General features: G+C 44.1%; 2 protein-coding genes across 6 annotated transcripts in view; both read right to left on the reverse strand.

Annotated features, from left to right (window-relative positions):
* Positions 1–205: 205 nt before the first annotated feature.
* PCDH15 (protocadherin related 15) lies at positions 206–266,252 on the reverse strand. 5 transcript variants are annotated; one of them, XM_066555109.1, is made up of 36 exons: positions 266,140–266,252; positions 240,516–240,581; positions 203,367–203,527; positions 199,395–199,550; positions 190,685–190,804; positions 189,094–189,204; positions 186,565–186,735; positions 168,238–168,346; positions 163,318–163,430; positions 149,292–149,498; positions 142,646–142,780; positions 140,366–140,515; positions 131,535–131,728; positions 125,679–125,811; positions 118,869–118,948; positions 117,889–117,982; positions 107,451–107,579; positions 95,043–95,348; positions 93,095–93,319; positions 85,122–85,238; positions 76,810–76,950; positions 74,539–74,651; positions 62,807–62,916; positions 61,451–61,591; positions 53,586–53,713; positions 42,900–43,115; positions 38,952–39,040; positions 30,151–30,327; positions 24,070–24,288; positions 19,991–20,101; positions 9,306–9,327; positions 7,965–8,003; positions 7,191–7,264; positions 5,531–5,663; positions 3,030–4,448; positions 206–1,225 (listed from the first exon to the last, which is right to left on the reverse strand). In XM_066555109.1, exons 1-36 carry the CDS (start codon positions 266,228–266,230, stop codon positions 674–676), a joined length of 6,552 nt encoding a protein of 2,183 aa, XP_066411206.1. In that variant the 5' UTR covers positions 266,231–266,252; the 3' UTR covers positions 206–673. The 5 variants fall into 5 exon arrangements, with proteins under 5 accessions (XP_066411206.1, XP_066411203.1, XP_066411205.1 ...); XM_066555106.1 differs by lacking the exon at positions 3,030–4,448 and adding an exon at positions 241,412–241,426 and having other exon boundaries at positions 266,140–266,247; XM_066555110.1 differs by having other exon boundaries at positions 802–1,225; positions 2,969–4,448.
* A 21,827-nt stretch (positions 266,253–288,079) lies between these two features.
* The window catches only part of LOC136559720 (protocadherin-15-like), a 767,555-nt gene continuing 478,918 nt past the window's right edge, over positions 288,080–576,716 (reverse strand). The window contains exons 17-52 of the mRNA XM_066555080.1: positions 560,246–560,364; positions 534,630–534,695; positions 493,119–493,279; positions 489,148–489,303; positions 480,425–480,544; positions 478,834–478,944; positions 476,300–476,470; positions 457,923–458,031; positions 452,976–453,088; positions 438,924–439,130; positions 432,287–432,421; positions 430,003–430,152; positions 421,265–421,458; positions 415,407–415,539; positions 408,597–408,676; positions 407,617–407,710; positions 397,179–397,307; positions 384,687–384,992; positions 382,564–382,788; positions 374,592–374,708; positions 366,279–366,419; positions 364,011–364,123; positions 352,133–352,242; positions 350,776–350,916; positions 342,912–343,039; positions 332,232–332,447; positions 328,280–328,368; positions 319,479–319,655; positions 313,453–313,671; positions 309,374–309,484; positions 298,691–298,712; positions 297,352–297,390; positions 296,579–296,652; positions 294,920–295,052; positions 292,419–293,837; positions 288,080–290,614 (exon numbers count right to left, since the gene is read on the reverse strand). Coding sequence (XP_066411177.1) covers positions 290,063–290,614; positions 292,419–293,837; positions 294,920–295,052; positions 296,579–296,652; positions 297,352–297,390; positions 298,691–298,712; positions 309,374–309,484; positions 313,453–313,671; positions 319,479–319,655; positions 328,280–328,368; positions 332,232–332,447; positions 342,912–343,039; positions 350,776–350,916; positions 352,133–352,242; positions 364,011–364,123; positions 366,279–366,419; positions 374,592–374,708; positions 382,564–382,788; positions 384,687–384,992; positions 397,179–397,307; positions 407,617–407,710; positions 408,597–408,676; positions 415,407–415,539; positions 421,265–421,458; positions 430,003–430,152; positions 432,287–432,421; positions 438,924–439,130; positions 452,976–453,088; positions 457,923–458,031; positions 476,300–476,470; positions 478,834–478,944; positions 480,425–480,544; positions 489,148–489,303; positions 493,119–493,279; positions 534,630–534,695; positions 560,246–560,336 — 6,552 coding nt within the window. The 5' untranslated portion in view covers positions 560,337–560,364 and the 3' untranslated portion in view covers positions 288,080–290,062. The remainder of the gene's footprint in view (positions 290,615–292,418; positions 293,838–294,919; positions 295,053–296,578; positions 296,653–297,351; positions 297,391–298,690; positions 298,713–309,373; positions 309,485–313,452; positions 313,672–319,478; positions 319,656–328,279; positions 328,369–332,231; positions 332,448–342,911; positions 343,040–350,775; positions 350,917–352,132; positions 352,243–364,010; positions 364,124–366,278; positions 366,420–374,591; positions 374,709–382,563; positions 382,789–384,686; positions 384,993–397,178; positions 397,308–407,616; positions 407,711–408,596; positions 408,677–415,406; positions 415,540–421,264; positions 421,459–430,002; positions 430,153–432,286; positions 432,422–438,923; positions 439,131–452,975; positions 453,089–457,922; positions 458,032–476,299; positions 476,471–478,833; positions 478,945–480,424; positions 480,545–489,147; positions 489,304–493,118; positions 493,280–534,629; positions 534,696–560,245; positions 560,365–576,716) is intronic.

A 576,716-nucleotide genomic window follows, 5' to 3' on the forward strand; every position in this document is an offset into this window, starting at 1 on the left:
ATTAATTGCTATACATTGCCTTCCTCTTTTGCAATTTTTATCTTATTTCAGCTTCTCTTGCACTTTTCTAAGTGGCAGTGCTATAATCTCAGGAACTTGGATTCCATAACTTTGCCAGCTGGGCGTTGTTTGCATAAATTGCTCTGACTTTGGAACTGGGACTCAAATTCCAGCAGCAGCCGAGGATTTGCTCCATTGACTCGGATGGGTTTATTTTTAATTTATTACTCTGAGGTCAGAAGGCAGAGCTCCGGATATCAATCTTGAACATAAATAGACAATTCCCAAATCTAGACAGTAGAGCCACAAGTACCATACAGAAAAACAAAGCCAGGCAGGTGTAGAACTGTCTGGAGGGTTAAACCAATGGGGGCTGTGCATTTATTAGTAGTTTACTGTTTATTAAACAAGAACTCCAGATCCAAAAAGAACTCATTAATTGAACCCAAGTAGTGTTTAGTGAAATGGGAGCCTGTCAAAACTGGGGAGGACAATGGATCGGTCCAAATGTGAGTGCAAATTTTGTCTGGGAATTTTAAAGCGTGCCGTTTGTCATGGACAACGGATGTGCACCATACAAACTCCGTACGTCTGCCCCTGGGTGACAATAAAAAGCGCAGTTTATTATAAACCGAAGTAAAAACCAAAATTAAAAAAAAAAAATCAACTAAAATCACAGTTTTGTCATTGGTATGTGGAGGTTGTTCCAAGGGCCCATCCAGAGCTCCTCCTCGTCGGACTGTGTGTGTTCACTGTGCGACTCCAAGGGCTCCTTGGCTTCCTCGTGGTCAACAACCGATTCCTGCTCGTCTGTGCTTTTCAGTTTGGCCGCCCCGGCCTTTGTCACTACATTTTCAGCCCCTATAGTAGAGGAAAAGGACACACTGCACGGCCTGGAGTTCATTTTGTCACCGGGGGATGGTCCCTTGGACAACGTGTTCAGCGGGACGCTCTCCTCGTGCGTCACCGCCAGCTTGTCCAGTTTCTTGAACTGCTTCCCCAGCCTCACTGGGGAGGTGACTTTTAAATTGTTGCCCAGGCAGGCGCGGCGGGTGCGCACCACGGAGCCGTTCTGGGCCACGTAGATGTTGCTGCTGCCGTTGGCTTGGAAGCCGGGGTTGCTCAGCCGGTTCCTCTGGCTGGAGTCGGGAGCGCTCTCCTCGCCCGTGGAGCTGGTCTCGTACTCCGGGTCCACCACCAACTTGATCCTCTTCTTCTTGGCCCACTGTTGGACAACAAAAAGAAATATCAGGGCAACCCAGCAGTTCATTTCCCTGCCCTTTCTGTTCTTGGATTAATGACTCTCATAGGTTTCTATTAATTTTGCACCTTTCCCCTTGGATGTGCGCAGAAACGGGAGGGCCCTGAGGAGGAAGCTGCTGTGTGAGGGATACCTTAAGAAACTACTCCAGGGTGTAAATTCTAGAAAGGTCTTGGAAGTTTTCTTCACTTGCATTGTGAATTCTGTGCACTGGCCAGCTCTGCTTTGTGTGCATCACACATCCAGCAGAGAAAATCCCGGGACATACACCAGGGAAAATCTCAGGCGTGGCGCTGGCAAAACCGGCTGGTTACAAAAAAAGAGCAGCTCCATGTAAGGCTTTGTGACTGTTCCAGACAGGTGGCATCAGTGGAAATGCTCAGGAAGATGGTGGAGAAACCAGGCTTTAGGTTTATATAACTTAAATATTTTTTCAAAGAATTAATGCACACAATTTCCACGCTGCTGTGACTCTGTAGTAGCAGTGATTGCTCTATGGTGAGCACACAACCCCCACTAGTTATTATAATTTATAATTGATCTTTTAAAAATAAATGACTCCTTGCACCACAATGAAAAGAGCTATTACTCTTCCTGAATGAATAATCCAAGCACTAAGATGCCATCACAGTTCACCCCCACTGCAAAACATACACAGGAACACAAGAAAAGCCAGTTTTTAGAGAAAAAATCATGCAAGGTACAAATAAGTGATTACTCTCAGCTTTTGAGAAGTTAAACTTGCTAAAAATTACTTGGATGCCTGTTTTATTGTTCCTCAAAAAGACAGACAATGTTCTTCACATGGATATATTCCAATGGATCTATTCCTGCTTAGTTTAAGTGAGATTTACATGAAAACATTTTGTGCAGATACAATGTTGTGCTGTGCGGGGACACAAAGGGGCAGGTAAGTGACCATGGATTGAGTTTAAAGAGATGATAAAATTAAAAAAAACAAAAACAAAACAAAACAAAAAAAAAAAAAAAAAAAAACCAAACAAAAAAAACCACTGTACTGTGATAGGCAGGAAAGGCAGAAGTAATCCATTTCCTTTCCTGACCCAGCTCACTTGGACCTCCTGCCTCAGCATTCCTGGCTTGTGCATCACTGGTGTTTGCAACCTGAATCCTGTGATGCAGAAACAGCCCAATGCCAGGTCTCCCAGTTATCCCCTGCAGTTTTGGGAATGTTGTTTTGCTGCAATTCCACTTGTCCTCCCTGAAAACAGAGCTGACCTTGACAGCAGACAACTCACCTGAAGATTAGCAAATGTGTTAATACAATATTAACATATAGGATGAAAACATGGAGGATTTTTAGATCTTTACATCCTCCTCCTCATCATTTGCATCCTTCCCTAAATCCCATGTTTCACTGCTCCATGAAAACAAAACTTTCTGTATTTATGACTGAGTATATCTATAGTGTGTGTATATATATGTATGTATATTTATAGATATATATCCACAGGGCTGGAAACTGTTTGGTTTTCCACAGTTTTCTCCCAAGAACAGTGAAATGCTGGATCAATACACTCTGCCCTTTCCTTTTGGCTGTCTCCAGCCTGTCAGCATTGCTTAGGAAAGACCACACAGAAGGCACAGCAAACAAAGCCACTCCTCACTGCAAACCATCACCTACTGTCACTCCTCTTTAAAAGGAGGTGGAATCACCCGTGGCCTCCGATTCTGTAACTCCAGTACCCGTGGCCTCATCTGACTGGGTCTGGCTGCTTTCCTGGGACACCTTTTTCCTTGTTTTCACTCCTTTCCTGTTGGTGTCAGAGCTCTGAGTCTCAGTCTCAGGGGACGTGGCAGTTTTCCCGGATGTGGCGCTACCTGAGCTTTTTGTCCCTGTGGTACCTTTGGAAGTCGCACTGATTTCACTGTCTAGGCAAGAAGATTCATTCTTACTGGCAGTGTCCTCCCTGTCACTGTCCTCTGGATCAGCCTCTTCTTCACTTTCCTCCTCACTGTCCTCACCAGGAGCAGCTGATACCCCTCCTTTGCTCCCTCCAGCAACAGCAGCAGCAGCTTTTGCGTTGGCAGTTTTAGAAACCACCTTGTTTGAGCTACCTGCTGTCTCCTCTGCCTCTTCCTCTTCTTCTGACACCTCTTCTATGGTGTCCTCTATTTCCACACTGGCAGAGGAGGTTTTGCTCTTGTAGCTGGATCCCGAGGTTTTCTTGTAGCTCGTGTCCCTGTCGCTACCCGAGGCAGTGGAGCTCACGGATTTCTGGCTGGAGCTTTTGCCACGGGAGCTGCCTGCCCTGCTTTTCACACTGGACATTTCCGTGCTTCGCCTGCTGCTGGACTCACTGGTCCCTGACCTGCTGTAGGAGCTCCGTGTGGATGAGCTCTTGGACAGGCTGCCATCCTCATCACTCTCAGACTCTTCCTCATCATCATCCTCTTCTGATGAGTCCTCCTCCGACCCGCTGCTGGAGCTGGATTCAGAGTCCTCATCCGAATCCCCCACATCTCCAGTTTCCTCATCCGAGTCCACGGTGCTTTCCGTGGCCTCATCCTGATCCAGGGTTATTTTCAAGTAGTCTTTGTCTTCTGACTCAGAGCTGCTGCTCTTCTCAGAGGACTCATCTGAGGTGCGCCTCCTCCTCCTCTTCCTCCTCCTCTCGTGGTCACTGTCCTCCTGCTCGCTTTCTGCCGTGATGCTGATTGAAACTCCCGACTTGGCTTCATCCCTTTCAGACCCTTCCTCTCCACGTGCCAAATCCTTGCCGAGGCCCTCCTGGAATTTCTTGGAGACGCTGATGCGCTTCAACACGTGGTTTAGTTTCCTCATGGAGGGCCTAGCATCTGTGGATTTCTGGAAGTAGCTTCCCCTGATCATCATGGGTTTGTCCCCATCTGCTTGGCGAGCCGACAGCAGCTTGGCATAGCTGGAATCTTTCCTACCTTTCACTTTCTGCATGATCATTGGGAATATCTTTGCTTTCTTCCACCGGGAATGGGCAGACTCAGCTCTTCCTGGTTTGTGGGCACTGACTGCCACACGACTTATATGCATCACTCCCCTTAGCCTCCTTTTTCCCTGGCTGCTCCTAAATCCTCTTCCAGGACCACGGCTGAGGTCCATCCCAACACCTACAGGTCTCCCTTCCATTTGAGGCCCTGCTGCCTGGCTTATACCTCTGCTGGGAGGGCCTCTGACTGGACTCAAGCCCTGAAAATTATGAAAATTAATTGATTACCACTTGAAAGAGAGTTATTGTGAAAACCTGTACCTTAAAATAGGGTAGGAGAAGGTGAAACATTTATTTCCCAGCATCAAAATAAACTTACCTGTTTTAGAACAGTTTTCTTACCAGAATTATGGGAAATGGTTGGGAATTTTAGAGTTTAGAAAGTTCTAGAATAGGCTGGAAATGCACAACTACCTTACTCTGCAATGGGGAAAACACTGAAATGTTCTGTCTTCTCATTTAATAATGGATTAAGATCTGGCAGTCAGGACAATTGGACTTTTTCTCAAAATAAACATTTACATTGACTTTCTTCTGATTGCCACTGACATTTAATTTTTTTATTTTAGATTTCACTGTGAACTCTATGACAAAGGAGTTTAGGTACTGCTTTTCTCAGTGCAAAGTCATAATTTGTAGGAAGAATATTAGTAATAGACTTTAAGAGTCCAGGAGTGCTTTTAGCTGGAAGGGACCTTGAAGCCCATCCAGTGCCACCCTCTTCCATGGACCCAGACACTTTCCAATATCCCCAAGGCTTGGTTCCTCCAAGCCCTGTCCAACATGGCCTTGGACACTCCAGGGATCCAGGGGCAGCCCCAGCTGCTCTGGGCACCCTGTGCCAGGGCCTGCCCACCCTGCCAGGGAACAATTTCTTCCCAATATCCAAGCTAAATTTTCCCTTTTTCAATCTTTAGCCATTCTTCTTGTCCTGTCACCACAGTTCCTGCTGAAGAGTCCTCCTCCAGCTTCCTTGTAGGCCCCCACAAATACTGGAATGTTTCTTTATTTGGTACTGATATAAAATGGAATTACCTAAGTCTAAGTGGATTTTTCTTTGAACTAAAACCAGATGTGGATACTAACAGAAACTCAGCAATTCTTTTCTGTGCCTAGAAAACAAAAGGAATTTAATGCTGACAAACTTTACAGGGCCAACAACGCTTAACACTGATCTACACAAAACCTAATTCCAATCAATTCCAGCGTACAACTGGTGAGGTTTGGTGGCCCTTCAAGCTGTTAAAGGGACAGAATGATCCCTCCAGAGCTGGTTCCTTACCTCCTCGGCTGCTGGCCCGTGGGGACTGTAGTAGTAGCCACCGTCGCTCTCCACCACCACCTCGCCGTACTCGTCGTACATCCCCGACGGGGACAGCAGGCGCCGGCGGCTCCCGTACTGCGGCAGCTCGTACCTGCCAGGGACACCAGAGCTCCTCAGGACAGCCCAAATGTGCTCACACCTCTCACCACACTGCCAGCACTGCACTTGTTCACATCCACAGCGATGGGAACGGCTTTCCTTGTTTTACTCCCTCCTTTTTTCCCTCAGTGGCAACCAAATCCCAGATATCCTGCTGCTCCAACAGCCACAAGGCCCTCAGGGTAACCTGAATTTTGGGGTCTGCTGGATCAGTCAAAACCTCTCTAAGGACATCAAGCTTCCTTCAATCCACCTGTTTTTTAGGGGGATCTTTCTTAATGATCATGGCATGAAAGAGCAGCGTCCATGGGATCAGTTCTGGGGAACGTCAGCAGGAATTCCTGAAGAGCTGCAGTCCAATGGGATTTATCAGAACAAGGCAGGATGGGGTTTCTTGATGGAAATTTAAATGCCAAAAGACAGGATGGAGTTTTCTGAGGGAAATTTAAAAAGGTCACAGGGCAGGATGGGGTTTTTTGAGGGAAATTCAAAAGGCCACCAGGCAGGATGGGTTTTTTGAGGAAAATTTAAAAGGACAAAAGACAGGATGGGTTTTTGAGGGAAACTTAAAAGGCCACAAGGAAGTGTGGGGTTTTTTCTGAGGGAAATTTAAAAGGCCACCAGGCAGGATAGGGTTTTCTGAGGGAAATTCAAAAGGCTACCAGGCAGGATGGGTTTTTTGAGGAAAATTTAAAAGGCCACAAGGTAGGATGGGTTTTTTGAGGGAAATTTAAAAGGCCACAAGGTAGGATGGGTTTTTTGAGGGAAATTTAAAAGGCCACAAGGAAGTGTGGGGTTTTTTTTGAGGGAAATTTAAAAGGCCACAAGGAAGTGTGGGGTTTTTTTTGAGGGAAATTTAAAAGGCCACAAGGAAGTGTGGGGTTTTTTTTTGAGGGAAATTTAAAAGGCCACAAGGTAGGATGGGTTTTTTGAGAGGAAATTTAAAAGGCCACAAGGAAGTGTGGGGTTTTTTTTGAGGGAAATTTAAAAGGCCACAAGGAAGTGTGGGGTTTTTTTTGAGGGAAATTTAAAAGGCCACCAGGCAGGATGGGGTTTTCTGAGGGAAATTTAAATGCCTAAAGGCAGGATGGGGTTTCTTGAGAGAAAATTTAAAAGGCCACCAGGCAGGATGGGTTTTTCTGAGGGAAATTTAAAAGGCCAGCAGCTGGCTGGAAACTGGGAGAAGAAAGAATTAATCCCTGAACACAGAAGAGAAGGAAGTGATAGAAATTAATCTTCCAGGACCAGAAATACAGACACTAAGGGTATAAACCCAGCATGAGGGAAGGGATGTGCACTCTCTAAGTGGAATAATGACATCCCTGAAGAAGCAGGGAGTTATCACACACCCCCTTAACCTCTGAAAAGAGTTTTGTTGTTGGTTCACGCCTTTGTGGACACAAAGATTAAAGTAATCCTTAGGTGAAGGGAAGTCCCACGATTAACTGCTGGAATAATAAACATCACCAGCCTGGAAAAGCAGCACTTTCAGAAATAAAGAGGAAAAATGGAACTATACCCGTGCTCATAACTGTAGTAATCCTGGCCATAGTATTCCTGCCCTGGATCAATGCCAGACTCCATACTCAACTCCTGGAAAAGAGAAACACTGATTGAATGCAAACAGTGTGAAAAAGGCCCAAATGTAATTACTGATTTTATTATTCTTTATTATGTAATTACTTCTTCTGACTGCAGAAATGATCCCCATCCTGTAGCACAAAAATACCAACGTCTCACATTTGCTCTTATTGCTTATTCTGGAAATAATTTTGGGCCTAAAAGATTGGAAATAGAAAGATTTGCAACTGCACTGCACAGCAAGGTGCTAAAGCTTCCAGCACCAACTGCTCAGCTCAGCTCCAGCTGCAGTAATCCATCAGCAGCTGACTGACACCAGCAAAAAATCACCAGTTGGAGAGCAATGGAATCATTCTGCTGGGAAATCTGAAACTGTGGGATGAAGCCAGTGGGAGCCACTGAAAGATGCTCATGGGGAAAATCACAGATCCCAGAGTGGTTTGGAAGAGACCTTAAAGCCCATCCATTCCCACCTTTCACTCTCCCAGGCTGCTCCAAGCCCCACCCAACCTGACCTTGGAAGAGCCAAGATGCAGTAAATTTAAGGTATTTAATTAAAATAACATAACTGGGCTCACAATGCCAGAACTTTGCTGTTTATCTAAGAGCCAGGAGGAAAAAATTACCTGAGACAGACAAGTTCTTATTAGAAAATGATGTAAAAACCATTTCAAAACTTACAGAACAATTAAGAAATGAAAAATGATTGTACCTCTGGTCTGAGAAGAGAAGGTCTCAGCAACTGCTGTTGCTACAAAAGAAAATGAGAAAGTGGTTAATTAGGCAGCAACAATTAAAGTGCAGATGATTGGTGTCTAAGATTAGTAAAAAATCCTGAAACCATAGGTCCTTTGGAACTTTTTTATGGCAGGCAGCTGGAGACTTCCATCCCCTGTGAGAACACAGAGCTCCTGATGCAGTAAAATCCTTTCACAGTCCACCATTTATTTTGCCTAAATACAAAACCAACTTCCCAGTTTTTGTGGTGATTGCCTGACATATTTAACTCAAGACCTTCTGTCAGAGGACAAGAGAACTAAGTTCTATATTTAAATTAAGAGACACAAACCAGCTGTGCAAAGAGAGGAAAAAAAAAATCAGCAAATATCAATCTTTGTGATAGAAATGTATTTTGGAGAACTTTCCAATTATCAAATGAGATTGTACTGAAGGAAACCCTTCTCCCTGTTATTCATTTCTGGAGAAAATGATACTGCAGGAGCAGCAGACCTCACAGAGCTGCAGGGAGGTCCTTGGAGCCCCATCCCTGCCTGGCAGGTGATTGGGTGTGACACTGGAAAACACATCAGGGTGGAGGGAATTCCCTGGGAAGCTCCTTCTGGCAGCTCCTTCAGCAGCAATCTCTGAGTCTGGAGGTCACACTCCTGCCACAGTGGATCTCAGCCCCCAGGGGATCTACAGCTCATGAACTTCTTGAAGCACTTTCAATTTCTGGTCTCTAAAGCACTCAGGAGTTCCCCACACACAATCCCAGACTGGGTTAGGTTGGGAGGGAATTTTAAACTCAGCTCATCCCACCCCTGCCACGGGCAGGGACACCTTCCACATTCCCAGGCTGCTCCAAGCCCCAGTGTCCAGCCTGGCCTTGGGCACTGCCAGGGATCGAGGGGCAGCCCCAGCTGTGCCAGGGCCTGCCCACTCTGCCAGGGAACAATTCTTTCAAATATCCCACCTATATTTCCCCTCTGTCAATCTGAACCCATTCCCTGTGTCCTGTCCCTGCAGTTCCTGTTGCAGGGTCCCTCTCCAGATCCCCTGTGTCCCTTCAGGCCCTGGAAGGAGCTGTGAGGTCTCCCCACACCCTTCCCTTCTCCAGGCTGAGCATTCCCAGCTCTCCCAGCCTGGCTCCAGACCCCTCAGCATCTCCATGGCCTCCTCTGCAGAACAGTGCACAGAATTCCAGGTGGGGTCTCACAAGAGCAGAATAGAAGGGGAGACTCCCCCAGTCCCCTGCTGCCCACACTCTTGGGCTACATGGGAAAAGCACACTGGTATAATCAATATTTGAAAGGTAATTGGGCTCTGGCCTTACCTCTTGCTGTGCATATCCTCGCCTAGAAGTCAGAAAAAGACAAGAAATAAATTAGTATAATGCTGTGAGCCTGCACAAAGATGCCCATTACCATTCTCACTGGAGAGGGGTGAAAGAGAATGTAATTAGAAATATAATTAGCATGGAAAGAAATACATATCTCTAATACCAAATATGTTTTCCTTTGGGTTTGCTCTGGACACAGGGATTGTTGCATGAGAAAGGTTGGAGATGCTTTGGGATCTTTCCCTGCTTTAGATTGTGAATGGATGAGGAGAAATCCCCAATCCCCATGAGCCAGAGCATCCAGAGGAACTCAGCACAGGGAAAGGGGGATTGGGAGAGGCCCTGTCCTTTCCCCTCCCTGCTGTGCCACCATCCACAGAGGGACTCTGTTCCCTCACACGTCTGCTCAAGCAGTGAAACAACTTCTCCTTCTCCAGGACTTTCTGTATCCATCAGGAATTACCCTGGAGCGTGTATTACTAATTTCTTGTACCAACATTATCATTCCAATTACACCTTTCCTAACATTTGCTCAGTGTGGGGGAGGTAGAACCCCCTTTTTTTTCTTTTTGCTATCTGCTGTTATTTTGCCGCAGACTTTGTGCTTCTGATCTTATGGGGAATTTATTGTTGGTTTAATTAATTTTCTTGGAGCCATTCCTGGGCATGACCAATGCATTTATGTCTGTCAAGTTCTCTATTTTCACATTTTGTGCCTGAAAATTGAAATGGTTTCGGCAAAACAAAAATTTAGGCCTTGGAATTTTTCTTTAGGATAAATCTGGATTGTTTTTATGATGGTTTTTAAGAAGGAAAGGGTAAATGCTCAAAATTATGTTAGGCTTAACCTAGGACACAGCCAGCAGTCATGGGGAAGTCTTTAATTACACTAAAAAAATAATAAAGACCAGAGAAATCCTTTTAATTCTTTAATATCCCCATCTCTAAATCTTCCTATTAATATTCAGCAGATGGAATTGATTATCAGCATTGAATTAATGCTGTCGCCTATATAATATAAACCTCATGGCCAGCTGAAATGAAGATTTATCATCCAAAGATGATCTGTGACTCTTCAAAGCCCACTTGAGGGGGGCTGGATTTAGTTCCCATATCGCCTACAACAATCTTCAGACAAAGGAGGTCTGAGGAGAAGGAAGTCTATTACTCTTAATTGCACTATATTGCAGATTAAAGGCATAATATGAGTAATTCTAATTAAATTTGGAATTCAACTTTCATAAAAATAGCACCATGCTGAGTTTTGCTGATATTTCTTGAAAGTTTTGTGTAGCTATGATTAGAAGGAACAAAAAGTCCCCAAAAGGCATAAAACACCCATTTCATTCACTACAGCACAAGGATCAATTCTGGCACAGAGACAAAGGTCAGGACAACATCATTTGTTTCCAGGAAGGAATGAAAGCTCTCCATAGAGGGAGGGATTGCTTCTGGGAAATGCTCTCAGCCAGACTTCACTGCAGTCTGGGAATCTTCTGTGTGGAATGGGAAGTAAGGCCATGGAGCCTGTGAACATGTGGGGTAACAGGACAGCCAGAACACATAGCTGGTACTCAAGGGGAGAGACAAAGCCAGAATGAACTCATGTGGACAAGATGTCCCAACATTTCCCTGCTAAAAGAGGTTAGAGGAACTGGGATTTGCCTAAAGCAGCATTTCCCTAATTCCTGGCACCCCAGCAGGCATCTGCTCTTCCACAACTTCAATCTCTTTTCATATCAAAAGCAAAATCATCATAAATCCCAAATACTACAGATACTCCTCAGAGGGAACAACTACTTATCAGTTTTGCCCTGGGTCCTCAAATGGAGATTTTCCTGCAGTTCAGAGCTGGAACTGAGGACAAATTGGGAAGGAGGATGAGTAATGATAACACTGTGGTTCAATTCCAGCTCAGGACTTGGCCCCATCAAGGTGATGATGGAAGGATGAGAGATACAGACAGGGTCACAGAGGACCCCAGCTGACCAAATCAGGCAACCTGGGAGGGCTAAATTATATATAAATATAAATTATTACAGATGTTCAACTTGCTACCAATTCCTATCCTGGATCTAATCCTTTGTAGCACTGCAGCACCATGGAATTGTGGAATGGTTTGGGTTGGAAAGGACCTTTATGCTCATCCTCTTCCACCTCCACCCACTTTCCACCATCCCAGGCTGCTCCAAGCCCCATCCAACCTGTCCTTGGACACTTCCAGGGATCCAGGGGCAGCCCCAGCTGCTCTGGGCACCCTGTGCCAGGGCCTGCCCACCCTGCCAGGGAACAATTCCTTCTCAATATCCCATCTAAATCTCTCCTCTTGTGGTTTAAAACAATTTCCCCTGCACCACTGAGACATCTCAATGGACAGAATTTCCCTGGTACAGCTTCTTTCCCAGTCTAACAGAGTAATTTTTTAAACAAAGGCTATGAAAAAATGCAACAAAGGTTGCATTATATCCAGAAAAATTAATCCAGTTTTGTAAAGTTTTAAATTTCATGAAGATTTCCAGAATGAGAAAGTAAATGCACCCCATCAGTGAAGAGCTGATTGCCAAGACCCCCTCCCCATTTCAGACTGTTCTGAAATGATGAAATTAAATATTCAAACTGGAGTTTCTGTGTGATGTCCACCCTTTCTTAAGGAACATCCCAATTAATTGTACCCAAACTGAACCATTGGAGTTTATGCTGTGAATGACTAAACACCTCCACTTTTGCTATGTGACCTTACACACCCCAAAATCGGTCCCTATTTGTGTCATAGCTCACTGGGGATGTAAAGATTTGCATGACAGCCACTGTTTATAAGCTCTAACATGGGACTTGGGTACTTAAATCTGAATTTCTGTCTTTGGGGTTGAACCAGTCTGAACATGAGCAGCCCAATAATTTTTCATGCCCATCTCTACCCTCTTCCCACTGTCCCCTCACCAGGAGCATGGCTGGGACACAGAAGGGAACATTTAAGCCATATTCCCACTCTGGCTCTTCAATCCTAAAAATTTTCTACCTAATAGATGCTGAGCTTTGGGGATATGATTAAAACATTGCAGTCGTGCCACCTTTGGAGAACTGAGCATTAAAAATGTGCACATCTCATAAATGACACAGATTCTGTTACAGCAAAAATAGGACCATAGGATAATCCCTCCCCTCACACATTTAGCTACTCCTACACCTACCTTGATCCTACAACCTATCCCAACAAGGGTTTTAAGTAAAGGAAAATCCTAATGGATCAGCAGAACTTGTGTGATGGTGTTCATGGAGTTTGGCACTGGGACAAAGAGAAACTACCTTGAGCAGCTTTTGACTGAAGCATCCAGACATGTCCTAACTGCAGACTTCAAAAACAAAACAAAAAAACAACCCAAAAAAACCAAACAGGAGAAGAGAGAAAAAGCCAAGCACCATGAAAATGTTGAGTCTGATAAACAGTCTGATAAAGAAGTAATTACCTTTTTGCTCAGAATGACAACGTTGATACTGAACTGGAGTTTTAGTTTTGCTTCATTAGGTAATATCTGCCTTTCCCAAGATGGTTTTTCAAAGTTGTCATATTAAACTTTTTAGATTTTGGCAAAGGACTGAAAGGAAACTTGCAAGCTGAACCAAACATTTAAATGCCCAAACTGCTGTTACTTACCATTTTTTCAAGGGACAAGCTAATTTACCTTATATATAAATTTATAACTGACATACTTTTGTAAATGTAAACATCTGATTTAGACCACGGCGAGCAAAAAAGCTGGTAAGTAAATCCGCATTATGTGGATTTTTACAAGTACTTGGAAACCCTTCACCTGGTGACACTAATCAGAGTGACTTTATTACAATTTAAGTGAGATGTTTCAGCTCATGACAGACCAGCATGGAAATTAAAGAGAGACAGCAACAACATGCACATGCAAAATCATAAAAAACAAACAACAAATGCTTTGTACATGAAAGAAATTTAGAAAATATAAATTTTTCACATGCAGTTACAATATAAAAAAAATGCAATGGAAGGCAGAAGATGGAGAACAGGAGTGGGGACACAGCTGAATTTGCTGAGAAACCAAGAGCAAACCCTTCTTCTGACTGCAGACTGGAACTGAGCTGCCAGAAAATGTCAGCAGAGCAGAGCCCAAGGAGCAGGGAGATGCAGTATGGAATTATGGAATGCCTGGGTTGGAAGGCACCTTAAAGCTCATCCCATGGGCAGGGCCACCATCCCAGGCTGCTCAAGGCCCATCCAATAACCCGGCTCACCAAAGCTGAGCCTGCTACCCCCAGGCCTTCCTTGCTTTGATGCCCAATGTGTGGCAGAAGATTCCTTCCAGGTGGGGAAAAATTCCTTCCTTTTTATGGGCAAAGCAAGAGATTCCAATCACAGCTGCAGGAAAATCTGACTGACGTTACCTACAGTGAAGGCTGCTTAAAGAAGTATGGAGCCTGCTGCCGTCTATGCCACATCCTTGGGTAAAAATGGACAGTTTCCCCCAAGAATTTCCAGGAGACAAAGAACCAGCAAGATGCAGTTCTGAGAAAACAACTTGGAGAATTGTATTTTACATCACAAATTTCTGAGCGAACGGGAAGGACAGCGTCTCTCCATTTGGGATCGGGAGTGGGTAAAGTCGTGTACAGCAGAGAAAAGGGGGAAAGTCAGGATTTCTGGAGAGTCTGAGGCAGATACTATGTGCTGCATTAGAGTCTTCCCACTCAAAAAAAAAAAGCAGGGAACATCCACCTGTGAGCATTACAGAGCTGTTGACTGGGAGGGGAAGCGTTTCTCCAGCTCCTCCACTACACAGCTCAAGTTCCCATTCTGCTGGTTGTGCTCGGCTGCGGCTTCTGGAGTTGGGAGCTCCGGGGTCGCAGCTGGCTTGAGCTTAGGGACGTGCTTGGGCAGCAGATGGTTCTTGTCTATTTGGCTGTACATGTTGGCCACTGACTTCTCGATGGCGGCCAGATTCTGAATGTTTTTAAGAATTCCTTTGAGCTCCCGGCGGGGAGGAGGCTCTGGCACTGCGGCCGGGGCGGGGACAGCTGGCTGTTTGGCAGGGGATTTGGAATGCTTGGCAGGGGACAGGAGCTGTGTGCTAAGAGGAGATGGAGAGGAAGAAGAGGAAGAAGAAGAAGAAGGAAGAGAAACTGCGGGTGGAGGCGGAGGATGAGGTGGCAACATAGGAGGGGATGGAGGTGGTGGTGGCAGTGGAGGTGGCAGCTGTGGAGGAGGGGGTGGGGGCATTTTAGGCGGATCTGGAATGCTTTCTACATTTTCTTTGGTCTGAGGAGCTAGAAAACTTTGGCAAAGTGGTTTCTTTATCCTAGAAGACGGAGGAGTTGGTTTGCGAGTCGGTGGAGGAGAATGTTCCTGAGGGTCGTCGTGGTGAGTGACGATTACAGCGGGGACCACGGTGGCCTCTGCTTCAACTCCTTCAGCACAGGGTGTTGGAGAGGACAGAGGGGAGGAGCGAAGGTGGGGAGAAGCCACCATGCTTTTGGGAGACTGCTCTGGCGCACTCTCTCCCTCCTGGACGCTGGCGCCGTGCGTGGGCGACCGTGCGGATTTCACCTCGGGAGACCTCACTTGCTTCATCTCCTGCAGCGCCTCAAACTGCCTCGCCTTCTCCTTCACAGTCAGCTTGGGGCCACTGATCTTTTGGAAGAGTGGACTGCTGACATCGTCACGGCTATCGGGGTTTTCAGCTCCTTCCTCCTTGCCCGTGAGTCTCTGCTGCTGCTGCCACTGGATGGGGTCCATGATCACCGGCCTAGCCAGGGACCCTGACATGTGTCGCCTGGTCAGGTGAGTGGGCACTGTCCACGCCCGGTGGCTGCCCCCAAAAGAGGCCTCTCTCCAGGCCAGTCTTGAAGGAGAAAGAGTATCTAAAGTATCATTCCTTTTCCGTAGGAACCCAGAGGCAGCGGGGCTTTGAGGGAGACCTTCCACGTACAACGGGTTTCGGGTCGTTAGCGGGTTCTCATCGGACAAAAAAGTGATGTTACTCGAGGATTTGGGGAGGTTATTGTTCAGGGATCCATTGATATTGGATTGCTTGTGAGCCTCTATAGCACGGGAAGCAAAGCTGCTTATAACTCTCTGTCGGTCTCCTTCTTCTAAGACTGACTTTTTTCCCCTGCTTTGTTGGAAATGGTAGAGAAGAAAAAGACTTGAAAGAAAAGAAGATAATCACGTGTGAGGAAACATGCATGGACATAGGTACTTATGAGAGAGAGAAAAAAAGAACTTATGACATGAATCAATCAGAGCCATTAAATCACTTCTAGCAAATTACAACCCAACAGCAGGAGCACATCTACTACTGGCAAGACATTTACTTTTGCATCTTCTTTAAGGGGGAAGGAAAAAAAATTAAAACAAGCTGCTGCTTGCTTTAATTTGAAGCTGCGTAGCTACTTGGTGAGTTCAAAAATAAATTCACTTCTTGTTAAAAAAAACCTCTTAGATTTCAAAATTATCAGTTAATACTGTGGCCTATCACCTAGAAACACTAAACATGACAGAAGTATCAATATGTGAATGAATTTCATCACTTGTGTGTATGAATTTCATCTCTTCATCAGGTTGAACCCAATGGAAAGCCCCTGTGGTTGGGTGACATCGAATTTCTACACCAAAAGTGGGAGGTCTCACCACTTTCTGGACTGCATCTATCACCTCCCAGTCCCTCATTAACTTCCTCCCTCAAATATTTTTAATATCACAGTCTTCTGAGCAGATTTGAATATAAACAGTATTTTAAAAGGAATAGCCCCAGATTGCCCGGTAGAAAAGTGCCCTTTGAGCCCTATTTTAAATAATGCTCACCACAGGCTGAAATGAGATTTATTTTTCTCTCAAACTGTGAGAAATTTAAGATTTGGACCTGTGTCAGGCAGAGCTAAAGTACAACATGGATAGCAATCTTATCTACCTGCACAAATTAAAATACAGTTTAAGATTGGTTTTAGAGATGCCCAGTATTTTCACACAAGTTCTGAGTTAAAAATTCTAAGCCTTGTCTCTACCAAAATTTAAATTTTGGTAAAAGATTAGGAGAAAAAAAATGGAGTTTTCTATGACTCTGTGAATGTTGGAAGATAAAGTTTTTGGATCTCTTGGTCACATTGTTCTGTGGGTTTTGGTGCTGTCGTTTCATATCTCAGAAAACATGACCAAATCCAAATTAATAAAAAAATTAATCTCTGGTGGTTAAATAGTCCCTAGCAAAATTGGAAGGGAAATTTAAATACCTAGAAGGAGTTAACTAAGAGATCTTCTTTTTCCTCTACGTTATTTAACATGTAAAAGTCCCCTGAGGGTTGTATTTAATAACAAAACACTTTTGTTTCTTAACTTTTGTTTCCTGTTTTGATCAGGGGACCACCCAGGCAGGGAATGCTCAGCTTCCCAATGTTCCAGGGAGCCAGGAGGACTGGAATTCCCACACTGAACCCAGGGATCATTCTCCCAGGGATCATTCTCTCATTTTTGTTTTGAAAAACACCCCCAGCAAAGCACCACAAAGTGAATAAACTCTCCCCAAGCACTGCAGCTTGCCAGAGCTGAGTGTGCCTAAGGCTTCCTCTGGGCTGAATGAATAAAAATAATTTACTTGACACTAATTAGAGAATCCCAGAAGGGTTTGGATTGGAAAAGACCTTAAAGATGACCTAACTCCAACTCCTTGCCATGGGCAGGGACACCTTCCACTGTCCCAGGCTGCTCCCAGCCCCAGTGTCCAGCCTGGCCTTGGGCACTGCCAGGGATGCAGGGGCAGCCCCAGCTGCTCTGGGCACCCTGTGCCAGGGCCTGCCCACCCTGCCAGGGAACAATTCCTCATTCCCAATATCCCATCCAGCCCTGCCCTCTGGCACTGGGAAACCATTCCCTGGGTCCTGTCCCTCCATCCTTTGTCCCAAGTCTCTCTCCATCTTTTCTGTCAGCCCCTTCAGGCCCTGCAAGGCCCCAATTTGGTGACCCCAGAGCTTCTCCTCTCCAGGTGAGCAGCCCCAGCTGTGCCAGCCTTTCCTCCCAGCAGAGCTGCTCCATCCCTCTGCCCATCCTGGTGCCTGCCCTGGGCTCTCTGCAGCAGCTCCAGGTCCCTCTATAAAGGAACTCTGAATTCTGAAGCAGCCAACTTTGAGGTCAGCCAAGCATTGCATCTACGGAGAGGTGAGAGAAGCAGCGACTGAACTTGAAGGAGCCCCTCCAGCAGAAGGCTCATGCAAGGTGCCACCACCTTTCTGCCACTGGAGCAGATTATTTCAAAAGTTCCTCAGCCTCCTCCTCACTCCACATGAGGTCTCTGGGAGCTGAGGTGACCCCACCATGTTTTTCTGTTTGTGTGGAGCTGTTTCCATCACTGAGGACCAGAGAGTTCAGGTTCTGTCAGCTCAAAGACACTACAGGCCTTGCATGGGATTGGAATTAACAGCCAAGGAAGGTTTAAACCCAGCCATAAACCCATGAACTCCCAGCAAACCTCTCTGTTCACGCACTCAGTGTTGGTTTGGCTTTTTTGACCCTTTGGCTTTAGAAATAATGCCCTTCAAGTTCAGCAATCACCCCTCCTCTCTCTGCTTCCAACAAGAGGGATAAAGAAGCACAGAAGTATTGCAACTTCCCAGTAAATGTCTTTTCTGCTCAATGGACAAATAAAATATGAACTTCACCTTGCAAGGTTGGATGGGAATTGCTGGAAGGAAAATTAACTAATTTCTACCAGCTACAAATATTAAGAATATGAAATAAGCTTACTTACTGATGCCTAAGGATCCAGAGACAGGGAAAAATGAAAATGGTGAGACAAGGCAGATTTAAAACTAAAGAGCTTTGTTCCATTTCATTTGCTATAAACACCAAAGAAAGCAAACAAGACACTGCAAATGAAAGATGACAGACTTAGGACAACTAAAACAGGGAACAATGTACTAAAACTCATGAAAAAATGGCAATAAAAGATTTTTCCCAAATAAGAATTTCCTAAGGTATACCTGTGCCCTGAAGTAAAATATTTAATGGGGAAGAAAAAGTTAATTTGTAATTATATTTATTGAAGCCTGTTATTTTCTTGCAAATCCTATGGATTTTGATTTATCTTTGAAGGATTTTTGTGTTTAATCAGTTCCTCAGCATGACAGATAAGCCTTGGTTGTATGCAAAGATATCTGAGAGAAAATATTCCAACTACAGCACCTTTTTGGGTGCAATGAAGACTATTTTTTGTCCAAATTAACATAAAGCTAAGCCTCAAAGTCAATACTGCAGATCTAGGAACTGGCACCTCTTTGGGGCAGTGCTAAACCCCAAAAAACCTTTGCAGATAAAACAAAGCCCAATGAGAATTTTTCTGGGTTTAGCATCACATAATTAATTTCAGCAGAAATTTGGTTTACTGTAAAAAAAGATTAATTTTATCCAGATGGCACCTCCCTGCATAAGGGTACAGATGTGACTCACAAACTGATGTGCTCCCATTCCAAAAAAACTTTATTTCACACGTTTTTCCTCCCTTCCTGCCCAAGCATAACTTGACAAAGGCAAAAAGCAAAAATTCAGCCCTTAGGAGAAACTATTCCTACTCCCAGCATTTTTTAGCCTCCTATTTACCCAGAAAAGCTCAAGCCCTGGAATTATTCCACATGAAGAGACTGCACCCAATTGTCCGAGAGTTAAAGCTCTGTCATGGCCCTGTAACATTTTATAAACTCCACCACATCAGCTGGAAAATTTCAACTTTCTGGGCAAAACAAATCATGATTGAAAACGGAGCAATCTTCATTTCCACCATCCCCTCACTCCCTACCTGCTCAAATATTACTCAAGCTGGGCTCTTCAGCACTCCTTGGTTTTCAAGTATAAACAGAGATGAAGAAGTGTGGCAAAGCTTATCAAACAACCCCCCCAATATCACACAAATAATAATTGGCTGGAATATTTTCCTACTGAGAGTTAAATTGTTATTGGAGTCCATCAACTTCAGGTTTACAGAGGCATGAAAAGAGTGTCAGCCTTGCAAGATTATTATTTTATGAGCATGTAAGAGGCAAAAGTTGAGTTTATTGAGCTACCAGGGGTTTCTCTGCTTTGATAGTTCCCTTAATTTCAATATTTAAACAGCTTTAAATTTAGAACAAAAACCCCCAACAAACTGAACACATCTTACTACAGGAAATGAAGACTTTGGGGCAGCAATTTTCAGGGAATTATTTCAGATGAGTGCAATGGATAAGAATGAATTTTATTGGATGTGTTTAGTCAACAGCTTTGGAAAACGTGGAGTGCTGGCCTGGATGTGCCAAGGAATCCAATCCTGGCAGCAGTGACCTGCTGCAGGATCTTGCTCTTAGGAAAACCATCTGGTGAGACCATTTTGCCCACCTAAAGTCTGTTAAAAGTTCTCCCATGCATTACAAGAAGATTAAATTGGGTTTTTTCCTCCTTCCAGAGCCAGCCTATGCCTTTTCTGGCTGTTGGAGAACCCCAAGCAGCTGGGGAATGAAGGAAACCTTTTGCACAGAGACTGCATGAAGTGGTTTTGTAGAATCCCAGAATAGCTTGGATTGGAAGGAACCTTCAAACCCATCCCATTCCATGAGCAGGGACACCTCCCACTATCCCAGGTGGGCCAGGGCAGTGATTTTCTGGATCTGGATGGATCTCAAGGAATACTCACATGGTGCTGTCTCCAAGCTCCTCATAGAGGTTGTTGGCCGCGGCTCCGGCCGGTTTTCCTGCTGGCAAAGCCATCTGGATCCTCGCAGTCTTGGCACACTCAGCCTGTCGCCTTTGGAGAGCCACAGGGGGAAGGAGAAACACTCATCAGAAACACCCCAAAACACGCCCCAAAGAAAGCCAAAATGGGAGGTTTTCTATGTTCTTGGCCTGTGGTTAATAAACATCCCCTGGATTTTGTCTTCATCAAAGTAACAACATGATTATCTTCTCCTGTATTTATCAGCTCCCAGTTCTGTTTCGGTGGAATCCCAGAGCTTCCCAGATCCCAGCATGGTTTGGGGTGGGAAGGACCTTAAATCCCATCCAATGTCACCCCTGCCATGGCAGGGACACCTTCCACTGTCCCAGGCTGCTCCAAGCCCCAGTGTCCAGCCTGGCCTTGGGCACTGCCAGGGATCCAGGGGCAGCCCCAGCTGCTCTGGGCACCCTGTGCCAGGGCCTGCCCACCCTGCCAGGGAACAATTCCTCATTCCCAATATCCCATCTAAATCTATTTCTTTCAGTTTGATTCCACTTCTCCTTGTCCACTTCCAACTCGTTTTTTTCTTAATGGAGTTGGCTGGGAAATTTCTGTTCTACGAATGGTTTGTCCCAAAAAAAAACCCTTTTTAAAAAAAAATTTAAATTGATTTTTTTTAAAATGGAGTGAAATCACAGTGGAAAAAAATTCTGTTCCCTGTCTAGAAAACAAAGCTCCTCGTGTGGGGAGCACCACCAGGGTGATGTGCCTGATATACCCCAATGACACCGAGTAGCCATAAAAATAAATCACTTTTAAACTCATCACACCAGGAGTTCAGGAGCAAGTTGACTATAGGGATTTAAAAACCCCTTATATTTAATAAATGTTGAGAACAAAATTTGTCAGTATTCCTGTGCAAGTTGGAAGAAGCAAAGCTGGAAATAAATACTTACTCTTTGAATCTGTTTGGTTGCAAAAAAAAGAGATAAAAAGGAAGGTTAAATAAATTCTGCTTCCAACAACTGCCCATAACAGTGACTCTAACGGGAGTAATAAACTACAGGCTACTTAATTATTCCACACATCAAATTCCAGAATTAATGACTTGTTTAAAGAATCAGAACTTCCAGAGCTGAACAGCATTTGGCTGCTATTTTTGATACCCTGGAAACAATTCTGTAGTCAGCAGAAATACGAATTACGGCAGGGAATGAAAACAAGACATGAAAACATGAATATTTCTCCAGTTTTTTCTTAAGCAGGCACATTTTTAGACTTGTTTCTTTATATTGAATTATTTTTATATAACAATATAAATAATGTAATTATTATTTTATTTATATTTTCTCATCTTAGCATATTTCAAAACTGTATAAAAATACTTTTAATAATGAAGGAGCATCATTTTTGGTTATTATTTAGAAGATGCCATTCTTTTGTGATTATTAAATGATAAATAATTTATAAGTACCTTACAGGTTTGTGCTGGATACTGGATTTCAAAGGAGTCATTTTTAGATTTATTACTAAAGAAATATTTTTCAAAAATCACGAGATTCCTTTGGAAAAGGAGTGAAAAAGGCTGGAATGCAAAAACAAACCACGAGTGTCAGGATTTTAATTTAACTCTAAAATTCCTTTCATTATCTTTGGATAATGAAATATAAAAATACAATAAAAATAAAATTTTATTTGTATTTTATCTGCATAAAAATACAATTTATTTGCAATGGGCTGCTATAAATCCAACTCCAAGTCAGATGTCTAGATTGGAAAAATGGGATTTTTGGATGAAATTAATTTAAGCAGATTCCTGAGAGCTCCTAAAAGAGATTGATGATGTTTAGATAATCTAACAGATGCCAAGGAAAAATAAGGCTGCTTCATTTATTTAAGGAATCTGCAATTCAGATAATAGCCACCAATGAAGTGCAAGATGAACTGACTTATGGAAGCAATTCTTCCACAGAGTTCTGGGAGAGGAAGAGCAGTTTGGGAATGATCTGCCATCCCAATGGTACAGAAGTTGGTCAAGCTCTTCCAAACTTCTTTAAAAGGCTTTTTCTCTTCATCCAAAATGGAGAAAAGGGGTGTGAATATGATAATTAATTAAAGAGTAAATCTTTGAATAAATGGATTTATAAATCTATGAACCAGAATATAATGTATATGTAAATTTGTGAATATGATTTTTAAGTAGAGAATAAATCTATGAAAATATATAAAAATAAAAAAAAATGAATAGATATGGAGCCTTTAAGTCCAAATGCAGTGATCTTAAATATGAGTAGACCTGAAAATTTTAGTTGAAAGGAACTTGTTGCAGATGTTAATTTGAATTAATTTATCAGCCCATTACTGGAATCTCTTCAGTGTATAACAGGCAAGAGGAAATATCAAAAAGTATCTCCAATGTTGCCCTACAATGGTAGAAAACCAACTCTCTGGGAAACATTTGCAATTAAGAAGCTGGGAAAAAATATTTTAGGATTTAAGCAAAAACACTGGAATCCTCTAATTTGATTTGATTAATTTCTTGAAAAAACACCTTTTTCCTAAATATTTTTTAGTTTTGGAATGGAATTCAGCTCTGATTCTTCACTTCTGTGTCCAGCACCTGGGTTTTGAGCCGGTGTTTTGGCACAAAAATCCTGCACTGTGTTAGGAAACCCAGGATGCACTTCCCGCGTTCATCACACCAAGCATTGAGCAGCCCTTGTGGTGAGAAGGGGATTAAACACAGAAATTACTTCATATACTAGAAATCTAGATAATATATACAAAATATTACAGAAATACGCAATAATAAATAGAAAGTAATCTTGAAAAGATGAATAATTGTTGAAGCAGCTCCGCTACGAACTGCAGCACCTCTACTAGGACCTATCAAGCCCTGGGATGTCACTGTCATATCTTCAAAGAGGAAAAATCCTCTTTGCCCAGGATTCTTCTCCTGGGAAGCAGAGAAGCCTCAGAGAAAAAGAAAAACAATATCATTTCATTTGCTTCTCCTGTGTTTTGCTGCTTTGGAATGTGGTTTGGAGATTGTTTATCCAACACATGAATTGTTTTGACTCAATGACCAATCACGGTCAGGCTGTGTTGGGACTCTGGAAGGAGTCAGGAGTTTTTCATTAGTATCTTGTTAAGCCTTTTGGAAGTATCCTTTCTCTATTCTTTAGTATAGTTTAGTGTTAGGAAGGATGAAATTTGACAAAAAAGTCTCACAGATATGTGTGCTTGGCAGAAAGATTTTTAAATGTAGAATCTGATGAAGGAATAGAAATGAAAGCAAGTTTTGATATAGAAGAAAAGAATTGCTGAGCCAGTCTCACTGGATAACCAAGGAGGCAAAGGCTGTGTTAGTTAGAAGGGGTTTTTATGGCTTAGAGCAAAGGATAAACCCACCCCAAACAAGAAGGTGTTTTTTCCAAGCAAGAAGGTAGCACAGGCAAACAAGCCTGCTGATGTGGCAAGTAGAAAAAAGGTCTCAGAATTTTCCACTGCAAGAAAACTGAATAACAACTTCTAGCTTAAACTGTAATGCACTAACTTTTAGTGATTGGAGAATAGTAACATGAATATGGTAATGATAGTAGTTATGATAGGCTATGGGTAAAAGTTAAGGTATAGATTTTTTCTACTGTATTAAGATGCTCAGCAAAGAAAAGTCTATAATGCATTGTAACCAAAAGAACAGTCTATAATGCATTGTAACCAAAAGAAAAGTCTATAATGCATTGTACCCTAAACTAAGCGTCTCCAGGCCTGCCTGAAGCTGGGGCTCACAGCTGTAGGCACAGGCTCTGTCACCCACCACCCTCGACTGCTGTAACCTCTTGGATGGAATAAACTGCATTTTGGAGAGCTGCTGGGAGTCCCACATCCCTCATTTCGGTTCTTACAGTTTAGTATAGCATTCTTTAATATAATATAGTACCATAAAATAATAAATTAGCCTTCTAAGAACATGGAGTCAGAGTCATCATTTCCTTCCTGCCATGGGGGACCCCAAAAACACTCAACTGGGAGAGGAGGAGGAGGAGGGTACTCACTGCCGGTAGCTGACCATGACGATGAGGATGGCTGGCATGCAGCACAGGATGATGATGACAGCCAGGGCCAGCAGTGCCCCCTCCGTGTAGCCCACGGCCTGCGCCTGCTTCTTCACGTTGGCCACCACGTCCGGCGTGCGGATCTCCAGGATTCGCCCGCCCTGGCCCAGGTAGGGCTGGAACTCCTTGTTGATATCCAGCAGTTTGCCATCCAGGAACCTTTTCAAGGGCACAAAAACACCCCGATATTAGGGGCAAATTCATGAAGAGAGTTTTAATTAGGGCAGGTTAATAGCCCAATAAAGCACATGCGTTGTCTTTGTGGGCTTTGGAATAGTGGCAATTCCCTGTAAATCCCAGTGCCAGGGACAATTCCAATGTACTTAACACCAGGACACAGTTTGAACACTGAAAAGGAGGGGTGAGCTGAGCTCATCCTGATTTCCACGGGCACAAAGTTCTTGCTGGCATCACAAAGGCCTTGCTTTGTGCTTTTCCTTCTCTGCTTTGATCCTGAGGAGCAACCAACCCTTCCTGGACTGTCAGTGTCATATTTTTTGAAAAACCCCTTTGCCAGGATTTCTTCTCCTGGGAAGCTGAGAAGGCTCAGAAAAGAATGAAAACAGTAATTATCTGATTGCTTCTCCTTGTCCCTGTTTTGCTGCTTTGGAATGTGGTCTGGATATTGTTCACCAACTAGTCAATGTTTGATTGGTTTAATGTGAATTGATTTTATTTAATGACCAATCACTATCAGCTGTGTTGGGGTCTGAGGAGTCAGTCACAAGTTTTTCATTATCATTCTTGTAAAACCTTCTGTCTGTATCCTTTCTCTTTCTTTAGTATAGTTTAGTATAGCCCTTTTTAATACAATATAATATAATATCATAAAACAGTAAATCAGCCTTCTAAGAACATGGAGTCAGATTCTCATCACTCACCTCGTCCTGGGGACCCTCACAAACACCGCACTGGACACATCCCTAAGGACCACTCTGCCCAAAAGATGACCAAGGCAGTGGTGGAGTCACCACCCATGGAAGTGTTCAAAGAACCTGAGGATCTGGCACTTGGGGACACGGGCAGTGGTGGCGTTGGCAGTACTGGGGAATGTTTGATTTGGTGACCTCAGATGTCTTTTCCACCCTTAATGATTCCATGGGTGCTGTTACCCTAAAATCAGGCAATTTTTAGAGGATTTGCTGAGTTCCTTAGGGAAATTCTTTGGCTGGCTGGACAAAAAATACATTGTCCAAGGCTTCAACTTCTGAAGGAAAATAAAAATCCTTGGATGACTCCAGAAGTGAGGATTGAGTGTCTCACAAGCTGCCCAGCTCCAAAGACCAAAGCAGGAGATGTGTTAGGATGGAGGATCCTAAAAGGTGGGAGCTATAGCAGAATTCCAGATCCTTACAGTGGTTCTTCTGGAGAAAGATGAGGGAGGAAAGACCTCCAGAAAACGTCAAATAAAAAACAACAAAAACTTCCATAAGTATTTTTGTGTATAAACTCTGAATGTCCAAAGAAAGCCTGAGATAGCTTTGATTTCTTTACTCTGATCACAGACAGAAATTCCACTCCTCATAGACCTTTTCTTTAAGGGCAGTAATTTCTTAAAATTGACTTCTCCTCAGATTAATTCCCTGATAAATCCTCGTATTATTTCTTGTCCCTATTTTTTTATTTTGGAATTTTGGGGAGAATCCACTCCGCTCTGGGCGTGTAATGGAAGAACTGGATCTTATTACAGGCAGAACAGCTCGTCCTGAATGATGAATTTGGGCTGGTTTCATGGTACTGAGGGAAAAGGGGCTGCTCACCCCCACTCTCACAAAGGTGTCTGGAAGAATAATTCCCATTCCTGACGTCTTCCACAAACCATTTCCTTGGTACTTGAGAAAAAAATCCCTTTTCCAACCTAAACGATGGCATAAAGTGGATAGAAACATTCTCTTGCTGCTCACTAGATGTCACTGGTGCATGTCCCACGATCTTGGATCTGGCAAAAGCCTTCCCAGCAGGACACATTAAATCCCTGGATGATTTTAAGCATCTCTCCCTTGAAATTCTGCTGGCATTTTCCCGACAGAGCCTTTTTAACAGGTCCGTAACTCAGTCGTGAGCGTTTACTCCGTGATGGAACCTGACATGTTCTGCAGGAGCTTCACACAGTTTTCTTTTTAACAGGGGACATTTTCCACTTAATTTATGCAGGAGAAATTTGCTGCATTCAACTGGTTTTTATGCTCCAATAAATCAAAGCCTCTTCCCTTTATAAGATAGGAAAGGAGGCTGAACGTTTCAGTCTGGGAAATTATCTGAGTGGCTTCAGAGTCTTTTAGGGTTTGTGGAAGAGGGAGGACATAGTGCTCCTTAGAGCAGGTAGGTCTAGAAGCACAGGTGCTATTCAGACCCATTTTTGGGGTGTAATCAAACAGATTTGGAGCAAAAATCAGAGGAGGAATGGCTGAGGGAGCTGGGAAGGGGCTGAGCCTGGAGCAAAGGAGGCTCAGGGGGCCCTTGTGGCTCTGCACAACTCCCTGCCAGGAGGGGACAGCCAGGGGGGGCCGGGCTGTGCTGCCAGGGAACAGGGACAGGACAAGGGCAAAGGGCCTCAAGCTGGGCCAGGGGAGGCTCAGCTTGGACAGCAGCAGCAATTTCTGCATGCAAAGGGTGCTCAGGCCTTGGCAGGGGCTGCCCAGGGAGCTTTGCAGTGCCCAGCCCTGGAGGTCTTCCATAAATGTGTGGATGTGAGGACATGGTTTAGTGGTGGGCTTGGAAATGCTGGGTTGAATGTTGGAGCTGATGAGCTCAGAGGTTTTTCCCAACCTGAATGACTCTGGTTTATGAGATCCTTGATTAATAAAAACTTCAGGTAATCAACCATAAGAATCTGAAGGAAAAATACAGATCTCTCATTGTGTATCAGTTTTACAAAGTACAGGACAGGGAAAATTCTGCATATCTTGAGAGACACGTGGGTTTTACCCCCTGGCACTGGCTGCTACATCCACGACTTCTAAATCATGCCTTTGTTTTCCAGGCAAACATTTCCCTGGAATTATTAGAGGATTAATATTATGGATTACATGCTTTGGTTCAGTGGGGTTTGCTTCTCATGGTGCCAAGTGTGAGCTGCTGTGTCCACCCCCTTCTCCCAGCTCCAGCTGCTTTGGGTTTGGATCCCTGACTCCTGCCTGCATCCCTGCAGCTCTCCACCTGCTGTTCCACTTCATCCTCAATTCCCCTCGCATTCGACCTTCACAATAATTGTTTTCAAACAGTGACAGCTTCACAAGAAATTCTCTTAAATCAGAGCCTCCACTCTGCTTTAGAAGAAGGAACACAGCAGGTGTTCCCAAAAAAAAGCCCATTCTGGAAAAGCCACAGGTATAGTCCAGTACACAATCACTTGGTGAGCTGTATAAAAATCCAAGCTGGCAGAAGTCACTAATTCTCTGCTGTTGGTCCATCATGGAATTGTTGGAGACTTGGAAAATCACCTGTAGGAATTTATCTTCCTTATTGGTAATTAAATGTTTAGCTAAAACATTTAATTTCTAATTAAATAGGATTTTTTTAAATTTAATTTTTAGTAAAACAGGATGTTCTGTTTCTTTTGGACTTATTTACATTTCTCCCATCATATCCAGTTTATGAAATAATCTTTTCTCCCCCTGGTCCCTTTTCTGTCAGATCCAGAGCTGACTCTTGGCTGGCAGAAGGGTGGCTGGGACTTGTGCCTTTCCAGTGAGGGGACAACCACTGCTAAAGTGTCCTCTGACCATGGCAGGAAGAACCCTGAGCCATCCCTCTGAAATCAAACTCCCAGGAGAGACCTTTATAATTTTAAGAGGTTAAAATCTTTGTAGATTTGGGTACATCCCAAATCTCCTAGTTTCTCCCACTTTCCAGTGAAAACTTGGGAACTCCAGCTGCAAAGCTCTTTTACTCCAGTGAGCTGACAGCCACTCACCTCCACCCTAAAGTCAGGGAAGCATTCCCTGGGATTTTGCTGATTTAAATATTTAAAAGCCTTTGAAGAGAAGAAAAAAAGCCCCTAAAACACTGAGTGTGCAGGCACAAGGAGCATTTTAATGAAGTTGTTTCTCAGATGAATCTCCCTTCCCTTCCTGTTGGAAAATCTGATTTTTAAGCCATCTTAACTCTATTCTGCTCTGGGTACTTCAATGGACACCTGAACATCCCTAAAATGACACTTCAATATTTTCAGAGGGTGCCAAAATGAAGAAGGACATTTTTTCTGACCACGATGAGTGTCTGCAAAGGGAAAAGTTTATTTTTCCTGAAATTCAAAGAGCCAGCTACCTCCCTGTTCAGATAACAGCTGATTTCCATATCCTGATAGTAGTGGATTTATTGAGAGTTTTCCAAAGGGAGGAGGAAAAGGCTGACAGAATCTTGGATAAAAGTGGGAAAAGATCACAATGACTCCATTCTGGGAATGACCAATCCTGGACAAGTGACCACAAATACCCAGAGCATCACTGAGGCCTGAAAAGACTCAATGTCCATGGGGATACCTAAAAACAAATGCAAGGAAAAAGAAGGAGGCTCTGTTGTCACCCCCCTGAAAGCTGTTATTGCTATTAATTATATTTAATATAATTTTTAAATATAAAATATTATTTTTTTTTCTATTTCTACTTCAGAAAAAGAAGACTGGAGTGAGTTCAGAGAAAACTTCAAGTGATTAAAAGAATTAAAACATAGCCCAGAGCAGAACTTATCAAGAATAAAAATACAGAGGATGATGTGAACAGGAGCTTAGACCTTGGTGAGACCTAGAAATTAAAAGCACCAATGGATGCTTTAATTTAGCACCCAAAGTTATTATAAAACTGATCCTGGAAAAATAAAATAAAAAAAAAAGACAAAAGGCCTAATTTTTGACAGGGAACTAACCTGCAGCAACAACCCCCAAGTTGTAGTTGATTGGATTGTCTGGTGCAATTGCTTTGCTGACAGATATGTTCCAAGCAGAATTAATTTGGGGAATTAATTTCTGTTCCAAGCAGAATTAGTTTGGCTCCCAAACTTGCTCAGACTGATCCCAGTGATCTTTCCCAGCCTACAAAATGTGAATATCTGCAGAACTTTGCTATGCTGCTGTTCACCGACCCTCCACCAGGAGCTCAGGAGAAGCAACCTCATTTCCCTGCTCTGGTTTGCAACCTTTTCCTGCCAGGCTGCTGAGGACATGCTAAGTCCAAGAAGAGCCTGGTGGGGTTCTCACCAAGAGTAAAACCAACACCAAGGTGGAACATGCGCAAAAAAAAAACCCCAAAAACCAAAAAAGGGGTGTTTTTTTTCTTTAGAAGAAGAACCTGATTTGCATTTTGAAGAGCCTGATCTCCTGTGTGGAGGTGTGCAGTGGCCCATGTCCCAGTCTGTGTTTTACATGAGGTGCAAACCACCCCTTTCCCTTCCCTTCCCTTTCCTTTCCTTTCCTTTCCTTTCCTTTCCTTTCCTTTCCTTTCCTTTCCTTTCCTTTCCTTTCCTTTCCTTTCCTTCCCTTTCCTTCCCCTTCAAAGAAAAAGAGAAGAGAAGAGAAGAGAAGAGAAGAGAAGAAAAGAAAAGAAAAGAAAAGAAAAGAAAAGAAAAGAAAAGAAAAGAAAAGAAAAGAAAAGAAAAGAAAAGAAAAGAAAAGAAAAGAAAAGAAAAGAAAAGAAAAGGAGAAAAGTGGACTCAAGCTCCAAACAGAAACCATGGGAAGCCTGAAGGTCAACACGGCAGCACCAAAGCCTGAAGATCACACAGGACTTTGTGTGCATAGGAAGGAAATTCCTTGCAGGAATTTCAGTTGGAAGCTCCTCCACAGGGTGGAGAAAACCCATTACAAGCTGTCATGGAGACAATGTCTGAACCACGTGGACTGGGACAATTTAGCCCAAGGCACTGGACTGAAGTAGGAAGTGGCAAATTCCCAAGGGGATATTCACGCAGGAGATGTTTCAATGGATTCTTCTGCTCCTGTTATGCTGAACCAATTTCTAACAGACCAGCAGATTCCCAAACAATCCATGGAAACAGAGGGAGATCAACAAAACCAAGACTCACTTGAAGAGTTCGTTCCTCATGATGGCTCTGTTGGTCTGTGGGTCGATGGCGTAGACCATGAGGTCGGACTTGGTGTAATCCTCCTCAGAATATCCATCCCCAAACCTCCGGGCCCCGATGGACTCCACCACAACCGTCGCCCCCGGGATCTGGTCTTGCACGTAGCGTTCCAAAATCCTAAAGGGAAGAGGGAGCTGGAAAGCTGCAGAGATGGATTTGGGCCGCTCACCGCTGACCCCAGGCCAAATGAGGTACTGATAGGAAAAACCCATAGGGGGAGAAGGATTTTGACCTTCAGAGCACTTTAAAAAAGGAATTGCTGCTCCACATAACCTCTGAAGTGCTGAACTCTTGAGAAAAGCTCAGCAGTGCTTGGAGAGGTCCTCAGAAATTGTGTCCTTAAGTCCAGCTCTTTGTATTTATGACCCCAGTTGAGTTTTAAATGGCTCAGGGGAATCACCACCTATATTTCACACAAAATCCCCTTGTCAGCCTTTTATTAAGTTATATGATTCCAGCACTTCCATCCCAGCCTTCCACAGGGTGCATTCCATAAATTTTCACCCAGAGAAACAACCACTTGAGCGATTTTTGGTGGGATATTTCATCCAGGCCTCCAATATCACACAAAATTTTTAGGGGGGCTGCAACACCTGCTGCTCCAAAAGGCACCAGGTTTTACAGGCAGGAGGAAATTGGAATATTGGGCTGACACTTTTACCACAGGAAATAAAATCAAATAAACTGCAGCAGGATTCCACAAGGAGGAGAAAGAAAGGCTGATAGAATTTAGAGGTAACAACAATATCAACAACAACAAAAAAAAAAACCCAGCAACAACCAGACTTGCTAATGGTTGATGAGATTTCCAACATGAGACCAAGAGAGGTTCACTCAAAGCCCACAGAGAGTTTTATAAACAAAGGCATAAATGCAAATATCATCAATTCTGTGCAAAAAAAAAAAAAGGAGGGAGAAATAAACCAGAGCATTTGGAAGTGTAAAAGTTCTTATCTTTCTTAGATAAGAAAATACAGAATTTCCTGGGGTAACTGATATGATCAGAAAATCAAAAAGCAAAAGCTGAGCTGGGAGGCAAAAGCAAGGGACCTATGGGGAATGTGTTGCTTGATCCATCAAGGATGCACCAGGGTGTGGAGGAAGACACATCTCTCACAAAAAAGGACATCAGTGACTTTAAGGTGTCACTTGTTCAACACAGAACCTTCTGCAGTTGCTGAGGTTACATTTTTGCTGTTGTGTTTTTTCTTCTGACACAAGATTTCCTGGTTTTTTAAGACTCCTGATTCACATTTATCCAAGGAACATCTCTTCTCTTTGTGTGGAAATTCAGTGTGCCCTTAAAACCCATTGTAAGCTTTTAAGCTTTTTTATAAGATGTTGAAAAATTCAAGTATGTCAGAGCCAGGTCATACCTGAGGAGTGAATATATGGAATTACTACAGAGAAAATAGGGCTACAGATTGGCTGACACGGTGCTTGTGGAGTGGTGTCCCCTGAACAAGCTCTCCTGTTGTTTGCAGATATGGAAAACTCTGCTTATCTCTGCTGCTGGCATGCTCTGCGCTGGCAGCCAAGGTGAGAACCTGTCACAGACACCTCAGCAACAATAATTCCCCCAGGGAAAACCTGCCAGGACCAATCTGGGATATGGAGATTACTACAAAACCCCACCAAACATGATGGGAGTGTAAATGGCTAAAACAAAACCACAACCATTCTCAGAAGGGTGTTTGGCACAAGGTGTCAGGCAGAACAAATGTGTAAAGGACTTGCCTCCATCATTAGCATTTAATCATCTTCTCTTGCTGCAGGAGGAGATGAATTTCATGGGATCACAGAATGCCAGAATCCACCCTGTGCCCAGTGCCCACCTTGTGCCCAGCCCAGAGCACTGAGTGCCACCTCCAGCCCTTGCTGGGACACCTGCAGGGCTGGGCACTGCAAAGCTCCCTGGGCAGCCCCTGCCAAGGCCTGAGCACCCTTTGCATGCAGAAATTGCTGCTGCTGTCCAAGCTGAGCCTGCCCTGGCCCAGCTTGAGGCCCTTTGCCCTTGTCCTGTCCCTGTTTCCTTGTACAGAACTCTTATTTCACCCAAGACAGAAATGCTCTGTCAGGGTGGAAAGTTATAATGTGGGGTCACTTCTGCCAGAATCAGTAACAAGATTCCCTTTCCTCAGTAATTCCTGGCATCCTGCTGGAATTCATTGCCTTTGAGAATATCTTTGTCTAAAACATTAAAACTGAAGAACAAACAGAATGTTTGGGAAAGGGATGGAGGGACAGGACACAGGGAATGGCTCCCAGTGCCAGAGGGCAGGGATGGGTGGGACATTGGGAATTAGGAATTGTTCCCTGGCAGGGTGGGCAGGCCCTGGCACAGGGTGCCCAGAGCAGCTGGGGCTGCCCCTGGATCCCTGGCAGTGCCCAAGGCCAGGCTGGACACTGGGGCTGGGAGCAGCCTGGGACAGTGGAAGGTGTCCCTGCCATGGCAGGGGTGGGATGGATGGGATTTAAGGTCCCTTCCAACCCAAACCAGTCTGGGATTCTGTGATATCACTTCCTGAGGAATGTGTACATTGCAGCCATTGGTTGTACTGACATTGCAGGAAACCCCACCAAGTCCAGCAGAATGGCAGCAGTGTTTTGTTTGAAACACACAAATTGCATGTTTAGGTTAAAACAGAGAATAAAATCACACTGAAGACTGAAAAGCTGCAGCTAAAGAATTCACTTAAAAATAGGGCTGTTCCCTCTAGAGTTGTTTGAAAAGTCCTTCAGCTGAACTTATGATGCTGAAAACACTGTAATGTTTTAGAACTCCTCTGGAAATGGCCACTTGCTTGCAGTGGTACTCACAAAAACCAATTTTTTTCAGATTCCTACTTTTACATAACAACAGCATCCACAGCTCTGCTGTACTGATCAACAGAATTCAATTTAAAATTAGTCTGCCACTTGTTAATCCCACGAGGGTCATTCCCACCCTCCCATGTGGTGTGTAAGAGGTGGCAGCAGGAGCAGAAGAGGCAAAGAGCCTTTCCCACTGCTCCAAGTCCACAGGAGGTGCTCAGTGGTGAGGGAAATGCCTCCCAATGCATTTCCAAACAGCTCTCCCAATTCCCAGCAGTGACACTGGACAAGAGGAGTTGCTCTGGCATCAAGGGATCCTGAGGCCCAAAGGTGCCTGAAAATCCCGAGGTGATTGTTTTTTTCATCTTTAGATGCAAAATAAATGGAAAGGCAAAATAATACAGGGGTGTTGGTCTGCTGAACTGTCCCTTGGATGGGGAATTCTGTCCCAGAATGGTTTGGGTTGGAAGGGACCTTAAAGCTCATCCAGAGCCACCCCTGCCATGGCAGGGACACCTCCCACTGTCCCAGGCTGCTCCAAGCCCTGTCCAGCCTGGCCTTGGGCACTGCCAGGGATCCAGGGGCAGCCCCAGCTGCTCTGGGCACCCTGTGCCAGGGCCTGCCCACCCTGCCAGGAAAGGATTCATTTCCAATATCCCAATATTCCCAATGTCCCATCTATCCCTGCTCTCTGGCAGTGGGAAGCCATTCCCCGTGTCCTGGCACTTCCCACTTTTGTGAAAATCCCATCTCCAGCCTTCTTGCACATTCCCTGGAGATACTGGAAAAGGGCTTTCAGAATACTCCTGAAGACAGCAAATGAAACCTCAAAATCTGGGAAAAGGCACCACATTCCCAGCCTGCTCTCAGTGCCATGTCCATGTGTTTATATCCACACCTGAGGCTGCTGTATCCACTTCCAGGCAGACAAGATCCTGGAGAACACTGGATTAAATTTAGGGGTTCACCCTGGCATCACAGCAAGAAGTTCTTGAGGAATTTAAAAACCTATTGTGTTTTTTTGGAGCACATAAAATATTTTAAGAAATGGGGAAACAAAAGCCCCCAGACATTCTTTCTTTCAGAACTCAGATTACCAAAGACTTGGAGTGAGCAGTGTTGAAGATTCAATATCCTGCATAATTTTTGGCCAAAATTCTATTTCCCAAAAATAACCTGGTGCAATAATAATGATCAGTTTGTATTCTAGGTATTTGAAAACACAAATTTGGCAACCATGCAGAGCTGAGAGCATCCAGCCCCCACCATCAGCATCAATGCAGACTTTTCAAGTGCTTTAATTAACTCCTTAATTCTGCTCCACTTCAGCCAAATTCTGCCTGTGTGGAGTTTTTGTGGGATTAATAATTGACAATGAAACCACTGGATTTTCAACTGGACTTCCCCAAAGAGCCAAGGGCCAATTCCAGCCCCTCTGGTGCAGTCGGTGAGAGATTTGGGGGATACACTGGAGCCCCAGCTCCCAGATTCCTTATTGCAACATAAATAGAGCTCAGGGAAGGGTCTGCTCATCCTGTAGTGCCTAGGGTTTATTCCAAGCCTAAAAACATAACTTTTTTATAAAACAGCCTTTCACAGAGGTTATTTTTCTATCATACATATGTTCAGCAGGAAGGAGCAGTGCAGAGACAATTCCCTCTGCATAGAATAGAATAATATATATAATACTTCATAATAACATCTAGGACAGAATAACATATATAAAATTTCATAATAATATTATTAATAGTATTTAGAAAACAACCCAGAGCCAATGCCTTTATACCCACTTCTCCTAATTCTATACAAGCCGAGAATCAGGAATCATAAAGGCTGGGAAAGGTCTTTAAGATTCAAGTCCCACTGTCACCCCAGCACCACTACAAGCAGATTGGCTTGCACACTAGAAAGGAAATTTGCTTTCTTACACACTGCTGAAGTTGCTTTCCTTCTCTTTGTGCTCATCCTGTAAAATCCTGCCCTCCAAAACCCCGACACACACTCCAACATTTTTATTTCAGCCTCATTTGTCCTGGTCACAGAAGGAGCATTGCGCTCATTCAAAGAATAATACCCAGAGACATCTCCCCTCTGACCCCGAGGACAATCTCCAGATCTCAGCACAAAAGGGCTTTTCTTGCAATTGTCAGCAGTTCCTGAGGAAAGAAAGCAGGAGTTTACAGCTCTATCCACTGCATTGGAGAGCTTTGGAGAGATCCATTAGCACAAGAACCCCGGGAGTTACGGAGAGCAGGAGCTCGCTGAACCACGGCTTCCCAGCTGCCAGGGCCAGCAGCAAGTGGAAAAGCTGGACTTGTAGAAGCTTGGGTCTCTATTACCCAACTTAATAAAGGTGGCCTGCAGGTATTAATCATTCTGATTGCTCAGGAGAGAGGCTGGAACAGGCTCTGTGAACACTACACCCAGTAGTAGTGTGCACACTTTCCCAGCAAAGCCAGACCGGCTGGACATGAAACAGGAGACAGCCAGTTGGTGATAAATGTCTCCCTCATCTATTTATTTAATCAGATTTTATCGAATTCAATCAATTCTGTTATTATCCAATCTATTCCTTTTCTATGTTGGCAATTTAATTTGGAATGAAACATTACAGTGGGAAGAAGTGATGAGAAAAAGAGGAGGGAAAGGGAGTGGAGGGACGGGAGCAAAGTGACCCCAAAATGTTCCTGTCAGAGAGTAAAGGGTAAAGGGCAAAGCAGCTACAGCTGGACCTGTGACTCAGGAACCTTTCATAAAGGGCAGGGAACCGAGTGCCACCTGTGGAAAGGGCTCAAGGGCAAGGTCACTGCCACCACCCCGACAGGCACACAGTGCAGTCTGCTGTAATTAGACTTAATTCAGTAATTATCTGGCAAAAATCATACAGTGAGCATGGAAATGTGACTTCTCCTGTGGGAAAAGTAACAAGACTGAGTGATTTATACCCTGCAGCTGAGATGAGCTGATTTTTTACCAGTTCAGGGACGAGGAGAAGAAAAAACACAACTGCAGGGAAATCATCCGCATCTAAAACACTTCCCTGAACTGTGTGTTCCAGCTCCCAGATATAAAATTTATTGTCTCATATACTATGATTAGACATAAAATCTTATGTGATGCACAATGTACATGTGCTGTATATTATGATCTATAATTTACAGCACTATTTACTGCTGTAGTATTTTATAACATCTCTTTTAAGTGCAGCACAGTTTCTGTGCATTAAGTAGAGTTCCTTTGAAGAATGATGGCAGTCAGCTTTAGATATGCAAACCATTAAGTTGGAAGGTTCATATTCCACAAAAACTCCTTCAGCAACAACTCCAAGAATCAGCACTTGATTCTGCATTTGGATTTTTAGGGAAAAGCCTGCCTGGCCCCTTCTGAATTGTGTTAGAGGATTCAGCATGGATTTTCTTTACCTGGGGAACTGCCCCATGTTCTTTTCAGAGCATAAAACTGACTGAGAAAACAATCAAGCGCTCCCCTAAATTTCCATATCTCAAGAACACTCCATCATCTGTCTCCACCACGTTTTCTGAAGGGGAGGAGCACACACTGAATTTTCCAAGAAGCCTCACCCTATTTTCTCTGCCCATCCTGCAGCAGACAGAAAAGGGCCTCACTGCACAGCCATAATTAAGCTTGATGAAATTAAAGCAGTTGGAGGAAAACACTGAATGACTGCAAAAGATCCTATTGGAAGTGTCAGCAAAGACAAGTCCATTGTATTCCTTAAAAAACTCCTAAGCCAAATACTGATGCTTTAAATCTTCTCTTCCCTGCTTCGCTCCTTTTATGGACCATTAACTCCCACCCATCTCTGGCTGTGCTGAGTGTGGAAAAACTGAATTATGTAATTCTTAATACCTCATAACTCCTCGTGAAAATGACAGGACCTGGTATAAGTTCCCCTCCAAAGTTGTGTAAATCACTATTTATTTTATTGTGAGAAATCACTATAATTCCACAAATGACTCATGTACCCCCCTCCATAACATTCCCCATCACCAACTGTTGGCTAAGTGTTCTATTTTCAGGGATTAATATTTGCCAAAATGAGAGGAGAAAGAGCTGAGTAACTTGTGTAGTGACTAATTTAATTCACAGAACACAGAATGGTTTATATTGGGAAGGGACCTTAAGGATCATCTTGTTCTAACTCCCCTGCCACAGGCAGGGACACATCCCCGTAGACAGGGATGATTATAGTCTTCTTCTCTGTTAATTAATTACACATTAAATTTTTATAAATTACTGCATTATTTGAAGTGGCAAAGCTACTTCAGTCTGAGATTCCAAATAATTTGTTTTCTCTTTGCCTGTGGTTGCACACACAAAAAAATCACAAATTCTTATTTTGTTTTTATGGGCTGCACGAATTATTAAACCTGTATAAAAACAGGGAGAGGGTGATCTTTTAAATTTAGGAGGAAAACATGAGAAATTTGAAGAAAGCTGTGAAATAAATAGATTTCTCTGTGAAATAGACCTTTGTACACAGCTGGAAAATTATTTTGGAGATATTTGTTCTCTACAAATATTTTCAGGAATGAATGGGCCTATTTGAAAACAAGTTGATGTAATTCTTCTGGCAAAGGCTGTCCTTAAAAACTTATTCTTAGAAGAGAAATTCTCCAGCTACACTGATCTGCCCATGGTGTTTGTGAAGGTAAAGACTTCCCAAGATGATCTGGAGAACTCAAAACCTGATTTTTTTAAAACTGTACTCATTCCAAAGCTTTGTTCACTGTGAAACACAAAATCACAGAAAGGTTTGGGTTAGAAGTGACCTCCAAGGCCACAAAGTGCAACCATCAACCACCACCACCCTGCCCACCACTAACCCACGTCCTCATGTGCCAATTCCACTTGGCTTTGAACACTTCCAGGCATGGGGACTCAACACTTGCCTGGACAGCCTCTTCCAATGCTGAAACCATCCTGTCCATGAAAGAATTCTCCCTAAAATCCAATCTAAACCTCCCCTGGTGCAGCCTGAGGCTGTTTCCTCTCCTTCTGTCACTTGTTACCTGAGAAAAGAGCTTGACTCCACCTCAGCAGACCCTCTTTTTAATAAGTTATTCCTATTTATAGGCAATACCTCATTTTAGGAAGTTATTCCTGGTTCTAGGCAATCCCTCCTTTAAGGAAATGATTCCTGTTTCTAGGCAATACCTCCTTTTAGGAAATTATTCCTATTTATAGGCAATACCTTCCTTCAGGAAGATATTCGTATTTCTAGGTAATCCTTCCTTTCAGGAAGTTTTTCCTGGTTCTAGGAAATAATTCCTATTTGTAGGCAAATTTTAGGAAATTATTTTAGGAAAATTTCAGGAAATTATTCCTGTTTATAGGCAATCCCTCCCTTCAGGAAGTTATTCCTGGTTCCAGGAAGTGCAGTCCCCATGAGTTCAGCCTGAACAACTTCGTTGGTGGTTCTGATGTTCAAATCTCTCAGAGCCAACGCATACCTGGCCCAAAACAGAGGGAGAAAAGGGGAACATGTCCCAAATCTCCAGGAGCAAATCCATCAGGAATTTTTCCTAGCCCAGTGAAGACGTGAGGCACTTAAGAGACTTTTCCAATGACTGGTTGGACCACCAAGCCCAAAGTATTTCAAATTCTATGCACAACAAGCAGGATGGACCAGACCTGTGGGAAGTGCCACTCATCACTGATTGACATGACAAAAAAAAGGACAAAGATTGGTTATAGACTATTTCCTACAGCATTTTCTATCCCACATTGGCTAATTCCATGACGGCAAGTAGAGAAAATTGTGTTACAAAAAGAAGCCAGAAGTGCAAACGTGTGGTTTCTGGGGACTTGTATTGACCAGATAAAAAACCTCCCTCACTCCCTGATCCATCCAATCCCAAAGCCAGGGATTTGTCTGATATTTGGAGATGAAATAAACTGATTACCCAATGAGTTGGTCTTTGTTTTGCTCCACGAGGGTGGGAGGAACGTTGGAGACAATCACTTGCATGTCCAACTGATTGACTACAGAGACCTGGAAAGAAAAGAGGGAAATTCAATTGGCACTGCCAGGCACAACCCCCTCCCCATCCAACAGCAATGGAAAAATTCCTCTCCTGCCTCCACACCATGCCCTGATATCCACATCTCCCCTTTTAATTCCAAATAGGAGAGCTGGGAAATCTTGCAGCCAAAGCCCATAAACATCAAAGATTTAACTGGAATTGTAATTCCAGGTCTGCATCAGAGTTATGGATTTTTAAGGTGGGGACAGGAAAAGCTGCTCTTAATTTAGATTTGACTTAGAGAATCCCAGATCTCCCACGGGCTGCATTCAAAATTACTTGTGAGCGTTTGGGTGGTTTGGATGCCAGGAAAATCCTCTCTTGCAGCCATGCAATGTGCACCAAGAAAAATGGAAATACAGGATTAATTCCACAAAATCAATGTTACTGTGTTAGAAAATCAGGAAGGAAATTGTTCATTTACATTGAAGTGATCAGGGAGAGGTTTTATTTTAATCTCCAATTGTTTTAGCTTCTCCCTCTATCCTAAAACTGCACATTTTACGACTGAGCTTTTTCTTAAAAAAAAAAAAAAGAAAAACAAAGGAGGGATAAATGCTTCAAATCCACTCAATACTTGTGTGCTTTGTTGGAATAAAATTAAATTTCGGTTTTCCACCGAGGTATGGAGTAACCTCAGAGCAAATATCTGGCAATTATTGTTTTTTACTATGAACCCAACAACACTCCAATCTGTTGAGGATTCTGGAGGAAAATTTGGAAAACTAGGCCAATGTTAAAGCTGATAAATTTAAAAATCAAGGGTTAGTCGATTCTAAAAGAAATAAACAAGCCCTGATTTTCCAAAGAGGAGCCCTGGAAGCACAGCAGCAGAAAAACCTAAATGTGCTTCCACATCAAACACTGATTCACCAGCTTTGAAGCTTAATTCAACTTTAAATATTTAAATGTTCTTGAAATGTCATCAGATGCCCTGATCAGCACGTACAGGCTTCTGTGTAAGAAACACAGAATTATAATGAGCTCCAAATAAAAATCATGCAATGGAACTGGAAAGCAATGATTAATTTAATAGAATTAATCACATTAGCCAATTCAAGCAACCACTGTGCACCCAGGAACTGAAAACAGCACAAAGGCAACACCAAAAACAAAGGCAGTGATTCTTTAGATATGGAAGAAATCACAATTATCATCAGTTGTTCATGTACAAAACCAGGGATAAACACACATTGGTGACAAGGTATAGGAAACCAAGGGTGTTGGACAAAAATCAAGTGACATTTGAGGTTTCCGTGGTAACATTAACTTGCTTGTTATCCCCATTTGTAAAGGCAGGCAAAGCAGAAAATTGCTGGTAACCTCTAGCCCACGAGTGATATCCCTTTGATCCCAAGCTTCTCTCATTAGGCACTTCCCAAGTTTTAAATTGAGCAAGGCAGAGCCTACAAAGAATCGTGATTGTGATATGACACCATTGGACTCCTGGGAGAGGCTGGGACTCGAATGAGGAGGGGCCTTGAAGCCTCCCCAAACCCCAAAAAATATTTGATTAAAGATGTTCTCTATAACATCATAAAGATGATATCCAAGATTTCAAGTCATGATAGTGAATACCCATCACCCTTCCTCAGCACCTTTGGGTGCTTCCTTGCAGCAAACTCATTTTAAAATGTAATTCTTCTATCTCTTTCATCTCACAGATGCTGAGAGGGAAAACTCCATCACATGGAAGCAAACCGTCAAGCCACAGGTGTCTGACCTGAGCCATCCTGGTGTCCTTCCCATGGGCTGTCCCCACCAGTGTGACAACCTCTGACCAGGGGATTTGGCAGACCCTGCTGCTCCCAGAGCTGTGCCAGGCTCTGGGGAAGCATCCTGCTCCCAGCTCTGGACCTTGCTCTGCTCAGCTTCTGCCCAGCATTATCTCTTTGGTGGTGACCTGCCTCTTCTCCCCAGACCTCCTCCCAGTGCAGTCCTATCTTCTTCCCTCACATCTTGTTCTTTGGCATGGGAGTAATTAAATTAATTTTTCTGTTCACTTTTTGAGCTGTTTTGAAAGAAATAACATCTGAGAGCCTGAGCCCCTGACTCCACAGCAGGAAAATCCTGTTAAAATAAAGGGAAGGAATCTCAGTGTATGGATCACACTTGGTGCATAAAATCAGACAATCCCAGAATGGCCTGGGGGGAAGGGACCTTAAAGCCCACCCAGTGCCACCCTTGCCATGGCAGGGACACCTTCCACTGTCCCAGGCTGCTCCCAGCCCCAGTGTCCAGCCTGGCCTTGGGCACTGCCAGGGATGCAGGGGCAGCCCCAGCTGCTCTGGGCACCCTGTGCCAGGGCCTGCCCACCCTGCCAGGGAACAATTCCTCATTCCCAGTATCCCACCTATCCCTGCCATCCCCCTTGTCCTGGCACTCTATCCCTTGAAAATTGCCTCTCTGTATTTCTTGTTGTCTCCTTCAGGCCCTGCAAGGCCCCAGTTTGGTCACCCCAGAGCTTCTCCTCCCCAGGATGAACAATCCCAGCTGTGCCAGCCTTTCCTCCCAGCAGAGCTGCTCCATCCCTCTGCCCATCCTGGTGCCTCCCCTGGGCTCTCTCCAACAGGTCCATGTGCCAGTGTTCTAGGCAGCATGGGGTCTGGAATTGTATCTCCAGCTCCTCCAAGTTGCCAGGCCTTGCTCAGAGCAGCTGGGTGCACTGCTCATCCCTCAGCCAGACATCAGAAAGAAACCTCTATAAATTAATGAGACATCCTTCACTTTCTAATGTTAATGTTGACTCCTTCTGGCTATATTTTAATATCCTATTAGTGTTTAAATTACCTGAGAATGCCCCATCATTTTGGGAGGTCAGGCATGAGGGTGTCATCTTTTATGTTTACTTGGAGAACTCCTGGAGAACTCACCACACCAAGGATTCTGGCTCTCATCTGTATCCTTTGACAGTGTTCCCATGAAGTAGATAATGCACTCCATCCCTTTCACATTATGCTAATATTGAGTCAATCCATCAAGTTTATAGGTTTTAAGGAAATTTAGCTTGGATGGTTTCAGTGCCTGGACTAAGTCAATGTTCTTTGAACAGCACAAAACCACAAGCCTGACACCTAGAGATGGTGACAGTTCTGGAATGCTGCTTTCTCAGGGACTGAAAAGTTCATTCTCAGCTCAAAATTATTCCTTAACATAAGCAACTAAGACAACTTGGACATGACCAAGGGACACAGAATCACGGAATAATTTGGGCTGGAAGGACCTTAAAGCTCATCCAGTGCCACCCCTGCCATGGCAGGGACACCTTCCACTGTCCCAGGCTGCTCCAAGCCCCAGTGTCCAGCCTGGCCTTGGGCACTGCCAGGGATGCAGGGGCAGCCCCAGCTGCTCTGGGCACCCTGTGCCAGGGCCTGCCCACCCTCCCAGGGAACAATTCCTCATTCCCAATGTCCCATCCAGCCCTGCCCTCTGGCACTGGGAAACCATTCCCCATTGTCCTGCCACTCCAGGCCCTTGTCCAAATTCCCTCTCCATGTTTCTGGAAGCTTCTCCAGGTCCTGGAAAGCCACAGTGAGGTCACCCCAAAACTCCTCCTCTCCAGGCCGAACAATCCCAGCTGTGCCAGCCTTTCCTCCCAGCAGAGCTGCTCCATCCCTCTGCCCATCCTGGTGCCTCCTCTGAACTCACTCCTAACAGGTCACAAAATCTTTTGGTTTAAGAAATGAAAAGCTTTATTCCAGTGCCTTCAAAAAATTAAGCACAAGCACCTGATGGCTTTGCTCTAGGTCTGCCTGGAATGAAACTGTCTGCAGGGTTTGAATTTCCTGAGGAATTATTCCATAGTAAGAATCCCTGGCTGATACTTACGAGCACGTCTGCTTTGCTGCTCAGTCCTTTGCCGTAATCGTCGGTGGCAATGACCTGGAACTTGAAATAGGATCTCCTCATGTTTTTGAAGAGCATGGCAGTTTTGATCAGCCCTGTGTAAGCCTCGATCACAAAGCCTTCCTTGCCATCCTTGATGGGGGGAATGATGAGCCTGTATTGCATGGCACTGTAATTCCCAGTGTCCTTATCATCAGCCTAATGGGGAAAAGGAAACAAGCACAGGAAAACAAGGTGAATATGCATGGAAGGAGTCATTAACCTTGTCCTTTAAATAAAGTTACATCTTGGCCCAGCAAATTTCTGCCACTCTGACATTTAAAACATTAGATCCCAGAGCACAGATATGGCTGCTACTTTAAATGCTTCATTTAACTTTGCTGCACTCAGTTTTGCTTTTCCAGCAATTTCTTCCCTTTCTGTTGGCATTAAACTGCTCCAGAAGAAAGAAAATAAAAATTAAAAAGTAGAAAAATATAAGTTGACTTTCAAGTCTGCAACAATACCTAAGAACTGCTTAATTATGAGGAACCTCCACTGCCAAATTCTCATTGAAAAAGAATTATCAAAGAAAAAAATCATCTCAGCAACCCCTGCACAGACTTGCATAAGAATGCCCTTCATATTAGAGGGATGCCTAATAGAATATCCATATTCTGATGAAGCACAGGTATTTTTGGTGCAATCAAGTAACTTTTCTATAAAATAAGGAAGGATTGAGTGGCATTCCTGCAGTGGTGCACAGGGACCTGCTGGGTGCCCCAGTTCAGGACACAGAGCTGTCCTGGCACCGCTGCTGAACTGGATCAGGATGCAGAGCTGGCATCACAACCAGGCAGCCCCAGGAATTGTTATTCCACCTTCCCTGCTCCTGACAGCCCTGTGCAACCCATTCCTGGCCTCTCCAGCCCCATTCCTTCTGCTCCTGTTCAACCTGTATCCAGAGGGAAGTGTTTCCAAGGACCTTGACCGAGCTTTCCTGTGCTCCTTCCAGGGAGCAGCGAGGTGGGAGCTAATTAATGCCTGAGCACTCATTAGTCTTGGTCATGGCCTCAGCATCTGGGATACTTGAGGATCTATCAGCAGGTTTTTATGGAAATATTGGCACTGCTCCTGAGGTCTGTCGCTTGAGCTAATGCTGGAATAAAAACCAGCCTTAACTTTGAAAAGGTGCACGTAAAATCCATGGAAAATCCATACTGTGCCATGACTTAGGAATGAAAAACAATAAGGGTTTGTGTCAGCATCAAGAGTTTGTACAATCATGGAATATCCTGAGCTGGAAGGGATTCACAGGGATCACTGATCCAGCTCCTGTCCCTGCCCAGACACCCCAACAATCCCACCCTGGAGCAGTGTCCAAGCTCTCCTGGAGCTCTGGCAGCCTCGGGGCTGTGCCCATTGCCTGGGCAGCCTGGGCAGTGCCAGCACCCTCTGGGGGAAGAACCTTGCCCTGATCTCCAGCCTGACCCAGCTCCAGCCATTCCCTGGGGTCCTGTCCCTGCCCACAGAGAGCAGAGCTGTTTATGAGACACCACAGCTACTAAAAGAGAATTATCTGTGCAAGGTCATTAAGCCTTCAACAGGGGGCCATTATTCATCATTAATGGCTTCCTCACCAGCACTGAGTAAGTTCTACATGGTGGAAATCGTCCCTTCTGGCTTTTTATTCATTTTCAGATAATTTTTCAGGGAATACCAGCACCAGATAAGCAATCCAGGTACTCAAAGCTGTGTATGCTCCATGGTACTCTAACTCCCATCAGTCCAGATTCCCAGACAGAACCATCCAGCACTTAAAGGATTACATGCAGGCTGGTTTAGCTGGAAAGAACAAGTTTCATTCAGAACAGCTCAAAAAATCAACTCCTGGAATGACACTGGCTGTAACTTGTCACAGACACACAACTGGTTAAATTCCCACCCTCTCTCAATACTTTTCTTTCTTCTAAATTCACAAAGCTTCATCTGGCTCAACTACCAAAAGCATAAATATAAAATGTGTTGGTTTTGTTCTCCAGATCCATAGGGTTTTTTTTAAGGCTTTTAAAACCCAGAGTGCTGCCTCCTGGGTGAGCTCAAACTCCTTTATTAGTGATTTTAAGAAAGATGGAAAGGTTAAAAAGCTTTCTGAAATTTTCTCTGTTCTGTCAGTCAAAAAAGCAAAGATATCAGTGGGCTTTTCCAGAGCATTCCAGTTGGCACAGGGAAATACAACCCTACAACATCCCAGAGCCAGCAGATGGGAGCCTGACAGGTGGAGAGTCAGGACAATTGTTGGCTTTCCACATAAATAAACTGCTGAAGGAAGAAATGAATGTGAAAACACGCTATGTCATAGAATCATGGAATTTTTAACGTTGGAAAACATCCCCAAGATCACCCCAGCCAACCTTTGATTGTCACCTTGCCCATTAAACCACATTGTGCAGTGCCACATCCACTCATTCCTTGGACACATCAAGGGCTGGTGGCTCCACCATTCCATGGACAGCCCCCTTCCAATGCTCTGCCACTCCTTCATGAGGAAACATTTCTAATATCCAACCTGAACTCAAGGAAGTGGCTGGAGAGAAACACCACGTTGATGTTTGGATGGTGAGAAACAAAGACAAAAATTAAAGCAGCACCTCAGCTGTGCCTGGAGTGCCATGACACAGGGAATGGTTTCCCAGTGCCAGAGGGCAGGGCTGGATGGGATATTGGGAATGAGGAATTGTTCCCTGGCAGGGTGGGCAGGCCCTGGCACAGGGTGCCCAGAGCAGCTGGGGCTGCCCCTGGATCCCTGGCAGTGCCCAAGGCCAGGCTGGACTCTGGGGCTGGGAGCAGCCTGGGACAGTGGGAGGTGTCCCTGCCCATGGCAAGGGTGGCACTGGATGGGCTTTAGGATCCCCTTCCAACCCAAACCATTCTGGGAATCCAGGGTAAATTCAGCTCATACAACACAGCTCAGGATGAAGCCATGACCAATCCAGAAAAGTCCTGCCTGGCCAAACCCTCTTGTTTATCCACGCTCAGCTTTGCACGTTGGTAATGGAGCTGGGGGGGGAAAGAAAACCAAAATTCCAGTAAGCCCACATGGCACATGAGGGACCCAGCAGCAGCCACAGGAGCAATGTCTGATCCAGCTCCTTTGGGGACATCCATGAGCAAGCCAAGTTTCCCACTGAGTGCCCAGTGAAGTCCAAAGGCTCCCTAGAGGTGCCCTGGAGAGCAGCAGGACGCCCTTCCAATAAAAAGCCAATTTCTTTGTTAAAATGGATTTATGAGGTTGGTTCAGCTGGGTCAGAAGCCCATCATATTTTTAATATTGGCAAATTGTCTCTCAATAAAATCTACAGCTTTTAATCGTCGCTGCTTTCAATGACACCAGAAATCAATTTCACCTTCAGCATTTCACGCCTGGAGACGTGTGTGACTAAAAACAAACAAAATTTGGATCCAAATTAAGGTATTGATGCTGCAGGCACAGGCATTAAATGAAGTCAGGCCTCCTGCACAAAGCTCAGGGCACTGGAGCTCAGCACTAATGAGATGTTCAAGTCTTGCAGCTGAGTTTAAGGCATTCAACTCCAGTGAAAGAGGCCTTTTGACATCTGAAGCTCACAGCTTGTCAAGTCCTGCAGAGTTCAGGTGCCTCGAGCTGGTGGACAGGCTCTGAGCTAATTGTCACCAGTTCTGGGAGCTCAGTGCCACCCCAGAGCCATCAGCAGCCCCAGCATCATCACAGCTCAAGCTCTTTCCACATCCACCCAGAGATGAGCAAACAGGTGCCAAACAGTCTGGAAAATGATCAGATTCCAGCTTCAAATATTTAACTTTGTTGTTTGCATTCCCCCCTTTTTCTGCTCTTTGGATCAAACCTAAGGACACTGGCTTGGCAGGACCAGAAGAGAGAGCTTGTGAGCTGCTCCCAGGAACCTCCCAAACTTCTCTAATCCTAGGAAGGATGTTTGCTATGCCTGTAATTTGTCCTGAAGGTAAATATTTTTGACACTTCATTAGGAAGAGATCTATGACATCTCAAGAGTTGCATTATGACTGTCAGAGAAGAGAAAGACCTGCACTTAATCTTAATATTCCAGCAGCATATCTGCCTTTTGTTCTGCACAAGAAATACAGATGTCTCCTAAATCCTGCTGTGATTGAGGGCTGATAAATATGGATGATCTCAGGAATTACCAGGACAAATTCCAGCCTCCTGTGATTGAGTGGAGGTGTGCCCACACAGGCAGTTGGGTCAGGATTCCAGCCCTTTGCCATCCCCTCCCACAGACAGGGCACAAATCCTGGGGTGCTCCCCCAGACCAACACCAAAGCAATGAGGATATTTTTACTCAGAGGGTGCCCAGAGCAGCTGGGGCTGCCCCTGGATCCCCTGGCAGTGCCCAAGGCCAGGCTGGATTTTGGGGCTTGGAGCAGCCTGGGACAGTGGAAGGTGTCCCTGCCATGGCAGGGGTGGCACTGGATGGGTTTAAAGCTCCTTTCCAACCCAAACCATCCTGTTGTCTCAGTGATCAACTCATTCTTTTTTTCTCCTTTGCAAGAAGGTCCAACAAATGATGCCTTTAAAGCATAAATTAATTAATCTCTGGCTCCATGTAACTGCACAAGCACAGCTTTGATGGCAGGACACCCAGGCTGCTGTGACAGCAGCATTGACCCTGTCACCAAAAGCCACCAGTGGCATGTTTGGGACGAGCATAAAAATTATCACTAACTCCTGAGGCTGCATTATCAATGATGATCCCAGTTTTTAGCATTATCAGCCTGAGCTAAACCCAGATTTGCTGCTCAGAGTGCAATGCAGTTGTTAATTTGAAATGTTCCCCACCTCCCTCCCAGGGTCACCCTTACCCACAGGCCCGAGGCTGCTAAGGGGGCATGGAAAATGGCAGGATTGGGATTGGGACTGGGCTGCTGAGGGTTTTTCTCCCCCTTCCTAGCAGATGGCAGCTCCAATGTTCCCAATTAGTGGCTGGCACATAAAGCAGCTTTTAGAACCAGACTGTTTTTGCCAGTAGGAATTTCCAGATTGTCGCAGATTTCCAGTTCTGATGGCACAGCTGCAACTGGTCTGTTTTAGGGAAGGTTTCTGGGTGTTCTACGGACACCTAAGCCTGGAAATTTGGGGTAGCCATTGCAATTTTCCTTTATTTCCTGTATTTCTTCACTTCCATGCTCTTTTACACCCTCATCTGGGCTCAAGCCCTTTGGAACTCCTGCTCCTCACCTTGGTTTGTCACTGGCTGCCTCAGGAATTTGAAACCTTGATTTTAAAAAATATTTATATGCATATTAAACTTATATTTAACATAAAATATTCCAAATATAATACATCAATGTATAATATATCAATATATAATATATCAATATATAATATATCAATATATCTCTATTATGGCATATTGATGGTTATTTTCATATATTTATTAATATTCATGTTGATATTCATATTACTTTGAATTTATATGTCAATTTATAGATGAATTTATATATCAATTTATATTTCTTCACTACACCACTGGTACTGATCACTGCCCAGCTCACTCCCAATACCCCCAGTGCCAGGAATTTTTTAAGAAACACAGGTAGGAAGAAATCAGGTGAGAGGGAATTGCTCACTTTGTCCTCCAGTGGTGGCTAAATCCTCCCAGGTGCCAAAGGAAACCCAGATTCCTTTTGGCAGGCTGTCTCATGGGAAAAGGTGCTGAATAAGAGGGGTTCCCAAAGCTGGGTTTTGAAACAAATAATTGGAAAAATGGATTTTATTGTTATTTTTCTTTGGCCAATAGCAGCTAGTGCTTGATAGAATAACTTTGTGTCTGTTTGAGAGGAAGTAAAGGCCACACACATGGATTTCCTCCATGGGATGGGAATGATCCAGGTACATTCCCCACTCCCAGCCCCTCCAGGAGCCTTGACTCAGGAAGGCACATGCAGGACCAGCAGTCTTCAAAATGCCCTCAAACAACAAAGTAATTGAAATAATCTTCAATTACATGGGAAAAAAATCCCAAAAGGTAGGGAATTCTCTGATTGTGCCAGAGGAAAATAATACAAAAGTAAGGGAGCTTAGAGTAAAAAGTCCAAAAAGCCAAAAAAAGCAGGAATATGATTTTTGAAGGAAAAATGCCTGGCATTCCGGTAATATTTGTCTTAGCAGGGCACACAGCTTTTTTGGGGGCCAGATGTTCCAGCAGCTGGAGGCTGTGCTGTTGTCACTGCAATGAGCTTTCCAATGAGATCTTTACTCCTACCAAGCATCTTGTCTCCCTGCTCTGGGATCCATAAATCACATTTTAAGGAAGGAAAGGTTGTGACTGGCAAAGCAGTTCAGTTTTGTGCATGAGTCGTGCAACAGCCAAAGGAGGGATGAGCCAAATGTTGCCCTGAAAGCTCTCCTGGATGCCCAAGGTGGAATCTCTAGAATTCCAGAACTTGCCACTCTGTAGATTCCCTTGTCATCTCAAGGGAAAGGAAATATCAAAAGAAATCTACAGGTTGTAGGCACAGATAGGAAAAAAAAAATATGGAGATTTAATAACAGATCTTAAAAAAAACCCCAAAAAAACAAAAAACAATTTTGGTATTCTCTTCGTATCCAGGCATTTTAACTGTTTCTTTTATCAATTATTTTAGCTCATTATGGGATCTCTAAGATACTTTTGAGGTGAGGAAAAGAGGAATTCCTGCTTCCCTGTGTGTCCTCAGGGCCAGAACCTGCAGCCTAAAATGGCTTTGGTTTATTTTGCTCTCTTCTGTTGAGATATTCCAAGGATATTCGATATTCAAAGGAAATAAAGGATAAAGTTCCATGAAAAAATCTGATCAGAAAGGGCAAAGAGCACAGGAAAATATTGTAAGAATCAAAGCATTTCCATCAAATACAGCCAATTCCAGAGCCTTGGATTCACTGGCATTATTTAGGCAAGATTCTTTCCCTGCAAACATTTTCAGGACAAAAACACTTTTATAAACTGAGCAGGAATTCAGACAATTCTCTTTCTTCACTAGAATGAGGACCTCTGATATTTCCTCATTTAAATCTGTAATAATTCAATAATTTAATAAATAAAGGAAGAAAAGCAGAGGTTAATACTGTTAATATTTAAAAAGCGAGAACTAATAACATTCCATTATAGGGAAAAGCCAATTCCTGCTGGTAATTTCCCTAAAGATTCTTTTGTGGGTTTGTTTCCTGAGGCAGAATGAAAATATTGTGTTTGGGGCTCAAGGAAGCCTGGTTGGAAGTCTGAGGGGGAGCAACAGGAGTTCCATGAAAATACCAGTGAAAAACAAAATAATTCTAATACAAGGAAACACGAAGCAAAGATCAAGGCACAGAATTCATAATTAGAGGCTATGCATGTTACATCTGGTTTTAATTAGAATATTCCTAATGAAAAGCAGAAAACAGTCTTTAATTAAGGAAATGGGCTCTCAAATACATTGGAAATTCTGGGTAAAAAATGGGAATTGCAAAGAAGGGGAATTCAAGCAGCAAGGAGCAAATCCTTTGCTAAAAATTGCCATTTTATTCAAATATATCCCTTTTTCTTTCTTGGAGCATCACCACCTCCCAGCTCTCAGAGGCCACTGCTCATAATCCAATCAGACCCATAGAGAATAATTCATGTGGTTTATCACTCCCCAAATTAATTCTGATTAAAAATGACTTTTGGAGAATGATTTGTGGTATTCTTCTGAGCTAAAGCATCCTTTTTATCTACTTAAAGGAATCTTACTATGAATCTGGAGCAAAGCAGCTCATTATCCTCCTCTAAAAGGCTTTTATACTCAAATTAATGTATTTAAGAGGATGCTGCTGGCAGCAAACCCAATGACCTTAGAGAGCTGGGAGAAACTCCATAGGATTGGCCTTGGTATATATCAACTATTTGGATGCTGAGAGAAGTTTTTATCCAACATTTTATTGGTCTATTTGTTTCTAAGTTCAGTTTGTGTGGAAGATTATGGACTCAGGATTAGTTTTCTTCTCTCCCTTTTTTTTAATTTTTTAAATTTTAATTTCTTTTTGGTGTTTGATTATTTTTATTATTTGTGCAATTTTGTTCAAGGCAGAGTAGAGCATGACTGAAGCAAGTGAAGCATCTGAATGTTCAGTGGTGTATTTGTGATCAATTGATCCAAAACTGATCTACATCAACTACTCTATTAATAATTAAAGACTGCAGTCTTTAATTATTCCCATAAGTTATCATGTCCTGTTAAAGAAGAACTAATGGTGGGAATTTTGGGTTGTTTTTGGAAGCTGTAGTTTTGCAACTTGCCACTTGAAATGCTGGGAGAGTTGGGATTGGCCAGCCTGGACAAGAGAAGCCCTGGGAGGACTTTGGAGCCCCTTCCAGGGCCTAAAGGGGCTCCAGGAGAGCTGGAGAGGGAATTTGGGAAAGGGATGGAGGGACAGGACACAGGGAACGGCTTCCCAGTGCCAGAGGGCAGGGCTGGATGGGATATTGGGAATGAGGAATTGTTCCCTGGCAGGGTGGGCAGGCCCTGGCACAGGGTGCCCAGAGCAGCTGGGGCTGCCCCTGGATCCCTGGCAGTGCCCAAGGCCAGGCTGGAGCAGCCTGGGACAGTGGAAGGTGTCCCTGCCATGGCAGGGGTGGGATGGATGGGATTTAATGTCCCCTCCCACCCAAACCACCCCAGGATTCTCTGGTTCCAATATCCCATGTTTGGGGCTCATCAAGGCTGTTGTCAGTGCCAACAATAATAATAAGATACTGAGAAAATCAATTTCTTCTCAAAATCACTCAAATGATGTGAAAGAAACTGAGCAACTGTTAATGAACGCAGAATATGAAAGCAAATGCATGAAAAACACCTCCTAAGAACCTGAATTTCCCTCTGGAATCCAAACCTGAATAATTTCTACAGTGCAAGCTCTGCGTGTACTTTATCAATGTTCGCCTAAATTTCAGCTTGGAAAGCTGCTCATTTCATTCTACTCCTCAAGAACAGACATTCATTCGATTAATTATTCTTAAACCAGGCTGGAATGGGGATTGTGTTTAACTAACAGAGCAATTACTTTTGCTTTCTAAAGGCCAGGAAAAAAGGTAACAAGCACACTGACTGCTGCAAATGCTCCGTCCTACAACAATAAATCCCAGCCTGATCCTCTGCAACAAAAGTACTTCTTAATTATTTCTAATTTTACTTTCACTAAACACACAATTATGTTTAATGCCATCCACTAATACCAACTCCTGGCTTAGGCCTCATTCCATTTTGTGCCAGCAAAACCAGGGAGGATTGGAACAGAAAAAGCTTAAAGACACAAAATTGACATTTTTTTTTGCTCCTTCTTTGTGGACTGATCACACGTTTTGAGTCAAATGTTTCTGAAGGGTAAAAGCAGATTCCACTCAGCACCTCAAAATTTCCCTTTTCTCCACCTATTTCTTATCCCCCTGACTGACACACAAATACCTGTGCCTAAGAAATCCTCTGGGAAAACCAGGAAGGATTTCACAGCCTGTCCACATCTCGTGGGACGACTCCAAATGTGTTTTGACATTTGTGCCTCATGATTCATTTGCTTTCACACGAGGAACAAAACGTTCCTTTCCCTAAATTACTTTGCCTTCCAGAGTTTTTTATCTGTTCCAGTGCCTCTGTCCTCTTATCTCTCTCCACAATTCCCTGGAAGGAGGATGGAGTCAGGTGGGGATGACTCAAGGGACAGGAGGAGAGGCAACAGCCTTGAGTTGTTCCAGTGGAGGTGTGGATTGAATAATTGGAAGAATTTATTCACAGAAAGGGTGGTTAGGCATTGACCAGGTAAGTGGTGCAGTCACCATCCCTGGAATTGTCCCAAAATGTCTGGAAGTGGTGCCTGGGGACATTTTTGGTGGTGACCACAGTGGTGCTGGTGGATGGTTGGACTTGATGGTCTTTTTCAACCTTAAAGATTCCATGATTCTTCAAGAGTTCTAAAGTTCATGGATTTGACATGATTCTTGGATTTGCCGCCATTTTTGGATTCCTAATTTTGATGACATAGAAGCTTCCCAATTCCCCACTTCTCTGCCATTTCTGGGCTTATTTTGGGAAGGACTCTCATGAAACCAACAAAAAAACCCCCAGACAGGAACAACTTTATTAAGCTCTGACCCTTTTATCATTCCTGGTGCTCTAAATACATAATTTATTTGTTTTATTGGAAAAAAATGAGTTTTTACTCTTGGCTATTAATATCTGATGTGAATTGTAGTCTGTATATTATATTTCCATTATTTTTCTCTCTTTAAAGATAACAAGAAAACCCCCAACTCTATGGATGGGTAATTTTATGTCCACTTTCCTCCCAGTGCAGACCTAACGTCGCTGGATTTCCCCTTTACATCCTAAACAAGGTACCACCAAAATAAAAAAAAAAAACTTCAGGAGAAAACTGGCATTGAACATAAACCAAATATTTAAATACTAACAGATCTAAAATGAGAGCTACAAACCGGCATGAGACACAAGCTGACTACAAACAAAACCTGGGTTTTAACTCAAAATCATCCTTGTGCCAATATCAACCATTCAGCAGCTTTAGAAGATGCAAATTACAAAATTTCCTGGAAAAATCAAACCAGTGAGTACAAAATTTCCCTCTGTAAGTGAAGGTTATCACAAAAACTTCAGCCTTACCTTCACTTTAAGCACAGAAGAAAACATTCTGGCATCTTCAGACACCCCTCCAATGTACATTTTTTTGGTAAACACGGGTGCATGGTCATTTTCATCCTTCACCTCAACAAAGACCTTGGCTGTATTACCTAAAAGAGGGAAGGAAAAGGGAAAATAGAATATTTTGCAATAATTTGTAACATCTCTTAGCATTCATGCATTTACAACTCAGGGAGATCATGTAAAATGAGTATAAGGATAATAAAATAAAAATAAATCCCTGAGACAGCATAGAATGCTAAAAATTGATAATCCCAGAATATTTGAGGCTGGAAAATCCCTGCCAGCCCATGGAGTGCCAGCTGTGCCCAGTGCCCACCTTGTCCCCAGCCCAGAGCACTGAGTGCCACCTCCAGCCCTTGCTGGGACACCTGCAGGGCTGGGCACTGCAAAGCTCCCTGGGCAGCCCCTGCCAAGGCCTGAGCACCCTTTGCATGCAGAAATTGCTGCTGCTGTCCAAGCTGAGCCTCCCCTGGCCCAGCTTGAGGCCCTTTGCCCTTGTCCTGTCCCTGTTCCCTGGCAGCACAGCCCAGCCCCCCCTGGCTGTCCCCTCCTGGCAGGGAGTTGTGCAGAGCCACAAGGGCCCCCTGAGCCTCCTTTGCTCCAGGCTCAGCCCCTGCCCAGCTCCCTCAGCCCCTCCTGGGGCTCCAGCCCCTTCCCCAGCTCAGTTTAGGGATCCCTATCACACCTTGGTTTCAAGGCTTTTGATCCCATTAAATACCCACAGGTGTCACAAAGAGCTCATTAACAGCAGCTCTGCACCTTGCTTTGTCTATTTTCATTATTCCTACTGCCATGCAAATATTTAATGGCTGATTCAGTCCTGGTGTCTGTAAATTCATAAATGGTCACACAGTGTCCTGGCTCAGCAGCCTCAACACTCAATTAATTTCCTGTGTTAATTGAAATCATCCCCAATCCTGTTCTCCTCCCAAACCTGGCCTGGCCCAGGGGAACTCCACCAGCATTGCCTCCCCTGAGAGGCTCAACACAAAACACCAGAGCCTCAACACAAAACACCAGGGACTCAACACAAAACACCTGAGACTCAACACAAAACCCTACTGTTAATTTGGTTTTATTAAAGAGTTCCTGCTCCAGCCCGTTGAGCAATAAACATCTCCATCCTTCTGCAAGGGGGAAAACATCCAGCAAAAACCACGGACCCGGTGCCAAACAGATTCCACTGTGCAGTAATCTCCACCAACATCTGCTTCCCTCTTTCAGAATTGTATCATCCAGAAAGATTGCTGGAAATGATGATATCCAGTTCATTAAAACCACATTTGCAAGTGATAAATTGCCTCCTTTCTGAGCTGGTCTTCCCAGCTCCTTTCAGTGCCAGGATAATTTCAGTGTTGCACAGGTGCCACTGATCTGAGTTACTTGTTCAAGGCAGGCTCTTAAGAAAAGGCTTAGGAGCTGTATGTTTAGGGGAGGAAAATGATATTTCAGAATATTTCTGACATGGCCAAAGTCATATTCTGCCTATCTGATGGTCCAGCTGATGGGAAACAAATGATGGCTTCATAAATGGAAGTGAAATGTGAAAAAAACCCTGTGGGGTTCTTCAGTGTGGAAAGAAGAGGGAAAAAAAGAAAGTAAAGAAAGAAAAGGAAATTACACTGATTGTCAAATCTCTTTCTTCTGAAATCAGATCCTTAATGTCTCTGGCTGCAATACCAAACTATGGTAGGAAAATGAGTTTCCCAGGCAGACTTTCCCTCTGTAGCTCCACCCTTCAGGGAAGAAGGTGGCATTAAAAGCAGGATTATGTGTGGACCTTGCCCTGCTGAGCCTACAACCAGTGCTATCACTGGCTGCCACCAGTTTGGTGCTGGGAGGAAGATCCTGATTTCATCCATGCAAGTGGGATCAGGTGCTGGCTCACCTGCACTGGTTCTCTCTAATTCAAATTAAACATCATTTGCATATTGCTCACTTTTGTCGTGTCAGGCCAGTGTGGGTGAGGTGGCTGAGCCTTGTGCAAAGTCTGACTTGCAATTTGCTTAACTCCCCATTTGTTTAATTTGCTGGCAGCTCAGAGAGCTGCCAAAAGGCTGATTTGTTTAGCAAAGGGTGAATGCTTTGAGAATGGAGAAATGGAAGTTATTACATTAAGCACAAAGCAAATTAAATACCCTCCATATCCACAGGCCAACATTAGGACTGTCACCACTGAATATCTACCTGCATTTCAGCTTCCTGCCTGATTTCTGGCCAGAGTCCTTCATTCCAGCAGGTGGAGTGGGAAGAGGCATCTGTGAGCTCCTCCCCATCCCACCTCTGGATCCAGTTCCACAGCTGGCTGCAGGAAAGGCCTCTCCACCAGCTACAGAAGCTGCCTTCCCCTCACAGTGGAATTCTCACTAAAATCCCTCAGCAGCAGCTCTGCCATGTGGGGAAGGTCATGCCAGACCCTTTCCCATGGGGATTTTTCCCAGTCACAGTGGAATTCTCACTAAAATCCCTCAGCAGCAGCTCTGCCATGTGGGGAAGGTCATGCCAGACCCTTTCCCATGGGGATTTTTCCTAGCCCCTCTGCTTGATTCAGGAATATTCCCTGCACAGGGGCTCTGGTGCTCCCAAATCCACCACTCCTGCACTCCCAGCCTGATGGAAAAGGCCACCAGTGAACTGCACTCTTAGAGAGTCTGGTCTAGACTCTGTCATTAGACTCCTTTTTCCTTCCTATTCCAATTTTTACCTGCTTTTCTAAATGCTGGGTGTGGCTCAGACTCTCTTTGTGAGGACAGTGATCATCACAGGCTGTCACTATTCACATTCACCTTCCAGAGGGGAAATTTGTACTCCCATATATGTAAAACCTCCCATCTCTGGTGTTCTAAGTCTGGAATCCAGCTCCAGTTACTTTCTTTCTTCATGAATTCCAGGAGTTGAAAGCAGGATTTACTCCTTGGTGGCAATTCTTGTGAGACCTCCCAGAATCCAGGTATAAAAATCTTGTAACCTATGACTGTGCTGCCTAAAGAGCAGAACAAAAAGCATCTTGCCATGGACAAAGCAGCACAGGCTGCCAAGGTGGCCAAAAAGAGGCAAGAAAATTGATTTCAGTGGTACCTCAGTCTCCTGCAAGGTTCCTTTTTCCTCTTTTTCTCCAGCCCCTTGGAGATGAGCTGCAGTGCACAGAAAATACAGAACTGCAGCTGCTTCTAAGTCATCCTCAGCTTACAGGAACCAGCTAAACAATCACTGCCAAGAGTTTTGGATCTTTCAGCTTCTATGGTTTGCATAAGGGGAGTGAAAACACCTGAAAGCTGCTCTAAAGCAAAGCTGAGGAACCTCTGAAACACCTGAAAGCTGCTCTAAAGCAAAGCTGAGGAACCTCTGAAACACCTAAAATGAGCAGACCATGGATAAGTAACACAGAAAACAAACCCAACAAAAAATACTGGGTCACCAGGGTGTGCTAGAATTTCATTCCCACAAGTTTTTCCCAAACATCCTTGTTGAAAGTTCTTTTCCAGTCTCCCCATCTAAAAATGTGCCAGATCCATGTGAGCCTATGCATTCTTGCCAGGCTGCAGAAATGAAGCTGAACTAAAGCAAAGATTTTTGGACACTGGGACAGCATCAAGGACGTTTTTGAGTGTTCCCAGGTGAGTTTTACTCAGTGCTTTCACCAGCAGCACTGCACTTGCCTTCTGCAACATTCCAACCCAGCCATGGATACAGCTGCTCTTCAGGCATGGGTGATTCTCACATAAATCCCTGCGTCTCCAAAAGCAATTCTGCAGGAGCAGATTTTCAAAGAACCTTTCCAAAGTTCATCTGAATCCAGCTGGGAGGGAGAATTGTGATTGGCCAGGGTTTAGGAGCACTTTGCTTTACTCCTGCCTTACAATTGCGTGGAGCAGGCTCTGTGCTTTGGCAGGTGAGCTGTGCTGAACTGCAGCTGGGCTCCAGCTCATATTCCTGCATTTGGCAGGACCAAGCAGGAATCAGCACTGAATATTTTTCAGTGGCATTTAGATCTAAACGAGCCCATAAAGACTGAAGAAGATCATCATGTGCTGTCACTGCTCGAGAGAGTGCAAAAAGAAGCAAACAGCGACGTGTTTGGAGCAGCCCAGACCCGAGGTCTGATTTAAATCCATATAAAACCTCTTTTTCTAACAAATAATGACCTGAGTGGGAGCTCAGGTTTTGTGCAGCCTCTCTAAAATGCACTGCTCTGCTGCCCAAAGAAATTGGAAGTTTGTCCCAGGCTCCCCCAGAGCTGTGAGGCAGCAGGATCAGCTCTCCTGGCTCTGCTTGCATTGGGTCCATCTGTCACAACTCCTGGATTTGGGAACTGCCAGAGCAGCCAACTTGGAAAGCACTGCCAGCACCAACTTTTGCAACTAAAAACATAAGGCTGCTTTACTGTTACATCAACACCACGGGGACACAGAATTCATGCTCATATTTAACAGAGTGGAATCATCATTCCCAATTACTATGAAGCAGCTGCAGAATTTTAGTTGTAAAACTCCCATTTCCATTTTATTCCCAAAGGGGCTTTTGGGTTTAGAAAAGCAAAACTGAAGGAGACAGGACTGTTGCCTCACCCCCAGCCCCCAGAGGAAAGCCCTGCTCACAGCTGGGTTCAGCAGAGCCAGGACAGTGCCTTTGTACTTTGTACCCCAGCCCTGGGGGTGCCAAAGGTGCCAAACAGTTCTACCTGACTGGATACAATGTGGAAATAAGCAATGGAAAGGTGATTTTGTTTTCTAATCTTCTGACAGCAAGATAAAAACCCTGTCTAACATGGTCCTGTCATAGAATCATCCAGGTTGGAAAGGACCTCCAAGACCATGAAGTATGACCTGTGACCAATCTCCACCTTGTCACCCAGTCAATTAATTCCTCTTAAAAACAGGAAAAGCCATCATGAGGTTCTGTCATTATCTTTGTATCTCTAGGAATGTGAAATCACAGAATCCCAGGATGGTTTGGGTTGGAAGGAACCTTAAAGCCCATCCAGTGCCACCCCTGCCATGGCAGGGACACCTTCCACTATCCCAGGCTGCTCCAAGCCCCAGAGTCCAACCTGGTCTTGGACAATTCCAGGGATCCAGGGGCAGCCACAGCTGCTCTGGACATGCCCAGCAATGCTTTGGTTCTACAACTGGGACCAGGTTGAATTGGGAGGTAAAAGCTTCTCATTGCCCTTCCTTGTCCACCCTGCTCCCATGCTCTTTGTCCCTTTCTCTTTGCTGCTCCCTCTGCTTCCACACAAATCCTTCTGCTCCTCCTATCCCTGACCTTCTCACCTCAAGGAGCATCAAGTCCAGCTCCTGACCCTGCACAGGACAGTCCCAAAATCCCACCCTGTGCCTGAGAGCATTGTCCAAACTCCATTAATATTGAAGGTCCTTCAGGGCTCAGCATCATCAGAATCCTCAAGAAGAACTCCAAGCTTTTTAACACATCATCATCCAACCCAGCTCACCTTCCACTCAAATGAAGTAAAACAACACAGTAATTTCATATCATGAAGTTTCAGTTAAAGTAACTCCTTTAATGAGTTTGGCTCTGCTGAAAACAAGAATGTGACTTTGCATGATTTAGCATCATCTATGAAACCCCCAGTTTAAGTCACCAATTTGATGTTCTTATACTCCAAAGGACATCTCAATTTACTTTCTCTCCTCATATATTTATTCAATTATTGCCCCACTATCATCTGGCACCATCACTGAATGACAAGCTCAGTTACACTTAATGCACTTTCACTTTTCCCCTGCACAGACAGAAACTCCAGCTCCTATTTCTCCATAATTATTTCCTATAATACCATGACTGAAAACAATTTGATACCCAGCCTCTGAGCTTTGTGACATTCAGGCCTGTGTGGTGGCTGAGCAGTTTGTCAGGGCTGTGTTATTTGCAGAACCCCAGGGTCCCTGAGGCTGGAAAATCCCTGCCAGCCCATGGACTCCACCCTGTGCCCAGTGCCCACCTTGTGCCCAGCCCAGAGCCCTGAGTGCCACCTCCAGCCCTTGCTGGGACACCTGCAGGGCTGGGCACTGCAAAGCTCCCTGGGCAGCCCCTGCCAAGGCCTGAGCACCCTTTGCATGCAGGAATTGCTGCTGCTGTCCAAGCTGAGCCTCCCCTGGCCCAGCTTGAGGCCCTTTGCCCTTGTCCTGTCCCTGTTCCCTGGCAGCACAGCCCGGCCCCCCCTGGCTGTCCCCTCCTGGCAGGGAGTTGTGCAGAGCCACAAGGGCCCCCTGAGCCTCCTTTGCTCCAGGCTCAGCCCCTGCCCAGCTCCCTCAGCCTCTCCTGGGGCTCCAGACCCTTCCCCAGCTCCGTTCCCTGCCCTGGACACGCTCAATGTGTGTTTTGAAGTGAGTGGCCCAGAAATCCCTGCAGTTCAAGAGTAGGTCACCAACAAATTTCAGAACAAATTCCACAGATTAAGGGGTATCCAAGACCAGAAGTGGCAGCAGGTCACTGCCAGTGGGTGTCACAGCTCTGTATTAATTCAGTGTTGTATAATCCTTGGGCTGTGCACTCCAAGTCACCCAGCTCCAAATGATTCATCAGTTCAACCTCAGCAAAGCCCACAGTGATGTGTTAATTGTGCCCCATCTCCTCCCACTGCAGCTCATCAATTCACTGCCCTGAAACTCAGAGGTAGTGTTTAACCTGATGAAAATTCCTCAAAAATAAACAAAATGCCAAGAAAATGGAAAAGAATTCATTGTATAAACGCTGGAATCAAATCCAGACATCAAGGGATCTCCATCACGAAGTCATAAGTGATTCAGCTGGCCAGACACTACTAAAGTATTTTATATATTTATTTTAATCAAATTCCTTAGCCATGCCTGCAGCACAGTGTACATTCTAAGGAACAGATGTGCTGTATACTCATGGAGAACCAAAGGCACCCAGCTTGTGCTCCTTTAAGCTGGCCTGAAGTCAAACCCCAATCATTATCAAGCATTCCTGAATAAAGCAATTCAGCCATCACTTTTTCTGAAGGGCTGCTCCCTTGGGAGAGCTGCTCTAGTGCAGAGTGTGAGTCAGAAGAGGGAATGGAGGGAAGGACCTGCTGACTGCCTTGTGCCTTCAGCCCTGTCAGGAAGGCTTGGAGAAAGCTGTGTGCTGCAGGGATGGGAGCCTCATCTGCTTGCTGGGTATTCCTTGGCTGTATTTTTATGGTAATAACCTTACCTGGATTTCTCCCAGGCTCAAGAAAAAGCAGGCAGCTCTGGCAGGTACATCCTTGGCAGTGGCTAAACCTGCACAGGACCTCACCCTGCTCTTAACAAAGCCAGGTTCCTGACCACTGATTAACCCTGATGTGTCACACACTCCACACACTCAATTCTTACTCAAGGAAAAAGAAATATCCAGGATAATCCAGGTTCAAAATCTCAAAATCTCCTACTGGTTCTGTGGGTAGCACTGGAAAGATGAAGGTATTGGAACCCTAGTGTCTCAGGGCATCCTCAAGGTTTAGGGCATGTTCCCAAATATTTGAGCACCTTCAACTAACACAGAATCCCAGAATGGTTTGGGTTGCAAAGGATCTTCAAACCCACCCAGTGCCACCCTCACCATGGGCAGGGACACCTTCCACTGCCCCAGGCTGCTCCCAGCCCCAGTGTCCAAGCTGGCCTTGGGCACTGCAGCCACAGCTTCTGTGGCCAAGTCAGCCTGACAGATCCAAAAATGCACCATGGGCTGTGATCCCATCATCACCATCACCCCCCTAAAACACAGCAAGGTCCCTGGAGAGCAATTTCAGCCTTTTCAGCAAACACCAGCGACATCTGTATGAAAAAGATGGCAAAGGAAGTATTTTTGACACTTACTTTTGGAGGGGACCCTCAGGTTGGACCTCACCACCTGCAGGGAGTCTGCCTGCACTCGGAGCTCGTAACTTTGGACACGTTCATAGTCCAGAGGCTTCTTCAAAGAGATCACTCCTGTTCTGTTGTTAATGGCAAACACATCTGGAAGCCAGCAAAAACACAGGAATTTTATGAGATGCATAAACAGGGATTTTCAGTGCCTAATGCTTTTATTTTGGGGATGACACAGTTCTCTGACACTGCCAAGGAAGTCGTTCCCTCCTTGCCTCCTTCCCTCAGGTTTGGAAAACCCCACCTAGCTCATCTTTGAAGATATTTTTAAGCAGCAGAGTGGCTTGATCTGCCCTGCTACTGGAATAACCAACCCAGCATCACAGAACCATGGAATATCCTGAGCTGGAAGGGACCCAAAGGATCAGGGAGTAAAACTCCCTGCACAGATGTGTTTTGAGTATAAATGGAAAGATGGGACAAGACACAGAGCCCACTCTCAAAAAAGGGAGGATGGGATGGGGAATTCTTTACATCCCTCCCAATAATTCTGTGTTATTTTGTCAAGGTTTCCAGGTGGAACACAGAGAGTATCCCAGCAGGATGTTTTGTTTGGATATCAAGCTCTAATCCAATATTTGTTACAGCACGGCCGAGTCTATAATCCCTTAAATCAGATTTTTAAGCATGTCAATTCCATCAAAGCTATTTATGTTTGTATTTTGATGTGTCATGGACTCACACTATGTGGCATCCATGGGAATTTTCACACCAGTGAGAAATATTTTCCTGTAATTTTTCTAATTAATCTGATCGTTAGTTTATCTCCAAAGGCTTGGTAATGATAGATACAGAAACATAGAATGGTTTGGGTGGGAAGGGATCTTAAAGTGCATCCATTCCACTCCTGCCATGGCAGGGACACCTCCCACTGTCCCAGGCTGCTCCCAGCCCCAGTGTCCAGCCTGGCCTTGGGCACTGCCAGGGATGCAGGGGCAGCCCCAGCTGCTCTGGGCACCCTGTGCCAGGGCCTGCCCACCCTGCCAGGGAACAATTCCTCATTCCCAATGTCCCATCTAAACTTCTCTGTTCCAGCCTGAAGCCATTCCCCCTTACCGCATTCTTTACAAAAAATGCCTCTCCAGGTTTCTTGTCAGTCCCTTCCAGCCCTTGAATTCCTTCCTGCTTGTCCAGATGAGGTGGGATTTCACCTCCATGACCTGAGAGCTCTTCTCCAACCTCAATTATTCTGTGATTCACCTCAGCAGCTTTACTTCTCCACAATTTCCAGTAGATCTCTGGTTCCCCATTTCCACAAGACTGAAATGCTAATATCAATATGAATATGAATATGATGGCACTTACCCTCTTCATTCCCTGACACGATGGAGTACACCACTGTCTGGTTCAAGGCGGCCGCGGTGACAACGGTGACCACGGTTCCCTTCGGGGCACTTTCACTCACTGGGGGAGGCCTGCAGAGTGGGACACAAGGATTTGTGTTACATTCCTGAGCAGCAGATTATTGACACTTATTCCTCAGGTTAGTATGGCCTCCATCTATCAGGCTGCCAGAGGATCTGTTACGAGGGAAAATCACATTAAAAAGGAAAATGTTTAACCTTTGAGAATGCAAAAGTCACTGAGAAGTCAATAGACAAGAGATGGCAACCTAAAGATGTAATGATTCTTGGATCTGAGAAGTGGGAAAGCAGGGAATAATGAGAAAGAAAAACCACCACAGCCTGATAAATTGGAAGTAAAAGACAAAATAGATCTTTTCTATATATATTTTATATAAATCTGTAGATCTCTTTTATAATAGATCTTGAATATATTCAAGTCTACTAAGAAAACTCAGAAATCTGTCAGAAAACAACTCAGGAAAATTCATTCATGAGTAAAATTCCATGCCTTAAACAGGAACCAATTTGGGGCCACCTCTATGGGAATTTCCACTCTTCACAAATAACAAAAAATTTTCCTGCCAACACATTTTGGTACCAAAAATCCAGGATGCTTTTCAGGAAATGAACTGCAATCCAAGGCTACCCAAGCTCTGTGAGGGTGGGCAGGCCCTGGCACAGGGTGCCCAGAGCAGCTGGGGCTGCCCCTGGATCCCTGGCAGTGCCCAAGGCCAGGCTGGACACTGGGGCTTGGAGCAGCCTGGGACAGTGGGAGGTGTCCCTGACATTGCAGGGGTGGGAATGGATGGGCTTTGAGGCCCTTTGAACCCAAACCATTCCATGATTCTGAGCTGTTGTCTTTAAATCAGCAATCCAAACAATTTCAAGAAGTGAGAGGCTTAAGCTCATCTCAAATCCTCCCCCTCAGATTTTCCTCATGGCAAGCAGTGGTTGAATTCATGCTTCAAACTCTTCAAAATCCATTTAAAAGGAAGTTTTGACAGTCATCTATGAATGTAGATGGGGTTTTTTAAAGTATTATGCAGATGTTTTCAATTTTTAAAAATTACACTCATTCAATAGATAACAAAATATACACCAGATGAGGATCTGCTCAGAGAAGCTCCTGAGTTTGAAGATCAGTTGTGCACTGATCTTCAAAATTCTGGACAGAATCTACAGCTGCTTCTTTCCAGGGAATATCATGGAGGTATTCAGAAGGCCAAATGGCACCTGGGGACATGGCCTGGTGGTGGCCTTGGCAGTGCTGGAGTAACAGTTTGATTGGATGATCCCAGGGTCTTTTCAGGCCTAAATAATTCTGTGATTCCATGAATATTCCATCACTGTCCCCTGTCATTTTCCAGGTGGTTTTCAAATCCTCCAACCCACAGCACATTCTCCCATTCTAAGGGCAGGGAATGGGCACAGCCCCAAGGCTGCCAGAGGTCCAGGAGTGATGGGACAGGGTGGGATTGCTGGGGTGTCTGGGCAGGGCCAGGAGCTGGGATCAATAATCCTTGTGTGCCCCTTACAACTCAGGATATTCCATGATTATATCAAAGTTGGAACCCCAGGACACAATCCCAGCTATTGAACCGAACCTTCTCCCACCAAGAAGTGGCCAATCTTCTCTTGAAGTCTGCCTTACAAACATTTCTTTGGAATCAATATTACTCTGAACTTCCAAAAAATTTAGGGATAATGAATATATGGAATTAAGTTTTGGATCATGCAATATAACAGCGATCTCCTCTTTTTTTTCACTGATGGAAAAATCCCCTTTTACCCAAACCCACATGCACAGAGCAGATCCCTCTGCTCCCACTGTTCTGCATCAGTGGTTGGAATAAAATTGCTCAATTTATTAAGCTCTTAAACCATTGCTATGAAAAGCTTTTTAAGGTGCATTTAACCAATGCAAATGCTAATCTTAGGGATTAAAAAGATGCCAAAAGGCAGGGAAAGACAGGGGGAAAAGCCTTACAAAGCTGGAAGCATTTAAAGCTGGAGTTCTTTTGATGAGGTCAGAGAGGAAAATGCCATTTTTATGCTGCATTATAGATGATTTTGTTTTCTTTGTCTTCTGAAGGTGTGGGAGTGTTACAAAATACCCTACATTTCATTCCCAGCACAATTCCAGGATATTTCTGCAGTGGGAATGACCTTATAGCTCCCTCTGCCAGTGCTGAATCCAAGGGATTGACAAATCAATAATAATTAGTGAGAGGTTTTGTGTTTGCTCTGGAGGGAGGGGAAGAACAGCACCCCCCACTCCCCCCCATGATAATTGCACTGATTTCATTCCCTTCTTTTCATTCCAGGGATTGTGAACCTTCAGGAGCAATGCATCAGCTGCTGTAAAACACCCAGCTCATCCCTTCAGAGCATTCCTCTGGACTGTGGAGAAGCAAAGCAGCAAAAGATGAGCATCCAACTTCCCATATCCTGCTCTTTATCCTGTGCTTCCAGCTCTAATAACCTTTGTAAGGGAATAAACTCCTTATTTTCCAATGTTTGAATGGCTAAGATGAATAATGGTGCTTTTTTCCCCCCTGACATATTATTTGAAGGTGTTTTAGGGCACAGGCAAAGGTGTTGTAATGCCATTATTTTGCATCACTGGATGATAAAAGCTGGAATTTTCGTGGGAAGAGGAAAGCATGAGAATCCAGCCCAAACCACCCAGAAAAGGATAAGAAAACCCCTGTGGGAGTGGAAGGGAAGGGAATGGGAATTTCTGTGAGCTCAACACCACTGGGGGCCAGGGAGGGTGAAGGGATTGGTTTGTCAGTGTCACCCAGGGTGGGGTTGGTGTGTCACTGTCACCAGGGTGGGGTTGGTGTGTCACTGTCACCCAAGCAGGGTTGGTGTGTCACTGTCACCCAGGCGGGGTTGGTGTGTCACTGTCACCTGGGTGGGGTTGGTGTGTCACTGTCACCCAGGCGGGGTTGGTGTGTCACTGTCACCTGGGTGGGGTTGGTGTGTCACTGTCACCCGAGCAGGGTTGGTGTGTCACTGTCACCCAAGCAGGGTTGGTGTGTCACTGTCACCTGAGCGGGGTTGGTGTGTCACTGTCACCCAGGCGGGGTTGGTGTGTCACTGTCACCTGAGCGGGGTTGGTGTGTCACTGTCACCCAGGTGTGTCTCTGCCTTCCACCCCACTGCTGACTCCATGGAACCAGAGTTGTTAAGGATGGAAAAGCCCTCCAAGACCATCAAGGCCAACCATGAACCAGCACCACCCTGCTCACCACCAACCATGGCCCCAAGTGCCACATCCACACAGTTTATCAACACCTGCAGGGCTGGGCACTGCAAAGCTCCCTGGGCAGCCCCTGCCAAGGCCTGAGCACCCTTTGCATGCAGAAATTGCTGCTGCTGTCCAAGCTGAGCCTCCCCTGGCCCAGCTTGAGGCCCTTTGCCCTTGTCCTGTCCCTGTTCCCTGGCAGCACAGCCCGGCCCCCCTGGCTGTCCCCTCCTGGCAGGGAGTTGTGCAGAGCCACAAGGGCCCCCTGAGCCTCCTTTGCTCCAGGCTCAGCCCCTTCCCAGCTCCCTCAGCCCCTCCTGGGGCTCCAGCCCCTTCCCCAGCTCCGTTCCCTGCCCTGGAATTGCTCTGAAATATTTGAAACATTTTCAATGAAATGGTTCTTTCTGAACTTCTGAACTGCCCACCTTCTCAAACCTGTGATTTTTGATTCCTTCCCAAAACTGCCATGCCCAGGATCCACATCCATCCCATCCCTGGATGTGAGAATGTCCCTTGCAATAAATGTTAAAATCCACCTACATCCCACAAATCTCAGGGATAAACCTCAACTAAGACCCACTTTAGTCCCCATCCCACCTCAGCCTTATCCAGAGTTTTAATCTCCCCTTCTCCACACAGCCGCCCTTTGACCATGACAACTTTAATTTACTTCATCCATTTCTAATCTTATTTTCTTCCATGACCATCACAGCAATGTGGCATTTAGGCACTTTAACTTTTCCACAGGAATAATAAATGATATTTTGGGAGTATCCAGGGTGGGATGGAGACCAGAAGAGACCTCGTTGATTTCTTTGAGTATGAAACCACAAAATGTGTTTGTCCCTCAGAAAATAAACAAAGCAACCACAAAGAAGAGCAGGATTAAAATAAAGACATTATTTGTGCACAAAAATACTGAAAATAAATACAATTTTTTAAAAAAAATCACTGAATTTGCTATATCTTAATTATCTGTGTCTTGATTAGAGTGGGAAAGGGACACTGAGCACATCACAAACACATTGCAGGGCACAACTACTGGAAGTGTCCAAGTGAAATTTTAACTTTTCCTCTCTACTTTTCTGGTTCTTCTTTTTCCCTGTGCTAAACACATCACTCCAGCCCTTTTTCAATTTGCCTGATAGCCAATATGCTTTAAATTCACCATGAAACTTGTCTATCTCCAAAAGCATGAATGCGAGATTTAATAAAAAATTAAATTTCAAACCAGCAAACCCAACAATAATTTGGAAAATTGGTTTAGAGCTGAAGCTTAATAGTGGGATGTGAATGGACTCCATATGAGCAACTTCAGTTGCCTCTACTTTGTGGACTTTGTATTTTATATCTACTTACATAGAATTATTATAATACAAAATATTTTTATATATTTATATTTTAATTTATGGAGGTCCATAAAAACCCCTCAGAAATTAAGTTTTGGTGCAGTTTAATTAAACTGCTCACCTCAACTTGATTACCATTGAGGGTATTTTTATTTTTAGGGTGGTGAGAGGGCCAGAGCAGCTGTGGCTGCCCCTGGAACACTGGAAGTGCCCAAGGCCAGGTTGGACAGGGCTTGGAACAGACTGGGATGTCCCTGCCCATGGCAGGGGTGACACTGGATGGATTTTAAGGTCCCTTCCAACCCAAACCAGTCCTGAATTCCATGATCTTCCATAGCAGCTCTTTTAACCCTTTTACCAGCACATAAAAACTGCCTTGGCTTCCTGTGCTTGCTCAATAAAAGACAGACCTGGACATATTTTAGAGCAATAAACCAGCATTTTATCAGCTTTTATACATGTTTTAGAGCAAGAATCCATCAATTTATCAAGTTTTTGCTTTCCTAGTAACTCCCTGAACAGCTTGTCCCGAGCAATTATATTTTTTTTTCTGGAAAATAATATTTTTGTCTTCATTAGATGTATTTATCAAGCAATTTATCTTCAGAGTGTCACATATTCCTTCCTGGAGTTGATACCCTGCCTTTCTGTCTCAATTCCCAGATTGGCTGGAGGCACTCTGACCTTCCTATGGTATTTATCTCCAAGACAAATGACAAGGGAGTCTGGACATTGCTCCAGTGATCCTGTCTTAACCTATTGCATTTTAACCCAAATGTCAGGTTTTGCTCTCCCGACCTCTCTGTGCTGATGTTATCCCTCCAATCTTCCCAAATTAAACCTGAGGCCACAAAGGCAGGAATATTCCTGGCAGCATTCTGCAGAACCAAAAAGGAAAAAGAGGGAAAAATGCCCACCACGCCCAAAGTAGGGCAAAGTCACAAACTTGGATTGGTCAGACTGATGGGATAAATTCCAAGGATAACATGGCTGGAAGGAAACACATTGCTGGATGCCAATGAGGTTAATACTAAAATTATGGATAATTTCAGTTCCATATCCACACCCCCAGAGTGATTTATTCCCACATTTCATTAATGTGGTGTTGGAGTTTTGGCCCTCAGCCTTTCCAAGCACAGATTCCCTGCTGGGATCTGGCTCTCTGTGCTTTCCTCCTCCCCGGGAAACATCCCACCAGAACATTTCATTGAAAAATAATTCCTAAAATTCTAGTTTCTTTTTCATTTGGTATAAAGAAGTATAGGGTTTTAATAAAATGCAATCAGCACTACTAACACAAGGAAAAGTAGGGGGAAAAGGATCTTTATCCTGTAATCACCTGGTAACTCACTCCCTAATTTTTCCATGGCAAATCCTGCTTCAGTACCTGCTGTAGAATTAATTTAATTTAACTTTATAACCACATTTTCTTATTTTTTATAAGAAACCAAAAAAGTACCAGCAAAAAATCACTCTAAACCAGTGATTCCAAAGGGAAAATCACACACATTTTCCTGAATCCAAGCTGCCACAGATGTGAGATGCAAATTCCAAATGTATGTTGGAAGCTCCAGCTTAAGTGTGAGGAAAACATCGATTGCTTTTACCCCCAAATCTCAAAAATGCTGAAACTAGAAGGATGCCTGTGGTCTTCCCTGAATAAAATGGAAATTCCATCCTAGGAAAGGTGGGAAAAAGCAGTGGTAGGACCTGGATATGCTGGGAAAAGGATGATCCAAATGGAATTTACCGGTATTAAACAAAATATTTTGAGGGACAAAACACTTTTGAGGGACAAAAATAACCCCCTGTGGATTCTGACAAGAGAGGGAAAATGATTCCTGAGGGGAAAAATGATCCCTAACAGGGGAAAATCCCAAGGAGTTCTGCTAGGAGGGAAAAAGGGAAACTTCCAGAGGTTCAAAGAAAAGCATCTAAGGTGGAATTGATATCCTGGAAGTGCCCAAGGCCAGGTTGGATGGGCTTGGAGCAGCCTGGGATAGTGGAAGGTGTCCTTGTCTATGGCAGGGGTGGCACTGGATGGGATTTAAAGTCCCCTCCAGCTGAAACCATTCTGGAATTCTCTGATTCATCAAGGCCGCAGCCATTCACAGATATTGAGAACCATGGAAGTGGGAACTGAGAATTGAGATTCTCAGATATTGAGAACCATGGAATATCCCAAGTTGGAAAGGACCACTCCTTCCAACTCCTGAGCTCCAACCCAGAGCACTGTGGATGCTTTTTCCACCTTTCTGAAGGAAGCACCAAATGACAGAGATTCCAACCATGCAATGCCACTCCCTACCCTCACTGTCACTGTGCAGGCTTCCCCATTCCCTTTTCCCAACGAAGAAAACTGCCTGTGTGAACAGCAGGAAACCAGAGAACTGGGGAAAATCTCTTCCTTATACAGCTCCATGATTTTGTTTTGTGAAATCCTTTTGCTTGGATGGTGTTTGAGTCCAATATTGAAGGATTTAATTGGGTGGAAAACATTATGACACCTCTTCCACCGAGGGAGAGTGAGCTCCACGTGTCCCCACATCTCCCTTTTTAGGCAGAACACATTTCCACAGCAGTGCTGGTGCTGGGAGAGAAATAAAATTAAATAAAATGCCACACTACACTTACACTGAGTTACAGCCTGGAATTCACAGCTTCCCATATTTCCCCATAAAACTTCAGATTGCTGGGCAACTGGACACATCTTTTCTGACAGGCTGGGGAGCTGTAATGCAACACTAACAGAAGCTGTAAGTTTGCAAAATTCCCCGTTTTTCCTGTTCTGGAATGACTGAACACCTGGTTAATGTGCCCACAGGCACTAATTAGGAAGCAATGATGCTGCTCCTGGTTCCCATCCCATTCCCTGCTCCAGCTACGAGCAATGACCTTCCCCTTGCAGAGGATGTGGAATTTATTAATTAACACAACACCAAAAAGACCCCAAATCCCTTTCAACTTTTACTGTTTTAAACTGAGGACGTGCTCATAAAGAGGACAGGCTTGCTAAAAATACCTCTTTATATTCATCTGAGGTTCCAGTTACATCTGGTCTTCTCCACTGTTTCATAGCGCTACTAATTAATATCTGTTAATTAAGAAATGAAAGTGCTGCCATAAGTTGTTGTGAAGTAATGGAAACTTTTGGATGAAATCCTTGATCCAGAGGTGATCTGGGTGAAGTCAGGACAAAAGAAAGAAGAGCTTGGGAAAGGGGCTCTGTATGGCAGATTTGCTGTTCTCAAAAAATTGATTTATTTGGTTTATTGGGGTTTTTTTTATCGTATTGCCCAGAGGAGCTGTGGCAGGAAGTATCCAAAGGATGCTGGACAGGCTTGGAGCAACCTGGGATAGTGGAAGGTGGCCCTGCCCATGGCAGGGGTGGAACAAGATGAACTTTAAGGTCCCACCCAACCCAACCCAACCTAACCCACTCTGGAATTCCACAGCTCTTTATCCAGAGACCACTTTGCTGGCACAAAGCAGAGACCAAAGCCAGCCTTAAAACCATTTAATAATTTGTGTGAAATGTCTCACCCTGTTTGGGGCAGGGATGTAGAAAATCTCCCTGTCCCCACCAACCCGGGGCTGGAGACACTGGACGTGTCCATGTCTTCCACCAGCTCTGCAGAAAACCCCTGGAATCTGACAGCCAACACCCTGAGGGAGATGTGGCGACAGAAGCAGCATCAGCAGTGTCCTTCCCTGGCACCAAAGGTCAGCTGAGCCCAGCCATCTCCATCTAAATGTCCACACGCCCCAGCACTTCGATTCTTTGGGATTTTTGCCTCTTTTCTCCCCAGTGTGTTTTTGTGGAACAGTGCCTGGCTTGGAAATCACTTTGTTTGTCAGGCACTGCTGCCATCAGCTCTCTGAGTCATCCTCAGTCAACCAGGTCCCCAAGTGCCACATGACACCTGTGTGAGCTCTTCCAAGGATGGGGACACCAGGCTTGCCCTGGGCAGCCCCTGCCAAGGCCTGAGCACCCTTTGCATGCAGAAATTGCTGCTGCTGTCCAAGCTGAGCCTCCCCTGGCCCAGCTTGAGGCCCTTTGCCCTTGTCCTGTCCCTGTTCCCTGGCAGCACAGCCCGACCCCATCCTGGCTCCAACCTTTTTCCAGGCAGCTGAAGAGAGTGAGAAGATTGCCCTGCTGCTGCTCTGCTTCTCAGAGGGAGTGAATGCTGGGGTGAGAAACACCCCAAATCCCACCTGTCTTTCTCTTACCAGTCCCCTCCAGAGGAGCCAAGGATGCAGAAGATCCCATCTGATGGACTTAAGGTGGGATCTCCCACAGTTCCTCACAAAGGAACTGTACTTTATTCCCAACTTATCATTAATCAACTGCTGCATTCTATATTTTCTGGATCTCAGAGCCCTCAGCTGCCCTTTGCTGTTCAATATGGAGAGCACAGCAGCGTTTAGAAGTCTCCAGAATAATTTACAATCCAAACAAAGAAGGTGGGGGGGAAAAGAGACCAATTAATTTGCCCTAAATGATGCAATAATGCAGAGGGAGAGCCAGTGAATAAATACCACTCTGCCTTCCTGCACTTGACTGGTGTCTCCTCTGGAAGTGACTCTGAACACAGATAATGATCAATCAAAGTCTCCCTGGGTGTGAAGAGGGCTCCAAGCAGTGCTGGTGTTGCTTTGGCAGAGCTGCCAGGCTCTGCAGGCCAGCTCAAGGCAGAGTGGCACTTTCATCTCCCTTTCTGCTCGTGCCACCTGCTCTCTCTCTATTTTCTATTTGGTTTTGATTTTGTAGCACAGGCTGCAGCTTTATTTGGTAAAACTGTTCAACTCTGACCTTTCCCTAAATACACAGGGAGGAGGTTTGTAAACCAGCTCAAGAACAGCGCTGGAATCACCCAGATTATGATAATTAGACAAACAAAGATCAACACTAATCCACTCTAAAGCCACTAATTCTCAATCCATCTGAAATTCAAGCACTCACATCCAGCAGTTTTCTGTTTTGCAAGGGGCACCATTGCTCCGTGCTGCCTTTTGCCCTAAAGATATCCCATGTCCCTGGAAAATGAGGGCCTGTGACACCTGCCTGCTCCAGCTTGCACCACTGCCAACAAACCAAACACAAAGCACAGCCTGCAGAGTGTGACAGTCCCTGAAAACCTTAGGAATCAACACCAGTCCTGCTCCCAAATGTTTGAGAGTCTCAGAGCTGAATCAGAAACTTCTGGGGTTGTTTTGATTTCATTTTTGACATGGAGGAAAATGAATAACTGCCTTTGCTGTCCCCAAAAGGTTTTAAGAGCTTCTTAGCACTGTGCAAAGAACTTCCCAGGAATGGAGCTGTGCTTTGGAAAGGGAAGGCAGGCTGTCCAGATAATCCTGAAGAGTTCACAGGGACAGAAAGATAACCTGGCTTATTCAGGTGTTGTCATCAAAAGGTATTATGGGCTACAAGTCACTGTAGTGAAAAAACATTCCCAGCTCCTGGGATAAAACTGGAAATCAAAACAGGCTCAGAAATCTCATAATCCCAGACTGGTATGGGTTGGAAGGAACCTCAAATCCCATCCAGTGCCACCCCTGCCATGGGCAGGGACACCTCCCACTGTCCCAGGCTGCTCCAGCCCCAGAGTCCAGCCTGGCCTTGGGCACTGCCAGGGATCCAGGGGCAGCCCCAGCTGCTCTGGGCTCCTGTGCCAGGGCCTGCCCACCCTGCCAGGGAACAATTCCTCATTCCCAATGTCCCATCCAGCCCTGCCCTCTGTCAATCCGAACCCATTCCCTGTGTCCAGTCCCTGCAGTTCCTGTTGCAGGGTCCCTCTCCAGCTCCCCTGTGTCCCTTCATGCCCTGGAAGGAGCTGTGAGGTCTCCACACACCCTTCCCTTCTCCAGGCTGAGCATTCCCAGCTCTCCCAGCCTGGCTCCAGAGCGGAACTGCTCCAGACCCCTCAGCAATTTCTGAGCCCTCTCTGGACCTTCTCCACAGCAAGTTTGCTCCAACAGAGACCTGCCTGCCCTGATCTGAAATTCCAGTCACAAATGAACATGTTTTTATTTGCTACATTACCCAAAATAATGCAGCAAACACTGCACACCTCTGGAGATACCTAAGGAACTGCAGGGAGCAGCAGGAACACTTTATCTCTCTCTCGAAAAATCCTTCAGCCAAGGATTATTATCAAATGCAAAGTTTGTCATTTTGCACTGGTCCTTCAGATTTCATATTTGTTCCAAGTTAAATATAAAATTAGGAGAAGAGAGGCATGTTTTTGCTGTTTTTCATTTCTTTAAGTGGGAAATATGCTAATACTCAAATCATAAGGACAAATACAGCACAGATAATGTTTGTTTGTCTAAACTTGTTTAAATAGCTGAACAAGCCCATCCTTTAGGGCTTACTGAAGGCAATTTGTGTTCAATTTCTGCTTTCTGATTCCCTGCAGTCCTTGGATTTGGAAATATCTGTACAAACCCCACTACGTTCTGCTGCTGATTATGTCACTAGAGTGGCATAGAGAGAACACATTGCAACTTCTTGATATCTTGAAGCTGCTTGCCCTGATCTTATCACTTCCTATTATTGTACAGATGTCAAATTTATGAGCACATTCTCTGCTACAAAATTATCAAACTAATCAGCCCATTTTTTGGTTTGCTTTTGATCAACTTTAAGATACTGAGGTCGATGATAATGAACTGTCAGAGGGTAAAATTATGAAATCATGTCTCTCTGGTGATAATAACCATCACCTGCACTTCTAACATTGAAGAGGTCGGGTCTGAGTCCTCCCATGCCTCCCACAAATGATGCAGAGGGTCAAAACAACTCCAGAAAACTTAACCTAGAGCCCTGGTGATCCTAGTCCCAGTTCCAGCACATGAAATTTGTTTATCCAAACGACTGATATTGTCAACAAATTCTGAGGGGAAAATTTCAAGCAAACCTTCCATCACCATCAGCCCAGATCTTTCCAGCTGGTGACAACCTGCTCAGACAGTAAAATTCCACCACAACAGAGTATTTTTGTAGCTCTGTTTCAGACTAGCCTTCAAGGAGGACTTAATTTTGACTTTAAAAACATCAGTTTTAGGGTGAAAGAACGAACTCCTTACCTGTATTCATCCTGTGTGAAGCGTGGGATGACTGAGGGCTGCAGCACCGCAATTTCCACCGTGGTGGTGTTAAACTTCACTGGGTCCCCATCATCGTAGGCAATGACCACCAGCTACAAACAACACAGAAAATCAGGCTCTGACTACACAGAAGAACATTTTTCATCCTGACTTCCAGCAATTCTGGTACTTGCAGGGTTTAAGAAATCAGATGTGACTTTCTTTTGCTGCAAAATCACACGCGGTGTAAGAACAAAACACGGAGGGAAAAGGTGACAGCCATCCTCGGGTTGAACTTCTGCTGGAAAATTTACAGAAACACAGTAAATTTGAGGAATTTCTTCCTGGAAAGGGTTGTTAAACATTGGAATGGGCTGCTCAGGGAGGTGTGGAGTCCCCATCCCTGGAGGTGTCCAAGAAACTGCTGGTTGTGGCACTCAGTGCTCTGGCGGGGATTGGTCACAGGTTGGACTTGATGATCCTGGAGGGCTTTTCCAACCTCAATGATTCTATAATTCCCAATAAAACAAGCAGGAAAATCCCTGGGTGACAATTGTCTGTTGCTGACATTAATATCTAGAACCAAGGGCTTGTCTTAGAATAAAAAAAATTAACAGTATTTCCAACCCCCTCCTAAAAGTCCTCCTCAGAAAAGAGATGCTCTAAGCTCAAAGACATGGACAAGACCAAACTACCTTCTCTTAAATGAGACCTGTTATAAATATTTTGATTTTTAAAAACCTTTTGTCATGTCTATTTGATGATTTAATTCATGATTTTGTGCTGGCACAAGCAGGTTAATTCGTTTTTAGCTTCCCATGAAGTGTTCTTGTGTGTGGATTCCAGCCCACTGAAGAAGGAACGATGGGCATTTTTCCAGTTTTCTCCCTAAATTTTTTCCTTATTTCTGGAGGTTGCTACCTGAGGCAGGTCTGTACCTCATTTTCAACTCATTTCTGCCAGTCCGAGCTATTCCACAATAACCCTTTTTGTTTCAGTACAAGATATAATTGCAGAAATTACCCAGATGTTAAATAGTGACTGGAAAAATTCCCAGAGGATTCAGCAGCAGACACAAGCCCAGTGGTCTTGAAGTAAATACCAACTCCAAGTGTTCCCATCACTGGTTTCTGGAGTCTTCTCTGTGTTTTTTTTTCCCAAGAATCCACATTTTCTGGAAAGTAATTCCCTGCTGAATGTCCCATTTACTGCCCTGATATGAAACAGTGTGGGAGAGATCCCAGTTTTGGAAATAAGTACTAGAAGTAAAATAAGTACTCAGAAGTAAAAACAGCAAGTGCAGCAAAAGAAAAGTTCCACTCTGGTGATGTTAACCAAGAAAAAAATCCTCTCCTCCCTTGGGTTTTATTATATTAATTAGAAACTTAAAAGGACCTAAATTAGCACTGTCCTAAACCAGGGACTGCTCCTGCTCAAGTTGCCCTTGATGGGACACTCAGGAGTGGAAAACAGTGGACAGCTTTATTCCTCACAATGGAAGGTGAGCAAATAAACCTCTCTTTAACCCTCGTTTCAGAAATAAATAACTGAAAGAAGAAAAGAACACCTTAATGAGTGTAAGGAAGTTTCCAAGTAGGAAATTACATCCAACCCAAGATATTATGGAGATTATTTTTTTTCCTTACTGACCCACTTCTATTTTCATTTTTTACTACCCCATGGATCTTAAAGGGCAGATGCTCTACTGCTTTAGGTTAAAATCACACCTTAATCCACACTCATTCACCCCAGAATCTTTAGGACCAGTGACAACAAAATGGGAATTTTAGGTTTCCTTAAAAATCAACGTTTTTACATCAAAACACTCATGAACAAGAACTCCTGAACTACCCAGCTGTGCAGTAACTTCATTTACAAGACAACTAGCTCTTCTTACAAAGTTCTCCCCAAATACTCCCCAAAAGCCCTGTTGAAAGTGAACTTGGGAAAAATGAGGGTTCCCCAAGCTGCCTCCCTGTTTTCCCCACCCTCCCAACAGATGCAACCCTCAAGACATCCCTTCAAGACATTCCTGAAATCACAAAGGCACAAAACGCACGCCAGAAGAAAAAGATAGAAACAAAGGAACAAACAGAATGGAAATTTTGCATGGAAATCCAATGAAAGGTTGGATTTGATCTTGGAGGTCTTTTCCAGCCTTAATGATTCTGGAATCATTCTATGCAATAGAAGAAACAAAGGAGAACCATGATGGTGAAAGGAATCCCAGTAAATCTAGGGAATTTTGTGGCACTGCAGCTGAATTTGTACCTTGAACACTGTGCTGGGCTCTTCATTGAGGTTCACTCGGGTGACGACACGTCCAGAGTCTTCCTCCACATCAAAAATGCTGGCACTGTAGGGAAACTGGACAACATCCACCTTGTAGCGAACCCGACTCGCTGGGGTGCCCTGGAAAGCAAAAGAGGCAAATTGGAGATTTTTGGGGTTTTGCACACCTCCTGAAGGATTAAAATGTAACATTGCTAAAGCCATCAAGCAAAACATGCTGTTTGTCTTCCTCAAACCTGAGCAACCCCTTCAATCCCCCCCCAAACACCTTCCATGACACCTGAGAGGTCCAGGAGGAAAAATCACCAGAGGTTTGGAAAGAAAACGGCTGAACTCCCACCTTCTTAAACCCAGAAGTGTTTTATAAAAACTGCAATTTTTAAACACAAGATGGGCATGGCTTAAGGCTGGTTAAAACACCTTTCAAAAATATTTTGACTTGGTATAAAACTTGTTTAAAGGTTAAGGAACTTAGCAGTGGCTAAAGAAAATGCTGTTTTGCAGATGGATTTTAAACAGCTCCATAAGGAACCCTCCCCATGGTTCAGACTCTTGGTGACAAGGACCAAACCCAGGCACCCCTGGGTGTGTCACAAAGTGTCCCCATGTCCCACTAGCCAGGTCTTTATTGAACACCTGCAGGGCTGGGCACTGCAAAGCTCCCTGGGCAGCCCCTGCCAAGGCCTGAGCACCCTTTGCATGCAGAAATTGCTGCTGCTGTCCAAGCTGAGCCTCCCCTGGCCCAGCTTGAGGCCCTTTGCCCTTGTCCTGTCCCTGTTCCCTGGCAGCACAGCCCGGCCCCCCCTGGCTGTCCCCTCCTGGCAGGGAGTTGTGCAGAGCCACAAGGGCCCCCTGAGCCTCCTTTGCTCCAGGCTCAGCCCCTTCCCAGCTCCCTCAGCCCCTCCTGGGGCTCCAGCCCCTTCCCCAGCTCCTCCAGGGCCCTCTGGCCATGAGGAGCCCAAAATTTGAGGTGCCAGCACAGGGGGATGGGCCCTGCCCTGGGCCTGCTGGAATCTAATAAATGATGGAGATTGTCCTTAGCCCACTTCTTATTGCTGGTACATTTATGGAAACATTTTCTATTGTCTTTTATGGCTGTAGCCAAAGAAAATCTGGATGGGCTTTTGCCCTTTTCCTTCCACAAACTCCAGGGGAACTGGATCTCCTGGATGTTTTCTCTCTGTCTCTCCTGTAGGGTTTTGTCTCTGCAGGGTTTCATTTCCAGCAGACACCTAGTAGGGTGAAGTCCCTCATGAGAATCAGAGTTTGCAATGGGAAGACTTCTCCCAGCTACTTGTAGGATGTCTCATCTGCCTCTTCATCCACCCTAGGACAGATTCCCTCTTTGCACACTAATGTTTGAATAATGGTTTTCCATTATTCAATATTTTCCATTATTGAATAATGACTTTCCATTCCATGCCAAAGTCTGGATATGCAGAGATTTGGGACATTTTACAAAATTCCAACTAAATTTTTTCCCAAATATATTTGGGAGTAGATTCAGAGAAACACTTCTGTCCTAGCAACAGCATGATTTAATTTTCTGAACGCCTCTGAGTTTCAAGCTCAGATCAGGCTTTGACCTTTATGTTGTGTTTAAACAGCCAAAACATCATTAATGGTAGATGGCTGATTTTTACCTGTATTCAATAATGTGCTTTGTTGGGATTGGGAATATATTCCTTGTCCCATGCCAGCCACAAACTACATGGAAACAGAACATTTCCTTTTGTAAACAGCAATGGAAATGGCTACAAAAGTGATTTGAGCTCACTAAATGCTATCAATGTTTTGCTGATCCAACAGAAGTCATTTGAGCATTGCCTCCTGGAGCTCTCCAAGGAATTCCAGCCTGGGCAGGGTTTATGAGGCCATCAGCAACTTTAATCATCCCAAATGGGTCTGCCAGGCATGTTCCAGCGGTTAGCAAATTAATAAATGATTGTGTTCATAGTTAAAAGCACTTCACACATGCTACAGAGGGCAAATCCTGGAAAAAGTGAGAAATTTCTGGGATCATGGCATAGCAGAGTTCATTATCAACTTTCCCCCTGGCATTCCCTGCTTCAGTCATTTTTCTTCAATGTTATAATTAAGAGCAAATTACCTGCTGAAATCCAGCCTGTTTGGGCTTGGAGTAATGGCCTTAAACTTGCTTGGAAGACTAAGAATCCTCATCATCATTAAAGCTCCTCACACCAGGTAATTTGTGATTAAATAAACAAAAATCTCATCAGGTTATTGTTGTTCCTGATGTGATTATCAAGTACACTTTGCTCCTGTCACTTCAGAAGAATAACAAAACCAGGATTTATTTTTTATTTATGGCATTTTGGCACTGATGTAATTAGAAAAATCTCCAGAGAGATTTCCCAGGGAAATCTATTTAGAAGCGAATTTTAATTATCTGAAATATTAATCATCTTTTGCCTCTGTTCTAAATTAATTTAGATGCATTATTATGTCTGCAGCAAAACTTGAATCTAGCTGATAATATTCCCAAATAAACCACAGAGTAAGGATTGTGCTTGGCAGGAACCGCATTCATTCTCTCCAAAGTTTCCCTGAGATTCAGGACTAACATAAAACTTTAAAAAAAGCTCATCCAGCTCCAATTATTTCTTCCATGGCTGCATGATTCCTTAAAATTCCATTTGCTCAGGGGAAAATGCCATTTATTTCTGACACAGAAATTAAGGTCCCTCCCAACCCAAACCACTCTGGGACTCAAACTGGTTACAGACACAACATTTCTTGGCCCAGGAAAGAATGGGGAAAAATGGGTTTCACTTTCATTTGAAGCTGACAGATGAAGATCCCAGGTGTGCCTGGATTTCACCCCTAAGGACCAGTATTGGAATAGCAGCATCATGAACACAGAGTTAATTTCCATGTAGATCTCCATATATTATCTCTACATGTAGATTTCAACTCAAATCTGAGTGATTTGTATAATAAGGAATTCAATAAGGAAAATTTTGTAAAGCTAGTTCCATGGAAAAAATTAGAAAGTGGTGCTAAACCCCCACACTTACAGGTTTCTGTAACTTACTTTTGTAACTTTTTACTGGTTTTTGTAACTTACTCAAAGCAACCAGGGAAGATGGGGCAGCCCAGAGCAGGTGGATGATGAGTTTGGTGGGTCTTACACCAGTTCAGGGCTGGGAATGGTGCACTTGTGTAAATTCATCTTAATTTCATTCATATAAACCCTAAAATTTGAAGGATTTTACTCTTTATAGTAGGTAACTCAACATGAGAACCTGAAATTCTGAATTGCTAAAGCTGGAAATTCTAAATTTTTAACTCTCACAGAAGAACCCACCAACTTTTAAAGGCTCGAGATAAAATTACTTGAGGAACTCCTGGAATTTGCAGCATGTGTCCCATATCACTGAAATTCCACTTTTGAAATACCAAGGTCTGGCCAGAGCTGAAAATGGTTTTACTTCCAATTAAAATGCAGTGAAATCTTTAATTGAATATCTCATAGCCTGTTACTTTTAGTGAGTGCATGGAAGACAAAAAGGACAATTACTCCCAATTTGACAAAAGGGCTCCACTGAAGGAAAGCCTCAGGAGGTGTTAGGAGATGGATAAAGCATTAAATGGGATGTTCTGGAGCTCTGGAAGCTGGCTGCTCATTAAAATTAGTGTTCTGCATCTGTTTCTATTAACATTTCCAATCCAGAAAAAAAAGGCAGGATATGGAAGGGAATTGCCTATGGCAGAAATATCCCAGCTTTTACAGTGATAACCCATATCAAAAAAGGGATATACAGGAAAAACAAACACTTCTTTTTATGTCAGTCTTGGGAATTCCCTCTGGTAAATAAACTGAGCATTTATCAAACAGCTCCTTGTGCTCTCCTGCCCACATTTTTGGAAGATTAAGAGCTTTGAGACCACTCAGAACCATTTTTTCATCTCTCATTACCAGGCCACTTCAGTGAGGCATAAAATCTTCAACAGGAAGAAAACTCTCCTTGTCTCCAAGGGATTTATCCAACACTAATCCAGGCTGACGATTTCTTCAGCTAAAAAGGATGATCTAAATGCCCAAAAAAGAGATGCTTGGCAGTAGGTGCTGGCTGGAGCCTGTGCCAGGAACATCCAGAAGTGCAGGTGACTGAGCCAGGTACTGGCTTTGTCCAGCCTTTGGAATTTTTCCCTGAAAAGGCTGGGAAATATCTAAGAGAACCCAAATCTGAGTACATTTGTGTTAACTAAAGCAAAGCAGGACTTGAAATATTTTCATAGAGGTGCTTCTCCCCCTTTACTCTGCTCAGGTGAGACCCCAGCTGGAGATCTGGTGCCTCCAACATAGGAAGGTCATGGAATTGTTGGAGAGAGGCACCAGGATGGGCAGAGGGATGGAGCAGCTCTGCTGGGAGGAAAGGCTGGGACAGCTGGGGGTGCTCACCCAGAGAGGAGAAGCTCTGGGGTGACCAAACTGGGGCCTGAAGGAGCTGCAAGAAACACGGAGAGAGATTCTGTACAAGGGATGGAGGGACAGGACACAGGGAGTGGTTTCCCAGTGCCAGAGGGCAGGGCTGGATGGGACATTGGGAATGAGGAATTGTTCCCTGGCAGGGTGGGCAGGCCCTGGCACAGGGTGCCCAGAGCAGCTGGGGCTGCCCCTGGATCCCTGGCAGTGCCCAAGGCCAGGCTGGACACGGGCTTGGAGCAGCCTGGGACAGTGGAAGATCATCTCCTTCCAAGCCCTCCCACAGGCAGGGACACCTGCCCCAGGTCTCTGTGGCTCAGTTTTATCCCATTTCTGTTCCCACTGTGGGCAGCCAGGCAAAGCCAGCTGGGGATGGCTCTGGGAGCACAAATCCAGCCAAGGCTGTGTGGGTGCTCCCGCCCACCTGGAATTCCAGGGCTGCTCCAGAGGCAGAGCTTCCCTGTACAGGTCACCACTTGTCCTGCTCACAGTATCCAACAGCCTCAACTTACCCACTCCAAGGGACTAAAAATCCCCAAAAACTGGAAAATTCCTTAGGCTGCAGCTGGACACCACCTCTGGAAAGGAAGCTCAAGCTGATGTGTGAGGGACAACTCACAATTAAAGGGATTGTTCACATGGAAAAAATGCTCAGCTGCCTCAACAATTCCAGCTTCAATGTGCTTAAAATCAAGGCTTTTTATTCTTATAAGGTTTACCTGTTATTTAGAAAGACTTTAAGCTGTCTCCAAGTTTTTCCATGGCAGCCATGGCTCTACTTTATCCTCATCATTCCCTCTGGCCTAATTTTGTTGGTTTTTGCTTAATATTTCCTGCTTGTACCTGGAATTAGGTAGAAGCTCCTCTGGGAAAGACAGAGTGAGCAACTTGAGGATGCACCAAGTAATTTGAAAAATTATTTATGTATTTATATAAATTGTTACTACTTTGAAAATGTAGAAAAATCTAGTGTTGGTTGTTCCAAACAGCCAAAGGACAAAATGTTGGTTCACCAAATTTCATGAAATCCAAGTTTTCAGGCAACATTTCCCAAATTTCAATGACCAGAAGGATGTTTCAAGTTTATAACACATGTAAAAGTAGCTATTAAACATAATTTACATTCTCAGTCGCTGCAAATGAAAAGAGAATTAAAACTAGAAAAGAAAGGAGCAACTGGTAAGAATTTAAAGTGACATTTACTCAAAAGAGCCCTGCAAATCTTGCTGTGGCCTTTAGAGAAAGGGTCTGGGTTTTATGTTTTAATTGACATTTCACCAAGGACCTGAAGAATAACTATCAGAGGTCTCTGATGCCTCCAGGCCAAGAGGTTTTGACCACTTTGAAATCCACAGGTCGAAATAAAAACATTACAAAGTATCTCTGAGGAAGTGCTTGACTCTGCCACAAAGTGTTTTAACTGAGCAACTCTTCATAATAATTAGAAATCTGAGAGGTTTTTCCAGCAAAACCCATCCTCTCATCAACAGTACATTCTAATGATAGCCTAAGGTTTTAGGCGCCAGTTAAATTAAGAAAATCCCACATTTTCACCCTCAGATTTGTTCATATGGATACACATGGGAGATACACGGAGTTGTAAATAACTCAGTGTGTGGAAGTTTGATGGGAGGATTTTTTAAAATACAACCAAGTGATGCTTTCATCTCCATCTCCAATAAATGAAGTTCTGTTGGATTAATTTAATAGCAAAAGCTCACTCTTACCCCTATATGCCATAAATTCCTAAATAATAGGAAATACACACAGAAACCGATGTCCCAGGTGTCTTTCACCCTCTTGTCCTTCACCTAAATTAATCCTTGTTTATTGAAATGGGGAGCCCACCTCCACTGCCATCATTCCCAGCTCCTTCTCCTTCCCCCAGAACTGCCCTTCTGCTCCTGGAAAAATTCAAATTTGCCTTATCTGCAGAGAAATCCCACACAGGTGCTGGGCCTTTCCAGCTGGATCCTCACAGCATCCATATTCATTTGACAACGTTGGGATTTGCTGAAAACAATGCTTGTCTCTGAGGAGCTGATTAGGTCTGAAAAGCTTTTATTGCAGATGATGGAAAAATCTGGCTGGGCTTTTATTCTGGATATGGGAATCACATATATTACTTGCAAAATGACAACAGGAAAAGTTAAGCTTGGAGACTTCAAATTAGTTGGGCTCTTACAAACAGGCATATTTTAAAGCTACTATTATTTTTTAATAGATACTTATTTCTTTCCCTGAACTGATAAAATAAATGTATTAGTAACCTGCAAATAAGATTCCAACAGGTTTAAAACCCCCAAACCACACAAGTAAAGTATTGATGATAACTAAGAATATTCCATCCCTTAAGGCAAGTTTAGAGCAAGGTCCCCTTGCTGAGCAGAGAAAAGACTGTGTGCTTTTAAAGCAAATTTCCAGTGAATTCACATCAAATACTTTGTGACATCATTTAATGTCAAAGCCAGCTTCAAATAAATAGAGATTTTTCCAGTGGCACAGGCTGGCTCAGGCAGAAAAAGAAACACAGCCATTTATGCCTGGTAATTTTTAAAATAAAAAAAGATGAGGGACACAACTACCAGCCATTATTTTAAAATAACAAACCCTCTCCAAACCTCCTCTAAAAGCTTCCCTCTGTAGCTGGCTGACTTTTATGGCCCTTGCATTTATTAGAGGCTTCAGGGTAACTTCATTTTTAAATCTTCATAAACTTCAACAGGTGTTCATGTGATAGTGACAAAAATGTTACAACATGGTTCAGTGGGGTTTGGGGTTGTTAAATGAAAAATGAAATAACTTTGCAGTGGAAATGCTGATTGCACAGGACTGAGGATTATAAATGCCCCTAATCAGAATTATTTTGTTTCCCCTCAGTGATCTCCTAGTCTTCAAAACTTAGACACAGCAATTATAAAATGGAGCTTTTATCAGAATGGGCAAAGAGAGCCCAAAATATCTCATTTTAAGGCAACAACATCTATTTAATATTAAATAAAAGCTGCCCAAGCCCTAATCACACCACATTTAGCTAAGCTGTACCTGATTTGTGTCCAAGCACTTCATCAGCTTTTAATGTGCAGGGCACATTCCCCCTGAACTGTTCCCCCTGAGGATTTTTCTCCTTCTTATGCCAAACTCTGGCAATTAAGAATTAAACCTGGCTGGTAGAACAGCTCTGCCTTTTCCTGTCCTCAGAGGATCATCTGGCCACTGATGTTCATCAGGCTCTGATGACAAAAATTGACATCAAACTTCAGAACAGGCCATGAGTCAGAGGTGTGTGCCCAGTTGTGTCACTTGAGGGCTTCACCAGGGAGCAGCAGGAAAAAAAAACCCAACAAAAAACAGGGACAAAAATAAACTTTATCCCCAAACTAAATGCCCTGGGCACAAATATTGCCCATGGAGTGTGCAGCTGGGGAGCTCTGCAGTCCCACACCAATGTGGGATGGCTCAGCTGGGAAGTGCACTGTGACTGTGGCATCAAACAGAGCCAACCTCACCAAACTGTGGGTTCTTTCCTCTTGCACTACCCCAAAGACAGGCACAGCTCCCCTTCCTGCCTGCTCCTCTCACTCTCTGAAGCTGGATAAAGAGCTTTCCCAAAGCCTCCCTGACAGCCAGGAGCTGCAGCACTGATTTTCCAGCTCCAGCAGGCAGCCTTGGAAATGCAGCCTGTCCTGGGCAGCAAAGCCAGGCTGACATGAAACAAAGGTAGCAGCTACTCCTCTGTCAAGCTCCCCATACTCTGAGTTGATGAGAGAGCAGGGGCACTTCAGAGGCTTGGATTTTGCTGCCTTTTGGGTGTGGAATACTGAGAGAAGTTTTTCCTTACCGGGGGATCCCGATCCTCAGCTGAGACCGTGGTGATAACGGTGCCCTTGACTGCATCAGGAGCAACCATTCCCCTGTAGAGCTTCTGGCTGAACTCTGGTGAGTAATCATTCATATCCTGCAAAAAACACAAGGCAGAGCTTTGTTCTGGAGTGTTTAAGAGTTCCCTGCTGTCTGGGGACTTGCAGGGGCACATTGAACATTCCTGTAATTGTGAAACTCCTTTCTAGGGAAAGCAAAGGGGTGGTTTGCTATCAATGAACTGGAAAATTCCTGTTCCTCTGGTAAAACCTTTAACCACAGAAAGTTCTCCCTCAACACCTGATTCCAAAAACAAAAATCCAAGCTATTTTATTGCTAAAAAAAACCAGAATGGAACCTCTATAAGGCTACAAGGTATCAGGACAGCCACAGCTGTGAAAAACCTAGAGGAGCCTCCCCCAGACCACAGCTCCTGCCCTGGGCCCAGGATCCCATTCTAGTCCTGCCCCAGGGATGCCAAAGGATTCAATGTGCATTTTGTACATGACAGAGTTTGGTCCTGGAGTTCCAGCAAAATTCCAGATGCATTCACAAGTGTTTTTGTTGAGTCTCTCCCTCCCTCTGTAGGGATTGCCATTCCCAGGCTCTCCCAATTCCATTAACTCTGCACAAATGAGGGGGGAATGTGCTGAAGAGTCACAGAAGAATGGATGTGGGACTGCTGAGCTGAAGGGAATTCTGCAGGAAAACACAGCCCCACAAGAGAAAAGAGCTGAGAATTCCACAGCACCTGCTCCTGTGGCAGCAGGCTTGCCTCATTTTCCAAAAGGAATGAGCTGCTCTGGCTTGATGGTGTTTGTAACCTCTAATATCCAATAAATTAAGGAGCAATAAGATATCCTTTGAAAGACAAAAGGACATTTGCACAAATTCTTGTGCCTGAGATAGGCAAGGATACATAAATATATGTATATATTTGTATACACCTAAACATATCTCAAATATTATGCAGAGTCATCCACAGTTGCTTCTCTTTGCGTGGAGATTAAAAAGAAACTCTATTTTTCATTTTTCCTTTTATAAAACAAGATGTTTACCAAAACACTTCTTCCAATTAAAGTGTTTTCTCCTGTAGAAACTCTTTAGGTTTGTAGCATATTCAAATCAGACCAGTCTGTCACTCATTTAATGTTCTGTGTTATCAATTGGGAGATGTCACTTGGTCCAGTGGAAGGTGTCCCTGCCCATGGCAATGGTGGAAGGGGATGGGCTTTAATGTCCCTTCCAACACCAACCATTCCATGATTCCATGGGAATCTAGAGGCAGAGATTGGAATCCAAGGAGTGCTTTTCCCAGAGCAGTGAAGGAGGAGGAAGAGGGGGTTTAACACCCAGGTATTAAATATTTACATTTACAACTTAGTGGAGCACGAGCATGAAAGGTCCCTTGGTGTCCCCATAAACCAAAAAGCCATGAATCTCCCTGTGTACAGTGACATTCCCAAGGCTATTTTATGCTGGGAATGCTGCACCTCAGGGATTTTCCTGTGTTTGGCCTGTCCCCACCTGTCTGGGAGCACCTGGGTTAGTATCAGTGCATTACAGCAAGTGACTGCCCTAATGAGTTTTAAATTACGTATTGATTCCTCCTTAGTGCCTTCCCTCCCCTCCTGCTTTGTTTCTCCTCTCTGCCATTCCCAGATGACAGTTTCACTTCCCAACATTTTTGTTCAGCATTTTCATACTCCTTGCAGGCAGGGCGGTGTTTGTTTCCTACCAATCTTTTTTTCCTAAATACCAGCCCTGGGAATGAGCTGTGTCCTGCTCAGAGAAGGAGGAATGTGGTGGGGAAGTGGGATCCCTCCCAAATTGTGGTTTTTCTGCACTTCATCGTTGATCTTTGTGCAGGGGAGGGATGTCACAATCCTGTAGTGCTTTTCTGCTGCCCCATGGGAGCAAAGAGGAACAAAACCAACAAAAAAGTAGTAGATAGAGAGTATCTATGGTAGGGAGACAGCTTTGAGGGTGTTATCCTCTGCCTTTTGCTCTGTTTTGTAAATAAATCTGTATAAAACTAGAATAAATCTGCAGCCAGAGAAGCAGTGACACAAAGGCTGCTTTGTAGTTATCTGTAAATATGTTATTAGGTATTATATAAGTAAATCTGTTACTACCTTACTGTCAAAATAGGCAGCCTGGTACTTGAAAGTGAGAAATATGGAGAATCTGTTTCCCATATTTCCCATTTCCATATTTTGGAGCATGTCTGATCATTAACAGGAGCCTGGATTTGAGTTAATGGCAGCCTGGATTTATGTGGCTGGAGCAGTGAACTGGGGAAGGTTTTAAGATGGCCCCACTTGTGGGATTGTGTCTCACATTTAAAAGGTGATTTCATGAATTCTTACAACCTCTTTGTGGGAGGTTTACTGCCCCATTCCTGAACCTTTGCTTGGGGATTGCACTCATGTTCTGCACCCACTTCTGTGCAAGGGTTAGAGGTGTTTTTTAAGAAGCCACCAGATGTAATCTTCAATTATTTACAAGCAAAACACATCTGGGCCTTTGGGCTCTGCTCAGAACAAAGCCCAGGACTTGCTCCAAATATTTGTTGTCCAAAGTCTCTCTGAAAACCTGAAAACTCCCTCTCTGCATCTGTCCAGCATTAAATTCTCTTTGATAGCAACGACTGGATTGAGGACCTTGGAGAGAGAGAATTTACAAGGGCCTGGAGTGATAGGACACAGGGAATGGGTTCAGATTGACAGAGGGCAGGGCTGGATGGGATATTGGGAATGAGGAATTGTTCCCTGGCAGGGTGGGCAGGCCCTGGCACAGGGTGCCCAGAGCAGCTGGGGCTGCCCCTGCATCCCTGGCAGTGCCCAAGGCCAGGCTGGACATTGGGGCTTGGAGCAGCCTGGGACAGGGGAAGGTGTCCCTGCCATGGGAGGGGATGGAACAGGATGAGTTTTAAGGTCCTTTCCAACCCAACCACTCTGGGATTCCATGAAATACCTGATTTCACCAGACACTGGAGTATCAAGAACTTCAAGGTCCTTCCCATCCTCTTGGCCTCTCATAATGATCACAGCTTAATGACAGCAATTTCAAACCCTTGTGGAGATACTGATATGGCCAAAGTGGCCCCTTGAATTTTGTCTGTGAGTGGGTGCAAGCTGCTTTACACAGGGCTCTGTCTGAAACTGCACAGAACAGGGCCTTGCTCACATGGCACAACTGCATCTCTTCCCCATTTAGCGCTCAGCAGGCCCTAAAGTAGCTCATCCTATAAATTAAGGGATAATACTCATGATGGAATACACGAGGTAATAAATGACTGGCAAATGATTGAACTGATCACTTGAGATGGAATGAAAGAAATAAATCTGTTTACCATCAGTGTAGCCCAACCCCAGGCTTGTTATTCCATTAGTGTCACCAGAAATGAGAAATATTTTGGAGGTAATCCAGCTGATTTTTTTTCACCTTCCTGTAAGTTTTATGAGGCTGCTCTGCTCTTTAAATGGGAAAATATGTTTATTGTGTGGCTATTCCTGCTGCCCCAGGGTCCCATTGGCCTCCTTGGCCCCAGGACACTCTGCTGGCCTGGGCACAGCTCAGTGTCCCCCGGGTCCTTCCCCACAGAGCTGCTCCCCCAGCCTGTGCTGGTGCCTTGGGCTGTTCCTCCACAATCATTGATGAACAATTTAAATAATCCTGGGATCAGCACTGAGCCCTGGGGACACCTGCAGTGACAGCCACCAGCCACACCCTGTGCCACTGACCACGACCCCTGTGATCAGCCAGTTCTCAATCACCTCACTGCCTCCTCATCCTCATTTGTTTTTGCATTGTCAGAACTGAAACCCTCTGGTTTTTATTCATTCTTGTTGCTCTCTCAATTTTGAATCCTTCACCTGTGACAATGGCTTCATTCCACCACACAATGTCCTTGAAAAACTCCAAAGCAAACCAATCCCCAACCCACAAAGAAAAGAAAAGCACTTTTACAAACAAGAAAAGGAAAAATAATAAAAAACTGCTGGTAATAAGAAGAGAAGGATACAGCACAAAATATGCAGAGGTTTTACAGGTCCCATGATACAGAAATTCTCATTATTCATGTTTAAGAATGCAATACTCACTTAAGAGCAACTGTTTCTGTTATCAAACCCTATTACCACAACAGCTCCTTCCAAATGCTAAATCCTAATAATTTGAACTGCAAGGATTTTGCTTTTTCCAGTACTGGGAATCATCTGGATTGTGAGGGGATGCTTGTGTGTACAACAAGAAGCAAAACCAACTCAGCCCTCACAGACACCCCATGGCTTCCTGCAGCTACAGGGGAAATGTTAAGAAAGCAGTCAAAGGAATCTGAGAATGGGGAAAAGAGAAAAATCTTGGTCTGTTTGAAGTGGTGGGAAGAAATCAAGGCCACTTAGACTATTCCTCCTTGGAAATACTTGAATGGATGCAATGATTATTGTTCTGACTCCCTGAGGGGTTGGAGTCAGGTGGGCATCGGGTTCTTCTCCCAGAAAACAACGACAGGACAGAAGGAAACAACTTCCAAGCTGTTCCAGGGGAGGTTCAGATTGGATATTAGGAAAGGTTTCTTCACCCAAAGGGTGGCCAGATATTGGGAGGGGCTGCCCAGGGCAGAGGAGGCGTTACAATCCCTGGAAGAAGTGTGGATGAAGGCCTCAGAAGATGTGTGGATGTGGCACATGGGGACACAGTTTAGCGGTGCGACGTTAATGGTTTCACTCAGGGATCGCAGAGGTCACTTCCAATTATATGATTCCATGAATTCATGGATTCACCTCTGGCTTTCTCTGCCAAAGGAGTCCCAGGACATCCTCACAATGCAAGGAGCCTTTTGGCTGCAGCAGAGGCCAATAACTTGCTCCATCCCCACCTAAGGGTACAGCTGAAGTTATTCTTCCTGCACTGAAAGCCCCACTCTGCAATCTGTGCCTTGACCTAGTTCAGGGCAGGTTAATACAAACTATTTGTAACTTGTCATTCCAAGGGCTGAGAGCCCAAAGAACAGCCCAGTGTGCATCCCTCTCCTGCAGCCACAGGGAGCAGGGGGCTCTGGCTGTGCTCATTCCATTGGATATCTCACAAATGATGGACGACACCATCAGACATCCATAGCTGCTTAACACAATTCCATTACCCAGGAAAAATTACAGTGCTTGCAGTGAAGAGCTGGGCTGGGAGAAATGACAAATGTGAGCAGAGCAGTGGGAGCCCCAGGGGGCTGGAGAACTCAGTAATAACACAAATAAAGTCCTCAGGGTTGGAGGGGCTGGATCTGTGACGGTGACATGAGCTTGGCCCCAGCACTGCCTCTGCTTCCCTCTAGTTCAATTTTGTGTTCTTATGTTGGGGGCTGTGGGGCATCTGCACTTGGTTGAGCTCCTATTTGGGCTCTCAAACCCTGTATTAAAGTAATTACTCAAAGCCCGGCCTGTAAATAAAGGGAAAGCTCAGGAACTACTCAGAGGAAACACACCCAGTTCCTGCAGCAGGAGCAGAAGATGCTGAGGGGGAGGGAAAGGGTGGCCTGTTCTTGTTCTCACTTGGTTTCAGGACTCTGCACCCTGCTCCTGCTGCTCTGACTCTTGGATCAGCCTTCTGAGGTGTCTTGAGGATCCTTCCCATCTCAAACAGGGACAGCACAGGGCTCTGCCTCCACCTTCCCCCTTCACCCCTGTGAATTCCATATCTGGGAAGTTCATCTTCAAGCTAAATTTAAACCATCCAGACACCTCTCATGACCAATGCTCAAAATATCTGCCACCTGACATAAAGCCTGCTAATGACATCTGCCCAACACATTGAGATATGAAATCTGGCTTTTCCACAAGTCCTCCTCCGTTCTCTCAAGTGCCACTCAAAATTCCCCTGTCCTACCTCTCACTCCAGCACCATCTTCATCTCAAGCATTTAAATAATATTTGATTATGTCCCCTGATCTGTTGCAAAACTCAGCCTGTCACTGAGTATGAAAATAAATTTGATTTATTTTCTTTCTCACTTAAAGTACCCCCTGCTTGACCTCCCTCCCAGGCCCTGTTCTGCCATCAGCCAAACACCTTTTACTCCAAAATTGTTACTTCTGGCTCCAGCCTGGTATTCCAGCCTCTCCAAAGCATCCACATGCTCCCATTTTGTTGCTCGTGTGTGGGAAGAGTTTCCAAGAGAGCATGAACTGATTTTTTGATCCTATTAATCCCCTCCTTAAATCCCCTATTCCTTCCTTTGAATGTGTACAAGCTGCTGGTACTGAGGTGACTGAGCTGAACTGCAATTTTCCCTGACATTAATTAATACAATCAACCACACAATCAAACAGTCAACAGCTTTTCTCTGAACACAATCCTACATGAAAACCTTTAAAAAAACCCCAAAAACCCACTCAAACCAACCCAAACCATTCTTTCAAAAATTCAGTGTGCTGGAAAAAGGTTTCTTTTATGAAAAAAAACCAACATTTGAGCAACTTGCTCTGTAGAAGTCCTACAGAAGCAGCTCAGGGAATGCTGGAAAAGCTGTTTCCTGTCAATGACGTGGAATGTGCTGGGGAAAAGCACGGATTAGTCAGGAACAGGTGACCTGCACCTCACACTGAGACATTTTGCAGACAGAGAGGCATCATAGAAGCCTTCTGGCATTGTCACCAGAGCTACTAATGGGAGACATTTACTGTCCTAAAAGAATTGTGAGCTCAGTAGAGACTGACAAACAGAATTACTCAAAACCAAGTGGTAATTCAAGCACCTGCAGATACAGAACAGGCTGAACCCTTATGACTGGCAAATGCTTTTCACAGACCCATTTAAACTGAATATCTGTGAGCTGTGCTTTTGGTCCTGCTACAATTTTTGCTCCTTCACTAAAATCTGAGCAATTAAAGTCTCTTTTCTCCCACAGTTCACAGAAACTCAAGCAACTGCTCCAAAGGACAGAATGACTGACAGAGCTGCACCTGAGCTCTCATCTCCTCCAGGACACAGGCAAATGAAGATGGGGATGTATTTTAATCACAGATAAAACATTTTCCATCAGTGGATCATTCCCAAACAGACTCCAGCACCCCTGGGGAGGTCCTTGAAACCCTGAGGTGAGGCTGTAGCTCACTGCAACTCATGGTGCAAGACACTAAATCAGGCTGCTCCTTTGCAGAGCTGGATTTTCCAGCAGCAGAATCTGGAATCCAGGGTGTGCTGTGCCACACCAGCACTCAACACACCCCAGTGGGTCTTAAAATCACAATTTATCGGCTGAAAAGTGATCGTGTCACTTTTGCAAAAAACTGTAGCCATGATATTTTCTGAAAAATCCTTTCCTTAGGATTTTTTCTCCTGAGAAACAGAGAGGCCTCAGGAACAAAATGTAAACAATGGTTACCTGCCGCTGTGGAATGCAACAGGTGCATCTGTGATTGGTCTTATGAGGTTGTTTTTAATTCATGGCCAATCACAGTCCAGCTGTCCAGACTGTCTTAGTCAGTCAGAAGCCTTTCTTATCATTCTTTTTCTATTCTTAGCTGGCCTTCTGATGAAATCCTTTCTTCTATTCTTTTAGTATAGTTTTAATATAATATATATCATAAAATAATAAATCAAGCCTTCTGAAACATGGAGTTAACATTCTCATCTCTTCCCTCATCCTAAAACCCCTGTGAACACCACCACAGCAAACAATTCCATGAGGGGTTTATTTCAGATTAGAGATTAGTTTTAGAGATTCTAGAGGACAAAACGTTGGTATTTGTGTCTGGTGTTCTTTGGTTTCATAAATTCAGGATTTAACTATGGAACTGCACATGGGGAGAACAATTACAGCTGTTACAAAGTGTGAACAGAATAAGACTGGTATAAGTGAAGTGCAGGAGAGCAGAGAGTGCTGGTGTTTCACCTGCATGGTGGTGGAATATTTGGGGAGAGGACGCTGCTGGCTGAGGAGTGACCCCTTTACCTTGACTCTGACGGTGACAGTGGCCAGCCCAGGTGGCATGGTGCCCTTGCTGTCAAAGGCTTCCACGAGGAAGGTGAAGGTTGCCTCTGTGTCAGAGAAGGATTCATAATCCAAGGATTTCCGGAGCGACAGCTCTCCCGTGTGCTTGTTCAGGGCAAAATGCTGCCGGGCTTCCTCAGTGCGGATCCGATAGTTCACATCTGCTCCCAGGTCCACGTCCTTGGCCTGCAGGGAACAGAGGGACATCACACAAAATCCATCCTTGTGGAAACCCAGGGCACCGGGAATATTTCTCTGTCTGATCTGGGGTGCCCTGACCTCCAGGGGAGCACTGACTTTGACATGGAGAAAGTTTCCCAGACTTCAAGAACCTGTAGGAAAGGCGTTCTGTGCTGCTCTTGTGAGCCAGCAAAGGCTTCCTGATGATAAGGAAAGTGAATGTAAATATCTTGAAAAAGTACAAAAGCAACATGTTGCTGTAATAAATCTCTCTTGAACCCTTCTGATGGAGTTGTGGTACTTTGTGCTGTGTCATGCTCTATAATGACATGAACCCACAAAAGTGTGCAATAGATTATAGAGAGCAGTGTAGGTGTATCACTGGGTGAGAAATTGAGGTTTTGGGATTTTTAGTGTGTTGTGGATGGCAGCAAGATGGAGGGCACAGGGTGTCACCCTGGGTTCCTTCTTCATGCTGCTTCTTCCTCCTTCTCCATGGGTTTGGGTGGCATTTTGTCATTGGGCAGAAAAGTCCCCATTGCAGCTCTGTGGGATCAGTTATTGGGTTAAAAGGGAAAATAATCCAGGTGTCAGCTCTTAACTGGATAGTTTAGTCTTAAAAGACCTTGGAACAAGAGATTGTTGCCATTTTGTGCCTTCTAATGAAAAGCTGCTGAACTCACAGTAGTGAGGCTGTTTTACTGATAAGAAATAATAAACATCTGAGTCTGAACATGAATTACTGTCTCAAGTGCCTTCAATGCAGACCCAGAGAAACTGAAGAACAGTACCCTGGCAACTGGGAACCCCACACATCCTCACAAAATATCCCTCTGAAATTTAAAGGGCAAACTTTTGAGGACATCTTGAGTTTACCTGTGTTGTTGTAATTGTATTCCATGTGAACAGACACAAGGAATGAAGAATTCGCTGAAGGTTCAAGCTGTGGGAAATGAACACAGTGTTCTGGGAAAATGGCAGTGGAAACTGAAGCTGGTTTTAGCTCTCCTCCCTGGGCACCTGCTATTGGCCACGGCCAGGATCACAAAATCCCAGGATGGTTCGGGTTGAAAGGGACCTCAAAGCCCATCCAGTGCCACCCCTGCCATGGCAGGGACACCTTCCATTGTCCCAGGCCGCTCCAAGCCCTGTCCAACCTGGCCTTGGGCACTGCCAGGGATCCAGGGGCAGCCACAGCTGCTCTGGGCACCCTGTACCTGCCCACCCTCCCAGGGAAAAATTACTTCTTAACATCTAATTTATATTTCTCCTCTCTTAGCGTAAAACTCTTCCCCTTGGCCTTTAGCTGTCTGCCTGTGTAGATGGTGGCAGTGTATGTTTTGCTGTTTCATTGTTTTTATTAATTACTATTATTTCCTAAATAACCTTATATTTAAAGGGTTTTTTTGGTACCTAGCTAAAGGCCAAGCATTTTTCAGAATCATAGAATCCCAGAGGGGTTTGGGTTGAAAGGGACATCAAAGCCCATCCAGTGCCACCCCTGCCATGGGCAGGGACACCTTCCGCTATCTGAGGTTGCTCCAAGCTCCATCCAAGCTGGCTTTGGACATTTCCAGGGATCCAGGGGCAGCCACAGCTTCTCTGGGCAAAAGAACATACCCCCACGCTCCAGTTCACAATCTTTTACTGCAGCCTCACTGCCGAGCTAAACAAGAACCCTGAATATCACAGAACAACCACGCTCCACCTTCACTCACCACCTCCTCACCTCCAGCTGCAGGAAGACAGTTCCTGGTGGGAGATTCTCTGGCACACAGACAGTGTAGGAGGCGTTGGTGAACACGGGGCTGTTGTCATCAATATCCAGCACCTTGATGGACAGGGTGAGCGTGGAGCGCCGCGGGTCCACGGCGCCGTCGGTCGCCTCCACCACGAGCTCGTAGTGATCCCTCAGCTCCCTGTTCAGCTTCACTGCTGTGTAAATGCTGCCGTTGGAGGTGATCCTGAACAGGTTGTTGAAGTTGGCCAGACTGTAGTGGACCTGCCCGTTAACCCCAGCATCTGCATCTGTAGCCTGAAGAGACAGCAGGAAAACCATGGGTTAATGCACAAATGGCAAACCTCCGAGGGAGATGCCCACAGGAGAGAAACCAGGTGAGGCAGGGAAGGATTCTGCCAAATCTGTGGTGTCCAGGAGGGCCTGTCTGGGGCAGCCTGCCTCTGTCTGAGCTTTGACTGAAGATAAAAGGTCCCACAGAAACAAATGGCTGCATTCCCAGTGACAGAAGCCAGGCTAACCTGATCCCTTGAGGAGAAAAGGCACATTTAGCTGCTCAGCCTTGGAGATTTTTGATAGGACAAGAGGACACAGCCTGAAGTTGTGCCAGGGGAGGCTCAGCTTGAACAGCAGCAGCAATTTCTGCATGCAAAGGGTGCTCAGGCCTTGGCAGGGGCTGCCCAGGGAGCTTTGCAGTGCCCAGCCCTGCAGGTGTCCCAGCAAGGGCTGGAGGTGGCACTCAGTGCTCTGGGCTGGGGTCAGGCACAGGCTGGACTCAATCCTGGAAGTTTTCCTATCCTAAATAATTCTGGGATTCTATCTTATGATTCTCTGAACTTCAACAGAGGATGAATTTCATGCTTGCGAAGCCAAGCCCTCAGATAATTTTAAGGCTGAAGGATTTTCAGGACTGGGTGGTGTCTGAGAGGAATTTTTATTTAACACTGAAGCAGTGTTTCATTGCTGCCCAAATCCTTATGGAATATGAATTTAGATGAAGGATGGATGCAGACAGACAGAAGGGACACGTGAGTTAGAAATTTTCTTTCCACTTAACACATTTGTCACACTCAGTGATATTTTCATTGCTACTCTCTGAAGAACTACTTAAATTTCTGTTTTGCTCCTGTTCCTGTTCTTCAAACCCAAACATTATCACATTTCATCCTTATTCTTCTGTGCTCACAACAGGCCGATGATTACCACAGAAAACCACCTCGATTTCTTTAGTTGGCATCTTTGTTCTCACACACTGAAGCAAAGCCTCAGATTTCAGTGTCAGCCAAATAATTCTTGTTATCACATAATTATAGGGATGGACAAAATTAATAGGTTTCATAGAGCTCTCAGCATGAAATGCTGACCTGTTATTTTGCATCCTCTTAATTAAATTAGGGTGTGATGAACAAGGTTATGTAAATTATACAAAGGGCACTCTGCCCTACTCTATTCTCATTTATTTGCCTTTATGAATGACATCTGTGAAGATCATAAGAGATTTTCACATTTTGTTTTCAGAACAGTTGCCTGGAATGCTTAATTCTGGTGATGGTGTTCATTGTAAGGCTTGGTAATGAAACCATTTATCTTGCTAGAAATCAATTAAAAGTTAATTAAAATTGCTAATAAGGAAAACAATCACTGTGTTTCTTCCCTGCATCGTGCCCATGTGCTAAGGAGGGTTTGCTACAACTTCATTCTGACTGGTCCATTGGTATAGAGCATCCTTCTAATCCACATCTGCCAGCTGGATTTGCTTAATTTTCAATCAATTCCATTTCCTCTGTAGAAATAACAGATCTAAAAAAACCCAACCAAACAAACAAACCAAAAAGCCCCAGAGGAATCTTCTAGAGTAATCTGAAATACGCCTATAATTGGAAACAATGACAAAAAATTCTCATGAGGCAACAGTTTTGCATCAGGTTAGTTTGGAAGCATGTTTTAGAATAGATAAACTTCTTGTTTAGGAAAGGAAATTAAAATTACTTTCAAATACATGGCAGGCTTTGCAACTGGGTTCCATAAAACATGACTGTGAATGCTGTGAACTCATTTGTGGACATCCTTAGGCAGAAACACCTTGGCCATGTTCTGCAGGACTGATTTGGCTCACAGAATTCCAGAATGATTGAGGCTGGAAAATCCCTGCCAGCCCATGGAGTGCCAGCTGTGCCCAGTGCCCACCTTGTGCCCAGCCCAGAGCACTGAGTGCCACCTCCAGCCCTTGCTGGGACACCTGCAGGGCTGGGCACTGCAAAGCTCCCTGGGCAGCCCCTGCCAAGGCCTGAGCACCCTTTGCATGCAGAAATGGATAATTCAATACAATCCAATTATCTAACTGGGATTATACCACCAAAACACTGGTGAAGAATTAACATTTTTATCACTCTAAACTTGAAAAGAGATTATGTTCTCTCTATGGATAAGAAAGAAAAAGAGTTTAATCTGTTTCCTAAAAGAATCCTGTCTCAAGGGTGCACAGCTGTTCCCACATGGAAATAATTTCCCAGAGCCTGTCAGAGCCTGTGGGAAGCAGCTCCTTGGACAAGGACTTCGTGTTGGTGAGGACACTCTCTGTCCCTCTTTTAGTCATCACTTTGTACCAAAATGGACAACTTTAACCCCAATTTCATCCCCAGATCTGTCACCAACAGGTACAAGAATTTCCAGGAAGTGAGGAGATGTGGAAAATGGGGAGCTTTCAGGAAGTTTTGCTTCAAAAAACCAGCCCTGGTTGAATTTATCCAGACCCTGACAACATGAACCAGTAACATCCCAATAAATTTAATCCCATTTGGTCATTACCAACACTGGGCTGAATTCTCTAAGTGAACAGGTACAGAAGTGGGGGGAAGCCAGGAAACAGTTCATTCCCATATCACCTGAACCCTAAAGAAAGTCCCAAAGCCAAGGAGAAAATAGGAGGACTACAAAGAGGCAAGAACAGATTCCTGTGCTCACTAAAGGCTTTCCACCACAACTCATCCCCAGTGATCTGCACAAAAATATGGTGAGAGACCTGAAGTTTTGGTAGGTAAAGGGCCACCAGATGACAGCAGACCCTAAAAGGAGCTGCAGATGTATTCACAGGCAGAAGACTGCACAGCCTTACAGAGGTTGCTCCTACCTGACACGAGGCAGCAGAAGCAGCAGCTGTGATTGCTGGAGGCAACACAATCCTCAAAGGCCACTGGGGACACAGGCACCACAGAAACTGAGACCAAAAATCCCAAACCAGAATAAAAAACCCCCAAACAACAGGAGAGAACTAACAAAAAGAGATAAATTACAAAAGGAATAGAAGAGATTCCAAGACAGGGCCATTAGTGTCATTGCATCTCAAATGCTGGCCCATTTCTGCCTTGTCCATCTCACTGAATCATAGAATCCCAGACTGATTTGGGTTGGAAGGACCTTAAATCCCATCCATTCCCACCCCCTGCCATGGCAGGGACATCTTCCACTGTCCCAGGATGCCCAAAGCTCCAAAGTCTAGCCTGGCCTTGGGCACTGCCAGGGATGCAGGGGCAGCCCCAGCTGCTCTGGGCACCCTGTGCCAGGGCCTGCCCACCCTGCCAGGGAACAATTCCTCATTCCCAATATCCCACCCAGCCCTGCCCTCTGTCAATCTGAACCCATTCCCTGTGTCCTGTCCCTCCAGTCCCTGTTGCAGGGTCCCTCTCCAGCTCCCCTGTGTCCCTTCAGGCCCTGGAAGGAGCTGTGAGGTCTCCCCACACCCTTCCCTTCTCCAGGCTGAGCATTCCCAGCTCTCCCAGCCTGGCTCCACAGGGGAGCTGCTCCAGACCCCCTCAGCAACTCCATGGCCTCCTCTGGACCTGCTCCAGCAGCTCCATGCCCTCCTTATGCTGGAGGCACCAGTGCTGTGCACAGAATTGCAGGTGGGGCCTCACCTGAGGAGAAGAGAGGGGGAGCATCCCCTCCCTCCACACTGTGGGATCAGCCCGGGACACTTCTCCTGCTGTTATCCAGAATCAGGAAAAATGTGTCCATGCAAAGAGACAGAGCAAGTACTGCTGATATTCTGGTGACTGCTCAGATCTCCAGGAGGACTCTTATTTCCATCTCTAATTCATGAAGTACTGGATGACAAAACAAACATGGAAACCTAAGAGTATGAATGGCTCACTACTTTATTTTCCAGAAAATCCATCCCACATTTATTAGAGATGCCAGCACCTACAAGGTGACAGTCTTTACCTGATGTGGTAAATTCAGATTTGTGTTACCAGCTCTGCTTCCACATCACCAGCAAACCCTCAGGAATATAAACCAACAGCGTTCCAGAGTAACAAATCCTCTCCCTCCATCTCAAACAGCAGGAAAACACAGTCCTGGGAGATGGGAATGACTAAGACACCTCTGAGGGATCATTAACTCTGAAATATAATGACAAGGGCTTGAATGTCAACAATATTCATTATATCATTATCATCCTTTGCAAAAAACCCCTCCTATTGTACCCTCAACTCTTGCTTATGATGGTGACAGGATTTAGGCAGGTTAATTGAGGATTTGTGCCTGAAATTTTGGAGCTGGAAAACAGCAAAACAAGGTTACTACTCCAAAGGTGACTACTCCAAATCAGAGACAAGCATGGTGGGTATCTGTAGGAATGAGCTTTTTGTTGACAGAGTGACAAAACTAACTTTTGTCTTTTTAAAAAGGAAATAAGCTCAGAAGTTTATTCTTTGATTAGGTGAAAAAGGCATTTCATAGGCTTGGGGAACTTCACTTCAAATTTAAGAATAGCTAATTGGACAGGAGCCAAAAAGTTCTCATTGAGCAATTCACTATTTCTGGTATCCCCCTTTCCTGAAGGCTGCAACATTTCTTAGGGACCACTCTGCCACAAAACCAGCTTCCTTCAGTTGAAATTTCCCTTCTTCAGGGGCAAAAGTTCCCCACAATCCCTACCCAAGCCAATCAAACTCCTGATTTTGGACAGCTCCCCCGGTATTCCACAGCTCAAGGCAGGAATTGTGCTGGAGGATCCAAGTGATGCTGTTGGTGAGAATTATAGTTCTCGTGGCAGATAACATGATTCTTTTATACTAGGGGTTTAATAGGTTTATTATTGAGGGTTTAATGGGTTTATTGCTCTGGGTTGGAAGTATTCCCAAGCCCCTCATTTGTGTTAAACAGCAAATCAAGTGTGGGTGGGAGTGTTAGATTGGATTTTGGACTTGTTTTGCAGGGAGATTACAGTTTGTGCCCACAGGACAAAATTAACATCTCCCAGATGCAGTCAGAGGCCACAGATATCTGAAATGTGCCTGACCTCTTTGTCATAAACCAAATATCTGTGAGTATTTTAAGGAGGGAACATCAGTCATCCATAAAAGTTTGGACTTTCCTTCTTTCCTAAAGTTCAGAAAGGCTTTTTCCTCTCTTTTGCTGCTTCTTGCCAGCTTTTACACAGCCTTTCACTTTTTAAATTTTCTTAGATGGATGGAGCAGCTCTTCTGGGAGGAAAGGTTGGGCAAAACTGGGATTATTCAGCCTGGATAGGAGAAGCTCTGGGGTGACCAAATTGTGGCCTTCCAGGGCCTAAAGGGGCTCCAGGAAACATGGAGAGGGACTGGGGCAAGGGATGGAGTGCCAGCACACAGGGAATGGCTTCCCAGTGCCAGAGGGCAGGGCTGGATGGGACATTGGGAATGAGGAATTGTTCCCTGGCAGGGTGGGCAGGCCCTGGCACAGGGTGCCCAGAGCAGCTGGGGCTGCCCCTGGATCCCTGGCAGTGCCCAAGGCCAGGGTGGAGACCCCTGGGACAGTGGAAGGTGTCCCTGCCCATGGCAGGGCTGGGAATGGATGGGCTTGAATGTCCCTTCCCACGCAAACCAATCTTTGATTTTGGCTGTCTTGCTATTTCAAGGCAAATTCTGCTTCTTTGTGACCCAAGTGCACACATATCCTTTGGAAAAACCCTGCAGGTTTTGTGGATATCCTCCAGGAACTTCATCATCCTACTGAATTCCCAGGTCATGGCAGCTTATCCTTCACTCCACTCAGAGTAGGATAAAGGAAACACCCTGTAAATTTTCAAATACTGGCATAATTTTCAAACACTGTCCTATTTTTAGGCATTCCACAAGCCAGAAGAACCCTGGGTGATTACTTCCATGGTCTCTGCCAATTCCAGAGCACCTGGAGGGTTAATTCCAAAACCAATTAAATGTGCTTCCAAACAAAACTGCACATTAAGAGCAGTTAAACCCTAAGAGCAAATATAAATGAAAAGAAATGAAAATCCAAAAGCTCATGGCTGCAAACCTATCACTGGATGGGCCGGTGAACCCCCTACATGAGTTAATCACATTTTAATGCTTCACAGCTTCAACCAGCCCAGCTTTCTTCAGGCTGGCACACAACAAAATCCTAACCTTGGAGACCAGGTTGTCCTTAAAGGATGATTAAAAATTTGGGGGTTTGATGAGTGTGTTCTTTGGCAATGATACCATCAAGAGATTAAACCAATGCATTTGCACACTAGAAAAAACCAAAACACCAAAAAGCCCTCCTAAAACAAAAACTTTCTAAATCACAGATGGAAAATACTGTTTAAACTCTGCACATTTAGCTGGGCTCCCAAATATTTATCTGAAGTTATTGTTTGGAATTTCTCTTGACTTTGAGTTGGAAGCAACTTTAAAGCCCATCCAGTGGCACCCCTGCCATGGACAGGGACACCTTCCACTGTCCCAGGCTGCTCCAAGCCCCATCCAACCTAGCCTTGGACACTTCCAGGGATAGGAATCAGGCATCAAAATCCTAAAAGGGCATGAACCAGAAACATGAAATCACTGATTCAGAAGATTTTGTTTGGTGTCAAGCCGAAAGAGATAACAGGGCTTAAAGGCGTCCCAAAATGTAAAGTGTCAGCAGACAAAACCAAGAATTCCTTTCATGGAAAATCCTTGGACTCTCAACAATCAACTGCCATGAACATGCTGATAACCAATATCAATATTCCCACTGCACTAAAGCACAAATATTATCTGGAGGGCAAAGATGCAGATGAATGCACAAATATAATAAATTTTGGGAACAGGGAAAACAAGAGCACAGCTTTTGAAATCCCTTTTGCTTTAAGAGGCCACGTTATGGGTGGCAAGGAGCTTTCTTAACCTCTTTGAGCTGTGCCCAAGCTGACCTAAGTTCAAGGAACAGTGGAAAAAGATGAGCAACTGTGGCTGCAGCCACTGCTGCCAAATATCCTCCAGGAATTCCCTGGTGCCAGCAGGAAGAGGTAATTTTGTCCAGCACTGATGCTCTAGAATGGAAATAAGCAGCCCAAATCTATAACCCCACCTCTTTCTCCTGATGCCACAGCTTTGGACTTGAGACATCAATCTTGTAAGGGGAATTTGCCTGTTAACAAACATGAAAATCCAGCTAGAAGCACATGAAATTCTTTTGTGACCAGCATCTCCATGAGGATTTTGAGAGAGACGGTGCTGAAAAGCCTTATCAAAGTCCTTTTTATCCTCCCTGGGGACAAATTCCTTAATAAACTGAAGGAAATTATACCACCAAGGTTCCTTCCCAACGATCTTGTGATCATCTGACCACTTATAAGAAATGAAGTCTGAACTTTCTCTGCTTGGAGTTCACCTGCCACATTCTGATTCTCTGATTTTGGGGTCAGATTTGCTTTTTTATGGATTCTGACTCAAATCCCAGCTGCTCCTGTTGGTTTAACATCTATGAGATGAATTCAAACTGCATTGTTAGCCACTGGGTCATGCAGTGAGCAGGGGTCCTGGACTCACTCTGGGTATTTGAGATTTACTTCAGAGCCTGTGATTTTACTCTTCCCCAAAGGCTTAGGTCCTTTTCTTTCTGTATTGTCCTCTCCTGCCATTAAATCCCCTTTTTTCCTGGTCTTCTCCTTTTTCCTCCACCTCCAATTTTCCTTGAAGTTGCTTTGAAATCCAGGAAATTTGGGAATTTAATTTCAGGAGCCTGTACCTTTAACACAAACAAAGTGCAATCTGCAGTGCAGGTTTTGGGAAATCACACCCTTCACACCAAAAACAAAGCAGTCGGGATTTAGGAAAACTCAGATTCCTTTCTAGACTTTTCCACAAGATACTGTAATGTAATAAAATCATAGAATCACAGATGCTTTGGGATGGAAAGGACCTTAAAGCTCATCTCATCCCAACCATTCCATGTGCATGGGCAATAATTCCTCACCAGCATTTTAAGGAGTATTTTCTGCTTGTAGAAACACAGGAGGAGCTGCTTGTGGGAGATCTCCAGAGGTCATTTAGTCCAACACAACAAGATTTACCCAACAGCCATGAAATTTAAATTGGGCTTTAGATCCAGGGTTTATCACCTTATGAATTTATTAAATAAAAACAGGAGCACGTAGGAATTCACTGATACTCATGGACAGAAAGCTTTGTTGGGGAATAATTACATTTCATCAGCATTCAGGAGGGCTGGTACAGTACAACCAAATAAATTCCCCCAAATGTTCCCATTTTTTCCAGGAGGAAGAAGAGGTCCAGCCTAAAAATCAACTTTCTTAAGGCATTTCTTTTGTAACTTAAAACCAAGCAGGTGATAGAGGCATCACACACCCTGCAAACTGCTCTCATTACTGGAATTAATTTATCCTGTTTCCATTTTAGGGACCATCCAAGGGCCAGTGATACTTGAGCACATAATTCTTTATCCCCATTTCCCATCTCACTTCCATCCCTGTTGCTCTCTGTCCTTGATAGCAACACATTCATGCTGGAGTTTTCACACAGTGCTGATCAATGACACCAAAATATCCAACAACAAGTGAATTATGGGCTTGGGTGAAAGAATCTGGATATAAATAAAACCCCAAATGAATAAAAACTTCTGTCAAGGGATGCCTTTGCTCTCCAGGGCCCTATCAGCTCAACAGTTTTTTATTTAACCCCAGGCTGCTTTTTTAGAGTCTGCAACCAAACTGCTGGGGACTGTCTCCCCCTGCCCAAGGCAGTGAACATGCCTGCAGATCAATATATTGATCCCTTTCCCAAGTGTCATTCCATCTTTTCTGCCTCCCATGCCCCTGGGATTGATTAAAGTGCAGTGTACAATGCAGAACATCCTGATGCCCCATCTCCAGCTGGTTTAGACGGCAAGAAAGTGCCTGAATTTCACTGTGGAGTTTCCAGCTGGAGCTTTTTGGATTCCTGGGGGCCCTTTGTGGAGACTTCCACCCAGCAGCAGCTGTGCTCCTGCCTTGCTGGGGATCCCCAGGATCAGAGGGGAAGCAGCAGCAGGAGGGAATCCAACCCACCTCTGACTGCCCCAATTTAGAGAACACAGTGTGAAATAAAAGGATTGGAAACACATCTGCTCCACTGGCAGCATTATCCTCTCTGGCTTTTTGTTCTTTTCATCTTCAGGAGGCTCCTGGAGCGCCCACAGGCAGCACTCCTGTGCCAGTGCCTCCTGCAGCTCCAGCTGGCAGCAGAGCAGCTGGAGAGAGAGAGCACTCCCAAGGGTGGATGTTGCCTTCCTGCATGGAATAAATGCTCCAAACTGTGGCATTCACATTCTCTGAAAAAATCCCTTCACCCAGGATTTTTCTCCTGGGAAGCTGAGAAGCCTCAGAGAAAAGGAAAACAATTCTTATCTCATTTGCTTCTCCTGTGTTGTGCTCATGTGGAATGTGTTTGGAGATTGTTTACCCACAGGAGATTGTTTCATTGGATTCTGCTGTGAGTTGTTTTCACTCTTTGGCCAATCAGGGCCAAGCTGTGTCAGGACTCAGGAAAGAGTCTCAAGTTTTCATTATTATCTTTTTAGCATTCAGTAAATGTCTTTTCTGTATTCTTTAGTATAGATAGTATAGTATTCGTTTATATTATATAGTATAATAAAGTAATAAATTAGCCTTCTGAGAACATGGAGTCAAATACATCATTCCTACCTTGGTCAGGACATTCCCAGCAAATTCAATACCAAACCCTCCCTCTCCCTGCCCTCCTGCTACACCTCCTTAGGAAAGCACCCCAAATATTATCCCAGTCCTTATGGGAATGCATTTCAAAGTCCAGCTTTCCCACTGAAAACAAAGCAAAGCATGGAAATCTCTGGGCTGTGGCAGGTGTTATTCCTGGGGGTGTTCACATTGATTTATGCCCCAAACTGCTTAAAATCCCCATCCCTGCAAGTGTCCAGGGCCAGCCTGGACAGGGCTCAGAGCAAGCTGGGATGGTGGAAGGCTTCCCTGCCCATGGCAGGGCTGGAATGGGATGAGATTTAAGATCCCTCCCAACCCAAACCATTCTGACAATGGGCCCAGGCACCCAATCCTGATACCAAACCTCCTGAGTCAAAAATCCTGAGGGATCAAAGTGGTTGAGCACCTTTTCCATGTTCTTCCTCACCAGGTTCTCTGCTCCCATGAGCAGCAGGGACAGATCATGGGTTTTAAGGTAAAAATCTCTTGCTAATTTTTTATTTTTCCCCCAGGTAAAATGGGAAGGTGACATTCCAAAGGGAAAGGGACATCACAAAATCTGTCTTTTTATTTCAAATTCTCTGTATGACTGCTTGCTCTGGTGGATTTTAGGTTTCTGTTTGAAATGAGTAAAAATTTTTCTGAAAAGCAGCTTTGTTAATCAGTGGGCTAATTCTTGTTAGGGAAAACACACAGCACTATAAGTATTTCTTCTTTTACCAGGCTATTCCCACCTAAAATAGCCCTTTATGTACATTTTATCCACATTAAAGCTTCCATACAAAATTTATTCCCATTAACACCTCTCCCATACCCGCTGTGGTTTTATCTACAGTGAAGCACAACACACCAAAAGCTGTTTCAGTTTTTAAGGAATATCCTCAAACAACACAGCTACACCCAAACTCTCATCACCACTATTTCAATAACCTCACTGGAGCCAGAAAAAAAAAATCCAAATGCCCCAATTTCTCTTTTCTACACCCCAGAATGGCATTTCCAATGGATATCCCTACATCAATTTGCAGTTGTGAACATGAGAGAGGAGAAATACACCCAATATTTGGGCTATAAAGAAAAAGCTTTCTCCATCCAGGGATAAACAGGACAGGAAATGACAGAAGCACTTTCTGTCACTCCAAGTAGGAATAAACTATCCCAAGACCACAATAAATATTTTCATTTCCACACAACTTAGAAATTGCAGTCATTTAGAAGCCAGAGAGCTTCTTGTGGCAATTATTTGTTGTATTTTACAGTTCAGTCACAGCTAAAAATAGAGGCAGGCTCGTGTTTGAGAAGATGATTGAGCCTTGAGGGCCCCAGCAAAGCACAAAATGGATTTGAAGGATATTTGGGACTGATTTGAAATGTTCCACCTGTGCCTTTTAGGATGCAAAATGAAAAACAACCACACAGGAAAGCAATGACAAAAAGCAGAGCAATAATTTAACCATTTTTCAAAACTGACTTAATTGCACCAAGGGATCCAAACTTTGTCCAAGACCAGCTCTGATTTCCTATGAAATAAAATAAGGATTGGAAGGAACATGATTATTATGGGTATTTGGGTTCCCATGGTACCCAAAATGTCCTGATTTCTGAAGCTTCTACTTAAGGAGCTCCCATTTTCTTTTGATATGGTTGCTGCTGGGGAAAAAAAAAAAAGGTTCATTTTCCACCTAAATTCCTGAAAAATGCTTCCCAATTCCTCTTTTACCTACAGTTCCTGCTGGATCCAACCTTAGTGCAGCAGATATGAGACATTATATTCAACTTCTGGATTGAAAACCCCTCTAATTAATATTTTCTTCTTTCTCTTGAGTCAGGAGAAACAAACATTACAAAAAAAAAAAAAAAAGTGATGTTTTCTTCAAGAGACTAAATCCTCATCCAGAACACCCCCATGTGTTATAAAAATTTACAACTTCAAACCCTCAAATTTACATTATCCCCTATTTTTATGCCAGGTCAGCAATTATTTCACTCAAGAATTTAATTGATTTTCCCCTTAATGGCCTCAAAATTTCCTCTAGGTGTGACAATTTCCTACACCCGGGTGTCACTTGCTCAGCACGTTTGAATTCTATCTCAAAACAAATCATTTTTAAATGTGGCAACACTGTTTTGACCCTGTAAATCTGTTACCAGCAAGATTTACAGTGGAATTTCCCAAAAAAGCAAGCTTTTTAATGTGCTATTTTTAAGTGACAAAGTGTGTTCAATATTTAACACAGGGAAGAAAACAATTCCAATATTTTTAAACCCCCAAATGCGACTTTGTAGCCAGAAATGGAGAGTTTGCATTTCAGCTGAAGATATTTGGATGGGTTTTTGTCTGAGGCACAATTATTTTGTGCTCCTTCCTCATCATCTGCACAGCTTGGATAATAAAATACACAATTTTATTGACTTACCCTTACTTGACCAACAAAAGCATTGGCTTCCTCTTCCTGCACAGAGAGGTTTTTGGGGAGAAACATGTCAAAAACTGGTCCGTTGTCATTGACATCTGTCACCACTATATTGACAGTAGCAGTCGAAGTCTAGGCAGAAAAAGAACATTTTGAAGAAATTCTCTTTATTTTACAGCTTCCCAGGTGAGAACCCTGCTGTTACCTATTGGGCAGAATCACAGGTAAGCAGATAATCAATTTTTTAAACATGTTTTTGTGAAAAGAGAAGTGTTTCAAGTGTTTATTTTGAATTTTTGGAAGACAAAACAAGCCCCAGACTGACTCATATATTAGAGATGCATGAAAACTATTATTATTATTATATATTTTATATATAATATATAAATATTATATAAAATATATAAATATTATAATTATATAATATGCTATAATATAAATATTATAAATATATATTGTTATATTAATACTATATATATATTATTATATATATATAATATATTAGAGATGCATGAAAATCAGTTATCTTTTAGTTTTTATACAGTACTTTAACAATTTAAGGAGTATTTGTTGTGAGTAGAGGGAAAAATCTGGAAATACCAAAATTTGCCAGAATGTGAAAAGAAAATTAGTTATTTATCAACCAAAACACACCACAGTGATGATTAACTAAGCTGATGAAGTGGCACAATCATCCTGTATCATCCTCCTGCATCATCCTCCTCCCACCCCACCCTGATGTTCTATTTTGCAACCCAATTTTAACATCCCAGGAGGAGGGAACAGCAGAATTAACTGTATTTGATATGAAATGTCAACAAAATATGTCTGTGCTACCTATGGAAGTTTTCTCTCCCAATCCAAAAGGTGGAGAGGCGTTGGCTTGAGTCACATCCCCTTTCTCTGCTCCCATAGACTGAGAGCTCCAGATCAAAACACCACTTTGTTGTATTTATTTTATTGAGTCCAATATATTGAATTTTAAATCAAATCATCCAACTCAGTGTCTTAAAGCTCTAATCTTGTGTGTTCTAATGTTTTGCATCAAATTCCTGTGACGGAAATTTGGACCCTCTTGGGGGGCCTGGAGCGTGTCCAGGGCAGGGAACGGAGCTGGGGAAGGGGCTGGAGCCCCAGGAGGGGCTGAGGGAGCTGGGAAGGGGCTGAGCCTGGAGCAAAGGAGGCTCAGGGGGCCCTTGTGGCTCTGCACAACTCCCTGCCAGGAGGGGACAGCCAGGGGGGGCCGGGCTGTGCTGCCAGGGAACAGGGACAGGACAAGGGCAAAGGGCCTCAAGCTGGGCCAGGGCAGGCTCAGCTTGGACAGCAGCAGCAATTCCTGCATGCAAAGGGTGCTCAGGCCTTGGGATAGGTTTAAAAGGGGAGGTTTGGAGCCCCCACACCTGGAAGTGTTTAAAAAGTGAGAGGATGTGGCACTTTACAGTTGTGGTTTAGTTACAAGGTGGTGCCTGGTCACAGGCTGGACTTGATGAACTTGGAGGTCATTTCCAACCATAAAAATTCCATGATTCCATGAAATGTTTATGACAGGACACTCACAGGGATTACACTGTGCAGATGTGAACCCAGAAGAAATCCCTTTGCTTTAGGAAGAACAAACCTGTTTAAAAGTGGCACCTCACAGGCTTCAGAGGGAAACCTGCAACCATCTTCCCTTAACAAATACCCCAAAACAGCAAAAGAGAGAAACAAAGAAAAAAGTGCAACCAAAAAAAAACCCCAACCAAAAAGTCTGAATGGAGACTTGCATCATCTGGTGCTCTACTGGCATCACAATCAGCAATTCCCAGCTCCAGATGCAGCTGGTGCGCTTTCAGTGTCCCAAAAGCTCTCAACATCTGCATAAAATAACTCCTCACCACTTAAAAAATTCAAAAATCCAGAGGATTTTGAACCAAGACAGCACAAGGTGCTCCCAGGCTGGCACCTTCTGTTTACTGAGCCCCAGTTATTTGCTAATTGTTCCTGCCATTCCCACGTTCCATTTCTAAAAGGAAAATGCACTTTCTGCCTTCTTGTCCAGGCAAAAACCACTCCAGAACGTTTGCTCTGCTGTGATGCACACTGAATGTAAATCAGCTTTTCCAAAGGTAACTCAGCTCCATGAAATTCAGGGAAATAAACACCCTCACATTTAATAAACTGAGGCAACATGGTGTTAAATAACAGTGGCTTAAGGGAGGAATTCCCATTAGGAAAAGATTTCTTTTCATTCCAGATAATTTTCACAGGCTGTGGTTGATCATCTGCAGCATTTTGTTCTCTTTGAGAGGATTTTATAAGGAGAAAGGGAGGAAGGAAAAGAAACTTTTGGGATTTTTTTTCCCAACTCTTGCCTAAGGATTGTCAGCATTTTTCACATTCCTGGCCATTTTTTACTCATCTTAAGCACCCTCCCTTGTCAGCCAACACATGCAGGTCAGTGCTCCACTTGTCATATCTAAATTTTCACTTCTGAATTTAAAAGGCAAGATTTTTGCAAATAAATAATATTTTGCAAGGGAAAAAAAAAAACAAAAAAAAAAAAAAAAACCCCAAAAAAAACCACCTTAATGAGATACCAAATAGTAGAATTAATTTGGGAAATTTTATCAAATGCTCCTCTCCCTAAAGTTGTGTTTGTTAAAATAAGATTCTGTAAGAGGACCAACATTTCAAGTAATCCCTGTTTTTATATGAGTCATAGCTTAGAAAATTATCAGCTGTGAATGAATTCAGAAATCACTGTAATAAGACCAATATTTCAAATAATCTTCCTTTTTTATTAACTACAATCTAGCAAATGACAAACAGTGGGTGAAATCACAAGGAGCATTCAAAGCAGACTGGGTTAGCAGCAACCCCCTGGCTTCTCTTCCTTAAAATCAGTAACAGACCCTGAAACTGAGAAAAATGCTTCAAAATCTCCCTATTTCAACCAAATACAGGAGACATTTGTTATCTCACTGCTGTCTCAGCAATGCCCACCTTTACCATGAAGTGAGACGCACCTGTGTGTCTTTGAGGCAGCACTTCTCTCATTAACAGCAGAAAGTGCCGTGATCAAAGATTATTGACCAAAACCAACGTTTTTACATCCCCATTAGATGGCTCCAAAGATTTGTTGAAGCTCCAACCTCAGATTGATGGGCTGTGCTGAAAAAAGCCCTTATTTGACAAACCAGAATGAATTACAGAGGCTCCTCCTGAACTGCAGCACGGAGCAGGGTTGGGAACAACTTCATCAACCCTGCTGGGAGTCATGAAAAAGTCACCAGACACTCAAATCCCACTGACTAAATAATCACTGCCCATATTCAGGGATAAAGCAGAGCCTGTTGCCAGCCTGACACTGGATCAGAACATATGGAAAAATGTGGAGACCCGGCCACAGGGTGCCCAGAGCAGCTGTGGCTGCCCCTGGAAGTGTCCAAGGCCAGGCTGGATGGGGTTTGGAGCAACCTGGGATAGTGGAAGGTGTCCCTGCTTATGGCAGGAGGTGGGATTGGGTGGGCTTTGAGGTCACATAAAAATCATGGAATCACAGTTTGGGTTGGAAAGGACCTTAAAGCCCATCCAGTGCCACCCCTGCCATGTCAGGGACACCTTCCACTGTCCCAGGCTGCTCCAGCCCCAGTGTCCAGCCTGGCCTTGGGCACTGCCAGGGATCCAGGGGCAGCCCCAGCTGCTCTGGGCACCCTGTGCCAGGGCCTGCCCACCCTGCCAGGGAACAATTCCTCATTCCCAATGTCCCATCCAGCCCTGCCCTCTGGCACTGGGAGCCATTCCCTGTGTCCTGTCCCTTGTACAGAGTCTCTCTCCACCTTTCCTGTAAAGTGAATTCAGAAATTTCTTAAAGAATTATGAAAAATCACTGAGGTTTGTAGAGGATGCTAAAAGAGGCAGAGAAGCAACAAAAAAAGGTCTTCACAAATAATTAAATACCCCTAAAATTCTTTAAAGAATTGGTTCCCTAAAATAATGAGATACACCTAATTCACAACTGGTTTTCCAGGGATACTCTTCATGCAAATGCATCACAGGAAAGTTTGAAAACTGCTTTGCCTGGTTAAAAATGAGGCTTTTCTACAACAGAATCATCAAGCACAGTTTGGGAAGGAATGCTAAAGCTATTCCTGGAAATTTAACCAGGGAAAAAGCCATCTCAGCCTCATATCAGGCATTTCCTATTCATTACTGGAGAAACCCTGCTAACTTCTCTTTTATAATGAACATAAATAAAAGATCCAGAGCAGCAGTTCATATCTTTCTTAGGGGCCCTCAAATATTTCTTACATAGATAATTCTTCCCTAAGCAATAATTGTAAAATTTACATCAGCTGCACAAATTCCAAGGATGCCAGGCCCTGATAAATGTTATGGATGATAAATCTGAAGGAAATTCCACTTTGTTTTTATTTTATTTGTACCCTGTCATTTAAATTGAAGTTGGGAATTGATGAGAGCATTCTATGCCTTGGAGAGGAAACATTCTCGGCGCTGATGCCAAGCAAGTTTAGTAATTTGGACAAACTCTCAGACAAACCTGTCATGTTCAGAGATCAGCAGTTTGCAAATAATACAATTGGAGGCAAAGCCTTTATTTGATCAAAAAAGAAATGGTAAATAATTCTGCTGATCTCCATATCAGGATTTATTGATATTCATCTCAAGAAAACCATATTTGAGTGGGGACAGAATTAGCCATTCTATGATTCCATTTTCAGACCTTCTTTCCTTCCATGAGAAGTTTAAAAGAACTATCTCCCCACCCTCTCCAAGCTATAAAGAGGAAATTGCCAGCTGGACTGCAAAGAAATTTTGGAGAGAAGACCCTGAGGGGAAGGGAAGTGTAATTCTGTAGCTTGTCAATAATTACACTAATGAGAAAAAATCCCAATAAGCCTGGAGATGAGACAAAGAGAAAAACTGTCAAAACTCCAAAATAAAGCCCAAAGGGAAAGCTCCCAAAATGAAAACCTCATACATCACAAAAGAGAACAGAAAATATGGAAAGGAAGAGAAAATCATGGTCATTTAAGGAACATCCTTGACAAATAGAGAGCTTTCTCTTTCTTCTAACAAAAGCCATGTGTATTTATTTCAAACTTCTCCCTCTGAAAGCTAAAGATGGGAATTCTTGCTTTGGAATTGCCTCCAAACACACCTCAATTTGTGAACACAAACTGAGCTTGGAATGTGGTTTTTCCTTCACATTCCACTTTGCCCACCTACAACTAAAAGCTCATTACTTGGGAAATAAAAGCATTTTCCTGCCTGCCCAATTAATGCATCCTTAATTGTTTGTTGTGTCGGACTGTTAACGGTGACAGGTTGTGTTTTCCAGGGAAAACCCACAATCCTGTTAATGCTCCAGGTCATAACTCAGAACAACAATAATATGGGAAGCACAGCTGAGCATTTTAAACAATCAGGAGCATTCCAGGGAAGAGTAATGGAAAGGTGGCAGCCAGGCCACCCCATTCCATGGAAAGCCAAGGTGCTGGGTGAGGGCATCAGTGGATCTGGATTAATTTTGATGGAATTAACAGTCCCCCAAAGTCAAGTGGTGTCACCACGACTGCCACCACACCATATTAAGCAGTTAAATCAGCCTTGGGGCTTAGAAAAGAGAAACCTCAATTACTCCATGCCACAGCAGTCTTGACAAAGCTCTCTTAGGCCCTTTGGTAATGACACAGAAAAATGAGCAAGAAAAAATCCGAAAACCTTAAATGGTAACGACACAGAAAAACAAGCAAGAAAAAAATCTAAGACTCTTAAAATCCCCCAGAAATTCAGGTGTGTGGGACCACAGACTTTGCAAATGCAAAAATGAGCTCAACAGCATGGATGATGATGGGGGTTTCTTTGAAGAATATCAGGGATCAAAAGGAGAGCCAATACCACATTGTATCCTACCCTAAATTCCAGTGGATTTTAGGGCAGGCACAGAGCATTGGCCTGCCCTGGTGGCAGCTGTGGAAGAAGAAGGTCCAAGATGAAGAATCCAGGAATTGGAAAGGAAAGAGCAAGATGTCTTCTCCAGTATGGGAGGAAATGACCTGGAGTTGTGCCAGAGGATGTTTAGCTTAGATATGAAAGAAAATATCTTCACCAAAAGCACTGTGAAATACTGGAACAGCTTCTGAGGAAGTGGTGGAGTCCTCATCCCTGGAAGGAAGTGTTCAAGACACGTGTGGATGTGGCACTTGAGGACATGGTAGAGCTGGCTGATGGTTGGGTTTGATGATCTCAGAGGTCTTTTCCAACTTTAAGGATTCTGGGACATGCCTAACTATGGGAAAGGCATATCCTGAAGAAACACTGCTCCCCACAAGTGTGAGGCTGGGGCTCCTGGACCCACAAGCTCATGTGGGAGGTGTCCTGCTGTCCTCCAAACTCCTGGAGATACCAGAATGGGAAGAAAAATCCATTTTAATGGGTCTCCCTGAGCCAAGAAAGATGCTGTCAGGGCTGGGGATACCTGAGCCTTGCTCAGCTCCATGGAGAAAAACATCCCTGGTTTTCTGAGAACAAGAGAGTCATCATGTTGAGACAGAAAGCTTCCAAAGCAGTCTGGGATAGATTTCTTCCTGTAAGCATCAACAATTTTCAAGCATAGCAACCTTTCCCAGCTGAGGTATTCCAGGATTTTATACACTATTATTTAAAAACTCATGAGCAGAAGTTTTGCCCCTTTGCTTTCATGTCATAGTGGCTAAAAATTGTTCACACAGAGATTGGCTGGGAAATATTGTGGATATTGAAATTCTGGAGTGCTGGCCCCAGTTTCTGAACCACTGAATCACTGGGTGAAGCTACGAACACTGAACTTACTCAAGTGAGTATGAAAGACCAATACAAATGTTCCCTTTTCCCCCACTCTGTGAGGACTTTTTGGTCATCTTTATGCTTGAAAGGTATGGATTAAATAACCACATTTAAATTGTCAGTGCCTGAGGAACATCAGCTCCTAAGACCTCCTGTGCAACTGGAACTTATCTGGGGATCCTATGACTGCTGTTCCCAAAACCAAGCTGTAAAAATGTACAAATGCCAATTATCCATGGTGCAACTGTGGAGGAAAGTTCTGCTGCACTGGGTTTGTGTGGCAAGGTTCTGATAGTGGGGGGTTATAAGACTCCTGAATCTTTGCTCATATTTTTCTTCCCTGTCCAGGTGAGGAGTGCAGAGGCAGAACAAGGTCAAGCCATCACATCTCACTGAAAAAAAAACCACAACAAATGCAACAAAACTCCCCACACACCAGTAAAGTATTTTCCCTTTGAATGCCTTTCAAATTTAAAAAAAACCCCAAGCAAATACAGGAAATAAAATCCAAAAGCTGACTTTAAGTAGGTTTGACTCTAATAGCTGGTTTCATGTTGGATGGAAAAGGATCAGGTTGGATATGTTACCAGCTAAAATATGTTAATGGGATTTAAATGACATTGTACCTGCCTGGGGAATTAATTTTGGGATTTCAGGCAAACTGCAACAAGGCATCTGGTGACATCATCAGTTTTCTGTAGGCATTAATGGAACTGTTCACAAAAAGCAGAGCTGGATGACAAGCAGCAGGTGAATGGGCTTGGGGAGCAGCGGTTTTGTAATTTTAGAATTTTTTTTTCCTAGAAAGACACTGTTGCTTCCTGCTAAAAACTAGTTTAAAAGCAAAATTAGTCCATGAAATGGAACCACTTGGACTAAGGATTTGTGTCCTCAGAAGGCTTTGGCATGGTACCAACCAGGAACTATGAGGGAGTCCTGACCCTCCTCCAGGAGAAACCTCTCAAACAGCAGGAGCACATCCAGAAGAGCTGCAAATCGAGGGAATTGTAAAGACACAAGGAAGCCTGGCAAATCAGTCACACCCACTGTTTCCTGGCATGGAAAAGGCCTGGAGATTTAATGGCTTGGTTGAGCTGCCTTGTTTCATCCATTTGTTTGCAAAATGAAAGCCAAGGAGCTTATCCAGCCTTTTTTATAATCCTGGCAAGCCCAGCTCTTAACCCTTTCCAGCTGCTGGCATCAGGAGCTTTGGTCAACTGAGTCCTATTGCTGGGCAATCTTGAGAAGAAAGGTGCCCCACCACTGACAGAAAATATGAACCACAGAAAGCAGCTACAGGCAGGGAAGGGACAGTGACAAAAAACCCCAACCAGGCAGAGGGAAAATGCTCAAGCTACAGAGCGTGCCCATGTTTCACCCTGAGAGCAATGCACACACAGCTGCAACATTCCAGGGCAAAACATCTGGTATGAAATCACAGAGTCAAGGAATCAACACAGCTGGAAAAGATCTCCAGGATTATCAGATCTGCTCTGTGACTGATCCTCATGCCAGAGCACTGAGTGCCACCTCCAGCCCTTCCTTGGACACCTCCAGGGATGGGCACTGCTGCTGGGCAACCCCTGCCAATGGGATTGAGGGAGGAGAGGAGATGAGATATCAGCGGATGGAGTTCTTAAAGTGGATTTTGTTGTTACAACCAGTAACAAGAACTTCAAGAGGTGTTCAACAGCACAGTCCAGGGCCAGCTCTAAAGGAGCCCTCCATGGTATATTTTGGGTGGTTTTTCCAGAGCTGAGCTTCAAACACCATATCTCAGCTCACATACAACTATTTTCTGCTAAGCACTGTGCCATGATTAACAGGATTTCCTTTCAAAACCCCAACTATCACCTTCAGAATGTTAGAATTAATAAGCTGGCCACTTAATCCCGGGGCAAAGCGAATGAATCTCTCTCTAGATGAAAGGAAAAGGAATGAGCTTTTCAGTCCCCTTTTTTTTTACATCCCTGAGAGTATTTCAGGAGCATAACACAGCCTGAACCAACTTGCAAGTCTTTAATTTACATCTTCAGATTTCCCAGCTGAGAGTTTGAGATCAAAACCACCAAACTCGCAGCTGTGAGAGCAGTTCACGAAGAACAAACCCACAAAAGCTGTAACCAGATTTTTCATGGAAAAGGTGGAGACTCTGATAATTACTCCATGTTGTCACTGAATTGTATAAAGGCTTCCTTGATACTTTTGGGTGTGTGTGGAAATTCTGAGTAAATCTGAGTAGGAAAGTAAAGATGGTAAGGTAAAGAAGCCAAAAAGAACATGAGATAGAAAAAATGAATGAGATTTTCTTCTGTCACAATGAGAACAGGTTCAAATTCCAGAATTTTCATGATCACTCTATAGCAATGTGTGAAACAGAGCTGTCTCTGTTTCAATCTCAAATCCTTCTAGAACAGCCCATTCTTGTTATTTATTAATTATTATTGATATTATTTTAGATCTGCCCTTATACAGAAGGTCAGATGTACAGAGATATCTCCCCCACCTGTGCTACTGTTCCATGGCAGAACTGCTGCATTCCCAGCAGCACAATCCAGCTGCAAACTTTCAGGAAAAATAATTCCATTGCCTCTGTCTGATCAATAAACACATATCCTTAAACAGTCCACCATTTTATAATATGAAAATTGAAAAAAATCACCATTTTGTTATATTAAACACAAGTGTGAGCAGCAGCTGGTGGGGCTGGTTGTGGGGTCATAGATTGGTGCAAACATACAAGACCTGGAGATAGCTCTTGACAAAAATTTGTTATTTTTGAAAGAGAAGTGGGATTTTCCCAGATTTTTCTGGAGATCTGGACAGTCAGTTGTGGAACAGGGCTGGATAAAGTACAAATCACCAATAAAACTTCCACATCTGGGAGAAAGGAAGAAGAGGACCAGGTATTGAATAGCACAAAGAAACAGAAGATGAACATCTGTAAATACAAAACCCTTGGCTATTAAAGAATAACACAAAGCAGCAGCAAAATCCCTTTGTCCATCATCAAGGCAGAGACACACAGGCTTCACCCACACCAACCAAAGGGAAAACTCCCAGATTTCAGATAGGTTTGGTCAAGATCCATGGAAAACACACAGTCAGACCACATGGAGGTGGCCAGTGCTGTCCAGCCCCTTCACAGTCAGATGCCTCAGGTTTTAGCTTTTGTATTTTTCAGACTCTGTGCCGCTTTAGTGTGTGGGTCTGGGCTTCACATTAAGGGATGGTGAGATCTCTGCACAGAGCAGGGAGACAAAACAATTCCTGCTCCAGCTGGGGACCAAGGACAAATGATCCAAATCTCAGGCACAAGAGCACAAACAACGTGGGCTGGAGAGAGAAAAACAAGCAGGGTGGGACTCCATAACCTAAAGCTGGAATTGGACAATGAACTCCAATATGCAAATGGAGCAGAACTGATCAAAGTGACAGACCCTGCGACCAGGTGTCCATTTTGTGACCATTTTGGTTCACCTTGGGTGCAGCCCTGGCTGGGCTCTTGTGCTGCCCAAGGTGGATCCATGGAGACCTTTTGATAAATCCCTGCTTTATTCTTTAATTCTGGTCTAGGTCAGCCTTCCCAAGGCCCCACCAGGACACTCACCCCGTCGGGTCTGCCGTCCGAGGCCGTGACGATGAGGATGTAGCGGTCAGTGCTCTCTCTGTCCAGGGGCTTTCCCAAGGACAGCAGGCCAGAGCTGGCAATGAAACAACACCAGGACACGTTAGCAGGACACCTGGGAGAGGTCTGTGAGCACCTGAGCTCCACCACCTTGCTGACACCAAGGCTCCTCTTTGTAGGAGCTTTTAGGCTTTCTGTGGGTGAAAGCCAAGAAAAGCCTGGAGCCAATTCCTAGTGCCTTCCACTCAGATACAGGAATAATCCTGGATTAAAACATCAGCCTGTCTCAGGAGGTTTGGGTATTTAGAGTCACAATGTTTCCCTCACACCAAATTAGAATTCTTTTGCACCAGGAATTAATAAGCCTCAGGTTACTTCTGTCCCATCATTTATTGTGGGAAGTCAGGTCACTGCCCCCTCCCTTCCTCCTGCAAGGAAAAGAATACTTTGGATTGCAAATAATAATTAATAGGTAATAATAGGTAAAATAGAGGGTGGTGGGCGAGGCACACACCAATCTGGTGCTTACACTTCATAATTAACCCTCTCTTTCTCACTCTATTTAAGTTGGAATTCAATTTAAGGAAAATACAGTTCTTAAACAATGCTCAAAAGGCTTTTCACTATAGGCTAAACCATAACAGGTCAGGAAATTAAAGCAAAAATTGTCCCTGCCATTAGTCAGGAGCTGACAGGTAAAAGGGTTTTAATTAATCCCTGGCCACTCTTTTAAATGGAATCTTTCCACCTCAGTGAGTTTCTCTTACCTAAAGTGTTTAAAATAAATAAACAGTGGCCAGTGACAAAGCCCAGAGTGGAATTTGGCTCAGAGAGCTCTCATGAATGGCTGACAGCCCCTGGAAGGAGCAGCTGAAGGTGTCTGAGCACAACCCTTTTCTCTCAGCTCCTCATTTCCTGGGCTGACAAGTCCCAAGCCTGTTTTCCAAGGGTTTTCCACTTACCTCTGAGAGAGATTAAAAACTTGCTGAGGATCTCCATTCTGAATGAGGTATTTGATGGGGTCGCCCTCTCTATCAAAAGCCTTTAGGGAAGGAGAAAACAGGATAAAATCAGTCAGTGACAAAGGTTTCCTCTCTTCCTTTCTATGCAGAAACTTGGGAATTAAGTTTTAGGAAAGTTTCCCAAGGGGATGACACCAATCCCTGTTTCTAAGGCAACTTTGGTTATTGATGGGCTACTCAAGATAAAGCTGGAGCACATCAGAATTCCTATGCTGTACAGAAATGACAATATCCTGAATGTAGGATAATAATTGCTATTAATTATTAGTAACCATCTGATTATCAAATTACAGCTACATCCAGCAGCATGAGTATGAAATTCAGGCTTTAATAATTTACTTCTATTTTTCTGCAGCTCCACACTGATTAGACTGAACTTTCAGTTTCCTTTCTTCCCATTTTCCACTTCTTATCAAGATCCCTCTTTCTGTTATTTTATTAGAACCCCAATCTTTGGCTGATGCTCCAGTGAGTTCCAACTGCAGCACTCACTCTCCCCAATAATTTGCTTTTTGGGGGTTGAAGATCAGGATAAGGCCTTTAAGAACAGACATTAATAGCACCAAAATGAGGATATTCCACCTATTAAGTGGGAAAAAAATCTTTCAAAAGTTGAATAAACCACTTTTGATGCCTCTCCTGGTGCCACGCGAGGCCATTTCCTCTGGTCTAGAAGAGAAGAGGCCAACCCCCCCCTTGCTCCTGTCAAGTTGTTGCTGTGGACCACAATCAAAGGCTGCACAGCTGTGAGCTGACCACCAGTTTTTGAGATAAAAACACAAGAAAAATAACAAAAAAACCCAACTCAAATGCCCCCCCCAAAATTAAGAGCAGAAGCACAAACCATTTAAATGTGCAGGCAGAGAAGGGAATGCAGTAAGAAAACAACTTGGCTTAGCCAAATAAAAAACAGGGGCTAAGTCAGATAGAAAGGATAAGCACAAAGAAAGAGCAAGAAAAACTGGATGGGGACACAGTCAGAAGAAGTCAAGGCAAAATTGGAACACAAACAGGAGAGAACACAAAGGATAACAAAGAAATGTTTAAATTACAGAAAGACCCTGAGGAGTGGTTTGAAAAGCAGAAGGGATGATGTTGAGAAGGTCAGAGAGGTAAAACTGCCCCATTCCAGCTCCAAACCAAATTAACTGGGGCAAAACTTCAGCTGAGAGCTGGGCAAGAGTCAGGCAGGGAAGATGTTCATGAACAGACCATCTTTGAGTCAGCTGCTGGAATTCAAGCCTGGTGAAGTCCATCCTGGTGTATACAAGGGCTAGAGCAACCTCAAAGCCACCAGAGATTTTATTTTTTTTGGGCACTCCCAGAGAACTAAAATGCTGGAAGGCAAATCCAAGGTCTATCCTTCATGGAGGAATGAGCCAGGAAATCACAGACCAAGCAGGTGGAGTGCAATTCCCAGAAACCCACAAATAGCCAAATTATTTGTAAGATGGATGACACAGAACTGAATTTCTCCAGCACACAGGGATGCTGAAGCAAAATTTAATCTGATTTTCCAACAGGACAACAAGTCCTCTGAACAGGGCAGAAACCGTGGCTCATTAAAGTAGCTGAGCCATGGTGCAAGCTTTTCCTATTGTTTGTTGGAATATTTTCACAAAAGAGTTCCAACAACAGTCTCCAAGTGGAGGGTGGGATTAAGAAAGAATTAAACCCATTATCAAAATGGAGGCCAGGCAATAGTGAGTGGTGCTAGTACTGACTCAGTTCTGCATGGATTTGTACAGCTCTCCCAGCACTGATCAATATTCCCATCCACAACACCAATGACAGACTGGGAAAATTGTTTATAAACTCCGTGGGTGGCAGTGAGTGACAGGAAGTGTGGGTGGAATGTGGATCTCCTTGGCCTGAGGACATGAACAGTCAGGACCTGAGCCAAGAACACAAAATGCTGCAAGCACTGGGGGCAGACCATGCGAGGAGCTGGCATCTCTGAGGGCTGTCCTTGGTCCTGAATCACCACAATCCCACGGTTGCTCCTGTCTTTAGCCCTTTGTCCTCCTTTTACCTTCCCTGCAGGGCATCCTGCCCTCCCTTCACATTAAGTTGTCTCAGGGGTATCATTATGCTCTGCATTCTCTCATAGCAAGTCAGGGGCTCTCAGAAAGCCAGAAAATCAGACTGGCTGTCATTGATTCAATTTTCTCCTTATCCCCACAGAAAATCATTTAAAAGGGGAAAAGTTGCTTTGAAAAACTCCTGCTTTGCTTTCTTTAAAAGCAAAGAACACAAAGTTCTTGTGTACAGAAGAAAACCAACAAAGGCAAGGGAGAAGAGCAACTTATTCCTGATTTTTTCCAGATCAATGGCACAGAGTGATTCCATAAATTGGACACAACAATTCCATGTTAGCTCCTTGTTCAGCACATAACTGGACCCTGCTAACAGCCCTATTTGTTCTGCAGGCTCCCAGAAAAATGACAGCATTTGCATATTTTAATTAATAATGGCTGGCAGAACATGAAGCCATAAACGCCTCCCAGGCATGCAATAAACTCTGAGGTTTATTTACAAATTAATGCAGTGGAGATCATTTAATATTGCATTAATCTCAAATGTTGTTAATTAAAACACCAGTCAAGACCAGCCGGGTGCATTAGAAAATAAATAAGGGGATAAGAAAGAAATAAAGCTCTCCATCATCAGCATAAGAAATTTTAATGGACAAGAAAAAAGTGAATTTTATTTTTCCAAAGTCTAAAGGGCAAATTTAAAGCAGCTACATTTACATTGTTACTCACCCTAATATTAGGCAGATTTTCAGATTTGATAATTTGGGAATACTTGAAAAGTTTTGTTGGCTCTCTACAGGATTTTGTAACCCTCCTGCTGTATGCAGAACAACCAAATTATTACTAAAAGAGAGCCATAAAAGCATAATTTCTAAACCTGCACCAGCCCAAACACTGATTGGATTGATGAGACACAGGAAAAGAAACATCACTGTGAAAATTTACACAGGAAAACACTTCTGCAGTATTTGAGACCTGATAATATTCTATATCATCAATGGAACACAGGTAATAAAAACCAAACCAAGGTGCCTAACAGAGAACTTTGTGTTGCCTGGAAAAGGCAGCACAGGATTTCAGAAGTTTAAATATTCAGTTAATGAATGTTTAAAATATCCTGGTGGATTTTACACAGGAGGGAATAAAGGAAGATGAAAACAGAAATATGCTGCCCACAGGAGGAGTACTTTAATCCAGTTAGAGCTTTTAATGCAGGATAAGGGAGCTGGACTTGGCCTTGGGTTGGAGGGATCATTCAAGCCCACCCAGTGCCACCCCTGCCATGGCAGGGACACCTCCCACTGTCCCAGGCTGTTCCAGCCTGGCCTTGGGCACTGCCAGGGATCCAGGGGCAGCCCCAGCTGCTCTGGGCACCCTGTGCCAGGGCCTGCCCACTCTGCCAGAGAACAATTCCTCATTCCCAATATCCCATCCAGCCCTGCCCTCTGGCACTGGGAAACCATTCCCTGTGTGCTGGCACTCCAGACCCTTGTAAGAAGACCCCCTCCATCTTCCACATTTCAGGTTGAGGACTACCAGACCTACAAGAGATACAGTCCTGGACTAACCACCAAAGCTAAAGCCAAGCATATTTGGGATTTAACAATTAAATATTCTTCATAAAATGCAGGATCTCTGAGGCTGGAAAATCCCTGCCAGCCCATGGAGTCCCAGCTGTGCCCAGTGCCCACCTTGTCCCCAGCCCAGAGCCCTGAGTGCCACCTCCAGCCCTTGCTGGGACACCTGCAGGGCTGGGCACTGCAAAGCTCCCTGGGCAGCCCCTGCCAAGGCCTGAGCACCCTTTGCATGCAGAAATTGCTGCTGCTGTCCAAGCTGAGCCTGCCCTGGCCCAGCTTGAGGCCCTTTGCCCTTGTCCTGTCCCTGTTCCCTGGCAGCACAGCCCGGCCCCCCCTGGCTGTCCCCTCCTGGCAGGGAGTTGTGCAGAGCCACAAGGGCCCCCTGAGCCTCCTTTGCTCCAGGCTCAGCCCCTTCCCAGCTCCCTCAGCCCCTCCTGGGGCTCCAGCCCCTTCCCCAGCTCCGTTCCCTGCCCTGGACACGCTCCAGCCCCTCCAGGGCTCTCTGGCCAGGAGGGCCCAGAGCTGGACACAGCCCTCAGGTCCCTCAGCAGGGCCAGCCCAGAATGGGCTGCTTGGGGTTTAGTGAAACATTAAAGCAAATTATTTATTGGAAATTATTGGAGCTTCACTTTCCAATCACATTTAAATCCCATCAAACCCTTCAATACTAAAACCTGCCAACAGTTTTTTTTTTCTGCCTCCAAAGATCCCTCAGGCCACAGATTCCAGCACCTGTCAAGGAAACACAAATGTTTCTGTTTCTCATCAAGTTCCTGGCTCCTGTTCCTCTTTGGGGCTTCCAACCCCAAGTGTCTCTCACCAGGGAGGAGAAGGCTCCTGAACAGCCTGGCCCTTCACACTCCTCCCTCCCTGCAGGCACCACAGATGTGCCAGGAGTTAATTGGCAGCATTGAGCTAAATTAGTCATCCTCCCTCAGCACAGGTGACTGTCTGAGCTTAACCAGCCAGAATAATCCCAGCCTTTCAGCAGGAAACCACTGTAGCAGGAGTTTTCCCATCCACCTGCTGCAGTGAGTTAATTAGAGCTCCTTTATTTCACTACTGCTAAACACAGCATTAAGTAAGTTTCTGATCCTTTAAAAAAAACCTCAATAAAGATTTGCCATTTCTTTCCCTATTTTGCACAGCTGGTTTTGAGGCACAAAACAATGCAGTAGATAAGAAACAGTAAATAAGTCAGGAGAGAACTGATGTTTTAACTATTAGTGCATCAAGGGGGGGTCTGGTCCTGGAGCATGAGGATGAGGGATGCTCCTGCTGCTGGACCTGGCCAGGAGCTGTTGCATGATCCCTGATCCCAGGGCACAAGGTCCCACTAATCCTGGGCCTGGCAGCACTGGGATCTCTGCTCCCTCTCAGCCTGTTGCTACACACACCAAGGGGTAGAAATATCTTCAGGCATTTTTCAAAAATGACAGGCTAGGGAAAGCAATTGCTCAAAATCTTGCTAAAATTCCCCATGAATGAGGTGCTGAAGCTCTGATCAGAATCCTCTGATCTGTTGGCAAATACAGAGAGACATTCTAACATAATAAATCACATTCCTTTCAAGTTCCCAGCCACTCATAGAATTTTTTCTAATATAACTATCATAGAATCCCAGAATGGTTTAGATTGGAAGGGACCTTGAAAATCAACTCATTCCACTCCCTGCTATGGGCAGGGACACCTTCCATTATCCCAGGCTGCTCCAAATCCCATCCACCCTGGCCTTGGACACTTCCAGGGATGCAGGGGCAGCCCCAGCTTCTCTGAGCAGTGCCATCTGCAGCCTACAGCATCTTTTACAATATTTAAATCAAACAAAGAAGTAATAGAAATCGCCAAGTGAGCCCTTTTCCTCTGCAGTCCATGTAAAAGGGGCTGCTGATCAAAATGAAACTATTTTCAATCCTTTTGAAGTGCCCCTTTTCCCCCCTGGATGCAAGGAATGGCTTGTGCAAGGCATGACACAGAGGGCAGGAAGGTGGAGAGGGTTTCAGCAGCCTCAGGGCGTGCCAGGGTGTGGGAATCCTTAAAATCAGAGGGTTTTGGGAAAGCTGCAAAAGGCAGGCCCCAGAGACAGCAGAACTGTGATCAGAGCCAAGCAGCAGCCATGAGATTGGTCAGCAGAAAAATTATGTAAGAAGTAGAAAAGTAAGGACAAATAGAACAATGGTCTGTGTATTAATGCTTGTCTAGAATAACTCCCTAAGCTGCAGAAAAGTTTATCTAGAGAGATTTTAGGAAGTTCTAAGCTAAATAATGGAGCTCTGTGCATTGTGTTTTAAGGCTTACAAGCAGGTAGTGTATTTGAAATAAGCAAGCATTGTTTAACCAAAGGTACCTGTGCTTACAGTGGTTGGATAGAACTGCTGTCAATGTGCTTTTGCTTTGTGTGATTGGTCAAACAACTTTTAAAGTGAGTTGTAACATGAAGTTGTTGGTCTGGTGCCAGGGATGTGAGCTGATTGCATCTTCCCATTGTCATAACCATGGAATGAGAGTGATGGTGGAAAATCAAACAGCTCAAGGCACTTTCCCAGCAGCCCCATCCCGTTTGTGATTTGTACAGAGCCCCTCAGCCAGGGAAGCTCCCCTGATTACCTGGAGTCTGAGTATGTGATTTGTACAGAGCCCCCATCCAGTGATCCCAGGGAAGCCTGTGTACCTGGAGTAGAATAACTCCCTAAGCTGCAGAAAAGTTTATCTAGCAAGATATTAGGGAGTTCTAAGCTAAATAATGGAGCTCTGTGCATTGTGTTTTAAGGCTTACAAGCAGGTATTGTATTTGAAATAAGCAAGCATTGTTTAACCAAAGGTACCTGTGCTTATAGTGATTGGATAGAACCACTGTCAATGTGCTTTTGCATTGTGTGATTGGTCAAACAACTTTTAAAGTGAATTGTAACATTAAGTTCTTGGTCTGGTGTCTGGGATGTGAGCTGATGGCATCTTCCCATTGTCATAACCATGGAATGAGACTGATGCTGGAAAATCAAACAGCTCAAGGCACGTTCCCAGCAGCCCCATCCTGTTTGTGATTTGTACAGAGCCCCCCATCCAGGGAAGGCCCCTGTGTACCTGGAGTCTGTGATTTGTACAGAGCCCCCCATCCAGGGAAGGCCCCTGTGTACCTGCAGGTTCAGGAGAACAGCGCCGATCCTCATGGCCTCGCTGACTTCCAGGCTGTACATCAGCTGTGGGAAGCGTGGGGGGCTCTGGTTGTTGGGAGGCAGCACCTCGATGTAAACAGTGGTGATGGAGCTCCTGCAGTGCAAGGGGAAAAAAACAGTTAAAACCAGTCAGAATCAATAAATCCAATCCACAAGGCAACCCACAGTGGTTGATTTACACATTGTGTGTTCTCGAGCTCTAACAGCCTCCCTTTGCTCCTCTAAAAGCTTCAGGACATATTTTCCCTTCTGGATCAAAAGGAAAGCAGGCTGCCACATTCACAGAATCACTGGGTTGGAAGAGACCTCCAAGATCATTGAGGCCAACCCAGCCCCAGCCCCTCAGCTAAACCCTGGCACCCAGTGCCACATCCAGGCTGGTTTTAAACACATCCAGGGATGGTGACTCCACCACCTTCCTGGGCAGAACATTCCAGAACTTTATCACCCTTTCTGTAAAAAACTTTTTCCTAATATCCAACCTATATTTCCCTAGGTGCAGCTTGAGGCTGTGTCCTCTGGATCTGTCAGTGCCGCCCGGAGAAAGAGCCCAGCCCCAGCTGAGCACAGGCACCTTCCAGGAGCTGTGGAGGAACTCTGAACAGGAAGAAAAGCTCAATCATTTCCCCCAAAGCAGCCCAAAGTGGTGTAATTTCAAAAACAGAGCAGTGAGATATCAGTGCATGCTCCACAAACAAACAGCTCCAGATGTGCTGGGTCCTCTGCAGGAGCAGCTCAAACTCCAGGCTGGGAACTGCTCCTGCCACATACAACAGCCAGCCCTGGAGCATCTCAGCTGGCAGCCAGCTTGGAAAAGAGGGAGCAGGGAATGCTGGCAGAGAGGGAGATGCTGGGAGAAGTGGAGCACACAACTCTGCTGCGATGCTGTGGGTCAGTAATCGCCATTTCAGAACAATAAATCCCATTTCAGAGCAGTGGCAATGCAGGAGGCTGCAAACCCTTGAGCTGCACTGAATCCCTGTCCCAGACAGACTGCAAACAGCATTCCAGATGGAATATTGAAGGTTTTTTGGGACACTGACACTGAGGACCCTGCACAGACCATCCTGTAAACCCACTTGATATCCCACAGCTTCAACTTGAGAAAGGGAGCCAGGAGTCCCCCTGGAGATGGGAGATTAAAAATGTGACTTTAAAGGATCTTCTCTTGCCTCTCTCCCTCCTGCCTTCCCTCCTGGATGTCAGCACAGCATCCCCACCCCAGAACAAACTCCTGAGAAGAGCAAGTGCTGTGCTGCAGGTGTAGCTTTTCCCCTCATAAATCCTTGGATTTATGTTGATAAATCTCAGGTTTTAGAGCTGCAGGAAAGAAAACAAAGGGATTTGTCCCAGTTTTCTGAAGGTGGGGCAGGAAGAGGGAGAGAGAAGAAAATCATGAACCCAAAGAGCTGCTTCTTGCAGGGCTAGCAAACTCCAGAGCTTTTTTAGAGGGTCCTACCCAAAATTACCAGACATTTATTCTTGAAACAGCTGCTGTACTAACTGAGACAACTCACTGAATATGAAAACAACACATTACTGATCAATATTCTTTACGAGCTGCCCAAAATTGCGGCTGAGCAGAGTCACCACCGTGCTGTTGGTGCTCCCCACTGCCCTTTCCCAGCAGGTCTTGGAGGTCTGGATCATTGAGGGAGCTGGGCAGAGCAATGCCAGGGCTGAGAGGAACTGTTGGAGACTGTCCCACACCCCCTGGCCATGCTCCAGGATAACAAACTGCTCTCCAGAAGGGCAGATCACACCCCCAGGGAAGGGATTCTGCCCCTCAGGGCACATCCACACACACAGTGACAGAATTCACTGCCAGGACACAGGGAATGGTTTCCCAGTGCCAGAGGGCAGGGCTGGATGGGATATTGGAATTAGGAATTGTTCCCTGGCAGGGTGGGCAGGCCCTGGCACAGGGTGCCCAGAGCAGCTGGGGCTGTCCCTGGATCCCTGGCAGTGCCCAAGGCCAGGCTGGAGCAGCCTGGGACAGTGGAAGGTGTCCCTGCCATGGGACTGGATGGGATTTAAGGACTCTCCCAGCCCAAACCAATCTGGGATTCTAGGAATAGGAAGCAAATTTTCTTCAAATATTTAAGGCAAAACCACAGAAGTAAAGCACTAACAGTCTGCAAACTAAAAGCACTCTAATATGAAATGGCTTTTTTTGCAATTCCAATCCATTTTTTATTAACACCTTGCATTTTTTCCCTCTGTGTCTTTTGTGTGGGTTATAGCCCAGTTAAGGAGCTGGCAAGTTCTCCTTTGGCATGGGAAGGGGAAGGAGATGGAGCTGAGGCAAGCACTGCAGCTGGTGTCTGCAGGTGAATACCCAGAGACCAGCACAGCCTTTGGGAAGTGCAGAGAGCTCCCAAAACAGTCCAGCATGGAAAAACAGCTTTTGTGCCCCACCAGCTGATTGAAAGTCAACTGCATCCCCATCTCTGCTTAAATCATCTCCACATGGAATCATGGAATGGTTTGGGTTGGAAAGGACCTTAAACTCATCCAGTTCCACCCCCTGCCATGGCAGGGACACCTTCCACTGTCCCAGGCTGCTCCAAGCCCCATCCAACCTGGCCTTGGGCACTGCCAGGGATCCAGGGGCAGCCCCAGCTGCTGTGGACAATTATAAAATCCAGGATGAATGGATTTCCATCCATGTGAACCAACCTATCTTGACTTGCTCCAGCAGAACCCTGTATCACCAAGTGATATGAATCCCATGTCCAGGAATCCGAGGGACTGTGAAAAGTTTAAAGTCTGACCTGAAACTCTTGAATTTTACAAATGTTGTTATTTTTTTTCCAAACCCAGAAATTGTTGTGCTTCAATATAGAAGTGGGCTGTGCAGGGAAGGGGTGAATTCTCCAGCCCTAGAAGGTTTCTAGAAACAGCTGGATGTGGCACTTGCTGTGGTTTAGTTGACAAGGCTGAACTTGATGATCTTGGAGGTCTTTTCCCACCTCAACAATTCCAGGATATCTCAATAACTTACATGAGTAATTAATAATACTCAAACCCCAAATCTCAGCTGGGACACAGCCACTCACCAACATTTTTAAGTGTCATTCCATGAAAAAAAAACCCCAACAAACCTATACAGAATTCCCAATTCCAATTTAAATTTGTGTTCACAAAGGCTGCAGAGCTACAGTTCCCGAGCCAGGTTCAGTGGCTGGGTTTTGCTTTGTGCATAAGCAAGGGGGAGACTGAAATCCAGCCACTTTCCAGGTGACTTTGGTTATCCTGGCAGAGCTTTCCACTTCTTATTTGCCTTGAAGGCATTTTCAGAGGAGGAAGCCCAGGCTCCCAACATCCATCCTCAGAAATACATGTGTTTAGGCAACACAAAGATTTCTCCAGCACAAAAGGAGCTGATGGCAATCAGAGCTGTAGTGTGGAGACACACCATGGGGATCTCAGACTCTCTGAAGGGGAATTACTGATTTTTGGCCTTCTCTCTGAAGCACTACAGAAAATAAATGCATAATTGTCCTCAGTCTTCCCCTCAGCACTACCAGCAGCCTGCTGCCAGCTCGAGAGGGTTTATCAAAAAAGCAAGCAGGAGGAAAAAGAGTGAAATTCAGCCCAGGGACTGCTACCAGATGTTAATTTTATGAACAACTTAACAAGTTGAATGGACAGTAATTATAAAATATGTGCACAACAGCACGAGCTGCTTTCTTGGAGACACAACAGAAGCAGCAGGTCCTGAGGAAAATCCAATTACTGAAATCCTACTCTTGTATTTTATTTCCTTCTTAAATTTCCCATTTGAAGGAGAGGTTTTCACGTTACAGCTGTGGGAGGTTTGGATGCTGGAACCTCCTGTTCCTCCCTTCATGCTCTTTGGACAAGGAGGTTGCACATTATCAATACCAGGCTCAGAATACAAGAGATATTTTTTGTTCCCTCCACACCTTCATGAAATGACATTTTGGCACATTTAGAACACCAACTCCACTCAAAGAGGTAAGCAGGCCTTGATACTTTGCTGGTTTTTGAACATATAGATCATAGAATGGTTTGGGTAAAAAAGGACCTTAAAGATGATGATGCTCCCCTCCCTGCCTAAATCCTAAATTTGCAGTCTGCTCTTTTTCAGCTGGGGTACAACAGAGATAATTTTGCCCTTAAGAATTTTGGTCTTAGTGGTGATGCTGCACACCCTACACCTGGAGAGGCTCTCCAGCTCAGCCACACCATTCTTTGGGATCCTTTTTGCATCTTCTGAACAAAAACCATCTCCCTTCTCACTTGCTTTCTTCTTTCCACCCCTTCACCTCAATGAATGTACAGACATGCACAGTGACAGCACAACTGGGAACTTTTAAACAGCAGACCAAGGCACGCAAATGAAATCATGAAAACCCAATGCTGTAAGGGACACATCATTAAGGACCACAAATATCGGTGATATTTTTGCCCAGCGTCTGGGAGGAATGATGAGGAGGACTCCATTGATATCAGAAGGCTAATTAATGACTTTATAATTAATTAATTTATAATTAATTACTTGATTAGGCTATATTATTCTATACTGTATTATATTACGTCTAAACTGAATCTGCCGTGCACTCAACTGCACAACGTCACCATGATATTTCCTGAAAAATCCCTTCACCAGGATTTCTTCTCCTGGGAAGCTGGGAAGCCTCAGAAAAGAATGAAAACAATAATTATCTGATTGCTTTGGAATGTGGTCTGGAGATTGTTTACCAACAGGTGCATCTTTGATTGTTTCTATGTGAATTGTTCTAACTTAATGACCAATCACAGCCAGCTGTATCAGACTCTCTGAGTCAGTCATGACCTTTCATTATCATTCTTGTTAAGCTTTCTGATGTATCCTTTCTCTTTCTTTAGTATAGTTTTAGTTTAGTATTCTTTTTTATAATATAAGTTCATAAAATAATAAATCAGCCCTCTGAGAACATGGAGTCAAACTCTCATCTCTCACCTTGTCCTGACGACCCTCACAACCATCACACACAACATCTCATGACTGTCAGCCAACAGTCCTGACACACACACACTTGGCCCTGACACGCCAAGCAAACAAAACCCCATCACTCTGGGTAAAAAATCTCCATATTGCATTCCACTTTTGTACAATCACAGGCACAGCAAATGAATTGTTTTGATCATTCTTTTTTCTGCTTCTCCCAGGTTCAGAGAATGTGGTCAGGAGATCATTTACCAACAGGTGCATCTTTGATTGGTTCCATGTGAATTGTTTTTAATTAATGACCAATCACCATCAACTGTGTCAGACTCTGAGTCAGTCATAAGCTTTCATTATCATTCTTGTTAAACCTTCTGATGTATCTTCTTCCTTTAGTAGAGTTTAGTATAGCATTTTTTTAATATAATATATTAAAACAATAAATCAGCCTTCTGAGAACATGGAGTCAAATTCTCATCTCTCACCTCATCCTGGGGACCTCACAAACACCACACACAACATCTCATGACTGTCAGCCAACAATCTTGACACACACCCACACTTGGCCCTGATAGGCCAAGGAAACAAAACACCAACACTTTGGGTAAACAATCTCCATATTTGGAGACCATCTCCATTCTAGTTTGGCAAAACACAGGCACAGCAAATGAGATAAGAATTGTTTTGATCGTTCTTTTCTCCGCTTCTCCCAGGTTGAGAGAATGCGAACCCCACACACAAAGGGCAAGAATTCTACTGCGTGTGCCACTTTTCCAGAACAGAGGCATGGACTAGAGAACATGGGAGTGTGGCCCAGGTGTTATGGCTGAGCTGCTGGAGTAATGAGGGGGTGCATTAATTACCTTCTCTGTGCAGGGGGGGCACAGTCAGATGCTCGGACAGTGAGGGCGTAGGAGCGCCCCACGGCCAGCAGCACCCCTGGAGCGATGGTGATCAGGCCCGTGTGCTCGTTGATGGTGAAGTCCCCCTGAGCCCCAGCCAGGATTTCATACACTATCTGCCCATTGGCTCCCTCATCTGCATCCACGGCCGTCAGCTGCAAGGCAAAAACCACAGGGTCAGCAGGGGAAGGTGATTCCAGAGGAGCTCGGACATCTGGAATGCACACAGGAATTTCTAACAAAGATACAGCTGAAATGTACAGTAGTAAGCATTTCTAACAAAGATACAATTCTAATTTCTAAATTCTAATTTCTAACAATGAGACAGCTAACAATTCCACAGGCTCTGGGAAGGTGATTCCGGAGGAGGAGAGGGGAGCTCGGACATCTGGAACACGCACAGGAATTTCTAACGAAGATACAGCTGAAATGTACAGTAATAGGTGTAAAAACATCATGATGCAGAGAAAAACTCCTTGCTAAAGTCTGCAAGACAATTATTTTAGGATACAAATTAAGAAACTTATTTAGACCAAGCTTATTCCCTGTGGGTTGGAATATATAAGACTTTCTCGTGTGAGAAGAAGACATTTTTTGTCTTCTTTGACAACCTTTGGTCTTTCAATAGTAATGAGAGGTTTGTATTTATTTATTTCCCATCCTTCTCTCCACTTTTCTGGGTGACAGCCCTGGAAGTGCCAAGAAATCTCACATCCAGGCCTGGTAGTCCAAGCCCTCCTCGTGCAGAGCTGGGGAGCAATGTTTGTGCTCATATGCACCTATGGCTGTGGCAGCCAAGGGGAAGGGAAATGGCAGCTGTTCCCATATGGATACACACCTGGAATCATGGAATCATTCAGGTGGGAAAAGCCCTCTAAGGTGGTCAAGTCCAACTGTTAACCCAGCACTGCCAATGCCATCACTAACCCATGTTCCCAAGTGCCACGTTGTCTTTAAATCCCTTGAGAAAAATCTAAATCCTGGTATTAGACCCAAATTCTAATGGTGACCATAATGAAATGAGGGGTTTCTTCTCTCCCCCCTGGGAAAGGCAATAGATTTATCCTGTTTCTGTAGTGAGCCACGCTAAGTCAAACACACACTCAGCCATGAATTAGAGCCCAGGGAATATATTTGCTTTTAGTCAATCATGGAAAAAAATCCCAGAGTGGTTTTGGTTGGAAGGGACCTTGGAGCTCATCCCATTCCACCCTCTGCTGTGGACAGGGACACCTTCCCCTATCCCAGGTTGTTCCAAGCCCTGTTCAACCTGGCCTTGTTGTCCCTTCCTCCTTTAGGAGTTATTTTGCTGATACACAGCTTCCTCAACTGTCTTTTCATTCTGTAGGACAACACTCCCTCAAACAGCACAAGGAATGACATAAAGTGGTCTGAGCAGCAGTGGAACATCCAGGAGGTCACAGCACCCAGCTGTGCATCCAGCTGGCAGTGGAACTTACAGGGAATGATGGCACCATGGTGTCCTCTGCTGCTCCCAGCTCCAGGCAAGCAGTGGGAGGTGGGGAATGGGAAAGGGCACCAGCAGGGGTGACAGCAGAGCTTTCCTGGGATGTCCAAAATAATCCCAGCCTCAGGAAAGATCCCTGCAGGGATCCCAATGTGAGGATGAAAATTCAAAGGTCTCTGCGTTGGCTTTCCTGACACAAACACTCCTGCCCTGGGGCAGCAGGGATGGAGGAGGGGAATGCTGGATGTCAGCAGTGATGGAAAACCTCAGCACCCACTGTGAGGCCAAAGGCAGGATCAACAGCCAGTCCCTGAGGCAAGGCCAGCCAGACAGCAGCCTCAGCTTCTGCCTCTGAGCCCTTGTCACCTTGTGACACCTGGAGTCAGGGACAGGAGCTCCCTGACGGCCCTGCCATGCTGTGATGGAAAATCATCTACTGAACAGTGCAACACGACATCAACTTCAGCAGCTCACAGCCTCCCCCAGCACTACCCAAGGCTGGCAAACCAGCAGTCAAAACTGCCAAATCACCACCTACAACTGCCAAACCAGCACCCCAAACTACCAAATCACCACCTAAAGCTGCCAACCATCACCTAGAACTGCCAAACCACCAGCCAAAACTGCCAAAGAACACCTTAAGGTGCCAAAACACCACCTACAGCTGCAAACCACCATTCAAAATTGCCAACCCACCTTTGCCCAAAACTGCCAAACCACCTTTGCCCAAAACTGCCAAATCACCTTTGCCCAAAACTGCCAAACCACCTTTGCCCAAGGATGTCTGAAGATTCAGAACAGCAGAAACCAAACCTTGCCAGTACAACAAGAGTAAACCCCAAAGCTGCAATATCTGAATAAATCCCATTTGCACACAACACTGAGCACGAAGGGGAGGATGTGAATTCATGGAATCACAGAATGGTTTGGGTTGGAAAGGACCTTAAAGCTCATCCAGTTCCATGGGCAGGAACACTGTCCAGTAGACCAGGCTGCTCAGAGACCCATCCAGCCTGCCTTGGACACCTCCAGGGAAAAACTCAGGGTTTCTACTGGCTTCTAAGATCTTGAATCCTTGATCCTTCATGCACAAAGGCTCAGTGAAATACAAAATTTCATTTAGGAAGTCATAAATATTCTGAAAACCAAGAACTAAGCCCACAATAGCTTTAAAAACAAATCTTAGTTCATCTCCTACAGCATTTTGGGACACATTGTATAGTGAACATAGGATAAAGGCTTAAAATGCCCCAAAAATCATGGAACAGAGGCCATCTCCTCTTAAAAATTTAAAAAAACAAATTAATATTTGTGTGGGTTTTTGTTTTTTTTTAAATCTACCTCATTCTCTTATTCTCTTAGGAATTCTGAAGGAATCTATGCTATGAAAACTGCAATTTAATCACTCCTTCTATAGCTTCTATACATACCTGGGTGTGTTAATTAACCTTGTAGAGAATAATTATCTACCCAACTGACAGAGCTGTAAAAACCTTGTCTGCTGAACTTCAAAAGTAACACATACACACACACACAAAAAAAAAAGATAAAGCCTTTATGCAAAATACAGGGTCCTGAGGATTTAATGGCAGGATTTGGAACCAGGCCAGTTTTTACTGGGACAACATTAAAAAGGAAAATTAATTGACTACACAAGCACAGAGATTTAGGAGGTTAATTAAACCTACAAATGCTTGGAAAGATAAGTAATTTGAAAAACATTTTGGGGGCAAAACCAAGAATCAAACCTGGGATTAAATAGAATTAAGGTTTAGCTGCTGCCATAATATATGATTCCAGAAATCCCATCTCCAGCTGTCCCAGCCCGATAGAGCTCCATAGTTAACAAGATTTAAGAAACAGGGGCTAAAATGCAAAGGGAGAAGAACAAAACAACGTTTCATTTACTCTGCTGAGAAATTTTCATCCAGCAGGATCAGCTCCATTGCATCAACATTTGATGTACTAAAAGTTTGGCAAAATAGGTGTGGATTCTGCTGCAGCAAGAAGTGGTTTTCTTGGGAGGAAAAGGAGATTTAGGAGTGGTTTTGTTGGGAGGAAAAGGAGATTTAGGAGTGGTTTTGTTGGGAGGAAAAGGAGATTTAGGAGTGTTTTTCTGAGGAGGAAAAGGAGGTTTGGGAAAAATTTTCTTGGGGGAAAAAAGGAGATTTAGGAGTGGTTTTGTTGGGAGGAAAAGGAGGTTTAGGAGTGGATTTCTTGGGAGGAAAAGGAGGTTTGGGAATGCTTTTCTTGGGAGGAAAAGGAGACTTAGGAGTAGAGGAAAAGGAGGTTTAGGAGGGTAGCCTTAAGCTTACAAAGACATCTTGGATATGATATAAAACCTGCTCAGACTCGGTTCATTACTGGAGGAAAGTGGGTTTCAATGTTTGACATGGAACCTTCTCAGAGCAACATTTAGGGTCACCTGGCCCTGGACAGATAAAGTGATGACCAACATTCCCAGCAGCTTTCACCAGATTCAGTGTGAAGGAAAAATTCCAGGATTGTTGTGGAGATATTCCTGAGCTTGAGTCAACCCCACATAATGATCTCTGAGTAGGTTAAAATATTTTTTCATTATCTCCTCCAGGCATTCCATCCATTATTTTTTCCTTGACTGTGCAGGGACGTTGGCTGAGCAATGCAAACAAAGCCCAGTTTTGTTTTCTCTCTCTGCTAATCAGGTTTGCTTTGGAGATGGGAATTAATTACCTGATGGGCAGAAGGCAAAAGGTTGCAAATAAACACGTAAATAAAAGATGAGGTGGGGTTTGGAGACGACTTCTGTGAGGATTGCTTTAGGGAAACATTCAGGAGTGCTCAAGCATGCAACAGGTCACAGCCCCAGGGCTGCTCAAGGAGAGTTTGGACAACATTCCCAGGGGTGCACAGGGTGGGATTGTTGGGGAGCCTGGGCAGGGCCAGGGGTTGGAGCCCCTGCAATGGAAATGTAATTCCATTAACTACATTTAAGGCCAGTTCACAAGTTTTCCTCTAAAGACCAAACACAAAAAATCTCCTCATGGGCCAAGATGGATCCATGACCCCTGTGGGTCCCTTCCAGCTGTGGATATTCCATGATCTTAAGATTTCCACTAAACTGTCCTGCTCTTTTATGGCACAATGCACATTTAAGAGTTGTAAATCAAGAACTTGGGCTAAGCTAGGGAATGACCTTAAAAATTAGTTTGTACTGGTGCTATCAGACAAAATTGTTTCAGTGGGGAACAGGGCACTGATCCCCTGTGTATTTTATTCTGCATTTCTCATCAGGGAATGATTTAATTATTCTTGGAAGAGAGCCCTTGAACCTGAGTCATGCCACTGCAATAGGAAATGAGGGAGAAATTAAGATATGTGGATAATTTGAGGTAGGATGTAGGGAGAGCAAAACTGGGATTTTTCAGCCTAGGGAAGAGAAGCTTCAGGGTGACCAAATTGTGACCTTCCAGGACCTGAAGGAGCTACAGGAAAGATGGATAGAGACTCTGTACAAAGGATGGAGGGACGGGGAACAGCTTCCCAGTGGCAGAGGGCAGGGCTGGATGGGACATTGGGAATGAGGAATTGTTCCCTGGCAGGGTGGGCAGGCCCTGGCACAGGGTGCCCAGAGCAGCTGGGGCTGCCCCTGCATCCCTGGCAGTGCCCAAGGCCAGGCTGGAGCAGCCTGGGACAGTGGGAGGTGTCCCTGCCCATGGGATGAGGTGACACTAGATGGGATTTAAGGTCCCTTCCCACCCAAACCATTCCATGATTCCATGAATTACATTTATGGCCAGTCCACAAGTTTTCCTCTAAAGACAAAACACAAAAAAATCTCCTCATGGGCCAAGATTTAGGTGAATAATACTTTTTGCCACCCTCTGTCCCTTCCCAGCTCTCTCATTTTCCTGCTCAATATTCCCTATTCCCTGCATCCTGAATATAAAAATGAGAGATGGCTAAAGAAAAACAGTGGATTTAAATTATTGAGATGAAATTTTGTTGCACCGCTGCCGCAAACTCCACCCATCAACGTGCAACTCATTTCAATATCTGAGTCACAGCAGTGAAAAAATGGGAAACCGGGCAGAAAAATATAATAACATAAAAAAGATGGAATTAAGTACTTGACTAGGTTTACTGTTAATAGTCTTTCTGCTGACAGTTATAATTTACCACATTTAACTGTTTTAAAGTACAGATTTCTCAGTTGAGAAACTCTCAGGGAGCACAATAAAATACCTAAGAAAGGAGAAGGAAAAATGAGAAATTTTCAGGCTGAAAGGAACAAAACACAAAGAGATTTAAACTTAACTCTTCTCAACCAAGGCCTGAAACAATTTCCCAAGTACCGAGGAGACAACTGAAATAAAAATAAAACGTGTTTTTGTCACTTCTCTGAAAGGCAACAGGGAAAGAAGGAAAAGTCCTTTGTGTAGCCATTGAGGCAGAAAGGAAAAAATGGGGGAAAAATTGAATTCTGCTTGTAATGAATATATTTTCCTGCTATTTGTGGTTATTTTCAAGCAGAACTTAAAAATTTTTAAATTTTCTTTCTTTTTTAAGAGTGTACCAGACAGCAAACACAAGCAACTTAAAAGCTATTATGTTTTGGGGCTATTGTCAGGAGTAAAATCAAAACAATGTCCCACAAAATGAGGCAGCAAGAAAGCACAAACTGGGGCTATTTGTCCATTTTATTTGTACATTTTCCTGCAACTGACTCTGGAAAAAAATGTAAGAGATGTAAGAATATTACCTTAAGGATAATAAAACCAAGTGGCTGAAAATCATTCTGATTATTATAGATGGTTATGAGACTGTCCAGACACTCTGAGGTCACTGTTCTTTTTCTAGCCTGCTTTTCTCTGATCAGACAAAGTAGTTTTATGAACTGATTTTGCTCTGGGAGCTATAAGAGATGAGAATCCTCTCCCAGCAGAGGATCCAGACCCCAGGAGGGAGGGTGGGGTAAAATGTGACTTTGCTCCTCGTGGAGACAATAAAATGAGCAGCCCTCAAAATCACTGTGTCAGGGTTCAAAAAAATGAGAAAGAAAAGTCAGTTTGGCCTTTGAGAAAGTCTTTATAAAGCCTTTACATATATGAAGTGTGTGTATATATCTATATATATATCTATCTATATATATATATCTATATATATATATCTATGTATAGGTATTTTATACCTAAAGATTGAGCAACCTACCAAAGAGTGCAGCTGCCCAAAATCCTGATCAGGGAATCATGGTTTGGGTGGGAAGAAAACTTAAATCCCATCCATTCCCACCCCTGCCATGGCAGGGACACCTTCCACTGTCCCAGGCTGCTCCAGCCTGGCCTTGGGCACTGCCAGGGATCCAGGGGCAGCCCCAGCTGCTCTGGGCACCCTGTGCCAGGGCCTGCCCACCCTGCCAGGGAACAATTCCTCATTCCCAATATCCCATCCATCCCTGCCCTCTGGCACAGGGAGCCATTCCCTGTGTCCTGTCCCTCCATCCCTTGTCCCCAGTCCCTCTCCAGCTCTCCTGGAGCCCCTTTAGGCCCTGGCAGGGGCTCTGAGCTCTCCCTGGAGCCTTCTCCTCTCCAGGTGAGCAGCCCCAGCTGTGCCAGCCTTTCCTCCCAGCAGAGCTGCTCCATCCCTCTGCCCATCCTGGTGCCTGCCCTGGGCTCTCTGCAGCAGCTCCAGGTCCCTTCTGTGCTGGCCCCTCTCTATTTCTGGCATCATCACCAGTCCTGTGAAATCCTACGACCTAACCCTTAGATTTTGTTGCTTTGGTTTTTGGTTTTTTGTTTTTGTAAGATGGGTAATTGAGAAACTCAGATCATCTGGTACTGTGGGATGAGTTGAAAAACAACTCTTCTCCCAAACCAGCCAGAATTTTCTACCTTCCCCCTCTGACCAGATTATACACTCAGAAAACCTGCAAGTATCCATGTACTGACTGTGCAGACAGAAGCATGGATTTGGGAAAATCTCATCCTTGCAATTTAAATTTTCAGCAGAGGTGAGTTAAAGGCCCAACTTCCCCATTATTCCTTCCCCAAATAACCAGTCCAGGCCCAATTTTCCTAAGAAATGTGTCCTCCTGCTCTTTGAAAGCCTCCAGGCTTGGAATATGTTTGCAGCTGCAAGACCAGGACGTGTTTGAGGAGCTGGAGAGCAGCACCTTCCCTCTGAGCACAGAAACACTTCAGCAGTTTCAAACAACCCCAGGAGCTGCTCTGCTTCATCCCAGGTACCATTAACACACTTCAGGCAGCTCAGAGCACCCTCAAGGCCAACCTTGAGTAGAAAACATTCTTTTTCCCCAGCAGAAATCTCGTTTAGCAACATTTTCTGCCTCATGCTCCCTGGCTCTTTCAGGACAACAGTATTTGCTGTCGTGTTCCCACCCAGCCTTGTGCAGCATCTTAAGGAATTTAACTATGCTTCCATTTTTTCTCTTTCCCTCAAATTTTGCTGGAAATGCCCCTGTGGCTGTCCCTGATGGGGACACTCATGGCCCAAACTGATGAAGGGACAAAACACCACAAAGAAGAGCTGAAGATGCAAAGGCACAAGTACAGCTCAAGAGGGACAGAAAATGCCATTTTCTGAACCATCTCCTCATCACTGCTACACTCAAATTAATTCCTGATTACTGTTCAGAAAATGGTATTTTATACTCAAGTCAGCTGATTAATTTTATTTTCCCAGTATTTCCACTGCCTTCAATCACTCTGGAAAGCCACCAATGGCATCTTGTCTGTTCATCCATCTGGAGTGGCAGCACTCAGAGCAGGGCTGAGATCTTGGAAGAATTACATAAAAAGAGACTTTTCCCTTTAATTTCAGTCCCACCAGGATTCACCTCCAGTCCTGCACTAAAACATAAATCAGTGCTGCCAAAATTTAATTGAAACTGCTTCTCTCTGGGCCTGTGTTCAACCCATTTTTCATTGCTCATTTGCTCTACAAACAAACTTGTAAAAACCAGCAGGTTTTCTGGCATAGGAAAACATTCCTGGTTATGTCCTACTCCACTGCTTACCTGTTCCCCCAAAATGTTTTATCTCAATGTCCTGCTAATAAAGGAGAATTTTCTTTGTCTTCTGAGATTGTTCAGCTGAAATTTTTTTTGTGGAACCTCAGAGGAAGATGCTGAGCTGCAGCTCTACGGCTAGAACAGGCCTGACATTTAGTATTAGCAATTTTGAATAGATATTTAATTAATTAAGTGGATGCAGACAACCAAACCTTGTTTCTACCTGGTTTCAGTGCATTTCCAATTGAGATGAACAAGGCCATGCACTGCTAACAAAAAGTGAGTTACCAAAGGTAATAAAAGCCCTGAAATTACCTTTATAACACCTTCCCCAGGCTGCATATCTGTATAGATCTTGACACTGTAGGAAATGTTGGAGAAGGTTGGGGAATTGTCATTTGCATCGATCACCACGATGTTGACAGTCACTGGGACACTCTCCTGGACTCCATCAGAAGCTGTCATCTTCAGAAGGACAGAAAAAGCAGGACAGGAATGTATTTTAATGGTGTGTTCTCAATACAATTCCAAGAGAAATCCAATCCCAACAGGAGAAAATACAGCCTAACAACCCAAAATCAGCATTTTGTTTCTCTCTGCAGTTACAGTTACAGGAGGATTCAGCATGTGCGAGACTCAGGGCAAAAACAAAGCAAACACATCCAAACCTTTCCAGTACAGAAGTGAGAGGGAATAACTTGGAATTTCCCAGGGATGGGGCTGGGATTGGAGCTGTTGAGTTCATGGGGTTTCACCTGGGTATCACCACACCCAGGAGCTCTGTTAAACCTGATGCCTCAGGTTTAGCTTTTATATTTTTCACATTCTGTGCTGCTTTAGTGTGTGGGTCTGAGCTTCACATTAAGGGATGGTGAGCTCTGTGCACAGAGCAGGGAGACAAAACAATTCCTGCTCCAGCTGGGGACCAAGGACAAATGATCCAAATCTCAGGCACAAGAGCACAAACAACGTGGACTGGAGAGAGAAAAACAAGGATGGGACTGCATGGGCTAAAGTTGTAATTGGACAATGAACTCCAATATGCAAATGGAGCAGAACTGATCACAGTGACAGACCCCGTGACCAGGTGTCCATTTGTGCCCATTTTGGTTCACCTTGGGTGCAGCCCTGGCTGGGCTCTTGTGCTGCCCAAGGTGGATCCATGGAGGCCTTTTAATAAATCCCTGCTTTATTCTTTAGCTCCATTCTAGGTCAGCCTTCTCAAGGCATCAGGCCTCCCAGACAACATTTTGAGGTGGAAATTACAGAGCTGGGGGCTCTTCTTATTCTACAGAGGAAATCTGAGCTCTTCCTTCCATTGAAAATGGACAGAAAATAGGGAGGCACAGAGTGGGAACCCCTGCAGAAGAACTGGGTTTACCCACAGCCCATTTCCAAATCGCTGTGGGGCTGTAAAGGGGTTCACCCACAACCTGAGGTAATATTAAATCCATTTCAGCTTTTTCCCCCTTCTTTATTTATTATTTTTTCTAAAAATACTGCTGGCTGTGCTTTCTGTCCATCTATTTATTTCAATTTGGGCCAAAATTAAAGCAAAATCCCAAGACAAGGCTCATGTTCCTGGCTCCAGTGAAAAGGCAATAAGAAAAGCAAGGCTGAGAATAAAAAAGAGGGCTCAGGTGCTGCTGTGGGATGAGGAGCAGGCACCAATCCTGGGGCCATGGAGAAGGTGCTGGCAGGGGAATCTAAAATGCTGCTCTCAACCAACTCATGCTTCACTGCACTCCCTTTTCTGGGTGATAAGCACTGTGCTGACTGGATAAGAAAGATTAAGCAATTCCATTTTTGTGGGGGCAAAACCCCAGACAACATCCTTAAGGCATGGTAGTATTTTGTTAACAAAGCAGAAGGCAGAGGATTTTATTTACTTGTAGCTCTATGGATGCAGAGTTTGTTTTGTAGCAAACTATATTTTAATATCATATTGCAATATCTATATTATAATATTAATAAGCAATTAATAACAAATTGCTTATTAATATTAATTATAGAATTAATTATAATTCTATATAATTAATTAATATAATGGTATTAATTATATAGAATTAATTATAATTATTATTAACTATAATTAATGGTTAATTAATGATAAATAATAAATTACATTATCTATAATATAGTTATTGTAATATATTTTAATGTTTTGCAGCAGTTATACTGTAAAGAAGAGCCTTGAGTTGATCAGCATAGAATCATAAATTCCTTTAGGTTGGGGAAGATCTCCAAGACTGAGTCCAACCCTTTCAGTGAAGACATTTTTCCTAATATCCAACCTAAAGCTCTGGATACCAGTCCAAGTGACAGAAATTACGCATTGTTTTCTTGTATTTTCCTTCCATTTGTGTTTCTATTAATCTCTGACCTTGCTGTTTTATGTCTGAGCAAGATTTTTGTGTCAGGAATCATCATTTTTCCATTTGCAAAAAAAATAAAAGATACGGCGCTGACGTCTGATGGAAATTTACACCCTACAGATAACAATTGCCACTATAACGAGCAGACCTTTCAATTTTGCTCTGAATCCTGGAGATAAACAGCTTTTGGAAGTGAGAGAGTTGTATTCTTTGAACTTACAGAGAAGGTGTAGAGCTGCTGGACCTCCCTGTCCACGGGCTGCAGCAGGGTGAGGTAGCGGGTGATGCCACTCTGGGTCACAGTGAAAAACGTGGTGTAGTCGTTCAGGAAGAGATGGAGCTGTGGATCCTTGGTCTTTCAACAATATCAAGGGGGAAAAAGAGCACTTTGTTATCAATTCAGAGGGATATTAAACATATAATTAAGTCTCCAACTCACTGCAAGTGCTTGTTTTAGTTGAAACCTAAATAAGCACAAATGCTGTGACTAAAAACTGTAAAATAAAAAGGTAAAAAAACCCCTCACTGCTGGCCTAAAAATCTAATCTTCTTGATGAAAAATGTATTAAAAACTACTAGAGTACGAAAATCCAGTTGTAAACAAATACCTGTATGGTATGCTGGCTTTAAATGTATGTCTTTCCCCCCCCCCCATTAAACAGGATTTTTTAAGCCAGACACAACTTAATATAAAAAACCAGATTCAAGCATTTATCTTCATATTAAAACCCAAAAGAAGCTGAACTTGATTAACAGAGCAATAAAACAGCTGGGTTAGTGCACTGAAGAAAGAGAATGACATGTGAAGTATTTCAGGAAACAGAGGTAGCTCAGGGGGTCTTCTTTAGGTGCCAGAAAGAATCAAAAAAATATTGATGCAGAATTAGGAACCTCTCAGTTGATGGGGTGAAAACACCATAAATGAACTGAAAAGTAATATTTTAAGGTAAAAAGTCTTGTAAATTTACTCATAGCTTCTTGAGTACTTGGGTCACTCCTGATTTCCACCTCTTTTGAGGTGTTTTTGAGTTATTTAACTCTACATGACTTAAATTTTCAAACAAAATACATTTCTTTTTTGTTGCCCACAGTATTCCAACAACTTTCCTGCTGGAATTGTATGGACAACTATTTTTCCACAATCTAGTTGACTTAACCTGACTTCCTGCTGCTCTCGCTCATGAGTTACAGAATTTATTTCTGTTGGCAGGAGAAAGCAAATTCCAGGAAAATGCAAAAGGCTGGGGGACAAGTCCTATAAAAACTATTTTAAACTGCCCCCAGGAATGTGGAGGTGAGAAATCAGAGGAGTGGTCCCAGCCATGACAGAAAACCCAGGATTTCACCAGCTGCTTTCCAAGGTCATTCCACAAATCCCAGCCCTACAGAGAAGGCCATAGGGAGAACCATCTGAATCCCAGGAACAGTCCCAAAAGGAGAAAAGCTGAATTCAGCAAAAAATCCCCACAGGAGCATTACTTCTCTGAACTCTTTCTGAATCCAAAGCTCTTCTGGAAGGGTCCTATTAGAGGCATTCCTGGAGGATTAAAACCCTTGGGAGCACAGCACAGGTCCCCAGCCCCCAGCCAACCCTGACCTGCACCAGGTGGCACCAGGACAGAGCAGCACAACACCAGGACAGACATAAACTGCTTTAAATGAGCCCAAATAAAACCCCCAAACAGCAAATATTCCATGATTGAAATGAGAAAACATTCCAGGAAGCCGTGGGAAAGAATTATCCGAGTGTTCCACACCAGTGGCTCCTCAGTGCCCAAAACTGCAACCGCAGCTCCCAGGAAAATGAAAATTCAGTTTACAGCCAGCAAGGCAAACAGCAACCTCTTCATTCCAAGAAAACTTAGGGAAGGTAATTGCCCATAATTGCTCACTTTGTAGACATTACAAAGCCCGTTAAGAATTTAATTTACAAAACCCCTAGTTAGTGTTGCAGTTCTTGCTTTCGTGTCCTTTTGAACACTAATAAACAGCACTTCTTTCCTAATTTATTCCTGAAAAAAAAACCAAAAAACCAATGATGGAGATCCCAAACCCTCCTGGAGTACTGTGTCCTATTCCTTTGCTATCTTTTTCTTAGAAATGTTCTCCTAATATGGAAGGTAATTGCCTTTACAGCAATCAATGCCTATTTTACCACCTTCCAGGCATGTCAGAGCCACAGAGCAATTTATTCCCTTCATCTGAAAAAGCATTGTTATGCTTGGACATTATTACCAGGGATATTTGACATTATTGTCAGGGATCTGGGACATTATTATCCCATTTTATGCTGCCTGAAAAGCCAGCTTGGCTTAACTGAACATTTCATGTGAGAGAGAACAGCCCCGGCTACACTGCCAACACAATTTTCAATAATTTATTTTTTAAATAATTTTATTTTGCAGCGTGGAATTCAGCATTGTAATTTCTGGTGACATTACTGGGTCATGGAGACAAGGCTGATCTCTGATAAATTGTTTAATGTGGAATTTTAAGTAGAAAATTATCACAGTCCACAAAAGAGTTCACATGCAACCTGCAAAGAGCATTTCAAGCACACAGCTCAAACCTGAGGTATTTTTGAATTTAAAAAAGCACTTTTATAATACTCAGGATGTCTTTGAAGATTTGTAATAATTTAATGAACATTAAGCAACCACAATGTATGACTTTATGCCCTAAATTGGGTCCAATGTGTTTAAAGGGCTCTTTGCAGGCTTCACAAACCAAGAGAGAGTCCCAGCCTCAAACAACAGCAGGGCAGGGAGAAATGAGGGAGGAAAGAAAGGAAGAAATCACACAATTAAACCCAAAAAAGGTGTTTTGCACACATAACACCCAATACCTACAGGGAAGGCACCTGGTGGGACCTACAAAGGAAAACACAAAATGAACACTTGGGGAAGCACAAACCTGGGACTGAGGGACAGCAGAGCATGTGGGGGATTCATGGTTACAGACAAAAATAACCCAACAAAATGAGACACACAAAATGCTGCAGCCAATAAACAAAGCCTGGGCTTGAGTGTGTTCTGCTTGAAAAAAATCTCTGGAGAAACTCCTGCATGGATGTGGATGTTCCACTCCTGCTGCTCCCCAAATCCCACCAGGGTTTGGTTACAACTCTGCCCAAAGCAAAGAGTTTTCTAAAACTGATGAAGATGAAACCAAAATTATTTGGGATAATTATGAGACTGAGCAGCCAGGGGTGTCACAGACACGTTTTATGAGAAATCCTTTCCTTAGGATTTTTTCTCCTGAAAAACAGAGAGGTCTCAGGAACAAAATGCAAACAATGATTTTCTGCTGCTGTGGAATGCAACAGGTGCATCTGGGATTGGTCTCACGTGGTTGTTTCTAATTAATGGCCAATCACAGCCCAGCTGGCTCAGACTCTCTGTCCAAGACACAAGCCTTTGTTATCATTCTTGCTTTTTCTGTTCTTAGCCAGCCTTCTGATGAAATCCTTTCTTCTATTCTTTTAGTATAGTTTTAATATAATATATATAATAAAATAATAAATCAAGCCTTCTGAAACATGGAGTCAACATTCTCATCTCTCCCCTCATCCTCAGACCCCTGTGAACACCATCACACAGGGGTATTTATTCTCTGTGTGTTTCAACAATCCCAAAAGTTTTTGGACAGGATCAATTTGGCTGTGAAGTTCTCCAGGGCAGCCAGAAGAAGTTCCAAGAGTACCCAAACTGCTCAGACTTCCTAATTTACAGCACAGACTCATCCTCTAAAAGCTGCAGTGGCAACAGAGACACTTTGATGACACAGCTGATTTTTCCAACATGTTCAAGTGGAGAATGATCAGCACTGAAATGTTCAAGAAAAAATTGTTTTGTTGGAAAGCTGTTTCCAGCATCTGTCCTTCTTTTTTCTGGGTGAAAGTAGAAAAATCTTTCCCCATGTTCACCTGGAGAATGTGAGATCCAGAGCCTTACAGAGGTGAAGCAGGGGAAATTCTATGATCACAACACAAAATGATGTGGATTTGTTGGAATGAGTCCAGAGGAGGCCATGGAGGGGCTGGAGCCCCTCTGCTCTGGGGTGCTCACCTGGAGAGGAGAAGGCTCCAGGGAGAGCTCAGAGCCCCTGCCAGGGCCTAAAGGGGCTCCAGGAGAGCTGGAGAGGGACTGGGGACAAGGCATGGAGGGACAGGACACAGGGAATGGCTTCCCATTGCCAGAGGGCAGGGATGGATGGGATATTGGGAATTAGGAATTGTTCCCTGGGAGTGTCAGGAGGCAGAAAACATGAGATATTCATCCTGAAATAATCAAGGAAGACACACAATGCTACAAGAGCAATTCAGTGTTAGTATTTCTAGTTTTCCTTGAGTGTAAAGATAAAAAAAAAATTAACCCCTATCTTTATAAATCCTAAAGGAATGAAAGCAGCTTTTTGTCTTAGCCTTGATCTTCTGTTTGTTTTAATAATTATATTAATGGTCTGTTTAGTTCTGGTAAGGATATTTCCTGAGTTATTACAACTGTTGGAGTGTCACAGCAGGACTGCCCAAGGGCAGCAGAACTGTTTCCTTGAGAGAGCACTGACTGCAAAACAATTGCAAACAAAAACTGAGAGTGAAAGAAGCAATCAGGCAAATATCAGAGAAAAATACTTTGGTATTTAAAATGCTTCAGTTTTCCTGGTTAAAAAAAAAAACTATTCTTTTTCCTTCTATATTTATAATATTGAAAATTCATAACTTGCTCTTGTAGCCGCATTTAAAACTTATTTTATCCATTACTTGCTCTGTCTGCTCACATTGCTGCCAAGACATCCTGAAGTAAAATTGTTTCAAATTTCCCACAAGTTCTCAGAAAAAAAAAAAAAAAATTAAAAAAATCCAGAGAATCACAAAACACCCTGAGGTGGAAGGGAGCCACAAAGATCATCGGGTCCAACTCCTGGTCCTGCATGAGGTAACCCAGGAATGCCAAGGCCAGGCTGGACAGGGCTTGGAGCAGCCTGGGACAGTGGGAGGTGTCCCTGCCCATGGCAGGGGTGGCACTGGATGGGCTTTAAGATCCCAATCCATTCCATGACTGTTATTCAGTGCAGCTTTACCACTAACCCTAACCACTGGATAAATTAATCCTCTCCCATGAAAACCAAAGAGGAAGGAAAAAAGAGGCTTGGGAAGCCTTATGTAAAGAGCTCTCAGCTCACACAGTTGAAGTTCCTCATCTCAGCTTTAGTTTGCTCAGGTCTTAAGGTACTCCTGTAGCTTAATTTAATTTATGCCATTTAAACAGAGCACTTAATTAGATCAGCACTTGGCAGTGCTGCTCTGCTGAAAGGTCTGTTTGCAATGTCCCATCTATAAATTAATTTCTGCAAGGTTTATAGCAGGACTCTGTTATATTCCCACAGGGTTTCAATTTAGAGTGGGTTTTGTTCATTTTTTCCTCAGACACCCAGTTAAGTGAGCACTCTCTTTCAGCATTTACCTGAGGACATGGAGTCATTTTAATATTTCAATTAACAGGCAGAATTCATTATGTTTGAACAGGGTCACCATTGGGAACTGGGATGCACCAGCGCAGAGGGGGCTTCTCTCAGTGTCTCATCAGCAATCTTTAAATTTAAATATACTCCTAAATACATTAATTGACAGAGGTACAATGAAACCATCAAGACACTGAAACCTGCAGAAGTTAATGACCATTCCCTATGCCAACAATCCCACCCTGAGTTCCCATCCAGCTTCATGAGGAGCAATTTTAGTGTTTGGCCATTTTATATGGGAGCTCTGTGCAACTGCTGCACTCCCAGTTGGAATTCTGGGAATTCTCCTGCCCACAGCAGGTTAGAAGGACTCTACAAATCCCTAGCACTGAACTGAAGCACAGGCACTTCCATCTGGTTCTTTCACATCCATGTTGCACCTGCATCATGCCACAGCTTTGGAAAGGGCTGTGCATGAACCAGGTGATGCCAAAGCAACAGAAACATGGAATATTTCCACCCAAGGATGAAGTTCATCCCCTCTGGCTGTATCAGAGAATCCCAGAATGGTTTGATTTGGAAGGGACCTTAAAGCCCATCCAGTGCCACCCCTGCCATGGCAGGGACACCTTCCACTGTCCCAGGCTGCTCCAGCCTGGCCTTGGGCACTGCCAGGGATCCAGGGGCAGCCCCAGCTGCTCTGGGCACCCTGTGCCAGGGCCTGCCCACCCTGCCAGGGAACAATTCCTCATTCCCAATATCCTATCCAGCCCTGCCCTCTGGCACTGGGGGCCATTCCCTTGCATCACTGCACACCCTTGGAAAAAGCCTCGCTCCATTCATTTAGATGTTAATACTCCTGAATTTCTTTCTCTCTCCCAGTGACAGCAGAACTCCACAGCAAGAAGAAATCCCCCAAATAGATGTTACTACTTGGTTATTGCTCCTCTGGAGATGCCCAAGTTCCACTCTAAGCAATGTTACAACAAAATCTGGCAGAGCAAAGAACGCAATGAATTTTGAGCCTCTTGCTGTTCCTCATACTCCTCCTCTTTTTGGCTCAAATGAGGAATTCCTTTCTCTCTGAGCTCCCCTCTCCCATTTCCATGGGATGGGGCAGGCTGATCCCTGCCACAAAATGCATTTTGATTCCTCTGTGCACTGAACATTCACCACCTTGAACAGAAAAGAGTCTTCCAGAGATGTGAGCACAACAAATCAGAAAAAACCCACTTCCAAATCTATCCCAACTCAGAACGCAAACAAACAGAAAACCACAATTAAATGAATTTTTTGGTGTTCATTGATCTAAATAGGTTTGTCTCAATAACAAAAAAAACAAACAAAAAGAAAGAATCCTGAAAAGAATAAAACTGCAAGCAGCCCCAAAGAAGCAGCTGTACCTCCTCCACGTCGTTGTCCAGCACCACGAGCTGCAGGGGGGAGGTCAGGTTCCGGTTATCCGAGATGGTCGTTCCCACCGGGGACGATTCCAGGATGAAGCCCTCGTAGGTAGACCTTGTGAAATAAGGCTTCTGGTTGTTCTCATCCAGGATCTCGATGTGGAGATTGGCAAAGGCAGGGAGAGGATGGCCATTGTCTTGTTCAGCCTAAAAAAAAAATAAAAAATCACCTCATTGGTCAAAGGTTCCCAGTTATGAACATTGACTGGGGATGGTTCTATTTAAGAGTCATAAGTCAGTTAAAAAATGGCCTTTTTTTTTAGGTCCCCCTACTGTGGAACACAACATCATGAAAAGAGAAATACCAATTAAAAATTAGCTAGGAGACAAGAACAGGATCACCTTCCATCACAGTCACAAGAAACCCAAACCTTGTGCAAACACAGCTCCTTAAACTGTCAGGATTGAAACTTTTGGAAAAAGCTCTGAGGAATGAAAGAAAACTGGGAATGCTGATTGCACAGCAACAGCAAGAGAGTTAAACCCAAAAGGTGGGAACAGCACACATGGACACATTTGCTTCTTCTTTCCCTAAATCCATCTCTTCAGCATTACATGAGTGGGATTTTCATTTGCATTTTGTCTGTTTTTAAATTCCAGTCCAGTTGGGGTTGGAAGGGACCTTAAAACTCATCCCATTCCACCCCTGCATAGGCAGGGACTCTTTCCATTATTCCAGGGTGCTCCAAGTCCCATCCAGCCTGGCCTTGGATGCTTCCAGGGATCCAGGGGCAGCCACAGCTGCTCTGGGCACCCTGTGCCAGGGGAGTTGTGGATGTGTCCAGCAGAATTCTTTACTTCCATGAATGACCCCCACATCTCAATGGCAGCCCTGCACCACCCAGGAGTCACTCCCCGATATTTTTCACCTAATTTATTCTTATTCTCAAACTTCCTAAAGATAAAAGCACTAATTGCCCATTCCAGGGTGCTAATCCTATAAAAACCTACAACCCTACTTTCTTTTCCTGTAACCTCCCAACCAACAACTAATTAAAGCAAAGAAACAAGGGAATTAGGAGATAAAAAGTAATTTGGTCTCCAGTTTATAAAGAGCAAACCAGCTTTAATTACAGTCCTGAACACGACAACTGCAGCAAGACAACAGTTAGGGCATTGAAAGAGTTTCCTGTTCCTATGGCCAAAATTTTTATTACCAAAATCTGAATGCACACAGACCCTGGATCACAACACAGAGATTCCTAAATTCCTGTTGTTAACAGGACTTTCTGTTTGCAGAGGTTTTACTTCTAATCTGGTATTTCCCCCATTTCAAACAGATAATTGCTCATTTTTCAAATCGAGAGTCCAAGGAATCTTGGTCTGGAAAAATCCCTTTGACATCATCATAGTTTTAAAAAATTTCTTATTTAAACTTCTCTTATTTAAACCATTATTTTAAACAAAATATTTCTTATTTAGACTACTTAAATATTTTCTTGGTCTGAAAAATGTTAATTCTCTTTGCTTATAAAACAGCAATAATTTGATGATAAAAAGTCTATTAAAGAAAAAGGAATATTAAAACCTTCTATTTCAAATAAAAACAAATATAAGCATAATAATTGTTATTTTCTTCAAAGGAGGTGATGACACCTTTAGGAATCCATAAAAAACTCAGTCTTAGTTTTTAAGAAAAAACAGATTTTTCTTTTTAAAATAAAGCTGGATTACACTTGAACAACAGGGAAAAATGCCCAGTCCAGGTGATGCACCTCTGAATGAAAATAAACTACACGTGTCAAAATCAACATCACCAAAATTACCTGGCAGGACTCTGGCTCCTGACCCCAGGAAGGTGAAACTCCAAAAACATCTGGAGATAGAAGTTTTGCCCCAAAGTACTGAAAGCATGAGAGAAAATCCCAGGAGAAGTCTGCTCCTCAAGCAACTCACACAGCTGGGATTCTGTTTTGTAAGCAGATGCATCATGGTATCACAGAATCCTGCAATCTTTTAGGATGGGAAGACTCCCAGGGTCGTGGAGTGCCAGCTGTGCCCAGTGCCCACCTTGTCCCCAGCCCAGAGCACTGAGTGCCACCTCCAGCCCTTGCTGGGACACCTGCAGGGATGGGTGTCACAGTAAGGCAGAAAAATCATAATGAAAGTCTTCATAAAATCAGCCTGCTCTCCTAAAATCAGTGGCTGGCCTTGTCAAGCCAGCCCTTTGCAAGTTCCCACGTGAAAGCAATCCTGGTGTGAGCAGTTCCTTAGCATAACAATCTTTTCCTGGGTAAAAAACAACCAGCACCTGTAAAAACTGTTTTTACATCTTTAGATAGAGAAATGAAAACTATTTTTTACAAACAACTTGTACACACTGAGAGTTTGAGTGACCAATCAATACAGTATAACAGCTTGTTAATAACCAATAAAGTAATTGGCAAGAAAGCTCCTGACCAATTGGAGTCCCACACGAGGTCTGCAAAATTATATAAAAAGGAGTTATGTGAATAAAGAATGAGCTTTTTCCACCAAGAAGAAAATGGAGCCCTGTATGATTTAGTCCAAAAGATGGGCACTGCAAAGCTCCCTGGGCAGCCCCTGCCAAGGCCTGAGCACCCTTTGCATGCAGAAATTGCTGCTGCTGTCCAAGCTGAGCCTCCCCTGGCCCAGCTTGAGGCCCTTTGCCCTTGTCCTGTCCCTGTTCCCTGGCAGCACAGCCCGGCCCCCCCTGGCTGTCCCCTCCTGGCAGGGAGTTGTGCAGAGCCACAAGGGCCCCCTGAGCCTCCTTTGCTCCAGGCTCAGCCCCTTCCCAGCTCCCTCAGCCCCTCCTGGGGCTCCAGCCCCTTCCCCAGCTCCATTCCCTGCCCTCCAGCCCCTCCAGGGCTCTCTGCAAGCATTCCTCCCCACAGGACTAACAATGATTGTCCATCATTAAATTCTCTTTTCTTCTCCTTTTCCAAGTAAAATCAGTCCCTTCATAGCCCAAAGTTTCCATACAACCCCTGTGAGTTACTCTATAGGAACACTTAATGTTCCTTGCTATAAAGAGATCCTAAAAAGAGGAAAAGGCAAACAGAGGGTCTCAATCTTCTGAACAGCTTGAAACACCACAATAATGGCCTTGCTTTAAAGTCCAAGTGAGCCCAGAGCTCATTCTGGCATAAAAGCAGGAATATTCACCCAGGAAGATGTTGCAGGCTTTGTTGAAGTGCTGGGAATTGCACATGGCCAAACACAAAGAGAGTTGTTTGCTCCCAAAATTGGACTTCAAATTTGAAACCCTGGAGCCCAAAATAACAAAGCAAAGGAGTTCTTCCTCACTGAGCACTTCCACTCAAAATTACTTCAGCTTTCCTTCGTGTTCACCAGTCAAAATGATGGATTAATTTTAACTTTTTTGTTTCCAAAGACACCACTATTTAAGGAAAAAAAGGAAGCTTTGCAAACAGCCACTTCTTTTTGCCTTTTGTTTAAAACAAAGAATTTCATATTACAATGTGAAGAATTGATTTGCTTTCAAATGTTCCATGAAATCAGTCCTAGAAGCAGCACCTGATTACAAGCAGAGCACAACACTGCCCCCTCATAATGCTCCAAAAATATAAAAAAGTGGTAACATGGACAATTTTTTGCTCCAGTGCCCCATTTCTTGGGGTTTTTCTTAGTTTGGGGGTTGGGGTTTTTTTTTTCAATTTTGTTTTGTGGTGGTTTGGGGGTGGTTTTGCTGCTGGTTTTGGTTTTGTTGTATTTTTTTATTTTAAGAGCTGAAGTTATACCTCATGAGAGTTGTTCCAGACACTGAGTCCTCTATTGAGAGTGCAAACCCTTTTCCCTCACATTGCCCTGTTAAGCGCTTGCCTGGACTTGCTGGCCAAAGGTCATTTCCTAACACATATTTTGGAGCACAAACAGCAAACAACTTACATTTTCTTCACCCAGAAAGCCACTGATATCTAAGCCATAAAACATTTGAGTTCCAGTCCTTCAAAGAAAATGTTTTAGTGTCAAAATAATGGAGGATCTCTCAAATAACTCTTCAAACTTCAACCAAGATTAAAAAAAAAAAAAAGCAGCACAGGATTAGATTCTGGTAGTTAAGAGCAGCAAAGGAAAAAAAAAGTGAAATGTGTTAATTCTGACAGATATTTAACTGATTTTATTACATCATCTGTGCTGAGTCTGCTTGTATCTGTAGCGTCCATAATTTTATCCTGATGGGAGATAGCAGGAAAGCATTTCCAGGAGGGATGCAAGCAGTGAATGGGAGGCTGTGGGAATTAACAGGACCACCAGGAAATTCACTCCTTGAAAAGCAGCAGATGAAACAGCTCCCCCAAAAAATGAGAAATTGGAGCAATGCAAAAGGCTCCCTTTTGGAAGCACAGAGAATTCCAAGCTGGAAAGGACCCATAGATATCATTGAGTGCAATTCCAAGCTGGAAATGACCTACAGGGATCATCAAGTGGAATTCCAAGCTGGAAAGAACCCCCAGGGATCACTCCAGGCCCTCAGCACAATCCAGAGCTGGAATCTTCTCCAGCCAGTTCCCAGTGTCCCCTATCACTGCCAAAGCAGCAGGTTCTGTCCGAGAAAAACATCTAAAAGAGAGCAAAATGTGGCTCTTTAAAAAAACCTCAGAGTTCCCATTTCTCCATGGAATCCCAGAACCCACTTCAGCAATCCTTCATCCAAAAAATCTGTCCTAAGGTGCAAGGAAACGGAATTGTTTTAGCTAAGACACGTCCATGCTGCTCCTTTTCTCCAGGACTACAGAGTTATCTGAAGTGTGAAACAGGCTAATTAAGAATAAATTAAAAAAACAAACAAACAAACAAAAACAACAACAACAACAAAAAAAAAACCACCCAAAAAACCTCCACCACCAAATGGAGGGGTTTGTCTTCATGCCAGATCTTTTATTTGATAAAAATAGGAAAGTCCATCACTGGAAGCAAAGAAAACACAACAAAGAAAAAAAAAACCAAAAAGTAAACCCAAACCAAATTAATAATGAACCCCAAACAAATGAACAAAAAAAAATTCCAAAAAGGTCTCTGTCCCCTCCAATCCCAACAGGAAGATGAGCAAGTGGAGCTGAGGGGAGAGTGGTGCATGGGGAAAAATGGGAGCTTCACACATCCCCAAAAAAACTGGTATGTCAGAATTTAGTCCTGGTGAGGAGCTATGCACAAATCCATGTGGAAGAAGAGCAGGGGGAGCTGCAAACTGAGCTCCAAGAAGATCTCAGATTTAAGGAAAGTCAAATGAGGCAGCAGAGGGTGGAACCAGATGGGCTTTAGTGTCCCTTCCAAGCCAAACCATCCTGGGATTCTGTGATCTATTATTTAAATGGATGGGATTAAAATCAGGAGCAGGGAGAGAGGGAAGGATGGGCAGGGTGACAAAGGGGCTCCTTTGAAAGGGGAGATCACTCAGAAAAACTGAACAGGGCAGGCAGGGTGAAAAGAAGAACATCATTTATCCAGATTTAGGCTAAACTTTAGGATTGGGTTATAATTCCCAAGGTCAGCATGCACAGCACGAGGAATGAAGCACTGAACTGGATTAAAACTTGGCTTAAGGACAAGGAGCACAGAATGTCTTCAGAACACAGAAGAAAAGTGACTGCTGTCACTGTGGCAGGGAAATTAAATCAGCACAAAGGGTGTCTGGACCCTGGGCTTTAAAAAAAAAAGGCAAAAATCAAAAAATACCCCAAAACATCCATTTTAGGGCCATGGGTAAAGGGTGACTTCAGTACCAGCAAGACTAGCAATGCTGCAGGGCAGTGAACAGTAATTACTGCTAATAATAATTATTAATTAGATGGTTTTCCAAATATTACAGCTCTTCCTTCTTCTCTTAAAAAAAACCCACCATATATGAAGCCATTAAGCCAAGTTTTAATTGCTGAATGTTTAAAATTAATACAGAAAGGGATTGTTTTTTCTTGCAGAAAGGAAATTTCTGATAATAAAAGCATTACAGGACGTCCCAATTATTGATTTTAATGATTTCATTGCTCTGCGAGTTCTGACATGAAATTTAGGGTCAATCTTACTCATCTGAAAAAAACATTTTAATGATTTAAAGAAAAAGTTTGGGTGTCCTGGACCATTTTTTTCCTTCATCACAAAGACAAGCCCTGTCCCTGCACTCAGATTTTTAATTCTACATCAAATCCCATCACTGAATTAAACACAAGAGAGGGAAAAAAAAAAAAAGCTGTCTCAAAGAAAATTAACTGAATTCTGAGTTCACCTAAGGGCTGAACCTTTGAAAAACTAATTTAAAAAACCACTTATTGTCCTTAGCACCTACAGGAGATGCACAGCCAAAGGAATGATTTGGAAAATCTCAGCCTTGACAGGAAGAGGATGGACCAACTCTTAATGAAAATGAACTTCTTCCATTCTTTTCCTAATCTGTCACCCTGAGTACAAACCCCAAAATTTAGAGGATTGAAGAATAAGCACAAATCCTCTAAAATGCAAGAAAATTAAAGACATGGGAAGAGGGGAAATTTGGAGCTACCCAAACAAAGGTGACAAAGGTGAATAGTTGATGGAGCCAGGGGATCAGAACAGGCTGGGAAGAGAGAAAGGCTGAAATTCTTGCAAAAATCAACGTAACCTTGCAGATATGAAGTTTCTGAAGGAGTGAAAATAACAACAACAACAACAAATTAGATATTTCAGGACTTTTTAAGTCTTAAAACCTATGGAGCATTTCTCTATTTCAAGAACTTCCAGTCCAGTGAGCCTCAACTGATGGACATCTCCTCATTGCCTGCTGGAATTGTGCTGTCTGAAATTCAGAATAAAACAGCCACAGAATCACCAAGGTTGGGAGAGGCCTTCAAGGTCAAGTCCAAGCCCAGCATCACCCCTAAACTGTGTCCCCAAGGGCCATGTCCTGATGTCTCCTGAGCATTTCCAGAGAGAATGACTCCAACACTACCCTGGACAACCTTTTCCAAATCCTGACCACTTTTTAAGGGAAAAAGAAATTTTTTGATGCCCAATCAGAACCTCCCCTGGTGACCGTGATAAGAAGAACAATTCCAAAATCCTGTTTGAGGCTGCAGCCAAACACAGGAGCCTACAGAAGCAGGTCAGATCTCCCTGGATTTCTCTTTTTATTACTAAATTTGTCTTCCATGAGCCAGCCTGGCCTCTCCTTTAGCCCAGGTCAGCATCCAGCCCCACAGCACTGCCTGTCAAATTTGAGTCATAGCAGGAATCCCAGTTTGGGTGGGAAGGGAATTGGAAAACCACCCCACTCCACCCCTGCCATGGCCAGGGACGCCTTCCATTGTCCCAGGCTGCTCCAAGCCCTGTCCACCTTGGACTTGGACTCTTCCAGGGATGCAGGGAAAGACACAACCTCTCTGGGAATTCCATCCCAGCCCCTCCCCACCCTCCCAGGGAATAATTTCTTCCCAATATCCCATCTTGATTTCCTCTCTGTCAGCCTGAACCCAGTTCCCCTTGCTCTGTCCCTCCAGTTCCTGTTGCAGGGTCCCTCTCCAGCTTCCCTGAGATCCTGGAAGGTGCTGTGAGGTCTCCCCCCCAACCTTTTTTCCAGAGAAGAACCCGTTTTGTCTCTTTTAACCCTGCCACCTCCTTGTCTCAGTTAAGAGCTCCTCAACCTGGCACTGCAGGAGAGGCTGGACTGCTGCTTCCTCATCACTCCCACCAGCACTGGATTCTACAGGTGTCTGTCCCAGCTTCTTCCTCACCTGCAGGAGCCTCTGTCCTGCTCTGTCCTTTTTGGGACACTGTGCTCAGGACACCTGGATCTGTTCAGAGCTGCAGTGCTTTGCTCCCTGTTCTTTTCTCTATTTTCACTGATGATTTCTAATGTTCCATTTCCATTTTATATTCTATTTTTTCTTTGGATCACCGAGCCAACCTTCACACTCTGTTCCCAGTTCCAACACCAAGATCTCATTCCCAAGTCAGGTCAGAACCCATCATTTTATATAAAAGTTCAGGGTGATCCTTTCTGGCATGTTTCACTTTATTTTTAAGCCATGCCTAATTTTATCAGCCATTTTATCACTAACTCACTTGGTCTTGCAAAATGCTTCTGTATTTCTGCTGTCAATCCCTGAAGTTCCATCCCAGGAAGTGTTTGGAAGACATGGGGGCCTGGAGTAGTGGTGGGATTGGCTGGGTTCACAGTTGGAATTGATGATTTCAGAGGGTTTTTCCAACCTAAATGATTCTGTGATTATATCTTGTCTCTACAACCAGAATACTTTACATATATTGTATATATATGATGATTCTGTAATACCTCATAACCAGAATTAGCTATTGCTTCAGGAATTCAACCATTGAGATCATTCCCAAGATCCTCTAGCCTAGAGCTCTCCTCCACAACCTCCCTGTGTTTCAAACCTGATCATTTTTTGCCCTTACCAGAGGCTGGCAAACACCCTCTCCCAGTCTCTTTGTATTTCCCCTTAGAACAGGAAACAGCCCCGTGCAATCACACCAAACATGGCACAGAAATATCCCTATTTCCTGCCTTCCAAGCTTTGCCCACAGTTTGATCCTGAGGCTGATTCTGAAACCATGCATTTTTCCCTGTAATGCAAGAATTTTTTGACAACTCTGAGACCAACAGACAGGAGGGATCAATGGAGCTCCCAATGGGATGAGAGAAACCAAGCAACCTCCAGGAGAGCATCACCTCCTATTGTTTCTGCTGAGATCCATAGCAGGAGGCTCATGGACATTGGGAAGAGTTGAACTGTTGCAGTCAAGTAGAAAAATTATAAGATAAAGGCCACATAACATCAGGCTTGCTCTGTTATATGGATGGCTGGCCTGTCATTTCTTCCAAGCAAAGGTAGCACTTTGTAAGTTCCCAAGTGAGAACAAGCCTGGTGTGAAGAGTTTGTTAACATAAAAATCTATTCCTGGGCAAAAAACAACCAGCACCTGTATAAACATTAATGTTAAATTGTTCACATATTTTCTTCACTGATTCTCATGGGATAGATTTAGAGATATTTGATGGACAAGTAAAATACCTTTTACTAATCAATATAATAATTGGCAAGAAAGCTCCTGGCCAATTGGAGTTACATTTGAGGTCTGTAAAATTGTATAAAAAGGAGTGATGTGAATAAAGAATGGGCTTTTTCCTGCATGAAGAAAATGGAGTCCTGTGTGATGTATTCTGATATAGAACTACACTGGGACAGCTGGGGGCCTCTCTCTGATCCAAAGCACCTCCATGAGAAAGGAATAGAGAACCACAAAATACCCTGAGCTGGAAGGACCCACAAGAATCATGGATCCAGCCCCTGGCCCTGCCCAGATTGCCAACAATCCCACCCCAGGCATCCCTGGAGAGGTTTCCAAATGCCCCTGGAGCTCTGGCATTCTCAGGGCCGTGCCCATTCCCCGGGCAGCCTGGGCAGTGCCCAGCACCCTCTGGGGGAAGAACCTTGCCCTGAAATCCAACCCAAACCTCCCCTGGCACTCAAGCACTGCTCCATCCATTCCCTGGGTCTGTCCCTGCTCACAGGGAGCAGAGTTGGAGCTGCCTGCACTTCCCAGTTTGGCTGGAAATGCCACTCAGTTCAAAAACTCCAGCCAGGAGAAATTCCAGAGTAGACACTACAGCAGCAATGTCCTCCATCACCTCTTGCACAATGGCATCCCAAACCAATTTCCCCTCTAACACTGGAATTGCAAGCACCCTGCTCCACTCTGACCTTCTAAACAACAGGGATACACAGCCCCACTGTAGAGCTGTTTCTGAGGAATTCTCTGTCACTGGGTTCCTCCTGGGAACCACAGGGATACATCCAAGGGATCCAGAAAATGCCACGCAAGAATCTTCTTCAAAATCCTCTGTGTTGCCCTGCCATGGTGTTGAAGAACATTTCTGTGGAGAAGGCACCAAAACAACCCAAGGGATACAAACCAATTCTTTGTCACAGAATTCCAGACTGATTTGGGTTGGAAGGGCCTTAAAGCTCAGCTAGTTCCACTAGTCCAGGCTGTGAGACTGTATCCACTATGAGCCATAAAGCTCTTACATTCAAGGAAAAGTCTTTTATTAATAAAAGTCAGACTACAAATGTTACTTGAATCTGGGAATCTTATCTTACCTTTTCCCTCTTCCCCCCCTATTTTTTTTAATAATGTAACTTAAATTTTTATTGAGATGCCCAAGTCACATAAATCCTCCCTAATTTCCCAAATACAATCAAATACAACAGACAATGGTTTATGAATTGACCAGCCAGGCTGGATGAAAATCCACTCTAGAACTACCAATTTAGTTAAATTGATAGCTAAATTGATTTAGTTAATTATCTAAACTACTCTAAAGCAATCAATGTAATTTCACCAGTACACAGGTGCCCATATGAGATCACCAAAACACTCCCCCTATTCTTCCACCTGATGTTCTAAAAATCAAAGCATTTTTAGTCACTAATACAATGCCATTAGAAAAGGAAAATCAATTTCTGTAGGAGAAATAAAATGCTTTCCTTGATTTTGGGTCTGACAAAGACACATTTTCTTTAAAGGAGAGAAAACCTAATGTAGTCCTGGATAAGTAGCATAGACCAGAGTGGTAAAACCAGAAATGGGAAAGGTCTGTGAGGGTGGGGAGGTTCTGGCACAGATTGCCAGAGAAGCTGGGGCTGCCCCTGGATCCCTGGCAGTGCTCAAGACCAGATTAGACAGAGCTTGGAGCAGCTGGGACAGGGGAAGGTGTCCCTGCCCATGACAGGGGTGGAACTGGATGGGCTTTAAGGTCCCTTCCAACCCAAACCAGTTTGGGATTCTCTGCCCTTCATTAGAATCAAAATATTTCCAGGTCGGTTTTTTTTTTTTTTTGCTGTTGCAACTCCTACAGGTTTTATAGCAACTCTGAGTGGACAAATGTAATGATTTTTCCCTAATTACTGGGTATCAACCCACTGCAAACAGTGAGGAGAAACTCCAGCTCTTCATGCTTTCAAACTCCAGCAAGCTGATCAAAATTGTCTCTTCCTCAGGTGTGGTGAAGTCTCTAAAGCACAGGAATTCCATCCATGAGCACTTCCCCGCCTGTGCCAGCACATCCAACCTCCCACAGCCCATCCTCTTTGCAAATGGATCATAATGGAAGTGCCAGCTTAGATTCTGGCTGATTGATAAATAACCCCTGCTCAAATAGGAAAGGAGCAAAGTGCATCAATTTGATTAATTCTCCCATTTGCTTCATGCTTAAAAAAAAATAAAAATAAAACCTGTCTGGCACTTTTTAGAGCTGGTAACAAGAACAATCTCATGTCCACAGTGCAGTGGTCATGTCACTAATTTTAATTAGGCCCTTTCAGTTTAAAGGTTTAATCGACCTATTATGGCATATATGCTGTTACCCCATTGAAATTTCAATGGGAACCCCCCCAAAACTCCACTTTTTTTTTGTAAGGAAGTTGTAATAATGCCCATGGATGCTTGGCAGGGAATGGAAGTGCTAAGAACTTCCATAGGAGGGCAAAATTGGTTTTCTCCTTGCTTCTCATCTAATATATTCCAGAGGTAAAGACAAGCTGAAATCCAGCATTTCTGATTAGGATGTTTAGTTTTTTTCATTGTCTCCCTCTTTGAGAATTCAACATTTATCAGCAATGCAGGTGAGTGCCCCCATTTCCTGCCCACCTTCTTTCCTGCATTCAAATATTCCTGTATTGACTTAACCACCTTTTCCATTTTACAGTTTTCCATAATATCTTAACAGAAGAAAAAAAGAAAAAAATTGATCTTCGCATATCAGAGGGAATATTTTAAAGACTAAACTGAGCACATGCTGGAAAAATAGCATATTTTCTGTTTGAAGGGAAACATCACACCTTGCACCCCTCCAGATAAAACAGCATCAGATCCTACAACTGCAAGAAATGAGAAATGTGCAACACAAGAAGCTGAAGGTTTGATTTGGTACAAGCCTGAGCCATTATTCCAATAGTCCCTAAAGGATACAGCATAAAACCTTTTATTGTTTTAGCAAGTGGCACATAATCATTCTTACAGAGTGATCCTTTTCCTTACTGTTTGCTTATTTTCCCTCACTGCACATTTACCACAGCAACAGGAACCTCCTAAACCCTATAAACATGGCCATTAAAGATTGGAGTTGCTATTTAGGCACAGAAAATACCCTCTCCCACCAGTTAATTGATTTTTTAATTGACATATTGTGCAGTCAAGGTTTGGGAAGAAAGATCTACAGGGCTTTAAGCTGTAACTCCTTAAGGATATGGAGAGTCATGGAAAGGTTTGGGTTGGAAAGGACCTCAAAGCCCATCCAGTACCACCCCTACCATGGGCAGGGACACCTTCCACTGTCCCAGGCTGCTCCAAGCCCCAGTGTCCAACCTGGCCTTGAACACTCTTCCAGGGATGGGCTGTGCTTTAGAGCTTTTCCCAGTGCTAGGAGCTGGATGGGCAGCAGGGCAGGGAGGGATCCTGGCCCTGGGGCAGCCCTGCAGGCACCTCTGGAGTGCTGTGTCCAGCTCTGGATGCTGAGCACAGCAGGGCCAGGAGCTGCTGGAGCTGAGCAAGGGCCTGGAGGCTGTGGGTGCCCAGGCAAGGCTGAGGGAGCTGGGGCTGCTCAGCCTGGAGAGGAGCCCCAGCTGAGAGGGGCCCTCAGGCCTGGCTGGCCCTGGCTGCAGGGAGGGGCAGAGCAGGGCCCAGGCTCTGCTCCGGGGCCCAGCAATGGCCCCAGAGCCACGGGCAGGGCCTGAGCCCAGCAATTGCCCTGCACAGGAGGCACAACTTCTGCCCTGGGCACTGCCCAGCCCTGAGCACATTGCCCACACAGCCTGGGGGCTCTCCTCCCTGGGGCTGGGCCACAGCTGGCTGCACACAATGCTGTGCCCTGGCCTCTGGGATGGCCCTGCTGGAGCAGGGAGGGGACACCAGGTGCCCACTGAGCTCCTGCAGCCTCACACACCCTGGCATCCTGTGAATATTCACTACTTAGATATGAATTATTCACTGCTACCCCAACCTGACCTGTGCTAATGATGCCTCAGGTTTTAGCTTTTATATTTTTCAGACTCTGTGCTGCTTTAGTGTGTGGGTCTGGGCTTCACATTAAGGGATCGTGAGCTCTCTGCACAGAGCAGGGAGACAAAACAATTCCTGCTCCAGCTGGGGACCAAGGACAAATGATCCAAATCTCAGCCCAAGAGCACAAACAACATGGGCTGAAGAGAGAAAAACAAGGATGGGACGGCATGGGCTAAAGGTGGAATTGGACAATGAACTCCAATATGCAAATGGAGCAGAACTGATCAAAGTTACAGACCCTGTGACCAGGTGTCTATTTAGTGCCCATTTTGGTTCACCTTGGGTGCAGCCCTGGCTGGGCTCTTGTGCTGCCCAGTATGGGTTCATGGGGCTTTTTAATAAATCCCTGCTTTATTCTTTAACCCTATCTGGCCTCTGTTCTAGGGCAGCATTCACAAGACATGACTGGGATTCTGTGAACACACACACAATTATCTGTATCACTATGTTCCAAAATGGGCTGTGAACTGAACACATGAAACAGAAACCAGCTGCATTTTTAGGACAAGTGGGCTCATAAAAAGCAAGGGGACAAGTGATGCTGAGCTTGTTCACACAATGTAAAGTGAAATGTTACAACTCTGCCAGGGTTCATTCCATTTCCATAAATGCTTCACACCCTTCTTCCCCCCATGGAGCTAAGTGATGCCTGACAGGCTAAGACACACAAAGGGATCTAGAGAAGGGAAGATGAAGCTAAGAGTGTGCAAGGATATCAGGAAAGAAGCCAGGAAAAAAAAAAAAGGAAAAAACCAACCCAAAAAACTCCACAAACAACCAAACCAACCTCAGCAGGTAAAAAAGGAAAAGGTAAAAAAGGAAGAGAAAAATCACAGAAAAGACAAGCAGGCCCTCCCTACATTTTCTCAGAGCTTTTTGTTTTCCAAAGGATATAAAAACACTGAAAAAATTCAGCCCAAATTACCTTAATAACCAAGTCAAACTTCTGGTGTAAATCCCTATTTATTGGCTTGAGGAGCGTCAGTTCAGCCGTTGTGAGATTCATATGGAAATACTGGGGATAATCCTCAGGAGTACCTGCAAAAAAAGACACTGAGGTTTGAACAGCTCTGAAAGGTTTAGTTCAGCAATGTGTTTATTTTGCTCATTAATCAAATGAACAAAGCCTCATTTTGTTATTGGAAGGATAAAATACTGCCTTATGTGCACATGGAGCTTAAGGATACTATGAAGTCATGTGTTTAATATTATTATTTCCTTACTCTCCAAAACCACAAAGATTCCTCTCAAGTGGCACTCCCTAAGTACTTGATAACAACAGGAATACTATTAACAGCACATAAAAAATAGATATAAGTAATAACAATATGGTAACAACAGATAGGTTATTTTAGAAATCATTCTGGGAAAAGTCTCTGCTCAGGGAGGAAGCATCAGATGAAAGCTCAATTTACTGTCAGTTTTAAGTGGTGTTTTCTTGGCTGTGGATTTCCAGGATATCCTCCAGAAGTCTCAGAGCTTGAATGGATTTGGGAGCCCGTGGAGATGGAGGAAGGGCTGTGCCTGGCAGCTGCAGCCCAAAAATGCACCTGTGCCTAAAGCCAACAGGTTCCAGCACCACAGCCTGGCACAGGAGGTGGGAAAAATCCCAGCAACAACAATTCTGAGCCCTGGGACACTCAAAGAAATGGTGCAGAAGGGCCCAGAAATCCCAAGTGTTCCACACAGAGTGAACTCCAGCACTCCCAGCTCAGCAACACTGTGAGAGCATCCCAAGGAGCCAAAATTCTGATTATAAGAATCCAAAAATCTTGAGGGGTTTAGGTCTGGGAGCAGCCCTGACAGCAGCTGAGGGCAGAAGGGACTCCTGGCTCAAGGAGTAAGAGCCCCCCAAAAAAATCCCTGAGCCCCTAAATCTGCCCTGGCAGCAGCACAAACCTGGCCCTGCCAAACCCTGCACCCAGCCAGGGCTGAAATGTAAACTGAACGCAAAGGAAGATAATTTTCCTAATAAACGCTGATGGTTTTTGTTCCCTTTACAAGTGCAATGGTTAGAAGGTACTTTCAGAAACCCAGGAGATAAATTACTGTAATAATTTAATTTGAAATCCTCCAATGACAACCAACCTCTAGATAAATAAATTATACACATAATTTTATATATACAATATACATTATATAGAATTAATATTTTATTTATTAATCTATTTTATAGAATATATATTATAATTATATACAAGATATTACATATTATATTACCTATATTATATATTCATATCTTTCTCCTTATATATTATTTTTTCCTGTGACTCTCCTAATCTACACCGATATCATTGACCCAAAAAGCAGCAAAAGAACCACCATGGATTATTTTTTCTCTTAGACCACGAGCACAAATTCAGAGTTTCAAGCTCCAGGTCCAGTATCTCCTTGCCTTGCCTTTTAATTTCAAGTTCTAATTAATTAATCTAATCTTTGAAGAGCTCAAGACACCCAGTAGGAGATCCAAAACTTTGGCAGGAAACAGATTGCTGGTGTTAAAGGCTGCACATCAGCAGGGCTGCTGCTGAAGCTAAAAAATGTCACAGAATTAGGGACTAAATGCAAAAATTCTGAGAAAGGAGGAAAAAGAAGTGCCCTAAAGGAGAACAAATACATAGGGGAGGAGGGTAAGAGTCACAAAGGGGTCTAGAGAAGGGAAGATGAGGTTGATATTGGGTGAGGATGTCAGCAAAGGATCCAGGGGAAAAAAAAATGGGAAAAAACCAACCCAAAAAACTCCACCAACAACCAAACCAACCTCAGCAGGTAAAGGAGGAAAAGGCAGCAAGGTGGATGATAGAAAAATAAAAAAAGATAGGGATAACACAGGTGGATGCCCAAAATCCTGACTGGGGATTCCTGCTCAGTTCCTGCCCACCTCAGGAAGAAATTCCTGGATTTTTAAGCTCTGGGGACCAGCTTTCCCAGGAGCAGGGATATCTGCTTCTGCATGTACAAAATAATTCCCATTTTGACAGCACAGAGCAGCCTTCAGCCCAGCTCTGCCTGTGCTGAAATCCAGGGATGAGCTCCTGGCTCCAAGAAATTCCATGTGTTTGGAAAGGCTGAGGGATCAAAATGTGAGGGACAGCAAGGGGAGAAGGAAAGGACTCCTCAATTTGCATTTCCCAGACCCAGAGGAGAGGTTTTGTGGGGCTTGAAATGGATACAGGACTGGAGAGGATCCTCCATACCCCCTTCCCAAAAGTTATTGGGCATTTTTGGCTCTTTCTTTAAAATATCAACCAAAAGTGGCAGCAGAAATCACAGAGCCAGTTCCAAGGGCAAAAACCGCCTATGATTGAAAGGAAAACTTAGCTTTTCTCAAGGATTGACCCCAGAGAAACTGAAGGCTTCAAATTGCTCCTAAAAAGAAGATTTCACTAGTAATTTACTATAAAACATAATACATTTTACTATTAAAAAATAAAATTTCCTAGTCAAAATAATAAAATTTACCAATAGAATCAATAGCACTGGTAATAAAAACTAAAGGAAATAAATGGAAGGGCCTTGCTTCATGCCTGGATAAGTCCAGGGAATGTGGATGCATTGCAAAGACCAAAGAAATAAACATTTCCAAAAGCCAAGGACTGGAAAAATTAGTGCATTACCAAAAAAAAAAAACAAAAACCAAAAACAAAAATACAAAAAAAAAACCCAAATAAAAAATAAAAAACAAACAAACAAAACCCAAAAAACCCCACAAAAAAAAAAAAACCAAAAAAAAAAACCAAAAAAAACCCCCAAACCACAAAAACAAAAAAAAAACCCCACCCCAAATATCCCATTCCCAAACCTTAAATATATCAAATATCCACAGTGCCCAGAGCATGTGCCTTGCACAGGTGGGCAAAAAAAGAAGCAAACAAAAGAGTCAAATTTAATAAACTTAAAATCATTCTAATAACCCTCATTGCACAGGTTCAAACCTCCCTGTGTTCAAAAAAAGGATATTCCCAAATATATAAAGGAGAAGAAGGTTGAGATCTAAAGAAAAGGGGGGAGAAAATCCACATAACAAGACATATCTGCAAGGGCTGTTTTCTGTGAAACTGCTTAATATTTTCTGAGGCTAAAACAGAAATAGCAAATCCTGGAAGAGATGGAGGCAGACTTAAAATCCAAAAAGAAATCCTTAGGAAGAGCATGGGGGGAGGGAAAATAAGGAAAATACAAAGAGAAAACCAGACACGAGTGGAAAAAAAAAAGAGCAAAGGGAGGGGGAAAAGGAGGAAAAAAAGAAAGTACAAAGAAGCAAACAGAGGAAAAAAAGGACAAAATTAATTTTAAAATAAAGATGATAGAAAGTAGAAAAAACAAGCAAGGAAAAAGAAATTAGGAAAAAAGATGGGAAAATTAGAAAGAGGAAAAAATGATGAAAAACGAAAAAATATGAAAAAATGAAAATATAGGGGAAGGGGAAAGAAGGAAAAAAGAAAAAAGGAAAGGACAAGGAAAATATAAGGGGAGAAGAAGAAAAGAGAAGGAAAATAGGAAGGAGAAAATAAGGAAAAAAGAAGGCAAAAAATGAAAACAGAAAGAATAGAAAGGAAAAGGTGAAAAGAAAAAGTAGAAAAAAGGAAAATGTGAGGGGGAAATGAGAAAAAAGAAACGAGGAGAAAAAACTATGTGTAAAGAAAAGAATAAAAAAGGAAGCTAAAAGATCAAAAGGTTAGGGAGGAAGGGAAAAAGAAGGAAAACAAGGGGGAAAAAAGGAGAATGAGAAGAGTGAAAGAAAATGGAAGAAGAAATAAAGAAAGGAAAAAACAAAGGAAGAATGAAGGAAGAGAGATGGAAAAGAGAAGAAAAAAACAAGGAATGGAGGATGAAAAAAAATGTAAAGAAATAAAAAAGGACAAAAAGATAAAGGAAAGAAGGAAAAAGAAAGGGGGAAAAAGGAAGAAACAAAAAGTCCCCAAACCAACCTAAATTGCTGCACCACCACACCTTTCTGAATTATTTCTTGAAGGTCAGAACAGCCACTCCAATATTCCAAACATCCCAAGTTAGTGACACACAATCTTTAATAATTTCACTCCTCAAGAACTTCATCAACTATGAAAAAAACCTTAAAAACTTGGCCTTGGGGTGGAGCTGTCCCTGCAGAAATTAGGAATAAAACCAATTTAGGACATTTATAAAAAAGCCCATTTTCAGAGCTAAACCTCCACAACGTGGCCCTCAAAACCCTCACTTGCCTCTCTCCCTGGCTGGGAAAACCATGGAGCTCAACACAGAGAAGACAGGGAAAGATGGGATTCTACAAAATTCCCCCTTTCCAAATCCCACAGAAAGGTCCCTGGGTGGATTTTGGGAACAGCCAGGCAGGTGGAACCCTGCACATCCTCCAAACCCAGAAACAAATGCCAAATACAGGGAAGCAAAAGGAAAAAGAAGAGAACAGCATAACCAACTAAATCAACTTGAAATTACAAAGGAAAGCCCACAGGGAGCAAAACTGGAGGTGGATGTGGTAAGATCCTTGGAGCTGCTCTGTGCCATGTGATTTTTGGGATGAAATCTGCTCTAATTCCCTTTTTTCAGCCTCTTTTTTAGTCAATGGAAAGCACATGCCAGCAGAGTTCTCCTTTCCTTCCCTGTGTTGTTCCATTCACTAAACCAGACAACAATTCTGGATTTCATCTAAATAAACACTAATAAACAACCACATGAAATCAACTTCCACGTGGCAATTAAACACCAACAGGCAGGAAAACAACTCCAAACATCCCACTGACCACAAGAGCAATTTTTAATCAGGGTTCCACTCTCCCAGGCAATCTTTTCCTGGCTGCTCATAAAGAGATTGGGAAGGTTAGGAAAAGTAGCAGACACCAACCAACTAGGATGGAGTAGAGGATGCCAGGTCGATCTGAAGGAGGCTGGATGTTTCTGTCCTGGTCTATGGCTTGGATGGGTGGAGTGACACTGATGGGATTCACATGGGCCTGAAATGAAAAAACACATTGGAAAAAGAACAATTAGAGAGCCAGCAGGGAGATCTGGAGTTTAGCACAATAACATCTCACTGGGAAGGGTATTGGAGGAGGAAAAGCCTTCAGAATGAAAAGAATATTTACAGCTCATGGCCCCTTTAAATCCAAATTAACAAAGCAACATGAACATTTCTATAGCAGCCTCCTTTCTGTGAGATACAGCCTTAGGACAGATCCTGGAGGAAAGGAATCACAAAAAACCCAGAATGGCTTGTATGGAAGGGACCTTAAAGCCCATCCAGTGCCACCCCTGCCATGGCACCTTCCACTGTCCCAGGCTGCTCCAAGCCCCTTGTCCAGCCTGGCCTTGGGCACTGCCAGGGATCCAGGGGCAGCCCCAGCTGCTCTGGGCACCCTGTGCCAGGGCCTGCCCACCCTCAAAGGGAAGGATTCCTTCTTTATATATCACCTAAATTTCCCCTCTGTTAGTCTAAACCCTGTATTTCTTCAGACCCTGGAATAAGCTGTGAGGTCTCCACACAAGCTTCTCTTCTCCAGCCCCAACCCTCCCAGCCTGACTCCACAGGGAAAATGCTCCAGCCCCCTCATCAGCTTAGAAGCTGATAGTAAACACTTGATAAAGGAAGCTCACAAATACTTCACTGCATTTCTATAAATAGTCCCTCAAATCAGGGGTTTCAGCCATCACACAGTGAAACACAGCAAATGCCTGAAAATAGGAAAACAGCAAATTGAACTGGAGCATCATCAGGAGCTGGGGTGGCTGTGATGCACAAATACACACTGGAAAACAAACTTAAGGTGCAGACATACCACAGTTGAGAGGACCACAATACAAGAGTATCAGAAAGCTTCAGACCACACAGAGCAACACCTCACCAGCTCAGAAGGCTTCAGGTATCTGCTCACACAGAGTAACACCCTAACACTGCCAGCAACTGCCCTTGCTGTGCCTCAGCCCAGCCTTTTCTCCCCTCGTGTTGATGCACTGCACCTGTGTGCCCTCTGTTCCTGTGTGATTGGTCAGTGCCCCTGGGCTCATTAACCTCTCATTAATTTCAATATCATTCACCTGCTTCTCCCAGCTGCAGCTCGTTAGGGATGAGGCTCAGCCCCGCTCCCAATGCCCACAAACCCTGTGCCCACGCACCAGCCCCGTTTGCAGGAGGTGCTGGCACTGCCAGGGCAGCCCGAAGTGTGGGTGGTGGCAGGCTGGGGACACATCCTGCACCATCTGGAATTGCAGCAGCCCAGCAGGGCCACAGGGCCCTGGACATGAACTCCAGCCCTCTTCCATGGGATACAAAACTCACCACTGACAGCAAAGGTGTGACTCACACAGAGAAAAGTTTCAGGCATCAGCACTTGGTTGTTCTTCAGCCCAGCCTTTTATCCCCTCGTGTTGATGCACTGCACCTGTGTGCCCTCTGTTCCTGTGTGATTGGTCAGTGCCCCTGGGCTCATTACTGGCTCATTAATTTCAATATTGTTCATCTGCTTTTCACAGCTGTAGCCCATTAAGGATGAGGCTCAGCCACAGCCCCACTCCCAGTTACCACAAACTCTGTACCTACACAGACATTGCAGGGATATCTACACTGGACAAGTGTCATGGGTGTGGGAACAATTCACCATTATTTGGAAGTGAATTCAAATGTTTAACATGAGATAGAACTGTAGAATCATGGAATGGTTTGGGTTGGAAAGGACCTTAAAGATCCAAAATTCCACCCCCTGCCATGGGCAAGGACACCTTCCACTATCCCAGGCTGCTCGAAGCCCTGTCCAGCCTGGCCTTGGACACTTCCAGGGATCCAGGGGCAGCCCCAGCTTCTCTGGGAATCTCACAGGGCCTGCCCACCCTGCCAGGGAACAATTCCTAATTCCCAATATCCCATCCAGCCCTGCCCTCTAGCACTAGGAAGCCATTGCCCCATGTCCTGCCCCTCCATCCCTTGTAAAGAGTCTCTCTCCATCTTTCTTGAAGCTCCTTCAGGTCCTGGAAGATCACAGTGAGGTCACCCCAAAACTGGTGCCAGCTTTCATCTGTGTCAATCCAGCCTCCAGTGGCAACTCCAGAGCTGCCACTCCCAAGTCCCACAGTTTCAGTGACCTTGGCTGCTCAACCAACCACAAATGTGCCACACATGGATGTGTGCACACCAGGCTTTCCCCTCCCCTTGGAACGTTTCCCTGCATGACAAAAACCCTTCATGAGCCCTGTGAAATGCCAGACACCCCTTTTTTTCCCCACATACAACTGGTCCTGGCAGCCTTTCCTTCGGAAAGCTCTGTGTTCTGCAAGAGGGGACTTGAAATTTAGCATGGGAACAGGAATGAGACGAGTCCACGCTCGGCCAAGTTTTGGCACAGCTGTCAGAAATCATCCTGCTGAGAGCTGGAAGGGAGCTGGGAGAGCTTTGGCACTGCTCAGGGTAAACTTAGAGGGAAAAGGGATGAGCCAGGAAGAGGAGAAGGAGACAGGGATGGAGCAAAGGCAGTTCATTGACCCCTTGTGGGCAGCCCCATGGTCACCTGCCATCACACCCCAAGGTGTGTCCCCCCAGGTGTTTCCAGCAGGTTTCTCAAATCCAGAGGCTCTTCCAGCCTTTTCCACACCAAATTAATTTAAAGTAGAGACATGTCAGGGATAGGCACATTTAAAAAGTGAGGAGGGATGCTCCTGGCCTCCCAAACTGGGACTGGGAAGCTCCTCACTCCACTCCTGCTCGTGGCTGCTGTCCTTGTCTCACTGGCCAGGTCCTTTGTCATCACCCAATTCCATTTGGGATTCTCTGAAAAATTAAACTCTTAAAAGTATAATGAGGGAGACGAGCTCAAAATAGGCAGAAAGAAAGAGAGAAGAAGATATATTTGACACCTGCTTGAATTTTTAAAAGGCTTTAGGATGGCACAGAAGTTGCATGGGAAGAAAGATTATGCAGAAAACTGACCAAGACTAAAATGCTATTTTTAAATCCACAGATTAGTTGGAGCCCTCTCAGAAAACTCCACATTTGAGTTAGAAACACAACCACAACAAAACCAATCCCATCTGTTGGTCTGGGTTTAAATTCAGTATTAACACCCAGAGCAGCTGTGGCTGCCCCTGGATCCCTGGCAGTGCCCAAGGCCAGGCTGGACTTTGGGGCTTGGAGCAGCCTGGGACAGTGGAAGGTGTCCTTGCCCATGGCAGGGGTGGCACTGGATGGGCTTTAAGGTCCCTTCCAATCCAAACCCATCTAAATCTCCCCCCTGTCAGTCTGAACCCATTCCTTGTGTCCTGTCACTCCAGTTCCTGTTGCAAGGTCCCTCTCCAGCTTCCCTGGATCCCTTCAGACCCTGTGGGGTCTGCCCACAAGTTTCTCTTCTCCAGGCTGAACAGCCCCAACTTTTATAATTTAAAACTGTTTTGAATTAAATTGGCTAATGTGCCTTGAAGCAAAACTCAAGGTGCTTTCATATTGCTTTAATAATCCTCAGACAATGCAGTATCTTTTTCATTCAAATTTAGAAATTTGAACTAAAAAACCATAAAACAATAAAGCAGCCATTACATTAATAAATGGGTAATAGCACATTAAGAAATTAATCAAAGGACACATAGGGAGCTTAAGAAAGTGTGTATATGCTTTAAATCAGAAATAATTGTTTTATAAGTGAGGAATCAAAGTAGGAGTCTTCCATAGGCATCCAACATCCCTGAAAGAGGCTGAAAAATCCCCTACCAGGCTCCTTCTCAGGAGCTTCATGAGGAGATGGAAGCTCATTAAAAGGAAGGGGAGACAGATTAATGAAGGAGTGAAGTGTCTGAGGTGCCCATGGGTGCCAACTGGAGGCAAAGCAAGAGCACCAGGTGGTTTGGCAGGGAAAGGCTGGAAAAAGTGCCAGGAAAGTCAGCACGGAGCCACAGCAGGGCAGGGAGATCACTCAGAATAAACAGCTGGCCTTCAAATCCCAAGCTCTGCCATGGGGAACACGAAAAGCTGCCCAAGCTCTGGCAGGTGATTAAAAAACAAACAAGATCTTGCCCATCTGAGGGTGGAATACGCAGTCATTTATTTTCCTCGTTAGGGAAAAGCTCCCTCAGTCATTGGTGGGGTGATTAATTGACTTTTAGGTGTTCAGTATAGCAGAACTGGGTAGGCCAAAAAGCAGAACCCCAACCCCACCTTGCAACTTTTAGCACAAATATTAATAAATTTTTTAAAAAATCCTCCTTCAAACAGAGCCGTGATGGGGAGCCTGACAGGGAGCCTGCAGGGCCACGAGATGATCAAGGCAAAAAAATACTTTAAAAAAAGCTCAGAGAGAATAAGGTAGCAGCAAAACCCTCATTTTCTATTTTTGTGTTCACCATGGAAGGACAGCAGCACCTTCTCCATGAGGAATGTCCAGCAGGACCTGCAAAAATCTTCAGAGATTTTATGTATGGAACAAGGCAAATTTAAGAGTCCCATTTGTGCCAGGGGATTTTAGGCTCCTACTGAGGACTGTGAATAAAAGAAACAGCTTATATTTTTAATTAATGTATTTAAATCATGCTTAATAATAATTCAGGAGTACAGTTGCATTCAAAAATCCAAACAGGATTTTTGGGCACCTGCCTATGATGATTTCACCATCCCATGATCCCAGGGAATAATTATGAGGGAATTTAAAACCGAGGTGCAGAATATGCATTTGGAGCTTTCAAGAACAAAAGAAACAACACCCCAAAATCAACATGATTTTAAAATAAAAGTAATATATTTTTAAATATTTATATATATATTTTAAATTATTTTAAGATGTCCAGGAATGCCAGGCTTCCAATAAGAGGATGTGGACAGTGTGGAATTCTTTTTGAAGCCAGGGTACAACAATAATTGTTACACAGCTGATAACAAGGATTTAAAAACTCAGATTTTCTATTTCTTCCCTCTACCTGAGATGCAAAGCTGAATTTGCCAACTGTAGTACTTAAGGAAAACTTCCTTTGGGATGATGAAAAGGAAGAGAGAGGAAATGGCACGTTTTAGGAGTTGGATTAACCCAATTTTCTGCTCAGAGCTGCCTTTTCCATTTGTGGGGAGGTTTGTGGTCTATTTTGGGGTTTTTTTTGCTTGTTACAATAAAAATCATTGTATTTCATGAAACTGAAAGCCAACTGAAGCCAACATCCCCCAACTAGAAGGTTCTTTTCTGAGCAGATAATACATTCCTGAGAGGTGCTTTCTGTACAACTGAAGCCACCAGACCATGAACCAGCCCCAGATTTCACTCTGGTGATGCTGCACTGATGATTCACAACCACTTGAGCTCCCACCAGAGACATCCCTGGGGCTCAGGATCCAGGGCCACCACACAGGTGGAAAATACCGCAAAGGATAAAACTGCACGGAAAGCAAGAGTTCTCAAAGTTTTGTTTGGATTCACCAAGGTGAGCTCAAGAAACCCACTGAGAGAAGGCACAAAAACCTACACTGTCACTTGATTATTGAGCCAAACACAGCAAGACATTTTCTACCCATGAGTCCCACTGAAAACTGAGTTGTTAAAGCACTTAAGGTGGCCAGAAACCTAAACCAGAGGAACCTGGAGCTCCTGGAGTGGGGACACCTGGGATTCAGCCTGGGCCACCCTGGGATTCTCTATTAGCACAATCAGTTCCCACTGGACATCTCACACCAATATTTGATAACCTGAAAATTTTTATTTTTACAGACAGCTCTAACTGTGGCCAGTGCTCGTCAGATAAAGTCTCAGGACCTTCCACCTGCATCATTCTCACAGCTCAGCTGAGGAATTTGCTGCTGAACTCTCATCCCTCTGGAAAACAAGGCTGAGGAGCTTTTCTCCAGATGGAAAATATCACTAAAGCAACACACATTGCCCCTGGTGCCATCCAGAACCCCTTCCCAGGGAGCCCTGCACTATTAAACCAACAAAGCTCTTGATGAATTGATGAATCATTATGGTGACACTGCTTCTCCTTGTGCTTTCCTGAGGTTGGGATATGAGTTTTAAGTGGGAAATGAGCTGAGTTCTCTCCATGCTGTGCAGAACTGCCTGTGACTTTGCCAACACACTCGGCACTAAAACAGCAGGGAGAGCTGCAGAACCATTCCAACATCACTCCTTGCTGCTGCCTCAGCTGCTCTGCCAGCACAACAAGGGCTGTGACAAAACACTAATGAGCACAAATCCATCACAGAGCGCTTGCATGTCAGCAAAACGCGGGCAACGTTTCAGCGGAGCTATCCGACCACAAAAGAAGTCAATCCAAAAAGCAGGAATCGTGCTACACGTGTAGGAGGTACCACCAAAATCTCACTGTGAGTCAAGCCATGCCACATCAAATCTCCCATTTGTAGGGTCTCACCGTTCTCCCTCTTTTCTTGCCTTCCCACTGGCAGCTACACGTTCCTGCCTTTGATCAGAGCCAGGGGAGGCAGAGCCTCACATCAGGAGCCTGCAGGAATTCCTGTGCTGCTCTCTGAAGGCTGATGTGACACACAGATGTACAGGAATCCAGGGGGAATGGGATCTTCTGACCCTTCACATTGCCACAGCACAGGAACCCAAACCATGGGACAAAACCTCACCTGAATGCTTCGGAGAGTTTGGAAGCAAACCCCAAGCACGGATTTAACACACACTCTGAAGCTGAAAGAGAATAAATTCTCTGCAAAAAATTGTTAGATCAAGTTGTCACAGGAGCTAAAAGGAGGTTTACTTAGCAAAAATTCTGGGCCTGGAAACCTCCCAAAAAAAGGGCACAACAGCTTGAGGAAACCAAATCTACATTGCTAAACCTCAGAGATTTAGAGCTGATTCAACCCATTTATACTTCTTAGAATTACAGAAATCAGTAAGGTTGAAAAAGAGTTTTAGATTATCCAGTCCAACCATCAATCCACCACCATTAATCCACATCCTCAAGTGCCACATCCACACCTTTTATTTAACCCCTCCAGGGAAATGATGGGGCAGCCACAGCTTCTCTGGGCAAAGCTGTGCCAGGGCCTGCCCACCCTCACAGGGAGGAATGTTCTAATATCCAATCTAAACCTGCTCTCTGGTACTGGGAAGCCATTCCCTTTGTCCTGGCCCTCCATCCCTTGGAAAAGTCTCTCTCCATGTTTCCTGTAGCTCCTTCAGGCCCTGCAAGGCCCCAGTTTGGTGACCCCAGAGCTTCTCCCCTCCAGGTGAGCAGCCCCAGCTGTGCCAGCCTTTCCTCCCAGCAGAGCTGCTCCATCCCTCTGCCCATCCTGGTGCCTGAGCTGGGCTCTCTGCAGCAGCTCCAGGTCCCTCCTGTGCTGGCCCCAGAAGTGATCTTCAAATTTAAAACTAAACTAACTTTTCTCTTTAATTATTTTTCAGAAATCTCTCCTCCTTCATTTCCAGAGCCACAGCTAAAAAGCCACAGTGGGTAATTTGTGCTGATGGTGACCTGGCCTCTCCTGTCTTCTCTGGGGGTAAAAAAGTGTTTTATTAAGCAATAGGAAAAATTAAGACACAGGATTAATTGTTCAGTTCACCTTCTTTCTAAACTCAGCACTAAATTATCAAATAGCTTTTAGCACCTGATTTAGCTCCTCTATACAACCCATGGCTCTGAGTCCCTGGGTTTCTGTCATGCCCTATGTTTATGCAATTTCTTGAAATGAAAACTGTAAAATTCAAATATCCTGGCAGCTTGGGTTGTTAACAGAGTAAGCTGTCAGAGAACACAATTCCTTCCATTCATTTGTAAAAAAAAAAGCAACCTTTGAGAGGAAAAAAACTCAACATTTTGAAGGAGCAGCAAGAGAGCATAATGAACCCGAGCACGGAGGAAAACAGAGACTATTTTTATCAATGATGTCTCCCAGGAACAGCAGGGCCAAAAAAGAATTCAATTTCATCAGGATCTGATCACAGTGCTTACTAAATTGCTTTTTCTGTATCTGACATGCTTGATAAGAAGTGTCCCCAGCAGTGTCTGTGCAGGCGACTGAATGAAATGCATTATGCAATGGGCTTCCTGCCTCAGCACAACCACAATTCAGGCCAGAGCTTCTCCTCCTTCCAAGGTGATGACTGGCACTAAAGAACAATAAACATTTCTTTTTTGACATTTGGCTTTTTTCCCATACAACTATGAAGTCTATTTCCTTGATTATCCCTCAAACTCTTGATGTGGATTTCTTATTATCCTGATTTCTGTGCAGGGGAGCAAACTGTGAAGCCTAAGACAGGCACCTACATCTCCCCAAAAATCAGAAAATATTCAACAAACATATAGCACCACTATAATGACTTCCAGATTACTTTTATTTAAATTTCTAAGAGTAATTTCTTTGCAATTAAAAAAATGCAATATTAACCCAATTTTCTTTCCTTAGAAATGCTATTTCTCATGGAGGGATAATTCTCTCTATCATATATCTATAAATATCTATATCTACCTATATCTATATCATACATATCTATATCTATCTATATCTATATCATACATATATGTTTATAGATATAAATAGATATATACTGATATTTATATTTCTCTTCCTAAAGACAACAGACTAATGGCCCCTCTATGCCTTTAGAAAAATCAGCCACACAATAATACACCACAAAAGGCACAAGAATTTACAAGCATATGATAAAAGAGGAGAAAGATTTGGTGGGAAAAGATAACCAGTACCAATGGTGGAATCTTTCTTAATTTCAGCTGAATGGAACTAGACAAAAACCAAAAAAAATCCCAGAGAATAATTCGTTTGAAATCCAAATTAAAAAAAAAAAAAAGGAAATATCAAGATGAGCAGGTCAGTATTTTACCCAGGCCCTTTGGCTGACTCTCTTTATATACTGATTTTCCTCTCTTTTGGCTACTCAACGAGCACTTCTCCAGTTCAGGAGTGGGAATGTCATCTGGAACTACCTCACTACTTAATCCAAGCTGTATCCACCACTGTCCTCTCCTCACCTCTCCTCATTAAAGTCTGCCACCCTATCTGAAAAAGAATTTCAGGGAGAAATTTTGTGGCCAGAGCCAGCTACAAATTCTGCCTCACCATTATTAAATCCATTTTATTACACTGATTTTAATGATAATTTTAAAAGTGGCACTTTTAGATTGAAGGTTATAGGGGAAAATGGGGTTTGCCAGCTAAATTTTGGATGTATTTTCAACAAATTTGTGCAAATTTACATGTGTGTGTGTGTGTACACACCTCACCTGTAACACTCACATCCTTCATCCTTAGGCTCATCCTCACATCTTTTTAGGGTGAAGCAGGGAAAGTTTGCATTTTATCAAATGCTTTTATTTTCCAATCCCAGGAAAAAAAAGCAGGAATTATTTAGCAAGCACATCCCTTCCTCCCCAGCACTGCTGTGCTGCCCAGAGTATGGATCCAGAACCAAATGGAGATGGATCCCATTTTCTCCTTTCAGGAGAGGAAGTTCCACTCAGCAGGAATTTCCATGTTCTCCACAGGAAAGACCTTTAGGATTCAAGGAATGTTTTCCACAAAACAATTATCAAAAGCATGGAGCAGAGCAAACGTGACTGTCCTGGGAATGGGGATTTTCCTTTCATTTCATTTCCAAGGGTGATTTCATTTTAATGCCTATTCACAAATATTCACCAATTAAGGTTTTGCAGCCCATGTTTGATTAATTGAGGAATTAATCTGCACCCTCTGAATTGTGACAACAAGCTGAAAAGAGAAATAATTCCTCCTGACCCCTAATGATCAGCTACAGTTCAATGGGACAATGTGGGCACTGAAATAATTCTCTCTGCAAGGCCCAGGGATGTGACAGAGATGAGAATTTTTCTGGAGTGAAGTCGGCTAATAAAGCATCACTGCAAGAATATTTTGTTTAAATGTCAACATTTAAAGCCTTCAAATGCTTCCAAGTGACATTTAAGGATCAAATAAATTGCTACATATGTTTCCTCTGTGACAGCAGCTCCTCTTGGTGCTGTAACAAACACAGATCTACGGGAGAGAAAACAGAATTGAATCTTACAGGAGCTCCTCAATCAACCCTTGGGTGTTGATTAAGTCATTAACTGGATTTTTAGCCTCAGTTTTGCCGCACAAAAAGCTGCTTTGTGCTCCTGAACCTGCCCTGCTGCCCACACCAAAGCCCTGGAGATCCCTCTCCAGCCTTGGATGGATTGGATTGCTGTGGCTGTGACCAAAGATGGAATCAAAGCAGCTCTTCTTCCTTCCTAAAGGAAATTGCTTCTCATTTCAGAACCACTGTTTCTCCTTCCAAGCAAGCTCAGGACCCTTTTCCTTCTCAGCTCCTGGCAAAGCCAGAAAAACTGAACATTTTCTCACCTCTAAGTTCCTAAGCATGATGAGAAGTAACAGGCAATTGATGAAACATTCCCAGATTCAATTACCAAAACAAATCCCTTAATTTTAAATTATAAAATCAGTCATTTTTACCAGTTTATTGCTGCCTTGATAACAAATCAGATTTGAGATTTAACTTTACAGCTTGATAAATAGCTAGAAAATGCCCCTGTTTTCAGCAGCAGCCAAATTTCCAGCCCAGCCTGAGCCCCTGGAGAGCTCCCAGAGCTGCTCCTGTGCCACCCAGGGAGCCCCAGGGCCTCTGTGTCCACAACCCAGCCCCAGCAATACCCAAAATATTCTTCTCTCAACCCAAAACCAGCTTCAAAGATGATCTGCAGGTACATTTTTCTTTACCTGTTTCATTTTTTTGGCCAAAATCTTCTCACTTTCTAGGCAAGCTTGATCCTTTTCCCCTTAAAATCTCCACTTTTAAGGATTAGAACTACTATATATATAAATATATATTTTTTTTTTTTACCCACAGACAGAAACTCAACTTCTGAACCACAACTGGGTTAAAATCCCCTGAAGTAAAGTGCCTTTCAAACTTTATTCCTTTATTCTGCAGCCTTGCTATAATTTTCTCAACCACAGTGTTGTTTGAAACACCTGGTTCTTTAGACAATCATTGCATTTTGGAAGTTAAATCATGGTTCTGTTTGATTTTGAAGGGCAAACCAGGCAAATGAACCTCTCCTCTATCTGAAAAATATCTATATTTAAAGTTACATGTTAATTTTAGATTAACAGGGACTGTCCTGCCTGATCAATACATCAGCCAAGGGAAGAGCTTGCCTGGCTGCTAAGGGAGATTATTCTCAGGTTTATGCATTCACATATTAAAGTTCCTGACAATTTTAGTGACAATTCTTTTTAATTAGCCATCCTAGTATCCTCCCAAATACATAAAATTTAATTATCTGTAACATCACATCTTTGGGATTTTAACCTTTTCATGCTTCGCTACTTTTCAGTGACATTTTCCTTAATAAAAAAGACCCTACCTATCAAGAGATGGCATGTGGGAGACAAACAGGCAATCCTAAAAATGGGAAGAAAAGAGAAAATCACATCAGCAGACTTCAAAACACCTTTTATAGCTCCCTCTCAGGTACTAGCAGATAATCAATAGCTTATCAAAGCTGTCCATTTTGACTTTGCTGAGTTATTCATTCAAAATCACCAAACCAGGTTAAAAACCAGCCCAATATTGTGAATTTGATCCATTACCTTGAAGTCCCCATCAATCTGGTCATCTCTGTAGGCTGCAATTAGAGTGGAGAAAGGGGGGAAATGCAAATTGTCAGAACCCAAGACATTCCTCTAGCTACCCTAGAAGACTCAAGGCCCTAGCAAAAAGCTCAAAGACCTTAATACAAAGTCAAAAACACCTGTGCCTTCCATCTTAACCCATTAAAAAAGTTACCAACTTTGTGTAAAGATTTACAAGCCACAAAAGTTTAAGTAAAATGTTAGTGAATTTCTCACAAAGTGAAAAAGTAAAATTTTTAAGATTTAAAATAGAAGTTCAAGAAGCAAGATGAAAGACTCTAAGCATGTCCTGTCTTTCTTCTTCTTGTCCTCCATCTTCTGCTATAATAGTAACACTTCTAAATTAGTTTAAAGTAGAAACAGACTGTCCAACATAAGTGATAAGTATTAAAAAATTACTGTGAATAAAGGACACATAGTTTTTAAAAAAATAACAGTGCCCTGAGGGCAGTCAGTGTGCCTCAACCCAATCTGCTAAACAGACCTCAGTGAGTAAAAAAAAATGTATTAAATAAAAAAAATAAACAACCTTGAAAACCAAACCAAAAAATCTCAACTTCTTCAGTCGCAAAGCTAAGAAAAAAGACTTTTTAATACCTCAAAAACCATTTCAGCAACACAAATGAAAGGTTTGTCTGGAATAAACAGGGTGGCTGCAGCCACCAGAGGATTTTATCACTGGTTTTGCCTTGTTTCCCCTTTCCAAAGCACTTCATAATCACCTATCTGTTCATCTTGCATCTCTGCTGAAATTTAATTAGAAAAATTGCTATCTCTCTCCAGTGGCAAGCAGCTTGGCCACAACTCTGCCTTCTTCCACAAAAAGCACCCTGACAGCTGCAGAGGTGTCAGGGAAGTCAATCTGCATTTCCCCTCCACTCGTCTGAGTCACAGCATTTACCTAAATCGCTACTGAAAAATTAATCCCTGCAAAAATGGGGACAATTTGCTCATCTTTGAGTGGTAGAGGGACTGTTCAGAGCCCCAGTCATGAAGTTCTTGTCCAATTAAGAACAAGAGTGTAGAGACACAGCCATTTCTTTAAATATTTCTCTGGTTATTTCCTGAAGTGACACCAATGCCCTGTCCATCAAATAATTTTTGGAATGAAAATATCCAGGAACTCCCATTCATTTCAGCCCAGCACTAATTATCTTGCACCAAAGATTTCAGTCTAATTAAGAGCAGGGCTGGATGCTGCCTATTCAAAACATAAAATCACTTTTTTTCTTGCCCAAAGTGATTTGTATAAAGAGAAACAATTCTCCTAATGATGAAAACTCTGTTTTCTCTGGAAGACAGACTTTGAACATTTGGTTTTGCCAGCAGACACAACTGCAGTCAGTCATGGGCTAATTCCAGCAGGAAGTGTCAATTCCACCCCCTACAAAGCATTTAGCAGCACTCCCAAAAACTGGACAGAGCCTCTTCAGCTGGGAAAGGAATAATTAGAAACAAATCAAATCCCAAATCATTTCCTCAGGCTGGATGCCACTGAACACAAATGCAGCTCGTAAGTCTCGACAGGCCAAAGCCTGGCAAAGCTTTTCTATCATGTTTGAATTTTAAAAGCCAAATCTTGGTACAAATAAGGCAAAGAAAATAAAGTCAGATTGAGATTGAACTGCTCCAGAGACCAACAACTCCCTACATTAAATGTGAACATTTGCAGTTTAAAATGTCCCATATCTGACAAACAAACACCAAAAAAAACCCAAAAAGACCAGACAAAATGGCAACTGAAGATGATTTTCTAGTTTTAGGCAGTTTGATTGTTATTAGGGGTGATTCCCTCCCTGTGAATTGTCTTTAAGCAATCAGGTTTAGAAGCCATCAAGAAAAAACCCCAATTATACTGTGGGATTTTACCCATACTCACACAGGTAAGAGAGGCACTCCTCATCTGCTGAAAGCTTCTATTATAGTGTATTTAGCCACACACAGCCACTCCAACTCAGCCCAAAATCTGAGGGCTGTGTCTTTCAGTGCCCCAAAAATCTCCCTTGGCAGCTGCATGAGAGTTCCAGGCGAACCAGCAAATCTCTCCCACTTCAGGGTGGTTACTTGGTGCTCATTCCATGGCAGATCCCTGGATCAAATGTCTTTTGTACCAGCCCTTCCCACAGCAAAATAAGGTAACAATTAATTAATTAATTTAATGACCACTGGAGGAAACCCAGAACATTTTGTTGAACTTGTCTCTTTGATTACTATAACCAAGATGGGGAGATGCGGTTTCCAGAATTTTCACTTGTGCTGCTGCTGCTGGAAGTTTTATATTAATGTGTCTCTGGGACAAAATTCCAGGAGGTTTTGTGTCTGGGAGAAATTGGGATTTGCAGGGCCAAAGGAAGGAACTGCAAGGGAATTCAGTTGGAAGGAACTGTCAGGTGTTTGTCATCCTCAAGCACAGAGGTACCCAAACCCAGAATTAATCACAGCATTAACTAGGCTGGAGAAGACCTTGGAGGTCATCAAGTCCAAAGCCAATTCAAGTCCAAAAGCCAATTCAAGTCCAAAAACCAATTCAAGTGCAATTTTATGCTGATTACTGGTAATTAATTAGCACATCCTGTACAGTGCTAATTAATTACCAATAATTAGCATAAAATTGATTTGTCCAGAGCTGATTAACACCCTCTGGGAGTGTCCTGTGCTCCCAATCCCACCTCACTCAGTGGGATTACACCATCTCCTCAGAAAGATGCAGATTTCTCTCTCTGAATCCAAACTGATGGAACTGAAGAGGTCCTTCTCACTAATAAAGACTTCCAGGGGCACCTCTGCTCTCCATTGTCTTATTCCACCTCCCTCAACTTCACTGTTGTTTGAGAAGGTTTTATTTATTATTTTTTGGCTTTTCATCTCTCCATGCTCTGCTCAGGCCCAGCTCCATGAGGTCACCTAAACCCCACAAACCCTGTGAGGTCCCTTCAGGCAAAATTCCTGAGGATTCTGGCCATAATCAGTACAAACTTAAACCCCTTCCATGCAGGAAGATCCATCAGAGGTGAAAGAACAAGGAACTTGTAGAAGAGTGAGGTCCAATCTGGACTGAGTACAAAATCTTTGGTGTCATGGAGCATCTTAGTGCCCATGGGGACTCATAATTACCCCAGGGAACCCCATAATAACCCCATGGAACCCCATAATTACCCCATGGAACTCCCCATAATAACTCCATGGAACCCCCCAATAAATCCCATGGTTGCAAATCTGGCCCAGCAATTAATTAAATAAATCTAATCCATATTTTGCTGCCTAACAGGCTTTTCTTCTTTGCATGGTGCTGGAAAATACAGAGTGTAGAAGTGGAGGAAACCTTCACATTGTGAGTGTGATGGGAATGGACTGAAGGGGGGAAAAAAGAAGGAGAAATTATCTTGGCCATGTTATGAGATATTCATGAGGTTGTACTTTTTAACTCCACGTGATGACTCACACATCCTGATAATAAATGCTAACTTATTCAAGTCTTCCTGACACAAGAGGGGGAAAAAATTAATTACCAGAGCTGATCAGATACAGAAACACTAAAATATGATATAAATATAAAGCAATGTAACAACAACAACAAAAATCCCCAAACCTAATCAACAACCAACACAGGTTTTCTTGGAAATTGAAATTCAGCCAACAACAAGTAATTAATTCACAACTTTTTACCTCAGTAAATTCATAGGTAGATTCCAACTACGCTGGACCAAAATATTACTCTTACCAGTGACATTAAATGCTTTATTTTAGGGGTCAGCTGAGTGGACATCTTGCCCAGTAAAGCAAGACCTCTTTCCAGCTACTGCCTCTGAATAATTCATACTTCAACTTTGTTCCTCATTGATTAATATTCTTTCTCATCTTCATTGAAAAATTAAAAAGCAAATTAAAAATAATTTTAAAAAGGTGGTGTTAAACTAAAAATAGTCCTTTAGCCTAGGGAGTAGGGTGATGGTAGCTATGGAGATGCTTAGTAAAGAATAAATATAATACATAAAAATGTAAAGGATAAATGCAATATAAATATTTCCTAGCTGAATCCAGGTATCATTCATATCTTCCAAAGGAATTATCTCTTAAAAGCCAAGTAAATATTTGAGGTTCAAGGTATAACTTCTTCCACTCAGGTTTATCAAAAGTGCTGCAAAGAGATAAACAGTGAAGAGTTCGTGGTTCATCAACAGAACCCAGGGCTCATTTAATAGATGAGGGGCAGCTTGACACAAGAAATGTTAAAAAACAAACAAAAGCAGCTGGCCCTGAGCACGCTGCAGCTCAGGAAGTTTAAATAAATGAGTTTTCAGCTCAGTACCTAATCCCAGGTCAGATTGTTCCTGGCCCAGCCTCTCTCCCCGGCAGACACTGCTTTGTCTTCCAGTGGGGAACGGGCCTGGCCCAGGGCAGGAGCAGAGCTGGAGCTGGAATCATCTGACTGAGAGACAGCACCACACAAACTGCCTGGTGTGTGTTACACCTTCAGATAAGCAGATGAAAACCCATAAAAACACCAGTTATTTGTAATTCTGCCTCATCTGCTCCCACACTGGTGATTATAACAGATCTGTGCAGGTGAAATGGGGTCACATCCCTCATCCTGCACAGTCTGGGTGCTCACCCTGAGGAGGTCCCACACTCAGCCGGACAGGGAGCTGCCCCTCTCCTTAAAATGCCACCAAGCCCAAAGCAAATTAAAGCAGAATTTAATCTCAAGACAGTTCTCCAAGTCCCAAGCACAACACAGCTACAAAGGGTCTTTAAGTACACCAAGGTGTAGAAGTGTGTGTGGGGCAGATGTGGAAATCAATGCTCCAAGGTTAAACAGGGGTCATCTCTCCCTTCCACTGACCCATCCCAAGGATAATTGCAGCAGGAGTCCTGAGGCCACACCAAGCACGACACCAAAATGTGTGGGATGGGAAAAGACTGTGAGGCACAGGACAGGAAGGGAGATAAGGCAGGGAAGAGCAGGAATCTCCACAATTCTGTCTGAGGTTGGAAATGGGGGTGTGTATTCCATTCCTATCTGTCAGAGCTGGGGCAGTTCTCTTCTGTTAACTGGGCAGTTTTCTTTCTCTCTTCCACAACCAACCCTCCCTCCAGGAGATCTCTTCTGTTCATGGGCCATTAATTATTAATTATCTTCTGTTCATGTGCCATTAATTATCTCCTTTTAATGGCCAGTGAGTGTCCCTGCAGGGCTGATCCAATTCCATCATCCCATGGGGAGATGCTCCGCCCAGGGGAGGAGCCAAGCATTCCTACCTGGATCCAATCTGAGGTTTGGGACACCCCAGCAGCCTTTGCCCAGTGCATTCCCAGAGGAGCAGCTTCTGCTGCCCTGCATTGCCAGAGGGAGCCCAGGCCCATCTCCAGCAGCCCTGGAGCTGCAGAGGAAAACTCCCCCCTTGTGCAGGATCCCTGCTCCAGCAGAGCCACAGCTGGCACTGCAGGAGGGCTGAGCCCCCATGGGATGGGGCTGTGCCACCCCCTGACACACAGGGGGACAGGGCATGGTCTGACTCAGTGTTGTTTTCTATTAATGCATTGGGGTTTTTTGATTTTTTTTTTCTTCCCTAATAAAGAACTGTTATTCCCATTCCCATATCTTTGCCTGAGAGCCCCTTAATTTCAAAATTATAATAATTCGGAGGGAGTGGCTTTGCATTTTCCATTTCAGGGGAGGCTCCTGCCTTCCTTAGTAAACCATTTCAAACCAAGACAACTTCCACCCTCAACCTGCCTTTGGCTGGAGGCAGCAGGACACAGAGTGCGTGCTGTGACAACAAACCCAAGTTACACACCTTAATGCCAAAGCTTAACATTATTTTAATGCCATCTTAATGTCAGAGTTAATCAGGTGGGGCAATACCTAGTGATTCGATTGGTTCTGCCTTTTTTTATTCTTAATTATATGAGTCAAAGGTCACATATCAGTATTAGTTCAACAACCCCTGTTTCTGTTCCTCCCACCAGAGGTGCAGATCTCCAAGCAGCAGCTCTGCTGTAAGGAATGGCACTTGGCACCAAGTTGCAAGAAGAAATGAAAAAGTTATCACCTCATTTTGGGATTCATGTGTGCATGGAGTGTGAAATGAGCCTTATACTCACCTTTACCCGACCCTATGGATGGATTAACTGAGAGACTTAGCACACAAGGACCTACATGGGATAAACCCCCACTGCTCTTCACTGCCTCTTGATCAGAACCTTGTAATTGCAACAAAAATCCTTTCAGGGGTCAGTGACTAATGCTTCCTGTTCCCAAAAATCTTTCTCCTATGGTTTATAACAACCCTCAATGGAGTAACATCAAGTCCCCTCCCAAAAGTGCTTCTTGGGGATATTTTGAGAGCAAAAGGAGACAGATCAGGAAAGGCAATTCTAAATTGTACCAAATTTCTACAAGACTCAGCCCTTGAAGCCAACGGGCAGTTTGGCACTGGATCCAAGCTGGAATTTCACCATCATCCCCCCATGCATCTCACCTTGGCTTCCTCTTGCTTGGCACACAAAACACGACATCGAGCACCTTCTAGCTCACAGGAGAAGATGACAGGCAAAACAGATAAAACCCTGGAAAGATCCCAGAGGACTTACAGGGTCTGTGAGCTCTGGCAGGCTGGCTTGGTAGGTGAGGGGTCTGCAGTCCCGGGTGTTGTTCACCAGCACACAGGGCAGGAACATTGGTCCCAAATCATCCCCATCCAGCACGTCCACGGTCAGCGTGGTCGTGCTCGTCCTCCGCTCGTTCAGGTTCTGGGCTCGGTCCTGTGGAGCAAAGCAGGTCCAGCTGGTGAGACTCCCTGAACTCAGAATCTCCTGGAAAAAAAAAACCTCCTAAAAAGAACCACCCCAAAGGTTTTAAGCAAGGCTGAGGATAAAACATGTAAGTGTGAGAATTATCCATGTTCCAGGAGTGATTACAGGAACTTCAGCCTCAGACCTGCAGCCTGAAAGGCTCACAAGTAAAATTAGGGGAAAAATTGAAGCAATACTGCAAGACATCTAGAGCTCAGAAATAATACAGCCTGGGAAAACTACAGCTTTTCTAAAACTACAATAGTGCAGCGTGTTTGTAGAACATAAAAAGGCCCCGTGCCTTATTTATAATCAGAAATTGTTGTGGTTATACCCAAAGTACACATTAGCAACAGTTCAAGTCTTCTTTCTTCCTTTAGTGAAGAAACATCATGGCTAGCTAATATTTTGTTTAAAATACTCAAAAATATTCCAATTTTCACAGAGGAACTGCTGCATGAGCTTTCCTTTGCAGAGCTAAAACCTTGGGAGGGAATATGTGCCATGAATTACATCTTTCCCTCCTATTCTAATGTAACACTGAAAGAAAAAAAGGAATTTTTAAATTTGTTTTTTTAATTTATGCTGTTGAATAACATCATCTATGTAAGATGAAGAGCCCATTGCTCTAAATTGGATTGAATATGGAAATGCATATTGTTTTTTTCCTATTTTGCAGTTCAATCAGTTCTTGCACCAGCTTCACATTTAGAGAAAATATGGGAATTTCTGCATTCAGCTTTCTTCATGGTCAGTGATGAAAAACAATCCCAGCTACAAGGAGCAGCTTTCATCATCAACTAAACCATTTCTCCATTCCTCCATAAGTGCCTCTGAGTAATTCTGGATCAAAGCACATAGAGAGTAATTAATTTCCAGCAGTATCTTCAGGGTGCAAGGACAACAAAGCACTGGCAGTGTAATCAGAGGAATGGGATTGCACAGTACACACCAGAGAAAATTCACTGCAGCCTGTGGGGTTATAGAATCCCAGAATGATTTGGGTTGGGAGGGACTTAAATCCCATCCAGAGCCACCCCTGCCATAGCAGGGACACCTTCCACTGTCCCAGGCTGCTCCCAGCCCCAGAGTCCAGCCTGGCCTTGGGCACTGCCAGGGATCCAGGGGCAGCCCCAGCTGCTCTGGGCACCCTGTGCCAGGGCCTGCCCATGCTCACAGGAAGGAATTCCTTCCCAATATCCCATATAACCCTGCTTTCTGTCAGTTTGAAGCCATTCCCCCCTGTCCTGGCACTCCATCCCTTGAAAAAGTCTGTCTCCATCCTTCTTGCCAGCTCCTTCAAATCCTGGAAGGCCACAGTGAGGTCACCCCAAAGCTGAGCACCCCCAGCTGTGCCAGCCTTTCCTCCCAGCAGAGCTGCTCCATCCCTCTGCCCATCCTGGTGCCTGCCCTGGGCTCTCTGCAGCAGCTCCAGGTCCCTCCTGTGCTGGCCCCAGGGCTGGGGCAGCTCTGCAGGTGGGGTCTCACCTGAGCCCAGGGGCACAGGGATAAGGAGCATTGAGCCACCCTTGGAGCCTGGCTTCTGCGGGCAGAATGCTGAACATGCCACAGAATAAGTAAGAAAAGAGACTGCAAAATGTATCTGCACTTCTGTGCTAGAGAGATGACAGGAATGTGGAGGTGTGGATTCAGGATCTCCTGTTGCTTCAGAGGAAATATCATTCAAATATCATTTCCCATGAACAAAGACGTATCACAACAGTGAACAACAGAAGAGAAGTTTTCATTTCAGTTGTTATCAGAAGGACAAAAAGGGAAAAAAACCTTTCACAGCCCTCAAGGGCATCAAAACCCCACTCTGATGACAGATATCTGAGATACAGTTTATACATCACTTTTCTTTTCAGTTATCCATTGCCAGCCACTCTGGAAAAACCTCTCCGTACACTTGCAGTATGACTTGAAGGAAAAATCACCTCTTTATAACAAAATGCATTTCCAGCCTGAAGAATACAAAGAAATTGTGTCCATTAAACTCATCTGAGTGACAATTAGCCTTGCCAGATTTGTTGGAAAATGGGACATTTAGTGCCATGAGGCTGCACTTTTCTGCATGGGCTGCACTGCACATTTGCAAGTTGCTCCTTGTGCCAAAAAGGTTGGCTTGTCACACACTGAGCAAGCTTTTTTAAGCAGTAATAATATGCCTGAGCTTTCAACAGCCTGGATAAATCTTAAATTAGATCTTCAGCAGAAGAGGATTTATCAAAGCTGCTATTTCAACAAGGCTCTGCCTTTCCTTGGGAAGGAAGCTAAACTCACACCTAAATCAGGGCCACAAATAGCCTTCAAGAGATTTATACTCACATTTGCTTGAACAATGACAAAATAACGAGTCTTTTCTTCATAATTTAGTCTTTCCCTCAGAACTACTGCTCCGGACAAAGTGAGAGGAATATCAAAGGTCCTGTTGGAAGTCTGCAAATGAGAAAACGACACAATAACATTGAACATGCCTCAAAGTTGCGTTGTAGCTGGGCCACAATGGGATGATCCTTTGGCTGGTATTCCAAGGCTGCATCTGCCCTTCAGATCAGAGATTATACAACTTTCTATGTTTTCTCCCCACCCAGTTCCCTCCTGAAGAATCCCCCAGTAATGAATTTGTACAGAACAGAACTCTCCTGGGTTCTTCACCTATCTGTTACTACTTCCAACCACAGAAGTCTGACTGAATCTGCTTCTTTCCCCTTTGCCATCCTGAATTTGCAGTGGTGCATTCAAATCAAGTGCTCAAGCAGCAGAGATAAGAAATCCACATCATTGTACTTATCTGCTCTTTATTCTGCCTTTCATGAGGGCAATGAAGTGCTAAACAAGCAGAGAACATCAGCGTTTAGGTGCCAGTTCATGCATACGTTCCTATCCGAGGAAATTCACATTTCAGGGTAAATGCAGATGTTAAATGGAGTGAAATACAATTTGTTCCATCTATTTGCTTCCCCCGACTCAGGTGACAAAGCTGGGGGAAAACCTGGCAGGAGGGCACACATTTCTGACCTGAGATCCAATTGCAATTTCATTATCAAATTAATCTAATTTAAAAAACCCCCATCTTTCCATGCTTCAATCTCTTGGTGCTGAAGATAGTCAGTATTTAAGTATTTTGAACAGGCAACAGCAATACAAGATTCCAAACACAGCAGAGGCACACAGGAATGTTGTTTCTTTACATCACAGAGCAAGGCCTTTTCCCTTGAAGAGCCTAAATAACTAAAAATGAAAGGTTTTTTTCAGTAAATAAATGAGAATGAGTGTTAAGTTCTCTATGCAGCATGGGGAATCCGTGGTGGGCAGGAAAACAGGATTGGGAATGCATCCCAGACTGATAAATAACTGGAGATAGTCTGAGTTTGACACTCATCTTTTGGGATAAAGTATTTTATCCCAAGGGGGGAAATCAACAAGGGGATTTATACTGAGGCAAAACAGAAATCATGGAATCCCAGAATGATTCGGGTTGGAAGAGATCTTAAACCCCATCCAGAGACAGCCCTGCCATGGGCAGGGACACCTTCCACTATTCCAGGTTCCTCCAAGCCTCAAAATCCAACCTGGCCTTGGACATTTCCAGGACTGGGATAGACACAATTTCTCTGGGCATTACTGAAAGTGAAATGATCCAGCTGCTGACAGGAAGGCAATCAGAGGGAAGGTAAATTCATCTGTGGTTACAGAGCTCATGGGCAGAGAAAATACTTGATATGAAGGAAAACATTTCTTTATATCCAACAGCAACCTCTTGTTCATTTACTACTTCACGATATAAATATAAATATAAATATAAATATAAATATAAATATAAATATAAATATAAATATAAATATAAATATAAATATAAATATAAATATAAATATAAATATAAATGAATGGAGGGAAAAAATGTGAGTGGCTGTACCTTGTCATTAGGATTGTACTGGATGACATATTCTATCTGGCCATTGGGACCATCATCAATGTCAATAGCACCATTGTTTCCAGAAAATCCTGTGAAGATGGTTGTTCCAACTGGAGTTAACTGCAAGAACAGCAAGAGATCCCTATTAAAACCTTGGGGTTTTAAAGTTAATTTTAACCTTATTTTTCCTCCTAGCTCTGGCCTATAAAGCATCAAGACAGAATTTCATCTTTAAAAAAAACCCAAAAAACACAAAAAATGAGAAAAACACTTTTTAAACCTGAAAGAACCCATGAAATAAATATAGATTAAACCAAATAAAAGCTCCTTTTTCAGACTCAGGAAGGAAAACAAGGACGAGCTGCAAATGTAAACAGAACTTATTTGACAGCATCTTCATAGCAACGTGAACAGAGCCAGATTAATATTGTTACATGCAAACACAAACACCCATAGAGCTCCATGGCTTTGAGCAAACACAGGAGTGATGCTGTTGCTCCAATATTGCCTTGGCAGCAATTGAATACCCATTAAATGATGGTTTGAAAATGAATCAATTTATAATTATCCTCACGCAGATAAACAGCACGAAATCAAGGCCCATTGAGAGCAAAGACAGAAGATTTCTTGGGAGTCATCGCTTCTGAATTTAAATATTCAGGAAACTTTGCAAGTAATCAACCTGAAAGGGAGGAACAAATGAACAAACACTTGTGGATTCAGCACAACCTTTGCTCCCTGGTGCTCCCCAGATTTGTGGCCCTTCAATTCCCAGTCCCACTGGCCCCTCTTCTTCCTTCCAGAGCTTACCCAAAGCTGCTGCACATATTTAAAACCTAGAGGGCCTAAAAAGGTTTGAAGTATTGGAAGAAGAGCAGGAGGCAAAGGACAGGGTGATTCCAGCATTTGGTGCAGATGTGGGTGTTATTTCACGTTCCTGTTTTGTAGTGCTCACAATAAAGCAAAGACTTAACTCCCCATTTCCTCCTGCACTCATAGTTCCTGTTTTATTTATAAAGCTGCTAATTAGGGTGTAATGGTTGGCAGACTTCTCTGGGAAACATTTTCAGGGCTGACAATACTGAATCTTTGAAATAAAAGCCACCAATTCAAAGCCTTTTTATGGTAAAACAAGTGGGGTTTAATTTATAATACCACCACTACACACACACCACGACTCTTTATGTTCATGTTTTGCTACTAACTTGGCTTATTTACTTCTGGAGCAGGCAGCAGAAGTGTCACACGTGGGTGCAGGAAGTTGAATGTGCCCTAATGGGTTGGGATGTGTGTGGGAGAAGGGGACAGAAGACCAAAGTAACCTGAAAATCAGCTGGGCAAAGTTCCAGGATGGTTTGCAGGGGGTTTTCCCACCACTGGGGATGGGCTGCTCCTTGATATCCACTCAGGCACCCCCCTGCTGCCTCCTCAACAGCTCAGGAGAGGAAAATCCCGTGTTCTTGAGGGAAAAGAGGGAGACCAGGCACCCACTGCCTGGTGGTGGCCTCTGTCCCACACCACCAGGCAGGACAGAGCCTGTGGGGAACATTGATTAAACATCCTGCCAGCAAAAAATACCCTGGGATGGGGACAGAGGGACACAAACCAGCAGCACTGTCCCCTATCCCAGGCTCAGCATCACTCCTTAACTCCCAGCTCCTCCTCACCATTTTCTCCTCACTCCCTGCTGCCACATGGCAGTTTCCCTTCTCTTAAACCCCTTTTCCCCTCTCTTAAACCCCTTTTCCCCTCTCTTAAACCCCTTTTCCCCTCTCTTAAACCCCTTTTCCCCTCTCTTAACCCCTTTTCTCCTCTCTTAAACACCTTTTCCCCCTCTCTTAACTCCTTTTCTCCTCTCTTAACCACATTTCCCCTCTCTTAACCCCTTTTCTCCTCTCTTAAACACCTTTTCCCCCTCTCTTAACCCATTTTCCTCTCTCTTAACTCCTTTTCTCCTCTCTTAACCACATTTCCCCTCTCTTAACCCCTTTTCCTCTCTCTTAACCCCTTTTCTCCTCTCTTAAACACCTTTTCCCCCTCTCTTAACCCTTTTCCCCCTCTCTTAACCACATTTTCCCCTCTCTTAACACCTTTTCTCCTCTCTTAAACCCCTTTCCCCCTCTCTTAAACCCCTTTTGCCCCTCTTAACCCCTTTTCCCCTCTCTTAAACGCCTTTTCTCCTCTCTTAACCCCTTTTCCCCTCTCTTAACCCCTTTTCCCCTCTCTTAACCCCTTTTCCCCTCTCTTAATGCCCTTTTCCCCTTTCTTAACCCCTTTCCCCCTCTCTTAAACCCCTTTTCCTCTCTCTTAAACCCCTTTTCACCTCTTTTAACCTAGTTTTCCTAAGTTCCATGGGGCTGGCTGAGGGCTGGGATGTGCCCAGTGCTGGAGCCTGTGGATGCCTCACTCCAGGGCAGCTCCCACCTCTCCTCCCAGAGACTCCTCATGTGCTACCTGGGCACCGACACCCTGTAACTCAAAATAAGAGAGTTTAACCAATTAATCCCCGTTTAAACAATGGTTCCATTAGTGGGAAGAGCCAGGCATGGTGCTGGCTGGTCATGGGGTGGCATGGGATGGAAATCTCCCAGGTTTCTGCTGGCCAAACAGGACAAAGTCCTGGTGCTCCCAGATCTGAGAGGAGCAGCTCTGGAGACATCAGACATGTAGAATGCCAGAATGGTTTGGGTGGGAAAAGACATTAAAGATCATCTAATCCCAATCCCTTCCATGGGCAGGGCCACCTTCCACTGTCCCAGCTGCTCCAGCCTGGCCTTGGGCACTGCCAGGGATCCAGGGGCAGCCCCAGCTGCTCTGGGCACCCTGTGCCAGGGCCTGCCCACCCTGCCAGGGAACAATTCCTCATTCCCAATATCCCATCCATCCCTGCCCTCTGGCACAGGGAGCCATTCCCTGTGTCCTGTCCCTCCATCCCTTGTCCCCAGTCCCTCTCCAGCTCTCCTGGAGCCCCTTTAGGCCCTGGCAGGGGCTCTGAGCTCTCCCTGGAGCCTTCTCCTCTCCAGGTGAGCACCCCCAGCTGTCTCCAGAGCAGAGGGGCTCCAGCCCCTCCATGGCCTCCTCTGGACTCATTTCAACAGATCCACACCTTTCTTGTATTTGGGATCCCAGTGCTGGACACCGTACTGCAGATGGTGTCCCATAAAAAAAAAAAAAAAAAAAACAAACCCAAACCCAAAATCATGTACTTTACACTATTAAAATTAAATATTGTAAAAATGCTGTCACATCCAGGCAGCCCAGGAGATGACAGACACCCTGGAGCTGCTGGCACAGCTCCCACCAGCCCTTTCTGACAGCGTGCAGATAAATAGTGGCCAACATAAAAAGGCTCCAGCACCATAAAGCACATTAATAAGTGATAACAAAGGAGACAGTTGCAAAAATGACACATCAGTAAACACCAGAACTCCAATTCCATGCTCTAACAGTAAAAGTCAAAAGCTGAAGTCTTGCATTTGATCTATTGCACCCAAAATAGCTGACTGCAGATGTGCAGACCTTCAGGACACCCACGTTTCCATTTCATCCAAGTTTTCTTTCCTGCAACACAAATGATACTAGAAAAGAACACTGGGGAAAAAAATCCTCTCCACTCCTTCATGACAGAGCTCCAGCAGCATTTGGACAATGCTCTCAGGGTGGGATTTTTGGGGTGTCAGTGCAGGGCCAGGGGTTGGAGTGGATGATCCTGGTGGGTCCCTCCCAGCTCAGGATATTCCATGATTCTGTGACTTCCAGCCTGCTCAAGATCTCACATTAGAGATTCCTGCAGCCTTTAGAAAAAAATTAGATCAGCTCTTAACTCAATACTTCAAATCCACTTCCAATCATCTGGGAGAGGCCCTCAGCACTCCAAGCCTCACAAACCTTTTACACAGAGATCTCAGCATTGTGCTGATTTTTACTATGATATTTACCATTAGCCAGTCATAATACATTTTCCCACAATTTGTGAGGGATTTCTGAGAGACTGCTGCCACCTCCTTGTTGGAACAACAAGGAGAAGCTCAGTTCCCCTAATAAAATACAACTTTAGCCTGGAGAAAAGGAGGCTCAGGGAGGGTCAGGCTGTGCTGCCAGGGAACAGAGACAGGACAAGGGGAAAGGGCCTCAAGCTGGGCCAGGGGAGGCTCAGCTTGGATATTGGGAAAAATTCCTTCACTAAAGAGTGGAATTTTGTTTCTCCATAGGAGCCTTTGGTATGTCCTAGGAAAAGGGCTTGAAGTTGTGCATCAAAGGGCTTAACCATCAAAGTGTTTCACCTTATGACAACAAAACTTTAGGGATTGCAAAGAGACAATTGCAGGAGTGTCTGTGACAGCCTGAGGATAATCATCTCCTTGGGAACTCAATCCAGTGGAAAAGAATCATGATGACACGAAACAAGGAAGATTGCAAAAAGAATGCAATTAAACAAACAGAGAGGAGATGCACACAATAAATCTTCCTCTTGCACAGTCTACAGCTGTAGCACTTAAAAACTTCCTTCAGCGTGATTAATGGCTATTAGAAGTCAAGATGCAGACAGAAGCATTCAGCTCTTCCATAAAACATTTGGACAATGAATTTCCCTATTATTGCCTATTTACAAAGTTAAAAATGAATAATTTTTCAGAGTGGCTCAAAAGAGCAGAGCAAAGCCAGATTTACAGTTAATCATTCTGAGCTAACACTCTTTTGATGATGTCTACCTGCAGAGATTAATTATTTTGATACCACAAGGAAAAAGGAATAATTACACCACCAGAAATGAAAATTCAGCACAAGTTCTAATTCTCAACAGCCCAAACCCAAAGTTCTGAGATGGCTGAAGTTCAAGAAAGGTTCTTATTTTGCCAAGGATTCCAATGTCTGATAAATTAAAGGAGGAAAACAAAAAGTCCCGAACTAAATAAATGAACCAACCCCAAAGCAGCTCTAAGGTTACATGCATTTAATAAATACTGACTTCAACAGTGTTCTAGGGGCTCCACCTCTATTTCCAAACAGAATCTGCTATCAAACACTCCTGACTTGCTCTGTAGGACTCAGGAAAGTGAAAAACTAAGAGCAAAGAAAGTCAGTTTTATAAAACCCAGGGAATGCAAAACTGGAGCTGCATTTAGCTCAGATAAAAATGATCAGATAAGTTGTGTTGAACACAAAACACAGACACCACCACTGGGCCTCAGCAGTACAAGATTTTTCTTCCTAATCCCTGTATTAAGCTCCATAAATTTAAACCCCTTGTGGCAATGCCATATATTTGCCTGCAGAATATTAACTGAGCTGCATAATTCTTCTGAATTTTAACTTAGCTGCAGAACTTGGGTTTAGTATGGTAATAACTCAAATCTTCAAGTCACCAGTACGGTCAAATTTAGCCCCAGGCTAATGTCATTGTCAGGAGTTTTTCCTAACTGAATAACAATGGGATATTTTTATATAAATAAAAATATGTCATGCAAAAAAACAAGGGAATAACTCTGCAGAGGATTTCTCATTATCATAAAAATGGTGACATCAACCTTCACTTGTTTTTGCTTCCATGTGGAGATTCCTAATGCTTGGGAGAGCAGTTGGAGTTGGCTGAGATACTTGGACTTGTAAAAGCACCAGGAAGGGAAAAGGAAAACTGGCCCCAAAATGGTGGGGAAACAGAAAATCTGTTTTCAACTAAGACTTTAAAGAAATCAATTTTATTTGTAACTTCATGTGGATCCCAGCACTGTCATTCCCAGCTCAGCCACCTCATCCAACAAACATTCCAGCCTCCATCAACACTGACAAGGACAAGCCCAGCTCCATGTGACAAGCCCATACTTATAAGAGAAGAATTAAAATCCTGACCAAAAAAGTATTCCTCAATAAACAGGCAATGAAGATTTTGATTCTTAGCTGCAAAAGGCACGTTTTCAATCCGCTCACATTAATTTCTCTGCACATTTTAATTCGGGATCAACTTTACCCAAGGGTCTTCTATAGGTACAAGTGTGGGAATGATGGTAGGAAACAAATCCCTAAGGACTGTTGGACAATAGACAGAATGTTCCAGAGACACTCTTTATGTCTTGAGATGTGCCAGGGTTCTGAGGGCCCAGATGAAGGTGTTTGAAGCAGTAGAGTGAGGAATTATGGCACAAGGCAAAACGTGCTGGAAAAAAAGGCTACAAAACACCTGGAGGAGTGGAAGGAAGGAAAGGAGGGGCCACCATATCCATGTCCACGTGAAACTGGGGAAGACAAACTTGGTCTGCAGAGGATTTCTCATTATCATAAAAATGGTGACATCAACCTTCACTTGTTTTTGCTTCCATGTGGAGATTCCTAATGTTTGGGAGAGCAGTTGGAGTTGGCTGAAATACTTGGACTTGTAAAAGCACCAGGAAGGGAAAAGGAAAACTGGCTCCAAAATGGTGGGGAAACAGAAAATCTGTTTTCAACTAAGACTTTAAAGAAATCAATTTTATTTGTAACTTCATGTGGATCCCAGCACTGTCATTCCCAGCTCAGCCACCTCATCCAACAAACATTCCAGCCTCCATCAACACTGACAAGGACAAGCCCAGCTCCATACTTTTAACAGAAGAATTAAAATCTGACCAAAAAAGTATTCCTCAATCACCAGGCAATGAAGATTTTGATTCTTAGCTGCAAAAGCCACATTTTCAAACCACTCACATGAATTTCTCTGCACATTTTAATTCAGGATCACCTTTACCCATAGGTCTTCTATAGGTACATAAAAACCATTCAATTTCTCCAAAACACAATAAAATCTACTCCTTCATTGAGTTGTTTTATGTTCCTTATGCAAGAGAAATTTCTGTACTTTTCGGTTTACAAGCAACAGAAAACAGAAGCAAAAATTAACCACAAACCTTTCGTCCCAGTGCATTCCTGTTGCTAAATTCACCAGAGGCAGCACCAATTATGAGCAGAATAAATGAGCATTAAAACATTTAATCACTCATTAAAACCTTTGAGAGAGTCTGAGATGCTTTGTGAATTATTTTTTTGTTAATTAATTAATGAGAGCATGAACTCACAGGGTGCTGCTCAAGGGCACAGTGGTGCCACGTCAGATGTTATCCATGGAACAGAGATAAAATAAAAAGAAGAAATTAATTAAATCAGGGTGCAGCTGGTGGAAAGAGCAACAGTGCATTTTGCCCAGCAATAATTCCAATAAATGCTTGGTGTCCTCAGAAGCTTGCTCAACTTCTGAACACAAATAATTTGGAATGGTGCATTTTGCACTCTGCATTTTGGACTTCTTGCTAATTATGGAAAATCCTTGTTTTCTTAGCATGGCCATACTGCCTGTCTTTGGTTTCCCTGCAGAAATGGTGAAGGTTTTGGAAGTGATCTGGGCCCTGAAGCACAACCCACACAAGCACTTCAGGCCTGTGCTGATGTTGCCTTTACTCAGGACCAGAAACGTTCCTGCACTGGGTCTGTAGAAACAGAGAAATTCCATGGCCATGTGAAAGCCAATGTGAAAACCATGGACAAGGCCATGGAGGACCTTCCCAGTGCTCCCAGATTCCAGTGGGAAGTCACACAGGCAGCTGGAGTGCCAAAAATATTTTAATTTAATTTAAATTTAATTTAATTTAAAACCAGGAAGTTTGAAAAACCTTGCTTATCTTTATGTCAGTTGCAGGTCCAATATGATGTGTGGTTTTGGGGAGGGGTTTCTTCCATACTTTTGGGTTAATTATGCCTCACCTCATCAATGGCCCACTCTTTTCCCAAGGCACATGTGTGGTCATGGAGACCAGAGACAACAAAAGGACACGTTGAAAAGCTGAATCACCCAAACACAACAAAATAGGAAATTTCCCCAAATCAAGTCTATTAAAATCAAAGCAGCCATGCTCTTTCACAGACCCCCCCATCCTGCAAACCCAGGCTGCATATTTAATATAATTTATTTTTTAAATATAATTCTACTTCTTTCACTCTTCATCTGCACAAAACTGACCCATCTTTCCATTTTCCACATAGTTTCAGGCCTCCTAATTTCCATTACTTCATGTAAGTCCCTGTTTCTACTCATTACTAAAGCCCTGACATGCTAATCCTAAAAACACAGGGGTTTTTGTACTGCTTATTGGCAGACTATTCAGTCCCTAACAGAATGAAAAACTTCACTGGAAAATGAAATGAAGTTGCACCAGCTCAAGAAGAAAATAATTTTTTTTTTTCTTCAAATGATACAGTGGTCCAATCCACAGTTCTCTATTAAAAAAAAAACCAAACAAACAAACCATAACATAATAAATAATAGAAAATAAAATAATTCATTTCACAGGCATCAGAGCATCATCAATAAACCACATCTGCACTTTGCCAAGCTTCAACATTGTTAATAAACCTTTTTAAACTGTTTTTTAACTTTCTTTTCCTCATACATAGGTTTGTTGTTAAAAGTGCTTTAATTTAACAGAAAACAACGCTTCATTCATGAAGACACTGCTTTAAATTTGGGTGCCTTCTGCAAAATTCCTGCTGAAAACTCTGCTGGGTCTTTGTATTCCTTAAGGAAAAGATGCAAGATAAGATATTAGATGAAGCCTACCGAAGCGACGAGCACAACAAGAAACAACCGTATTTTTTTGGTTTTCAAGGAGGAGGCAGTGAAAGCTGGGATTTGGCAGTGACCCCACCCAAAGGAGGAGGAGGAGGAGGAGGAGGAAGCTCTGACCTCGTTGACGGCCACATAGTAGCGCTGCTGCTGGAACTGCGGGGAGTTGTCGTTGCGGTCGCGCACCACGATGCGCACCTCGTGGTTGATGATGGTGCCCACCTTCCTGTTCACACACTGCACCTGCACCACGATGGACTGGATGGACAAGGGGGGCTGCAAGGGGAAAGAGACAGTGTGGGAAAGGGACCTGGAAAATGGCACCTCTCTGAGCCCTTGGTTAATTGTTATTGGAATTCAACAGATCCCAGAAGGGCTTGGGTGGGAAGGGACCTTCAAGATCATCTCCTTCCCTCCCTACACCTTCCACTGTCCCAGGGTGCTCAGAGCCCTGTCCAACCTGGCCTTGGGCACTGCCAGGGAGCCAGGGGCAGCCACAGCTGCTCTGGGAAATCTGTCCCAGTGCCCCACCATCCTCATCACAGGGAACGATTCCTTCCCAGTATCCAACATAATCCTGTCCTCTGGCACTGGGAAGCCATTCCCCTTGTCCTGTCCCTCCATCCCTTATCCCAAGTCACTCTCCAGCTCTCCTGTCAGCCCCTTCAGGCCCTGCAAGGCCCCAGTTTGGTGACCCCAGAGCTTCTCCTCTCCAGGTGAGCACCCCCAGCTGTGCCAGCCTTTCCTCCCAGCAGAGCTGCTCCATCCCTCTGCCCATCCTGGTGTCTGCCCTGGGCTCTCTGCAGCAGCTCCAGGTCCCTCCTGTGCTGGCCCCAGGGCTGGGGCAGCTCTGCAGGTGGGGTCTCCCAGATGTGAGACAGAGGGAAAGTTGATAACACCAGAGAAACAAAAGACTTGAGGAGAAACCTGTGACTGACCAAGTCAAGGTCTTGGAAGCTGCTCTAAGATCCTCCACTGTTATGTGCCAGGGCCTGCCCACCCTGCCAGGGAACAATTCCTCATTCCCAATGTCCCATCCAGCCCTGCCCTCTGGCACTGGGAGCCATTCCCTGTGTCCTGTCCCTCCATCCCTTGTCCCCAGTCCCTCTCCAGCTCTCCTGGAGCCCCTTTAGGCCCTGGCAGGGGCTCTGAGCTCCCCCTGGAGCCTTCTCCTCTCCAGGTGAGCCCCCCCAGCTCTCCCAGCCTGGCTCCAGAGCAGAGGGGCTCCAGCCCTTGAGCATCTCCAAGACCTCCTCTGGACACTCCCCAAAGCCTTTGTTGTTTCTTTCTTGTCTTGAATTGAAAGGTCAAGTCTGAAATAAATCACATCTGCTACCACTTACATTTGCAAATATTCAGAAACTACTTCCAGTGTGGCCAATCCTGTTTTTCTCTCTGCAGTGAACACAGCAGTGCTCTAAAACTCCCAAACTGATGAATGGACCAAGAAATTTAGGCTGGAATGGCTTTTACTACTCATTTTAGTAAGACTCAAGAGTTTTTAGACTGCCTTTAATAAGCTGCAGTCACTACTAAGTATATCTGGATTAATTAGCCAAGCCCAAGAATAATATAATTATTTGAAATGACAGATATTTGATCAATATTTGATATTCTGAGTTTACAAAAATATGTAAATAAGCAATGGCACAATGGCAAAGTTTCTTTATGAAACCAGGGACAAATCATCCCAGCACCTTTCAGCAGCTTCAGTTCTGATTTATCACTGGTCATTCTTCTTAAAGTTTTAGAAGAAAAGCATGGAATTTTCTTTTTATCCGATTTTATTTGGAAAGCCCACTGCCATTCTTCGTAACAATCAATCTAGGAAGATTTGTTGTCAAGAAAGGCAAGAAATAAATAAAAGGACAGGATCAGGCTGACTGAATCAGCAGGGAGAGAAAAATGGGAAGGGTATCCAAATATATGCAATTTGTGAATCAGAGACTCCAATTTTTGCTCTGTAATAAAAAAAGCTGAATCTAAATGTTCAACTTAATAAAACTCCCGGTTTCATTGGTCCTGGAAAGCTTCAAGTGGATTTGAGTGGAAGGATGGGAAAAATAGGTTGGGATTTTTGTTAACAAAAAGAAACCCTCCCACACTGCATGGTTCTGTGGTGCTGGGGTAGCACAGCCCTGGTTCTGAAGGCTGGAAATGTCCCTTAGGAGAATCCATAAGGCTGGAAAAGACTTCCAAAACCATGGAGTTCAGCTGTTGACCCAGCACTAACCCATGTCCCCAGAAGAGCCATATTGATAATGCCCATGACACACATTTCATATTTTTACTCAGGGTTGCTCTCCTTTTCTTTGGGTTGTGAGTGACTGCACTACCCTGAGGCCATGCGAGAGAGGCACGGGGGGCATCACACCCAAAATCTGAACCACCTTAAAGCCCACATCTCCTTCTCACAGCCCACTGAACTTAAATAGCCAGAGATGAATGATTGGACACAGTATTAGAGGCAAGAATTGTTCCAGTTCATAGTAAAAAATGAGGAATTAATACCTTAAATACCAATGTAAACACGTTATTACCTGAATTTAATTAAGAAATGTACACATTTCACTTGTTTCCAGGGGACTTGAGTCTACCTCTGGCAAAGAACATCCCTGTAAAGTGTCTAGGAACTCACAGGAATGGGAATTGGTTTAGACTGTGACTAATATTGAAACTCAAGCAATCTTATGAGGTTCTTTGGGTAAAGCATTGACTTTGATTCATGTTAAGGTGACAAAAAAGCATCAACAAATGGCCTTGAAAAGAAGAATTAGCACTGATCCAACAGGGATTTTAGTTCCTAACTCCCTGTGGATGGGTGTGGGCTGATAAAAATTGACCCCACATTTCTTAGAGTGATTCTCAAGCCTTACCTTCCATTCCAGGCTCTCATTTTTTGCTCTGGCTTAAAATTAAATCTGAGAGGCCAAAGCTGCTCCAGCAGGTGCTGGATGGCACTTGAAGAAGTGCCAACTCTCCCAGAAAGTCTTCTGCCACCATGACCACTCTGCCACACTTTGTGCTTTGCATGGGAAAACAGTTTGTGAATTAAAACAAAATTAAGAACAGCTGAGTTCAATTAGTGCCTTTCACCAGCAAATGGAAATGAGGGGAAATTTGCATGTTGTTTTTGGTACTTATGAATTTATCTCAAAACACATGGAGAAGACAAATTAATCAATCAAGCTAATACAAAACAAACTTCCCTGCACTCCAAGGAGAGCTCCTGAGTTTTACAGCATTCTTGCCATATTGATTAAAGCACTAGCAAGTCAATTTTACTTTCAGGTTCTGTCGCAAGGTTGCAACACTGTGAGGAAATGTCTCTATTTTTAGAGTGTTTTCTCCTCAATGAAATTAGCCTAGATGAGAACACCCCTATTTATTTTATGCTTTTCATCTTTTTATAAAAATCAAACCTACCCTGGCAATATTTCCTTAACACCAACAGGAACAAGCACAGCAAATATGTTTTAGGCTGCCTTAAAAAAAGAATGTGAACCAGCATGTTCTCAATGGAACGAGATTTTATTTTTGTGTTTTTCGCCTTTCTTTTTATAAAAATCAAACCTACCCTGACAATATTTCCTTAACACCAACAGGAATGAGCACAGCAAATATGTTTTAGGCTGCCTTAAAAAGAAGAATGTGAACCAGCACGTTCTCAATGGAACATGCAAAGCTTTGTGAGTGAATTGTGGCAGTCACGACTCGTCACTTCTCACAGCTCATAATTCAGTGTACACAGGGAAAAGCAGGCTGCTAATAAATGTCACAGGGCACGGGGTAAGCAGCCAGCAAAACAGAATAAAAATCCAATTCAACAAACGAGTCAAGTTTGGTCAGATATAAAACTCTAAACATCAGGTTATTTTGGTCTTCATTGTTATGTTTGTTCACAATAATATTTGCACATAAGGTCAAGTTCCTGTGTCCTCCCAATAAATCCTAAACAAAGGATCAGATGAACTCTGTTCCCATCCATGTGGGGACAAGACAGATGCAGGGATTATATCCTAGCAGGAGTTGTGTGCATGGTTAATTAGAGGTGAACGTGTTTGTGGAGGAGAAAAGCAAGGCCCAACTCACATCTCTGTCCAGCACGCGGCCGGTGCTGTTCAGGTACAAGGTCTGCTTGATGGGGTCCAGGATCACCCAGTAATCCACGTTGTCCTTCAGGGAGAGCTCGATGGTGGGGTCAGGCCCTCCTGCTGTCCCTTTGATCAGCATGTTGTCAACCAGGATAGTGCCTGCAACAACAGTGAACAGCCCAGGGAGGAATTTATAGGGAATCCACATTTCTCTGTATTTCTGCAAGCACTGCGACACTGAAAATGCTGTTTTCTACCTCAGCTTTGTGGTGTTTTATGTTTTGAGTGATGTTTAAAGAGTCTGAACCTTATTATCTGTAATAAAAAACTGCCCGTGACACTGCAGCTGTATCAGACAATGCCAGGAGAAGCACTTGCAATGCACAATGACTTAAATTGACAATGAGACCTGCCACATCCAGCTATCTACTTAACAAGATGAGCTTTTTCTTCATTGAGCAATCATCCCCCAATCTCCCTTCAAACAAATGAAAGCACAGAAGTAACAACCAAACTCCGAATAAATTTTCTGCAGCGAGAGCGACACATCAAGGTGATGAGGGGAGGAAAAAAAGCACAGTTACATAAAGCTCTCCAGGAAAAAAGAGGGTTTGTACCTGGAGTTGCTCTGCAACAGAAACTGAATTGCAGCACAAGGATGGCAGCCACAAGACAAAGGTGGCACTGAGAGGAGCAGCCAGCTCCTAGCGTGGGTCTTTCCATGGAATCACAGGAACTCAGAATGGTTTGGGTTGGGAGGGATCCTATAAATCCAAAATTCCACCCTGTGCCATGGGCAGGGACACCTCCCACTGTCCCAGGCTGCTCCAAGCCCTGTCCAACCTGGCCATGGGCACTGCCAGGGATCCAGGGGCAGCCACAGCTGCTCTGGGCACCCTGTGCCAGTGAAGAATTCCTTAAATGTAACCTAAATTTTCCTTCTGTGCCAGTCTGAACCCATTCCCTGTGTCCTGTCCCTCCAGTTCCTGTTGCAGGGTCCCTCTCCAGCTCCCCTGTGTCCCTTCAGGCCCTGGCAGGAGCTGTGAGGTCTCCATACACCCTTCCCTTCTCCAGGCTGAGCATTCCCAGCTCTCCCAGCCTGGCTCCACAGGGAAGATGCTCCAGACCCCTCAGCATCTCCATGGCCTCCTCTGGACCTGCTCCAACAGCTCCATGCCCTCCTCTGCAGAACAGTGCACAGAATTCCAGGTGGGGTCTCACAAGAGACCATCCTGTCCCATCCTGCCCCCTTTCAGCAGTCAGCCCCCACATTGTACACAGTTTCCTGTGGAAAACACTCCCAGCTCACTTCCCAAACATCAACCATCACAAACCACCCCAAGCATTGCCCTCTGGTGCCTCGGATTTGCACGCACAGCATTTATAACCACTCCTCTGAAAAATGTCCTTTTTCTGCAAAATTAACACTCCCCAGTTTGCTTCACACCAAAATATTAACAGGAATTATCTTTGTGGAAGTTCACCAGCAGTTACGAGGAAAACCTGTGAATGTCAGTGGCTGCAGAAGATTTAAATTAGGTTAAAATATTTACCATGCAACCTCCTGTTATTAAGGGCCCAAATAATTTATTCCAAAGTGTAGCATGAAGTTTCTTTACACCTTCACTTTATAACAGTGACTGTGTATAAAAATATTCATCTAAAAGGGGCTGATGCTTTTTTGCTAAAACAGCAAAATAATCACTGATCTTGACCCCAGCAAACTGGTTTGTAGTCCTGTGGGGGAAAACACCACAGCAAGGTCTTTTCAATCATTTATTTTCAAACGACTTTTTTTTTTTTTCTGACACAATAGAGATGACAGGAAGGAAATTGCCAAATATTTGGGAATAGAACAGCAAAACTTTGCACCAAAGACTGGTTTCAAGTTCAAGGAGCAACAGCTTTTTAGCCACATAAGAAACATTGTTTTTACCCAGGCATTTTATGGCTCTTGGCACAATTTCCTGTTCAATAACATCTGTACAGTTCTACTTTGCTCCAGGAGCTTGGCCTGGAAACTTTGGGAGACAAGCTCTAGTTTTAACAAGAAGAGGATATTTCACCAGGAAAATCCAGCTCATTTTGAACCCTGTGATCCTGCCAAGTGTTGATGTCTACTCAACAAGTCCTGTCAAATCTATAAAATCCACCAGTTTGTGCACTGCCCTCATTAGTGTGCCCCAATGACAATGCAAAGAAGGGTTGGTAATCCAAATTCCCTTATAAAAACATCTAAGCAATTTAAAATCTGTGATGATGAATTTCATAGTCTGCAGTCAACCACCATCACTTCACTGAAATCACTGCCTTGATTCTGCATCTCGTTGGACCCTGCTCTGCTTCACTCTGCTTGGTTTCACAAAGCACTTGTGTTTGCTTTGGTTTGATCCAGGGATTCTTTTCTTCTTAAAAACGGGCTGGATTTTCCTCAGATATTCATGAAGCACCTGTATTCTGTCTCTGAGAGACAGCAGTTGGCAAATCAGCCTTTTAAAAGCCATCCTTAAAGTTTTATTTTTCTACTTTATGAAGTCTCTGATATTTCAGAGGCCTTTCCCATTCCCCCTTAGAGATCTCTAAGTTTTTCCTTACATCCTGCCTAAAATACCAGGGAGGGAACATCCTAATGACAAATCTGATGTGTCTGCACCACCAGTTTTTCCATAACTAACAGCAATAAAGCAAACCAGTCTGGTGGTATTTGTAACTCACTGATGCAATGAGTTTACAGAAAATCTGCTTTGAAATTTTACTGCACAAGCAAAAATTCAAACAATCACATTATCCCTGAGGCTGGAAAATCCCTGCCAGCCCATGGAGTGCCAGCTGTGCCCAGTGCCCACCTTGTCCCCAGCCCAGAGCACTGAGTGCCACCTCCAGCCCTTGCTGGGACACCTGCAGGGCTGGGCACTGCAAAGCTCCCTGGGCAGCCCCTGCCAAGGCCTGAGCACCCTTTGCATGCAGAAATTGCTGCTGCTGTCCAAGCTGAGCCTCCCCTGGCCCAGCTTGAGGCCCTTTGCCCTTGTCCTGTCCCTGTTCCCTGGCAGCACAGCCCGGCCCCCCCTGGCTGTCCCCTCCTGGCAGGGAGCTGTGCAGAGCCACAAGGGCCCCCTGAGCCTCCTTTGCTCCAGGCTCAGCCCCTTCCCAGCTCCCTCAGCCCCTCCTGGGGCTCCAGCCCCTTCCCTGGACACGCTCCAGCCCCTCCATGCCCTTCCTGGATTGGGGACCTAGAACTGGACACAGCCCTGAAGGTCCCTCAGCAGGGCCTGCCCTTCTGTCCTTTGTGCACAAACCACTGCAAAGGACACCCAGGACTACCATTAGGGATATTTTTCCCAGCTAATGAAAGAAGAAAAAAAATACTGATAGAAAATTTTGATTGCCCATCACCACAAGCAGATTTTAAGAACAGCTTTCCATCTTCCATGGAAACCACACAATCTGGCTGCTTTTCCCTGATTGATGACTGAGGCACCTTGTGGAATGACCATACAGATTTCCAAGGGATTAGTACAGGATAAGCTTCAAGGAATCAAAATCAAGGAAGCTGTTGGCTAAAAAAGCAACAAAAACAGCCAGAACCCAACAGGCTGGACAAGAGAGGAAAGATGCTTTATTGTCAGAGGGAACATCATTTTTCTGAGCTTGTTGCAATTATTCAAAAATGGCTGCAAAACAGGACAACAAAATGAAAAACTATCAAGTGCTGTAGGTATTTTAACAATTTTGGAATCCAGGAGCTGAAAATCTTCATTAGGTTGAAATAAAAGGGAAGGTTTTGATTTTACAGCCCAATCTCAGGTGAACATTCTGTGGGAAGGGCATTGGACTCAGGTGCAAAAAGCCATGGAATGTGGGATCTGCTGGTCATGCTCTGCTAAAGACAGGAGCCTGGCAGTGCCTTGTTAGTAGGCACTTCCTGAAGGATTCTGACACATCCTGGGATTATTTTAGTTGAATGTTTTGGCAGAACCCTTTTGTAAAGTGTGAGGAATTATCACTGGTCTGGGAATAAACCTAATTGAATCATGAAGTGGTTTGGGCTGGAAGGCACCAATGTGGTTGATAAGTCTCTGAACATCAAGCAAGGCTTTTCTCTGCATTTAGATCAATTTTTGCAACACAAGAATGTACTTATGGGATTGGGCTGTGGCCTGCAAAGTCTTTCAATGTCCAGCAATACTCTGTATCCCAAGTGTTAAAGCAAAATGAATCTGCAGAAGATTGGAGAACTGAGGTTCCCCCTCCAGGGGATCATTTTCTACATTTCAGTCTTCAAAAACATCTCCTTCTGGGAATATTTTCTATTTTCCTTAACATTTCCAAACTCTTTTGAACGTGCTCTAACTCTGAATGACACAGAAGGCAAATGCAAATCCCTCTCTCCAAAATCTGTTTACACTCAATTGCTACTCAAAATCCAATCTCTGTAAAACATAATTTACAAAGGATTGCTTTTAGGACGAAAAAAACTGCACCCTGCTTCATAATTGAAATAAAAAGCATCTATTGCACATGGAAATACCTGTCCAAGATCAGCCCAAAGACCCACCTAACCTGGTGTCCTGGGTGCTCAGGACAGATCCAGATCTGAAATTGAATTCCAGCTCCCTCTTCCACAAGCTCCTTAGCTCCAGAATAACTTTGTCCATGCTCTTACTGGCTTTACAGGTGAAAATAAAAGATGTTTGAGGTATTTGCAAACCACACAGGCTCTTCTTTAAGGGGTTTTAAAAGCTCACACACTGAGAAGGCAGCAACATTAACCCTGCTCATCTGCCCAGGGGGCTGGTGATAAAGCCTTACAGACCTCTTGGTACAACAAGGTGCAAGAGATGACAAAAACTAAATGGATAAAAATTGATCAGTTGGAAGATGCTCAATATTGGTATTGATTGGTTGAGTCCCTGAAAAACCCCACAAGGGTAAAATATCCCTTGAAATGAAATTCTAAAAAAAGGTTTCTTTTTTGGTTTTTAGTTTAGCCAGTGGGACCAGAAACAGATTGATAAGGTTGACATAAGATTGTCCATTATCTACACAAAACCTACTGGTTCTTGATAAAAAACATTCCCAGGCTGGTGCTCTCATACCAGACACAAAAAATGGCCATGAACAAAACTGGTACTTTATAAAGCACACTATACACAATGAAAAGGTTTTCAACAAAAAACCAACCAAATAAACAAAAAAAAGAAAATCAAAACAAAAAAATGCAAACAAAACAACAACAAACCAAACCACAGGCGAAAATTTCTGGGAGCATTTGAAGAATATTCCTCTTTGTACCAGACAGCAGATAAGTAATAACAATGCACATCCCACAGCCAGTGGTGAGATAAAACCTCTCCAGGCTATTCCAGCCTTGTCTTTGTTTCTTGCCTTCCTTCCCAGAAGACTTTGGCAACTTTGAAGGTGATTTAGAATTTTTAGGACAAAACAACAACAACATTCTGAATAAACAGGCTCAACACAACCACTCTGCAGGTTTTCCAGGGAGGGAGTTTCAGGAAATTATGGAAATTTCTTCCAGTGCCACAGCCTTTGGTCAAAGGAGCTTGACCACCCAGAGGGTGCTGGGACACTGAAAAGGCTGCCCAGGGAATGGACATGGCACCAAGGCTGCCAGAGCTCCAGGAGAGCTTGTACAATGCTCCAGGTGGGATTGTTGAGGTGTCCTGGGCACAGCCAAGTGTGGGACTGGATGATCCTTGTGGGGATCTTCCAAACCAGGAGATTCCATGAGTCTATAAGCACATTAGCACCAGGAAGCTTCCTGGGGATTTTTTCCTGTACATAGATAGGCAAACTCCTCTGTGGGAAATAAAAAACCAGCATCATCACTGAATAGTCCTAGGGAATGATCCCAGGAGTCATCCCTGCATTCCATCAAGGTCAGACAATGAGGGAAAATGCTTTCAGAATGACTCAAGTCCAAACGAAGAAGAAAAATGCTGCTGGTGCAGCAAAACCAGAGCAAACCCAGGTTTGTGGCCTCACCCAAAAGCAATGCAAATGAACACCCAAACTGGCCAGAGACTGGATCCAGGCACTGGGATAAGAGCCAAACATCCAGATCCTCATGAAAATCCAGGAAAAACCATGAGACTCTGTAAATAAGGGGACCTTCAGCACTGGATGTCTTCAGACCAAACCTTCTGAGGAAAACATCTTCTCCTTGGATCCTGCTGAGTGGACTGATGGGTCTTTATTCTATGGTCCTGATATTTTGAGACAGAGCAGAAACCTCAGCAAGTTTTAGTTCCATCCACATGAAATCATTAAGATTGGAAGAGACCACCGAGATCATCAAGTCCAACCTTCAACCAATATATTATGGAATACTGGGGAAGAAAACACTCAGAGAGGAGGGAGAACCAGTACAGGGAAAGCTTGGAGCACAAAGGAGCTCAGGATCATGAAACTTTACACAATCCCACCTTATGGGATGACATTCCCAAAGCAAAGGCTGGTTCCTGTCACAGCACTCCATTCTGCAACCACTTTTCACCCTGAGAGTTTTCCCACTCCTGAGAACAAGTTCCTTACACCTTCCCCTGATGAAAGCACCAGAGTTTATTTTGCTACTTTGGGGAGAAAATATGTATATTAACAAAGTTTGTGCATATTCCCAGGCAGGGCTGAGCTCTTGGAAACACAAATCCTCTGATTATGTACATTGATTATGGAGTTTGGTACCTGCAACCAGAATGATTTGCACTTAAAAGGAGAAGTCTTGGAAGAATCCACGCTCCCAGGGATATCCAAGTTTTCCCATTTGAATATGTTATCACAAACCCAATCTTAGTTCTATTTCAGACCTGGTTTATTTTATTGAGACTGTGTTAATAAATGTTGTATTTATTCTTTGTCTGCTCAATAGGTCCCAAGCCAAAGCAAACCAAATTTTATCCAGTTTATTTTTGTTCACCTAACTCAAATCTGCTCAACTCAAAAGCCCAAGCACTTTCCTTTAAATGTATTTTCATCTTTGCTAACTTTGGGATTTCTTTTCCTAAAATTTTCCTCAAATTCATGGGTTGAATGCACCAAAACCATTGCTCCAACTTGTCCTATTGAGGCCAAATGGGGCAGATTTAAACCAGAAACTGCAACCTGCAAAATGTACAATGACCAGTCCTTAAATGGGACAGAAATTCACACCCAGAGCTCAAAAAGCACAGCTCCCAAAAACACTGCTGTTGAAAATTAGAATTAATTCAGTGCCCACTGCAGTGATTTATTTTGGAGGCAACTGCAGACTGTGGGATATCATTGGTGTTTGCAGTCCCTCCATTCCCTCCTGAAATCCCTCATGGATCATTTTCCAATAGCACTGGTTTTAAGTCCCTGGGAATATTCCCTGTCAGGTTTGACAAATGTGCAGCAGCACAAACTGGTTTTCATCAGAGATCTGCCTCCTTTGGTGTGTTAGTAGTTGTTGGGAAGACAAGGCCAGGCTATGGGTGCCCACCACCCCAAAACCAGGGAGCAGCCTGAGCCAACACCGGTGCTGGTGTCACCTCCAACCACTTCAAATGCCAAATGTGACCCAAAAAATCCCCCAGGATTTTTGCTCTGCAACAAGGTGACCAGGGAAAGGGTCTGCAGGCTTGTGAGGTCCTCCTGCCAAATGGGAAAACCTGCAAATCCCCAGAACTCAGTGTAGGAAGAAAGAGAAAGCTAGAGCAATGAGGCTTTCTTGGCTCTTTTCCCCCACATAAGCCCAGGATTTTGGAAGTTTTGGATGTGAGGCAAAGGGCCTTTGGTGCCTCTTCCTTGATGGTCCTTTATGCACAAGATCCCCATGAACTGGAGCCCCTGGTTGTTCTGTTTCATTCACATTTTCCTGAGGGTGCCATACTTCCATTCCTGTTCAACAGAAAATGGAAAAAGATGTAGTTTTCATTCTGATTCTAGGAATATGACATCTTTGGAAGTACAGTTTTATGCTACCGATGGGATGCCAAGCTTTGCTGGGTTTGTGTCTCAAAATAGGAACCTATTTTTCAGAATTAACCTTAAATCCATCTCTGGGCTTGAGGAATGGGGGGGACTCATCTCTCAATACAGGACTGATAATAAGGTGGCAGGAATTGTGAGTGGAGCATGGCCTTGGACAAGGAAATTCTGATGGAAACTTTCCTCCAAAGAAATGCTTCTGCACAAAACCCACAGAGATGAAGATCCATCTCACTTCCCTCACACCCCACATATCCAGGTAATCCCTTTTGGAGGTCCTGGACACAGTCTGGGGCTGTGCCAGGTCTCAAATAAATACTTAAAACTGGCTTTGTAAATTCTGTTTGCTTTCCAATTCCTTGAGCCACTTCTCAAGCCCATCAGCAATGAGGTTTATTTGCTCTCTGTTTAGAAAAGCCTCATTTACACTTTAAACACACAAGGACTCCTAAATAATGAATCAGATGCAGCAGTTCTTTGGGAGCACCGTGATCAGCAGTGGCTGCTGAAGGTGTGAATTAAATGACTTGAATGTTTTCACCTTAATTTGGAGCCATCCTGGGGTCTGTTTGCAAACCATTTGGAAAGGAGCAGCAGGAGCCTGCACTACACTCTGCTCTAACCCTGAATTATTAAAATTATTAGAGCCTGTCTAAACATTGCTCACAGATTTGCATAATTTTTCTTAAAATTTCCTTGACATCTTTTGTGCACCACATGCAGCTGTTTTCTTTTATAAAGGAGGCAAAAGAAGGACAATTTACTGATGCTTTTCTGTCCTCTTTATCTGTTCACACTGGTTTTCCTGCAGGAAAGCATCCCTGGGGAAAAAAATTGAGCAGTGCCAGCAGACCTGGATTTTCTTGGTGCAGCCCAGAGCAGAGCCATTAAAACTTACTTTCCAAACATGTGCCCCAATGTGTTTAGTCTGAAGTTGGCTCCAGTCTCCCAGATGTTTCCAGATGTTGGAAAGGTGAAAGACCCTGTAACCTGAGGCTCAGAAAAAGGGAATGAAAAGAAGAGTTTGGGGGAAATGTAGGGAGGGACCCCCAGTGATCACAGAATCCTGGAATCACAGAATGGCCTGGGCTGGAAGGAAACATCTTTAAAGTTCATTTTTTACTCCTGCCATGTCAGGGACACCTTCCACTGTCCCAGGCTGCTCCCAGCCCCAGTGTCCAGCCTGGCCTTGGGCACTGCCAGGGATCCAGGGGCAGCCCCAGCTGCTCTGGGCACCCTGTGCCAGGGCCTGCCCACCCTCACAGGGAACAATTCCTCATTCCCAATATCCCACCCAGCCCTGCCCTCGGGCACTGGGAAGTCATTCCCCCTTGTCCTGGCACTCCAGCTCTTGGAAATTGCCTCTCCCCATGTTTTCTCTTGGTTTCTTCAGGCTCTGCAAGGCCACAATTTGGTCACCCCAAATCTTCTCCACCCCAGGTGAACAATCCCAGCTCTCCCAGAAGAGCTGCTCCATCCCTCTGCCCATCCTGGTGCCACCCCTGGATCCATCAAACACAAAAAACTATCACAAACCAAAATTTCCATCTTCAACTACATTTGGATACAAGTCTTGTTAAGCAATAATTCAACCTTACAATAGTCCTGCTGTGAGATCCCTCCTATTTTTGCCCAGAAGGCCAAAGGAATCCTTGAGGTAAGGAGTGGAGCACTACAGAGGAAGAGCAAGCTGGATTTTATAACAGATTGAGGAACATGCCCAATTTCCTATCCATTTCACCTTCTATGAGAACAGGGAAGCATCCTCATGCACAGGAAAGAGCAAATCCTTTCTTTTCCTGAAAATTGCTTTATCACAGAACTAAAAAGTGTAAAAAAGGCCTTTGTTATCCACAAATTCTACAGCACCCTTTCTAACCTACAGCTGTGTATCAGCCTCTGATCACACTGCTGTCAAGGAGTCAGAATTCCAAACAACTGATAAGGAAGTGGCTGAGTGAGGAGCACACCAAGTTTAGGAGCAGAATCCCAGATTAGGAGATTTTGGGAGCCAACAGAGGGATGGATAACAGGGACCAGAACTAGTACAAACACCAGTCTGACATACTTCTATCAGATTTTCCTCCCAGTTTTAGTGTCAATAAATCTGCCCCAGCTCCTGGTTGTGTTTGCAAACATACTAATAGAAACATATAGGAAAACTAGGAATACTTGGCACTACAACCTGCCTGGAAAAACTTCATTTTCCATTAAGAAAAGCTTTTCCTAAGCAGTTTTGTTGCTTTTGCAATCAAGCACTGCCTTCTTCTCCACACTTTCCTGTCTCTGGAAGTGTTCAGGAACAGGCTGGGACACGTGGAAGGTGGCCCTGCCCATGTCAGGGGTGGAACAAGGATGACCTTTAAGATCCCTTCCAATCCAAACCACTCCATGATTATGTGATTCCTCCTAACTCAAATCCCAAGTCCCTAATGCCACTGAAGTGCCATCATCAAAAACCAATTTTCAGCAGCAGTTTTGCAGTTATCAGGGGGAAAAGCAAACCTGTAAAAGCCACACTGTTCCCCAGAGCCAGTCAATTATTTCACCCTTTGCTGACCTGGCTGTCAGGGAGGCAGCAAGGATATAACCAGCATCAAAGTGTTACCTGAGGAGCAGGCTTTTAAACTTTTCATCACCTGACCTGCAAACTGTGATTGATTTAATTTTCCCTTTCAGCCAGACCTGCTCCTTTTCCACAGGGAAATCACCCTCAGCAAAAGTTCTTTGAGCACTTCTCAGCATAAAGACAAAGTTGAGAGAAATGAAACCAAACACTTGGAGGAGGTTGCTAAGAACTCACAGCACTCCACTACACCTGTGATCTGAAAGCTCTTCTAAAAACTAAAATCTGAATCAGAAAGAATATTAGATGTGATTAACTACATTTGTGCTGTTCTATTGCCCTGTGGAAATGAAAATGGACATGGAAGTGAGTGGCAGTCCCTTTTCCCAGGTAACAAAGGAGAGGGTGGAAGGAAATGGCCTCAGGTTGCACCAGGGGAGGTTTGGATTGGATATAAGGGAAATTTCCTACACAGAAAGGGTTCCCAAGCACTGAATGGGCTGCCCAGGGAATTCACCATCTCTGGAAGCATTCAAAAACCTTGAGGACCTGGGATAGTGGTGAACATAATGGTGCTGGGCTGATGTCTTAATGACTTAAAATAACAACTTCTCTGGGTACCCTGTGCCAGGGCCTGCCCACCCTCACAGGGAACAATTCCTAATTCCCAATATCCCATCCAGCCCTGCCCTCTGGCACTGGGAGCCATTCCCTGTGTCCCAGCCCTCCATCCCTTGTCCCCAGTCCCTCTTCAGCTCTCCTGGAGAGGGAAGTACATTTAATATGACTTTTCACAAAAACCTACAAAAGAAGGGACAAGAAAAAGAGAAGTAACAATTCTTAAAAGTAGAACCAACCTAAAAGTCACACAGAAAACTGGGAGTAACTGGCAACTATTATTCTACTAAATGTTTTGTTCTGCATTCGAGTTATAATCTTTCACAGGGAGGAGAGCCCCCAGGCTCTCGGGGCAATCTGCTCAGGGCTGCTCCAGCAGCTCCTGGCCCTGCTGTGCTCAGCATCCAGAGCTGGACACAGCACCCAGAGGTGCCTCCAGTGCAGCCCCCAGGGCCAGGATCCCTCCTGCTGAACCATGAAAAGAAATAATCTACATTTTTTGACAAGTTTCTTACACAAACATCATCCAAAACAAGATTCTTACACCATCCGAAACAAGACCTTCCAATAGGGGACCAAAAGAATGTCAGGAACTGAGTGAAGTTTTCAAGGGCTCTCTCAAGCCCAAGGCTTTTATCTTTACACTGAGGAATTCCATCAAGACACTGTAAACAGCAAATTATTTGTGCTGTTGATTCTTTCTCTCAGTATTTCCTGGCTGTGTCTCTCCTGAACACATCCCTTGCTTTTTACAAGAATAGTCCACCGCAGAGAGTGTGAGCAGGTTTCAGAGCTAATTGTAAATAGGAACATGGAGCCTAACCATATTAAATGGAAAACCCTGTCAACTTTAGCAACAGATCATTTGCATCTCCTTTATTTTGTTGTACAAGTTCCCTGTTTGCATAGAAAAAAAAAATAAAATACATGTCAAGCTGCTTTGTAAGTGTCTGCTATCTAATAAGGATGAAAATAAGTATCTCAAATGCTAATGAAGCATTGTGTTTATTTGCCAAGGAAATTACTGGAAGGCAAATTACTCTGACAACAGCAAAAGTGAGGAAAGGCAGGAAGACCTGCCCTGCTTTGCAGACTTCAGGACACTTTTGGTCCTGGCAGATTGGTTCTTGCCCAAATAACAGCTGGGAACAGCTTGGGAGATGCCACCACCCAGGTTTGGGTGCCACTATTGGTTTTAGAGGATTAAAGAGAACAGTTCCCTGTCTCAAGCACTCCTAAATCCATGAGAGAAGGACAGAAGAGAGCAACAGGATGGAATTAACTACAGGCCTGGTGAAGGTGAGATCCTGTCAGCATATCATGGGAAATCCATCCCCAGAAAAATTCCCACTGCGGCAAAGTGTGTAGAGAAGCAACTGCCATAGACACATCACCCAAAGCCCCAAAGCCCACCCCAGGCTAGGGACAGATGGCAGCTGCCACCACCAGTGACCACCAGAGCCCCTCAGAATATTCATTCCTCTGTGGACACCTGGAACCTGAGCTGCAGAGAACCCCCACAGCAGGAACTTGAGATAAGATCAAGGCAAAATGATTGTCTGGGGGTTATCCCCGGCTTAGGGGGAGGTTAACAAAGCTGGGGAGAAGGGATTGCTGAGGATGAACACAAAAAAAGCAGAATTTATGAGACACAAGGAAAGCCAGTCCAAATGGGACAAAGGGAATTCTGGCAGGGACAGATTGCGACCACCATCCCAGAAATCACCAACTCAAAAGAAAGGAAACTTTCAGCTGGCACTAATTAGCATTAGAAAGAAGGGAATTATTTAACCAGTAGTGTAAGAGACCTGTGATGCCCATGAGCATTAATTCCTTGCTTGCTAAAGTGTATAAAAAGGGAAAAATTCCAGAGGAATTTGGGACCCTCCAGCACTGGATGAGGAAACACCAGCAGGACACTGCTGGATCCAGGGATGGTGACAATCTTCTGCTGCATCTGTCTCCCTCTCTCCTCTCTTTTCTAGTCCTTCCTATCTCTCTACCTCACATTCATTGCTACATAAATCCCATATTATTGACTTCAGCACATGAACTCGTTTGCACCTTAATTCAGGCAGAGGAATCTCTCACTAATCAGCTCTTAATAGAGGCCAAGGGTGTTAATTGAACAGACACACTCAGCCCACACCAGTTGGCTTCAGAAACACAGAAAAGACCCTGGTGCTGCATAATTCACGGTACAGATCTGTCCACAAGGGCTCAGAGCTAACAACAATCCAGGGGAAAACAGGAATTTCCATCCTATGGGTTGGAATGAGATGATCTTGATCTCCTCCAGCCCAAACATTTCTGGGATTCTACAATTAAAACTTTGCCTTCTGCAGCCAAATTGCTTCCAGGCCTCATCACTCAGTCCCTGGTGGCTGAGGTCAGTACCTGGAACCACCTGCTGGAATATTCTCCATGGGACCAGGATGGTTTAAGGTTTTAAATGAAGTGCAGGCTGGATTGTTTTCTTCCCTGGCAGGGTGGGCAGGCCCTGGCACAGGGTGCCCAGAGCAGCTGGGGCTGCCCCTGGATCCCTGGCAGTGCCCAAGGCCAGGCTGGACACTGGGGCTGGGAGCCCCTGGGACAGTGGGAGGTGTCCCTGCCCATGGGATGGGGTGGGAATGGATGGTTTTAAGGTCCTTTCCAACCCAACCATTCCATGATTCCAACCAACCATTCTATGATTCCAGGATTCTATTCATACCTTACGATTCTAACTCTGCCTTCCACATCCCCTACTCAGCCAGAGGGATCAGGTGAGTTCCTGTTTGGCTTTTCCATACTGAGCCTGATTCAGATCACTCACCACAATCCTGTGCAGTGTTCATTTTACACTCACATTTCCTTTTGCCTTCACTGGATCCTTTCCCACTTCCCAGTCTTTCAGCACACAGAGGTGAGAACCACCCTCCATTTTGCACTCTGAGGTGGAGCAGTGCCATGTGAGTGTGACATCCCTGTTCCTCCTGCCCTTTCTCCTGGCAAAGTGCCTAAGGATAGGGAGTTTTGATTTACTGTTAGAGAGGACAGGCAGAGGAGCTTGTCCACAGTGATTTGTGAATATATTTCACAAGTGACACACTCCAAAGAACATCTCCTTTTGTAACTTCAGCCTCCATCTCCCATTGTTTGAGATCATTTCCACTTGTATCAAGAAGCCTTTGACTCCTCAGGAGCTGCTTCCTGTGAAAATTTGCAAGCTTAATATTTGGATTCTTCCAGACAGGAGTTAGGAGCTGCTGAGAGAATTTACTGTTTAAAAACACCTCTCTAATCTAATCTATTACCAGTTCTCCATCCCATGGTGAGGAAGCACCAAAAATGTGTTATTGGAATGTATGGGGCTTAATAGGCTGGAGTTGGAATAAAATCAGATATTTTATATCTGAAGATGAGCAGAGGTATAACTTTACATGGGAAATATTTTCTTGTAAGATTTAATACCACAGGAGCAGTTTGTTTGCCTTGTGAAAGTCTATTAATAACTTTCTCTTTAAATGCTGCTACAGTGTCAAAAGAAGACCTAAAATTTCTAAGTAGCCTGATAAATTCACCTTCTTGTTTATGGCTTTTTTTTTTTGGAGGGCGGTAGTGATTGTTCCCAAAACCAGCCCTGGGAAATGGAGGAAACCTGGAGAATCTAAAGGAAACCCTGGGAAGGAGCTGGCACCAGGCCAGAACAGTTTCTCTGCTAAGAAAGATGCACTGATGGAGCACCTCTGTGATGGCTTTACTGCAGGAACAGTATCATAAATCTATAATGTTTCTCTCCATAAACTCCACTGGTGTACAGTGTATTAAACTGGCTCTTAATAAACTGCACTCCTTCCCTCTTGCTTGCCTCCCAAGCACATAAAATAAACACCAAGAAAAGGAACTAATTTACAAAATAAAGTCTATTTTTTTTTTTCTGAGAGGAAAACAGTGGCCAGTGGCTCAGGGTGACAGTGGTACCCTTTGGGGGACAGGTATTGCTTAATCTCTTCATTAATGAGACAAAGGGATGGAGGGCACCCTCAGGAGGGCTGCAGGTGACACCAAGCTGAGGGTGACCTGACTGTGACCTTCCAGGACCCGAAGTGGCAACAAGAAACACGGAGAGAGACTCTTTAGAAGGGCTTGGAATGCCAGGACAAGAGGGAATGTCTTCCCAGTGCCAGAGGGCAGGGCTGGATGGGATATTGGGAATGAGGAATTGTTCCCTGGCAGGGTGGGCAGGCCCTGGCACAGGGTGCCCAGAGCAGCTGGGGCTGCCCCTGCATCCCTGGCAGTGCCCAAGGCCAGGCTGGAGCAGCCTGGGACAGTGGAAGGTGTCCCTGCCATGGCAGGGGTGGCACTGGATGGGATTTAAGGTCCCTTCCAACCCAAACCATTCCAGGATCCTCTGAGAAAAGTACTCAGCCAAAAATTTTAAACTTCTAAGACAGCCCCAAAGCTGCCCTGCTCCCCAGGTTTTCTTTCCTGCAGCATCACTGCCACATCATCTAAATGAATTTGCTGACCCCTGGCAGTCACAGCTGAACATTCAGAGCTGGTTTCCATTTTGACAGGTTGCTGCCAAACACAGTGTTTGATTTTTTTTCTCAGTTTGCATAAGACTCTCCTTGAAGAGGTCAGAGCATCCCAAGGGAAATCTGGTGTCATTTGAGAGGCACAATAACAGCCCATTACACAGGCCAATAAACAATGTTGGAAGCAATTCCTCTTGGACATTCAAACCCTTTCCCTTTTCATTTTATCTTTTCGTTATAAAGAGTCCTGTCATTTCCAGTACATTCTTGCAATAAAATAGAAAGGCTGAAAAACTAACTGGTGATTTGTTGAGATGCATCTGACTGTGGAAAAACCCACTCCATTACTGGAAATTAAGACCTGACCTCAGGGACCAAACATGAGCCACAGTCAATATTGAGTGTTAACTTTGTTCCATCCCTCTTGTTTAGCTTGTGAGACAAATTATACATTAAAATCTGGTTTGATCCTGTTCCATTTCAGATTCTGCTCCAGGCACTGCAGGGATGGTCTGCATGGACAGAGAGAGGAAGGGGCTGTTCACACAAATTCCCAGAACCCCTGAGGCTGGAAAATCCCTGCAGGATCACAGAGTCCACCCTGTGCCCAGTGCCCACCTTGTGCCCAGCCCAGAGCACTGAGTGCCACCTCCAGCCCTTGCTGGGACACCTGCAGGGCTGGGCACTGCAAAGCTCCCTGGGCAGCCCCTGCCAAGGCCTGAGCACCCTTTGCATGCAGAAATTGCTGCTGCTGTCCAAGCTGAGCCTCCCCTGGCCCAGCTTGAGGCCCTTTGCCCTTGTCCTGTCCCTGTTCCCTGGCAGCACAGCCCAACCCCCCTGGCTGTCCCCTCCTGGCAGGGAGTTGTGCAGAGCCACAAGGGCCCCCTGAGCCCCCTTTGCTCCAGGCTAATTCCCAACTTCCTCCTTTTCTCCAGACTATTTCCCATGCAATCTACCAAGGCTGGGCCATGCTGGGACCTGGCAGTGGAAATCAATTATTCTCTGAACATATAATTAGCAAAAGGATTTAGGAACAAAAATTTTTCTTAGGCTCAAGATTTTGCCTCTTCTGTCCCTATACTGAGGGTACAAAGACAATTTGGTTGTGCCATTCCCGGTCTTGCTGCTGCTCCCCCTGTGCCAGCACATCAAACTTCCTTCTTCACATTCCCTTCCACAGATATTGTGGATCTCTCTTACCTAACTTGAAGCTTTCCTCTTTGCCTTTCCTGGATGGTTGAATCTGTGGGATTTGGGACATTAAACACAGCTCAATTTGAGGGAGATGCCAGCAGGGGTGATGGAAACACCACTGAGGCCCTTGCCTGGGCTTCCCAGGGTGTCCCTGGACTGCTCCTGGCCTCTTCATGGGCTCCCACTGTGGCATCAACCCTGGGCCTCTTGGTGCCAACTCCTGCTGATGCTCTGCTGCTCTCCAACCTCATCCTCTCCCATCACTGCTGTTCTGACATCATCCCAACCCACACTTCCCTTCTGACCTGGGCATTTTTCCTCCTGAAGCCTGATTTAATGGAAGTGAACCGCAGCAGTCAAACTGATCTTTGCACACCCCCAAACAATTCAGCTGCGAGGAGCCTTTAATGAACCCTTAACGACAGCAATTCCAGCTCGGGGCACAAGGGAGCAGCTAAATGGTGGGAAGTGCAAATAAAAAATGGGTTTCAGCTGAAGCATTCACAAGCCCTGCTGCTGGTGACAGATACCTGTCATATCCCAAATGGAGCTAGGAACAAGCTTGATTCCTTCTAAGATAAATCAGTGTCTTCACTCCCAAACATTTTCCTAGTAATGGAAGGCAATCATGCCTCCAGCTTGGGAAGACATCACCATTTAGAACAACAGAGTCAGCCTGATTTTCAGAAAAGAGGGATGGGACGTGATAAGAAGTGGGCAAAAACTCTCAAGCTGGCTTTTCAGTGCACTGGATACAACACTTCAAACACAAATTCATATAAATATTGAATAATGAAAACAGCCTGGTGGTGGAGTAGCACTCGTAATGTGCCATGAAAAGCTATTTTCCTAATGGACATTTGGGGATTTGGGCACAAAGTTGCTTCCATATGCAGATGTTGGACAGAAAAACTCGCAATCAGCTCTGCAAAGCTGAAAGGATTTGCTCAATTTAGAACTGACCTGAAAAATACATTCCAGAAGAAGAAGAAAAATCAACGTTTAGGCAAATAAAGTTCCATAATTTGATTGAATGGCACATGAGGAAGTTATAATACAGTTTCTGACTGGTAATCTCATCATCTGAGACCTCTGCTAGAGTAAACTGAAGGAAGGAATGCTTGAATATGTTAATTGAAATAATGAACTGCTGAAATTCCACAGCTCCTGCAGGCTGGGCTGAAGCAGAGCTACTCTGACTCCAGGCCATTTATAACAAATAATGAAAATAAAGGCACAGAAAGGGGGGATTTGGTGGCAGTGGCACTCTGGAGTCTGCTGGAGTGGCCAGCTCTGTTATCCAGGGGAATTCTATCAGGCTTGCTGGGAGATGATATCTCTAAAGAGCAATTTGGGTTTGGCAATCATTATGAGAACATGGGAATTAAAAAATATTAACAAGACTTGGGGGTTATTCCTCTCTCACTTTTTCTTCTTCATTATTAGAATTATTAATACATTTTACTTTAATCCCAGACAGGTTTGGATTGGAAGGAGCCTTAAATTCCATCCAGTTCCACCCTCTGCCATGATCAAGAGCATCTTCCACTATCCAAGCATGCTCCAAGCCCCATCAAACCTGGCCCTGAATTCCCATAACCTTATTTTTGCTCAAGTACAGGGGTGTTCCTCTTGGAAAACACAAAATCTGCCCCACCTTGGGTCTGGAATCCACCCAGAACACTGTGGCCAGGGCTCACTGCAGGGAAATCCCTGGAAATAAGCAGCTGTAAAGTGTGCAGAGCACCTTTGCTCTCCTATTAATGAATTAACTAATGCCCTACAGATGCAGTTATTTTACCCACACTACAACACCCAGACAGTAAAGAATATCAAACCCTAACACAAATTCCATTATTGCACCAGAGATGCTCAGCTAATGACTCCAACTCCACACTCTTTGTCAAGTTAAAAGATACTGTAGACACTTGGATATTTTATATATTTAACAGCCAATTGCTTGTTGTTTATTCAGAGCTAAAAACTGAGTACCAGCTGTGGCAGCTCCCCACATTGTCCCCAAAGACAGCAGGGTGCTTGTTCTGATCCAACAACCAGTTCATTTTCGTGGCAGGCAGAAAGGAAGAAGGAAGCTTGCCAGAAGCATTGATTTCACCATAAGGAAGGGACTGGCAGGTGGTTCTGGGGCACAATTATCCCGGATTTATACATTTATTGGTGTAATCCTCAGGCCTGGCTATGGCACCTAGGATTATTTGGCTTTATCTTGTTATTGCTACAAACTTGCTGCGACACTCTGCTCAATCCCAGCAGAAATTTCCCATACATACTCCCATGCACTACAACTGCTCCTACTTAGAGTTTTATTTCAGTACATTTGCATCCTCTGAGAGTTTGGAGCCTTCTTCTTGTAAGATACTTTTAAAATCCATCCCAGCAGCATCAAACTCAATCATGAGCTGGTTTTATTTTCCAAGTTGAGTAGAGTCTCTCTCTATTCCTTCCAGCTTTCTTCCTTCTCTACCTCTTTCCAAGGAGGCTGCAGATATTTTTTGTGTGGTGCATTTAACAGCTCTAAGGGAACCATCAGCTCCAAGCTTTCCCTCTTTACTGGAAGGTTCCAATTCTGTCCAGCCTGGCCTTGGGCACTGCCAGGGATCCAGGGGCAGCCACAGCTGCTCTGGGCACCCTGTGCCAGGGCCTGCCCACCCTGCCAGGGAGGAATTCCTTCCCAAAATATCCCATTTATCCCTGCCCTCTGGCAGTGGGAAGCCATTTCCTGTGTCCTGGCATTCCAGGCCCTTGGAAATAATCCCTCTCCATGTTTCTTGTTGGCTCCTTCAAGTCCTAGATGGCAACAATTAGGTCACCCCAAAAGCCAGAGCTTTTCTTACCACTTATTACCATACAGACCTCATTCAGTATTTGCTTCTGCAAGGGCACCATGAAAGAGTTCAGTTAAATCAGTGTTAAAACATGACATATCAATAATTTCCACTTGAATTAGACACCAAGCCTTGGCTGCCCAACTGGCAGGGAGGGCTCAAATATCCAATTTGTCCCTTTCAGACATGACCCTTCTGCCTATGGAGATAACAGAGACATTTCTGTCTTCTTTGCCCCATGCCTGGAAGAGTCCAAGCCCGGGCTGGACAAGGCTTGGAGCAGCCTGGGATAGTGGAAGGTGTCCCAGCCCATGGCAGGGGGTGGAACAACATGGCTTTTAAGATCCCTTCCAACCCAAACCAGTCTGGGCTTCTGTGATTCTTGTCCTTTTATAAATCTGCGCTTCCTTTAGGGCTTTAGTGCAAACAACCCTCGTTACTCTCACGTGCTGCTGCTGTACAGTTCCCACTGGTTCCCTGCCTTCCAGCACATCTGTGATGCATCTGTTCCAACAAGAGCTCCAGATGTCCACAGCACACAGATCTCACCAGGCTGCCGTAGTTTTCAAGAATTCAAGCATTAGTACAAAAATCTGCATATTTGGTCTTGGTCTGGTTGCTTGGCTGGTCTAATTGGAATAATATCTTACATCCCACAGCACTTCTTCCTTGTTTTCTACCTGAAGTTAATCCAATTCTACCCTATCCCTGTATTTCCTCCACAGAAGATGAATTCCCTCAAATTGCTCATTTGTCGAAAGCATTCATTCCTCAGGTTCCCTCCAGACTTCTAACCATAAATGCCATTTTGGCTGAAGTGAAATACATCTGAAACAGCAGCTATTAAAAGGAGACACGAAACTCCATAAAAAACCTTGGAGGCACCGCTAAGCAGGTTATTCACCTTCTGCTTCTCACCCTGTTTTATTTGGGAAAACAGACTTCAGTGGGAACAATACCACATGTAATCTTCAAACTACATCAAGCTGACCAATAATTTGCCGGGCAACTTTACAGAGATGAAAAAGGGAAAAAAATAGGGTTGGAAAAGACTTTTAATTAACTGAAATCCAACCAAGAACTAGCAGCACCACTGTCACCACTAGTCCATGTCCACAAGTGCCACATCCACAAGTTTTTTGAACATTTCCAGGGATGGGGACTCTGCCACCTCCCTGAACAGCCCATTCCAATGCTTGACCACTCTCTCCATGTAGAAATTTTCCTTGATATCCAATCTGAGCCTCCTGTGGCACAAGTTGAGGCCATTTCCTCTCATCCCATCTCCAGTTTCTTAAGGGAAGAGATTGACCCCCATCTTTCAGAGAGTTAAAGAGCAATAAGGTGTCTCTCCTCACACAACAAGCTGGCTGTCCCCTCAGCAGCCTCACTGATTTTTGGGAGCTCAGTAAGAGCAGTTTTGAAGATCCCACAGGTAACTCTCATTCCAGTGTGTCCCACACCCAACACCCCTCACAATTCACCAAGAGAATATTTCCAACCAGACAAATCTTGGGCTAAACAGCTTCCAAGCAGTAATGCCCAGTTCTCTGCTGGAATAGTAGATAGGTCACACAAAGGTAGCAATTTCAGGCTTGAACCCAAGTCCTCTGTGCCAAACCACCCCATTTCTCTAAGAAAAGGGGCTCAAGACAACCAGTACAGTCAGCAGTTCCAAAATTGTTCTTCTCTACCTGAAATGATATTTAAATACTGCCACAGACAACATTTCCCCCTATGCTCTTACCAGGAAGAAACAAAATATTTCATGCTGGATCCAATTACAATGCAATCAATTTTAACTGATTCTGCTCTGAGTAGGCATAAATATTTCTCATAAAGGAAGTTAGGGTAATTGATTGATTTATATTAATAGAGAGAAAGTGAACTGTACTACAAGCAGCTGGGAATTAACTTTGTCCTTGCAGGCATGAAACAACACCAAAGGTCTCTCAGCCTTCAAGCATGTACAAATCAGAAAGGAAGAGGAGTTTTTCCAAGAGGGCAGAAAGACCCACTTAGCACAGCAGGGATTTAAAGGCTGGAACATCACCAACTTCCTACTGCCATACTAATGACCTGTCAACTCTGAGTTCCAGGCACAGCTCTTGATTTCAGCTGCAAAATGTCCATTTCTGTATTCATGATCTTGCTTTGAATTCAAAGTACAAGTTCTCTTTTTCGTTTGTTTCCCCCATCATGATTATTAATTTAACATCAAAAAGTGTGCTACACCCTTTCTTTATTTCTTTTAATTTTTCTCTCTTTTTTCCCCCTCTTTTGGGTATTCAGGTGTTAAATGAATGACCACTGAGGTCATTCTGAGGGGCTTGCTGGCCAAAACCAGAAGTGTTTCCTTGTCTCCAGCTGGAAATTACCTGCATGAACACGGCTGGAGATGGGGCAGTGTTTTGTCAGGAATCAACACGCTTGACTACATGGCTGTCCCTTCCCTGATGACTGGGAAGGTCTTCCTTAAGCACCCACAGAATATGCACCCTCAAACCTCATCTGACCTTCAGCACAGCCTGGATTGCTTCTCAGGGTGAGGAAGAGCATTTCAAATGCGCCTCTCAAATTGGGGCTTTGAGAATAGGCCAAGGATAAAGGAATGAGGCAACATCTGTGCTGCAAACCCCTGGGAAGAAGCACCACCCCATGCTGCTTCCTGAGCAGAACCAGTTCCAGCAATCCTTCACTTGGCTGTTTGCTAACATCTGGAAGTCCACCTCTACTCAAAATAAACTCTATGGAAGACTCCTAAAAAGGCTGATTATCATGGGGATCACTAAAACATTAATGCACTACAAAGTGTTTGAAAGATTCCTCTGTCAGAGAGAGGGAAAACCACCACTACCTTTGGAAGAGCCCCAGATGTGACAGAACCCCAAACCCCTGTCACTCTGGCTGAAGCAGTGCCAAGGGATGCCAGTTCCCAGATAGCGGAAGAAAAGGGAGAAGAATCTTCTGCAGGGTCAGCACCTAAAACACAGACACCTCCTGGGGTGGGCAGCTCAACCATCATGGAAATATGCTGGGCTCCAAGAAAGCCATTCCCACCTGGAACTGCCATCACATTCTATGAAAGCACCAGTCCAGCATTTCACATTTTTACGAAAAACCCAAAACCAAACCAAACAAGAACCCCAGTGGAAACCATTAAGGAAAAAAACAACAATTCCACAGCTCAAAGGTTTTCCCATGATATACATCCTGTGCCACTGCTGCAGCTCCATCCATCACACCCACTGACTGTCCTGCCTGCTCCCTCTGCATGTGCCCACTCCTGGCCAGGATACCCTGGCACACAGCCCCTGGATCAGACCCTGGGGCAGTTTGGTTCCTCTTTCCCATCAGCTGTAACACCACTCTAACACACTGGCTTCAATCAGTGGTTTCTGGGGATAAATGAGATGAAGCAAGGCCTCACCACAGGGGAATGATGACACCTGCTAAGGTTGTCATGATGTTCTTCACAGAAAAAAAAAAAAAAAGTGTTATAGGGGGGTAATTAAGTTTCCCCTCATCAAGAGACTACGATATATTTTCCATTAATTTTAAGGTTACACAGGCATGTAACTCTCAATGGAGATACCAACCAAAAAAAAACCCAAACAAAATAATTGGATCAGGCAAAGCAAACATTCCAGAAAAGAGAAGCCATTGAACACCAACAGAAATTATAGAATCATAACTTTGAGTTGGAAAGAACCTTAAAGCCCATCCAGTGCCAATCCTTGCCATGGGCAGGGACACCTTCCACTGTCTCAGGCAGCTCCAAGCCCCATCCTGGTCTTGGACATATCAAGGGGCAGCCACAGCCTCTCTGGGAAATCTGTGCCACTGCCCCACCATTCTCATCACAGGGAACAATTCCTTCCCAGTATCCAACCTAACCTTGTCCTCTGGCAGTGGGAGCCATTCCCTGGGTCCTGTCCCTCCATCCTTTGTCCCAAGTCCCTCTCCATCTTTCCTGTCAGCCCCTTCAGGTCCTGCAAGGCCCCAGTTTGGTCATCCCAGAGCTTCTCCTCTCCAGGTGAGCACCCCCAGCTGTGCCAGCCTTTCCTCCCAGCAGAGCTGCTCCATCCCTCTGCCCATCCTGGTGCCTGCCCTGGGCTCTCTGCAGCAGCTCCAGGTCCCTTCTGTGCTGGCCCCAGGGCTGGGGCAGCTCTGCAGGTGGGGTCTCCCAGGTGTGAGACAGAGGGAAAGTTGATAACACCAGAGAAACAAAAGGCCTGAGGAGAAACCTGTGACTGACCAAGTCAAGTCCCTGGAAGCTGCTCTAAGATCCTCCATTGTTACGTTTCATAGAGACCCAAAAATCAGAGCTGGCATAGCAAAACATCTCTGTCCAAAGGACAGAAAGGTCAGAAGCACTGATTATAAAAACATCCATTTTCCAGCAGGAAAAGGTGATTTAAGCCACAAGATGCTGCTGAAACCCTGGTTACTGGCACTGCAACAGAGGACAAGCCAAACCAGTGTTGACAGTTCTGTGCCTCTGGTCCCAGCACGTGGATGTCTCCTGGAAGAGCCAAGAGTGCTCAGATCCCTTGGCAACAGTCCTGAAACAGGGAAAGCAAACACTGTGCCATTCTTTAATCCCAGTAAATACACACATCAGCTGGAGGCTGATCCCAGGCAAAACAATGCAAGCAGACAGAGGAGACCAAATGCATGCTACAGGAGTATAATACACCTATTAACGTGGGACAATGGGGAAAAAAGTACATGAAATTGGTTATTTGTAATGAAATTACAAGCCTGGAGAGCAGAGGGAATGCAACTTCCTAAGTTTAAATATCCATGGCCTCGTATCACATAAGCTGATTATGAAACTATGAAAATAAGCTGGATGAACATTAAATGGATTAAGAGCGAGTGAGCTCAGGTCTCAAAATGCAACCAGGAAGAAATCCCTGCATCAGCCACGTGTAAACACACAGATCCAGGCCTGGGAATGGGTTGGAAACGCAGTGTCCTGACTGGGAAGGGGCTGGACACCACCTAGATGATACAAATTATACATTATTATCACCTAGATGCTGCAGAGCCCCTCTTTCTTCTAGAGATGAAAAGCTTTGCAGGCTTTGAGCATAATCCCGGCAAACACAGAGGCTCATGGCAGGCCCAGTTTTCCTCCAGTACCTCCCTGCATCCCTGCTGGAAGTGGGATATTGTTCAGGAGCACTGAGACAGGGTGCCACGGGATAACAAGGGTGTGCCTGGCATTAGCAGAGCAATGGGGAACACCGCATGGTCCTGTGGGCCAAAACTCAGAAAGTCAAATTAATCCAAGTCCTGGAGAGGAGTTCAGCCCAATGACCATCACCTACAACCTCTGATTTAATCAGAAATGCTCTGAAACTCCCCTTTTCTGTTTCATCAAGCAGAGGCTGAGAAATGAGATGTCCAGGCTTGTGCTGCCTTAAGGTCTCAGGGAAAATCTGCTTTCACTGTGGAGAACAGCAGCCCAGTATGCCTGGATTCCCACCACGGGGAGAAGGAACCCAAGCTTTCTTTCAGAAGGGGAATATTCTCCTTTAAAAGCAGGATACTTCCTTTACAAGTCAAATGTTGTTGGAATCCAAAATGCAGGGAACTCTCAGAACTTTAGACCTGCAAGCCAAAGCTTAGAATTAAACACAGGATTTGATCTGAGACCTTGGAAAAGGCTTCCAAACCTTAGGTGCTAGAAGTGAGAATGTGGATTTATAGTTTAAAGCAGAGACATGTTACACTAAGAGGAGGAAAGTTTAGAGGTTTAGAGTTAAATATATAGAAAAATAAAAGCAAGTACAGAGGTAAACAAGCAGTTTAGAATTCAGTACTGTAGGTTTGTGTGTCATAACATGATTAGCTAAGAAATCTTACACTAGCATGGGTCCATAAGATGAAATATTTAAGGACTGGGTCAAAAACATAAATATCCTTGTTGGCAGTGTTTTATTGGTCAATAAATCCTTAAAGGTCTTGAAACTAGAAGTCTTGTGACCTTCTGAGCCATGTGGTGAAGATGTGAGCTGAACTCACCCTTCCTGCCTATGTAGAAGATAAGAAAAATAAATTGCATTATCTAAAACCACTCAGATGTCCCAGCTCACATTCCTTCAAAAATCCCCATAAAATATATTCTTTTAGAAGTGGGATATTCAACTTTAGAAGTGCTGTACCAACAATGGGGTAGGACTGTTCATTAATAATGCTGGTGATGACTGGGGCAATGAACACTGCGAGGTTTCAGCAACTTGATCATTTATTCAGCACTTTTCAGGCTCATCCCTGCACCCACCTAACAGCAAGGTTTGTATTTTGGCTGGAGCTGGGAGCGTGTTCTGCTTCCCTGAGTCCCTGATGGCTTTGATGGGATGAGGCAGGGAAGGGTGGGAGGCTTAGCTCGGCTCACAGCTTTTCCCTCCTTCTCCATTTCTGGGTTTAGCCTCACAGACAGCACTCACAACCCAAAATTAGCCCAACATCTAAAACTCAGAATACACAGAGCTACTCCATGGATGCTCGTTATGCTTAAAGGCTAATTAGAGCTGATAAAAATAATATCAAAACGTTCAGGGCTCTGCCTGGCTGCTGAATGAGAAGGATGGTGCAAATCAGTACTGAAGGGAGAGCAAATGTGTGGTTTTAATGTATTTTAATGTTTACTAACCCAGCAGAGACATCTGACACCCACCAGGCATGTTTTCAGATAGCTGAAAATTAACAGAGATCATGGCACTAATTATAAAAACAATTAAACAAAACCGAGGCAGCACATTTTAATTAAAGAATCTTCCCTTTTGTTGTTTTTTTTTTAATCTATGCCATGTCATATTTCAACAGTAAAAAAAATCCCAACCCAAAGCTCCAATGTGCTGTCAGTTGGGTGAAATTGCCCTTGAAAAAAAGCAGCCACTGTTTCCCATCTGTCTGCAGAATAAAGAATTAATGAAAGGAAACCCTTAGTCAATTTAAAAATAATGAGCCATCAATATGGAGCTGCTTCAGCTCTATCAAACTGAATTAACAACTCATGGTTTATTTTTTTTTTCTTGCCTCTGTCTCCTCTCTGGTTTTTTTTTTTAATCTAGTTGATACTAAAAGGCAAAAATCCTAAATTTCACACTTCTCAACCACCCAATTGCTTGTCTGGTTATAACAGGTAAAATTTACTAACTTAAGTTGGGCTTAACCTTACTAAACCAGGAGTACAACTTTCCAGCACCTTTTTTGGACACTTGAACTCCAAGCAGGCATCAACCATGCCAAGGACTTGGGGAAAACCTGGCACAAGCAAAGCAAGTGCCCAGAGCAGCTAGCTTATTAGAATTAATTCTAATTATAGGGATAATTCTACTTGTACCCCAAGTTAAGACAACCTAAACCCCCCCTGGTGATGGAGGGAACAGTTTCCTGAGGATCCTGGGGTCCAGGGAAGCACAAGAATCATCCAGAACAGGGTGTGAGCTCACAGGAGGTGTCTTTTATTCTGTCACCCCATACTGAAGCTTGCATGAGCACTGCACGACCCAAGCAGGCAGAAACCCACACAAAGCTATTTATGTCCAATTTTATCACCTGTTTCTCCTCTCCCCCTCCACAGTGACCCAGTGAGGCCCAACAAAGTTCATATATTTTGAATTAACGATGAAAAGCACGTCCTGCCAATCCACCTCCCGTGCTGGCATTTACTGGTGCTCAGGAGCTGTTTGTAATCTTGTATTCTAACCACTATCAATTATCATAAAAAGGTTGAAGTCTTCACCTGCTGTTTGATAAATAATGCATGAGAGAGCTTAACAACAGGCAAGAAATAGCACTGCCAGATCTTTAACACTTAATATCCAACCAGCCCTGGTCCCCAGGGACCTGAACAAAGAGCCAGTGCTCCAGGGGCAGAGCCTGGGCAAAGAAAGGTGCTTTACAAGTGCCTTTTACAGAGTTCCACAGATCAAAACCCATGGTTTGCCTGAGATGTTGTTAATAAAATAAATGGAATAGCAGGAAGCTGTTTGAACTGGTCTCATATGACATTCCAAGGGGGAAAAATAATATCTCAATAACCTGAGAGCTCTGTGAGAACACTGATTAAACAAGGAGCTATTCCTCCATCTTAATGATTCTAGGAATTCTTCTTATGTAAATACATTTTTCATTTTTCATTCCACTGTTACCAAGCTTTTTTATTTAATTTTTTGTCCTTTCTTCTTTTTTTTTTTGTCCTTTTTTTTTTTTTAATAGACAGCATCATCCTTCAGGCCCACCCTCAAGCTACACCACCAAAGAAAAGCAGCATATCCTTCCCTTTCAGCTCCTCTCAGCCAGAGATCCTTAAAAAACCAGAGCCCCCTGTGGCAAAGGTGGGAGGAATAAACACCCATGGTGACAACTCACCTTCAGGAGAAATGGTTTCTCACTGGTGAGATTAATTAAGAGCCTGGAGGGGCTTCAGCAGGAGCATTAATGCTGAACAAAAGCATGAAACAAACCCCAGATGGTCACTTGACAAATTTAACACCTTAAAACATTATGAGCTGATACTGATGGGATTTGAAAGGGTTCTAATAACCCAGGGGAGCCCCTCAGCATCTCATGGCAGGTGGAGGTGGAGCAGGAAATCCCTCCCAAAATCCTGGAGGGATGAGCCCAGCCTGTGGATCCCCAGCAAAGAGCTCCCCTGTCCTGCTGCACACACAGCTTAGAGGGAAATGCACATCCTGGTATGCCCAGGCTGGAAAAATCCAGGGGAACACAGCTGGAACCACAAGATTTTCTTGACCAGAGCTTTGCTTTTACCAGAGGAGTGGGAAAAATGAACTGCAATCCTTCATGGCCAAGGGAAGGCAAGGACAAGGGAAGGGAAGGAATGGTTCCAAGGACATTCCCCTTGGAGAGATGGATGCTGACAGCCCATTGGGGGTGTGGGGTCCCACAGAGAAATAGGTTTAATGTTCAATATTAGCCTGTTCAAACAGGCTCGATGTTCAATGTTAAATATTCTAAAAAGGTCATTATATATATATATATTTATATATATATATATACACACACATATATACACATATATATATACACATATATATATATATACACACACACTAGGCTTAATGTATACTCTAAAAATGTCAAGGGTAAAAATAAACACCAGAAAATTCCTTTAGTAAATATGTAACAACAAATGGGCTTTCACTTACCTGACTTAGAAAGCCAAACAAAAAACTAAACCTTTTCTTTCCCACATAAAGCCAATGTGGGGGGGGGAACTTGGGTGTGAAGAAAATTACACCATAAATATCAACCATTTGGTGACCCTCTTTCCTTCCTTCACTGGGAAACTTTTTACTATCTGGTGAGATATAGTTTACAAAAGAATCAAAACCTAAAAGACAGACAATTCAAATTTTGCCTCAAATTAGTTCCTGAAGGATCTGGAAGAAGGGATATGCCTCTTGTTCTGTACAGCAACCACATCATGGAGTGGTTTGGGTTGGAAAGGACCCTCCTCTTGTTCCACCCTCTTCCATGGACACCTTCCACTGTCCCAGGTTGCTCCAAGCCCCATCCAACCTGGCCTTGGACACTTCCAGGGCTGGGGAGCCCCCCAGGAGACCCAGAGAAAGCCAGAAAGGGATTCCCCAGGGATCTCTGACCTGTGGGGCAAGCAGAGCTAATTCTGGAAAGGGAAATAGAGAAAAAGTGACCTTTGACAGATAGGAAGAGCACCTCCCAGGCCACAAAACTTAGAAAGGAATTAGGACATTCAACAGTTAATTGCAGTGAGGGATCATCATTCCCAAAAAAGTCCCCAAAGGGACTAAGATTTTTGTTTGTAAAAGGAATGAGACACAAAGGTGTTAACAGAGGGAGCAACAACAAATCACAGATCATTAATGCTGCAAGAGACCTCTGGGACCATTGAGCTCAACTGTTAACTCAGCACTGCCAAGGCCACCACTGACCCACGTCCCCAAGTGTCACATCCACCTGGCTGTGACATTCCTCCAGGGATGGGTGGATTTGCCACCACCCTGGGCAGCTGTGCCAGGGCTGAACAACCCTTTCAGGGAGGAATTTCCCCAATATTCAAACTCAGCACTGGCACAGACTGAGGCCATTTCCCCTTGTTCTGTCCCCGCAGCTGCCTCCTCATGTCAGGGAGCTGTGAAGAACCAGAAAGGCCACCCTGAGCTTTCTTCTCCTCATCAGACTTGAGGATTATCCACCAAAAACCCCAGATGGGGGAAGATTGAGCCCATGGGCCCCATCTCAGGCCAGCACTGCATCCTCTCTCCCAGCCCTTTGTATGCTGGGAGGAACTAATGGAAAAACTTGGATGCATCAAACAGAGGGTGTGGAGCTGCACGTGAGGGGAAACACGATCAGTAACCAAAAAAAAAGAAAAATAAAAGGAAAAGAAACAAAAACTCTCAAAACACGCAGCCACACTTGAAAAGTGAGGTGGTTCTCTCTGCTGCTGCTTTCCTCTGGGATGGCCTTTCTAAAAACTATTAATTCCTTGCATGGAAGATAATTTGTCACAGAACTGCTCTTTTAAACTTCACCCTGTTGTGAAAGTGACAAAATAATGGGCCCAACATGAATGCTCAGCAGTGCATTTCAGAAGCAACATGTGCCAGGCTTTTCATTGGGTTCATAAACCATCCTGAGAAATAAAATTTTATGCCTGGTAGCAGAAACGCATAATTATTCTTCTGAACAGAACTGATATATATTTGGGCAAAAACTTAGTAAAGTGTTCACAGATCATGGAATGGTTTGGGTTGGAAAGGAACTCAGAGATTATGTACCTCCATGGGCAGGGACACCTTCCACTGTCCCAGGCTGCTCCAGCCTGGCCTTGGGCACTGCCAGGGATCCAGGGGCAGCCCCAGCTGCTCTGGGCACCCTGTGCCAGGGCCTCACCTCCCTCAAAAGGAACAATTCCTTCCCAATATCCCATCTAAATTTCCCCTCTGGCACTGGGAGCCATTCCCTGTGTCCTGTCCCTCCATCCCTTGTCCCCAGTCCCTTTTCAGCTCTCCTGGAGCCCCTTTAGTCCCTGCAAGGGGCTCTGAGCTCTCCCTGGAGCCTTCTCCTCTCCAGGTGAGCACCCCCAGCTGTGCCAGCCTTTCCTCCCAGCAGAGCTGCTCCATCCCTCTGCCCATCCTGGTGCCTGCCCTGGGCTCTCTGCAGCAGCTCCAGGTCCCTCCTGTGCTGGCCCCAGGGCTGGGGCAGCTCTGCAGGTGGGGTCTCACCTGAGCCCAGGGGCACAGGGGCAGAATCCCCCCCTCCCCTGCTGCCCACGCTGGGGCTCAGCCCAGGGCACGGGGGGGTTCTGGCTCCCAGCTCTCACCCCCAGCACCCCCAGGGCCTTCCCCAGGGCTGCTCCAGCTGCTCATCCCCAGCCTGGATCCATCCCAGGTGGAGCATCAGCACCCGGCCTTGTTAAACCCTCTGAGATTCTTGTGCCTCCAACAACTCCCCCAAACACCTCAAGAAAAAAAAATGGGCTTAACAGAAGGAGAAAATGATCCCTAGGTTTGGGGTAATGGTATAACTTTGAGATAGCCAGGAGGTCCAGACTTAATGATTTATTTTAATCAGGCTCTGTGTTCCTAAACAATTGTGTCAATAGGATAAAAATGTGGAAAGGCAGAGTAATGATGAAAAATGATGCTTGAATAAAGGAGGAAAAATCTCTCAGAGCCATGGAGCAGAACATTTGGCTTGATTAGCATGACTTTGAAAATCTGAAAGGATACAAGGAGCTTTCACATGAGACTGTGTAACAAAATAAACCAACAAATGAAATTTATGTTTGAGCTAAGCAGGGCTTTGAAATCCATCATTTATTGAATCATTTAGTGTTCCAAGCACTCTGCTGTTCAAAACAAGCAATAACTTAAATGTGATCCTTATTAGTGATTCAAAGTTGGAATAAAGGGAAAAATTCTGATGTTTTGGAGCCATCTGCTTAAAAACAGAGGGAATATGAAGGAGAAACATATGCTCCATGAATTACTAAGCAGTTAGCCACCATTTTAAGATCAAAATAAAATTAGTACAAATAAAGGAAGCTGGAAATGACCATTATAAAGTCATGTTTTCTGCTTCCCCTCCCCCTTTTTGGGGAAAAGAGTTCGAAGGGTTATGAAAACATTGAGGACAGCTCATTACTCATCTGGTCCAGATCCATGCTCCCAGTGCCACATCCAGACACACCTTGAAGAATGGGAAATGCAAAGCCATACCTGCTCAGCCGGGTGTGAAAAGGGACTGGGGTTATATCATCACTTTAAATGGAAATTTAGGTGAGGTTTCCTTGGAAGGAAGTAATTTTTCAAAAGCCTGCCTGGATTACAGAAACATCTCAAAAAAGTAATGGGAATTTTGTCCTGGGGGACAGACTTGCCAAGATTCTCAGGTGCCTCCTGAAGAGACACAGGATTCCAGGATGGGTCAAAGCTGAAAGGAGCTCAGTGGGCACCTGGTGTCCCCTCCCTGCTCCAGCAGGGCCATCCCATTGCCCAGGGCACAGCATTGTGTGCAGATGGGTCTGGAATACGCCCAGGGACGAGAGCCCACAGCTTCTCTCTGGGCATGGACCAGGCTCTGCTCTGACCAGCAATGGCACCACAGGAACGGGCAGCAACTGATGCCCAGGAAGTTCCACCTGGACCTTTTTTTTCCCCAACTGGTAATATGCTTTGCTTTAGTTCCATTTAAACAGAAAAAGCTGCCTTCGAGCAGTTTCAAAATCAGGGAGACACAAGGCAGACCAGGCTGGCAAGTCAGAGAGAAGTGTTAGAGTCATGGCTCTAAGCAGAGGGAGATTTACTTTGTTGTGCATTTAAATCTAAGCAAATTAGCAAATCAGGCAAAAGCTAGGGAAGATGCTATCCCAATAAGGATTTATCAGCGGTTTTCTTTGATTATGGATGTGTAATTGGGCAGCAGAGCAGGACTGCAGCAGCACACAAAGGAAACTTCACCAGGACATCTGCCCCACTCGAGATTTGCTCCCCTGGTTTGGGTGAGTCAGCTGTAAAGCCCAGCAACAGCAAAACTGCATTTCTTTAAGAAACTTGTTACAGTCTCCAAAAGCAAGTTTTCTCTTTCCAGCTCTTGATCAAGGACTATCAGAACAAAGCTCATGAGTTACTCTCAAGAATTTGGGGGGTTTTTCCTCCCCTCGACTACAACACCACATTTGATAAGACGAGAAACAATACAGACAACTATTTTAGCGAGGTTTAAATCCCAGAATGGTTTGGGCTGGAAGGCACCTCAAAGACCCTCTTCTCTTTCCACCCCACTGCCATGGGCAGGGACACCTTCCACCAAGCCCCACTACACAGTTACACCTGGCAGCAGGGAGGGGCCCTGTGCCTGGACACCACCCTGTACATCCTGCTCACTGGGTACTGCAACGAGGTCTGTGTGCAAACCTTCGCTTCTCCAGCACCTCCACAGCCCTTGGGCACTGTGAGCTCAAACTTTTAGTGCAGTTTTGTCCAGTTTAATCAAACACTTCATTTCCCAACAAGGTATGGTGGGGAATTCTTTTGCCACAGGAGACACAGAAGGAGATCAGTCTGGGGCCCCATCACACTGCTGAACATCTCTCCTGGTGTTAACTGGACTTGGGAAAGAACTGACATGGCTCCAACTATTCAGGTGGGACATTGGAATGAAAATCCTCCCTGGCAGGGTGGGCAGGCCCTGGCACAGGGTACCCAGAGCAGCTGTGGCTGCCCCTGGATCCCTGGCAGTGCCAAGGCCAGGCTGGACTTTGGGGCTTGGAGCAGCCTGGGACAGTGGAAGGTGTCCCTGCCATGGCAGGGGTGGCACTGGGTGGGATTTAAGGTCCCTTCAAACTAAACCAGTCTGGGATTCCTACACAGGGCTCAGCTGAACAAAGGTGAATTTTGAGAGTTGAGTTGGCTCAGCAGAGCCCCAGCAGGTCCAAAAAGCTGATTCCAGACTGAGCAGCTCCAGCACCCAAGAACCAATGGAGCTGGGGATTTTGGGAAGGGAGCACCTGCCCAGAGAGCTCACCAGAGCTGAGGGCAGAAGGACAAATGGATTCTGAGCTGCAGGGCAGGAACTCCATCATTTGACAAAGAACTCACATAAAAGCCCACTCCTCAGAAAGCAGAAGATCCATTTTCGCTGACTCAGTGTCTCACCTTTGCTGGTGGAACAAGAGGAAAGCTGAGCTCTCAGGACTGGGACAGCTCCATGGGACCCATTGCCATGGGACAACAGAGCCAGGCTGACCTTCCCTGGGAGCTGGTTTGGAGCAGCCTCTCCCAGATTTACCATGAATTGAATTGAATTTACCCTGCTCTGGGCTCTGGTTTACACTCCAAAATTAAAGAGACACCAAAACACTTGGAAAGCACATTGCAGTTCTGGACACCAATCGCAACCATCACCTCCCACTCCCTGAAGCAAAACTGATTTTAAAAAGCCTCAAAATGTATCAAATCCTCTGATTCTTGCACTGCTTTACTGGGACTGTGACAATCAATCAGGAGAAGACAATCAGAGAGCATTGCTACTGAAACAACATTTGCTGTTGCAAAACTAGATGGAAGAAATAATTAGGAGAAATACGCAGTTCTTCATTGGCAAAGGTAAATAGACACCCTGGGAATGTGAATGGATCACACACCATAATTCGAATAATTTATTCTGACTACTTAAACTGTCATAGATGAACTGTTCAGAAAAAATCCAGTCACTCTGAGGAGAATTTCCAGTAAAAAAGGAAATCCCAAACACATTTTGAAAAGGCCTCGGCATTACAGAGCAGAATTGTAATCCACAAAAATTACTCCCACCTCAAAATGGAGTTTAATTCCTAGTTTTTGCCATTGAAACATCATTTCTCTCTCTCATCCCTGAAGGTAATTCAAGGACCTCTGTTCCAGCTCTACCAAGAACACCAACACCAGGTTAGGATATTTGTCCAGTTGACAGTACAAAACCAATTAAATATATCCAACTCTATCCCTATTTCCTACCCTTAAGAATTAATCAATTTCTTAAAGGACAACTTTTCTCTATTACTTTCACCCTAAATTATCTCCTGCTTTTCTGAATTTTAATTTTTTTTAAAACATAATTTAAAAAAAACACTGAAAAAGGAGAATTGCAAAGATCTTTAGCAACAGCTCTGCTTAAGTCCTAACCACTGCTGATGTGCTGATAAATAGATGTAGAAGAATAAACTGATCCATTTTATAGCTTCCTCAGTCTTTACACATTTGTCCTACACGAAAAACATGAGAATTTAAATCCAAGGCATAAAACCAGCATTAGACACCAAATTGATTCATTACTTCTCAATGAAATCCTTAATACCCAAATCTGGAGAACACATCATTTCGGAACAGAAATGAACAAACAGGATGGAATGAAACAAAAATAATTTCCATAAATTTCATCCTCTTTTTCCATCTCATGAATTTATAAACTAAATCAAATTGTCAGGAAAGAAGTGATATTTCCTGGTGAACATTTTGAATGAAGTAACCTGCAGGCAGAGTTGAGAAGCAACACCTATGAGCCAACTGCTGACATGAAAAATGGGGAAAAAAGCATAAATACAAGCTATAAAAAAATGAAAAATATTCCATATTTCATCCCATGGCAGGAAACTGTCAAATCCTAACATCTCTGCTGACTTCAAGAACATCTTTAAAGGTCAGGAACGGTACCTGTGTGCCTGACTGTGAAAACAAGCAAGAGTTATTTGGGAAAATGTTTTTATTCTATGAGATTTGCTGGTCTCTGACTTCCTGTGAATTAGGAATGATTGAGCTCAATGTGCCATGGCACAATGGAACTAAATACCTATTTCTAAAGAGCAGGATTTTCTGTTTATTGCCAGAACACAATGGCCATGTGCACTGATGGAATAAAATGTCCCAGCCACTGTTTTGAGATCTCCATCCTTAGAGAAGCCATTCCAACCCCAACAAAAGACCCTTGGAAGCAACAGTGCCATGGAAGAACTAAAATAAGGATGAGATTTCACACTTTAAGTGAGCTAGAGACTTTTAGGCAAGAACAAAATTAGGTGGATTTTTATTCCTGCATCTCTTGGAAATCCCAGTATAAAGTTTTGTCACTAGGAATGTACAACACCATGCATTCCTTATCAAGTTTTGTATCTCAGACTGAGCTGGGTTGGAAGATGCCTCCAAGCTCATTCCAACTCCCTTGCTGTGGGAAGGGACCCCTCCCACTAGACCAGGTGGCTCCAAGCCCTGCCAAGCCTGGCCTTGGACACTTGCAGGGATGGAGAGTCCACAACTTCAACCTCTCTTTTTAAAGGCTCTCACAAAGTTTTTTTCATGGTAAAGTTGGTTTGGATTTATTTATAACCCCTTGCTGTTAGCACAGGTTTATTTCTAATGAGTAGGGAGGATGAAAGGCTAAGAGAGATGAGCTATGGCAGCCAAACCATTTCAGCTGAGGGGGTCATTCCACCAAAACTGAGCAGACCACAGCTGGAACACATCAGGATTCAACAGCAGCTTGTCAAGAACCAACACATCCAATTCAAAGAGCACATCCATCTTCAGAGCCCTCCTTTGGACTCTCCTGACTGCAGGGAAAACCACCCCAGGAGCAGGGAAAAGACCCTGGTTTTAACAGCCACCCCACCAGAGCTTTTTCAGCACATAGGTGTATTAAAAATTGGTTTATTGAGGAGTTTTACTGATAAATGCATTTATTCATTTGACTTTGAGCAATTCCAACAAGGAAATCCTCCCAGAATAACAGCAGAGAGGTTCCACCAGCATCACCTGGCTTTATTCACCAACTCAAGCACCTATATCTGATAAACCACAGCCACACAAAGCACAAAAACAGACCCAGCTTGCAAGGTTAAAAAAAAAGAAACCAAAAAACCCCTAAATATACAGAATAAAAAGCAGGAAAGAGTAGTAACTTACTCTCAGGAGTAACAGCTGATTGTAACAGGGTAAAGCACTTCATCCCATCAACATATACTACACAACTGCAATGCTCAGACCACAAATTAACAATCTGAGAACTCTCTGTTTGTCAGGAGAATTAAAATACTGAAAAAAAAAGGGACATTGATTTTCTTTTGAAATTTCCATGACTACAACCAAGTTCTTCCATTTCAGAGGTGTTCATCAACTCATGTTCCTAAACTTAGAGGGAACCAACAAACAACTTCCCAGAAGCCACGTGGGAAACCCACAAGTTCACGTTATTAATGCTCCTTTAATGCTGCAGAGTAAAACTTCAGCTTTACCCAAACAAAACCAAATACTGACCACAACTTTGTCCTCTGGTACCGTCCCACTGACTTCAGAAAAATTAAGAAGGTCTATTTGCCACAAGGACCTTAAAGAGTGGTTATGAATAATTTGTGCTATCAATAACTGTGGGGCACTCACCGTTGCGACTCTCCTCGTCAATGGGAACTATTGTGGCTGGAGGACCTGTTCTGGCCAACTTGCAATCTATAAAGATGAAAAAAAAAGAGTTATTTCTCATTCCAAAAGTAGGATCTCTGGGGTTTTGTTGTTGGGGTTTTTTTTTAAAGTCAACATATTTGGCATGCTGAAGGCAAGTATTCCCTTAAATGTGATGCAGGTATGAGCTACAACTGATTGTAAAGTTACACTCACAAAGGTTCAAAACAGAGCTGTTTGCTTCTCCCTTACTCAGAGAAACTTTGTAAAGCAAGGGAGGATGTGATGACAAATGATCTCAGGTATACTCCATATTTAAAAACCCTTAACAGCAAAAACATGGTTTTTCCTCTTCCTTTGCATGTCATGAACAACACCCCTCAAATCACAGAATCATGGATTGGTTTGGGATGGAAGGGCCTCAAAACCCACCCAGTGCCACCCCTGCCATGGGCAGGGACACCTTCCACTGTCCCAGGCTGCTCCAGCCTGGCCTTGGGCACTGCCAGGGATCCAGGGGCAGCCCCAGCTGCTCTAGGCACCCTGTGCCAGGGAGGGATTGTTGTCACATTCCACCATGATCCAGCTGGATGGCTACACTAATGAATCTGTTTGTGTTTTGCTCTAGAGATCCCACCAACAATCTCAATGTGTGTCAGGACACAGGGAATACGATGGCAGTTTAACCCAAAGAAATAACAAAGGAATGATTAAAAGGTATAAATCATAATTAAAGCTTCACAACAGAAACAAACAAAATTTGTATTTAACTGCAACAAAAAGGATCTACTTAGTGAATGGAATTTTAGTAACTCTAAGGAGAACACAAATGAAAAGCAGACGAGCAATGTTCAGGAAGTCATATTTTGCCATCTTACCCTCATATTGCCAGTCTGGAGTCAAAAGTTTAGAGTCATCAATGGAAGCAGAGCAGAATAACGAAAGAAAATAAGTAAGAGTTTGTTGGTTTACTCAAAAGAGAGCTTCAAAGATATCAAGCAGTACATGCAGAGCTAGCAAACGCATAAGTGTAGCCTTAAAATACATAAAAGCATGATCACCACATGTGATGGCTGTTTTAGGACCAATCAGGTTTTCTACATTAAACAGCAGAAAATCAATATCCCCTTTAAAGCACATGAAAATAAAAGTTCATTAGGAAGAGCTTTTAATTTTCCAAGAGCATCATTGACTCAGTGAGAAAAGAGACAACCATTCTCCTTCCCAATTCACCACTCAGGACTATGTGAGTTTGCCTATGATTTTATAGGTTTGATGAGGCTCCTCTGATGCACAGCTCAACCAAACTCCATTTGTGGGAAATGATACCTTCCAATCAAGCTCTGGGCTCAAAATAGGAAAGAAATACTCAGGTATTAATGGTTTGTTTTGGTTTTTTGAGATGTATTTTTTACACACAAATCCCAACAGAAAATCATCCGTAAATTAAACAGAAGGACAACCTGAGGTAAATTCTGTTTCTCATCTTATGGTAAAAATTACACATTTGTGGACTTCAAAGGACCCAAACTGCAGCTCCTTACAGCCTCTAATTACCCCAGCACAGACAAGACCTACAAAGGGAGGTGCGAACAGTGAAACGTTTGCTCAGATCTCCATTTAGGTGAAGCCCCTAAAGGACACCTCTACAACACTGGGTTTTCCTCCAGCAGCAGCAGCAGCTTTGTGTTGCCCCTGAAAAATAGACCTCCAAGACCACCAAGCCCAACCTGTGACCAAACACCTCTGTGCCCACTTCACCACTTTAAAGCATAAATAAAATCACTAATGCAAGAAGTCTCTCCCTCCCTATTCCTTTCATTCTTATAAGCTCTACTTTGATACATGACAATTGAAAATTTCCAGTTTGTTTCGGTTTTAAGAATTAAATTAACTATTATTTTAAAGCTTTTTTGTTTTGCAGGCACTAACAGAGCAAATAAATCACCTGTAAAACCACATCTTTCATTCCACTGTAGTTTCCTATGAGCACATTGTGTGGGCAGATAAGAAATGTTTGCATTATCTATATGAAATATGGCCTTTTATTTTTTTTTCCCTGCCCTCATTTTATTTACTGCATACAAGAAACCTTCCAGGGCCATAACAAAACCAACTTTAACTTTTTTCTAGAGATGTATGTTATAATTTTCTAGAGGTTCAGGATTTGGGGAACTGAAGGACCCTTCAACAAACTCTTAATTAAGGCAAAGAAGCTCAACAATAGAAACTTTTACTGTGACTTTGTTTTCAGGAATAGCCCTGCTATACCCCATGCAACAGTGACTAAAAAAATAAAAGTAAAAACCAAACTAAATATCCAAATAAAAACACAAAGCGGGAACAATTTTTAAGTCTAAAAGTTGCATGTATCTTAGTAAAATAACAATCAACATTTTTTTTTAAAAACTCCATGGAGCTTTTCCCCATCTTCTCTGTTTCCATGATATTTTTTCACTGCTAGGTGTACCAGTGAAAGTTTCAGCCAAATCAGGCCAGCTTCTAGCTTATATTCAATTAAAAAAATTACCAAAATTACAAGCCAAATCACATGTCCACATTAACTTTTCCATCAAACACACCTGAATTTCCAGAATGATAAACAAAACATTGTACAGTGCATTTAAAAGGAGTGTTTAGCATTTAAAAGGAATGTCCACCAATCCAATGTGGATCTTGGAAGTCTCAGAGAAAAGGCAGGGCTGGACAGTGAAATGCAGCAATTTACAGAGGATTTATTGCAAGTGTGAGCAGGTGAAGCAAGAAAATTTATCATAAGATAAATTTCAGTGAAAAGAAGAGATTAGAGCAAGAGCCAGAAATATGGGAGGATAAAAAAACCAACCAAACAAGCAGGATGGGAGTAGGAAACTTCTGGATTAACCCATGGCACCAGTAAGAGATTTGTGAAGAAGTTTTATTGCATAGACAAAAATTTACAAATTATTTCACATCACTTCACCATGCCAGCACTACCCAAACCTCCTTTTTCAGTTGTTGTCACCTCACCCTTCCCTTCTGCAGGATCAAACCTTACAAAGCCACAGACTCAGTTCCACATCCATCACCATGCCCTGAACAGATAAATCTAAAACTGCAGTCTGACACAAATTTCCAATTCAGAGACAACAATTTTAATGAAAAACCTTGAAGACAAGACATATGTTGTAAATATACATATGGGGGATCCCTTTTTTTCCTCCCTCACAAAATCAATGGGGTCCAAAAACCTAAGCTCAAGCACTGTCTGTACCAACAGGCACCAGCCAGAGATGGTGGGAATTCCTGTGGAAGTAAAAAAACATGTTTGGACTGAGCCAGCTGCAGAGAAAAGTTATTGCCATCATCAGGAGGATGGAGAGTCTGTCTTATAAAGATGACAGAAGTTGGAATATATTTAATCAAGGAAAATGGAAACTCTCTGGAAATACACTTGGGTAAATGAGCAAGTAGGAAAAAATAAGTTCCTAAAGCTAAAGAGCAACACCAATAAGCAGTGTCCCTGAGGAAATGGTCCTCAGTGCTGTTACATGAAAGAGGCTCTGTTTTTAGGAGAATCCCATAATGTTTGGGCTAGAAGGGATCTTAAAGTTCATCCAGTGCCACCCCCTGCCATGGCAGGGACACCTTCCACTGTCCCAGCTGCTCCAGCCTGGCCTTGGGCACTGCCAGGGATGCAGGGGCAGCCCCAGCTGCTCTGGGCACCCTGTGCCAGGGCCTGCCCACCCTGCCAGGGAACAATTCCTCATTCCCAATGTCCCATCCAGCCCTGCCCTCTGTCAATCTGAACCCATTCCCTGTATCCTGTCCCTCCATGCCTTGTCCCCAGTCCCTCTCCAGCTCGCCTGGAGCCCCTTTAGGCCCTGGCAGGGGCTCTGAGCTCTCCCTGGAGCCTTCTTCTCCCCAGCTGCCCCAGCCTGGCTCCAGAGCAGAGGGGCTTCTGCCCTCAGAGCATCTCCAAGGCCTCCTCAGGACTCACTCTGCTTCTATCAATTTTTTTCTCCAGTATTTTGTTGAAATTATCCTCAACAGAAATTATTTCAGCACTAAGACTGCTTTATTCAACCCAAAAATGCACAGAATAACTGCAGCCCCAAAGGTGACTTAGGAAGGAAATATTTCCACAAGACTTTAAACCCAAAGAGCAGAAAGGTGCCCCGTGTCACTGTATGGGCCTTGGTAGAACTCTTTTAGCCATTATTTTACCTCTTCCAATTTTACACTGCAGTTTATTACCAGAATGTATTACCAGAACATGCCTCTGTTCCAATTTTCTCAACAAAAAAACAAGTTGTCCTTGAAATTCCTGGGCATAATGGAGTAGTTTTTGAAGTCAAATCATGATAAATCAAACACACTTTAAAAAGGAAAAGCATTCCATAAATGAGCTTCCCTCCCTACAGTTTTCATGATGCATTTTATGTTTAGGCAGCAATGCTGGTAAATGGAATCCTGAGGCAGCAGTGCCCCTGCCCCAAACTCCTCACAGGAAAGGCAAATAGAACTTAATAAAACAGCAAGCTCTGAAGGCTTTCCTAAGACCTTGCAGCAAATAATTTCTGTTCCTGTTGTTAACTTGACTGTTTTTCCTAACAGTACTTCTGCTTTACCCTTCTTTAATCAAGAGAAGGAGATGAACAAAGGGCCTCTCTCCTTGGGAGCAAAGTGAGAACCTCTTTAGCAAGCTCTCCATGTAACCGTGTCAAGGCTCAGCTCTATTTGGTTTCTGCTGGCTAATTTTCATTATTTTAATTTCTAATTATTTTTAATGAGATGGCTCAGGGGAAACCCTCAATCACTGTCCTAGGTGAGACACTCAGCAAGGTCAAACAGCCTGAGCACAGACAAACACAACAACTGGAATAATCAGGTATTTTCCCAGCAGACACCTCCTGGATCATCTTCCTTTCACCTCTGAAACCCCTTCAAATCTCTTTCCCATCCAGCATTCCTATTCCCTGGAGGACTTCTCTCTGTTTTACAGCTAAAAACACAGAAAATAATCTATAAAAAATAAAACAATGGTTAATGAACCACCTAATAACAAACTCCCAGTGTGTGGAACCAACAGGTAATGGCCAGAGCTCTGCAGACACCCAAGAGGAGAGAGTCTCCAGTGGGAGGTGGCAAAAAATTGATGATCTCAGAGGTTCCTTCCAACCCAGACCACCCTGTGACTCTGGCCACAGAAGCTGGGGTTTGTCTGACAGCCAAATGTCCCCTCCAACAACCCTGCCCCACAAACTATGGGGGTTTGCAGTTTCCAGCAGCTCCCTTTCTCCTCCTGAGCTCTTCTCTTCATTGCCACCATCCCAAAGGCCACCTGCATCCCCACAGCCTCTGTGCCACCGCCAAAGGCACCAGCTCCTCCAGAAAGGGCTTTCACAGGATTTTCCACACTGGTGTCCTGCTCCCAGTCACTGGAGGGACTCACAAGATGGTTTGGGCTGGAAAGAACCTTTGGGATCCTCCAGTTCCAACCCCTGCCATGGGCAGGGACATCCTCCTCTATTAACAAGAGGTTGAGGAGTAGCTGGAGACACCTGAGCTCCTACACCACTCTCTGTGTGTGGAGGTCGCCAGGCTGCAGCAGATTTTGCAAATCTCTCCTCACAGTCACATTTCTGAGAGCCCCCATGCTCACCCTCACAGGGACAGCTGAACCTCACACACACTGACAATGCAGGCATCAAGGTAGAAGAGTCACAGCCATCCAAAATTACATTCATACTCCCCCCTACCAAATAGAATCACTTGGAAACCCCAAAGAACCATTCATACTTCCTATACCTCTAAACTCCAGCTCAATAAAACATTTGAATGAGGTGGGAGCAGTGTCAGGAAAGGGTTACTCTGTTCTTGGTGTCACATGGCTTCCAAGTTTATTAAGAAAAAATAGCTTGGCCCACAAAGCCCTAAAAATTTAAGTGACTTCAAGTACCAAAAGTCTCCCACAAGACCCAAGAAGGGATTTGTATTTGCATTAACAGAGCACAGCTGTGAGAAAAAAAGTTGCCTAACCTCGTCTTAGACCTCCAAAGACAAAAGGAGTTTCACCTTGGCACAAAAAATAAGTGAGGAGCTCTTCAGGGAGAACAGCACAATCATCATCTGGAAAACAAACAGCCAACCTGAACCTTCCTGGGACACAATTCTAGAAGTAACCTCAATCTCCTCCTGAGCACTCCTAAAATAAAACTGGGAAAAAAAAATCCACTTCCTTATGCTAATCACCAACTCTTCTTCCAGCTGCTGCAGAAACACTCAATCATTACTCTGAATTATTTCATTATTTGTCTTATATTCAAGTTTGCTTTTATTTAGTCAGATAAATCGTTCCATTTGTTTTTATTTAAACAGTCACAGGGAGTGCAATGGGCAATTTCAAACCCCTGACTCAGTTCCTTACAGATACTCAGCCCAATTGAAAAGATTTTCCATTTAATAAAGTTCTACCCAGTAACTGTCGAAGGAAATTATTTTATTTGTTGGCAGAAGAAAGGTTTATTTTTTATTTTTGACTGAAACGAGGATCAGACTCTAAACCTTGTCAGTAATTGTGGAAGGCTCCTCAGCATCAATCCCTTACTTCCTAGGGCTGCTCACAAGACAGGAAAGGACAAAGTATTAACTCTAAAATTTGCTTTTTTTGTTCATCTTCCCAAACTCTTCCTGAATCCATGAGAGTGTGCAGCATCCAGAACATGTTGGAGCAAGTTTAATTTGAACAAGTCATGGCTTGTTCACATGGTACCACCCCATCACAGTGCAGGAAGAAGCAGCATCCAGCCATTCCCTCCTGACCTTCTATTCCCCCCATGGCTCCAATAAACCACTGTACCATCCCCAAACACTGCAGCAAACAAGAATTTATGGTGAGTTCAGGGCTCTGATCCGCTTCAGTGACTGTGTGCTGTCAATAAGACAAATGGCAAAATGAAAAATTCTTCAAGGAGCCACTAAAAGCCACTTTCTTTGATATGCATGTGAAAGAAAACACCTTGGATAGCACAACATCCAACACACAGAACATTTCTGTGGGAAGGAGGCAATGACAACTTTGATACTACAAAAAGCCTGACCCAGCAAGCAAGTCCAAATTATCTCCCACTGAGAGGGAGCAGAGTTCAAAAAAAGCAGAGGGGACTTTGCTAGGACCTAGAAGGGAGCTAAAAGGTTGGATTTGTTGTTTTTTTTTTCCCTCTGTGTTTATAAGCATTTTAATTTAGCTCTAGAGAGAATTAAACAAAGCCAACTCTCAGCATTCACCAGTTTTAGTTTCATGGACACTCTTTTCTTCAACCATGACTCTTCCCATTGTGGAGAAGGGCAGAAGAGAGATTGTGAAACAGAGTTTGGAGAGTCACAGATGAAGAGAGGCTGAGAAAGCTGGGGCTCTTCAGCCTGGAGAAGGGAAGGGTGTGTGGAGACCTCACAGCTCCTTCCAGGGCCTGATGGGACACAGGGAAGCTGGAAAGGGACCCTGCAACAGCGACTGGAGGGACAGGACACAGGGAATGGGTTCAAACTGACACAGGGGAAATTCAGATGGATATCAGGAAGGAATTGTTCCCTGGCAGGGTGGGCAGGCCCTGGCACAGGGTGCCCAGAGCAGCTGGGGCTGCCCCTGGATCCCTGGCAGTGCCCAAGGCCAGGCTGGACACTGGGGTTTGGAGCAGCCTGGGACAGAGGAAGGTGTCCCTGACATTGCAGGGGTGGGAATTTTGGAACTTCAATGTCCCTTCCAACCCAAACATTCTCCAGTTTTAAAGTATTTAAAGGCTTTTCTCCCCATTTCCTCTACATGGTTAAGCCCATCAAACAATTAGAGAAGTCTTGGAGATACAAAGTGAGAAACACAAAGTCCCATCTTCAAGCCTGAGTCACCAATAATACTGTGGCCATTTTAAATAAGGAATTAAATTATTAATGAGGAAACAGACACTTGATTTCTGCCTGACCACCAGCTAGAAATTAAGAGTTTGTGGGTGTGGCACCCACAAGATCCAGGATGGAACAAGCCCAGAACTGAAGGCCAGTGATTCACTAAAACACTGCCAGCACAACGAGTGCCACGAGGGCAGCTGTGCCCCTGAGGTGGCTGGTGATGGGACAAGCTGCTGAGAGAGCACAATTCAAGAAATCTCCATCTTTCACAACCCCAGCCTGGGGTCTTTTATGGATTGAAAACCCCAGCAAAGCTCCTGGGAGCTGGCAATGCCTGGGAAAACAAGAGCAGCTTTTCCAACCTGGAGAGGCCAGGAGTGCAATTCTTGCAGGCTGACTTAAAGCACCTCACATTTCTCTCTGCCTGAACAGGTATTTCTGTTCCCAGCTGCACTTGATTCTCCAAAACACCCCATCTGCTCCTGAAGGAAGCAGTGCTTTGTCCTCACCTCCACTTCCATTCAGCAGGGAACACTCAAGGGGGGAAAACCACAGCCATGAAAGAGTCTCTAAAACTCCATTTACAAACGGAGGGTCCTCATAAAGAGCCACATAGAGCCATACATTTAAAGTGAGTAACCAAGCAACCCCAGAGCAGGGGAAAATGCCCCGCCTCGTTTCCTGTGTGGCCATTCAGCTCCACAGCTGGGCAGTTTCAGAGGAGCTTGGCATAACCTTTTACATTAGCTGGCTTGTGCTGCCATGGCTCTGCATTGACAATGGCATAAGAAGGGCTTTCACGGGCTATTTGCAGCTCTTCCTGAGAGAAATCCCTAATTGCAGAGGCTGGGAAGGCACCCCAGCAAACCTGAGCTTGATTCAGACCCATTTGAGATCCTGCTTAAACCTCCCAGAGTTTGGGTGCTTTGATCAGAGTTGAGCCCTGCTCTAAAAATTGGAGCTTAGGCATTCCAAAGCACGAGGGAGAGGTGAATTTGGGGTTGGGTTTGGTTTAAACTGGACAAAAAGTGAGGCTGGGTGACAATCCAGTGCAAAAACAAAGGACAAAAAGCAAATAAAGACCATTATGAAAAGCTCCTGTTCCATTTCAGGACACACAATCTGATCAGCTAATTTATCTCATGGCTTTATTCTGCCATTCTTTTTTTTTCTTTATTTTATTTACAGATACGGTATCTCTGAAGGGTTTGGGACCTGCAAATTGCCCTGCCAGTGCTGTTCTTTGTTATTTTATTTTTACAGCTTTGAGATGAATGCAGAGCCATTCCTCTTTCAGACATTGAGCTTTTAGATTGAAATAACTCCCCATTTTACAAGCAGTTTTGGAGTTGAGAGGAGTCTTTAAAAATCATACTTGTGCCTGAAAACACTGCAAAGCACGTAAAAACATGATACTATGCCAAGCAGCAGCTAAAATTACCATTACCAAAAGTCATTTTTAAGACCATTAAAAAGCACTGGATGAGTCAAGAGAAGCGGCAATATCTTCAGGAGTGCTTTCAAAAATTGATTAAACCTGCTTTTAACCATTCCTATGCCCCCAGCATTCAAATTTCATCTCATTTTCAATATTTGTTGAGATTGCATTTTCCCTATTATGCCTGTAATGCATTTAAGACAGAGCTCTCGTAGAGGAGGATGAAAAATTTCTAATATTGGAACTTCAACTCATTCTTGGTACTATAAGCAACTTTTAAAGTAAATTTTGACTGCTGTAGTACCAGTAATAAAAGCAACTTGGGAAAAGCAGTTGGAGATACTCCTAACATTTCATATTGTTGGAATTTCTTCGAAATCAACTAAATTGGCATTTATTAACAGAAACATGAGATGAGCCAATAATATTCATTCTTGCCATATTCCTAAAAAGTAAATTTGTCAGTTTTACATCTTAGGTTAAATATTGAGGTTGAAAATCATATTTAATAACCAGGCTTCTCGTCTTGCCCTGAAGAATTTCTCCTACTTCAGTCCAGATTTTTTTATGTCTAAAAGAGGCACAGGAAAACCTCAGTTTGTGTTCCACAGAACTGATGGCAATGAGCTGAGAGAAAGAAGCATTAAAAATAATTTTTAAACTAATTTTAGGGAAAAAAAACCCTCTATGGAATTTTGATATGTACACAGAAATATGATTCTCTGTAAAAACAGATGTCAAATTTTAGAGTATTTCAATATCACAGGAATCACTGAATATATCAATTGACCATTGAATGTATCAATACCATTGAATGTATTTTTGGGGCTGTGATTACAGTGGCTTCCTTTAAAAAGCACCACTTTATAAATTGGGATAAGAAAGAATTACACAGACATGAAACCTCCAACTTTGGGGTTTTAAAAAACCCTTCCCCTCAACCTAAAAAAATTAGCAACATACAGGTTATTAAAAAATTAATCAAACTGTCAGTGTCTGGTAGAACAACTTTGCTGCACTAAAGTCACCTATAAATATTCCAATAATTCCAGAACCTTCCCCTTGGTGCCAGTCTCCAGCAGGTAATCCAGGAAAACGGGTGCTAATTAAGCTGCCACTCCTAGGATTGTTTGTGTTCCAGAGAATTAACCACCTATTTGGGAGATTTACATATTGTGCCTATAAATAGCTCTCTCCTGACATCTCTAATGAAGGCAATGTTGATCAACATCTTCCTGCAATTTAATCAGGACCTCGAGCAGCAGTGGCAGAAGGTGAGGATGTGGCTTTGCCATCCCAAGACATCCCCTGGTCTTCAAAGGCACTCAATTCCCTCAGCTCCTCAAACTCTCCCTTAGACACTGCTAAAAATACCCAAAAAAACCCAGATTGCCACAAGCACATCTTAATTAAAACAATGCAATTTTCTCCATCTTTCCCCAAAAATGCAACCCTGTTCTGGAGGAACACATCCTACAGTCATGGGACTGCCCTGAATTATCCACCTGAAAGCAGGGAATTCTTTATTCCAGAAGGTGAGGACGTGGCTTTGCCATCCCAAGACATCCCCTGGTCTTCAAAGGCACTCAATTCCCTCAGCTCCTCAAACTCTCCCTTAGACACTGCTAAAAATACCCAGACAAAGAGATGGCCACAAGTGCATCTTAATTAAAACAATGCAATTTTCTCCATCTTTCCCCAAAAATGTAAACCTGTTCTGGATGAACACATCCTACAGTCATGGCACGGCCCTGAATTATCCACCTGAAAGCAGGGAATTCTTTATTCTATCCCTGCAGGAACAACCATTTTCACCACTGAGGACTCACCTGGATGTTTAAAGGCTGGACCTTGGTACTGTTGGCTTAACTAAAGCATGATTTAATTCCCACTGAACGCTGCCATGAGCTAAGACAGGGCGCTGTGCTTTGGAAAGATTTTAGATTTTGGAATCTATAATCTTTGGAAAGGTTATAGATTTTAAGTACCCAAAATTAGCAATCAAAAAAAGCCCCACCAAGGCCAAAAATGTTGGTTTTAAGCCCATTTCCAGGCAGGCAAGCAGTGGCAAAACCTGGGAAATGGCAGGGAATAAACTTTCTACTTACACTGGAGGCTTGATAAAATTACCTCATTTTGCACAGAGAATTCTGACACAAAGTCAGGGATGGAAAAGTTGCCCAACCAAGGACATGGAAAGTGCTGGACTTTGGTACTGTGGCTTAACTAAACCAATATTTAATTCCCACTGAACACTGCCATGAGCTAAGACAGGGAGCTGTGCTTTGGAAAGGCTTATAGATTTTAAGTATCTAAAATCAGCAACCAGAAAAGCCCCAACAGGGCCAAAAATGTTGGTTTTAAGCCCATTTCCAGGCAGACATGCAGTGGCAGAACCCAGGAAATGGCAGGGAACGAACTTCTACTTACACTGGAGGCTTCACAAAACTCCCTCACTTTGCACAGACAATTCTGACACAAAGAGATGGAAAAGTTGCCCAGCCAAGGACATGGAAAGTGCTGCCCTCCCAGAGTGTGAGAGGGAAACAGGCCCCAAAGTCACAGGCAGAAGGTCCTTTCTCCCCCTCAAAAAAAGGTGATGGCACCTAAGACATTGTGCAGCCCCTGAACCCCAGCTACTTGCATGTCCCCCATGCAGGAATAACATGGAATAAGGAGACTTCCCAATAAGTGACACCCTTGGAAGTGTCTCTTAATGAATTATGGTCCAATGGGTTCAATAATTGAAGCCTGAGCTGATTTCTGGCCATCCTAGAGCCAGCCTGTGCTCAAACAGCCTGAGTTAATTAGGAAGGCAATGAGGACTGCAGTGCTGGAGAGCTACAGAGAGTTATTTGTGGCTCTCCTGGTGAGCTGCGCACTTTGGAGATCTAATTTGTTGAGTAAAAACCAAAGTCATCTTGGTTTTATAATGAAAATTGTTCCCAGTCCACAATGGGTTACAGGAGGTGTGCTTTGGCTTCCTGTCCCACAGTTTATCATTCACATTTTCAGGTGAATTCACAAAATATCTACAAATTTGAAAAAAAAAAACCAAAACAAACCATAAAAACAAAACAAAAAAAAAACAAGCAACAACAAAAACCAAAAACAAACAAACAAAAAAATCCCAACCAAAAAAGAAGGACAAAAACCAACCCAACCCAGAAAACAGCAGGATGAGAAAGGGGGAATGCAAAGTACTGTCTTCAAATTTTTTGTTAGAAAAACCTTTTGATGAAAAACATGAAGGGGGAAATTAAGAAAAAAAGGTTTAAGTGCCTATTTAATAAGCAAAGCATATCCTGAGATGGAAGGACAGATCTCTGGCATCTTGTCTTACTCCTGCCACAATCTCCTTATCCTTGTCTTTGGAAAGTTTGGGCCCTATTAATCCAAAACTGTCTGGAAATGGCAAAATGGTGAGAGCCTTTGATTGCCTTTGAACCAATTTAGGATTTGTTTTAATGAATGGAAGGTTCACAGATATCTCCTCTGTAAAGCACCTCTGTGAGGGAGGAATTATGGGATGGGACAAAGGACTGTTGGACTCAGCACCTGTCAGTTCACAGTGCTCCCAAGCATCCACCTGAGGAGGATTCCCGAAAAATGATGTTAGAATCACACAGGAATTATGGAATCCCAGAATGGTTTGGGTTGAAAGGGACCTGAAATGCCATCCAGGGCAGGGACAACTTTCACCATCCCAGGCTGCTCCCAGCCCCAGTGTCCAGCCTGGCCTTGGGCACTGCAAGGGACCCAGGGGCAGCCCCAGCTGCTCTGGGCACCCTGTGCCAGGGCCTGCCCACCCTGCCAGGGAACAATTCCTCATTCCCAATATCCCATCCAGCCCTGCCCTCTGGCACCGGGAGCCATTCCCCATTGTCCTATCACAGCTGCTGCTGCGTGGACTCTCCACCCTCTAAACACTAAGAGACTCCTTCCAGAAACTTGAGTCAGGATGATTTTTTTGTGGCTTATTTTTTTCTTTAATAACATGGTGAAAATAAAATGCAAGCATGGTTCACCTGCTGTCTGAAACCTTTATCATCAACCAACTGATAAATTGCAAGGAGAGAGCTGCTGGGTTTCTGCTACATTGGAAAAGACATTTCATATCCCTTGCAATATTGACTCCAGAGCCTGAAAATATTTACTTCTCCATTTTTCCCTCCTTAGAAAACACTTTCAAAAATAAACACCTTACAGGACAACCTGATTACCATCAAAATCTCTCTGTCTGGCTCCACTCTCAGGAGAGTTGAAGCAATGGAACAAATATCATTCCCTAAAAGGCAGCAGTAGAGTCCCCATCCCTGGAGGTGTCCAAGGAAGGCCTGGATATGACACTCAATGCTCTGGGCTGGGGACAAGGTGGGGATTGGGCACAGGTTGGATTCCCTTTTCTTGGAGGGCTTTTCCAACCTCAATGACTCTATGAAATGGTAGGAAAAAAAAAATCAAATTCTGCTCTTGGTGCTGGAAAGAAGCTGAACTTGCATTTTGTGTTTGTTTACCTATGTACATTAATTTTATTTTAATTTACACATGTAAATTAGCAAAAAATGCAACTCAGCTCCATGTTGCAAAGACAATTAATTAAAAAAAAATAATAAATAAGGAGGATGTTTCCTGGCAGAAATTAAGACTGATCACCTCTCCTTTGAAGGATACAACTCTGCTCAGTGTTTTGGCTCCTATGGAAAATGGCAAGTGCCAAAGGAATCTCAGCCTCTGCCTATCAGTGATGTTTCCCAAGACCTAAGGACACATAAAACCCTTCTCCAAGCAGCACCTGCCTGGAAAGGACAGGATTAGGAGCTGTCCTTCCTAGGTCAGCCCAATCCAGGTGCACACCCAGAGAAGTTTTCCATCAGCAAGGATGGGCAGCAAAAAGAACGTGTTTTTTCATAGTTGTACAAAGTATAATTCATAAAAAACACATGAGTAATTTGGGCCCATAGGCTACACAGAGGCCACCAGCAGGAGGACAAAGTGATGCCTAAAGCTGGACTCAGCTTAATTTCCGATAGCTGGAAATAAAAGGATTCAGGGCAGCTTTGAAATCCTTCCTGTAAGGTTTTCCCCTCAGAGATAGCACAGAAAATAATCCTGCAGATGAGACAGCAATTGCATGGGTATTTCTGTAGGATTTAAAGTCTTCTTAGCGTTCAGCAATGCCCAAATTCTTCCCCTCCTAATTCCCTTCAGTTTTTGAAGCCCTATTTTTTGATTTTATCTCACCTACAGCCACTGATAAAGAGGCAGCACACCTGACACGGAGCTTCTCAGCCTCTGCTCCAGCTCCAGGCTGGCTGAAATGGAGAGCTTGATTAATTTTGTATTAGCCAGCTACACAATAAATCCCAAGCCGCTGATTACAAGGGAAGAACAAGCAGATAAGGTATTTTCTTTGCAGACCTCCAGTATTTAATTATACAAAGGTTCTATCCACAGGGTTGGTGAGAAAACAACTGAGCACAGCTCTGGGAGCTCTTTATTATTTTCTATGTGTGACTGTTCATGTTCTTTAAGTTTAAAATTAAGTGTTGTTTTTGGCTGGGGGCAAGATTCTGCTTCATGATGGGTTTAGTTCTGGATAAAGAAGAAAGCAGTGGTTTACCTGAAGCTGTTCACAGTTTGCCTTTCCCTGGCAGTTTGTTTGTAACTATTTTAATTAGCAGACAAGAGTGGGGTCAGTGATTCTGTGGAAGGAGTTTGGATACTGAGCAGTTCAATGATATTTAAAATGCTCTGGTACCATCAGGTTTCTTGCTCAAGCAGAGCCTCTCCTCATCTGTTAATCACCATCTCCTGAGCAGAATAAAAACACCAAACATTGGAAACCAAAGTGCTCAGCCCTTGGAGCTGGAAAAGCACTGCCTGTGCCACTCTCCCCCCTGATTTTCTTATCTAAACAGATCAAATTGGAGAGATGAGGAGCAGTTGACTGGAGAAGACGAGGCTGTGTCATCCTGATTAGCTCCATTTGATTACAAATTCTTAATTGCTCCTGTGCCTGAGATCATTATCTGAAAACAGAGGGGGAAGATTCCCTGAATATTCCAGATGGGATATTGGGAATGAGGAATTGTTCCCTGGCAGGGTGGGCAGGCCCTGGCACAGGGTGCCCAGAGCACCTGGGGCTGCCCCTGGATCCCTGGCAGTGCCCAAGGCCAGGCTGGGTGTAGCCCATCCTCTAAGTTACAGTTTCACCCCTTACTAGTTTTTTTTTTCCCCTTTCCTTCTATAAATAATACAAAAAGTGCACTTGCACATCATTTGTATTTGAACATCCCATATATCTTATCTCTTCTAACATATGCAACTGCAGGAAGTTTTCACAGCCTTGAATTTATTTCCACAGCAGCCATCAATCACTCAGAGATGTTATTTTGCTGGCTTTGTTGATAGAGATTTTGTTTATAGTTCCCCCTTCACTGAAACACCATATTCTATAAGATCTGCTTCTTAGGATAAACTCACAAAGTACCTTTGTCCTGGTAGGAAATCTATCCCAATTAAATGGGGCAGCAGTGAATCCTGTGGAGCACAGAACTGCAGAGTGAGAAGAGGCTTTTGTTTGATAGATGGATTAGGAGCATTAACTTGGAATTCTCTGTATATTTTCTATAAATACAACAATAACAATAAAAAAAATCCAAAATAAATTTTAAAAACGCCCCAAAACATTGAAGAACCTCCTTCCTTTGTGTTTCTGTTGTGTAACAGCAGAGTACCTGCTCAGAATCATGGAATAATTTCAGTGAAAAGGGACATTTTAAGAGTTATTTTTAGTTCCACCCCTGCCATGGGCAGGGACACCTTCCACTGTCCCAGGATGCTCCAAGCCCCAATGTCCAACCTGGCCTTGGGCACTGCCAAGAATCCAGAGCCTGCCCACCCCCCAGGGAACAAATAATTCCCAATATCCCATCCATCCCTGCCCTCATCCAGTTTGAAGTCATTCCCCCTTGTCCTGTCACTGTACATCCTCATGAAAAGTCCCTCTCCACAAAACACTTTTGTTTTATATTTAGCACAAAGCCATTCAACTTGTCAGAAAGTCACCAAGAACACTGCCCAGATTTGTTCAATTAACTTTGCAATAAAAAACAGTAAAGGAAAACTTGGAAGGCAAAAAAAAAAAAACATTGAAGAAGGAGCAAAGCTCAAGTTTTTGACTTGTGGATGTGAAACTTCAGCTTCCAAAGAAAACAGCAGCACATTGAGCTTCATAATAGTTCAAATGGCAAGATCCCAACCATTTTATCAAGCAAAAAGTCTGAGGAGTCAAGAAATTTTTTCAAAGAGTAAAATATCTTAACAGTAGTAAAATAAAGCAATAGTAAAACCTGTTGGTTTTTAGGTTAGAAGACAGCAAAATAGAATTTCAAACACCAGAAACTTTCATCCAGCACCACTATGTGGAATAAAAAAACTACTCCACTCTGTTTTCTTTATTTTTTAACTCTAAGTTTTTTTCAAAATTCCCTATGATTTTGTAGTAATCAATTTTTGTGCTGTGTTATTTAGAATTGAATCAAAAGCCTGGCCACTTCTCAAGAAACACAATTAGGCTGCACTGGCCAACTGGTCACAGAGAAAAGTGACACCAGGCAACACCAGAAACCTTGGTTTAAGTTAAGACCAGCTGGGAGATCAAATTAAATGTTTAAATGAGGGAGCCCCAAGATATTTAACATTCTGTGTTCCCCTCTAGGACCAAACAATTCCCAATTCAAACAATTCTGCTTAGAAATAAGCTGTGAAATTATCCCACAGCAGACTTGCCCAGCAGGTCAAACTTTTAACTCCTGTCCCTTTAGAAATCCTGTTAAAAGGGACAAATAAATCCAATATTTTATGTTACATCAATATTGCTGGCAAAATCAGAAGTTTCTAAATAAGAGACTAAAATGAAAATATTCTGGTACAAAACCAAAAAATGTCTGACACGCCATGGGCTGCCCAGGGAGCCTGGCAGTGCCCATCCCTGGAGGTGCCCAAGGAAGGGCTGGAAGTGGCACTCAGTGCCCTGGGCTGGGGACAAGGTGGGGACCAGTCCCAGGTGTAGAGGTCCTTTCCAGCCTAAATAATTCTGGGATTCTATGGTCTCCTGCTCTGAACATTTAAAGGTGCCCAAGAGTTTGCAATTCCTTGAACTTAAACCCCATTAGAATGTTTCTGAAATGAGAAGTGATCATGGAGCACCATTAAATTCACAAAAAGGAACTGAAACAATATAGAAGGCAAACACAAACTGACACCACAACCCCCTTCCTGTGCAAATCAGCTTTCCAAGATAATTCAGACTAGACCTAAACCTTCAATTGCAGAGAAATCCCATTTCTGTCTAATCCAATTGAAAACCACATTTTTCTCTCCTTGCTTCCTTCCCTACCTCCTTGGCTCTTCCCATTGCAGTCCTGTTAAACAATGTGCAGCAGGATAATTTGGCATTATTTAAACATTTGATTTCTGCTTACATATATCAGCTGTTCATCTCCCTGCCAATTTAAAACTCGCCATGCCTCAATACACTGTCTAATAAATACTGCAAAGCACAGAGGTAGTTTTTTGTTCTTACTATTATTTCCCAACCTAACCCAAAAGTTGCCTTTTCAACATGTAAAAAAAGGAGGGGAAAAAAGAAAAAGGAAAATTGTCTTCCAAGAGAGGTTCTCCAAAAGAAAGTGTTTGGCTGGGAGTGGTTACACCTGGGTATTCAAAAATTACACAGTGTCTGTGGAAAAGGTGTGGGGGAGAGAGTTTGGTTTGGGGTGTTTGGGGGTATTTTAGGATTTTTGGTTCAAATCCCCACATATTTCCTCACCATGGGCATTCCATGTAAAATCCCAGAGTTTCCATGAGCTTCAGTCAGAAAAAGCCCTGCCAGTGTTTAATGGCAGACAGCAGCTCAGCAGTGACAATGCCCTAATGTGAAAATGATCACTGCAAAATGAACTGGGACAGCTCAGCCCTCATGGCCACTGCCCAGCCACACGAGAAGGCTCCAGGTGCACACAACAGCAGAAATCCTGGGATCCCTGAAGCTGGAAAAGCCCTCCAAGATCTCTGAGCCCAACTTGGTTCCCCACCTTGTCCCCAGCCCAGAGCCCTGAGTGCCACCTCCAGCCCTTGCTGGGACACCTGCAGGGCTGGGCACTGCAAAGCTCCCTGGGCAGCCCCTGCCAAGGCCTGAGCACCCTTTGCATGCAGAAATTGCTGCTGCTGTCCAAGCTGAGCCTCCCCTGGCCCAGCTTGAGGCCCTTTGCCCTTGTCCTGTCCCTGTTCCCTGGCAGCACAGCCCGGCCCCCCTGGCTGTCCCCTCCTGGCAGGGAGTTGTGCAGAGCCACAAGGGCCCCCTGAGCCTCCTTTGCTCCAGGCTCAGCCCCTTCCCAGCTCCCTCAGCCCCTCCTGGGGCTCCAGCCCCTTCCCAGCTCCCTCAGCCCCTTCCCCAGCTCCTCCAGGGCTCTCTGGACACAGATCCTGCTGGCCTGGGCAGGAACTCAGCCCCTGCAGAAGTCCAGACTTTCCAGAGGCTCTGGAAAATCCATATCCCTGTTTAAAGCCTTCTAAAGGAAGAGTCCATAATCACCATCCACAAGGAAGTTTCTGGGCACTGGAAGTGATTCAGAACACACAAACCTCATGTCCTGAGGGATACAACCCTGAGTCTGTTCTTGTTATGTGAAAATCAAATCTGACAAAAACCAGTTTTGATCAAGCTGAAGTTCCTGTGCCTTGTTTTAAACAGCTACTTCTCATTAAAAAAAAAAAAAAGAGAAAAATAATATTAAACCACAGTAAGAGGGTTTCTGTAATTTCTAACACAGTTTATCTGTCCACATGTGACAGTCAACAAATAAGGATGCAGAAAATGATTCTTAGTGGTAGAGGCAAGGAGAAATGAGAAGGAGGTTTGAAAAGTAACATGACAGGGGATGCAGGTAAAGAAAGGATTCCTGACCTTCCATGTCACCAAGAGACAGGAATTCTGTGCTTCCAAACTGTTGCTACAAATACAATATTGCCAATAAAATCTAAAATTGAACAGGCAACATAAATTACTGGTGGAGTATGAAATGCAAGACATGACACTGAGGCAGATTTTAAATCCTGCCAGTTGTAGTGTCACACTTAGTTCTTTGAAAGTCAAACTAATTAAATTATTGCCCTTCAAATAGAATTTCAAAGCCTGATTTCCTTCCAAAGTTAAAATATTTACATTTTAGGCTTCCTAGTAAAGAAACAGATTCCATTTATATGAGCTGCCTTAGTACTAAAATCTAGCGGCCCAACTAAGCTGCAAATGTGTTTCTGTTGAAGAGAAAACCAGAAAGGAAAGGTCCTGGCCTTCCAAGTCTTCAGAAACAGACAAATGTCTTCATGAGTGAAGGATAAACCAGAAAGTTGATGACTGAGGAGCTGCAGTGGCTCTGCTCACACACATGGCTACAAACCAACATAGGAGTGCTACAAACCAACATAGGAGTGCTACAAACCAACATAGGAGTGCTAAAAACATAGTGGTTGATGATTTTTAGGAGTTCAGCCCTAAAAACATCACTGGAGTTAAAGCTGTAAGTCCCAAAGTGAGAGCAACTCTTCTGGAGGGGACACAAAGTGTGCCAGGCCACTTTTAGGAGGGTTTCTGCTTTTCCTGCATCAGAGTTCCCTTCCCAGGTGTGAGTAGCACCCTGAGGAACCCAGCCCTTGGAGGAAAAGAGTTCTCAAAGCCTTCCCTCACCAATGGCTCAGGACAGTTCAATTTTAAAGAATCCAAGAGCATGGATGTTTGGTAGCCTGAAATCCAAACAATCCAACACACAGACAGGACAAACACAGGATGCCAAGGTGGCTGAGGTTGAAGGAGCTCAGTGGGCACCTGGTGGCACCTCCCAGCTCCCTCAGCCTTTCCTGGGCACCCAGATGCTCCAGGCCCTTGCTCAACTTGGTAGCAGAAAAAAAAACCCTTCAGAGTCCAGTGCCTGGAAGAGGCTCATTCCCAGCCAGGTCCCACAGTCTGGTGGTTCCAAGGCTGTTGGGATCTGGGATTTCCTCCTTCTCCAGAAGCAGCTTCCTGCCTCATCCCTGCCTGCACAGCCACAGGGAGATCCCAGCATACTCAGTCCCTTTTACCAGGGCTAAAATCTGTACATTAACTGAGATGAACCTCGTTTCAGTGCCCCTATTTTGTGAATAACTCCTTTCTCACCACAGGGGAATTCATCTTCTGTCACCTCAAAGTGCTGCTGGTGGCACTCAAAGACACTTTGAAGAACTAAACCCTTCAGAGGAGCTTAATGGCTCCACTACAACTCCCCAACATCAAGAAGAGCTCTTTTCCCTGTAGGAACAAGGGCACAGCTCCCAGCCAAAAGCACCAAGTGCCCCTAAAACACACAAATGACTCCTGTCCCCAGGAACAGACACGTTCCCTCAGGCAAGAACCTGGTGGCATTTCTCTCCTCTCCCTGCATCTGTACAGTGCAGGGCTCAGGGAATGATCAATGAGCTCCAGGTACTCAAATATGCATTTTCCCCAGTTAATTTCCTGCCCAACCGTAATAGATCAAGATCTGAAACTTTTTCTTTCTAAAATATCCTCTTCAGGTGATTTGTAAGGCCCCTCAGTGATTTAATTTTTGTAGCAGAAGATTATTAGACTGAATAAAAAGACATTATCTAATAAAGGGGGCCTTGAAAACCAGATGAAGGGGTTTGGGGCTCAACAGTCCTGGTGGTAAAAGTGAACAGTTATGGTTTTCACAGGAAAAAAAAAAACAACTTAAAAAGTCATCCCCACTCAGGGAAGTGGCAAAGACCATTTAAATGGGTTTTTTTTGTTACTTTCTGATAAAAAACACCCATCTGCTGAACACTTAGGATAGGAAATCCATATTTGGATGAGCAAATCTTCTGATTAGTCTTAGTTTTATTTTGTGAAATTTTGTTTCAGAATGAAACAAAACCACTGAGCCAGCAGTGAGATCCATACCCCACAGTGCAGGTGTCCATGGCTCATCTCTTGTTCCACAGTCAAGCAGAAAGGAAGGAAAAGGAAGGAAATGAGTCTGAAACCAGAAGATTGGAAGAACTACAGTGATAAGTCCAAATAGAGTTGAAAAAACCAACATTAAATAATCAAGAGAGCATTCCTTCTTAGCCATACATGCCAAGAGAAATACATCCAACATCCTGTTTGCATCTCCTCTGGGATAAACAAGCATTATTCCTCAAGTGAGTCAGAAGGGATGATTTCATGGAACAGCTCCAGGAGATTGCTGGAATGGAGGCTCTTCCAGAAATCCTCATCCCCAGCATTATTGGACTTGCTGCTCTTCAAGGTCTTTTCCAACCAAAATGGTCCTGTGATTCCACTGGCTCCACACCAAACACAGGCAGGGACTTGAGTATTGACATTTTTGGGGTGTGACAGGCCCCTGGGTCAGGGGGATTTGGGGGACAGGTGACATCAACCCCCTCAAACACAACCCAAATTTACAAGGTAACAAAAGCCCCAGGATGGGCTCATCTCTGAGCGGATGAATTCAGGATTTTTGTTACTATTCTTCTTTTAAAGCTATAGATCTTCAGGAGAAATACAAGGACCTTCAAGTGTTCTTTTCATTCACGTACAAAAAAGTGCAAAACCACTTTAGGTCAAAAGCAGGCCCCCAAAAATCTTCAAAAACCCTTCAAAGATTCCATGGTATGAAACAGATCCCCACAAGTCACAGCCCCATTCCACTACTTCTGAAAACCCCAACAACAGATCCTTGGCAAATTTTGTGGGTGGATCTCCACATTTACTTTTGGTTTTTAAAAGGGACCAGAATGATTTTTGCCTTCTATTCATCTTTTAAGAGTGAAGAAGAAATTATTTGTGCCCCCCCAGCTTACATTAGTATTTTCGTGAATGGTGTTGACTCAACATAATTAAATATGTTAATTGGCAAATAACTGCTGCTGGATTGGTTTGGTCTGTCATAAAAGTGCAGAAAGTTTTGAATTCAGCAGCCTTCTTGGCTGGCCAAAAATTGCTGCTATTTTTTTTTCTTTGAGCCATAGACATTAGATTAGAGAGGAAAAGAAAAAGGGAGAAATTTGATCCTGTGTTTCCACCTTCCTCCTCCCTGATTCCTTTAGCCTCAGAGTTTGCCTCTGAATTCAATAAAGCAGCACTGGAAAAATAAAAGAGATTTCAGCTGACCTAATTTCACATATTGCACAGCTACAAGTGACATTTCTACTTTTACTTAAGTTAAAATATTATGGAAAAAAATCCAACCTTTGCAGTATTTCTGTTTGGAAGAGAAACAACAGCAGAAATTGTAAAACCAGATCTCTTCCTTTCAGAAAACCAAACCAAAACTACAATATTCCCCATCCACACTCAAGCCTAACATTTATTCTGGTGCACCACAGGATTGAACAAAAGGATTACAGCATGAAAGAATTGAAATTAAACACGGAATGGGCTCATCAACAATAAATTAGGACTGATGGCATGGCTCTGTAACAAAAGTCTTGGGTTTTTTTAATAATTAGGGGGGTGGGTTTGAATACAAAGGGACTACAGTAGATGGGAGGTACTTGAATTTCACCAGGAGCAGATGGGATCCTGGGGAAAATTCTACTGAAGTCTAGGAAGAAAGCAGCCTGCCCAAGGCACTCCTGGATGAAGTTACTTTGGGCCATCATTAATTGCTGTGGCTGGGGAGGATTTGGTGACACAGGAGGTCAAGTAAAACATGTGGAACAGAGAAATTATAAGCTAATGAAGCAAAAGGCAGCAAGAAGGGCAAGAAACTGAGTCAACATCCACAACTCCCGCCAGGAAAATGGAGGATTGGCATGCTAGCTGCAAAGAAATAGCCCATAATGCCTGCCAGAGCTCATTTTTTATTTATTTATATTTATTAGTCTGCTGTTAAGAGAACTATACTGGTTGGAAATGGCAATTACCATTATTCCTGCCAGAGTTGATTTTTTATTTATTTACATTTATTATTTTGCTGTTAAGAGAACTACACTGGTTGGGAATGGCAATTGCCAGAAGAACACATCTTTTCTATGTTGTATTTCAGGTTACAAATTCTGCTCCTGCACATCAGAACTCCTCCAGGCCCAGCCCTACACAGAGTTTTCTATTTAGCTGTAAGAAACATATTTCCAAGTAATTATGCCTGTAAGCATTGCCTCATTAGCTGGGTGCCATTTGCTGAGTCACCAGTCCCCCACCTTGGCTTAAATCCATTTCCAGCTCATTTTTTCTCTATTACACCCCTGTGAAATTTATCCAAAGTGCTTTTAGCTACATTTACCCTTTCCTAAACACAGTATGGGGGAGGAAATCAGTTCAGTTTGTATCAGGGTGCTGCAGATTCCTCAAGAAACAGCATTGCTGCACTGTCCCCCTGAAAAAAGCAGCAAGAATTTTGGCTACAGCCAGCACACTTGTACTCATTATAACAAAGCTGTCCTGTTCAGGCCACGTAAGAGACCAGTACCGAGGATAAAATCAAGCATGGTTTCAGTGAAAAATAAATTGGCACAAGCCAGGCTAAAAAAATCCAGCCAAAAATTATGTTCAGACCCCTTTGAAGTAAGGGAGTTGCTGTATTCACTCAGTCACAGGACACTGCCATTAAAGAGTGGTGGCCCTTCCCTTTCTCTAAATCACCTGCAAGACAAAGGATTCTGAACAACCTTGGGATAAGGACACAGAGATGAGAATTGGTCATATGAGTGTAAAGGAAATGGAAACCTGAGGGATCCCTTTTTCCCCTCCAGGAGATCAAATTGCCCCTGTCCTGCCTGGGCCATCTGTGTTTTGCACACTTCATCATCACTCAAGCCTAAGTAGAAATGGCTCCCCAACCAAAAATCCCCATTTTATTCTCCTCAAAAATGCCTTTTTGGAGATGGGTGATGCTGCCAGCGCGAGCACAAAAATATTACCACGGAAAAGTGCTGCTTTTTTTTTGCTGTTTTTTCTCAGCCTGCCCTGAGGGTTCTCCACAGCCCCATGATCCTGGCTTTGCTTCCCACCATTATTCCCACTGCTCTCCCGTGTCCTCCTGTGCTGCTGGACATGCCAGAGGCCATCCTGCCCCCTCTCCTCCACCCAAACCAGCATTTTGCTCCTCAAACCACCACCAAGGTCAACCTGATGGCCCCACTCCTCCCCTGCAATAAATCATTAAAACCCAGTTAGGTGTAGCCCAGCACAGAGCAAATATGTGAAATGTGAGCAGCTCGTCCACTTCAGTGTCAGGAGTGACAGTGATTATGACAGGGTGTAAAAATGGAGAAAATTAAATTAGCTTTCTTGTACATTATGGGGAGGGTGGGGCTGGGGGATGGAAGGGAATAAAAGGACATTTGGAGAGCAATTAGTAGAACAAGAAACAGAGACTTTCAACTGGATAGCAAAAAACAAAGCATAATTCAAGCAGGACTGAATACTTCCCATGAAAGCAAAATTACTTGACTTCCTAGCTGACAAAATAGAGGTTTTTAAACCAAAACCCAGATGCCAAAGTCATACCACATGGAGTGCCATGGATAATGAGCAACTTCATTACAGACATTCTGAAGCCACACTCAGTTTTCACTTATCCCACTCATTATTACCAGGTGTATTCAGGAACAACTCTGACAAAATTTGCCCTTCAGTGCTGTTAAATTGTTCAAAAGAATGAACCCTAATCAGTTATCCAGGCCTGTAATTTTTAATTACCAGAGATCACTGGCAGGACACATTTCTGCTGTCTTTCAATTAAATTCAACCAAGATGCTCAGAGGAGGAACACAGGCTACTGGTGCCATGTTTCAGGGTTCCTGAAGTATTGTTTCTCTAGAAAACCCTCACTGTGGATTTCTTCCCCAAGTTTTTGGTCATTAACCATTCTCTCCATCTCCAGTTCCAACCACAACTGCTGATTTATGAACAAAGTAAAGTTTACTGTTAAAGCTTGTACAATGAATAAGACAAAACCCATTTTGATGCTCGAGTCCAACACTGAATAACCACAACTGAAGATTTTATCTTGCCTGCTAAATCAACAGCTTCAGGAAATGCAATCATCACTGGATGCTGCAGCAGCCACGAAACACAAAACACACCCAGACCTTTCTTTCTTGGAACCTCTTTTCCTACCCAACTACTTCATCAAATATTAATTTTTTTGGGGGAAAAAAACCCATTCCAATGAAATTCCAGAGGCATCCCAGCCCTCCCAGAGCTCCACCCCTCAGCCAAACCCTTACCTTCATCATTCTGGGCCAGAGCCCATGCCAGGACAGCAGCGAGTGCCGTCCCCACTGTGAACCATTTCCAGAGACAAAGCTGCTGGACCATTTTCTGTCAAACTTCACTCAAGGCAGAGCTGGAAGAGAGGGATTTGACACATTTGTTACTCAACCTGCACAAAGCTGAGCCACTACAAACTTTTTCACAGGGGTTACACAGACTCTAAGAGCATGGTATTGTTTCAGTCACAAAAATAAATAAAATAAGGAAGGAGAACCTCTAATTAGCATTAATGTGTGTACTCATCAACTCAATAACTGTGCATGCACAGCCCTCCAAGTCATGAAAACGCAAGGTTCTGGCTTAAATCAGGTCTGATTTCCATAATTTCCCAGCAATAAAGTATTCATGGTATCCTTCCTGCTTTCAGGCACTTTGGAGGAGCAACTGTAGCAGGGAAATTGCACTGATTAAAATGAGGGCTCACTGCAAAAGGCCAGAGGCACTCAGGATTCAAAGGCATTGCCTGGGAAAAATGGGAATGATCCCTGAGGGTGGCCTTCTTTAAGGATAAAGGCTGTTGGGTTGTATTCAGGAAAATGAAAAAAAAAAACCCCACCACTAACACCACACCAGAAAAAACAATCAACAAAGTAAAATGAAAAATAAAGAAAAACAAACATAAAACCCCCACAAAATAAACAAACAAAAACACAAAATGCAAGCAAACAAAAAAAAGAAAGAAAAAACCCCAAAAAACAAACCAAACCCACAAAACAAAGATACCCCCCCGCCCCCGCCAAGAAAAATAAAAACCCAAAACAAAACCCCACAACGCTCTCCCTTCCCTCCCGTTCAGGCCTCCAAAACAAACAAACCCCACCCAAATGAACAAAAAATCCCCAAGACAGGTCTGGCTGAACTCCAGAGTGTACCTGGAGTGCAGAACATTAGATAATTAAAAAAAAAAAAAAAACCAAAAACAATTCTGGTTCATGGTTCCAATAAAAAGAATTAGCACAATTCTGCAGCCCAGAACTGAATTATTTGAAAATATTCCTTCAAATTTAAAATGTTGGGGTTAAATACAAGGAGTGTGGAATGAAGAGAGATTTTCAGCAATACAAGCCAAGTTATTGTATAAAAAAATAGCTGCATTTATTAACAATCAAACAAACCTACAAAACAATTGCGTGCTGAGAGTTTGAGGAAAACCTCTGGGTTTTTTCCACAGAAGGAGAGCAAGTAGGGAAATGTAATAAACCAGATGGAGTGGCCCATATTTACTCAAGTATTTAAAGTTCCTAGGTGGTTGATAATATAAATAAAATATATCTTGAGTTTGCTTGCAGGACAGCTCACATGGGTGGGATCACCAGGACATCTGAGGTTATTCTCAAATTCTATGATTCTATCCTGTGATTTATGAGGCTCCCTTCACAGCAAGCACAGTCTCTTTTCCCTTTGTCAAAGCCATGGATTGCAGGTGACTTTATTGGATTTTAATACCAACGTGCTGGAGAAATCAAGGGCAGCAGCAAAGCCATTTCAAATTCTACACTGAACCCATTGCTCCACTCCTCATCCAGGGGTGGAGGATGGAGAGAGGCCTTTCCAAGCTCCACCTCCCCTCAGGCTGGACTCTTCCCAAGCTGTCCAGCAGCAGGAGGTTGGTGCAGGCTGCAACAGGCAGCAATTCCAGGAAGAACTTCAATATGGGCCATGAAAGAAGTGAAGCCCCAGCACAGATCTCAATGGGACTGTTGGCTCCCATTTCAGACCAACGTTTGTCTTGATAGAGCAGCTCCAGGTGACAGATCCCAGGAATTCAAGCCATGAAAAGCACCCTCCCTTCCTCCTTCTCTTCCCTTGCCCTTCTACAGCTGTTTATGACCAAATTCCAGCAGGGAATTGTGGAGTCACAGAACTCTTCAGGTTGGAAAAGACCATTCAGGTCAGCAAGTCCAAGCAGCACCAGCACCGCAGTCACCACTAACCCATATCCTCAGATGCCACATCCACACGTGCCTTGAACACTTCCAAGGATGAGATTCCACCACTGCCCCAGGGCAGCCCTTTCCAGTGCTTTAGAACCCTTTCCATGAAGGACCCTTTCCATGAAGGACCCTTTCCATGAAGGACCCTTTCCATGAAGGACCCTTTCCATGAAGGACCCTACAACCCTTCCCGTGAAGAATCTGTCCCCAATATCCCATTTGAACCTCCCCCAGCACAACTTCAGGCCATTTCCTCTCATCCTCTCACTTATTCCCTAGGAGAAGAGACCAAGCTCCTCTCTCCTCACTATCAGCTTCTCTCAGGGAATCGTAGGGAACAATCTCAGAGAAGAGACAGCAACCCTGACAGCTCAACTGGGAAGTTAGAGGCAGCTCACAGGAGAATTCCAGACTCTTCCCAAAGGAACTGTTATTCCCATGTGAGAGGAGACCAGAACTGCTCAAAGGGGCCTTTTCTCTCCCTTCTCCTTCCCAAAAATGTTCATTTGGTTACTGTCATGCAAACCTAGCACATTCCACAGTCATTCTGGAATTTGCAACAGCACCTTCAAAAACACCCCCAAAATGACTTTTACCATGATACATTCCTGCTGACTACTTGGAAATCAAGGCTGTTTCCACATTACCCAAGTAGATTCCGGTTAATCATCATTATCACACCTCCTGGGCATTTTGGGGATGGGAATTTCTCAGTATTTCACCACTGTTTGCTCCCCTGTTAACAGAATTTCCTGAAGGAACTGGGCTCAGCTGCTTTTCTACTTGAAGCAGTGTAATTCCATTAGGTGGTATTTGCCTCCAGCCTTTTACACCTCAAATCCCAGAATACAGAAGTTCAGGAGATTCATGGTGTCTTCAGGTCAGTCTAAGGAAGAAATCCCATCCAAACAGAGATTTGAGGTGTTGTCACACCTACAAAGAAGTGCACAAACTCACTTCTGAGGCTTCTGATATTTGATTTTACAACCTTGAAAAACAAAATAATTCCAGCTCGCCAATCACAATGTTCTATTTTAGAAAGTTATTCAGAGCTCAGCTGACACCCTTGAGTGGAGTCTGCTCCTGAGAGATTTTTAGGATGGAATCTTGACAGATTTATTTTTGATTTTGATGAAATGTCAAGTTAAACCACAAGATTAGCAACACCGATGCTCCCAGAATAAGCAACTCTATGCAACTGGACTACAACACAAGAAAAATCCTGTTTTTTTCCTTCAATTCGTACCAGAAAAAAAACAACCAAATTACAAAAAACCCCAAAACAAATAAAACTCCCAAAAGCCAGAAGTATAAAGTACAGAAAATGACACTATTAAGTTCAAATGAGTCTGTTAACTTGGAAATAGCTCAGAACAAATCATAATTTACCACAAAGTATCAAAAGGTTGACAACCTCTAAGAAATAAGGTTGAACGCCAGCCAGGGCAAAGAAAAAACTATGAATTGATGAGAGAAGGAAGATCTGTAAAGAAAAGACACACAAAACGTCTACAAGACTCAGCATTTTCCTGAAAAATACTCTAATATTAAGTTTTAAGAGATGATGAAGGTAAATTGATCTAAATATTAGTTATGACATCCAAGCATTTTGAATATCTTTAGAGGAAAAATAACATGACATATAGTAGAGGAAGAATAATAAGTAATTTCCAATAATTATTTCCTTTTAGATCTGGTGTTATTACAGGATTTCAAACTTGGCATTCATTAGAAGCTGGAGCAAGGGGGAACATGGCCTTGGCCAAAATAAATAACCATTTTCTGAGCACCCTGTGCCAGGGCCTGCCCACCCTGCCAGGGAACAATTCCCAATTCCCAATATCCCATCCAGCCCTGCCCTCTGGCACTGGGAGCCATTCCCTGTGTCCTGTCCCTCCATCCCTTGTCCCCAGTCCCTCTCCAGCTCTCCTGGAGCCCCTTTAGGCTCTGGCAGGGGCTCTGAGCTCTCCCTGGAGCCTTCTCCTCTCCAGGTGAGCAGCCCCAGCTCTCCCAGCCTGGCTCCAGCCCTGGAGCAGCTCCATGACCTCCTCTGGACTCATTCCAACAGCTCCACATCTTTCTTGTCTACTTGAAATAATTCAGTGGGAAAGCAAAAGAAAAAAAGGCAAGAAAATCTAAATTTTGGGCCAGGTTTGCCACAAGCCAGAGCCATTGGCTCCCTCACACCAGAACTGCCACATCCCCACCCAACTCCATGGGAAACATGGACTGTGGGAGTGCCCACACCACCCAAACTGCCACCAGCAACAACTTCTGAGTGTTCTCCTCAAGCAGCAAATCTGAAGACAATTTGGAGGCAAACACTTTGCAGTTCTTGCTCCTGCAGTGGGTTCAAAACCCTGACAAACTTCAACAGCAATCACTAAGTGAGCATTATTAATTCATTAGACACGTCAACAAATATTTGCTATTTAATGTATTTGTCCAAAACAGTGGTTCCTGAGACACTGCTGTGGCTGGATGAGTAACTCAGCATTTAAAAAGGAATTGAACAGCCATTTATATCTGTGCTGTTATTTACTCAACAAGCCTGAACTCCTTCAAGCATCAGGAGTGACCCATTTTGTTTAGTGGGGATGCTCTTTGCACCCTACAATTGTGATAAATCTTTAAAAGTATTTATTTTTTAAAGGTTGATGCAACTGAATTGCTTTAAAACAGCAAAAAAATTATAGTGGACTGGTTTTTTTTTATAAGATTCATCATTATTACTGATGAGCTGAACTCTCTTAAAGTTTATAGACATAAAGCAGGGAGTGCAAGTGCTTATTCTGGAGAACTGGTGCCATAATAAATCAGAAATGCCAGTAAAACAGCAGGAAAAAGCCTCTTGGAGAAGCTAGAAAGGAGAGGAACTTGCTTTAGAGTCTGACAGTGCTCCTGGGTTAAAGCTACAGTTCATTAAAAACTCTGTGTCCCAAATGTTTGATTTTTGCCACCTCAACAATTCTGTTGAAGTGCCAGCGCGACCAAAAAGCTTCCAGAACATTATTTAACCACAGAACAGACACACACACCAAAAAAACGCCCCAAAATCTGTTTTGCCTCACAGTGCTGCTGATCAACACTCAATCACCTCACCTGGGATGGAATTCAACTCCATGAATTCCATGGAGTACCTCAGGGGGGTCCCTTCCGATGAGCAGCTCCTGAGCCCCTCTCACTGGGGCTGGAAAACACCCTCACCTGAGGCTTACCCACAGAACCACACCCCAGCTCCAGCTCAGGGCTCACCTCTGGTAGCTCAGGACATCCTGGAAAGGTGAAACTTATCCCACAAGGTCCCTCCCACACCCCCACCCTTTCACTGGTGGGGCACATCTGCTGGAAAACACGGTCACCTGGGGCTTAAGCAGAAAAAGAAACTTTAATTCCAGCTCAGGGATCACCTTTGGCGGCATGGGACATCCTGGAAGGCTGAAGATCAGCCCACAGCCCTCCTCCCATGCCCTGAGCTCCTCTCACTGGTGGGGCACATCCAGAGCACACCCACTAGGATGGAGAATAGCCTAAGATGGGGCTTAACCACAAAAATAAACCCAAAATCCAGCTCAAGGAACCTCTCTGGCAGCTTGGGACATCCTGGAAGGCTGAAGATCAGCCCACAGCCTCCCTTCCCATGGCCAGGGCCTCCCTCACTGGTGGGGCACATCCAGAGCACATCTGCCAGGCTGGAGAACAGCCCCAGCTGGGCTTACCCACAAAACCAAACCCGAATTCCAGCTCAGGGCTCACATCTGATAGTTCAGGACATCCTGGAAAAGCAAATCTCATCCCACAAGCTCCCTCCCAGACCCAAGCCCTGAGCTCCTCTCATTGGTGGGGCACATCTGCTGGAAAACACCCTCCCCTAAGGCTTACCCACAAAACCACACTAGTTCCAGCTCAAGGATCACCTCTGGCAGTTTGGGACATGCTGGAAGGCTGAAGATCAGCCCACAGCCCCCCTCCCATGCCCTGAGCCCCTCCTCACTGGTGGGGCACATCCAGAGCACACCTGCCAGGCTGGAGACCAGCCCCAGCTGGGCTTAACCACAAAACCAAACCTGAATTCCAGCTCAGGGCTCACCTCTGATAGTTCAGGACATCCTGGAAAGGGGAATCTTATCCCACAAGATCCTCCCACACCCAGACCCTGAGCATCTCTCACTAGTGAGGCACATCCAGAGCACACCTGCCAGGCTGGAGACCAGCCTCAGCTGGGCTTAACCACAAAAATAAACCCTAATTCCAGCTCAGGAGCTCAGCCATCACCTCTGGTAGCTTGGAGCATCCTGGAAGGGTGAATGTCAGCCCACAGGCTCCCTCCCATGCCCAGTCCCAGATCCCACAGCCCCCTCCAAGCAGGAGAAAAGCCAGGGAAGGAAGATTTCACCTTTGAGTTAAAACCAGTTCTGGCTCTGATTCAGCTGCAAGTGTGACTGACTCTGTTTGCTGAAGTCAAATATCTGCTTAAATGCTTTCCTGAAGAATCATTCGAGCATAAGCAAATATTTGGCTGTGCTGGTGCTACAGTGAATAATTTACAGTGCAAATCCAGCCCTTTTCTCCAGCTTTGGAGGTTCCAAAAATCCAAACACTACTCCAGGTTTTATTTCACTGACACTCCATGAGCAATTAACACATGAGTATTTCAGCCTATGGACTCTTGCATTTACTCAATCCTGTTCAAGTGCTCTCATGCTCTGGGACTGGCACAATTGAGTTGGATTTTATCATCCTCATCTCCTTGGATGAGACCTTTCAGGAATGTGAAGATTTTTGAGATGAAATTTCAAGATCAAACCTGCTCCCACCTCAATTTTCTTTTCCCAGCTGCTGGGTCAGTTCCACATAAGTAAACACATTAAAAAAGTGGAATATTGAAGCTGCATCTCTCCCTTTGCCTTGTGTAATCAACCTCTTGAGTTTTTACCCTCACTTGGAGGCAAAATTTTTAGAAAGCAAAGACACAAGAACCAGGGGAAAAAAAAAGCAATTTATGTGAGGATCTGAGTAAAATCTCACCAGCAACTTGAAATTCCTCAGCATTTTCTCTGTATCGACATTCAAATAATTCATCTTCAAATATTCCTGCTTGCCCCCATTCTTCTAAGGACTACTGAGTTTATGCCTTTCCTGCCCCACTCTTTAAGCCTGTTATTTTCTGTGCCTTTCTGGCAGAAATGACTCTCTAAGAGTCAATGAGATGCCACTGCAAGGCCCAAGTAAAGCCTCAAAATAGCTCAAAAAAGTAATTTCAAACTTCATTGAGAACACCACAGCTGTTCCTAGCCCTGGCTGGGAAAAAGCCAGTGTAAAACTCAATTAATAAGCCATTTTTACTTCAATGCAGAAATCTCTATGCTTATTTCCATTTTGCACCCCCAAAACCTCCAAAACAGCCATTTTCCTACAATTATAATTGTAATCATAATCAATTATATTGTACAATTGTAAAGGTCAATTATAAAGTTCTTTATTCCCCATCTCTGTGTACCAGTGGTGGCCAGAGAATCCCAGAATGGTTTGGGCTGGAAGGGACCTTAAATCTCATTTCATTCCACTCCTGCTGTGGGCAGGGAAACCTTCCAGACACTCCAAGGGTCCTTTTCCACCCTCCTGCCAGCAGAACATCCTACAGATGCTGATTTAAAAGGATTAAAACTATGTAATGATGCTGATTGCCACTGAACAAAGAAGACTGATAAATAGATGGAAGGTTTGCACAGAGAAAACTCAACTAAACTCACAGAAATAGAGAAGTTTTATGGGATAACTGAGGAAGGGAGAGAGAAGCACTTTTGTCTCCTGCTTCCACCACTAGCAGTGATTTTTTTCCTGTGTTTTTAACAAGCAATGCAGCTGTTGGAAGGATTAACAGGATTACAGCTCTTCATCATTCATTCCTGTCCACAAAATCCTTTTTTCCATACATTGTGAATTTATTCTTGTTTCCAGCCCCTCTGTAGGGACTTCACCTATGAAATGTTGTTTCCACAGAAGGTTTTGAGTCAAAAAAGCTGTTTGGCTGTGCCACTGTTCATTTGAAATTCCTGCTGTGCAGATAGTACCTCCAGAAAGAAGAAAAAGCAAAGATATCCTAAACCTGATATCAGAGCCAGGAGACTTCAGCTGAAAAATAACATTAACATAAAAAATTAAAAGAAATACAACCCATATTAGGCAGGAGCAGCTCAGTTCATTCTTCAATAACCTTTGCCTTCACAAAATATGCCCACACAGCTAAAGTTACGCATTAAAGTGCTAATAATAAAAATATAATTCAATAGCAATGTCCAAAGATTAGTTTCCTTGCTTTTACTGCAAGACAGGTATTGGATTCCATCCCAAAACCTTCTCCATTTCTCCCTTGCCAAAGCATTTTCTCTCCAAGGATCCTCCCCTGGGATTACATAACACAAAGGAGAGAATCCAAGGGGTAAAACCTCTCTGAAACTCCCTGGATTTTGTGGATCCCTGCTTTCCTTACAACATAGAACACCCAAGGGCTCTCATCCACCCAGGCTGGCTATTCCAAGACACCTGGCCTCCAAATCTCCCAAACAAATCCTTGTCTCCCACCCTTCCAGACTCTCAGAAATGCTCCTGCCCAATGCCGAATGCAAGAACTGATGTAGCATTCCCAGCTTTTTTTGACCTGCTGGATCTGTGGGTGATTCAGGTGTTCAGAGCTGGGGTGTGCCCACGTGCTGGGATGGGCACAGGGCACTCATCCAGGGACAGCTGGCACCAAGTGCCCACCAGAGTTGCTGGGGATGGATTTAAACACCCACAGGTGGGGTTTGATCTGCTTGAGTATCTCCTTGGCCAAATATCCAGCAAGAAATGGCTTCTGAGGAACAGAAGAGAGATGAAGATAGGATCTTGCAAGACATTATGGAGATGGGAAAATTATGGAGATGATTTTGGAAGGAGAAATGCAAGCACAGGGATTTTCAGATTGTTCCTGGCTGCTACAGGGAGGGTTTTCAGGCTGCAGGTAGGCTACACATGCCAGGGATTTCTGGTATAGAAATGGTTTGGGTTGGCAGAGACCTTGCAGATCCTCTCATCCATCCCCCCATCCATGGGCAGGGACAACTGCTCCTCCCTGCTCAGGCCCTGCTGAGCTGGGCCAAAACTCAGCCCACAAAATTCACATCTTGTTCAACTCAGCTCTGGATGTGAATCCCAGACTGGTTTGGGTTAGAAGGGACCTTAAAGCCCATCCAGTGCCACCCCTGCAAGGGACACCTTCCCCTGTCCCAGGCTGCTCCAAGCCCCAGTGTCCAGCCTGGCCTTGGGCACTGCCAGGGATGCAGGGGCAGCCCCAGCTGCTCTGGGCACCCTGTGCCAGGGCCTGCCCACCCTGCCAGGGAGGAATTTCTTGCACATATTTCACCAAGATTTCCCCTCTGGCAGTTGGACACCATTGCCCCTTGTCCTGGCACTCCAGGCCCTTGTCCAAAATCTCTCTCCACGTTTCCTGTAGCTCCTTCAGGCCCTGCAAGGCCCCAGTTTGGTGACCCCAGAGCTTCTCCTCTCCAGGTGAGCAGCCCCAGCTGTGCCAGCCTTTCCTCCCAGCAGAGCTGCTCCATCCCTCTGCCCATCCTGGTGCCTGCCCTGGGCTCTCTGCAGCAGCTCCAGGTCCCTCCTGTGCTGGCCCCAGGGCTGGGGCAGCTCTGCAGGTGGGGTCTCACCTGAGCCCAGGGGCACAGGGGCAGAACCCCCCCTCCCCTGCTGCCCACGCTGGGGCTCAGCCCTGGATTGGGTTAAGAAACAGGGAAATCCAGGGAAAAGCACTGCACCTCACCCCAGTGCTGTGCAACAGAGACAATTCCACACCAGCACCAGCAAACTTTGAGCTGGAGGGAGCAGCCACAGGGAAGTGATTCACAACAAGAACCTCAATCCTACATTTCAAATGGCTCCAGCAAATTTCCTGAGTGCAAATGCAGCACATCCCTTGGAATGGGGTAAGCAGTTTTGTTGGACATGAAACATTTCATTGTTTATTTCGATACTTTACTCATAGGGCTTGTGCTGTTAGTTATTTCTAAAAGATCAGCCAAAATGGGTTTAAAATGTTTGTATTTAAGGAACTATTAAGATATCCAAGTAACAGTCAGATCATTGAAGGAAATCCAGGAATACCACCAAAACCAAAGATAACAAGCCAGCAATAACACATCACTCAAAGGAATGTTTTACAAGTGGGCTATTCTCAAATATCAAAAGCTGTCAAAGTAACTAAGATGGTTTCACCAATTTCCTGTAACATCTCATAAAGGAAAAAAACAACATTGCTTTCTGACAGTCCTTGAATGAACAGCACCCTTACACTCACATAAGGTCACAAGTTTGTCTCTGACAGAGGCCAGATGTGGGAGAATGGGCAAAACAAACAAGGAAATGTACTCTAAGATGCAGAGATCACTCCAAGAATGGACAGCCTGCACACAGCCACAGGTTCCTGATAACATTCTCCCCCTCTTCCACTCACTTTTCATCATCCCACTTGATATTTTCATTGGTACTGAGCTGACATTTCCATGAATTCCATTAAAAACCCTGGTGTTGAGAAGACATTAGGTTGAGCTGGTGAAGTTGAATAGGCTGGAAACAGCCAGCACAACATGGACACACAGGGAGGTCCCCATGGCACATCAGTGAGGCACCACATTCCTGCCAGGGCATTATCACAAGTTCAGGCATCAGAACTGAACCTCTGAGGCTGGAGAAGGAGCTTGGATAAAGGCCTGGAATGCCAGGATGAGGCAGAATGGCTTTAAAGTGAAAGAGAGCAGGGCTGGATGGGATATTGGGAAGGAATAGCAGGGTGGGCAGGCCCTGGCACAGGGTGCCCAGAGCAGCTGGGGCTGCCCCTGGATCCCTGGCAGTGCCCAAGGCCAGGCTGGAGCAGCCTGGGACAGTGGAAGGTGTCCCTGCCATGGCAGGGGTGGCACTGGATGGGCTTCAAGGTCCCTCCCAATCCAAACCATTCTGGGATCCTGTGATGATAAACCAAGCTTCCCAAAGGAGGAAAGAAACCTCTTTTACCTGCAGCAATATAAACTGTCCCAAGGCTCAGAAGCAGAGACACCAGGATAAAAATCCCTCACCATCAGACAGGAGCACAGAGGAGAGGGTACCCAAGGCACTCAGGGGGAAGGAAAACACAGAAGACAAAGTCCATGATGGGCAGTCGGGCTGTGATGCCCTAAGTCTTAGCTTTTATATTTTTCAGACTCTGTGCTGCTTTGGTGTGTGGGTCTGAGCTTCCCATTGAGGGATGGTGAGCTCTGTGAACAGAGCAGGGAGACAAAACAATTCCTGCTCCACTGGGGACCAAGGACAAATGATCCAAATCTCAGGCCCAAGAGCACAAACAACGTGGGCTGGAGAGAGAAAAACAAGGATGGGACTGCATGGGCTAAAGCTGGAATGGGACAATGAACTGCAAGATGCAAATGGAGCAGAACTGATCAAAGTGACAGACCCTATGACCGGGTGTCCATTTTGTGCCCATTTTGGTTCACCTTGGGTGCAGCCCTGGCTGGGCTCTTGTGCTGCCCAAGGTGGATCCATGGAGGCCTTTGAATAAATCCCTGCTTTATTCTTTAGCTCTGTCCAGCCTCTGTTCTAGGTCAGCCTTCTCATGGCTTTCCTTTTCCACAGAAGAGCGAGCAACGCCAATTCATCCTGGAAGCTGCTCAGTCCACAACACTTCAAGAAGGAATTTTAGCACAGGGGTGAACCTGAGAGATGCCAGTGTGGCTGTTCATGCCACCAAACAGGTGACACCCAGCACAGATTCCTGCTCACTGCTGAACTCAGGGAAGGGGAGCACACTTGGAAGTCATGATATTCCTACAGGAGAGAGGGTGGAGTTCTGGAAACGATCCTGAGACAGCTCCTCTGAAGAAAGGGGGAGAGGCTTTCCTGTGGCTTGCAGCAGAAAGGTAACTACAGGTAAGCAATGCTCAGTGATTCATCCCCTCCTGGGGCTGTGTCCACAGTGTCCTGAGGCTGCCAGGATGGGGAGGTGTCACAGACACATTTTATGAAAAATCCTTTCTTTAGGATTTTTCCTCCTGAGAAGCTGAGGGGCCTCAGGAACAAAATGTAAACAATGATTCTCTGCTGCTGTGGAATGCAACAGGTGCATCTGGGATTGGTCTCATGCAGTTGTTTCTAATTAATGGCCAATCACAGCCCAGCTGGCTCAGACTCTGTCTGACACACAAGCCTTGGTTATCATTCTTTTTCTGTTCTTAGCCAGCCTTCTGATGAAATCCTTTCTTCTATTCTTTTAGTATAGTTTCAATATAATATATATCATAAAATAATAAATCAAGCCTTCTGAAACATGGAGTCAGATCCTCATCTCTTCCCCAACCTGAGACCCCTGTGAACACCATCACAGGGAGGGACATAAAAGGCCCTGGCAGCAAGAACATAATGTTAGAAAGAAACATTCATTCTAAAGATAAAATGAGAAGGTAAAATGAGTTTTGATTCAATGTCAGAAGAGATGCCTTTCAAACCAGGCATATATTCCATGGGATTGGCAGCAGACCTGAGATTAGGGGTACGTTGAATCTGTTCCCTCAGTTTCTGTGGCTCTTCTCCTGAAATGTGTAAAGAGAGATGGAAGAGAAAGGAAAGCCCTGTGGGGTGTGAGGTTGGCTGTCCAAAATAAAAGGCTGAACTGCAGGAAACGCCACTTTAGTGCAATTCAGTTGTAAAAACAAGAGAAAACTACGAGCTAAGAGGCCAGATGAGCTGGCCCACGCACTTTACTACGGCTGGGTGAGGAGGGGAAGGTGTCAGAGTGTGGAATTAAGTGCCAGGTGAAAGTCTGCCAGCTCCAGAGTTCAGCCCTGGCTACAAACAGAGGGTTGTCAGCAGCTCTGTGAGGATATAAATGCACTGAATACCTGGGCAGCTCGGGAAAGGAATCTTCATTTGGCTAAAAAGGCACGCTGGGACAAATAAGATATTCATGTATGCAGAGAGGAATTGGGAATTTGTCAGCTTCTCAGCTATTTTCCCCTCTGAGGAGGAGGCACAGGGAGAGGCTGTGGGTACAGAGCTGAAGTAAACAAAATGCTGGGGAGCATTAGGAGGGAGAGGAAGAGGGACTAAATTAGAATGACATTATATAGGACAATAGGAAACCCCTGGAGCATTAAACAAAGGGTTTGCTGCCATCATTTCAAAAAAGAGACACCAGAGAAGGACAAGGGCTCAGGAAGGACACTTGGGTGACCTTGCACTCCTCTGTCTAACACAAGAAACTCAAAAAAATTCCAACCCTACCTCAGAAATCAGCCTGGTTTGGACTGGAAGGGAGATCAAAACCCATCCAGTTCCACTTTCCACTGTCCCAGGCTGCTCCAGCCTGGCCTTGGGCACTGCCAGGGATCCAGGGGCAGCCCCAGCTGCTCTGGGCACCCTGTGCCAGGGCCTGCCCACCCTGCCAGGGAACAATTCCTCATTCCCAATATCCCATCCAGCCCCGCCCTCCAGCAGTTTAAAACATGGAAAAGACAAATTCCCAATGATTCCTTGCTGCAAGAAAGAGACATTACAGACATCAAGTGAAATCTTGATCAGCAAAGCTGCTGTAGCAACAAATATTTCCCATGACACTGTAATATTTCTGTCCTAGAGGAATACAGACAGGAATAAAAGCAAGAACACACACAAAGAAATCTCTCTCATACCAGCTAAACACTCAGGCTTGTTCAGGAAATCATCAGAACTGAGAAAACACTCTAGTCCCGGTTGTTTCCTCTCCAAACAACAATAGATTTAATTATGCAGATTAAAACAAGGACATCCCATGCTTCAGGGCTTTTGCAAACTGCCTGCAGGAGCCACAGGGGAAGCCCCAGGTACTGCTGTGCACCTCACCTCAGGTAGAGGGTTCAGGGACACATTTCCTCTCTCCAAAACATGAAGTGAATCAGAGGAATATCTGCTGAACAGAACAGATTAATGGCTTAATTCAGTTGCTAATTGATATGTTCTATTTTGCCCCCCAGCTGTGTGATATAAACTGAGCAAAAAATATAAAAGCCCATAAATGAAGTGTGGGTTTGCTCACAATTCTCTCTACACTTGTTCCAAGCTAAAGAAACTGTCTGGAGTAAGAAGTTTACTTCGTCTAATCTGAATTTTACTCCTTTGCCATCACTTTGGTCCTCAGCACACAACTGAGAAGAGGGAAAGTTCTACCCCTGAGCGTAAGGCAGTCAGATTTTGCAAAATTTGGGCTTCAATCCAGCTGTTTCAACAATGTCCTGATTCCAAAAGTGACAACACATCCCAGGAGAGACCCTGTGGCTCTGCACAACTCCCTGCCAGGAGGGGACAGCCATGGGGGGTCGGGCTGTGCTGCCAGGGAACAGGGACAGGACAAGGGCAAAGGGCCTCAAGCTGGGCCAGGGGAGGCTCAGCTTGGACAGCAGCAGCAATTTCTGCATGCAAAGGGTGCTCAGGCCTTGGCAGGGGCTGCCCAGGGAGCTTTGCAGTGCCCAGCCCTGCAGGTGTCCCAGCAAGGGCTGGAGGTGGCACTCAGTGCTCTGGGCTGGGCACAAGGTGGGCACTGGGCACAGCTGGCACTCCATGGGCTGGCAGGGATTTTCCAGCCTCAGGGATCCTGGGATATGTTACAGAAGTGAAAAAAGCTTTTTTCCTGGAGCTGGCTCCTGATTCACACAACTGATGTGAGGCATTCCTCCCCAAGGGAAAAAACTGGGGAGAAAAATCTTTCAAGACAAAATATCCTAATAACAATAGGATGTTTAGCCTTGGAGGGAAGCCATCAAAATCAAGGCAAAATCTGTAAAGAGACCTTTGGGAAATTATCCAAAATAGGATCCAGACAGAAGCAGTGCCACTTGACCTGAGGACACAGTCTGAGGAGACACAAAGAAGTAGAGAACATCACAGTAATGACATCAATGCCTTACTCTGATTCTGAAGTTTAAATGTTCAGTGCTTCGTCATTAATTGCATCTTGAGGCAATCAGATGGTTTTAAACTTGGTAGGAGCAGATTTCTTTAAGACCTACAGCACCACATGCCAGGAGTTTGGAATCTGTTTTACCACTTGAAGAGGTCGAAGGGGAAGGGAAGAAATCAATGTAAGAATGAGAGCAAGGCTGTGAAAAGAGTTTATGAAAAACCAGCTTTGAATAAACATCCTCAGAGGCCACTTAGATGGATGGGAGGGCAGCAGCTCTTCCAAACCCCCCTCAAGAGGCAGATTTACCCCAGAACAAGACCTGGATTTATCCCGGAACACAACTTCCACCTCCTGTTAACAAGGTGACCATAAATCACCTCAGCACAGGAGACCTCAATCATGGCTCCAAAGGACATTATCCTTGTATTGAAATTAATCTCTGGATCCATCCTCACAGGAGCCTTCTCCACTCTTGGAATTGAAAGTGTTTTCCAAGTTCTGTTGAGTTCCTCCTCAAATCTGTTATGCGTGAACCATTTCCCTGATGCTTTAATCATCGCTTACACCTTTCCAGAACAAATGCAGGGAGGCAGAAACACAAGCCTACATCTTGAGTTATCACTTAGTGTGCAATCATCAACACCCCACGTGGCTACAAACACAGCTGATGCAGGCAGATTGCAAAATCTGGCTCAGCAGATGTCCCACCAGGAAACCCTCAGGGCACTGGGAAGTTATGGAAGTGAATGTTGGGTTTCTGTGCTCAAATCTTCTTTTAAGAATAAAATTCTGATGTTTCTGTTTCGTGCCCTTCAATATAAGTCTTGTTTTTGAACAGACTCTCACAGGGAAAGGCCTTTGCCCAGCTAAGCACTGCAAATTTTTACCACATTTATGACTTTTAACCACAAGACATGTTAAGTCTTCTACAGGTAGAGTGAAGCTCATCCCAAACCCCACCATTTTATAACAGGACACCAGGAAATTCATCAATGTCACACAGCTGCTCTTTGGAACTGTGCTCCACTTCCAGCAGCATTGGAATTACTCAAAGAATTTGAGATTGAACCGATTTCTAAAAGATACATTTAAATGTTTGTCTTTTTTTGTCCTGAACATAAATAGTCCCAAAAGTCTCCTGAAGACCAGGCTGCCCAATATGGAAAATATCAGCCAAAAATGTTAATCAAGACTTAAATCAAAGTATTCTGCTCAGGATATTTTACCAGCTCTGCTCCAAACTGGAAGTTTAACAAGACTTGGAATCTTCAAATTCATTAGGAACACAAAATGACCTAAGTGCTCTATTTCTTTGCATAGGCCCTAGATTTCTGTCCAGCTCAAATTAATAATTATCCCTCTAAATTAATAAATTCTCCTAAATTCTTGAAAGGAGGAAGCAGTGCTCAAAGATCTCAGGGTTGCTATCTTGCTTTCTTAACGGTAATTACAAAATCATACAATGGGCTGGGAAAAATCTTTGATATCATCTAATCCCAACACCAGGTTTTCAGCCACTTCAAATTCACAATTTGGGCTCATGTAAGGAATGACCAGAATCACTCTCCAAGAATATTTATTTGGTACAAAATTCTGAGAATTAAAGCTTTCCTGGATAATCCAAAGAAGTTGAAGAGCACCAAAGTTTCCAACACTGCTGAATTCATCCCATCTTCCCTCTAATTTTCACCAAAACATCAAATCCTTGACCCACTTGTATAAACTGGAATCAATTAATATTTGTTCCTCCCTTTCCTTCTTTTCCTCACGCTGAATTCTATAGAAATGGGTCTTTATTAAAGGAATTTTTTTCCCCTTCTTGGAGATGACACAGAAGGCTTCTGAGACCAAAGAACCCAAAGTCATGGAGACCTGGCACAAAGTCCAAGTAAAATCAGTGGATTGCTGGTGAAAATGGGAAGCAGAGCACAGCAAATCCTTATTAAGGTCAAGGGAATAGCAGGGAAGCCCAGGGAGCTGGGCTGGCCACAGGAGATTGGGCAGGACAGGCTGCACTCCAACCCAAGGATCGGTGACAGCATTTTTAGGACATTAACAGAAAAGGCCTCTAAGTGGATGGGATCTTTACTGCCTTGGAAGGCTTTGTTTGCAGGCTTTGCCAGGCAATAAATTGATTTAGCAAAATGGCAGGGTGGAGGGAGGAGGCAAGAAACAGGAGGTGAATTCCTCCCAGAAGAACATCAGCTCTGACTGTTCTACGATAGGCAGCTGAAGGATTTACTGATCTGCTGGAGTATTTAATGAAATTATTCTCCTGAGCACAGCTTTTATGAGCTGGATCATTGCTATCTCTCCCCCAATAACTCACTCCCTTCTCATTATGCAAAAAAACTTGACATAAATACTCCAACACTCATCATTCCAATCACTTGTGCCACTGCTGTTTAAAAATCATCTTACACTGCCACTTCCCCTCATTCCATGGCATAATTCAGCACAACACTGCTGAACTCCGATTCAGAGTGTCCCAAAACACAGAGCAATGTTGGTTTGTGGCAGGACACCAAACCCATTCCTATTTCATATGAAAGTTTTGTCTAAAGTTAATTAAATGGCCCATCTGACCATAAATCTGGTATTAAAACTAAATTCTCTTCACCATTTTAAAAAGCCTAACAAATGGATGAATTGCAAAACAGAAGGTGGGATCTCTGAAAAACAATTGAAACTTAATTCTTACTTCAGAGGAGGCAAAGAAAAATAAAGACTCTAGAATCAGTTGGCTACTTTGAACTTCCTTCCATAAATAAGAGCCTCTTACATTTGAAAAAAAATTGCAATACAGAAAAATTTTGGCTTTATTTCCAAAAAATTGTTGACTTCACCTGTGTTGGATATAAGAATAGGGACAGAGGCAGAAAACTCAGGTTTTCGTTTCCACACCCCATTACTGATCGTACAATAGGACAGGAAACAATAGCCTTGTTCTGAGATCTGTAAGAGAAGTTTTCATACCAGCTGTATGAAAAGAAAAAGAAAAAAAAAAAAAGAAGCCACCTTCAAAGAATGAAATTACCCATGAAATCTTTTTTCATTCTTATAAAGACAAAAGGATCTTCAGTCAAGACAAAGCTATGGCTGATCAGGCATCTAAACAAAGAGAGATCATTAGGACTGCAAAACAAAGTTGAAAAAAAAAAAGAATAACAATAAAACCCCAGTAACAACTTATTTAATGTGTTGTTAGCCCAGTGCTTGCATTGGAAAAGGTGGGAATTATCTATCCTTGCTCCCCTTTCCCCTCAGTCACTACATAGCTCCATGACCTCCTCTTCTCTCCTTCCTTTTCCATGCTGAGAGTCCTGAAATCCCTTAGTTATTCTTCAGAGAGGAATTATTTACAGTCCTGTAATTAAATCTCTGCTGAATTTCACCTGCATTTCATGACATCTTAACAATGGTGGAAAGTGTGGGACTAATTCCCAGAGAAAATGAACAAAATATTTTTCCACCTCCTGTGTTTCTGTGGAGAAACTGAAAAATCTTTCAATGCAGTCCAAATGTTTACGGAAAAGAGAAACTCTCAACACTTCATCATCACTGCTTCAGGCTCATCTCTTCATGAACTCACCTCTTTGAGCTTTCTCTGGGAAATCATTCCTGAATTTCCTCTTGTCTTGCTACAGCACAGGCAGTGCCCTGCACCTCTCAGAGATGGGAACAGCAGTTTCTCTCCTCACCACCCACCAAGAGAGGACAGAAATCCCAGCAGGAATGCTGAGGACAAACCAACCACAATGGATTATGTCCCTGTCTAATAGCTCCAAGAGCTAGATCTTTCTATCAGCCTCATACATCACTGGGATGCAACAAGAGCAAAAGGTTCTTGGGTAGAAAGAGATTTTTTAAGTCAGCTTTTAACAGTTAAAGGCTATCAGGATATTCCTCAATGAACACAAATCATTTGTCTTCCCCACAGAGAAGTCATTTCAACTCCTGTGCTCCCAAACAAGAGCAGAACCCCTGGATTCCCCACTTCAGTGAAGTTCATGGTAAGAGTTGAGTGCAAACATCATCAAGACTGGCTTTCTTAAATTAAACCACAGGAAAAAAAAGAGGCAGAAAGCACAAAAAAGAAAGGAAAACCAAAATATTGCATCAGATCGGTCCATGGATCTATGTGGTTGTAACTCATTTGTGTGCCAAGTTGGTGACAGGGAGTTAAGACACCTCTAAAACCATGCTCAGCTAAGCTCTGCCATTGCTGTTACTCCTTAGGTCTGAGTTCTGACCAAAACGCACTCTTCAGGAAAAAAAAAAACAATGAAAAAAAACCCCAGCAACCTCAGCCTGCCCTCTCCTCAAAAATCCCATGATTTCACAAAAGATGATGAACCAAAAGCTATGCAGAACGCTGGGAAAGAGCAACATACATGGGAGGGAAAGAAAAATATTTATATAGCCTGGCAAGCAAAAAAAAAAAAAAAAGGTGTTCTTAAAACCAGTATTCAATAAAAGACAACAACTGCATTTGCTAAACCCAATCCCAAGTCCTGCTGGGCAGACATATGGCACATAATAAACCCGAAATTGGTTAGAACTGCTGAAATACCATTGGATAAATGAAATTATTTTCTAACAATACTTAGCTACTGGGAACAGCTCCTGCCTTCATACACCAATTACTGCTTAATTACTGTCAGGCCACACTTCCTAAAGGAACAGCAGAAGGGAATTTACAGCACCAGTAAAGGAAACGTCTGTTACGTCAGGAGGAAGAATCATTATTGTCTGTTACAAACTGGTTTCTAATTCAGCCTGGCCTTGGACACTGCCAGGGATCCAGGGGATCCTCCAGCAGTGGGAGCTATTCCCTGTGTTCTGTCCCTCCATCCCTTGTCCCCAGTCCCTCTCCAGCTCTCCTGGAGCCCCTTTAGGCCCTGGCAGGGGCTCTGAGCTCTCCTGGAGCCTTCTCCTCTCCAGGTGAGCACCCCCAGCTGTGCCAGCCTTTCCTCCCAGCAGAGCTGCTCCATCCCTCTGCCCATCCTGGTGCCTGCCCTGGGCTCTGTGCAGCAGCTCCAGGCCCCTCCTGTGCTGGCCCCAGGGCTGGGGCAGCTCTGCAGGTGGGGTCTCACCTGAGCCCAGGGGCACAGGGGCAGAATCCCCCCCTCCCCTGCTGCCCACGCTGGGGCTCAGCCCAGGGCACGGGGGGGTTCTGGCTCCCAGCTCTCACCCCAGCACCCCCAGGGCCTTCCCCAGGGCTGCTCCAGCTGCTCATCCCCAGCCTGGATCCATCCCAGGGGTTGTCCTGACCCAGGGGCAGCACCAGCACCTGGCCTTGTTAAACCCCTGAAATCCCCATGGGCCACTTCTGGAGCTTGTGCAGATCCCCCTGGGTGGCCCTGTCCTCCAGGAGAGTTTTAAAGTCACCATTTCTGCAGCAGCATTTGAGGGGTGAGCAAGTGTGTGCAGAACAAGGTGAGCAGGAAAACATTTACCCCCAGCTGGAAATTATCCCTAATTTTAACCTTGCCAGTTACCCCTGGAGTAAACTGCTGGAAAATGAAGAAGCCACTTCCCAGCCACTGAGAGCATCACACAGAAGGAACTTGGGGACAACCACCCCTGTCATGCACTGGAGACTCCTGTAAATATCAAGCAGTATTCCCTTGGAATGGGTGGCAGTTCCCAGGAAGCATTTCCATGGCCTATTCCCACTGGGTGTTTGCCCAGCATTTACTAAAAAATCACTTCTTTTTTGTGTTCCAATCCCTTTTCCATTGTGCTGACTGTTCTCCAGGTTCTGGAAGGATTCAGGCTGTGATGGGAGGATGCTGAGTGACTGTGCTGGGCCATTTCTGCCAGCAGACAGACACTTGTAACCCACCACCACCACCACACTGTCCTTTCCCTCACTCCAAATCCTGGGTGCAGGGACTCCCCACCATTAATACAAACACATTTTATATTAATATTTGATTTTCCAACAGAACCCTGACAGATCTGTGGGGCTTTCTTTACACTCTTAAGTAGTAAATACTTAAACAAGGGAGAAAATAAGAATAATTCAATTTTCCACCTTGCTTTCCTTCTCCCCTCCCAGTAGGAATTACACTACCCTACCACAACCCCAGAATTTCTCATTTGGATCTTCCCTGGTCTGAAACTGTACCAGATGCTGTGCTAAGCCACAAAATCCTGCTTGGAGAAGTGCAGGAGTTAAATCAGTGGCAGGAGGGGTCATTATCACCTTGATCCACCAGCGAGTGCTTCTGCCACTCAGGGGAAGCTGCTTGTGCCTCGCCTCAGCCCGATAAATTTCAGTGCTTAAACAGCTGTAAATGCCATCCCAAGGCACAGATCTGGAATTCTACTCCCTGTATCCAAAGCTGGGTTAATGCCTTGTTTCCCAAAGGGAAATAAAAGGGATTTTTTTTTTTTTTTACTGGCTCAATCTGTGAGGTTCCTCCTGTTGGATCTGGCTGCCAGTGCCTGCTCACAGCCTCAAATCCAGAGTTATTTGTGGCATGGCATCCCACGAAAGGCAAAGTTTGGAATTCTGTATTGATTTACAGGATGACACCTCTAGAAAATAAAAGGGGAAAAAAATACCCCCCACACCCCCAAATCTTGTCCACCTGAGGAAGGTTTCCCCACAGTTTTCCTATTTTTTAAAAGTTTAGCTAAAATTGAGTTAATTTTAGATAACACAGCCCCCTCACTGCTGAAAAAAGTGGGAATTGTGATCTCTGTGCATTGTGGGAGAAGCTCTGAGCACCTGGACAGCACAAAGGAGCAGATGGGGATGGAATTTCCCTTGGATAATAAGCAGGGATGTCACTACTGACCACCAGCCCCAGGATCCTTCCCAGAGCTACACATGCTGTAGTTAGTTCAGAAATAAAGAAACAATTTCTGTTTTCCCTCAGAAAATTGGGAGAAAATGAAGATCAGGAACAGAACTGACAGACTTTGCAATAAAAGTGAGGCAGTGAAATAATAACAGTGTCTTAAACAGGATTAAAATATAACATTTTACTCATTATTTCAAAGAATAGATTTTTTTTTTCTTTCTTCCATCAGTCTTATCTGTATGTCCAGCCTCCAGCTTAACTCCAAACAGCTGTTTTAGCGCCGGTCCCAAGTGCAAATATGCCAAGAAAAAGGAATCAGGGCAAAGAAACATCTGGTGGGTTTGTTTTCCCCACGTGTGAGAGGCTACAGTGCATTTCTCTTGCCTGAAAACAAGCACCATTGCTCAAAATATTTGGTCAGAAACCTCAGCTTGAGAAGGAGGTATTGGACAGAGAAGTCACATGGACACCACATTGCAGACAGCTCCCAAAGACAAACATTCCCAGGGATCTGCTGGGGGACAACCTGGGCATAGGGAAACCCAACACAGCCACAGCAGCACAAAGTCCTTTTACTGCCAGAGCAGGTCCATCCTCACCCAGACCTGGTGGTGAGGCCTCAGCAGCTGAAAGGGAAGAGAATGGTGCTGCCAATCTCTTCCTTGCCAGTTACACACATTTATCTGCTGGCTCTTCCAATCTTTCCAGAGGAATCCAGGTTGTTCTCACAATTGGTTTGGTTTTACCCCAAAAAAGTTTGCACAACACAACAGGACACTTTTCTCAGGTGAATGTGGTTCTGCTTTTTTTTTCTTTTGCTGCTTCATACTGGAGAAAACCACTTTTCTTTGTCTTTTTTTGGGTGTTGGTGACACCAAACAGTGAAAATTCTCAGCTCCCTGCCCAAGCTGTGACAACACACTCAAAACCTCAAGGTAAAACCAGAAATTGTAACCAGGTGCCTAAATTTATGTCGTGTATTTCACAGGTAATGGGTACTAAAAGTTTTGGAAACAACTCTGTGTGTGTGTGTGTCCTGAGACCCTTTGCCCTTCCCAGATCTGTCTGCGCACGTTCACCTCATAAAATATTCCCTTTTTCTCCTTTTCCCTGCGGGATCCATTTGTCTTTTCAGCACATTTGTGTTCAGTTAGCAGAGTGGAATGGTGATGGCACTGCTGAACCCACCAGCCAGCTGGGCTTGGGAATGGATCCATCCTCTTCCCATTAACTCCTCTTTAGTGCCTCCCACTGTCACAGGCTCATGGATCATCCTGCTTTATTCCAGAGGAATACAGCCATAGGATGACAATTACTGATAGAGCACAAAAGCTGGAGCTAGAGACCATGGAAAGAAGCAAACAGAACTGATGTGGGAAGAGATGAAAAGATGAAAAATTGACTGGAGAAGAAAATTGGAACGAGCTAATTTACAAAAGAAAATGAACAAACCACGGCCAGGTAGCTCTGAATAAGATTAATTGCTATACATTGCCTTCCTCTTTTGCAATTTTTATCTTATTTCAGCTTCTCTTGCACTTTTCTAAGTGGCAGTGCTATAATCTCAGGAACTTGGATTCCATAACTTTGCCAGCTGGGCGTTGTTTGCATAAATTGCTCTGACTTTGGAACTGGGACTCAAATTCCAGCAGCAGCCGAGGATTTGCTCCATTGACTCGGATGGGTTTATTTTTAATTTATTACTCTGAGGTCAGAAGGCAGAGCTCCGGATATCAATCTTGAACATAAATAGACAATTCCCAAATCTAGACAGTAGAGCCACAAGTACCATACAGAAAAACAAAGCCAGGCAGGTGTAGAACTGTCTGGAGGGTTAAACCAATGGGGGCTGTGCATTTATTAGTAGTTTACTGTTTATTAAACAAGAACTCCAGATCCAAAAAGAACTCATTAATTGAACCCAAGTAGTGTTTAGTGAAATGGGAGCCTGTCAAAACTGGGGAGGACAATGGATCGGTCCAAATGTGAGTGCAAATTTTGTCTGGGAATTTTAAAGCGTGCCGTTTGTCATGGACAACGGATGTGCACCATACAAACTCCGTACGTCTGCCCCTGGGTGACAATAAAAAGCGCAGTTTATTATAAACCGAAGTAAAAACCAAAATTAAAAAAAAAAAATCAACTAAAATCACAGTTTTGTCATTGGTATGTGGAGGTTGTTCCAAGGGCCCATCCAGAGCTCCTCCTCGTCGGACTGTGTGTGTTCACTGTGCGACTCCAAGGGCTCCTTGGCTTCCTCGTGGTCAACAACCGATTCCTGCTCGTCTGTGCTTTTCAGTTTGGCCGCCCCGGCCTTTGTCACTACATTTTCAGCCCCTATAGTAGAGGAAAAGGACACACTGCACGGCCTGGAGTTCATTTTGTCACCGGGGGATGGTCCCTTGGACAACGTGTTCAGCGGGACGCTCTCCTCGTGCGTCACCGCCAGCTTGTCCAGTTTCTTGAACTGCTTCCCCAGCCTCACTGGGGAGGTGACTTTTAAATTGTTGCCCAGGCAGGCGCGGCGGGTGCGCACCACGGAGCCGTTCTGGGCCACGTAGATGTTGCTGCTGCCGTTGGCTTGGAAGCCGGGGTTGCTCAGCCGGTTCCTCTGGCTGGAGTCGGGAGCGCTCTCCTCGCCCGTGGAGCTGGTCTCGTACTCCGGGTCCACCACCAACTTGATCTTCTTCTTCTTGGCCCACTGTTGGACAACAAAAAGAAATATCAGGGCAACCCAGCAGTTCATTTCCCTGCCCTTTCTGTTCTTGGATTAATGACTCTCATAGGTTTCTATTAATTTTGCACCTTTCCCCTTGGATGTGCGCAGAAACGGGAGGGCCCTGAGGAGGAAGCTGCTGTGTGAGGGATACCTTAAGAAACTACTCCAGGGTGTAAATTCTAGAAAGGTCTTGGAAGTTTTCTTCACTTGCATTGTGAATTCTGTGCACTGGCCAGCTCTGCTTTGTGTGCATCACACATCCAGCAGAGAAAATCCCGGGACATACACCAGGGAAAATCTCAGGCGTGGCGCTGGCAAAACCGGCTGGTTACAAAAAAAGAGCAGCTCCATGTAAGGCTTTGTGACTGTTCCAGACAGGTGGCATCAGTGGAAATGCTCAGGAAGATGGTGGAGAAACCAGGCTTTAGGTTTATATAACTTAAATATTTTTTCAAAGAATTAATGCACACAATTTCCACGCTGCTGTGACTCTGTAGTAGCAGTGATTGCTCTATGGTGAGCACACAACCCCCACTAGTTATTATAATTTATAATTGATCTTTTAAAAATAAATGACTCCTTGCACCACAATGAAAAGAGCTATTACTCTTCCTGAATGAATAATCCAAGCACTAAGATGCCATCACAGTTCACCCCCACTGCAAAACATACACAGGAACACAAGAAAAGCCAGTTTTTAGAGAAAAAATCATGCAAGGTACAAATAAGTGATTACTCTCAGCTTTTGAGAAGTTAAACTTGCTAAAAATTACTTGGATGCCTGTTTTATTGTTCCTCAAAAAGACAGACAATGTTCTTCACATGGATATATTCCAATGGATCTATTCCTGCTTAGTTTAAGTGAGATTTACATGAAAACATTTTGTGCAGATACAATGTTGTGCTGTGCGGGGACACAAAGGGGCAGGTAAGTGACCATGGATCGAGTTTAAAGAGATGATAAAATTAAAAAAAACAAAAACAAAACAAAACAAAAAAAAAAAAAAAAAAAAACCAAACAAAAAAAACCACTGTACTGTGATAGGCAGGAAAGGCAGAAGTAATCCATTTCCTTTCCTGACCCAGCTCACTTGGACCTCCTGCCTCAGCATTCCTGGCTTGTGCATCACTGGTGTTTGCAACCTGAATCCTGTGATGCAGAAACAGCCCAATGCCAGGTCTCCCAGTTATCCCCTGCAGTTTTGGGAATGTTGTTTTGCTGCAATTCCACTTGTCCTCCCTGAAAACAGAGCTGACCTTGACAGCAGACAACTCACCTGAAGATTAGCAAATGTGTTAATACAATATTAACATATAGGATGAAAACATGGAGGATTTTTAGATCTTTACATCCTCCTCCTCATCATTTGCATCCTTCCCTAAATCCCATGTTTCACTGCTCCATGAAAACAAAACTTTCTGTATTTATGACTGAGTATATCTATAGTGTGTGTATATATATGTATGTATATTTATAGATATATATCCACAGGGCTGGAAACTGTTTGGTTTTCCACAGTTTTCTCCCAAGAACAGTGAAATGCTGGATCAATACACTCTGCCCTTTCCTTTTGGCTGTCTCCAGCCTGTCAGCATTGCTTAGGAAAGACCACACAGAAGGCACAGCAAACAAAGCCACTCCTCACTGCAAACCATCACCTACTGTCACTCCTCTTTAAAAGGAGGTGGAATCACCCGTGGCCTCCGATTCTGTAACTCCAGTACCCGTGGCCTCATCTGACTGGGTCTGGCTGCTTTCCTGGGACACCTTTTTCCTTGTTTTCACTCCTTTCCTGTTGGTGTCAGAGCTCTGAGTCTCAGTCTCAGGGGACGTGGCAGTTTTCCCGGATGTGGCGCTACCTGAGCTTTTTGTCCCTGTGGTACCTTTGGAAGTCGCACTGATTTCACTGTCTAGGCAAGAAGATTCATTCTTACTGGCAGTGTCCTCCCTGTCACTGTCCTCTGGATCAGCCTCTTCTTCACTTTCCTCCTCACTGTCCTCACCAGGAGCAGCTGATACCCCTCCTTTGCTCCCTCCAGCAACAGCAGCAGCAGCTTTTGCGTTGGCAGTTTTAGAAACCACCTTGTTTGAGCTACCTGCTGTCTCCTCTGCCTCTTCCTCTTCTTCTGACACCTCTTCTATGGTGTCCTCTATTTCCACACTGGCAGAGGAGGTTTTGCTCTTGTAGCTGGATCCCGAGGTTTTCTTGTAGCTCGTGTCCCTGTCGCTACCCGAGGCAGTGGAGCTCACGGATTTCTGGCTGGAGCTTTTGCCACGGGAGCTGCCTGCCCTGCTTTTCACACTGGACATTTCCGTGCTTCGCCTGCTGCTGGACTCACTGGTCCCTGACCTGCTGTAGGAGCTCCGTGTGGATGAGCTCTTGGACAGGCTGCCATCCTCATCACTCTCAGACTCTTCCTCATCATCATCCTCTTCTGATGAGTCCTCCTCCGACCCGCTGCTGGAGCTGGATTCAGAGTCCTCATCCGAATCCCCCACATCTCCAGTTTCCTCATCCGAGTCCACGGTGCTTTCCGTGGCCTCATCCTGATCCAGGGTTATTTTCAAGTAGTCTTTGTCTTCTGACTCAGAGCTGCTGCTCTTCTCAGAGGACTCATCTGAGGTGCGCCTCCTCCTCCTCTTCCTCCTCCTCTCGTGGTCACTGTCCTCCTGCTCGCTTTCTGCCGTGATGCTGATTGAAACTCCCGACTTGGCTTCATCCCTTTCAGACCCTTCCTCTCCACGTGCCAAATCCTTGCCGAGGCCCTCCTGGAATTTCTTGGAGACGCTGATGCGCTTCAACACGTGGTTTAGTTTCCTCATGGAGGGCCTAGCATCTGTGGATTTCTGGAAGTAGCTTCCCCTGATCATCATGGGTTTGTCCCCATCTGCTTGGCGAGCCGACAGCAGCTTGGCATAGCTGGAATCTTTCCTACCTTTCACTTTCTGCATGATCATTGGGAATATCTTTGCTTTCTTCCACCGGGAATGGGCAGACTCAGCTCTTCCTGGTTTGTGGGCACTGACTGCCACACGACTTATATGCATCACTCCCCTTAGCCTCCTTTTTCCCTGGCTGCTCCTAAATCCTCTTCCAGGACCACGGCTGAGGTCCATCCCAACACCTACAGGTCTCCCTTCCATTTGAGGCCCTGCTGCCTGGCTTATACCTCTGCTGGGAGGGCCTCTGACTGGACTCAAGCCCTGAAAATTATGAAAATTAATTGATTACCACTTGAAAGAGAGTTATTGTGAAAACCTGTACCTTAAAATAGGGTAGGAGAAGGTGAAACATTTATTTCCCAGCATCAAAATAAACTTACCTGTTTTAGAACAGTTTTCTTACCAGAATTATGGGAAATGGTTGGGAATTTTAGAGTTTAGAAAGTTCTAGAATAGGCTGGAAATGCACAACTACCTTACTCTGCAATGGGGAAAACACTGAAATGTTCTGTCTTCTCATTTAATAATGGATTAAGATCTGGCAGTCAGGACAATTGGACTTTTTCTCAAAATAAACATTTACATTGACTTTCTTCTGATTGCCACTGACATTTAATTTTTTTATTTTAGATTTCACTGTGAACTCTATGACAAAGGAGTTTAGGTACTGCTTTTCTCAGTGCAAAGTCATAATTTGTAGGAAGAATATTAGTAATAGACTTTAAGAGTCCAGGAGTGCTTTTAGCTGGAAGGGACCTTGAAGCCCATCCAGTGCCACCCTCTTCCATGGACCCAGACACTTTCCAATATCCCCAAGGCTTGGTTCCTCCAAGCCCTGTCCATCCTGGCCTTGGACACTCCAGGGATCCAGGGGCAGCCCCAGCTGCTCTGGGCACCCTGTGCCAGGGCCTGCCCACCCTGCCAGGGAACAATTTCTTCCCAATATCCAAGCTAAATTTTCCCTTTTTCAATCTTTAGCCATTCTTCTTGTCCTGTCACCACAGTTCCTGCTGAAGAGTCCTCCTCCAGCTTCCTTGTAGGCCCCCACAAATACTGGAATGTTTCTTTATTTGGTACTGATATAAAATGGAATTACCTAAGTCTAAGTGGATTTTTCTTTGAACTAAAACCAGATGTGGATACTAACAGAAACTCAGCAATTCTTTTCTGTGCCTAGAAAACAAAAGGAATTTAATGCTGACAAACTTTACAGGGCCAACAACGCTTAACACTGATCTACACAAAACCTAATTCCAATCAATTCCAGCGTACAACTGGTGAGGTTTGGTGGCCCTTCAAGCTGTTAAAGGGACAGAATGATCCCTCCAGAGCTGGTTCCTTACCTCCTCGGCTGCTGGCCCGTGGGGACTGTAGTAGTAGCCACCGTCGCTCTCCACCACCACCTCGCCGTACTCGTCGTACATCCCCGACGGGGACAGCAGGCGCCGGCGGCTCCCGTACTGCGGCAGCTCGTACCTGCCAGGGACACCAGAGCTCCTCAGGACAGCCCAAATGTGCTCACACCTCTCACCACACTGCCAGCACTGCACTTGTTCACATCCACAGCGATGGGAACGGCTTTCCTTGTTTTACTCCCTCCTTTTTTCCCTCAGTGGCAACCAAATCCCAGATATCCTGCTGCTCCAACAGCCACAAGGCCCTCAGGGTAACCTGAATTTTGGGGTCTGCTGGATCAGTCAAAACCTCTCTAAGGACATCAAGCTTCCTTCAATCCACCTGTTTTTTAGGGGGATCTTTCTTAATAATCATGGCATGAAAGAGCAGCGTCCATGGGATCAGTTCTGGGGAACGTCAGCAGGAATTCCTGAAGAGCTGCAGTCCAATGGGATTTATCAGAACAAGGCAGGATGGGGTTTCTTGATGGAAATTTAAATGCCAAAAGACAGGATGGAGTTTTCTGAGGGAAATTTAAAAAGGTCACAGGGCAGGATGGGGTTTTTTGAGGGAAATTCAAAAGGCCACCAGGCAGGATGGGTTTTTTGAGGAAAATTTAAAAGAACAAAAGACAGGATGGGTTTTTGAGGGAAACTTAAAAGGCCACAAGGAAGTGTGGGGTTTTTTCTGAGGGAAATTTAAAAGGCCACCAGGCAGGATAGGGTTTTCTGAGGGAAATTCAAAAGGCCACCAGGCAGGATGGGTTTTTTGAGGAAAATTTAAAAGGCCACAAGGTAGGATGGGTTTTTTGAGGGAAATTTAAAAGGCCACAAGGTAGGATGGGTTTTTTGAGGGAAATTTAAAAGGCCACAAGGAAGTGTGGGGTTTTTTTTGAGGGAAATTTAAAAGGCCACAAGGAAGTGTGGGGGTTTTTTTGAGGGAAATTTAAAAGGCCACAAGGAAGTGTGGGGTTTTTTTTTGAGGGAAATTTAAAAGGCCACAAGGTAGGATGGGTTTTTTGAGGGAAATTTAAAAGGCCACAAGGAAGTGTGGGGTTTTTTTTGAGGGAAATTTAAAAGGCCACAAGGAAGTGTGGGGTTTTTTTTGAGGGAAATTTAAAAGGCCACCAGGCAGGATGGGGTTTTCTGAGGGAAATTTAAATGCCTAAAGGCAGGATGGGGTTTCTTGAGAGAAAATTTAAAAGGCCACCAGGCAGGATGGGTTTTTCTGAGGGAAATTTAAAAGGCCAGCAGCTGGCTGGAAACTGGGAGAAGAAAGAATTAATCCCTGAACACAGAAGAGAAGGAAGTGATAGAAATTAATCTTCCAGGACCAGAAATACAGACACTAAGGGTATAAACCCAGCATGAGGGAAGGGATGTGCACTCTCTAAGTGGAATAATGACATCCCTGAAGAAGCAGGGAGTTATCACACACCCCCTTAACCTCTGAAAAGAGTTTTGTTGTTGGTTCACGCCTTTGTGGACACAAAGATTAAAGTAATCCTTAGGTGAAGGGAAGTCCCACGATTAACTGCTGGAATAATAAACATCACCAGCCTGGAAAAGCAGCACTTTCAGAAATAAAGAGGAAAAATGGAACTATACCCGTGCTCATAACTGTAGTAATCCTGGCCATAGTATTCCTGCCCTGGATCAATGCCAGACTCCATACTCAACTCCTGGAAAAGAGAAACACTGATTGAATGCAAACAGTGTGAAAAAGGCCCAAATGTAATTACTGATTTTATTATTCTTTATTATGTAATTACTTCTTCTGACTGCAGAAATGATCCCCATCCTGTAGCACAAAAATACCAACGTCTCACATTTGCTCTTATTGCTTATTCTGGAAATAATTTTGGGCCTAAAAGATTGGAAATAGAAAGATTTGCAACTGCACTGCACAGCAAGGTGCTAAAGCTTCCAGCACCAACTGCTCAGCTCAGCTCCAGCTGCAGTAATCCATCAGCAGCTGACTGACACCAGCAAAAAATCACCAGTTGGAGAGCAATGGAATCATTCTGCTGGGAAATCTGAAACTGTGGGATGAAGCCAGTGGGAGCCACTGAAAGATGCTCATGGGGAAAATCACAGATCCCAGAGTGGTTTGGAAGAGACCTTAAAGCCCATCCATTCCCACCTTTCACTCTCCCAGGCTGCTCCAAGCCCCACCCAACCTGACCTTGGAAGAGCCAAGATGCAGTAAATTTAAGGTATTTAATTAAAATAACATAACTGGGCTCACAATGCCAGAACTTTGCTGTTTATCTAAGAGCCAGGAGGAAAAAATTACCTGAGACAGACAAGTTCTTATTAGAAAATGATGTAAAAACCATTTCAAAACTTACAGAAAATTAAGAAATGAAAAATGGTTGTACCTCTGGTCTGAGAAGAGAAGGTCTCAGCAACTGCTGTTGCTACAAAAGAAAATGAGAAAGTGGTTAATTAGGCAGCAACAATTAAAGTGCAGATGATTGGTGTCTAAGATTAGTAAAAAATCCTGAAACCATAGGTCCTTTGGAACTTTTTTATGGCAGGCAGCTGGAGACTTCCATCCCCTGTGAGAACACAGAGCTCCTGATGCAGTAAAATCCTTTCACAGTCCACCATTTATTTTGCCTAAATACAAAACCAACTTCCCAGTTTTTGTGGTGATTGCCTGACATATTTAACTCAAGACCTTCTGTCAGAGGACAAGAGAACTAAGTTCTATATTTAAATTAAGAGACACAAACCAGCTGTGCAAAGAGAGGAAAAAAAATCAGCAAATATCAATCTTTGTGATAGAAATGTATTTTGGAGAACTTTCCAATTATCAAATGAGATTGTACTGAAGGAAACTCTTCTCCCTGTTATTCATTTCTGGAGAAAATGATACTGCAGGAGCAGCAGACCTCACAGAGCTGCAGGGAGGTCCTTGGAGCCCCATCCCTGCCTGGCAGGTGATTGGGTGTGACACTGGAAAACACATCAGGGTGGAGGGAATTCCCTGGGAAGCTCCTTCTGGCAGCTCCTTCAGCAGCAATCTCTGAGTCTGGAGGTCACACTCCTGCCACAGTGGATCTCAGCCCCCAGGGGATCTACAGCTCATGAGCTTCTTGAAGCACTTTCAATTTCTGGTCTCTAAAGCACTCAGGAGTTCCCCACACACAATCCCAGACTGGGTTAGGTTGGGAGGGAATTTTAAACTCAGCTCATCCCACCCCTGCCACGGGCAGGGACACCTTCCACATTCCCAGGCTGCTCCAAGCCCCAGTGTCCAGCCTGGCCTTGGGCACTGCCAGGGATCGAGGGGCAGCCCCAGCTGTGCCAGGGCCTGCCCACTCTGCCAGGGAACAATTCTTTCAAATATCCCACCTATATTTCCCCTCTGTCAATCTGAACCCATTCCCTGTGTCCTGTCCCTCCAGTTCCTGTTGCAGGGTCCCTCTCCAGCTCCCTTGTGTCCCTTCAGGCCCTGGAAGGAGCTGTGAGGTCTCCCCACACCCTTCCCTTCTCCAGGCTGAGCATTCCCAGCTCTCCCAGCCTGGCTCCAGACCCCTCAGCATCTCCATGGCCTCCTCTGCAGAACAGTGCACAGAATTCCAGGTGGGGTCTCACAAGAGCAGAATAGAAGGGGAGACTCCCCCAGTCCCCTGCTGCCCACACTCTTGGGCTACATGGGAAAAGCACACTGGTATAATCAATATTTGAAAGGTAATTGGGCTCTGGCCTTACCTCTTGCTGTGCATATCCTCGCCTAGAAGTCAGAAAAAGACAAGAAATAAATTAGTATAATGCTGTGAGCCTGCACAAAGATGCCCATTACCATTCTCACTGGAGAGGGGTGAAAGAGAATGTAATTAGAAATATAATTAGCATGGAAAGAAATACATATCTCTAATACCAAATATGTTTTCCTTTGGGTTTGCTCTGGACACAGGGATTGTTGCATGAGAAAGGTTGGAGATGCTTTGGGATCTTTCCCTGCTTTAGATTGTGAATGGATGAGGAGAAATCCCCAATCCCCATGAGCCAGAGCATCCAGAGGAACTCAGCACAGGGAAAGGGGGATTGGGAGAGGCCCTGTCCTTTCCCCTCCCTGCTGTGCCACCATCCACAGAGGGACTCTGTTCCCTCACACGTCTGCTCAAGCAGTGAAACAACTTCTCCTTCTCCAGGACTTTCTGTATCCATCAGGAATTACCCTGGAGCGTGTATTACTAATTTCTTGTACCAACATTATCATTCCAATTACACCTTTCCTAACATTTGCTCAGTGTGGGGGAGGTAGAACCCCCTTTTTTTTCTTTTTGCTATCTGCTGTTATTTTGCCGCAGACTTTGTGCTTCTGATCTTATGGGGAATTTATTGTTGGTTTAATTAATTTTCTTGGAGCCATTCCTGGGCATGACCAATGCATTTATGTCTGTCAAGTTCTCTATTTTCACGTTTTGTGCCTGAAAATTGAAATGGTTTCGGCAAAACAAAAATTTAGGCTTTGGAATTTTTCTTTAGGATAAATCTGGATTGTTTTTATGATGGTTTTTAAGAAGGAAAGGGTAAATGCTCAAAATTATGTTAGGCTTAACCTAGGACACAGCCAGCAGTCATGGGGAAGTCTTTAATTACACTAAAAAAATAATAAAGACCAGAGAAATCCTTTTAATTCTTTAATATCCCCATCTCTAAATCTTCCTATTAATATTCAGCAGATGGAATTGATTATCAGCATTGAATTAATGCTGTCGCCTATATAATATAAACCTCATGGCCAGCTGAAATGAAGATTTATCATCCAAAGATGATCTGTGACTCTTCAAAGCCCACTTGAGGGGGGCTGGATTTAGTTCCCATATCGCCTACAACAATCTTCAGACAAAGGAGGTCTGAGGAGAAGGAAGTCTATTACTCTTAATTGCACTATATTGCAGATTAAAGGCATAATATGAGTAATTCTAATTAAATTTGGAATTCAACTTTCATAAAAATAGCACCATGCTGAGTTTTGCTGATATTTCTTGAAAGTTTTGTGTAGCTATGATTAGAAGGAACAAAAAGTCCCCAAAAGGCATAAAACACCCATTTCATTCACTACAGCACAAGGATCAATTCTGGCACAGAGACAAAGGTCAGGACAACATCATTTGTTTCCAGGAAGGAATGAAAGCTCTCCATAGAGGGAGGGATTGCTTCTGGGAAATGCTCTCAGCCAGACTTCACTGCAGTCTGGGAATCTTCTGTGTGGAATGGGAAGTAAGGCCATGGAGCCTGTGAACATGTGGGGTAACAGGACAGCCAGAACACATAGCTGGTACTCAAGGGGAGAGACAAAGCCAGAATGAACTCATGTGGACAAGATGTCCCAACATTTCCCTGCTAAAAGAGGTTAGAGGAACTGGGATTTGCCTAAAGCAGCATTTCCCTAATTCCTGGCACCCCAGCAGGCATCTGCTCTTCCACAACTTCAATCTCTTTTCATATCAAAAGCAAAATCATCATAAATCCCAAATACTACAGATACTCCTCAGAGGGAACAACTACTTATCAGTTTTGCCCTGGGTCCTCAAATGGAGATTTTCCTGCAGTTCAGAGCTGGAACTGAGGACAAATTGGGAAGGAGGATGAGTAATGATAACACTGTGGTTCAATTCCAGCTCAGGACTTGGCCCCGTCAAGGTGATGATGGAAGGATGAGAGATACAGACAGGGTCACAGAGGACCCCAGCTGACCAAATCAGGCAACCTGGGAGGGCTAAATTATATATAAATATAAATTATTACAGATGTTCAACTTGCTACCAATTCCTATACTGGATCTAATCCTTTGTAGCACTGCAGCACCATGGAATTGTGGAATGGTTTGGGTTGGAAAGGACCTTTATGCTCATCCTCTTCCACCTCCACCCACTTTCCACCATCCCAGGCTGCTCCAAGCCCCATCCAACCTGTCCTTGGACACTTCCAGGGATCCAGGGGCAGCCCCAGCTGCTCTGGGCACCCTGTGCCAGGGCCTGCCCACCCTGCCAGGGAACAATTCCTTCTCAATATCCCATCTAAATCTCTCCTCTTGTGGTTTAAAACAATTTCCCCTGCACCACCGAGACATCTCAATGGACAGAATTTCCCTGGTACAGCTTCTTTCCCAGTCTAACAGAGTAATTTTTTAAACAAAGGCTATGAAAAAATGCAACAAAGGTTGCATTATATCCAGAAAAATTAATCCAGTTTTGTAAAGTTTTAAATTTCATGAAGATTTCCAGAATGAGAAAGTAAATGCACCCCATCAGTGAAGAGCTGATTGCCAAGACCCCCTCCCCATTTCAGACTGTTCTGAAATGATGAAATTAAATATTCAAACTGGAGTTTCTGTGTGATGTCCACCCTTTCTTAAGGAACATCCCAATTAATTGTACCCAAACTGAACCATTGGAGTTTATGCTGTGAATGACTAAACACCTCCACTTTTGCTATGTGACCTTACACACCCCAAAATCGGTCCCTATTTGTGTCATAGCTCACTGGGGATGTAAAGATTTGCATGACAGCCACTGTTTATAAGCTCTAACATGGGACTTGGGTACTTAAATCTGAATTTCTGTCTTTGGGGTTGAACCAGTCTGAACATGAGCAGCCCAATAATTTTTCATGCCCATCTCTACCCTCTTCCCACTGTCCCCTCACCAGGAGCATGGCTGGGACACAGAAGGGAACATTTAAGCCATATTCCCAATCTGGCTCTTCAATCCTAAAAATTTTCTACCTAATAGATGCTGAGCTTTGGGGATATGATTAAAACATTGGAGTCGTGCCACCTTTGGAGAAGTGAGCATCAAAAATGTGCACATCTCATAAATGACACAGATTCTGTTACAGCAAAAATAGGACCATAGGATAATCCCTCCCCTCACACATTTAGCTACTCCTACACCTACCTTGATCCTACAACCTATCCCAACAAGGGTTTTAAGTAAAGGAAAATTCTAATGGATCAGCAGAACTTGTGCGAGGGTGTTCATGGAGTTTGGCACTGGGACAAAGAGAAACTACCTTGAGCAGCTTTTGACTGAAGCATCCAGACATGTCCTAACTGCAGACTTCAAAAACAAAACAAAAAAACAACCCAAAAAAACCAAACAGGAGAAAAGAGAAAAAGCCAAGCACCATGAAAATGTTGAGTCTGATAAACAGTCTAATAAAGAATTAATTACCTTTTTGCTCAGAATGACAACGTTGATACTGAACTGGAGTTTTAGTTTTGCTTCATTAGGTAATATCTGCCTTTCCCAAGATGGTTTTTCAAAGTTGTCATATTAAACTTTTTAGATTTTGGCAAAGGACTGAAAGGAAACTTGCAAGCTGAACCAAACATTTAAATGCCCAAACTGCTGTTACTTACCATTTTTTCAAGGGACAAGCTAATTTACCTTATATATAAATTTATAACTGACATACTTTTGTAAATGTAAACATCTGATTTAGACTACGGTGAGCAAAAAAGCTGGTAAGTAAATCCGCATTATGTGGATTTTTACAAGTACTTGGAAACCCTTCACCTGGTGACACTAATCAGAGTGACTTTATTACAATTTAAGTGAGATGTTTCAGCTCATGACAGACCAGCATGGAAATTAAAGAGAGACAGCAACAACATGCACATGCAAAATCATAAAAAACAAACAACAAATGCTTTGTACATGAAAGAAATTTAGAAAATATAAATTTTTCACATGCAGTTACAATATAAAAAAAATGCAATGGAAGGCAGAAGATGGAGAACAGGAGTGGGGACACAGCTGAATTTGCTGAGAAACCAAGAGCAAACCCTTCTTCTGACTGCAGACTGGAACTGAGCTGCCAGAAAATGTCAGCAGAGCAGAGCCCAAGGAGCAGGGAGATGCAGTATGGAATTATGGAATGCCTGGGTTGGAAGGCACCTTAAAGCTCATCCCATGGGCAGGGCCACCATCCCAGGCTGCTCAAGGCCCATCCAATAACCCGGCTCACCAAAGCTGAGCCTGCTACTCCCAGGCCTTCCTTGCTTTGATGCCCAATGTGTGGCAGAAGATTCCTTCCAGGTGGGGAAAAATTCCTTCCTTTTTATGGGCAAAGCAAGAGATTCCAATCACAGCTGCAGGAAAATCTGACTGACGTTACCTACAGTGAAGGCTGCTTAAAGAAGTATGGAGCCTGCTGCCGTCTATGCCACATCCTTGGGTAAAAATGGACAGTTTCCCCCAAGAATTTCCAGGAGACAAAGAACCAGCAAGATGCAGTTCTGAGAAAACAACTTGGAGAATTGTATTTTACATCACAAATTTCCGAGCGAACGGGAAGGACAGCGTCTCTCCATTTGGGATCGGGAGTGGGTAAAGTCGTGTACAGCAGAGAAAAGGGGGAAAGTCAGGATTTCTGGAGAGTCTGAGGCAGATACTATGTGCTGCATTAGAGTCTTCCCACTCAAAAAAAAAAAGCAGGGAACATCCACCTGTGAGCATTACAGAGCTGTCGACTGGGAGGGGAAGCGTTTCTCCAGCTCCTCCACTACACAGCTCAAGTTCCCATTCTGCTGGTTGTGCTCGGCTGCGGCTTCTGGAGTTGGGAGCTCCGGGGTCGCAGCTGGCTTGAGCTTAGGGACGTGCTTGGGCAGCAGATGGTTCTTGTCTATTTGGCTGTACATGTTGGCCACCGACTTCTCGATGGCGGCCAGATTCTGAATGTTTTTAAGAATTCCTTTGAGCTCCCGGCGGGGAGGAGGCTCTGGCACTGCGGCCGGGGCGGGGACAGCTGGCTGTTTGGCAGGGGATTTGGAATGCTTGGCAGGGGACAGGAGCTGTGTGCTAAGAGGAGATGGAGAGGAAGAAGAGGAAGAAGAAGAAGAAGGAAGAGAAACTGCGGGTGGAGGCGGAGGATGAGGTGGCAACATAGGAGGGGATGGAGGTGGTGGTGGCAGTGGAGGTGGCAGCTGTGGAGGAGGGGGTGGGGGCATTTTGGGCGGATCTGGAATGCTTTCTACATTTTCTTTGGTCTGAGGAGCTAGAAAACTTTGGCAAAGTGGTTTCTTTATCCTAGAAGACGGAGGAGTTGGTTTGCGAGTCGGTGGAGGAGAATGTTCCTGAGGGTCGTCGTGGTGAGTGACGATTACAGCGGGGACCACGGTGGCCTCTGCTTCAACTCCTTCAGCACAGGGTGTTGGAGAGGACAGAGGGGAGGAGCGAAGGTGGGGAGAAGCCACCATGCTTTTGGGAGACTGCTCTGGCGCACTCTCTCCCTCCTGGACGCTGGCGCCGTGCGTGGGCGACCGTGCGGATTTCACCTCGGGAGACCTCACTTGCTTCATCTCCTGCAGCGCCTCAAACTGCCTCGCCTTCTCCTTCACAGTCAGCTTGGGGCCACTGATCTTTTGGAAGAGTGGACTGCTGACATCGTCACGGCTATCGGGGTTTTCAGCTCCTTCCTCCTTGCCCGTGAGTCTCTGCTGCTGCTGCCACTGGATGGGGTCCATGATCACCGGCCTAGCCAGGGACCCTGACATGTGTCGCCTGGTCAGGTGAGTGGGCACTGTCCACGCCCGGTGGCTGCCCCCAAAAGAGGCCTCTCTCCAGGCCAGTCTTGAAGGAGAAAGAGTATCTAAAGTATCATTCCTTTTCCGTAGGAACCCAGAGGCAGCGGGGCTTTGAGGGAGACCTTCCACGTACAACGGGTTTCGGGTCGTTAGCGGGTTCTCATCGGACAAAAAAGTGATGTTACTCGAGGATTTGGGGAGGTTATTGTTCAGGGATCCATTGATATTGGATTGCTTGTGAGCCTCTATAGCACGGGAAGCAAAGCTGCTTATAACTCTCTGTCGGTCTCCTTCTTCTAAGACTGACTTTTTTCCCCTGCTTTGTTGGAAATGGTAGAGAAGAAAAAGACTTGAAAGAAAAGAAGATAATCACGTGTGAGGAAACATGCATGGACATAGGTACTTATGAGAGAGAGAAAAAAAGAACTTATGACATGAATCAATCAGAGCCATTAAATCACTTCTAGCAAATTACAACCCAACAGCAGGAGCACATCTACTACTGGCAAGACATTTACTTTTGCATCTTCTTTAAGGGGGAAGGAAAAAAAATTAAAACAAGCTGCTGCTTGCTTTAATTTGAAGCTGCGTAGCTACTTGGTGAGTTCAAAAATAAATTCACTTCTTGTTAAAAAAAACCTCTTAGATTTCAAAATTATCAGTTAATACTGTGGCCTATCACCTAGAAACACTAAACATGACAGAAGTATCAATATGTGAATGAATTTCATCACTTGTGTGTATGAATTTCATCTCTTCATCAGGTTGAACCCAATGGAAAGCCCCTGTGGTTGGGTGACATCGAATTTCTACACCAAAAGTGGGAGGTCTCACCACTTTCTGGACTGCATCTATCACCTCCCAGTCCCTCATTAACTTCCTCCCTCAAATATTTTTAATATCACAGTCTTCTGAGCAGATTTGAATATAAACAGTATTTTAAAAGGAATAGCCCCAGATTGCCCGGTAGAAAAGTGCCCTTTGAGCCCTATTTTAAATAATGCTCACCACAGGCTGAAATGAGATTTATTTTTCTCTCAAACTGTGAGAAATTTAAGATTTGGACCTGTGTCAGGCAGAGCTAAAGTACAACATGGATAGCAATCTTATCTACCTGCACAAATTAAAATACAGTTTAAGATTGGTTTTAGAGATGCCCAGTATTTTCACACAAGTTCTGAGTTAAAAATTCTAAGCCTTGTCTCTACCAAAATTTAAATTTTGGTAAAAGATTAGGAGAAAAAAATGGAGTTTTCTATGACTCTGTGAATGTTGGAAGATAAAGTTTTTGGATCTCTTGGTCACATTGTTCTGTGGGTTTTGGTGCTGTCGTTTCATATCTCAGAAAACATGACCAAATCCAAATTAATAAAAAAATTAATCTCTGGTGGTTAAATAGTCCCTAGCAAAATTGGAAGGGAAATTTAAATACCTAGAAGGAGTTAACTAAGAGATCTTCTTTTTCCTCTACGTTATTTAACATGTAAAAGTCCCCTGAGGGTTGTATTTAATAACAAAACACTTTTGTTTCTTAACTTTTGTTTCCTGTTTTGATCAGGGGACCACCCAGGCAGGGAATGCTCAGCTTCCCAATGTTCCAGGGAGCCAGGAGGACTGGAATTCCCACACTGAACCCAGGGATCATTCTCCCAGGGATCATTCTCTCATTTTTGTTTTGAAAAACACCCCCAGCAAAGCATCACAAAGAGAATAAACTCTCCCCAAGCACTGCAGCTTGCCAGAGCTGAGTGTGCCTAAGGTTTCCTCTGGGCTGAATGAATAAAAATAATTTACTTGACACTAATTAGAGAATCCCAGAAGGCTTTGGATTGGAAAAGACCTTAAAGATGACCTAACTCCAACTCCTTGCCATGGGCAGGGACACCTTCCACTGTCCCAGGCTGCTCCCAGCCCCAGTGTCCAGCCTGGCCTTGGGCACTGCCAGGGATCCAGGGGCAGCCCCAGCTGCTCTGGGCACCCTGTGCCAGGGCCTGCCCACCCTGCCAGGGAACAATTCCTAATTCCCAATGTCCCATCCAGCCCTGCCCTCTGGCACTGGGAGCCATTCCCTGGGTCCTGTCCCTCCATCCTTTGTCCCAAGTCTCTCTCCATCTTTTCTGTCAGCCCCTTCAGGCCCTGCAAGGCCCCAATTTGGTGACCCCAGAGCTTCTCCTCTCCAGGTGAGCAGCCCCAGCTGTGCCAGCCTTTCCTCCCAGCAGAGCTGCTCCATCCCTCTGCCCATCCTGGTGCCTGCCCTGGGCTCTCTGCAGCAGCTCCAGGTCCCTCTATAAAGGAACTCTGAATTCTGAAGCAGCCAACTTTGAGGTCAGCCAAGCATTGCATCTACGGAGAGGTGAGAGAAGCAGCGACTGAACTTGAAGGAGCCCCTCCAGCAGAAGGCTCATGCAAGGTGCCACCACCTTTCTGCCACTGGAGCAGATTATTTCAAAAGTTCCTCAGCCTCCTCCTCACTCCACATGAGGTCTCTGGGAGCTGAGGTGACCCCACCATGTTTTTCTGTTTGTGTGGAGCTGTTTCCATCACTGAGGACCAGAGAGTTCAGGTTCTGTCAGCTCAAAGACACTACAGGCCTTGCATGGGATTGGAATTAACAGCCAAGGAAGGTTTAAACCCAGCCATAAACCCATGAACTCCCAGCAAACCTCTCTGTTCACGCACTCAGTGTTGGTTTGGCTTTTTTGACCCTTTGGCTTTAGAAATAATGCCCTTCAAGTTCAGCAATCACCCCTCCTCTCTCTGCTTCCAACAAGAGGGATAAAGAAGCACAGAAGTATTGCAACTTCCCAGTAAATGTCTTTTCTGCTCAATGGACAAATAAAATATGAACTTCACCTTGCAAGGTTGGATGGGAATTGCTGGAAGGAAAATTAACTAATTTCTACCAGCTACAAATATTAAGAATATGAAATAAGCTTACTTACTGATGCCTAAGGATCCAGAGACAGGGAAAAATGAAAATGGTGAGACAAGGCAGATTTAAAACTAAAGAGCTTTGTTCCATTTCATTTGCTATAAACACCAAAGAAAGCAAACAAGACACTGCAAATGAAAGATGACAGACTTAGGACAACTAAAACAGGGAACAATGTACTAAAACTCATGAAAAAATGGCAATAAAAGATTTTTCCCAAATAAGAATTTCCTAAGGTATACCTGTGCCCTGAAGTAAAATATTTAATGGGGAAGAAAAAGTTAATTTGTAATTATATTTATTGAAGCCTGTTATTTTCTTGCAAATCCTATGGATTTTGATTTATCTTTGAAGGATTTTTGTGTTTAATCAGTTCCTCAGCATGACAGATAAGCCTTGGTTGTATGCAAAGATATCTGAGAGAAAATATTCCAACTACAGCACCTTTTTGGGTGCAATGAAGACTATTTTTTGTCCAAATTAACATAAAGCTAAGCCTCAAAGTCAATACTGCAGATCTAGGAACTGGCACCTCTTTGGGGCAGTGCTAAACCCCAAAAAACCTTTGCAGATAAAACAAAGCCCAATGAGAATTTTTCTGGGTTTAGCATCACATAATTAATTTCAGCAGAAATTTGGTTTACTGTAAAAAAAGATTAATTTTATCCAGATGGCACCTCCCTGCATAAGGGTACAGATGTGACTCACAAACTGATGTGCTCCCATTCCAAAAAAACTTTATTTCACACGTTTTTCCTCCCTTCCTGCCCAAGCATAACTTGACAAAGGCAAAAAGCAAAAATTCAGCCCTTAGGAGAAACTATTCCTACTCCCAGCATTTTTTAGCCTCCTATTTACCCAGAAAAGCTCAAGCCCTGGAATTATTCCACATGAAGAGACTGCACCCAATTGTCCGAGAGTTAAAGCTCTGTCATGGCCCTGTAACATTTTATAAACTCCACCACATCAGCTGGAAAATTTCAACTTTCTGGGCAAAACAAATCATGATTGAAAACGGAGCAATCTTCATTTCCACCATCCCCTCACTCCCTACCTGCTCAAATATTACTCAAGCTGGGCTCTTCAGCACTCCTTGGTTTTCAAGTATAAACAGAGATGAAGAAGTGTGGCAAAGCTTATCAAACAACCCCCCCAATATCACACAAATAATAATTGGCTGGAATATTTTCCTACTGAGAGTTAAATTGTTATTGGAGTCCATCAACTTCAGGTTTACAGAGGCATGAAAAGAGTGTCAGCCTTGCAAGATTATTATTTTATGAGCATGTAAGAGGCAAAAGTTGAGTTTATTGAGCTACCAGGGGTTTCTCTGCTTTGATAGTTCCCTTAATTTCAATATTTAAACAGCTTTAAATTTAGAACAAAAACCCCCAACAAACTGAACACATCTTACTACAGGAAATGAAGACTTTGGGGCAGCAATTTTCAGGGAATTATTTCAGATGAGTGCAATGGATAAGAATGAATTTTATTGGATGTGTTTAGTCAACAGCTTTGGAAAACGTGGAGTGCTGGCCTGGATGTGCCAAGGAATCCAATCCTGGCAGCAGTGACCTGCTGCAGGATCTTGCTCTTAGGAAAACCATCTGGTGAGACCATTTTGCCCACCTAAAGTCTGTTAAAAGTTCTCCCATGCATTACAAGAAGATTAAATTGGGTTTTTTCCTCCTTCCAGAGCCAGCCTATGCCTTTTCTGGCTGTTGGAGAACCCCAAGCAGCTGGGGAATGAAGGAAACCTTTTGCACAGAGACTGCATGAAGTGGTTTTGTAGAATCCCAGAATAGCTTGGATTGGAAGGAACCTTCAAACCCATCCCATTCCATGAGCAGGGACACCTCCCACTATCCCAGGTGGGCCAGGGCAGTGATTTTCTGGATCTGGATGGATCTCAAGGAATACTCACATGGTGCTGTCTCCAAGCTCCTCATAGAGGTTGTTGGCCGCGGCTCCGGCCGGTTTTCCTGCTGGCAAAGCCATCTGGATCCTCGCAGTCTTGGCACACTCAGCCTGTCGCCTTTGGAGAGCCACAGGGGGAAGGAGAAACACTCATCAGAAACACCCCAAAACACGCCCCAAAGAAAGCCAAAATGGGAGGTTTTCTATGTTCTTGGCCTGTGGTTAATAAACATCCCCTGGATTTTGTCTTCATCAAAGTAACAACATGATTATCTTCTCCTGTATTTATCAGCTCCCAGTTCTGTTTCGGTGGAATCCCAGAGCTTCCCAGATCCCAGCATGGTTTGGGGTGGGAAGGACCTTAAATCCCATCCAATGTCACCCCTGCCATGGCAGGGACACCTTCCACTGTCCCAGGCTGCTCCAAGCCCCAGTGTCCAGCCTGGCCTTGGGCACTGCCAGGGATCCAGGGGCAGCCCCAGCTGCTCTGGGCACCCTGTGCCAGGGCCTGCCCACCCTGCCAGGGAACAATTCCTCATTCCCAATATCCCATCTAAATCTATTTCTTTCAGTTTGATTCCACTTCTCCTTGTCCACTTCCAACTCGTTTTTTTCTTAATGGAGTTGGCTGGGAAATTTCTGTTCTACGAATGGTTTGTCCCAAAAAAAAACCCTTTTTAAAAAAAAATTTAAATTGATTTTTTTTAAAATGGAGTGAAATCACAGTGGAAAAAAATTCTGTTCCCTGTCTAGAAAACAAAGCTCCTCGTGTGGGGAGCACCACCAGGGTGATGTGCCTGATATACCCCAATGACACCGAGTAGCCATAAAAATAAATCACTTTTAAACTCATCACACCAGGAGTTCAGGAGCAAGTTGACTATAGGGATTTAAAAACCCCTTATATTTAATAAATGTTGAGAACAAAATTTGTCAGTATTCCTGTGCAAGTTGGAAGAAGCAAAGCTGGAAATAAATACTTACTCTTTGAATCTGTTTGGTTGCAAAAAAAAGAGATAAAAAGGAAGGTTAAATAAATTCTGCTTCCAACAACTGCCCATAACAGTGACTCTAACGGGAGTAATAAACTACAGGCTACTTAATTATTCCACACATCAAATTCCAGAATTAATGACTTGTTTAAAGAATCAGAACTTCCAGAGCTGAACAGCATTTGGCTGCTATTTTTGATACCCTGGAAACAATTCTGTAGTCAGCAGAAATACGAATTACGGCAGGGAATGAAAACAAGACATGAAAACATGAATATTTCTCCAGTTTTTTCTTAAGCAGGCACATTTTTAGACTTGTTTCTTTATATTGAATTATTTTTATATAACAATATAAATAATGTAATTATTATTTTATTTATATTTTCTCATCTTAGCATATTTCAAAACTGTATAAAAATACTTTTAATAATGAAGGAGCATCATTTTTGGTTATTATTTAGAAGATGCCATTCTTTTGTGATTATTAAATGATAAATAATTTATAAGTACCTTACAGGTTTGTGCTGGATACTGGATTTCAAAGGAGTCATTTTTAGATTTATTACTAAAGAAATATTTTTCAAAAATCACGAGATTCCTTTGGAAAAGGAGTGAAAAAGGCTGGAATGCAAAAACAAACCACGAGTGTCAGGATTTTAATTTAACTCTAAAATTCCTTTCATTATCTTTGGATAATGAAATATAAAAATACAATAAAAATAAAATTTTATTTGTATTTTATCTGCATAAAAATACAATTTATTTGCAATGGGCTGCTATAAATCCAACTCCAAGTCAGATGTCTAGATTGGAAAAATGGGATTTTTGGATGAAATTAATTTAAGCAGATTCCTGAGAGCTCCTAAAAGAGATTGATGATGTTTAGATAATCTAACAGATGCCAAGGAAAAATAAGGCTGCTTCATTTATTTAAGGAATCTGCAATTCAGATAATAGCCACCAATGAAGTGCAAGATGAACTGACTTATGGAAGCAATTCTTCCACAGAGTTCTGGGAGAGGAAGAGCAGTTTGGGAATGATCTGCCATCCCAATGGTACAGAAGTTGGTCAAGCTCTTCCAAACTTCTTTAAAAGGCTTTTTCTCTTCATCCAAAATGGAGAAAAGGGGTGTGAATATGATAATTAATTAAAGAGTAAATCTTTGAATAAATGGATTTATAAATCTATGAACCAGAATATAATGTATATGTAAATTTGTGAATATGATTTTTAAGTAGAGAATAAATCTATGAAAATATATAAAAATAAAAAAAAATGAATAGATATGGAGCCTTTAAGTCCAAATGCAGTGATCTTAAATATGAGTAGACCTGAAAATTTTAGTTGAAAGGAACTTGTTGCAGATGTTAATTTGAATTAATTTATCAGCCCATTACTGGAATCTCTTCAGTGTATAACAGGCAAGAGGAAATATCAAAAAGTATCTCCAATGTTGCCCTACAATGGTAGAAAACCAACTCTCTGGGAAACATTTGCAATTAAGAAGCTGGGAAAAAATATTTTAGGATTTAAGCAAAAACACTGGAATCCTCTAATTTGATTTGATTAATTTCTTGAAAAAACACCTTTTTCCTAAATATTTTTTAGTTTTGGAATGGAATTCAGCTCTGATTCTTCACTTCTGTGTCCAGCACCTGGGTTTTGAGCCGGTGTTTTGGCACAAAAATCCTGCACTGTGTTAGGAAACCCAGGATGCACTTCCCGCGTTCATCACACCAAGCATTGAGCAGCCCTTGTGGTGAGAAGGGGATTAAACACAGAAATTACTTCATATACTAGAAATCTAGATAATATATACAAAATATTACAGAAATACGCAATAATAAATAGAAAGTAATCTTGAAAAGATGAATAATTGTTGAAGCAGCTCCGCTACGAACTGCAGCACCTCTACTAGGACCTATCAAGCCCTGGGATGTCACTGTCATATCTTCAAAGAGGAAAAATCCTCTTTGCCCAGGATTCTTCTCCTGGGAAGCAGAGAAGCCTCAGAGAAAAAGAAAAACAATATCATTTCATTTGCTTCTCCTGTGTTTTGCTGCTTTGGAATGTGGTTTGGAGATTGTTTATCCAACACATGAATTGTTTTGACTCAATGACCAATCACGGTCAGGCTGTGTTGGGACTCTGGAAGGAGTCAGGAGTTTTTCATTAGTATCTTGTTAAGCCTTTTGGAAGTATCCTTTCTCTATTCTTTAGTATAGTTTAGTGTTAGGAAGGATGAAATTTGACAAAAAAGTCTCACAGATATGTGTGCTTGGCAGAAAGATTTTTAAATGTAGAATCTGATGAAGGAATAGAAATGAAAGCAAGTTTTGATATAGAAGAAAAGAATTGCTGAGCCAGTCTCACTGGATAACCAAGGAGGCAAAGGCTGTGTTAGTTAGAAGGGGTTTTTATGGCTTAGAGCAAAGGATAAACCCACCCCAAACAAGAAGGTGTTTTTTCCAAGCAAGAAGGTAGCACAGGCAAACAAGCCTGCTGATGTGGCAAGTAGAAAAAAGGTCTCAGAATTTTCCACTGCAAGAAAACTGAATAACAACTTCTAGCTTAAACTGTAATGCACTAACTTTTAGTGATTGGAGAATAGTAACATGAATATGGTAATGATAGTAGTTATGATAGGCTATGGGTAAAAGTTAAGGTATAGATTTTTTCTACTGTATTAAGATGCTCAGCAAAGAAAAGTCTATAATGCATTGTAACCAAAAGAACAGTCTATAATGCATTGTAACCAAAAGAAAAGTCTATAATGCATTGTACCCTAAACTAAGCGTCTCCAGGCCTGCCTGAAGCTGGGGCTCACAGCTGTAGGCACAGGCTCTGTCACCCACCACCCTCGACTGCTGTAACCTCTTGGATGGAATAAACTGCATTTTGGAGAGCTGCTGGGAGTCCCACATCCCTCATTTCGGTTCTTACAGTTTAGTATAGCATTCTTTAATATAATATAGTACCATAAAATAATAAATTAGCCTTCTAAGAACATGGAGTCAGAGTCATCATTTCCTTCCTGCCATGGGGGACCCCAAAAACACTCAACTGGGAGAGGAGGAGGAGGAGGGTACTCACTGCCGGTAGCTGACCATGACGATGAGGATGGCTGGCATGCAGCACAGGATGATGATGACAGCCAGGGCCAGCAGTGCCCCCTCCGTGTAGCCCACGGCCTGCGCCTGCTTCTTCACGTTGGCCACCACGTCCGGCGTGCGGATCTCCAGGATTCGCCCGCCCTGGCCCAGGTAGGGCTGGAACTCCTTGTTGATATCCAGCAGTTTGCCATCCAGGAACCTTTTCAAGGGCACAAAAACACCCCGATATTAGGGGCAAATTCATGAAGAGAGTTTTAATTAGGGCAGGTTAATAGCCCAATAAAGCACATGCGTTGTCTTTGTGGGCTTTGGAATAGTGGCAATTCCCTGTAAATCCCAGTGCCAGGGACAATTCCAATGTACTTAACACCAGGACACAGTTTGAACACTGAAAAGGAGGGGTGAGCTGAGCTCATCCTGATTTCCACGGGCACAAAGTTCTTGCTGGCATCACAAAGGCCTTGCTTTGTGCTTTTCCTTCTCTGCTTTGATCCTGAGGAGCAACCAACCCTTCCTGGACTGTCAGTGTCATATTTTTTGAAAAACCCCTTTGCCAGGATTTCTTCTCCTGGGAAGCTGAGAAGGCTCAGAAAAGAATGAAAACAGTAATTATCTGATTGCTTCTCCTTGTCCCTGTTTTGCTGCTTTGGAATGTGGTCTGGATATTGTTCACCAACTAGTCAATGTTTGATTGGTTTAATGTGAATTGATTTTATTTAATGACCAATCACTATCAGCTGTGTTGGGGTCTGAGGAGTCAGTCACAAGTTTTTCATTATCATTCTTGTAAAACCTTCTGTCTGTATCCTTTCTCTTTCTTTAGTATAGTTTAGTATAGCCCTTTTTAATACAATATAATATAATATCATAAAACAGTAAATCAGCCTTCTAAGAACATGGAGTCAGATTCTCATCACTCACCTCGTCCTGGGGACCCTCACAAACACCGCACTGGACACATCCCTAAGGACCACTCTGCCCAAAAGATGACCAAGGCAGTGGTGGAGTCACCACCCATGGAAGTGTTCAAAGAACCTGAGGATCTGGCACTTGGGGACACGGGCAGTGGTGGCGTTGGCAGTACTGGGGAATGTTTGATTTGGTGACCTCAGATGTCTTTTCCACCCTTAATGATTCCATGGGTGCTGTTACCCTAAAATCAGGCAATTTTTAGAGGATTTGCTGAGTTCCTTAGGGAAATTCTTTGGCTGGCTGGACAAAAAATACATTGTCCAAGGCTTCAACTTCTGAAGGAAAATAAAAATCCTTGGATGACTCCAGAAGTGAGGATTGAGTGTCTCACAAGCTGCCCAGCTCCAAAGACCAAAGCAGGAGATGTGTTAGGATGGAGGATCCTAAAAGGTGGGAGCTATAGCAGAATTCCAGATCCTTACAGTGGTTCTTCTGGAGAAAGATGAGGGAGGAAAGACCTCCAGAAAACGTCAAATAAAAAACAACAAAAACTTCCATAAGTATTTTTGTGTATAAACTCTGAATGTCCAAAGAAAGCCTGAGATAGCTTTGATTTCTTTACTCTGATCACAGACAGAAATTCCACTCCTCATAGACCTTTTCTTTAAGGGCAGTAATTTCTTAAAATTGACTTCTCCTCAGATTAATTCCCTGATAAATCCTCGTATTATTTCTTGTCCCTATTTTTTTATTTTGGAATTTTGGGGAGAATCCACTCCGCTCTGGGCGTGTAATGGAAGAACTGGATCTTATTACAGGCAGAACAGCTCGTCCTGAATGATGAATTTGGGCTGGTTTCATGGTACTGAGGGAAAAGGGGCTGCTCACCCCCACTCTCACAAAGGTGTCTGGAAGAATAATTCCCATTCCTGACGTCTTCCACAAACCATTTCCTTGGTACTTGAGAAAAAAATCCCTTTTCCAACCTAAATGATGGCATAAAGTGGATAGAAACATTCTCTTGCTGCTCACTAGATGTCACTGGTGCATGTCCCACGATCTTGGATCTGGCAAAAGCCTTCCCAGCAGGACACATTAAATCCCTGGATGATTTTAAGCATCTCTCCCTTGAAATTCTGCTGGCATTTTCCCGACAGAGCCTTTTTAACAGGTCCGTAACTCAGTCGTGAGCGTTTACTCCGTGATGGAACCTGACATGTTCTGCAGGAGCTTCACACAGTTTTCTTTTTAACAGGGGACATTTTCCACTTAATTTATGCAGGAGAAATTTGCTGCATTCAACTGGTTTTTATGCTCCAATAAATCAAAGCCTCTTCCCTTTATAAGATAGGAAAGGAGGCTGAACGTTTCAGTCTGGGAAATTATCTGAGTGGCTTCAGAGTCTTTTAGGGTTTGTGGAAGAGGGAGGACATAGTGCTCCTTAGAGCAGGTAGGTCTAGAAGCACAGGTGCTATTCAGACCCATTTTTGGGGTGTAATCAAACAGATTTGGAGCAAAAATCAGAGGAGGAATGGCTGAGGGAGCTGGGAAGGGGCTGAGCCTGGAGCAAAGGAGGCTCAGGGGGCCCTTGTGGCTCTGCACAACTCCCTGCCAGGAGGGGACAGCCAGGGGGGGCCGGGCTGTGCTGCCAGGGAACAGGGACAGGACAAGGGCAAAGGGCCTCAAGCTGGGCCAGGGGAGGCTCAGCTTGGACAGCAGCAGCAATTTCTGCATGCAAAGGGTGCTCAGGCCTTGGCAGGGGCTGCCCAGGGAGCTTTGCAGTGCCCAGCCCTGCAGGTCTTCCATAAATGTGTGGATGTGAGGACATGGTTTAGTGGTGGGCTTGGAAATGCTGGGTTGAATGTTGGAGCTGATGAGCTCAGAGGTTTTTCCCAACCTGAATGACTCTGCTTTATGAGATCCTTGATTAATAAAAACTTCAGGTAATCAACCATAAGAATCTGAAGGAAAAATACAGATCTCTCATTGTGTATCAGTTTTACAAAGTACAGGACAGGGAAAATTCTGCATATCTTGAGAGACACGTGGGTTTTACCCCCTGGCACTGGCTGCTACATCCACGACTTCTAAATCATGCCTTTGTTTTCCAGGCAAACATTTCCCTGGAATTATTAGAGGATTAATATTATGGATTACAGGAGCCTCATGCTTTGGTTCAGTGGGGTTTGCTTCTCATGGTGCCAAGTGTGAGCTGCTGTGTCCACCCCCTTCTCCCAGCTCCAGCTGCTTTGGGTTTGGATCCCTGACTCCTGCCTGCATCCCCGCAGCTCTCCACCTGCTGTTCCACTTCATCCTCAATTCCCCTCGCATTCGACCTTCACAATAATTGTTTTCAAACAGTGACAGCTTCACAAGAAATTCTCTTAAATCAGAGCCTCCACTCTGCTTTAGAAGAAGGAACACAGCAGGTGTTCCCAAAAAAAAGCCCATTCTGGAAAAGCCACAGGTATAGTCCAGTACACAATCACTTGGTGAGCTGTATAAAAATCCAAGCTGGCAGAAGTCACTAATTCTCTGCTGTTGGTCCATCATGGAATTGTTGGAGACTTGGAAAATCACCTGTAGGAATTTATCTTCCTTATTGGTAATTAAATGTTTAGCTAAAACATTTAATTTCTAATTAAATAGGATTTTTTTAAATTTAATTTTTAGTAAAACAGGATGTTCTGTTTCTTTTGGACTTATTTACATTTCTCCCATCATATCCAGTTTATGAAATAATCTTTTCTCCCCCTGGTCCCTTTTCTGTCAGATCCAGAGCCGACTCTTGGCTGGCAGAAGGGTGGCTGGGACTTGTGCCTTTCCAGTGAGGGGACAACCACTGCTAAAGTGTCCTCTGACCATGGCAGGAAGAACCCTGAGCCATCCCTCTGAAATCAAACTCCCAGGAGAGACCTTTATAATTTTAAGAGGTTAAAATCTTTGTAGATTTGGGTACATCCCAAATCTCCTAGTTTCTCCCACTTTCCAGTGAAAACTTGGGAACTCCAGCTGCAAAGCTCTTTTACTCCAGTGAGCTGACAGCCACTCACCTCCACCCTAAAGTCAGGGAAGCATTCCCTGGGATTTTGCTGATTTAAATATTTAAAAGCCTTTGAAGAGAAGAAAAAAAGCCCCTAAAACACTGAGTGTGCAGGCACAAGGAGCATTTTAATGAAGTTGTTTCTCAGATGAATCTCCCTTCCCTTCCTGTTGGAAAATCTGATTTTTAAGCCATCTTAACTCTATTCTGCTCTGGGTACTTCAATGGACACCTGAACATCCCTAAAATGACACTTCAATATTTTCAGAGGGTGCCAAAATGAAGAAGGACATTTTTTCTGACCACGATGAGTGTCTGCAAAGGGAAAAGTTTATTTTTCCTGAAATTCAAAGAGCCAGCTACCTCCCTGTTCAGATAACAGCTGATTTCCATATCCTGATAGTAGTGGATTTATTGAGAGTTTTCCAAAGGGAGGAGGAAAAGGCTGACAGAATCTTGGATAAAAGTGGGAAAAGATCACAATGACTCCATTCTGGGAATGACCAATCCTGGACAAGTGACCACAAATACCCAGAGCATCACTGAGGCCTGAAAAGACTCAATGTCCATGGGGATACCTAAAAACAAATGCAAGGAAAAAGAAGGAGGCTCTGTTGTCACCCCCCTGAAAGCTGTTATTGCTATTAATTATATTTAATATAATTTTTAAATATAAAATATTATTTTTTTTTCTATTTCTACTTCAGAAAAAGAAGACTGGAGTGAGTTCAGAGAAAACTTCAAGTGATTAAAAGAATTAAAACATAGCCCAGAGCAGAACTTATCAAGAATAAAAATACAGAGGATGATGTGAACAGGAGCTTAGACCTTGGTGAGACCTAGAAATTAAAAGCACCAATGGATGCTTTAATTTAGCACCCAAAGTTATTATAAAACTGATCCTGGAAAAATAAAATAAAAAAAAAAAGACAAAAGGCCTAATTTTTGACAGGGAACTAACCTGCAGCAACAACCCCCAAGTTGTAGTTGATTGGATTGTCTGGTGCAATTGCTTTGCTGACAGATATGTTCCAAGCAGAATTAATTTGGGGAATTAATTTCTGTTCCAAGCAGAATTAGTTTGGCTCCCAAACTTGCTCAGACTGATCCCAGTGATCTTTCCCAGCCTACAAAATGTGAATATCTGCAGAACTTTGCTATGCTGCTGTTCACCGACCCTCCACCAGGAGCTCAGGAGAAGCAACCTCATTTCCCTGCTCTGGTTTGCAACCTTTTCCTGCCAGGCTGCTGAGGACATGCTAAGTCCAAGAAGAGCCTGGTGGGGTTCTCACCAAGAGTAAAACCAACACCAAGGTGGAACATGCGCAAAAAAAAACCCCAAAAACCAAAAAAGGGGTGTTTTTTTTCTTTAGAAGAAGAACCTGATTTGCATTTTGAAGAGCCTGATCTCCTGTGTGGAGGTGTGCAGTGGCCCATGTCCCAGTCTGTGTTTTACATGAGGTGCAAACCACCCCTTTCCCTTTCCTTTCCCTTTCCTTTCCTTTCCTTTCCTTTCCTTTCCTTTCCTTTCCTTTCCTTCCCCTTCAAAGAAAAAGAGAAGAGAAGAGAAGAGAAGAGAAGAGAAGAAAAGAAAAGAAAAGAAAAGAAAAGAAAAGAAAAGAAAAGAAAAGAAAAGAAAAGAAAAGAAAAGAAAAGAAAAGAAAAGGAGAAAAGTGGACTCAAGCTCCAAACAGAAACCATGGGAAGCCTGAAGGTCAACACGGCAGCACCAAAGCCTGAAGATCACACAGGACTTTGTGTGCATAGGAAGGAAATTCCTTGCAGGAATTTCAGTTGGAAGCTCCTCCACAGGGTGGAGAAAACCCATTACAAGCTGTCATGGAGACAATGTCTGAACCACGTGGACTGGGACAATTTAGCCCAAGGCACTGGACTGAAGTAGGAAGTGGCAAATTCCCAAGGGGATATTCACGCAGGAGATGTTTCAATGGATTCTTCTGCTCCTGTTATGCTGAACCAATTTCTAACAGACCAGCAGATTCCCAAACAATCCATGGAAACAGAGGGAGATCAACAAAACCAAGACTCACTTGAAGAGTTCGTTCCTCATGATGGCTCTGTTGGTCTGTGGGTCGATGGCGTAGACCATGAGGTCGGACTTGGTGTAATCCTCCTCAGAATATCCATCCCCAAACCTCCGGGCCCCGATGGACTCCACCACAACCGTCGCCCCCGGGATCTGGTCTTGCACGTAGCGTTCCAAAATCCTAAAGGGAAGAGGGAGCTGGAAAGCTGCAGAGATGGATTTGGGCCGCTCACCGCTGACCCCAGGCCAAATGAGGTACTGATAGGAAAAACCCATAGGGGGAGAAGGATTTTGACCTTCAGAGCACTTTAAAAAAGGAATTGCTGCTCCACATAACCTCTGAAGTGCTGAACTCTTGAGAAAAGCTCAGCAGTGCTTGGAGAGGTCCTCAGAAATTGTGTCCTTAAGTCCAGCTCTTTGTATTTATGACCCCAGTTGAGTTTTAAATGGCTCAGGGGAATCACCACCTATATTTCACACAAAATCCCCTTGTCAGCCTTTTATTAAGTTATATGATTCCAGCACTTCCATCCCAGCCTTCCACAGGGTGCATTCCATAAATTTTCACCCAGAGAAACAACCACTTGAGCGATTTTTGGTGGGATATTTCATCCAGGCCTCCAATATCACACAAAATTTTTAGGGGGGCTGCAACACCTGCTGCTCCAAAAGGCACCAGGTTTTACAGGCAGGAGGAAATTGGAATATTGGGCTGACACTTTTACCACAGGAAATAAAATCAAATAAACTGCAGCAGGATTCCACAAGGAGGAGAAAGAAAGGCTGATAGAATTTAGAGGTAACAACAATATCAACAACAACAAAAAAAAAAAAACCCAGCAACAACCAGACTTGCTAATGGTTGATGAGATTTCCAACATGAGACCAAGAGAGGTTCACTCAAAGCCCACAGAGAGTTTTATAAACAAAGGCATAAATGCAAATATCATCAATTCTGTGCAAAAAAAAAAAAGGAGGGAGAAATAAACCAGAGCATTTGGAAGTGTAAAAGTTCTTATCTTTCTTAGATAAGAAAATACAGAATTTCCTGGGGTAACTGATATGATCAGAAAATCAAAAAGCAAAAGCTGAGCTGGGAGGCAAAAGCAAGGGACCTATGGGGAATGTGTTGCTTGATCCATCAAGGATGCACCAGGGTGTGGAGGAAGACACATCTCTCACAAAAAAGGACATCAGTGACTTTAAGGTGTCACTTGTTCAACACAGAACCTTCTGCAGTTGCTGAGGTTACATTTTTGCTGTTGTGTTTTTTCTTCTGACACAAGATTTCCTGGTTTTTTAAGACTCCTGATTCACATTTATCCAAGGAACATCTCTTCTCTTTGTGTGGAAATTCAGTGTGCCCTTAAAACCCATTGTAAGCTTTTAAGCTTTTTTATAAGATGTTGAAAAATTCAAGTATGTCAGAGCCAGGTCATACCTGAGGAGTGAATATATGGAATTACTACAGAGAAAATAGGGCTACAGATTGGCTGACACAGTGCTTGTGGAGTGGTGTCCCCTGAACAAGCTCTCCTGTTGTTTGCAGATATGGAAAACTCTGCTTATCTCTGCTGCTGGCATGCTCTGCGCTGGCAGCCAAGGTGAGAACCTGTCACAGACACCTCAGCAACAATAATTCCCCCAGGGAAAACCTGCCAGGACCAATCTGGGATATGGAGATTACTACAAAACCCCACCAAACATGATGGGAGTGTAAATGGCTAAAACAAAACCACAACCATTCTCAGAAGGGTGTTTGGCACAAGGTGTCAGGCAGAACAAATGTGTAAAGGACTTGCCTCCATCATTAGCATTTAATCATCTTCTCTTGCTGCAGGAGGAGATGAATTTCATGGGATCACAGAATGCCAGAATCCACCCTGTGCCCAGTGCCCACCTTGTGCCCAGCCCAGAGCACTGAGTGCCACCTCCAGCCCTTGCTGGGACACCTGCAGGGCTGGGCACTGCAAAGCTCCCTGGGCAGCCCCTGCCAAGGCCTGAGCACCCTTTGCATGCAGAAATTGCTGCTGCTGTCCAAGCTGAGCCTGCCCTGGCCCAGCTTGAGGCCCTTTGCCCTTGTCCTGTCCCTGTTTCCTTGTACAGAACTCTTATTTCACCCAAGACAGAAATGCTCTGTCAGGGTGGAAAGTTATAATGTGGGGTCACTTCTGCCAGAATCAGTAACAAGATTCCCTTTCCTCAGTAATTCCTGGCATCCTGCTGGAATTCATTGCCTTTGAGAATATCTTTGTCTAAAACATTAAAACTGAAGAACAAACAGAATGTTTGGGAAAGGGATGGAGGGACAGGACACAGGGAATGGCTCCCAGTGCCAGAGGGCAGGGATGGGTGGGACATTGGGAATTAGGAATTGTTCCCTGGCAGGGTGGGCAGGCCCTGGCACAGGGTGCCCAGAGCAGCTGGGGCTGCCCCTGGATCCCTGGCAGTGCCCAAGGCCAGGCTGGACACTGGGGCTGGGAGCAGCCTGGGACAGTGGAAGGTGTCCCTGCCATGGCAGGGGTGGGATGGATGGGATTTAAGGTCCCTTCCAACCCAAACCAGTCTGGGATTCTGTGATATCACTTCCTGAGGAATGTGTACATTGCAGCCATTGGTTGTACTGACATTGCAGGAAACCCCACCAAGTCCAGCAGAATGGCAGCAGTGTTTTGTTTGAAACACACAAATTGCATGTTTAGGTTAAAACAGAGAATAAAATCACACTGAAGACTGAAAAGCTGCAGCTAAAGAATTCACTTAAAAATAGGGCTGTTCCCTCTAGAGTTGTTTGAAAAGTCCTTCAACTGAACTTATGATGCTGAAAACACTGTAATGTTTTAGAACTCCTCTGGAAATGGCCACTTGCTTGCAGTGGTACTCACAAAAACCAATTTTTTTCAGATTCCTACTTTTACATAACAACAGCATCCACAGCTCTGCTGTACTGATCAACAGAATTCAATTTAAAATTAGTCTGCCACTTGTTAATCCCACGAGGGTCATTCCCACCCTCCCATGTGGTGTGTAAGAGGTGGCAGCAGGAGCAGAAGAGGCAAAGAGCCTTTCCCACTGCTCCAAGTCCACAGGAGGTGCTCAGTGGTGAGGGAAATGCCTCCCAATGCATTTCCAAACAGCTCTCCCAATTCCCAGCAGTGACACTGGACAAGAGGAGTTGCTCTGGCATCAAGGGATCCTGAGGCCCAAAGGTGCCTGAAAATCCCGAGGTGATTGTTTTTTTCATCTTTAGATGCAAAATAAATGGAAAGGCAAAATAATACAGGGGTGTTGGTCTGCTGAACTGTCCCTTGGATGGGGAATTCTGTCCCAGAATGGTTTGGGTTGGAAGGGACCTTAAAACTCATCCAGAGCCACCCCTGCCATGGCAGGGACACCTCCCACTGTCCAGGCTGCTCCAAGCCCTGTCCAGCCTGGCCTTGGGCACTGCCAGGGATGCAGGGGCAGCCCCAGCTGCTCTGGGCACCCTGTGCCAGGGCCTGCCCACCCTGCCAGGAAAGGATTCATTTCCAATATCCCAATATTCCCAATGTCCCATCTATCCCTGCTCTCTGGCAGTGGGAAGCCATTCCCCGTGTCCTGGCACTTCCCACTTTTGTGAAAATCGCATCTCCAGCCTTCTTGCACATTCCCTGGAGGTACTGGAAAAGGGCTTTCAGAATACTCCTGAAGACAGCAAATGAAACCTCAAAATCTGGGAAAAGGCACCACATTCCCAGCCTGCTCTCAGTGCCATGTCCATGTGTTTATATCCACACCTGAGGCTGCTGTATCCACTTCCAGGCAGACAAGATCCTGGAGAACACTGGATTAAATTTAGGGGTTCACCCTGGCATCACAGCAAGAAGTTCTTGAGGAATTTAAAAACCTATTGTGTTTTTTTGGAGCACATAAAATATTTTAAGAAATGGGGAAACAAAAGCCCCCAGACATTCTTTCTTTCAGAACTCAGATTACCAAAGACTTGGAGTGAGCAGTGTTGAAGATTCAATATCCTGCATAATTTTTGGCCAAAATTCTATTTCCCAAAAATAACCTGGTGCAATAATAATGATCAGTTTGTATTCTAGGTATTTGAAAACACAAATTTGGCAACCATGCAGAGCTGAGAGCATCCAGCCCCCACCATCAGCATCAGTGCAGACTTTTCAAGTGCTTTAATTAACTCCTTAATTCTGCTCCACTTCAGCCAAATTCTGCCTGTGTGGAGTTTTTGTGGGATTAATAATTGACAATGAAACCACTGGATTTTCAACTGGACTTCCCCAAAGAGCCAAGGGCCAATTCCAGCCCCTCTGGTGCAGTCGGTGAGAGATTTGGGGGATACACTGGAGCCCCAGCTCCCAGATTCCTTATTGCAACATAAATAGAGCTCAGGGAAGGGTCTGCTCATCCTGTAGTGCCTAGGGTTTATTCCAAGCCTAAAAACATCACTTTTTTATAAAACAGCCTTTCACAGAGGTTATTTTTCTATCATACATATGTTCAGCAGGAAGGAGCAGTGCAGAGACAATTCCCTCTGCATAGAATAGAATAATATATATAATACTTCATAATAACATCTAGGACAGAATAACATATATAAAATTTCATAATAATATTATTAATAGTATTTAGAAAACAACCCAGAGCCAATGCCTTTATACCCACTTCTCCTAATTCTATACAAGCCGAGAATCAGGAATCATAAAGGCTGGGAAAGGTCTTTAAGATTCAAGTCCCACTGTCACCCCAGCACCACTACAAGCAGATTGGCTTGCACACTAGAAAGGAAATTTGCTTTCTTACACACTGCTGAAGTTGCTTTCCTTCTCTTTGTGCTCATCCTGTAAAATCCTGCCCTCCAAAACCCCGACACACACTCCAACATTTTTATTTCAGCCTCATTTGTCCTGGTCACAGAAGGAGCATTGCGCTCATTCAAAGAATAATACCCAGAGACATCTCCCCTCTGACCCCGAGGACAATCTCCAGATCTCAGCACAAAAGGGCTTTTCCTGCAATTGTCAGCAGTTCCTGAGGAAAGAAAGCAGGAGTTTACAGCTCTATCCACTGCATTGGAGAGCTTTGGAGAGATCCATTAGCACAAGAACCCCGGGAGTTACGGAGAGCAGGAGCTCGCTGAACCACGGCTTCCCAGCTGCCAGGGCCAGCAGCAAGTGGAAAAGCTGGACTTGTAGAAGCTTGGGTCTCTATTACCCAACTTAATAAAGGTGGCCTGCAGGTATTAATCATTCTGATTGCTCAGGAGAGAGGCTGGAACAGGCTCTGTGAACACTACACCCAGTAGTAGTGTGCACACTTTCCCAGCAAAGCCAGACCGGCTGGACATGAAACAGGAGACAGCCAGTTGGTGATAAATGTCTCCCTCATCTATTTATTTAATCAGATTTTATCGAATTCAATCAATTCTGTTATTATCCAATCTATTCCTTTTCTATGTTGGCAATTTAATTTGGAATGAAACATTACAGTGGGAAGAAGTGATGAGAAAAAGAGGAGGGAAAGGGAGTGGAGGGACGGGAGCAAAGTGACCCCAAAATGTTCCTGTCAGAGAGTAAAGGGTAAAGGGCAAAGCAGCTACAGCTGGACCTGTGACTCAGGAACCTTTCATAAAGGGCAGGGAACCGAGTGCCACCTGTGGAAAGGGCTCAAGGGCAAGGTCACTGCCACCACCCCGACAGGCACACAGTGCAGTCTGCTGTAATTAGACTTAATTCAGTAATTATCTGGCAAAAATCATACAGTGAGCATGGAAATGTGACTTCTCCTGTGGGAAAAGTAACAAGACTGAGTGATTTATACCCTGCAGCTGAGATGAGCTGATTTTTTACCAGTTCAGGGACGAGGAGAAGAAAAAACACAACTGCAGGGAAATCATCCGCATCTAAAACACTTCCCTGAACTGTGTGTTCCAGCTCCCAGATATAAAATTTATTGTCTCATATACTATGATTAGACATAAAATCTTATGTGATGCACAATGTACATGTGCTGTATATTATGATCTATAATTTACAGCACTATTTACTGCTGTAGTATTTTATAACATCTCTTTTAAGTGCAGCACAGTTTCTGTGCATTAAGTAGAGTTCCTTTGAAGAATGATGGCAGTCAGCTTTAGATATGCAAACCATTAAGTTGGAAGGTTCATATTCCACAAAAACTCCTTCAGCAACAACTCCAAGAATCAGCACTTGATTCTGCATTTGGATTTTTAGGGAAAAGCCTGCCTGGCCCCTTCTGAATTGTGTTAGAGGATTCAGCATGGATTTTCTTTACCTGGGGAACTGCCCCATGTTCTTTTCAGAGCATAAAACTGACTGAGAAAACAATCAAGCGCTCCCCTAAATTTCCATATCTCAAGAACACTCCATCATCTGTCTCCACCACGTTTTCTGAAGGGGAGGAGCACACACTGAATTTTCCAAGAAGCCTCACCCTATTTTCTCTGCCCATCCTGCAGCAGACAGAAAAGGGCCTCACTGCACAGCCATAATTAAGCTTGATGAAATTAAAGCAGTTGGAGGAAAACACTGAATGACTGCAAAAGATCCTATTGGAAGTGTCAGCAAAGACAAGTCCATTGTATTCCTTAAAAAACTCCTAAGCCAAATACTGATGCTTTAAATCTTCTCTTCCCTGCTTCGCTCCTTTTATGGACCATTAACTCCCACCCATCTCTGGCTGTGCTGAGTGTGGAAAAACTGAATTATGTAATTCTTAATACCTCATAACTCCTCGTGAAAATGACAGGACCTGGTATAAGTTCCCCTCCAAAGTTGTGTAAATCACTATTTATTTTATTGTGAGAAATCACTATAATTCCACAAATGACTCATGTACCCCCCTCCATAACATTCCCCATCACCAACTGTTGGCTAAGTGTTCTATTTTCAGGGATTAATATTTGCCAAAATGAGAGGAGAAAGAGCTGAGTAACTTGTGTAGTGACTAATTTAATTCACAGAACACAGAATGGTTTATATTGGGAAGGGACCTTAAGGATCATCTTGTTCTAACTCCCCTGCCACAGGCAGGGACACATCCCCGTAGACAGGGATGATTATAGTCTTCTTCTCTGTTAATTAATTACACATTAAATTTTTATAAATTACTGCATTATTTGAAGTGGCAAAGCTACTTCAGTCTGAGATTCCAAATAATTTGTTTTCTCTTTGCCTGTGGTTGCACACACAAAAAAATCACAAATTCTTATTTTGTTTTTATGGGCTGCACGAATTATTAAACCTGTATAAAAACAGGGAGAGGGTGATCTTTTAAATTTAGGAGGAAAACATGAGAAATTTGAAGAAAGCTGTGAAATAAATAGATTTCTCTGTGAAATAGACCTTTGTACACAGCTGGAAAATTATTTTGGAGATATTTGTTCTCTACAAATATTTTCAGGAATGAATGGGCCTATTTGAAAACAAGTTGATGTAATTCTTCTGGCAAAGGCTGTCCTTAAAAACTTATTCTTAGAAGAGAAATTCTCCAGCTACACTGATCTGCCCATGGTGTTTGTGAAGGTAAAGACTTCCCAAGATGATCTGGAGAACTCAAAACCTGATTTTTTTAAAACTGTACTCATTCCAAAGCTTTGTTCACTGTGAAACACAAAATCACAGAAAGGTTTGGGTTAGAAGTGACCTCCAAGGCCACAAAGTGCAACCATCAACCACCACCACCCTGCCCACCACTAACCCACGTCCTCATGTGCCAATTCCACTTGGCTTTGAACACTTCCAGGCATGGGGACTCAACACTTGCCTGGACAGCCTCTTCCAATGCTGAAACCATCCTGTCCATGAAAGAATTCTCCCTAAAATCCAATCTAAACCTCCCCTGGTGCAGCCTGAGGCTGTTTCCTCTCCTTCTGTCACTTGTTACCTGAGAAAAGAGCTTGACTCCACCTCAGCAGACCCTCTTTTTAATAAGTTATTCCTATTTATAGGCAATACCTCATTTTAGGAAGTTATTCCTGGTTCTAGGCAATCCCTCCTTTAAGGAAATGATTCCTGTTTCTAGGCAATACCTCCTTTTAGGAAATTATTCCTATTTATAGGCAATACCTTCCTTCAGGAAGATATTCGTATTTCTAGGTAATCCTTCCTTTCAGGAAGTTTTTCCTGGTTCTAGGAAATAATTCCTATTTGTAGGCAAATTTTAGGAAATTATTTTAGGAAAATTTCAGGAAATTATTCCTGTTTGTAGGCAATCCCTCCCTTCAGGAAGTTATTCCTGGTTCCAGGAAGTGAAGTCCCCATGAGTTCAGCCTGAACAACTTCGTTGGTGGTTCTGATGTTCAAATCTCTCAGAGCCAACGCATACCTAGCCCAAAACAGAGGGAGAAAAGGGGAACATGTCCCAAATCTCCAGGAGCAAATCCATCAGGAATTTTTCCTAGCCCAGTGAAGACGTGAGGCACTTAAGAGACTTTTCCAATGACTGGTTGGACCACCAAGCCCAAAGTATTTCAAATTCTATGCACAACAAGCAGGATGGACCAGACCTGTGGGAAGTGCCACTCATCACTGATTGACATGACAAAAAAAAGGACATAGATTGGTTATAGACTATTTCCTACAGCATTTTCTATCCCATATTGGCTAATTCCATGACGGCAAGTAGAGATAATTGTGTTACAAAAAGAAGCCAGAAGTGCAAACATGTGGTTTCTGGGGACTTGTATTGACCAGATAAAAAACCTCCCTCACTCCCTGATCCATCCAATCCCAAAGCCAGGGATTTGTCTGATATTTGGAGATGAAATAAACTGATTACCCAATGAGTTGGTCTTTGTTTTGCTCCACGAGGGTGGGAGGAACATTGGAGACAATCACTTGCATGTCCAACTGATTGACCACAGAGACCTGGAAAGAAAAGAGGGAAATTCAATTGGCACTGCCAGGCACAACTCCCTCCCCATCCAACAGCAATGGAAAAATTCCTCTCCTGCCTCCACACCATGCCCTGATATCCACATCTCCCCTTTTAATTCCAAATAGGAGAGCTGGGAAATCTTGCAGACAAAGCCCATAAACATCAAAGATTTAACTGGAATTGTAATTCCAGGTCTGCATCAGAGTTATGGATTTTTAAGGTGGGGACAGGAAAAGCTGCTCTTAATTTAGATTTGACTTAGAGAATCCCAGATCTCCCACGGGCTGCATTCAAAATTACTTGTGAGCGTTTGGGTGGTTTGGATGCCAGGAAAATCCTCTCTTGCAGCCATGCAATGTGCACCAAGAAAAATGGAAATACAGGATTAATTCCACAAAATCAATGTTACTTTGTTAGAAAATCAGGAAGGAAATTGTTCATTTACATTGAAGTGATCAGGGAGAGGTTTTATTTTAATCTCCAATTGTTTTAGCTTCTCCCTCTATCCTAAAACTGCACATTTTATGACTGAGCTTTTTCTTTAAAAAAAAAAAGAAAAACAAAGGAGGGATAAATGCTTCAAATCCACTCAATACTTGTGTGCTTTGTTGGAATAAAATTAAATTTCGGTTTTCCACCGAGGTATGGAGTAACCTCAGAGCAAATATCTGGCAATTATTGTTTTTTACTATGAACCCAACAACACTCCAATCTGTTGAGGATTCTGGAGGAAAATTTGGAAAACTAGGCCAATGTTAAAGCTGATAAATTTAAAAATCAAGGGTTAGTCGATTCTAAAAGAAATAAACAAGCCCTGATTTTCCAAAGAGGAGCCCTGGAAGCACAGCAGCAGAAAAACCTAAATGTGCTTCCACATCAAACACTGATTCACCAGCTTTGAAGCTTAATTCAACTTTAAATATTTAAATGTTCTTGAAATGTCATCAGATGCCCTGATCAGCACGTACAGGCTTCTGTGTAAGAAACACAGAATTATAATGAGCTCCAAATAAAAATCATGCAATGGAACTGGAAAGCAATGATTAATTTAATAGAATTAATCACATTAGCCAATTCAAGCAACCACTGTGCACCCAGGAACTGAAAACAGCACAAAGGCAACACCAAAAACAAAGGCAGTGATTCTTTAGATATGGAAGAAATCACAATTATCATCAGTTGTTCATGTACAAAACCAGGGATAAACACACATTGGTGACAAGGTATAGGAAACCAAGGGTGTTGGACAAAAATCAAGTGACATTTGAGGTTTCCGTGGTAACATTAACTTGCTTGTTATCCCCATTTGTAAAGGCAGGCAAAGCAGAAAATTGCTGGTAACCTCTAGCCCACGAGTGATATCCCTTTGATCCCAAGCTTCTCTCATTAGGCACTTCCCAAGTTTTAAATTGAGCAAGGCAGAGCCTACAAAGACTCTTGATTGTGATATGACACCATTGGACTCCTGGGAGAGGCTGGGACTCGAATGAGGAGGGGCCTTGAAGCCTCCCCAAACCCCAAAAAATATTTGATTAAAGATGTTCTGTATAACATCATAAAGATGATATCCAAGATTTCAAGTCATGATAGTGAATACCCACCACCCTTCCTCAGCACCTTTAGGTGCTTCCTTGCAGCAAACTCATTTTAAAATGTAATTCTTCTATCTCTTTCATCTCACAGATGCTGAGAGGGAAAACTCCATCACATGGAAGCAAACTGTTAAGCCACAGGTGTCTGACCTGAGCCATCCTGGTGTCCTTCCCATGGGCTGTCCCCACCAGTGTGACAACCTCTGACCAGGGGATTTGGCAGACCCTGCTGCTCCCAGAGCTGTGCCAGGCTCTGGGGAAGCATCCTGCTCCCAGCTCTGGACCTTGCTCTGCCCGGCTTCTGCCCAGCTTCTGCCCAGCATTATCTCTTTGGTGGTGACCTGCCTCTTCTCCCCAGACCTCCTCCCAGTGCAGTCCTATCTTCTTCCCTCACATCTTGTTCTTTGGCATGGGAGTAATTAAATTAATTTTTCTGTTCACTTTTTGAGCTGTTTTGAAAGAAATAACATCTGAGAGCCTAAGCCCCTGACCCCACAGCAGGAAAATCCTGTTAAAATAATGGGAAGGAATCTCAGTGTATGGATCACACTTGGTGCATAAAATCAGACAATCCCAGAATGGCCTGGGGGGAAGGGACCTTAAAGACCACTCAGTGCCACCCCTGCCATGGCAGGGACACCTCCCACTGTCCCAGGCTGCTCCCAGCCCCAGTGTCCAGCCTGGCCTTGGGCACTGCCAGGGATCCAGGGGCAGCCCCAGCTGCTCTGGGCACCCTGTGCCAGGGCCTGCCCACCCTGCCAGGGAACAATTCCTTTCCAGTCTCCCACCTATCCCTGCCATCCCCCTTGTCCTGGCACTCTATCCCTTGAAAATTGCCTCTCTGTATTTCTTGTTGTCTCCTTCAGGCCCTGCAAGGCCCCAGTTTGGTCACCCCAGAGCTTCTCCTCCCCAGGATGAACAATCCCAGCTGTGCCAGCCTTTCCTCCCAGCAGAGCTGCTCCATCCCTCTGCCTATCCTGGTGCCTCCCCTGGGCTCTCTCCAACAGGTCCATGTGCCAGTGTTCTAGGCAGCATGGGGTCTGGAATTGTACCTCCAGCTCCTCCAAGTTGCCAGGCCTTGCTCAGAGCAGCTGGGTGCACTGCTCATCCCTCAGCCAGACATCAGAAAGAAACCTCTATAAATTAATGAGACATCCTTCACTTTCTAATGTTAATGTCGACTCCTTCTGGCTATATTTTAATATCCTATTAGTGTCTAAATTACCTGAGAATGCCCCATCATTTTGGGAGGTCAGGCATGAGGGTGTCATCTTTTATGTTTACCTGGAGAACTCCTGGAGAACTCACCACACCAAGGATTCTGGCTCTCATCTGTATCCTTTGACAGTGTTCCCATGAAGTAGATAATGGACTCCATCCCTTTCACATTATGCTAATATTGAGTCAATCCATCAAGTTTATAGGTTTTAAGGAAATTTAGCTTGGATGGTTTCAGTGCCTGGACTAAGTCAATGTTCTTTGAACAGCACAAAACCACAAGCCTGACACCTAGAGATGGTGACAGTTCTGGAATGCTGCTTTCCCAGGGACTGAAAAGTTCATTCTCAGCTCAAAATTATTCCTTAACATAAGCAACTAAGACAACTTGGACATGACCAAGGGACACAGAATCACGGAATGATTTGGGCTGGAAGGACCTTAAAGCTCATCCAGTGCCACCCCTGCCATGGCAGGGACACCTTCCACTGTCCCAGGCTGCTCCCAGCCCCAGTGTCCAGCCTGGCCTTGGGCACTGCCAGGGATGCAGGGGCAGCCCCAGCTGCTCTGGGCACCTGTGCCAGGGCCTGCCCACCCTCACAGGGAACAATTCCTCATTCCCAATGTCCCATCCAGCCCTGCCCTCTGGCACTGGGAAACCATTCCCTGTGTCCTGCCACTCCAGGCCCTTGTCCAAATTCCCTCTCCATGTTTCTGGAAGCTTCTCCAGGGCCTGGAAAGCCACAATGAGGTCACCCCAAAACTCCTCCTCTCCAGGCTGAACAATCCCAGCTGTGCCAGCCTTTCCTCCCAGCAGAGCTGCTCCATCCCTCTGCCCATCCTGGTGCCTCCTCTGAACTCACTCCTAACAGGTCACAAAATCTTTTGGTTTAAGAAACGAAAAGCTTTATTCCGGTGCCTTCAAAAAATTAAGCACAAGCACCTGATGGCTTTGCTCTAGGTCTGCCTGGAATGAAACTGTCTGCAGAGTTTGAATTTCCTGAGGAATTATTCCATACTAAGAATCCCTGGCTGATACTTACGAGCACATCTGCTTTGCTGCTCAGTCCTTTGCCGTAATCGTCGGTGGCAATGACCTGGAACTTGAAATAGGATCTCCTCATGTTTTTGAAGAGCATGGCAGTTTTGATCAGCCCTGTGTAAGCCTCAATCACAAAGCCTTCCTTGCCATCCTTGATGGGGGGAATGATGAGCCTGTATTGCATGGCACTGTAATTCCCAGTGTCCTTATCATCAGCCTAATGGGGAAAAGGAAACAAGCACAGGAAAACAAGGTGAATATGCATGGAAGGAGTCATTAACCTTGTCCTTTAAATAAAGTTACATCTTGGCCCAGCAAATTTCTGCCACTCTGACATTTAAAACATTAGATCCCAGAGCACAGATATGGCTGCTACTTTAAATGCTTCATTTAACTTTGCTGCACTCAGTTTTGCTTTTCCAGCAATTTCTTCCCTTTCTGTTGGCATTAAACTGCTCCAGAAGAAAGAAAATAAAAATTAAAAAGTAGAAAAATATAAGTTGACTTTCAAGTCTGCAGCAATACCTAAGAACTGCTTAATTATGAGGAACCTCCACTGCCAAATTCTCATTGAAAAAGAATTATCAAAGAAAAAAATCATCTCAGCAACCCCTGCACAGACTTGCATAAGAATGCCCTTCATATTAGAGGGATGCCTAATAGAATATCCATATTCTGATGAAGCACAGGTATTTTTGGTGCAATCAAGTAACTTTTCTATAAAATAAGGAAGGATTGAGTGGCATTCCTGCAGTGGTGCACAGGGACCTGCTGGGTGCCCCAGTTCAGGACACAGAGCTGTCCTGGCACCGCTGCTGAACTGGATCAGGATGCAGAGCTGGCATCACAACCAGGCAGCCCCAGGAATTGTTATTCCACCTTCCCTGCTCCTGACAGCCCTGTGCAACCCATTCCTGGCCTCTCCAGCCCCATTCCTTCTGCTCCTGTTCAACCTGTATCCAGAGGGAAGTGTTTCCAAGGACCTTGACCGAGCTTTCCTGTGCTCCTTCCAGGGAGCAGCGAGGTGGGAGCTAATTAATGCCTGAGCACTCATTAGTCTTGGTCATGGCCTCAGCATCTGGGATACTTGAGGATCTATCAGCAGGTTTTTATGGAAATATTGGCACTGCTCCTGAGGTCTGTCGCTTGAGCTAATGCTGGAATAAAAACCAGCCTTAACTTTGAAAAGGTGCACGTAAAATCCATGGAAAATCCATACTGTGCCATGACTTAGGAATGAAAAACAATAAGGGTTTGTGTCAGTATCAAGAGTTTGTACAATCATGGAATATCCTGAGCTGGAAGGGATTCACAGGGATCACTGATCCAGCTCCTGTCCCTGCCCAGACACCCCAACAATCCCACCCTGGAGCAGTGTCCAAGCTCTCCTGGAGCTCTGGCAGCCTCGGGGCTGTGCCCATTGCCTGGGCAGCCTGGGCAGTGCCAGCACCCTCTGGGGGAAGAATCTTGCCCTGATCTCCAGCCTGACCCAGCTCCAGCCATTCCCTGGGGTCCTGTCCCTGCCCACAGAGAGCAGAGCTGTTTATGAGACACCACAGCTACTAAAAGAGAATTATCTGTGCAAGGTCATTAAGCCTTCAACAGGGGGCCATTATTCATCATTAATGGCTTCCTCACCAGCACTGAGTAAGTTCTACATGGTGGAAATCGTCCCTTCTGGCTTTTTATTCATTTTCAGATAATTTTTCAGGGAATACCAGCACCAGATAAGCAATCCAGGTACTCAAAGCTGTGTATGCTCCATGGTACTCTAACTCCCATCAGCCCAGATTCCCAGACAGAACCATCCAGCACTTAAAGGATTACATGCAGGCTGGTTTAGCTGGAAAGAACAAGTTTCATTCAGAACAGCTCAAAAAATCAACTCCTGGAATGACACTGGCTGTAACTTGTCACAGACACACAACTGGTTAAATTCCCACCCTCTCTCAATACTTTTCTTTCTTCTAAATTCACAAAGCTTCATCTGGCTCAACTACCAAAAGCATAAATATAAAATGTGTTGGTTTTGTTCTCCAGATCCATAGGGTTTTTTTTAAGGCTTTTAAAACCCAGAGTGCTGCCTCCTGGGTGAGCTCAAACTCCTTTATTAGTGATTTTAAGAAAGATGGAAAGGTTAAAAAGCTTTCTGAAATTTTCTCTGTTCTGTCAGTCAAAAAAGCAAAGATATCAGTGGGCTTTTCCAGAGCATTCCAGTTGGCACAGGGAAATACAACCCTACAACATCCCAGAGCCAGCAGATGGGAGCCTGACAGGTGGAGAGTCAGGACAATTGTTGGCTTTCCACATAAATAAACTGCTGAAGGAAGAAATGAATGTGAAAACACGCTATGTCATAGAATCATGGAATTTTTAACGTTGGAAAACATCCCCAAGATCACCCCAGCCAACCTTTGATTGTCATCTTGCCCATTAAACCACATTGTGCAGTGCCACATCCACTCATTCCTTGGACACATCAAGGGCTGGTGGCTCCACCATTCCATGGACAGCCCCCTTCCAATGCTCTGCCACTCCTTCATGAGGAAACATTTCTAATATCCAACCTGAACTCAAGGAAGTGGCTGGAGAGAAACACCACGTTGATGTTTGGATGGTGAGAAACAAAGACAAAAATTAAAGCAGCACCTCAGCTGTGCCTGGAGTGCCATGACACAGGGAATGGTTTCCCAGTGCCAGAGGGCAGGGCTGGATGGGATATTGGGAATGAGGAATTGTTCCCTGGCAGGGTGGGCAGGCCCTGGCACAGGGTGCCCAGAGCAGCTGGGGCTGCCCCTGGATCCCTGGCAGTGCCCAAGGCCAGGCTGGACTCTGGGGCTGGGAGCAGCCTGGGACAGTGGGAGGTGTCCCTGCCCATGGCAAGGGTGGCACTGGATGGGCTTTAGGATCCCCTTCCAACCCAAACCATTCTGGGAATCCAGGGTAAATTCAGCTCATACAACACAGCTCAGGATGAAGCCATGACCAATCCAGAAAAGTCCTGCCTGGCCAAACCCTCTTGTTTATCCACGCTCAGCTTTGCACGTTGGTAATGGAGCTGGGGGGGGAAAGAAAACCAAAATTCCAGTAAGCCCACATGGCACATGAGGGACCCAGCAGCAGCCACAGGAGCAATGTCTGATCCAGCTCCTTTGGGGACATCCATGAGCAAGCCAAGTTTCCCACTGAGTGCCCAGTGAAGTCCAAAGGCTCCCTAGAGGTGCCCTGGAGAGCAGCAGGACGCCCTTCCAATAAAAAGCCAATTTCTTTGTTAAAATGGATTTATGAGGTTGGTTCAGCTGGGTCAGAAGCCCATCATATTTTTAATATTGGCAAATTGTCTCTCAATAAAATCTACAGCTTTTAATCGTCGCTGCTTTCAATGACACCAGAAATCAATTTCACCTTCAGCATTTCACGCCTGGAGACGTGTGTGACTAAAAACAAACAAAATTTGGATCCAAATTAAGGTATTGATGCTGCAGGCACAGGCATTAAATGAAGTCAGGCCTCCTGCACAAAGCTCAGGGCACTGGAGCTCAGCACTAATGAGATGTTCAAGTCTTGCAGCTGAGTTTAAGGCATTCAACTCCAGTGAAAGAGGCCTTTTGACATCTGAAGCTCACAGCTTGTCAAGTCCTGCAGAGTTCAGGTGCCTCGAGCTGGTGGACAGGCTCTGAGCTAATTGTCACCAGTTCTGGGAGCTCAGTGCCACCCCAGAGCCATCAGCAGCCCCAGCATCATCACAGCTCAAGCTCTTTCCACATCCACCCAGAGATGAGCAAACAGGTGCCAAACAGTCTGGAAAATGATCAGATTCCAGCTTCAAATATTTAACTTTGTTGTTTGCATTCCCCCCTTTTTCTGCTCTTTGGATCAAACCTAAGGACACTGGCTTGGCAGGACCAGAAGAGAGAGCTTGTGAGCTGCTCCCAGGAACCTCCCAAACTTCTCTAATCCTAGGAAGGATGTTTGCTATGCCTGTAATTTGTCCTGAAGGTAAATATTTTTGACACTTCATTAGGAAGAGATCTATGACATCTCAAGAGTTGCATTATGACTGTCAGAGAAGAGAAAGACCTGCACTTAATCTTAATATTCCAGCAGCATATCTGCCTTTTGTTCTGCACAAGAAATACAGATGTCTCCTAAATCCTGCTGTGATTGAGGGCTGATAAATATGGATGATCTCAGGAATTACCAGGACAAATTCCAGCCTCCTGTGATTGAGTGGAGGTGTGCCCACACACGGAGTTGGGTCAGGATTCCAGCCCTTTGCCATCCCCTCCCACAGACAGGGCACAAATCCTGGGGTGCTCCCTCAGACCAACACCAAAGCAATGAGGATATTTTTACTCAGAGGGTGCCCAGAGCAGCTGGGGCTGCCCCTGGATCCCTGGCAGTGCCCAAGGCCAGGCTGGATTTTGGGGCTTGGAGCAGCCTGGGACAGTGGAAGGTGTCCCTGCCATGGCAGGGGTGGCACTGGATGGGTTTAAAGCTCCTTTCCAACCCAAACCATCCTGTTGTCTCAGTGATCAACTCATTCTTTTTTTCTCCTTTGCAAGAAGGTCCAACAAATGATGCCTTTAAAGCATAAATTAATTAATCTCTGGCTCCATGTAACTGCACAAGCACAGCTTTGATGGCAGGACACCCAGGCTGCTGTGACAGCAGCATTGACCCTGTCACCAAAAGCCACCAGTGGCATGTTTGGGACGAGCATAAAAATTATCACTAACTCCTGAGGCTGCATTATCAATGATGATCCCAGTTTTTAGCATTATCAGCCTGAGCTAAACCCAGATTTGCTGCTCAGAGTGCAATGCAGTTGTTAATTTGAAATGTTCCCCACCTCCCTCCCAGGGTCACCCTTACCCACAGGCCCGAGGCTGCTAAGGGGGCATGGAAAATGGCAGGATTGGGATTGGGACTGGGCTGCTGAGGGTTTTTCTCCCCCTTCCTAGCAGATGGCAGCTCCAATGTTCCCAATTAGTGGCTGGCACATAAAGCAGCTTTTAGAACCAGACTGTTTTTGCCAGTAGGAATTTCCAGATTGTCGCAGATTTCCAGTTCTGATGGCACAGCTGCAACTGGTCTGTTTTAGGGGAGGTTTCTGGGTGTTCTACAGACACCTAAGCCTGGAAATTTGGGGTAGCCATTGCAATTTTCCTTTATTTCCTGTATTTCTTCACTTCCATGCTCTTTTACACCCTCATCTGGGCTCAAGCCCTTTGGAACTCCTGCTCCTCACCTTGGTTTGTCACTGGCTGCCTCAGGAATTTGAAACCTTGATTTTAAAAAATATTTATATGCATATTAAACTTATATTTAACATAAAATATTCCAAATATAATACATCAATATATAATATATCAATATATAATATATCAATATATATCAATATATCTCTATTATGGCATATTGATGGTTATTTTCATATATTTATTAATATTCATGTTGATATTCATATTACTTTGAATTTATATGTCAATTTATAGATGAATTTATATATCAATTTATATTTCTTCACTACACCACTGATACTGATCACTGCCCAGCTCACTCCCAATACCCCCAGTGCCAGGAATTTTTTAAGAAACACAGGTAGGAAGAAATCAGGTGAGAGGGAATTGCTCACTTTGTCCTCCAGTGGTGGCTAAATCCTCCCAGGTGCCAAAGGAAACCCAGATTCCTTTTGGCAGGCTGTCTCATGGGAAAAGGTGCTGAATAAGAGGGGTTCCCAAAGCTGGGTTTTGAAACAAATAATTGGAAAAATGGATTTTATTGTTATTTTTCTTTGGCCAATAGCAGCTAGTGCTTGATAGAATAACTTTGTGTCTGTTTGAGAGGAAGTAAAGGCCACACACATGGATTTCCTCCATGGGATGGAAATGATCCAGGTACATTCCCCACTCCCAGCCCCTCCAGGAGCCTTGACTCAGGAAGGCACATGCAGGACCAGCAGTCTTCAAAATGCCCTCAAACAACAAAGTAATTGAAATAATCTTCAATTACATGGGAAAAAAATCCCAAAAGGTAGGGAATTCTCTGATTGTGCCAGAGGAAAATAATACAAAAGTAAGGGAGCTTAGAGTAAAAAGTCCAAAAAGCCAAAAAAAGCAGGAATATGATTTTTGAAGGAAAAATGCCTGGCATTCCGGTAATATTTGTCTTAGCAGGGCACACAGCTTTTTTGGGGGCCAGATGTTCCAGCAGCTGGAGGCTGTGCTGTTGTCACTGCAATGAGCTTTCCAATGAGATCTTTACTCCTACCAAGCATCTTGTCTCCCTGCTCTGGGATCCATAAATCACATTTTAAGGAAGGAAAGGTTGTGACTGGCAAAGCAGTTCAGTTTTGTGCATGAGTCGTGCAACAGCCAAAGGAGGGATGAGCCAAATGTTGCCCTGAAAGCTCTCCTGGATGCCCAAGGTGGAATCTCTAGAATTCCAGAACTTGCCACTCTGTAGATTCCCTTGTCATCTCAAGGGAAAGGAAATATCAAAAGAAATCTACAGGTTGTAGGCACAGATAGGAAAAAAAAAATATGGAGATTTAATAACAGATCTTAAAAAAAACCCCAAAAAAACAAAAAACAATTTTGGTATTCTCTTCGTATCCAGGCATTTTAACTGTTTCTTTTATCAATTATTTTAGCTCATTATGGGATCTCTAAGATACTTTTGAGGTGAGGAAAAGAGGAATTCCTGCTTCCCTGTGTGTCCTCAGGGCCAGAACCTGCAGCCTAAAATGGCTTTGGTTTATTTTGCTCTCTTCTGTTGAGATATTCCAAGGATATTCGATATTCAAAGGAAATAAAGGATAAAGTTCCATGAAAAAATCTGATCAGAAAGGGCAAAGAGCACAGGAAAATATTGTAAGAATCAAAGCATTTCCATCAAATACAGCCAATTCCAGAGCCTTGGATTCACTGGCATTATTTAGGCAAGATTCTTTCCCTGCAAACATTTTCAGGACAAAAACACTTTTATAAACTGAGCAGGAATTCAGACAATTCTCTTTCTTCACTAGAATGAGGACCTCTGATATTTCCTCATTTAAATCTGTAATAATTCAATAATTTAATAAATAAAGGAAGAAAAGCAGAGGTTAATACTGTTAATATTTAAAAAGCGAGAACTAATAACATTCCATTATAGGGAAAAGCCAATTCCTGCTGGTAATTTCCCTAAAGATTCTTTTGTGGGTTTGTTTCCTGAGGCAGAATGAAAATATTGTGTTTGGGGCTCAAGGAAGCCTGGTTGGAAGTCTGAGGGGGAGCAACAGGAGTTCCATGAAAATACCAGTGAAAAACAAAATAATTCTAATACAAGGAAACACGAAGCAAAGATCAAGGCACAGAATTCATAATTAGAGGCTATGCATGTTACATCTGGTTTTAATTAGAATATTCCTAATGAAAAGCAGAAAACAGTCTTTAATTAAGGAAATGGGCTCTCAAATACATTGGAAATTCTGGGTAAAAAATGGGAATTGCAAAGAAGGGGAATTCAAGCAGCAAGGAGCAAATCCTTTGCTAAAAATTGCCATTTTATTCAAATATATCCCTTTTTCTTTCTTGGAGCATCACCACCTCCCAGCTCTCAGAGGCCACTGCTCATAATCCAATCAGACCCATAGAGAATAATTCATGTGGTTTATCACTCCCCAAATTAATTCTGATTAAAAATGACTTTTGGAGAATGATTTGTGGTATTCTTCTGAGCTAAAGCATCCTTTTTATCTACTTAAAGGAATCTTACTATGAATCTGGAGCAAAGCAGCTCATTATCCTCCTCTAAAAGGCTTTTATACTCAAATTAATGTATTTAAGAGGATGCTGCTGGCAGCAAACCCAATGACCTTAGAGAGCTGGGAGAAACTCCATAGGATTGGCCTTGGTATATATCAACTATTTGGATGCTGAGAGAAGTTTTTATCCAACATTTTATTGGTCTATTTGTTTCTAAGTTCAGTTTGTGTGGAAGATTATGGACTCAGGATTAGTTTTCTTCTCTCCCTTTTTTTTAATTTTTTAAATTTTAATTTCTTTTTGGTGTTTGATTATTTTTATTATTTGTGCAATTTTGTTCAAGGCAGAGTAGAGCATGACTGAAGCAAGTGAAGCATCTGAATGTTCAGTGGTGTATTTGTGATCAATTGATCCAAAACTGATCTACATCAACTACTCTATTAATAATTAAAGACTGCAGTCTTTAATTATTCCCATAAGTTATCATGTCCTGTTAAAGAAGAACTAATGGTGGGAATTTTGGGTTGTTTTTGGAAGCTGTAGTTTTGCAACTTGCCACTTGAAATGCTGGGAGAGTTGGGATTGGCCAGCCTGGACAAGAGAAGCCCTGGGAGGACTTTGGAGCCCCTTCCAGGGCCTAAAGGGGCTCCAGGAGAGCTGGAGAGGGAATTTGGGAAAGGGATGGAGGGACAGGACACAGGGAACGGCTTCCCAGTGCCAGAGGGCAGGGCTGGATGGGATATTGGGAATGAGGAATTGTTCCCTGGCAGGGTGGGCAGGCCCTGGCACAGGGTGCCCAGAGCAGCTGGGGCTGCCCCTGGATCCCTGGCAGTGCCCAAGGCCAGGCTGGAGCAGCCTGGGACAGTGGAAGGTGTCCCTGCCATGGCAGGGGTGGGATGGATGGGATTTAATGTCCCCTCCCACCCAAACCACCCCAGGATTCTCTGGTTCCAATATCCCATGTTTGGGGCTCATCAAGGCTGTTGTCAGTGCCAACAATAATAATAAGATACTGAGAAAATCAATTTCTTCTCAAAATCACTCAAATGATGTGAAAGAAACTGAGCAACTGTTAATGAACGCAGAATATGAAAGCAAATGCATGAAAAACACCTCCTAAGAACCTGAATTTCCCTCTGGAATCCAAACCTGAATAATTTCTACAGTGCAAGCTCTGCGTGTACTTTATCAATGTTCGCCTAAATTTCAGCTTGGAAAGCTGCTCATTTCATTCTACTCCTCAAGAACAGACATTCATTCGATTAATTATTCTTAAACCAGGCTGGAATGGGGATTGTGTTTAACTAACAGAGCAATTACTTTTGCTTTCTAAAGGCCAGGAAAAAAGGTAACAAGCACACTGACTGCTGCAAATGCTCCGTCCTACAACAATAAATCCCAGCCTGATCCTCTGCAACAAAAGTACTTCTTAATTATTTCTAATTTTACTTTCACTAAACACACAATTATGTTTAATGCCATCCACTAATACCAACTCCTGGCTTAGGCCTCATTCCATTTTGTGCCAGCAAAACCAGGGAGGATTGGAACAGAAAAAGCTTAAAGACACAAAATTGACATTTTTTTTTGCTCCTTCTTTGTGGACTGATCACACGTTTTGAGTCAAATGTTTCTGAAGGGTAAAAGCAGATTCCACTCAGCACCTCAAAATTTCCCTTTTCTCCACCTATTTCTTATCCCCCTGACTGACACACAAATACCTGTGCCTAAGAAATCCTCTGGGAAAACCAGGAAGGATTTCACAGCCTGTCCACATCTCGTGGGACGACTCCAAATGTGTTTTGACATTTGTGCCTCATGATTCATTTGCTTTCACACGAGGAACAAAACGTTCCTTTCCCTAAATTACTTTGCCTTCCAGAGTTTTTTATCTGTTCCAGTGCCTCTGTCCTCTTATCTCTCTCCACAATTCCCTGGAAGGAGGATGGAGTCAGGTGGGGATGACTCAAGGGACAGGAGGAGAGGCAACAGCCTTGAGTTGTTCCAGTGGAGGTGTGGATTGAATAATTGGAAGAATTTATTCACAGAAAGGGTGGTTAGGCATTGACCAGGTAAGTGGTGCAGTCACCATCCCTGGAATTGTCCCAAAATGTCTGGAAGTGGTGCCTGGGGACATTTTTGGTGGTGACCACAGTGGTGCTGGTGGATGGTTGGACTTGATGGTCTTTTTCAACCTTAAAGATTCCATGATTCTTCAAGAGTTCTAAAGTTCATGGATTTGACATGATTCTTGGATTTGCCGCCATTTTTGGATTCCTAATTTTGATGACATAGAAGCTTCCCAATTCCCCACTTCTCTGCCATTTCTGGGCTTATTTTGGGAAGGACTCTCATGAAACCAACAAAAAAACCCCCAGACAGGAACAACTTTATTAAGCTCTGACCCTTTTATCATTCCTGGTGCTCTAAATACATAATTTATTTGTTTTATTGGAAAAAAATGAGTTTTTACTCTTGGCTATTAATATCTGATGTGAATTGTAGTCTGTATATTATATTTCCATTATTTTTCTCTCTTTAAAGATAACAAGAAAACCCCCAACTCTATGGATGGGTAATTTTATGTCCACTTTCCTCCCAGTGCAGACCTAACGTCGCTGGATTTCCCCTTTACATCCTAAACAAGGTACCACCAAAATAAAAAAAAAAAACTTCAGGAGAAAACTGGCATTGAACATAAACCAAATATTTAAATACTAACAGATCTAAAATGAGAGCTACAAACCGGCATGAGACACAAGCTGACTACAAACAAAACCTGGGTTTTAACTCAAAATCATCCTTGTGCCAATATCAACCATTCAGCAGCTTTAGAAGATGCAAATTACAAAATTTCCTGGAAAAATCAAACCAGTGAGTACAAAATTTCCCTCTGTAAGTGAAGGTTATCACAAAAACTTCAGCCTTACCTTCACTTTAAGCACAGAAGAAAACATTCTGGCATCTTCAGACACCCCTCCAATGTACATTTTTTTGGTAAACACGGGTGCATGGTCATTTTCATCCTTCACCTCAACAAAGACCTTGGCTGTATTACCTAAAAGAGGGAAGGAAAAGGGAAAATAGAATATTTTGCAATAATTTGTAACATCTCTTAGCATTCATGCATTTACAACTCAGGGAGATCATGTAAAATGAGTATAAGGATAATAAAATAAAAATAAATCCCTGAGACAGCATAGAATGCTAAAAATTGATAATCCCAGAATATTTGAGGCTGGAAAATCCCTGCCAGCCCATGGAGTGCCAGCTGTGCCCAGTGCCCACCTTGTCCCCAGCCCAGAGCACTGAGTGCCACCTCCAGCCCTTGCTGGGACACCTGCAGGGCTGGGCACTGCAAAGCTCCCTGGGCAGCCCCTGCCAAGGCCTGAGCACCCTTTGCATGCAGAAATTGCTGCTGCTGTCCAAGCTGAGCCTCCCCTGGCCCAGCTTGAGGCCCTTTGCCCTTGTCCTGTCCCTGTTCCCTGGCAGCACAGCCCAGCCCCCCCTGGCTGTCCCCTCCTGGCAGGGAGTTGTGCAGAGCCACAAGGGCCCCCTGAGCCTCCTTTGCTCCAGGCTCAGCCCCTGCCCAGCTCCCTCAGCCCCTCCTGGGGCTCCAGCCCCTTCCCCAGCTCAGTTTAGGGATCCCTATCACACCTTGGTTTCAAGGCTTTTGATCCCATTAAATACCCACAGGTGTCACAAAGAGCTCATTAACAGCAGCTCTGCACCTTGCTTTGTCTATTTTCATTATTCCTACTGCCATGCAAATATTTAATGGCTGATTCAGTCCTGGTGTCTGTAAATTCATAAATGGTCACACAGTGTCCTGGCTCAGCAGCCTCAACACTCAATTAATTTCCTGTGTTAATTGAAATCATCCCCAATCCTGTTCTCCTCCCAAACCTGGCCTGGCCCAGGGGAACTCCACCAGCATTGCCTCCCCTGAGAGGCTCAACACAAAACACCAGAGCCTCAACACAAAACACCAGGGACTCAACACAAAACACCTGAGACTCAACACAAAACCCTACTGTTAATTTGGTTTTATTAAAGAGTTCCTGCTCCAGCCCGTTGAGCAATAAACATCTCCATCCTTCTGCAAGGGGGAAAACATCCAGCAAAAACCACGGACCCGGTGCCAAACAGATTCCACTGTGCAGTAATCTCCACCAACATCTGCTTCCCTCTTTCAGAATTGTATCATCCAGAAAGATTGCTGGAAATGATGATATCCAGTTCATTAAAACCACATTTGCAAGTGATAAATTGCCTCCTTTCTGAGCTGGTCTTCCCAGCTCCTTTCAGTGCCAGGATAATTTCAGTGTTGCACAGGTGCCACTGATCTGAGTTACTTGTTCAAGGCAGGCTCTTAAGAAAAGGCTTAGGAGCTGTATGTTTAGGGGAGGAAAATGATATTTCAGAATATTTCTGACATGGCCAAAGTCATATTCTGCCTATCTGATGGTCCAGCTGATGGGAAACAAATGATGGCTTCATAAATGGAAGTGAAATGTGAAAAAAACCCTGTGGGGTTCTTCAGTGTGGAAAGAAGAGGGAAAAAAAGAAAGTAAAGAAAGAAAAGGAAATTACACTGATTGTCAAATCTCTTTCTTCTGAAATCAGATCCTTAATGTCTCTGGCTGCAATACCAAACTATGGTAGGAAAATGAGTTTCCCAGGCAGACTTTCCCTCTGTAGCTCCACCCTTCAGGGAAGAAGGTGGCATTAAAAGCAGGATTATGTGTGGACCTTGCCCTGCTGAGCCTACAACCAGTGCTATCACTGGCTGCCACCAGTTTGGTGCTGGGAGGAAGATCCTGATTTCATCCATGCAAGTGGGATCAGGTGCTGGCTCACCTGCACTGGTTCTCTCTAATTCAAATTAAACATCATTTGCATATTGCTCACTTTTGTCGTGTCAGGCCAGTGTGGGTGAGGTGGCTGAGCCTTGTGCAAAGTCTGACTTGCAATTTGCTTAACTCCCCATTTGTTTAATTTGCTGGCAGCTCAGAGAGCTGCCAAAAGGCTGATTTGTTTAGCAAAGGGTGAATGCTTTGAGAATGGAGAAATGGAAGTTATTACATTAAGCACAAAGCAAATTAAATACCCTCCATATCCACAGGCCAACATTAGGACTGTCACCACTGAATATCTACCTGCATTTCAGCTTCCTGCCTGATTTCTGGCCAGAGTCCTTCATTCCAGCAGGTGGAGTGGGAAGAGGCATCTGTGAGCTCCTCCCCATCCCACCTCTGGATCCAGTTCCACAGCTGGCTGCAGGAAAGGCCTCTCCACCAGCTACAGAAGCTGCCTTCCCCTCACAGTGGAATTCTCACTAAAATCCCTCAGCAGCAGCTCTGCCATGTGGGGAAGGTCATGCCAGACCCTTTCCCATGGGGATTTTTCCCAGTCACAGTGGAATTCTCACTAAAATCCCTCAGCAGCAGCTCTGCCATGTGGGGAAGGTCATGCCAGACCCTTTCCCATGGGGATTTTTCCCAGCCCCTCTGCTTGATTCAGGAATATTCCCTGCACAGGGGCTCTGGTGCTCCCAAATCCACCACTCCTGCACTCCCAGCCTGATGGAAAAGGCCACCAGTGAACTGCACTCTTAGAGAGTCTGGTCTAGACTCTGTCATTAGACTCCTTTTTCCTTCCTATTCCAATTTTTACCTGCTTTTCTAAATGCTGGGTGTGGCTCAGACTCTCTTTGTGAGGACAGTGATCATCACAGGCTGTCACTATTCGCATTCACCTTCCAGAGGGGAAATTTGTACTCCCATATATGTAAAACCTCCCATCTCTGGTGTTCTAAGTCTGGAATCCAGCTCCAGTTACTTTCTTTCTTCATGAATTCCAGGAGTTGAAGCAGGATTTACTCCTTGGTGGCAATTCTTGTGAGACCTCCCAAAATCCAGGTATAAAAATCTTGTAACCTATGACTGTGCTGCCTAAAGAGCAGAACAAAAAGCATCTTGCCATGGACAAAGCAGCACAGGCTGCCAAGGTGGCCAAAAAGAGGCAAGAAAATTGATTTCAGTGGTACCTCAGTCTCCTGCAAGGTTCCTTTTTCCTCTTTTTCTCCAGCCCCTTGGAGATGAGCTGCAGTGCACAGAAAATACAGAACTGCAGCTGCTTCTAAGTCATCCTCAGCTTACAGGAACCAGCTAAACAATCACTGCCAAGAGTTTTGGATCTTTCAGCTTCTATGGTTTGCATAAGGGGAGTGAAAACACCTGAAAGCTGCTCTAAAGCAAAGCTGAGGAACCTCTGAAACACCTGAAAGCTGCTCTAAAGCAAAGCTGAGGAACCTCTGAAACACCTAAAATGAGCAGACCATGGATAAGTAACACAGAAAACAAACCCAACAAAAAATACTGGGTCACCAGGGTGTGCTAGCATTTCATTCCCACAAGTTTTTCCCAAACATCCTTGTTCAAAGTTCTTTTCCAGTCTCCCCATCTAAAAATGTGCCAGATCCATGTGAGCCTATGCATTCTTGCCAGGCTGCAGAAATGAAGCTGAACTAAAGCAAAGATTTTTGGACACTGGGACAGCATCAAGGATGTTTTTGAGTGTTCCCAGGTGAGTTTTACTCAGTGCTTTCACCAGCAGCACTGCACTTGCCTTCTGCAACATTCCAACCCAGCCATGGATACAGCTGCTTTTCAGGCATGGGTGATTCTCACATAAATCCCTGCGTCTCCAAAAGCAATTCTGCAGGAGCAGATTTTCAAAGAACCTTTCCAAAGTTCATCTGAATCCAGCTGGGAGGGACAATTGTGATTGGCCAGGGTTTAGGAGCACTTTGCTTTACTCCTGCCTTACAATTGCGTGGAGCAGGCTCTGTGCTTTGGCAGGTGAGCTGTGCTGAACTGCAGCTGGGCTCCAGCTCATATTCCTGCATTTGGCAGGACCAAGCAGGAATCAGCACTGAATATTTTTCAGTGGCATTTAGATCTAAACGAGCCCATAAAGACTGAAGAAGATCATCATGTGCTGTCACTGCTCGAGAGAGTGCAAAAAGAAGCAAACAGCGACGTGTTTGGAGCAGCACAGACCCGAGGTCTGATTTAAATCCATATAAAACCTCTTTTTCTAACAAATAATGACCTGAGTGGGAGCTCAGGTTTTGTGCAGCCTCTCTAAAATGCACTGCTCTGCTGCCCAAAGAAATTGGAAGTTTGTCCCAGGCTCCCCCAGAGCTGTGAGGCAGCAGGATCAGCTCTCCTGGCTCTGCTTGCATTGGGTCCATCTGTCACAACTCCTGGATTTGGGAACTGCCAGAGCAGCCAACTTGGAAAGCACTGCCAGCACCAACTTTTGCAACTAAAAACATAAGGCTGCTTTACTGTTACATCAACACCACGGGGACACAGAATTCATGCTCATATTTAACAGAGTGGAATCATCATTCCCAATTACTATGAAGCAGCTGCAGAATTTTAGTTGTAAAACTCCCATTTCCATTTTATTCCCAAAGGGGCTTTTGGGTTTAGAAAAGCAAAACTGAAGGAGACAGGACTGTTGCCTCACCCCCAGCCCCCAGAGGAAAGCCCTGCTCACAGCTGGGTTCAGCAGAGCCAGGACAGTGCCTTTGTACTTTGTACCCCAGCCCTGGGGGTGCCAAAGGTGCCAAACAGTTCTACCTGACTGGATACAATGTGGAAATAAGCAATGGAAAGGTGATTTTGTTTTCTAATCTTCTGACAGCAAGATAAAAACCCTGTCTAACATGGTCCTGTCATAGAATCATCCAGGTTGGAAAGGACCTCCAAGACCATGAAGTATGACCTGTGACCAATCTCCACCTTGTCACCCAGTCAATTAATTCCTCTTAAAAACAGGAAAAGCCATCATGAGGTTCTGTCATTATCTTTGTATCTCTAGGAATGTGAAATCACAGAATCCCAGGATGGTTTGGGTTGGAAGGAACCTTAAAGCCCATCCAGTGCCACCCCTGCCATGGCAGGGACACCTTCCACTATCCCAGGCTGCTCCAAGCCCCAGAGTCCAACCTGGTCTTGGACAATTCCAGGGATCCAGGGGCAGCCACAGCTGCTCTGGACATGCCCAGCAATGCTTTGGTTCTACAACTGGGACCAGGTTGAATTGGGAGGTAAAAGCTTCTCATTGCCCTTCCTTGTCCACCCTGCTCCCATGCTCTTTGTCCCTTTCTCTTTGCTGCTCCCTCTGCTTCCACACAAATCCTTCTGCTCCTCCTATCCCTGACCTTCTCACCTCAAGGAGCATCAAGTCCAGCTCCTGACCCTGCACAGGACAGTCCCAAAATCCCACCCTGTGCCTGAGAGCATTGTCCAAACTCCATTAATATTGAAGGTCCTTCAGGGCTCAGCATCATCAGAATCCTCAAGAAGAACTCCAAGCTTTTTAACACATCATCATCCAACCCAGCTCACCTTCCACTCAAATGAAGTAAAACAACACAGTAATTTCATATCATGAAGTTTCAGTTAAAGTAACTCCTTTAATGAGTTTGGCTCTGCTGAAAACAAGAATGTGACTTTGCATGATTTAGCATCATCTATGAAACCCCCAGTTTAAGTCACCAATTTGATGTTCTCATACTCCAAAGGACATCTCAATTTACTTTCTCTCCTCATATATTTATTCAATTATTGCCCCACTATCATCTGGCACCATCACTGAATGACAAGCTCAGTTACACTTAATGCACTTTCACTTTTCCCCTGCACAGACAGAAACTCCAGCTCCTATTTCTCCATAATTATTTCCTATAATACCATGACTGAAAACAATTTGATACCCAGCCTCTGAGCTTTGTGACATTCAGGCCTGTGTGGTGGCTGAGCAGTTTGTCAGGGCTGTGTTATTTGCAGAACCCCAGGGTCCCTGAGGCTGGAAAATCCCTGCCAGCCCATGGACTCCACCCTGTGCCCAGTGCCCACCTTGTGCCCAGCCCAGAGCACTGAGTGCCACCTCCAGCCCTTGCTGGGACACCTGCAGGGCTGGGCACTGCAAAGCTCCCTGGGCAGCCCCTGCCAAGGCCTGAGCACCCTTTGCATGCAGGAATTGCTGCTGCTGTCCAAGCTGAGCCTCCCCTGGCCCAGCTTGAGGCCCTTTGCCCTTGTCCTGTCCCTGTTCCCTGGCAGCACAGCCCGGCCCCCCCTGGCTGTCCCCTCCTGGCAGGGAGTTGTGCAGAGCCACAAGGGCCCCCTGAGCCTCCTTTGCTCCAGGCTCAGCCCCTGCCCAGCTCCCTCAGCCTCTCCTGGGGCTCCAGACCCTTCCCCAGCTCCGTTCCCTGCCCTGGACACGCTCAATGTGTGTTTTGAAGTGAGTGGCCCAGAAATCCCTGCAGTTCAAGAGTAGGTCACCAACAAATTTCAGAACAAATTCCACAGATTAAGGGGTATCCAAGACCAGAAGTGGCAGCAGGTCACTGCCAGTGGGTGTCACAGCTCTGTATTAATTCAGTGTTGTATAATCCTTGGGCTGTGCACTCCAAGTCACCCAGCTCCAAATGATTCATCAGTTCAACCTCAGCAAAGCCCACAGTGATGTGTTAATTGTGCCCCATCTCCTCCCACTGCAGCTCATCAATTCACTGCCCTGAAACTCAGAGGTAGTGTTTAACCTGATGAAAATTCCTCAAAAATAAACAAAATGCCAAGAAAATGGAAAAGAATTCATTGTATAAACGCTGGAATCAAATCCAGACATCAAGGGATCTCCATCACGAAGTCATAAGTGATTCAGCTGGCCAGACACTACTAAAGTATTTTATATATTTATTTTAATCAAATTCCTTAGCCATGCCTGCAGCACAGTGTACATTCTAAGGAATAGATGTGCTGTATACTCATGGAGAACCAAAGGCACCCAGCTTGTGCTCCTTTAAGCTGGCCTGAAGTCAAACCCCAATCATTATCAAGCATTCCTGAATAAAGCAATTCAGCCATCACTTTTTCTGAAGGGCTGCTCCCTTGGGAGAGCTGCTCTAGTGCAGAGTGTGAGTCAGAAGAGGGAATGGAGGGAAGGACCTGCTGACTGCCTTGTGCCTTCAGCCCTGTCAGGAAGGCTTGGAGAAAGCTGTGTGCTGCAGGGATGGGAGCCTCATCTGCTTGCTGGGTATTCCTTGGCTGTATTTTTATGGTAATAACCTTACCTGGATTTCTCCCAGGCTCAAGAAAAAGCAGGCAGCTCTGGCAGGTACATCCTTGGCAGTGGCTAAACCTGCACAGGACCTCACCCTGCTCTTAACAAAGCCAGGTTCCTGACCACTGATTAACCCTGATGTATCACACACTCCACACACTCAATTCTTACTCAAGGAAAAAGAAATATCCAGGATAATCCAGGTTCAAAATCTCAAAATCTCCTACTGGTTCTGTGGGTAGCACTGGAAAGATGAAGGTATTGGAACCCTAGTGTCTCAGGGCATCCTCAAGGTTTAGGGCATGTTCCCAAATATTTGAGCACCTTCAACTAACACAGAATCCCAGAATGGTTTGGGTTGCAAAGGATCTTCAAACCCACCCAGTGCCACCCTCGCCATGGGCAGGGACACCTTCCACTGCCCCAGGCTGCTCCCAGCCCCAGTGTCCAAGCTGGCCTTGGGCACTGCAGCCACAGCTTCTGTGGCCAAGTCAGCCTGACAGATCCAAAAATGCACCATGGGCTGTGATCCCATCATCACCATCACCCCCCTAAAACACAGCAAGGTCCCTGGAGAGCAATTTCAGCCTTTTCAGCAAACACCAGCGACATCTGTATGAAAAAGATGGCAAAGGAAGTATTTTTGACACTTACTTTTGGAGGGGACCCTCAGGTTGGACCTCACCACCTGCAGGGAGTCTGCCTGCACTCGGAGCTCGTAACTTTGGACACGTTCATAGTCCAGAGGCTTCTTCAAAGAGATCACTCCTGTTCTGTTGTTAATGGCAAACACATCTGGAAGCCAGCAAAAACACAGGAATTTTATGAGATGCATAAACAGGGATTTTCAGTGCCTAATGCTTTTATTTTGGGGATGACACAGTTCTCTGACACTGCCAAGGAAGTCGTTCCCTCCTTGCCTCCTTCCCTCAGGTTTGGAAAACCCCACCTAGCTCATCTTTGAAGATATTTTTAAGCAGCAGAGTGGCTTGATCTGCCCTGCTACTGGAATAACCAACCCAGCATCACAGAACCATGGAATATCCTGAGCTGGAAGGGACCCAAAGGATCAGGGAGTAAAACTCCCTGCACAGATGTGTTTTGAGTATAAATGGAAAGATGGGACAAGACACAGAGCCCACTCTCAAAAAAGGGAGGATGGGATGGGGAATTCTTTACATCCCTCCCAATAATTCTGTGTTATTTTGTCAAGGTTTCCAGGTGGAACACAGAGAGTATCCCAGCAGGATGTTTTGTTTGGATATCAAGCTCTAATCCAATATTTGTTACAGCACGGCCGAGTCTATAATCCCTTAAATCAGATTTTTAAGCAAGTCAATTCCATCAAAGCTATTTATGTTTGTATTTTGATGTGTCATGGACTCACACTATGTGGCATCCATGGGAATTTTCACACCAGTGAGAAATATTTTCCTGTAATTTTTCTAATTAATCTGATCGTTAGTTTATCTCCAAAGGCTTGGTAATGATAGATACAGAAACATAGAATGGTTTGGGTGGGAAGGGATCTTAAAGTGCATCCATTCCACTCCTGCCATGGGCAGAGACACCTTCCACTGTCCCAGGCTGCTCCCAGCCCCAGTGTCCAGCCTGGCCTTGGGCACTGCCAGGGATCCAGGGGCAGCCCCAGCTGCTCTGGGCACCCTGTGCCAGGGCCTGCCCACCCTGCCAGGGAACAATTCCTCATTCCCAATATCCCATCTAAACTTCTCTGTTCCAGCCTGAAGCCATTCCCCCTTACCGCATTCTTTACAAAAAATGCCTCTCCAGGTTTCTTGTCAGTCCCTTCCAGCCCTTGAATTCCTTCCTGCTTGTCCAGATGAGGTGGGATTTCACCTCCATGACCTGAGAGCTCTTCTCCAACCTCAATTATTCTGTGATTCACCTCAGCAGCTTTACTTCCCCACAATTTCCAGTAGATCTCTGGTTCCCCATTTCCACAAGACTGAAATGCTAATATCAATATGAATATGAATATGATGGCACTTACCCTCTTCATTCCCTGACACGATGGAGTACACCACTGTCTGGTTCAAGGCGGCCGCGGTGACAACGGTGACCACGGTTCCCTTCGGGGCACTTTCACTCACTGGGGGAGGCCTGCAGAGTGGGACACAAGGATTTGTGTTACATTCCTGAGCAGCAGATTATTGACACTTATTCCTCAGGTTAGTATGGCCTCCATCTATCAGGCTGCCAGAGGATCTGTTACGAGGGAAAATCACATTAAAAAGGAAAATGTTTAACCTTTGAGAATGCAAAAGTCACTGAGAAGTCAATAGACAAGAGATGGCAACCTAAAGATGTAATGATTCTTGGATCTGAGAAGTGGGAAAGCAGGGAATAATGAGAAAGAAAAACCACCACAGCCTGATAAATTGGAAGTAAAAGACAAAATAGATCTTTTCTATATATATTTTATATAAATCTGTAGATCTCTTTTATAATAGATCTTGAATATATTCAAGTCTACTAAGAAAACTCAGAAATCTGTCAGAAAACAACTCAGGAAAATTCATTCATGAGTAAAATTCCATGCCTTAAACAGGAACCAATTTGGGGCCACCTCTATGGGAATTTCCACTCTTCACAAATAACAAAAAATTTTCCTGCCAACACATTTTGGTACCAAAAATCCAGGATGCTTTTCAGGAAATGAACTGCAATCCAAGGCTACCCAAGCTCTGTGAGGGTGGGCAGGCCCTGGCACAGGGTGCCCAGAGCAGCTGGGGCTGCCCCTGGATCCCTGGCAGTGCCCAAGGCCAGGCTGGACACTGGGGCTGGGAGCAGCCTGGGACAGTGGGAGGTGTCCCTGACATTGCAGGGGTGGGAATGGATGGGCTTTGAGGCCCTTTGAACCCAAACCATTCCATGATTCTGAGCTGTTGTCTTTAAATCAGCAATCCAAACAATTTCAAGAAGTGAGAGGCTTAAGCTCATCTCAAATCCTCCCCCTCAGATTTTCCTCATGGCAAGCAGTGGTTGAATTCATGCTTCAAACTCTTCAAAATCCATTTAAAAGGAAGTTTTGACAGTCATCTATGAATGTAGATGGGGTTTTTTAAAGTATTATGCAGATGTTTTCAATTTTTAAAAATTACACTCATTCAATAGATAACAAAATATACACCAGATGAGGATCTGCTCAGAGAAGCTCCTGAGTTTGAAGATCAGTTGTGCACTGATCTTCAAAATTCTGGACAGAATCTACAGCTGCTTCTTTCCAGGGAATATCATGGAGGTATTCAGAAGGCCAAATGGCACCTGGGGACATGGCCTGGTGGTGGCCTTGGCAGTGCTGGAGTAACAGTTTGATTGGATGATCCCAGGGTCTTTTCAGGCCTAAATAATTCTGTGATTCCATGAATATTCCATCACTGTCCCCTGTCATTTTCCAGGTGGTTTTCAAATCCTCCAACCCACAGCACATTCTCCCATTCTAAGGGCAGGGAATGGGCACAGCCCCAAGGCTGCCAGAGGTCCAGGAGTGATGGGACAGGGTGGGATTGCTGGGGTGTCTGGGCAGGGCCAGGAGCTGGGATCAATAATCCTTGTGTGCCCCTTACAACTCAGGATATTCCATGATTATATCAAAGTTGGAACCCCAGGACACAATCCCAGCTATTAAACCGAACCTTCTCCCACCAAGAAGTGGCCAATCTTCTCTTGAAGTCTGCCTTACAAACATTTCTTTGGAATCAATATTACTCTGAACTTCCAAAAAATTTAGGGATAATGAATATATGGAATTAAGTTTTGGATCATGCAATATAACAGCGATCTCCTCTTTTTTTTCACTGATGGAAAAATCCCCTTTTACCCAAACCCACATGCACAGAGCAGATCCCTCTGCTCCCACTGTTCTGCATCAGTGGTTGGAATAAAATTGCTCAATTTATTAAGCTCTTAAACCATTGCTATGAAAAGCTTTTTAAGGTGCATTTAACCAATGCAAATGCTAATCTTAGGGATTAAAAAGATGCCAAAAGGCAGGGAAAGACAGGGGGAAAAGCCTTACAAAGCTGGAAGCATTTAAAGCTGGAGTTCTTTTGATGAGGTCAGAGAGGAAAATGCCATTTTTATGCTGCATTATAGATGATTTTGTTTTCTTTGTCTTCTGAAGGTGTGGGAGTGTTACAAAATACCCTACATTTCATTCCCAGCACAATTCCAGGATATTTCTGCAGTGGGAATGACCTTATAGCTCCCTCTGCCAGTGCTGAATCCAAGGGATTGACAAATCAATAATAATTAGTGAGAGGTTTTGTGTTTGCTCTGGAGGGAGGGGAAGAACAGCACCCCCCACTCCCCCCCATGATAATTGCACTGATTTCATTCCCTTCTTTTCATTCCAGGGATTGTGAACCTTCAGGAGCAATGCATCAGCTGCTGTAAAATACCCAGCTCATCCCTTCAGAGCATTCCTCTGGACTGTGGAGAAGCAAAGCAGCAAAAGATGAGCATCCAACTTCCCATATCCTGCTCTTTATCCTGTGCTTCCAGCTCTAATAACCTTTGTAAGGGAATAAACTCCTTATTTTCCAATGTTTGAATGGCTAAGATGAATAATGGTGCTTTTTTTCCCCCTGACATATTATTTGAAGGTGTTTTAGGGCACAGGCAAAGGTGTTGTAATGCCATCATTTTGCATCACTGGATGATAAAAGCTGGAATTTTTGTGGGAAGAGAAAAGCATGAGAATCCAGCCCAAACCACCCAGAAAAGGATAAGAAAACCCCTGTGGGAGTGGAAGGGAAGGGAATGGGAATTTCTGTGAGCTCAACACCACTGGGGGGCAGGGAGGGTGAAGGGATTGGTTTGTCACTGTCACCCAAGCAGGGTTGGTGTGTCACTGTCACCTGGGTGGGCTTGGTGTGTCACTGTCACCTGAGCAGGGTTGGTGTGTCACTGTCACCCAAGCAGGGTTGGTGTGTCACTGTCACCCAGGCGGGGTTGGTGTGTCACTGTCACCCGAGCAGGGTTGGTGTGTCACTGTCACCCAAGCAGGGTTGGTGTGTCACTGTCACCTGGGTGGGGTTGGTGTGTCACTGTCACCCGAGCAGGGTTGGTGTGTCACTGTCACCCAAGCAGGGTTGGTGTGTCACTGTCACCAGGGTGGGGTTGGTGTGTCACTGTCACCCGAGCAGGGTTGGTGTGTCACTGTCACCCAAGCAGGGTTGGTGTGTCACTGTCACCTGGGTGGGCTTGGTGTGTCACTGTCACCTGGGCGGGGTTGGTGTGTCACTGTCACCCAGGGTGCGGGTGGTGTGTCACTGTCAGCTGGGTGGGGTTGGTGTGTCACTGTCACCCAGGTGTGTCTCTGCCTTCCACCCCACTGCTGACTCCATGGAACCAGAGTTGTTAAGGATGGAAAAGCCCTCCAAGACCATCAAGGCCAACCATGAACCAGCACCACCCTGCTCACCACCAACCATGGCCCCAAGTGCCACATCCACACAGTTTATCAACACCTGCAGGGCTGGGCACTGCAAAGCTCCCTGGGCAGCCCCTGCCAAGGCCTGAGCACCCTTTGCATGCAGAAATTGCTGCTGCTGTCCAAGCTGAGCCTCCCCTGGCCCAGCTTGAGGCCCTTTGCCCTTGTCCTGTCCCTGTTCCCTGGCAGCACAGCCCGGCCCCCCTGGCTGTCCCCTCCTGGCAGGGAGTTGTGCAGAGCCACAAGGGCCCCCTGAGCCTCCTTTGCTCCAGGCTCAGCCCCTTCCCAGCTCCCTCAGCCCCTCCTGGGGCTCCAGCCCCTTCCCCAGCTCCGTTCCCTGCCCTGGAATTGCTCTGAAATATTTGAAACATTTTCAATGAAATGGTTCTTTCTGAACTTCTGAACTGCCCACCTTCTCAAACCTGTGATTTTTGATTCCTTCCCAAAACTGCCATGCCCAGGATCCACATCCATCCCATCCCTGGATGTGAGAATGTCCCTTGCAATAAATGTTAAAATCCACCTACATCCCACAAATCTCAGGGATAAACCTCAACTAAGACCCACTTTAGTCCCCATCCCACCTCAGCCTTATCCAGAGTTTTAATCTCCCCTTCTCCACACAGCCGCCCTTTGACCATGACAACTTTAATTTACTTCATCCATTTCTAATCTTATTTTCTTCCATGACCATCACAGCAATGTGGCATTTAGGCACTTTAACTTTTCCACAGGAATAATAAATGATATTTTGGGAGTATCCAGGGTGGGATGGAGACCAGAAGAGACCTCGTTGATTTCTTTGAGTATGAAACCACAAAATGTGTTTGTCCCTCAGAAAATAAACAAAGCAACCACAAAGAAGAGCAGGATTAAAATAAAGACATTATTTGTGCACAAAAATACTGAAAATAAATACAATTTTTTAAAAAAAATCACTGAATTTGCTATATCTTAATTATCTGTGTCTTGATTAGAGTGGGAAAGGGACACTGAGCACATCACAAACACATTGCAGGGCACAACTACTGGAAGTGTCCAAGTGAAATTTTAACTTTTCCTCTCTACTTTTCTGGTTCTTCTTTTTCCCTGTGCTAAACACATCACTCCAGCCCTTTTTCAATTTGCCTGATAGCCAATATGCTTTAAATTCACCATGAAACTTGTCTATCTCCAAAAGCATGAATGCGAGATTTAATAAAAAATTAAATTTCAAACCAGCAAACCCAACAATAATTTGGAAAATTGGTTTAGAGCTGAAGCTTAATAGTGGGATGTGAATGGACTCCATATGAGCAACTTCAGTTGCCTCTACTTTGTGGACTTTGTATTTTATATCTACTTACATAGAATTATTATAATACAAAATATTTTTATATATTTATATTTTAATTTATGGAGGTCCATAAAAACCCCTCAGAAATTAAGTTTTGGTGCAGTTTAATTAAACTGCTCACCTCAACTTGATTACCATTGAGGGTATTTTTATTTTTAGGGTGGTGAGAGGGCCAGAGCAGCTGTGGCTGCCCCTGGAACACTGGAAGTGCCCAAGGCCAGGTTGGACAGGGCTTGGAACAGACTGGGATGTCCCTGCCCATGGCAGGGGTGACACTGGATGGATTTTAAGGTCCCTTCCAACCCAAACCAGTCCTGAATTCCATGATCTTCCATAGCAGCTCTTTTAACCCTTTTACCAGCACATAAAAACTGCCTTGGCTTCCTGTGCTTGCTCAATAAAAGACAGACCTGGACATATTTTAGAGCAATAAACCAGCATTTTATCAGCTTTTATACATGTTTTAGAGCAAGAATCCATCAATTTATCAAGTTTTTGCTTTCCTAGTAACTCCCTGAACAGCTTGTCCCGAGCAATTATATTTTTTTTTCTGGAAAATAATATTTTTGTCTTCATTAGATGTATTTATCAAGCAGTTTATCTTCAGAGTGTCACATATTCCTTCCTGGAGTTGATACCCTGCCTTTCTGTCTCAATTCCCAGATTGGCTGGAGGCACTCTGACCTTCCTATGGTATTTATCTCCAAGACAAATGACAAGGGAGTCTGGACATTGCTCCAGTGATCCTGTCTTAACCTATTGCATTTTAACCCAAATGTCAGGTTTTGCTCTCCCGACCTCTCTGTGCTGATGTTATCCCTCCAATCTTCCCAAATTAAACCTGAGGCCACAAAGGCAGGAATATTCCTGGCAGCATTCTGCAGAACCAAAAAGGAAAAAGAGGGAAAAATGCCCACCACGCCCAAAGTAGGGCAAAGTCACAAACTTGGATTGGTCAGACTGATGGGATAAATTCCAAGGATAACATGGCTGGAAGGAAACACATTGCTGGATGCCAATGAGGTTAATACTAAAATTATGGATAATTTCAGTTCCATATCCACACCCCCAGAGTGATTTATTCCCACATTTCATTAATGTGGTGTTGGAGTTTTGGCCCTCAGCCTTTCCAAGCACAGATTCCCTGCTGGGATCTGGCTCTCTGTGCTTTCCTCCTCCCCGGGAAACATCCCACCAGAACATTTCATTGAAAAATAATTCCTAAAATTCTAGTTTCTTTTTCATTTGGTATAAAGAAGTATAGGGTTTTAATAAAATGCAATCAGCACTACTAACACAAGGAAAAGTAGGGGGAAAAGGATCTTTATCCTGTAATCACCTGGTAACTCACTCCCTAATTTTTCCATGGCAAATCCTGCTTCAGTACCTGCTGTAGAATTAATTTAATTTAACTTTATAACCACATTTTCTTATTTTTTATAACAAACCAAAAAAGTACCAGCAAAAAATCACTCTAAACCAGTGATTCCAAAGGGAAAATCACACACATTTTCCTGAATCCAAGTTGCCACAGATGTGAGATGCAAATTCCAAATGTATGTTGGAAGCTCCAGCTTAAGTGTGAGGAAAACATCGATTGCTTTTACCCCCAAATCTCAAAAATGCTGAAACTAGAAGGATGCCTGTGGTCTTCCCTGAATAAAATGGAAATTCCATCCTAGGAAAGGTGGGAAAAAGCAGTGGTAGGACCTGGATATGCTGGGAAAAGGATGATCCAAATGGAATTTACTGGTATTAAACAAAATATTTTGAGGGACAAAACACTTTTGAGGGACAAAAATAACCCCCTGTGGATTCTGACAAGAGAGGGAAAATGATTCCTGAGGGGAAAAATTATCCCTAACAGGGGAAAATCCCAAGGAGTTCTGCTAGGAGGGAAAAAGGGAAACTTCCAGAGGTTCAAAGAAAAGCATCTAAGGTGGAATTGATATCCTGGAAGTGCCCAAGGCCAGGTTGGATGGGCTTGGAGCAGCCTGGGATAGTGGAAGGTGTCCTTGTCTATGGCAGGGGTGGCACTGGATGGGATTTAAAGTCCCCTCCAGCTGAAACCATTCTGGAATTCTCTGATTCATCAAGGCCGCAGCCATTCACAGATATTGAGAACCATGGAAGTGGGAACTGAGAATTGAGATTCTCAGATATTGAGAACCATGGAATATCCCAAGTTGGAAAGGACCACTCCTTCCAACTCCTGAGCTCCAACCCAGAGCACTGTGGATGCTTTTTCCACCTTTCTGAAGGAAGCACCAAATGACAGAGATTCCAACCATGCAATGCCACTCCCTACCCTCACTGTCACTGTGCAGGCTTCCCCATTCCCTTTTCCCAACGAAGAAAACTGCCTGTGTGAACAGCAGGAAACCAGAGAACTGGGGAAAATCTCTTCCTTATACAGCTCCATGATTTTGTTTTGTGAAATCCTTTTGCTTGGATGGTGTTTGAGTCCAATATTGAAGGATTTAATTGGGTGGAAAACATTATGACACCTCTTCCACCGAGGGAGAGTGAGCTCCACGTGTCCCCACATCTCCCTTTTTAGGCAGAACACATTTCCACAGCAGTGCTGGTGCTGGGAGAGAAATAAAATTAAATAAAATGCCACACTACACTTACACTGAGTTACAGCCTGGAATTCACAGCTTCCCATATTTCCCCATAGAACTTCAGATTGCTGGGCAACTGGACACATCTTTTCTGACAGGCTGGGGAGCTGTAATGCAACACTAACAGAAGCTGTAAGTTTGCAAAATTCCCCGTTTTTCCTGTTCTGGAATGACTGAACACCTGGTTAATGCGCCCACAGGCACTAATTAGGAAGCAATGATGCTGCTCCTGGTTCCCATCCCATTCCCTGCTCCAGCTACGAGCAATGACCTTCCCCTTGCAGAGGATGTGGAATTTATTAATTAACACAACACCAAAAAGACCCCAAATCCCTTTCAACTTTTACTGTTTTAAACTGAGGACGTGCTCATAAAGAGGACAGGCTTGCTAAAAATACCTCTTTATATTCATCTGAGGTTCCAGTTACATCTGGTCTTCTCCACTGTTTCATAGCGCTACTAATTAATATCTGTTAATTAAGAAATGAAAGTGCTGCCATAAGTTGTTGTGAAGTAATGGAAACTTTTGGATGAAATCCTTGATCCAGAGGTGATCTGGGTGAAGTCAGGACAAAAGAAAGAAGAGCTTGGGAAAGGGGCTCTGTATGGCAGATTTGCTGTTCTCAAAAAATTGATTTATTTGGTTTATTGGGTTTTAACCTTCTTTTTTTGGTTGCCCAGAGGAGCTGTGGCAGGAAGTATCCAAAGGATGCTGGACAGGCTTGGAGCAACCTGGGATAGTGGAAGGTGGCCCTGCCCATGGCAGGGGTGGAACAAGATGAACTTTAAGGTCCCTCCCAACCCAACCCAACCCAACCCACTCTGGAATTCCACAGTTCTTTATCCAGAGACCACTTTGCTGGCACAAAGCAGAGATCAAAGCCAGCCTTAAAACCATTTAATAATTTGTGTGAAATGTCTCACCCTGTTTGGGGCAGGGATGTAGAAAATCTCCCTGTCCCCACCAACCCGGGGCTGGAGACACTGAACGTGTCCATGTCTTCCACCAGCTCTGCAGAAACCCCCTGGAATCTGACAGCCAACACCCTGAGGGAGATGTGGTGACAGAAGCAGCATCAGCAGTGTCCTTCCCTGGCACCAAAGGTCAGCTGAGCCCAGCCATCTCCATCTAAATGTCCACACGCCCCAGCACTTCAATTCTTTGGGATTTTTGCCTCTTTTCTCCCCAGTGTGTTTTTGTGGAACAGTGCCTGGCTTGGAAATCACTTTGTTTGTCAGGCACTGCTGCCATCAGCTCTCTGAGTCATCCTCAGTCAACCAGGTCCCCAAGTGCCACATCCACACCTGTGTGAGCTCTTCCAAGGATGGGGACACCAGGCTTGCCCTGGGCAGCCCCTGCCAAGGCCTGAGCACCCTTTCCATGCAGAAATTGCTGCTGCTGTCCAAGCTGAGCCTCCCCTGGCCCAGCTTGAGGCCCTTTGCCCTTGTCCTGTCCCTGTTCCCTGGCAGCACAGCCCGACCCCATCCTGGCTCCAACCTTTTTCCAGGCAGCTGAAGAGAGTGAGAAGATTGCCCTGCTGCTGCTCTGCTTCTCAGAGGGAGTGAATGCTGGGGTGAGAAACACCCCAAATCCCACCTGTCTTTCTCTTACCAGTCCCCTCCAGAGGAGCCAAGGATGCAGAAGATCCCATCTGATGGACTTAAGGTGGGATCTCCCACAGTTCCTCACAAAGGAACTGTACTTTATTCCCAACTTATCATTAATCAACTGCTGCATTCTATATTTTCTGGATCTCAGAGCCCTCAGCTGCCCTTTGCTGTTCAATATGGAGAGCACAGCAGCGTTTAGAAGTCTCCAGAATAATTTACAATCCAAACAAAGAAGGTGGGGGGGAAAAGAGACCAATTAATTTGCCCTAAATGATGCAATAATGCAGAGGGAGAGCCAGTGAATAAATACCACTCTGCCTTCCTGCACTTGACTGGTGTCTCCTCTGGAAGTGACTCTGAACACAGATAATGATCAATCAAAGTCTCCCTGGGTGTGAAGAGGGCTCCAAGCAGTGCTGGTGTTGCTTTGGCAGAGCTGCCAGGCTCTGCAGGCCAGCTCAAGGCAGAGTGGCACTTTCATCTCCCTTTCTGCTCGTGCCACCTGCTCTCTCTCTATTTTGTATTTGGTTTTGATTTTGTAGCACAGGCTGCAGCTTTATTTGGTAAAACTGTTCAACTCTGACCTTTCCCTAAATACACAGGGAGGAGGTTTGTAAACCAGCTCAAGAACAGCGCTGGAATCACCCAGATTATGATAATTAGACAAACAAAGATCAATACTAATCCACTCTAAAGCCACTAATTCTCAATCCATCTGAAATTCAAGCACTCACATCCAGCAGTTTTCTGTTTTGCAAGGGGCACCATTGCTCCGTGCTGCCTTTCACCCTAAAGATATCCCATGTCCCTGGAAAATGAGGGCCTGTGACACCTGCCTGCTCCAGCTTGCACCACGGCCAACAAACCAAACACAAAGCACAGCCTGCAGAGTGTGACAGTCCCTGAAAACCTTAGGAATCAACACCAGTCCTGCTCCCAAATGTTTGAGAGTCTCAGAGCTGAATCAGAAACTTCTGGGGTTGTTTTGATTTCATTTTTGACATGGAGGAAAATGAATAACTGCCTTTGCTGTCCCCAAAAGGTTTTAAGAGCTTCTTAGCACTGTGCAAAGAACTTCCCAGGAATGGAGCTGTGCTTTGGAAAGGGAAGGCAGGCTGTCCAGATAATCCAGAAGGGTTCACAGGGACACAAAGATAACCTGGCTTATTCAGGTGTTGTCATCAAAAGGTATTATGGGCTACAAGTCACTGTAGTGAAAAAACATTCCCAGCTCCTGGGATAAAACTGGAGATCAAAACAGGCTCAGAAATCTCATAATCCCAGACTGGTATGGGTTGGAAGGAACCTCAAATCCCATCCATTCCCACCCCTGCCATGGCAGGGACACCTTCCACTGTCCCAGGCTGCTCCAGCCCCAGAGTCCAGCCTGGCCTTGGGCACTGCCAGGGATCCAGGGGCAGCCCCAGCTGCTCTGGGCACCCTGTGCCAGGGCCTGCCCACCCTGCCAGGGAACAATTCCTCATTCCCAATATCCCATCCAGCCCTGCCCTCTGTCAATCTGAACCCATTCCCTGTGCCCTGTCCCTGCAGTTCCTGTTGCAGGGTCCCTCTCCAGCTCCCCTGTGTCCCTTCAGGCCCTGGCAGGAGCTGTGAGGTCTCCACACACCCTTCCCTTCTCCAGGCTGAGCATTCCCAGCTCTCCCAGCCTGGCTCCAGAGCGGAACTGCTCCAGACCCCTCAGCAATTTCTGAGCCCTCTCTGGACCTTCTCCACAGCAAGTTTGCTCCAACAGAGACCTGCCTGCCCTGATCTGAAATTCCAGTCACAAATGAACATGTTTTTATTTGCTACATTACCCAAAATAATGCAGCAAACACTGCACACCTCTGGAGATACCTAAGGAACTGCAGGGAGCAGCAGGAACACTTTATCTCTCTCTCAAAAAATCCTTCAGCCAAGGATTATTATCAAATGCAAAGTTTGTCATTTTGCACTGGTCCTTCAGATTTCATATTTGTTCCAAGTTAAATATAAAATTAGGAGAAGAGAGGCATGTTTTTGCTGTTTTTCATTTCTTTAAGTGGGAAATATGCTAATACTCAAATCATAAGGACAAATACAGCACAGATAATGTTTGTTTGTCTAAACTTGTTTAAATAGCTGAACAAGCCCATCCTTTAGGGCTTACTGAAGGCAATTTGTGTTCAATTTCTGCTTTCTGATTCCCTGCAGTCCTTGGATTTGGAAATATCTGTACAAACCCCACTACGTTCTGCTGCTGATTATGTCACTAGAGTGGCATAGAGAGAACACATTGCAACTTCTTGATATCTTGAAGCTGCTTGCCCTGATCTTATCACTTCCTATTATTGTACAGATGTCAAAATTATGAGCACATTCTCTGCTACAAAATTATCAAACTAATCAGCCCATTTTTTGGTTTGCTTTTGATCAACTTTAAGATACTGAGGTCGATGATAATGAACTGTCAGAGGGTAAAATTATGAAATCATGTCTCTCTGGTGATAATAACCATCACCTGCACTTCTAACATTGAAGAGGTCGGGTCTGAGTCCTCCCATGCCTCCCACAAATGATGCAGAGGGTCAAAACAACTCCAGAAAACTTAACCTAGAGCCCTGGTGATCCTAGTCCCAGTTCCAGCACATGAAATTTGTTTATCCAAACGACTGATATTGTCAACAAATTCTGAGGGGAAAATTTCAAGCAAACCTTCCATCACCATCAGCCCAGATCTTTCCAGCTGGTGACAACCTGCTCAGACAGTAAAATTCCACCACAACAGAGTATTTTTGTAGCTCTGTTTCAGACTAGCCTTCAAGGAGGACTTAATTTTGACTTGAAAAACATCAGTTTTAGGGTGAAAGAACGAACTCCTTACCTGTATTCATCCTGTGTGAAGCGTGGGATGACTGAGGGCTGCAGCACTGCAATTTCCACCGTGGTGGTGTTGAACTTCACTGGGTCCCCATCATCGTAGGCAATGACCACCAGCTACAAACAACACAGAAAATCAGGCTCTGACTACACAGAAGAACATTTTTCATCCTGACTTCCAGCAATTCTGGTACTTGCAGGGTTTAAGAAATCAGATGTGACTTTCTTTTGCTGCAAAATCACACGCGGCGTAAGAACAAAACACGGAGGGAAAAGGTGACAGCCATCCTCGGGTTGAACTTCTGCTGGAAAATTTACAGAAACACAGTAAATTTGAGGAATTTCTTCCTGGAAAGGGTTGTTAAACATTGGAATGGGCTGCTCAGGGAGGTGTGGAGTCCCCATCCCTGAAGGTGTCCAAGAAACTGCTGGTTGTGGCACTCAGTGCTCTGGTGGGGATTGGTCACAGGTTGGACTTGATGATCCTGGAGGGCTTTTCCAACCTCAATGATTCTATAATTCCCAATAAAACAAGCAGGAAAAGCCCTGGGTGACAATTGTCTGTTGCTGACATTAATATCTAGAACCAAGGGCTTGTCTTAGAATAAAAAAAATTAACAGTATTTCCAACCCCCTCCTAAAAGTCCTCCTCAGAAAAGAGATGCTCTAAGCTCAAAGACATGGACAAGACCAAACTACCTTCTCTTAAATGAGACCTGTTATAAATATTTTGATTTTTAAAAACCTTTTGTCATGTCTATTTGATGATTTAATTCATGATTTTGTGCTGGCACAAGCAGGTTAATTCGTTTTTAGCTTCCCATGAAGTGTTCTTGTGTGTGGACTCCAGCCCACTGAAGAAGGAACGATGGGCATTTTTCCAGTTTTCTCCCTAAATCTTTTCCTTATTTCTGGAGGTTGCTACCTGAGGCAGGTCTGTACCTCATTTTCAACTCATTTCTGCCAGTCCGAGCTATTCCACAATAACCCTTTTTGTTTCAGTACAAGATATAATTGCAGAAATTACCCAGATGTTAAATAGTGACTGGAAAAATTCCCAGAGGATTCAGCAGCAGACACAAGCCCAGTGGTCTTGAAGTAAATACCAACTCCAAGTGTTCCCATCACTGGTTTCTGGAGTCTTCTCTGTGTTTTTTTTCCCAAGAATCCACATTTTCTGGAAAGTAATTCCCTGCTGAATGTCCCATTTACTGCCCTGATATGAAACAGTGTGGGAGAGATCCTAGTTTTGGAAATAAGTACTAGAAGTAAAATAAGTACTCAGAAGTAAAAACAGCAAGTGCAGCAAAAGAAAAGTTCCACTCTGGTGATGTTAACCAAGAAAAAAATCCTCTCCTCCCTTGGATTTTATTATATTAATTAGAAACTTAAAAGGACTTAAATTAGCACTGTCCTAAACCAGGGACTGCTCCAGCTCAAGTAGCCCTTGATGGGACACTCAGGAGTGGAAAACAGTGGACAGCTTTATTCCTCACAATGGAAGGTGAGCAAATAAACCTCTCTTTAACCCTCGTTTCAGAAATAAATAACTGAAAGAAGAAAAGAACACCTTAATGAGTGTAAGGAAGTTTCCAAGTAGGAAATTACATCCAACCCAAGATATTATGGAGATTATTTTTTTTCCTTACTGACCCACTTCTATTTTCATTTTTTACTACCCCATGGATCTTAAAGGGCAGATCTCTACTGCTTTAGGTTAAAATCACACCTTAATCCACACTCATTCACCCCAGAATCTTTAGGACCAGTGACAACAAAATGGGAATTTAGGTTTCCTTAAAAATCAACGTTTTTACATCAAAACACTCATGAACAAGAACTCCTGAACTACCCAGCTGTGCAGTAACTTCATTTACAAGACAACTAGCTCTTCTTACAAAGTTCTCCCCAAATACTCCCCAAAAGCCCTGTTGAAAGTGAACTTGGGAAAAATGAGGGTTCCCCAAGCTGCCTCCCTGTTTTCCCCACCCTCCCAACAGATGCAACCCTCAAGACATCCCTTCAAGACATTCCTGAAATCACAAAGGCACAAAACGCACGCCAGAAGAAAAAGATAGAAACAAAGGAACAAACAGAATGGAAATTTTGCATGGAAATCCAATGAAAGGTTGGATTTGATCTTGGAGGTCTTTTCCAGTCTTAATGATTCTGGAATCATTCTATGCAACAGAAGAAACAAAGGAGAACCATGATGGTGAAAGGAATCCCAGCAAATCTAGGGAATTTTGTGGCACTGCAGCTGAATTTGTACCTTGAACACTGTGCTGGGCTCTTCATTGAGGTTCACTCGGGTGACGACACGTCCAGAGTCTTCCTCCACATCAAAAATGCTGGCACTGTAGGGAAACTGGACAACATCCACCTTGTAGCGAACCCGACTCGCTGGGGTGCCCTGGAAAGCAAAAAGAGGCAAATTGGAGATTTTTGGGGTTTTGCACACCCCCTGAAGGATTAAAATGTAACATTGCTAAAGCCATCAAGCAAAACATGCTGTTTGTCTTCCTCAAACCTGAGCAACCCCTTCAATCCCCCCCCAAACACCTTCCATGACACCTGAGAGGTCCAGGAGGAAAAATCACCAGAGGTTTGGAAAGAAAAGGGCTGAACCCCCACCTTCTTAAACCCAGAAGTGTTTTATAAAAACTGAAATTTTTAAACACAAGATGGGCATGGCTTAAGGCTGGTTAAAACACCTTTCAAAAATATTTTGACTTGGTATAAAACTTGTTTAAAGGTTAAGGAACTTAGCAGTGGCTAAAGAAAATGCTGTTTCGCAGATGGATTTTAAACAGCTCCATAAGGAACCCTCCCCATGGTTCAGACTCTTGGTGACAAGGACCAAACCCAGGCACCCCTGGGTGTGTCACAAAGTGTCCCCATGTCCCACTAGCCAGGTCTTTATTGAACACCTGCAGGGCTGGGCACTGCAAAGCTCCCTGGGCAGCCCCTGCCAAGGCCTGAGCACCCTTTGCATGCAGAAATTGCTGCTGCTGTCCAAGCTGAGCCTCCCCTGGCCCAGCTTGAGGCCCTTTGCCCTTGTCCTGTCCCTGTTCCCTGGCAGCACAGCCCGGCCCCCCCTGGCTGTCCCCTCCTGGCAGGGAGTTGTGCAGAGCCACAAGGGCCCCCTGAGCCTCCTTTGCTCCAGGCTCAGCCCCTTCCCAGCTCCCTCAGCCCCTCCTGGGGCTCCAGCCCCTTCCCCAGCTCCTCCAGGGCCCTCTGGCCATGAGGAGCCCAAAATTTGAGGTGCCAGCACAGGGGGATGGGCCCTGCCCTGGGCCTGCTGGAATCTAATAAATGATGGAGATTGTCCTTAGCCCACTTCTTATTGCTGGTACATTTATGGAAACATTTTCTATTGTCTTTTATGGCTGTAGCCAAAGAAAATCTGGATGGGCTTTTGCCCTTTTCCTTCCACAAACTCCAGGGGAACTGGATCTCCTGGATGTTTTCTCTCTGTCTCTCCTGTAGGGTTTTGTCTCTGCAGGGTTTCATTTCCAGCAGACACCTAGTAGGGTGAAGTCCCTCATGAGAATCAGAGTTTGCAATGGGAAGACTTCTCCCAGCTACTTGTAGGATGTCTCATCTGCCTCTTCATCCACCCTAGGACAGATTCCCTCTTTGCACACTAATGTTTGAATAATGGTTTTCCATTATTCAATATTTTCCATTATTGAATAATGACTTTCCATTCCATGCCAAAGTCTGGATATGCAGAGATTTGGGACATTTTACAAAATTCCAACTAAATTTTTTCCCAAATATATTTGGGAGTAGATTCAGAGAAACACTTCTGTCCTAGCAACAGCATGATTTAATTTTCTGAACGCCTCTGAGTTTCAAGCTCAGATCAGGCTTTGACCTTTATGTTGTGTTTAAACAGCCAAAACATCATTAATGGTAGATGGCTGATTTTTACCTGTATTCAATAATGTGCTTTGTTGGGATTGGGAATATATTCCTTGTCCCATGCCAGCCACAAACTACATGGAAACAGAACATTTCCTTTTGTAAACAGCAATGGAAATGGCTACAAAAGTGATTTGAGCTCACTAAATGCTATCAATGTTTTGCTGATCCAACAGAAGTCATTTGAGCATTGCCTCCTGGAGCTCTCCAAGGAATTCCAGCCTGGGCAGGGTTTATGAGGCCATCAGCAACTTTAATCATCCCAAATGGGTCTGCCAGGCATGTTCCAGCGGTTAGCAAATTAATAAATGATTGTGTTCATAGTTAAAAGCACTTCACACATGCTACAGAGGGCAAATCCTGGAAAAAGTGAGAAATTTCTGGGATCATGGCATAGCAGAGTTCATTATCAACTTTCCCCCTGGCATTCCCTGCTTCAGTCATTTTTCTTCAATGTTATAATTAAGAGCAAATTACCTGCTGAAATCCAGCCTGTTTGGGCTTGGAGTAATGGCCTTAAACTTGCTTGGAAGACTAAGAATCCTCATCATCATTAAAGCTCCTCACACCAGGTAATTTGTGATTAAATAAACAAAAATCTCATCAGGTTATTGTTGTTCCTGATGTGATTATCAAGTACACTTTGCTCCTGTCACTTCAGAAGAATAACAAAACCAGGATTTATTTTTTATTTATGGCATTTTGGCACTGATGTAATTAGAAAAATCTCCAGAGAGATTTCCCAGGGAAATCTATTTAGAAGCGAATTTTAATTATCTGAAATATTAATCATCTTTTGCCTCTGTTCTAAATTAATTTAGATGCATTATTATGTCTGCAGCAAAACTTGAATCTAGCTGATAATATTCCCAAATAAACCACAGAGTAAGGATTGTGCTTGGCAGGAACCGCATTCATTCTCTCCAAAGTTTCCCTGAGATTCAGGACTAACATAAAACTTTAAAAAAAGCTCATCCAGCTCCAATTATTTCTTCCATGGCTGCATGATTCCTTAAAATTCCATTTGCTCAGGGGAAAATGCCATTTATTTCTGACACAGAAATTAAGGTCCCTCCCAACCCAAACCACTCTGGGACTCAAACTGGTTACAGACACAACATTTCTTGGCCCAGGAAAGAATGGGGAAAAATGGGTTTCACTTTCATTTGAAGCTGACAGATGAAGATCCCAGGTGTGCCTGGATTTCACCCCTAAGGACCAGTATTGGAATAGCAGCATCATGAACACAGAGTTAATTTCCATGTAGATCTCCATATATTATCTCTACATGTAGATTTCAACTCAAATCTGAGTGATTTGTATAATAAGGAATTCAATAAGGAAAATTTTGTAAAGCTAGTTCCATGGAAAAAATTAGAAAGTGGTGCTAAACCCCCACACTTACAGGTTTCTGTAACTTACTTTTGTAACTTTTTACTGGTTTTTGTAACTTACTCAAAGCAACCAGGGAAGATGGGGCAGCCCAGAGCAGGTGGATGATGAGTTTGGTGGGTCTTACACCAGTTCAGGGCTGGGAATGGTGCACTTGTGTAAATTCATCTTAATTTCATTCATATAAACCCTAAAATTTGAAGGATTTTACTCTTTATAGTAGGTAACTCAACATGAGAACCTGAAATTCTGAATTGCTAAAGCTGGAAATTCTAAATTTTTAACTCTCACAGAAGAACCCACCAACTTTTAAAGGCTCGAGATAAAATTACTTGAGGAACTCCTGGAATTTGCAGCATGTGTCCCATATCACTGAAATTCCACTTTTGAAATACCAAGGTCTGGCCAGAGCTGAAAATGGTTTTACTTCCAATTAAAATGCAGTGAAATCTTTAATTGAATATCTCATAGCCTGTTACTTTTAGTGAGTGCATGGAAGACAAAAAGGACAATTACTCCCAATTTGACAAAAGGGCTCCACTGAAGGAAAGCCTCAGGAGGTGTTAGGAGATGGATAAAGCATTAAATGGGATGTTCTGGAGCTCTGGAAGCTGGCTGCTCATTAAAATTAGTGTTCTGCATCTGTTTCTATTAACATTTCCAATCCAGAAAAAAAAGGCAGGATATGGAAGGGAATTGCCTATGGCAGAAATATCCCAGCTTTTACAGTGATAACCCATATCAAAAAAGGGATATACAGGAAAAACAAACACTTCTTTTTATGTCAGTCTTGGGAATTCCCTCTGGTAAATAAACTGAGCATTTATCAAACAGCTCCTTGTGCTCTCCTGCCCACATTTTTGGAAGATTAAGAGCTTTGAGACCACTCAGAACCATTTTTTCATCTCTCATTACCAGGCCACTTCAGTGAGGCATAAAATCTTCAACAGGAAGAAAACTCTCCTTGTCTCCAAGGGATTTATCCAACACTAATCCAGGCTGACGATTTCTTCAGCTAAAAAGGATGATCTAAATGCCCAAAAAAGAGATGCTTGGCAGTAGGTGCTGGCTGGAGCCTGTGCCAGGAACATCCAGAAGTGCAGGTGACTGAGCCAGGTACTGGCTTTGTCCAGCCTTTGGAATTTTTCCCTGAAAAGGCTGGGAAATATCTAAGAGAACCCAAATCTGAGTACATTTGTGTTAACTAAAGCAAAGCAGGACTTGAAATATTTTCATAGAGGTGCTTCTCCCCCTTTACTCTGCTCAGGTGAGACCCCAGCTGGAGATCTGGTGCCTCCAACATAGGAAGGTCATGGAATTGTTGGAGAGAGGCACCAGGATGGGCAGAGGGATGGAGCAGCTCTGCTGGGAGGAAAGGCTGGGACAGCTGGGGGTGCTCACCCAGAGAGGAGAAGCTCTGGGGTCACCAAATTGGGGCCTGAAGGAGCTGCAAGAAACACGGAGAGAGATTCTGTACAAGGGATGGAGGGACAGGACACAGGGAGTGGTTTCCCAGTGCCAGAGGGCAGGGCTGGATGGGACATTGGGAATGAGGAATTGTTCCCTGGCAGGGTGGGCAGGCCCTGGCACAGGGTGCCCAGAGCAGCTGGGGCTGCCCCTGGATCCCTGGCAGTGCCCAAGGCCAGGCTGGACACGGGCTTGGAGCAGCCTGGGACAGTGGAAGATCATCTCCTTCCAAGCCCTCCCACAGGCAGGGACACCTGCCCCAGGTCTCTGTGGCTCAGTTTTATCCCATTTCTGTTCCCACTGTGGGCAGCCAGGCAAAGCCAGCTGGGGATGGCTCTGGGAGCACAAATCCAGCCAAGGCTGTGTGGGTGCTCCCGCCCACCTGGAATTCCAGGGCTGCTCCAGAGGCAGAGCTTCCCTGTACAGGTCACCACTTGTCCTGCTCACAGTATCCAACAGCCTCAACTTACCCACTCCAAGGGACTAAAAATCCCCAAAAACTGGAAAATTCCTTAGGCTGCAGCTGGACACCACCTCTGGAAAGGAAGCTCAAGCTGATGTGTGAGGGACAACTCACAATTAAAGGGATTGTTCACATGGAAAAAATGCTCAGCTGCCTCAACAATTCCAGCTTCAATGTGCTTAAAATCAAGGCTTTTTATTCTTATAAGGTTTACCTGTTATTTAGAAAGACTTTAAGCTGTCTCCAAGTTTTTCCATGGCAGCCATGGCTCTACTTTATCCTCATCATTCCCTCTGGCCTAATTTTGTTGGTTTTTGCTTAATATTTCCTGCTTGTACCTGGAATTAGGTAGAAGCTCCTCTGGGAAAGACAGAGTGAGCAACTTGAGGATGCACCAAGTAATTTGAAAAATTATTTATGTATTTATATAAATTGTTACTACTTTGAAAATGTAGAAAAATCTAGTGTTGGTTGTTCCAAACAGCCAAAGGACAAAATGTTGGTTCACCAAATTTCATGAAATCCAAGTTTTCAGGCAACATTTCCCAAATTTCAATGACCAGAAGGATGTTTCAAGTTTATAACACATGTAAAAGTAGCTATTAAACATAATTTACATTCTCAGTCGCTGCAAATGAAAAGAGAATTAAAACTAGAAAAGAAAGGAGCAACTGGTAAGAATTTAAAGTGACATTTACTCAAAAGAGCCCTGCAAATCTTGCTGTGGCCTTTAGAGAAAGGGTCTGGGTTTTATGTTTTAATTGACATTTCACCAAGGACCTGAAGAATAACTATCAGAGGTCTCTGATGCCTCCAGGCCAAGAGGTTTTGACCACTTTGAAATCCACAGGTCGAAATAAAAACATTACAAAGTATCTCTGAGGAAGTGCTTGACTCTGCCACAAAGTGTTTTAACTGAGCAACTCTTCATAATAATTAGAAATCTGAGAGGTTTTTCCAGCAAAACCCATCCTCTCATCAACAGTACATTCTAATGATAGCCTAAGGTTTTAGGCGCCAGTTAAATTAAGAAAATCCCACATTTTCACCCTCAGATTTGTTCATATGGATACACATGGGAGATACACGGAGTTGTAAATAACTCAGTGTGTGGAAGTTTGATGGGAGGATTTTTTAAAATACAACCAAGTGATGCTTTCATCTCCATCTCCAATAAATGAAGTTCTGTTGGATTAATTTAATAGCAAAAGCTCACTCTTACCCCTATATGCCATAAATTCCTAAATAATAGGAAATACACACAGAAACCGATGTCCCAGGTGTCTTTCACCCTCTTGTCCTTCACCTAAATTAATCCTTGTTTATTGAAATGGGGAGCCCACCTCCACTGCCATCATTCCCAGCTCCTTCTCCTTCCCCCAGAACTGCCCTTCTGCTCCTGGAAAAATTCAAATTTGCCTTATCTGCAGAGAAATCCCACACAGGTGCTGGGCCTTTCCAGCTGGATCCTCACAGCATCCATATTCATTTGACAACGTTGGGATTTGCTGAAAACAATGCTTGTCTCTGAGGAGCTGATTAGGTCTGAAAAGCTTTTATTGCAGATGATGGAAAAATCTGGCTGGGCTTTTATTCTGGATATGGGAATCACATATATTACTTGCAAAATGACAACAGGAAAAGTTAAGCTTGGAGACTTCAAATTAGTTGGGCTCTTACAAACAGGCATATTTTAAAGCTACTATTATTTTTTAATAGATACTTATTTCTTTCCCTGAACTGATAAAATAAATGTATTAGTAACCTGCAAATAAGATTCCAACAGGTTTAAAACCCCCAAACCACACAAGTAAAGTATTGATGATAACTAAGAATATTCCATCCCTTAAGGCAAGTTTAGAGCAAGGTCCCCTTGCTGAGCAGAGAAAAGACTGTGTGCTTTTAAAGCAAATTTCCAGTGAATTCACATCAAATACTTTGTGACATCATTTAATGTCAAAGCCAGCTTCAAATAAATAGAGATTTTTCCAGTGGCACAGGCTGGCTCAGGCAGAAAAAGAAACACAGCCATTTATGCCTGGTAATTTTTAAAATAAAAAAAGATGAGGGACACAACTACCAGCCATTATTTTAAAATAACAAACCCTCTCCAAACCTCCTCTAAAAGCTTCCCTCTGTAGCTGGCTGACTTTTATGGCCCTTGCATTTATTAGAGGCTTCAGGGTAACTTCATTTTTAAATCTTCATAAACTTCAACAGGTGTTCATGTGATAGTGACAAAAATGTTACAACATGGTTCAGTGGGGTTTGGGGTTGTTAAATGAAAAATGAAATAACTTTGCAGTGGAAATGCTGATTGCACAGGACTGAGGATTATAAATGCCCCTAATCAGAATTATTTTGTTTCCCCTCAGTGATCTCCTAGTCTTCAAAACTTAGACACAGCAATTATAAAATGGAGCTTTTATCAGAATGGGCAAAGAGAGCCCAAAATATCTCATTTTAAGGCAACAACATCTATTTAATATTAAATAAAAGCTGCCCAAGCCCTAATCACACCACATTTAGCTAAGCTGTACCTGATTTGTGTCCAAGCACTTCATCAGCTTTTAATGTGCAGGGCACATTCCCCCTGAACTGTTCCCCCTGAGGATTTTTCTCCTTCTTATGCCAAACTCTGGCAATTAAGAATTAAACCTGGCTGGTAGAACAGCTCTGCCTTTTCCTGTCCTCAGAGGATCATCTGGCCACTGATGTTCATCAGGCTCTGATGACAAAAATTGACATCAAACTTCAGAACAGGCCATGAGTCAGAGGTGTGTGCCCAGTTGTGTCACTTGAGGGCTTCACCAGGGAGCAGCAGGAAAAAAAAACCCAACAAAAAACAGGGACAAAAATAAACTTTATCCCCAAACTAAATGCCCTGGGCACAAATATTGCCCATGGAGTGTGCAGCTGGGGAGCTCTGCAGTCCCACACCAATGTGGGATGGCTCAGCTGGGAAGTGCACTGTGACTGTGGCATCAAACAGAGCCAACCTCACCAAACTGTGGGTTCTTTCCTCTTGCACTACCCCAAAGACAGGCACAGCTCCCCTTCCTGCCTGCTCCTCTCACTCTCTGAAGCTGGATAAAGAGCTTTCCCAAAGCCTCCCTGACAGCCAGGAGCTGCAGCACTGATTTTCCAGCTCCAGCAGGCAGCCTTGGAAATGCAGCCTGTCCTGGGCAGCAAAGCCAGGCTGACATGAAACAAAGGTAGCAGCTACTCCTCTGTCAAGCTCCCCATACTCTGAGTTGATGAGAGAGCAGGGGCACTTCAGAGGCTTGGATTTTGCTGCCTTTTGGGTGTGGAATACTGAGAGAAGTTTTTCCTTACCGGGGGATCCCGATCCTCAGCTGAGACCGTGGTGATAACGGTGCCCTTGACTGCATCAGGAGCAACCATTCCCCTGTAGAGCTTCTGGCTGAACTCTGGTGAGTAATCATTCATATCCTGCAAAAAACACAAGGCAGAGCTTTGTTCTGGAGTGTTTAAGAGTTCCCTGCTGTCTGGGGACTTGCAGGGGCACATTGAACATTCCTGTAATTGTGAAACTCCTTTCTAGGGAAAGCAAAGGGGTGGTTTGCTATCAATGAACTGGAAAATTCCTGTTCCTCTGGTAAAACCTTTAACCACAGAAAGTTCTCCCTCAACACCTGATTCCAAAAACAAAAATCCAAGCTATTTTATTGCTAAAAAAAACCAGAATGGAACCTCTATAAGGCTACAAGGTATCAGGACAGCCACAGCTGTGAAAAACCTAGAGGAGCCTCCCCCAGACCACAGCTCCTGCCCTGGGCCCAGGATCCCATTCTAGTCCTGCCCCAGGGATGCCAAAGGATTCAATGTGCATTTTGTACATGACAGAGTTTGGTCCTGGAGTTCCAGCAAAATTCCAGATGCATTCACAAGTGTTTTTGTTGAGTCTCTCCCTCCCTCTGTAGGGATTGCCATTCCCAGGCTCTCCCAATTCCATTAACTCTGCACAAATGAGGGGGGAATGTGCTGAAGAGTCACAGAAGAATGGATGTGGGACTGCTGAGCTGAAGGGAATTCTGCAGGAAAACACAGCCCCACAAGAGAAAAGAGCTGAGAATTCCACAGCACCTGCTCCTGTGGCAGCAGGCTTGCCTCATTTTCCAAAAGGAATGAGCTGCTCTGGCTTGATGGTGTTTGTAACCTCTAATATCCAATAAATTAAGGAGCAATAAGATATCCTTTGAAAGACAAAAGGACATTTGCACAAATTCTTGTGCCTGAGATAGGCAAGGATACATAAATATATGTATATATTTGTATACACCTAAACATATCTCAAATATTATGCAGAGTCATCCACAGTTGCTTCTCTTTGCGTGGAGATTAAAAAGAAACTCTATTTTTCATTTTTCCTTTTATAAAACAAGATGTTTACCAAAACACTTCTTCCAATTAAAGTGTTTTCTCCTGTAGAAACTCTTTAGGTTTGTAGCATATTCAAATCAGACCAGTCTGTCACTCATTTAATGTTCTGTGTTATCAATTGGGAGATGTCACTTGGTCCAGTGGAAGGTGTCCCTGCCCATGGCAATGGTGGAAGGGGATGGGCTTTAATGTCCCTTCCAACACCAACCATTCCATGATTCCATGGGAATCTAGAGGCAGAGATTGGAATCCAAGGAGTGCTTTTCCCAGAGCAGTGAAGGAGGAGGAAGAGGGGGTTTAACACCCAGGTATTAAATATTTACATTTACAACTTAGTGGAGCACGAGCATGAAAGGTCCCTTGGTGTCCCCATAAACCAAAAAGCCATGAATCTCCCTGTGTACAGTGACATTCCCAAGGCTATTTTATGCTGGGAATGCTGCACCTCAGGGATTTTCCTGTGTTTGGCCTGTCCCCACCTGTCTGGGAGCACCTGGGTTAGTATCAGTGCATTACAGCAAGTGACTGCCCTAATGAGTTTTAAATTACGTATTGATTCCTCCTTAGTGCCTTCCCTCCCCTCCTGCTTTGTTTCTCCTCTCTGCCATTCCCAGATGACAGTTTCACTTCCCAACATTTTTGTACAGCATTTTCATACTCCTTGCAGGCAGGGCGGTGTTTGTTTCCTACCAATCTTTTTTCCTAAATACCAGCCCTGGGAATGAGCTGTGTCCTGCTCAGAGAAGGAGGAATGTGGTGGGGAAGTGGGATCCCTCCCAAATTGTGGTTTTTCTGCACTTCATCGTTGATCTTTGTGCAGGGGAGGGATGTCACAATCCTGTAGTGCTTTTCTGCTGCCCCATGGGAGCAAAGAGGAACAAAACCAACAAAAAAGTAGTAGATAGAGAGTATCTATGGTAGGGAGACAGCTTTGAGGGTGTTATCCTCTGCCTTTTGCTCTGTTTTGTAAATAAATCTGTATAAAACTAGAATAAATCTGCAGCCAGAGAAGCAGTGACACAAAGGCTGCTTTGTAGTTATCTGTAAATATGTTATTAGGTATTATATAAGTAAATCTGTTACTACCTTACTGTCAAAATAGGCAGCCTGGTACTTGAAAGTGAGAAATATGGAGAATCTGTTTCCCATATTTCCCATTTCCATATTTTGGAGCATGTCTGATCATTAACAGGAGCCTGGATTTGAGTTAATGGCAGCCTGGATTTATGTGGCTGGAGCAGTGAACTGGGGAAGGTTTTAAGATGGCCCCACTTGTGGGATTGTGTCTCACATTTAAAAGGTGATTTCATGAATTCTTACAACCTCTTTGTGGGAGGTTTACTGCCCCATTCCTGAACCTTTGCTTGGGGATTGCACTCATGTTCTGCACCCACTTCTGTGCAAGGGTTAGAGGTGTTTTTTAAGAAGCCACCAGATGTAATCTTCAATTATTTACAAGCAAAACACATCTGGGCCTTTGGGCTCTGCTCAGAACAAAGCCCAGGACTTGCTCCAAATATTTGTTGTCCAAAGTCTCTCTGAAAACCTGAAAACTCCCTCTCTGCATCTGTCCAGCATTAAATTCTCTTTGATAGCAACGACTGGATTGAGGACCTTGGAGAGAGAGAATTTACAAGGGCCTGGAGTGATAGGACACAGGGAATGGGTTCAGATTGACAGAGGGCAGGGCTGGATGGGATATTGGGAATGAGGAATTGTTCCCTGTGAGGGTGGGCAGGCCCTGGCACAGGGTGCCCAGAGCAGCTGGGGCTGCCCCTGGATCCCTGGCAGTGCCCAAGGCCAGGCTGGACATTGGGGCTTGGAGCAGCCTGGGACAGGGGAAGGTGTCCCTGCCATGGGAGGGGATGGAACAGGATGAGTTTTAAGGTCCTTTCCAACCCAACCACTCTGGGATTCCATGAAATACCTGATTTCACCAGACACTGGAGTATCAAGAACTTCAAGGTCCTTCCCATCCTCTTGGCCTCTCATAATGATCACAGCTTAATGACAGCAATTTCAAACCCTTGTGGAGATACTGATATGGCCAAAGTGGCCCCTTGAATTTTGTCTGTGAGTGGGTGCAAGCTGCTTTACACAGGGCTCTGTCTGAAACTGCACAGAACAGGGCCTTGCTCACATGGCACAACTGCATCTCTTCCCCATTTAGCGCTCAGCAGGCCCTAAAGTAGCTCATCCTATAAATTAAGGGATAATACTCATGATGGAATACACGAGGTAATAAATGACTGGCAAATGATTGAACTGATCACTTGAGATGGAATGAAAGAAATAAATCTGTTTACCATCAGTGTAGCCCAACCCCAGGCTTGTTATTCCATTAGTGTCACCAGAAATGAGAAATATTTTGGAGGTAATCCAGCTGATTTTTTTTCACCTTCCTGTAAGTTTTATGAGGCTGCTCTGCTCTTTAAATGGGAAAATATGTTTATTGTGTGGCTATTCCTGCTGCCCCAGGGTCCCATTGGCCTCCTTGGCCCCAGGACACTCTGCTGGCCTGGGCACAGCTCAGTGTCCCCCAGGTCCTTCCCCACAGAGCTGCTCCCCCAGCCTGTGCTGGTGCCTTGGGCTGTTCCTCCACAATCATTGATGAACAATTTAAATAATCCTGGGATCAGCACTGAGCCCTGGGGACACCTGCAGTGACAGCCACCAGCCACACCCTGTGCCACTGACCACGACCCCTGTGATCAGCCAGTTCTCAATCACCTCACTGCCTCCTCATCCTCATTTGTTTTTGCATTGTCAGAACTGAAACCCTCTGGTTTTTATTCATTCTTGTTGCTCTCTCAATTTTGAATCCTTCACCTGTGACAATGGCTTCATTCCACCACACAATGTCCTTGAAAAACTCCAAAGCAAACCAATCCCCAACCCACAAAGAAAAGAAAAGCACTTTTACAAACAAGAAAAGGAAAAATAATAAAAAACTGCTGGTAATAAGAAGAGAAGGATACAGCACAAAATATGCAGAGGTTTTACAGGTCCCATGATACAGAAATTCTCATTATTCATGTTTAAGAATGCAATACTCACTTAAGAGCAACTGTTTCTGTTATCAAACCCTATTACCACAACAGCTCCTTCCAAATGCTAAATCCTAATAATTTGAACTGCAAGGATTTTGCTTTTTCCAGTACTGGGAATCATCTGGATTGTGAGGGGATGCTTGTGTGTACAACAAGAAGCAAAACCAACTCAGCCCTCACAGACACCCCATGGCTTCCTGCAGCTACAGGGGAAATGTTAAGAAAGCAGTCAAAGGAATCTGAGAATGGGGAAAAGAGAAAAATCTTGGTCTGTTTGAAGTGGTGGGAAGAAATCAAGGCCACTTAGACTATTCCTCCTTGGAAATACTTGAATGGATGCAATGATTATTGTTCTGACTCCCTGAGGGGTTGGAGTCAGGTGGGCATCGGGTTCTTCTCCCGGAAAACAACGACAGGACAGAAGGAAACAACTTCCAAGCTGTTCCAGGGGAGGTTCAGATTGGATATTAGGAAAGGTTTCTTCACCCAAAGGGTGGCCAGATATTGGGAGGGGCTGCCCAGGGCAGAGGAGGCGTTACAATCCCTGGAAGAAGTGTGGATGAAGGCCTCAGAAGATGTGTGGATGTGGCACATGGGGACACAGTTTAGCGGTGCGACGTTAATGGTTTCACTCAGGGATCGCAGAGGTCACTTCCAATTATATGATTCCATGAATTCATGGATTCACCTCTGGCTTTCTCTGCCAAAGGAGTCCCAGGACATCCTCACAATGCAAGGAGCCTTTTGGCTGCAGCAGAGGCCAATAACTTGCTCCATCCCCACCTAAGGGTACAGCTGAAGTTATTCTTCCTGCACTGAAAGCCCCACTCTGCAATCTGTGCCTTGACCTAGTTCAGGGCAGGTTAATACAAACTATTTGTAACTTGTCATTCCAAGGGCTGAGAGCCCAAAGAACAGCCCAGTGTGCATCCCTCTCCTGCAGCCACAGGGAGCAGGGGGCTCTGGCTGTGCTCATTCCATTGGATATCTCACAAATGATGGACGACACCATCAGACATCCATAGCTGCTTAACACAATTCCATTACCCAGGAAAAATTACAGTGCTTGCAGTGAAGAGCTGGGCTGGGAGAAATGACAAATGTGAGCAGAGCAGTGGGAGCCCCAGGGGGCTGGAGAACTCAGTAATAACACAAATAAAGTCCTCAGGGTTGGAGGGGCTGGATCTGTGACGGTGACATGAGCTTGGCCCCAGCACTGCCTCTGCTTCCCTCTAGTTCAATTTTGTGTTCTTATGTTGGGGGCTGTGGGGCATCTGCACTTGGTTGAGCTCCTATTTGGGCTCTCAAACCCTGTATTAAAGTAATTACTCAAAGCCCGGCCTGTAAATAAAGGGAAAGCTCAGGAACTACTCAGAGGAAACACACCCAGTTCCTGCAGCAGGAGCAGAAGATGCTGAGGGGGAGGGAAAGGGTGGCCTGTTCTTGTTCTCACTTGGTTTCAGGACTCTGCACCCTGCTCCTGCTGCTCTGACTCTTGGATCAGCCTTCTGAGGTGTCTTGAGGATCCTTCCCATCTCAAACAGGGACAGCACAGGGCTCTGCCTCCACCTTCCCCCTTCACCCCTGTGAATTCTGTATCTGGGAAGTTCATCTTCAAGCTAAATTTAAACCATCCAGACACCTCTCATGACCAATGCTCAAAATATCTGCCACCTGACATAAAGCCTGCTAATGACATCTGCCCAACACATTGAGATATGAAATCTGGCTTTTCCACAAGTCCTCCTCCGTTCTCTCAAGTGCCACTCAAAATTCCCCTGTCCTACCTCTCACTCCAGCACCATCTTCATCTCAAGCATTTAAATAATATTTGATTATGTCCCCTGATCTGTTGCAAAACTCAGCCTGTCACTGAGTATGAAAATAAATTTGATTTATTTTCTTTCTCACTTAAAGTACCCCCTGCTTGACCTCCCTCCCAGGCCCTGTTCTGCCATCAGCCAAACACCTTTTACTCCAAAATTGTTACTTCTGGCTCCAGCCTGGTATTCCAGCCTCTCCAAAGCATCCACATGCTCCCATTTTGTTGCTCGTGTGTGGGAAGAGTTTCCAAGAGAGCATGAACTGATTTTTTGATCCTATTAATCCCCTCCTTAAATCCCCTATTCCTTCCTTTGAATGTGTACAAGCTGCTGGTACTGAGGTGACTGAGCTGAACTGCAATTTTCCCTGACATTAATTAATACAATCAACCACACAATCAAACAGGCAACAGCTTTTCTCTGAACACAATCCTACATGAAAACCTTTAAAAAAACCCCAAAAACCCACTCAAACCAACCCAAACCATTCTTTCAAAAATTCAGTGTGCTGGAAAAAGGTTTCTTTTATGAAAAAAAACCAACATTTGAGCAACTTGCTCTGTAGAAGTCCTACAGAAGCAGCTCAGGGAATGCTGGAAAAGCTGTTTCCTGTCAATGACGTGGAATGTGCTGGGGAAAAGCACGGATTAGTCAGGAACAGGTGACCTGCACCTCACACTGAGACATTTTGCAGACAGAGAGGCATCATAGAAGCCTTCTGGCATTGTCACCAGAGCTACTAATGGGAGACATTTACTGTCCTAAAATAATTGTGAGCTCAGTAGAGACTGACAAACAGAATTACTCAAAACCAAGTGGTAATTCAAGCACCTGCAGATACAGAACAGGCTGAACCCTTATGACTGGCAAATGCTTTTCACAGACCCATTTAAACTGAATATTTGTGAGCTGTGCTTTTGGTCCTGCTACAATTTTTGCTCCTTCACTAAAATCTGAGCAATTAAGGTCTCTTTTCTCCCACAGTTCACAGAAACTCAAGCAACTGCTCCAAAGGACAGAATGACTGACAGAGCTGCACCTGAGCTCTCATCTCCTCCAGGACACAGGCAAATGAAGATGGGGATGTATTTTAATCACGGATAAAATATTTTCCATCGGTGGATCATTCCCAAACAGACTCCAGCACCCCTGGGGAGGTCCTTGAAACCCTGAGGTGAGGCTGTAGCTCACTGCAACTCATGGTGCAAGACACTAAATCAGGCTGCTCCTTTGCAGAGCTGGATTTTCCAGCAGCAGAATCTGGAATCCAGGGTGTGCTGTGCCACACCAGCACTCAACACACCCCAGTGGGTCTTAAAATCACAATTTATCGGCTGAAAAGTGATCGTGTCACTTTTGCAAAAAACTGTAGCCATGATATTTTCTGAAAAATTCTTTCCTTAGGATTTTTTCTCCTGAGAAACAGAGAGGCCTCAGGAACAAAATGTAAACAATGGTTACCTGCCGCTGTGGAATGCAACTGGGGCATCTGGGATTGGTCTTATGAGGTTGTTTTTAATTCATGGCCAATCACAGTCCAGCTGTCCAGACTGTCTTAGTCAGTCACAAGCCTTTCTTATCATTCTTTTTCTATTCTTAGCTAGCCTTCTGATGAAATCCTTTCTTCTATTCTTTTAGTATAGTTTTAATATAATATATATCATAAAATAATAAATCAAGCCTTCTGAAACATGGAGTTAACATTCTCATCTCTTCCCTCATCCTAAAACCCCTGTGAACACCACCACAGCAAACAATTCCATGAGGGGTTTATTTCAGATTAGAGATTAGTTTTAGAGATTCTAGAGGACAAAACGTTGGTATTTGTGTCTGGTGTTCTTTGGTTTCATAAATTCAGGATTTAACTATGGAACTGCACACGGGGAGAACAATTACAGCTGTTACAAAGTGTGAACAGAATAAGACTGGTATAAGTGAAGTGCAGGAGAGCAGAGAGTGCTGGTGTTTCACCTGCATGGTGGTGGAATATTTGGGGAGAGGACGCTGCTGGCTGAGGAGTGACCCCTTTACCTTGACTCTGACGGTGACAGTGGCCAGCCCAGGTGGCATGGTGCCCTTGCTGTCAAAGGCTTCCACGAGGAAGGTGAAGGTTGCCTCTGTGTCAGAGAAGGATTCATAATCCAAGGATTTCCGGAGCGACAGCTCTCCCGTGTGCTTGTTCAGGGCAAAATGCTGCCGGGCTTCCTCAGTGCGGATGCGATAGTTCACATCTGCTCCCAGGTCCACGTCCTTGGCCTGCAGGGAACAGAGGGACATCACACAAAATCCATCCTTGTGGAAACCCAGGGCACCGGGAATATTTCTCTGTCTGATCTGGGGTGTCCTGACCTCCAGGGGAGCACTGACTTTGACATGGAGAAAGTTTCCCAGACTTCAAGAACCTGTAGGAAAGGCGTTCTGTGCTGCTCTTGTGAGCCAGCAAAGGCTTCCTGATGATAAGGAAAGTCCTGTATCTCTCCTGAGGAAGACTCCAAGGTTGTCACCATGGCTATGTGATGAAGGGGGGAAAGTTAAAAAATATGGACTCTAGCTGGCTCACAGAGTGATGTGGCTCCTTGATCACCCACTGAGAACTTTGTTTCTTTCTTATAACCAATGGGCAGTGAATGTATATGTTAAGTGAATGTAAATATCTTGAAAAAGTACAAAAGCAACATGTTGCTGTAATAAATCTCTCTTGAACCCTTCTGATGGAGTTGTGGTACTTTGTGCTGTGTCATGCTCTATAATGACATGAACCCACAAAAGTGTGCAATAGATTATAGAGAGCAGTGTAGGTGTATCACTGGGTGAGAAATTGAGGTTTTGGGATTTTTAGTGTGTTGTGGATGGCAGCAAGATGGAGGGCACAGGGTGTCACCCTGGGTTCCTTCTTCATGCTGCTTCTTCCTCCTTCTCCATGGGTTTGGGTGGCATTTTGTAATTGGGCAGAAAAGTCCCCATTGCAGCTCTGTGGGATCAGTTATTGGGTTAAAAGGGAAAATAATCCAGGTGTCAGCTCTTAACTGGATAGTTTAGTCTTAAAAGACCTTGGAACAAGAGATTGTTGCCATTTTGTGCCTTCTAATGAAAAGCTGCTGAACTCACAGTAGTGAGGCTGTTTTACTAATAAGAAATAATAAACATCTGAGTCTGAACATGAATTACTGTCTCAAGTGCCTTCAATGCAGACCCAGAGAAACTGAAGAACAGTACCCTGGCAACTGGGAACCCCACACATCCTCACAAAATATCCCTCTGAAATTTAAAGGGCAAACTTTTGAGGACATCTTGAGTTTACCTGTGTTGTTGTAATTGTATTCCATGTGAACAGACACAAGGAATGAAGAATTCGCTGAAGGTTCAAGCTGTGGGAAATGAACACAGTGTTCTGGGAAAATGGCAGTGGAAACTGAAGCTGGTTTTAGCTCTCCTCCCTGGGCACCTGCTATTGGCCACGGCCAGGATCACAAAATCCCAGGATGGTTCAGGTTGAAAGGGACCTCAAAGCCCATCCAGTGCCACCCCTGCCATGGCAGGGACACCTTCCATTGTCCCAGGCCGCTCCAAGCCCTGTCCAACCTGGCCTTGGGCACTGCCAGGGATCCAGGGGCAGCCACAGCTGCTCTGGGCACCCTGTACCTGCCCACCCTCCCAGGGAAAAATTACTTCTTAACATCTAATTTATATTTCTCCTCTCTTAGCGTAAAACTCTTCCCCTTGGCCTTTAGCTGTCTGCCTGTGTAGATGGTGGCAGTGTATGTTTTGCTGTTTCATTGTTTTTATTAATTACTATTATTTCCTAAATAACCTTATATTTAAAGGGTTTTTTTGGTACCTAGCTAAAGGCCAAGCATTTTTCAGAATCATAGAATCCCAGAGGGGTTTGGGTTGAAAGGGACATCAAAGCCCATCCAGTGCCACCCCTGCCATGGGCAGGGACACCTTCCACTATCTGAGGCTGCTCCAAGCTCCATCCAAGCTGGCTTTGGACATTTCCAGGGATCCAGGGGCAGCCACAGCTTCTCTGGGCAAAAGAACATACCCCCACGCTCCAGTTCACAATCTTTTACTGCAGCCTCACTGCCGAGCTAAACAAGAACCCTGAATATCACAGAACAACCACGCTCCACCTTCACTCACCACCTCCTCACCTCCAGCTGCAGGAAGACAGTTCCTGGTGGGAGATTCTCTGGCACACAGACAGTGTAGGAGGCGTTGGTGAACACGGGGCTGTTGTCATCAATATCCAGCACCTTGATGGACAGGGTGAGCGTGGAGCGCCGCGGGTCCACGGCGCCGTCGGTCGCCTCCACCACGAGCTCGTAGTGATCCCTCAGCTCCCTGTTCAGCTTCACTGCTGTGTAAATGCTGCCGTTGGAGGTGATCCTGAACAGGTTGTTGAAGTTGGCCAGACTGTAGTGGACCTGCCCGTTAACCCCAGCATCTGCATCTGTAGCCTGAAGAGACAGCAGGAAAACCATGGGTTAATGCACAAATGGCAAACCTCCGAGGGAGACGCCCACAGGAGAGAAACCAGGTGAGGCAGGGAAGGATTCTGCCAAATCTGTGGTGTCCAGGAGGGCCTGTCTGGGGCAGCCTGCCTCTGTCTGAGCTTTGACTGAAGATAAAAGGTCCCAGAGAAACAAATGGCTGCATTCCCAGCGACAGAAGCTAGGCTAAGCTGATCCCTTGAGGAGAAAAGGCACATTTAGCTGCTCAGCCTTGGAGATTTTTGATAGGACAAGAGGACACAGCCTGAAGTTGTGCCAGGGGAGGCTCAGCTTGGACAGCAGCAGCAATTTCTGCATGCAAAGGGTGCTCAGGCCTTGGCAGGGGCTGCCCAGGGAGCTTTGCAGTGCCCAGCCCTGCAGGTGTCCCAGCAAGGGCTGGAGGTGGCACTCAGTGCTCTGGGCTGGGGACAGGCACAGGCTGGACTCAATCCTGGAAGTTTTCCTATCCTAAATAATTCTGGGATTCTATCTTATAATTCTCTGAACTTCAACAGAGGATGAATTTCATGCTTGTGAAGCCAAGCCCTCAGATAATTTTAAGGCTGAAGGACCTTCAGGACTGGGTGGTGTCTGAGAGGAATTTTTATTTAACACTGAAGCAGTGTTTCATTGCTGCCCAAATCCTTATGGAATATGAATTTAGATGAAGGATGGATGCAGACAGACAGAAGGGACACGTGAGTTAGAAATTTTCTTTCCACTTAACACATTTGTCACACTCAGTGATATTTTCATTGCTACTCTCTGGAGAACTACTTAAATTTCTGTTTTGCTCCTCTTCCTGTTCTTCAAACCCAAACATTATCACATTTCATCCTTATTCTTCTGTGCTCACAACAGGCCGATGATTGCCACAGAAAACCACCTCGATTTCTTTAGTTGGCATCTTTGTTCTCACACACTGAAGCAAGCCTCAGATTTCAGTGTCAGCCAAATAATTCTTGTTATCACATAATTATAGGGATGGACAAAATTAATAGGTTTCATAGAGCTCTCAGCATGAAATGCTGACCTGTTATTTTGCATCCTCTTAATTAAATTAGGGTGTGATGAACAAGGTTATGTAAATTATACAAAGGGCACTCTGCCCTACTCTATTCTCATTTATTTGCCTTTATGAATGACATCTGTGAAGATCATAAGAGATTTTCACATTTTGTTTTCAGAACAGTTGCCTGGAATGCTTAATTCTGGTGATGGTGTTCATTGTAAGGCTTGGTAATGAAACCATTTATCTTGCTAGAAATCAATTAAAAGTTAATTAAAATTGCTAATAAGGAAAACAATCACTGTGTTTCTTCCCTGCATCGTGCCCATGTGCTAAGGAGGGTTTGCTACAACTTCATTCTGACTGGTCCATTGGTATAGAGCATCCTTCTAATCCACATCTGCCAGCTGGATTTGCTTAATTTTCAATCAATTCCATTTCCTCTGTAGAAATAACAGATCTAAAAAAACCCAACCAAACAAACAAACCAAAAAGCCCCAGAGGAATCTCCAAGAGTAATCTGAAATACGCCTATAATTGGAAACAGTGACAAAAAATTCTCATGAGGCAACAGTTTTGCATCAGGTTAGTTTGGAAGCATGTTTTAGAATAGATAAACTTCTTGTTTAGGAAAGGAAATTAAAATTACTTTCAAATACATGGCAGGCTTTGCAACTGGGTTCCATAAAACATGACTGTGAATGCTGTGAACTCATTTGTGGACATCCTTAGGCAGAAACACCTTGGCCATGTTCTGCAGGACTGATTTGGCTCACAGAATTCCAGAATGATTGAGGCTGGAAAATCCCTGCCAGCCCATGGAGTGCCAGCTGTGCCCAGTGCCCACCTTGTGCCCAGCCCAGAGCACTGAGTGCCACCTCCAGCCCTTGCTGGGACACCTGCAGGGCTGGGCACTGCAAAGCTCCCTGGGCAGCCCCTGCCAAGGCCTGAGCACCCTTTGCATGCAGAAATGGATAATTCAATACAATCCAATTATCTAACTGGGATTATACCACCAAAACACTGGTGAAGAATTAACATTTTTATCACTCTAAACTTGAAAAGAGATTATGTTCTCTCTATGGATAAGAAAGAAAAAGAGTTTAATCTGTTTCCTAAAAGAATCCTGTCTCAAGGGTGCACAGCTGTTCCCACATGGAAATAATTTCCCAGAGCCTGTCAGAGCCTGTGGGAAGCAGCTCCTTGGACAAGGACTTCGTGTTGGTGAGGACACTCTCTGTCCCTCTTTTAGTCATCACTTTGTACCAAAATGGACAACTTTAACCCCAATTTCATCCCCAGATCTGTCACCAACAGGTACAAGAATTTCCAGGAAGTGAGGAGATGTGGAAAATGGGGAGCTTTCAGGAAGTTTTGCTTCAAAAAACCAGCCCTGGTTGAATTTATCCAGACCCTGACAACATGAACCAGTAACATCCCAATAAATTTAATCCCATTTGGTCATTACCAACACTGGGCTGAATTCTCTAAGTGAACAGGTACAGAAGTGGGGGGAAGCCAGGAAACAGTTCATTCCCATATCACCTGAACCCTAAAGAAAGTCCCAAAGCCAAGGAGAAAATAGGAGGACTACAAAGAGGCAAGAACAGATTCCTGTGCTCACTAAAGGCTTTCCACCACAACTCATCCCCAGTGATCTGCACAAAAATATGGTGAGAGACCTGAAGTTTTGGTAGGTAAAGGGCCACCAGATGACAGCAGACCCTAAAAGGAGCTGCAGATGTATTCACAGGCAGAAGACTGCACAGCCTTACAGAGGTTGCTCCTACCTGACACGAGGCAGCAGAAGCAGCAGCTGTGATTGCTGGAGGCAACACAATCCTCAAAGGCCACTGGGGACACAGGCACCACAGAAACTGAGACCAAAAATCCCAAACCAGAATAAAAAAACCCCAAACAACAGGAGAGAACTAACAAAAAGAGATAAATTACAAAAGGAATAGAAGAGATTCCAAGACAGGGCCATTAGTGTCATTGCATCTCAAATGCTGGCCCATTTCTGCCTTGTCCATCTCACTGAATCATAGAATCCCAGACTGATTTGGGTTGGAAGGACCTTAAATCCCATCCATTCCCACCCCCTGCCATGGCAGGGACATCTTCCACTGTCCCAGGATGCCCAAAGCTCCAAAGTCTAGCCTGGCCTTGGGCACTGCCAGGGATGCAGGGGCAGCCCCAGCTGCTCTGGGCACCCTGTGCCAGGGCCTGCCCACCCTGCCAGGGAACAATTCCTCATTCCCAATATCCCACCCAGCCCTGCCCTCTGTCAATCTGAACCCATTCCCTGTGTCCTGTCCCTCCAGTCCCTGTTGCAGGGTCCCTCTCCAGCTCCCCTGTGTCCCTTCAGGCCCTGGAAGGAGCTGTGAGGTCTCCCCACACCCTTCCCTTCTCCAGGCTGAGCATTCCCAGCTCTCCCAGCCTGGCTCCACAGGGGAGCTGCTCCAGACCCCCTCAGCAACTCCATGGCCTCCTCTGGACCTGCTCCAGCAGCTCCATGCCCTCCTTATGCTGGAGGCACCAGCGCTGTGCACAGAATTGCAGGTGGGGCCTCACCTGAGGAGAAGAGAGGGGGAGCATCCCCTCCCTCCACACTGTGGGATCAGCCCGGGACACTTCTCCTGCTGTTTATCCAGAATCAGGAAAAATGTGTCCATGCAAAGAGACAGAGCAAGTACTGCTGATATTCTGGTGACTGCTCAGATCTCCAGGAGGACTCTTATTTCCATCTCTAATTCATGAAGTACTGCATGACAAAACAAACATGGAAACCTAGGAGTATGAATGGCTCACTACTTTATTTTCCAGAAAATCCATCCCACATTTATTAGAGATGCCAGCACCTACAAGGTGACAGACTTTACCTGATGTGGTAAATTCAGATTTGTATTACCAGCTCTGCTTCCACATCACCAGCAAACCCTCAGGAATATAAACCAACAGTGTTCCAGAGTAACAAATCCTCTCCCTCCATCTCAAACAGCAGGAAAACACAGTCCTGGGAGATGGGAATGACTAAGACACCTCTGAAGGACCATTAACTCTGAAATATAATGACAAGGGCTTGAATGTCAACAATATTCATTATATCATTATCATCCTTTGCAAAAAACCCCTCCTATTGTACCCTCAACTCTTGCTTATGATGGTGACAGGATTTAGGCAGGTTAATTGAGGATTTGTGCCGGAAATTTTGGAGCTGGAAAACAGCAAAACAAGGTTACTACTCCAAAGGTGACTACTCCAAATCAGAGACAAGCATGGTGGGTATCTGTAGGAATGAGCTTTTTGTTGACAGAGTGACAAAACTAACTTCTGTCTTTTTAAAAAGGAAATAAGCTCAGAAGTTTATTCTTTGATTAGGTGAAAAAGGCATTTCATAGGCTTGGGGAACTTCACTTCAAATTTAAGAACAGCTAATTGGACAGGAGCCAAAAAGTTCTCATTGAGCAATTCACTATTTCTGGTATCCCCCTTTCCTGAAGGCTGAAACATTTCTTAGGGACCACTCTGCCACAAAACCAGCTTCCTTCAGTTGAAATTTCCCTTCTTCAGGGGCAAAAGTTCCCCACAATCCCTACCCAAGCCAATCAAACTCCTGATTTTGGACAGCTCCCCCGGTATTCCACAGCTCAAGGCAGGAATTGTGCTGGAGGATCCAAGTGATGCTGTTGGTGAGAATTATAGCTCGTGGCAGATAACATGATTCTTTTATACTAGGGGTTTAATAGGTTTATTATTGAGGGTTTAATGGGTTTATTGCTCTGGGTTGGAAGTATTCCCAAGCCCCTCATTTGTGTTAAACAGCAAATCAAGTGTGGGTGGGAGTGTTAGATTGGATTTTGGACTTGTTTTGCAGGGAGATTACAGTTTGTGCCCACAGGACAAAATTAACATCTCCCAGATGCAGTCAGAGGCCACAGATATCTGAAATGTGCCTGACCTCTTTGTCATAAACCAAATATCTGTGAGTATTTTAAGGAGGGAACATCAGTCATCCATAAAAGTTTGGACTTTCCTTCTTTCCTAAAGTTCAGAAAGGCTTTTTCCTCTCTTTTGCTGCTTCTTGCCAGCTTTTACACAGCCTTTCACTTTTTAAATTTTCTTAGATGGATGGAGCAGCTCTTCTGGGAGGAAAGGTTGGGCAAAACTGGGATTATTCAGCCTGGATAGGAGAAGCTCTGGGGTGACCAAATTGTGGCCTTCCAGGGCCTAAAGGGGCTCCAGGAAACATGGAGAGGGACTGGGGCAAGGGATGGAGTGCCAGCACACAGGGAATGGCTTCCCAGTGCCAGAGGGCAGGGCTGGATGGGATATTGGGAATGAGGAATTGTTCCCTGTGAGGGTGGGCAGGCCCTGGCACAGGGTGCCCAGAGCAGCTGGGGCTGCCCCTGGATCCCTGGCAGTGCCCAAGGCCAGGCTGGAGCAGCCTGGGACAGTGGAAGGTGTCCCTGCCATGGCAGGGGGTGGGAATGGATGGGCTTTAATGTCCCTTCCCATGCAAACCAATCTTTGATTTTGGCTGTCTTGCTATTTCAAGGCAAATTCTGCTTCTTTGTGACCCAAGTGCACACATATCCTTTGGAAAAACCTTGCAAGTTTTGTGGATATCCTCCAGGAACTTCATCATCCTACTGAATTCCCAGGTCATGGCAGCTTATCCTTCACTCCACTCAGAGTAGGATAAAGGAAAAACCCTGTAAATTTTCAAATACTGGCATAATTTTCAAACACTGTCCTATTTTTAGGCATTCCACAAGCCAGAAGAACCCTGGGTGATTACTTCCATGGTCTCTGCCAATTCCAGAGTACCTGGAGGGTTAATTCCAAAACCAATTAAATGTGCTTCCAAACGAAACTGCACATTAAAAGCAGTTAAACCCTAAGAGCAAATATAAATGAAAAGAAATGAAAATCCAAAAGCTCATGGCTGCAAACCTATCACTGGATGGGCTGGTGAACCCCCTACATGAGTTAATCACATTTTAATGCTTCATAGCTTCAACCAGCCAAGATTTCTTCAGGCTGGCACACAACAAAATCCTAACCTTGGAGACCAGGTTGTCCTTAAAGGATGATTAAAAATTTGGGGGTTTGATGAGTGTGTTCTTTGGCAATGATACCATCAAGAGATTAAACCAATGCATTTGCACACTAGAAAAAACCAAAACACCAAAAAGCCCTCCCAAAACAAAAACTTTCTAAATCACAGATGGAAAATACTGTTTAAACTCTGCACATTTAGCTGGGCTCCCAAATATTTATCTGAAGTTATTGTTTGGAATTTCTCTTGACTTTGAGTTGGAAGCAACTTTAAAGCCCATCCAGTGGCACCCCTGCCATGGACAGGGACACCTTCCACTGTCCCAGGCTGCTCCAAGCCCCATCCAACCTAGCCTTGGACACTTCCAGGGATAGGAATCAGGCATCAAAATCCTAAAAGGGCATGAACCAGAAACATGAAATCACTGATTCAGAAGATTTTGTTTGGTGTCAAGCCGAAAGAGATAACAGGGCTTAAAGGCGTCCCAAAATGTAAAGTGTCAGCAGACAAAACCAAGAATTCCTTTCATGGAAAATCCTTGGACTCTCAACAATCAACTGCCATGAACATGCTGATAACCAATATCAATATTCCCACTGCACTAAAGCACAAATATTATCTGGAGGGCAAAGATGCAGATGAATGCACAAATATAATAAATTTTGGGAACAGGGAAAACAAGAGCACAGCTTTTGAAATCCCTTTTGCTTTAAGAGGCCACGTTATGGGTGGCAAGGAGCTTTCTTAACCTCTTTGAGCTGTGCCCAAGCTGACCTAAGTTCAAGGAACAGTGGAAAAAGATGAGCAACTGTGGCTGCAGCCACTGCTGCCAAATATCCTCCAGGAATTCCCTGGTGCCAGCAGGAAGAGGTAATTTTGTCCAGCACTGATGCTCTAGAATGGAAATAAGCAGCCCAAATCTATAACCCTACCTCTTTCTCCTGATGCCACAGCTTTGGACTTGAGACATCAATCTTGTAAAGGGAATTTGCCTGTTAACAAACATGAAAATCCAGCTAGAAGCACATGAAATTCTTTTGTGACCAGCATCTCCATGAGGATTTTGAGAGAGACAGTGCTGAAAGCCTTATCAAAGTCCTTTTTATCCTCCCTGGGGACAAATTCCTTAATAAACTGAAGGAAATTATACCACCAAGGTTCCCTCCCAATGATCTTGTGATCATCTGACCACTTATAAGAAATGAAGTCTGAACTTTCTCTGCTTGGAGTTCACCTGCCACATTCTGATTCTCTGATTTTGGGGTCAGATTTGCTTTTTTATGGATTCTGACTCAAATCCCAGCTGCTCCTGTTGGTTTAACATCTATGAGATGAATTCAAACTGCATTGTTAGCCACTGGGTCACGCAGTGAGCAGGGGTCCTGGACTCACTCTGGGTATTTGAGATTTACTTCAGAGCCTGTGATTTTACTCTTCCCCAAAGGCTTAGGTCCTTTTCTTTCTGTATTGTCCTCTCCTGCCATTAAATCCCCTTTTTTCCTGGATTTTTCCTATCTCTTCCACCTCTAATTTTAATTCCTTTTCCTCCTGGATTGTCCTCTCCTACCAGTAAATCTCCCTTTTTTCCTGGTCTTCTCCTTTTTCCTCCACCTCCAATTTTCCTTGAAGTTGCTTTGAAGTCCAGGAAATTTGGGAATTTAATTTCAGGAGCCTGTACCTTAAACACAAACAAAGTGCAATCTGCAGTGCAGGTTTTGGGAAATCACACCCTTCACACCAAAAACAAAGCAGTGGGGATTTAGGAAAACTCAGATTCCTTTCTAGACTTTTCCACAAGATACTGTAATGTAATAAAATCATAGAATCACAGATGCTTTGGGATGGAAAGGACCTTAAAGCTCATCTCATCCCAACCATTCCATGTGCATGGGCAATAATTCCTCACCAGCATTTTAAGGAGTATTTTCTGCTTGTAGAAACACAGGAGGAGCTGCTTGTGGGAGATCTCCAGAGGTCATTTAGTCCAACACAACAAGATTTACCCAACAGCCATGAAATTTAAATTGGGCTTTAGATCCAGGGTTTATCACCTTATGAATTTATTAAATAAAAACAGGAGCACGTAGGAATTCACTGATACTCATGGACAGAAAGCTTTGTTGGGGAATAATTACATTTCATCAGCATTCAGGAGGGCTGGTACAGTACAACCAAATAAATTCCCCCAAATGTTCCCATTTTTTCCAGGAGGAAGAAGAGGTCCAGCCTAAAAATCAACTTTCTTAAGGCATTTCTTTTGTAACTTAAAACCAAGCAGGTGATAGAGGCATCACACACCCTGCAAACTGCTCTCATTACTGGAATTAATTTATCCTGTTTCCATTTTAGGGACCATCCAAGGGCCAGTGATACTTGAGCACATAATTCTTTATCCCCATTTCCCATCTCACTTCCATCCCTGTTGCTCTCTGTCCTTGATAGCAACACATTCATGCTGGAGTTTTCACACAGTGCTGATCAATGACACCAAAATATCCAACAACAAGTGAATTATGGGCTTGGGTGAAAGAATCTGGATATAAATAAAACCCCAAATGAATAAAAACTTCTGTCAAGGGATGCCTTTGCTCTCCAGGGCCCTATCAGCTCAACAGTTTTTTATTTAACCCCAGGCTGCTTTTTTAGAGTCTGCAACCAAACTGCTGGGGACTGTCTCCCCCTGCCCAAGGCAGTGAACATGCCTGCAGATCAATATATTGATCCCTTTCCCAAGTGTCATTCCATCTTTTCTGCCTCCCATGCCCCTGGGATTGATTAAAGTGCAGTGTACAATGCAGAACATCCTGATGCCCCATCTCCAGCTGGTTTAGACGGCAAGAAAGTGCCTGAATTTCACTGTGGAGTTTCCAGCTGGAGCTTTTTGGATTCCTGGGGGCCCTTTGTGGAGACTTCCACCCAGCAGCAGCTGTGCTCCTGCCTTGCTGGGGATCCCCAGGATCAGAGGGGAAGCAGCAGCAGGAGGGAATCCAACCCACCTCTGACTGCCCCAATTTAGAGAACACAGTGTGAAATAAAAGGATTGGAAACACATCTGCTCCACTGGCAGCATTATCCTCTCTGGCTTTTTGTTCTTTTCATCTTCAGGAGGCTCCTGGAGCGCCCACAGGCAGCACTCCTGTGCCAGTGCCTCCTGCAGCTCCAGCTGGCAGCAGAGCAGCTGGAGAGAGAGAGCACTCCCAAGGGTGGATGTTGCCTTCCTGCATGGAATAAATGCTCCAAACTGTGGCATTCACATTCTCTGAAAAAATCCCTTCACCCAGGATTTTTCTCCTGGGAAGCTGAGAAGCCTCAGAGAAAAGGAAAACAATTCTTATCTCATTTGCTTCTCCTGTGTTGTGCTCATGTGGAATGTGTTTGGAGATTGTTTACCCACAGGAGATTGTTTCATTGGATTCTGCTGTGAGTTGTTTTCACTCTTTGGCCAATCAGGGCCAAGCTGTGTCAGGACTCAGGAAAGAGTCTCAAGTTTTCATTATTATCTTTTTAGCATTCAGTAAATGTCTTTTCTGTATTCTTTAGTATAGATAGTATAGTATTCGTTTATATTATATAGTATAATAAAGTAATAAATTAGCCTTCTGAGAACATGGAGTCAAATACATCATTCCTACCTTGGTCAGGACATTCCCAGCAAATTCAATACCAAACCCTCCCTCTCCCTGCCCTCCTGCTACACCTCCTTAGGAAAGCACCCCAAATATTATCCCAGTCCTTATGGGAATGCATTTCAAAGTCCAGCTTTCCCACTGAAAACAAAGCAAAGCATGGAAATCTCTGGGCTGTGGCAGGTGTTATTCCTGGGGGTGTTCACATTGATTTATGCCCCAAACTGCTTAAAATCCCCATCCCTGCAAGTGTCCAGGGCCAGCCTGGACAGGGCTCAGAGCAAGCTGGGATGGTGGAAGGCTTCCCTGCCCATGGCAGGGCTGGAATGGGATGAGATTTAAGATCCCTCCCAACCCAAACCATTCTGACAATGGGCCCAGGCACCCAATCCTGATACCAAACCTCCTGAGTCAAAAATCCTGAGGGATCAAAGTGGTTGAGCACCTTTTCCATGTTCTTCCTCACCAGGTTCTCTGCTCCCATGAGCAGCAGGGACAGATCATGGGTTTTAAGGTAAAAATCTCTTGCTAATTTTTTATTTTTCCCCCAGGTAAAATGGGAAGGTGACATTCCAAAGGGAAAGGGACATCACAAAATCTGTCTTTTTATTTCAAATTCTCTGTATGACTGCTTGCTCTGGTGGATTTTAGGTTTCTGTTTGAAATGAGTAAAAATTTTTCTGAAAAGCAGCTTTGTTAATCAGTGGGCTAATTCTTGTTAGGGAAAACACACAGCACTATAAGTATTTCTTCTTTTACCAGGCTATTCCCACCTAAAATAGCCCTTTATGTACATTTTATCCACATTAAAGCTTCCATACAAAATTTATTCCCATTAACACCTCTCCCATACCCGCTGTGGTTTTATCTACAGTGAAGCACAACACACCAAAAGCTGTTTCAGTTTTTAAGGAATATCCTCAAACAACACAGCTACACCCAAACTCTCATCACCACTATTTCAATAACCTCACTGGAGCCAGAAAAAAAAAATCCAAATGCCCCAATTTCTCTTTTCTACACCCCAGAATGGCATTTCCAATGGATATCCCTACATCAATTTGCAGTTGTGAACATGAGAGAGGAGAAATACACCCAATATTTGGGCTATAAAGAAAAAGCTTTCTCCATCCAGGGATAAACAGGACAGGAAATGACAGAAGCACTTTCTGTCACTCCAAGTAGGAATAAACTATCCCAAGACCACAATAAATATTTTCATTTCCACACAACTTAGAAATTGCAGTCATTTAGAAGCCAGAGAGCTTCTTGTGGCAATTATTTGTTGTATTTTACAGTTCAGTCACAGCTAAAAATAGAGGCAGGCTCGTGTTTGAGAAGATGATTGAGCCTTGAGGGCCCCAGCAAAGCACAAAATGGATTTGAAGGATATTTGGGACTGATTTGAAATGTTCCACCTGTGCCTTTTAGGATGCAAAATGAAAAACAACCACACAGGAAAGCAATGACAAAAAGCAGAGCAATAATTTAACCATTTTTCAAAACTGACTTAATTGCACCAAGGGATCCAAACTTTGTCCAAGACCAGCTCTGATTTCCTATGAAATAAAATAAGGATTGGAAGGAACATGATTATTATGGGTATTTGGGTTCCCATGGTACCCAAAATGTCCTGATTTCTGAAGCTTCTACTTAAGGAGCTCCCATTTTCTTTTGATATGGTTGCTGCTGGGGAAAAAAAAAAAAGGTTCATTTTCCACCTAAATTCCTGAAAAATGCTTCCCAATTCCTCTTTTACCTACAGTTCCTGCTGGATCCAACCTTAGTGCAGCAGATATGAGACATTATATTCAACTTCTGGATTGAAAACCCCTCTAATTAATATTTTCTTCTTTCTCTTGAGTCAGGAGAAACAAACATTACAAAAAAAAAAAAAAAAGTGATGTTTTCTTCAAGAGACTAAATCCTCATCCAGAACACCCCCATGTGTTATAAAAATTTACAACTTCAAACCCTCAAATTTACATTATCCCCTATTTTTATGCCAGGTCAGCAATTATTTCACTCAAGAATTTAATTGATTTTCCCCTTAATGGCCTCAAAATTTCCTCTAGGTGTGACAATTTCCTACACCCGGGTGTCACTTGCTCAGCACGTTTGAATTCTATCTCAAAACAAATCATTTTTAAATGTGGCAACACTGTTTTGACCCTGTAAATCTGTTACCAGCAAGATTTACAGTGGAATTTCCCAAAAAAGCAAGCTTTTTAATGTGCTATTTTTAAGTGACAAAGTGTGTTCAATATTTAACACAGGGAAGAAAACAATTCCAATATTTTTAAACCCCCAAATGCGACTTTGTAGCCAGAAATGGAGAGTTTGCATTTCAGCTGAAGATATTTGGATGGGTTTTTGTCTGAGGCACAATTATTTTGTGCTCCTTCCTCATCATCTGCACAGCTTGGATAATAAAATACACAATTTTATTGACTTACCCTTACTTGACCAACAAAAGCATTGGCTTCCTCTTCCTGCACAGAGAGGTTTTTGGGGAGAAACATGTCAAAAACTGGTCCGTTGTCATTGACATCTGTCACCACTATATTGACAGTAGCAGTCGAAGTCTAGGCAGAAAAAGAACATTTTGAAGAAATTCTCTTTATTTTACAGCTTCCCAGGTGAGAACCCTGCTGTTACCTATTGGGCAGAATCACAGGTAAGCAGATAATCAATTTTTTAAACATGTTTTTGTGAAAAGAGAAGTGTTTCAAGTGTTTATTTTGAATTTTTGGAAGACAAAACAAGCCCCAGACTGACTCATATATTAGAGATGCATGAAAACTATTATTATTATTATATATTTTATATATAATATATAAATATTATATAAAATATATAAATATTATAATTATATAATATGCTATAATATAAATATTATAAATATATATTGTTATATTAATACTATATATATATTATTATATATATATAATATATTAGAGATGCATGAAAATCAGTTATCTTTTAGTTTTTATACAGTACTTTAACAATTTAAGGAGTATTTGTTGTGAGTAGAGGGAAAAATCTGGAAATACCAAAATTTGCCAGAATGTGAAAAGAAAATTAGTTATTTATCAACCAAAACACACCACAGTGATGATTAACTAAGCTGATGAAGTGGCACAATCATCCTGTATCATCCTCCTGCATCATCCTCCTCCCACCCCACCCTGATGTTCTATTTTGCAACCCAATTTTAACATCCCAGGAGGAGGGAACAGCAGAATTAACTGTATTTGATATGAAATGTCAACAAAATATGTCTGTGCTACCTATGGAAGTTTTCTCTCCCAATCCAAAAGGTGGAGAGGCGTTGGCTTGAGTCACATCCCCTTTCTCTGCTCCCATAGACTGAGAGCTCCAGATCAAAACACCACTTTGTTGTATTTATTTTATTGAGTCCAATATATTGAATTTTAAATCAAATCATCCAACTCAGTGTCTTAAAGCTCTAATCTTGTGTGTTCTAATGTTTTGCATCAAATTCCTGTGACGGAAATTTGGACCCTCTTGGGGGGCCTGGAGCGTGTCCAGGGCAGGGAACGGAGCTGGGGAAGGGGCTGGAGCCCCAGGAGGGGCTGAGGGAGCTGGGAAGGGGCTGAGCCTGGAGCAAAGGAGGCTCAGGGGGCCCTTGTGGCTCTGCACAACTCCCTGCCAGGAGGGGACAGCCAGGGGGGGCCGGGCTGTGCTGCCAGGGAACAGGGACAGGACAAGGGCAAAGGGCCTCAAGCTGGGCCAGGGGAGGCTCAGCTTGGACAGCAGCAGCAATTCCTGCATGCAAAGGGTGCTCAGGCCTTGGGATAGGTTTAAAAGGGGAGGTTTGGAGCCCCCACACCTGGAAGTGTTTAAAAAGTGAGAGGATGTGGCACTTTACAGTTGTGGTTTAGTTACAAGGTGGTGCCTGGTCACAGGCTGGACTTGATGAACTTGGAGGTCATTTCCAACCATAAAAATTCCATGATTCCATGAAATGTTTATGACAGGACACTCACAGGGATTACACTGTGCAGATGTGAACCCAGAAGAAATCCCTTTGCTTTAGGAAGAACAAACCTGTTTAAAAGTGGCACCTCACAGGCTTCAGAGGGAAACCTGCAACCATCTTCCCTTAACAAATACCCCAAAACAGCAAAAGAGAGAAACAAAGAAAAAAGTGCAACCAAAAAAAAACCCCAACCAAAAAGTCTGAATGGAGACTTGCATCATCTGGTGCTCTACTGGCATCACAATCAGCAATTCCCAGCTCCAGATGCAGCTGGTGCGCTTTCAGTGTCCCAAAAGCTCTCAACATCTGCATAAAATAACTCCTCACCACTTAAAAAATTCAAAAATCCAGAGGATTTTGAACCAAGACAGCACAAGGTGCTCCCAGGCTGGCACCTTCTGTTTACTGAGCCCCAGTTATTTGCTAATTGTTCCTGCCATTCCCACGTTCCATTTCTAAAAGGAAAATGCACTTTCTGCCTTCTTGTCCAGGCAAAAACCACTCCAGAACGTTTGCTCTGCTGTGATGCACACTGAATGTAAATCAGCTTTTCCAAAGGTAACTCAGCTCCATGAAATTCAGGGAAATAAACACCCTCACATTTAATAAACTGAGGCAACATGGTGTTAAATAACAGTGGCTTAAGGGAGGAATTCCCATTAGGAAAAGATTTCTTTTCATTCCAGATAATTTTCACAGGCTGTGGTTGATCATCTGCAGCATTTTGTTCTCTTTGAGAGGATTTTATAAGGAGAAAGGGAGGAAGGAAAAGAAACTTTTGGGATTTTTTTTCCCAACTCTTGCCTAAGGATTGTCAGCATTTTTCACATTCCTGGCCATTTTTTACTCATCTTAAGCACCCTCCCTTGTCAGCCAACACATGCAGGTCAGTGCTCCACTTGTCATATCTAAATTTTCACTTCTGAATTTAAAAGGCAAGATTTTTGCAAATAAATAATATTTTGCAAGGGAAAAAAAAAAACAACAAAAAAAAAAAAAACCCCAAAAAAAACCACCTTAATGAGATACCAAATAGTAGAATTAATTTGGGAAATTTTATCAAATGCTCCTCTCCCTAAAGTTGTGTTTGTTAAAATAAGATTCTGTAAGAGGACCAACATTTCAAGTAATCCCTGTTTTTATATGAGTCATAGCTTAGAAAATTATCAGCTGTGAATGAATTCAGAAATCACTGTAATAAGACCAATATTTCAAATAATCTTCCTTTTTTATTAACTACAATCTAGCAAATGACAAACAGTGGGTGAAATCACAAGGAGCATTCAAAGCAGACTGGGTTAGCAGCAACCCCCTGGCTTCTCTTCCTTAAAATCAGTAACAGACCCTGAAACTGAGAAAAATGCTTCAAAATCTCCCTATTTCAACCAAATACAGGAGACATTTGTTATCTCACTGCTGTCTCAGCAATGCCCACCTTTACCATGAAGTGAGACGCACCTGTGTGTCTTTGAGGCAGCACTTCTCTCATTAACAGCAGAAAGTGCCGTGATCAAAGATTATTGACCAAAACCAACGTTTTTACATCCCCATTAGATGGCTCCAAAGATTTGTTGAAGCTCCAACCTCAGATTGATGGGCTGTGCTGAAAAAAGCCCTTATTTGACAAACCAGAATGAATTACAGAGGCTCCTCCTGAACTGCAGCACGGAGCAGGGTTGGGAACAACTTCATCAACCCTGCTGGGAGTCATGAAAAAGTCACCAGACACTCAAATCCCACTGACTAAATAATCACTGCCCATATTCAGGGATAAAGCAGAGCCTGTTGCCAGCCTGACACTGGATCAGAACATATGGAAAAATGTGGAGACCCGGCCACAGGGTGCCCAGAGCAGCTGTGGCTGCCCCTGGAAGTGTCCAAGGCCAGGCTGGATGGGGTTTGGAGCAACCTGGGATAGTGGAAGGTGTCCCTGCTTATGGCAGGAGGTGGGATTGGGTGGGCTTTGAGGTCACATAAAAATCATGGAATCACAGTTTGGGTTGGAAAGGACCTTAAAGCCCATCCAGTGCCACCCCTGCCATGTCAGGGACACCTTCCACTGTCCCAGGCTGCTCCAGCCCCAGTGTCCAGCCTGGCCTTGGGCACTGCCAGGGATCCAGGGGCAGCCCCAGCTGCTCTGGGCACCCTGTGCCAGGGCCTGCCCACCCTGCCAGGGAACAATTCCTCATTCCCAATGTCCCATCCAGCCCTGCCCTCTGGCACTGGGAGCCATTCCCTGTGTCCTGTCCCTTGTACAGAGTCTCTCTCCACCTTTCCTGTAAAGTGAATTCAGAAATTTCTTAAAGAATTATGAAAAATCACTGAGGTTTGTAGAGGATGCTAAAAGAGGCAGAGAAGCAACAAAAAAAGGTCTTCACAAATAATTAAATACCCCTAAAATTCTTTAAAGAATTGGTTCCCTAAAATAATGAGATACACCTAATTCACAACTGGTTTTCCAGGGATACTCTTCATGCAAATGCATCACAGGAAAGTTTGAAAACTGCTTTGCCTGGTTAAAAATGAGGCTTTTCTACAACAGAATCATCAAGCACAGTTTGGGAAGGAATGCTAAAGCTATTCCTGGAAATTTAACCAGGGAAAAAGCCATCTCAGCCTCATATCAGGCATTTCCTATTCATTACTGGAGAAACCCTGCTAACTTCTCTTTTATAATGAACATAAATAAAAGATCCAGAGCAGCAGTTCATATCTTTCTTAGGGGCCCTCAAATATTTCTTACATAGATAATTCTTCCCTAAGCAATAATTGTAAAATTTACATCAGCTGCACAAATTCCAAGGATGCCAGGCCCTGATAAATGTTATGGATGATAAATCTGAAGGAAATTCCACTTTGTTTTTATTTTATTTGTACCCTGTCATTTAAATTGAAGTTGGGAATTGATGAGAGCATTCTATGCCTTGGAGAGGAAACATTCTCGGCGCTGATGCCAAGCAAGTTTAGTAATTTGGACAAACTCTCAGACAAACCTGTCATGTTCAGAGATCAGCAGTTTGCAAATAATACAATTGGAGGCAAAGCCTTTATTTGATCAAAAAAGAAATGGTAAATAATTCTGCTGATCTCCATATCAGGATTTATTGATATTCATCTCAAGAAAACCATATTTGAGTGGGGACAGAATTAGCCATTCTATGATTCCATTTTCAGACCTTCTTTCCTTCCATGAGAAGTTTAAAAGAACTATCTCCCCACCCTCTCCAAGCTATAAAGAGGAAATTGCCAGCTGGACTGCAAAGAAATTTTGGAGAGAAGACCCTGAGGGGAAGGGAAGTGTAATTCTGTAGCTTGTCAATAATTACACTAATGAGAAAAAATCCCAATAAGCCTGGAGATGAGACAAAGAGAAAAACTGTCAAAACTCCAAAATAAAGCCCAAAGGGAAAGCTCCCAAAATGAAAACCTCATACATCACAAAAGAGAACAGAAAATATGGAAAGGAAGAGAAAATCATGGTCATTTAAGGAACATCCTTGACAAATAGAGAGCTTTCTCTTTCTTCTAACAAAAGCCATGTGTATTTATTTCAAACTTCTCCCTCTGAAAGCTAAAGATGGGAATTCTTGCTTTGGAATTGCCTCCAAACACACCTCAATTTGTGAACACAAACTGAGCTTGGAATGTGGTTTTTCCTTCACATTCCACTTTGCCCACCTACAACTAAAAGCTCATTACTTGGGAAATAAAAGCATTTTCCTGCCTGCCCAATTAATGCATCCTTAATTGTTTGTTGTGTCGGACTGTTAACGGTGACAGGTTGTGTTTTCCAGGGAAAACCCACAATCCTGTTAATGCTCCAGGTCATAACTCAGAACAACAATAATATGGGAAGCACAGCTGAGCATTTTAAACAATCAGGAGCATTCCAGGGAAGAGTAATGGAAAGGTGGCAGCCAGGCCACCCCATTCCATGGAAAGCCAAGGTGCTGGGTGAGGGCATCAGTGGATCTGGATTAATTTTGATGGAATTAACAGTCCCCCAAAGTCAAGTGGTGTCACCACGACTGCCACCACACCATATTAAGCAGTTAAATCAGCCTTGGGGCTTAGAAAAGAGAAACCTCAATTACTCCATGCCACAGCAGTCTTGACAAAGCTCTCTTAGGCCCTTTGGTAATGACACAGAAAAATGAGCAAGAAAAAATCCGAAAACCTTAAATGGTAACGACACAGAAAAACAAGCAAGAAAAAAATCTAAGACTCTTAAAATCCCCCAGAAATTCAGGTGTGTGGGACCACAGACTTTGCAAATGCAAAAATGAGCTCAACAGCATGGATGATGATGGGGGTTTCTTTGAAGAATATCAGGGATCAAAAGGAGAGCCAATACCACATTGTATCCTACCCTAAATTCCAGTGGATTTTAGGGCAGGCACAGAGCATTGGCCTGCCCTGGTGGCAGCTGTGGAAGAAGAAGGTCCAAGATGAAGAATCCAGGAATTGGAAAGGAAAGAGCAAGATGTCTTCTCCAGTATGGGAGGAAATGACCTGGAGTTGTGCCAGAGGATGTTTAGCTTAGATATGAAAGAAAATATCTTCACCAAAAGCACTGTGAAATACTGGAACAGCTTCTGAGGAAGTGGTGGAGTCCTCATCCCTGGAAGGAAGTGTTCAAGACACGTGTGGATGTGGCACTTGAGGACATGGTAGAGCTGGCTGATGGTTGGGTTTGATGATCTCAGAGGTCTTTTCCAACTTTAAGGATTCTGGGACATGCCTAACTATGGGAAAGGCATATCCTGAAGAAACACTGCTCCCCACAAGTGTGAGGCTGGGGCTCCTGGACCCACAAGCTCATGTGGGAGGTGTCCTGCTGTCCTCCAAACTCCTGGAGATACCAGAATGGGAAGAAAAATCCATTTTAATGGGTCTCCCTGAGCCAAGAAAGATGCTGTCAGGGCTGGGGATACCTGAGCCTTGCTCAGCTCCATGGAGAAAAACATCCCTGGTTTTCTGAGAACAAGAGAGTCATCATGTTGAGACAGAAAGCTTCCAAAGCAGTCTGGGATAGATTTCTTCCTGTAAGCATCAACAATTTTCAAGCATAGCAACCTTTCCCAGCTGAGGTATTCCAGGATTTTATACACTATTATTTAAAAACTCATGAGCAGAAGTTTTGCCCCTTTGCTTTCATGTCATAGTGGCTAAAAATTGTTCACACAGAGATTGGCTGGGAAATATTGTGGATATTGAAATTCTGGAGTGCTGGCCCCAGTTTCTGAACCACTGAATCACTGGGTGAAGCTACGAACACTGAACTTACTCAAGTGAGTATGAAAGACCAATACAAATGTTCCCTTTTCCCCCACTCTGTGAGGACTTTTTGGTCATCTTTATGCTTGAAAGGTATGGATTAAATAACCACATTTAAATTGTCAGTGCCTGAGGAACATCAGCTCCTAAGACCTCCTGTGCAACTGGAACTTATCTGGGGATCCTATGACTGCTGTTCCCAAAACCAAGCTGTAAAAATGTACAAATGCCAATTATCCATGGTGCAACTGTGGAGGAAAGTTCTGCTGCACTGGGTTTGTGTGGCAAGGTTCTGATAGTGGGGGGTTATAAGACTCCTGAATCTTTGCTCATATTTTTCTTCCCTGTCCAGGTGAGGAGTGCAGAGGCAGAACAAGGTCAAGCCATCACATCTCACTGAAAAAAAAACCACAACAAATGCAACAAAACTCCCCACACACCAGTAAAGTATTTTCCCTTTGAATGCCTTTCAAATTTAAAAAAAACCCCAAGCAAATACAGGAAATAAAATCCAAAAGCTGACTTTAAGTAGGTTTGACTCTAATAGCTGGTTTCATGTTGGATGGAAAAGGATCAGGTTGGATATGTTACCAGCTAAAATATGTTAATGGGATTTAAATGACATTGTACCTGCCTGGGGAATTAATTTTGGGATTTCAGGCAAACTGCAACAAGGCATCTGGTGACATCATCAGTTTTCTGTAGGCATTAATGGAACTGTTCACAAAAAGCAGAGCTGGATGACAAGCAGCAGGTGAATGGGCTTGGGGAGCAGCGGTTTTGTAATTTTAGAATTTTTTTTTCCTAGAAAGACACTGTTGCTTCCTGCTAAAAACTAGTTTAAAAGCAAAATTAGTCCATGAAATGGAACCACTTGGACTAAGGATTTGTGTCCTCAGAAGGCTTTGGCATGGTACCAACCAGGAACTATGAGGGAGTCCTGACCCTCCTCCAGGAGAAACCTCTCAAACAGCAGGAGCACATCCAGAAGAGCTGCAAATCGAGGGAATTGTAAAGACACAAGGAAGCCTGGCAAATCAGTCACACCCACTGTTTCCTGGCATGGAAAAGGCCTGGAGATTTAATGGCTTGGTTGAGCTGCCTTGTTTCATCCATTTGTTTGCAAAATGAAAGCCAAGGAGCTTATCCAGCCTTTTTTATAATCCTGGCAAGCCCAGCTCTTAACCCTTTCCAGCTGCTGGCATCAGGAGCTTTGGTCAACTGAGTCCTATTGCTGGGCAATCTTGAGAAGAAAGGTGCCCCACCACTGACAGAAAATATGAACCACAGAAAGCAGCTACAGGCAGGGAAGGGACAGTGACAAAAAACCCCAACCAGGCAGAGGGAAAATGCTCAAGCTACAGAGCGTGCCCATGTTTCACCCTGAGAGCAATGCACACACAGCTGCAACATTCCAGGGCAAAACATCTGGTATGAAATCACAGAGTCAAGGAATCAACACAGCTGGAAAAGATCTCCAGGATTATCAGATCTGCTCTGTGACTGATCCTCATGCCAGAGCACTGAGTGCCACCTCCAGCCCTTCCTTGGACACCTCCAGGGATGGGCACTGCTGCTGGGCAACCCCTGCCAATGGGATTGAGGGAGGAGAGGAGATGAGATATCAGCGGATGGAGTTCTTAAAGTGGATTTTGTTGTTACAACCAGTAACAAGAACTTCAAGAGGTGTTCAACAGCACAGTCCAGGGCCAGCTCTAAAGGAGCCCTCCATGGTATATTTTGGGTGGTTTTTCCAGAGCTGAGCTTCAAACACCATATCTCAGCTCACATACAACTATTTTCTGCTAAGCACTGTGCCATGATTAACAGGATTTCCTTTCAAAACCCCAACTATCACCTTCAGAATGTTAGAATTAATAAGCTGGCCACTTAATCCCGGGGCAAAGCGAATGAATCTCTCTCTAGATGAAAGGAAAAGGAATGAGCTTTTCAGTCCCCTTTTTTTTTACATCCCTGAGAGTATTTCAGGAGCATAACACAGCCTGAACCAACTTGCAAGTCTTTAATTTACATCTTCAGATTTCCCAGCTGAGAGTTTGAGATCAAAACCACCAAACTCGCAGCTGTGAGAGCAGTTCACGAAGAACAAACCCACAAAAGCTGTAACCAGATTTTTCATGGAAAAGGTGGAGACTCTGATAATTACTCCATGTTGTCACTGAATTGTATAAAGGCTTCCTTGATACTTTTGGGTGTGTGTGGAAATTCTGAGTAAATCTGAGTAGGAAAGTAAAGATGGTAAGGTAAAGAAGCCAAAAAGAACATGAGATAGAAAAAATGAATGAGATTTTCTTCTGTCACAATGAGAACAGGTTCAAATTCCAGAATTTTCATGATCACTCTATAGCAATGTGTGAAACAGAGCTGTCTCTGTTTCAATCTCAAATCCTTCTAGAACAGCCCATTCTTGTTATTTATTAATTATTATTGATATTATTTTAGATCTGCCCTTATACAGAAGGTCAGATGTACAGAGATATCTCCCCCACCTGTGCTACTGTTCCATGGCAGAACTGCTGCATTCCCAGCAGCACAATCCAGCTGCAAACTTTCAGGAAAAATAATTCCATTGCCTCTGTCTGATCAATAAACACATATCCTTAAACAGTCCACCATTTTATAATATGAAAATTGAAAAAAATCACCATTTTGTTATATTAAACACAAGTGTGAGCAGCAGCTGGTGGGGCTGGTTGTGGGGTCATAGATTGGTGCAAACATACAAGACCTGGAGATAGCTCTTGACAAAAATTTGTTATTTTTGAAAGAGAAGTGGGATTTTCCCAGATTTTTCTGGAGATCTGGACAGTCAGTTGTGGAACAGGGCTGGATAAAGTACAAATCACCAATAAAACTTCCACATCTGGGAGAAAGGAAGAAGAGGACCAGGTATTGAATAGCACAAAGAAACAGAAGATGAACATCTGTAAATACAAAACCCTTGGCTATTAAAGAATAACACAAAGCAGCAGCAAAATCCCTTTGTCCATCATCAAGGCAGAGACACACAGGCTTCACCCACACCAACCAAAGGGAAAACTCCCAGATTTCAGATAGGTTTGGTCAAGATCCATGGAAAACACACAGTCAGACCACATGGAGGTGGCCAGTGCTGTCCAGCCCCTTCACAGTCAGATGCCTCAGGTTTTAGCTTTTGTATTTTTCAGACTCTGTGCCGCTTTAGTGTGTGGGTCTGGGCTTCACATTAAGGGATGGTGAGATCTCTGCACAGAGCAGGGAGACAAAACAATTCCTGCTCCAGCTGGGGACCAAGGACAAATGATCCAAATCTCAGGCACAAGAGCACAAACAACGTGGGCTGGAGAGAGAAAAACAAGCAGGGTGGGACTCCATAACCTAAAGCTGGAATTGGACAATGAACTCCAATATGCAAATGGAGCAGAACTGATCAAAGTGACAGACCCTGCGACCAGGTGTCCATTTTGTGACCATTTTGGTTCACCTTGGGTGCAGCCCTGGCTGGGCTCTTGTGCTGCCCAAGGTGGATCCATGGAGACCTTTTGATAAATCCCTGCTTTATTCTTTAATTCTGGTCTAGGTCAGCCTTCCCAAGGCCCCACCAGGACACTCACCCCGTCGGGTCTGCCGTCCGAGGCCGTGACGATGAGGATGTAGCGGTCAGTGCTCTCTCTGTCCAGGGGCTTTCCCAAGGACAGCAGGCCAGAGCTGGCAATGAAACAACACCAGGACACGTTAGCAGGACACCTGGGAGAGGTCTGTGAGCACCTGAGCTCCACCACCTTGCTGACACCAAGGCTCCTCTTTGTAGGAGCTTTTAGGCTTTCTGTGGGTGAAAGCCAAGAAAAGCCTGGAGCCAATTCCTAGTGCCTTCCACTCAGATACAGGAATAATCCTGGATTAAAACATCAGCCTGTCTCAGGAGGTTTGGGTATTTAGAGTCACAATGTTTCCCTCACACCAAATTAGAATTCTTTTGCACCAGGAATTAATAAGCCTCAGGTTACTTCTGTCCCATCATTTATTGTGGGAAGTCAGGTCACTGCCCCCTCCCTTCCTCCTGCAAGGAAAAGAATACTTTGGATTGCAAATAATAATTAATAGGTAATAATAGGTAAAATAGAGGGTGGTGGGCGAGGCACACACCAATCTGGTGCTTACACTTCATAATTAACCCTCTCTTTCTCACTCTATTTAAGTTGGAATTCAATTTAAGGAAAATACAGTTCTTAAACAATGCTCAAAAGGCTTTTCACTATAGGCTAAACCATAACAGGTCAGGAAATTAAAGCAAAAATTGTCCCTGCCATTAGTCAGGAGCTGACAGGTAAAAGGGTTTTAATTAATCCCTGGCCACTCTTTTAAATGGAATCTTTCCACCTCAGTGAGTTTCTCTTACCTAAAGTGTTTAAAATAAATAAACAGTGGCCAGTGACAAAGCCCAGAGTGGAATTTGGCTCAGAGAGCTCTCATGAATGGCTGACAGCCCCTGGAAGGAGCAGCTGAAGGTGTCTGAGCACAACCCTTTTCTCTCAGCTCCTCATTTCCTGGGCTGACAAGTCCCAAGCCTGTTTTCCAAGGGTTTTCCACTTACCTCTGAGAGAGATTAAAAACTTGCTGAGGATCTCCATTCTGAATGAGGTATTTGATGGGGTCGCCCTCTCTATCAAAAGCCTTTAGGGAAGGAGAAAACAGGATAAAATCAGTCAGTGACAAAGGTTTCCTCTCTTCCTTTCTATGCAGAAACTTGGGAATTAAGTTTTAGGAAAGTTTCCCAAGGGGATGACACCAATCCCTGTTTCTAAGGCAACTTTGGTTATTGATGGGCTACTCAAGATAAAGCTGGAGCACATCAGAATTCCTATGCTGTACAGAAATGACAATATCCTGAATGTAGGATAATAATTGCTATTAATTATTAGTAACCATCTGATTATCAAATTACAGCTACATCCAGCAGCATGAGTATGAAATTCAGGCTTTAATAATTTACTTCTATTTTTCTGCAGCTCCACACTGATTAGACTGAACTTTCAGTTTCCTTTCTTCCCATTTTCCACTTCTTATCAAGATCCCTCTTTCTGTTATTTTATTAGAACCCCAATCTTTGGCTGATGCTCCAGTGAGTTCCAACTGCAGCACTCACTCTCCCCAATAATTTGCTTTTTGGGGGTTGAAGATCAGGATAAGGCCTTTAAGAACAGACATTAATAGCACCAAAATGAGGATATTCCACCTATTAAGTGGGAAAAAAATCTTTCAAAAGTTGAATAAACCACTTTTGATGCCTCTCCTGGTGCCACGCGAGGCCATTTCCTCTGGTCTAGAAGAGAAGAGGCCAACCCCCCCCTTGCTCCTGTCAAGTTGTTGCTGTGGACCACAATCAAAGGCTGCACAGCTGTGAGCTGACCACCAGTTTTTGAGATAAAAACACAAGAAAAATAACAAAAAAACCCAACTCAAATGCCCCCCCCAAAATTAAGAGCAGAAGCACAAACCATTTAAATGTGCAGGCAGAGAAGGGAATGCAGTAAGAAAACAACTTGGCTTAGCCAAATAAAAAACAGGGGCTAAGTCAGATAGAAAGGATAAGCACAAAGAAAGAGCAAGAAAAACTGGATGGGGACACAGTCAGAAGAAGTCAAGGCAAAATTGGAACACAAACAGGAGAGAACACAAAGGATAACAAAGAAATGTTTAAATTACAGAAAGACCCTGAGGAGTGGTTTGAAAAGCAGAAGGGATGATGTTGAGAAGGTCAGAGAGGTAAAACTGCCCCATTCCAGCTCCAAACCAAATTAACTGGGGCAAAACTTCAGCTGAGAGCTGGGCAAGAGTCAGGCAGGGAAGATGTTCATGAACAGACCATCTTTGAGTCAGCTGCTGGAATTCAAGCCTGGTGAAGTCCATCCTGGTGTATACAAGGGCTAGAGCAACCTCAAAGCCACCAGAGATTTTATTTTTTTTGGGCACTCCCAGAGAACTAAAATGCTGGAAGGCAAATCCAAGGTCTATCCTTCATGGAGGAATGAGCCAGGAAATCACAGACCAAGCAGGTGGAGTGCAATTCCCAGAAACCCACAAATAGCCAAATTATTTGTAAGATGGATGACACAGAACTGAATTTCTCCAGCACACAGGGATGCTGAAGCAAAATTTAATCTGATTTTCCAACAGGACAACAAGTCCTCTGAACAGGGCAGAAACCGTGGCTCATTAAAGTAGCTGAGCCATGGTGCAAGCTTTTCCTATTGTTTGTTGGAATATTTTCACAAAAGAGTTCCAACAACAGTCTCCAAGTGGAGGGTGGGATTAAGAAAGAATTAAACCCATTATCAAAATGGAGGCCAGGCAATAGTGAGTGGTGCTAGTACTGACTCAGTTCTGCATGGATTTGTACAGCTCTCCCAGCACTGATCAATATTCCCATCCACAACACCAATGACAGACTGGGAAAATTGTTTATAAACTCCGTGGGTGGCAGTGAGTGACAGGAAGTGTGGGTGGAATGTGGATCTCCTTGGCCTGAGGACATGAACAGTCAGGACCTGAGCCAAGAACACAAAATGCTGCAAGCACTGGGGGCAGACCATGCGAGGAGCTGGCATCTCTGAGGGCTGTCCTTGGTCCTGAATCACCACAATCCCACGGTTGCTCCTGTCTTTAGCCCTTTGTCCTCCTTTTACCTTCCCTGCAGGGCATCCTGCCCTCCCTTCACATTAAGTTGTCTCAGGGGTATCATTATGCTCTGCATTCTCTCATAGCAAGTCAGGGGCTCTCAGAAAGCCAGAAAATCAGACTGGCTGTCATTGATTCAATTTTCTCCTTATCCCCACAGAAAATCATTTAAAAGGGGAAAAGTTGCTTTGAAAAACTCCTGCTTTGCTTTCTTTAAAAGCAAAGAACACAAAGTTCTTGTGTACAGAAGAAAACCAACAAAGGCAAGGGAGAAGAGCAACTTATTCCTGATTTTTTCCAGATCAATGGCACAGAGTGATTCCATAAATTGGACACAACAATTCCATGTTAGCTCCTTGTTCAGCACATAACTGGACCCTGCTAACAGCCCTATTTGTTCTGCAGGCTCCCAGAAAAATGACAGCATTTGCATATTTTAATTAATAATGGCTGGCAGAACATGAAGCCATAAACGCCTCCCAGGCATGCAATAAACTCTGAGGTTTATTTACAAATTAATGCAGTGGAGATCATTTAATATTGCATTAATCTCAAATGTTGTTAATTAAAACACCAGTCAAGACCAGCCGGGTGCATTAGAAAATAAATAAGGGGATAAGAAAGAAATAAAGCTCTCCATCATCAGCATAAGAAATTTTAATGGACAAGAAAAAAGTGAATTTTATTTTTCCAAAGTCTAAAGGGCAAATTTAAAGCAGCTACATTTACATTGTTACTCACCCTAATATTAGGCAGATTTTCAGATTTGATAATTTGGGAATACTTGAAAAGTTTTGTTGGCTCTCTACAGGATTTTGTAACCCTCCTGCTGTATGCAGAACAACCAAATTATTACTAAAAGAGAGCCATAAAAGCATAATTTCTAAACCTGCACCAGCCCAAACACTGATTGGATTGATGAGACACAGGAAAAGAAACATCACTGTGAAAATTTACACAGGAAAACACTTCTGCAGTATTTGAGACCTGATAATATTCTATATCATCAATGGAACACAGGTAATAAAAACCAAACCAAGGTGCCTAACAGAGAACTTTGTGTTGCCTGGAAAAGGCAGCACAGGATTTCAGAAGTTTAAATATTCAGTTAATGAATGTTTAAAATATCCTGGTGGATTTTACACAGGAGGGAATAAAGGAAGATGAAAACAGAAATATGCTGCCCACAGGAGGAGTACTTTAATCCAGTTAGAGCTTTTAATGCAGGATAAGGGAGCTGGACTTGGCCTTGGGTTGGAGGGATCATTCAAGCCCACCCAGTGCCACCCCTGCCATGGCAGGGACACCTCCCACTGTCCCAGGCTGTTCCAGCCTGGCCTTGGGCACTGCCAGGGATCCAGGGGCAGCCCCAGCTGCTCTGGGCACCCTGTGCCAGGGCCTGCCCACTCTGCCAGAGAACAATTCCTCATTCCCAATATCCCATCCAGCCCTGCCCTCTGGCACTGGGAAACCATTCCCTGTGTGCTGGCACTCCAGACCCTTGTAAGAAGACCCCCTCCATCTTCCACATTTCAGGTTGAGGACTACCAGACCTACAAGAGATACAGTCCTGGACTAACCACCAAAGCTAAAGCCAAGCATATTTGGGATTTAACAATTAAATATTCTTCATAAAATGCAGGATCTCTGAGGCTGGAAAATCCCTGCCAGCCCATGGAGTCCCAGCTGTGCCCAGTGCCCACCTTGTCCCCAGCCCAGAGCCCTGAGTGCCACCTCCAGCCCTTGCTGGGACACCTGCAGGGCTGGGCACTGCAAAGCTCCCTGGGCAGCCCCTGCCAAGGCCTGAGCACCCTTTGCATGCAGAAATTGCTGCTGCTGTCCAAGCTGAGCCTGCCCTGGCCCAGCTTGAGGCCCTTTGCCCTTGTCCTGTCCCTGTTCCCTGGCAGCACAGCCCGGCCCCCCCTGGCTGTCCCCTCCTGGCAGGGAGTTGTGCAGAGCCACAAGGGCCCCCTGAGCCTCCTTTGCTCCAGGCTCAGCCCCTTCCCAGCTCCCTCAGCCCCTCCTGGGGCTCCAGCCCCTTCCCCAGCTCCGTTCCCTGCCCTGGACACGCTCCAGCCCCTCCAGGGCTCTCTGGCCAGGAGGGCCCAGAGCTGGACACAGCCCTCAGGTCCCTCAGCAGGGCCAGCCCAGAATGGGCTGCTTGGGGTTTAGTGAAACATTAAAGCAAATTATTTATTGGAAATTATTGGAGCTTCACTTTCCAATCACATTTAAATCCCATCAAACCCTTCAATACTAAAACCTGCCAACAGTTTTTTTTTTCTGCCTCCAAAGATCCCTCAGGCCACAGATTCCAGCACCTGTCAAGGAAACACAAATGTTTCTGTTTCTCATCAAGTTCCTGGCTCCTGTTCCTCTTTGGGGCTTCCAACCCCAAGTGTCTCTCACCAGGGAGGAGAAGGCTCCTGAACAGCCTGGCCCTTCACACTCCTCCCTCCCTGCAGGCACCACAGATGTGCCAGGAGTTAATTGGCAGCACTGAGCTAAATTAGTCATCCTCCCTCAGCACAGGTGACTGTCTGAGCTTAACCAGCCAGAATAATCCCAGCCTTTCAGCAGGAAACCACTGTAGCAGGAGTTTTCCCATCCACCTGCTGCAGTGAGTTAATTAGAGCTCCTTTATTTCACTACTGCTAAACACAGCATTAAGTAAGTTTCTGATCCTTTAAAAAAAACCTCAATAAAGATTTGCCATTTCTTTCCCTATTTTGCACAGCTGGTTTTGAGGCACAAAACAATGCAGTAGATAAGAAACAGTAAATAAGTCAGGAGAGAACTGATGTTTTAACTATTAGTGCATCAAGGGGGGGTCTGGTCCTGGAGCATGAGGATGAGGGATGCTCCTGCTGCTGGACCTGGCCAGGAGCTGTTGCATGATCCCTGATCCCAGGGCACAAGGTCCCACTAATCCTGGGCCTGGCAGCACTGGGATCTCTGCTCCCTCTCAGCCTGTTGCTACACACACCAAGGGGTAGAAATATCTTCAGGCATTTTTCAAAAATGACAGGCTAGGGAAAGCAATTGCTCAAAATCTTGCTAAAATTCCCCATGAATGAGGTGCTGAAGCTCTGATCAGAATCCTCTGATCTGTTGGCAAATACAGAGAGACATTCTAACATAATAAATCACATTCCTTTCAAGTTCCCAGCCACTCATAGAATTTTTTCTAATATAACTATCATAGAATCCCAGAATGGTTTAGATTGGAAGGGACCTTGAAAATCAACTCATTCCACTCCCTGCTATGGGCAGGGACACCTTCCATTATCCCAGGCTGCTCCAAATCCCATCCACCCTGGCCTTGGACACTTCCAGGGATGCAGGGGCAGCCCCAGCTTCTCTGAGCAGTGCCATCTGCAGCCTACAGCATCTTTTACAATATTTAAATCAAACAAAGAAGTAATAGAAATCGCCAAGTGAGCCCTTTTCCTCTGCAGTCCATGTAAAAGGGGCTGCTGATCAAAATGAAACTATTTTCAATCCTTTTGAAGTGCCCCTTTTCCCCCCTGGATGCAAGGAATGGCTTGTGCAAGGCATGACACAGAGGGCAGGAAGGTGGAGAGGGTTTCAGCAGCCTCAGGGCGTGCCAGGGTGTGGGAATCCTTAAAATCAGAGGGTTTTGGGAAAGCTGCAAAAGGCAGGCCCCAGAGACAGCAGAACTGTGATCAGAGCCAAGCAGCAGCCATGAGATTGGTCAGCAGAAAAATTATGTAAGAAGTAGAAAAGTAAGGACAAATAGAACAATGGTCTGTGTATTAATGCTTGTCTAGAATAACTCCCTAAGCTGCAGAAAAGTTTATCTAGAGAGATTTTAGGAAGTTCTAAGCTAAATAATGGAGCTCTGTGCATTGTGTTTTAAGGCTTACAAGCAGGTAGTGTATTTGAAATAAGCAAGCATTGTTTAACCAAAGGTACCTGTGCTTACAGTGGTTGGATAGAACTGCTGTCAATGTGCTTTTGCTTTGTGTGATTGGTCAAACAACTTTTAAAGTGAGTTGTAACATGAAGTTGTTGGTCTGGTGCCAGGGATGTGAGCTGATTGCATCTTCCCATTGTCATAACCATGGAATGAGAGTGATGGTGGAAAATCAAACAGCTCAAGGCACTTTCCCAGCAGCCCCATCCCGTTTGTGATTTGTACAGAGCCCCTCAGCCAGGGAAGCTCCCCTGATTACCTGGAGTCTGAGTATGTGATTTGTACAGAGCCCCCATCCAGTGATCCCAGGGAAGCCTGTGTACCTGGAGTAGAATAACTCCCTAAGCTGCAGAAAAGTTTATCTAGCAAGATATTAGGGAGTTCTAAGCTAAATAATGGAGCTCTGTGCATTGTGTTTTAAGGCTTACAAGCAGGTATTGTATTTGAAATAAGCAAGCATTGTTTAACCAAAGGTACCTGTGCTTATAGTGATTGGATAGAACCACTGTCAATGTGCTTTTGCATTGTGTGATTGGTCAAACAACTTTTAAAGTGAATTGTAACATTAAGTTCTTGGTCTGGTGTCTGGGATGTGAGCTGATGGCATCTTCCCATTGTCATAACCATGGAATGAGACTGATGCTGGAAAATCAAACAGCTCAAGGCACGTTCCCAGCAGCCCCATCCTGTTTGTGATTTGTACAGAGCCCCCCATCCAGGGAAGGCCCCTGTGTACCTGGAGTCTGTGATTTGTACAGAGCCCCCCATCCAGGGAAGGCCCCTGTGTACCTGCAGGTTCAGGAGAACAGCGCCGATCCTCATGGCCTCGCTGACTTCCAGGCTGTACATCAGCTGTGGGAAGCGTGGGGGGCTCTGGTTGTTGGGAGGCAGCACCTCGATGTAAACAGTGGTGATGGAGCTCCTGCAGTGCAAGGGGAAAAAAACAGTTAAAACCAGTCAGAATCAATAAATCCAATCCACAAGGCAACCCACAGTGGTTGATTTACACATTGTGTGTTCTCGAGCTCTAACAGCCTCCCTTTGCTCCTCTAAAAGCTTCAGGACATATTTTCCCTTCTGGATCAAAAGGAAAGCAGGCTGCCACATTCACAGAATCACTGGGTTGGAAGAGACCTCCAAGATCATTGAGGCCAACCCAGCCCCAGCCCCTCAGCTAAACCCTGGCACCCAGTGCCACATCCAGGCTGGTTTTAAACACATCCAGGGATGGTGACTCCACCACCTTCCTGGGCAGAACATTCCAGAACTTTATCACCCTTTCTGTAAAAAACTTTTTCCTAATATCCAACCTATATTTCCCTAGGTGCAGCTTGAGGCTGTGTCCTCTGGATCTGTCAGTGCCGCCCGGAGAAAGAGCCCAGCCCCAGCTGAGCACAGGCACCTTCCAGGAGCTGTGGAGGAACTCTGAACAGGAAGAAAAGCTCAATCATTTCCCCCAAAGCAGCCCAAAGTGGTGTAATTTCAAAAACAGAGCAGTGAGATATCAGTGCATGCTCCACAAACAAACAGCTCCAGATGTGCTGGGTCCTCTGCAGGAGCAGCTCAAACTCCAGGCTGGGAACTGCTCCTGCCACATACAACAGCCAGCCCTGGAGCATCTCAGCTGGCAGCCAGCTTGGAAAAGAGGGAGCAGGGAATGCTGGCAGAGAGGGAGATGCTGGGAGAAGTGGAGCACACAACTCTGCTGCGATGCTGTGGGTCAGTAATCGCCATTTCAGAACAATAAATCCCATTTCAGAGCAGTGGCAATGCAGGAGGCTGCAAACCCTTGAGCTGCACTGAATCCCTGTCCCAGACAGACTGCAAACAGCATTCCAGATGGAATATTGAAGGTTTTTTGGGACACTGACACTGAGGACCCTGCACAGACCATCCTGTAAACCCACTTGATATCCCACAGCTTCAACTTGAGAAAGGGAGCCAGGAGTCCCCCTGGAGATGGGAGATTAAAAATGTGACTTTAAAGGATCTTCTCTTGCCTCTCTCCCTCCTGCCTTCCCTCCTGGATGTCAGCACAGCATCCCCACCCCAGAACAAACTCCTGAGAAGAGCAAGTGCTGTGCTGCAGGTGTAGCTTTTCCCCTCATAAATCCTTGGATTTATGTTGATAAATCTCAGGTTTTAGAGCTGCAGGAAAGAAAACAAAGGGATTTGTCCCAGTTTTCTGAAGGTGGGGCAGGAAGAGGGAGAGAGAAGAAAATCATGAACCCAAAGAGCTGCTTCTTGCAGGGCTAGCAAACTCCAGAGCTTTTTTAGAGGGTCCTACCCAAAATTACCAGACATTTATTCTTGAAACAGCTGCTGTACTAACTGAGACAACTCACTGAATATGAAAACAACACATTACTGATCAATATTCTTTACGAGCTGCCCAAAATTGCGGCTGAGCAGAGTCACCACCGTGCTGTTGGTGCTCCCCACTGCCCTTTCCCAGCAGGTCTTGGAGGTCTGGATCATTGAGGGAGCTGGGCAGAGCAATGCCAGGGCTGAGAGGAACTGTTGGAGACTGTCCCACACCCCCTGGCCATGCTCCAGGATAACAAACTGCTCTCCAGAAGGGCAGATCACACCCCCAGGGAAGGGATTCTGCCCCTCAGGGCACATCCACACACACAGTGACAGAATTCACTGCCAGGACACAGGGAATGGTTTCCCAGTGCCAGAGGGCAGGGCTGGATGGGATATTGGAATTAGGAATTGTTCCCTGGCAGGGTGGGCAGGCCCTGGCACAGGGTGCCCAGAGCAGCTGGGGCTGTCCCTGGATCCCTGGCAGTGCCCAAGGCCAGGCTGGAGCAGCCTGGGACAGTGGAAGGTGTCCCTGCCATGGGACTGGATGGGATTTAAGGACTCTCCCAGCCCAAACCAATCTGGGATTCTAGGAATAGGAAGCAAATTTTCTTCAAATATTTAAGGCAAAACCACAGAAGTAAAGCACTAACAGTCTGCAAACTAAAAGCACTCTAATATGAAATGGCTTTTTTTGCAATTCCAATCCATTTTTTATTAACACCTTGCATTTTTTCCCTCTGTGTCTTTTGTGTGGGTTATAGCCCAGTTAAGGAGCTGGCAAGTTCTCCTTTGGCATGGGAAGGGGAAGGAGATGGAGCTGAGGCAAGCACTGCAGCTGGTGTCTGCAGGTGAATACCCAGAGACCAGCACAGCCTTTGGGAAGTGCAGAGAGCTCCCAAAACAGTCCAGCATGGAAAAACAGCTTTTGTGCCCCACCAGCTGATTGAAAGTCAACTGCATCCCCATCTCTGCTTAAATCATCTCCACATGGAATCATGGAATGGTTTGGGTTGGAAAGGACCTTAAACTCATCCAGTTCCACCCCCTGCCATGGCAGGGACACCTTCCACTGTCCCAGGCTGCTCCAAGCCCCATCCAACCTGGCCTTGGGCACTGCCAGGGATCCAGGGGCAGCCCCAGCTGCTGTGGACAATTATAAAATCCAGGATGAATGGATTTCCATCCATGTGAACCAACCTATCTTGACTTGCTCCAGCAGAACCCTGTATCACCAAGTGATATGAATCCCATGTCCAGGAATCCGAGGGACTGTGAAAAGTTTAAAGTCTGACCTGAAACTCTTGAATTTTACAAATGTTGTTATTTTTTTTCCAAACCCAGAAATTGTTGTGCTTCAATATAGAAGTGGGCTGTGCAGGGAAGGGGTGAATTCTCCAGCCCTAGAAGGTTTCTAGAAACAGCTGGATGTGGCACTTGCTGTGGTTTAGTTGACAAGGCTGAACTTGATGATCTTGGAGGTCTTTTCCCACCTCAACAATTCCAGGATATCTCAATAACTTACATGAGTAATTAATAATACTCAAACCCCAAATCTCAGCTGGGACACAGCCACTCACCAACATTTTTAAGTGTCATTCCATGAAAAAAAAACCCCAACAAACCTATACAGAATTCCCAATTCCAATTTAAATTTGTGTTCACAAAGGCTGCAGAGCTACAGTTCCCGAGCCAGGTTCAGTGGCTGGGTTTTGCTTTGTGCATAAGCAAGGGGGAGACTGAAATCCAGCCACTTTCCAGGTGACTTTGGTTATCCTGGCAGAGCTTTCCACTTCTTATTTGCCTTGAAGGCATTTTCAGAGGAGGAAGCCCAGGCTCCCGACATCCATCCTCAGAAATACATGTGTTTAGGCAACACAAAGATTTCTCCAGCACAAAAGGAGCTGATGGCAATCAGAGCTGTAGTGTGGAGACACACCATGGGGATCTCAGACTCTCTGAAGGGGAATTACTGATTTTTTGCCTTCTCTCTGAAGCACTACAGAAAATAAATGCATAATTGTCCTCAGTCTTCCCCTCAGCACTACCAGCAGCCTGCTGCCAGCTCGAGAGGGTTTATCAAAAAAGCAAGCAGGAGGAAAAAGAGAGTGAAATTCAGCCCAGGGACTGCTACCAGATGTTAATTTTATGAACAACTTAACAAGTTGAATGGACAGTAATTATAAAATATGTGCACAACAGCACGAGCTGCTTTCTTGGAGACACGACAGAAGCAGCAGGTCCTGAGGAAAATCCAATTACTGAAATCCTACTCTTGTATTTTATTTCCTTCTTAAATTTCCCATTTGAAGGAGAGGTTTTCACGTTACAGCTGTGGGAGGTTTGGATGCTGGAACCTCCTGTTCCTCCCTTCATGCTCTTTGGACAAGGAGGTTGCACATTATCAATACCAGGCTCAGAATACAAGAGATATTTTTTGTTCCCTCCACACCTTCATGAAATGACATTTTGGCACATTTAGAACACCAACTCCACTCAAAGAGGTAAGCAGGCCTTGATACTTTGCTGGTTTTTGAACATATAGATCATAGAATGGTTTGGGTAAAAAAGGACCTTAAAGATGATGATGCTCCCCTCCCTGCCTAAATCCTAAATTTGCAGTCTGCTCTTTTTCAGCTGGGGTACAACAGAGATAATTTTGCCCTTAAGAATTTTGGTCTTAGTGGTGATGCTGCACACCCTACACCTGGAGAGGCTCTCCAGCTCAGCCACCCCATTCTTTGGGATCCTTTTTGCATCTTCTGAACAAAAACCATCTCCCTTCTCACTTGCTTTCTTCTTTCCACCCCTTCACCTCAATGAATGTACAGACATGCACAGTGACAGCACAACTGGGAACTTTTAAACAGCAGACCAAGGCATGCAAATGAAATCATGAAAACCCAATGCTGTAAGGGACACATCATTAAGGACCACAAATATCGGTGATATTTTTGCCCAGCGTCTGGGAGGAATGATGAGGAGGACTCCATTGATATCAGAAGGCTAATTAATGACTTTATAATTAATTAATTTATAATTAATTACTTGATTAGGCTATATTATTCTATACTGTATTATATTACATCTAAACTGAATCTGCCGTGCACTCAACTGCACAACGTCACCATGATATTTCCTGAAAAATCCCTTCACCAGGATTTCTTCTCCTGGGAAGCTGGGAAGCCTCAGAAAAGAATGAAAACAATAATTATCTGATTGCTTTGGAATGTGGTCTGGAGATTGTTTACCAACAGGTGCATCTTTGATTGTTTCTATGTGAATTGTTCTAACTTAATGACCAATCACAGCCAGCTGTATCAGACTCTCTGAGTCAGTCATGACCTTTCATTATCATTCTTGTTAAGCTTTCTGATGTATCCTTTCTCTTTCTTTAGTATAGTTTTAGTTTAGTATTCTTTTTTATAATATAAGTTCATAAAATAATAAATCAGCCCTCTGAGAACATGGAGTCAAACTCTCATCTCTCACCTTGTCCTGACGACCCTCACAACCATCACACACAACATCTCATGACTGTCAGCCAACAGTCCTGACACACACACACTTGGCCCTGACACGCCAAGCAAACAAAACCCCATCACTCTGGGTAAAAAATCTCCATATTGCATTCCACTTTTGTACAATCACAGGCACAGCAAATGAATTGTTTTGATCATTCTTTTTTCTGCTTCTCCCAGGTTCAGAGAATGTGGTCAGGAGATCATTTACCAAAAGGTGCATCTTTGATTGGTTCCATGTGAATTGTTTTTAATTAATGACCAATCACCATCAACTGTGTCAGACTCTGAGTCAGTCATAAGCTTTCATTATCATTCTTGTTAAACCTTCTGATGTATCTTCTTCCTTTAGTAGAGTTTAGTATAGCATTTTTTTAATATAATATATTAAAACAATAAATCAGCCTTCTGAGAACATGGAGTCAAATTCTCATCTCTCACCTCATCCTGGGGACCTCACAAACACCACACACAACATCTCATGACTGTCAGCCAACAATCTTGACACACACCCACACTTGGCCCTGATAGGCCAAGGAAACAAAACACCAACACTTTGGGTAAACAATCTCCATATTTGGAGACCATCTCCATTCTAGTTTGGCAAAACACAGGCACAGCAAATGAGATAAGAATTGTTTTGATCGTTCTTTTCTCCGCTTCTCCCAGGTTGAGAGAATGCGAACCCCACACACAAAGGGCAAGAATTCTACTGCGTGTGCCACTTTTCCAGAACAGAGGCATGGACTAGAGAACATGGGAGTGTGGCCCAGGTGTTATGGCTGAGCTGCTGGAGTAATGAGGGGGTGCATTAATTACCTTCTCTGTGCAGGGGGGGCACAGTCAGATGCTCGGACAGTGAGGGCGTAGGAGCGCCCCACGGCCAGCAGCACCCCTGGAGCGATGGTGATCAGGCCCGTGTGCTCGTTGATGGTGAAGTCCCCCTGAGCCCCAGCCAGGATTTCATACACTATCTGCCCATTGGCTCCCTCATCTGCATCCACGGCCGTCAGCTGCAAGGCAAAAACCACAGGGTCAGCAGGGGAAGGTGATTCCAGAGGAGCTCGGACATCTGGAATGCACACAGGAATTTCTAACAAAGATACAGCTGAAATGTACAGTAGTAAGCATTTCTAACAAAGATACAATTCTAATTTCTAAATTCTAATTTCTAACAATGAGACAGCTAACAATTCCACAGGCTCTGGGAAGGTGATTCCGGAGGAGGAGAGGGGAGCTCGGACATCTGGAACACGCACAGGAATTTCTAACGAAGATACAGCTGAAATGTACAGTAATAGGTGTAAAAACATCATGATGCAGAGAAAAAACTCCTTGCTAAAGTCTGCAAGACAATTATTTTAAGATACAAATTAAGAAACTTATTTAGACCAAGCTTATTCCCTGTGGGTTGGAATATATAAGACTTTCTCGTGTGAGAAGAAGACATTTTTTGTCTTCTTTGACAACCTTTGGTCTTTCAATAGTAATGAGAGGTTTGTATTTATTTATTTCCCATCCTTCTCTCCACTTTTCTGGGTGACAGCCCTGGAAGTGCCAAGAAATCTCACATCCAGGCCTGGTAGTCCAAGCCCTCCTCGTGAAGAGCTGGGGAGCAATGTTTGTGCTCATATGCACCTATGGCTGTGGCAGCCAAGGGGAAGGGAAATGGCAGCTGTTCCCATATGGATACACACCTGGAATCATGGAATCATTCAGGTGGGAAAAGCCCTCTAAGGTGGTCAAGTCCAACTGTTAACCCAGCACTGCCAATGCCATCACTAACCCATGTTCCCAAGTGCCACGTTGTCTTTAAATCCCTTGAGAAAAATCTAAATCCTGGTATTAGACCCAAATTCTAATGGTGACCATAATGAAATGAGGGGTTTCTTCTCTCCCCCCTGGGAAAGGCAATAGATTTATCCTGTTTCTGTAGTGAGCCACGCTAAGTCAAACACACACTCAGCCATGAATTAGAGCCCAGGGAATATATTTGCTTTTAGTCAATCATGGAAAAAAATCCCAGAGTGGTTTTGGTTGGAAGGGACCTTGGAGCTCATCCCATTCCACCCTCTGCTGTGGACAGGGACACCTTCCCCTATCCCAGGTTGTTCCAAGCCCTGTTCAACCTGGCCTTGTTGTCCCTTCCTCCTTTAGGAGTTATTTTGCTGATACACAGCTTCCTCAACTGTCTTTTCATTCTGTAGGACAACACTCCCTCAAACAGCACAAGGAATGACATAAAGTGGTCTGAGCAGCAGTGGAACATCCAGGAGGTCACAGCACCCAGCTGTGCATCCAGCTGGCAGTGGAACTTACAGGGAATGATGGCACCATGGTGTCCTCTGCTGCTCCCAGCTCCAGGCAAGCAGTGGGAGGTGGGGAATGGGAAAGGGCACCAGCAGGGGTGACAGCAGAGCTTTCCTGGGATGTCCAAAATAATCCCAGCCTCAGGAAAGATCCCTGCAGGGATCCCAATGTGAGGATGAAAATTCAAAGGTCTCTGCGTTGGCTTTCCTGACACAAACACTCCTGCCCTGGGGCAGCAGGGATGGAGGAGGGGAATGCTGGATGTCAGCAGTGATGGAAAACCTCAGCACCCACTGTGAGGCCAAAGGCAGGATCAACAGCCAGTCCCTGAGGCAAGGCCAGCCAGACAGCAGCCTCAGCTTCTGCCTCTGAGCCCTTGTCACCTTGTGACACCTGGAGTCAGGGACAGGAGCTCCCTGACGGCCCTGCCATGCTGTGATGGAAAATCATCTACTGAACAGTGCAACACGACATCAACTTCAGCAGCTCACAGCCTCCCACAGCACTACCCAAGGCTGGCAAACCAGCAGTCAAAACTGCCAAATCACCACCTACAACTGCCAAACCAGCACCCCAAACTACCAAATCACCACCTAAAGCTGCCAACCATCACCTAGAACTGCCAAACCACCAGCCAAAACTGCCAAAGAACACCTTAAGGTGCCAAAACACCACCTACAGCTGCAAACCACCATTCAAAATTGCCAACCCACCTTTGCCCAAAACTGCCAAACCACCTTTGCCCAAGGATGTCTGAAGATTCAGAACAGCAGAAACCAAACCTTGCCAGTAAAACAAGAGTAAACCCCAAAGCTGCAATATCTGAATAAATCCCATTTGCACACAACACTGAGCACGAAGGGGAGGATGTGAATTCATGGAATCACAGAATGGTTTGGGTTAGAAAGGACCTTAAAGCTCATCCAGTTCCATGGGCAGGAACACTGTCCAGTAGACCAGGCTGCTCAGAGACCCATCCAGCCTGCCTTGGACACCTCCAGGGAAAAACTCAGGGTTTCTACTGGCTTCTAAGATCTTGAATCCTTGATCCTTCATGCACAAAGGCTCAGTGAAATACAAAATTTCATTTAGAAAGTCATAAATATTCTGAAAACCAAGAACTAAGCCCACAATAGCTTTAAAAACAAATCTTAGTTCATCTCCTACAGCATTTTGGGACACATTGTATAGTGAACATAGGATAAATGCTTAAAATGCCCCAAAAATCATGGAACAGAGGCCATCTCCTCTTAAAAATTTAAAAAAACAAATTAATATTTGTGTGGGTTTTTGTTTTTTTTTAAATCTACCTCATTCTCTTATTCTCTTAGGAATTCTGAAGGAATCTGTGCTATGAAAACTGCAATTTAATCACTCCTTCTATAGCTTCTATACATACCTGGGTGTGTTAATTAAGCTTGTAGAGAATAATTATCTACCCAACTGACAGAGCTGTAAAAACCTTGTCTGCTGAACTTCAAAAGTAACACATACACACACACAAAAAAAAAAAAAAGATAAAGCCTTTATGCAAAATACAGGGTCCTGAGGATTTAATGGCAGGATTTGGAACCAGGCCAGTTTTTACTGGGACAACATTAAAAAGGAAAATTAATTGACTACACAAGCACAGAGATTTAGGAGGTTAATTAAACCTACAAATGCTTGGAAAGATAAGTAATTTGAAAAACATTTTGGGGGCAAAACCAAGAATCAAACCTGGGATTAAATAGAATTAAGGTTTAGCTGCTGCCATAATATATGATTCCAGAAATCCCATCTCCAGCTGTCCCAGCCCGATAGAGCTCCATAGTTAACAAGATTTAAGAAACAGGGGCTAAAATGCAAAGGGAGAAGAACAAAACAATGTTTCATTTACTCTGCTGAGAAATTTTCATCCAGCAGGATCAGCTCCATTGCATCAACATTTGATGTACTAAAAGTTTGGCAAAATAGGTGTGGATTCTGCTGCAGCAAGAAGTGGTTGTGTTGGGAGGAAAAGGAGATTTAGGAGTGGTTTTGTTAGGAGGAAAAGGAGGTTTAGGAGTGTTTTTCTGAGGAGGAAAAGGAGGTTTGGGAAAAATTTTCTTGGGGGAAAAAAGGAGATTTAGGAGTGGTTTTGTTGGGAGGAAAAGGAGGTTTAGGAGTGGATTTATTGGGAGGAAAAGGAGAGTTAGGAGTGGTTTTCTTGGGAGGAAAAGGAGGTTTGGGAATGCTTTTCTTGGGAGGAAAAGGAGACTTAGGAGTAGAGGAAAAGGAGGTTTAGGAGGGTAGCCTTAAGCTTACAAAGACATCTTGGATATGATATAAAACCTGCTCAGACTCGGTTCATTACTGGAGGAAAGTGGGTTTCAATGTTTGACATGGAACCTTCTCAGAGCAACATTTGGGGTCACCTGGCCCTGGACAGATAAAGTGATGACCAACATTCCCAGCAGCTTTCACCAGATTCAGTGTGAAGGAAAAATTCCAGGATTGTTGTGGAGATATTCCTGAGCTTGAGTCAACCCCACATAATGATCTCTGAGTAGGTTAAAATATTTTTTCATTATCTCCTCCAGGCATTCCATCCATTATTTTTTCCTTGACTGTGCAGGGACGTTGGCTGAGCAATGCAAACAAAGCCCAGTTTTGTTTTCTCTCTCTGCTAATCAGGTTTGCTTTGGAGATGGGAATTAATTACCTGATGGGCAGAAGGCAAAAGGTTGCAAATAAACACGTAAATAAAAGATGAGGTGGGGTTTGGAGACGACTTCTGTGAGGATTGCTTTAGGGAAACATTCAGGAGTGCTCAAGCATGCAACAGGTCACAGCCCCAGGGCTGCTCAAGGAGAGTTTGGACAACATTCCCAGGGGTGCACAGGGTGGGATTGTTGGGGAGCCTGGGCAGGGCCAGGGGTTGGAGCCCCTGCAATGGAAATGTAATTCCATTAACTACATTTAAGGCCAGTTCACAAGTTTTCCTCTAAAGACCAAACACAAAAAATCTCCTCATGGGCCAAGATGGATCCATGACCCCTGTGGGTCCCTTCCAGCTGTGGATATTCCATGATCTTAAGATTTCCACTAAACTGTCCTGCTCTTTTATGGCACAATGCACATTTAAGAGTTGTAAATCAAGAACTTGGGCTAAGCTAGGGAATGACCTTAAAAATTAGTTTGTACTGGTGCTATCAGACAAAATTGTTTCAGTGGGGAACAGGGCACTGATCCCCTGTGTATTTTATTCTGCATTTCTCATCAGGGAATGATTTAATTATTCTTGGAAGAGAGCCCTTGAACCTGAGTCATGCCACTGCAATAGGAAATGAGGGAGAAATTAAGATATGTGGATAATTTGAGGTAGGATGTAGGGAGAGCAAAACTGGGATTTTTCAGCCTAGGGAAGAGAAGCTTCAGGGTGACCAAATTGTGACCTTCCAGGACCTGAAGGAGCTACAGGAAAGATGGATAGAGACCCTGTACAAAGGATGGAGGGACAGGGAACAGCTTCCCAGTGCCAGAGGGCAGGGCTGGATGGGACATTGGGAATGAGGAATTGTTCCCTGGCAGGGTGGGCAGGCCCTGGCACAGGGTGCCCAGAGCAGCTGGGGCTGCCCCTGGATCCCTGGCAGTGCCCAAGGCCAGGCTGGAGCAGCCTGGGACAGTGGAAGGTGTCCCTGCCCATGGGATGAGGTGACACTAGATGGGATTTAAGGTCCCTTCCCACCCAATTCCATGAATTACATTTATGGCCAGTCCACAAGTTTTCCTCTAAAGACAAAACACAAAAAAATCTCCTCATGGGCCAAGATTTAGGTGAATAATACCTTTTGCCACCCTCTGTCCCTTTCCCAGCTCTCTCATTTTCCTGCTCAATATTCCTTATTCCCTGCATCCTGAATATAAAAATGAGAGATGGCTAAAGAAAAACAGTGGATTTAAATTATTGAGATGAAATTTTGTTGCACCGCTGCTGCAAACTCCACCCATCAACGTGCAACTCATTTCAATATCGGAGTCACAGCAGTGAAAAAATGGGAAACCGGGCAGAAAAATATAATAACATAAAAAAGATGGAATTAAGTACTTGACTAGGTTTACTGTTAATAGTCTTTCTGCTGACAGTTATAATTTACCACATTTAACTGTTTTAAAGTACAGATTTCTCAGTTGAGAAACTCTCAGGGAGCACAATAAAATACCTAAGAAAGGAGAAGGAAAAATGAGAAATTTTCAGGCTGAAAGGAACAAAACACAAAGAGATTTAAACTTAACTCTTCCCAACCAAGGCCTGAAACAATTTCACAAGTACTGAGGAGACAACTGAAATAAAAATAAAACGTGTTTTTGTCACTTCTCTGAAAGGCAACAGGGAAAGAAGGAAAAGTCCTTTGTGCAGCCATCGAGGCAGAAAGGAAAAAATGGGGGAAAAATTGAATTCTGCTTGTAATGAATATATTTGCCTGCTATTTGTGGTTATTTTCAAGCAGAACTTAAGAATTTTTAAATTTTCTTTCTTTTTTAAGAGTGTACCAGACAGCAAACACAAGCAACTTAAAAGCTATTATGTTTTGGGGCTATTGTCAGGAGTAAAATCAAAACAATGTCCCACAAAATGAGGCAGCAAGAAAGCACAAACTGGGGCTATTTGTCCATTTTATTTGTACATTTTCCTGCAACTGACTCTGGAAAAAAATGTAAGAGATGTAAGAATATTACCTTAAGGATAATAAAACCAAGTGGCTGAAAATCATTCTGATTATTATAGATGGTTATGAGACTGTCCAGACACTCTGAGGTCACTGTTCTTTTTCTAACCTGCTTTTCTCTGATCAGACAAAGTGGTTTTATGAACTGATTTTGCTCTGGGAGCTATAAGAGATGAGAATCCTCTCCCAGCAGAGGATCCAGACCCCAGGAGGGAGGGTGGGGTAAAAGGTGACTTTGCTCCTCATGGAGACAATAAAATGAGCAGCCCTCAAAATCACTGTGTCAGGGTTCAAAAAATGGGAAAGAAAAGTCAGTCTGGCCTTTGAGAAAATCTTTATAAAGCCTTTACATATATGAAGTGCGTGTATATATCTATATATATATATATATCTATATATAGGTATTTTATACCTAAAGATTGAGCAACCTACCAAAGAGTGCAGCTGCCCAAAATCCCGATCAGGGAATCATGGTTTGGGTGGGAAGAAAACTTAAATCCCATCCAGTGCCACCCCTGCCATGGCAGGGACACCTTCCACTGTCCCAGGCTGCTCCAGCCTGGCCTTGGGCACTGCCAGGGATCCAGGGGCAGCCCCAGCTGCTCTGGGCACCCTGTGCCAGGGCCTGCCCACCCTGCCAGGGAACAATTCCTCATTCCCAATATCCCATCCAGCCCTGCCCTCTGGCACTGGGAGCCATTCCCCCTTGTCACTCCATCCCTTGGAAAAGTCTCTCTCCATGTTTCTTGCAGCTCCTTCAGGCCCCAGTTTGGTGACCCCAGAGCTTCTCCTCTCCAGGTGAGCAGCCCCAGCTGTGCCAGCCTTTCCTCCCAGCAGAGCTGCTCCATCCCTCTGCCCATCCTGGTGCCTGCCCTGGGCTCTCTGCAGCAGCTCCAGGTCCCTTCTGTGCTGGCCCCTCTTTATTTCTGGCATCATCACCAGTCCTCTGAAATCCTATGACCTAACGCTCAGATTTTGTTGCTTTGGTTTTTGTTTTTTTTTTTTTTTTTTGTAAGATGGGTAATTGAGAAACTCAGATCATCTGGTACTGTGGGATGAGTTGAAAAACAACTCTTCTCCCAAACCAGCCAGAATTTTCTACCTTCCCCCTCTGACCAGATTATACACTCAGAAAACCTGCAAGTATCCATGTACTGACTGTGCAGACAGAAGCATGGATTTGGGAAAATCTCATCCTTGCAATTTAAATTTTCAGCAGAGGTGAGTTAAAGGCCCAACTTCCCCATTATTCCTTCCCCAAATAACCAGTCCAGGCCCAATTTTCCTAAGAAATGTGTCCTCCTGCTCTTTGAAAGCCTCCAGGCTTGGAATATGTTTGCAGCTGCAAGACCAGGACGTGTTTGAGGAGCTGGAGAGCAGCACCTTCCCTCTGAGCACAGAAACACTTCAGCAGTTTCAAACAACCCCAGGAGCTGCTCTGCTTCATCCCAGGTACCATTAACACACTTCAGGCAGCTCAGAGCACCCTCAAGGCCAACCTTGAGTAGAAAACATTCTTTTTCCCCAGCAGAAATCTCGTTTAGCAACATTTTCTGCCTCATGCTCCCTGGCTCTTTCAGGACAACAGTATTTGCTGTCGTGTTCCCACCCAGCCTTGTGCAGCATCTTAAGGAATTTAACTATGCTTCCATTTTTTCTCTTTCCCTCAAATTTTGCTGGAAATGCCCCTGTGGCTGTCCCTGATGGGGACACTCATGGCCCAAACTGATGAAGGGACAAAACACCACAAAGAAGAGCTGAAGATGCAAAGGCACAAGTACAGCTCAAGAGGGACAGAAAATGCCATTTTCTGAACCATCTCCTCATCACTGCTACACTCAAATTAATTCCTGATTACTGTTCAGAAAATGATATTTTATACTCAAGTCAGCTGATTAATTTTATTTTCCCAGTATTTCCACTGCCTTCAATCACTCTGGAAAGCCACCAATGGCATCTTGTCTGTTCATCCATCTGGAGTGGCAGCACTCAGAGCAGGGCTGAGATCTTGGAAGAATTACATAAAAAGAGACTTTTCCCTTTAATTTCAGTCCCACCAGGATTCACCTCCAGTCCTGCACTAAAACATAAATCAGTGCTGCCAAAATTTAATTGAAACTGCTTCTCTCTGGGCCTGTGTTCAACCCATTTTTCATTGCTCATTTGCTCTACAAACAAACTTGTAAAAACCAGCAGGTTTTCTGGCATAGGAAAACATTCCTGGTTATGTCCTACTCCACTGCTTACCTGTTCCCCCAAAATGTTTTATCTCAATGTCCTGCTAATAAAGGAGAATTTTCTTTGTCTTCTGAGATTGTTCAGCTGAAATTTTTTTTGTGGAACCTCAGAGGAAGATGCTGAGCTGCAGCTCTACGGCTAGAACAGGCCTGACATTTAGTATTAGCAATTTTGAATAGATATTTAATTAATTAAGTGGATGCAGACAACCAAACCTTGTTTCTACCTGGTTTCAGTGCATTTCCAATTGAGATGAACAAGGCCATGCACTGCTAACAAAAAGTGAGTTACCAAAGGTAATAAAAGCCCTGAAATTACCTTTATAACACCTTCCCCAGGCTGCATATCTGTATAGATCTTGACACTGTAGGAAATGTTGGAGAAGGTTGGGGAATTGTCATTTGCATCGATCACCACGATGTTGACAGTCACTGGGACACTCTCCTGGACTCCATCAGAAGCTGTCATCTTCAGAAGGACAGAAAAAGCAGGACAGGAATGTATTTTAATGGTGTGTTCTCAATACAATTCCAAGAGAAATCCAATCCCAACAGGAGAAAATACAGCCTAACAACCCAAAATCAGCATTTTGTTTCTCTCTGCAGTTACAGTTACAGGAGGATTCAGCATGTGCGAGACTCAGGGCAAAAACAAAGCAAACACATCCAAACCTTTCCAGTACAGAAGTGAGAGGGAATAACTTGGAATTTCCCAGGGATGGGGCTGGGATTGGAGCTGTTGAGTTCATGGGGTTTCACCTGGGTATCACCACACCCAGGAGCTCTGTTAAACCTGATGCCTCAGGTTTAGCTTTTGTATTTTTCAGACTCTGTGCTGCTTTAGTGTGTGGGTCTGAGCTTCACATTAAGGGATGGTGAGCTCTGTGCACAGAGCAGGGAGACAAAACAATTCCTGCTCCAGCTGGGGACCAAGGACAAATGATCCAAATCTCAGGCACAAGAGCACAAACAACGTGGACTGGAGGGAGAAAAACAAGGATGGGACTGCATGGGCTAAAGTTGTAATTGGACAATGAACTCCAATATGCAAATGGAGCAGAACTGATCCCAGTGACAGACCCCGTGACCAGGTGTCCATTTGTGCCCATTTTGGTTCACCTTGGGTGCAGCCCTGGCTGGGCTCTTGTGCTGCCCAAGGTGGATCCATGGAGGCCTTTTAATAAAGCCCTGCTTTATTCTTTAGCTCCATTCTAGGTCAGCCTTCTCAAGGCATCAGGCCTCCCAGACAACATTTTGAGGTGGAAATTACAGAGCTGGGGGCTCTTCTTATTCTACAGAGGAAATCTGAGCTCTTCCTTCCATTGAAAATGGACAGAAAATAGGGAGGCACAGACTGGGAACCCCTGCAGAAGAACTGGGTTTACCCACAGCCCATTTCCAAATCGCTGTGGGGCTGTAAAGGGGTTCACCCACAACCTGAGGTAATATTAAATCCATTTCAGCTTTTTTCCCCTTCTTTATTTATTATTTTTTCTAAAAATACTGCTGGCTGTGCTTTCTGTCCATCTATTTATTTCAATTTGGGCCAAAAATAAAGCAAAATCCCAAGACAAGGCTCATGTTCCTGGCTCCAGGGAAAAGGCAATAAGAAAAGCAAGGCTGAGAATAAAAAAGAGGGCTCAGGTGCTGCTGTGGGATGAGGAGCAGGCACCAATCCTGGGGCCATGGAGAAGGTGCTGGCAGGGGAATCTAAAATGCTGCTCTCAACCAACTCATGCTTCACTGCACTCCCTTTTCTGGGTGATAAGCACTGTGCTGACTGGATAAGAAAGATTAAGCAATTCCATTTTTGTGGGGGCAAAACCCCAGACAACATCCTTAAGGCATGGTAGTATTTTGTTAACAAAGCAGAAGGCAGAGGATTTTATTTACTTGTAGCTCTATGGATGCAGAGTTTGTTTTGTAGCAAACTATATTTTAATATCATATTGCAATATCTATATTATAATATTAATAAGCAATTAATAACAAATTGCTTATTAATATTAATTAATTATAGAATTAATTATAATTCTATATAATTAATTAATATAATGGTATTAATTATATAGAATTAATTATAATTATTATTAACTATAATTAATGGTTAATTAATGATAAATAATAAATTACATTATCTATAATATAGTTATTGTAATATATTTTAATGTTTTGCAGCAGTTATACTGTAAAGAAGAGCCTTGAGTTGATCAGCATAGAATCATAAATTCCTTTAGGTTGGGGAAGATCTCCAAGACTGAGTCCAACCCTTTCAGTGAAGACATTTTTCCTAATATCCAACCTAAAGCTCTGGATACCAGTCCAAGTGACAGAAATTACGCATTGTTTTCTTGTATTTTCCTTCCATTTGTGTTTCTATTAATCTCTGACCTTGCTGTTTTATGTCTGAGCAAGATTTTTGTGTCAGGAATCATCATTTTTCCATTTGCAAAAAAAATAAAAGATACGGCGCTGACGTCTGATGGAAATTTACACCCTACAGATAACAATTGCCACTATAACGAGCAGACCTTTCAATTTTGCTCTGAATCCTGGAGATAAACAGCTTTTGGAAGTGAGAGAGTTGTATTCTTTGAACTTACAGAGAAGGTGTAGAGCTGCTGGACCTCCCTGTCCACGGGCTGCAGCAGGGTGAGGTAGCGGGTGATGCCACTCTGGGTCACAGTGAAAAACGTGGTGTAGTCGTTCAGGAAGAGATGGAGCTGTGGATCCTTGGTCTTTCAACAATATCAAGGGGGAAAAAGAGCACTTTGTTATCAATTCAGAGGGATATTAAACATATAATTAAGTCTCCAACTCACTGCAAGTGCTTGTTTTAGTTGAAACCTAAATAAGCACAAATGCTGTGACTAAAAACTGTAAAATAAAAAGGTAAAAAAACCCCTCACTGCTGGCCTAAAAATCTAATCTTCTTGATGAAAAATGTATTAAAAACTACTAGAGTACGAAAATCCAGTTGTAAACAAATACCTGTCTGGTATGCTGGTTTTAAATGTATGTCTTTCCCCCCCCCCCCCCATTAAAAAAGGCAGACACAACTTAATATAAAAAACCAGATTCAAGCATTTATCTTCATATTAAAACCCAAAAGAAGCTGAACTTGATTAACAGAGCAATAAAACAGCTGGGTTAGTGCACTGAAGAAAGAGAATGACATGTGAAGTATTTCAGGAAACAGAGGTAGCTCAGGGGGTCTTCTTTAGGTGCCAGAAAGAATCAAAAAAATATTGATGCAGAATTAGGAACCTCTCAGTTGATGGGGTGAAAACACCACAAATGAACTGAAAAGTAATATTTTAAGGTAAAAAGCCTTGTAAATTTACTCATAGCTTCTTGAGTACTTGGGTCACTCCTGATTTCCACCTCTTTTGAGGTGTTTTTGAGTTATTTAACTCTACATGACTTAAATTTTCAAACAAAATACATTTCTTTTTTGTTGCCCACAGTATTCCAACAACTTTCCTGCTGGAATTGTATGGACAACTATTTTTCCACAATCTGGTTGACTTAACCTGACTTCCTGCTGCTCTCGCTCATGAGTTACAGAATTTATTTCTGTTGGCAGGAGAAAGCAAATTCCAGGAAAATGCAAAAGGCTGGGGGACAAGTCCTATAAAAACTATTTTAAACTGCCCCCAGGAATGTGGAGGTGAGAAATCAGAGGAGTGGTCCCAGCCATGACAGAAAACCCAGGATTTCACCAGCTGCTTTCCAAGGTCATTCCACAAATCCCAGCCCTACAGAGAAGGCCATAGGGAGAACCATCTGAATCCCAGGAACAGTCCCAAAAGGAGAAAAGCTGAATTCAGCAAAAAATCCCCACAGGAGCATTACTTCTCTGAACTCTTTCTGAATCCAAAGCTCTTCTGGAATGCCACTTCTATTAGTGGCATTCCTGGAGGATTAAAACCCTTGGGAGCACAGCACAGGTCCTCAGCCCCCAGCCAACCCTGACCTGCACCAGGTGGCACCAGGACAGAGCAGCACAACACCAGGACAGACATAAACTGCTTTAAATGAGCCCAAATAAAACCCCCAAACAGCAAATATTCCATGATTGAAATGAGAAAACATTCCAGGAAGCCGTGGGAAAGAATTATCCAAGTGTTCCACACCAGTGGCTCCTCAGTGCCCAAAGCTGCAACCGCAGCTCCCAGGAAAATGAAAATTCAGTTTACAGCCAGCAAGGCAAACAGCAACCTCTTCATTCCAAGAAAACTTAGGGAAGGTAATTGCCCATAATTGCTCACTTTGTAGACATTACAAAGCCCGTTAAGAATTTAATTTACAAAACCCCTAGTTAGTGTTGCAGTTCTTGCTTTCGTGTCCTTTTGAACACTAATAAACAGCACTTCTTTCCTAATTTATTCCTGAAAAAAAAACCAAAAAACCAATGATGGAGATCCCAAACCCTCCTGGAGTACTGTGTCCTATTCCTTTGCTATCTTTTTCTTAGAAATGTTCTCCTAATATGGAAGGTAATTGCCTTTACAGCAATCAATGCCTATTTTACCACCTTCCAGGCATGTCAGAGCCACAGAGCAATTTATTCCCTTCATCTGAAAAAGCATTGTTATGCTTGGACATTATTACCAGGGATATTTGACATTATTGTCAGGGATCTGGGACATTATTATCCCATTTTATGCTGCCTGAAAAGCCAGCTTGGCTTAACTGAACATTTCATGTGAGAGAGAACAGCCCCGGCTACACTGCCAACACAATTTTCAATAATTTATTTTTTAAATAATTTTATTTTGCAGCATGGAATTCAGCATTGTAATTTCTGGTGACATTACTGGGTCATGGAGACAAGGCTGATCTCTGATAAACTGTTTAATGTGGAATTTTAAGTAGAAAATTATCAGAGTCCACAAAAGAGTTCACATGCAACCTGCAAAGAGCATTTCAAGCACACAGCTCAAACCTGAGGTATTTTTGAATTTAAAAAAGCACTTTTATAATACTCAGGATGTCTTTGAAGATTTGTAATAATTTAATGAACATTAAGCAACCACAATGTATGACTTTATGCCCTAAATTGGGTCCAATGTGTTTAAAGGGCTCTTTGCAGGCTTCACAAACCAAGAGAGAGTCCCAGCCTCAAACAGCAGCAGGGCAGGGAGAAATGAGGGAGGAAAGAAAGGAAGAAATCACACAATTAAACCCAAAAAAGGTGTTTTGCACACATAACACCCAATACCTACAGGGAAGGCACCTGGTGGGACCTACAAAGGAAAACACAAAATGAACGCTTGGGGAAGCACAAACCTGGGACTGAGGGACAGCAGAGCATGTGGGGATTCATGGTTACAGACAAAAATAACCCAACAAAATGAGACACACAAAATGCTGCAGCCAATAAACAAAGCCTGGGCTTGAGTGTGTTCTGCTTGAAAAAAATCTCTGGAGAAACTCCTGCATGGATGTGGATGTTCCACTCCTGCTGCTCCCCAAATCCCACCAGGGTTTGGTTACAACTCTGCCCAAAGCAAAGAGTTTTCTAAAACTGATGAAGATGAAACCAAAATTATTGGGGATAATTATGAGACTGAGCAGACAGGGGTGTCACAGACACGTTTTATGAGAAATCCTTTCCTTAGGATTTTTTCTCCTGAAAAACAGAGAGGTCTCAGGAACAAAATGCAAACAATGATTTTCTGCTGCTGTGGAATGCAACAGGTGCATCTGGGATTGGTCTCACGTGGTTGTTTCTAATTAATGGCCAATCACAGCCCAGCTGGCTCGGACTCTCTGTCCAAGACACAAGCCTTTGTTATCATTCTTGCTTTTTCTGTTCTTAGCCAGCCTTCTGATGAAATCCTTTCTTCTATTCTTTTAGTATAGTTTTAATATAATATATATAATAAAATAATAAATCAAGCCTTCTGAAACATGGAGTCAACATTCTCATCTCTCCCCTCATCCTCAGACCCCTGTGAACACCATCACACAGGGGTATTGATTCTCTGTGTGTTTCAACAATCCCAAAAGTTTTTGGACAGGATCAATTTGGCTGTGAAGTTCTCCGGGGCAGCCAGAAGAAGTTCCAAGAGTACCCAAACTGCTCAGACTTCCTAATTTACAGCACAGACTCATCCTCTAAAAGCTGCAGTGGCAACAGAGACACTTTGATGACACAGCTGATTTTTCCAACATGTTCAAGTGGAGAATGATCAGCACTGAAATGTCCAAGAAAAAATTGTTTTGTTGGAAAGCTGTTTCCAGCATCTGTCCTTTTTTCTGGGTGAAAGGAGAAAAATCTTTCCCCATGTTCACCTGGAGAATGTGAGATCCAGAGCCTTACAGAGGTGAAGCAGGGGAAATTCTGTGATCACAACACAAAATGATGTGGATTTGTTGGAATGAGTCCAGAGGAGGCCATGGAGGGGCTGGAGCCCCTCTGCTCTGGGGTGCTCACCTGGGGAGGAGAAGGCTCCAGGGAGAGCTCAGAGCCCCTGCCAGGGCCTAAAGGGGCTCCAGGAGAGCTGGAGAGGGACTGAGGACAAAGGATGGAGGGACAGGACACAGGGAATGGCTCCCAGTGCCAGAGGGCAGGGCTGGATGGGATATTGGGAATTGGGAATTGTTCCCTGGGAGTGTCAGGAGGCAGAAAACATGAGATATTCATCCTGAAATAATCAAGGAAGACACACAGTGCTACAAGAGCAATTCAGTGTTAGTATTTCTAGTTTTCCTTGAGTGTAAAGATAAAAAAAAAATTAACCCCTATCTTTATAAATCCTAAAGGAATGAAAGCAGCTTTTTGTCTTAGCCTTGATCTTCTGTTTGTTTTAATAATTATATTAATGGTCTGTTTAGTTCTGGTAAGGATATTTCCTGAGTTATTACAACTGTTGGAGTGTCACAGCAGGACTGCCCAAGGGCAGCAGAACTGTTTCCTTGAGAGAGCACTGACTGCAAAACAATTGCAAACAAAAACTGAGAGTGAAAGAAGCAATCAGGCAAATATCAGAGAAAAATACTTTGGTATTTAAAATGCTTCAGTTTTCCTGGTTAAAAAAAAAAACTATTCTTTTTCCTTCTATATTTATAATATTGAAAATTCATAACTTGCTCTTGTAGCCGCATTTAAAACTTATTTTATCCATTACTTGCTCTGTCTGCTCACATTGCTGCCAAGACATCCTGAAGTAAAATTGTTTCAAATTTCCCACAAGTTCTCAGAAAAAAAAAAAAAAAATTAAAAAAATCCAGAGAATCACAAAACACCCTGAGGTGGAAGGGAGCCACAAAGATCATCGGGTCCAACTCCTGGTCCTGCATGAGGTAACCCAGGAATGCCAAGGCCAGGCTGGACAGGGCTTGGAGCAGCCTGGGACAGTGGGAGGTGTCCCTGCCCACGGCAGGGGTGGCTCTGGATGGGCTTTAAGATCCCAATCCATTCCATGACTGTTATTCAGTGCAGCTTTACCACTAACCCTAACCACTGGATAAATTAATCCTCTCCCATGAAAACCAAAGAGGAAGGAAAAAAGAGGCTTGGGAAGCCTTATGTAAAGAGCTCTCAGCTCACACAGTTGAAGTTCCTCATCTCAGCTTTAGTTTGCTCAGGTCTTAAGGTACTCCTGTAGCTTAATTTAATTTATGCCATTTAAACAGAGCACTTAATTAGATCAGCACTTGGCAGTGCTGCTCTGCTGAAAGGTCTGTTTGCAATGTCCCATCTATAAATTAATTTCTGCAAGGTTTATAGCAGGACTCTGTTATATTCCCACAGGGTTTCAATTTAGAGTGGGTTTTGTTCATTTTTTCCTCAGACACCCAGTTAAGTGAGCACTCTCTTTCAGCATTTACCTGAGGACATGGAGTCATTTTAATATTTCAATTAACAGGCAGAATTCATTATGTTTGAACAGGGTCACCATTGGGAACTGGGATGCACCAGCGCAGAGGGGGCTTCTCTCAGTGTCTCATCAGCAATCTTTAAATTTAAATATACTCCTAAATACATTAATTGACAGAGGTACAATGAAACCATCAAGACACTGAAACCTGCAGAAGTTAATGACCATTCCCTATGCCAACAATCCCACCCTGAGTTCCCATCCAGCTTCATGAGGAGCAATTTTAGTGTTTGGCCATTTTATATGGGAGCTCTGTGCAACTGCTGCACTCCCAGTTGGAATTCTGGGAATTCTCCTGCCCACAGCAGGTTAGAAGGACTCTACAAATCCCTAGCACTGAACTGAAGCACAGGCACTTCCATCTGGTTCTTTCACATCCATGTTGCACCTGCATCATGCCACAGCTTTGGAAAGGGCTGTGCATGAACCAGGTGATGCCAAAGCAACAGAAACATGGAATATTTCCACCCAAGGATGAAGTTCATCCCCTCTGGCTGTATCAGAGAATCCCAGAATGGTTTGATTTGGAAGGGACCTTAAAGCCCATCCAGTGCCACCCCTGCCATGGCAGGGACACCTTCCACTGTCCCAGGCTGCTCCAGCCTGGCCTTGGGCACTGCCAGGGATCCAGGGGCAGCCCCAGCTGCTCTGGGCACCCTGTGCCAGGGCCTGCCCACCCTGCCAGGGAACAATTCCTCATTCCCAATGTCCCATCCAGCCCTGCCCTCTGGCACTGGGGGCCATTCCCTTGCATCACTGCACACCCTTGGAAAAAGCCTCGCTCCATTCATTTAGATGTTAATACTCCTGAATTTCTTTCTCTCTCCCAGTGACAGCAGAACTCCACAGCAAGAAGAAATCCCCCAAATAGATGTTACTACTTGGTTATTGCTCCTCTGGAGATGCCCAAGTTCCACTCTAAGCAATGTTACAACAAAATCTGGCAGAGCAAAGAACGCAATGAATTTTGAGCCTCTTGCTGTTCCTCATACTCCTCCTCTTTTTGGCTCAAATGAGGAATTCCTTTCTCTCTGAGCTCCCCTCTCCCATTTCCATGGGATGGGGCAGGCTGATCCCTGCCACAAAATGCATTTTGATTCCTCTGTGCACTGAACATTCACCACCTTGAACAGAAAAGAGTCTTCCAGAGATGCGAGCACAACAAATCAGAAAAAACCCACTTCCAAATCTATCCCAACTCAGAACGCAAACAAACAGAAAACCACAATTAAATGAATTTTTTGGTGTTCATTGATCTAAATAGGTTTGTCTCAATAACAAAAAAAACAAACAAAAAGAAAGAATCCTGAAAAGAATAAAACTGCAAGCAGCCCCAAAGAAGCAGCTGTACCTCCTCCACGTCGTTGTCCAGCACCACGAGCTGCAGGGGGGAGGTCAGGTTCCGGTTATCCGAGATGGTCGTTCCCACCGGGGACGATTCCAGGATGAAGCCCTCGTAGGTAGACCTTGTGAAATAAGGCTTCTGGTTGTTCTCATCCAGGATCTCGATGTGGAGATTGGCAAAGGCAGGGAGAGGATGGCCATTGTCTTGTTCAGCCTAAAAAAAAAATAAAAAAATCACCTCATTGGTCAAAGGTTCCCAGTTATGAACATTGACTGGGGATGGTTCTATTTAAGAGTCATAAGTCAGTTAAAAAATGGCCTTTTTTTTTAGGTCCCCCTACTGTGGAACACAACATCATGAAAAGAGAAATACCAATTAAAAATTAGCTAGGAGACAAGAACAGGATCACCTTCCATCACAGTCACAAGAAACCCAAACCTTGTGCAAACACAGCTCCTTAAACTGTCAGGATTGAAACTTTTGGAAAAAGCTCTGAGGAATGAAAGAAAACTGGGAATGCTGATTGCACAGCAACAGCAAGAGAGTTAAACCCAAAAGGTGGGAACAGCACACATGGACACATTTGCTTCTTCTTTCCCTAAATCCATCTCTTCAGCATTACATGAGTGGGATTTTCATTTGCATTTTGTCTGTTTTTAAATTCCAGTCCAGTTGGGGTTGGAAGGGACCTTAAAACTCATCCCATTCCACCCCTGCATAGGCAGGGACTCTTTCCACTATTCCAGGGTGCTCCAAGTCCCATCCAGCCTGGCCTTGGATGCTTCCAGGGATCCAGGGGCAGCCCCAGCTGCTCTGGGCACCCTGTGCCAGGGGAGTTGTGGATGTGTCCAGCAAAATTCTTTACTTCCATGAATGACCCCCACATCTCAATGGCAGCCCTGCACCACCCAGGAGTCACTCCCCGATATTTTTCACCTAATTTATTCTTATTCTCAAACTTCCTAAAGATAAAAGCACTAATTGCCCATTCCAGGGTGCTAATCCTATAAAAACCTACAACCCTACTTTCTTTTCCTGTAACCTCCCAACCAACAACTAATTAAAGCAAAGAAACAAGGGAATTAGGAGATAAAGAGTAATTTGGTCTCCAGTTTATAAAGAGCAAACCAGCTTTAATTACAGTCCTGAACATGACAACTGCAGCAAGACAACAGTTAGGGCATTGAAAGAGTTTCCTGTTCCTATGGCCAAAATTTTTATTACCAAAATCTGAATGCACACAGACCCTGGATCACAACACAGAGATTCCTAAATTCCTGTTGTTAACAGGACTTTCTGTTTGCAGAGGTTTTACTTCTAATCTGGTATTTCCCCCATTTCAAACAGATAATTGCTCATTTTTCAAATCGAGAGTCCAAGGAATCTTGGTCTGGAAAAATCCCTTTGACATCATCATAGTTTTAAAAAATTTCTTATTTAAACTTCTCTTATTTAAACCATTATTTTAAACAAAATATTTCTTATTTAGACTACTTAAATATTTTCTTGGTCTGAAAAATGTTAATTCTCTTTGCTTATAAAACAGCAATAATTTGATGATAAAAAGTCTATTAAAGAAAAAGGAATATTAAAACCTTCTATTTCAAATAAAAACAAATATAAGCATAATAATTGTTATTTTCTTCAAAGGAGGTGATGACACCTTTAGGAATCCATAAAAAACTCAGTCTTAGTTTTTAAGAAAAAACAGATTTTTCTTTTTAAAATAAAGCTGGATTACACTTGAACAACAGGGAAAAATGCCCAGTCCAGGTGATGCACCTCTGAATGAAAATAAACTACATGTGTCAAAATCAACATCACCAAAATTACCTGGCAGGACTCTGGCTCCTGACCCCAGGAAGGTGAAACTCCAAAAACATCTGGAGATAGAAGTTTTGCCCCAAAGTACTGAAAGCATGAGAGAAAATCCCAGGAGAAGTCTGCTCCTCAAGCAACTCACACAGCTGGGATTCTGTTTTGTAAGCAGATGCATCATGGTATCACAGAATCCTGCAATCTTTTAGGATGGGAAGACTCCCAGGGTCGTGGAGTGCCAGCTGTGCCCAGTGCCCACCTTGTCCCCAGCCCAGAGCCCTGAGTGCCACCTCCAGCCCTTGCTGGGACACCTGCAGGGATGGGTGTCACAGTAAGGCAGAAAAATCATAATGAAAGTCTTCATAAAATCAGCCTGCTCTCCTAAAATCAGTGGCTGGCCTTGTCAAGCCAGCCCTTTGCAAGTTCCCACGTGAAAGCAATCCTGGTGTGAGCAGTTCCTTAGCATAACAATCTTTTCCTGGGTAAAAAACAACCAGCACCTGTATAAACTGTTTTTACAGCTTTAGATAGAGAAATGAAAACTATTTTTTACAAACAACTTGTACACACTGAGAGTTTGAGTGACCAATCAATACAGTATAACAGCTTGTTAATAACCAATAAAGTAATTGGCAAGAAAGCTCCTGACCAACTGGAGTCCCACACGAGGTCTGCAAAATTATATAAAAAGGAGTTATGTGAATAAAGAATGAGCTTTTTCCACCAAGAAGAAAATGGAGCCCTGTATGATTTAGTCCAAAAGATGGGCACTGCAAAGCTCCCTGGGCAGCCCCTGCCAAGGCCTGAGCACCCTTTGCATGCAGAAATTGCTGCTGCTGTCCAAGCTGAGCCTCCCCTGGCCCAGCTTGAGGCCCTTTGCCCTTGTCCTGTCCCTGTTCCCTGGCAGCACAGCCCGGCCCCCCCTGGCTGTCCCCTCCTGGCAGGGAGTTGTGCAGAGCCACAAGGGCCCCCTGAGCCTCCTTTGCTCCAGGCTCAGCCCCTTCCCAGCTCCCTCAGCCCCTCCTGGGGCTCCAGCCCCTTCCCCAGCTCCGTTCCCTGCCCTGGACACGCTCCAGCCCCTCCAGGGCTCTCCTCAAGCATTCCTCCCCACAGGACTAACAATGATTGTCCATCATTAAATTCTCTTTTCTTCTCCTTTTCCAAGTAAAATCAGTCCCTTCATAGCCCAAAGTTTCCATACAACCCCTGTGAGTTACTCTATAGGAACACTTAATGTTCCTTGCTATAAAGAGATCCTAAAAAGAGGAAAAGGCAAACAGAGGGTCTCAATCTTCTGAACAGCTTGAAACACCACAATAATGGCCTTGCTTTAAAGTCCAAGTGAGCCCAGAGCTCATTCTGGGATAAAAGCAGGAATATTCACCCAGGAAGGTGTTGCAGGCTTTGTTGAAGTGCTGGGAATTGCACATGGCCAAACACAAAGAGAGTTGTTTGCTCCCAAAATTGGACTTCAAATTTGAAACCCTGGAGCCCAAAATAACAAAGCAAAGGAGTTCTTCCTCACTGAGCACTTCCACTCAAAATTACTTCAGCTTTCCTTCGTGTTCACCAGTCAAAATGATGGATTAATTTTAACTTTTTTGTTTCCAAAGACACCACTATTTAAGGAAAAAAAGGAAGCTTTGCAAACAGCCACTTCTTTTTGCCTTTTGTTTAAAACAAAGAATTTCATATTACAATGTGAAGAATTGATTTGCTTTCAAATGTTCCATGAAATCAGTCCTAGAAGCAGCACCTGATTACAAGCAGAGCACAACACTGCCCCCTCATAATGCTCCAAAAATATAAAAAAGTGGTAACATGGACAATTTTTTGCTCCAGTGCCCCATTTCTTGGGGTTTTTCTTAGTTTGGGGGTTGGGGTTTTTTTTTCAATTTTGTTTTGTGGTGGTTTGGGGGTGGTTTTGCTGCTGGTTTTGGTTTTGTTGTATTTTTTTATTGTAAGAGCTGAAGTTATACCTCATGAGAGTTGTTCCAGACACTGAGTCCTCTATTGAGAGTGCAAACCCTTTTCCCTCACATTGCCCTGTTAAGCGCTTGCCTGGACTTGCTGGCCAAAGGTCATTTCCTAACACATATTTTGGAGCACAAACAGCAAACAACTTACATTTTCTTCACCCAGAAAGCCACTGATATCTAAGCCATAAAACATTTGAGTTCCAGTCCTTCAAAGAAAATGTTTTAGTGTCAAAATAATGGAGGATCTCACAAATAACTCTTCAAACTTCAACCAAGATTTAAAAAAAAAAAAAAAAAAAAAAAAAGCAGCAGCACAGGATTAGATTCTGGTAGTTAAGAGCAGTAAGGGAAAAAAAAAGTAAAATGTGTTAATTCTGACAGATATTTAACTGATTTTATTACATCATCTGTGCTGAGTCTGCTTGTATCTGTAGCGTCCATAATTTTATCCTGATGGGAGATAGCAGGAAAGCAGTTCCAGGAGGGATGCAAGCAGTGAATGGGAGGCTGTGGGAATTAACAGGACCACCAGGAAATTCACTCCTTGAAAAGCAGCAGATGAAACAGCTCCCCCAAAAAATGAGAAATTGGAGCAATGCAAAAGGCTCCCTTTTGGAAGCACAGAGAATTCCAAGCTGGAAAGGACCCATAGATATCATTGAGTGCAATTCCAAGCTGGAAATGACCTACAGGGATCATCAAGTGGAATTCCAAGCTGGAAAGAACCCCCAGGGATCACTCCAGGCCCTCAGCACAATCCAGAGCTGGAATCTTCTCCAGCCAGTTCCCAGTGTCCCCTATCACTGCCAAAGTAGCAGGTTCTGTCCGAGAAAAACATCTAAAAGAGAGCAAAATGTGGCTCTTTAAAAAAACCTCAGAGTTCCCATTTCTCCATGGAATCCCAGAACCCACTTCAGCAATCCTTCATCCAAAAAATCTGTCCTAAGGTGCAAGGAAACGGAATTGTTTTAGCTAAGACACGTCCATGCTGCTCCTTTTCTCCACGACTACAGAATTATCTGAAGTGTGAAACAGGCTAATTAAGAATAAATTAAAAAAACAAAACAAACAACCAAAAAAAACCCAACAACAACAAAAAAAAAACACCCAAAAAACCTCCACCACCAAATGGAGGGGTTTGTCTTCATGCCAGATCTTTTATTTGATAAAAATAGGAAAGTCCATCACTGGAAGCAAAGAAAACACAACAAAGAAGAAAAAAACCAAAAAGTAAACCCAAACCAAATTAATAATGAACCCCAAACAAATGAACAAAAAAAATTCCAAAAAGGTCTCTGTCCCCTCCAATCCCAACAGGAAGATGAGCAAGTGGAGCTGAGGGGAGAGTGGTGCATGGGGAAAAATGGGAGCTTCACACATCCCCAAAAAAACTGGTATGTCAGAATTTAGTCCTGGTGAGGAGCTATGCACAAATCCATGTGGAAGAAGAGCAGGGGGAGCTGCAAACTGAGCTCCAAGAAGATCTCAGATTTAAGGAAAGTCAAATGAGGCAGCAGAGGGTGGAACCAGATGGGCTTTAGTGTCCCTTCCAAACCAAACCATCCTGGGATTCTGTGATCTATTATTTAAATGGATGGGATTAAAATCAGGAGCAGGGAGAGAGGGAAGGATGGGCAGGGTGACAAAGGGGCTCCTTTGAAAGGGGAGATCACTCAGAAAAACTGAACAGGGCAGGCAGGGTGAAAAGAAGAACATCATTTATCCAGATTTAGGCTAAACTTTAGGATTGGGTTATAATTCCCAAGGTCAGCATGCACAGCACGAGGAATGAAGCACTGAACTGGATTAAAACTTGGCTTAAGGACAAGGAGCACAGAATGTCTTCAGAACACAGAAGAAAAGTGACTGCTGTCACTGTGGCAGGGAAATTAAATCAGCACAAAGGGTGTCTGGACCCTGGGCTTTAAAAAAAAAAGGCAAAAATCAAAAAATACCCCAAAACATCCATTTTAGGGCCATGGGTAAAGGGTGACTTCAGTACCAGCAAGACTAGCAATGCTGCAGGGCAGTGAACAGTAATTACTGCTAATAATAATTATTAATTAGATGGTTTTCCAAATATTACAGCTCTTCCTTCTTCTCTTAAAAAAAACCCACCATATATGAAGCCATTAAGCCAAGTTTTAATTGCTGAATGTTTAAAATTAATACAGAAAGGGATTGTTTTTTCTTGCAGAAAGGAAATTTCTGATAATAAAAGCATTACAGGACGTCCCAATTATTGATTTTAATGATTTCATTGCTCTGCGAGTTCTGACATGAAATTTAGGGTCAATCTTACTCATCTGAAAAAAACATTTTAATGATTTAAAGAAAAAGTTTGGGTGTCCTGGACCATTTTTTTCCTTCATCACAAAGACAAGCCCTGTCCCTGCACTCAGATTTTTAATTCTACATCAAATCCCATCACTGAATTAAACACAAGAGAGGGAAAAAAAAAAAAAGCTGTCTCAAAGAAAATTAACTGAATTCTGAGTTCACCTAAGGGCTGAACCTTTGAAAAACTAATTTAAAAAACCACTTATTGTCCTTAGCACCTACAGGAGATGCACAGCCAAAGGAATGATTTGGAAAATCTCAGCCTTGACAGGAAGAGGATGGACCAACTCTTAATGAAAATGAACTTCTTCCATTCTTTTCCTAATCTGTCACCCTGAGTACAAACCCCAAAATTTAGAGGATTGAAGAATAAGCACAAATCCTCTAAAATGCAAGAAAATTAAAGACATGGGAAGAGGGGAAATTTGGAGCTACCCAAACAAAGGTGACAAAGGTGAATAGTTGATGGAGCCAGGGGATCAGAACAGGCTGGGAAGAGAGAAAGGCTGAAATTCTTGCAAAAATCAACGTAACCTTGCAGATATGAAGTTTCTGAAGGAGTGAAAATAACAACAACAACAACAAATTAGATATTTCAGGACTTTTTAAGTCTTAAAACCTATGGAGCATTTCTCTATTTCAAGAACTTCCAGTCCAGTGAGCCTCAACTGATGGACATCTCCTCATTGCCTGCTGGAATTGTGCTGTCTGAAATTCAGAATAAAACAGCCACAGAATCACCAAGGTTGGGAGAGGCCTTCAAGGTCAAGTCCAAGCCCAGCATCACCCCTAAACTGTGTCCCCAAGGGCCATGTCCTGATGTCTCCTGAGCATTTCCAGAGAGAATGACTCCAACACTACCCTGGACAACCTTTTCCAAATCCTGACCACTTTTTAAGGGAAAAAGAAATTTTTTGATGCCCAATCAGAACCTCCCCTGGTGACCGTGATAAGAAGAACAATTCCAAAATCCTGTTTGAGGCTGCAGCCAAACACAGGAGCCTACAGAAGCAGGTCAGATCTCCCTGGATTTCTCTTTTTATTACTAAATTTGTCTTCCATGAGCCAGCCTGGCCTCTCCTTTAGCCCAGGTCAGCATCCAGCCCCACAGCACTGCCTGTCAAATTTGAGTCATAGCAGGAATCCCAGTTTGGGTGGGAAGGGAATTGGAAAACCACCCCACTCCACCCCTGCCATGGGCAGGGACGCCTTCCATTGTCCCAGGCTGCTCCAAGCCCTGTCCACCTTGGACTTGGACTCTTCCAGGGATGCAGGGAAAGACACAACCTCTCTGGGAATTCCATCCCAGCCCCTCCCCACCCTCCCAGGGAATAATTTCTTCCCAATATCCCATCTTGATTTCCTCTCTGTCAGCCTGAACCCAGTTCCCCTTGCTCTGTCCCTCCAGTTCCTGTTGCAGGGTCCCTCTCCAGCTTCCCTGAGATCCTGGAAGGTGCTGTGAGGTCTCCCCCCCAACCTTTTTTCCAGAGAAGAACCCGTTTTGTCTCTTTTAACCCTGCCACCTCCTTGTCTCAGTTAAGAGCTCCTCAACCTGGCACTGCAGGAGAGGCTGGACTGCTGCTTCCTCATCACTCCCACCAGCACTGGATTCTACAGGTGTCTGTCCCAGCTTCTTCCTCACCTGCAGGAGCCTCTGTCCTGCTCTGTCCTTTTTGGGACACTGTGCTCAGGACACCTGGATCTGTTCAGAGCTGCAGTGCTTTGCTCCCTGTTCTTTTCTCTATTTTCACTGATGATTTCTAATGTTCCATTTCCATTTTATATTCTATTTTTTCTTTGGATCACCGAGCCAACCTTCACACTCTGTTCCCAGTTCCAACACCAAGATCTCACTCCCAAGTCAGGTCAGAACCCATCATTTTATATAAAAGTTCAGGGTGATCCTTTCTGGCATGTTTCACTTTATTTTTAAACCGTGCCTAATTTTATCAGCCATTTTATCACCGACTCACTTGGTCTTGCAAAATGCTTCTGTATTTCTGCTGTCAATCCCTGAAGTTCCATCCCAGGAAGTGTTTGGAAGACATGGGGGCCTGGAGTAGTGGTGGGATTGGCTGGGTTCACAGTTGGAATTGATGATTTCAGAGGGTTTTTCCAACCTAAATGATTCTGTGATTATATCTTGTCTCTACAACCAGAATACTTTACATATATTGTATATATATGATGATTCTGTAATACCTCATAACCAGAATTAGCTATTGCTTCAGGAATTCAACCATTGAGATCATTCCCAAGATCCTCTAGCCTAGAGCTCTCCTCCACAACCTCCCTGTGTTTCAAACCTGATCATTTTTTGCCCTTACCAGAGGCTGGCAAACACCCTCTCCCAGTCTCTTTGTATTTCCCCTTAGAACAGGAAACAGCCCCGTGCAATCACACCAAACATGGCACAGAAATATCCCTATTTCCTGCCTTCCAAGCTTTGCCCACAGTTTGATCCTGAGGCTGATTCTGAAACCATGCATTTTTCCCTGTAATGCAAGAATTTTTTGACAACTCTGAGACCAACAGACAGGAGGGATCAATGGAGCTCCCAATGGGATGAGAGAAACCAAGCAACCTCCAGGAGAGCATCACCTCCTATTGTTTCTGCTGAGATCCATAGCAGGAGGCTCATGGACATTGGGAAGAGTTGAACTGTTGCAGTCAAGTAGAAAAATTATAAGATAAAGGCCACATAACATCAGGCTTGCTCTGTTATATGGATGGCTGGCCTGTCATTTCTTCCAAGCAAAGGTAGCACTTTGTAAGTTCCCAAGTGAGAACAAGCCTGGTGTGAAGAGTTTGTTAACATAAAAATCTATTCCTGGGCAAAAAACAACCAGCACCTGTATAAACATTAATGTTAAATTGTTCACATATTTTCTTCACTGATTCTCATGGGATAGATTTAGAGATATTTGATGGACAAGTAAAATACCTTTTACTAATCAATATAATAATTGGCAAGAAAGCTCCTGGCCAATTGGAGTTACATTTGAGGTCTGTAAAATTGTATAAAAAGGAGTGATGTGAATAAAGAATGGGCTTTTTCCTGCATGAAGAAAATGGAGTCCTGTGTGATGTATTCTGATATAGAACTACACTGGGACAGCTGGGGGCCTCTCTCTGATCCAAAGCACCTCCATGAGAAAGGAATAGAGAACCACAAAATACCCTGAGCTGGAAGGACCCACAAGAATCATGGATCCAGCCCCTGGCCCTGCCCAGATTGCCAACAATCCCACCCCAGGCATCCCTGGAGAGGTTTCCAAATGCCCCTGGAGCTCTGGCATTCTCAGGGCCGTGCCCATTCCCCGGGCAGCCTGGGCAGTGCCCAGCACCCTCTGGGGGAAGAACCTTGCCCTGAAATCCAACCCAAACCTCCCCTGGCACTCAAGCACTGCTCCATCCATTCCCTGGGTCTGTCCCTGCTCACAGGGAGCAGAGTTGGAGCTGCCTGCACTTCCCAGTTTGGCTGGAAATGCCACTCAGTTCAAAAACTCCAGCCAGGAGAAATTCCAGAGTAGACACTACAGCAGCAATGTCCTCCATCACCTCTTGCACAATGGCATCCCAAACCAATTTCCCCTCTAACACTGGAATTGCAAGCACCCTGCTCCACTCTGACCTTCTAAACAACAGGGATACACAGCCCCACTGTAGAGCTGTTTCTGAGGAATTCTCTGTCACTGGGTTCCTCCTGGGAACCACAGGGATACATCCAAGGGATCCAGAAAATGCCACGCAAGAATCTTCTTCAAAATCCTCTGTGTTGCCCTGCCATGGTGTTGAAGAACATTTCTGTGGAGAAGGCACCAAAACAACCCAAGGGATACAAACCAATTCTTTGTCACAGAATTCCAGACTGATTTGGGTTGGAAGGGCCTTAAAGCTCAGCTAGTTCCACTAGTCCAGGCTGTGAGACTGTATCCACTATGAGCCATAAAGCTCTTACATTCAAGGAAAAGTCTTTTATTAATAAAAGTCAGACTACAAATGTTACTTGAATCTGGGAATCTTATCTTACCTTTTCCCTCTTCCCCCCCTATTTTTTTTAATAATGTAACTTAAATTTTTATTGAGATGCCCAAGTCACATAAATCCTCCCTAATTTCCCAAATACAATCAAATACAACAGACAATGGTTTATGAATTGACCAGCCAGGCTGGATGAAAATCCACTCTAGAACTACCAATTTAGTTAAATTGATAGCTAAATTGATTTAGTTAATTATCTAAACTACTCTAAAGCAATCAATGTAATTTCACCAGTACACAGGTGCCCATATGAGATCACCAAAACACTCCCCCTATTCTTCCACCTGATGTTCTAAAAATCAAAGCATTTTTAGTCACTAATACAATGCCATTAGAAAAGGAAAATCAATTTCTGTAGGAGAAATAAAATGCTTTCCTTGATTTTGGGTCTGACAAAGACACATTTTCTTTAAAGGAGAGAAAACCTAATGTAGTCCTGGATAAGTAGCATAGACCAGAGTGGTAAAACCAGAAATGGGAAAGGTCTGTGAGGGTGGGGAGGTTCTGGCACAGATTGCCAGAGAAGCTGGGGCTGCCCCTGGATCCCTGGCAGTGCTCAAGACCAGATTAGACAGAGCTTGGAGCAGCTGGGACAGGGGAAGGTGTCCCTGCCCATGACAGGGGTGGAACTGGATGGGCTTTAAGGTCCCTTCCAACCCAAACCAGTTTGGGATTCTCTGCCCTTCATTAGAATCAAAATATTTCCAGGTCGGTTTTTTTTTTTTTTTTGCTGTTGCAACTCCTACAGGTTTTATAGCAACTCTGAGTGGACAAATGTAATGATTTTTCCCTAATTACTGGGTATCAACCCACTGCAAACAGTGAGGAGAAACTCCAGCTCTTCATGCTTTCAAACTCCAGCAAGCTGATCAAAATTGTCTCTTCCTCAGGTGTGGTGAAGTCTCTAAAGCACAGGAATTCCATCCATGAGCACTTCCCCGCCTGTGCCAGCACATCCAACCTCCCACAGCCCATCCTCTTTGCAAATGGATCATAATGGAAGTGCCAGCTTAGATTCTGGCTGATTGATAAATAACCCCTGCTCAAATAGGAAAGGAGCAAAGTGCATCAATTTGATTAATTCTCCCATTTGCTTCATGCTTAAAAAAAAATAAAAATAAAACCTGTCTGGCACTTTTTAGAGCTGGTAACAAGAACAATCTCATGTCCACAGTGCAGTGGTCATGTCACTAATTTTAATTAGGCCCTTTCAGTTTAAAGGTTTAATCGACCTATTATGGCATATATGCTGTTACCCCATTGAAATTTCAATGGGAACCCCCCCAAAACTCCACTTTTTTTTTGTAAGGAAGTTGTAATAATGCCCATGGATGCTTGGCAGGGAATGGAAGTGCTAAGAACTTCCATAGGAGGGCAAAATTGGTTTTCTCCTTGCTTCTCATCTAATATATTCCAGAGGTAAAGACAAGCTGAAATCCAGCATTTCTGATTAGGATGTTTAGTTTTTTTCATTGTCTCCCTCTTTGAGAATTCAACATTTATCAGCAATGCAGGTGAGTGCCCCCATTTCCTGCCCACCTTCTTTCCTGCATTCAAATATTCCTGTATTGACTTAACCACCTTTTCCATTTTACAGTTTTCCATAATATCTTAACAGAAGAAAAAAAGAAAAAAAATTGATCTTCGCATATCAGAGGGAATATTTTAAAGACTAAACTGAGCACATGCTGCAAAAATAGCATATTTTCTGTTTGAAGGGAAACATCACACCTTGCACCCCTCCAGATAAAACAGCATCAGATCCTACAACTGCAAGAAATGAGAAATGTGCAACACAAGAAGCTGAAGGTTTGATTTGGTACAAGCCTGAGCCATTATTCCAATAGTCCCTAAAGGATACAGCATAAAACCTTTTATTGTTTTAGCAAGTGGCACATAATCATTCTTACAGAGTGATCCTTTTCCTTACTGTTTGCTTATTTTCCCTCACTGCACATTTACCACAGCAACAGGAACCTCCTAAACCCTATAAACATGGCCATTAAAGATTGGAGTTGCTATTTAGGCACAGAAAATACCCTCTCCCACCAGTTAATTGATTTTTTAATTGACATATTGTGCAGTCAAGGTTTGGGAAGAAAGAGCTACAGGGCTTTAAGCTGTAACTCCTTAAGGATATGGAGATTCATGGAAAGGTTTGGGTTGGAAAGGACCTCAAAGCCCATCCAGTACCACCCCTACCATGGGCAGGGACACCTTCCACTGTCCCAGGCTGCTCCAAGCCCCAGTGTCCAACCTGGCCTTGAACACTCTTCCAGGGATGGGCTGTGCTTTAGAGCTTTTCCCAGTGCTAGGAGCTGGATGGGCAGCAGGGCAGGGAGGGATCCTGGCCCCGGGGCAGCCCTGCAGGCACCTCTGGAGTGCTGTGTCCAGCTCTGGATGCTGAGCACAGCAGGGCCAGGAGCTGCTGGAGCTGAGCAAGGGCCTGGAGGCTGTGGGTGCCCAGGCAAGGCTGAGGGAGCTGGGGCTGCTCCGCCTGGAGAGGAGCCCCAGCTGAGAGGGGCCCTCAGGCCTGGCTGGCCCTGGCTGCAGGGAGGGGCAGAGCAGGGCCCAGGCTCTGCTCCGGGGCCCAGCAATGGCCCCAGAGCCACGGGCAGGGCCTGAGCCCAGCAATTGCCCTGCCCAGGAGGCACAACTTCTGCCCTGGGCACTGCCCAGCCCTGAGCACATTGCCCACACAGCCTGGGGGCTCTCCTCCCTGGGGCTGGGCCACAGCTGGCTGCACACAATGCTGTGCCCTGGCCTCTGGGATGGCCCTGCTGGAGCAGGGAGGGGACACCAGGTGCCCACTGAGCCCCTGCAGCCTCACACACCCTGGCATCCTGTGAATATTCACTACTTAGATATGAATTATTCACTGCTACCCCAACCTGACCTGTGCTAATGATGCCTCAGGTTTTAGCTTTTATATTTTTCAGACTCTGTGCTGCTTTAGTGTGTGGGTCTGGGCTTCACATTAAGGGATCGTGAGCTCTCTGCACAGAGCAGGGAGACAAAACAATTCCTGCTCCAGCTGGGGACCAAGGACAAATGATCCAAATCTCAGCCCAAGAGCACAAACAACATGGGCTGAAGAGAGAAAAACAAGGATGGGACGGCATGGGCTAAAGGTGGAATTGGACAATGAACTCCAATATGCAAATGGAGCAGAACTGATCAAAGTTACAGACCCTGTGACCAGGTGTCTATTTAGTGACCATTTTGGTTCACCTTGGGTGCAGCCCTGGCTGGGCTCTTGTGCTGCCCAGTATGGGTTCATGGGGCTTTTTAATAAATCCCTGCTTTATTCTTTAACCCTATCTGGCCTCTGTTCTAGGGCAGCATTCACAAGACATGACTGGGATTCTGTGAACACACACACAATTATCTGTATCACTATGTTCCAAAATGGGCTGTGAACTGAACACATGAAACAGAAACCAGCTGCATTTTTAGGACAAGTGGGCTCATAAAAAGCAAGGGGACAAGTGATGCTGAGCTTGTTCACACAATGTAAAGTGAAATGTTACAACTCTGCCAGGGTTCATTCCATTTCCATAAATGCTTCACACCCTTCTTCCCCCCATGGAGCTAAGTGATGCCTGACAGGCTAAGACACACAAAGGGATCTAGAGAAGGGAAGATGAAGCTAAGAGTGTGCAAGGATATCAGGAAAGAAGCCAGGAAAAAAAAAAAGGAAAAAACCAACCCAAAAAACTCCACAAACAACCAAACCAACCTCAGCAGGTAAAAAAGGAAAAGGTAAAAAAGGAAGAGAAAAATCACAGAAAAGACAAGCAGGCCCTCCCTACATTTTCTCAGAGCTTTTTGTTTTCCAAAGGATATAAAAACACTGAAAAAATTCAGCCCAAATTACCTTAATAACCAAGTCAAACTTCTGGTGTAAATCCCTATTTATTGGCTTGAGGAGCGTCAGTTCAGCCGTTGTGAGATTCATATGGAAATACTGGGGATAATCCTCAGGAGTACCTGCAAAAAAAGACACTGAGGTTTGAACAGCTCTGAAAGGTTTAGTTCAGCAATGTGTTTATTTTGCTCATTAATCAAATGAACAAAGCCTCATTTTGTTATTGGAAGGATAAAATACTGCCTTATGTGCACATGGAGCTTAAGGATACTATGAAGTCATGTGTTTAATATTATTATTTCCTTACTCTCCAAAACCACAAAGATTCCTCTCAAGTGGCACTCCCTAAGTACTTGATAACAACAGGAATACTATTAACAGCACATAAAAAATAGATATAAGTAATAACAATATGGTAACAACAGATAGGTTATTTTAGAAATCATTCTGGGAAAAGTCTCTGCTCAGGGAGGAAGCATCAGATGAAAGCTCAATTTACTGTCAGTTTTAAGTGGTGTTTTCTTGGCTGTGGATTTCCACGATATCCTCCAGAAGTCTCAGAGCTTGAATGGATTTGGGAGCCCGTGGAGATGGAGGAAGGGCTGTGCCTGGCAGCTGCAGCCCAAAAATGCACCTGTGCCTAAAGCCAACAGGTTCCAGCACCACAGCCTGGCACAGGAGGTGGGAAAAATCCCAGCAACAACAATTCTGAGCCCTGGGACACTCAAAGAAATGGTGCAGAAGGGCCCAGAAATCCCAAGTGTTCCACACAGAGTGAACTCCAGCACTCCCAGCTCAGCAACACTGTGAGAGCATCCCAAGGAGCCAAAATTCTGATTATAAGAATCCAAAAATCTTGAGGGGTTTAGGTCTGGGAGCAGCCCTGACAGCAGCTGAGGGCAGAAGGGACTCCTGGCTCAAGGAGTAAGAGCCCCCCAAAAAAATCCCTGAGCCCCTAAATCTGCCCTGGCAGCAGCACAAACCTGGCCCTGCCAAACCCTGCACCCAGCCAGGGCTGAAATGTAAACTGAACGCAAAGGAAGATAATTTTCCTAATAAACGCTGATGGTTTTTGTTCCCTTTACAAGTGCAATGGTTAGAAGGTACTTTCAGAAACCCAGGAGATAAATTACTGTAATAATTTAATTTGAAATCCTCCAATGACAACCAACCTCTAGATAAATAAATTATACACATAATTTTATATATACAATATACATTATATAGAATTAATATTTTATTTATTAATCTATTTTATATAATATATATTATAATTATATACAAGATATTACATATTATATTATCTATATTATATATTCATATCTTTCTCCTTATATATTATTTTTTCCTGTGACTCTCCTAATCTACACCGATATCATTGACCCAAAAAGCAGCAAAAGAACCACCATGGATTATTTTTTCTCTTAGACCACGAGCACAAATTCAGAGTTTCAAGCTCCAGGTCCAGTATCTCCTTGCCTTGCCTTTTAATTTCAAGTTCTAATTAATTAATCTAATCTTTGAAGAGCTCAAGACACCCAGTAGGAGATCCAAAATTTTGGCAGGAAACAGATTGCTGGTGTTAAAGGCTGCACACCAGCAGGGCTGCTGCTGAAGCTAAAAAATGTCACAGAATTAGGGACTAAATGCAAAAATTCTGAGAAAGGAGGAAAAAGAAGTGCCCTAAAGGAGAACAAATACATAGGGGAGGAGGGTAAGAGTCACAAAGGGGTCTAGAGAAGGGAAGATGAGGTTGATATTGGGTGAGGATGTCAGCAAAGGATCCAGGGGAAAAAAAATGGGAAAAAGCCAACCCAAAAAACTCCACCAACAACCAAACCAACCTCAGCAGGTAAAGGAGGAAAAGGCAGCAAGGTGGATGATAGAAAAATAAAAAAAGATAGGGATAACACAGGTGGATGCCCAAAATCCTGACTGGGGATTCCTGCTCAGTTCCTGCCCACCTCAGGAAGAAATTCCTGGATTTTTAAGCTCTGGGGACCAGCTTTCCCAGGGGCAGGGATATCTGCTTCTGCATGTACAAAATAATTCCCATTTTGACAGCACAGAGCAGCCTTCAGCCCAGCTCTGCCTGTGCTGAAATCCAGGGATGAGCTCCTGGCTCCAAGAAATTCCATGTGTTTGGAAAGGCTGAGGGATCAAAATGTGAGGGACAGCAAGGGGAGAAGGAAAGGACTCCTCAATTTGCATTTCCCAGACCCAGAGGTTTTGTGGGGCTTGAAATGGATACAGGACTGGAGAGGATCCTCCATACCCCCTTCCCAAAAGTTATTGGGCATTTTTGGCTCTTTCTTTAAAATATCAACCAAAAGTGGCAGCAGAAATCACAGAGCCAGTTCCAAGGGCAAAAAACGCCTATGATTGAAAGGAAAACTTAGCTTTTCTCAAGGATTGACCCCAGAGAAACTGAAGGCTTCAAATTGCTCCTAAAAAGAAGATTTCACTAGTAATTTACTATAAAACATAATACATTTTACTATTAAAAAATAAAATTTCCTAGTCAAAATAATAAAATTTACCAATAGAATCAATAGCACTGGTAATAAAAACTAAAGGAAATAAATGGAAGGGCCTTGCTTCATGCCTGGATAAGTCCAGGGAATGTGGATGCATTGCAAAGACCAAAGAAATAAACATTTCCAAAAGCCAAGGACTGGAAAAATTAGTGCATTACCAAAAAAAAAAAACAAAAACCAAAAACAAAAATACAAAAAAAAAAACCCAAATAAAAAATAAAAAACAAACAAACAAAACCCAAAAAACCCCACAAAAAAAAAAAAAAACCAAAAAAAAAAACCAAAAAAAACCCCCAAACCACAAAAACAAAAAAAAAACCCCACCCCAAATATCCCATTCCCAAACCTTAAATATATCAAATATCCACAGTGCCCAGAGCATGTGCCTTGCACAGGTGGGCAAAAAAAGAAGCAAACAAAAGAGTCAAATTTAATAAACTTAAAATCATTCTAATAACCCTCCTTGCACAGGTTCAAACCTCCCTGTGTTCAAAAAAGGACATTCCCAAATATATAAAGGAGAAGAAGGTTGAGATCTAAAGAAAAGGGGGGAGAAAATCCACATAACAAGACATATCTGCAAGGGCTGTTTTCTGTGAAACTGCTTAATATTTTCTGAGGCTAAAACAGAAATAGCAAATCCTGGAAGAGATGGAGGCAGACTTAAAATCCAAAAAGAAATCCTTAGGAAGAGCATGGGGGAGGGAAAATAAGGAAAATACAAAGAGAAAACCAGACACCAGTGGGAAAAAAAAAAAAAAGAGCAAAAGGAGGGGGAAAAGGAGGAAAAAAAGAAAGTACAAAGAAGCAAACATGGGGAAAAATGGAAAAAAATTAATTTTAAAATAAAAATGATAGAAAGTTAGAAAAAATAAGAAAGGAAAAAGAAATTAGGAAAAAAGATGGGAAAATTAGAAAGAAGAAAAAAGGATGAAAAGCAAAAAAATATGAAAAAATGAAAATATAGGGGAAGGGGAAAGAAGGAAAAAAGAAAAAAAGGAAAGGACAAGGAAAATATAAGGGAGAAGAAGAAAAGAGAAGGAAAATAGGAAGGAGAAAATAAGGAAAAAAGAAGGCAAAAAATGAAAACAGAAAGAATAGAAAGGAAAAGATTAAAAGAAAAAGTGGAAAAAAGGAAAATGTGAGGGGGAAATGAGAAAAAAAGAAACGAGGGGAAAAAACTATGTGTAAAGAAAAGAATAAAAAAGGAAGCTAAAAGATCAAAAGGTTAGGGAGGAAGGGAAAAAGAAGGAAAAAAGAGGGAGGAAAAAAGAAGGAAAACAAGGGGGAAAGAAGGAGAATGAGAAGAGTGAAAGAAAATGGAAGAAGAAATAAAGAAAGGAAAAAACAAAGGAAGAATGAAGGAAGAGAGATAGAAAAGAGAAGAAAAAAACAAGGAATAGAGGATGAAAAAAATGTAAAGAAATAAAAAAGGACAAAAAGATAAAGGAAAGAAGGAAAAAGAAAGGAGGAAAAAGGAAGAAACAAAAAGTCCCCAAACCAACCTAAATTGCTGCACCACCACACCTTTCTGAATTATTTCTTGAAGGTCAGAACAGCCACTCCAATATTCCAAACATCCCAAGTTAGTGACACACAATCTTTAATAATTTCACTCCTGAAGAACTTCATCAATTATGAAAAAAACCTTAAAAACTTGGCCTTGGGGTGGAGCTGTCCCTGCAGAAATTAGGAATAAAACCAATTTAGGACATTTATAAAAAAGCCCATTTTCAGAGCTAAACCTCCACAACGTGGCCCTCAAAACCCTCACTTGCCTCTCTCCCTGGCTGGGAAAACCATGGAGCTCAACACAGAGAAGACAGGGAAAGATGGGATTCTACAAAATTCCCCCTTTCCAAATCCCACAGAAAGGTCCCTGGGTGGATTTTGGGAACAGCCAGGCAGGTGGAACCCTGCACATCCTCCAAACCCAGAAACAAATGCCAAATACAGGGAAGCAAAAGGAAAAAGAAGAGAACAGCATAACCAACTAAATCAACTTGAAATTACAAAGGAAAGCCCACAGGGAGCAAAACTGGAGGTGGATGTGGTAAGATCCTTGGAGCTGCTCTGTGCCATGTGATTTTTGGGATGAAATCTGCTCTAATTCCCTTTTTTCAGCCTCTTTTTTAGTCAATGGAAAGCACATGCCAGCAGAGCTCTCCTTTCCTTCCCTGTGTTGTTCCATTCACTAAACCTGACAACAATTCTGGATTTCATCTGAATAAACACTAATAAACAACCACATGAAATCAACTTCCACGTGGCAATTAAACACCAACAGGCAGGAAAACAACTCCAAACATCCCACTGACCACAAGAGCAATTTTTAATCAGGGTTCCACTCTCCCAGGCAATCTTTTCCTGGCTGCTCATAAAGAGATTGGGAAGGTTAGGAAAAGTAGCAGACACCAACCAACTAGGATGGAGTAGAGGATGCCAGGTCGATCTGAAGGAGGCTGGATGTTTCTGTCCTGGTCTATGGCTTGGATGGGTGGAGTGACACTGATGGGATTCACATGGGCCTGAAATGAAAAAACACATTGGAAAAAGAACAATTAGAGAGCCAGCAGGGAGATCTGGAGTTTAGCACAATAACATCTCACTGGGAAGGGTATTGGAGGAGGAAAAGCCTTCAGAATGAAAAGAGGATTTACAGCTCATGGCCCCTTTAAATCCAAATTAACAAAGCAACATGAACATTTCTATAGCAGCCTCCTTTCTGTGAGATACAGCCTTAGGACAGATCGTGGAGGAAAGGAATCACAAAAAACCCAGAATGGCTTGTATGGAAGGGACCTTAAAGCCCATCCATTCCCACCCCTGCCATGACACCTTCCACTGTCCCAGGCTGCTCCAAGCCCCTTGTCCAGCCTGGCCTTGGGCACTGCCAGGGATCCAGGGGCAGCCCCAGCTGCTCTGGGCACCCTGTGCCAGGGCCTGCCCATGCTCACAGGGGAGGATTCCTTCCTTATATATCACCTAAATTTCCCCTTTGTCAGTCTGAACCCATTCCCTGTTGTCCTGTCACTCCAGTTCCTGATGAAAAGTCCCCCTCTGCCTTCCCTGTATTCCTTCAGACCCTGAAATAAGCTGTGAGGTCTCCGCACAAGCTTCTCTTCTCCAGCCCCAACCCTCCCAGCCTGACTCCACAGGGAAAGTGCTCCAGCCCCCTCATCAGCTTAGAAGCTGATAGTAAACACTTGATAAAGGAAGCTCACAAATACTTCACTGCATTTCTATAAATAGTCCCTCAAATCAGGGGTTTCAGCCATCACACAGTGAAACACAGCAAATGCCTGAAAATAGGAAAACAGCAAATTGAACTGGAGCATCATCAGGAGCTGGGGTGGCTGTGATGCACAAATACACACTGGAAAACAAACTTAAGGTGCAGACATACCACAGTTGAGAGGACCACAATACAAGAGTATCAGAAAGCTTCAGACCACACAGAGCAACACCTCACCAGCTCAGAAGGCTTCAGGTATCTGCTCACACACAGTAACACCCTAACACTGCCAGCAACTGCCCTTGCTGTGCCTCAGCCCAGCCTTTTCTCCCCTCGTGTTGATGCACTGCACCTGTGTGCCCTCTGTTCCTGTGTGATTGGTCAGTGCCCCTGGGCTCATTAACCTCTCATTAATTTCAATATCATTCACCTGCTTCTCACAGCTGCAGCTCGTTAGGGATGAGGCTCAGCCCCGCTCCCGATGCCCACAAACCCTGTGCCCACCCACCAGCCCCGTTTGCAGGAGGTGCTGGCACTGCCAGGGCAGCCCGAGGTGTGGGTGGTGGCAGGCTGGGGACACATCCTGCACCATCTGGAATTGCAGCAGCCCAGCAGGGCCACAGGGCCCTGGACATGAACTCCAGCCCTCTTCCATGGGATACAAAACTCACCACTGACAGCAAAGGTGTGACTCACACAGAGAAAAGTTTCAGGCATCAGCACTTGGTTGTTCTTCAGCCCAGCCTTTTATCCCCTCGTGTTGATGCACTGCACCTGTGTGCCCTCTGTTCCTGTGTGATTGGTCAGTGCCCCTGGGCTCATTAACGGCTCATTAATTTCAATATTGTTCATCTGCTTCTCACAGCTGTAGCCCATTAAGGATGAGGCTCAGCCACAGCCCCACTCCCAGTTACCACAAACTCTGTACCTACACAGACATTGCAGGGATATCTACATTGGACAAGTGTCATGGGTGTGGGAACAATTCACCATTATTTGGAAGTGAATTCAAATGTTTAACATGAGATAGAACTGTAGAATCATGGAATGGTTTGGGTTGGAAAGGACCTTAAAGATCCAAAATTCCACCCCCTGCCATGGGCAAGGACACCTTCCACTATCCCAGGCTGCTCGAAGCCCTGTCCAGCCTGGCCTTGGACACTTCCAGGGATCCAGGGGCAGCCCCAGCTTCTCTGGGAATCTCACAGGGCCTGCCCACCCTGCCAGGGAACAATTCCTAATTCCCAATATCCCATCCAGCCCTGCCCTCTAGCACTAGGAAGCCATTGCCCCATGTCCTGCCCCTCCATCCCTTGTAAAGAGTCTCTCTCCATCTTGCTTGAAGCTCCTTCAGGTCCTGGAAGATCACAGTGAGGTCACCCCAAAACTGGTGCCAGCTTTCATCTGTGTCAATCCAGCCTCCAGTGGCAACTCCAGAGCTGCCACTCCCAAGTCCCACAGTTTCAGTGACCTTGGCTGCTCAACCAACCACAAATGTGCCACACATGGATGTGTGCACACCAGGCTTTCCCCTCCCCTTGGAACGTTTCCCTGCATGACAAAAACCCTTCATGAGCCCTGTGAAATGCCAGACACCCCTTTTTTTCCCCACATACAACTGGTCCTGGCAGCCTTTCCTTTGGAAAGCTCTGTGTTCTGCAAGAGGGGACTTGAAATTTAGCATGGGAACAGGAATGAGACGAGTCCACGCTCGGCCAAGTTTTGGCACAGCTGTCAGAAATCATCCTGCTGAGAGCTGGAAGGGAGCTGAGAGAGCTTTGGCACTGCTCAGGGTAAACTTAGAGGGAAAAGGGATGAGCCAGGAGAAGGAGCCAGGGATGGAGCAAAGGCAGTTCATTGACCCCTTGTGGGCAGCCCCATGGTCACCTGCCATCACACCCCAAGGTGTGTCCCCCCAGGTGTTTCCAGCAGGTTTCTCAAATCCAGAGGCTCTTCCAGCCTTTTCCACACCAAATTAATTTAAAGTAGAGACATGTCAGGGATAGGCACATTTAAAAAGTGAGGAGGGATGCTCCTGGCCTCCCAAACTGGGACTGGGAAGCTCCTCACTCCACTCCTGCTCGTGGCTGCTGTCCTTGTCTCACTGGCCAGGTCCTTTGTCATCACCCAATTCCATTTGGGATTCTCTGAAAAATTAAACTCTTAAAAGTATAATGAGGGAGACGAGCTCAAAATAGGCAGAAAGAAAGAGAGAAGAAGATATATTTGACACCTGCTTGAATTTTTAAAAGGCTTTAGGATGGCACAGAAGTTGCATGGGAAGAAAGATTATGCAGAAAACTGACCAAGACTAAAATGCTATTTTTAAATCCACAGATTAGTTGGAGCCCTCTCAGAAAACTCCACATTTGAGTTAGAAACACAACCACAACAAAACCAATCCCATCTGTTGCTCTGGGTTTAAATTCAGTATTAACACCCAGAGCAGCTGTGGCTGCCCCTGGATCCCTGGCAGTGCCCAAGGCCAGGCTGGACTTTGGGGCTTGGAGCAGCCTGGGACAGTGGAAGGTGTCCTTGCCCATGGCAGGGGTGGCACTGGATGGGCTTTAAGGTACCTTCCAATCCAAACCCATCTAAATCTCCCCCCTGTCAGTCTGAACCCATTCCTTGTGTCCTGTCACTCCAGTTCCTGTTGCAAGGTCCCTCTCCAGCTTCCCTGGATCCCTTCAGACCCTGTGGGGTCTGCCCACAAGTTTCTCTTCTCCAGGCTGAACAGCCCCAACTTTTATAATTTAAAACTGTTTTGAATTAAATTGGCTAATGTGCCTTGAAGCAAAACTCAAGGTGCTTTCATATTGCTTTAATAATCCTCAGACAATGCAGTATCTTTTTCATTCAAATTTAGAAATTTGAACTAAAAAACCATAAAACAATAAAGCAGCCATTACATTAATAAATGGGTAATAGCACATTAAGAAATTAATCAAAGGACACATAGGGAGCTTAAGAAAGTGTGTATATGCTTTAAATCAGAAATAATTGTTTTATAAGTGAGGAATCAAAGTAGGAGTCTTCCATAGGCATCCAACATCCCTGAAAGAGGCTGAAAAATCCCCTACCAGGCTCCTTCTCAGGAGCTTCATGAGGAGATGGAAGCTCATTAAAAGGAAGGGGAGACAGATTAATGAAGGAGTGAAGTGTCTGAGGTGCCCATGGGTGCCAACTGGAGGCAAAGCAAGAGCACCAGGTGGTTTGGCAGGGAAAGGCTGGAAAAAGTGCCAGGAAAGTCAGCACGGAGCCACAGCAGGGCAGGGAGATCACTCAGAATAAACAGCTGGCCTTCAAATCCCAAGCTCTGCCATGGGGAACACGAAAAGCTGCCCAAGCTCTGGCAGGTGATTAAAAAACAAACAAGATCTTGCCCATCTGAGGGTGGAATACGCAGTCATTTATTTTCCTCGTTAGGGAAAAGCTCCCTCAGTCATTGGTGGGGTGATTAATTGACTTTTAGGTGTTCAGTATAGCAGAACTGGGTAGGCCAAAAAGCAGAACCCCAACCCCACCTTGCAACTTTTAGCACAAATATTAATAAATTTTTTAAAAAATCCTCCTTCAAACAGAGCCGTGATGGGGAGCCTGACAGGGAGCCTGCAGGGCCACGAGATGATCAAGGCAAAAAAATACTTTAAAAAAAGCTCAGAGAGAATAAGGTAGCAGCAAAACCCTCATTTTCTATTTTTGTGTTCACCATGGAAGGACAGCAGCACCTTCTCCATGAGGAATGTCCAGCAGGACCTGCAAAAATCTTCAGAGATTTTATGTATGGAACAAGGCAAATTTAAGAGTCCCATTTGTGCCAGGGGATTTTAGGCTCCTACTGAGGACTGTGAATAAAAGAAACAGCTTATATTTTTAATTAATGTATTTAAATCATGCTTAATAATAATTCAGGAGTACAGTTGCATTCAAAAATCCAAACAGGATTTTTGGGCACCTGCCTATGATGATTTCACCATCCCATGATCCCAGGGAATAATTATGAGGGAATTTAAAACCGAGGTGCAGAATATGCATTTGGAGCTTTCAAGAACAAAAGAAACAACACCCCAAAATCAACATGATTTTAAAATAAAAGTAATATATTTTTAAATATTTATATATATATTTTAAATTATTTTAAGATGTCCAGGAATGCCAGGCTTCCAATAAGAGGATGTGGACAGTGTGGAATTCTTTTTGAAGCCAGGGTACAACAATAATTGTTACACAGCTGATAACAAGGATTTAAAAACTCAGATTTTCTATTTCTTCCCTCTACCTGAGATGCAAAGCTGAATTTGCCAACTGTAGTACTTAAGGAAAACTTCCTTTGGGATGATGAAAAGGAAGAGAGAGGAAATGGCACGTTTTAGGAGTTGGATTAACCCAATTTTCTGCTCAGAGCTGCCTTTTCCATTTGTGGGGAGGTTTGTGGTCTATTTTGGGGTTTTTTTTGCTTGTTACAATAAAAATCATTGTATTTCATGAAACTGAAAGCCAACTGAAGCCAACATCCCCCAACTAGAAGGTTCTTTTCTGAGCAGATAATACATTCCTGAGAGGTGCTTTCTGTACAACTGAAGCCACCAGACCATGAACCAGCCCCAGATTTCACTCTGGTGATGCTGCACTGATGATTCACAACCACTTGAGCTCCCACCAGAGACATCCCTGGGGCTCAGGATCCAGGGCCACCACACAGGTGGAAAATACCGCAAAGGATAAAACTGCACGGAAAGCAAGAGTTCTCAAAGTTTTGTTTGGATTCACCAAGGTGAGCTCAAGAAACCCACTGAGAGAAGGCACAAAAACCTACACTGTCACTTGATTATTGAGCCAAACACAGCAAGACATTTTCTACCCATGAGTCCCACTGAAAACTGAGTTGTTAAAGCACTTAAGGTGGCCAGAAACCTAAACCAGAGGAACCTGGAGCTCCTGGAGTGGGGACACCTGGGATTCAGCCTGGGCCACCCTGGGATTCTCTATTAGCACAATCAGTTCCCACTGGACATCTCACACCAATATTTGATAACCTGAAAATTTTTATTTTTACAGACAGCTCTAACTGTGGCCAGTGCTCGTCAGATAAAGTCTCAGGACCTTCCACCTGCATCATTCTCACAGCTCAGCTGAGGAATTTGCTGCTGAACTCTCATCCCTCTGGAAAACAAGGCTGAGGAGCTTTTCTCCAGATGGAAAATATCACTAAAGCAACACACATTGCCCCTGGTGCCATCCAGAACCCCTTCCCAGGGAGCCCTGCACTATTAAACCAACAAAGCTCTTGATGAATTGATGAATCATTATGGTGACACTGCTTCTCCTTGTGCTTTCCTGAGGTTGGGATATGAGTTTTAAGTGGGAAATGAGCTGAGTTCTCTCCATGCTGTGCAGAACTGCCTGTGACTTTGCCAACACACTCGGCACTAAAACAGCAGGGAGAGCTGCAGAACCATTCCAACATCACTCCTTGCTGCTGCCTCAGCTGCTCTGCCAGCACAACAAGGGCTGTGACAAAACACTAATGAGCACAAATCCATCACAGAGCGCTTGCATGTCAGCAAAACGCGGGCAACGTTTCAGCGGAGCTATCCGACCACAAAAGAAGTCAATCCAAAAAGCAGGAATCGTGCTACACGTGTAGGAGGTACCACCAAAATCTCACTGTGAGTCAAGCCATGCCACATCAAATCTCCCATTTGTAGGGTCTCACCGTTCTCCCTCTTTTCTTGCCTTCCCACTGGCAGCTACACGTTCCTGCCTTTGATCAGAGCCAGGGGAGGCAGAGCCTCACATCAGGAGCCTGCAGGAATTCCTGTGCTGCTCTCTGAAGGCTGATGTGACACACAGATGTACAGGAATCCAGGGGGAATGGGATCTTCTGACCCTTCACATTGCCACAGCACAGGAACCCAAACCATGGGACAAAACCTCACCTGAATGCTTCGGAGAGTTTGGAAGCAAACCCCAAGCACGGATTTAACACACACTCTGAAGCTGAAAGAGAATAAATTCTCTGCAAAAAATTGTTAGATCAAGTTGTCACAGGAGCTAAAAGGAGGTTTACTTAGCAAAAATTCTGGGCCTGGAAACCTCCCAAAAAAAGGGCACAACAGCTTGAGGAAACCAAATCTACATTGCTAAACCTCAGAGATTTAGAGCTGATTCAACCCATTTATACTTCTTAGAATTACAGAAATCAGTAAGGTTGAAAAAGAGTTTTAGATTATCCAGTCCAACCATCAATCCACCACCATTAATCCACATCCTCAAGTGCCACATCCACACCTTTTATTTAACCCCTCCAGGGAAATGATGGGGCAGCCACAGCTTCTCTGGGCAAAGCTGTGCCAGGGCCTGCCCACCCTCACAGGGAGGAATGTTCTAATATCCAATCTAAACCTGCTCTCTGGTACTGGGAAGCCATTCCCTTTGTCCTGGCCCTCCATCCCTTGGAAAAGTCTCTCTCCATGTTTCCTGTAGCTCCTTCAGGCCCTGCAAGGCCCCAGTTTGGTGACCCCAGAGCTTCTCCCCTCCAGGTGAGCAGCCCCAGCTGTGCCAGCCTTTCCTCCCAGCAGAGCTGCTCCATCCCTCTGCCCATCCTGGTGCCTGAGCTGGGCTCTCTGCAGCAGCTCCAGGTCCCTCCTGTGCTGGCCCCAGAAGTGATCTTCAAATTTAAAACTAAACTAACTTTTCTCTTTAATTATTTTTCAGAAATCTCTCCTCCTTCATTTCCAGAGCCACAGCTAAAAAGCCACAGTGGGTAATTTGTGCTGATGGTGACCTGGCCTCTCCTGTCTTCTCTGGGGGTAAAAAAGTGTTTTATTAAGCAATAGGAAAAATTAAGACACAGGATTAATTGTTCAGTTCACCTTCTTTCTAAACTCAGCACTAAATTATCAAATAGCTTTTAGCACCTGATTTAGCTCCTCTATACAACCCATGGCTCTGAGTCCCTGGGTTTCTGTCATGCCCTATGTTTATGCAATTTCTTGAAATGAAAACTGTAAAATTCAAATATCCTGGCAGCTTGGGTTGTTAACAGAGTAAGCTGTCAGAGAACACAATTCCTTCCATTCATTTGTAAAAAAAAAAGCAACCTTTGAGAGGAAAAAAACTCAACATTTTGAAGGAGCAGCAAGAGAGCATAATGAACCCGAGCACGGAGGAAAACAGAGACTATTTTTATCAATGATGTCTCCCAGGAACAGCAGGGCCAAAAAAGAATTCAATTTCATCAGGATCTGATCACAGTGCTTACTAAATTGCTTTTTCTGTATCTGACATGCTTGATAAGAAGTGTCCCCAGCAGTGTCTGTGCAGGCGACTGAATGAAATGCATTATGCAATGGGCTTCCTGCCTCAGCACAACCACAATTCAGGCCAGAGCTTCTCCTCCTTCCAAGGTGATGACTGGCACTAAAGAACAATAAACATTTCTTTTTTGACATTTGGCTTTTTTCCCATACAACTATGAAGTCTATTTCCTTGATTATCCCTCAAACTCTTGATGTGGATTTCTTATTATCCTGATTTCTGTGCAGGGGAGCAAACTGTGAAGCCTAAGACAGGCACCTACATCTCCCCAAAAATCAGAAAATATTCAACAAACATATAGCACCACTATAATGACTTCCAGATTACTTTTATTTAAATTTCTAAGAGTAATTTCTTTGCAATTAAAAAAATGCAATATTAACCCAATTTTCTTTCCTTAGAAATGCTATTTCTCATGGAGGGATAATTCTCTCTATCATATATCTATAAATATCTATATCTACCTATATCTATATCATACATATCTATATCTATCTATATCTATATCATACATATATGTTTATAGATATAAATAGATATATACTGATATTTATATTTCTCTTCCTAAAGACAACAGACTAATGGCCCCTCTATGCCTTTAGAAAAATCAGCCACACAATAATACACCACAAAAGGCACAAGAATTTACAAGCATATGATAAAAGAGGAGAAAGATTTGGTGGGAAAAGATAACCAGTACCAATGGTGGAATCTTTCTTAATTTCAGCTGAATGGAACTAGACAAAAACCAAAAAAAATCCCAGAGAATAATTTGTTTGAAATCCAAATTAAAAAAAAAAAAAAGGAAATATCAAGATGAGCAGGTCAGTATTTTACCCAGGCCCTTTGGCTGACTCTCTTTATATACTGATTTTCCTCTCTTTTGGCTACTCAACGAGCACTTCTCCAGTTCAGGAGTGGGAATGTCATCTGGAACTACCTCACTACTTAATCCAAGCTGTATCCACCACTGTCCTCTCCTCACCTCTCCTCATTAAAGTCTGCCACCCTATCTGAAAAAGAATTTCAGGGAGAAATTTTGTGGCCAGAGCCAGCTACAAATTCTGCCTCACCATTATTAAATCCATTTTATTACACTGATTTTAATGATAATTTTAAAAGTGGCACTTTTAGATTGAAGGTTATAGGGGAAAATGGGGTTTGCCAGCTAAATTTTGGATGTATTTTCAACAAATTTGTGCAAATTTACATGTGTGTGTGTGTGTACACACCTCACCTGTAACACTCACATCCTTCATCCTTAGGCTCATCCTCACATCTTTTTAGGGTGAAGCAGGGAAAGTTTGCATTTTATCAAATGCTTTTATTTTCCAATCCCAGGAAAAAAAAGCAGGAATTATTTAGCAAGCACATCCCTTCCTCCCCAGCACTGCTGTGCTGCCCAGAGTATGGATCCAGAACCAAATGGAGATGGATCCCATTTTCTCCTTTCAGGAGAGGAAGTTCCACTCAGCAGGAATTTCCATGTTCTCCACAGGAAAGACCTTTAGGATTCAAGGAATGTTTTCCACAAAACAATTATCAAAAGCATGGAGCAGAGCAAACGTGACTGTCCTGGGAATGGGGATTTTCCTTTCATTTCATTTCCAAGGGTGATTTCATTTTAATGCCTATTCACAAATATTCACCAATTAAGGTTTTGCAGCCCATGTTTGATTAATTGAGGAATTAATCTGCACCCTCTGAATTGTGACAACAAGCTGAAAAGAGAAATAATTCCTCCTGACCCCTAATGATCAGCTACAGTTCAATGGGACAATGTGGGCACTGAAATAATTCTCTCTGCAAGGCCCAGGGATGTGACAGAGATGAGAATTTTTCTGGAGTGAAGTCGGCTAATAAAGCATCACTGCAAGAATATTTTGTTTAAATGTCAACATTTAAAGCCTTCAAATGCTTCCAAGTGACATTTAAGGATCAAATAAATTGCTACATATGTTTCCTCTGTGACAGCAGCTCCTCTTGGTGCTGTAACAAACACAGATCTACGGGAGAGAAAACAGAATTGAATCTTACAGGAGCTCCTCAATCAACCCTTGGGTGTTGATTAAGTCATTAACTGGATTTTTAGCCTCAGTTTTGCCGCACAAAAAGCTGCTTTGTGCTCCTGAACCTGCCCTGCTGCCCACACCAAAGCCCTGGAGATCCCTCTCCAGCCTTGGATGGATTGGATTGCTGTGGCTGTGACCAAAGATGGAATCAAAGCAGCTCTTCTTCCTTCCTAAAGGAAATTGCTTCTCATTTCAGAACCACTGTTTCTCCTTCCAAGCAAGCTCAGGACCCTTTTCCTTCTCAGCTCCTGGCAAAGCCAGAAAAACTGAACATTTTCTCACCTCTAAGTTCCTAAGCATGATGAGAAGTAACAGGCAATTGATGAAACATTCCCAGATTCAATTACCAAAACAAATCCCTTAATTTTAAATTATAAAATCAGTCATTTTTACCAGTTTATTGCTGCCTTGATAACAAATCAGATTTGAGATTTAACTTTACAGCTTGATAAATAGCTAGAAAATGCCCCTGTTTTCAGCAGCAGCCAAATTTCCAGCCCAGCCTGAGCCCCTGGAGAGCTCCCAGAGCTGCTCCTGTGCCACCCAGGGAGCCCCAGGGCCTCTGTGTCCACAACCCAGCCCCAGCAATACCCAAAATATTCTTCTCTCAACCCAAAACCAGCTTCAAAGATGATCTGCAGGTACATTTTTCTTTACCTGTTTCATTTTTTTGGCCAAAATCTTCTCACTTTCTAGGCAAGCTTGATCCTTTTCCCCTTAAAATCTCCACTTTTAAGGATTAGAACTACTATATATATAAATATATATTTTTTTTTTTTACCCACAGACAGAAACTCAACTTCTGAACCACAACTGGGTTAAAATCCCCTGAAGTAAAGTGCCTTTCAAACTTTATTCCTTTATTCTGCAGCCTTGCTATAATTTTCTCAACCACAGTGTTGTTTGAAACACCTGGTTCTTTAGACAATCATTGCATTTTGGAAGTTAAATCATGGTTCTGTTTGATTTTGAAGGGCAAACCAGGCAAATGAACCTCTCCTCTATCTGAAAAATATCTATATTTAAAGTTACATGTTAATTTTAGATTAACAGGGACTGTCCTGCCTGATCAATACATCAGCCAAGGGAAGAGCTTGCCTGGCTGCTAAGGGAGATTATTCTCAGGTTTATGCATTCACATATTAAAGTTCCTGACAATTTTAGTGACAATTCTTTTTAATTAGCCATCCTAGTATCCTCCCAAATACATAAAATTTAATTATCTGTAACATCACATCTTTGGGATTTTAACCTTTTCATGCTTCACTACTTTTCAGTGACATTTTCCTTAATAAAAAAGACCCTACCTATCAAGAGATGGCATGTGGGAGACAAACAGGCAATCCTAAAAATGGGAAGAAAAGAGAAAATCACATCAGCAGACTTCAAAACACCTTTTATAGCTCCCTCTCAGGTACTAGCAGATAATCAATAGCTTATCAAAGCTGTCCATTTTGACTTTGCTGAGTTATTCATTCAAAATCACCAAACCAGGTTAAAAACCAGCCCAATATTGTGAATTTGATCCATTACCTTGAAGTCCCCATCAATCTGGTCATCTCTGTAGGCTGCAATTAGAGTGGAGAAAGGGGGGAAATGCAAATTGTCAGAACCCAAGACATTCCTCTAGCTACCCTAGAAGACTCAAGGCCCTAGCAAAAAGCTCAAAGACCTTAATACAAAGTCAAAAACACCTGTGCCTTCCATCTTAACCCATTAAAAAAGTTACCAACTTTGTGTAAAGATTTACAAGCCACAAAAGTTTAAGTAAAATGTTAGTGAATTTCTCACAAAGTGAAAAAGTAAAATTTTTAAGATTTAAAATAGAAGTTCAAGAAGCAAGATGAAAGACTCTAAGCATGTCCTGTCTTTCTTCTTCTTGTCCTCCATCTTCTGCTATAATAGTAACACTTCTAAATTAGTTTAAAGTAGAAACAGACTGTCCAACATAAGTGATAAGTATTAAAAAATTACTGTGAATAAAGGACACATAGTTTTTAAAAAAATAACAGTGCCCTGAGGGCAGTCAGTGTGCCTCAACCCAATCTGCTAAACAGACCTCAGTGAGTCAAAAAAAATGTATTAAATAAAAAAAATAAACAACCTTGAAAACCAAACCAAAAAATCTCAACTTCTTCAGTCGCAAAGCTAAGAAAAAAGACTTTTTAATACCTCAAAAACCATTTCAGCAACACAAATGAAAGGTTTGTCTGGAATAAACAGGGTGGCTGCAGCCACCAGAGGATTTTATCACTGGTTTTGCCTTGTTTCCCCTTTCCAAAGCACTTCATAATCACCTATCTGTTCATCTTGCATCTCTGCTGAAATTTAATTAGAAAAATTGCTATCTCTCTCCAGTGGCAAGCAGCTTGGCCACAACTCTGCCTTCTTCCACAAAAAGCACCCTGACAGCTGCAGAGGTGTCAGGGAAGTCAATCTGCATTTCCCCTCCACTCGTCTGAGTCACAGCATTTACCTAAATCGCTACTGAAAAATTAATCCCTGCAAAAATGGGGACAATTTGCTCATCTTTGAGTGGTAGAGGGACTGTTCAGAGCCCCAGTCATGAAGTTCTTGTCCAATTAAGAACAAGAGTGTAGAGACACAGCCATTTCTTTAAATATTTCTCTGGTTATTTCCTGAAGTGACACCAATGCCCTGTCCATCAAATAATTTTTGGAATGAAAATATCCAGGAACTCCCATTCATTTCAGCCCAGCACTAATTATCTTGCACCAAAGATTTCAGTCTAATTAAGAGCAGGGCTGGATGCTGCCTATTCAAAACATAAAATCACTTTTTTTCTTGCCCAAAGTGATTTGTATAAAGAGAAACAATTCTCCTAATGATGAAAACTCTGTTTTCTCTGGAAGACAGACTTTGAACATTTGGTTTTGCCAGCAGACACAACTGCAGTCAGTCATGGGCTAATTCCAGCAGGAAGTGTCAATTCCACCCCCTACAAAGCATTTAGCAGCACTCCCAAAAACTGGACAGAGCCTCTTCAGCTGGGAAAGGAATAATTAGAAACAAATCAAATCCCAAATCATTTCCTGAGGCTGGATGCCACTGAACACAAATGCAGCTCGTAAGTCTCGACAGGCCAAAGCCTGGCAAAGCTTTTCTATCATGTTTGAATTTTAAAAGCCAAATCTTGGTACAAATAAGGCAAAGAAAATAAAGTCAGATTGAGATTGAACTGCTCCAGAGACCAACAACTCCCTACATTAAATGTGAACATTTGCAGTTTAAAATGTCCCATATCTGACAAACAAACACCAAAAAAAAAACCAAAATAGACCAGACAAAATGGCAACTGAAGATGATTTTCTAGTTTTAGGCAGTTTGATTGTTATTAGGGGTGATTCCCTCCCTGTGAATTGTCTTTAAGCAATCAGGTTTAGAAGTCATCAAGAAAAAAACCCAATTATACTGTGGGATTTTACCCATACTTACACAGGTAAGAGAGGCACTCCTCATCTGCTGAAAGCTTCTATTAAAGTGTATTTAGCCACACACAGCCACTCCAACTCAGCCCAAAATCTGAGGGCTGTGTCTTTCAGTGCCCCAAAAATCTCCCTTGGCAGCTGCATGAGAGTTCCAGGCGAACCAGCAAATCTCTCCCACTTCAGGGTGGTTACTTGGTGCTTATTCCATGGCAGATCCCTGGATCAAATGTCTTTTGTACCAGCCCTTCCCACAGCAAAATAAGGTAACAATTAATTAATTAATTTAATGACCACTGGAGGAAACCCAGAACATTTTGTTGAACTTTTTTCTTTGATTACTATAACCAAGATGGGGAGATGCGGTTTCCAGAATTTTCACTTGTGCTGCTGCTGCTGGAAGTCTTATATTAATGTGTCTCTGGGACAAAATTCCAGGAGGTTTTGTGTCTGGGAGAAATTGGGATTTGCAGGGCCAAAGGAAGGAACTGCAAGGGAATTCAGTTGGAAGGAACTGTCAGGTGTTTGCCATCCTCAAGCACAGAGGTACCCAAACCCAGAATTAATCACAGAATTAACTAGGCTGGAGAAGACCTTGGAGGTCATCAAGTCCAAAGCCAATTCAAGTCCAAAAACCAATTCAAGTCCAAAAACCAATTCAAGTGCAATTTTATGCTGATTACTGGTAATTAATTAGCACATCCTGTACAGTGCTAATTAATTACCAATATTTAGCATAAAATTGATTTGTCCAGAGCTGATTAACACCCTCTGGGAGTGTCCTGTGCTCCCAATCCCACCTCACTCAGTGGGATTACACCATCTCCTCAGAAAGATGCAGATTTCTCTCTCTGAATCCAAACTGATGGAACTGAAGAGGTCCTTCTCACTAATAAAGACTTCCAGGGGCACCTCTGCTCTCCATTGTCTTATTCCACCTCCCTCAACTTCACTGTTGTTTGAGAAGGTTTTATTTCTTATTTTTTGGCTTTTCATCTCTCCATGCTCTGCTCAGGCCCAGCTCCATGAGGTCACCTAAGCCCCACAACCCCTGTGAGGTCCCTTCAGGCAAAATTCCTGAGGATTCTGGCCATAATCAGTACAAACTTAAACCCCTTCCATGCAGGAAGATCCATCAGAGGTGAAAGAACAAGGAACTTGTAGAAGAGTGAGGTCCAATCTGGACTGAGTACAAAATCTTTGGTGTCATGGAGCATCTTAGTGCCCATGGGGACTCATAATTACCCCAGGGAACCCCATAATAACCCCATGGAACCCCATAATTACCCCATGGAACTCCCCATAATAACTCCATGGAACCCCCCAATAAATCCCATGGTTGCAAATCTGGCCCAGCAATTAATTAAATAAATCTAATCCATATTTTGCTGCCTAACAGGCTTTTCTTCTTTGCATGGTGCTGGAAAATACAGAGTGTAGAAGTGGAGGAAACCTTCACATTGTGAGTGTGATGGGAATGGACTGAAGGGGGGAAAAAAGAAGGAGAAATTATCTTGGCCATGTTATGAGATATTCATGAGGTTGTACTTTTTAACTCCACGTGATGACTCACACATCCTGATAATAAATGCTAACTTATTCAAGTCTTCCTGACACAAGAGGGGGAAAAAATTAATTACCAGAGCTGATCAGATACAGAAACACTAAAATATGATATAAATATAAAGCAATGTAACAACAACAACAAAAATCCCCAAACCTAATCAACAACCAACACAGGTTTTCTTGGAAATTGAAATTCAGCCAACAACAAGTAATTAATTCACAACTTTTTACCTCAGTAAATTCATAGGTAGATTCCAACTACGCTGGACCAAAATATTACTCTTACCAGTGACATTAAATGCTTTATTTTAGGGGTCAGCTGAGTGGACATCTTGCCCAGTAAAGCAAGACCTCTTTCCAGCTACTGCCTCTGAATAATTCATACTTCAACTTTGTTCCTCATTGATTAATATTCTTTCTCATCTTCATTGAAAAATTAAAAAGCAAATTAAAAATAATTTTAAAAAGGTGGTGTTAAACTAAAAATAGTCCTTTAGCCTAGGGAGTAGGGTGATGGTAGCTATGGAGATGCTTAGTAAAGAATAAATATAATACATAAAAATGTAAAGGATAAATGCAATATAAATATTTCCTAGCTGAATCCAGGTATCATTCATATCTTCCAAAGGAATTATCTCTTAAAAGCCAAGTAAATATTTGAGGTTCAAGGTATAACTTCTTCCACTCAGGTTTATCAAAAGTGCTGCAAAGAGATAAACAGTGAAGAGTTCGTGGTTCATCAACAGAACCCAGGGCTCATTTAATAGATGAGGGGCAGCTTGACACAAGAAATGTTAAAAAACAAACAAAAGCAGCTGGCCCTGAGCACGCTGCAGCTCAGGAAGTTTAAATAAATGAGTTTTCAGCTCAGTACCTAATCCCAGGTCAGATTGTTCCTGGCCCAGCCTCTCTCCCCGGCAGACACTGCTTTGTCTTCCAGTGGGGAACGGGCCTGGCCCAGGGCAGGAGCAGAGCTGGAGCTGGAATCATCTGACTGAGAGACAGCACCACACAAACTGCCTGGTGTGTGTTACACCTTCAGATAAGCAGATGAAAACCCATAAAAACACCAGTTATTTGTAATTCTGCCTCATCTGCTCCCACACTGGCGATTATAACAGATCTGTGCAGGTGAAATGGGGTCACATCCCTCATCCTGCACAGTCTGGGTGCTCACCCTGAGGAGGTCCCACACTCAGCCGGACAGGGAGCTGCCCCTCTCCTTAAAATGCCACCAAGCCCAAAGCAAATTAAAGCAGAATTTAATCTCAAGACAGTTCTCCAAGTCCCAAGCACAACACAGCTACAAAGGGTCTTTAAGTACACCAAGGTGTAGAAGTGTGTGTGGGGCAGATGTGGAAATCAATGCTCCAAGGTTAAACAGGGGTCATCTCTCCCTTCCACTGACCCATCCCAAGGATAATTGCAGCAGGAGTCCTGAGGCCACACCAAGCACGACACCAAAATGTGTGGGATGGGAAAAGACTGTGAGGCACAGGACAGGAAGGGAGATAAGGCAGGGAAGAGCAGGAATCTCCACAATTCTGTCTGAGGTTGGAAATGGGGGTGTGTATTCCATTCCTATCTGTCAGAGCTGGGGCAGTTCTCTTCTGTTAACTGGGCAGTTTTCTTTCTCTCTTCCACAACCAACCCTCCCTCCAGGAGATCTCTTCTGTTCATGGGCCATTAATTATTAATTATCTTCTGTTCATGTGCCATTAATTATCTCCTTTTAATGGCCAGTGAGTGTCCCTGCAGGGCTGATCCAATTCCATCATCCCATGGGGAGATGCTCCGCCCAGGGGAGGAGCCAAGCATTCCTACCTGGATCCAATCTGAGGTTTGGGACACCCCAGCAGCCTTTGCCCAGTGCATTCCCAGAGGAGCAGCTTCTGCTGCCCTGCATTGCCAGAGGGAGCCCAGGCCCATCTCCAGCAGCCCTGGAGCTGCAGAGGAAAACTCCCCCCTTGTGCAGGATCCCTGCTCCAGCAGAACCACAGCTGGCACTGCAGGAGGGCTGAGCCCCCATGGGATGGGGCTGTGCCACCCCCTGACACACAGGGGGACAGGGCATGGTCTGACTCAGTGTTGTTTTCTATTAATGCATTGGGGTTTTTTGATTTTTTTTTTCTTCCCTAATAAAGAACTGTTATTCCCATTCCCATATCTTTGCCTGAGAGCCCCTTAATTTCAAAATTATAATAATTCGGAGGGAGTGGCTTTGCATTTTCCATTTCAGGGGAGGCTCCTGCCTTCCTTAGCAAACCATTTCAAACCAAGACAACTTCCACCCTCAACCTGCCTTTGGCTGGAGGCAGCAGGACACAGAGTGTGTGCTGTGACAACAAACCCAAGTTACACACCTTAATGCCAAAGCTTAACATTATTTTAATGCCATCTTAATGTCAGAGTTAATCAGGTGGGGCAATACCTAGTGATTCGATTGGTTCTGCCTTTTTTTATTCTTAATTATATGAGTCAAAGGTCACATATCAGTATTAGTTCAGCAACCCCTGTTTCTGTTCCTCCCACCAGAGGTGCAGATCTCCAAGCAGCAGCTCTGCTGTAAGGAATGGCACTTGGCACCAAGTTGCAAGAAGAAATGAAAAAGTTATCACCTCATTTTGGGATTCATGTGTGCATGGAGTGTGAAATGAGCCTTATACTCACCTTTACCCGACCCTATGGATGGATTAACTGAGAGACTTAGCACAAGGACCTACATGGGATAAACCCCCACTGCTCTTCACTGCCTCTTGATCAGAACCTTGTAATTGCAACAAAAATCCTTTCAGGGGTCAGTGACTAATGCTTCCTGTTCCCAAAAATCTTTCTCCTATGGTTTATAACAACCCTCAATGGAGTAACATCAAGTCCCCTCCCAAAAGTGCTTCTTGGGGATATTTTGAGAGCAAAAGGAGACAGATCAGGAAAGGCAATTCTAAATTGTACCAAATTTCTACAAGACTCAGCCCTTGAAGCCAACGGGCAGTTTGGCACTGGATCCAAGCTGGAATTTCACCATCATCCCCCCATGCATCTCACCTTGGCTTCCTCTTGCTTGGCACACAAAACACGGCATCGAGCACCTTCTAGCTCACAGGAGAAGATGACAGGCAAAACAGATAAAACCCTGGAAAGATCCCAGAGGACTTACAGGGTCTGTGAGCTCTGGCAGGCTGGCTTGGTAGGTGAGGGGTCTGCAGTCCCGGGTGTTGTTCACCAGCACACAGGGCAGGAACATTGGTCCCAAATCATCCCCATCCAGCACGTCCACGGTCAGCGTGGTCGTGCTCGTCCTCCGCTCGTTCAGGTTCTGGGCTCGGTCCTGTGGAGCAAAGCAGGTCCAGCTGGTGAGACTCCCTGAACTCAGAATCTCCTGGAAAAAAAAAACCTCCTAAAAAGAACCACCCCAAAGGTTTTAAGCAAGGCTGAGGATAAAACATGTAAGTGTGAGAATTATCCATGTTCCAGGAGTGATTACAGGAACTTCAGCCTCAGACCTGCAGCCTGAAAGGCTCACAAGTAAAATTAGGGGAAAAATTGAAGCAATACTGCAAGACATCTAGAGCTCAGAAATAATACAGCCTGGGAAAACTTTTCTAAAGCTTTTCTAAAACTACAATAGTGCAGCGTGTTTGTAGAACATAAAAAGGCCCCGTGCCTTATTTATAATCAGAAATTGTTGTGGTTATACCCAAAGTACACATTAGCAACAGTTCAAGTCTTCTTTCTTCCTTTAGTGAAGAAACATCATGGCTAGCTAATATTTTGTTTAAAATACTCAAAAATATTCCAATTTTCACAGAGGAACTGCTGCATGAGCTTTCCTTTGCAGAGCTAAAACCTTGGGAGGGAATATGTGCCATGAATTACATCTTTCCCTCCTATTCTAATGTAACACTGAAAGAAAAAAAGGAATTTTTAAATTTGTTTTTTTAATTTATGCTGTTGAATAACATCATCTATGTAAGATGAAGAGCCCATTGCTCTAAATTGGATTGAATATGGAAATGCATATTGTTTTTTTCCTATTTTGCAGTTCAATCAGTTCTTGCACCAGCTTCACATTTAGAGAAAATATGGGAATTTCTGCATTCAGCTTTCTTCATGGTCAGTGATGAAAAACAATCCCAGCTACAAGGAGCAGCTTTCATCATCAACTAAACCATTTCTCCATTCCTCCATAAGTGCCTCTGAGTAATTCTGGATCAAAGCACATAGAGAGTAATTAATTTCCAGCAGTATCTTCAGGGTGCAAGGACAACAAAGCACTGGCAGTGTAATCAGAGGAATGGGATTGCACAGTACACACCAGAGAAAATTCACTGCAGCCTGTGGGGTTATAGAATCCCAGAATGATTTGGGTTGGGAGGGACTTAAATCCCATCCAGAGCCACCCCTGCCATAGCAGGGACACCTTCCACTGTCCCAGGCTGCTCCCAGCCCCAGAGTCCAGCCTGGCCTTGGGCACTGCCAGGGATCCAGGGGCAGCCCCAGCTGCTCTGGGCACCCTGTGCCAGGGCCTGCCCATGCTCACAGGAAGGAATTCCTTCCCAATATCCCATATAACCCTGCTTTCTGTCAGTTTGAAGCCATTCCCCCCTGTCCTGGCACTCCATCCCTTGAAAAAGTCTGTCTCCATCCTTCTTGCCAGCTCCTTCAGATCCTGGAAGGCCACAGTGAGGTCACCCCAAAGCTGAGCACCCCCAGCTGTGCCAGCCTTTCCTCCCAGCAGAGCTGCTCCATCCCTCTGCCCATCCTGGTGTCTGCCCTGGGCTCTCTGCAGCAGCTCCAGGTCCCTCCTGTGCTGGCCCCAGGGCTGGGGCAGCTCTGCAGGTGGGGTCTCACCTGAGCCCAGGGGCACAGGGATAAGGAGCATTGAGCCACCCTTGGAGCCTGGCTTCTGCTGGCAGAATGCTGAACATGCCACAGAATAAGTAAGAAAAGAGACTGCAAAATGTATCTGCACTTCTGTGCTAGAGAGATGACAGGAATGTGGAGGTGTGGATTCAGGATCTCCTGTTGCTTCAGAGCAAATATCATTCAAATATCATTTCCCATGAACAAAGACGTATCACAACAGTGAACAACAGAAGAGAAGTTTTCATTTCAGTTGTTATCAGAAGGACAAAAAAGGAAAAAAACCTTTCACAGCCCTCAAGGGCATCAAAACCCCACTCTGATGACAGATATCTGAGATACAGTTTATACATCACTTTTCTTTTCAGTTATCCATTGCCAGCCACTCTGGAAAAACCTCTCCGTACACTTGCAGTATGACTTGAAGGAAAAATCACCTCTTTATAACAAAATGCATTTCCAGCCTGAAGAATACAAAGAAATTGTGTCCATTAAACTCATCTGAGTGACAATTAGCCTTGCCAGATTTGTTGGAAAATGGGACATTTAGTGCCATGAGGCTGCACTTTTCTGCATGGGCTGCACTGCACATTTGCAAGTTGCTCCTTGTGCCAAAAAGGTTGGCTTGTCACACACTGAGCAAGCTTTTTTAAGCAGTAATAATATGCCTGAGCTTTCAACAGCCTGGATAAATCTTAAATTAGATCTTCAGCAGAAGAGGATTTATCAAAGCTGCTATTTCAACAAGGCTCTGCCTTTCCTTGGGAAGGAAGCTAAACTCACACCTAAATCAGGGCCACAAATAGCCTTCAAGAGATTTATACTCACATTTGCTTGAACAATGACAAAATAACGAGTCTTTTCTTCATAATTTAGTCTTTCCCTCAGAACTACTGCTCCGGACAAAGTGAGAGGAATATCAAAGGTCCTGTTGGAAGTCTGCAAATGAGAAAACGACACAATAACATTGAACATGCCTCAAAGTTGCGTTGTAGCTGGGCCACAATGGGATGATCCTTTGGCTGGTATTCCAAGGCTGCATCTGCCCTTCAGATCAGAGATTATACAACTTTCTATGTTTTCTCCCCACCCAGTTCCCTCCTGAAGAATCCTCCAGTAATGAATTTGTACAGAACAGAACTCTCCTGGGTTCTTCACCTATCTGTTACTACTTCCAACCACAGAAGTCTGACTGAATCTGCTTCTTTCCCCTTTGCCATCCTGAATTTGCAGTGGTGCATTCAAATCAAGTGCTCAAGCAGCAGAGATAAGAAATCCACATCATTGTACTTATCTGCTCTTTATTCTGCCTTTCATGAGGGCAATGAAGTGCTAAACAAGCAGAGAACATCAGCGTTTAGGTGCCAGTTCATGCATACGTTCCTATCCGAGGAAATTCACATTTCAGGGTAAATGCAGATGTTAAATGGAGTGAAATACAATTTGTTCCATCTATTTGCTTCCCCCGACTCAGGTGACAAAGCTGGGGGAAAACCTGGCAGGAGGGCACACATTTCTGACCTGAGATCCAATTGCAATTTCATTATCAAATTAATCTAATTTAAAAAACCCCCATCTTTCCATGCTTCAATCTCTTGGTGCTGAAGATAGTCAGTATTTAAGTATTTTGAACAGGCAACAGCAATACAAGATTCCAAACACAGCAGAGGCACACAGGAATGTTGTTTCTTTACATCACAGAGCAAGGCCTTTTCCCTTGAAGAGCCTAAATAACTAAAAATGAAAGGTTTTTTTCAGTAAATAAATGAGAATGAGTGTTAAGTTCTCTATGCAGCATGGGGAATCCGTGGTGGGCAGGAAAACAGGATTGGGAATGCATCCCAGACTGATAAATAACTGGAGATAGTCTGAGTTTGACACTCATCTTTTGGGATAAAGTATTTTATCCCAAGGGGGGAAATCAACAAGGGGATTTATACTGAGGCAAAACAGAAATCATGGAATCCCAGAATGATTCGGGTTGGAAGAGATCTTAAACCCCATCCAGAGACAGCCCTGCCATGGGCAGGGACACCTTCCACTATTCCAGGTTCCTCCAAGCCTCAAAATCCAACCTGGCCTTGGACATTTCCAGGACTGGGATAGACACAATTTCTCTGGGCATTACTGAAAGTGAAATGATCCAGCTGCTGACAGGAAGGCAATCAGAGGGAAGGTAAATTCATCTGTGGTTACAGAGCTCATGGGCAGAGAAAATACTTGATATGAAGGAAAACATTTCTTTATATCCAACAGCAACCTCTTGTTCATTTACTACTTCACGATATAAATATAAATATAAATATAAATATAAATATAAATATAAATATAAATATAAATATAAATATAAATATAAATATAAATATAAATATAAATATAAATATAAATGAATGGAGGGAAAAAATGTGAGTGGCTGTACCTTGTCATTAGGATTGTACTGGATGACATATTCTATCTGGCCATTGGGACCATCATCAATGTCAATAGCACCATTGTTTCCAGAAAATCCTGTGAAGATGGTTGTTCCAACTGGAGTTAACTGCAAGAACAGCAAGAGATCCCTATTAAAACCTTGGGGTTTTAAAGTTAATTTTAACCTTATTTTTCCTCCTAGCTCTGGCCTATAAAGCATCAAGACAGAATTTCATCTTTAAAAAAAACCCAAAAAACACAAAAAATGAGAAAAACACTTTTTAAACCTGAAAGAACCCATGAAATAAATATAGATTAAACCAAATAAAAGCTCCTTTTTCAGACTCAGGAAGGAAAACAAGGACGAGCTGCAAATGTAAACAGAACTTATTTGACAGCATCTTCATAGCAACGTGAACAGAGCCAGATTAATATTGTTACATGCAAACACAAACACCCATAGAGCTCCATGGCTTTGAGCAAACACAGGAGTGATGCTGTTGCTCCAATATTGCCTTGGCAGCAATTGAATACCCATTAAATGATGGTTTGAAAATGAATCAATTTATAATTATCCTCACGCAGATAAACAGCACGAAATCAAGGCCCATTGAGAGCAAAGACAGAAGATTTCTTGGGAGTCATCGCTTCTGAATTTAAATATTCAGGAAACTTTGCAAGTAATCAACCTGAAAGGGAGGAACAAATGAACAAACACTTGTGGATTCAGCACAACCTTTGCTCCCTGGTGCTCCCCAGATTTGTGGCCCTTCAATTCCCAGTCCCACTGGCCCCTCTTCTTCCTTCCAGAGCTTACCCAAAGCTGCTGCACATATTTAAAACCTAGAGGGCCTAAAAAGGTTTGAAGTATTGGAAGAAGAGCAGGAGGCAAAGGACAGGGTGATTCCAGCATTTGGTGCAGATGTGGGTGTTATTTCACGTTCCTGTTTTGTAGTGCTCACAATAAAGCAAAGACTTAACTCCCCATTTCCTCCTGCACTCATAGTTCCTGTTTTATTTATAAAGCTGCTAATTAGGGTGTAATGGTTGGCAGACTTCTCTGGGAAACATTTTCAGGGCTGACAATACTGAATCTTTGAAATAAAAGCCACCAATTCAAAGCCTTTTTATGGTAAAACAAGTGGGGTTTAATTTATAATACCACCACTACACACACTTACACCACGACTCTTTATGTTCATGTTTTGCTACTAACTTGGCTTATTTACTTCTGGAGCAGGCAGCAGAAGTGTCACACGTGGGTGCAGGAAGTTGAATGTGCCCTAATGGGTTGGGATGTGTGTGGGAGAAGGGGACAGAAGACCAAAGTAACCTGAAAGTCAGCTGGGCAAAGTTCCAGGATGGTTTGCAGGGGGTTTTCCCACCACTGGGGATGGGCTGCTCCTTGATATCCACTCAGGCACCCCCCTGCTGCCTCCTCAACAGCTCAGGAGAGGAAAATCCCGTGTTCTTGAGGGAAAAGAGGGAGACCAGGCACCCACTGCCTGGTGGTGGCCTCTGTCCCACACCACCAGGCAGGACAGAGCCTGTGGGGAACATTGATTAAACATCCTGCCAGCAAAAAATACCCTGGGATGGGGACAGAGGGACACAAACCAGCAGCACTGTCCCCTATCCCAGGCTCAGCATCACTCCTTAACTCCCAGCTCCTCCTCACCATTTTCTCCTCACTCCCTGCTGCCACATGGCAGTTTCCCTTCTCTTAAACCCCTTTTCCCCTCTCTTAAACCCCTTTTCCCCTCTCTTAAACCCCTTTTCCCCTCTCTTAAACCCCTTTTCCCCTCTCTTAACCCCTTTTCTCCTCTCTTAAACACCTTTTCCCCCTCTCTTAACTCCTTTTCTCCTCTCTTAACCACATTTCCCCTCTCTTAACCCCTTTTCTCCTCTCTTAAACACCTTTTCCCCCTCTCTTAACCCATTTTCCTCTCTCTTAACTCCTTTTCTCCTCTCTTAACCACATTTCCCCTCTCTTAACCCCTTTTCCTCTCTCTTAACCCCTTTTCTCCTCTCTTAAACACCTTTTCCCCCTCTCTTAACCCTTTTCCCCCTCTCTTAACCACATTTTCCCCTCTCTTAACACCTTTTCTCCTCTCTTAAACCCCTTTCCCCCTCTCTTAAACCCCTTTTGCCCCTCTTAACCCCTTTTCCCCTCTCTTAAACGCCTTTTCTCCTCTCTTAACCCCTTTTCCCCTCTCTTAACCCCTTTTCCCCTCTCTTAACCCCTTTTCCCCTCTCTTAATGCCCTTTTCCCCTTTCTTAACCCCTTTCCCCCTCTCTTAAACCCCTTTTCCTCTCTCTTAAACCCCTTTTCACCTCTTTTAACCTAGTTTTCCTAAGTTCCATGGGGCTGGCTGAGGGCTGGGATGTGCCCAGTGCTGGAGCCTGTGGATGCCTCACTCCAGGGCAGCTCCCACCTCTCCTCCCAGAGACTCCTCATGTGCTACCTGGGCACCGACACCCTGTAACTCAAAATAAGAGAGTTTAACCAATTAATCCCCGTTTAAACAATGGTTCCATTAGTGGGAAGAGCCAGGCATGGTGCTGGCTGGTCATGGGGTGGCATGGGATGGAAATCTCCCAGGTTTCTGCTGGCCAAACAGGACAAAGTCCTGGTGCTCCCAGATCTGAGAGGAGCAGCTCTGGAGACATCAGACATGTAGAATGCCAGAATGGTTTGGGTGGGAAAAGACATTAAAGATCATCTAATCCCAATCCCTTCCATGGGCAGGGCCACCTTCCACTGTCCCAGCTGCTCCAGCCTGGCCTTGGGCACTGCCAGGGATCCAGGGGCAGCCCCAGCTGCTCTGGGCACCCTGTGCCAGGGCCTGCCCACCCTGCCAGGGAACAATTCCTCATTCCCAATATCCCAGCTAATTTTCCACTCTGTCACTGGGAAGCCATTCCCTGTGTCCTGTCCCTCCATCCCTTGTCCCCAGTCCCTCTCCAGCTCTCCTGGAGCCCCTTTAGGCCCTGGCAGGGGCTCTGAGCTCTCCCTGGAGCCTTCTCCTCTCCAGGTGAGCACCCCCAGCTGTCTCCAGAGCAGAGGGGCTCCAGCCCCTCCATGGCCTCCTCTGGACTCATTTCAACAGATCCACACCTTTCTTGTATTTGGGATCCCAGTGCTGGACACCGTACTGCAGATGGTGTCCCATAAAAAAAAAAAAAAAAAAAAAAACCCAAACCCAAAATCATATACTTTACACTATTAAAATTAAATATTGTAAAAATGCTGTCACATCCAGGCAGCCCAGGAGATGACAGACACCCTGGAGCTGCTGGCACAGCTCCCACCAGCCCTTTCTGACAGCGTGCAGATAAATAGTGGCCAACATAAAAAGGCTCCAGCACCATAAAGCACATTAATAAGTGATAACAAAGGAGACAGTTGCAAAAATGACACATCAGTAAACACCAGAACTCCAATTCCATGCTCTAACAGTAAAAGTCAAAAGCTGAAGTCTTGCATTTGATCTATTGCACCCAAAATAACTGACTGCAGATGTGCAGACCTTCAGGACACCCACGTTTCCATTTCATCCAAGTTTTCTTTCCTGCAACACAAATGATACTAGAAAAGAACACTGGGGAAAAAAATCCTCTCCACTCCTTCATGACAGAGCTCCAGCAGCATTTGGACAATGCTCTCAGGGTGGGATTTTTGGGGTGTCAGTGCAGGGCCAGTGGTTGGAGTGGATGATCCTGGTGGGTCCCTCCCAGCTCAGGATATTCCATGATTCTGTGACTTCCAGCCTGCTCAAGATCTCACATTAGAGATTCCTGCAGCCTTTAGAAAAAAATTAGATGAGCTCTTAACTCAATACTTCAAATCCACTTCCAATCATCTGGGAGAGGCCCTCAGCACTCCAAGCCTCACAAACCTTTTACACAGAGATCTCAGCATTGTGCTGATTTTTACTATGATATTTACCATTAGCCAGTCATAATACATTTTCCCACAATTTGTGAGGGATTTCTGAGAGACTGCTGCCACCTCCTTGTTGGAACAACAAGGAGAAGCTCAGTTCCCCTAATAAAATACAACTTTAGCCTGGAGAAAAGGAGGCTCAGGGAGGGTCAGGCTGTGCTGCCAGGGAACAGAGACAGGACAAGGGGAAAGGGCCTCAAGCTGGGCCAGGGGAGGCTCAGCTTGGATATTGGGAAAAATTCCTTCACTAAAGAGTGGAATTTTGTTTCTCCATAGGAGCCTTTGGTATGTCCTAGGAAAAGGGCTTGAAGTTGTGCATCAAAGGGTTTAACCATCAAAGTGTTTCACCTTATGACAACAAAACTTTAGGGATTGCAAAGAGACAATTGCAGGAGTGTCTGTGACAGCCTGAGGATAATCATCTCCTTGGGAACTCAATCCAGTGGAAAAGAATCATGATGACACGAAACAAGGAAGATTGCAAAAAGAATGCAATTAAACAAACAGAGAGGAGATGCACACAATAAATCTTCCTCTTGCACAGTCTACAGCTGTAGCACTTAAAAACTTCCTTCAGCGTGATTAATGGCTATTAGAAGTCAAGATGCAGACAGAAGCATTCAGCTCTTCCATAAAACATTTGGACAATGAATTTCCCTATTATTGTCTATTTACAAAGTTAAAAATGAATAATTTTTCAGAGTGGCTCAAAAGAGCAGAGCAAAGCCAGATTTACAGTTAATCATTCTGAGCTAACACTCTTTTGATGATGTCTACCTGCAGAGATTAATTATTTTGATACCACAAGGAAAAAGGAATAATTACACCACCAGAAATGAAAATTCAGCACAAGTTCTAATTCTCAACAGCCCAAACCCAAAGTTCTGAGATGGCTGAAGTTCAAGAAAGGTTCTTATTTTGCCAAGGATTCCAATGTCTGATAAATTAAAGGAGGAAAACAAAAAGTCCCGAACTAAATAAATGAACCAACCCCAAAGCAGCTCTAAGGTTACATGCATTTAATAAATACTGACTTCAACAGTGTTCTAGGGGCTCCACCTCTATTTCCAAACAGAATCTGCTATCAAACACTCCTGACTTGCTCTGTAGGACTCAGGAAAGTGAAAAACTAAGAGCAAAGAAAGTCAGTTTTACAAAACCCAGGGAATGCAAAACTGGAGCTGCATTTAGCTCAGATAAAAATGATCAGATAAGTTGTGTTGAACACAAAACACAGACACCACCACTGGGCCTCAGCAGTACAAGATTTTTCTTCCTAATCCCTGTATTAAGCTCCATAAATTTAAACCCCTTGTGGCAATGCCATATATTTGCCTGCAGAATATTAACTGAGCTGCATAATTCTTCTGAATTTTAACTTAGCTGCAGAACTTGGGTTTAGTATGGTAATAACTCAAATCTTCAAGTCACCAGTACGGTCAAATTTAGCCCCAGGCTAATGTCATTGTCAGGAGTTTTTCCTAACTGAATAACAATGGGATATTTTTATATAAATAAAAATATGTCATGCAAAAAAACAAGGGAATAACTCTGCAGAGGATTTCTCATTATCATAAAAATGGTGACATCAACCTTCACTTGTTTTTGCTTCCATGTGGAGATTCCTAATGCTTGGGAGAGCAGTTGGAGTTGGCTGAGATACTTGGACTTGTAAAAGCACCAGGAAGGGAAAAGGAAAACTGGCCCCAAAATGGTGGGGAAACAGAAAATCTGTTTTCAACTAAGACTTTAAAGAAATCAATTTTATTTGTAACTTCATGTGGATCCCAGCACTGTCATTCCCAGCTCAGCCACCTCATCCAACAAACATTCCAGCCTCCATCAACACTGACAAGGACAAGCCCAGCTCCATGTGACAAGCCCATACTTATAAGAGAAGAATTAAAATCCTGACCAAAAAAGTATTCCTCAATAAACAGGCAATGAAGATTTTGATTCTTAGCTGCAAAAGGCACGTTTTCAATCCGCTCACATTAATTTCTCTGCACATTTTAATTCGGGATCAACTTTACCCAAGGGTCTTCTATAGGTACAAGTGTGGGAATGATGGTAGGAAACAAATCCCTAAGGACTGTTGGACAATAGACAGAATGTTCCAGAGACACTCTTTATGTCTTGAGATGTGCCAGGGTTCTGAGGGCCCAGATGAAGGTGTTTGAAGCAGTAGAGTGAGGAATTATGGCACAAGGCAAAACGTGCTGGAAAAAAAGGCTACAAAACACCTGGAGGAGTGGAAGGAAGGAAAGGAGGGGCCACCATATCCATGTCCACGTGAAACTGGGGAAGACAAACTTGGTCTGCAGAGGATTTCTCATTATCATAAAAATGGTGACATCAACCTTCACTTGTTTTTGCTTCCATGTGGAGATTCCTAATGTTTGGGAGAGCAGTTGGAGTTGGCTGAAATACTTGGACTTGTAAAAGCACCAGGAAGGGAAAAGGAAAACTGGCTCCAAAATGGTGGGGAAACAGAAAATCTGTTTTCAACTAAGACTTTAAAGAAATCAATTTTATTTGTAACTTCATGTGGATCCCAGCACTGTCATTCCCAGCTCAGCCACCTCATCCAACAAACATTCCAGCCTCCATCAACACTGACAAGGACAAGCCCAGCTCCATACTTTTAACAGAAGAATTAAAATCTGACCAAAAAAGTATTCCTCAATCACCAGGCAATGAAGATTTTGATTCTTAGCTGCAAAAGCCACATTTTCAAACCACTCACATGAATTTCTCTGCACATTTTAATTCAGGATCACCTTTACCCATAGGTCTTCTATAGGTACATAAAAACCATTCAATTTCTCCAAAACACAATAAAATCTACTCCTTCATTGAGTTGTTTTATGTTCCTTATGCAAGAGAAATTTCTGTACTTTTCGGTTTACAAGCAACAGAAAACAGAAGCAAAAATTAACCACAAACCTTTCGTCCCAGTGCATTCCTGTTGCTAAATTCACCAGAGGCAGCACCAATTATGAGCAGAATAAATGAGCATTAAAACATTTAATCACTCATTAAAACCTTTGAGAGAGTCTGAGATGCTTTGTGAATTATTTTTTTGTTAATTAATTAATGAGAGCATGAACTCACAGGGTGCTGCTCAAGGGCACAGTGGTGCCACATCAGATGTTATCCATGGAACAGAGATAAAATAAAAAGAAGAAATTAATTAAATCAGGGTGCAGCTGGTGGAAAGAGCAACAGTGCATTTTGCCCAGCAATAATTCCAATAAATGCTTGGTGTCCTCAGAAGCTTGCTCAACTTCTGAACACAAATAATTTGGAATGGTGCATTTTGCACTCTGCATTTTGGACTTCTTGCTAATTATGGAAAATCCTTGTTTTCTTAGCATGGCCATACTGCCTGTCTTTGGTTTCCCTGCAGAAATGGTGAAGGTTTTGGAAGTGATCTGGGCCCTGAAGCACAACCCACACAAGCACTTCAGGCCTGTGCTGATGTTGCCTTTACTCAGGACCAGAAACGTTCCTGCACTGGGTCTGTAGAAACAGAGAAATTCCATGGCCATGTGAAAGCCAATGTGAAAACCATGGACAAGGCCATGGAGGACCTTCCCAGTGCTCCCAGATTCCAGTGGGAAGTCACACAGGCAGCTGGAGTGCCAAAAATATTTTAATTTAATTTAAATTTAATTTAATTTAAAACCAGGAAGTTTGAAAAACCTTGCTTATCTTTATGTCAGTTGCAGGTCCAATATGATATGTGGTTTTGGGGAGGGGTTTCTTCCATACTTTTGAGTTAATTATGCCTCACCTCATCAATGGCCCACTCTTTTCCCAAGGCACATGCGTGGCCATTGAGACCAGAGACAACAAAAGGACATGTTGAAAAGCTGAATCCCCCAAACACAACAAAACAGGAAATTTCCTCAAATCAAGTCTATTAAAATCAAAGCAGCCATGCTCTTTCACAGACCCCCCCATCCTGCAAACCCAGGCTGCATATTTAATATAATTTATTTTTTAAATATAATTCTACTTCTTTCACTCTTCATCTGCACAAAACTGACCCATCTTTCCATTTTCCACATAGTTTCAGGCCTCCTAATTTCCATTACTTCATGTAAGTCCCTGTTTCTACTCATTACTAAAGCCCTGACATGCTAATCCTAAAAACGCAGGGGTTTTTGTACTGCTTATTGGCAGATTATTCAGTCCCTAACAGAATGAAAAACTTCACTGGAAAATGAAATGAAGTTGTACCAGCTCAAGAAGAAAATATTTTTTTTTTCTTCAAATGATACAGTGGTCCAATCCACAGTTCTCTATTAAAAAAAACCCAAACAAACAAACCATAACATAATAAATAATAGAAAATAAAATAATTCATTTCACAGGCATCAGAGCATCATCAATAAACCACATCTGCACTTTGCCAAGCTTCAACATTGTTAATAAACCTTTTTAAACTGTTTTTTAACTTTCTTTTCCTCATACATAGGTTTGTTGTTAAAAGTGCTTTAATTTAACAGAAAACAACGCTTCATTCATGAAGACACTGCTTTAAATTTGGGTGCCTTCTGCAAAATTCCTGCTGAAAACTCTGCTGGGTCTTTGTATTCCTTAAGGAAAAGATGCAAGATAAGATATTAGATGAAGCCTACCGAAGCGACGAGCACAACAAGAAACAACCGTATTTTTTTGGTTTTCAAGGAGGAGGCAGTGAAAGCTGGGATTTGGCAGTGACCCCACCCAAAGGAGGAGGAGGAGGAGGAGGAGGAGGAGGAGGAGGAAGCTCTGACCTCGTTGACGGCCACGTAGTAGCGCTGCTGCTGGAACTGCGGGGAGTTGTCGTTGCGGTCGCGCACCACGATGCGCACCTCGTGGTTGATGATGGTGCCCACCTTCCTGTTCACACACTGCACCTGCACCACGATGGACTGGATGGACAAGGGGGGCTGCAAGGGGAAAGAGACAGTGTGGGAAAGGGACCTGGAAAATGGCACCTCTCTGAGCCCTTGGTTAATTGTTATTGGAATTCAACAGATCCCAGAAGGGCTTGGGTGGGAAGGGACCTTCAAGATCATCTCCTTCCCTCCCTACACCTTCCACTGTCCCAGGGTGCTCAGAGCCCTGTCCAACCTGGCCTTGGGCACTGCCAGGGAGCCAGGGGCAGCCACAGCTGCTCTGGGAAATCTGTCCCAGTGCCCCACCATCCTCATCACAGGGAACGATTCCTTCCCAGTATCCAACATAATCCTGTCCTCTGGCACTGGGAAGCCATTCCCCTTGTCCTGTCCCTCCATCCCTTATCCCAAGTCACTCTCCAGCTCTCCTGTCAGCCCCTTCAGGCCCTGCAAGGCCCCAGTTTGGTGACCCCAGAGCTTCTCCTCTCCAGGTGAGCACCCCCAGCTGTGCCAGCCTTTCCTCCCAGCAGAGCTGCTCCATCCCTCTGCCCATCCTGGTGCCTGCCCAGGGCTCTCTGCAGCAGCTCCAGGTCCCTCCTGTGCTGGCCCCAGGGCTGGGGCAGCTCTGCAGGTGGGGTCTCCCAGATGTGAGACAGAGGGAAAGTTGATAACACCAGAGAAACAAAAGACTTGAGGAGAAACCTGTGACTGACCAAGTCAAGGTCTTGGAAGCAGCTCTAAGATCCTCCACTGTTATGTGCCAGGGCCTGCCCACCCTGCCAGGGAACAATTCCTAATTCCCAATATCCCATCCAGCCCTGCCCTCTGGCACTGGGAGCCATTCCCTGTGTCCTGTCCCTCCATCCCTTGTCCCCAGTCCCTCTCCAGCTCTCCTGGAACCCCTTTAGGCCCTGGCAGGGGCTCTGAGCTCTCTCTGGAGCCTTCTCCTCTCCAGGTGAGCACTCCCAGCTCTCCCAGCCTGGCTCCAGAGCAGAGGGGCTCCAGCCCTTGAGCATCTCCAAGACCTCCTCTGGACACTCCCCAAAGCCTTTGTTGTTTCTTTCTTGTCTTGAATTGAAAGGTCAAGTCTGAAATAAATCACATCTGCTACCACTTACATTTGCAAATATTCAGAAACTACTTCCAGTGTGGCCAATCCTGTTTTTCTCTCTGCAGTGAACACAGCAGTGCTCTAAAACTCCCAAACTGATGAATGGACCAAGAAATTTAGGCTGGAATGGCTTTTACTACTCATTTTAGTAAGACTCAAGAGTTTTTAGACTGCCTTTAATAAGCTGCAGTCACTACTAAGTATATCTGGATTAATTAGCCAAGCCCAAGAATAATATAATTATTTGAAATGACAGATATTTGATCAATATTTGATATTCTGAGTTTACAAAAATATGTAAATAAGCAATGGCACAATGGCAAAGTTTCTTTATGAAACCAGGGACAAATCATCCCAGCACCTTTCAGCAGCTTCAGTTCTGATTTATCACTGGTCATTCTTCTTAAAGTTTTAGAAGAAAAGCATGGAATTTTCTTTTTATCCGATTTTATTTGGAAAGCCCACTGCCATTCTTCGTAACAATCAATCTAGGAAGATTTGTTGTCAAGAAAGGCAAGAAATAAATAAAAGGACAGGATCAGGCTGACTGAATCAGCAGGGAGAGAAAAATGGGAAGGGTATCCAAATATATGCAATTTGTGAATCAGAGACTCCAATTTTTGCTCTGTAATAAAAAAAGCTGAATCTAAATGTTCAACTTAATAAAACTCCCGGTTTCATTGGTCCTGGAAAGCTTCAAGTGGATTTGAGTGGAAGGATGGGAAAAATAGGTTGGGATTTTTGTTAACAAAAAGAAACCCTCCCACACTGCATGGTTCTGTGGTGCTGGGGTAGCACAGCCCTGGTTCTGAAGGCTGGAAATGTCCCTTAGGAGAATCCATAAGGCTGGAAAAGACTTCCAAAACCATGGAGTTCAGCTGTTGACCCAGCACTAACCCATGTCCCCAGAAGAGCCATATTGATAATGCCCATGACACACATTTCATATTTTTACTCAGGGTTGCTCTCCTTTTCTTTGGGTTGTGAGTGACTGCACTACCCTGAGGCCATGCGAGAGAGGCACAGGGGGCATCACACCCAAAATCTGAACCACCTTAAAGCCCACATCTCCTTCTCACAGCCCACTGAACTTAAATAGCCAGAGATGAATGATTGGACACAGTATTAGAGGCAAGAATTGTTCCAGTTCATAGTAAAAAATGAGGAATTAATACCTTAAATACCAATGTAAACACGTTATTACCTGAATTTAATTAAGAAATGTACACATTTCACTTGTTTCCAGGGGACTTGAGTCACCTCTGGCAAAGAACATCCCTGTAAAGTGTCTAGGAACTCACAGGAATGGGAATTGGTTTAGACTGTGACTAATATTGAAACTCAAGCAATCTTATGAGGTTCTTTGGGTAAAGCATTGACTTTGATTCATGTTAAGGTGACAAAAAAGCATCAACAAATGGCCTTGAAAAGAAGAATTAGCACTGATCCAACAGGGATTTTAGTTCCTAACTCCCTGTGGATGGGTGTGGGCTGATAAAAATTGACCCCACATTTCTTAGAGTGATTCTCAAGCCTTACCTTCCATTCCAGGCTCTCATTTTTTGCTCTGGCTTAAAATTAAATCTGAGAGGCCAAAGCTGCTCCAGCAGGTGCTGGATGGCACTTGAAGAAGTGCCAACTCTCCCAGAAAGTCTTCTGCCACCATGACCACTCTGCCACACTTTGTGCTTTGCATGGGAAAACAGTTTGTGAATTAAAACAAAATTAAGAACAGCTGAGTTCAATTAGTGCCTTTCACCAGCAAATGGAAATGAGGGGAAATTTGCATGTTGTTTTTGGTACTTATGAATTTATCTCAAAACACATGGAGAAGACAAATTAATCAATCAAGCTAATACAAAACAAACTTCCCTGCACTCCAAGGAGAGCTCCTGAGTTTTACAGCATTCTTGCCATATTGATTAAAGCACTAGCAAGTCAATTTTACTTTCAGGTTCTGTCGCAAGGTTGCAACACTGTGAGGAAATGTCTCTATTTTTAGAGTGTTTTCTCCTCAATGAAATTAGCCTAGATGAGAACACCCCTATTTATTTTATGCTTTTCATCTTTTTATAAAAATCAAACCTACCCTGGCAATATTTCCTTAACACCAACAGGAACAAGCACAGCAAATATGTTTTAGGCTGCCTTAAAAAAAGAATGTGAACCAGCATGTTCTCAATGGAACGAGATTTTATTTTTGTGTTTTTCGCCTTTCTTTTTATAAAAATCAAACCTACCCTGACAATATTTCCTTAACACCAACAGGAATGAGCACAGCAAATATGTTTTAGGCTGCCTTAAAAAAAAGAATGTGAACCAGCACGTTCTCAATGGAACATGCAAAGCTTTGTGAGTGAATTGTGGCAGTCACGACTCGTCACTTCTCACAGCTCATAATTCAGTGTACACAGGGAAAAGCAGGCTGCTAATAAATGTCACAGGGCACGGGGTAAGCAGCCAGCAAAACAGAATAAAAATCCAATTCAACAAACGAGTCAAGTTTGGTCAGATATAAAACTCTTAACATCAGGTTATTTTGGTCTTCATTGTTATGTTTGTTCACAATAATATTTGCACATAAGGTCAAGTTCCTGTGTCCTCCCAATAAATCCTAAACAAAGGATCAGATGAACTCTGTTCTCATCCATGTGGGGACAAGACAGATGCAGGGATTATATCCTAGCAGGAGTTGTGTGCATGGTTAATTAGAGGTGAACGTGTTTGTGGAGGAGAAAAGCAAGGCCCAACTCACATCTCTGTCCAGCACGCGGCCGGTGCTGTTCAGGTACAAGGTCTGCTTGATGGGGTCCAGGATCACCCAGTAATCCACGTTGTCCTTCAGGGAGAGCTCGATGGTGGGGTCAGGCCCTCCTGCTGTCCCTTTGATCAGCATGTTGTCAACCAGGATAGTGCCTGCAACAACAGTGAACAGCCCAGGGAGGAATTTATAGGGAATCCACATTTCTGTGTATTTCTGCAAGCACTGCGACACTGAAAATGCTGTTTTCTACCTCAGCTTTGTGGTGTTTTATGTTTTGAGTGATGTTTAAAGAGTCTGAACCTTATTATCTGTAATAAAAAACTGCCCGTAACACTGCAGCTGTATCAGACAATGCCAGGAGAAGCACTTGCAAGGCACAATGACTTAAATTGACAATGAGACCTGCCACATCCAGCTATCTACTTAACAAGATGAGCTTTTTCTTCATTGAGCAATCATCCCCCAATCTCCCTTCGAACAAATGAAAGCACAGAAGTAACAACCAAACTCCGAATAAATTTTCTGCAGCGAGAGCAACACATCAAGGTGATGAGGGGAGGAAAAAAAGCACAGTTACATAAAGCTCTCCAGGAAAAAAGAGGGTTTGTACCTGGAGTTGCTCTGCAACAGAAACTGAATTGCAGCACAAGGATGGCAGCCACAAGACAAAGGTGGCACTGAGAGGAGCAGCCAGCTCCTAGCGTGGGTCTTTCCATGGAATCACAGGAACTCAGAATGGTTTGGGTTGGGAGGGATCCTATAAATCCAAAATTCCACCCTGTGCCATGGGCAGGGACACCTCCCACTGTCCCAGGCTGCTCCAAGCCCTGTCCAACCTGGCCATGGGCACTGCCAGGGATCCAGGGGCAGCCACAGCTGCTCTGGGCACCCTGTGCCAGTGAAGAATTCCTTAAATGTAACCTAAATTTTCCTTCTGTGCCAGTCTGAACCCATTCCCTGTGTCCTGTCCCTCCAGTTCCTGTTGCAGGGTCCCTCTCCAGCTCCCCTGTGTCCCTTCAGGCCCTGGCAGGAGCTGTGAGGTCTCCATACACCCTTCCCTTCTCCAGGCTGAGCATTCCCAGCTCTCCCAGCCTGGCTCCACAGGGAAGATGCTCCAGACCCCTCAGCATCTCCATGGCCTCCTCTGGACCTGCTCCAACAGCTCCATGCCCTCCTCTGCAGAACAGTGCACAGAATTCCAGGTGGGGTCTCACAAGAGACCATCCTGTCCCATCCTGCCCCCTTTCAGCAGTCAGCCCCCACATTGTACACAGTTTCCTGTGGAAAACACTCCCAGCTCACTTCCCAAACATCAACCATCACAAACCACCCCAAGCATTGCCCTCTGGTGCCTCGGATTTGCACGCACAGCATTTATAACCACTCCTCTGAAAAATGTCCTTTTTCTGCAAAATTAACACTCCCCAGTTTGCTTCACACCAAAATATTAACAGGAATTATCTTTGTGGAAGTTCACCAGCAGTTACGAGGAAAACCTGTGAATGTCAGTGGCTGCAGAAGATTTAAATTAGGTTAAAATATTTACCATGCAACCTCCTGTTATTAAGGGCCCAAATAATTTATTCCAAAGTGTAGCATGAAGTTTCTTTACACCTTCACTTTATAACAGTGACTGTGTATAAAAATATTCATCTAAAAGGGGCTGATGCTTTTTTGCTAAAACAGCAAAATAATCACTGATCTTGACCCCAGCAAACTGGTTTGTAGTCCTGTGGGGGAAAACACCACAGCAAGGTCTTTTCAATCATTTATTTTCAAACGACTTTTTTTTTTTTTCTGACACAATAGAGATGACAGGAAGGAAATTGCCAAATATTTGGGAATAGAACAGCAAAACTTTGCACCAAAGACTGGTTTCAAGTTCAAGGAGCAACAGCTTTTTAGCCACATAAGAAACATTGTTTTTACCCAGGCATTTTATGGCTCTTGGCACAATTTCCTGTTCAATAACATCTGTACAGTTCTACTTTGCTCCAGGAGCTTGGCCTGGAAACTTTGGGAGACAAGCTCTAGTTTTAACAAGAAGAGGATATTTCACCAGGAAAATCCAGCTCATTTTGAACCCTGTGATCCTGCCAAGTGTTGATGTCTACTCAACAAGTCCTGTCAAATCTATAAAATCCACCAGTTTGTGCACTGCCCTCATTAGTGTGCCCCAATGACAATGCAAAGAAGGGTTGGTAATCCAAATTCCCTTATAAAAACATCTAAGCAATTTAAAATCTGTGATGATGAATTTCATAGTCTGCAGTCAACCACCATCACTTCACTGAAATCACTGCCTTGATTCTGCATCTCGTTGGACCCTGCTCTGCTTCACTCTGCTTGGTTTCACAAAGCACTTGTGTTTGCTTTGGTTTGATCCAGGGATTCTTTTCTTCTTAAAAACGGGCTGGATTTTCCTCAGATATTCATGAAGCACCTGTATTCTGTCTCTGAGAGACAGCAGTTGGCAAATCAGCCTTTTAAAAGCCATCCTTAAAGTTTTATTTTTCTACTTTATGAAGTCTCTGATATTTCAGAGGCCTTTCCCATTCCCCCTTAGAGATCTCTAAGTTTTTCCTTACATCCTGCCTAAAATACCAGGGAGGGAACATCCTAATGACAAATCTGATGTGTCTGCACCACCAGTTTTTCCATAACTAACAGCAATAAAGCAAACCAGTCTGGTGGTATTTGTAACTCACTGATGCAATGAGTTTACAGAAAATCTGCTTTGAAATTTTACTGCACAAGCAAAAATTCAAACAATCACATTATCCCTGAGGCTGGAAAATCCCTGCCAGCCCATGGAGTGCCAGCTGTGCCCAGTGCCCACCTTGTCCCCAGCCCAGAGCCCTGAGTGCCACCTCCAGCCCTTGCTGGGACACCTGCAGGGCTGGGCACTGCAAAGCTCCCTGGGCAGCCCCTGCCAAGGCCTGAGCACCCTTTGCATGCAGAAATTGCTGCTGCTGTCCAAGCTGAGCCTGCCCTGGCCCAGCTTGAGGCCCTTTGCCCTTGTCCTGTCCCTGTTCCCTGGCAGCACAGCCCGGCCCCCCCTGGCTGTCCCCTCCTGGCAGGGAGTTGTGCAGAGCCACAAGGGCCCCCTGAGCCTCCTTTGCTCCAGGCTCAGCCCCTTCCCAGCTCCCTCAGCCCCTCCTGGGGCTCCAGCCCCTTCCCTGGACACGCTCCAGCCCCTCCATGCCCTTCCTGGATTGGGGACCTAGAACTGGACACAGCCCTGAAGGTCCCTCAGCAGGGCCAGCCCTTCTGTCCTTTGTGCACAAACCACTGCAAAGGACACCCAGGACTACCATTAGGGATATTTTTCCCAGCTAATGAAAGAAGAAAAAAAATACTGATAGAAAATTTTGATTGCCCATCACCACAAGCAGATTTTAAGAACAGCTTTCCATCTTCCATGGAAACCACACAATCTGGCTGCTTTTCCCTGATTGATGACTGAGGCACCTTGTGGAATGACCATACAGATTTCCAAGGGATTAGTACAGGATAAGCTTCAAGGAATCAAAATCAAGGAAGCTGTTGGCTAAAAAAGCAACAAAAACAGCCAGAACCCAACAGGCTGGACAAGAGAGGAAAGATGCTTTATTGTCAGAGGGAACATCATTTTTCTGAGCTTGTTGCAATTATTCAAAAATGGCTGCAAAACAGGACAACAAAATGAAAAACTATCAAGTGCTGTAGGTATTTTAACAATTTTGGAATCCAGGAGCTGAAAATCTTCATTAGGTTGAAATAAAAGGGAAGGTTTTGATTTTACAGCCCAATCTCAGGTGAACATTCTGTGGGAAGGGCATTGGACTCAGGTGCAAAAAGCCATGGAATGTGGGATCTGCTGGTCATGCTCTGCTAAAGACAGGAGCCTGGCAGTGCCTTGTTAGTAGGCACTTCCTGAAGGATTCTGACACATTCTGGGATTATTTTAGTTGAATGTTTTGGCAGAACCCTTTTGTAAAGTGTGAGGAATTATCACTGGTCTGGGAATAAACCTAATTGAATCATGAAGTGGTTTGGGCTGGAAGGCACCAATGTGGTTGATAAGTCTCTGAACATCAAGCAAGGCTTTTCTCTGCATTTAGATCAATTTTTGCAACACAAGAATGTACTTATGGGATTGGGCTGTGGCCTGCAAAGTCTTTCAATGTCCAGCAATACTCTGTATCCCAAGTGTTAAAGCAAAATGAATCTGCAGAAGATTGGAGAACTGAGGTTCCCCCTCCAGGGGATCATTTTCTACATTTCAGTCTTCAAAAACATCTCCTTCTGGGAATATTTTCTATTTTCCTTAACATTTCCAAACTCTTTTGAACGTGCTCTAACTCTGAATGACACAGAAGGCAAATGCAAATCCCTCTCTCCAAAATCTGTTTACACTCAATTGCTACTCAAAATCCAATCTCTGTAAAACATAATTTACAAAGGATTGCTTTTAGGACGAAAAAAACTGCACCCTGCTTCATAATTGAAATAAAAAGCATCTATTGCACATGGAAATACCTGTCCAAGATCAGCCCAAAGACCCACCTAACCTGGTGTCCTGGGTGCTCAGGACAGATCCAGATCTGAAATTGAATTCCAGCTCCCTCTTCCACAAGCTCCTTAGCTCCAGAATAACTTTGTCCATGCTCTTACTGGCTTTACAGGTGAAAATAAAAGATGTTTGAGGTATTTGCAAACCACACAGGCTCTTCTTTAAGGGGTTTTAAAAGCTCACACACTGAGAAGGCAGCAACATTAACCCTGCTCATCTGCCCAGGGGGCTGGTGATAAAGCCTTACAGACCTCTTGGTACAACAAGGTGCAAGAGATGACAAAAACTAAATGGATAAAAATTGATCAGTTGGAAGATGCTCAATATTGGTATTGATTGGTTGAGTCCCTGAAAAACCCCACAAGGGTAAAATATCCCTTGAAATGAAATTCTAAAAAAAGGTTTCTTTTTTGGTTTTTAGTTTAGCCAGTGGGACCAGAAACAGATTGATAAGGTTGACATAAGATTGTCCATTATCTACACAAAACCTACTGGTTCTTGATAAAAAACATTCCCAGGCTGGTGCTCTCATACCAGACACAAAAAATGGCCATGAACAAAACTGGTACTTTATAAAGCACACTATACACAATGAAAAGGTTTTCAACAAAAAACCAACCAAATAAACAAAAACAAGAAAATCAAAACAAAAAAATGCAAACAAAACAACAACAACAACAAACCAAACCACAGGCGAAAATTTCTGGGAGCATTTGAAGAATATTCCTCTTTGTACCAGACAGCAGATAAGTAATAACAATGCACATCCCACAGCCAGTGGTGAGATAAAACCTCTCCAGGCTATTCCAGCCTTGTCTTTGTTTCTTGCCTTCCTTCCCAGAAGACTTTGGCAACTTTGAAGGTGATTTAGAATTTTTAGGACAAAACAACAACAACATTCTGAATAAACAGGCTCAACACAACCACTCTGCAGGTTTTCCAGGGAGGGAGTTTCAGGAAATTATGGAAATTTCTTCCAGTGCCACAGCCTTTGGTCAAAGGAGCTTGACCACCCAGAGGGTGCTGGGACACTGAAAAGGCTGCCCAGGGAATGGACATGGCACCAAGGCTGCCAGAGCTCCAGGAGAGCTTGTACAATGCTCCAGGTGGGATTGTTGAGGTGTCCTGGGCACAGCCAAGTGTGGGACTGGATGATCCTTGTGGGGATCTTCCAAACCAGGAGATTCCATGAGTCTATAAGCACATTAGCACCAGGAAGCTTCCTGGGGATTTTTTCCTGTACATAGATAGGCAAACTCCTCTGTGGGAAATAAAAAACCAGCATCATCACTGAATAGTCCTAGGGAATGATCCCAGGAGTCATCCCTGCATTCCATCAAGGTCAGACAATGAGGGAAAATGCTTTCAGAATGACTCAAGTCCAAACGAAGAAGAAAAATGCTGCTGGTGCAGCAAAACCAGAGCAAACCCAGGTTTGTGGCCTCACCCAAAAGCAATGCAAATGAACACCCAAACTGGCCAGAGACTGGATCCAGGCACTGGGATAAGAGCCAAACATCCAGATCCTCATGAAAATCCAGGAAAAACCATGAGACTCTGTAAATAAGGGGACCTTCAGCACTGGATGTCTTCAGACCAAACCTTCTGAGGAAAACATCTTCTCCTTGGATCCTGCTGAGTGGACTGATGGGTCTTTATTCTATGGTCCTGATATTTTGAGACAGAGCAGAAACCTCAGCAAGTTTTAGTTCCATCCACATGAAATCATTAAGATTGGAAGAGACCACCGAGATCATCAAGTCCAACCTTCAACCAATATATTATGGAATACTGGGGAAGAAAACACTCAGAGAGGAGGGAGAACCAGTACAGGGAAAGCTTGGAGCACAAAGGAGCTCAGGATCATGAAACTTTACACAATCCCACCTTATGGGATGACATTCCCAAAGCAAAGGCTGGTTCCTGTCACAGCACTCCATTCTGCAACCACTTTTCACCCTGAGAGTTTTCCCACTCCTGAGAACAAGTTCCTTACACCTTCCCCTGATGAAAGCACCAGAGTTTATTTTGCTACTTTGGGGAGAAAATATGTATATTAACAAAGTTTGTGCATATTCCCAGGCAGGGCTGAGCTCTTGGAAACACAAATCCTCTGATTATGTACATTGATTATGGAGTTTGGTACCTGCAACCAGAATGATTTGCACTTAAAAGGAGAAGTCTTGGAAGAATCCACGCTCCCAGGGATATCCAAGTTTTCCCATTTGAATATGTTATCACAAACCCAATCTTAGTTCTATTTCAGACCTGGTTTATTTTATTGAGACTGTGTTAATAAATGTTGTATTTATTCTTTGTCTGCTCAATAGGTCCCAAGCCAAAGCAAACCAAATTTTATCCAGTTTATTTTTGTTCACCTAACTCAAATCTGCTCAACTCAAAAGCCCAAGCACTTTCCTTTAAATGTATTTTCATCTTTGCTAACTTTGGGATTTCTTTTCCTAAAATTTTCCTCAAATTCATGGGTTGAATGCACCAAAACCATTGCTCCAACTTGTCCTATTGAGGCCAAATGGGGCAGATTTAAACCAGAAACTGCAACCTGCAAAATGTACAATGACCAGTCCTTAAATGGGACAGAAATTCACACCCAGAGCTCAAAAAGCACAGCTCCCAAAAACACTGCTGTTGAAAATTAGAATTAATTCAGTGCCCACTGCAGTGATTTATTTTGGAGGCAACTGCAGACTGTGGGATATCATTGGTGTTTGCAGTCCCTCCATTCCCTCCTGAAATCCCTCATGGATCATTTTCCAATAGCACTGGTTTTAAGTCCCTGGGAATATTCCCTGTCAGGTTTGACAAATGTGCAGCAGCACAAACTGGTTTTCATCAGAGATCTGCCTCCTTTGGTGTGTTAGTAGTTGTTGGGAAGACAAGGCCAGGCTATGGGTGCCCACCACCCCAAAACCAGGGAGCAGCCTGAGCCAACACCGGTGCTGGTGTCACCTCCAACCACCTCAAATGCCAAATGTGACCCAAAAAATCCCCCAGGATTTTTGCTCTGCAACAAGGTGACCAGGGAAAGGGTCTGCAGGCTTGTGAGGTCCTCCTGCCAAATGGGAAAACCTGCAAATCCCCAGAACTCAGTGTAGGAAGAAAGAGAAAGCTAGAGCAATGAGGCTTTCTTGGCTCTTTTCCCCCACATAAGCCCAGGATTTTGGAAGTTTTGGATGTGAGGCAAAGGGCCTTTGGTGCCTCTTCCTTGATGGTCCTTTATGCACAAGATCCCCATGAACTGGAGCCCCTGGTTGTTCTGTTTCATTCACATTTTCCTGAGGGTGCCATACTTCCATTCCTGTTCAACAGAAAATGGAAAAAGATGTAGTTTTCATTCTGATTCTAGGAATATGACATCTTTGGAAGTACAGTTTTATGCTACCGATGGGATGCCAAGCTTTGCTGGGTTTGTGTCTCAAAATAGGAACCTATTTTTCAGAATTAACCTTAAATCCATCTCTGGGCTTGAGGAATGGGGGGGACTCATCTCTCAATACAGGACTGATAATAAGGTGGCAGGAATTGTGAGTGGAGCATGGCCTTGGACAAGGAAATTCTGATGGAAACTTTCCTCCAAAGAAATGCTTCTGCACAAAACCCACAGAGATGAAGATCCATCTCACTTCCCTCACACCCCACATATCCAGGTAATCCCTTTTGGAGGTCCTGGACACAGTCTGGGGCTGTGCCAGGTCTCAAATAAATACTTAAAACTGGCTTTGTAAATTCTGTTTGCTTTCCAATTCCTTGAGCCACTTCTCAAGCCCATCAGCAATGAGGTTTATTTGCTCTCTGTTTAGAAAAGCCTCATTTACACTTTAAACACACAAGGACTCCTAAATAATGAATCAGATGCAGCAGTTCTTTGGGAGCACCGTGATCAGCAGTGGCTGCTGAAGGTGTGAATTAAATGACTTGAATGTTTTCACCTTAATTTGGAGCCATCCTGGGGTCTGTTTGCAAACCATTTGGAAAGGAGCAGCAGGAGCCTGCACTACACTCTGCTCTAACCCTGAATTATTAAAATTATTAGAGCCTGTCTAAACATTGCTCACAGATTTGCATAATTTTTCTTAAAATTTCCTTGACATCTTTTGTGCACCACATGCAGCTGTTTTCTTTTATAAAGGAGGCAAAAGAAGGACAATTTACTGATGCTTTTCTGTCCTCTTTATCTGTTCACACTGGTTTTCCTGCAGGAAAGCATCCCTGGGGAAAAAAATTGAGCAGTGCCAGCAGACCTGGATTTTCTTGGTGCAGCCCAGAGCAGAGCCATTAAAACTTACTTTCCAAACATGTGCCCCAATGTGTTTAGTCTGAAGTTGGCTCCAGTCTCCCAGATGTTTCCAGATGTTGGAAAGGTGAAAGACCCTGTAACCTGAGGCTCAGAAAAAGGGAATGAAAAGAAGAGTTTGGGGGAAATGTAGGGAGGGACCCCCAGTGATCACAGAATCCTGGAATCACAGAATGGCCTGGGCTGGAAGGAAACATCTTTAAAGTTCATTTTTTACTCCTGCCATGTCAGGGACACCTTCCACTGTCCCAGGCTGCTCCCAGCCCCAGTGTCCAGCCTGGCCTTGGGCACTGCCAGGGATCCAGGGGCAGCCCCAGCTGCTCTGGGCACCCTGTGCCAGGGCCTGCCCACCCTCACAGGGAACAATTCCTCATTCCCAATATCCCACCCAGCCCTGCCCTCGGGCACTGGGAAGTCATTCCCCCTTGTCCTGGCACTCCAGCTCTTGGAAATTGCCTCTCCCCATGTTTTCTCTTGGTTTCTTCAGGCTCTGCAAGGCCACAATTTGGTCACCCCAAATCTTCTCCACCCCAGGTGAACAATCCCAGCTCTCCCAGAAGAGCTGCTCCATCCCTCTGCCCATCCTGGTGCCACCCCTGGATCCATCAAACACAAAAAACTATCACAAACCAAAATTTCCATCTTCAACTACATTTGGATACAAGTCTTGTTAAGCAATAATTCAACCTTACAATAGTCCTGCTGTGAGATCCCTCCTATTTTTGCCCAGAAGGCCAAAGGAATCCTTGAGGTAAGGAGTGGAGCACTACAGAGGAAGAGCAAGCTGGATTTTATAACAGATTGAGGAACATGCCCAATTTCCTATCCATTTCACCTTCTATGAGAACAGGGAAGCATCCTCATGCACAGGAAAGAGCAAATCCTTTCTTTTCCTGAAAATTGCTTTATCACAGAACTAAAAAGTGTAAAAAAGGCCTTTGTTATCCACAAATTCTACAGCACCCTTTCTAACCTACAGCTGTGTATCAGCCTCTGATCACACTGCTGTCAAGGAGTCAGAATTCCAAACAACTGATAAGGAAGTGGCTGAGTGAGGAGCACACCAAGTTTAGGAGCAGAATCCCAGATTAGGAGATTTTGGGAGCCAACAGAGGGATGGATAACAGGGACCAGAACTAGTACAAACACCAGTCTGACATACTTCTATCAGATTTTCCTCCCAGTTTTAGTGTCAATAAATCTGCCCCAGCTCCTGGTTGTGTTTGCAAACATACTAATAGAAACATATAGGAAAACTAGGAATACTTGGCACTACAACCTGCCTGGAAAAACTTCATTTTCCATTAAGAAAAGCTTTTCCTAAGCAGTTTTGTTGCTTTTGCAATCAAGCACTGCCTTCTTCTCCACACTTTCCTGTCTCTGGAAGTGTTCAGGAACAGGCTGGGACACGTGGAAGGTGGCCCTGCCCATGTCAGGGGTGGAACAAGGATGACCTTTAAGATCCCTTCCAATCCAAACCACTCCATGATTATGTGATTCCTCCTAACTCAAATCCCAAGTCCCTAATGCCACTGAAGTGCCATCATCAAAAACCAATTTTCAGCAGCAGTTTTGCAGTTATCAGGGGGAAAAGCAAACCTGTAAAAGCCACACTGTTCCCCAGAGCCAGTCAATTATTTCACCCTTTGCTGACCTGGCTGTCAGGGAGGCAGCAAGGATATAACCAGCATCAAAGTGTTACCTGAGGAGCAGGCTTTTAAACTTTTCATCACCTGACCTGCAAACTGTGATTGATTTAATTTTCCCTTTCAGCCAGACCTGCTCCTTTTCCACAGGGAAATCACCCTCAGCAAAAGTTCTTTGAGCACTTCTCAGCATAAAGACAAAGTTGAGAGAAATGAAACCAAACACTTGGAGGAGGTTGCTAAGAACTCACAGCACTCCACTACACCTGTGATCTGAAAGCTCTTCTAAAAACTAAAATCTGAATCAGAAAGAATATTAGATGTGATTAACTACATTTGTGCTGTTCTATTGCCCTGTGGAAATGAAAATGGACATGGAAGTGAGTGGCAGTCCCTTTTCCCAGGTAACAAAGGAGAGGGTGGAAGGAAATGGCCTCAGGTTGCACCAGGGGAGGTTTGGATTGGATATAAGGGAAATTTCCTACACAGAAAGGGTTCCCAAGCACTGAATGGGCTGCCCAGGGAATTCACCATCTCTGGAAGCATTCAAAAACCTTGAGGACCTGGGATAGTGGTGAACATAATGGTGCTGGGCTGATGTCTTAATGACTTAAAATAACAACTTCTCTGGGTACCCTGTGCCAGGGCCTGCCCACCCTCACAGGGAACAATTCCTAATTCCCAATATCCCATCCAGCCCTGCCCTCTGGCACTGGGAGCCATTCCCTGTGTCCCAGCCCTCCATCCCTTGTCCCCAGTCCCTCTTCAGCTCTCCTGGAGAGGGAAGTACATTTAATATGACTTTTCACAAAAACCTACAAAAGAAGGGACAAGAAAAAGAGAAGTAACAATTCTTAAAAGTAGAACCAACCTAAAAGTCACACAGAAAACTGGGAGTAACTGGCAACTATTATTCTACTAAATGTTTTGTTCTGCATTCGAGTTATAATCTTTCACAGGGAGGAGAGCCCCCAGGCTCTCGGGGCAATCTGCTCAGGGCTGCTCCAGCAGCTCCTGGCCCTGCTGTGCTCAGCATCCAGAGCTGGACACAGCACCCAGAGGTGCCTCCAGTGCAGCCCCCAGGGCCAGGATCCCTCCTGCTGAACCATGAAAAGAAATAATCTACATTTTTTGACAAGTTTCTTACACAAACATCATCCAAAACAAGATTCTTACACCATCCGAAACAAGACCTTCCAATAGGGGACCAAAAGAATGTCAGGAACTGAGTGAAGTTTTCAAGGGCTCTCTCAAGCCCAAGGCTTTTATCTTTACACTGAGGAATTCCATCAAGACACTGTAAACAGCAAATTATTTGTGCTGTTGATTCTTTCTCTCAGTATTTCCTGGCTGTGTCTCTCCTGAACACATCCCTTGCTTTTTACAAGAATAGTCCACCGCAGAGAGTGTGAGCAGGTTTCAGAGCTAATTGTAAATAGGAACATGGAGCCTAACCATATTAAATGGAAAACCCTGTCAACTTTAGCAACAGATCATTTGCATCTCCTTTATTTTGTTGTACAAGTTCCCTGTTTGCATAGAAAAAAAAAATAAAATACATGTCAAGCTGCTTTGTAAGTGTCTGCTATCTAATAAGGATGAAAATAAGTATCTCAAATGCTAATGAAGCATTGTGTTTATTTGCCAAGGAAATTACTGGAAGGCAAATTACTCTGACAACAGCAAAAGTGAGGAAAGGCAGGAAGACCTGCCCTGCTTTGCAGACTTCAGGACACTTTTGGTCCTGGCAGATTGGTTCTTGCCCAAATAACAGCTGGGAACAGCTTGGGAGATGCCACCACCCAGGTTTGGGTGCCACTATTGGTTTTAGAGGATTAAAGAGAACAGTTCCCTGTCTCAAGCACTCCTAAATCCATGAGAGAAGGACAGAAGAGAGCAACAGGATGGAATTAACTACAGGCCTGGTGAAGGTGAGATCCTGTCAGCATATCATGGGAAATCCATCCCCAGAAAAATTCCCACTGCGGCAAAGTGTGTAGAGAAGCAACTGCCATAGACACATCACCCAAAGCCCCAAAGCCCACCCCAGGCTAGGGACAGATGGCAGCTGCCACCACCAGTGACCACCAGAGCCCCTCAGAATATTCATTCCTCTGTGGACACCTGGAACCTGAGCTGCAGAGAACCCCCACAGCAGGAACTTGAGATAAGATCAAGGCAAAATGATTGTCTGGGGGTTATCCCCGGCTTAGGGGGAGGTTAACAAAGCTGGGGAGAAGGGATTGCTGAGGATGAACACAAAAAAAGCAGAATTTATGAGACACAAGGAAAGCCAGTCCAAATGGGACAAAGGGAATTCTGGCAGGGACAGATTGCGACCACCATCCCAGAAATCACCAACTCAAAAGAAAGGAAACTTTCAGCTGGCACTAATTAGCATTAGAAAGAAGGGAATTATTTAACCAGTAGTGTAAGAGACCTGTGATGCCCATGAGCATTAATTCCTTGCTTGCTAAAGTGTATAAAAAGGGAAAAATTCCAGAGGAATTTGGGACCCTCCAGCACTGGATGAGGAAACACCAGCAGGACACTGCTGGATCCAGGGATGGTGACAATCTTCTGCTGCATCTGTCTCCCTCTCTCCTCTCTTTTCTAGTCCTTCCTATCTCTCTACCTCACATTCATTGCTACATAAATCCCATATTATTGACTTCAGCACATGAACTCGTTTGCACCTTAATTCAGGCAGAGGAATCTCTCACTAATCAGCTCTTAATAGAGGCCAAGGGTGTTAATTGAACAGACACACTCAGCCCACACCAGTTGGCTTCAGAAACACAGAAAAGACCCTGGTGCTGCATAATTCACGGTACAGATCTGTCCACAAGGGCTCAGAGCTAACAACAATCCAGGGGAAAACAGGAATTTCCATCCTATGGGTTGGAATGAGATGATCTTGATCTCCTCCAGCCCAAACATTTCTGGGATTCTACAATTAAAACTTTGCCTTCTGCAGCCAAATTGCTTCCAGGCCTCATCACTCAGTCCCTGGTGGCTGAGGTCAGTACCTGGAACCACCTGCTGGAATATTCTCCATGGGACCAGGATGGTTTAAGGTTTTAAATGAAGTGCAGGCTGGATTGTTTTCTTCCCTGGCAGGGTGGGCAGGCCCTGGCACAGGGTGCCCAGAGCAGCTGGGGCTGCCCCTGGATCCCTGGCAGTGCCCAAGGCCAGGCTGGACACTGGGGCTGGGAGCCCCTGGGACAGTGGGAGGTGTCCCTGCCCATGGGATGGGGTGGGAATGGATGGTTTTAAGGTCCTTTCCAACCCAACCATTCCATGATTCCATGATTCCAACCAACCATTCTATGATTCCAGGATTCTATTCATACCTTACGATTCTAACTCTGCCTTCCACATCCCCTACTCAGCCAGAGGGATCAGGTGAGTTCCTGTTTGGCTTTTCCATACTGAGCCTGATTCAGATCACTCACCACAATCCTGTGCAGTGTTCATTTTACACTCACATTTCCTTTTGCCTTCACTGGATCCTTTCCCACTTCCCAGTCTTTCAGCACACAGAGGTGAGAACCACCCTCCATTTTGCACTCTGAGGTGGAGCAGTGCCATGTGAGTGTGACATCCCTGTTCCTCCTGCCCTTTCTCCTGGCAAAGTGCCTAAGGATAGGGAGTTTTGATTTACTGTTAGAGAGGACAGGCAGAGGAGCTTGTCCACAGTGATTTGTGAATATATTTCACAAGTGACACACTCCAAAGAACATCTCCTTTTGTAACTTCAGCCTCCATCTCCCATTGTTTGAGATCATTTCCACTTGTATCAAGAAGCCTTTGACTCCTCAGGAGCTGCTTCCTGTGAAAATTTGCAAGCTTAATATTTGGATTCTTCCAGACAGGAGTTAGGAGCTGCTGAGAGAATTTACTGTTTAAAAACACCTCTCTAATCTAATCTATTACCAGTTCTCCATCCCATGGTGAGGAAGCACCAAAAATGTGTTATTGGAATGTATGGGGCTTAATAGGCTGGAGTTGGAATAAAATCAGATATTTTATATCTGAAGATGAGCAGAGGTATAACTTTACATGGGAAATATTTTCTTGTAAGATTTAATACCACAGGAGCAGTTTGTTTGCCTTGTGAAAGTCTATTAATAACTTTCTCTTTAAATGCTGCTACAGTGTCAAAAGAAGACCTAAAATTTCTAAGTAGCCTGATAAATTCACCTTCTTGTTTATGGCTTTTTTTTTTTGGAGGGCGGTAGTGATTGTTCCCAAAACCAGCCCTGGGAAATGGAGGAAACCTGGAGAATCTAAAGGAAACCCTGGGAAGGAGCTGGCACCAGGCCAGAACAGTTTCTCTGCTAAGAAAGATGCACTGATGGAGCACCTCTGTGATGGCTTTACTGCAGGAACAGTATCATAAATCTATAATGTTTCTCTCCATAAACTCCACTGGTGTACAGTGTATTAAACTGGCTCTTAATAAACTGCACTCCTTCCCTCTTGCTTGCCTCCCAAGCACATAAAATAAACACCAAGAAAAGGAACTAATTTACAAAATAAAGTCTATTTTTTTTTTTCTGAGAGGAAAACAGTGGCCAGTGGCTCAGGGTGACAGTGGTACCCTTTGGGGGACAGGTATTGCTTAATCTCTTCATTAATGAGACAAAGGGATGGAGGGCACCCTCAGGAGGGCTGCAGGTGACACCAAGCTGAGGGTGACCTGACTGTGACCTTCCAGGACCCGAAGTGGCAACAAGAAACACGGAGAGAGACTCTTTAGAAGGGCTTGGAATGCCAGGACAAGAGGGAATGTCTTCCCAGTGCCAGAGGGCAGGGCTGGATGGGATATTGGGAATGAGGAATTGTTCCCTGGCAGGGTGGGCAGGCCCTGGCACAGGGTGCCCAGAGCAGCTGGGGCTGCCCCTGCATCCCTGGCAGTGCCCAAGGCCAGGCTGGAGCAGCCTGGGACAGTGGAAGGTGTCCCTGCCATGGCAGGGGTGGCACTGGATGGGATTTAAGGTCCCTTCCAACCCAAACCATTCCAGGATCCTCTGAGAAAAGTACTCAGCCAAAAATTTTAAACTTCTAAGACAGCCCCAAAGCTGCCCTGCTCCCCAGGTTTTCTTTCCTGCAGCATCACTGCCACATCATCTAAATGAATTTGCTGACCCCTGGCAGTCACAGCTGAACATTCAGAGCTGGTTTCCATTTTGACAGGTTGCTGCCAAACACAGTGTTTGATTTTTTTTCTCAGTTTGCATAAGACTCTCCTTGAAGAGGTCAGAGCATCCCAAGGGAAATCTGGTGTCATTTGAGAGGCACAATAACAGCCCATTACACAGGCCAATAAACAATGTTGGAAGCAATTCCTCTTGGACATTCAAACCCTTTCCCTTTTCATTTTATCTTTTCGTTATAAAGAGTCCTGTCATTTCCAGTACATTCTTGCAATAAAATAGAAAGGCTGAAAAACTAACTGGTGATTTGTTGAGATGCATCTGACTGTGGAAAAACCCACTCCATTACTGGAAATTAAGACCTGACCTCAGGGACCAAACATGAGCCACAGTCAATATTGAGTGTTAACTTTGTTCCATCCCTCTTGTTTAGCTTGTGAGACAAATTATACATTAAAATCTGGTTTGATCCTGTTCCATTTCAGATTCTGCTCCAGGCACTGCAGGGATGGTCTGCATGGACAGAGAGAGGAAGGGGCTGTTCACACAAATTCCCAGAACCCCTGAGGCTGGAAAATCCCTGCAGGATCACAGAGTCCACCCTGTGCCCAGTGCCCACCTTGTGCCCAGCCCAGAGCACTGAGTGCCACCTCCAGCCCTTGCTGGGACACCTGCAGGGCTGGGCACTGCAAAGCTCCCTGGGCAGCCCCTGCCAAGGCCTGAGCACCCTTTGCATGCAGAAATTGCTGCTGCTGTCCAAGCTGAGCCTCCCCTGGCCCAGCTTGAGGCCCTTTGCCCTTGTCCTGTCCCTGTTCCCTGGCAGCACAGCCCGGCCCCCCCTGGCTGTCCCCTCCTGGCAGGGAGTTGTGCAGAGCCACAAGGGCCCCCTGAGCCTCCTTTGCTCCAGGCTAATTCCCAACTTCCTCCTTTTCTCCAGACTATTTCCCATGCAATCTACCAAGGCTGGGCCATGCTGGGACCTGGCAGTGGAAATCAATTATTCTCTGAACATATAATTAGCAAAAGGATTTAGGAACAAAAAATTTTCTTAGGCTCAAGATTTTGCCTCTTCTGTCCCTATACTGAGGGTACAAAGACAATTTGGTTGTGCCATTCCTGGTCTTGCTGCTGCTCCCCCTGTGCCAGCACATCAAACTTCCTTCTTCACATTCCCTTCCACAGATATTGTGGATCTCTCTTACCTAACTTGAAGCTTTCCTCTTTGCCTTTCCAGGATGGTTGAATCTGTGGGATTTGGGACATTAAACACAGCTCAATTTGAGGGAGATGCCAGCAGGGGTGATGGAAACACCACTGAGGCCCTTGCCTGGGCTTCCCAGGGTGTCCCTGACTGCTCCTGGCCTCTTCATGGGCTCCCACTGTGGCATCAACCCTGGGCCTCTTGGTGCCAACTCCTGCTGATGCTCTGCTGCTCTCCAACCTCATCCTCTCCCATCACTGCTGTTCTGACATCATCCCAACCCACACTTCCCTTCTGACCTGGGCATTTTTCCTCCTGAAGCCTGATTTAATGGAAGTGAACCGCAGCAGTCAAACTGATCTTTGCACACCCCCAAACAATTCAGCTGCGAGGAGCCTTTAATGAACCCTTAACGACAGCAATTCCAGCTCGGGGCACAAGGGAGCAGCTAAATGGTGGGAAGTGCAAATAAAAAATGGGTTTCAGCTGAAGCATTCACAAGCCCTGCTGCTGGTGACAGATACCTGTCATATCCCAAATGGAGCTAGGAACAAGCTTGATTCCTTCTAAGATAAATCAGTGTCTTCACTCCCAAACATTTTCCTAGTAATGGAAGGCAATCATGCCTCCAGCTTGGGAAGACATCACCATTTAGAACAACAGAGTCAGCCTGATTTTCAGAAAAGAGGGATGGGACGTGATAAGAAGTGGGCAAAAACTCTCAAGCTGGCTTTTCAGTGCACTGGATACAACACTTCAAACACAAATTCATATAAATATTGAATAATGAAAACAGCCTGGTGGTGGAGTAGCACTCGTAATGTGCCATGAAAAGCTATTTTCCTAATGGACATTTGGGGATTTGGGCACAAAGTTGCTTCCACATGCAGATGTTGGACAGAAAAACTCTCAATCAGCTCTGCAAAGCTGAAAGGATTTGCTCAATTTAGAACTGACCTGAAAAATACATTCCAGAAGAAGAAGAAAAATCAACGTTTAAGCAAATAAAGTTCCATAATTTGATTGAATGGCACATGAGGAAGTTATAATACAGTTTCTGACTGGTAATCTCATCATCTGAGACCTCTGCTAGAGTAAACTGAAGGAAGGAATGCTTGAATATGTTAATTGAAATAATGAACTGCTGAAATTCCACAGCTCCTGCAGGCTGGGCTGAAGCAGAGCTACTCTGACTCCAGGCCATTTATAACAAATAATGAAAATAAAGGCACAGAAAGGGGGGATTTGGTGGCAGTGGCACTCTGGAGTCTGCTGGAGTGGCCAGCTCTGTTATCCAGGGGAATTCTATCAGGCTTGCTGGGAGATGATATCTCTAAAGAGCAATTTGGGTTTGGCAATCATTATGAGAACATGGGAATTAAAAAATATTAACAAGACTTGGGGGTTATTCCTCTCTCACTTTTTCTTCTTCATTATTAGAATTATTAATACATTTTACTTTAATCCCAGACTGGTTTGGATTGGAAGGAACCTTAAATTCCATCCAGTTCCACCCCCTGCCATGATCAAGAGCATCTTCCACTATCCAAGCATGCTCCAAGCCCCATCAAACCTGGCCCTGAATTCCCATAACCTTATTTTTGCTCAAGTACAGGGGTGTTCCTCGTGGAAAACACAAAATCTGCCCCACCTTGGGTCTGGAATCCACCCAGAACACTGTGGCCAGGGCTCACTGCAGGGAAATCCCTGGAAATAAGCAGCTGTAAAGTGTGCAGAGCACCTTTGCTCTCCTATTAATGAATAAACTAATGCCCTACAGATACAGTTATTTTACCCACACTACAACACCCAGACAGTAAAGAATATCAAACCCTAACACAAATTCCATTATTGCACCAGAGATGCTCAGCTAATGACTCCAACTCCACACTCTTTGTCAAGTTAAAAGATACTGTAGACACTTGGATATTTTATATATTTAACAGCCAATTGCTTGTTGTTTATTCAGAGCTAAAAACTGAGTACCAGCTGTGGCAGCTCCCCACATTGTCCCCAAAGACAGCAGGGTGCTTGTTCTGATCCAACAACCAGTTCATTTTCGTGGCAGGCAGAAAGGAAGAAGGAAGCTTGCCAGAAGCATTGATTTCACCATAAGGAAGGGACTGGCAGGTGGTTCTGGGGCACAATTATCCTGGATTTATACATTTATTGGTGTAATCCTCAGGCCTGGCTATGGCACCTAGGATTATTTGGCTTTATCTTGTTATTGCTACAAACTTGCTGCGACACTCTGCTCAATCCCAGCAGAAATTTCCCATACATACTCCCATGCACTACAACTGCTCCTACTTAGAGTTTTATTTCAGTACATTTGCATCCTCTGAGAGTTAGGAGCCTTCTTCTTGTAAGATACTTTTAAAATCCATCCCAGCAGCATCAAACTCAATCATGAGCTGGTTTTATTTTCCAAGCTGAGTAGAGTCTCTCTCTATTCCTTCCAGCTTTCTTCCTTCTCTACCTCTTTCCAAGGAGGCTGCAGATATTTTTTGTGTGGTGCATTTAACAGCTCTAAGGGAACCATCAGCTCCAAGCTTTCCCTCTTTACTGGAAGGTTCCAATCCTGTCCAGCCTGGCCTTGGGCACTGCCAGGGATCCAGGGGCAGCCACAGCTGCTCTGAGCACCCTGTGCCAGGGCCTGCCCACCCTCACAGGGAGGAATTCCTTCACAAAATATCCCATTTATCCCTGCCCTCTGGCAGTGGGAAGCCATTTCCTGTGTGCTGGCATTCCAGGCCCTTGGAAATAATCCCTCTCCATGTTTCTTGTTGGCTCCTTCAAGTCCTAGATGGCAACAATTAGGTCACCCCAAAAGCCAGAGCTTTTCTTACCACTTATTACCATACAGACCTCATTCAGTATTTGCTTCTGCAAGGGCACCATGAAAGAGTTCAGTTAAATCAGTGTTAAAACATGACATATCAATAATTTCCACTTGAATTAGACACCAAGCCTTGGCTGCCCAACTGGCAGGGAGGGCTCAAATATCCAATTTGTCCCTTTCAGACATGACCCTTCTGCCTATGGAGATAACAGAGACATTTCTGTCTTCTTTGCCCCATGCCTGGAAGAGTCCAAGCCCAGGCTGGACAAGGCTTGGAGCAGCCTGGGATAGTGGAAGGTGTCCCAGCCCATGGCAGGGGGTGGAACAACATGGCTTTTAAGATCCCTTCCAACCCAAACCAGTCTGGGTTTCTGTGATTCTTGTCCTTTTATAAATCTGCGCTTCCTTTAGGGCTTTAGTGCAAACAACCCTCGTTACTCTCATTTGCTGCTGCTGTACAGTTCCCACTGGTTCCCTGCCTTCCAGCACATCTGTGATGCATCTGTTCCAACAAGAGCTCCAGATGTCCACAGCACACAGATCTCACCAGGCTGCTGTAGTTTTCAAGAATTCAAGCATTAGTACAAAAATCTGCATATTTGGTCTTGGTCTGGTTGCTTGGCTGGTCTAATCGAAATAAAATCTTACATCCCACGGCACTTCTTCCTTGTTTTCTACCTGAAGTTAATCCAATTCTACCCTATCCCTGTATTTCCTCCACAGAAGATGAATTCCCTCAAATTGCTCATTTGTCGAAAGCATTCATTCCTCAGGTTCCCTCCAGACTTCTAACCATAAATGCCATTTTGGCTGAAGTGAAATACATCTGAAACAGCAGCTATTAAAAGGAGACATGAAACTCCATAAAAAACCTTGGAGGCACCGCTAAGCAGGTTATTCACCTTCTGCTTCTCACCCTGTTTTATTTGGGAAAACAGACTTCAGTGGGAACAATACCACATGTAATCTTCAAACTACATCAAGCTGACCAATAATTTGCCTGGCAACTTTACAGAGATGAAAAAGGGAAAAAAAATAGGGTTGGAAAAGACTTTTAATTAACTGAAATCCAACCAAGAACTAGCAGCACCACTGTCACCACTAGTCCATGTCCACAAGTGCCACATCCACAAGTTTTTTGAACATTTCCAGGGATGGGGACTCTGCCACCTCCCTGAACAGCCCATTCCAATGCTTGACCACTCTCTCCATGTAGAAATTTTCCTTGATATCCAATCTGAGCCTCCCGTGGCACAAGTTGGGGCCATTTCCTCTCACCCTGTCTCCAGTTTCTTAAGGGAAGAGATGAACCCCATCTGGTTCCCCCTTCCTTTCAGAGAGTTAAAGAGCAATAAGGTGTCTCTCCTCACACAACAAGCTACATCAAGCTGGCCAATAATTTGCCTGGCAACTTTACAGAGATGAAAAAGGGAAAAAGAAAGCAGAAGACAGTTGGAAAAGACTTCTAATAAACTGAAATCCAGCCAAGAACCAGCACCACTGTCACCACTAGTCCATGTCCACAAGTGCCACATCCACAAGTTTTTTTAACATTTCCAGGGATGGGGACTCTGCCACCTCCCTGAACAGCCCATTCCAATGCTTGACCACTCTCTCCATGTAGAAATTTTCCTTGATATCCAATCTGAGCCTCCTGTGGCACAAGTTGAGGCCATTTCCTCTCATCCCATCTCCAGTTTCTTAAGGGAAGAGATTGACCCCCATCTTTCAGAGAGTTAAAGAGCAATAAGGTGTCTCTCCTCACACAACAAGCTGGCTGTCCCCTCAGCAGCCTCACTGATTTTTGGGAGCTCAGTAAGAGCAGTTTTGAAGATCCCACAGGTAACTCTCATTCCAGTGTGTCCCACACCCAACACCCCTCACAATTCACCAAGAGAATATTTCCAACCAGACAAATCTTGGGCTAAACAGCTTCCAAGCAGTAATGCCCAGTTCTCTGCTGGAATAGTAGATAGGTCACACAAAGGTAGCAATTTCAGGCTTGAACCCAAGTCCTCTGTGCCAAACCACCCCATTTCTCTAAGAAAAGGGGCTCAAGACAACCAGTACAGTCAGCAGCTCCAAAATTGTTCTTCTCTACCTGAAATGATATTTAAATACTGCCACAGACAACATTTCCCCCTATGCTCTTACCAGGAAGAAACAAAATATTTCATGCTGGATCCAATTACAATGCAATCAATTTTAACTGATTCTGCTCTGAGTAGGCATAAATATTTCTCATAAAGGAAGTTAGGGTAATTGATTGATTTATATTAATAGAGAGAAAGTGAACTGTACTACAAGCAGCTGGGAATTAACTTTGTCCTTGCAGGCATGAAACAACACCAAAGGTCTCTCAGCCTTCAAGCATGTACAAATCAGAAAGGAAGAGGAGTTTTTCCAAGAGGGCAGAAAGACCCACTTAGCACAGCAGGGATTTAAAGGCTGGAACATCACCAACTTCCTACTGCCATACTAATGACCTGTCAACTCTGAGTTCCAGGCACAGCTCTTGATTTCAGCTGCAAAATGTCCATTTCTGTATTCATGATCTTGCTTTGAATTCAAAGTACAAGTTCTCTTTTTTGTTTGTTTCCCCCATCATGATTATTAATTTAACATCAAAAAGTGTGCTACACCCTTTCTTTATTTCTTTTAATTTTTCTCTCTTTTTTCCCCCTCTTTTGGGTATTCAGGTGTTAAATGAATGACCACTGAGGTCATTCTGAGGGGCTTGCTGGCCAAAACCAGAAGTGTTTCCTTGTCTCCAGCTGGAAATTACCTGCATGAACATGGCTGGAGATGGGGCAGTGTTTTGTCAGGAATCAACACGCTTGACTACATGGCTGTCCCTTCCCTGATGACTGGGAAGGTCTTCCTTAAGCACCCACAGAATATGCACCCTCAAACCTCATCTGACCTTCAGCACAGCCTGGATTGCTTCTCAGGGTGAGGAAGAGCATTTCAAATGCGCCTCTCAAATTGGGGCTTTGAGAATAGGCCAAGGATAAAGGAATGAGGCAACATCTGTGCTGCAAACCCCTGGGAAGAAGCACCACCCCATGCTGCTTCCTGAGCAGAACCAGTTCCAGCAATCCTTCACTTGGCTGTTTGCTAACATCTGGAAGTCCACCTCTACTCAAAATAAACTCTATGGAAGACTCCTAAAAAGGCTGATTATCATGGGGATCACTAAAACATTAATGCACTACAAAGTGTTTGAAAGATTCCTCTGTCAGAGAGAGGGAAAACCACCACTACCTTTGGAAGAGCCCCAGATGTGACAGAACCCCAAACCCCTGTCACTCTGGCTGAAGCAGTGCCAAGGGATGCCAGTTCCCAGATAGCGGAAGAAAAGGGAGAAGAATCTTCTGCAGGGTCAGCACCTAAAACACAGACACCTCCTGGGGTGGGCAGCTCAACCATCATGGAAATATGCTGGGCTCCAAGAAAGCCATTCCCACCTGGAACTGCCATCACATTCTATGAAAGCACCAGTCCAGCATTTCACATTTTTACGAAAAACCCAAAACCAAACCAAACAAGAACCCCAGTGGAAACCATTAAGGAAAAAAACAACAATTCCACAGCTCAAAGGTTTTCCCATGATATACATCCTGTGCCACTGCTGCAGCTCCATCCATCACACCCACTGACTGTCCTGCCTGCTCCCTCTGCATGTGCCCACTCCTGGCCAGGATACCCTGGCACACAGCCCCTGGATCAGACCCTGGGGCAGTTTGGTTCCTCTTTCCCATCAGCTGTAACACCACTCTAACACACTGGCTTCAATCAGTGGTTTCTGGGGATAAATGAGATGAAGCAAGGCCTCACCACAGGGGAATGATGACACCTGCTAAGGTTGTCATGATGTTCTTCACAGAAAAAAAAAAAAAAAGTGTTATAGGGGGGTAATTAAGTTTCCCCTCATCAAGAGACTACGATATATTTTCCATTAATTTTAAGGTTACACAGGCATGTAACTCTCAATGGAGATACCAACCAAAAAAAAACCCAAACAAAATAATTGGATCAGGCAAAGCAAACATTCCAGAAAAGAGAAGCCATTGAACACCAACAGAAATTATAGAATCATAACTTTGAGTTGGAAAGAACCTTAAAGCCCATCCAGTGCCAATCCTTGCCATGGGCAGGGACACCTTCCACTGTCTCAGGCAGCTCCAAGCCCCATCCTGGTCTTGGACATATCAAGGGGCAGCCACAGCCTCTCTGGGAAATCTGTGCCACTGCCCCACCATTCTCATCACAGGGAACAATTCCTTCCCAGTATCCAACCTAACCTTGTCCTCTGGCAGTGGGAGCCATTCCCTGGGTCCTGTCCCTCCATCCTTTGTCCCAAGTCCCTCTCCATCTTTCCTGTCAGCCCCTTCAGGTCCTGCAAGGCCCCAGTTTGGTCATCCCAGAGCTTCTCCTCTCCAGGTGAGCACCCCCAGCTGTGCCAGCCTTTCCTCCCAGCAGAGCTGCTCCATCCCTCTGCCCATCCTGGTGCCTGCCCTGGGCTCTCTGCAGCAGCTCCAGGTCCCTTCTGTGCTGGCCCCAGGGCTGGGGCAGCTCTGCAGGTGGGGTCTCCCAGGTGTGAGACAGAGGGAAAGTTGATAACACCAGAGAAACAAAAGGCCTGAGGAGAAACCTGTGACTGACCAAGTCAAGTCCCTGGAAGCTGCTCTAAGATCCTCCATTGTTACGTTTCATAGAGACCCAAAAATCAGAGCTGGCATAGCAAAACATCTCTGTCCAAAGGACAGAAAGGTCAGAAGCACTGATTATAAAAACATCCATTTTCCAGCAGGAAAAGGTGATTTAAGCCACAAGATGCTGCTGAAACCCTGGTTACTGGCACTGCAACAGAGGACAAGCCAAACCAGTGTTGACAGTTCTGTGCCTCTGGTCCCAGCACGTGGATGTCTCCTGGAAGAGCCAAGAGTGCTCAGATCCCTTGGCAACAGTCCTGAAACAGGGAAAGCAAACACTGTGCCATTCTTTAATCCCAGTAAATACACACATCAGCTGGAGGCTGATCCCAGGCAAAACAATGCAAGCAGACAGAGGAGACCAAATGCATGCTACAGGAGTATAATACACCTATTAACGTGGGACAATGGGGAAAAAAGTACATGAAATTGGTTATTTGTAATGAAATTACAAGCCTGGAGAGCAGAGGGAATGCAACTTCCTAAGTTTAAATATCCATGGCCTCGTATCACATAAGCTGATTATGAAACTATGAAAATAAGCTGGATGAACATTAAATGGATTAAGAGCGAGTGAGCTCAGGTCTCAAAATGCAACCAGGAAGAAATCCCTGCATCAGCCACGTGTAAACACACAGATCCAGGCCTGGGAATGGGTTGGAAACGCAGTGTCCTGACTGGGAAGGGGCTGGACACCACCTAGATGATACAAATTATACATTATTATCACCTAGATGCTGCAGAGCCCCTCTTTCTTCTAGAGATGAAAAGCTTTGCAGGCTTTGAGCATAATCCCGGCAAACACAGAGGCTCATGGCAGGCCCAGTTTTCCTCCAGTACCTCCCTGCATCCCTGCTGGAAGTGGGATATTGTTCAGGAGCACTGAGACAGGGTGCCACGGGATAACAAGGGTGTGCCTGGCATTAGCAGAGCAATGGGGAACACCGCATGGTCCTGTGGGCCAAAACTCAGAAAGTCAAATTAATCCAAGTCCTGGAGAGGAGTTCAGCCCAATGACCATCACCTACAACCTCTGATTTAATCAGAAATGCTCTGAAACTCCCCTTTTCTGTTTCATCAAGCAGAGGCTGAGAAATGAGATGTCCAGGCTTGTGCTGCCTTAAGGTCTCAGGGAAAATCTGCTTTCACTGTGGAGAACAGCAGCCCAGTATGCCTGGATTCCCACCACGGGGAGAAGGAACCCAAGCTTTCTTTCAGAAGGGGAATATTCTCCTTTAAAAGCAGGATACTTCCTTTACAAGTCAAATGTTGTTGGAATCCAAAATGCAGGGAACTCTCAGAACTTTAGACCTGCAAGCCAAAGCTTAGAATTAAACACAGGATTTGATCTGAGACCTTGGAAAAGGCTTCCAAACCTTAGGTGCTAGAAGTGAGAATGTGGATTTATAGTTTAAAGCAGAGACATGTTACACTAAGAGGAGGAAAGTTTAGAGGTTTAGAGTTAAATATATAGAAAAATAAAAGCAAGTACAGAGGTAAACAAGCAGTTTAGAATTCAGTACTGTAGGTTTGTGTGTCATAACATGATTAGCTAAGAAATCTTACACTAGCATGGGTCCATAAGATGAAATATTTAAGGACTGGGTCAAAAACATAAATATCCTTGTTGGCAGTGTTTTATTGGTCAATAAATCCTTAAAGGTCTTGAAACTAGAAGTCTTGTGACCTTCTGAGCCATGTGGTGAAGATGTGAGCTGAACTCACCCTTCCTGCCTATGTAGAAGATAAGAAAAATAAATTGCATTATCTAAAACCACTCAGATGTCCCAGCTCACATTCCTTCAAAAATCCCCATAAAATATATTCTTTTAGAAGTGGGATATTCAACTTTAGAAGTGCTGTACCAACAATGGGGTAGGACTGTTCATTAATAATGCTGGTGATGACTGGGGCAATGAACACTGCGAGGTTTCAGCAACTTGATCATTTATTCAGCACTTTTCAGGCTCATCCCTGCACCCACCTAACAGCAAAGTTTGTATTTTGGCTGGAGCTGGGAGCGTGTTCTGCTTCCCTGAGTCCCTGATGGCTTTGATGGGATGAGGCAGGGAAGGGTGGGAGGCTTAGCTCGGCTCACAGCTTTTCCCTCCTTCTCCATTTCTGGGTTTAGCCTCACAGACAGCACTCACAACCCAAAATTAGCCCAACATCTAAAACTCAGAATACACAGAGCTACTCCATGGATGCTCGTTATGCTTAAAGGCTAATTAGAGCTGATAAAAATAATATCAAAACGTTCAGGGCTCTGCCTGGCTGCTGAATGAGAAGGATGGTGCAAATCAGTACTGAAGGGAGAGCAAATGTGTGGTTTTAATGTATTTTAATGTTTACTAACCCAGCAGAGACATCTGACACCCACCAGGCATGTTTTCAGATAGCTGAAAATTAACAGAGATCATGGCACTAATTATAAAAACAATTAAACAAAACCGAGGCAGCACATTTTAATTAAAGAATCTTCCCTTTTGTTGTTTTTTTTTTAATCTATGCCATGTCATATTTCAACAGTAAAAAAAATCCCAACCCAAAGCTCCAATGTGCTGTCAGTTGGGTGAAATTGCCCTTGAAAAAAAGCAGCCACTGTTTCCCATCTGTCTGCAGAATAAAGAATTAATGAAAGGAAACCCTTAGTCAATTTAAAAATAATGAGCCATCAATATGGAGCTGCTTCAGCTCTATCAAACTGAATTAACAACTCATGGTTTATTTTTTTTTTCTTGCCTCTGTCTCCTCTCTGTTTTTTTTTTTTTAATCTAGTTGATACTAAAAGGCAAAAATCCTAAATTTCACACTTCTCAACCACCCAATTGCTTGTCTGGTTATAACAGGTAAAATTTACTAACTTAAGTTGGGCTTAACCTTACTAAACCAGGAGTACAACTTTCCAGCACCTTTTTTGGACACTTGAACTCCAAGCAGGCATCAACCATGCCAAGGACTTGGGGAAAACCTGGCACAAGCAAAGCAAGTGCCCAGAGCAGCTAGCTTATTAGAATTAATTCTAATTATAGGGATAATTCTACTTGTACCCCAAGTTAAGACAACCTAAACCCCCCCTGGTGATGGAGGGAACAGTTTCCTGAGGATCCTGGGGTCCAGGGAAGCACAAGAATCATCCAGAACAGGGTGTGAGCTCACAGGAGGTGTCTTTTATTCTGTCACCCCATACTGAAGCTTGCATGAGCACTGCACGACCCAAGCAGGCAGAAACCCACACAAAGCTATTTATGTCCAATTTTATCACCTGTTTCTCCTCTCCCCCTCCACAGTGACCCAGTGAGGCCCAACAAAGTTCATATATTTTGAATTAACGATGAAAAGCACGTCCTGCCAATCCACCTCCCGTGCTGGCATTTACTGGTGCTCAGGAGCTGTTTGTAATCTTGTATTCTAACCACTATCAATTATCATAAAAAGGTTGAAGTCTTCACCTGCTGTTTGATAAATAATGCATGAGAGAGCTTAACAACAGGCAAGAAATAGCACTGCCAGATCTTTAACACTTAATATCCAACCAGCCCTGGTCCCCAGGGACTTGAACAAAGAGCCAGTGCTCCAGGGGCAGAGCCTGGGCAAAGAAAGGTGCTTTACAAGTGCCTTTTACAGAGTTCCACTGATCAAAACCCATGGTTTGCCTGAGATGTTGTTAATAAAATAAATGGAATAGCAGGAAGCTGTTTGAACTGGTCTCATATGACATTCCAAGGGGGAAAAATAATATCTCAATAACCTGAGAGCTCTGTGAGAACACTGATTAAACAAGGAGCTATTCCTCCATCTTAATGATTCTAGGAATTCTTCTTATGTAAATACATTTTTCATTTTTCATTCCACTGTTACCAAGCTTTTTTATTTAATTTTTTGTCCTTTCTTCTTTTTTTTTGTCCTTTTTTTTTTTTAATAGACAGCATCATCCTTCAGGCCCACCCTCAAGCTACACCACCAAAGAAAAGCAGCATATCCTTCCCTTTCAGCTCCTCTAAGCCAGAGATCCTTAAAAAACCAGAGCCCCCTGTGGCAAAGGTGGGAGGAATAAACACCCATGGTGACAACTCACCTTCAGGAGAAATGGTTTCTCACTGGTGAGATTAATTAAGAGCCTGGAGGGGCTTCAGCAGGAGCATTAATGCTGAACAAAAGCATGAAACAAACCCCAGATGGTCACTTGACAAATTTAACACCTTAAAACATTATGAGCTGATACTGATGGGATTTGAAAGGGTTCTAATAACCCAGGGGAGCCCCTCAGCATCTCATGGCAGGTGGAGGTGGAGCAGGAAATCCCTCCCAAAATCCTGGAGGGATGAGCCCAGCCTGTGGATCCCCAGCAAAGAGCTCCCCTGTCCTGCTGCACACACAGCTTAGAGGGAAATGCACATCCTGGTATGCCCAGGCTGGAAAAATCCAGGGGAACACAGCTGGAACCACAAGATTTTCTTGACCAGAGCTTTGCTTTTACCAGAGGAGTGGGAAAAATGAACTGCAATCCTTCATGGCCAAGGGAAGGCAAGGACAAGGGAAGGGAAGGAATGGTTCCAAGGACATTCCCCTTGGAGAGATGGATGCTGACAGCCCATTGGGGGTGTGGGGTCCCACAGAGAAATAGGTTTAATGTTCAATATTAGCCTGTTCAAACAGGCTTGATGTTCAATGTTAAATATTCTAAAAAGGTCATTATATATATATATATTTATTTATATATATATACACATATATATATATACACATATATATACATACACACACACTAGGCTTAATGTATACTCTAAAAATGTCAAGGGTAAAAATAAACACCAGAAAATTCCTTTAGTAAATATGTAACAACAAATGGGCTTTCACTTACCTGACTTAGAAAGCCAAACAAAAAACTAAACCTTTACTTTCCCACATAAAGCCAATGGGGGGGGAACTTGGGTGTGTAGAAAATTACACCATAAATATCAACCATTTGGTGACCCTCTTTCCTTCCTTCACTGGGAAACTTTTTACTATCTGGTGAGATATAGTTTACAAAAGAATCAAAACCTAAAAGACAGACAATTCAAATTTTGCCTCAAATTAGTTCCTGAAGGATCTGGAGGAAGGGATATGCCTCTTGTTCTGTACAGCAACCACATCATGGAGTGGTTTGGGTTGGAAAGGACCCTCCTCTTGTTCCACCCTCTTCCATAGACACCTTCCACTGTCCCAGGTTGCTCCAAGCCCCATCCAACCTGGCCTTGGACACTTCCAGGGCTGGGGAGCCCCCCAGGAGACCCAGAAAAAGCCAGAAAGGGATTCCCCAGGGATCTCTGACCTGTGGGGCAAGCAGAGCTAATTCTCAAAAGGGAAATAGAGAAAAAGTGACCTTTGACAGATAGGAAGAGCACCTCCCAGGCCACAAAACTTAGAAAGGAATTAGGACATTCAACAGTTAATTGCAGTGAGGGATCATCATTCCCAAAAAAGTCCCCAAAGGGACTAAGATTTTTGTTTGTAAAAGGAATGAGACACAAAGGTGTTAACAGAGGGAGCAACAACAAATCACAGATCATTAATGCTGCAAGAGACCTCTGGGACCATTGAGCTCAACTGTTAACTCAGCACTGCCAAGGCCACCACTGACCCACGTCCCCAAGTGTCACATCCACCTGGCTGTGACATTCCTCCAGGGATGGGTGGATTTGCCACCACCCTGGGCAGCTGTGCCAGGGCTGAACAACCCTTTCAGGGAGGAATTCCCCCAATATTCAAACTCAGCACTGGCACAGACTGAGGCCATTTCCCCTTGTTCTGTCCCCGCAGCTGCCTCCTCATGTCAGGGAGCTGTGAAGAACCAGAAAGGCCACCCTGAGCTTTCTTCTCCTCATCAGACTTGAGGATTATCCACCAAAAACCCCAGATGGGGGAAGATTGAGCCCATGGGCCCCATCTCAGGCCAGCACTGCATCCTCTCTCCCAGCCCTTTGTATGCTGGGAGGAACTAATGGGAAAAACTTGGATGCATCAAACAGAGGGTGTGGAGCTGCACGTGAGGGGAAACAGGATCAGTAACCAAAAAAAAAAAAAAAAAAAGAAAAATAAAAGGAAAAGAAACAAAAACTCTCAAAACACGCAGCCACACTTGAAAAGTGAGGTGGTTCTCTCTGCTGCTGCTTTCCTCTGGGATGGCCTTTCTAAAAACTATTAATTCCTTGCATGCAAGATAATTTGTCACAGAACTGCTCTTTTAAACTTCACCCTGTTGTGAAAGTGACAAAATAATGGGCCCAACATGAATGCTCAGCAGTGCATTTCAGAAGCAACATGTGCCAGGCTTTTCATTGGGTTCATAAACCATCCTGAGAAATAAAATTTTATGCCTGGTAGCAGAAACGCATAATTATTCTTCTGAACAGAACTGATATATATTTGGGCAAAAACTTAGTAAAGTGTTCACAGATCATGGAATGGTTTGGGTTGGAAAGGAACTCAGAGATTATGTACCTCCATGGGCAGGGACACCTTCCACTGTCCCAGGCTGCTCCAGCCTGGCCTTGGGCACTGCCAGGGATCCAGGGGCAGCCCCAGCTGCTCTGGGCACCCTGTGCCAGGGCCTCACCTCCCTCAAAAGGAACAATTCCTTCCCAATATCCCATCTAAATTTCCCCTCTGGCACTGGGAGCCATTCCCTGTGTCCTGTCCCTCCATCCCTTGTCCCCAGTCCCTTTTCAGCTCTCCTGGAGCCCCTTTAGGCTCTGCAAGGGGCTCTGAGCTCTCCCTGGAGCCTTCTCCTCTCCAGGTGAGCACCCCCAGCTGTGCCAGCCTTTCCTCCCAGCAGAGCAGCTCCATCCCTCTGCCCATCCTGGTGCCTGCCCTGGGCTCTGTGCAGCAGCTCCAGGTCCCTCCTGTGCTGGCCCCAGGGCTGGGGCAGCTCTGCAGGTGGGGTCTCACCTGAGCCCAGGGGCACAGGGGCAGAATCCCCCCCTCCCCTGCTGCCCACGCTGGGGCTCAGCCCAGGGCACGGGGGGGTTCTGGCTCCCAGCTCTCACCCCAGCACCCCCAGGGCCTTCCCCAGGGCTGCTCCAGCTGCTCATCCCCAGCCTGGATCCATCCCAGGTGGAGCATCAGCACCCGGCCTTGTTAAACCCTCTGAGATTCTTGTGCCTCCAACAACTCCCCCAAACACCTCAAGAAAAAAAAATGGGCTTAACAGAAGGAGAAAATGATCCCTAGGATTGGGGTAATGGTATAACTTTGAGATAGCCAGGAGGTCCAGACTTAATGATTTATTTTAATCAGGCTCTGTGTTCCTAAACAATTGTGTCAATAGGATAAAAATGTGGAAAGGCAGAGTAATGATGAAAAATGATGCTTGAATAAAGGAGGAAAAATCTCTCAGAGCCATGGAGCAGAACATTTGGCTTGATTAGCATGACTTTGAAAATCTGAAAGGATACAAGGAGCTTTCACATGAGACTGTGTAACAAAATAAACCAACAAATGAAATTTATGTTTGAGCTAAGCAGGGCTTTGAAATCCATCATTTATTGAATCATTTAGTGTTCCAAGCACTCTGCTGTTCAAAACAAGCAATAACTTAAGTGTGATCCTTATTAGTGATTCAAAGTTGGAATAAAGGGAAAAATTCTGATGTTTTGGAGCCATCTGCTTAAAAACAGAAGGAATATGAAGGAGAAACATATGCTCCATGAATTACTAAGCAGTTAGCCACCATTTTAAGATCAAAATAAAATTAGTACAAATAAAGGAAGCTGGAAATGACCATTATAAAGTCATGTTTTCTGCTTCCCCTCCCCCTTTTTGGGGGAAAGAGTTCGAAGGGTTATGAAAACATTGAGGACAGCTCATTACTCATCTGGTCCAGATCCATGCTCCCAGTGCCACATCCAGACACACCTTGAAGAATGGGAAATGCAAAGCCATACCTGCTCAGCTGGGTGTGAAAAGGGACTGGGGTTATATCATCACTTTAAATGGAAATTTATGTGAGGTTTCCTTGGAAGGAAGTAATTTTTCAAAAGCCTGCCTGGATTACAGAAACATCTCAAAAAAGTAATGGGAATTTTGTCCTGGGGGACAGACTTGCCAAGATTCTCAGGTGCCTCCTGAAGAGACACAGGATTCCAGGATGGGTCAAAGCTGAAAGGAGCTCAGTGGGCACCTGGTGTCCCCTCCCTGCTCCAGCAGGGCCATCCCATTGCCCAGGGCACAGCATTGTGTGCAGATGGGTCTGGAATACGCCCAGGGACGAGAGCCCACAGCTTCTCTCTGGGCATGGACCAGGCTCTGCTCTGACCAGCAATGGCACCACAGGAACGGGCAGCAACTGATGCCCAGGAAGTTCCACCTGGACCTTTTTTTCCCCCAACTGGCAATATGCTTTGCTTTAGTTCCATTTAAACAGAAAAAGCTGCCTTCGAGCAGTTTCAAAATCAGGGAGACACAAGGCAGACCAGGCTGGCAAGTCAGAGAGAAGTGTTAGAGTCATGGCTCTAAACAGAGGGAGATTTATTTTGTTGTGCATTTAAATCTAAGCAAATTAGCAAATCAGGCAAAAGCTAGGGAAGATGCTATCCCAATAAGGATTTATTAGTGGTTTTCTTTGATTATGGATGTGTAATTGGGCAGCAGAGCAGGACTGCAGCAGCACACAAAGGAAACTTCACCAGGACATCTGCCCCACTCGAGATTTGCTCCCCTGGTTTGGGTGAGTCAGCTGTAAAGCCCAGCAACAGCAAAACTGCATTTCTTTAAGAAACTTGTTACAGTCTCCAAAAGCAAGTTTTCTCTTTCCAGCTCTTGATCAAGGACTATCAGAACAAAGCTCATGAGTTACTTTCAAGAATTTGGGGGGTTTTTCCTCCCCTCGACTACAACACCACATTTGATAAGATGAGAAACAATACAGACAACTATTTTAGAGAGGTTTAAATCCCAGAATCCCAGAATGGTTTGGCTGGAAGGCACCTCAAAGACCCTCTTCTCTTTCCACCCCACTGCCATGGGCAGGGACACCTTCCACCAAGCCCCACTACACAGTTACACCTGGCAGCAGGGAGGGGCCCTGTGCCTGGACACCACCCTGTACATCCTGCTCACTGGGTACTGCAACGAGGTCTGTGTGCAAACCTTCCCTTCTCCAGCACCTCCACAGCCCTTGGGCACTGTGAGCTCTCATTTTTAGTGCAGTTTTGTCCATTTTAATCAAACACTTCATTTCCCAACAAGGTATGGTGGGGAATTCTTTTGCCACAGGAGACACAGAAGGAGACCAGTCTGGGGGCCCATCACACTGCTGAACATCTCTCCTGGTGTTAACTGGACTTGGGAAAGAACTGACATGGCTCCAACTATTCAGGTGGGACATTGGAATGAAAATCCTCCCTGGCAGGGTGGGCAGGCCCTGGCACAGGGTACCCAGAGCAGCTGTGGCTGCCCCTGGATCCCTGGCAGTGCCAAGGCCAGGCTGGACTTTGGGGCTTGGAGCAGCCTGGGACAGTGGAAGGTGTCCCTGCCATGGCAGGGGTGGCACTGGATGGGATTTAAGGTCCCTTCAAACTAAACCAGTCTGGGATTCCTACACAGGGCTCAGCTGAACAAAGGTGAATTTTGAGAGTTGAGTTGGCTCAGCAGAGCCCCAGCAGGTCCAAAAAGCTGATTCCAGACTGAGCAGCTCCAGCACCCAAGAACCAATGGAGCTGGGGATTTTGGGAAGGGAGCACCTGCCCAGAGAGCTCACCAGAGCTGAGGGCAGAAGGACAAATGGATTCTGAGCTGCAGGGCAGGAACTCCATCATTTGACAAAGAACTCACATAAAAGCCCACTCCTCAGAAAGCAGAAGATCCATTTTCGCTGACTCAGTGTCTCACCTTTGCTGGTGGAACAAGAGGAAAGCTGAGCTCTCAGGACTGGGACAGCTCCATGGGACCCATTGCCATGGGACAACAGAGCCAGGCTGACCTTCCCTGGGAGCTGGTTTGGAGCAGCCTCTCCCAGATTTACCATGAATTGAATTGAATTTACCCTGCTCTGGGCTCTGGTTTACACTCCAAAATTAAAGAGACACCAAAACACTTGGAAAGCACATTGCAGTTCTGGACACCAATCGCAACCATCACCTCCCACTCCCTGAAGCAAAACTGATTTTAAAAAGCCTCAAAATGTATCAAATCCTCTGATTCTTGCACTGCTTTACTGGGACTGTGACAATCAATCAGGAGAAGACAATCAGAGAGCATTGCTACTGAAACAACATTTGCTGTTGCAAAACTAGATGGAAGAAATAATTAGGAGAAATACGCAGTTCTTCATTGGCAAAGGTAAATAGACACCCTGGGAATGTGAATGGATCACACACCATAATTTGAATAATTTATTCTGACTACTTAAACTGTCATAGATGAACTGTTCAGAAAAAATCCAGTCACTCTGAGGAGAATTTCCAGTAAAAAAGGAAATCCCAAACACATTTTGAAAAGGCCTCGGCATTACAGAGCAGAATTGTAATCCACAAAAATTACTCCCACCTCAAAATGGAGTTTAATTCCTAGTTTTTGCCATTGAAACATCATTTCTCTCTCTCATCCCTGAAGGTAATTCAAGGACCTCTGTTCCAGCTCTACCAAGAACACCAACACCAGGTTAGGATATTTGTCCAGTTGACAGTACAAAACCAATTAAATATATCCAACTCTATCCCTATTTCCTACCCTTAAGAATTAATCAATTTCTTAAAGGACAACTTTTCTCTATTACTTTCACCCTAAATTATCTCCTGCTTTTCTGAACTTTAATTTTTTTTAAAACATAATTTAAAAAAAAAAACTGAAAAAGGAGAATTGCAAAGATCTTTAGCAACAGCTCTGCTTAAGTCCTAACCACTGCTGATGTGCTGATAAATAGATGTAGAAGAATAAACTGATCCATTTTATAGCTTCCTCAGTCTTTACACATTTGTCCTACACGAAAAACATGAGAATTTAAATCCAAGGCATAAAACCAGCATTAGACACCAAATTGATTCATTACTTCTCAATGAAATCCTTAATACCCAAATCTGGAGAACACATCATTTCGGAACAGAAATGAACAAACAGGATGGAATGAAACAAAAATAATTTCCATAAATTTCATCCTCTTTTTCCATCTCATGAATTTATAAACTAAATCAAATTGTCAGGAAAGAAGTGATATTTCCTGGTGAACATTTTGAATGAAGTAACCTGCAGGCAGAGTTGAGAAGCAACACCTATGAGCCAACTGCTGACATGAAAAATGGGGAAAAAGCATAAATACAAGCTATAAAAAAATGAAAAATATTCCATATTTCATCTCACTGAAGCAGTTTATTAGCTGAGTGAATTATGGAGGAAATTGTGGCCAGTTCTTGGACAGGAACATTTAGAAAAATAAAGCAAGTGAGCTACAGCTGGGTGCCTCTTGATTCCTGGGCCCTGTCACAGCCTTCCCACCCCCAGCCAGGGAGGCAGGAAGAGGAACGGGAGGTCCTTTTGCAGAAGTTTTCCTGGCATGTTCATGGTTGCCAGGGGATTTCTACGGCCCAATCCAACCTCTTTTTCCAAGTCTAATCACCATACTCGTAAACAGCTCAGGAATGCTTTGAAGAACCCAGAACTAGAGCCAGAACTTCTCAAAACCCAGAACTAGAGCCAGTACTTCTCACAGCTCCACAGAGTCTGGGCCGGAAGGCACCTGAAATCCCATTTAGTGCCACCCCTGCCATGGGCAGGGACATCTTCCACTGTCCCAGGCTGCTCCAGCCTGGCCTTGGGCACTGCCAGGGATCCAGGGGCAGCCCCAGCTGCTCTGGGCACCCTGTGCCAGGGCCTGCCCACCCTCCCAGGTCCTTCCCAATATCCCATCTAACATTTCCCATCTGGCACTGGGAAGCCATTCCCCCTTGTCACTCCATCCCTTGTACAGAGTGTCTCTCCATCTTTCCCATCAGCTCCTTCAGGCCCCAGTTTGGTCACCCCAGAGCTTCTCCTCTCCAGGTGAGCACCCCCAGCTGTGCCAGCCTTTCCTCCCAGCAGAGCTGCTCCATCCCTCTGCCCATCCTGGTGCCTGCCCTGGGCTCTCTGCAGCAGCTCCAGGTCCCTCCTGTGCTGGGCCAGCTCTGCAGGTGGGGTCTCACCTGAGCCCAGGGACAGAATCCCCCCATAGCTCTCACCTCCAGCACCCCCAGGTCCTTCTCCTTTTAGAGCAGCACCCACAAGAAACCCCCAGGCTCCAAATGAGCTCCAGATGGAGCAGAGCTGCCCAGCCCTGTGGCACAGTCAGTGTTCAGCCACGTGGGGTGCAGGAATCAATACAAATCCACTCCTCCTGTTAGAATTTGTCCAGAACATTCCACAAGGGTAACAACTTCTGACAGAATTTACTCAATCTGGCAGCTATTGGATCTAATGGATCACCTCTCTTCCCATATGAAAACACAAATTTGAAATAAACTCCACAGAGCGAGGCCTAATTTGAGCAGATGTTATTACATGTGCCTGGGCCTGATCCAGCTCAGATTTGTACTGCTGGCTAATCTAATGTCTTAGACCTGGGATTAATGATCACCAGAACAGCATCAGCACCTAGAGAATCAGCAAAACACTGCTGAGACTCATCACCAAAATCTCATCATCCATCTCGACTGCACCCTGAGCTAGAATGGCCAGACTGGGCCTAGACACTCAGCCTAAAAACGGCCACACTGGGCCTAGACACTCAGCCTAAAATCGGCCAGACTGGGCTGAGACACTCAGCGTAAAATTGGCCAGACTGGGCTGAGACACTCAGCGTAAAATTGGCCAGACTGGGCCTAGACACTCAACCTAAAAATGGCCAGACTGGGCCTAGACACTCAACCTAAAAATGGCCAGACTGGGCCTAGACACTCAACCTAAAAATGGCCAGACTGGGCCTAGACACTCAACCTAAAAATGGCCAGACTGGGCCTAGACACTCAACCTAAAAATGGCCAGACTGGGCCTAGACACAGCCTAGACATTCAGCCTAAAACTGGTCAGACTGTGCCTAGACATTCAGCCTAAAAATGGCCAGACTGGGCTTAAACACTCAGCCTAAAAATGGTCAGCTTTAATTCCAAGCTTTATTTATTTGCCGCAATACCTTAACTTAGATCTGCACACCACATCTCCATTGCCAGACAAACCAGGTTCCAGGTTGATGAAGATAAATTTGAAAAAGATGGTCAAAGACTGGTCAAAATCATTCATAAACACATTAGGGAGCTCTAAGATTGTCTAAAGATGTGGGAAAAATCTATCTGTGGGCAGGGAGACATAAAAACAATGGCATGAGCTAGTTTAAAAATCAACTGAAGCACTTTCTCCCTGGAAACATTTCACAGGAATGATAACATGTAACCTAATAACTTGAATTTTTTCCGTTATAGAAACACTACAAAAAATAGTGCACCAAGTAAAAGTAAAATGCAAAGAGTACTCAAAGTGCCTTTATGGGAAAAATAAGAAAAATCAAGATAAAAATCACAGTTTGGTGCCTTTCCACATCTACACATACACTGCAAACTTGGCAAATGCAGTTTTCAGAATCCCTTGAAATGGTAAAACTAAGATGACTTTCCTTCATAAAGCTGACTTTTGAATGATAGGAAGCAATAGGCAAAAGTATTTTTATTTAAAATTAAAGAGTGAGATGCTCATGAAGGCAATACAAGAATATCATGGAATCATTTAGGCTGGAAAAGCCCTCCAAGGCTGAAGCACCTTCAAGTCATTAATTCATCCTTTTTCTTGAAACAAGAGGAAAAAGTAGGAAATGAACATTGAGCCACAGCTCTTAAGGAATGCATTTCTTCATAGACCTGTGCTCAGCCACAGCAACCTTCCAAATTGATTTTACTAAACAACTTTTCCCCTTCACCAAAATGCCTGGGATAGCAAGACTCTTTCTTCTTTATGGCTAATTAGTTCAATTCCAGCCCTGGTGGTCACTGAACATTTAATTGAGTAATGAATATTCAGAGGCACCACTCCCAGTCCTCATCAGCACACCTAAGCCCATCTCTGGAGGGAGGCTACAGATTTTGTGCCTCTGGGGACATTTCCTTCAATCCCTGTGGATTGTCCCCGAAAACCAAATTAAGCCAGTTTGGACCAGCATGGAAAACATCAATGTCATCACATCCATTCTTCCAGCATTACAATATAATAAAACTGAAAATAAATTGGTGCAAGAGAATCAGGGGGAAGAAACCCCACATCTTTGTTTCCTGCATTTTTGTGCCCTATTTCCTGTGAGTGCCTCCACGCAAGGGGTTACGGAAGGGGATTTGTAGCAGGATCACACATCCTCTGCCTCCCCTGGAAGTCTGGCTGAAGAAAGGTTGCTGCTGAGAGAGCAGGAAGATGAAAACGTGGAAAAATAACACTTGACCCACCTACAGCCATGAAAGCTGCACTTCCATGTGTCAGACATCCCCAAGGAACATGGAAGAGAGCAGGAGGTTTGGGACTTGCTCCCCATTATTCATTAGAGCATTCACACCATCATAAGGAAAGCAGGGAGAAAAAAACCCACCGAAATAAAATCAAACCACACCAACACTGACTGATTTTTCTAGGATGGGAAAGAACACAAAGCATTCCTAACTGTGGAATTTTTTTGTTCTGGATGGAGCACCAAGATACCAGTTCCTATTTGTCCTCACATTAGGGGAATTGACTTCGGTCTGCTTGTTTCCTCTACCCCAACTTCTGCTTTCTCTTCCAAATTCTAATTTAATCTCTAAAACTTTAAATCTTGCCTTGTAGAAATCTTTTCCCAAGAGTATACTTTCCATCAAAAACCCTGCCCAAAGATTCAAAGCCCTTGAGAATTTCAGGCTGCTCATGTGAAGGGCTGCTCCACATGGAGGCCTCAAAAAACTTGGGGTACACTGGCAATGAGAAATTCTGACCTAGGAATAAGGCTCATTCAGTCCTTAAAACACATTAAAACCAAGTCTCAAATCCAGTTATTAAATAAAAAGAAATCAATGGGCGAAAATAACTCTCTGCCTATAAAAATCATCCGGAAAAATTCAGTTTTGCTCTTAATATGATCTGAAATACTATCACCCAATTCACTTCCACACAGGGGAAATGATAAAATAATTCATTTATTCCTTTAGAAAGGTCAAGTTCACTCCTTCCAGGATTGCTCACATGAGCACAATTATAATGTAATTTACTATTGTACCTAAATTACTTGATATAAAGAGATATCCATCCCATGGCAGGAAACTGTCAAATCCTAACATCTCTGCTGACTTCAAGAACATCTTTAAAGGTCAGGAACGGTACCTGTGTGCCTGACTGTGAAAACAAGCAAGAGTTATTTGGGAAAATGTTTTTATTCTATGAGATTTGCTGGTCTCTGACTTCCTGTGAATTAGGAATGATTGAGCTCAATGTGCCATGGCACAATGGAACTAAATATCTATTTCTAAAGAGCAGGATTTTCTGTTTATTGCCAGAACACAATGGCCATGTGCACTGATGGAATAAAATGTCCCAGCCACTGTTTTGAGATCTCCATCCTTAGAGAAGCCATTCCAACCCCAACAAAAGACCCTTGGAAGCAACAGTGCCATGGAAGAACTAAAATAAGGATGAGATTTCACACTTTAAGTGAGCTAGAGACTTGTTTGTCTTGACTTGCAAGAAGAAAATTAGGTGGATTTTTATTCCTGCATCTCTTGGAAATCCCAGTATAAAGTTTTGTCACTAGGAATGTACAACACCATGCATTCCTTATCAAGTTTTGTATCTCAGACTGAGCTGGGTTGGAAGATGCCTCCAAGCTCATTCCAACTCCCTTGCTGTGGGAAGGGACCCCTCCCACTAGACCAGGTGGCTCCAAGCCCTGCCAAGCCTGGCCTTGGACACTTGCAGGGATGGAGAGTCCACAACTTCAACCTCTCTTTTTAAAGGCTCTCACAAAGTTTTTTTCATGGTAAAGTTGGTTTGGATTTATTTATAACACCTTGCTGTTAGCACAGGTTTATTTCTAATGAGTAGGGAAGATGAAAGGCTAAGAGAGATGAGCTATGGCAGCCAAACCATTTCAGCTGAGGGGGTCATTCCACCAAAACTGAGCAGACCACAGCTGGAACACATCAGGATTCAACAGCAGCTTGCCGAGAACCAACACATCCAATTCAAAGAGCACATCCATCTTCAGAGCCCTCCTTTGGACTCTCCTGACTGCAGGGAAAACCACCCCAGGAGCAGGGAAAAGACCCTGGTTTTAACAGCCACCCCACCAGAGCTTTTTCAGCACATAGGTGTATTAAAAATTGGTTTATTGAGGAGTTTTACCGATAAATGCATTTATTCATTTGACTTTGAGCAATTCCAACAAGGAAATCCTCCCAGAATAACAGCAGAGAGGTTCCACCAGCATCACCTGGCTTTATTCACCAACTCAAGCACCTATATCTGATAAACCACAGCCACACAAAGCACAAAAACAGACCCAGCTTGCAAGGTTAAAAAAAAAGAAACCAAAAAACCCCTAAATATACAGAATAAAAAGCAGGAAAGAGTAGTAACTTACTCTCAGGAGTAACAGCTGATTGTAACAGGGTAAAGCACTTCATCCCATCAACATATACTACACAACTGCAATGCTCAGACCACAAATTAACAATCTGAGAACTCTGTTTGTCAGGAGAATTAAAATACTGAAAAAAAAAGGGACATTGATTTTCTTTTGAAATTTCCATGACTACAACCAAGTTCTTCCATTTCAGAGGTGTTCATCAACTCATGTTCCTAAACTTAGAGGGAACCAACAAACAACTTCCCAGAAGCCACGTGGGAAACCCACAAGTTCACGTTATTAATGCTCCTTTAATGCTGCAGAGTAAAACTTCAGCTTTACCCAAACAAAACCAAATACTGACCACAACTTTGTCCTCTGGTACCGTCCCACTGACTTCAGAAAAATTAAGAAGGTCTATTTGCCACAAGGACCTTAAAGAGTGGTTATGAATAATTTGTGCTATCAATAACTGTGGGGCACTCACCGTTGCGACTCTCCTCGTCAATGGGAACTATTGTGGCTGGAGGACCTGTTCTGGCCAACTTGCAATCTATAAAGATGAAAAAAAAAGAGTTATTTCTCATTCCAAAAGTAGGATCTCTGGGGTTTTGTTGGGGTTTTTTTTAAAGTCAGCATATTTGGCATGCTGAAGGCAAGTATTCCCTTAAATGTGATGCAGGTATGAGCTACAACTGATTGTAAAGTTACACTCACAAAGGTTCAAAACAGAGCTGTTTGCTTCTCCCTTACTCAGAGAAACTTTGTAAAGCAAGGGAGGATGTGATGACAAATGATCTCAGGTATACTCCATATTTAAAAACCCTGAACAGCAAAAACATATGGTTTTTCCTCTTCCTTTGCATGTCATGAACAACACCCCTCAAATCACAGAATCATGGATTGGTTTGGGATGGAAGGGCCTCAAAACCCACCCAGTGCCACCCCCTGCCATGGGCAGGGACACCTCCCACTGTCCCAGGCTGTCCAGCCTGGCCTTGGGCACTGCCAGGGATCCAGGGGCAGCCGCAGCTGCTCTGGGCACCCTGTGCCAGGGAGGGATTGTTGTCACATTCCACCATGATCCAGCTGGATGGCTACACTAATGAATCTGTTTGTGTTTTGCTCTAGAGATCCCACCAACAATCTCAATGTGTGTCAGGACACAGGGAATACGATGGCAGTTTAACCCAAAGAAATAACAAAGGAATGATTAAAAGGTATAAATCATAATTAAAGCTTCACAACAGAAACAAACAAAATTTGTATTTAACTGCAACAAAAAGGATCTACTTAGTGAATGGAATTTTAGTAACTCTAAGGAGAACACAAATGAAAAGCAGACGAGCAATGTTCAGGAAGTCATATTTTGCCATCTTACCCTCATATTGCCAGTCTGGAGTCAAAAGTTTAGAGTCATCAATGGAAGCAGAGCAGAATAACGAAAGAAAATAAGTAAGAGTTTGTTGGTTTACTCAAAAGAGAGCTTCAAAGATATCAAGCAGTACATGCAGAGCTAGCAAACGCATAAGTGTAGCCTTAAAATACATAAAAGCATGATCACCACATGTGATGGCTGTTTTAGGACCAATCAGGTTTTCTACATTAAACAGCAGAAAACCAATATCCCCTTTAAAGCACATGAAAATAAAAGTTCATTAGGAAGAGCTTTTAATTTTCCAAGAGCATCATTGACTCAGTGAGAAAAGAGACAACCATTCTCCTTCCCAATTCACCACTCAGGACTATGTGAGTTTGCCTATGATTTTATAGGCTTGATGAGGCTCCTCTGATGCACAGCTCAACCAAACTCCATTTGTGGGAAATGATACCTTCCAATCAAGCTCTGGGCTCAAAATAGGAAAGAAATACTCAGGTATTAATGGTTTGTTTTGGTTTTTTGAGATGTATTTTTTACACACAAATCCCAACAGAAAATCATCCGTAAATTAAACAGAAGGACAACCTGAGGTAAATTCTGTTTCTCATCTTATGGTAAAAATTACACATTTGTGGACTTCAAAGGACCCAAACTGCAGCTCCTTACAGCCTCTAATTACCCCAGCACAGACAAGACCTACAAAGGGAGGTGCGAACAGTGAAACGTTTGCTCAGATCTCCATTTAGGTGAAGCCCCTAAAGGACACCTCTACAACACTGGGTTTTCCTCCAGCAGCAGCAGCAGCTTTGTGTTGTCCCTGAAAAAAGACCTCCAAGACCACCAAGCCCAACCTGTGACCAAACACCTCTGTGCCCACTTCACCACTTTAAAGCATAAATAAAATCACTAATGCAAGAAGTCTCTCCCTCCCTATTCCTTTCATTCTTATAAGCTCTACTTTGATACATGACAATTGAAAATTTCCAGTTTGTTTCGGTTTTAAGAATTAAATTAACTATTATTTTAAAGCTTTTTTGTTTTGCAGGCACTAACAGAGCAAATAAATCACCTGTAAAACCACATCTTTCATTCCACTGTAGTTTCCTATGAGCACATTGTGTGGGCAGATAAGAAATGTTTGCATTTTCTATATGAAATATGGCCTTTTATTTTTTTTTCCCTGCCCTCATTTTATTTACTGCATACAAGAAACCTTCCAGGGCCATAACAAAACCAACTTTAACTTTTTTCTAGAGATGTATGTTATAATTTTCTAGAGGTTCAGGATTTGGGGAACTGAAGGACCCTTCAACAAACTCTTAATTAAGGCAAAGAAGCTCAACAATAGAAACTTTTACTGTGACTTTGTTTTCAGGAATAGCCCTGCTATACCCCATGCAACAGTGACTAAAAAAATAAAAGTAAAAACCAAACTAAATATCCAAATAAAAACACAAAGCGGGAACAATTTTTAAGTCTAAAAGTTGCATGTATCTTAGTAAAATAACAATCAACATTTTTTTTTAAAAACTCCATGGAGCTTTTCCCCATCTTCTCTGTTTCCATGATATTTTTTCACTGCTAGGTGTACCAGTGAAAGTTTCAGCCAAATCAGGCCAGCTTCTAGCTTATATTCAATTAAAAAAATTACCAAAATTACAAGCCAAATCACATGTCCACATTAACTTTTCCATTAAACACACCTGAATTTCCAGAATGATAAACAAAACATTGTACAGTGCATTTAAAAGGAGTGTTTAGCATTTAAAAGGAATGTCCACCAATCCAATGTGGATCTTGGAAGTCTCAGAGAAAAGGCAGGGCTGGACAGTGAAATGCAGCAATTTACAGAGGATTTATTGCAAGTGTGAGCAGGTGAAGCAAGAAAATTTATCATAAGATAAATTTCAGTGAAAAGAAGAGATTAGAGCAAGAGCCAGAAATATGGGAGGATAAAAAAACCAACCAAACAAGCAGGATGGGAGTAGGAAACTTCTGGATTAACCCATGGCACCAGTAAGAGATTTGTGAAGAAGTTTTATTGCATAGACAAAAATTTACAAATTATTTCACATCACTTCACCATGCCAGCACTACCCAAACCTCCTTTTTCAGTTGTTGTCACCTCACCCTTCCCTTCTGCAGGATCAAACCTTACAAAGCCACAGACTCAGTTCCACATCCATCACCATGCCCTGAACAGATAAATCTAAAACTGCAGTCTGACACAAATTTCCAATTCAGAGACAACAATTTTAATGAAAAACCTTGAAGACAAGACATATGTTGTAAATATACATATGGGGGATCCCTTTTTTTCCTCCCTCACAAAATCAATGGGGTCCAAAAACCTAAGCTCAAGCACTGTCTGTACCAACAGGCACCAGCCAGAGATGGTGGGAATTCCTGTGGAAGTAAAAAAACATCTTTGGACTGAGCCAGCTGCAGAGAAAAGTTATTGCCATCATCAGGAGGATGGAGAGTCTGTCTTATAAAGATGACAGAAGTTGGAATATATTTAATCAAGGAAAATGGAAACTCTCTGGAAATACACTTGGGTAAATGAGCAAGTAGGAAAAAATAAGTTCCTAAAGCTAAAGAGCAACACCAATAAGCAGTGTCCCTGAGGAAATGGTCCTCAGTGCTGTTACATGAAAGAGGCTCTGTTTTTAGGAGAATCCCATAATGTTTGGGCTAGAAGGGATCTTAAAGTTCATCCAGTGCCACCCCCTGCCATGGCAGGGACACCTCCCACTGTCCCAGGCTGCTCCAGCCTGGCCTTGGGCAGTGCCAGGGATCCAGGGGCAGCCCCAGCTGCTCTGGGCACCCTGTGCCAGGGCCTGCCCACCCTGCCAGGGAACAATTCCTCATTCCCAATGTCCCATCCATCCCTGCCCTCTGTCAATCTGAACCCATTCCCTGTATCCTGTCCCTCCATGCCTTGTCCCCAGTCCCTCTCCAGCTCGCCTGGACCCCCTTTAGGCCCTGGCAGGGGCTCTGAGCTCTCCCTGGAGCCTTCTTCTCCCCAGCTGCCCCAGCCTGGCTCCAGAGCAGAGGGGCTTCTGCCCTCAGAGCATCTCCAAGGCCTCCTCAGGACTCACTCTGCTTCTATCAATTTTTTTCTCCAGTATTTTGTTGAAATTATCCTCAACAGAAATTATTTCAGCACTAAGACTGCTTTATTCAACCCAAAAATGCACAGAATAACTGCAGCCCCAAAGGTGACTTAGGAAGGAAATATTTCCACAAGACTTTAAACCCAAAGAGCAGAAAGGTGCCCCGTGTCACTGTATGGGCCTTGGTAGAACTCTTTTAGCCATTATTTTACCTCTTCCAATTTTACACTGCAGTTTATTACCAGAATGTATTACCAGAACATGCCTCTGTTCCAATTTTCTCAACAAAAAAACAAGTTGTCCTTGAAATTCCTGGGCATAATGGAGTAGTTTTTGAAGTCAAATCATGATAAATCAAACACACTTTAAAAAGGAAAAGCATTCCATAAATGAGCTTCCCTCCCTACAGTTTTCATGACGCATTTTATGTTTAGGCAGCAATGCTGGTAAATGGAATCCTGAGGCAGCAGTGCCCCTGCCCCAAACTCCTCACAGGAAAGGCAAATAGAACTTAATAAAACAGCAAGCTCTGAAGGCTTTCCTAAGACCTTGCAGCAAATAATTTCTGTTCCTGTTGTTAACTTGACTGTTTTTCCTAACAGTACTTCTGCTTTACCCTTCTTTAATCAAGAGAAGGGGATGAACAAAGGGCCTCTCTCCTTGGGAGCAAAGTGAGAACCTCTTTAGCAAGCTCTCCATGTAACCGTGTCAAGGCTCAGCTCTATTTGGTTTCTGCTGGCTAATTTTCATTATTTTAATTTCTAATTATTTTTAATGAGATGGCTCAGGGGAAACCCTCAATCACTGTCCTAGGTGAGACACTCAGCAAGGTCAAACAGCCTGAGCACAGACAAACACAACAACTGGAATAATCAGGTATTTTCCCAGCAGACACCTCCTGGATCATCTTCCTTTCACCTCTGAAACCCCTTCAAATCTCTTTCCCATCCAGCATTCCTATTCCCTGGAGGACTTCTCTCTGTTTTACAGCTAAAAACACAGAAAATAATCTATAAAAAATAAAACAATGGTTAATGAGCCACCTAATAACAAACTCCCAGTGTGTGGAACCAACAGGTAATGGCCAGAGCTCTGCAGACACCCAAGAGGAGAGAGTCTCCAGTGGGAGGTGGCAAAAAATTGATGATCTCAGAGGTTCCTTCCAACCCAGACCACCCTGTGACTCTGGCCACAGAAGCTGGGGTTTGTCTGACAGCCAAATGTCCCCTCCAACAACCCTGCCCCACAAACTATGGGGGTTTGCAGTTTCCAGCAGCTCCCTTTCTCCTCCTGAGCTCTTCTCTTCATTGCCACCATCCCAAAGGCCACCTGCATCCCCACAGCCTCTGTGCCACCTCCAAAGGCACCAGCTCCTCCAGAAAGGGCTTTCACAGGATTTTCCACACTGGTGTCCTGCTCCCAGTCACTGGAGGGACTCACAAGATGGTTTGGGCTGGAAAGAACCTTTGGGATCCTCCAGTTCCAACCCCTGCCATGGGCAGGGACATCCTCCTCTATGAACAACAGGTTGAGGAGTAGCTGGAGACACCTGAGCTCCTACACTACTCTCTGTGTGTGGAGGTCGCCAGGCTGCAGCAGATTTTGCAAATCTCTCCTCACAGTCACATTTCTGAGAGCCCCCATGCTCACCCTCACAGGGACAGCTGAACCTCACACAGACAATGCAGGCATCAAGGTAGAAGAGTCACAGCCATCCAAAATTACATTCATACTCCCCCCTACCAAATAGAATCACTTGGAAACCCCAAAGAACCATTCATACTTCCTATACCTCTAAACTCCAGCTCAATAAAACATTTGAATGAGGTGGGAGCAGTGTCAGGAAAGGGTTACTCTGTTCTTGGTGTCACATGGCTTCCAAGTTTATTAAGAAAAAATAGCTTGGCCCACAAAGCCCTAAAAATTTAAGTGACTTCAAGTACCAAAAGTCTCCCACAAGACCCAAGAAGGGATTTGTATTTGCATTAACAGAGCACAGCTGTGAGAAAAAAAGTTGCCTAACCTCGTCTTAGACCTCCAAAGACAAAAGGAGTTTCACCTTGGCACAAAAAATAAGTGAGGAGCTCTTCAGGGAGAACAGCACAATCATCATCTGGAAAACAAACAGCCAACCTGAACCTTCCTGGGACACAATTCTAGAAGTAACCGCAATCTCCTCCTGAGCACTCCTAAAATAAAACTGGGAAAAAAAAATCCACTTCCTTATGCTAATCACCAACTCTTCTTCCAGCTGCTGCAGAAACACTCAATCATTACTCTGAATTATTTCATTATTTGTCTTATATTCAAGTTTGCTTTTATTTAGTCAGATAAATCGTTCCATTTGTTTTTATTTAAACAGTCACAGGGAGTGCAATGGGCAATTTCAAACCCCTGACTCAGTTCCTTACAGATACTCAGCCCAATTGAAAAGATTTTCCATTTAATAAAGTTCTACCCAGTAACTGTCGAAGGAAATTATTTTATTTGTTGGCAGAAGAAAGGTTTATTTTTTATTTTTGACTGAAACGAGGATCAGACTCTAAACCTTGTCAGTAATTGTGGAAGGCTCCTCAGCATCAATCCCTTACTTCCTAGGGCTGCTCACAAGACAGGAAAGGACAAAGTATTAACTCTAAAATTTGCTTTTTTTGTTCATCTTCCCAAACTCTTCCTGAATCCATGAGAGTGTGCAGCATCCAGAACATGTTGGAGCAAGTTTAATTTGAACAAGTCATGGCTTGTTCACATGGTACCACCCCATCACAGTGCAGGAAGAAGCAGCATCCAGCCATTCCCTCCTGACCTTCTATTCCCCCCATGGCTCCAATAAACCACTGTACCATCCCCAAACACTGCAGCAAACAAGAATTTATGGTGAGTTCAGGGCTCTGATCCGCTTCAGTGACTGTGTGCTGTCAATAAGACAAATGGCAAAATGAAAAATTCTTCAAGGAGCCACTAAAAGCCACTTTCTTTGATATGCATGTGAAAGAAAACACCTTGGATAGCACAACATCCAACACACAGAACATTTCTGTGGGAAGGAGGCAATGACAACTTTGATACTACAAAAAGCCTGACCCAGCAAGCAAGTCCAAATTATCTCCCACTGAGAGGGAGCAGAGTTCAAAAAAAGCAGAGGGGACTTTGCTAGGACCTAGAAGGGAGCTAAAAGGTTGGATTTGTTGTTTTTTTTTTTCCCTCTGTGTTTATAAGCATTTTAATTTAGCTCTAGAGAGAATTAAACAAAGCCAACTCTCAGCATTCACCAGTTTTAGTTTCATGGACACTCTTTTCTTCAACCATGACTCTTCCCATTGTGGAGAAGGGCAGAAGAGAGATTGTGAAACAGAGTTTGGAGAGTCACAGATGAAGAGAGGCTGAGAAAGCTGGGGCTCTTCAGCCTGGAGAAGGGAAGGGTGTGTGGAGACCTCACAGCTCCTTCCAGGGCCTGATGGGACACAGGGAAGCTGGAAAGGGACCCTGCAACAGCGACTGGAGGGACAGGACACAGGGAATGGGTTCAAACTGACACAGGGGAAATTCAGATGGATGTCAGGAAGGAATTGTTCCCTGGCAGGGTGGGCAGGCCCTGGCACAGGGTGCCCAGAGCAGCTGGGGCTGCCCCTGGATCCCTGGCAGTGCCCAAGGCCAGGCTGGACACTGGGGCTTGGAGCAGCCTGGGACAGAGGAAGGTGTCCCTGACATTGCAGGGGTGGGAATTTTGGAACTTCAATGTCCCTTCCAACCCAAACATTCTCCAGTTTTAAAGTATTTAAAGGCTTTTCTCCCCATTTCCTCTACATGGTTAAGCCCATCAAACAATTAGAGAAGTCTTGGAGATACAAAGTGAGAAACACAAAGTCCCATCTTCAAGCCTGAGTCACCAATAATACTGTGGCCATTTTAAATAATTAAATTATTAATGAGGAAACAGACACTTGATTTCTGCCTGACCACCAGCTAGAAATTAAGAGTTTGTGTGTGTGGCACCCACAAGATCCAGGATGGAACAAGCCCAGAACTGAAGGCCAGTGATTCACTAAAACACTGCCAGCACAACGAGTGCCACGAGGGCAGCTGTGCCCCTGAGGTGGCTGGTGATGGGACAAGCTGCTGAGAGAGCACAATTCAAGAAATCTCCATCTTTCACAACCCCAGCCTGGGGTCTTTTATGGATTGAAAACCCCAGCAAAGCTCCTGGGAGCTGGCAATGCCTGGGAAAACAAGAGCAGCTTTTCCAACCTGGAGAGGCCAGGAGTGCAATTCTTGCAGGCTGACATAAAGCACCTCACATTTCTCTCTGCCTGAACAGGTATTTCTGTTCCCAGCTGCACTTGATTCTCCAAAACACCCCATCTGCTCCTGAAGGAAGCAGTGCTTTGTCCTCACCTCCACTTTCATTCAGCAGGGAACACTCAAGGGGGGAAAACCACAGCCATGAAAGAGTCTCTAAAACTCCATTTACAAACGGAGGGTCCTCATAAAGAGCCACATAGAGCCATACATTTAAAGTGAGTAACCAAGCAACCCCAGAGCAGGGGAAAATGCCCCGCCTCGTTTCCTGTGTGGCCATTCAGCTCCACAGCTGGGCAGTTTCAGAGGAGCTTGGCATAACCTTTTACATTAGCTGGCTTGTGCTGCCATGGCTCTGCATTGACAATGGCATAAGAAGGGCTTTCACGGGCTATTTGCAGCTCTTCCTGAGAGAAATCCCTAATTGCAGAGGCTGGGAAGGCACCCCAGCAAACCTGAGCTTGATTCAGACCCATTTGAGATCCTGCTTAAACCTCCCAGAGTTTGGGTGCTTTGATCAGAGTTGAGCCCTGCTCTAAAAATTGGAGCTTAGGCATTCCAAAGCACGAGGGAGAGGTGAATTTGGGGTTGGGTTTGGTTTAAACTGGACAAAAAGTGAGGCTGGGTGACAATCCAGTGCAAAAACAAAGGACAAAAAGCAAATAAAGACCATTATGAAAAGCTCCTGTTCCATTTCAGGACACACAATCTGATCAGCTAATTTATCTCATGGCTTTATTCTGCCATTCTTTTTTTTTCTTTATTTTATTTACAGATACGGTATCTCTGAAGGGTTTGGGACCTGCAAATTGCCCTGCCAGTGCTGTTCTTTGTTATTTTATTTTTACAGCTTTGAGATGAATGCAGAGCCATTCCTCTTTCAGACATTGAGCTTTTAGATTGAAATAACTCCCCATTTTACAAGCAGTTTTGGAGTTGAGAGGAGTCTTTAAAAATCATACTTGTGCCTGAAAACACTGCAAAGCACATAAAAACATGATACTATGCCAAGCAGCAGCTAAAATTACCATTACCAAAAGTCATTTTTAAGACCATTAAAAAGCACTGGATGAGTCAAGAGAAGCGGCAATATCTTCAGGAGTGCTTTCAAAAATTGATTAAACCTGCTTTTAACCATTCCTATGCCCCCAGCATTCAAATTTCATCTCATTTTCAATATTTGTTGAGATTGCATTTTCCCTATTATGCCTGTAATGCATTTAAGACAGAGCTCTCGTAGAGGAGGATGAAAAATTTCTAATATTGGAACTTCAACTCATTCTTGGTACTATAAGCAACTTTTAAAGTAAATTTTGACTGCTGTAGTACCAGTAATAAAAGCAACTTGGGAAAAGCAGTTGGAGATACTCCTAACATTTCATATTGTTGGAATTTCTTCGAAATCAACTAAATTGGCATTTATTAACAGAAACATGAGATGAGCCAATAATATTCATTCTTGCCATATTCCTAAAAAGTAAATTTGTCAGTTTTACATCTTAGGTTAAATATTGAGGTTGAAAATCATATTTAATAACCAGGCTTCTCGTCTTGCCCTGAAGAATTTCTCCTACTTCAGTCCAGATTTTTTTATGTCTAAAAGAGGCACAGGAAAACCTCAGTTTGTGTTCCACAGAACTGATGGCAATGAGCTGAGAGAAAGAAGCATTAAAAATAATTTTTAAACTAATTTTAGGGAAAAAAAAACCCTCTATGGAATTTTGATATGTACACAGAAATATGATTCTCTGTAAAAACAGATGTCAAATTTTAGAGTATTTCAATATCACAGGAATCACTGAATATATCAATTGACCATTGAATGTATCAATACCATTGAATGTATTTTTGGGGCTGTGATTACAGTGGCTTCCTTTAAAAAGCACCACTTTATAAACTGGGATAAGAAAGAATTACACAGACATGAAACCTCCAACTTTGGGGTTTTAAAAAACCCTTCCCCTCAACCTAAAAAAATTAGCAACATACAGGTTATTAAAAAATTAATCAAACTGTCAGTGTCTGGTAGAACAACTTTGCTGCACTAAAGTCACCTATAAATATTCCAATAATTCCAGAACCTTCCCCTTGGTGCCAGTCTCCAGCAGGTAATCCAGGAAAACGGGTGCTAATTAAGCTGCCACTCCTAGGATTGTTTGTGTTCCAGAGAATTAACCACCTATTTGGGAGATTTACATATTGTGCCTATAAATAGCTCTCTCCTGACATCTCTAATGAAGGCAATGTTGATCAACATCTTCCTGCAATTTAATCAGGACCTCGAGCAGCAGTGGCAGAAGGTGAGGATGTGGCTTTGCCATCCCAAGACATCCCCTTGTCTTCAAAGGCACTCAATTCCCTCAGCTCCTCAAACTCTCCCTTAGACACTGCTAAAAATACCCAAAAAAACCCAGATTGCCACAAGCACATCTTAATTAAAACAATGCAATTTTCTCCATCTTTCCCCAAAAATGCAACCCTGTTCTGGAGGAACACATCCTACAGTCATGGGACTGCCCTGAATTATCCAACTGAAAGCCGGGAATTCTTAATTCCAGAAGGTGAGGACGTGGCTTTGCCATCCCAAGACATCCCCTGGTCTTCAAAGGCACTCAATTCCCTCAGCTCCTCAAACTCTCCCTTAGACACTGCTAAAAATACCCAGACAAAGAGATGGCCACAAGTGCATCTTAATTAAAACAATGCAATTTTCTCCATCTTTCCCCAAAAATGTAAACCTGTTCTGGATGAACACATCCTACAGTCATGGCACGGCCCTGAATTATCCACCTGAAAGCAGGGAATTCTTTATTCTATCCCTGCAGGAACAACCATTTTCACCACTGAGGACTCACCTGGATGTTTAAAGGCTGGACCTTGGTACTGTTGGCTTAACTAAAGCATGATTTAATTCCCACTGAACGCTGCCATGAGCTAAGACAGGGCGCTGTGCTTTGGAAAGATTTTAGATTTTGGAATCTATAATCTTTGGAAAGGTTATAGATTTTAAGTACCCAAAATTAGCAATCAAAAAAAGCCCCACCAAGGCCAAAAATGTTGGTTTTAAGCCCATTTCCAGGCAGGCAAGCAGTGGCAAAACCTGGGAAATGGCAGGGAATAAACTTTCTACTTACACTGGAGGCTTGATAAAATTACCTCATTTTGCACAGAGAATTCTGACACAAAGTCAGGGATGGAAAAGTTGCCCAGCCAAGGACATGGAAAGTGCTGAACTTTGGTACTGTGGCTTAACTAAACCAATATTTAATTCCCACTGAACGCTGCCATGAGCTAAGACAGGGAGCTGTGCTTTGGAAAGGCTTATAGATTTTAAGTATCTAAAATCAGCAACCAGAAAAGCCCCAACAGGGCCAAAAATGTTGGTTTTAAGCCCATTTCCAGGCAGACATGCAGTGGCAGAACCCAGGAAATGGAAGGGAACGAACTTCTACTTACACTGGAGGCTTCACAAAACTCCCTCACTTTGCACAGACAATTCTGACACAAAGAGATGGAAAAGTTGCCCAGCCAAGGACATGGAAAGTGCTGCCCTCCCAGAGTGTGAGAGGGAAACAGGCCCCAAAGTCACAGGCAGAAGGTCCTTTCTCCCCCTCAAAAAAAGGTGATGGCACCTAAGACATTGTGCAGCCCCTGAACCCCAGCTACTTGCATGTCCCCCATGCAGGAATAACATGGAATAAGGAGACTTCCCAATAAGTGACACCCTTGGAAGTGTCTCTTAATGAATTATGGTCCAATGGGTTCAATAATTGAAGCCTGAGCTGATTTCTGGCCATCCTAGAGCCAGCCTGTGCTCAAACAGCCTGAGTTAATTAGGAAGGCAATGAGGACTGCAGTGCTGGAGAGCTACAGAGAGTTATTTGTGGCTCTCCTGGTGAGCTGCACACTTTGGAGATCTAATTTGTTGAGTAAAAACCAAAGTCATCTTGGTTTTATAATGAAAATTGTTCCCAGTCCACAATGGGTTACAGGAGGTGTGCTTTGGCTTCCTGTCCCACAGTTTATCATTCACATTTTCAGGTGAATTCACAAAATATCTACAAATTTGAAAAAAAAAAAACCAAAACAAACCATAAAAACAAAAAAAAAAAAACAAGCAACAACAAAAACCAAAAACAAACAAACAAAAAAATCCCAACCAAAAAAAAAGGACAAAAACCAACCCAACCCAGAAAACAGCAGGATGAGAAAGGGGGAATGCAAAGTACTGTCTTCAAATTTTTTGTTAGAAAAACCTTTTGATGAAAAACATGAAGGGGGAAATTAAGAAAAAAAGGTTTAAGTGCCTATTTAATAAGCAAAGCATATCCTGAGATGGAAGGACAGATCTCTGGCATCTTGTCTTACTCCTGCCACAATCTCCTTATCCTTGTCTTTGGAAAGTTTGGGCCCTATTAATCCAAAACTGTCTGGAAATGGCAAAATGGTGAGAGCCTTTGATTGCCTTTGAACCAATTTAGGATTTGTTTTAATGAATGGAAGGTTCACAGATATCTCCTCTGTAAAGCACCTCTGTGAGGGAGGAATTATGGGATGGGACAAAGGACTGTTGGACTCAGCACCTGTCAGTTCACAGTGCTCCCAAGCATCCACCTGAGGAGGATTCCCGAAAAATGATGTTAGAATCACACAGGAATTATGGAATCCCAGAATGGTTTGGGTTGAAAGGGACCTGAAATGCCATCCAGGGCAGGGACAACTTTCACCATCCCAGGCTGCTCCCAGCCCCAGTGTCCAGCCTGGCCTTGGGCACTGCCAGGGACCCAGGGGCAGCCCCAGCTGCTCTGGGCACCCTGTGCCAGGGCCTGCCCACCCTGCCAGGGAACAATTCCTCATTCCCAATGTCCCATCCAGCCCTGCCCTCTGGCACCGGGAGCCATTCCCCATTGTCCTATCACAGCTGCTGCTGCGTGGACTCTCCACCCTCTAAACACTAAGAGACTCCTTCCAGAAACTTGAGTCAGGATGATTTTTTTTGTGGCTTATTTTTTTCTTTAATAACATGGTGAAAATAAAATGCAAGCATGGTTCACCTGCTGTCTGAAACCTTTATCATCAACCAACTGATAAATTGCAAGGAGAGAGCTGCTGGGTTTCTGCTACATTGGAAAAGACATTTCATATCCCTTGCAATATTGACTCCAGAGCCTGAAAATATTTACTTCTCCATTTTTCCCTCCTTAGAAAACACTTTCAAAAATAAACACCTTACAGGACAACCTGATTACCATCAAAATCTCTCTGTCTGGCTCCACTCTCAGGAGAGTTGAAGCAATGGAACAAATATCATTCCCTAAAAGGCAGCAGTAGAGTCCCCATCCCTGGAGGTGTCCAAGGAAGGCCTGGATATGACACTCAATGCTCTGGGCTGGGGACAAGGTGGGGATTGGGCACAGGTTGGATTCCCTTTTCTTGGAGGGCTTTTCCAACCTCAATGACTCTATGAAATGGTAGGAAAAAAAAAATCAAATTCTGCTCTTGGTGCTGGAAAGAAGCTGAACTTGCATTTTGTGTTTGTTTACCTATGTACATTAATTTTATTTTAATTTACACATGTAAATTAGCAAAAAATGCAACTCAGCTCCATGTTGCAAAGACAATTAATTAAAAAAAAATAATAAATAAGGAGGATGTTTCCTGGCAGAAATTAAGACTGATCACCTCTCCTTTGAAGGATACAACTCTGCTCAGTGTTTTGGCTCCTATGGAAAATGGCAAGTGCCAAAGGAATCTCAGCCTCTGCCTATCAGTGATGTTTCCCAAGACCTAAGGACACATAAAACCCTTCTCCAAGCAGCACCTGCCTGGAAAGGACAGGATTAGGAGCTGTCCTTCCTAGGTCAGCCCAGTCCAGGTGCACACCCAGAGAAGTTTTCCATCAGCAAGGATGGGCAGCAAAAAGAATGTGTTTTTTCATAGTTGTACAAAGTATAATTCATAAAAAACACATGAGTAATTTGGGCCCATAGGCTACACAGAGGCCACCAGCAGGAGGACAAAGTGATGCTTAAAGCTGGACTCAGCTTAATTTCCGATAGCTGGAAATAAAAGGATTCAGGGCAGCTTTGAAATCCTTCCTGTAAGGTTTTCCCCTCAGAGATAGCACAGAAAATAATCCTGCAGATGAGACAGCAATTGCATGGGTATTTCTGTAGGATTTAAAGTCTTCTTAGCGTTCAGCAATGCCCAAATTCTTCCCCTCCTAATTCCCTTCAGTTTTTGAAGCCCTATTTTTTGATTTTATCTCACCTACAGCCACTGATAAAGAGGCAGCACACCTGACACGGAGCTTCTCAGCCTCTGCTCCAGCTCCAGGCTGGCTGAAATGGAGAGCTTGATTAATTTTGTATTAGCCAGCTACACAATAAATCCCAAGCCACTGATTACAAGGGAAGAACAAGCAGATAAGGTATTTTCTTTGCAGACCTCCAGTATTTAATTATACAAAGGTTCTATCCACAGGGTTGGTGAGAAAACAACTGAGCACAGCTCTGGGAGCTCTTTATTATTTTCTATGTGTGACTGTTCATGTTCTTTAAGTTTAAAATTAAGTGTTGTTTTTGGCTGGGGGCAAGATTCTGGTTCATGATGGGTTTAGTTCTGGATAAAGAAGAAAGCAGTGGTTTACCTGAAGCTGTTCACAGTTTGCCTTTCCCTGGCAGTTTGTTTGTAACTATTTTAATTAGCAGACAAGAGTGGGGTCAGTGATTCTGTGGAAGGAGTTTGGATACTGAGCAGTTCAATGATATTTAAAATGCTCTGGTACCATCAGGTTTCTTGCTCAAGCAGAGCCTCTCCTCATCTGTTAATCACCATCTCCTGAGCAGAATAAAAACACCAAACATTGGAAACCAAAGTGCTCAGCCCTTGGAGCTGGAAAAGCACTGCCTGTGCCACTCTCCCCCCTGATTTTCTTATCTAAACAGATCAAATTGGAGAGATGAGGAGCAGTTGACTGGAGAAGACGAGGCTGTGTCATCCTGATTAGCTCCATTTGATTACAAATTCTTAATTGCTCCTGTGCCTGAGATCATTATCTGAAAACAGAGGGGGAAGATTCCCTGAATATTCCAGATGGGATATTGGGAATGAGGAATTGTTCCCTGGCAGGGTGGGCAGGCCCTGGCACAGGGTGCCCAGAGCACCTGGGGCTGCCCCTGGATCCCTGGCAGTGCCCAAGGCCAGGCTGGGTGTAGCCCATCCTCTAAGTTACAGTTTCACCCCTTACTAGTTTTTTTTTTCCCCTTTCCTTCTATAAATAATACAAAAAGTGCACTTGCACATCATTTGTATTTGAACATCCCATATATCTTATCTCTTCTAACATATGCAACTGCAGGAAGTTTTCACAGCCTTGAATTTATTTCCACAGCAGCCATCAATCACTCAGAGATGTTATTTTGCTGGCTTTGTTGATAGAGATTTTGTTTATAGTTCCCCCTTCACTGAAACACCATATTCTATAAGATCTGCTTCTTAGGATAAACTCACAAAGTACCTTTGTCCTGGTAGGAAATCTATCCCAATTAAATGGGGCAGCAGTGAATCCTGTGGAGCACAGAACTGCAGAGTGAGAAGAGGCTTTTGTTTGATAGATGGATTAGGAGCATTAACTTGGAATTCTCTGTATATTTTCTATAAATACAACAATAACAATAAAAAAAATCCAAAATAAATTTTAAAAACGCCCCAAAACATTGAAGAACCTCCTTCCTTTGTGTTTCTGTTGTGTAACAGCAGAGTACCTGCTCAGAATCATGGAATAATTTCAGTGAAAAGGGACATTTTAAGAGTTATTTTTAGTTCCACCCCTGCCATGGGCAGGGACACCTTCCACTGTCCCAGGATGCTCCAAGCCCCAATGTCCAACCTGGCCTTGGGCACTGCCAAGAATCCAGAGCCTGCCCACCCCCCAGGGAACAAATAATTCCCAATATCCCATCCATCCCTGCCCTCATCCAGTTTGAAGTCATTCCCCCTTGTCCTGTCACTGTACATCCTCATGAAAAGTCCCTCTCCACAAAACACTTTTGTTTTATATTTAGCACAAAGCCATTCAACTTGTCAGAAAGTCACCAAGAACACTGCCCAGATTTGTTCAATTAACTTTGCAATAAAAAACAGTAAAGGAAAACTTGGAAGGCAAAAAAAAAAAAACATTGAAGAAGGAGCAAAGCTCAAGTTTTTGACTTGTGGATGTGAAACTTCAGCTTCCAAAGAAAACAGCAGCACATTGAGCTTCATAATAGTTCAAATGGCAAGATCCCAACCATTTTATCAAGCAAAAAGTCTGAGGAGTCAAGAAATTTTTTCAAAGAGTAAAATATCTTAACAGTAGTAAAATAAAGCAATAGTAAAACCTGTTGGTTTTTAGGTTAGAAGACAGCAAAATAGAATTTCAAACACCAGAAACTTTCATCCAGCACCACTATGTGGAATAAAAAAACTACTCCACTCTGTTTTCTTTATTTTTTAACTCTAAGTTTTTTTCAAAATTCCCTATGATTTTGTAGTAATCAATTTTTGTGCTGTGTTATTTAGAATTGAATCAAAAGCCTGGCCACTTCTCAAGAAACACAATTAGGCTGCACTGGCCAACTGGTCACAGAGAAAAGTGACACCAGGCAACACCAGAAACCTTGGTTTAAGTTAAGACCAGCTGGGAGATCAAATTAAATGTTTAAATGAGGGAGCCCCAAGATATTTAACATTCTGTGTTCCCCTCTAGGACCAAACAATTCCCAATTCAAACAATTCTGCTTAGAAATAAGCTGTGAAATTATCCCACAGCAGACTTGCCCAGCAGGTCAAACTTTTAACTCCTGTCCCTTTAGAAATCCTGTTAAAAGGGACAAATAAATCCAATATTTTATGTTACATCAATATTGCTGGCAAAATCAGAAGTTTCTAAATAAGAGACTAAAATGAAAATATTCTGGTACAAAACCAAAAAATGTCTGACACGCCATGGGCTGCCCAGGGAGCCTGGCAGTGCCCATCCCTGGAGGTGCCCAAGGAAGGGCTGGAAGTGGCACTCAGTGCCCTGGGCTGGGGACAAGGTGGGGACCAGTCCCAGGTGTAGAGGTCCTTTCCAGCCTAAATAATTCTGGGATTCTATGGTCTCCTGCTCTGAACATTTAAAGGTGCCCAAGAGTTTGCAATTCCTTGAACTTAAACCCCATTAGAATGTTTCTGAAATGAGAAGTGATCATGGAGCACCATTAAATTCACAAAAAGGAACTGAAACAATATAGAAGGCAAACACAAACTGACACCACAACCCCCTTCCTGTGCAAATCAGCTTTCCAAGATAATTCAGACTAGACCTAAACCTTCAATTGCAGAGAAATCCCATTTCTGTCTAATCCAATTGAAAACCACATTTTTCTCTCCTTGCTTCCTTCCCTACCTCCTTGGCTCTTCCCATTGCAGTCCTGTTAAACAATGTGCAGCAGGATAATTTGGCATTATTTAAACATTTGATTTCTGCTTACATATATCAGCTGTTCATCTCCCTGCCAATTTAAAACTCGCCATGCCTCAATACACTGTCTAATAAATACTGCAAAGCACAGAGGTAGTTTTTTGTTCTTACTATTATTTCCCAACCTAACCCAAAAGTTGCCTTTTCAACATGTAAAAAAAGGAGGGGAAAAAAGAAAAAGGAAAATTGTCTTCCAAGAGAGGTTCTCCAAAAGAAAGTGTTTGGCTGGGAGTGGTTACACCTGGGTATTCAAAAATTACACAGTGTCTGTGGAAAAGGTGTGGGGGAGAGAGTTTGGTTTGGGGTGTTTGGGGGTATTTTAGGATTTTTGGTTCAAATCCCCACATATTTCCTCACCATGGGCATTCCATGTAAAATCCCAGAGTTTCCATGAGCTTCAGTCAGAAAAAGCCCTGCCAGTGTTTAATGGCAGACAGCAGCTCAGCAGTGACAATGCCCTAATGTGAAAATGATCACTGCAAAATGAACTGGGACAGCTCAGCCCTCATGGCCACTGCCCAGCCACACGAGAAGGCTCCAGGTGCACACAACAGCAGAAATCCTGGGATCCCTGAAGCTGGAAAAGCCCTCCAAGATCTCTGAGCCCAACTTGGTTCCCCACCTTGTCCCCAGCCCAGAGCCCTGAGTGCCACCTCCAGCCCTTGCTGGGACACCTGCAGGGCTGGGCACTGCAAAGCTCCCTGGGCAGCCCCTGCCAAGGCCTGAGCACCCTTTGCATGCAGAAATTGCTGCTGCTGTCCAAGCTGAGCCTCCCCTGGCCCAGCTTGAGGCCCTTTGCCCTTGTCCTGTCCCTGTTCCCTGGCAGCACAGCCCGGCCCCCCTGGCTGTCCCCTCCTGGCAGGGAGTTGTGCAGAGCCACAAGGGCCCCCTGAGCCTCCTTTGCTCCAGGCTCAGCCCCTTCCCAGCTCCCTCAGCCCCTCCTGGGGCTCCAGCCCCTTCCCAGCTCCCTCAGCCCCTTCCCCAGCTCCTCCAGGGCTCTCTGGACACAGATCCTGCTGGCCTGGGCAGGAACTCAGCCCCTGCAGAAGTCCAGACTTTCCAGAGGCTCTGGAAAATCCATATCCCTGTTTAAAGCCTTCTAAAGGAAGAGTCCATAATCACCATCCACAAGGAAGTTTCTGGGCACTGGAAGTGATTCAGAACACACAAACCTCATGTCCTGAGGGATACAACCCTGAGTCTGTTCTTGTTATGTGAAAATCAAATCTGACAAAAACCAGTTTTGATCAAGCTGAAGTTCCTGTGCCTTGTTTTAAACAGCTACTTCTCATTAAAAAAAAAAAAAAGAGAAAAATAATATTAAACCACAGTAAGAGGGTTTCTGTAATTTCTAACACAGTTTATCTGTCCACATGTGACAGTCAACAAATAAGGATGCAGAAAATGATTCTTAGTGGTAGAGGCAAGGAGAAATGAGAAGGAGGTTTGAAAAGTAACATGACAGGGGATGCAGGTAAAGAAAGGATTCCTGACCTTCCATGTCACCAAGAGACAGGAATTCTGTGCTTCCAAACTGTTGCTACAAATACAATATTGCCAATAAAATCTAAAATTGAACAGGCAACATAAATTACTGGTGGAGTATGAAATGCAAGACATGACACTGAGGCAGATTTTAAATCCTGCCAGTTGTAGTGTCACACTTAGTTCTTTGAAAGTCAAACTAATTAAATTATTGCCCTTCAAATAGAATTTCAAAGCCTGATTTCCTTCCAAAGTTAAAATATTTACATTTTAGGCTTCCTAGTAAAGAAACAGATTCCATTTATATGAGCTGCCTTAGTACTAAAATCTAGCGGCCCAACTAAGCTGCAAATGTGTTTCTGTTGAAGAGAAAACCAGAAAGGAAAGGTCCTGGCCTTCCAAGTCTTCAGAAACAGACAAATGTCTTCATGAGTGAAGGATAAACCAGAAAGTTGATGACTGAGGAGCTGCAGTGGCTCTGCTCACACACATGGCTACAAACCAACATAGGAGTGCTACAAACCAACATAGGAGTGCTACAAACCAACATAGGAGTGCTAAAAACATAGTGGTTGATGATTTTTAGGAGTTCAGCCCTAAAAACATCACTGGAGTTAAAGCTGTAAGTCCCAAAGTGAGAGCAACTCTTCTGGAGGGGACACAAAGTGTGCCAGGCCACTTTTAGGAGGGTTTCTGCTTTTCCTGCATCAGAGTTCCCTTCCCAGGTGTGAGTAGCACCCTGAGGAACCCAGCCCTTGGAGGAAAAGAGTTCTCAAAGCCTTCCCTCACCAATGGCTCAGGACAGTTCAATTTTAAAGAATCCAAGAGCATGGATGTTTGGTAGCCTGAAATCCAAACAATCCAACACACAGACAGGACAAACACAGGATGCCAAGGTGGCTGAGGTTGAAGGAGCTCAGTGGGCACCTGGTGGCACCTCCCAGCTCCCTCAGCCTTTCCTGGGCACCCAGATGCTCCAGGCCCTTGCTCAACTTGGTAGCAGAAAAAAAAACCCTTCAGAGTCCAGTGCCTGGAAGAGGCTCATTCCCAGCCAGGTCCCACAGTCTGGTGGTTCCAAGGCTGTTGGGATCTGGGATTTCCTCCTTCTCCAGAAGCAGCTTCCTGCCTCATCCCTGCCTGCACAGCCACAGGGAGATCCCAGCATACTCAGTCCCTTTTACCAGGGCTAAAATCTGTACATTAACTGAGATGAACCTCGTTTCAGTGCCCCTATTTTGTGAATAACTCCTTTCTCACCACAGGGGAATTCATCTTCTGTCACCTCAAAGTGCTGCTGGTGGCACTCAAAGACACTTTGAAGAACTAAACCCTTCAGAGGAGCTTAATGGCTCCACTACAACTCCCCAACATCAAGAAGAGCTCTTTTCCCTGTAGGAACAAGGGCACAGCTCCCAGCCAAAAGCACCAAGTGCCCCTAAAACACACAAATGACTCCTGTCCCCAGGAACAGACACGTTCCCTCAGGCAAGAACCTGGTGGCATTTCTCTCCTCTCCCTGCATCTGTACAGTGCAGGGCTCAGGGAATGATCAATGAGCTCCAGGTACTCAAATATGCATTTTCCCCAGTTAATTTCCTGCCCAACCGTAATAGATCAAGATCTGAAACTTTTTCTTTCTAAAATATCCTCTTCAGGTGATTTGTAAGGCCCCTCAGTGATTTAATTTTTGTAGCAGAAGATTATTAGACTGAATAAAAAGACATTATCTAATAAAGGGGGCCTTGAAAACCAGATGAAGGGGTTTGGGGCTCAACAGTCCTGGTGGTAAAAGTGAACAGTTATGGTTTTCACAGGAAAAAAAAAAACAACTTAAAAAGTCATCCCCACTCAGGGAAGTGGCAAAGACCATTTAAATGGGTTTTTTTTGTTACTTTCTGATAAAAAACACCCATCTGCTGAACACTTAGGATAGGAAATCCATATTTGGATGAGCAAATCTTCTGATTAGTCTTAGTTTTATTTTGTGAAATTTTGTTTCAGAATGAAACAAAACCACTGAGCCAGCAGTGAGATCCATACCCCACAGTGCAGGTGTCCATGGCTCATCTCTTGTTCCACAGTCAAGCAGAAAGGAAGGAAAAGGAAGGAAATGAGTCTGAAACCAGAAGATTGGAAGAACTACAGTGATAAGTCCAAATAGAGTTGAAAAAACCAACATTAAATAATCAAGAGAGCATTCCTTCTTAGCCATACATGCCAAGAGAAATACATCCAACATCCTGTTTGCATCTCCTCTGGGATAAACAAGCATTATTCCTCAAGTGAGTCAGAAGGGATGATTTCATGGAACAGCTCCAGGAGATTGCTGGAATGGAGGCTCTTCCAGAAATCCTCATCCCCAGCATTATTGGACTTGCTGCTCTTCAAGGTCTTTTCCAACCAAAATGGTCCTGTGATTCCACTGGCTCCACACCAAACACAGGCAGGGACTTGAGTATTGACATTTTTGGGGTGTGACAGGCCCCTGGGTCAGGGGGATTTGGGGGACAGGTGACATCAACCCCCTCAAACACAACCCAAATTTACAAGGTAACAAAAGCCCCAGGATGGGCTCATCTCTGAGCGGATGAATTCAGGATTTTTGTTACTATTCTTCTTTTAAAGCTATAGATCTTCAGGAGAAATACAAGGACCTTCAAGTGTTCTTTTCATTCACGTACAAAAAAGTGCAAAACCACTTTAGGTCAAAAGCAGGCCCCCAAAAATCTTCAAAAACCCTTCAAAGATTCCATGGTATGAAACAGATCCCCACAAGTCACAGCCCCATTCCACTACTTCTGAAAACCCCAACAACAGATCCTTGGCAAATTTTGTGGGTGGATCTCCACATTTACTTTTGGTTTTTAAAAGGGACCAGAATGATTTTTGCCTTCTATTCATCTTTTAAGAGTGAAGAAGAAATTATTTGTGCCCCCCCAGCTTACATTAGTATTTTCGTGAATGGTGTTGACTCAACATAATTAAATATGTTAATTGGCAAATAACTGCTGCTGGATTGGTTTGGTCTGTCATAAAAGTGCAGAAAGTTTTGAATTCAGCAGCCTTCTTGGCTGGCCAAAAATTGCTGCTATTTTTTTTTCTTTGAGCCATAGACATTAGATTAGAGAGGAAAAGAAAAAGGGAGAAATTTGATCCTGTGTTTCCACCTTCCTCCTCCCTGATTCCTTTAGCCTCAGAGTTTGCCTCTGAATTCAATAAAGCAGCACTGGAAAAATAAAAGAGATTTCAGCTGACCTAATTTCACATATTGCACAGCTACAAGTGACATTTCTACTTTTACTTAAGTTAAAATATTATGGAAAAAAATCCAACCTTTGCAGTATTTCTGTTTGGAAGAGAAACAACAGCAGAAATTGTAAAACCAGATCTCTTCCTTTCAGAAAACCAAACCAAAACTACAATATTCCCCATCCACACTCAAGCCTAACATTTATTCTGGTGCACCACAGGATTGAACAAAAGGATTACAGCATGAAAGAATTGAAATTAAACACGGAATGGGCTCATCAACAATAAATTAGGACTGATGGCATGGCTCTGTAACAAAAGTCTTGGGTTTTTTTAATAATTAGGGGGGTGGGTTTGAATACAAAGGGACTACAGTAGATGGGAGGTACTTGAATTTCACCAGGAGCAGATGGGATCCTGGGGAAAATTCTACTGAAGTCTAGGAAGAAAGCAGCCTGCCCAAGGCACTCCTGGATGAAGTTACTTTGGGCCATCATTAATTGCTGTGGCTGGGGAGGATTTGGTGACACAGGAGGTCAAGTAAAACATGTGGAACAGAGAAATTATAAGCTAATGAAGCAAAAGGCAGCAAGAAGGGCAAGAAACTGAGTCAACATCCACAACTCCCGCCAGGAAAATGGAGGATTGGCATGCTAGCTGCAAAGAAATAGCCCATAATGCCTGCCAGAGCTCATTTTTTATTTATTTATATTTATTAGTCTGCTGTTAAGAGAACTATACTGGTTGGAAATGGCAATTACCATTATTCCTGCCAGAGTTGATTTTTTATTTATTTACATTTATTATTTTGCTGTTAAGAGAACTACACTGGTTGGGAATGGCAATTGCCAGAAGAACACATCTTTTCTATGTTGTATTTCAGGTTACAAATTCTGCTCCTGCACATCAGAACTCCTCCAGGCCCAGCCCTACACAGAGTTTTCTATTTAGCTGTAAGAAACATATTTCCAAGTAATTATGCCTGTAAGCATTGCCTCATTAGCTGGGTGCCATTTGCTGAGTCACCAGTCCCCCACCTTGGCTTAAATCCATTTCCAGCTCATTTTTTCTCTATTACACCCCTGTGAAATTTATCCAAAGTGCTTTTAGCTACATTTACCCTTTCCTAAACACAGTATGGGGGAGGAAATCAGTTCAGTTTGTATCAGGGTGCTGCAGATTCCTCAAGAAACAGCATTGCTGCACTGTCCCCCTGAAAAAAGCAGCAAGAATTTTGGCTACAGCCAGCACACTTGTACTCATTATAACAAAGCTGTCCTGTTCAGGCCACGTAAGAGACCAGTACCGAGGATAAAATCAAGCATGGTTTCAGTGAAAAATAAATTGGCACAAGCCAGGCTAAAAAAATCCAGCCAAAAATTATGTTCAGACCCCTTTGAAGTAAGGGAGTTGCTGTATTCACTCAGTCACAGGACACTGCCATTAAAGAGTGGTGGCCCTTCCCTTTCTCTAAATCACCTGCAAGACAAAGGATTCTGAACAACCTTGGGATAAGGACACAGAGATGAGAATTGGTCATATGAGTGTAAAGGAAATGGAAACCTGAGGGATCCCTTTTTCCCCTCCAGGAGATCAAATTGCCCCTGTCCTGCCTGGGCCATCTGTGTTTTGCACACTTCATCATCACTCAAGCCTAAGTAGAAATGGCTCCCCAACCAAAAATCCCCATTTTATTCTCCTCAAAAATGCCTTTTTGGAGATGGGTGATGCTGCCAGCGCGAGCACAAAAATATTACCACGGAAAAGTGCTGCTTTTTTTTTGCTGTTTTTTCTCAGCCTGCCCTGAGGGTTCTCCACAGCCCCATGATCCTGGCTTTGCTTCCCACCATTATTCCCACTGCTCTCCCGTGTCCTCCTGTGCTGCTGGACATGCCAGAGGCCATCCTGCCCCCTCTCCTCCACCCAAACCAGCATTTTGCTCCTCAAACCACCACCAAGGTCAACCTGATGGCCCCACTCCTCCCCTGCAATAAATCATTAAAACCCAGTTAGGTGTAGCCCAGCACAGAGCAAATATGTGAAATGTGAGCAGCTCGTCCACTTCAGTGTCAGGAGTGACAGTGATTATGACAGGGTGTAAAAATGGAGAAAATTAAATTAGCTTTCTTGTACATTATGGGGAGGGTGGGGCTGGGGGATGGAAGGGAATAAAAGGACATTTGGAGAGCAATTAGTAGAACAAGAAACAGAGACTTTCAACTGGATAGCAAAAAACAAAGCATAATTCAAGCAGGACTGAATACTTCCCATGAAAGCAAAATTACTTGACTTCCTAGCTGACAAAATAGAGGTTTTTAAACCAAAACCCAGATGCCAAAGTCATACCACATGGAGTGCCATGGATAATGAGCAACTTCATTACAGACATTCTGAAGCCACACTCAGTTTTCACTTATCCCACTCATTATTACCAGGTGTATTCAGGAACAACTCTGACAAAATTTGCCCTTCAGTGCTGTTAAATTGTTCAAAAGAATGAACCCTAATCAGTTATCCAGGCCTGTAATTTTTAATTACCAGAGATCACTGGCAGGACACATTTCTGCTGTCTTTCAATTAAATTCAACCAAGATGCTCAGAGGAGGAACACAGGCTACTGGTGCCATGTTTCAGGGTTCCTGAAGTATTGTTTCTCTAGAAAACCCTCACTGTGGATTTCTTCCCCAAGTTTTTGGTCATTAACCATTCTCTCCATCTCCAGTTCCAACCACAACTGCTGATTTATGAACAAAGTAAAGTTTACTGTTAAAGCTTGTACAATGAATAAGACAAAACCCATTTTGATGCTCGAGTCCAACACTGAATAACCACAACTGAAGATTTTATCTTGCCTGCTAAATCAACAGCTTCAGGAAATGCAATCATCACTGGATGCTGCAGCAGCCACGAAACACAAAACACACCCAGACCTTTCTTTCTTGGAACCTCTTTTCCTACCCAACTACTTCATCAAATATTAATTTTTTTGGGGGAAAAAAACCCATTCCAATGAAATTCCAGAGGCATCCCAGCCCTCCCAGAGCTCCACCCCTCAGCCAAACCCTTACCTTCATCATTCTGGGCCAGAGCCCATGCCAGGACAGCAGCGAGTGCCGTCCCCACTGTGAACCATTTCCAGAGACAAAGCTGCTGGACCATTTTCTGTCAAACTTCACTCAAGGCAGAGCTGGAAGAGAGGGATTTGACACATTTGTTACTCAACCTGCACAAAGCTGAGCCACTACAAACTTTTTCACAGGGGTTACACAGACTCTAAGAGCATGGTATTGTTTCAGTCACAAAAATAAATAAAATAAGGAAGGAGAACCTCTAATTAGCATTAATGTGTGTACTCATCAACTCAATAACTGTGCATGCACAGCCCTCCAAGTCATGAAAACGCAAGGTTCTGGCTTAAATCAGGTCTGATTTCCATAATTTCCCAGCAATAAAGTATTCATGGTATCCTTCCTGCTTTCAGGCACTTTGGAGGAGCAACTGTAGCAGGGAAATTGCACTGATTAAAATGAGGGCTCACTGCAAAAGGCCAGAGGCACTCAGGATTCAAAGGCATTGCCTGGGAAAAATGGGAATGATCCCTGAGGGTGGCCTTCTTTAAGGATAAAGGCTGTTGGGTTGTATTCAGGAAAATGAAAAAAAAAAACCCCACCACTAACACCACACCAGAAAAAACAATCAACAAAGTAAAATGAAAAATAAAGAAAAACAAACATAAAACCCCCACAAAATAAACAAACAAAAACACAAAATGCAAGCAAACAAAAAAAAGAAAGAAAAAACCCCAAAAAACAAACCAAACCCACAAAACAAAGATACCCCCCCGCCCCCGCCAAGAAAAATAAAAACCCAAAACAAAACCCCACAACGCTCTCCCTTCCCTCCCGTTCAGGCCTCCAAAACAAACAAACCCCACCCAAATGAACAAAAAATCCCCAAGACAGGTCTGGCTGAACTCCAGAGTGTACCTGGAGTGCAGAACATTAGATAATTAAAAAAAAAAAAAAAACCAAAAACAATTCTGGTTCATGGTTCCAATAAAAAGAATTAGCACAATTCTGCAGCCCAGAACTGAATTATTTGAAAATATTCCTTCAAATTTAAAATGTTGGGGTTAAATACAAGGAGTGTGGAATGAAGAGAGATTTTCAGCAATACAAGCCAAGTTATTGTATAAAAAAATAGCTGCATTTATTAACAATCAAACAAACCTACAAAACAATTGCGTGCTGAGAGTTTGAGGAAAACCTCTGGGTTTTTTCCACAGAAGGAGAGCAAGTAGGGAAATGTAATAAACCAGATGGAGTGGCCCATATTTACTCAAGTATTTAAAGTTCCTAGGTGGTTGATAATATAAATAAAATATATCTTGAGTTTGCTTGCAGGACAGCTCACATGGGTGGGATCACCAGGACATCTGAGGTTATTCTCAAATTCTATGATTCTATCCTGTGATTTATGAGGCTCCCTTCACAGCAAGCACAGTCTCTTTTCCCTTTGTCAAAGCCATGGATTGCAGGTGACTTTATTGGATTTTAATACCAACGTGCTGGAGAAATCAAGGGCAGCAGCAAAGCCATTTCAAATTCTACACTGAACCCATTGCTCCACTCCTCATCCAGGGGTGGAGGATGGAGAGAGGCCTTTCCAAGCTCCACCTCCCCTCAGGCTGGACTCTTCCCAAGCTGTCCAGCAGCAGGAGGTTGGTGCAGGCTGCAACAGGCAGCAATTCCAGGAAGAACTTCAATATGGGCCATGAAAGAAGTGAAGCCCCAGCACAGATCTCAATGGGACTGTTGGCTCCCATTTCAGACCAACGTTTGTCTTGATAGAGCAGCTCCAGGTGACAGATCCCAGGAATTCAAGCCATGCAAAGCACCCTCCCTTCCTCCTTCTCTTCCCTTGCCCTTCTACAGCTGTTTATGACCAAATTCCAGCAGGGAATTGTGGAGTCACAGAACTCTTCAGGTTGGAAAAGACCATTCAGGTCAGCAAGTCCAAGCAGCACCAGCACCGCAGTCACCACTAACCCATATCCTCAGATGCCACATCCACACGTGCCTTGAACACTTCCAAGGATGAGATTCCACCACTGCCCCAGGGCAGCCCTTTCCAGTGCTTTAGAACCCTTTCCATGAAGGACCCTTTCCATGAAGGACCCTTTCCATGAAGGACCCTTTCCATGAAGGACCCTACAACCCTTCCCGTGAAGAATCTGTCCCCAATATCCCATTTGAACCTCCCCCAGCACAACTTCAGGCCATTTCCTCTCATCCTCTCACTTATTCCCTAGGAGAAGAGACCAAGCTCCTCTCTCCTCACTATCAGCTTCTCTCAGGGAATCGTAGGGAACAATCTCAGAGAAGAGACAGCAACCCTGACAGCTCAACTGGGAAGTTAGAGGCAGCTCACAGGAGAATTCCAGACTCTTCCCAAAGGAACTGTTATTCCCATGTGAGAGGAGACCAGAACTGCTCAAAGGGGCCTTTTCTCTCCCTTCTCCTTCCCAAAAATGTTCATTTGGTTACTGTCATGCAAACCTAGCACATTCCACAGTCATTCTGGAATTTGCAACAGCACCTTCAAAAACACCCCCAAAATGACTTTTACCATGATACATTCCTGCTGACTACTTGGAAATCAAGGCTGTTTCCACATTACCCAAGTAGATTCCGGTTAATCATCATTATCACACCTCCTGGGCATTTTGGGGATGGGAATTTCTCAGTATTTCACCACTGTTTGCTCCCCTGTTAACAGAATTTCCTGAAGGAACTGGGCTCAGCTGCTTTTCTACTTGAAGCAGTGTAATTCCATTAGGTGGTATTTGCCTCCAGCCTTTTACACCTCAAATCCCAGAATACAGAAGTTCAGGAGATTCATGGTGTCTTCAGGTCAGTCTAAGGAAGAAATCCCATCCAAACAGAGATTTGAGGTGTTGTCACACCTACAAAGAAGTGCACAAACTCACTTCTGAGGCTTCTGATATTTGATTTTACAACCTTGAAAAACAAAATAATTCCAGCTCGCCAATCACAATGTTCTATTTTAGAAAGTTATTCAGAGCTCAGCTGACACCCTTGAGTGGAGTCTGCTCCTGAGAGATTTTTAGGATGGAATCTTGACAGATTTATTTTTGATTTTGATGAAATGTCAAGTTAAACCACAAGATTAGCAACACCGATGCTCCCAGAATAAGCAACTCTATGCAACTGGACTACAACACAAGAAAAATCCTGTTTTTTTCCTTCAATTCGTACCAGAAAAAAAACAACCAAATTACAAAAAACCCCAAAACAAATAAAACTCCCAAAAGCCAGAAGTATAAAGTACAGAAAATGACACTATTAAGTTCAAATGAGTCTGTTAACTTGGAAATAGCTCAGAACAAATCATAATTTACCACAAAGTATCAAAAGGTTGACAACCTCTAAGAAATAAGGTTGAACGCCAGCCAGGGCAAAGAAAAAACTATGAATTGATGAGAGAAGGAAGATCTGTAAAGAAAAGACACACAAAACGTCTACAAGACTCAGCATTTTCCTGAAAAATACTCTAATATTAAGTTTTAAGAGATGATGAAGGTAAATTGATCTAAATATTAGTTATGACATCCAAGCATTTTGAATATCTTTAGAGGAAAAATAACATGACATATAGTAGAGGAAGAATAATAAGTAATTTCCAATAATTATTTCCTTTTAGATCTGGTGTTATTACAGGATTTCAAACTTGGCATTCATTAGAAGCTGGAGCAAGGGGGAACATGGCCTTGGCCAAAATAAATAACCATTTTCTGAGCACCCTGTGCCAGGGCCTGCCCACCCTGCCAGGGAACAATTCCCAATTCCCAATATCCCATCCAGCCCTGCCCTCTGGCACTGGGAGCCATTCCCTGTGTCCTGTCCCTCCATCCCTTGTCCCCAGTCCCTCTCCAGCTCTCCTGGAGCCCCTTTAGGCTCTGGCAGGGGCTCTGAGCTCTCCCTGGAGCCTTCTCCTCTCCAGGTGAGCAGCCCCAGCTCTCCCAGCCTGGCTCCAGCCCTGGAGCAGCTCCATGACCTCCTCTGGACTCATTCCAACAGCTCCACATCTTTCTTGTCTACTTGAAATAATTCAGTGGGAAAGCAAAAGAAAAAAAGGCAAGAAAATCTAAATTTTGGGCCAGGTTTGCCACAAGCCAGAGCCATTGGCTCCCTCACACCAGAACTGCCACATCCCCACCCAACTCCATGGGAAACATGGACTGTGGGAGTGCCCACACCACCCAAACTGCCACCAGCAACAACTTCTGAGTGTTCTCCTCAAGCAGCAAATCTGAAGACAATTTGGAGGCAAACACTTTGCAGTTCTTGCTCCTGCAGTGGGTTCAAAACCCTGACAAACTTCAACAGCAATCACTAAGTGAGCATTATTAATTCATTAGACACGTCAACAAATATTTGCTATTTAATGTATTTGTCCAAAACAGTGGTTCCTGAGACACTGCTGTGGCTGGATGAGTAACTCAGCATTTAAAAAGGAATTGAACAGCCATTTATATCTGTGCTGTTATTTACTCAACAAGCCTGAACTCCTTCAAGCATCAGGAGTGACCCATTTTGTTTAGTGGGGATGCTCTTTGCACCCTACAATTGTGATAAATCTTTAAAAGTATTTATTTTTTAAAGGTTGATGCAACTGAATTGCTTTAAAACAGCAAAAAAATTATAGTGGACTGGTTTTTTTTTATAAGATTCATCATTATTACTGATGAGCTGAACTCTCTTAAAGTTTATAGACATAAAGCAGGGAGTGCAAGTGCTTATTCTGGAGAACTGGTGCCATAATAAATCAGAAATGCCAGTAAAACAGCAGGAAAAAGCCTCTTGGAGAAGCTAGAAAGGAGAGGAACTTGCTTTAGAGTCTGACAGTGCTCCTGGGTTAAAGCTACAGTTCATTAAAAACTCTGTGTCCCAAATGTTTGATTTTTGCCACCTCAACAATTCTGTTGAAGTGCCAGCGCGACCAAAAAGCTTCCAGAACATTATTTAACCACAGAACAGACACACACACCAAAAAAACGCCCCAAAATCTGTTTTGCCTCACAGTGCTGCTGATCAACACTCAATCACCTCACCTGGGATGGAATTCAACTCCATGAATTCCATGGAGTACCTCAGGGGGGTCCCTTCCGATGAGCAGCTCCTGAGCCCCTCTCACTGGGGCTGGAAAACACCCTCACCTGAGGCTTACCCACAGAACCACACCCCAGCTCCAGCTCAGGGCTCACCTCTGGTAGCTCAGGACATCCTGGAAAGGTGAAACTTATCCCACAAGGTCCCTCCCACACCCCCACCCTTTCACTGGTGGGGCACATCTGCTGGAAAACACGGTCACCTGGGGCTTAAGCAGAAAAAGAAACTTTAATTCCAGCTCAGGGATCACCTTTGGCGGCATGGGACATCCTGGAAGGCTGAAGATCAGCCCACAGCCCTCCTCCCATGCCCTGAGCTCCTCTCACTGGTGGGGCACATCCAGAGCACACCCACTAGGATGGAGAATAGCCTAAGATGGGGCTTAACCACAAAAATAAACCCAAAATCCAGCTCAAGGAACCTCTCTGGCAGCTTGGGACATCCTGGAAGGCTGAAGATCAGCCCACAGCCTCCCTTCCCATGGCCAGGGCCTCCCTCACTGGTGGGGCACATCCAGAGCACATCTGCCAGGCTGGAGAACAGCCCCAGCTGGGCTTACCCACAAAACCAAACCCGAATTCCAGCTCAGGGCTCACATCTGATAGTTCAGGACATCCTGGAAAAGCAAATCTCATCCCACAAGCTCCCTCCCAGACCCAAGCCCTGAGCTCCTCTCATTGGTGGGGCACATCTGCTGGAAAACACCCTCCCCTAAGGCTTACCCACAAAACCACACTAGTTCCAGCTCAAGGATCACCTCTGGCAGTTTGGGACATGCTGGAAGGCTGAAGATCAGCCCACAGCCCCCCTCCCATGCCCTGAGCCCCTCCTCACTGGTGGGGCACATCCAGAGCACACCTGCCAGGCTGGAGACCAGCCCCAGCTGGGCTTAACCACAAAACCAAACCTGAATTCCAGCTCAGGGCTCACCTCTGATAGTTCAGGACATCCTGGAAAGGGGAATCTTATCCCACAAGATCCTCCCACACCCAGACCCTGAGCATCTCTCACTAGTGAGGCACATCCAGAGCACACCTGCCAGGCTGGAGACCAGCCTCAGCTGGGCTTAACCACAAAAATAAACCCTAATTCCAGCTCAGGAGCTCAGCCATCACCTCTGGTAGCTTGGAGCATCCTGGAAGGGTGAATGTCAGCCCACAGGCTCCCTCCCATGCCCAGTCCCAGATCCCACAGCCCCCTCCAAGCAGGAGAAAAGCCAGGGAAGGAAGATTTCACCTTTGAGTTAAAACCAGTTCTGGCTCTGATTCAGCTGCAAGTGTGACTGACTCTGTTTGCTGAAGTCAAATATCTGCTTAAATGCTTTCCTGAAGAATCATTCGAGCATAAGCAAATATTTGGCTGTGCTGGTGCTACAGTGAATAATTTACAGTGCAAATCCAGCCCTTTTCTCCAGCTTTGGAGGTTCCAAAAATCCAAACACTACTCCAGGTTTTATTTCACTGACACTCCATGAGCAATTAACACATGAGTATTTCAGCCTATGGACTCTTGCATTTACTCAATCCTGTTCAAGTGCTCTCATGCTCTGGGACTGGCACAATTGAGTTGGATTTTATCATCCTCATCTCCTTGGATGAGACCTTTCAGGAATGTGAAGATTTTTGAGATGAAATTTCAAGATCAAACCTGCTCCCACCTCAATTTTCTTTTCCCAGCTGCTGGGTCAGTTCCACATAAGTAAACACATTAAAAAAGTGGAATATTGAAGCTGCATCTCTCCCTTTGCCTTGTGTAATCAACCTCTTGAGTTTTTACCCTCACTTGGAGGCAAAATTTTTAGAAAGCAAAGACACAAGAACCAGGGGAAAAAAAAAGCAATTTATGTGAGGATCTGAGTAAAATCTCACCAGCAACTTGAAATTCCTCAGCATTTTCTCTGTATCGACATTCAAATAATTCATCTTCAAATATTCCTGCTTGCCCCCATTCTTCTAAGGACTACTGAGTTTATGCCTTTCCTGCCCCACTCTTTAAGCCTGTTATTTTCTGTGCCTTTCTGGCAGAAATGACTCTCTAAGAGTCAATGAGATGCCACTGCAAGGCCCAAGTAAAGCCTCAAAATAGCTCAAAAAAGTAATTTCAAACTTCATTGAGAACACCACAGCTGTTCCTAGCCCTGGCTGGGAAAAAGCCAGTGTAAAACTCAATTAATAAGCCATTTTTACTTCAATGCAGAAATCTCTATGCTTATTTCCATTTTGCACCCCCAAAACCTCCAAAACAGCCATTTTCCTACAATTATAATTGTAATCATAATCAATTATATTGTACAATTGTAAAGGTCAATTATAAAGTTCTTTATTCCCCATCTCTGTGTACCAGTGGTGGCCAGAGAATCCCAGAATGGTTTGGGCTGGAAGGGACCTTAAATCTCATTTCATTCCACTCCTGCTGTGGGCAGGGAAACCTTCCAGACACTCCAAGGGTCCTTTTCCACCCTCCTGCCAGCAGAACATCCTACAGATGCTGATTTAAAAGGATTAAAACTATGTAATGATGCTGATTGCCACTGAACAAAGAAGACTGATAAATAGATGGAAGGTTTGCACAGAGAAAACTCAACTAAACTCACAGAAATAGAGAAGTTTTATGGGATAACTGAGGAAGGGAGAGAGAAGCACTTTTGTCTCCTGCTTCCACCACTAGCAGTGATTTTTTTCCTGTGTTTTTAACAAGCAATGCAGCTGTTGGAAGGATTAACAGGATTACAGCTCTTCATCATTCATTCCTGTCCACAAAATCCTTTTTTCCATACATTGTGAATTTATTCTTGTTTCCAGCCCCTCTGTAGGGACTTCACCTATGAAATGTTGTTTCCACAGAAGGTTTTGAGTCAAAAAAGCTGTTTGGCTGTGCCACTGTTCATTTGAAATTCCTGCTGTGCAGATAGTACCTCCAGAAAGAAGAAAAAGCAAAGATATCCTAAACCTGATATCAGAGCCAGGAGACTTCAGCTGAAAAATAACATTAACATAAAAAATTAAAAGAAATACAACCCATATTAGGCAGGAGCAGCTCAGTTCATTCTTCAATAACCTTTGCCTTCACAAAATATGCCCACACAGCTAAAGTTACGCATTAAAGTGCTAATAATAAAAATATAATTCAATAGCAATGTCCAAAGATTAGTTTCCTTGCTTTTACTGCAAGACAGGTATTGGATTCCATCCCAAAACCTTCTCCATTTCTCCCTTGCCAAAGCATTTTCTCTCCAAGGATCCTCCCCTGGGATTACATAACACAAAGGAGAGAATCCAAGGGGTAAAACCTCTCTGAAACTCCCTGGATTTTGTGGATCCCTGCTTTCCTTACAACATAGAACACCCAAGGGCTCTCATCCACCCAGGCTGGCTATTCCAAGACACCTGGCCTCCAAATCTCCCAAACAAATCCTTGTCTCCCACCCTTCCAGACTCTCAGAAATGCTCCTGCCCAATGCCGAATGCAAGAACTGATGTAGCATTCCCAGCTTTTTTTGACCTGCTGGATCTGTGGGTGATTCAGGTGTTCAGAGCTGGGGTGTGCCCACGTGCTGGGATGGGCACAGGGCACTCATCCAGGGACAGCTGGCACCAAGTGCCCACCAGAGTTGCTGGGGATGGATTTAAACACCCACAGGTGGGGTTTGATCTGCTTGAGTATCTCCTTGGCCAAATATCCAGCAAGAAATGGCTTCTGAGGAACAGAAGAGAGATGAAGATAGGATCTTGCAAGACATTATGGAGATGGGAAAATTATGGAGATGATTTTGGAAGGAGAAATGCAAGCACAGGGATTTTCAGATTGTTCCTGGCTGCTACAGGGAGGGTTTTCAGGCTGCAGGTAGGCTACACATGCCAGGGATTTCTGGTATAGAAATGGTTTGGGTTGGCAGAGACCTTGCAGATCCTCTCATCCATCCCCCCATCCATGGGCAGGGACAACTGCTCCTCCCTGCTCAGGCCCTGCTGAGCTGGGCCAAAACTCAGCCCACAAAATTCACATCTTGTTCAACTCAGCTCTGGATGTGAATCCCAGACTGGTTTGGGTTAGAAGGGACCTTAAAGCCCATCCAGTGCCACCCCTGCAAGGGACACCTTCCCCTGTCCCAGGCTGCTCCAAGCCCCAGTGTCCAGCCTGGCCTTGGGCACTGCCAGGGATGCAGGGGCAGCCCCAGCTGCTCTGGGCACCCTGTGCCAGGGCCTGCCCACCCTGCCAGGGAGGAATTTCTTGCACATATTTCACCAAGATTTCCCCTCTGGCAGTTGGACACCATTGCCCCTTGTCCTGGCACTCCAGGCCCTTGTCCAAAATCTCTCTCCACGTTTCCTGTAGCTCCTTCAGGCCCTGCAAGGCCCCAGTTTGGTGACCCCAGAGCTTCTCCTCTCCAGGTGAGCAGCCCCAGCTGTGCCAGCCTTTCCTCCCAGCAGAGCTGCTCCATCCCTCTGCCCATCCTGGTGCCTGCCCTGGGCTCTCTGCAGCAGCTCCAGGTCCCTCCTGTGCTGGCCCCAGGGCTGGGGCAGCTCTGCAGGTGGGGTCTCACCTGAGCCCAGGGGCACAGGGGCAGAACCCCCCCTCCCCTGCTGCCCACGCTGGGGCTCAGCCCTGGATTGGGTTAAGAAACAGGGAAATCCAGGGAAAAGCACTGCACCTCACCCCAGTGCTGTGCAACAGAGACAATTCCACACCAGCACCAGCAAACTTTGAGCTGGAGGGAGCAGCCACAGGGAAGTGATTCACAACAAGAACCTCAATCCTACATTTCAAATGGCTCCAGCAAATTTCCTGAGTGCAAATGCAGCACATCCCTTGGAATGGGGTAAGCAGTTTTGTTGGACATGAAACATTTCATTGTTTATTTCGATACTTTACTCATAGGGCTTGTGCTGTTAGTTATTTCTAAAAGATCAGCCAAAATGGGTTTAAAATGTTTGTATTTAAGGAACTATTAAGATATCCAAGTAACAGTCAGATCATTGAAGGAAATCCAGGAATACCACCAAAACCAAAGATAACAAGCCAGCAATAACACATCACTCAAAGGAATGTTTTACAAGTGGGCTATTCTCAAATATCAAAAGCTGTCAAAGTAACTAAGATGGTTTCACCAATTTCCTGTAACATCTCATAAAGGAAAAAAACAACATTGCTTTCTGACAGTCCTTGAATGAACAGCACCCTTACACTCACATAAGGTCACAAGTTTGTCTCTGACAGAGGCCAGATGTGGGAGAATGGGCAAAACAAACAAGGAAATGTACTCTAAGATGCAGAGATCACTCCAAGAATGGACAGCCTGCACACAGCCACAGGTTCCTGATAACATTCTCCCCCTCTTCCACTCACTTTTCATCATCCCACTTGATATTTTCATTGGTACTGAGCTGACATTTCCATGAATTCCATTAAAAACCCTGGTGTTGAGAAGACATTAGGTTGAGCTGGTGAAGTTGAATAGGCTGGAAACAGCCAGCACAACATGGACACACAGGGAGGTCCCCATGGCACATCAGTGAGGCACCACATTCCTGCCAGGGCATTATCACAAGTTCAGGCATCAGAACTGAACCTCTGAGGCTGGAGAAGGAGCTTGGATAAAGGCCTGGAATGCCAGGATGAGGCAGAATGGCTTTAAAGTGAAAGAGAGCAGGGCTGGATGGGATATTGGGAAGGAATAGCAGGGTGGGCAGGCCCTGGCACAGGGTGCCCAGAGCAGCTGGGGCTGCCCCTGGATCCCTGGCAGTGCCCAAGGCCAGGCTGGAGCAGCCTGGGACAGTGGAAGGTGTCCCTGCCATGGCAGGGGTGGCACTGGATGGGCTTCAAGGTCCCTCCCAATCCAAACCATTCTGGGATCCTGTGATGATAAACCAAGCTTCCCAAAGGAGGAAAGAAACCTCTTTTACCTGCAGCAATATAAACTGTCCCAAGGCTCAGAAGCAGAGACACCAGGATAAAAATCCCTCACCATCAGACAGGAGCACAGAGGAGAGGGTACCCAAGGCACTCAGGGGGAAGGAAAACACAGAAGACAAAGTCCATGATGGGCAGTCGGGCTGTGATGCCCTAAGTCTTAGCTTTTATATTTTTCAGACTCTGTGCTGCTTTGGTGTGTGGGTCTGAGCTTCCCATTGAGGGATGGTGAGCTCTGTGAACAGAGCAGGGAGACAAAACAATTCCTGCTCCACTGGGGACCAAGGACAAATGATCCAAATCTCAGGCCCAAGAGCACAAACAACGTGGGCTGGAGAGAGAAAAACAAGGATGGGACTGCATGGGCTAAAGCTGGAATGGGACAATGAACTGCAAGATGCAAATGGAGCAGAACTGATCAAAGTGACAGACCCTATGACCGGGTGTCCATTTTGTGCCCATTTTGGTTCACCTTGGGTGCAGCCCTGGCTGGGCTCTTGTGCTGCCCAAGGTGGATCCATGGAGGCCTTTGAATAAATCCCTGCTTTATTCTTTAGCTCTGTCCAGCCTCTGTTCTAGGTCAGCCTTCTCATGGCTTTCCTTTTCCACAGAAGAGCGAGCAACGCCAATTCATCCTGGAAGCTGCTCAGTCCACAACACTTCAAGAAGGAATTTTAGCACAGGGGTGAACCTGAGAGATGCCAGTGTGGCTGTTCATGCCACCAAACAGGTGACACCCAGCACAGATTCCTGCTCACTGCTGAACTCAGGGAAGGGGAGCACACTTGGAAGTCATGATATTCCTACAGGAGAGAGGGTGGAGTTCTGGAAACGATCCTGAGACAGCTCCTCTGAAGAAAGGGGGAGAGGCTTTCCTGTGGCTTGCAGCAGAAAGGTAACTACAGGTAAGCAATGCTCAGTGATTCATCCCCTCCTGGGGCTGTGTCCACAGTGTCCTGAGGCTGCCAGGATGGGGAGGTGTCACAGACACATTTTATGAAAAATCCTTTCTTTAGGATTTTTCCTCCTGAGAAGCTGAGGGGCCTCAGGAACAAAATGTAAACAATGATTCTCTGCTGCTGTGGAATGCAACAGGTGCATCTGGGATTGGTCTCATGCAGTTGTTTCTAATTAATGGCCAATCACAGCCCAGCTGGCTCAGACTCTGTCTGACACACAAGCCTTGGTTATCATTCTTTTTCTGTTCTTAGCCAGCCTTCTGATGAAATCCTTTCTTCTATTCTTTTAGTATAGTTTCAATATAATATATATCATAAAATAATAAATCAAGCCTTCTGAAACATGGAGTCAGATCCTCATCTCTTCCCCAACCTGAGACCCCTGTGAACACCATCACAGGGAGGGACATAAAAGGCCCTGGCAGCAAGAACATAATGTTAGAAAGAAACATTCATTCTAAAGATAAAATGAGAAGGTAAAATGAGTTTTGATTCAATGTCAGAAGAGATGCCTTTCAAACCAGGCATATATTCCATGGGATTGGCAGCAGACCTGAGATTAGGGGTACGTTGAATCTGTTCCCTCAGTTTCTGTGGCTCTTCTCCTGAAATGTGTAAAGAGAGATGGAAGAGAAAGGAAAGCCCTGTGGGGTGTGAGGTTGGCTGTCCAAAATAAAAGGCTGAACTGCAGGAAACGCCACTTTAGTGCAATTCAGTTGTAAAAACAAGAGAAAACTACGAGCTAAGAGGCCAGATGAGCTGGCCCACGCACTTTACTACGGCTGGGTGAGGAGGGGAAGGTGTCAGAGTGTGGAATTAAGTGCCAGGTGAAAGTCTGCCAGCTCCAGAGTTCAGCCCTGGCTACAAACAGAGGGTTGTCAGCAGCTCTGTGAGGATATAAATGCACTGAATACCTGGGCAGCTCGGGAAAGGAATCTTCATTTGGCTAAAAAGGCACGCTGGGACAAATAAGATATTCATGTATGCAGAGAGGAATTGGGAATTTGTCAGCTTCTCAGCTATTTTCCCCTCTGAGGAGGAGGCACAGGGAGAGGCTGTGGGTACAGAGCTGAAGTAAACAAAATGCTGGGGAGCATTAGGAGGGAGAGGAAGAGGGACTAAATTAGAATGACATTATATAGGACAATAGGAAACCCCTGGAGCATTAAACAAAGGGTTTGCTGCCATCATTTCAAAAAAGAGACACCAGAGAAGGACAAGGGCTCAGGAAGGACACTTGGGTGACCTTGCACTCCTCTGTCTAACACAAGAAACTCAAAAAAATTCCAACCCTACCTCAGAAATCAGCCTGGTTTGGACTGGAAGGGAGATCAAAACCCATCCAGTTCCACTTTCCACTGTCCCAGGCTGCTCCAGCCTGGCCTTGGGCACTGCCAGGGATCCAGGGGCAGCCCCAGCTGCTCTGGGCACCCTGTGCCAGGGCCTGCCCACCCTGCCAGGGAACAATTCCTCATTCCCAATATCCCATCCAGCCCCGCCCTCCAGCAGTTTAAAACATGGAAAAGACAAATTCCCAATGATTCCTTGCTGCAAGAAAGAGACATTACAGACATCAAGTGAAATCTTGATCAGCAAAGCTGCTGTAGCAACAAATATTTCCCATGACACTGTAATATTTCTGTCCTAGAGGAATACAGACAGGAATAAAAGCAAGAACACACACAAAGAAATCTCTCTCATACCAGCTAAACACTCAGGCTTGTTCAGGAAATCATCAGAACTGAGAAAACACTCTAGTCCCGGTTGTTTCCTCTCCAAACAACAATAGATTTAATTATGCAGATTAAAACAAGGACATCCCATGCTTCAGGGCTTTTGCAAACTGCCTGCAGGAGCCACAGGGGAAGCCCCAGGTACTGCTGTGCACCTCACCTCAGGTAGAGGGTTCAGGGACACATTTCCTCTCTCCAAAACATGAAGTGAATCAGAGGAATATCTGCTGAACAGAACAGATTAATGGCTTAATTCAGTTGCTAATTGATATGTTCTATTTTGCCCCCCAGCTGTGTGATATAAACTGAGCAAAAAATATAAAAGCCCATAAATGAAGTGTGGGTTTGCTCACAATTCTCTCTACACTTGTTCCAAGCTAAAGAAACTGTCTGGAGTAAGAAGTTTACTTCGTCTAATCTGAATTTTACTCCTTTGCCATCACTTTGGTCCTCAGCACACAACTGAGAAGAGGGAAAGTTCTACCCCTGAGCGTAAGGCAGTCAGATTTTGCAAAATTTGGGCTTCAATCCAGCTGTTTCAACAATGTCCTGATTCCAAAAGTGACAACACATCCCAGGAGAGACCCTGTGGCTCTGCACAACTCCCTGCCAGGAGGGGACAGCCATGGGGGGTCGGGCTGTGCTGCCAGGGAACAGGGACAGGACAAGGGCAAAGGGCCTCAAGCTGGGCCAGGGGAGGCTCAGCTTGGACAGCAGCAGCAATTTCTGCATGCAAAGGGTGCTCAGGCCTTGGCAGGGGCTGCCCAGGGAGCTTTGCAGTGCCCAGCCCTGCAGGTGTCCCAGCAAGGGCTGGAGGTGGCACTCAGTGCTCTGGGCTGGGCACAAGGTGGGCACTGGGCACAGCTGGCACTCCATGGGCTGGCAGGGATTTTCCAGCCTCAGGGATCCTGGGATATGTTACAGAAGTGAAAAAAGCTTTTTTCCTGGAGCTGGCTCCTGATTCACACAACTGATGTGAGGCATTCCTCCCCAAGGGAAAAAACTGGGGAGAAAAATCTTTCAAGACAAAATATCCTAATAACAATAGGATGTTTAGCCTTGGAGGGAAGCCATCAAAATCAAGGCAAAATCTGTAAAGAGACCTTTGGGAAATTATCCAAAATAGGATCCAGACAGAAGCAGTGCCACTTGACCTGAGGACACAGTCTGAGGAGACACAAAGAAGTAGAGAACATCACAGTAATGACATCAATGCCTTACTCTGATTCTGAAGTTTAAATGTTCAGTGCTTCGTCATTAATTGCATCTTGAGGCAATCAGATGGTTTTAAACTTGGTAGGAGCAGATTTCTTTAAGACCTACAGCACCACATGCCAGGAGTTTGGAATCTGTTTTACCACTTGAAGAGGTCGAAGGGGAAGGGAAGAAATCAATGTAAGAATGAGAGCAAGGCTGTGAAAAGAGTTTATGAAAAACCAGCTTTGAATAAACATCCTCAGAGGCCACTTAGATGGATGGGAGGGCAGCAGCTCTTCCAAACCCCCCTCAAGAGGCAGATTTACCCCAGAACAAGACCTGGATTTATCCCGGAACACAACTTCCACCTCCTGTTAACAAGGTGACCATAAATCACCTCAGCACAGGAGACCTCAATCATGGCTCCAAAGGACATTATCCTTGTATTGAAATTAATCTCTGGATCCATCCTCACAGGAGCCTTCTCCACTCTTGGAATTGAAAGTGTTTTCCAAGTTCTGTTGAGTTCCTCCTCAAATCTGTTATGCGTGAACCATTTCCCTGATGCTTTAATCATCGCTTACACCTTTCCAGAACAAATGCAGGGAGGCAGAAACACAAGCCTACATCTTGAGTTATCACTTAGTGTGCAATCATCAACACCCCACGTGGCTACAAACACAGCTGATGCAGGCAGATTGCAAAATCTGGCTCAGCAGATGTCCCACCAGGAAACCCTCAGGGCACTGGGAAGTTATGGAAGTGAATGTTGGGTTTCTGTGCTCAAATCTTCTTTTAAGAATAAAATTCTGATGTTTCTGTTTCGTGCCCTTCAATATAAGTCTTGTTTTTGAACAGACTCTCACAGGGAAAGGCCTTTGCCCAGCTAAGCACTGCAAATTTTTACCACATTTATGACTTTTAACCACAAGACATGTTAAGTCTTCTACAGGTAGAGTGAAGCTCATCCCAAACCCCACCATTTTATAACAGGACACCAGGAAATTCATCAATGTCACACAGCTGCTCTTTGGAACTGTGCTCCACTTCCAGCAGCATTGGAATTACTCAAAGAATTTGAGATTGAACCGATTTCTAAAAGATACATTTAAATGTTTGTCTTTTTTTGTCCTGAACATAAATAGTCCCAAAAGTCTCCTGAAGACCAGGCTGCCCAATATGGAAAATATCAGCCAAAAATGTTAATCAAGACTTAAATCAAAGTATTCTGCTCAGGATATTTTACCAGCTCTGCTCCAAACTGGAAGTTTAACAAGACTTGGAATCTTCAAATTCATTAGGAACACAAAATGACCTAAGTGCTCTATTTCTTTGCATAGGCCCTAGATTTCTGTCCAGCTCAAATTAATAATTATCCCTCTAAATTAATAAATTCTCCTAAATTCTTGAAAGGAGGAAGCAGTGCTCAAAGATCTCAGGGTTGCTATCTTGCTTTCTTAACGGTAATTACAAAATCATACAATGGGCTGGGAAAAATCTTTGATATCATCTAATCCCAACACCAGGTTTTCAGCCACTTCAAATTCA

This window comes from Molothrus aeneus, chromosome 8 (assembly GCF_037042795.1).
Source record: "Molothrus aeneus isolate 106 chromosome 8, BPBGC_Maene_1.0, whole genome shotgun sequence".
NCBI lineage: Eukaryota > Metazoa > Chordata > Aves > Passeriformes > Icteridae > Molothrus > Molothrus aeneus.

Coding starts and splice junctions, on each gene's coding strand:
- PCDH15 (XM_066555109.1), bottom strand. CDS start 266,230: ATGGTCCAGCAGCTTTGTCTCTGGAAATGGTTCACAGTGGGGACGGCA. Junction 168,347..186,564: donor TGCCAGAGCTCACAGACCCT/GTAAGTCCTCTG, acceptor TTTTCATTTCAG/GCCCATGTGAATCCCATCAG. Junction 118,949..125,678: donor CTGTTCTCCTGAACCTGCAG/GTACACAGGGGC, acceptor CCTTCCCTAAAG/GCTTTTGATAGAGAGGGCGA.